This window comes from Haliotis rubra, unplaced genomic scaffold (genome assembly GCF_003918875.1).
Source record: "Haliotis rubra isolate DU_JTF1 unplaced genomic scaffold, ASM391887v1 Scf229, whole genome shotgun sequence".
In the NCBI taxonomy this organism is placed as follows: Eukaryota; Metazoa; Mollusca; class Gastropoda; order Lepetellida; family Haliotidae; genus Haliotis; species Haliotis rubra.
This window is the reverse complement of record NW_025766325.1, coordinates 218,522-722,272: the sequence shown is the minus strand read 5'-3', so window position 1 is coordinate 722,272 and position 503,751 is coordinate 218,522. Positions and strand designations below refer to the sequence as shown.

At 41.7% G+C, this 503,751-nt stretch overlaps 6 protein-coding genes and 1 long non-coding RNA gene across 9 annotated transcripts; all 7 read right to left on the bottom strand.

The window, feature by feature from the left end:
* Positions 1–15,472: 15,472 nt before the first annotated feature.
* On the bottom strand, positions 15,473–49,299 carry LOC124277868 (cAMP-dependent protein kinase type II regulatory subunit-like). 2 transcript variants are annotated; one of them, XM_046713583.1, is made up of 14 exons: positions 48,486–49,299; positions 45,540–45,578; positions 43,483–43,535; positions 38,706–38,789; positions 29,605–29,646; positions 28,784–28,848; positions 26,586–26,739; positions 25,885–25,986; positions 23,919–23,993; positions 21,155–21,220; positions 18,990–19,022; positions 17,655–17,715; positions 16,433–16,501; positions 15,473–15,894 (listed from the first exon to the last, which is right to left on the bottom strand). In XM_046713583.1, the coding sequence occupies exons 1-14, from the start codon at positions 48,736–48,738 to the stop codon at positions 15,764–15,766; spliced, it is 1,227 nt and encodes a 408-aa protein (XP_046569539.1). In that variant the 5' UTR covers positions 48,739–49,299; the 3' UTR covers positions 15,473–15,763. The 2 variants fall into 2 exon arrangements, with proteins under 2 accessions (XP_046569539.1, XP_046569541.1); XM_046713585.1 differs by lacking the exon at positions 18,990–19,022 and having other exon boundaries at positions 48,486–49,296.
* Positions 49,300–151,766: 102,467 nt separating this feature from the next.
* Positions 151,767–172,326, bottom strand: LOC124277867 (perlucin-like protein). Its single transcript, XM_046713582.1, has 5 exons — positions 172,171–172,326; positions 170,720–170,808; positions 165,184–165,274; positions 158,509–158,722; positions 151,767–151,826 (listed from the first exon to the last, which is right to left on the bottom strand). Exons 1-5 carry the CDS (start codon positions 172,223–172,225, stop codon positions 151,808–151,810), a joined length of 468 nt encoding a protein of 155 aa, XP_046569538.1. The 5' UTR covers positions 172,226–172,326; the 3' UTR covers positions 151,767–151,807.
* A 7,289-nt stretch (positions 172,327–179,615) lies between these two features.
* Positions 179,616–182,768, bottom strand: LOC124277857 (C-type lectin mannose-binding isoform-like). The gene is made up of 5 exons (XM_046713572.1): positions 182,648–182,768; positions 181,688–181,779; positions 180,615–180,711; positions 180,214–180,433; positions 179,616–179,762 (listed from the first exon to the last, which is right to left on the bottom strand). The coding sequence occupies exons 1-5, from the start codon at positions 182,721–182,723 to the stop codon at positions 179,732–179,734; spliced, it is 516 nt and encodes a 171-aa protein (XP_046569528.1). The 5' UTR covers positions 182,724–182,768; the 3' UTR covers positions 179,616–179,731.
* Positions 182,769–231,513: 48,745 nt separating this feature from the next.
* LOC124277860 lies at positions 231,514–418,001 on the bottom strand. Its single transcript, XM_046713574.1, has 27 exons — positions 417,916–418,001; positions 412,943–413,330; positions 412,747–412,837; positions 410,429–410,480; positions 409,629–409,765; positions 406,940–407,042; positions 404,111–404,126; positions 398,240–398,268; positions 392,610–392,734; positions 389,038–389,164; positions 387,722–387,740; positions 387,027–387,064; positions 385,285–385,400; positions 384,655–384,778; positions 383,833–383,851; positions 381,806–381,834; positions 380,821–380,942; positions 373,406–373,523; positions 371,356–371,374; positions 369,358–369,608; positions 365,162–365,304; positions 364,422–364,542; positions 363,348–363,475; positions 362,794–362,914; positions 352,017–355,224; positions 351,007–351,404; positions 231,514–232,380 (listed from the first exon to the last, which is right to left on the bottom strand). The coding sequence occupies exons 2-27, from the start codon at positions 413,298–413,300 to the stop codon at positions 232,333–232,335; spliced, it is 6,060 nt and encodes a 2,019-aa protein (XP_046569530.1). The 5' UTR covers positions 413,301–413,330; positions 417,916–418,001; the 3' UTR covers positions 231,514–232,332.
* LOC124277862 (polyadenylate-binding protein, cytoplasmic and nuclear-like) lies at positions 236,484–304,133 on the bottom strand. Of its 2 annotated transcripts, none has more exons than XM_046713577.1 (24): positions 304,071–304,133; positions 299,400–299,640; positions 299,176–299,227; positions 298,564–298,700; positions 296,581–296,683; positions 292,783–292,798; positions 289,302–289,330; positions 283,905–284,029; positions 281,543–281,669; positions 279,783–279,801; positions 275,073–275,110; positions 273,572–273,687; positions 266,581–266,704; positions 264,931–264,949; positions 261,334–261,362; positions 258,619–258,740; positions 256,172–256,289; positions 254,937–254,955; positions 250,006–250,307; positions 248,343–248,361; positions 244,661–244,893; positions 244,068–244,210; positions 242,329–242,450; positions 236,484–236,584 (listed from the first exon to the last, which is right to left on the bottom strand). In XM_046713577.1, exons 2-23 carry the CDS (start codon positions 299,564–299,566, stop codon positions 242,408–242,410), a joined length of 2,100 nt encoding a protein of 699 aa, XP_046569533.1. In that variant the 5' UTR covers positions 299,567–299,640; positions 304,071–304,133; the 3' UTR covers positions 236,484–236,584; positions 242,329–242,407. The 2 variants fall into 2 exon arrangements, with proteins under 2 accessions (XP_046569533.1, XP_046569534.1); XM_046713578.1 differs by having other exon boundaries at positions 304,054–304,112.
* Positions 255,510–255,844, bottom strand: LOC124277866. Its single transcript, XR_006898933.1, has 2 exons — positions 255,809–255,844; positions 255,510–255,636 (listed from the first exon to the last, which is right to left on the bottom strand). It is a non-coding gene; the product is annotated as an uncharacterized LOC124277866 (long non-coding RNA).
* Positions 418,002–429,246: 11,245 nt separating the features above from the next.
* LOC124277864 (polyadenylate-binding protein 8-like) lies at positions 429,247–502,830 on the bottom strand. The gene is made up of 19 exons (XM_046713580.1): positions 502,711–502,830; positions 497,737–497,788; positions 497,145–497,282; positions 493,354–493,456; positions 488,886–488,901; positions 484,790–484,818; positions 483,838–483,962; positions 477,994–478,111; positions 475,785–475,809; positions 467,458–467,495; positions 458,644–458,759; positions 453,650–453,773; positions 452,730–452,748; positions 450,444–450,472; positions 445,445–445,566; positions 443,353–443,476; positions 439,474–439,492; positions 431,806–432,038; positions 429,247–431,118 (listed from the first exon to the last, which is right to left on the bottom strand). The coding sequence occupies exons 3-19, from the start codon at positions 497,225–497,227 to the stop codon at positions 431,062–431,064; spliced, it is 1,380 nt and encodes a 459-aa protein (XP_046569536.1). The 5' UTR covers positions 497,228–497,282; positions 497,737–497,788; positions 502,711–502,830; the 3' UTR covers positions 429,247–431,061.
* Between the last annotated feature and the right edge of the window lie 921 nt (positions 502,831–503,751).

The window sequence follows — 503,751 nt, the reverse complement described above, 5'->3', positions numbered from 1 at the left end:
TTAGTTTTACGCCGTTTTATTCCAGCAATATCACGACGGGGGATACCAGAAATGGACTTCACACATTGTACCCATGTAAGGAATCGAACCCAAGCCTTCGGAGTGACGAGCGAATGCTTTAACCACTAGGTTATCCCACCACCCCTTACATTTTGGAATAGATCAGACCTGTCAGTTTTAATCTGAGACACATTTACGGAAGTTGGCCCCGGAGACCAAAGGCAACGGGTTAGGATTTGTTTTCACTGTAAGTCAGGACAAAGCCATAAATTAGGAGCGATCCTTAACACATAACATTTTCGAAACCTTAACTTGCTAACATTGCATTTTGTTATTTTGTGTTACTTTTTATACCTGTATTAGAATTTCATTCACATCAGTTGAATCTAGTAGGTCGCCATCGGACCACTCCACACACCTCGAAGTTGAAAATCGCCGATATCCGATTCTAACGGTCTGTGTAATTTGCGGTCCCTTGACTTAGGTTCAGAATCAGAATCGAGTATACCACAAAGTCTGGCAAGAATTGAAAACAGCATTCTTTAAACGCCATGCAAACAGTGAGTGAGTGAGTATGTTTTTACGCTGCTTTCAGCAATTTTCAACAATATCACGACGGGGGACACCCATTAACTGGCTTCACACATTGTACTCATGTGGGGAATCGAACCCGGGTCTTTGGCCTGACGAGCGAACGTGTAGAGTTAATTAATAAGTAAAGCTTTATTTGACAAATGGCAACACATGTATATACTAACTTTAAAGGTCACATACAACCAAAAAATCAAACATAATTAAAACACAATTATCACTTATTCATGACATATAATATACATTGCTGGTTATGAAAAACCATATAAACAAAATTATAAGCGTACAATCGCAAATCAAAAGTGCAATATTGTGTACTTGGGTTTACTTCCCAAGAAACGAAGCAGCCGGGATACCGAACCCAGTCAGAGCGGGTGGGTGTGCACTCAAGTGTAACGGCTGGTTCATTTGCAGATTCCCTCACGGCTCGTGTGTGTATATATAGAGATGTTGGGTTTTGTAAATACATGCTCATTTTTTGTGTATAACATTTTGCAATCAACAGACATCATAACATGTCATGTGTTCAAGTATCACACCTGCCTGTCTGTGTAATTACATAATGTGACAGAGGCCGAACTCGGGCCATAAATCAATGCGTTTTGTTTATGGTGTATAGCCTGATTGGTGTTAAGTTCAAATTGCATGTGGTCAGTGATCGCAGTTGTGTATTGAATGTTGTCATTTGCAGAGAGGCAGGCAGACACACAGGTGTCAATAAAACAAGACATTGAGTTTTGTCTGTGACAACGACATGTGACTGTGACATCTATATCACAGTTAGAAATTCTGTCAACGCTAAATAATGACCTTGCTTTTAAGTATCGAACTGAGAAAGTGACTCGGTAAGAAGAACGTGTGGTGAAATAGACAAATAAAATTATATAAACAGTTTATTTACTGTCATAACATATAAAAAGCTCGCGCCTGTGAGATATCAACAAAACATTAGGAAAATAGCTCACACCAAAGCCTTCACCGAGTATTCACCAGACAGCCCGCTTCCAAGTTGCGCAAACCTATTTCACTGCGCACGTGCTATGAGCGCAGCCCAGCTGTTGAAAGCAGTTTTCCCCCGAAAAGTCGGGGAAAAATTAGTGAATCGTTTGAACTCCGATTTCGCGCGGTTTTTTTTATCGCGTTATTTTTCAACTTTATAAGTTGAATTTGCATTTATGATGATTTGTTTCGGTAAGTCCATACCGAAAGGTATCAGAATCTGCAAAGTGGTGTTTTACGTTGCATGTGACCTTTAAGTAATATATAAAAGAAAGGACACAAGAATGTGGTATAGAGGTTATAATTTATTTGTTAAGGTCGAAAGGATGAACTGAGAATAAGCACAACGCCAAAATCGTTTCGATGTGACTACAGAATGTATCAATAGAAGGCGTAAACAAAGTGTCAAGTCACAAGAAAGTAAATCTGATGTTTCAAACGTTCATTTGTGTGTATGGTCACCCCGTGCGTTCACAACTGCAAAGCAACGTCTCCTCGTGGACTGTCTGATCCGTGCATGTGAACACATTATTGGGGAGTCGGCGCTTTTGTTCCTGCAAAGGAGCACTAAGATCAAATTCTGGGGTTGGTTCCCGTGAGTGCGCAGACGTCAACCAAGGGCATCCCAGATGTCCTCGATTGGATTGCGAGATCAGGTGACCTTGACGGCCAGTCAAGAACGTTGTTTCCTGCGTTCTGCAGGTAATTCCTGGTCGAGATGGCAGTATGGGGTCTGACATTGTCATGCTGAAAGTGCAGGCCTGGACCATGAGCTGCCATGAATGGAATAAGTTCGGGGGCTTGCACCTGGTCGCATTAAGGTTCCCACGGATAACCAGAAGTCTGGAACGAGCAATCCCACAGAAATCACCCCAAACCATGACACTTCCGCCCCCAAATCTGTCAACTACCAGCACACAACACTGAGCACGACGCTTACGGCGTCCGCTCCACACTCTCATCCTACCATCAGTATAGTGAATCCGAGGGTAAATCTTGATTCATCACTGAAGACAACTCGATTCCAGTCTCTGAGTCCATCGGAGGTGTCGTCGGGGACACAGCAAATGCTGACGTCGGCGTCAAAATGGTTCCGCGATATGGTGAGCAGCTCGCAGCCGATTTCGGATAGCCTGTCGCGACAATCGACCCGTAAAGAGCTCATTTCATGTTCCTGTAGTCGTCAATATAAACGGTTACGGAGGTGACGTAACACAATTTGAGGGTGTGCCTGGGACGTCACACGTGGTCGACCTGGCCAAGGGCGATATGCAGTGGTGCCAGTATTTTGCAGTCGAGTCTGTAAATCATAAACAGTCCGACGGCTGCACCCCATTGTCCTTGCAACGTAACTTACTGACGTTCCCGCTTCCAGCATGCCAACGGCACGTTCACGCTGCACATTTGAGAGGCGCGGCATAAGAATTGACTGTTCTGAATAGTGCTGTAAAGTGATTTTTTCACTATGTACAGTTGATGGGAACATGTGCGATCGAATGAACATATACAATGATAAAAAAGACGTTTCAGCACTATTTTGGGGTTCACGATATTTGGATCACTGGATTGTCTGGTCCAGACTCTATATTTACAGACCGCCGCCATATGGCTAGAATATTCCTGAGTGCGGCGTAAAACTAAACTAAACTCACTCACTGATGATGTTTGGATTGACTTCAATGTGCTGTGGTGAGTTTTCTTCTTGAGTCGATACCTGGGGACTAATATTATGAGCCCCGAAAACTGTATACGATAACAGTTCATATTTTTATTCACAAATATGAATTGTGAAGTTTATATTTTGCCTCAGTAGATGTAAGTATGTATGTTTGTATTATATTTTTTGTTAACGCCGCATTCAGCAATATTCCAGCTATATGGCGGCTGTCTAAATTATCCAGTGATCAACAGCATGAGCATCGATCTACGCAATTGGGATACAGTGACATGTTAGACACTCGATCCCACTTGTCGCCTCTTACGAAAAGCATGGGTTGTTGAAGACCAATTTTAACCCGGATCTTTACGGGTCGGACCTCCGTAAAGGATGAAGGATAGGGTAATTGAACGCATCTCCGGGATCGTTACGGGCAGTTAATGAGCTGTATGGATGAATCCTTGTTGTATTGTTGTCATACAGGAAAGAAAGACATTTGTGCATGTGAGACATTAGCTTCATCTAATCCTTGCAAACACGTCGAGCAGCGTGCTCTGTCGTAAAGCGTGCTCTGACAAACGGAAATCGTGGAAATCTCAAAACGAGGCTCGGTCGCTAGAAAGGTTTGACGGTCTGGTACGGACTTGATATTATATCAATTACATCGTACATTACAAAAATACACTTAATAAGCGCAAAGAACACAAAACAGAGGTAACCAGTGAGTCAGATGAATTGTGAATCATTGTAAGACCTCTTCAAACAGGGGCAGTCTGTGAAGTCTTAGTTAACCACATGCTGCCTAAACATGACCATAAAATATAAAAATACGATTGTTTAAAACTTTAAAATTAAAATCAGTTTGTAAATACCATTTCTTATGAAACAATGAAGAAGAATACAGTGTTACCATAGTTGTTTGTAGTGTCTGTTTTCACTTTCACACGAGAAAATTCGGATCGGCTGAAAAGTAGGTCATTGTCTGAACATCGATGAGACTCATGTTTCGGTACATCGCAACACTGAGTGAGTTGTGAGTGAGTTTATTTTTAAGCCGCTTTTAGCAATATTCCAGCAATATCGCGGCGGGGGACACAAAAAATGGGCTTCACACATTGTACCCATGTGGGGAATCGAACCCGGGACTTCGGCGTGATGAGCGAACGCTTTAACCACTAGGTTACCCCACCGCCCCGGTAGGTGGAACCGGTGCTATGCCTCTATTGACGACCAAGAAACCCCCACATTTATCTGGAAAGATAACAGCGGATAATGTATAGAATTACTTAGACTGTGTTGCCTGTTCTCTCGTCACGCCGTTGACCCGGGTTCGATTCCCCACATGGGTACAATGTTTAAAGCCCATTTCTGGTGTCCCCCGCTGTGATATTGCTGGAATATTGCTAAAACTAAAACTGACAGACTCACTTTCTTAGCAGCGCGGGACGGTGGGGTAGCCTAATGGTTAAAGCGTTGGCTCGTCACGCCGAAGATCCGGGTTCGAATCCCCACATGGGCACAATGTGTGAAGCCCATTTCTGGTGTCCCCCGCCGTGATGTTGCTGGAATATTGCTGAAAGCGGCGTAAAACCAAACTCAGTCAGTCAGTCAGTCAGTCGTAGCAGCGCTGACTATTTTATAAGTGTGCAACGAACATATAACGTATAATTTTTATGAATTATACGGTATCGATATTTTCACAAACATGACAACATAAACGTTTGGTCTTAATCCGATCTGATTAGCGACTTGAGACTTCAGAGGCTAATCAACATTCCTACAACCTACACCAATGTTCGATCTGTCACGCGCAATGATTTACGTGGCTGTGCAGACCAGCAAGTGACCTTTTACTAGCGGCGTGCTGATTCACCAATCATTCACCGTGACAGGTGAAATATACACTACTGATATTGACAACCCAATCAGCCGCCTGTCATACATTACATGTGTCACTCAGTTCATCCGTTCGTCTTAACAAAGAACGCTTGCAAACACCAAGAGACGCAAACGACCGTCACGGACACACGCACACACGCACGCACACTCAATACGTGATTATGCCTTGGATTATGGATCCGCCCACCTAAGAAATAAAACTAAATAACTAAATCCACAAAGACAAAATATATAAATAACAATGGGAAAGATACACAAATAAGATAAATAAGGCATCTAACTATGATGTGGGGTTCGAACCCGGTGTCATTCACATTGTACATGCTTCTCCTAAAAAATCATCATCACGCCCCCCTAGCCATAAATTATGAACGGTCCGTTACGACATAACATATTTTGAAAACTGGTGAGTGAGTGAGTGAGTTAAGATTCCTAGTCACATCGGCAGTATTTCAACCATATAGTGACTGACACAAGTTATACAATTGGGGTATGTGGTGTAATAAACAAACACAAATAACATCACTTTGACATATAAACCGACCAATGACAAATTGTTTTTGTAATTGTGTATCAACCAAGTCAGCGAGCCTGACCACTAACTCACTCACTCACTAAGAGCTGCATTAAAACCCAGCTCACTTATTCCATAACTTATTTATCTTGTCATGTGCAGTAACTGGCATGCATCATTTGAAACGCATAGAATGTCGTACGAAATATGAAACTATGAGTTCACAAAAGACTCAAATAATTTGAGCGACACAAATTAGAAAAAAAATACCAGGTAGGGGATTACATGCGAGATTATCTCACCGTCCTATAAAATCCTTTAATTTCATTGGTCAATGACGCTTTAACAATACAAGTTGTATATAACAATATCAGCCGGCTCGGGTGACACTGCTGCAAAGAGGGGTACGCCAGACTGTATTACCCTCGAGAGAAGCATACAACTTAGGAGAAACGTTCAACAAATTTGACTACATGTACTTCTCTGGAACTCCCATTCTCCGCTGATTCTCCTCATAAGTTCGTTCCTACCTTCCTTCTATTGAGTATCATACATAGATTTTTTACACATTCTCTGAGAGATGTGTTTGTCACGAGACTAACGAGATCGGGTGGTCAGGCTCGCTGACTTGTTTGAATGTATGTCGTATCCCAACTGCGGTGATGGTTGCTCAGGACGTCAATCACTGGATTATCTGGTCCAGACCCGCTTATTTACAAACCGCCGTAATAGAATAGAATAGAATAGAATAATACTTTAATGCCTTTTCAGGAATTTGTGTTACATCAGCAGAGCTACTGGCACATTAGAGAGATACCAAACATATTTACATAAATTCTTTGATTTAGGCATCTTCACATTTGTTTAAGAGAGATATGGTACTTGGAATAAAGGATGTACGGGCTCTCTTAGTTTTCACAATTGGAACTTTGTATCGGCGGCCTGAAGGGAGAAGGTTGTATTCCCGAATTTAAGTAGTGAGTACGGTCAGATATGATTTTGACAACTTGATTCACGATTTGCCGCTTATATATTGATGATAAACATTCAAATCTGACTCCAGCGATTTTACTTGCAGTGTTGACAATTTTGTCTATTTTAGATTTGAGATGAACTGAGAGAGACCCGTACCAACAATGGAAGGAAAGTGTTAAAATACTCTGAATAAATGCTTCATAGGTGATGTATATGCTGAGTGTAGGATGTAACGACAATCAACAAATGCTAGTCAACAATGATATCACTGGTTGTCAGGTGTATCACAACTCTAATCCAGTATGATATACAGCATGGCTGTAAGGAGATACAGGCGGAATATGATGATTGTTCGTGGGAATAATATCTCAAACGTCATATGATGCGGTCACGTGACAGCCTGGGCCCGCTTCCTGGTTCGTGCTTCCGTGATCAGCAAAGTCAGTAATCTTTATCTTAGGTATTTATATATCCGCTTATATCAATAGTTAGGAAGTATTGTACGACCGCTTCAAACACCCCGTGAACATTAATAGTTTTATTACAACCACTAAGAAACGCATTATTTGGTTAGGTTGTTGCACTCAGCAATGTTCCAGTAATATGGCGGCGGTCTGTAAATAATCGAGACTGACCAGACAATCCAGTGATCAACAGCATGAGCATCGATCTACGCAATTGGGATACGATGACGTGTCAACCAAGTCAGCGAGCCTGACCGCCTGATCCCGTTAGTCGCCTCTAACGACATGGGTCGCTGCTGAATGGGCAAAATCATAAACAAGACTTCTTCCTCCCGTGAGGATCCGCGTTTATTGGTCTCCAGCATTCCACGCTTGTCTAGGAGGCGACTAACGGGATCGACTGACTTTGACTTTATTGCATGTCATCGTATCTCAGTTTATTAGATCGATGCTCCAACCACGTAGACTCGATTATAAGAGCCACTGTCATTTAGGTCAACACTGCGACAAACAACACACTAAACCGCGTGTATATTCGGGCTTCACTGAATGAACCAAGCAAGAATTGGGAAGAAAGTATTAACCTATGAAATACACTTTTTTAGGTCTTGAATATTTCGTTTCCAGGAAGTTTATTTTATTATATTTAAACTAAAATAGAATACACATAACTTTGAGTGAGCATTCACGCGTGGTGTTTAACGCTTCCGTTATGTGTTTATCAGCTGTCATTGCTGTTGTCAAAGTGTACATGGTGAGTTGTTCTTTTGAAATATACAAACGTTTTATATATAGGTTCAGCTGTGCCTCCAATTTATACATTTGTACTGTAATCGGAGTTAAATATTGCGCCAGAGCAGACATGCAATGGAAGATATGGGGAAAATTAAAACTGTTTTTGATCCTAAAATAATACATGGGTGTATAGGAATATTGCGTATATTACTTTCAGCACAAAGTACAAAAATGCATGGATGGTCGTAAGTGTTACATCCTAGGCGGATCCAGAGGGGGGTGCAGGGGTGCGCACCCCCCCTTTTGTGGTGAAAGTTTGTTAAATGACCATTGAAACTCGGGCGAAAAAGAAGTGTGCACCCCTCCTTTTCTCAATAGTGTGCAAACCCCCCCACCCCCACCCCCTTTTCTCAAAAGGCTGTATCCGCCCCTGTATATGCTATCATATCTCACATTGCCGACCGCGATTGCAACTCTTCAGTCAGAAGAGGATTGTCCAGTTAAGTTGCGAATATTATAATATTTAGGGACCGTTCATAATTTTGGGGGAGAGGAGGAGGAGAAGAGATTGGGGTTGGTGATGATGATGATTTTAAGGGGACTTCACCCATTTTGTTCTGGGGAGGTAGGGAGGTGTCATTCACATTGTACATGCTTCTCCTAAAAAATCATCATCACGCCCCCTAGCCATAAATTATGAACGGTCCGTTACGACATAAGATATTTTGAAAACTGGTGAGTGAGTGAGTGAGTTAAGATTCCTAGTCACATCGGCAGTATTTCAACCATATAGTGACTGACACAAGTTATACAATTGGAGTATGTGGTGTAATAAACAAACACAAAAACCATCACTTTGACATATACACCAATCAATGACAAATTGATTTTGTTATTGTGTGAATGTAATTTGAACGACCGATCACATTTAGTTTCTGAGCCCGCCATGGAGCGACATGGTGAAGGTCATGTGACCTCACAGGTAAATAACGATATCTGTGAATTTTTTAACTCATCTATGTTGTAGATGCATCTAACTGTACATTATTTATTTTGAAATGTAAACATAGCAAGTTCAAGATGAATACTACAATTTTTTACTGCTTCGGGAATACATTTGGCATGTTTATGATTGAATCGCCAGACATCGTCTCCTTCGTTTTTTAGCCCCTTCCAGCTGATGTTTGCGAACAAGTCACTTCCCTTTTGTCAACATATGTTGCATGTACACAGGCTAAACTCGGGGACAGAGCTTATGACATAAGCGTCGCCAGATATGACGTCATGCCTTGGAGACGCCCAGCATGGCTGCAACTCTTCTGCAGTGAGATTCATCTTAGAGAAAAGGAAAAGGTTGGGCGACGAGCTTATTTCCCATTTGATAAAATTTAATGCATGAAAATACAAGTACGAATGTACACACAGGGTGTGCCTATAAAGTGACCTATCACCTCGATTAAGTTTTGTGACAGTCGGCGATCGGTGTGATCGGTCGAGTTGCAACTCAGTCTGGATTAGTAGGAACTACTAAAACTTTGCAATCATTGATGCAACCGAATGGGGAGTCTGTTATGATCAATGAGACCGAATTGAGAGAAGATTGAGACCTGTGCGATCTCATTGCGACCGCACTAAGACCCTCTTGCGACTAATATCGGTCGCACAACGTTTGCGAGTGCAAAACACTCCCATGATGATCCGTGTAACCACGCATCAGCAACCCATGCTTGTCGTAAGAGGCGACTAACGGGATTGGCCGATTTCGTCGTTGCATGTCACTTTTCCGAGTTGATTAGTTCGATGCTCCAATCACTGTTGAGTCTGGTCCAGACTCGATCATATAAGTCCCACTGTCATTTGGGTGAACACTTGACAAACGACTAACTAAACCAGGTGTATATTCGGGCTTCACAGAATGAACTAAGCGAGGATTGGGAAGAAAATATTAACCTATGAAATACACTGCTTTACTCTTGAATATTTCGCTTCCATGAAGTATATTTTATTATATTTTAACTAAAATAGAACACACCTAAATTCAAGAGCATACGCGCGTCGTGTTTAGCGCTGCCATTACGTGTTTATCAGCTGTCATTGCTGATGTCAAAGTTATAGTGAGTTGTTCTATTTAGTAGAAAAATACGTTTGCTTACAGCTATATATAAATTCATCTGCGCCTCTAGTTGATACGTTTGTGCTGTAATCGGAGTTATTTTTTGCGCCAGAGCAGCCAGGCAACGGAAGATTTGGGGGAAAGTTTAAAACCGTTTTTGATCCTACTATAATACATGTGTGTATACATTCATGTGCCAAAATTGTTTCAATTTTTACCGATCACTTCCCCATTCGTCCCCACTCGCCCCTTTCCGTAACCTCCTAGAAGGTATTCGGCTTGTCCCGGAATAACACGAGTGGGTCACGAATGATCACTTCCCGTCATCCACTTTAGTGTACGCAATTCCGGAAGTTGATTTGTCGTCTGCTTCGCTGTGAGGCATAAACAACCATGTCCGGACACGGAAGAGATATAGGAATACTGCGTATAGTATATTACTTTCAGCACAAAGTACTAACATGCATGGATGGTCGTAAGTGATATCATATCTCACATACCGCAATTGCAACTCTTCTGTCAGAAGTGGATTGTCTGGTAAAGTTGCCAATATTATACTATTTACGATAGAAGTTTTATATTTTGAAAACTGGTGAGTGAGTGAGTGAGTTAAGATACTTAGTCACGTCGGCAATATTTTAACCATATAGTGACTGACACAAGTTTTACAATTGGAGTATGTGGTGTAATAAACAAACACAAAACCATCAATTTGACATATTAACAGACCAATGACAAATTGTTTTTATAATTGTGTGAATGTAATTTTGAACGACCGATCAACATTGAATTGCTGAGCCCCCATGGAGCTACATGGCGAAGGTTATCTGACCTCATAGGTGATAATAATATCTGTGAGTGAGTGAGTTTAGTTTTACACCGCACTCAGCAATATTCCAGCTATATGGTGGCGGTCTGTAAATTATCGATTCTGAACCAGACAATCCAGTGATCAACAGCATGAGCATCGATCTGTGCAATTGGGAACCGATGACATGTATCAACCAAGTCAGCGAGCCTGACCACCCGATCCCGTTAATCGCCTCTTTCGACAAGCATGGGTTACTGAAGATCAGTTCTGACCCGGATCTTAACGGGAATAATATCTGTGAAATGTTTGCGAACAAGTCACTTCCCTTTTGTCAACATGTTGCATGTACACAGGCTAAACTCGGGGACACAGCTCGAGCTTATGACGTCACGCCCTGAAGACAACCGGCCAGTCTGCACATCTTCTGCAGTGCATCAGATTTAATCTTGGAGAAAAGGGAGAGGTTGTCCGTTGAGCTTATTTCCCATTTTATGAAATTTAATGCCTGAAAATACGAATGTACACACAGGTTGTGCCTATAAAGTGACCTATCACCTCGATTAAGTTTTTCTGTGATTTTATATTTGTGTAGGCTATTCTGCATTTTTGTTTCAACCTGAGTGAGTGAGTTTAGTTTTACGCCGCTTTTAGCAATATTCCAGCAACATCACAGCGGAACACCAGAAATGGGCTTCACACATTGTGCCCATGTGGGGAATCGAAACCTGAGTCTTCGGCGTGACGAGCGAACGCCTTAATCACTAGGCTACCTCACCGCCCTTTCAACCTGAGGAAAAAAAGTACAAGTATAGATTTTGCCGTGCGGTTCCACTGAAACATGTATCCTGAGATTGGGGTAAAGTTTCAAATCAGAGCAGCCAACCATAGGAATCTTTAATTAGGCGAAAATGGAAATAATTGTTTTAAAAGCTTTCGCACACAAGTGACGAATTATTGAATTTTTATGTGCAATCAACCGATCCATTTGGTTGACCCTCACGAACAGAATATGTTGTTGGGAACTAGGGTACGATTACACCGAACCGTGACCCCGTTACTTTCGTGTTACGACCATCGCGATCGCGAACTGGCAGAGGGTCGCGGGGAGCCTTTCCCTTGATCGCTATTTACGGTTACGCCAAAAATCATTTGCAACTGAGAACAGAAACTTCCCAGTTTTATTGATTACGACCGCTCTCATAGATCTTAATCGGGTATCAACAGAGTCGCTTCTAGTTTACGAGTCTATTTGCGTGTTTATTAGCGAGTGTGCTACGACCCAGTTGCGACCCCCTTGCAACCACTTGTGATTGACTTCCTACCGCATTGAGAGTGCTGTTCGAGCCCTGTGGCGATCGTTGCGACAGTCGGCGATCGGTGTGAGCGTATGCGATCGAGTTGCAACTCAATCAGGATTAGTAGGAACTCCTAAAACTTTTGCGATCATTGATGCAACCGAATGGGGAGTCTGTTACGATCAATGAGACCGAATTCATAGAGTATGAGACATGTACCATCTCATTGCGACTGTTTTGACAGCAAAAACACTCACAAACCCCTTTGCGACTGATCGAGGTCAACTGCGATCAAAGAGACCATATTTGAGACCATGGAGACCGCGTTGAGACTAATTTGCGATAGTATTGCGAGTCTTGAGGAATGATTGCAAGCAGAGGCCAATTTTCGGTGGTAACTGGGTCTCAAGCCCGGTGTAACTACCGGGTGTAACAGAGAATCCCAATAGGGGAAGATAAACCTGGAAGCTATTAGCATGCGAGTTTAATTTTGTGTTTACAATAATTGCTCTCACTCGACATCTGATGGGATTTGTAATGGATTCAGCAATCCACAATCGTTAGTATCCATTTACATACATCCCAACAGTAGAGGGAAATACTCCTTGTATCCATAGTAACTCCTTGAACCACCTTCAAGGTGACCTAAGACAAGGTCTGCTGTGATGATGGATGTGTCATAAAAGACAAACCTTGATTAAACTGGGAAGTCTTTATTTCTCAAATATAATGATGATATTCCTGATCTACCACTCTCCAGCATACATGAAGCTCTCCACTGAAAGCCAATCGGGACTAGGATTCCAGGGTTACAACAGATCAACGAACAATCTTCATGGCAGCTGCCACAATAGATGACACTTGGGATGGAGAGGAGCAGCTCGAACCAGTGCTTCAATAGCTTCATGTAAACCCACCACACAAAATACCTAGCATAGCATTTATCCTCAAGATAAGTCTCTAGAAGCATCTCATACCACTGAATGAATTTTGTCAGGTAAGAAAGAACAGGCAGAATGTTCTTCTTAGGCATTCATGTCCAATGTGTAATCTGTTAGGTTGGAAATTAACATTCACCCAGATTTTAAAACTTGATGTTACAGGTATCAAACAGGCCTGTTCATATCATCTGATAGGTATTTGTGAAAGTTTATCAGTGACTCCAAATCTGAGGATATGAGCTTCCTTCCCAAGTGGCAGCTAGGTGCTGCTGTGAACGTGCTGGGATGTGGTGGAGAGACAGCAGTGAGGCAGGTCATCTCAAGCTGCTGACCAACACCCTGCTACACCGCATGTCAACATCTATAAACTTAACACAATGTTAATGAGAAACCTTAATGATTACAATAAGAACAAGGGAATAATTGCAACATTTCTGTAGTTTTAGTTTGGTTTCAACACGGAATGCCACACATCATCAGTAGAGAACAGCATAGCATTTCTTAGGTTTCAAAATAAACAACCTGAGTGGTTAAAGTGGTTAGAATGGTTTTTCGGTCAGTTGGTAAGGTTTTGACATTCTATATTAACAAAGCAGATTCTGGTGTATCAACAGTTAAATAGACTAGACATATATACATGCTCATCTATGACAGTCAAAACAAAATCTGGATAAAATGTCATCCCCGCAGATATGAACAGATCATCAGGGCTGTTTTCTACTGCTGGCAAATAACAGAGCAGTAGTTAAGTCATTTCAATAAAACATTGAAGCATTATGTACAAACTTTTCCTAATACAATCCTACCCTTGTTTTAAACCAAGGGTAATATTTCCTGGACGAGTCTGACAAAATTTGGAATGCCCTTCAGCATAAACAGCCCTGGATGAGAGATTCAGTTGGCAAGCTCTTTGTGCTCAACACGATTAATGTCTTAGTTGTACAATATCACCAACAAAAGGGGGATAACAAGTTCCTTGAGCAAATAAATGTTCCTGATATCGTCAATTCTGTATGCAATCACACTACTGGTATTCAGGAAATAAAGAGCCTGTGATGGACAGATTTCTCTACATGTAAAACAAACTGTAACATATATGACATAACTTTAATATCCCCACAGACATGGGGTAAAGCTTTGGTACAATACGTAAAGCATCTTATTTGGCAGAAAACTGAATTGGAATAAACATAGCAACTGCTTATTTTAAATCAACAAATGTGTAATGACTGGGACCAAATGTCCGGGACAATAAAACGTGATGGTATCATATGTACAGAAACATTTGAATGTTTCAAGAATATACATTTGATCTGAAGTCCTTTCACCAGCCTTTTCCACATTATTTCTTATCTCACATGACTTGAGACTTTGCTGCTTCAATAATTACTATTACTTCATTTAATATTCCTACATCTCAGGACATGCTTATTGTGATGAATCCTTCATAGTTATCTGTCATAATATGGTGAACAGAATTCCCTAATTGTTCTGACTAACATTTCTAAAGTGAACTGTACCAACAGGTCTGTGACTGCTAGTGATATGTAATATAGATGTGTTCTACAAATCAAACTTTCTCACAAAAACTGCAGGTTTACATCAACAAAAAATCCTCAGTTCATACAAAGAAAAACAGCTATAAAGCTGATAAAATATTACAAAGCACATAAGTTAAAAGTTAGCAATCTCATCATTACAATACTAACTCAACAAGTGTTATGCTTCAAACTGACAAATACACTGAAACTTAAAGTTCCATACTTAACATCAATGTTAAAATACAAACTTGTGGTAAGGTCAGTTTCTTCAGGAGTAGATAGATATCACAAAGAGGTCTAGCTAGTTACAACTGGTGAATTTGGATGTAATGATACAAAATCGTTAAACCATGAAGGGTCTGCACGTTTGTTCTATGTACAATGAACTTGTGCAAACTTGACACTTGGGTAGCCAAAGGCAGGGAAACCAATGAAACAAACAATTATCTGATCAACACCAATTCCAAGGAATCATCAAGAGGACACTGTTTCACGCCGGCCAACGATGGTCGCAAGCACAGACCACAGACCAAGAACACATTTACACTAGAATGGGGCCAAACAGGTAGTACAAATATGAGGAAATATGTAACTGCTAAACGGTCAGTGTACAGAACATGTCACTCTTCCAAACATCAGCTGCTTCGTATGGTCAGATCTAGATTTAATGCCCAATGTTTAAAAACATACTGGGCCCCGTTCCTCAAAGCGATCGTAGCGCTAAGATGATTGTAACTCCCATACTTTAACATAGGCTTACGACTGTCGTAGCGCTACGATCGCTTTGAGGAACGGGGCCCTGGACTGCAAATAAAGCAACAGAATCTTATCAGGATAAATTTGATAAACCTATGCTATATCTCCTTTTGAAAGTTCAGCAGAAGTTGTCATGTTGCACATTGTCAACAGAAGTAAAGGTTGAGGCAAACAGTTTTTGACTCCAGTAAGAGAATCATTGCTTACTTGTGCAAAATTATATTTCCGTTATGGTATTGCAATAGATTTAACAAAAAATTGACTATCCGAACATCTATAAAACATGGAATACTCTAATAAAACAGTTAGAAATATAAAAATAAGAGTATACACAACAGTGTCATAAACACTTTTCTTAAAATTTGGAACAACTCAAATCACTGAACATTACAGTCAACGCATAGAGCGAAGTCCATCAAGCTGACATCATGGTTCTCAGCACATGGCGGCTATAGCGAGAGAAGCAGACACATCAACGTAGATCCGAGATGTTTGTCTTTGAGCCAAACACGGACACCAGCTGTTCTTCGTAGTTGTCAATGTTGCGTTTCATCACATCCATACATGGACCCAACAGACGCTCAAAGGCTCCAACATCAAGCACTGAAATAAATGAAGTTTTTATCAACCACATTGATCAGTAAGTAGCCATCATCCATTGGCCAAGCACATCATTGACAGAAACACTGCATTTGACAATCCTACTTACAATATAAAAACTCTTAAACATGTTCAACAAATATAGCTGTCCTGAAAACCACAAAGTAAAGTGTTCCATAAAATTAAATCATTCTATTGAATATTTGCAATGGTACATTCCAGGTAAATTCTTGTCAACATAAGAAAAGGCATAAGATCAAGTAAAACAACTGACTTCATTGTACTAAGTTTCTGTAAACTGGATGCAAATTCTTTCATACTTTATGTAATGTGACACAAGATACTGCAAACTGAGTTACCTCCCTTTAACTACAATTCTTCGAACTATCAATGCATTCTCACAAACATGACAGGTTACCAGTAATATTTGCACCACACCACAAAAAATGTTCATCCCGCAGTGCCAGGAATACAATTTACTGATCACAATTCAATTTTAGCTAATCTACTCTACATGAGGACAAATGTATGAACCACTGACCTGCACACTTGGTTTTACCCATAGAATACGCTGAAGCCGCTCGTGGCTTGTGTGTGACCAGGGCGAGCTCTGAAACAGGCGGTGTTTGGATAAAGGATGCATTTACAAAACATTGTACACAATCATTTTAAAGATCCAAAACAATTATGGAACATCATGTATAGATCCGTCTGTTATCCTGTTTACAAAACCTAATAAATAATATCATTAACATAAGGAATACGGAATACATTCATTACAATTCCATTCACTTCCACAGTTTCACACAATTTTCAATCCTAACAAGTGTCTATAATAAAAAGGGTGATCTGGGGTCCTTGAGATCATCCATGTCATTTGAATATTAGAGTAGTTAAATCCTTTTTGACATTAAGTTGGCTTGACCTCGTAACATGACAAATGCTTATTTAGAACACTGTAAACAGTCATTCAAACACACTGTGTCCACTTTTTTAATCAAACATAATCAGGTCTCATACTTTCAAACAAAAAAAATCATTAGACAATCTGAAGCACTAAGTCCAAACTAAAATAAGACGTATCTACTCAACAGTAGGAAATTTCAAAACACAGTATGTTTATTTCCTAATGCAACTCCTTTGCACTGCAAGTGTTAATACATTTGTGACAAAACATTATATACAGCCAAAGTGCTGCGTACATACTGTGATGATTGCCATGTGTAAGCATGGACACAGTAACATACACAGCATTAATACATAAACACTGGGGCTGGGTTCAGAACACGTAAAAACAGAACCACATGCCTCTTAACTCACCTGACTTAGGAAGAAATAATATTCTGATACTTGACAAAACGATGACACAATTTCACAATAAAAACTGTAGAAATGACATTTTCAATGAGGCCACTATGGCCACAAAGTTTAAAATTATTTTCAAATTTTAGTGAGATCTTCTTTTGACACCACAGCCTGGACCATTTATATAAGTTTCAGTCTGGCAAGCCTTATAGTGAGCAAGTTTGTTTTTACGCCACTTTTAGCAATATTCCAGCAATATCATGGCAGAGGACACAAGAAATGGGCTTCACACACTGTACACATGTGGAGAATCGAACCCGGGTTTTCGGCGTGACGAGTGATCGCTTTAAACACTAGGTTACCCCAACGACCTGGCAAGCTTTATAATGAAGATGGCAAAAATGCAAAAGATAAAGATGAACAGCTGGACAAAGAGTAATAACTGCTTTAGTAATCACCTCCAAAGTAGTCTCCTTTTCGGCATCGGGTCAGCTCAATTTCCTTTCCGTTCTCGTCACTCTATAAACAGACACTTACGACATGATGGCATGACAAAGAACCTTCTTGCTGAAAGCATCATACCTTTGAACACATAACACTAATCATGTCATTTAAACATAAGATATTAAACAATATTTCCATATTTAAAATTAGTCATTCACTAAACATATTTTCAATTTTTTTTTAAAAAGAGTAAATTTTATCATTACAGCCAAATCAAAGGTAATCTTATGAAGTTTGTAAACCAAGAAAATAGGGCTGGCTATAAAGACCGATAATCTGAAATCTGTTGACGGGAAGAATTATAAATGATTATCGATATGAAAATTGTGTTAATGATAATATCATGCTTAAACTATAGTGATGAAATTGCATTTAAATTTACTCAGACAAGACAATGTTTACTTGTAATAATGCAAGTCTAAATATCAAGTCTAAATATGTCACCACTCACCAGTGGTGTGACATATGTTGATTTCTTTCTGATTTTTGAGGCATTTTTGCTGAAAATACTTCTAAAATATAATTATTGATAATCAACTGATATTCATTTAGTGATTATCAATCTCTATGATCTTTATCAATAGCCATCCCTACCAGAACATATCTATCTTAATGGTACTGTGAAGGCAGAAGCCAACCACTGCAAATGGCACTACAAATTAGGGGTGCAAGTCATCAATAACTACATAGAAGCATAATATGTACAGAGAATGAAATTATTGTGGAAAACAGCATACAAATATGTGCATAAAGCAAAACTTAGTTAGAAAGACATAAATCACAAAAGTCAGGTGCATTCTCCACCACACTAACACTTTTTTCATTCCAAAGCTAATAACAGAAACATAAATGTAATGGAAATAGTGGTTGTGACATGTGTGAAGGAAATGAAAATATTTCAACTACAGAAACATGCTTACAGCATGGAAAGACAGGCACATCCTAGTCAGAGTAATCTTACATACAAGGATTATTGAGTCTGAAGTAATTATACATCTAACTAATTCATAGAAAAGAGATCAGGGCTCCGATCCACAAAGCGTTTTAACGTTACGACCTATCGTAACTGTATACTTTATCATAGGCTTATGAATGGTATAGTGCTACGGACGTTTTGTGGATAGGGTCCCAGTGTTTTCCTGATCTGAACTATGTTGAGGTATTAAAGAAGATTTGGGTTTAATGTTAAGATGCTATAAGACACAGCTGAAGAGCACAGCAATGGTGGTAAGGTTCAAACAGGGTTTAATAACAACACAGAGACCGACTAATGTTAATGTGGATTGTACCTCAAGGGGTGTGTCGCTCTCAATGCTATCATCCTACATGAACAAAATGAGTTTAGTTTTTTAGTCAACATGTTAAACAAGGTAAGTCAACATTCAAGATGCATGTGTGTTATGTAACTGTTGAGAAAGAACTTTACTTGGTATAGAACATCAGTTAAGATGGTCTGCATGTTGTTTCAGCATTACAGAAAAATCTTTTGAGTCCACAAGACTGGATATGTCTCAACTCAAATAAGCATAATTTTTAATGTAGTTTGTCATATTATGAATTTGTAACAATTTACAATTTAGACCACAGCAGATCTAATTACGATTCCTGTCACTGGATCAGTGAGCACTTGATTTCGTGCTGAACTCCCAGGGGAGTATACAAGCAAAGTATGGGACAGGGTCAAAGACCTAGAAACTCTCAGGAGTCAAACACAGCTTTCTGTCACCAGGGGTCACCATATGTATGACTTGGGTTTAATAGACCAAACAGAATTTTACTACACTCAGACTTTAGACTGGTTTCATTGAAAATAACAGATATAACAATCAAAATAATCTTACAGCACTACAATCTAACATTTTCTACAAAAATAGGTAAACATGATTAGCTGGGAGAGGTACCGGTATGCATCATCTTTAAACACATTAATCGAGATAATCAGTACACCACTGGTACCATTACACATACATGATCATCAGCTTGTGTATTTTCTTAGTAAGATGTGAAATACAAGTAATATTATCTAAATAGAAATAGAAAACTGTTACATGTTATACATTCATCTCACCTGGCTCATAGATCTACTCATACTTTACTTGCTACTCTAATACTTTGGTGCTTTAATACTTTGATGCTTTAATACTTTGATCCAATCAAAGTCTGAAATTGCAGCCATTTGAAATTCTGATGATTAACTAACAGTTGGTTTAACCACATAAGTACAAATATTCATATCTAACTTGGAATAGGAAACAATGAGCCACTTACAAATTATACTAACTGTAGTTGTCTTCCCATTCAAAGAAACTACTCAGATTAAACATAACTAAACTTATTATTCATGTCTCTCCTACCCTCATTAGTTAGGTGGCTAATAGAATAATGAAAGACTACAACTGAGAAAGCACAGTGACACTGGCATCCTTTGTATAAAAATCACTGAGTTTTCAAAAGATACTGTTGTGTGTTTTGCATTTAAGATTGGACAGCTGATCAAATCTTATCAAGCCATGTTATTCAAATGGAGGTTAAGTCTCATTATTGGGAAGATGGACCTAGTTTTGATTTCCCAAATTACAAATTATCACTGAACTACATTTGTTCATCTTCGAATCAACAGCGTTGATTGAGAAGTTCAATATTTTGTTCTTTTCATTAGTACAGTGAAATAATCAAAGATGGCCTCCTGGCAACCATTTTGAATTTACATTAATGTGTTGAACAATAAGAAATCTGGAATATGCAACAGTTACAGTTCAAACACAGCATGTTTTTTGGTCAGGTGAGCTGGGAAGCTATTTCAAAACATTTTCTACATTTTAACATGTTTTCAATGATCATGGGCACATATTATCTATGAAGTTTGTCAATGTTTTATAGTGAGTCAGTGAGCATCAGTAAGTGGCCATGCAACTAATCATCAGTAGCACACACACAAGATGCAAATCTTCTGAAATCCCTGTCATTTTAAACTATCATCATAATTGCTATGTGAGAAAACAATATCTTTCTGAACATTGCCGGTTAATGAAATTTTGTAAATCTCTACCCAAAGACCCAGATATCCTAGTTTCATTGTCTAGCTACATCTTGTCTAGAGGAGCAATGGAAGGTACTACCTAATCTAGTTGGTACAATGTAAACATGATGTACTGGTTGGAAAAGTGGTGGTCAAATAATACAAAGAAAAATCACAGGGTTAGTGAGCTTTTCCAACATCACTAAAAAAAACACAATAAGAACTACAAATTTCTTTAAATATCAGAATAAAAAACAACAACCAAAATGAATTAGGTGCAAATGCGCAGCAAAACTGAAATTTGTTTTCTAAAACATCCCATAAAATAATAAACTGAAGCTGGTATGAACTATTTTGGAGTGAAATCTGGCTACGGAATCTGGATAAGACAAAGCTAATGAAAAGAAGAGGTGATAAAATGGACTGAAAGTTCACCTTGTTCAGTGCTGCTATTCGTACTTCTCCATCCTCTATGAAGTACATGCAGTCTGCATCATCTCCCTGAAACAACAATCAGTCAGGTTAGATAGGTCCAGACAGGTCAAGTTGGGGTCCTTGGTATACCCTACAGCTAAACATTCTTGATTCAGAAGATCAACAGACTAAAGGGCAGTGGACAATCATATCTACTCAGGATCCCACTGGAAAAGATGTTGTTAGGATGAGTGAGTGAGTGAGTGAGTTTACTTTTAAGCAGCATTTAGCAATATTACAGTAATATCTTGACAGGGGACTTATTTTACTCAGATCATGTGTTCCTTTTGGCTTCTAAAACCAGTGTGTAGTTGCACTGATCATTCATGACATTCGATGAAAGGCATGACAACAAGTCCAATCCTATTTGGCCAAATGAAGTCATTGGTGTGGTGTTTGACCATTATCTGCCTGGTTCACTATCAAATGTCTGGATGTTCACATACAATCTTTGTTAAAAGTATTTTACTATACCAGTACAAGGCTAGTTGTACCCACATGTATTTGACAAAAATTAGTCTTTTTCTCATATTGACCAATTATTTTAGTTTATATTTTATGATGCTCAAAATAATGGAACAGATATATCAAGAAAACAGGTGCAATATTGACAGTAAAGGTTTGAGCTCAACATTTCCATTTCCACATGAAGGATAAGTACCATTTTTATACTGAATATGAGAAAATGATCTGCACATCTAACACCAGTACCAGTGAACTAATACTGGCACTATCTGACACAGATGTATTGTCATAATTTGATTGCATGAATAAATCACTATAGACTTCTTTTTATTGAATACTAAATCATTCACTTTAAATATGAGAAAGCATTTTTTATCCAAACAAATGGAAAATAATTTCATTCCTGTCCAATAGATCAACCAACAAATTATCTCCTGAATGCCATATCAGCCAAACTGAATATTTAGAAGCCAGAGATCTGTCAACACTAAAAAAAACCAACTCAATATCATACAAATTCATAAGTAATATTAACACCCTATCAGCAAACAAAGTCACAGAGCACACAGATCCCTGCTAATGTCTTCACTATTCACACCACCAAAATGTCACGTTATAACAGCTTTGATCAATAAATCTGCAATCGAATAACAGCACAGCCTCATAAGAAGTGGCAAGTATTTGAAAGCAGGGTTTAGACAGCAGAGACACTGCCTCAAATCCAATGGCTGCATGTGACATGACGCAGGTTGGGAAATCAATCTGTATGTTCTTACTGGCCCCCTACTCTCTAATCAAGAATAAAGAGCCCACACAACACATTGTGTTGTCACCCTGATCAATATGCAATGTAATCCTGTGGAATGCAACATATTCACAAATACTCTGGCATTGACAGAATAGGGGCATTTTTAGATATTCAAATTATATCTTTTTCTTATTCACTGTGAATATAAATTAACTCAGGACAACTGGAAGAAAACACATTACTGTGCAAGTTACAATTTAGAACATTCAGTGTCGTTTGAAGATAATTACTTCGATATTTATGGCAGTAACTATTGAAAGGATCATGAGAATTATTGAAATAGAAATGAACATTTACACATATGAGTAATGATCTTAATGTCAATCTATGCATAGATATACGGGGGCAGTGGGATAATCTAATGCCCAGTAATGGTTAAATTGTCCCCTCATCGAGCTGAAAACCTGGGTTCAATTCCCCACATGGGTACAATGTGTGAAGCCTATTTCTGGTGTCTCCAACTGTGATATTGCTAGAATATTGCCAAACTCACTCACTCACTCATAGATATACATGTACCATGATAAAAACCTAAACGTCACACGTCAATGCATTGCTGGGGAATGTGTAAATGTCCACATTCATTCCAAAATCAGTTGTCAGGTCATATGTAAGTAACCATAGGAACTCCAGTATAAAGGGAGGATTAATTCTTGAATGATTAATGGTCAGTCTGTTCAAGTACCACTAATTCTCTGTTCTATGCTGCCACAAGGGACATTCAATGCATTCAGCATTCAATGGATAAGTCAGGTAGTCTGTAATTACAAATTAATCTGGTATCCTTGACTACCAGATGTCTGGAACTCCTCTGTAGACTTCTCAAAGAACACTACTGCAGCTGTCCTGTAGATGTATTGCAGAACCTGACCCTCACCAAGTTAACTTTAAGGAGTGAACGAGTTGGGTTTTACGCCGCTTTTAGCAATATTCCAGCAATATCACGGCGAGGGACACCATAAATGGGCTTCACACATTGTGCCCATGTGGGGACTCGAACCCGGGTCATCAGGGTGATGAGTCAACGCTTTAACCATTAGGCTACCCCACCTCCCCAAGTTAACTTTACAATATGATGAAATGTTAAACCACCACATAACAATGTGTAACAGCATCAAATGACTGACAACTGGAACACATGTTTTTTTAAGTACTCTGTGGAAAGTGAGTGAGCGAGTTCAGTTTTATGTCCCTTTTAGCAATATCACAGCAAGGGACACTAGAAATGGGCTTCACACACTGTACCCATCTACTGAATCGAACCCAGGTCTTCATCCTGATGGGCGAATGTTTTAACCACTAGACTATGCCACAGCCCCACTCCGTGGAAAGACATTTATATCTCGATGTAAATAATGATATTTTAAAGCATGTTTCCAGAATACTAATACATCACCAGGTTGTACCCAACTATCCGTCACACTGTCAAAGCTCAATGAATTCAACACCTACCTGTTTGATGATTAGGCTTCCGTCTTGGAAGGTCTTGGAATGAAGAGCATCAGCAACATTCATCCTCTCATAGGACTGCAATTGAAATGCATTTTCTGACTAACTCATTAACAACTATCCCTGTTACAGATACAATGAAAGAAAATAGTTCAGTAAAATGAGCACTATACAGTGTATGACACTACCACTGTTCCACTAACACCAGATGTAGAACAATTTCTTAGGGACCAGTGGAATTATTGATGGCCTACGGTGTATTGCTATTTCGGGGCACTGTTGATGATTGCTCTAAATGGAATAGGAAACCAAGTGGAAACTGACAATCAGCTTCCTGGACATCTCTGGTACTTAATTTTCTTTCCGTAATAATCATCGCTGTAGTCTACTGATCGTAACCACAGAATGTTAATATCATTTACATTTACTGGTTAAGACTCAGATACTTCTATTTGCTGTTTGTCAGTGTCAAACACTGCATTTCCTAGCCTAGATACAGAACAAGTGTAATGAAACACAACTGAATTTGCAGACAGGTTAATATTCTTCTGTGACCTGTCATATGATTCCCTTTCATTTACAGCTTTAGTGCACTGATACATCTGCTGGCTGATATGATCTTAATATGAGAATATAGATGAAATAAAGACTGCTGTAAATGACATTAAGAAATAATTTGTCTTCAACAAAATGTCATACAACAAACTGCGCTTTAATAATGTGACAACTGTCTATGTCAAACTAAAATAGCACATTAACTTGCAGGGGTCGATTTCGCTATTTCCAGGCTGCACCAGTAAAAGTAAAATATTGCTCATGCTGGGAACTTATATTGTCAGGTTGCACCCTGTGCAAGTACTATTTTCCATCACAAGTGCATGGCAGCAGTTTTCTTGGTATAAATTGCCTGTATTAAATAAGTCTTCTATCGTGTGTAACAGGTGAATTAATTACTGGCAGTGAAAAACACAAATCTTCTTTCATGCTCACAAATAGGTTAAACAGATCACAGACTGTGTACACAATCTTGTGACATTCTATGGAAGGTCAAAGTCACTGTGTAATACATCACTTGAATTGCAAAACAAGTTGACTTGTTCAAGTGGGAAAGAAATTAAATCTATGAATAAAAATGTCAGAAACAAACATATAGTTATGTGAGCAATTCTGGGGATAGTGAAGCTGGCCATATCCCTCACCGTCTACTGAGAAGGAATCATCTAATGTCACTGACAGTGATGGAATTGTTTAAACATGGTGCAACCAATTTTTTGATGTTGCTACATGATTAAGTCACTTTCTTGCACCTGGCGCAGGTATTGAAATACATAAAGAAATCGTACACTGACTAGTCAAGACATGTTTATCTCAGTGGCTCAATACTACATATAACAGTCTCCCCGATGAAACATTCAACATGACAACAACACACGCTTAGAATGGACAAAGTGGAACTAGGGCACAGGCAAAAGGGACTTCAATCAAATGACTTTTCCAGTTGAAGTAATTGTTTCTGGAATCAATGTCAGTTCATAAGGCATATACACCTCCGTGAACAGACACTGTCTTAAAGGGTTTTTATGTAAGCGTTTGCAAAACATGTAGGAGCAACAACAGATCAACATATGCATCAACTCCAAAATACAACAAGGTGGGCAACACCAGTGGGTAAGTGAACTGGACGTAATGCTATTTTGAAGTGAATTCATATCATGGTTACCCACAGTTATTGTGCCAACAAATAAATTTTTGATTCATTACCAATTTTGGATTCAAAGAAATCATTTATGTCATAACTACTGGAAACAAACTGACAATACGCTCCACTTTCTGCCCTGTTAAAACACTGACTTTGTGTTGTGCAGTTTTATGATTCTTTGTGGCTCACAAGCCTTAAATTTCTATGAATCCCAAAAATTGCATTTGGATTCCCTCTGTACTAGTGACAAGTACAAAAGCCCCCACCTACCTCTAGTGATTTGAGCAGTGGTACAGTCTCTAAAAGAGACTCATACATTTTCCTCTTGTTGTATGCATTTTTCAACACTATCCTTCGGAACGTTACCCGATCCTGTAAAAAAAACCATTGGTGTATACATCATAATCAAATTGCTTCCTTGATACTTGTAACATAATACATGCATAAGCAAATATCACATAACTATACTGTAATTTGGGTAAATAATCAGAGCACTAACAACATACAAGACTTAACCTGAACGTACGCCTACTTTTATCATGTTCATACATAAAATATATACACATTATATCAAAGAGATATTGTATGCCCTTTCCTATATAAGGCACTCAAATAATGAATAGTATACTGATGACAATTAATGAAAACACATTCTTACTACAGAATCTTTTATTATATATATGTATCTTAAAATAAAATATTTATATATTATTATTTAAGAGATATTGTATGCCCTTTCCTATATAAGGCACTCAAATAATGAATAGTATACTGAGGACAATTAATGAAAACACATTCTTACTACAGAATCTTTTGTTATATAGATCTTAAAATAAAATATTTATATATTATTATTTCAGAGATATTGTATGCCTGTTCTTATCTCACGCAAAGAAATGATAAAAAGTTTATGAATGACATTTAATGGAAAAACATTCTTGCTACAAATGTTTATATGATATATATCTTACCATCGCCCACAGTGTTCCTTGTGTTGTGGCAATGATTGTGGCTGCCCGCGGCATGTTGTACATGAGTGCAAGCTCTCCAAAGCTTCCCTGATTATCGTAAGCGCCTACTTTTTTTGGTTTACCATCTATTTCTACATAAATATCATACAATCCACTGCAACAAAGAAAAAATAGATAATTAGTTCATTATTGCACAGCATATTAGGAATGTAATCATGGTTTGATGTAACAGTCCATGGTATCAGAATTACTGCCAGCCCAATGGCAATATATTGATATAATACAGGGACATATCTGGAATCTTTTATTTTGTGAAGAAATTGGGACTTTTGTAAGGTTTGGCATACATGTTACTTTTAAAGGCATCCAATGGAGAAATGTCTAAATAATTCACATATGCAAAGTATAAAACATTAAGTTATCATTAATGATAGATTGAACAGGGATATTTCTTGTGGAAGTCTTTACCAAAATTTGGTGCAGACATGAGGCTGAATAGCAGAAGAGACATGTACTGGCAAACAAGGATAAGTTGGACCGGCGCAGAGAACGCGTTTACGAGAAGTAGGCGGTCCACGGCAATGACCAAACCCATTTGGTTTGTGAAAGGTAGAGCAGATGTAGGCTAGTACACATGCACTGCATTGCATGACGATGAAATTGATTCCGCCCCTAGCTGCACCGCCCTGCGCCTGCTTCACCCATCGCACTACACTTGATCGCAGACAACCTGGGGCCCCTTCGGTAACAATGGCAAGAGCCACTGGGCGGCACTCATACATGCTAATACGGGTCAATTGTCAGGTCCGTGCTCAACTTATCCTTGTTTGCCAGTAAGCATCCATTCAGAATATGGCTATAGCATCATCAGAAGTGAGGCCCTACTAACATCTGAGGACATGCAGGCACCTGATGACTTGTGACCATACTAAAAATACATAAGGGAAAGCTAAAGACACAGGGTTTCACATTTTTCAAGACACTGACTGGTTTTGCATGACATCAACCAAATTGTTCCTTAAGATATTGTATTGAAATATTATCAGTAACAGAAGAATGTTGCATCAAAAGTGGATAAGATCACCAAAAGGTAGTCTTCATACTATTGAATTACTATTGAAATAGTATAGTTTGCATCTGAGCATGAAATGCCTCTCACAATAAAGTACTCAAAAGGCAAAGACCACTATGGTAGAGGGACTTAACAAGCATACTTGTTGCGGTCAGTTTAACAACTACCATTTTATAGAATAGTGTGGCAAAGTACATAATCACAGTGTTCACGAATGGTGTTTCAAAGTAACAGGACATTGGGTCCTGTAAGTTTCAGATGTCTGTCTGACCCATTGAAAATTCACAGGATCCACAGAATAAAATTAAACGCACATTTCAGATTTAACATTTCTTATAATTGGCATTGAAATTATCAACAAACATAAGATTTGTAAACAGCAAACAAGTGTGACATGTCACATATAATAACTTCAGTCAAAGTCATTGTGAAATATAGTCGGACACTGGGGCCGGCAGGTTGTAGACTTCTATCGGACCGTTGGCGAATCTGCCGGATTTGTCAGAGGGTCAGACGCTATTCGTGAACACTGCAATCATTATCATGATTATAAAAAGTTGATTATGTGTATTCCAATACAACCCTCCATTTGTTAGTAAGGAAGACAACATGGTGTCAGCCACTGCAGGAATCTGTACAACGCCATTCATTCCTTTTACACAGGCTCCATTTCCCAGCTTCAGAGCATATTTTGTTACAAAAACAGTTTGCCTAGTGTGCAGACTTCAATTATTTACAGAGGTAATAACCATGATAGCTTGCCACAATAAAACTAATGAATTGGCTTTATCAGATGTTTGCCTACAATTACATCATGCTATGACTCACACAGAAATTATCTGCCATTAAAAATCACTGATAACATGAGCCTCCAGTTGGTGAGTTAATTGTCTGCTGAATAACAGATTGCAATACAATGAATGTTCCAAAGGCCCAAAATCATGCTTGGCTGACTCCACTGGTGTGGAGTATATACACAGACAGAAGTACACTTAATATCTATACTGTTCATCTGGACAGTCTCAACTTTGACATATTGATAATGAGACACAGTGTCACAGCGCCCTACGGAATGAGTTTTACTGCTCAATGTCAATACAACTGCCATCCACACTGTTGGTATTACCTGTCTATTACATAAAAATTGTCACCATCATCATGCTGATCTATTACATGTTCTTCCGGTTCCACCTGCAACAACAAACGAAAACAGTGTCTGACAAAATCAACAGGGACAGCTCACGGCACTATCTCAAGTCTATCTAATGTTTAAGATCACCTGAGAGCTAGTACAATATCAAGCTTTTAGCAGTGATGAAGGGGTTTCCGTTGATGCCCTTAATATGTCACTACTTGGGAGAGCAGACAGCTCAGGTTTATGTCTACTAATGCTATAAACATGATACAGGTATGATGATAAGGTTATTCTATTTCTGCCACCATTATGATGATCATAAGACACTTCAAATCAAATCATGACAAAGTAATGCTATTGTTTTGTCTTGCAGTATATCCTTGTAATACCAAGCTGATCCTATTTCCTACACGAAGCATAAATCTAGCATTGCTTCTCAGAAGAGTCATTTTGATAAAGAAAACAAAGTGTGGTACTTTAACTTGTTCAATGTAGACATCACATAATGTAATTATAATAAAACATGTTATGTTTACTAAGCCACGGTTCTGTCATTTTCTAAGCTATATTAGGACAGTGCAGCCAGCAAATTGTAGGCTAGAGTAAAGCTGCATGAAATCTTTGTTCGATTTTGCATTGGGGGACTTGCTATCGTGGGGATTCAAAGCAGGTTAAAATCCCAGCCCTGGATGTTCATCAAATTAAAGACCATTATCTCGGAAAACCTGTCTGTCACTTCCTCAGCAGATAACGCTAGCAATCAAATCAATGTTCACCTCTGTCACAGTGGGAAGCAGACTCGACTTGCTCACCTTTTTTTCGAACATGGCATCTAATACTTCTTGCATTTGCTCCTGAAAAAAGAACAATAGATGTTAAAGTTATTGCTGAGATCAGTGAACGATTAGAGAAATAAAAAACACAGACATGAGAAGATTAGAATCAAACAATTTGCACAGTATTTTGTGTAAAATATAATCCAGATAAAAGGTAGAGATTTGTGAAACCATGCTAAAAATTGGATCAACATGGCATTTAGAATCACCTTCACCTGAATAACAATGTCAATCACAATGAATGGCCCATGATGCAGTGCAGTTACATATGTTCAAGTCTTGACTAGCATACAATGGGTCCTAGCTGGTATTAGTTTAAGCTTATACTAGCTTCAATCATGTCAATCCTCTTCACGTTTGTTCACAATGGTTAGGAAGATTTAAGACTGAAATTTGTGATATCTGAAAGGTGGTTTTAAGACTCATAAAGCACATTATAGTATTGTATTTCTGTATCCAAATACAGCCATAGTGAGAAGAAATAACATATACGTCTCCTCAACTTCTACAATGCCTATCAAATAAAACACATACACAGATCTACTAGTCACTTCCTCATACCCTATTGTATGGAATGGAGAACAATTACATCACCATATTCATATCAGACCTAGACGTCATCCTGGTCCACCATCCAAACACCAAAACACATTCACTGGAGCATACACAGACACACACGTTGATGTGGCTACATATCACAGACACAATTATTCCACATGTTCAACAATTTTCCAGTCATTAAACCACATAGATACAACATCACCTTGTAAAACATTCAAGCTTGATGAAACAGGGACAACATCTAGCTGTACTGTATGTACTGTTGAAACCAATTGCATGTACTGAAAGTTGTGACATTCAAACATCAACAGCACTTGACATGTTAAAGAGGAATTTCAGTAATCCAAGAACTCGTGGAGTAGATCTCAGTCAATGGTGTGGATCAACAGCTGTACTGGACATGATGGTAGCTTCTCTACATCTTAGTCTTCAAAACACCCACTATTCCAAACGCCCTGTACATTTTGTATGAGAAGTACCTGTGTGTTTGTTTAAGTTAGCTGTCACAGGCAAAGCGAGATGCTTGCTGCATATTATGTGCTTGTGTATCTCATTTTGAATTTTGAAAAACTGAACTCTTTGTACAGGCAGTATTAACTGTGTCTATTCAGAAGTCTCAAAAAAACACAGTTAAGCCATAAAGGGTTTAAAACTTCAAGTTACCTTGGTTACTAGTATTCACCAGTGTTGGATATTAAGAAGCATCCTGTCATACTGGAAATTTGCTCCCATAGATTTAAAATGGAAATTGATAACATGGATACAGACACACCAATATATTGAATTACAATATGTATCCAAAAATGTTACTCTGAATATATTGTTGCATCTTCCAAAAAGGTGCATACACTGAGAAGTAATACATCTAGGAAGTCACAGCCTCCACATAACACAGCCCTTGCTGCTGGTACCTGATGGTTTAACACTAGTTTAGTAACATCCTGTATGGTGTGACCATTGTTATGATATCTAGCAACTTAACATGCTAAAGGAGTTCATTAATACAGCTGCTGGCTTAGTCAGTATGCATACATTGATCTGTTTGTGTGTGTCTTAGCACTTGGTAACTAGATCTTGAGAAACTAGGCAGCACTTTGCCTGCAGCAATCTAACAAATGTTACACATATCCTTAAGGTGGGCATATACTTCTTAATTTGCCTGAATATTTTGATTATTATGTGTTATTTTTATTATATATTGTCCTGCTGATTGACTTCATGTCCATGATGTGTTAGCATGTTCCCAACAACAGTGAATCAGAAAAGTTGTAGTTTGAACTATACACCCTGGACACCTTCTTTGTAACCAGGTATTCAGAGACTTCCGTAGAAGAAATTTCTCTTCAGTGACCACAGCTCTGCAATGGTGCAGGCTTACAACACCTGCACATGGTAACACAGTGACCTAGCTGTGGTACAGATAAGCAAGTCCACCACACTGTGCATTCCATCCACATTAAACTGACCAACAATCAGTTGATTTAGAGTATCAAGAACGTGCAGTAGAAGAGAATGATGATAGAGAGAGTAGAATCACAAACGGTGCACACTGCACGCTGACAGTTTTCCAGTGTACAACCATCATATTACAAGTGTGAACTCTGTCCAACACATCACATGATATACAGATTATACATCTATTCACCTCTCGCCTTGGCTGATCCAAGAATGGGCATATAAAGAATTAAGAATATCAATTTGTGCATAGAAAAACATATAACAAAGCTTTGATTTTTATGTCAAATACATTGGCTGCTCCAAGAATGGGCATATAGAATTAAAAATATCAGTTTGTGTAAAGAAAAAACATATAACGAATCTGTGATTCTCATGTCAAATACATTATCAAAAAAAACATGTAATCATGGTAATCAGTTCAGTATAACACAACCTCTAATAATCCCTGGGTCATATACAAGTTGGTTCTGAAACTTAAAATTAAGCTAAATTGATATAAAATCATTGATAATACAAGGACAGCATTTATGATTATCATTAGATTTTTAACCAATTTGTTTTTAAAAACAAAACACAAAACTTCTTAAAACCTGAAAGATATATTGATTAAGGCTGTAACGATTCACTCGCATATTCGGTGAATCGAACCGTAACCCTTCATGAATTCAATTCATTATTCGTGGTCACCAGAACCGAATATTAACAAATATTTACGATTGTTTTAAGATAGCAAGTTTTACTTGAACCCTTATGTCCTTTTCCAAAGTGAGATATGCAAGAATGGAACATGTACTAGCATTGCAGTAGTGCAAGTCATGTTAGTTTGCCAAGACTGCACATGGTACTGTCATCTATAACTATTACATACCAAATTTGAGGGTCATGAGATCACTGGTTATTGCTGTGACAAATTAACACTGTCAACATGGCGTTCCATATTGTACATCAATCATTTAACTACAATGTTGTATTTTTGAATAATTATTCGTATTCGTTACCCAATATTCATGATACGTATCATATTCGCCACATAGTGTATTTGTTGCAGCCCTAATATTGATCATGATAATTTATACTAAAACTTTCAAATAATCCAAAAAGACGTGTGGGCTAGTAGTAGATGTGAAAAGATATTCAACAATATTGACAAAGCTGGTCCACTCCATTGAGACCAATGTAGGTTCTTGATAGCTTTATGGAACCAGCTGTTGAGATGTTCTGAAGCTGTTGTTATTAAACAAAACAATATTTAAAATAAAACAGTATGGACAGCTGAGAACCTGAATCTATTGTTGAATCAATACTGGCTAATACCTTCAGTTTAGCAATATCAGCAAGAAACTCATTCCTTCTACTCACTGGTCAAACACGTCGATACTATACAGCCATCTGAATATCAGATTCATAAAACCACATCATATCTATGTAGTCAGTGCTGTTCCAGGATTTGATTAACAAAGGCCTTACTGGCCCTGTATACTTGTTTTACTGAATAAATTACCTGCTTACCTATGATCTAACAATATAAGTTATCACATCGTGTCTCGGGAAATACAGGGTTTTATCAGTCCCGAATAAGGTAGTATTCCCCGAGCCGGAGAATACAACCTTACTCGGGACTGATAAAACCCCGTATTTCCCAAGACACGATGTGATAACGCATTTATCTAGCCGAGTGTTTTTACTAAATCAAAAGAAAACAATACGCATCGAATCGACTTGTTTTTATTTATGTGAGATGCCATGTTGACAACAGCTGATCGATTGACCTCAATGCAGCGCACGTTACTAAAGACTTGGCGATGCACGCTTTTCTCACTTCGCTTGGTCACCGAGGCGTGGCGGGATAATATGACTTTTGTACTCCCTGCTCGCGGATCATGACGGGTGTACATGGTATTTTATCAGAGTCACGTGAACCAATCAAAACTCAACATTCTTACATGAGGCTAGATAATCTGATGTAACAGTCTGTGCAGATTTTAAATTGTTTCCTTCACATATTATTCACAACGTCTTGATTGTGAAAACCATAAATTGCGTCTGTAACACTGCCCCACAATATTTCTGTTTTGGATCATCGGACAGAATATTATTGAAGTTCTCTTTGGTTTGACAGTTTGTATTTTCTTCCCCCAACCCCATATTGTGCCGAGAGCAAGTGAAAATGTTTTATCCATTCAACCGTAATGTACCAAACAACCAATACATACCAATTAACCATCATAACCAACAAACTTTCTTTCAAATTAACGTAGAGAACTGTAAGGCGACTCCATACAGCAATGAACTTGCCACACGAGTCTTTCTATAAAAAAACAAGGAAATACACTTGCACATACTCTGCAGTAATTAAAATAATTAGGGCTCTTTGTCATAAGCCATATGTTAAGGTTAGTTTCAATTACCATCGAAACGATCAAGAGCACCCTCTTTCAAACACTTCTGTGATAGAAGGAAGCATTTTAATGAGAATAGTATATTATCTAAAAACAACATTTATCTTTTTTCTAGCCTGTTTCATAAGAAACAAATCAAAACAACAGGAAATCCTTTGATTCAGTATAAATGAATGTTTAAATGTTATTAGATTGGACAATACAACCATCTTATTCAATTTTATTGAAGAAGTGAAACATAAACAGTAGACTTCAAAATTTTGAAATCATGCATATCTTCTAAATACAGTGACCGAATGCTGCAAGAGTGTCTGTAGCTAGCATACAGTGAACCGAGGATAATTGCTTCTCATCCCAGTGAAGGAAATCATATTTCATACCACGCTCACGCATAATATGAATTGTGCTGAAGGACTATCGGTAAAGGTGTGATGACAATTTCCTGTCTTGCTCTCGATTTTTCAATTATCTGATAATAGCAGCGTGGGAATGAGACACTGTCTCTGTGTAATTTCTATAATCATTCATTGGTAAACAAATATATATCTTTAATGCTAAACTTATTTAACATGCACACAATGTGGAAATGAGATACTGGTCATTTGCCTGGTCTAATCGCTTTGTAACTAAAGGTATGTAAATTATAACTGACTGACTGAGTTTGGTTTTACGCAGCTTTTAGCAATATTCCAGCAATATCACGGCGGGGGACACCAGAAATGGGCTTCACTCATTGTACCCATGTAGGGATTCGAACCCGGGTCTTCGGCGTGAAGAGCCAACACTTTAACCACTAGGCTACCCCACCGCCCTGTAAATTATAAACACTGGATGCTAGAAGTGTTTCAGGAAGAGGTTTGCAGGTAACCTCCACTTTGAAATCCACAATAGATTTTAGCATGGATAGTAAGACTAAGAAGTCATGCAATTTTGTGGTTCTGAATTAGGATTCTCATCATAACAGCTTTTTAGTGTTTAAACTTACAGGGTAGAAGGAGCATTTGATGATTTATCATTTTTATTAAGAATCGATCATGAATGAAATGTTTGTAGCAAAATAATTAATCACTAATTCAAGAGTCCTGCCTTGGTTAGAAACTGAAATCAAACTAACTGGATCGACTCTTCCCTTATACATGTCACACTTTTCTGAAAAATCTAGGAAAAGATATTTTGGTAACTTCAGTGAACTTAGCTTAACAAATACATACAATATCAGGCCATTTGTCCCAAATCTATTAAAAGTCAATCAAAAACCAAAATGTGCCTCCAATTTGAATCTGAATTAAAAGTGTTTTGCAAAGGTTACTATTATCAGGAACATGGTTAAAATAAGGTTTATCGCATTGGACAAATTGTACTTGTCTCAGCATCTCTCAAACATTCTGATGCTCCATATGGTATGGGAAGTGATTCTCCAGAGATGCCCTACATCCAGCTGGTAATTCAATTTGTGCCTATATGTGGTTATGACAGATCCATCTGAAAAGCTCTGGCAACTGATTACCCAAGAGGTCTATGTGCATTCATGAACTCAAGCCACACTTTAGTCTAACCTCACACCACTTTCCATCTCACTGAAAAGACCAAGTTTCATTGTCAAATAAACTCAAACTGCGCTCAATATCATATGGTGGCTATCTGATACTCCACCAAATGTCGCAATATTGACAGAGCAGATTTGTGCACGTACAACAGTATTACAGCCTACAGTCTGGTAATGATTTTCTCACCAATGGCTTTTTTAATACCTTCCAAAGCTCTTGATAATGAATGTGAAAGTGCAATACGCCACATTACCAAGACGGAGTGTTTTTTCAGATAGATGTGAAATTGCTTGGATGCAAAAAAATGAGGCATTTCTGCTGCTTGACAGAATTTGAATTCAGATGTCATGATAAAACAACCGCAGTCAGCTTGCAGACTACTCAGGACAATGTTTTGATGAACGGAAACACGAACAATCAGTTTGAATATCAGTCACAAAGATGAAGCTGAACAAACCTTTTCTTGCCATAACTGAAACAACTGTTCTAATCGACAAGACAAGGAAATACAAAACACAAATAACAAATGTTGCATTATACATACATACAACATTCATAATTGTGTTTTCTTATTTCCATGTTTTTCATATTTTTCTAATTATTTTCTCATCACACTGTCATGAAGGCAAAGGAAAAAAATGTACCAGTAAAATGTTTCTCACCTTTGGTTTAACCTCAAATAATACAATATCACTTTTCTCTATTTTGCTTCTTTCTTTTAAACGGAACAATTTGCATGACATACTGTCAATATTCATATTCTGGATAAAAATGATTTTTTTTTCCCCCCCCAGTATTACAATGCCCTTTCTCAGTGATTGATAAAGGTCCAGTAGTGATGTCTCAAATGCACTCAAAAAGCACAAAAGGCCTTATATCCTCTCAACACAACCTGTATAGACAATCGAGATCATGCATCATATGCAGTTTATATGCTGTTTGAAAGTTTTAGGAAAAACTTGTTACAGTTACCTGCTCCGGCAAAACTCATAAACTTATTATGAGTCCCTTTGCATGATGTGAGGTTGCAGAAGGGGAGGATGAAAGAGAGAGGCAATGAGAATTAAAGGTCACATGCAACCAAAAAATCAAACATAATTAAAACACAATTATCACTTCTTCATGACATATAATATGCATTGCTGATTATGAAAAAACAAATAAACAAAATTATAAGCGTATAATCGCAAATCAAAAGTGCAATATTTTGTACTTGGGTTTACCTCCCTCGAAACGAAGCAGCCGGGATACCGAACCCAGTCAGAGCGGGTGGGTGTGCAGTCAAGTGTAACGGCTGGTTCATTAGCAGATGCAGCCTTCACGGCTCATTGTGTGTGTGTATATATAGAGATGTTGGGTTTTGTAAATACATGGTCATTTTTTGTGTATAACATTTTGCAATCAACAGACATCATAACATGTCATGTGTTCAAGTATCACACCTGCCTGTCTGTGTAATTACATAATGTGACAGAGACCGAACTCGGGCCATAAATCAATGCATTTTGTTTATGGTGTATAGCCTGATTGGTGTTAAGTTCAAATTGCATGTGGTCAGTGATCGCAGTTGTGTATTGAATATTGTCATTAGCAGACAGGCAGGCAGACACACAGGTGTCAATAAAACAAGACATTGAGTTTTGTCTGTGACAGCGACTTATCTATATCACAGTTAGAAATTGTGTCAACGCTAAATAATGACATTGCTTTTAAGTATCGAACTGAGAAAGTGACTCGGTAAGAAGAACGTGTGGTGAAATAGACAAATGAAATTATATAAACAGTTTTTTTTTACTGTCATAACATATAAAAAGCTCGCGCCTGTGAGATATCAACAAAACATTAGGAAAATAGCTCACACCAAAGCCTTCACCGAGTAATTCACCAGACAGCCCGCTTCCAAGTTGCGCGAACCTATTTCACTGCGCATGTGCTATGAGCGCAGCCCAGCTGTCGAAACCTGTATTCCCCAGAAAAGTCTGGGGAAAATTAGTGAAAGGTTTGAACTCCGATTTCGCGCGTTTTTTTTCATCGCGTTATTTTTCAACTTTATAAGTTGAATTTGCATTTTTGACGCTTTGTTTCGGTAAGTCCATACCGAAAAGGTATCAGAATCTGCAAAGTTGTGTTTTACGTTGCATGTGACCTTTAAGCAATTTTGGGCCCCTTCATAAAGAACAATCTCTGCTCACTCAGATTATTACTAAAAGCTGTTATAGTAAATGGAAATCTGTTCATTGTGAATGATTGCTGAGTTTTGCCACATCAGCAAAGTTTGCTGCTATTGTTGGTGAGATTCCTGGTAAAACAGCCTCTCAATACCAGTCTGTACCTCCAATCCCACCAGGCCCCAGCTGGCTAAAAGCTCACATGTAAATGGGAAACATGTGTTTAAAATAGTGAGATTGGAGAACATCACAGGAAGTAAGGTGCCAAAATGTAGGAACACCACAAAGGAAGTTTAGTATAGGGTTAATCTATCAATACGTCAATAATTTACTAGCTGAGATAATAAAGAAAGGTACAGTGCCCAAAGTGAGATTACAGCACCTGAGACATGAATGTAATAAAACGTATTAACCAGAAATACTTCAGGCTCCATGACGCCTAGTTGATTAAGCAACCAAATGATCAATACTATAAGTCAACAAAAACTAGGTTCTCAAGACTCTGCCATTTACACTAGCTATTTATATCTGTATACTTTTGTAAGAGTGAGATCATCTCAGTTTTAAAATAGCAAAAATAAAAATGTCAAAGATTTGTGTTCTACCATGGTGTAGGCAAACGGTATGTCACCTTGAATTATCAGATTTGATAAGAATATTTTTCAAACATACATGAAAAGAGGTGTCTTTTGAATCATGCTAATGGGATCATGGCCTAACAATCCAAACCTGCTATTGCCAAGGACATGATCATACATGTCGAAGGCAAAACCAGAAACAACTTCTGACACAACATGACATGAAAAGTATAGCAGTAATATAAAAAACACTATACCTCTAACATAGAGAATGTGCTAGCTGTTAAAACGGTATTCAATAATATCTTAACACACACACCTCAGACTTCATAAGTTAAATAAATAATATTCCTTGGTTTTACTTACTTGTTCTAATGATCTGAATAAAAGTATATGCTCTACTGCCTTGCTCAACCTCTGTCTCTGTTCATCTGATTTAGGATAAACAATCTGAAATAAGAAAGGAAAAGATGGTCAATGAAGAATAGTCATATTTTGATTTGTTTACCCCTATTCAGATGTCCATGAAGAAAAGGTCTGGTCAACTTGAATTCAGTCAAAGTCAGTAATGAACATGATGAATAAATATCAGTGTTTGAAATTAAACATGCAAGTCAACATGGTCAATGGGTCAACTTCTCTCATAATTAAGTTCAAGATTTTAGGCTAACCCAAGATGTGGGCCCCTGAATTTCTAACACGGGACATGTTCATGACAAGAAAAAGCATCAAAGTACTCGATGATTGTTTGCTAAATCTGTTATTCATTCTTGTTTCACTTGTTTGCTAAATCTGTTATTGTTTTAATTGTTTCCTAAATCTGTTATTGTTTTAATTGTTTCCTAAATCTGTTATTGTTTTAATTGTTTCCTAAATCTGTTATTGTTTTAATTGTTTCCTAAATCTGTTATTGTTTTAATTGTTTCCTAAATCTGTTATTGTTTTAATTGTTTGCTAAATCTGTTATTGTTTCACTTGTTTACTAAATCCAGAGCTACAGATAACGTTTTGGGTCATTGAGTTATGTACTCGCTTGTGGTCATGTCAATTGGGTATCCTAATTTTCCTTTGAATAACCAAATAAATTGTACCAACCTCACTCAAACTCAATTGGGTATTTTGTCATTTTCCATTAATTGTTAAAATATAATAAAGTTTAAATGTTAGTGTTTGTTATATATATTTGATCTGTAATATGAGAAACGATAAGAGAGACTGCAAGTTGCCAAGTTCATGTCCTGAAATAGAACCTCTCAATACCTCAGTTATTGTATCTATCCACCGGTACGCAAGCTAAGATTTGACACTTTTGTGTGTACGCATGTAACATCACATCTATTGAGTATTTACAAAATTTCAAGCGTACTTGTACGCAATAGACTTAATAGGAATTGAGTTTTCGCATAAATATTTGCGTAATTTACACAGATACGCAGCTTATCTGTACCTCTGTAAATCTGTTATTCTTTTAATTGTTTACTAAATCCGTTATTGTTTTAATAAACAGGGATAAAATGCAATAGCTTCAGCGAGCGTCTATCATTTCCTCTAGGTCAGTGTCCAGATCTAGTATTGATGCTGAATCAAATATTTGTCTATACATTTCTCTGAGGTCCCATTCTACAAATGATTATAGCACTACCACCATGATCACAGTCGTGATGTATGTTAAAGTATGGAAATTACAATTCACCTAAGCGTGTGGAACGGACCCTTGGTGGGGAATTAGTCAGTCATGAAATCACCAGTACTGAAGCTAATTTGTGAAGTTTGTCAAGGAGACAAAGCCTCATTACATAGATTATGAGTATTAGCAGGTTTCACCTACTCTTTTCAAATTTGTGACCATGTTTTATATGTAATATAGAATTAAGTGTAATAATTTTGTAAGGATTTTCTATATGATTATGTTAATCTATATCCATAATCATCATATTCTAATCCTATACAAAACATGTCATGTCATGATGTGTACTTCTGGCTAGGAGCATGTTATGGCAGCAATAATTCATGGACACAGTCGGCAAATTATGCACTCTGTATACAACAGCGTTCACTCATGGCTATCAAGTAAATGGAGTCTTTTGATATTCTACTTTACTTCAGGAAGCACAACAGTTCAAGTTGTGGAGCTTCCAGTGGGACGTCATTCGTTACCACAATAAACAGAAATCTATATTGAACAAACAGGTTGATTGATAGACAGCTTGGTTAATCGTTGTAACCCTAGTTTGGTCACATTCACGGCAGATAGGACTTTCTGCAAGCAATGACTATCTACCTGACCTCTGCGTGACACAATTAAAGTGGTCACTAGGCACCTGTCAATACACACTCTCTTATCAGTCTTTGCAGTAATAAGCACTTCAGAACTAGTAGCAATAAGCCTCTGGATGGTAGAGGATATTGATGGAAATATGTCATTTGTCATTTGGTGATCAGTACAGCTTTGTCTGATACACATTTGCAATGACCCAAATTTAGGGTACTTTAGGGCCTAGACATTTTCTACTCCACTTATAATCTGGCTACAACCTAAATATTTTATTTCAACACATTAAGATTATGAGAAGGATATCTTTACATACATGCCAAATTCTGGATCACTATAATCTGCTAATGTTACTGACTTAACTTATGCTACCATTACTACAATATAGTACTATAAGTATCCAGCCCTATGAGATCATAATTGCTATTTTTAGTAGGAGAATTCACATAATTCACTCAACATTTATTTGATAGAAATAGGAAACAAATTAATATTTATACAATGTAATATTGATTACAAGTTCCCAAGAACCTTTCTCCAAACAGGATGCCATCTGAATATACAGGCAAATTACACAAAATGCAATGAGTGAGCTATTAAAAGGTGATCTCTTTTTGAAAACATTTGTACTTCATGTTTCAACTTTATAATATAATTATATTATTTCCTGAAATATTTTACTTTAAAGATAACAGCATATTTTTAAAATATATTTGTAATAATATTGATTAAATTTAAGGCTTTTACAATTCACTTGTGTATTTGGTGAATCAAACCATATCCCTTCGTGAATTCAATTCGTTATTCGCGATCACAACATTTTGTACATGAAGGAGTATTTTTAGGTAAATTTGAATGTTAATCACCAAAACAAGATAAGCCAAATGGAATGTATCCACGCCAGACCGGATGTCAACATTGTATTTTATTTGACAGTAATGTGGTCAGTGGTTATTGTCATGATAAATTAATGCTGTTAGCACGGTGAAAACAAGCAAAAAAATATAATCTGTTATTGTTTCACTGAATATAGAGAATAACACATCAAATGCGGACTTGTAATTGTATACGTTAGCCAATATTTGTCTTCGTTACTCTCTATTCGTTATACGTATCATTTTCGCATCATAGTGGACCCCTAGTAAAATGTAATGTTAGCCTCCTCTGTCAATGTAACAGCTGGAGACATCAAAACCCAATGATTAAGCATGATAAAAGTACTGGAAATTAGCAGCACCCACAAGTCCTGGAGTCAGCTTCTGCTAAACCAGAACGTGAAATAAGTCAGACCAGGAACACTTGCTTTTCATTTCACTAATATCTTTTTGAGAAAAATGCACTGGTTTGTTTACCTAAGTGAAAGCTACAAACACTGTAACTTTACTAACAACATATATGGGCACCAAATGGGCCAAGATGATCAAAGACGACGAGGTAATTTTATCAATTAATAGTGGTGGCAATGGCCTGAATATTCATATCGATAACTAGAGCTCTCAAATTACTAATCGATCAAGGTGCTTTCCTCATATACATATCTATCGCATAATTCATCTGAAGTGACAAATGAGGTGGACAACAGGCACCTGCATGAGCCTGGAGTAAACAAATGGTAAGAGATGGAATCCAAGACCACACTCACCACTTCATGAACATTTAACATTTAATAAAACATTCACTATTTTTAATGTGAATTATTTGAACAAAATATAGTAACAGTTATTGATTGTTGACATTGATTGTCATCCAAAATATCTTTTGGATATTTATTTAATTCGGTACAGATATAGAAAAATATCAAATAAATATTTGACAAAATACCACGTATTATTTTGGGTATTTGAACCACCTAAACCATACCAGCTGATTAAAATTCTCCTAAGCAATACTAGCTAATCATAAGTCACTAGTCTGAGGCTCTGAGCCCTGTTGCCTAAAGCTTTTATACCATCAAGGTGATCATGACACTCATACTTTAACATGAGCTTACAGCAATCATAAAGCTAATCTGAAGCTGGAGACTTCTGAGCGTGGAACGTGTTAAGCTTATGAAATTGGACAACAGATATGTAGTGAATGTATGAACAAGGATGTTGAATGATAAGTTGAGGCAAATAGAGTAAACAATGTTTGGTACAGAGTTAGTGTGAAAAAAACAATGTTTACAAGAGAAATACTTTATGTATTAATTCATAGGAAGTTGTACATCATACAACAAACCACTCAAATTTCTATACATGTTGACAATATATATTGCCTTTCACATAACTTGTGAATGTTTCTGGTCAAATACATAATGTACATGGTAAAGGGAAAGACTGACAACCAATAGTTCATTTACTATTTCAGACTGTTTGACATCCAAATTTCTGTCAAACCCTGAATGTGAGGATTTCTGTTCAAAATATCACTGATGTCTTGATTCTCTTGAATAGCATTCCATCCAACGTCTCCTGTCTGTGTAATTTCTCTGATACTGACTACTGGAAATCTCAGCCCTTAATTATATTATCATATTTCACTTAAAGCAATCAATATTGAAGCTGTCGACTTTAGAAATAATTATCTATCTCGTCAACATTTATTATTATGCCATTTTATGGATTTCCCTCAAATTTGTACATCAGGAATTTGCACCAACTGTCTGGTCCTGAATGACAGGACATGTTGAAATTGATGACTGTAGTCCTGACAGAAGGATGAATATTTCCTGATTACAGCAACTGGGGAGAAAGTATTCGAGCAAGGATCGTGCTGACGAGGATGGAGCTGCTATTCCTAGGATCAATAATCAAAGTGGTAGGTAGTGGTAGAGTCTGGCTGAGACAGACCTATTTTCAGCTGGACTATCAACTTCTCATCAAATCTTACTTTTTCTTCTGAGTTGTCGTCATCTGCTTCTGGATCATAACCTTCTGCTGACACTGCAAAAAGAAAAGAATTCAAATCAAAAACTATGATCATCATAACTCAGTGTAGCCCTTATGAGTGATTAAGTGAGTTTGGCTTCACATTGCTTTAAACAGAACTTGAGTTCGGGAATACACATGGCCTGCTGCCACTCTTCTGTTAGATCAACCTTCAGAGAGACCAGATGTTTTCTTTCAAAATCTAGTGATTTAACATTGCCACTAGTTCAGAATAAGCTCTTGATTAGTTCATTTTGACCAGTGGTGTCCAAGCCTGTAGTTATATAATTAGTCTTATCACTTAATCAAAAGTAACTCAAGTCTTTAATAATTTTCCTTTTAGTAAAATATACAGACAAGGGTTTGAGGACTATATATCATGATCATAAGAGCAAATCAGTGATTTTTTATACCCAAGATCAGCTTATTCTACCACATCTCTGAATAGAAATCTGAGCTATGAATGATAGACCACTCGCCAAAGCATGCACCAATGAACACCAATGATTGTGAATAGAGTGAGAGACACTGCAAAATGTCACTGACATTTAGATCCAGATAGTGACTGCTCAAATACTTTGTTTTAATGTAATGGCCATATTTGATTACTTATTGATGATTTCATAATGGCTTTTATGCAGATTTTATCATCAGTTCGTCAAAGTTCCATTCCCATCACTTTCCAGTACTAATGGAACTAAAAGGGCAGATTATGCGCGGATATGCAGACTCAAATGCCACCTGTTATATGAGATGGTCAGACTAGAAAAACCAGATTCAGCTGCTCAGGGACAACCTTGAAATTCAGAAGTCCCAATATATTTTAATACATTACTCATAACTGAAAGTACTGAATGTAGTTTTTGAAAAGTGTAGACTTTGAATTTGGCAGCAGTGCATTACTGTCTTGTTTCACTATGTTTTGGAGTGACCGATGAGAGTACCATGCTGCTAATGGTGCACATTACCATGATTACTGTAACCAGTCAACTCCGGTCACACTTGCTGATTGAAAAGTCACGGAGGTATAAGAACTGATTCATTATGTCCAAACAAAACTTGACATGGGTAAAATTACAGTTAATTAATTTTTTGATAAAAATATCAACTGGATCAATAATCAGGACAAGCAGTTTTGTCTCAGATGGGAGAAGTTTACTGTTAAACTGCCTGGATAAATTCACAACTCTGATATTTCCACACTCTTTTCATGATGCCAAAGTCAACCTTGCTTCCTAAGCCAGAGTTAGTCACACGTGTGCAACATGTGTTTGTTTGGCCTCTCTCATGTGTAACCCACTCATTGCCCACTATGGTAACAGAATAGAAAAGCTAAAGGGTCTAGCTTCTTTCTTCCTAGTCTAGTTATTTGAGAGAAAAAACAAAGTCGAAGAATGGAGATGAGTGGTGGGTAGATATGTAACCTAAGGTGTCTACCAATGTAATAAAGAAAGAATCTATTAGCATCTTTACAAAACTTAATATACATTAGTAGGAGGATCAACCAAATAAATTGCTATAATTAATGTCACCATATGCTATATGTTGGCCCACCCAAATCATTTTCATTGATTGGAGAAGAACAAAGTACTGAAACTGGACTCCATATAACATCTTTCTCATCAAATGCAATCATCACTTACATAAACTCTACATCAATGAACTAAACTAAACTAAACATGATTAGATGCAAATAAAAAAACACCCAAAACAGTATTCACCTTAAGCAGAATGTATTTGATAACATAAATAGAATTGATCCATGGTTTATCTTGTTTATACTAGTAGGTATACTATACAAAAAAAAGAAAGAAAAAGGTTTTGAGAAAGATTTTAATACTACCTTGTGAATAGATGTCAATTACTGAATAAATGCTAAATAATTAATTGGAGCACTGGTTTTGGGATCCAAAAACTGTCTAATAGAGTCTATGTAAAAACAGCCAAACTTTCTGGGTGAACCCTTAGTGCAGCGCTGGTTACTGAGGTCACGTAGTGTGCCTCTCTGAAACTACTAACCTGATTTCCTCCTCTGGAACCGGGACATGGGAGGCGGTTCTGAAAAAACGATTAAGACATTGTTACAAGGATCAAGCACAGATACAGTTACCATCAGAAGAACATATCTAATCACACTCCCTACTCCCTATGGTCATGACTGTGTGTTCAGTTCAGTGTGTGAACCAAATGTAGAATTCTGATTGTTCACTATTATTTTCAACACATTTTAAGGTTGTGACTCTATAATTTGCAGCATTCTTTCCATGTTCAAGCCTAATTTTCAACTATTTTAATGTTTATGGACTGACAGTTTAAGCAGACACAGATACCAGACAAGTAGAGATTGTAGCTTGGTTATTATTCAGAATGTAAAAATCTATTCAGATTGATGCCAACGCCATGAACACTGATGGGTTATGAGTTGTACTTCACATGGAACTAATGGATCAGACATCTGAAATATTGGGACATGGTCCTATCAGGTACTGAATATTGTAATGAACATGAACGTGATGGAATGGAAGGTTAAATATACTTGGCAGGTGCAACTCAAAATATTTACTAGTGGTCCAGTAGGAAACAGAACAACAACATGTCACCTCACCTCAGATTTTTTGCTTTTATACATGACTCGGAGGTTAAAAATCAACACACTGTATTCACCATAATAAATGCCTTGAGTGCTTATAAATGGACAAATTAGAGGTGCATATTAATCAGGCATGGCAACTCTGAAGCATATTATTACAGATTATTACGTCCTGATTAATATGCACCTCTAACATGTCTAATTTGTGACCAAAGTCAAGGAGCCCTTGTCATGACTAATGAATTATGGCGTCCATAGATTATTGTATAGTCAAAAATATATATCTATATTATACAGTGAATGAATGTAGTGTAACAGCTCCAGATATGCAAAATAAGCACCATAAAATGCATATTGAGCTGTTTGCAAGCAAACATGCATGATAAAACAGAAACAACAGTATGACGACAGTATCTACGACAGCCCTTAGTTTCAGCTTAGGTGTATGTCATTTCAGATCTGTATGTACTGATTGAAAACAGGCATCACACACATTTAATCTCTACAGTTATGAATACTGCAACAAATCGCTGTATCTTGCTTAGTGCAACTTAGACAAGTATTCTTGTCGGGAACATGTGCAACGTGTGACACCATGGAGTAGCGTGTGAACAGATGCACATTAGAATTAGGAGCAGTGTTCAAAGCAGAAAAACATGTATGATTTAACTTTATCCTAAAAGACTGGACCAAGGGGAGTTAAATTTGGGATACTGCTTACACCCCAGAATATAGCCATGACATAAGTAAATGACAGCAAATGAGGAGGTACTCTGTGAATTATGAACTGCAACAAATGGTAGACACGGAAGCATGATTCTGGTGTTAAGATTTCATGTTAATAACTGTTATGTGCATATAAATATATCCATCAAAATAAGCATGAAAGTCAAGTGGTCTTAGCCATAGTCCTACTGCTGAAAGTTGCAGATCGATTGTCCCTTATGTTCAACTACTACAGAAGCAGATCTCATGGGCCTAAGTACCCTGCTTTAATTTAAAAACCTGACATAACGAAAGTAAATTATTTATTTCCTCCTAATGGCAGTGGCATACTTTTGAAAATTATAATCAATATCAGTTTATTATAACCATTATCTAAAAAAATTATTATATATAAAAAAAATGTTTAATGAGAAGCCAACTGCATAATTTGGCACAACCATATTCATAATCTGATGTTTCAACACATGAACGTGATACTACAATCACATGTAAAGAAAAGGTCTACCATTAAGAATACAATATTATATATTTAAACAGTATTTATACAATGGAAGTGTAGACTGACTGACTGACTGACTGAGTTTGGTTTTACGCCGCTTTTAGCAATATGCCAGCAACATCACGGCGGGGGACACCAGAAATGGGCTTCCCACATTGTACCCATGTAGGGATTCGAACCCGGGTCTTCGGCGTGACGAGCCAACGCTTTAACCACTAGGCTACCCCACCGCCGTGTAGAATTTCAAATGTGTTTGATTTCTGCCTACATTAACAAAATGGGGATATTGAACACTAAGTTTATTGATGATGATGACACAGTAGTAGTAATGGTCACAGAATTTTGATATTCATTGCAATAAATTCAGAATACATTTGATCAAACCAACGGATCAGTTTGGCCACAGTAGCTTCATTTACTACAATGCAAGCATATCACTAATCAATACCCAATAATATGCAGACCCTCATTTTTATGGAGAAGCATGTTCAATGTGAATGACCCCCCTAAAGTTTATGTACAAAATAAGTGTCCCTCCTGCATGTCATGTACAAAATCAATGACCCCCCCTCCCTTCCCATAATTTCTAAGCATACCGTAATTTTAAACTATTTTTATGTACAAAATTGCTGATCCCCTAGTACATGTGTACAAAATTGCTGAGCCCCCCCCACCCACCCCGCCAAAATTATGAACGGTCCCTTTCTTATTAAACTTTTGATTTCCAGCTATCAATATGAAAGTACACTTTGCATGAATAAAGAACCTTGGATTATAGATCTCAATAATGCAATTGAAAAATTACAAGTTACATCATGAACTATTATCCAGACTAGCTTGAAATGAATTTTACTTGAAAAAGGTTTTACCAAGGAATTAAACACAGAGGCAAAACCAGTAAATTGACAAATCAACATATCTTCTAGCCCATACAGGGCCCCTTCAGTTCGTAAACATGGTACTGAACACGAACTGTCACTGCGCATACGATCACATGGAAACGACAAGGGCTCAGCGCTATTTTTATTCACTGGGCTACAAAAATGCATAACATGCGATGTAGTTTGTCCTAATAACTTAAAATAAAATATGAACATCGACTCCATGTCTTAATCAACCTTAAAAGAGCCCCATGTGTAAAATGACCTACCCATGGGTTCATCGTCTTCGTCCTCTTCATCGGTTTGCATGTGCTCATCAGACTGGTTTGGCACTGGTGACTGAACAAACCGAACTCCCCGCTTCTCATTTATTTTGTCTACATTTTTGCAGTCATTCAATTTATTGAAGTAATCTGCGGCAAACTGCACAAGGTCTGCGGGGGATGGCTTTTCTCGCAGAACGGCCACAGTAAATTCCTGCAGTAAGTCTGTCAATCCAACGGGAATTTCGAAATTCATCATGAAGTCAGCACAATATATTCCAGCAGTATATAATCCGGAAAGAATGAAAAATCACAATATTCACCTATTCCACATTATCGGGACAGATGTTAGATGATAACAGTAATTTCCATGCCATACTCTAAGCATAATCACACCAAGGTTACGCTAACTTTTTGACGTCAATAAACCACAACATATTCCTACGCCGTTAAGGTGGTTGCATATGGACTTTTCGCACCTTCAGTAATAAATAAGCATAACGTGCATCCGCCCAAAGACGTTCGTTGATCTAGAAAACACTTTCCATCCAAGCAATATCACAGCACAGCAATTTTCACCATGGTGTTATTTCTTTTCGCGGAGGCCACATTTGGTAGTGTGCGCAAACAGGAAGTCATCCATACCACAAAGCAAGTCGAAATGTATTAGGCGCAGTAGCGCTTTGCATCACTGGTGCGAATGGTCTTTTCTGTATATTTCCATGTAAATCGCGGATTCTAGATGTGAACTGAGTTATTCCGTATATATTAGGCGTAGGAGATATTCCAATCTTACGGAAGCGGGCCCGACCGGGAGCCTATTGCCTGCCGACAGCGATGTGTCGTCTGCTCGAGTTGTTGCGAGGCGACTGCTTAAGGAGGGCAAACACCCCTTGTGGAGAGAAGTTAGCGCGGAGGATATTAACTTAGGCAATCGGCTAAAGGCTTTGGATTAATATTCGTTGGATTTTTTGGATATGATGTAATTGTGTGTAATGCTATGTATAGGTTACCTGTTAATAAGGGGAGATCCATAAACCTGCTACAATAGAAGTCAATGGAAGGCGTTTAGATATTGCTTGGAGGATGGTGCATTTATGACTTATTCATGGATAGCAACTTCTTTTTCTAGCGACAATTCAGAGCTACTTCTAGCCCTTTATATTTCACCTGATGAAAGGAAATGTTGAAGTTCAGAAACGTTGTTAGAAAGGATAAAAGAAAATGTTATCCATAAAAGTGTCATGTATATATCCTGTTACAGGAGGTCCACAAATTTCAAGAAAACATCGCCATGGGCAAAAGCGGACTGACGATAATAAGACCAAATCTATTTGTGGGAAAAACTTGATCTTTTCACTTCAGAGTGTTGATAAGTGATGTAATAAAACAAATTTCGGTCCCAAATTTCTGTAAATTATAACATTTCATCTGGCAGATCCATTTGATTGAACACTTTGGAGTTCGGGTTTAATGCTCGGCAGCCGGCAGCCTATGTTCATTGTAACAAGCGACCAAATGGATGGGGTGGCCTGGCATCGTGGATCGTTGCACTGGATTGTTTAGGGTGTTTGTTTTTTTTTGTAATGTTTTTGTGTGTTGTTGTTAAACGCTGCACTCAGCGATATTCCACCTATATGGCGGGACACTGGATTGTCTGGTCCAGACTTAACTATTTTCAAGTTGCTGTGATATACAGCTGGACTATTGCAGAGTGCGGCTTAAACAACAAACGATAAACCAATTTATGTTTATTTATTTTTTCTTCTTCTTTCATATTCGTAGAAAAGAGAGTGCATGCTTGCGATATGGTCCAACATATGGGTACATTTAGTTATTCAGGTCAATGCTGAAATGAACATATTTTACACACACAAAAAAAAAAATGACGAAAATAGTTCTAAAACAATGAAATATAATAAAAGAACAGAGGCTTTCTGAATTTTTAGAAACTGAAACACCAGTGACCTCGATCGCCAAATACAGTCTTGCTTGGAGCCTTTCAAATGTGATTGTTTCAGTGTCTCTTTGGCAGACCAGCCAAACATGACCTTGCTGATATGGTTTCGTTGGAATTGCGGATTGGAACTGATCCCCATGCAGCAACCAATGGTGATTGTAAGACTGACTGACTGACTGAGTTTAGTTTTACGCCGCTTTTAGCAATATTCCAGCAATATCACGGCGGGGGACACCAGAAATGGGCTTCACACATTGTGCCCTGTGATTGTAAGACGTGACCAGGATGGTGACATGGTTTGTGGAGTATAACTGTGTACTCTTTTGCAGAGAAGTATCCTCGTATCCAAACGACATGTGCCGAGTGCTGGGTAATCTGGCCCAAACGCGAGTATGTACAGACCGCCGTCTTTCAGCTGGAATATTGCTGAGTGCCGCGTTAAATAACAAACAAAAATTATTTAAAGTGTCCCCGTAACAAATTCTATTTGGCTTGTACTTTCGTTTGCCCTACAGTTTACGAACAGCGTTGGTCAAATTGTCAGCTCCAAAAGAGCTCCATATATACACATTTGATTTTATCATGGCTTTCAATCTAGTGAGAGAGAAAAGCAGACAAAGAGGTGGATCATGTCAGTCACTGGACTGTCTTGTCAAGCCTCCACAGTTTACAGGTCGCCGTTTATTTGGAATGTTGTTGAGTATTGGCGTTAAACAATTATTAAGAAATAAAAAAAAGATTGTTTGAACATATTTTATTCCGTATTGAAAGGGATTGGGCACAAGTTATTCAACTTATTAAAGCCCTTTCCCGACAATTACATGGAAAAAAATACTTGAACAATACATGGACAACGGACACAGGCAAGACATATTACACATTAATTGAACTGCACGTGCATTGACCTTTATGACCCAACACTGCCGCTGTTACAGGTCATTGGCTCCCTCCCTCTGCAAGCATTCTGCGTTCTGCTGTTTATTTAGTTGACAGTTACATAGACAGATTCTTTAATACAAATGCATAAAATCGGTGATTTACAATGTGATTAGGTTGTCTGACAAAACATCCACTTGCACAGTTTGAGATCGATTGGGTCATTGGATGAAGAGATATTTACAAAAAACGGGTCCACATGCATTTCATGCCAAACTATAAGTACAATGAATGTATGGACTAACTTTTAGGATTTCAAAGCCTTGTATCAAATCAAATCAAACCGGCAGCGGACATACTTTGGACATTTTAATAAGAAATGATTGGCATCTTCCACCAGAGCACCACAAAGGCAAGAAACAATAACAAGAAACAATACATCCATTTTGTAAATGTCATTTTGCTACTCAATTTTTAATAGGCATAATAGGCTATGTCACATATTAAGTAAACTACGGCTGTAACGAATTCAAAGCGACCACTAACGTTAGTTCATTATAACTGCAGTTGCATGCATTTCGACTAAAATGTATTGCTAGCGTGAAATAAACAATGCCATTTTAGAAAGTGGTCAAATGTAACATATGTTATATTTAGGATTACACTTTCTCAGTAAAGTATAGATTCTAGTACTTTTGGGGGTTGAGTCCAATCTTGTATTGCAAGCGGTCGGGACGAAACAGTTCGTTATATCTGCCAGTTCGACGTAACCGACAAAAGTTGTGCTGATGGATGCACATCAAAACTAGAGTTTCAATACATTGAACAATGAACATGCAACAACAGATATAGATGGATGGATGGGTGTGTGGATGGATGGATGGATGGATGGACGGACGGGCAGGTGGACAGGCAGACAGATGTTCATACAAAGGTAGGGTAGTGTACGTGTAGGTAACAGACTTGGTGATGATTGCATGTGGTCGTATCCCCAACTACGTGTTACTGTTCCCATATAGAACGACAATCACTGCCTCGTCCGCATAGTCCACAGGGGCGTGTCACGCTTAGAAACAGCGTTAGAAAGACATATAGGTATATAGACCCTACCCTAGTACTATATAAAAGGAAAATAGTACTAGGGTAGGGTCTATATACCTATATGTCTTTCTAACGCTGTTTCTAAGCGTGACACCCCCTGTGGCATAGTCCACATTCGATTATTTCAAGACCGCGGTAATAGACCGGTAAACTGTTGTGTGGGGTAAAGAGAAAACTACCCAAAAGAGAGCGAAAAAGACTTCCGATCTGTACTCATTTGAGCGATATCCCCGTTAGAGTATGCATAGAATCCAATCTTAGCATTACCGCCATATCGCCATTACATGGAATTGTAACTGCCCATGCAATAACACGTACAATGTATATACACTTTGACTGTTGAACACCGCATGGGTTAGAGACGGTACATGTATACAATGTATATACACTTTGACTGTTGAACACCTCATGGGTTAGAGACGGTACATGTATACAATGTATATACACTTTGACTGTTGAACACCGCATGGGTTAGAGGTGGTACATGTATACAATGTATATACACTTTGACTGTTGAACACCGCATGGGTTAGAGGTGGTACATGTATACAATGTATATACACTTTGACTGTTGAACACCGCATGGGTTAGAGGTGGTACATGTATACAATGTATATACACTTTGACTGTTGAACACCGCATGGGTTAGAGGTGGTACATGTATACAATGTATGGAGAGTATCACTCTCATGTCTTTTCATAGGAAACACACTGCAATAAACGTTTTAACTCGGAGTTTGTCGACTCGTGTTGATATGGATAATGTTTATGTACCACTGATAAACTTAATGGTAAACAATTCAACACATTGCATGACAGTTGCACGCAAAGGAAACGACTCAGAGATAACCAAAGCGACGCTATTGTTAAAGTAATATTATGAATGTCAGTCGGTCAATTTTTTTAATTTGTAAAATTTAGTTGGAATATTATTATCCTTGTGAAACGACATGATTGTCTTTAGTTCTTCTTGATGTATCAAAGCTACACTTATATTCTCAATACAATGTGCTTACAATAGTTTTACTACAACCCTCAATATATAAATGTCTAAACTGTGTACATCTTACACAACCTGGGTATAAATGTCACATTGCTACATGTAAGATAATACATCCTTAAATGTAGATATATAGAGAATCTCACCCGAGTGTCTTTTGATATCAAATATATCACCACGAGTTGATAAAGTAACAAATATCCGAGGCTTGCCGAGGATATTTTTACTTGTATCAACGAGTGTTGATATATTTGATATCAGAAGACACAAGGGTGAGATTCTATTTATCATCAAAAATCACTCTTCATTAGTTTTCAATGAAAAATGTACATCTCTGAACACAGAACTGCCATTAGATTTGCAGTGCAGCGATGTCATAGCATTGTGACGTCATCAAATTCATGACGTCATAGCATTGTCAGGGCATTGTGCAAAATCTACTGTGAAAACGATATCTCCTAGGAGATATCGTCTGATCTCACACAAGCGATATCTCCTGTGGAACACAGTTTTGGATGATAAACTGATATACCAAGGATCTACGGATTTGGCACGTGGCCAAGTTATAATCATATCAACAAAGCACTGTTAGTAACAAAACCGTAGACCTACAGCCGAATGTTTTGTTTTCGTGCGTCAGTATAGTCAAAAGAGCCTATGCGTAATTGTATTTCAGATCATCGACCAGATTACAATTCTTACACATTTACAAAGGCCGATAAAAAACTGAACGTCACTGTTACCGATCCGTATTCAGAAAACGCTGCCATTCTGCAATTTTGGAGATTGGAATCGGATGTAGAACGGTGGCGGGCAGTCAACTATACTACCAATTGAATTCGATTGGCCTTGCAGTATGTGCAGAGTGCTGGCGTATTCTTCTCAAGGTTATCGGTAAATCTTTACCTAACAACACCCTCTACATGGCTGTAGTTGATTAGCTCTGCCTGGATTGACGTCAACCGCCTCCTGTGATCGACCAGCCACTGTAAAGTTGACTACCCACCGTGACGAATATCCAACGGGCCGTACAGTATTTAAAAGGGGAACCTAATCGAGCGCATTAACACTCATATTTGATTATCTTTGTTTGTGTGTTTTAAAGCCAGACACTTCTGAATTCTATCTATGACGGCGTCGTGTTATAGAACGTGTGTGGACCAGACGAACCAGTGATTGATGCTGTGTGCAACTTCCACACCGGCAGGATACGGTGACACGTTACCACGTCATCAGTTGTGACACGAATAACAATGGGGGATTTCGTATTCAGCGTTAGTTTTGACAGTATATTTGACAGACTGTCAGTCAAGATTGCAGGCCTGAACACTTCGTCAGACACTGTCGTTACATGGATCCATCCCTTTCGTTTCTTCGTACGTCAAGACCCGTGAAGAGCCGGGTTAGAATTGATCTTCAGTAACTCATGCTTGTCGTAAGAGGCGACTAACGGGATCGGGTGGTCAGACTCGCTGACTTGGTTGACACATGTGATCGGTTCCCAATTGCGCAGATCGATACTCATGCCGTTGATCACTGGCTTGTCTGGTCCAGACTCGATTATTTACAGACCGCCGCCTTATAGCTGGAACTCACTCACTCACTCACTCACTCACTCACTCACTGCATCCTGAAAAAAGAACGAAAATGGTTGGACAAGGGTTGTGTATTTGTATAATGGAATGTAACACCCTGGGTTATCACGGTAGATCCACGTTTGCTACCAAGTGTCCGCTCGTCACGCCGAAGACCCGCGTTTGATTCCCCACATGGGTACAATGTGAAGTCTTTTATCAAATATAATCAGTTTTTCTCACCCCTAAAAAGTTATAATGCTGACTGTGTGAAACCCATTTTTGGTGTCCTCGCTGCGATATTGCTGGAATATTGCTAAAAGCCGCATAAAACAATACTCACTCATCCAAAAATCTAATAAAAAGTCCAAAGACTTTCTTTCATTTTGAGCCTGAAACTATGATACTCTAAACTTGACACATATTCTAGGCTTGAATGGGCTGTATTGCTTAAATATTTTTTTCAGGGTCTGTACGACAGGTCTAACTAAGGGTCTGAGTTGCCCTTATATAGGATATGGGACTTAAAGGGAGTCTCCGCGCAAATGGAAAACACTATAGCAAATTGGTATTAGGTCCTTCAAAGAATGCTAGTCATCTGATGCTCCGCATAAACGATTGTCCTAATTTCATAGAGGTGACCTATTTACTCTGGTCTAGATCTATACGTCATTGGGCACTAGACTATGAAATCTCGTTTCCCCAATAATAGGAAGGCAGCCTTCAATTCGATCGAACACAAGGGCTGTAATCACTATGTCTGAATAACCCAGATTGGAGGTGGTCATCAGATTATTGAACCGTGTGACGTACTTCTTTTGTATATAAGTTATATTATTATGTTATTGATTAATGGGACTTGTTCAGGGATTTTAGTCTCATTACCTTTACAGAAAAGTCCCGGCATTTATTTGAATCGTGTGTTTGTAAGTATGAAAGTGAATGCGTGAGTTTAGTTTTACCAGACAGTCCAGTGATCAACAGCATGAGCATCGATCTAAGCAACTGGGATACGATGTCATGTGTCAGCCAAGTCAGCGAGCCTGACCACCTGATCCCGTTAGTCGCCTATTACGATCGACAAGCATGGGTTACTGAAGACCAATTCTAACCCGGATCAAGTTCACGGGTACGGCCTTCATGGATTAGTCTAAGATGGCCAATGAGGACACCCCACCGCACCTCACATATGAGTAAGTGAGTGAGTGGGTGTGTGAGTGAGAGAGAGGGTGGGTGAGTGAGTTGTGTGTTAGCGATAACAGGGCGAGGGAAAATGACTTCATAACATACTCGACGTTGAGTGTTCGGCATGACGAGCGAACGCTGTAACCACCAGACCAAACAACCACGCCTGTATACATCTGAAGCATGTTCATTTTTCACAGGGTTTTACCGTATGCATTAAACTGTCACCTTGACGGGCCATGAAGGCAGAATTCAAGGATATACAGCCCTACACGGTTGAATAGCCACACCTTAAACGCCTTTCACAACACCTTCTTTTCTTCTTTTCAGCACAAACTTAGTCCGACTTTCACGGTATAGTTTACCCTTTCACAGTGAATACCGCCTGTTCTTGTGGACATAATACATATATGTATAGGGGTATATGGCCACGAGTACAGTGCGAATTCCCTGTTATAGCACTAAATCACGCTATAACAGGGGGCATGTGAAATTTGTCCACAGTTAATGACTGTATGGGTGGTGGGATAGCCTAATGGTTAAAGCGTTCGCTCGTCAGCCTAAGACCCGGGTTCGATTCCCCACATGGGTACAATATGGGAAGCCCATTTCTGGTGCTCCCCGTCGAGATATTCTGGAATACTGCTAAAAGCGGCGTAATAAACTCACTTGCTATAACACTATCTATCTATCTATCTATCTATCTATCTATCTATCTATTGTTTCAGTTTCATGTTGGCTGTTGTTTAACGCCACACTCAGCAGTATTCACGCTACATGACAGCGATTTGCACATAATCGAATCGGGACCAGACAATTTTGACAACCAGTGATTGATAAAATGCCAATCGATCTACTGTATCATATGGAATCATGGAAGGGACATTGTCGCGCTGTCGCCCTCTCAAATACAAGCAAAATGAGGCAAAATAAACCAAAACGCGACAATGCGACAAATGGGCGAAATGTCGCGTTGTCGCGTGTCGCGTTTTGGTTTATTTTTCCTCATTTTACTTGTTTTTGAGAGGGCGACAATGCGACAACGCGACAATGTCCCTTCTCGGATTCCATAGTATCCTAATTGAAACTCGATGACAATCGTCAGTCAAGTCAGGGAGTCTTACAAAAAGCTCGGGTTGTTGAAAAACAATTTTAGTTCAAAGTTCTGAGAGGCGTGCATATTCCAGTTTCTTTCAACACCAGGCCAAGAGTTTTGATAAAGCCGACATTTAAAAAATCTTCTAAAGGGAGTTTTTAATCATACTCCTCCCAATGACACCTGTCTGTGATATTTACTTGTCTTTCAAACACTCAATGACTCAATCCTAGAAGAGTGGGCGGACTACTCGAAGTGTCTCCCTGTGAAGTCTGTATGGAACATTGCACCTATTGTCCGGTAAAGGTGTACCACTTACAGTTACCCTGAATGTTGAGATTTTGACGTGGACAATTTATGGATAAACCCTGGAGAGACCTATAATTATTTACATGCATAGATATGTTTATCACTCTGGGGGACAGTTATATAGTGCCATTCAGCCTAGTGAACAAGGCCGCGTAACAGTGTACAGCGAATCCCAGACCAGCTGCGACATGTTGCAGTCTTGCAGGGAAGATGTCAACACAGAGGGGGACGTTAAGCTTCGAATAGCCTCTCTCACAGTCCCTGAACCACATTATTTTCCCTTCCACCCAGACCACAGTGCAATGCAGTCCAGATTTCCCCAGGTTCAGCCTGAATCTCCCAACTCACCGGGCTCCTTTTCAGTTTAAATGGGTTCATTTGTTGCTATCAATATTATATGTATTCAGGAACTAAGCGTTAGTCTAAGCTTCGATATGTTCCGTTCTTTACGACCGCTGGCAAGGTGGCGAGGGTGCCTTAAACCCATATACTTGTATAAAAGAGAGGGTATACAATGATGATATATGCCTGAAGCACCACACCAGAAATGGGCTTGACACTTTGTACCCATGTGGGGAATCGAACCCGGTATTTCAAACATTGACCCCATGTTGGGAATCGAACCCGGGTATCCGGCTGACGAGCAATCGTTTTATCCACTAGGCTACCCCATCACTCCTTCAGTTAAATGAAGTGGGTTTATTGTTGAAGTAAAGTCCGATGACTCACCAAGGGTCATAATCGGTACGTACCCGTGAAGATCCGGGTTAGAATTGATCTTTAGCATCCCATGCTTGCGACTAACGGGATCGGGTGGTCAGGCTCGCTGACTTTGTTGACACGTTTCATCGGTTCCCAATTGCGCAGATCGAACTCATGCTGTTGATCACTGCATTGTCGGGTCCAGACTCGATTATTTACAGACCGCCGCCATATAAATGGAACATTGCTGGGTGTGGCGTTAAACTAAACTCACTCACTCATAATCGTAACCAATTGAATTCTGTGGATTAAACATATGTAGTTATCTACTTCATAGCTTGAGAGACATTTGGGTATGTGAGCAGGGTACAATACACGCAACAAAGGACCTCCTTTATAGTGTACGAGGTATTGAATGTAGGCAGTATGTGGAGCTTTATGATAACAGGGTAGGTGAATGTGGGGCAGCGCTCGCCAAGCGTGTCCTCTGACTAATATTCCTGTCCTACATTGAAACACACACAGTCTGTACAAATGTTGTGGTGTCCCTCTATAAGAAGACTGACTGAGTTTGGTTTTACGCAGCTTTTAGCAATATTCCAGCAACATCACGGCGGGGGACACCAGAAATGGGCTTCACACATTGTACCCATGTGGGATTCGAACCCGGGTCTTCGGCGTGACGAGCCAACGCTTTAACCACTAGGCTACCCCACCGCCCTCTATAAGAAGAAGATTTGAATGAGTTGTGACACTCTCAAACCCAAACCCTCTACCCTAAATTGAACAGACGCCTCACCCCCAAACCAAACCCCCGTACCCTCACAAATCGTGGAACATGGTAGCCATTAGCCAGTGCCACCAAAGCAAACAGTAACCATGTCAACGGGTTTCATCCTCAGTCCACTCCTCAAAGGACTCATAACAGACCCCCATTTTCAAATTGGCATGAACGCAGCAAAGATGCCTATTCTTTCCGCCTGTTTGATGAATTGACATTCAAACTCGGAGGCGAAGGTACAAAGACACATGCCCAGCGCTATTACATGCGGACAAATGCCAATTTTCACGCATGAAATAGGAGGTATTGAAGCTTATTATACGACGGGATATTAGCGTCATATTTTACGACATGCCGTAACGAAACCGTTCAAGTTGGTTCCCAGTGTCGTTATTACCAAATCTGGTTATTGTGCACGGTTTATGGAAGGCAGTCGGCGACTGGGCATTGGCGTAATCGCCGTATAAAACCAGTTCTACGGTTTCAATACCAGGGGGTTATTCGACTGGCAACAACGGTTGCATGTAGCACAGTTAAAGGCGTTTCATTATCCTAGAGTTATATATCAATGGCACATTGTCATGATTGTAAAGTTTGTACATTGTATGAGTCTTGCGTTAACGAGGTGTTGACATATTTCGAGGGAAAGAATTATCCTTGCAAAGCGTACCCTCGAGGGAATTAAACATGGGTCTTCTGTGTCCAGCAAACGCTTTAACCTAGGGGCTACCCAACGCTCTTTACAGTGCGCCTTCTGCACACCTTTCAAGAAAGCATGTTATAAATCATATATATGCGAGTGAATGTGTGACAGAACGTACTTTAAAACGGTGTCTATCAATATTCTAGCTCTGTCAAAGCTGGATAGTCGAGAAACCTAATTATATTCAGAGAGAAAGAGAGAGAGGAGAGGGAGAGAAACCTAACTGTCTTCAAAGAGAGAGAGAGAGGGGGGGGGCAGGGGTGAGAAACCTTTCTATATTCAGAGAGAGAGAGTAGGGAGAACACCTATCTTTATTCAGAGAGAGAGAGAGAGAGAGAGTCGGGAGAGACACCTATCTATATTCACAGAGAGAGAGAGAGAGTCGGGAGAGACACCTATCTATATTCAGAGAGAGAGAGAGAGAGTCGGGAGAGACACCTATCTATATTCACAGAGAGAGAGAGAGTCGGGAGAGACACCTATCTATATTCACAGAGAGAGAGAGAGAGAGTCGGGAGAGACACCTATCTATATTCACAGAGAGAGAGAGAGAGGGAGAGACACCTATCTATATTCAGAGAGAGAGAGAGTCGGGAGAGACACCTATCTATATTCAGAGAGAGAGAGAGAGTCGGGAGAGACACCTATCTATATTCACAGAGAGAGAGAGAGAGTCGGGAGAGACACCTATCTATATTCACAGAGAGAGAGAGAGAGAGAGTCGGGAGAGACACCTATCTATATTCAGAGAGAGAGAGAGTAGGGAGAACACCCATCTATATTCAGAGAGAGAGAGAGAGACAGACAGAGACAGAGAGGTGGGCAAGAGAGGGCGGGGGTATGCATTTTTTACCGGTAACGTTGGCAACGGTGCTTGCGAAAGTCTAAAAGTCTGCATCTGGCACTTAAGACCAGTTTTACCTTGTTCTTCATTTTCAGGAACATTGATTATGCACACCTCATATCCCAGGTAGACGTTAACAGCAGAAGGGCTGGCAGCGTTCAGTAGAGCGCGTGTCTGTGAACACACACCTATTTTGGTTTCAGTGTTTTGTCATTGACCGAGTTTTGGGGCTGCGAGGTATCTGTTTTCTTCCCTACCAGACATACAGTTTTCCCCAAGGGGTGTTTTGTTTTCCTTTCAACCTTAAACCATGTTCATCTTTATTGATGATCAGCTCCTTTATTGTGCAATAACGACGTTTCGGTACAGATACATATACCGTTTTCAAGCATGAGGTGGTGAATGTATACACCAGTATATACATAGGGTACATGAGGGCTAACAAAGACAACGGATGATAAACATCGTATCTTTCACACGGTCGAGAAATGGAGATACCACATTGTTAATCGATTAGAGGTGTGTAACGGTTTATCGATTTTGAAGAATTGATGTTTCGCAGTAGTCGACTGACTGACTGACTGAGTTAAGTTTTACGCCGCTTTTAGCAATATTCCAGCAATATCACGGCGGGGGACACCAGAAATGGGCTTAACACATTGTGCCCATGTGGGGAATCGAACCCGGGCCTTCGGCGTGACGAGCCAACGCTTTAACCACTAGGCTACCCCACCGCCCCTCGCAGTAGTCGATGCCTGATAACATTACATGCAGGTGATACCTGGAAACATCACCACTTAACATCGCAATACCCAAAGGAATATTTATAACAATTTTAGAACCTTTTTGTGATGATTATTGTATTCATGTATCACGGCAATAGTGTACTCATTCAGAATATGTCCGTACATTAATTTCATATAATATTCATACGAATTCCTCTTTCCGTGTAAGCCTTTGTCATAATGTTTGTTTGTTAATATTCTAGCGACGTGACGACGGCTTGTATATATTCGAGTCTGGACCAGACAATCTAGTGATTGACATCAAGAGCACCCATCGACGAAATTCGACAGTGCTGACCACCCAATCCCGTTACTGTCTAATTACCTAACGGAAACCTACACTGCATGTTGTATTATGCCCCACTCGCCAATAGACCCGAGAAGGAGCCAGGTTTGAATTGATCTTCAGTAACCCATGCTTGTCGCAATCACTGGATTGTCTTGTCCGGACACGATTATTTACAGACCGCCGCCATATAGCTGGAATATTGCTGAGAACGGCGTTAAACAACACACCAACAACCACTCGCCAATATGCCAGCTGCATGACGCCGACATATACAAATACTATATCGTTCAACAGCGAACAGACATAACAAGACACGTTATCTACTTAAGAACATTCACCGCAACCAATCTGAAATTGAACCATATATAATATTCCATATATCAGTCATTTTTTCGGATCTTTTTAAAGTAAACTGGAAATTCGACCTGACCTTTCCGCAACAGCAAGGATGATTCTCGCACCCTATCGATTTTCAGTTGTAAACTCGTACCAGACCGGAACAATGAGAATGTACACTGGGGAATGATCCGAGCAGTGCCGAATGCAAAAGTAAGCCAGTAACACGACTAACATGCCACATTATATACAAAGTCCTTGGGGCAATGACGTCAAAAACGATCACTTCCTCTTCCACATAATAGACGTCTGGTGCGGGCAATGGGTGCATGGAACATGTTCCTGGTTCTGTTTTGGTCAGGTTTCGAATGTAGGTATTCCCTGATTTACGTATGTGATGTCGTGATGGGGAGACAAACAGCCCTGTTAATGCGTGGGGATCAGTTTAAGAGTTTGGTTCCAGAGGTGACATGGCTGAATGCTTAAACTGTACAAAGCAGACGACACATTGTCGTAAAACAAACACAATAAATTTAACTGGGTATTGATTGAAACAACATATTCTAGCCGTCTGCTTGTAGTCGATATTTCTATACTTCGAGAGATATATTTGGAAAGGTAAAAACATTTTTCACATTGTCGTTAATTATTAATCCATAGGTTTGAAAACGATGAGTATATATCAGCACTATGTACATTTTGGAGTCAGGAATAATTTCAAGTATGGTATAATTGTATCCATTTCGCGTGCCTATTACATGAATAAAATACGTAGAAAAACGGGAAAATGTAACATAATTGAAGAATTGCCCGATCGGGTTTCCAGTAGAGTTGCTCCGATTAAAGAAAATAATTGAACATTGGTCGCAGTCACGAAACGACTAAGCTATCAATCACATTTTCCCATAATCGAACACATCGATTTTGGAACACTTTTTTGCATTAAAACATTTTCACAAGGTTGTGTTGTCTGTGTTGTTAAATGTACATTCAGAATAACTGAAAGCTCGTTCCAAGTCATTGAATCTATCTTGAAGAGTCCAGGAAGTTCAAGTTGTAACCATGTAGGTCATAAGTTGCAATTTGCATCATTTTAAGTTGGATGTGAAATGTACAAAACCATTGTCTTCATCTGTAAATACAAAGAAAGAAGTACATACTTTTTACTTGTCTTTATCTGTATTAACAACTTTAACAAGAAAACTTTACAAATGACGATGGCCATTTTTCGATGATTGAATGGTTGTAATATTTGTTGTTTCCAGTCATCAATCATGACATTTCAACTCATTCCCAACACTAATTTCCAGGTTTGTAAGCCCCACACCCTTCCCTCTTTTCACCAAACTGGTATAACGTCTAAGACCTGGCAGTACCTTTCTTCCCTGCATGCGCGCCATGATATAACTGAATTAGCGTCCAAAGTCGTGTTAAACCCACACTCCCACTCTCTAATTACCCAATAATGGTGTTGGTATATACATGTATGTGTGTTAAAGGGTCGGATAGGAAATCTTCCACTAGTCCGCTTAGTCGCAAGTAGTTTGTTAAAATCTTGAGGAGCAGGTATGTTTGGCAAATTGCCATTCCCAGGCGCCTCTTTCAAACCCCGTTCTCTTTTGTCAACTCAGCTTTTTGTGCATATTAATCTAACAGTAAGTGGCTATTCAAATACACAGTGTGCGGTAGTCAAATGGTTAAAGCGACCGCTCGAAGACCCGGGTTCGACTCCCCAGATGGGTACAATGTTTGAAGCCCACTTCTGGTGTTCCCCGCCGTGACACTGCTGGAATATTGCTAAAAGCCATATTCACTCACTCACTCACTCACAGTGAGTTGTAGTAAAGCGAGTTGTAGGTCAGTAGGTAGCCTTGCTCCAATGCTGTACTGAAGGCTAAGTCCATGGATGTATATTAATTCTATCCTTTAAAGAGGCAAGTCTAGACTGACTGACTGACTGACTGAGTTTGGTTTTACGCCGCTTTTAGCAATATTCCAGCAACATCACGGCGGGGGACACCAGAAATGGGCTTCACACACTGTGCCCATGTGGGGATTCGAACCCGGGTCTTCGGCGTGACGAGCAAACGCTTTAACCATTAGGCTACCCCACCGCCCCTGGCAAGTCTAGATCTAAGGTCTATTTATATTTTTTAGAAATTATCATTTAAGCTATTACTTATTACGTCAGAGACTAGTCAGGGGCAATGGTCTTGATGGTTTGACCTAGCGTGAGTAAGTGTCCAGTCACGGCGCTTGTACATACGTTATATCACGGCATGTCAGGTTGAGGAGGGAGGAAACCACTAGGTTTGAATCCAACATATGCCCCAATCTTTTGTCATCACTATACCTGTTTTCGTGGGTTCCACCAACGTTAGTTAACATATAGCGCCACAGTATGTCATAGTATCTCAACCCACGCTGTGAAATAACTGAAACAAACCTTAAACCGGCGTTAAAATCACTCACTCACTCCATCATATTGGAAAAAATAACGTGTATATAGTTGTACGCCGTCTTTAGCAATATTCCAGCAATATCACGACGGGGGACACCAGAAATGGACTTCACACATTGTACCCATGTGGGGAATCGAACCTAGGTCTTCGGCGTGACGAACGAACGCTTTATCCCCCTGCCTACCCAGCCGTCCGGGACTGTATGGACTATTGAAGATATAGTCACATATAGTCCTCTACATACCACGGTACAGGAGTTTACTTCACAGTGTTGGTTTGGTTCTCACCTGACTGAGCATTGTGTATGTAATAGACAAACTGTGCCGTACACAGAGAGGGCGTTATTCTGCTGACTTGATCTATTCGTTATTTATTTGTGAATTCATCACTTTCGAGTTATACGTGTCATATGATGTTCACGTGTTCATATGTTGATCACTCGAAAACCCATTGACGTATTCTTGTACACGAGGATACATCATAAACACTGACGTACAAAAGAAAGTATACACCTGCTTCTTTGGGAATATTTTCCAAGCCAAAACAACGTAAATATTTTAAAAAATGATTTTGAGTTAAAAAATCACAAACACTGTGTGCGTGTTGCCAACATCCAGGGTGTACTTTCTTTTGTACATCAGTTTACATTCAATTAGATGACATGACATGAAATTATGTTTCCATGGTAACATGATTTAACAGTATACAGTACATTGATACAGTACAGTACATGACATATTTAAATTGTTTTTATTTTGTTTTATATGTTTCATAATTAATTATGATTTCACAGATTACTTTGAAATTGCACATAGTCCCCTAGACTAACGCTTAGTCCCAGAACATATATAATACTGAAAGTAACAAATAAACTCATTTCAATTGGAAAAAGGAGCCCCAGTGAGATGGGAGATTCTGGGGAAATCTAGCTTTCCTTCATTTAGGGCTTTAGCATTGCAGGGAGGGCTTGGCTGTTGGGAAAATTGTGTGGTCCAGAGACTGTGAGACAGACTAATAATCTCCTGATACAGTTTTGAGTGAGAAAGAATAGTTTTCAAAAGATCAAGTTTTCAACCCTCTGTACTTTGAAGACTTTGAACATAACAGAGCTATATACACGGGATATCATCAGTTCAGTAGGTCCAGAATAGTGAAGTCCACTGGGGTTCATCTGCTATAGAGGGTCCATTAAGAGTTACTGTAAACGGTATGAAGTGCTTGTTAATTTGGGAATTGCATTATTTGTGCAATTCTATACATAAACATGAGTTATAAATAGGGATGGGTATTGCAGAGAATTTTCATATTGCGATATATTGCGATGCGAAAGCATGTATTGCGATATGTATTGCAATATATTGCATGAAGTATTTTTAAACAAAAAACTACTTATAATCGAGTTACTTCTTGATTTATAGAGCAAAAATAAACAAAATCACTAGGCTTGATTAAGCTTTAATAACAACTTGTAATCATGATAAAATAAAAATGTGAATAATATTTGGCACAAATGAAACAAGGACATATCCGAACATTTCCGAGTGTTACGAAGTTTTCCGAATGCAAGTCAAAATACCGGTTTTCGATCAGTGTATCGCAATACGTATCGTTTTCATGTCTGAACCGGTAAATACCGGTAAACAGGTTATATTGCGCAGCCCTAGTTATAACTACGTGGTTATCCACTTTATACACAGTAGTACTTTTCAAAATCCACAATAGACCATCATAATTTGGTGTTGAGCAACGAGAAAGTTCAGAAATTTGTAGCATCAGCTTTAGATAAGGTTCAATATTTTCAAATTTGCGAACCAAAAGCTAGTTTGTATTCTCACCATACATTGTTCGTGTAAATATGAGTTGTATAGATAACGACTGGAGGAGTCCTATTATGTAGGAAGACCCAGCGCCCCCTCTTTTTGTAGTCATAATGGGAATGGTAGTCAACCGTTGGGGTATGCGCCTTCAACAAATGGCTGTAACAAATCAACTGGATTCTCGCTCCTGACCCGTGACGATCTGGGTTAGAACTGGTCTTCAGAAACCCACGCTTTCGTAAGAGGCGACTAACATGATCGGGTCCTCAGCCTCGTTCACTTGGTTGACACATTTGCGTAGATTGGTACTCATGATATTGATCCAGATGACTTCATATTACATTCTACCCATGTGGGGAATCGAACCCGCGCCTTTGGCGTAACGAGCAAACGCATTATCCACAAGGCTACCCCACTGCCCCATCAGTGGTCAGTGGGAGTTCATATCCTCCACGGAACTGGTCAAGAATTTCAAGGTTGCATTCAGTATTTTATTTGACGATAAATAACCAGGTTGTTTCTGTTTAATATTAAATAATTTGGACAAGTGGGGAATTGTTATGCCATGTGAGACGGCAGATACTCTCATACATTCTAGCCTACCGTTTCCACTGATAGGAACTGATACACTGAATACCGTCTTGAATAAAGTGTGTAGGAAACGGACAGAATGGTAGGAAACGAACAGAGTGTGTAGGAAACGGACAGAGTGTGTAGGAAACGAACAGAGTGTGTAGGAAACGAACAGAGTGTGTAGGAAACGGACAGAGTGTGTAGGAAACGAACAGAGTGTGTAGGAAACGGACAGAGAGTGTAGGAAACGGACAGAGTGTGTAGGAAACGAACAGAGTGTGTAGGAAACGGACAGAGTGTGTAGGAAACGGACAGAGCGTGGGGAACAAACAGAAACAAAAAGCAACAGCAAACAAAATGATTCTGCCAACTTCTAACAAGGCCTTGTAGGGGGCCGACATTTTTCACCAGTAACGTTGGCAACGGTGTTGCTGCACCTGGCTCTGAAGACCAGATTTACCTGGTAATTCGTTTTCAAGGACAATTACTGCACAACCTCAAACCAAGGTGAACAGCCATGGTTTGGCAGCATACCGCAGATGTGTGGCAGGAACGGTGTTTGAAGATCTCTTGTCATTGACCAAGTGAAAGTCGAACGTTGAAAGAGGGTTCAGAAAAAGCATCCTATATTATTTCCATCAAGAAGCATGTTACTTTCTATCAAGAAGCATGTTACTTTCTTTCAAGAAGCATGTTACTTTCTATAACCGAACAAAACATAAAACTGAAACCAACTGCTGGACTTCTTCAACAGCACACACTTCAACGAAAAACAAATCTGGAAAAATATATTTGGTCCTAATGAGAATATCTAACAGGCTAACTGAGCGTAGAAGGAAATCGATACTTATAACAGTCTGATTGTGGAGCCTGTATGCTAATTCGCCTGGAATCACTGGAATTGGAAGTGCTGATGTAATAATGATGGTGTATGTGTTGTTACTGGACAGTGAGTAACCACCTCCAGCAAAACGCGTCAGACATGAGGCCTGACCTTCCCATGTTGTTGATCACTGGATTATCTGGTCCAGACCTATTTACAGACCTCCGCCATATAGCTGGGATGTTGCTGAGTGCGGCGTTAAACAACGAACAAACAAACAAACAAACAAACTTGACCTTCCCCCTTCGAGCACCTCTGTGGTATGAGATGGGACGCGAAATTCAAGGGTGTATTTGTATACTAGGACTGACTGACTGACTGAGTTCCAGCAACATCACGGCGGGGGACACCAGAAATGGGCTTCACACATTGTACCCATGTGGGGATTCGAACTCGGGTCTTCGGCGTGACGAGTGAATGCTTTAACCACTAGGCTACCCCACCGCCCCTGTATACTAGGATGTTTTAAGCATGAAGAAAATAAAAGTAGAACTCGTTGTGTCTTCAGATGACCATAGGACTAAATTCCGATTGTCGAAGCACATTCCGCTGTTAGTTGAGCAATACAGACCATGTATATATATCCTCGTGCCGTGAAAAAATCGTATAAAGCCCTACAGAGCCAAACCTTAATCTCCAGCTTATCGCGCATGGCCGCATACAACCTGACCTTAATCACGTAGGTATTAGTCGTTGTTGCTCTACTATTAGAAGGATACACTCACTGTAATTGTGACACATGTAACCCAGCCCTTCTGCTGTTAACGTCTACCTGGGATATGAGGTGTGCACAATCAATGTTCCTGAAAATGAAGAACAAGGTAAAACTGGTCTTAAGTGCCAGAAGAAGAGTTTTAGACTTTCGCCAGCACCGTTGCCAACGTTACCGGTAAAAAATGCAACACCTCTCTCCCCCCTCTCCAACCCTCTTCAGTGACCCACTTGGTTGACACATGTCATCGGTTCCCAGATCGATGGTCATACTGTTGATCACTGCATTGTCTGGTCCCAGACTCGATTATTTACAGACCGCTGCCATATACTAGTAGCTGGAATATTGCTTAGTGCGGCGTAAAACTAAACCCACTCACTCATTCTCTCTCCCGTCTCTGACTCCCTCTCTCTCCCCCCTTTCTCTCACTCCCCTCTCTCTACCCTCACTCTCTCTCCCTCCCTCTCTCATATTCCACCTCACGGAAATATCCCGTTTCTCCCCTTCGGATCATTATTTCCTCTTGTTCGCCCGAAAATATATCAATCGAATTAATAGTCTGATTTCATATTTTACTAGTCTGTCGTACAGACCCTGAAGTAAATATATCCAAGAAAGCCCACGCAAGTCTAGAAAATGTGGCAAGTCTAGATTTCCTCAGCTTCAGGAAAATGACTTCAGAAAATGAAGAAAGTCTCAGGGCTCCTTTTCATTATATACATATTTTTTTTCTATGAACTTTTTTTTTCAGTAAAATATGTTCAATTCAGAGACTAGTTGTTAGTCTAATATTTTACTAACCAGTCCCGTACCACAAGTTCACCTCTCGTCCTCGTGGGTTTGTCGCGGTGCCACATCAAGACCCACAGTATCTAGTAGACGCACATTGACAGAAAGCTGTATAGAAGTAATGGGTATTGCAGCAGCAGGAACGTGCGTCACAACTATTCACACAACGCCTCCCTTGTCGCGCATACCTCACCCCATGCACGTCAATATACACGTGGGTCAGGAATGTCGCATTGTGATGCACGTGGTCACCGAGTGCAGCTGAGTAACGACACAGCGAGTTGCCATGTCTATACTTCGTCTCTTCCTGACTTTATAGTCCGTTGAGAAACGGTCATGGTTTTAATAATATTGCATATGCTGGTTTATTTTAGTGATATAGCCTCTTGTTTTCATTGCAAAGTCGATTGTTCTTTTTTCTAATTGGACACACAATTGTGTTTTATATTGTGCTCTCTCTTTGATTATTTTTTTAGTGGATTGAGTGCATGGGTGAGTGAGTGAGTGATGGGTGTATGTGTGGGCGGTATGGGTGATGCCACGTTGAGATATATTCCTGTTATGTAACGACTGACTGACTGACTGAGTTTAGTTTTACGCCGCTTTTAGCAATGTTCCAGCAACATCACGGCGGGGCACACCAGATATGGGCTTCACACATTGTAGCCATGTGGGGATTCGAACCCGGGTCTTCGGCGTGACGAGCCAACGCTTTAACCATTAGGCTACCCCACCGCCCCTTATATAACGACGAGATTTCACATTCTGTATGTTGTTATTTTTTTGCCACAGTCATTAATATTATTTATTTATAGTTCAATTTAAAATGTAAGACAACGAAGCGGCTTGTAAATAAACCAGACAAACCAGTCATTGATATTATGAGCACCTAATGACTCCACTGGGTCATAATGACACAGAGCTTGACCTGACTAAACCGACACTTAAAACCAGCAACGGTAACGTTGCTTTCGGCTAATGCTTGCGAGAAATCCCAACGCGACCAGAGTACTGCCAACAGTTAAGCCTACAAACGATAAGCTGTACCAGGCCGTTGTTTAAATAACTTGCGGGGCGGTGGGGTAGCCTAGTGGTGGTTAAAGCGTCTGCTCGTCACGCTGAAGACCCGGGTTCGATTCCCTACATGGGTACCGTGTGAAGCCCATTTCTGGTATCCCCGCCATGATGTTGCTGGAATGTTGCTAAAAGCAGCGTAAAGCCATACTCATTTTAATAATTTGGTGTAGGGATCTATTGATCTAACAAACCATTATGGTGATTGTGGAAAGTCCATTTTCGATCAGTTGTACTTTCAGTAATGAGTAAAAATCTTCACTTTAAGTGAAGTTATTCAACAAAGTAAAGCAGTTTCTATTTTATTTTCAATGATCAATGAATATAACTAACATAACTAACATAAGAGTATGTCCAGTTGAAAAAATGCTTTAGAAACAAATTCCTGTCCACAGTATGAGCGTCTTTTATGTGTTATTGTGTTTGTCAGTCGTCCATCTGTGATTATCCACTCAAAAAATATCAATTCCTTACACGTGCTTTTAATAATCTGAATTAATGATCAACTCGTGACGTCAATAATTAACCCGGTAACAAATATGATATAGGTGACCCCGATAATAATTAGTGAGTGACTTGGAGTTGTGGCAGCTTTTTACCAATGTTACCGCACACTAGCGAGGGGCATTAGAAATGGGTGTCACATTGTATACACATGGTGGGAATCGAACCCGGACCGAACGATTTAATCCACGCCGCTCCATGTGTGCAAACTCAGGGACAGAAACCTTTAAAAATTTCCCACTAGACCACAGGACCAATGAGTGGACAATAATTAGTGGTCCTGTCTGTACTTCACTGGTCCAAAATAACATTCGTAGATTTACTTGACTATCAATACAAAATTCACTGGCCACCAGGACCACTGCAAACTGATCCTTAAGAATTGTTACTAGCCAGGGACCACAGGACCAGCGTAATTTCGCACACTGTTCCTGTTCACGCCTTCGTCAGGGGACCGCCGCCATATTGCTGGAATAGTGCTGAGTGCTGCGTAAAACTAAACTCACTCACTCACCCTCGTGGGGAACCATGTCAGTGTCAAATGTCGTTTAATGCAATGACATAATCTCACGTGTACATTCATCGTGTCAAGAACACATTAAGCACACCTTGAACACCCCCTCACTATCGGAGTTATACTATTTCCCTAAAAAAGAGTTTTTATTAATAACGATATGTCTTGATATTTTTGCCTAATTAGATAGAAGTTTTCCAAAGATATTACCGCCTACATTCCCTTTTTTCATTTTCCAAATATTAGAAACAGACATTGAAGTCAAATTGAATTAACTGAAAATACCATGACCATATATGAGTGGGGCGTTTATATAGGCTGATGCTGGGGCGGATGGTTGTTGGGTACTGGTTGGGTGTGTAGGGAGGTTAGGGTAGGGGTGGAGGGAGGTTAGGGTGGGGTGGAGGGAGGTTAGGGTAGGGGTGGAGGTGGGTGAGTTGACAGAGGGTAGGTGTGATTGTATGGCACAGGAGGTTACAGTAGTACTGGCGGCGATGAAGGTGATGGAGCTGTAAATACTGAGAGAGCTTAAGTGGTGTTGTGTGGTGTTGTATTGTGTGGTGTTGTGTTGTGTTGTGTGGTGTTGTGTGGTGTGGTGTGGTGTGGTTTTGTGTGGTGTGGTGTGGTGAGGTGAGGTGCGGTGCGGTGCGGTGCGGTGTGGTGTGGTGTGGTGTGGTGTAGTGCGGTGCGGTGGGTGTTGTGTGGTGTGGTGTGGTGTGGTGTGGTGTGGTGCGGTGTTGTGTTGTTTGGTGCGGTGAGGTGCGGTGGTGTGTGGTGTGGTGCGTGCGGTGTGGTGCGGGGCGGTGTGGTGCGATGCGGTGTGGTGTGATGTGGTGTGGTGCGGTGCGGTGCAGTGCGGTGGTGGTGCGGTGCGGTGCGGTGTTGTGTGGTGCGGTGCGGTGCGGTGAGGTGCGGTGCGGTGCGGTGCGGTGTGGTGTGGTGCGGTGCGGTGCGGTGCGGTGCGGTGCGGTGCGGTGCGGTGCGGTGCGGTGTGCGGTGTGTGGTGTGGTGTGGTGCGGTGTGGTGCGGTGTGGTACGGTGCGGTGCGGTGCGGTGCGGTGCGGTGCGGTGTGGTGCGGTGCGGTGTGGTGTACAATGCACTCTGTTATTACGGACATCTACGCTAAAACAAAAGGGGCACAACGACAGGCTCTTGTATTTAAACGACACCGTACATTTAGCCTAGTGATCCGGACTTATTAACACTTATACACCCTTACTAAAACCCCTCCCTCCCTTAGGACTTTAAACAATTTTACTCTCACAAATACGCTTATTCCTCATGCCTTTTTCACAATGGGACACTTCCGCCCGTTAAGTTGAAGCATTCTGAAATATTTGTCTCCAATATCCATTGGAATACCATCTAAAGTCCACAAAAATTAGGCAAATTTTGATTGGATCAGCTCAGGAATAAACAGTTTTTCTGAGTTCCTTTTGGAAGTTATTCTGTTCTTTTTAGCAAATATATACTTTCAGAAAAGAATAATTTCTTTCTGGGTCTAAATGTCAGCCATATGTATCACCCGTAGTGCCCTTAGTTAAACCAAAAACGTTACAACGTACTTCACGCCAGAAATACTTGACAAATCTTTTCCCGCTATTCCAGAAGCATAAGAAATTCTTTATTACGAACAGCTATACATCAATATCTTGTCAACAGTCGCCTCACACTTATTTAGTGTGGCAGTTCTCAATTGGCTGCGTGACGTCATTGTCAAAAGAAAAGTCCCCAGAACGTCATATGGTCTTTGATGTGTCATGGCGGAAACAAGACGAACGACGCTTTCCTTGACAATTAGTTACAGTCGGATGTTTCTGGCGTGATGGATGTTCTCAGGAATCATACAGTGTGCATCACGCAGCGAAATTCCCGGCCTCAAATACCCTTTGTCTGGGCAATAACGCTGTGTAGTAACTGACAATGGGATGTGATATTGTTGCGGAATTATCTCACCTTGGAATGCGGCCAGAATGTATGTGTCGGAAACAACGCGACGTAATGTTATTTAGCTAGACTTGAACACTTGAGAAAGTGTACACATTAGTGGGTACTCTATTTACTTGCAGTCGGGGGCGGTTGGGTAGCCTGATGATCCGGGTTCGATTCCCCACAATGTGTGACGCCCATTTCTGGTGTCCCCCCGCCGTGATATTGCTGGAACATTGTTAAAGGCGGCGTAAAACTAAATTCAGTCACTCACTCACTCGAAGTCGGACTGAGTAAGTGTTGTTTAGCGCCGCACCCAGCAATATTCGGGTGTACCGCGCAGCCTGTAAATAATGACGTCGTGGTCAGACCTGTGAACGTGCCATCAGGGTACGATGACAAACGATTAGCCAAATGAGAAATCCTGACCGCTCGATCATCGACATCTATACGATGCACAGTGGGCTTACATTTTGTCAAATTGACAAGATAAAGATATGATAAGATGACGGAATATCTCCCGTTGTAAAGAAGCGATCCACATTTGAGTCCGAGCTAACAACAGAAATAAATCGTGCAAAATAACTTCCTATTTCAATGTATACATATACAACATATCCTATATATAGAAAGAACAGGAGAAAGCGACAAAGAGATGGAGAGACAGTACGTGTGAGAATAAGTGTGTGTGAGAAAAAATGGAGAGAGGCAGAGAAAGGGATAGAAAGAGTAAGGGAGAGAAAAGGGAGTGAGAGAAGGAGAGATGGGGGAGAAGGAGGGGTGCAGAGGGGGAGGGGGAGATAACAATAGCATGATATACAATTTCACGGTATTGTAGGTGTAACAATCACAACACTGACAGCTATATATATCCTGCCATTGTAAGCTACCAGGCCAAACTGGAGTCGGTGATAACATCAGATGCATTATGGGTACAGGAACTTGAGAGCAGGCTGGGCAACAAGTCAACAAGATCAACCTTTGTGATCGTTTCATACTTTTGAAACTGTGGATCGATCACCCTTAAGTTAGATTTTCATTACTTCATGAAATCAAATCCATATCGATATATCTCGTCAACAGTTGCTATACATAAATCATTTTAGGGAACTGATCTATAGATGAATTACTCGGGTAACTGTAACTTCCCCTGATCGAAGTAAGATTTGTCATTGATGTAGATTCTGTGATTGACACGAGGGATCTGATTGTACAGCTACAACGGCTAATACCTACGTGATTAATGTCGGGTTGTATGCGGCCATGCACGATAAGCTGGTGATTAAGTTCTGGCTCTGTAGGGCTTTATGCGATTTCTTCACGCCAAGGGATATACCTGTTCAGGTTTCGTCAACTAACAGCGAAATGAGCTTTGACAGTTGGTCGGTAGACCGTTGTAAGTGCAGGTGGCAGGGACAGATACAGCTTTTTGAGAAAAGGGGTGGGGTGGGGGTTGGTTTGCACACTATTGAGAGGGGGGGGAGTGCACACTTCATTTTCACGAGCGTTTCAATGGTCATTTAATAACATTTCAGGACAAAAGGGGGTGCGCCCCCCCTCCAGCAAACATATCTCCTGATATTCGAAAATACCAGATGATTACAGAGATACAAAGATGCATCAAGCGATGGAATGGATGGAGAAGAAAAAATGACTTGCTCTTACATGGAAATAAATGGAATTTGATTTGTTTGTTGTTGAATTATATATTGTTCAATTTCAGATTGGTTGCGGTGAATGTTCTTAAGCAGTTAGCTTGTCTTGTTATGTCTGTTCGCTGTTGAACGATATAGTATTTGTATATGTCGGCGTCATGCAGCTGGAATATTGGCGAATGGTTGGTTGGTGTGTTGTTTTACGCCGCACTCAGCAATATTCAAGCTCCATGGCGACGGTCTGTAAATAATCGAGCCTGGACCAGACAATCATGTGATCAGCAGCATGATCATCGATCTACGGAATTGAGATACGATGACATGTCCAGCCTGACCACCCGATCCCGTAAGTCGCCTCTTGCGACAAGCATGGGTTACTGAAGACCAATTGTAACCCGGATGTTCACGGGTATCCGGAACATGAAGATGCCGAGGGGACTCCAGGGGGTGTGTAGTGAAAAAACCCATTTGACCTGACTGCATCAAAGGCCTAGTGGTTAAGGCGTTCGCTCGTCACGCCGAAGACCCGGGTTCGATTCCTCACATGGGTATAATGTGTGAAGCTCTTTTCTGGTGTCCCCTGCCGTGATATTGCTGAAATATTGCTAAAGGCGACGTAAAACTAAACTCACTCACTCACTTATCAACCTACAGTCTGGATTAACGAAGTTTGACTGTATACCTATCCATAACCCATCACGTTTTTTCACTAGTCATGCTTCATAAAAGAAAATTCAACATCATGTTTAAAGACTGTATAAGGCTTATATACTACAACGATCTACCTTAATATGCATAAACCTTTCACATGCACGTCTTCTCGAATATGGGTGTCTTATAACGCCCGGGACGAATTACCTCCCTTCCGTATTGATTGTTCAGGGATCACATGACCTTTGCATAAAATGCCACTTAGTCTAACATGTCATGCAGTTGAATAATAATCGAAAACAGGAGCTTAGCTCTCTCTGACACGTAATACCGACAAAAGCCCGTGTGTCGGCATTGACAGGCTAGAAACATTGAAGGATATTGAGTAACACCGAAATATCATTAGAGAGATATAGATCGTCAACTTGTCAGTACAAATGGTTTAAGCAATCGATATTTCGTGGAAGAATCTAAGTTGATAATTACATATTGGCGTGACTGTGACTGAAATACCGAGTAACGCCAGGCCGGAGTGGTCCTAAGGGTCGCTTGTAATGATTTTGGCTGTCAGTTGCAATATGCTTGTAGACAGTTCAGTTTTGGATAGGATGTATTGGATAATGAACTTTTTTAAACAGAAGCGATGTATTAAACAAATAGTTTTTGTTCATGTTTGGTCGTAGCCCAAGCTGATACGAGGACTTCACTTATGTATGTACTTGTCCTTTGGTGTTGATGAATCCTATGGAATCCTGGAAGGGACATTGTCGCGTTGTCGCATTGTTGCTCTTTGGTAGAAAGATAAAAAAACATATTTAAAGCGCGACAACGCAACATAGCGACAATGCAAAACGAATGGCCGTTGTCGCATTGTTGCTCTTTGGTAGAAAGATAAAAAAAAACATATTTAAAGCGCGACAACGCAACATAGCGACAATGCAACGAATGGCCGTTGTCTCATCGTCGCATTGTTGCATTGTCATACTTTGGTTTGTTTTTGTCACTTGTTGCTTGTTTTTGTAAGGGCGACAACGCGACAATGCCCCTTCTAAGATTCAATAGAATCCTGCCTCCGCGGTGCAGTGGTTAGTGTCTATTCGAAAGAGAGGAAGATCAGGGGTTCGATCCCTGGGCATGTCATACCAAAAGACGTTAAAAGACGACGCTTGTCGTTACCCTGCCTTGGGTCGGCAATGATGAGGTCGCTCTCGGTCAATGTGTCTGAGGGGGTATTCAAGTAACACTATGGCTTGGTATCTTAGCGTTCTCCTGGCAGTTTTCTCCACAGAATAGCGCCTTGTTAGGTTTCTCAGGCTATATATAGGTCCCTGGAATCTCAAAGATGTCCAGCACTAGGCGATTGTGTGGCCAGGCGCCTTGACTGGGTGGCTTGATATCAGTCCAAGGATTTGTAATCGTCGCTCATGTTTTCAGGCACGGATGTGACTGGTCCTGCCGTAATTATTTAAAGACTACTTGAGACCAGAGAAGATCTGGGTTAGAAGTTGTCTTCATCTGTCCATAGAGAGTTGTCCATGTGAGAATTCTGAATGTTCGGATGCTCCAAAATGACATAGTAAAACGAAAACATACAGTTGTCCCTCACTATCGATTGAATATTTTCACCAAACAACACTTACTGTTCGTCTTGTTCTCGTGAAGGTAACAGTCTCGTGTCAAACGCTGCTTCAGTGCTTAATCAACATGGAGCGCGATACTATATAGCGAACAAACGCGAATAGTGGCCGGGGAACGCGAAAGTTATTGCGAGGGAAAGCCATTGAAGAATTTCTCTGTTTGTTTGTTTCTTGTTTAATGCCGCACCTCGGCAATATTCTAGCCATATGGTCTGTAAATAATGGAGTCTGGACCAGAGAATCCAGTGATCAACAGCATGAACCTCGATCTAGGCAAGTGGGATACGATGACGTGTCAACCAAGAAAGCGGGCCTTCCAGAGCACAGAGTAAGACAAGATACAGCATATAGCAGGGGAACGCCGTAAAACGGCAAACGAAGGCTATATTTTTTCAATGCCAACTGGAAGCTTCCGTGTGAAATATATAGTTAACATGTTCGTTTATATGAATCCTAAACTAAAATAGTTTCATATTTCATAACGTGCACAAATTGACGCTAACAACTACAAGAGTGATAAGCTGCTTTGTACAGCCGGGATTAAACGTTGCATGGAAACAAGAAAACGACTTTCAATAAATATCACAAGCTTAACATCAGGAGCACGTTACATTCAACATTTGTCGTGGGCGGCAATAAGCGTTATTGTATCTGTTGGAAATGTGGAAGGAATATCTAAATTTGGTGCGCATGCTTTATGCAACATAATCAACAAAGCCCCGTAACCACGAAAGCTCGTTAACCTAACCACGTGGGCTCACCTCGCCCGTGTGTGCACACACACGTTTCACCCTTGTTAACTTTCTCACAAGAGGCAGAATCAACAAGGCGGGCTGTATTTGTTTTATTGACAACAAGTCGGAACGAAAGTGTCCTTGGGAAGAGTCACGCAGTATTTACAGGCTTAGTTTTGATTGGAGTGAAATCGAGGATGTATCAATGAACTGTCAATTGATTTGATTGAAGGGGAAGAGAAGAACATGTAGATGAAGAGGAGGAAGAAATAACGATGGGTGTAAAAGTAGGCACGATGGCGAGGCAAATACCGATTAGCGGGACGACGTTGATATTTCCAATATTTAAAAAGCCAACTTGTGATGAATTCTGTTATCATTTTCACATTACTGTCGGGGAATACAATAAAACTTTTAAAGAAATAAATGCTTCAAAATTTAACACCAGAAACTTGTCGAGATTTTACATATATGTCGTGCGTAGCAATACTTGTTTTCCATTGCCCCGTGAATCAAAAACTTTAACTCCTCTTGGGGATATTCATTCGCTGAGAAAAACAGTTCCTCTGATGATTATCAGAAATTCTTGAAAAAGATATTACAGAATAATTCTCTGTAATTTGGATATATCTATGGTATATTTTTGCTGATATTTAGCTTTCACGAAACAACGTCTACTTCCGGTTATCTAATCTGCATACTAAAAGCACTGTACTGGGCATGTATTTATGTCATTAGCTTAAGTCATGAGATATATGCTTCAGATTAATGATTAAAAATGATATATCTAGATAGCTGACGTCTGATAATCAATGGATATATCTACAACTGACTTTTATTGATTTATGACATCTCGAGGTATCTGTTAAAACTGATATCTTAAAACATCTATCATAAGATAATGCTATCAACAACGGATATCTCGATGTCTAATTTGAGTCACCATTGTCTCGTGATAACGAGATTTCACTGCACTACTTATATGAAGCAGTATCTTTAGAAAGATAGGATGCTCCGAAAATATCTTTATAACAAACTTGTATTCTAACTGATTTACCTGCGCATTGTCGTAAATATGTTTTCGCCAAGCCTCGCGAAACAAAGGCTTTATGTCTCGCGAAACAAAGGATTATTAACACCTTCATCACCCCAAATTAACCAAATTAATAACATCGACGATAACTCATGTCGACCGAACCTCTCGTTAACATCAATCCACTTTCAATTCATGATTAGCTCAATAGGGCGACACCCGCAGCATGACACACACATTGGTAACGCCGGAATAACGCCATGTATGTTCGTATTATATAATTACATGTATATATGATTATCAATAAAACGTGATCTAAGGCTGATTATCGACAAAACGTTATCTGAGGCTGATTATCGACAAATGTGATATCTGTTATGTCAAACTGACAACGCGAGAATGAAGGTTGACACCTTCGTGGTAGAGTCTGCCGGCAGTTTGCGAACCCGGGAGGCAGTGGGAACGAACTTGAAAACTCCTCTTCCCCTGTAGGTTGTCTAATACCTTTAAGGTTTGAGCTTACCTGGCGTGTTATTCCAAGGATGAAAGGATTATTTGTTTCGCCGTTCAAACCCCCGTGAGATGAAGGGCTGATGTTTGAAAGTCGGACGGAATCCGTTGACTTTTTTTGTCTACAAAAACATTATTTTTTTAAACTGAATGACGTTAGCAGAGACACAAAACACGACTGCGGTAGTATTGTAAATAGATGAGTGTCCCAATGTAAAGTATTAAAGTGTAGACTTTATCGAAGACTGCTTGATCAACAAACATGTTATACCCACACTTTGTAAACGTTAAATTGCCACATTTTGTCTTGTTTAATTTATACATCGAAATTATATTATTTGTTAAAAAAACTTGAGTTCTTGTCCAATGTTTTTTATTGTATTTTTGTTTAAGCGTGCTGCTGCATTTTGATTTCGCGCGTATTTCGATGCAAATGTCACAATTTAAACATAAAAATGTATACTCTTCAAAAACAGAAACGCATAGGCGTTTTCAGCAGTTCTTTTGGAACATTTTTTGTACAAACAACTCAACCCCAATCTATTGTAATAACAACTCATGGATATATTCTCTCTATTTCTTTCTCATGTATCACTTGCTTGACAACGACATTAGAATCTATGTCGAAACGTCGCCTTTCACAGAATAAAAGAAGTTGTATATGCATAAAAATTGTCATCATTCTTTAAGGATTAGGTCCGTTTTAACGAGGTTTTACCTAAAGGGTAAGTTGCAAAGGGGCACTTGTTGAGTTCCGTTGTAACAAGGTTAAGATGAATGATTGCCGCATTAAAGACGTTAAAACAAATGCGATCAATTGTAGCGAGCTTAAGACGAATGGCGTCCGTTACACTGAGGTTAAAATGAATGAGGTTCGTTGTAGCGAGGTTAAGATAAATTACGCATCTTGTAACGAGATGAAGACGAACGTAGTGCGTTGTAACGAGGTTAAGATGGATGAAATACTTATAATGAGGTTAAGATGGATGAAATACTTATAATGAGGTTAAGACGGATCATGCATTTGAAACAAATTTAAAATTGTCAGGGGTCCTTTATAACAAGGTTAAAACACATTAATCCCTTTGTCATTCATGCCATCTGCCTTTAAACAATCGATCGGTACGACCAACGGTTCCCACACCTTCAACCAAATCACCGTGCCTGACCCTTTGACCAATGTAGACGCCTCGTGCTACACGCATAGGTTGCTGGGGACCTAACCCCGCTAGAGTCAATATACACAAAGAACTTAATTAAGCACCCCATGTATTTTTGCAATGATAGGTTTTCAACACGTACGTAAAACTTCTCGTGGTGATCACGATGAAAACGTGAGTTTTTCTGACCCGTATGACCCGACAAACTGATTGGAAACCATGTTGATTTTATGATGATAATTGCTCATTTAAGAAACCCCACTGATTTTCATACAAAACCATGTCTGTACACGTATGGCCCTGGAATGTTGAACGTTGAATTTATTGGTGAATGTGAACATTCAAAATGTCATTTTGCGATTCAAGGTCTATACCGACTGTAACCTCCATGTGACTGTATGGCAGCCAGCGCTCTCCTCCTCATACCCCCTGTCACCCTCCTGATCCTCTGAAGGGACAGTCGACTCCCATTTCTCGTGTAAAGCAGCTTCCAACTGGGCCAGGTTCTGTACAGGAGGATCCCTTTGTTACACACGACGATCATTCAAGACCCAGATATGCTCCAAAGGGTTAAGATCGGGGCCTCATTCAATCGTGAGATATGTCAGGGGGGTGATTAACTACGTTCATTGTGTATATCTACAACCCACTTCTTTCTAGGCTTTATAAGCTGACACACCGAATGTAACGGAAATACTGTTTAAAACAGGCTGAAATCTAACTCACGCACGCACGTGTCTTTCGCTCTCTCCATCGGGACGGTGGGGTAGCGTAGTGGGTAAAGTGTTCGCTCGTCACGCCGAAGACCCAGGTTCAATTCCCCACATGGGTACAATGTGTGAAGCCCATTTCTGGTGTCCCCCGCCGTGATATTGCTGTTATATTGCTAAACGCGGCGTAAAACTAAACTGAATCACTCACTCTTTCCATGCCTATTTCCAGCACTGGAGCGTTTAAACTGGTATTGACAAGCCTATTCCGTCATACTTACAACTAACTCTAAAAGTCTCCAATGACGTCAAACTTAATACGATTTAAAAAATCAAATTCGGCTCGGGACTGCATGCACGGCTAGCCGCGTTGTACACAAGTATTGAATTAATTCCTGATTGTATAGAAGTATTTGAATAGGTTTATGTCTATATCCGCTGTCTTTGTCTCTATCGCTGCCATGCACTCGACCGTCTCCACAACGTCAATAGACTAAAATGATAGTTTACTGAAGGCTCAATAGCCTACTATGGCTGGTATTAATGTCACGCACATACTCCTTTGTCGAGTTCGTTACACCAACAAAAAACAGTTTGATTATCATTGATTTATATAATAGTTTTACGATGCTACATTTAACTTTGATTTCCGGACATTATCCGTAGGCAGTCACTAGAAACTCGTGTTATCCTCAAAGTCTATTATCCAGATTTACAATGACGTACTCAGCTGTCTTCCTGCTCTTCTTTCAGTGAAGAGACTGTCTGAAATACGTATACAGCTCAATATAATATAATGTCAGGGATCGGTATTTTATCTCCTACCGTATTTTAACAAGCCGTTGTCACCCGTGAAGGTCCGTGTTGGAACTGGTCTTCAGCTACCCATGTTTGTCGTAAAGAGGCGACTAACGGGATCGGGTTGTCAGACTCGCTGACCTGCTTGACACATGTCACTGTATCCCACTTGCGTAGATCGATGATCATGCTGTTGATCACTGGATTGTCTGGTCCAGCCTCGATTATTTACAGACCGCCGCCATATAGCTGGAATAAAGCCGAGTGCAACCACCACATACGCGTAACCTTATACGGCAGCGTATTTTTAGTATGTATTACTGGGATCTTGTATTGTTTCAAAGCGTATCCTGCATCTCTGTTTAAGCTCAGAAAATATACACGACCCTTAGAGCTGAACGTTTAGATTTTGGTATAAGCATGTCCACTGATGCATTTTCCCAACTGCGTAAATCGATGCTCGTACGATGAGAATTCGATCGAAGGCAGTGTTTCCCTTAACCCTGATTAGCTGCAGGCCCTAAGGACCCAGAACCATAAAAAGTTGTGGGTCCTGATCAGAATGTGTGTAAACCCTTTGTTTTAGCTACAATATAATTCCCAACAATTAAGGTCATTAGGACCTGCAGAAAACAAAAGCTGTGGGTCCGAGGAGTTTTCATTCGGCTTCTGGCCTAAGGACCGACGTTAATTTCGAACGCTGATCGAAGGTCGGATCACGATGACAGTCTGGAAGAATCATAAGCCTTTCCGAAATAGCTGGAACATCGCTAAGTGCGGCGTCAAATATCATTCATTTATTCACCCTGTCTACTCTTTAACGGAGCGGTGGGGTAGCCTAGTGGTTAAAGCGTTGGCTCGTCACGCCGAAGACCCGGGTTCGAATCCCCACATGGGTACAATGCGTGAAGCCCATTTCTGGTGTCCCCCGCCGTGATGTTGCTGGAATATTGCTAAAAGCGGCGTAAAACCAAACTCAATCAGTCAGTCAGTCTACTCTTTAACCCTCCTGCTACAGGTGATGCTGAGATTTAATCGACTCCACCATTCTGTGAGTAGACTGTACTCGCGGATCAGGATGTGTGGTTTGTTTGTTTGTTTGTTTGTTTGTTTGTTTGTTGCCTCTGCACTCAGCAATCCCCAGGAGGTACGAACTCGCCTGTTTAAAACATACTTAACATTTAAAGATTCTGTAATATTAAAGGTTATCAGGTATATCAAAACTACACTATCACTTACTTATTTGGCGATATATTCTCAACACTTATAAATAGTTACAAATGCCAATTTCTATGTCAAAAAGTGTACCCTTCGTGTTTAAATGAGTCCGCCCTCTGTCCGGAGGTTGCCTTGAGAGCAGGTCTGACGTCATTTGTTTGCGTGACACGCCCGAGATGCACCACTTCATTGTGCACGGCACATCGCGACCGTCAGTTTCTCCCGGATTTCACTTACAAATGCTCTACCAATTACCTATAACATTCTTGGGGCACTTTGGTCTACTAACACAGATATAGGGCCAATATCCCCAGCCTGTGGTACTGCAATAACCGGCAGAATATTATATCTTGTTATCGGACCTGGCCACTGGGTCGTTCCCGGTGCCGCCGTCATTTTGTCCTAATAGCTTCCTAACTCGCATCATGACTAGGCCACTGACATATCGACCTAGGTCTACTTCGTAGCTTAAACTAGGGTCGCAATGAACATGACTGGCTCTTTGGTCACTTTTCATTACGAACACCTTACTTATACTGAATTAGACATAACCTCTGAAAATGATTCACGACAAGCTCCTTCCTAATATAGTGATCAAGAATATTCGTACTTTCAAAATTTATAAATTTCTTATCTATGATATTTCATCAGTTTTGATTTAAAAAATATCCGTTTTTGAAATAGTTAATGCTGTCATTTTAACAAACATTCCGATCCCCACTTTGAGAAAAAGCCATCTTTCTCAGCACGTTTATTGAAGGAGCGTTGGGGTAGCCCAATGGTTAAAGCGTCTCCTCGTCACGCTGAAGACACCGGTTCGATTCCCCACATGGGTACAATGTGTTAAACCCATGTCTGGTGCCCCCGCCGTGATATTGCTGGAATACTGCTAACATCCATATTCACTCACTGACACACAAATTTGTAGGTTATGGGGAAGCCTTGCTCCAAGACGGTACAGAAGGTTGTACAGAAGGCTGTACAGATGGCTGTACAGAAGGTTGTACAGAAGGTTGTACAGATGGCTGTACAGAAGGCTGTACAGAAGGCTGTACAGAAGGTTGTACAGATGGCTGTACAGAAGGCTGTACAGAAGGTTTACAGAAGGCTGTACAGAAGGCTGTACAGAAGGCTGTACAGAAGGTTGTACAGAAGGCTGTACAGAAGGCTGTACAGAAGGCTGTACAGAAGGCTGTACAGAAGGTTGTACAGAAGGTTGTACAGAAGGTTGTACAGAAGGTTGTACAGAAGGCTGTACAGAAGGCTGTACAGAAGGCTGTACAGAAGGCTGTACAGAAGGCTGTACAGAAGGCTGTACAGAAGGTTGTACAGAAGGCTGTACAGAAGGTTGTACAGAAGGCTGTACAGAAGGCTGTACAGAAGGCTGTACAGAAGGCTGTACAGAAGGCTGTACAGAAGGCTGTACAGAAGGCTGTACAGAAGGTTGTACAGAAGGTTGTACAGAAGGTTGTACAGAAGGCTGTACAGAAGGCTGTACAGAAGGCTGTACAGAAGGCTGTACAGAAGGCTGTACAGAAGGTTGTACAGAAGGTTGTACAGAAGGCTGTACAGAAGGTTGTACAGAAAGGCTGTACAGAAGGTTGTACAGAAGGCTGTACAGAACAGAAGGTTGTACAGAAGGCTGTACAGAAGGTTGTACAGAAGGTTGTACAGAAGGTTGTACAGAAGGTTGTACAGAAGGCTGTACAGAAGGTTGTACAGAAGGTTGTACAGAAGGTTGTACAGAAGGCTGTACAGAAGGCTGTACAGAAGGCTGTACAGAAGGCTGTACAGAAGGTTGTACAGAAGGCTGTACAGAAGGTTGTACAGAAGGTTGTACAGAAGGTTGGCACAGAAGGTTGTACAGAAGGCTGTACAGAAGGTTGTACAGAAGGCTGTACAGAAGGCTGTACAGAAGGTTGTACAGAAGGCTGTACAGAAGGTTGTACAGAAGGCTGTACAGAACAGAAGGTTGTACAGAAGGTTGTACAGAAGGCTGTACAGAAGGTTGTACAGAAGGCTGTACAGAAGGTTGTACAGAAGGTTGTACAGAAGGTTGTACAGATACAGAAGAAGGTTGTACAGAAGGCTGTACAGAAGGTTACAGAAGGTTGTACAGAAGGTGGCTGTACAGAAGTACAGAAGGTTGTACAGAAGGCTGTACAGAAGGTTGTACAGAGAAGAAGCTGTACAGAAGGCTGTACAGAAGGTTGTACAGAAGGTTGTACAGAAGGTTGTACAGAAAGGTTGTACAGAAGGGTACAGAAGGTTACAGAAGGTTGTACAGAAAGGTTGTACAGAAGGTTGTACAGAGAGGCTGTACAGAAGGTTGTACAGAAAGGTTACAGAAGGTTGTACAGAAGGCTGTACACAGAAGGCTGTACAGAAGGTTGTACAGAAAGGTTGTACAGAAGGCTGTAGGCCACAGAAGGTTGTACAGAAGGCTGGCCACAGAAGGTTATACACAGAAGGCTGTACAGAAGGCTGTACTGTACAGAAGGTTAACCAGAAGGCTGTACAGAAGGTTGTACAGAAGGCTGTACAGAAGGTTGTACAGAAGGCTGTACAGAAGGTTGTACAGAAGGCTGTACAGAAGGCTACTGTACAGAAGGCTGTACAGAGAAGGTTGTACAGAGAAGGTTGTACAGAAGGTTGTACAGAAGAAGGTTGTACAGAAGGTTGCCACAGAAGGCTGTACAGAAGGTTGTACAGAAGGTTGTACAGAAGGTTGTACAGAAGGTTGTACAGAAGGCTGTACAGAAGGCTGTACAGAAGGCTACAGATGGCTGTACAGAAGGTTGTACAGAAGGCTACAGAAGGCTGTACAGAAGGTTGTACAGAAGGCTGTACAGAAGGCTGTACAGAAGGTTGTACAGAAGGCTGTACAGAAGGTTGTACAGAAAGGTTGTACAGAAGGCTGTACAGAAGGTTGTACAGAAGGTTGAAGGAAGGTTGTACAGAAGGTTGTACAGAAGGTTAGCCACAGAAGGTTGTACAAGAAGGCTGTACAGAAGGTTGTACAGAAGGCTGTACACAGAAGGTTGTACAGAAGGTTGTACAGAAGGTTGTACAGAAGGCTGTACAGAAGGTTTGTACAGAAAGGTTGTACAGAAGGTTGTAGGAAGGTACAGAAGGCTGTACAGAAGGTTGTACAGAAGGTTGTACAGAAGGTTGTACAGAAGGTTGTACAGAAGGCTGTGTACAGAAAGGTTGTACAGAAGGTTGTACAGAAGGTTGTACAGAAGGCTGTACAGAAGGTTGTACAGAAGGCAATACAGAAGAAGGCTGTACAGAAGGCTGTACAGAAGGAGAAAGGCTACACAGAAGGCTGTACAGAAGGCTGGCCACAGAAGGTTGTACAGAAGGTGTACAGAAGGTTGTACAGAAGGTTGTACAGAAGGCTGTGCAGAAGGCTGTACAGAAGGTTACAGGCTACAGAAGGCTGTACAGAAGGCTGTACAGAAGAAGGCTACAGATGGCTGTACAGAAGGTTGTACAGAAGGTTGTACAGATGGCTGTACAGATGGCTGTACAGAAGGCTACAGAAGGCTGTACAGAAGGTTGTACAGAAAGGTTGTACAGAAGAAGGCTATACTGTACAGAAGGTTACAACACAGAAGGCTGTACATAAGGCTGTACAGAAGGCTGTACAGAAGGCTGTACAGAAAGGTTGTACAGAAGGTTGTACAGAAGGTACAGAAGGCTACACAGAAGGCTGTACATAAGGCAGAAGGCTGTACAGAAGGCTGTACAGAAGGCTGTACAGAAGGCTGTACAGAAGGCTACAGAAGGTTGTACAGAAGGCTGTACAGAAGGTTGTACAGAAGGTTGTACAGAAGGTTTACAGAAGGCTGTACAGAAGGTTGTACAGAAGGTTGCAGACAGTTGTACAGAAGGCTGTACAGCCAAAGGCTGTACAGAAGGTTGTACAGAAGGCTGTACAGAAGGTTACAGAAGGTTATACAGAAGGTTGTACAGAAGGCTGTACAGAAGGCTGTACAGAAGGTTGTACAGAAGGTTGTACAGAAGGTTGTACAGAAGGTTGTACAGAAGGTTGTACAGAAGGTTGTACAGAAGGCTGTACAGAAGGTTGTACAGAAGGTTGTACAGAAGGTTGTACAGAAGGCTGTACAGAAGGCTGTACAGAAGGCTGTACAGAAGGTTGTACAGAAGGTTGTACAGAAGGTTGTACAGAAGGTTGTACAGAAGGCTACAGAAGGTTGTACAGAAGGTTGTACAGAAGGTTGTACAGAAGGTTGTACAGAAGGTTGTACAGAAGGCTGTACAGAAGGCTGTACAGAAGGTTGTACAGAAGGTTGTACAGAAGGCTGTACAGAAGGCTGTACAGAAGGCTGTACAGAAGGTTGTACAGAAGGCTGTACAGAAGGCTGTACAGAAGGCTGTACAGAAGGCTGTACAGAAGAAGGCTGTACAGAAGGTTGTACAGAAGGTTGTACAGAAGGTTGTACAGAAGGTTGTACAGAAGGTTGTACAGAAGGTTACAGAAGGTACAGAAGAAGGTTGTACAGAAGGTTGTACAGAAGGTTGTACAGAAGGTTGTACAGAAGGTTGTACAGAAGGTTGTACAGAAGGCTGTACAGAAGGTTGTACAGAAGGTTGTACAGAAGGCTGTACAGAAGGTTGTACAGAAGGTTGTACAGAAGGTTGTACAGAAGGCTGTACAGAAGGCTGTACAGAAGGCTGTACAGAAGGCTGTACAGAAGGCTGTACAGAAGGCTACAGATGGCTGTACAAGCTGTACAGAAGGCTGTACAGAAGGCTGTACAGAAGGCTGTACAGATGGCTGGTACAGAAGGTTGTACAGAAGGTTGTACAGAAGGTTGTACAGAAGGTTGTACATAAGGCTGTACAGAAGGTTGTACAGAAGGCTACAGAAGGCTACAGAAGGCTGTACATAAGGCTGTACAGATGGCTGTACAGAAGGTTGTACAGAAGGTTGTACAGATGGCTGTACAGAAGGTTGTACAGAAGGCTGTACAGAAGGTTGTACAGATGGCTGTACAGAAGGTTGTACAGAAGGCTGTACAGAAGGCTGTGCAGAAGGTTGTACAGAAGGCTGTAGAGAAGGCTAAACCTTTAAAGAGGCAAGTCTAAATCTATTACTAAAAGCGGCGTAAAACCATACTCACTCCCTTACGTTTATTGAAACAGATATTTGTCGAAGTGGGGTTAAACCCCAAATAAGACGCCCGTCTTGAGGTCCAGTCATAACGGTCAGTTGAGGAAAACCATGACCACCTGGCCGGAAAGATGCCATCTCTTCGTTGAACGGGTCATGGGATTACAATATGAAACAGCTCAGTAGAGCTGTCGTGTAGTGTCAAGGGAACACACATATGATAGCTTGAGCTCATAAACATTATTGACAAGCTTCATATCGTCGACCTCCAAACTTTGCACGCAACGTCTACTTGTTCTACTTGTGTATAATCCGCATAGATCGGCTCAATCCGGGTCACTGTCCCTGGAGCACTTGTTGTTCATCGGGGGGATCTCGCGACAGGAAATCCTACAGAGACTATGATGTGTTGTTATTTAGTTGTTACTTGGGAAGGCCCCATATATTCTTATCAAGAATGAAATCAATAGATGTTCCAATTCATCGAGCTGTAACAACAATTTACATAAACTTGATATTTGATTAAATGCGGGTGCACGAATTGCACGTGGTGCTCCACTTAGCACGTGTATGTATAATATCAATTTGTGGTGCGCTCGAAGGGTATACATAATCAAACAAACAAGCATAATTATAATATAAATATACATGGGAAAGACCGTGTGTGTGTGTGTGTGTGTGTGTGTGTGTGTGTGTGTGTGTGCGTGTGTGTGTGCGTGTGTGTGACCATTGGGCGTAAAGGATCCGGGGTAGTATAGGTGTTCAGCAACCCATGCTTGCCACAAAAGGCGATTGTGCTTGTCGTAAGGGGCGACTAACGGGATCGGGTGGTCAGACTCGCTGACTTGGTTGACAGATGTCATCGGTTCCCAATTGCGCAGATCGATGCTCATGCTGTTTATAACTGGATTGTCTGGTCCAGACTCGATTGTTTACAGACCGCAGCCATATAGCTGGAATATTGCTGAGTGCGGCGTAAAACTACACTCACTCACTCATTGGGCGTAAAATCTAAAATAGCGTCATAAAGTATGAATTGATAACTGAAAAACCTTACTGACAAGTATATTAACAATTTCACCGCAGAGATGAGCGTGCGAGCATTTGGGATTCGAACCCATGACCCGTGCATCTTGGCGCACCAAAAGGCTGTGATACTGTCCAGGGACTTGCACTGCACCTCTACAGGGCTATCAGTCTCCCCTGGTATGTACATAATCGCTAAGATTACAAGAAAGGAGCGATCACATATTGAGTGATGAATTCTCACAAGCCCGAGTTTACGCTAGCTTCAGAGAAAACGCTGTATTCCGTAACCTAATTAAACGTCCGGCCGTCTGGATTTATGACGTTTGAAGAATATCTCGCATTTCCAGACGAATTCCTATTCTGCACCACCGTTTGAACTATCTAAATGAACGCACGTGACAACCACGCGTTGTTACTAATGTATTCTTTGATGTTACAGCCCTTGAGTCGTAACAACATCTCTCAGTCGTTCAGGACGCTGCTGCTGAGGATGACCAGTAGTGTATTTACACCACTAATAAAAGCCGAGGAGCTGTAGAGTGACCGTGTCTATTACGCTCAAGGTCCACGTGCTTGATGTTCAAAGCCGCACTCGGAGCGGTTGGGTAGCCTAGTGGTTAAAGCGTTCGCTCGTCACGCCGAAGACCCGGGTTCGATTCCCACATGGGTACAATGTGGGAAGGCCCTTTGTGGTGTCCTCCGAGGTGGCTCAGCAATATTCCAGCTATGTAAAGGCGATATGTTACTCTTATGGGTCAGGACCAGACAACCCAGTGATGGGCATCGTAAGAATCGATCTACGTTATTGGAAAACAGTGACATGCAATCGACCACGAACCTGACCACCCGATCCCCCCAGACACCTCTTAACAACAAGCATCTGTGGCTGTAGACCAATTCCAACGCGGATCTTCAAGGGCAAAAGGTCTTTTAAACGTTGTCCATCTTATCCTAATAACCATCATGAATCTCTTGAAGAACGTGTGTTAGAGATATGTCTGGAATGTTAGCTTGCACCGAGGTAATAAGACCAGATAAGTTCTACCTCGTTGGCATCCTTGATGAAGGTCGAACTGCTACATTGTGTAACCGCGCCAGTACGGAAAGGTTGATAAATCATAGATCATGCCGACTGGTATATTCACGGATCTGTTTGCGCTGTTCTGTTCACAGATATATTCTGCTTTTGGTCTGTCAATTTATCTGGTAAATATGTTGTTTTCAAGGAACTCTTCATTTCTGCTCTGCCCAGAGGTCTATTGGTACATATGTTTATTTGAAAGATCAGTTCATTTCTATTCTGTTTATAGATCCGCTACCTATGTTCTGCTCGAAAACTGTTCCATGCACTCTGTTATGTCCCAATAACTGTTAAATACTTGTATGGTCTGTTGAAGGACCCGTTCATTTGTTTTCTGCTCTGGGTGGTGTCCAGGGTATGTACATCTGATAACAGTTCTGACTACACAGTATAGGCGAAACAGAGTGAGTGAGTGAGTGAGTGAGTGAGTTTAGTTTTACGCCGCTTTCACACATGTGGGGAATCGAACCCGGGACTTCGGCGTCACGATCGAACGCTTTAACCACTGGGCTACCCCACCGCCACGTTTGTTTCTCGAGAACAGTGCAGAAAAATATTATAGTGAGTAAGAGAGAGAGTGAGTGAGTTTAGGTTTACTCCGCTTTTAGCAAATGTGCTAATATTAAAGTAATCGAAAACGAATATAAAACGCCTGAGAATAACCACACTCGATTATCCGCCCACACAGAAGCTAGTGAACGTAAAAGTCAAAATAACAGACAACAGGTGTTCGCAAAAAAAGAGTTCTATGCTCTTAAAACAGTATCACCGCCACTCTCATAATTGTCATGAAAATGTAACTGTTTGTTCCCTGACAGATGATGGTATATTAAGATTTCAAAGCATTTATGGTAAACAACAAGCATTGTTCAACAAATCCCGTCGGCCTCAAGACCGACGCCAGTGCTATTCCAGGACACACTATAATCTCCCGCCATGTTTCTAACGGTCGCTTGAGTACATTCAGGAAAGAGGTCCATCGACAATCAGCAAATCAGGCCTCAACATCGGGGTAATATCTTTTATTGCCCCCGATCTCCTTACTTACTGGGTAATCGTGCAGTATATCCACTGAAATGGCAGTTAAATCTATTTGGTCCGTGTGTCAGGATATATGGACCTCGATTGTCCTTGACACGGAGAAATTACCCCTGGTGGAGTGACTCCTATCTCCTCCACCTCCTCTTCCCCCACTCCCCCTCCCTCCTTTCCTCTCTTCCGACGTAAAGATTTCAAAGCAGAAAAAGATAACAGAGCGTCCATATTCCCATATTCCACTAAACTAATTGACAACGGTTTCCCAATAAGGAAAATGACCGTGATGGCGTTCCTTTGATGTTGCTAAGCAACGTCAGAAATGTCCAATGCGGTTAATGTTCTGAGAGCTGAGACGTGTGGTTGTCATACTGAAGACAGTATATTTTATTAAATCTATTCTGTGAGTGGCATTTTAGGAGTTGGGAAGTACAATACTGACAAATTTATGGTTATCAACTTCTTTTATTTTGTGAGTGCGACGTTTCGGTACAGATTCTTGTACCGTTGTCTAGCAGAAATTTCAGTTTTATTTAATCTCGATATTTCTGAAGATAAACCTTGGGTGACGACTGTTGGAGGACCGGATGTGGCATACAATAGGTCGTCAAGAAAATATCATCATGTTTTGATAAAATAAAGAGGTACTTCAAAATAGAACCTATGTCTTTTTTCTTTTTTGTTTAGTTTAGTTTTAACATAATACATACAATACGCTGTCGTGTCTCTTGTCTGTTTGCCAATCACAGGATTGTTTGGTTGATCACTGAATTGTCTGGCCAACCAGTGAATTGTCTGGTCTATCACTGGATTGTCTGGTCAAGACTCTGGTTTGGTCATACAGCTGGAGTACGGCGTTAAAAACAAACAAACAAACAAACTTTGTCATAATGGAGCTGTTGTTTAACCCAGCGGTTGAAGTATATCAAAGGACAAGGTCCGACATATCACAACCATTAGCATTGACATCATTCAGCATAAAAAACATGTCCTTTCTATAAATATCTTACAATCATGAATTATTTCTAACCACTCGTGGAATTTTATCATATATGATAACAAATCCTGTCGAGTAAGATACTGGATTCATAAACGTAAAGAATCCATATAGACAGTCTGTCAGGATAGACATACCACCAAAATAAGGATTTCTCCACGACTAACAATAACTCCGAAAACAGTCAACCAAGGGCTAATCAGATTCTGTCGGAGAATGTGTCAGACAAGCGGAGTTAACCAGACAAAGAGTTCAAAACTTTGTAGGATTAAACTGTTTGAGAGGAATTCAACAAGTTGTGAGCAATAGTAATGACAAGTTTTTCCTTTTGAAAGATTAGCCTGATATTTCAACCCTTTACATATTTTTTCAAATATCGATAGATGTGGCGAATTCGTTAAGACGGAAAGTTACTCTACACTTAATATACAACAACCAAATATGTGAGTTGCTGTTACGGTATTTCCTCATTAATAACATCTTTGTCAACAATATGGATAGACTATTTCCAAGTTGAAGATCATTGTTCATGTTGTGGTCTCTTCTAGGAGTTTTCACGCCATACTTTGCTGCTTATACAGCAGGACATGACTGGTGTTCGCTAACACCTGGTGTCACCACTTGTTTTCAATGATCATCATTATGATCATTGCTACTGGCGATGCATCGAGTCTACCCATGTCATCTGCGGTGTTTGAAACCCATGGGTGGAGACATCTTCAGCTGGTAAAATGCTCTCAACTTACTGTAGATTCTCCCACTTCCTAACCTGTCTCTACAATATGTGAGGAAATTGCAAATTCCAGTATTCAGTCTTCTCGTTGTTTTACATTGTGGTGGAGTTTAAAACACAAGCTGATCTCCATGTCCCCTCATGAACTATGAACGAATCATTCAGACACGAACACTGTAGAATAGAGTGCAGATACAGGGTCAAGGTCAATGTCATTGTTCTCTCTACAACGAAGATGACTGACCTTCTGCCATAAGGATGTTTAACTCGTAACTTACCGTCACGTGTGGAGTGCAGATACAGGGTCAAGGTCCTTGTGAACGCGAGAACGTATACGTCTTGGAGTACCCTTAGAATTCAGCATAAATTATGTTTGAAAACGTTATACAAAATGCATTTAATATGAAAGTGATTTCATAAACTGGCGTTTTCAATAAAATGTGGCGTTGAACTAGAAACGAGACAGAAATGTGACAATATTAAAATAACGACAGCCGTGACCTGGCTTCCTTTGTGTTGAGGTAGGCGTGTATCTATGCCAACGGAATCGACCCATGGTTTACCTTCTCCTTACTGACAATAACCAGTCGCAATTTGATCTCACAGACGAACTGTCCAAGAGGTCAAGCATGCACTTTAAGTCTGACCAGTGTTAACAGCTGTCCCTAAAGCCATACAGAAGAACATTAGCTTCGTTTCAGCCAGTTAGGGATATATATAAACAAACACTGAAAGTGAGTGTTCTGCTAAAATATCACTTCCCGAACGCAGTTCCCTGATGGTTCTGACGCGACAGGCTGATTACTTAATGGCCGTCAATGAATTCATGGACGTTTCAGCCCATATTGAGATTATTTTAGTAAAACGTGATATTACTCAAATGGATTCGTTCCATGTTGGGATTAACCAGCTAAAATATGATACTCTTCTTTCAAAACAGCTCATCCGACGTTTCGACCCCACAGGAATAGCTATTACCACATTTCTGAGGGCTTGAGTATCACGCACATGGTTTTGCCAGACTTCTCAGTCTGTTGAAAGGTTGTGTGAGTTCTATACATCATACACTTCAAAGACTCGTGGCTTTAGCTTGAAATAATGCAGTCTGTGGCAACCTCAGCTCAAATCGTGACGGTGTTTTTCCAACGCTGTGAATATAGTCTGCCACTAAGGAATTGATACAACTCAAAGTTTGCTAAGGATCAGGGGCTTCTTTCACGAAGCAACCTTTACTGAGGTTAACCTTAACTCCCATTCTTTAACACTGCACTAGGGTTACCTTAGAGACTTACTATCACCTTAGTGCTTTGTGAAAGGAGGTCAGGTCTAAATAATATAATATCCTGCACAAAGTGCACATGCTGAAACGAGACTAAAAGACATGTAGACATGATCTGATGAATGAAGCGACTTCAATCCGTTTAAGGAATTAACGAAACAAAACTCACGATGAAAACGACCCAATGTCCATGTGTTGATGTGAAACATGTGGCAATCGTGACGATAATGCAACATCTGTATTGAGTTTTCCAACTGGAAACCAATGTGAATAACGCGTGCAGTCTCGTGTTTCAAAGAAGGGTCTAGATTGCGCTACGAGGAAGATGGCTCCACCAAGGCAATGACAAGGTCAAAGAGACATGGGCAACCGGTCATCAAGATTTGACCCTCCGACCATGAAACAAACCCAAGCATGTTGTATGAATCGGGACAGGGGATCGAGCTGACCACCCAATGCGAAATATAGTCTCCTTGAAGTATTCCACTACCATTCAGGGCGTTGGGTGGTCATTTTGATTTCATGAGCACGTCGATTCCTGACATGGTTACAGGGTGTAAAACCCGCTTAGATACTGCTGTACTATTGCAAACGGCGACATAAGACCATACTCACCCTCTAACTCGTTGGACCCGTGAAGATCTGGGGTAGAATATGTCTTCAGCAACCCATGCTTGCCACAAAAGGCGACTAACGGGATCGGGTGGTCAGGCTCGCTGACTTGGTTGACACATGTCATCGGTTCCCAATTGCGCAGATCGATGCTCATGTTGTTGATCACTGGATTGTCTGGTCCAGACTCGATTATTTACAGACCGCCGCCACATAGCTGGAATATTGCTGATTGAGGTGTAAAACTACACTCACTCACTCACTCTTACTCGTTGAACTGCCGTCATATAGCAGGAATATTGCTGAGGGCGGTGTAAAACTAAACTCACTCACTCACTCACTCTTACTTGTTCTACTGCCGCCATGTAGCTGTGCGGCGATAAACAACACACACTCGTTGAAAGCGTACGCATCAATGAGAATGCCGTCCAGATCCAAGAAAAGCTAACCGTCCGCTCAACACTCAGGGGAAAATAACAAAAAGTACACATGTACAGATGTACAGATAGGCGGGTGTCACGCGTGTCGTTAGTTTACTGTGAAATACACAATGCCATTTTAGAAATCGGTCAAATGTAACATATGTTATATTTGGGATGACACTTTCTCTGTAAAGTACAGATTTTAGTACTTTGCCGCGGTGGCTGAGCGGTCTAGGCGTCTGACTTTGTGTGCTGGCGATTAGGTGCCTGACTCTGAGGGTGTGGGTTCGAATCCCGGATGGGACTCAACCCAAAAAAGTACTAGAATCTGTACTTTACTGAGAAAGTGTAATCCCAAATATAACATACGTTACGTTCGTTTACTGAGTTTGGCTTTGTCCATAGACATCGGTGCTGGTGACCTAGGGGTACCAAGATATATACCTACGCACATATACTGAAATGTCTTCTATAAAGAGACATTGCTTCCTGCTTGTTATGCACTGTACCTCCATGCTGTCATAGACTGGAGGTTCAGTAAGTTTCTACATGTTGGAATCGTGTTGAATGAGGCACTGTACACAGACGCATTAATGAGCCGATAATTGGCCATGACACCCCGGTGCTGTGAGAGACTGTAAACAGGCTGTATACAGATGAACTTTACTGTATAAACGGTGACCTGATACTATGAAAGCCTGTAAACAGCTACTAACCCTTTCGCTGTATACAGTTACCTCATGCTGTGATAGACTATACACAATGGTACGTCAATTACCTTACCTACAAACTACAAGCCCATGCTTTGGTAGGTTGCATACAGAAGAGCACATCAATTACCTCTCGCTGTAAACGGTAACGCCAAGCTCTGACACGCTGTATACAGGATTGTATTTCAAATACCGTACGCTACAAAGAGTAACCCGCTGCTCTGCTAGACTGTATACAGATACAAGCAATTACCTTACGCTATAAACGATGACCCGACTCAACAATTTTCCCCTCCGTCAGGAACTATAGTCTTCAGCAGCGTTAACGTTCAACGTCTTACTTCGACGTTCTCCACCGCTACGGATGTAACCATCTGGCGTTGCTAGGGGCGGGGATTAAAACGGTATTTATACCTGGAGCTTTTACAACTTTCCTGTTTGACTTTTAGTGCAGTTTGATGGCCGTGCTGATTTCAAACACTAGGTGAAGTTCACCAGCTGCGACGACCCGGTGCATCATATCTGCAGCAGCGTAATCGTCGGTAACTGTTGCACCCTCATCATGCAGATTGGAGTAGCACCAGTTTCTACCCATGCAGGTGATGGGAGAATGGCACTTTGTAACTGACATGTTTATGCGCAGTCAGGTCTTGTTAGTCCGAAAATTATCAAATTTATCTGATGATCTTACTTAAAGCACACGAGTACAATCAATTTTCGTTACTCCACTTTCTCACGTGAAAACGTGATATTCTCTATGTACAAACATTCACAGATTTCGTCATTGTCACGTTGTGGCATTCTCATATCCCGACATTCTCAAATTGTGACATTCTCACATCCCGACACTGTCACATTGTGGCATTCTCACATACCGACACTGTCACATTGTGACATCCTACATCCCGACACTGTCACATTGTGACATTCTCACATCCCGACACTGTCACATTGTGGCATTCTCACATACCGACACTGTCACATTGTGACATTCTACATCCCGACGCTGTCACATTGTGACATTCTCATATACCGATACTGTCACATTGTGGCATTCTCACATCCCGACAATGTCACATTGTGGCATTCTCACATACCGACACTGTCACATTGTGACATTCTCACATCCCGACACTGTCACATTGTGGCATTCTCACATACCGACACTGTCACATTGTGACATTCTCACATCCCGACACTGTCACATTGTGGCATTCTCATATACCGACACTGTCACATTGTGACATTCTCACATCCCGACACTGTCACATTGTGGCATTCTCACATACCGACACTGTCACATTGTGACATTCTACATCCCGACACTGTCACATTGTGACATTCTCATATACCGATACTGTCACATTGTGGCATTCTCATATACCGATACTGTCACATTGTGGCATTCTCATATACCGATACTGTCACATTGTGGCATTCTCATATACCGACACTGTCACATTGTGGCACTCTCATATCCCGACATTCTCACACAGTGATCGTGTCCGAAATACTTTTTCCCCACATCCAAGTAGTTTCCCCGCTTCTTCTCTTGAAATCTAAACCATCATCATCCTTAATATCTTCCCTTAGCCCGGTAGGTGATCAAACTTTTCTTGCTATCATATTTCGCCCAATCAACCAGTTCTAACATTCAGAGCCAAGAGACCTTTTCCATAGAAGGTAGACACTCTACTCCGACAGGAAATATTAGTAATTATACGGCAGTTGACAATGAAATGTGAATCAGTTACCAATAACTTTGTGATAGCATACATAATTTAAGATAATGATAATTATAATATATTTTGCTCCCCGTCTTTCCGACACTTTCTTTCTCATGTCGACGTCTAAGTTGGCACAATCATAAACCATAAATCTGCACGTTAAAGAGTTAGGTGTGAATATAAATTTCTCTAAAGTATTTGCAATGACACTACACAACAGAGTGGAAGTGCAAAATTCATTGGCAGTACAAAATAACACAGCATCGTCAATAATATTCACCTTACAGCAAAAGTGGTCAAGTTTCCCAAAATGCATGGCCGGATATCCATAGTGACCATCAGGATCTTCCCAGACTGTTGGTCATGGTGTAAAGAAATCGGATATGACAGAGGCCATGTTCTAATTCAAATATAGTGACGCCAGGTTAGAATTGGTCTTCAGTAACCCATGCTTGTCGTAAGAGGCGACTAACAGGATCGGGTGGTCAGGCTCGCTGACATGATTGACACATGCCATCGTATCCCAACTGCGTAGATCAATGCTCGTGATGTTGATCACTTGATTGTCTGGTCCAGATTCAATTATTTACAGACCGCCGCCATGTAGCTGGAATATAGCTGAGTGCGGCTTTAAGCAACACACAAAAAACCTTGTAGGGTTGGAATATCAAAACCATACTCTAACGAGCGTATTTATACAAGCTCGTGACTTATTCCCATTACTGTGAAATTATGTTGAACATAATAATGCCTTTTAAGAAAACGTAAGACGATTTTTTCATTTGAGGCAACGGAACCCCATCATCCGGAATCCTAGCTGACCCATTCCGGTACCAGGATTAGTTTGTCTGCTCTGTATATAACCGTTAATGTCTCACGAAAAAATGGAAAACAAATGTCATAAGGTGTAAACATGCCTTCAGCTTCAACAGCGGGATATTGTGCGCAGTGTTGAAACAAACGGATTATAGTGTTGCATCCGATCCGCTTCCTTCGTTCAATAAACGGTGACCCAGTTGTAGCATTTGGGTTTGGTGTTGCACATTAGGCAAAATACTTGTATGGTTATTGTACATTGTTCACTACAGGAAGCCTTTTACTTCGCGGAAAGTGCATTATTTTTGTTTTTAATGATGGAACCACATCGGAAAGCGACATCTCTAATTGGAATAACGTATTCAGTCATCCCTGGCATTCGAACAGGCACTATGAACAGAGAGTCATACATTCCTCTAAATGCCAGACAAACCGACCGAAAGTAGTGCATATAGTTGGGCGTCTCTGATCTACTTACAAACTGTATGATGTAAACAGAAGTATTCGCTGCTGGTTTTCAGACTTAAATGATCACGACAAGTCTACTCCTGGTTAGTCCTACCACTAGACGCATATATTGATAACATCGCGTTTGCAGTATAATATACTTCCCATCAAAAGTTTAGACTCACTTAAAGCACTCACTATATGTTATGTATATATATATGGTTACATCGAAGATGAATTTCTCCACTAACTTGGGGGAACCAACTGCAAACCTTATGCAGATGAATTGCACGAGGATCATGCATCAAATTGCCGAAAGGTATGTGCAAAATGTACGTTTCGGTGTAAAGTTTTGTTAAGAATTCGCCAATTTTCATAGAGTTTCATCATTTATTGAACTCATGACAATAATCCTTTCAACGTTACGAATTTGTTTTACAATACATCAGTTCATCTGTAAGCAGTACCCATAAACTGTACAGAATATTTTGCAAAATCTAGTTTAGAACAGTTGACTGAAGTAAGTGGCTAAACTGTCATAATTTATTTGTGGGTTTTCCAAGTTTGTTACAAGGGCGCAGTGGCAACTAAAGGAACAGCGCGAAAAGCGAGATGCAGGTGCGTTAACGGGTTCTCAATAAATTTTTGAGCTGGCGAGATGACACGTACCCCAGCTGCACAGGCAATGCGCTGTATGTACTGAGGAAGTGCATACTTGGGTCACCCCTGTCATTTTCATCCTTGAAGAAATCATAGACTTTGTAAATATAGACTTTCATTTTCTCTCACTTTGTCAATCAGCAGTATTCACACGTCTCTGACGTCACTAATGCACGTTCATCTCGCTTTTCGCGCTGTTCCTTTAGTTGCCACTGCGCCCTTGTAACAAACTCAAAAAACGCACAAATAAATGATGACAGTTTCTTAAACAACTTTTTTATTTTTGTGACACAAATTATGCAATTCTTAGTCGCCTCTTACGACAAGCATGGGTTGCTGAAGGCCAATATTCTAACCCGGACTGATCAATGAACATTTGGACCACCAATTTGGGATCTAGGAGGAAGGTCAGGCCAATGCTACTCAGGGTGAGTGAGTTAATACTTTAACGTCACATCAGTAATGTTTCAGCCATACTCAGAGGATGGAGTGAGTTATGCTTGTGAAATTACACCGTTAACCGCGCCTGTAAGAACTGTATTAATTACGGGTCGTCGTTTGCTTGCTGAAACGAGCGGCATTCAACAACACTCAACAACACAACAATGTCACTGTTGTTGTTTTACAACACATTCCGGAACAACAGATTTCGATTGTGCTGCAACATGCTCTTTTCTTATTGAAATAAGACATGTTGAATCAACACCAGAAGAAACACGATACTTCAGCCGGCGGTATGTCTAACATGGCAGATTAATACGACCTAGAAAACCGTCTTTGCAGGGAAGACATATTTTCAAGGTCAGCGGATATTTACAATGTCGACGCCCAGCGAACAGTTGGTAAATTCAATAATATCATTGTGTTAGGGAGGTCAGCAGTTGACGTGCGCTCAGACACAATCGTCTATCTAATTACTGCGACTTAGATCTTGTGTCAGTGCTTAGCGAGGCTACAGAAGATGCCGTAGCATATGTCCAAGCAGACGACATGAGCAGACGACCTGAGCAGACGACAAAAGCGATGATGTCCTTATCAGCCGGGGCTAAGTGGGCCATCCTGTCAGTCACGCCGCCGCATCGTGTCAGTGGGCAATTAAGAAAGTTACGACTTCAGAACGTGTGAATAATGCATTCCGAAGCGATACATGTCTGGAATGTTTATTCTGAATTGACTTTTCTTGCAATTGTTTGCCCGCTTTATTTCTTTACAGTCAACTAGCATTTTCTGTTTTGATTTACAAACTGTGTCGCAGTTGGCAGTTTTATTTACGTGTTGTATTTGATGAACGCGGATGCTCTCTTCAGCATTATGCACTGCAACATTCTGGTACAATAATCTATTTTTATTTATTCTTGTTGTTATTTATTTATTTATTTATTTATTTATTTATTTATTTATTTATTTATTTATTTATTTATTTATTTATTTATTTATTATTTATTTATTTATTTATTTATTTATTTATTTATTTTATTTATTTATTTAACTTTATTTATTTATTTATTTATTTATTTATTTATTTTTTTGGTATTTTTTTTATTTTATATAGTTTTATTTTTTTTAAATTTTATTTATTTAGGTAGGTAGGTAGGTGGTCTGGTATCAAGTTATTGTTCAGGGCATATATGTACATTGTCGACAAATACCATTCACAAGAACAATAAATGCTTGGAATCATTACGTTTGATAAAATTATTTATGTATTTGTTCATAATGAAAAAACCCAAACGAACACACAGCGTCATCCCCTTCTGTAATTATACCTTGGCACAACGAAATGATTGGAGTGAGAGTCTGGACTTCAGACTGGAGAGGGAAAACTCTGATTATTAACATACAGTGACCTAACCTACGGATGCATGTATCAAAACTCCATACCAAGATGGACAGTGTTTTGTGACTCTAAGACTGCTTTGTTCGAGGCTGGTAATTAGTTGTAACTTGTGGTGTTGAGGAGCTTAGTGTGGCTTGTTGCCCTCGGTAATGGCAGTCTGATCGATACCACAGCGATGACGTAAGAATCCAACTACCATCCCAGTCGGCCATGGCTTAGGACGTCGTCAAAGACGATGCACGTCAACAAACGGAACAGCTGAATAACCATTAGTGGTCTAAAACAAGCGTAAATCGTCTCGTCCTCAATGCCTGGTAAAACAGAAGCGGGAATGACACAACAAAGCACAGTACTTCCAAAGGCTGTGTTGGTTTGTTTGTAGTTGGTTTACAATGCATTTAGGCTAGTTGTGCATGTCAACTAACAACGCCGATGTTTAAGTGGTTATAAAACTTGTATAACTCGAAGCAAAGAAATAATTAATTTCGTCGACCATTATAGGTTACGGACAACGCAAAGAGACAAACAAAGCTACTTTTGTGTTGCTAGGTTAGAGTGGTATGCATTTCAAACGGAGAGAGTGGTTTGATTTAATTGCAATCAGTATAAAATTAATAATTAACAGTTGTTTGGAGAATGTGAAGTCTTCCCAGTGTTTCCAGGAGCTAGGCAAGTTTTCTTGGTTTCACAGCTTTCCCTTCATTCTCTGTCTTTCTAACAATATAAGTCCAGTTTCCGCCCTTGCCGAACATGAATGAAAATTCGGAGTTATGTTTGCTGGGTCACGAGTCAATGCAAAGTAACGTCAAAATCGCGTAACCTGTACTGTGGTACCCGGAGCCTGATTTGCTCACAAGAGGGACAAAGAAGGGACATAAGTCGAAATAGCTAAGATCAAGCCACCAGATTTCAGCCTTGTTAGGCAAGGGTGGAAACTGGCTTGGATGTAAAGTATTAATGGAGGTGTTCACTAGTGGGATCATGTTTCATATTATCATCAGATAGTGCTAGATGTCACAACGATGATACTACACTGACCGTGGCCACTGCAGACATACGACGCAGTGTTTGACCCCTCAGCGATGATAAGCCAGTGCTTGACGTCATGGCGATGATAAGCCAGTGCTTGACGCTTCAGCGATGACAATACAGTGCTTGAGACCACGGCGATGACAATACAGTGCTTGAGATCACGGTTATGACAAGTCAGTGCTTGACGCCTCAGCGATGACAAAACTGTGCTTGAGTCCACGGCGATGACAATACAGTGCTTGAGATCACGGTTATGACAAGTCAGTGCTTGACGCCACGGCGATGACAATACAGTGCTTGAGATCACGGTTATGACAAGTCAGTGCTTGACGCCTCAGCGATGACAAAACCGTGCTTGAGTCCACGGAGATGACAATACAGTGCTTGAGATCACAGCGATGACAATACAGTGCTTGAGATCACGGTTATGACAAGCCAGTGCTTGAGATCACGGTTATGACAATACAGTGCTTGAGATCACTGTTATGACAAGCCAGTGCTTGGCGCCACGGTTATGACAAGTCATTGCTTGGCGCCACGGAGATGACAATACAGTGCTTGAGATCACGGCGATGACAATACAGTGCTTGAGATCACGGTTATGACAAGCCAGTGCTTGAGATCACGGCGATGACAATACAGTGCTTGAGATCATTGTTATGACAAGTCAGTGCTTGACGCCACGGCGATGACAATACAGTGCTTGAGATCACGGTTATGACAAGCCAGTGCTTGAGATCACGGTTATGACAAGCCAGTGCTTGGCGCCACGGAGATGATAAGGCAATGCTTGACGTCATGCTGATGTCAATGCAAGATTGTGGTTGGTGCGATAGCGAGGATAAAGCAGATTTTGATTGCACTGATAAGTCGGTGCCTGATGCTGCAATGAAATTATAATACAGCGCTTGACGCCACAGCGATGATAAGACAGTGAACGACGCCACAGCTCTGAGGAAACAGTGTTTGACGACGCCACATTATTGATCATACTGTGCTTGATGCTGCAGTGCTTGATGCTGCAGTGCTTGATGCTTCAGTGCTTGATGATGTAGTGATTATAAGCAGCGATGATGTAACTGCTGACGTTGACAGGATGTCACGGTGAGCATCAATTGTCCCGGACACATAATCCCCAAAGCTTGGTTTCGACCAAGAACTGTGGCAGCGGAGTAGCCTAGTGGGTAAAGCCTTCGTTCGTCACGCAGTAGGCCCGGGTTCGCTTCCCAATATGATTATAACCCATTTCTGGTGCCCCCGCCCTGACATTGACGGAATATTGCGGTGTAAAACTAGACTCATTCACTCACTCCCTCGAACAAGAATATCAAAGGGCAAGAGTCGATATCGATAACTACTGTGTATATAATTATTGTAAAACAGGACACAATGTCGTGAGGTTTACCTTCAATGTACTCAGTTTGCAACACAGACCTTCTTTCATGATTAAATCTTCTATAACTACACAGACGCTTTTGTAACAGCTCTCTGCCACAACGTAAGCCCATACGGTATAAAAATCGCTTTATATCTGAGGCCTCCTCGTGAAAAAATTACTTCGTCGACAGTTTTGGTGAAGTGGTTTTCTCTCCGACGTCGGCCATAAACAACTTCGCTCGCCATGGAATGGAGGTTTTCGCTGAAGATCAATCGAGCATCTCAGACAATCCATAAATAAATCATTGTCGATCACTCAGTACCGTGGAGCTCTTTTTGTACCTTATCAGAAAAAATGCTTCAGAGTCGAAATACAAGGCGAAAACATTTGGGGATGAGTGCCTATACTGATATATATCCGAATTAATAAATAAATACAAGGCAGAAAAAAGATTACAGTCTTTTTGATGTTGGATAAAAAATTAAGCCAACGCGGAATCACAACCCGTGAAGGTCCTGGTTAGAATGAACCTTCAGTAACCCATGCTTGTCGTAAGAGGCGACTAATGGGATCGGGTGGTCAGGCTCGCTGGCTCGGTTGACACATGCCACCGGTTCCCAATTGCGCAGGACAATGCTTGATCACTGGATTGTCTGGTCCAGACTCGATTATTTACAGACCGCCGCCATATAGCTGGAATATTGCTGAGTGCGGCGTTAAACTAAGCTCACTCACTCACTCACTCACTGTTTTCAACCTATTAACGTTTTTTGATAATGTTTCGATTTGTTATCAAATCCAGATTCAAAGTGTTCACCTTTTTGCTCAGCATTTTATAAAGTGCAAATATATATGAGATATCTGAGTGGCACTTAACCCTTAAAGGTTTTGTTTGTTTGATGATGTTTGAACTGTTAGATTGTTCAGAAGATGGATGGGGACGTGCAAGTATTTGCACGCATGTCAAGCAGGAGATACGTGTAGTGTGGTTTCAGTGTGGAGCTATGTTACGTGTACACTGAACTGCAAAACTGAAATTGGCACCATGCGCACATCCGGTGATACCTTCGTGAAATCGGAGGTGATTGTTGTTATTTGAAAACTTAAGACACAAGCACGCAAGCACGCAAGCACGCACGCACGCACGCACATACACACGCATGCACGAACACAGCATGGACTACTATGCCAACATGGGTACGTATGGCCATATGGGAACATGTCCACACACACACACACACACACACACACACACACGCACACACGCACGCACGTGCAATATTTAATGGTAAATTACCACAGCTGTGCTGCCAGATTGTCACCGTAATTAGCCAAACTAGTTGAATGAAGAAACCGCTGCTAGCAGCAGCATATTTTATGAATTATCACTGTACATTGCTGTTGTAAGAAGTGAAATTGCTACCAACGTTTTGCCAAAATATTACGATTGCTGGTCAGAAAAGCTTTTCCACCATCAATGTATAACTTCACGTTGGCAGGCATCGAACTTCTACATAAACTAGCTTGTGATTCTGAGATATTGGCAGAAATAATTGACAAAATCTCATGTACACCTATCCTATCGAACGTACACACGCCCGCATACTAAGCAGCAAAAGAAACGTCAGTTTGGAGTTTTCCTTCGCAGAAACGGATAACTGTAAATTCATTTAATGTTTTGATTGTATATTTTTGACAACATCTCCAACTTTACCTGAGCAAAGACATTCCTTCCCAAACTCAGAATATACCCCAGGAAATGGTCTAAAAAAACGCAACTTGAGCTCGGAGATGGTACGGCGTTCTCCATGTTTTTCATGCAACTCATGCTGCACGTGCTGTTCACAAGGACCAGCCCTATAAAGTGCACCACTAAATCTGGTTGAAACATTCACAATTCAACGTCAGCAGGATGCCGCGACTCACGACAGCTCATGGGAACCAGGCGCTAGGAAGACTTGAAGCTGGCCACACTGCACAAGCCGTTGCCAATCACTTCCAGGTCAACGTTCGGACCATCTACAGGCTGCAGCAACGTTTCCGGGTCACCAACACCACAAATGATCGCCCCCGTACTGGCAGACCAAGGGTGACCTAAAGATGACAAGACCGCCATGTGAGGCGACAGCATGTACAGAATCCCTTCATGCAGGCATCCGAAACAGCACACCAGACAGTGGGAACACACGGAAGACCAATCAGTACTGATACAGTACGCCGACGTCTTAACAGCGGGAACTTCCATTGCCGTAGACCTCACCGTGGACCTATCCTCGTCATCGGCGTGAACGTCTATAGTTTGCCCTAAAACAACAAAACTGGCGATACAGGCAATGGAGAACTGTTCTTTTCACAGATGAGAGTCGGCACTGCGTATCAACCGCAGATGGCAGAACAAGAATATACCAGAGAGTGGGTCCTGTGGTGTTCCAGAACCTTGGTCCAGGGAGAGGTGGCGGCATCACAGCGGTGTGCTACATCGACCAAGCTCTCAGACCCGCCGTCATACCCCATTTCTCACGTCAGGAACAACATTTTCCAGCATGTGATAACGCCTGGGCCCATACTGCCAGAGCTACACGGGACTTCCTACAGCAGAACGGTGTCAACATTATGCAGTGGCCATCCCTTAGTCCTGATTTAAACCCAAATGAACATCTTTGGGATGGAATTCAGAGGAGACTGAATAATGTCATACCAAGGCCGAACACAGCCGTTTTATTGCGCCAGGCCTTTCTCAGAGTGTGGTTCCAGGTGCCAACGGCCTTCATCAATCGATTGGTGCACTCCATGCATAGACGCTGTGCTGCAGTTATTGCCGCTCATGGTGGTCACACTAGATACTGAAGTCAAGAGTCTGAATGGACTGCAAACGTTCACGTAATGTCTTGAAATTGTCTTGAGTTATTCATTGATGTGTCAAGATATTGTACACAAAAAAATGTTTTTGATCCGCTTATTATGTCTAATTCTGTAATGATTTGATTACAGTGCCTATCTAATTTTGAATTCGTACTGACGTTTTTTTTTTGCTGCTGAGTATATAATACTGTTACCAGAAAGTATCCACTGGTAAATGATCAACATGGTGGCGGGGGTAGCCAAGTGGTTAAAGCGGTTAATGGTAACGTTGCTTTCGGCCAATGCTTACGAGAAATCCCAACGAGACCTACCAATAGTTGGACTGACTGACTGACTGAGTTTAGTTTTACGCCGCTTTTAGCAATATTCCAGCAACATCACGGCGGGGGACACCAGAAATGGGCTTCACACAATGTACCCATGTGGGGATTCGAACCCGGGTCTTCGGCGTGACGAGCCAACGTTTTAACCGCTAGGCTACCCCACCGCCCCACCAATAGTTGGAAGTTTAACCTATAAAAGATACAAGGTATATCAGGCAGTTGTTTAAATAACTTCGGGGGCGGTGGAGTAGCCTAATGGTTAAAGCGTCTACTCGTCACGCTGAAGACACGGGTTCGATTCCCCACATGGGTACAATGTGCGAAGCCCATTTCTGGTGTTCCCGCCGTGATTTTGTTGGAATATTGCTAAAAGCGGCGTAAAACCAAACTCACTCACTAAATGATCAACAACCAAAATGTATTTGTTTAAGGTGAAAACAGACTACGAACTATTAACTGCTAGTTTGACAATGCCCAGAACACGTGGGATTATTTACACTAAACTACAGTCTTAAATAGCAAACGTTTACAGTGTTCAGACGTCTGTGGAAATATTCGAAGTAACGAAGCCACACCACTACCTTTGTCCACTGGAGCAAATAAATGAATAATTAACTCGTTTTCATGAATAAAATGGAAAGAGTTTGTCACAGCTGTAGGTGAAGTACCGTTTGCGTGTAACCGACCCCAGTCGGCGTTGTAGCTCAAGTTGACAATTCATTAATATATATGGAATCTGGCTGTTATGTGTCATGGCTGGTAATTCGATGCCAGGGCCACACCTATACCGCTCAAAAACGTTGAAGAACATACAGTTGTTTCATTTAACTAAAGCTAGCCTGCCATGTCATGAAATATACTGCTCAAATGACGCTGAAGAATACCCAATTTTATAGTTAATCTGTCATATAATGAGCGAGTGAGTGAGTATGGTTTTACGCCGCTCCTAGTAATATTCCAGCATATGGGGACGCCAGAAATGGGCTTCAGATATTGTACCCATGTAGGGATTCGAGCCCTGGAGTCTTCAGCGTCACGATCGGGAGCTTAACCATTAGTGGCTACCCAACCGCCCGTCATGAAATGTCTTATCATGAAATAGAGTTATAATCAAATGAAACAAACTGTGTCCTTGTGTAAACGAGGTCTGTAATGCAAAACCAGTTATAACATGCATACATCTGTCAGTAATGATTTAACGGTTCTTCACATGTGTAGGTTTGTAACTGACATCAATGTATTGCTTTTCCTCATCACAATGTAGCCCTTTTGCTAACATCTTCCTCGAATGTCGGTTTGCCTCGTCCAGATTCGATCCTTTACAGCCTCACGTGTAGCCCAGTTCTCGTAGGAATCTTTTTTTTGCCTCAACCTCTTCTGGTGGATTGCTTTGGAAGCTCACCGAATAACGAACGTTTGTTTCAGGGCAATTTTCTAATGAATTTTCCTCGCTGTAAATCCCAGGACCCAAAGTGGAGGGAATTCTATCCTTCCAAGAATAGAAAACGTGTTTAGCCGTTGATATGAATAGGCAGTGATATTTAGCTGTCAGAAAGCACCCCCTCCCAAACCGCCCCCCATCCCCCACCCCCAGCTGTCTGCTTCCTGACTATATTATAAACGTATCCAGATGCATACCATTCCACACAGCAGCGGCAACAGCACGGCAACGTGGTGGGTACACACAACATCTGTACCATCGTGAAGACGGGATGGAGTTTGCAAGATCTCATACCATTGCTACCCCACACGATCAAACATAGTTTTTCATATGTTAAACGTGTAAATGATTTGTCAATACCGATAACGATACCACGATGCCGTTTTCATTATTTGATGTCTTACATATAACTGGTTGGTTACCCGTGAAAATCCAGGATAGAATTGATCTTCAGCAACCCATGCTTGTTGTAAGCTTAGATGCGATCGGGTGATCAGTAGTGGTGGTCCGATTAATTGAAATAATCGAAGATTGGTCGCAGTGACTAAACGACCATTGTTTTTTCTTTTTCGTTTTGCGAAAACAAAAATAACCAGGAAAATTTCATAATGACGCGAACCAATTATTTTCGATGATTGATCGGTTGTAATGAGCCAATCATCAATTATGGGATTTTAACCAATTCCCAACACTAGTGGTCACGCTCGCTGACTTGGTTGACACATGACCTCGGATCCCAATTGCGTAAATGGCTGCTCATGCTGTTGATCACTAGAATATTACCGAGTGCGGCGTTAAACACCAAACAAATAAACGCTAGAAATATATAGTCAGAATGTCGATCGCTGTAGAAGGCCGTCAGTCTACCTCTTGTCAGGGGCGGTGGGGTAGCCTAGTGGTTAAAGCGTTCGCTTGTCACGGCGAAAAGCCCGGGTTCGATTGCTAAAAGCGGCTTAAAACCAAACTCACTCAATCACTTGTCACCATTGTCCTGCAGATCGACTGGGAAACAAATACTACAGAGAGCAGTTATGCAACTGTATGTCGATTGTTCTACGTCAGACATACGTCTTCACTGCGTCCTCATTACAACACCTGCTTGCGAAAACGTAATTACGACTAAGGTTATGCCAAACGCGATATGCGGTTGGCATAACGTAATTAAGTATAACGATTGATTTGACGCAATTATTGGTCAGCTATTCTGAATCACAATAAAATGATAATGTTCCGAATAATAGAAGTCTGCAGATCCATATATGGCCAACCTACCCATAGTTCCTTGCGGTTATTCTAGTTTCTCTGACACTGGTTCCACATAAGTGAAGAACTGTCATTGCCTGAGCATCTAGTTTACTGTCTGTTAAAAAAAGAACAATCTTTGAAAAATTTATCGAGTTATTACATAGACTGTATCTTTGCTGATTTTAAAGCAATTTCTTGGTGAATTGACCAGCCCGCACCTACTACTTTGAAACACTTTTCATTCAATGTCTAGATTTAAAGAAAGACATTATATTAAATAATAAATTCAGTGCATGCGTGTGTGTTTACAAACCAGACCAATGTCTTTTCACGTAATATGAACGAGAAAGCATTGGTGTATGACAGATTATTCTTAACATTCAGTTAATGATCCGATCAGCTATGTGTGCAAACGATGAGTGAATACTGTTTTACGCCGCAGCGAGCCGTAGGACGCTATCGAGGACGAAACAGAGGTCACCTCTAACGACAATCAATATACCCAATCTAATCATGAGTCACGACCCGTCTCAACACCCATCCAATCAATGAGTGTCCTTAGCAACCACCCATAGGCCTTTTCTGATCATGAATCACGACCCATGCCATCACTCAATCAGACCAACGACCAGCAATAGACCAATTGGCATTGGGATGGTTTTCATCATATCTGACAGGACGCACTCAAAGAGTCTTGATAAAGCAGTCTTCATCCACAACAGCAGATCTCACATGTGGAGTTCCGCAGGGATCTGTTCTGGGGCCCATCCTCTTCCTCCTTTACATGACATCCTTGACCGACATTTCCGACAAGTATGACACTCCTCATCATTCGTTTGCTGACGATACTCAGCTGGTAGACTCTTTTGCTCTGGATCAGATTCAACATTCCCTAGAGAAGACAGCTATCTGCACGAAGTCCATCAAATCTTGGATGTCATCTATGATGCTCAAAATGAACGATGATAAGACAGAAGCTATGCTTGTCGGCAATAAACATCGTCTGAACAAAATCACGACTGAGAAAATCACAATAGCTGATGCAGAAATTACTCTAGCTTCATCCGTGAAAGATCTTGGAGTGTTCATAGACCAGGACCTATCACTTGATGCTCAGATCAACCATCTTTCAAGAATCTGCTTCTTCCACCTGAGAGCTATCAGTAACATTCGTCATAATTTAACAACAGATGCAGCCCATACTCTCGTCAGGTCCCTCGTTCTATCTAGACTAGACTATTCAAACAGCATTCTGTTTGGACTCAGCTCTGCACACTTGACAAAACTCCAGAAAGTCCAAAACGTTGCAGCCCGCATTGTATCCCTAACATCTAAAAGATCTCACATAACCCCTGTCCTAAAGTCTCTTCACTGGTTGCCCATCCAAGCCAGAATCGAATTCAAGATCTTGACCATTGTGTTCCAATGTCTACATGACCTAGCGCCTCAGTACCTCTCTGAACTCATCTCAGTGTACACACCGCCGCGACAGCTGAGATCACACCAACAGTTCCTCCTAACAACACCCCCTGTCAATCTCAAGAACTGTGGTCACAGATCATTCAGCTATGCTGCTCCTTCACTGTGGAACAGTCTTCCCATAACCATCAAAACAGCAAAATCTCTTGACTTATTCAAATCTTCATTGAAGACCCATCTTTTCAGGAAATATTACGAATGACTTGCACAATTCCTGCAGTTGTATTTTAGCTGTACACACGGGGCGCCTTGAGCATACACTAGTGTGTGGAAACGGCGCCATACAAATGGACATTATTATTATTATTATTAATTCTGATCATGAACGACGATACATGCCGAAAACCGATTCAGTCAGTTAGTCAACCTTAAATAACTGCTAAAGACCCTTTCTAATCATGAGCCACGATCCATCTCAACATCCATCCAATCAACAAGTCTCTTCTAGCGACCTGCAACAGACCCTTTCTAATCATGAGCCACGACCCATCTCAACATCCATCCAATTAACAAGTCTCTTCTAGCGACCTGCAACAGACCCTTTCTAATCATGAGCCACGACCCATCTCAACATCCATCCAATCAATGCCTCTCCTCTAGCGACCTGCAAAGCACACTTTCTAATCATGAGCCACGACACATTCCAACACCCATCCAATCAATGTGTCTCTTCCAGCGACCTGTATTAAATAGATCCTTTCTAATCATGAGCCATTGTGGCAGGACAACGTGCAATCAGTCAAACCACAGAACATGACCTCTTCATCCTCTCAAGACAACTCTATCGACAAGCATGTGGTATACGTCGGCTCTCTTCTTGCCCTGAATCCCAGGGGATAACTGCTGAGAAGTCTTTCTGAAGAAATACGTTTCAACAAACCAAATCCTTTCTTGAGTTATTTTTGTAATGTCTAACATCTTAAATAAGTTATGTCTCACAGGATCTAAAAAGTGTTGTCTTTGTGTTTTTTGAAAACCTTTGCAGATTTGAATGTTGCTGAAGTTTGATATGTATGTGCGCGCGCATTATCATACAGTAGGTAGCGCTACCTATACTTGTCTGTGACTACACTGGAAACCGTTACTGTTAAAATAAACCAGCACAGTTCCTGTAAGAGTCTTCCTTGTTCCTTCACAAATCTAAGCCAGCATGTATTTGCCATTAGGCCATCACGCATAAAACATCATGGCGTTCCAAGTGCTTGATGTCCTACCAATATATTAAGAACGTAACCCAATACATTGTTTAAAGAGCGTTTCCATCGAGTGAGTCAAGGTTGTTTAGCCCTTATTATCTACCGACCAGCAAAAAATAACAGAACATGTCTGTTTCCGGAATCTTCTTTCAACACATTTTTTTCAACGTAAGAGATGCTGCAAGTGAAGAGGCACCAGCTGAAACACATTGTCGTCGTGTAATTCTGGAAGGTGAAGAACCTTGTACACCAGAAAGTAGTCCGTGAAGGTGAGCGAGTAATCACGGAATATATTCGGTTATTAAATGAATATTATTAATATTATACATAACGTAACTTTTCTGTTTCTATGTATTAACATGTGTTGCAGCATAAGGCTCAGTTTAACATTTGCTGATACAGCTGTTTTGTCAAAATAATGGATTGTGTTGTCAATGCGATCAATCATCCTTTAAACTTGGTAACCGTATCCGATAAATATGCAAATGATGTCACATCCTGGAACTCCTTTTAATGCGATCCATAATTGTAAACAATACACTTATGCTAAGGTTACCAGCAGGTTTTGCGAGTGAACAAGCACATTTTACGCTGAGGACATGAGGCGGCTCATCGTAGTGAAATGGGAAAAAACTTTCTTTATCCTAGCACTGTATTCATACGCGATTCTAAGACATTACATGACAAGAAGATTAATTGAAAATAATTGAGATTAATTACGTATGCGTTTAAGTATCTTTAAGTATAATTCATGTGAAAATATTATAGGCATACTATGTTTATCAAAGCGTTTTTATTCCTATGGCATATCTGCCATATGTATAGTGAAACACTCACTAGTTTTATTTGTATAAATTTTGCGCATTTGATCTAGTTAGTATTTTCTTAAATTTGTTAAAATTGGATCCATAGTGATATGAGGTTGTGTTACATAGCTATAGGATTCCGTGTGATTAGGTTACCATGATTCACCAACATTACGAAGGGCCTGATATTTATTGAGTGGGTTGGTTTGAGGTTTGAGGTTTAAGGTTTAAGGTTAAGGTTTACTTTTTAAGGTTAAGGTTTAAGGTTTAAGTTGTCATCAAACAACCCATGCTTGTCGAAAGAGGCGACTAACGGGATCGGGTGGTTAGACTCGCTGAATTGGTTGACTCATTGCATCCCATTTGTGTATATCGATGCTCATGCTGTTGATCACTGGATTTTCTGGTCCCGACTCGATTATTTACAGACCGCCGCCATATACCTAAAATATTGCTGAGTGCAACAACCAAACCACCTGACCAATCTAATGAGGCAATAAACAGCTGTTTTATGTCAATGACTACGTTGTTCAATGCTTTGGAGCACAGATGATGTTAGTAGCGTCTTAAACCTACAGCATGATGCCCATATCGACCGTGGTAGATTGTTCCAAAGATTAGGGCTGCAACCGATAAGCCGCCATCACCAATTTCTGTCTTGTTGTTTGCTGGTGTCAGCAGGATTTGGACACTTCCGCCATGTCTTTAAGTCTGTAGAAACGTATCGCCGTCCGCCATTGCTGGTTTCGTTTTTTCAATCTACAAAAAGTCTGGTTGTCATGACATCAATCATGGTATTTTTTGTCTGTTATGTTTCGTGACTGCATTCCTGCTTGTTTTGTACCGCACGTTGAATTATCGGCTTATCTGTTTTACTAATTGGTACAATTGTTGGACCAGCGGAACCGAAGCCTCCAGTAGCGTTGGTGATACTAGGAAGCATGGCAGTGGTTCTTATGTACACACTCTCCGGTAACCCTGGTGATACATACTATTCCGGTAGGATGGCGCCATGATGTGGTTGTGTTCAGAATACTAATGACTTATGACACAGATTGGTATCTATTACAGACATACACACAGACAAACAGATATACAGGCATGCAGATATATAGATATACATATGTACAGGCATACATATATACTGATTGGACAAAGTACTGTGACTATGTGTCCCAGTCCACTCAGCTGTGAATGGGTACCTCGTTAGGATGAGAAAACCACCTCGCCTAGTGGCTGCAAGAGTTGTATACTCCCCAGGGAGTTGAGATTGATAATACGATGTGACGTTGAGATTGACATCCAATGATCGAGGGAAAAAAATACCAGCGCCTTGAGCAAGCAATGGTTGGATGGATATGTGCGCTATATAAATATCCTGTAATAATATAGACATACATATATACATGTACATATATACAGGTATGCATATATATAGATATACATATATACAGGCATACAGATATAGACATACAGATATACATATATACAGACATGCAGATATATAGATATACATATATACAGGCATACAGATATATAGATATACATATATACAGCATACAGATATACAATATAGACATACAGATATACATATATACAGGCATGCAGATATATAGATATACATATATACAGGCATACAGATATAGACATACAGATATACATATATACAGACATGCAGATAGATAGATATACATATATACAGGCATACATATATACAGCTATAGACATACCGATATACATATATACAGGCATACAGATATAGACATACAGATATACATGTACATATATACAGATATAGACATACAGATATACATATATACAGGCATACAGATATAGACATACAGATATACATATATACAGGCATGCAGATATATAGATATACATATATACAGGCATACAGATATACAGATATAGACATACAGATATACATATATACAGGCATGCAGATATACAGATATAGACATACAGATATACATATATACAGGCATACAGATATACAGATATAGACATACAGATATACATATATACAGGCATGCAGATATATAGATATACATATATACAGGTATAGACATACATATATACAGATATAGACATACAGATATAGACATACATATATACAGATATAGACATACAGATATACATATATACAGGCATACAGATATAGACATACAGATATACATATATACAGGCATACAGATATACAGATATAGACATTCAGATATACATATATACAGACATGCAGATATATAGATATACATATATACATGCATACAGATATACAGATATAGACAAACAGATATACATATATACAGACATGCAGATATATACATATATACATGCATGCAGATATATAGATATAGACATACAGATATACATATATACAGACATGCAGATATATAGATATACATATATACATGCATACAGATATATAGATATAGACATACAGATATACATATATACAGACATGCAGATATATAGATATACATATATACATGCATACAGATATACAGATATAGACATACAGATATACATATATACAGGCATGCAGATATATAGATATAAATATATACATGCATACAGATATAGACATACAGATATACATATATTCAAGCATGCACATATATAGATATACATATATACATGCATACAGATATATAGATATGAGTCCATTAGACTCATAATGTTACCACACTGATGCATTAGGCACTGGAGACTCCCCCAGACTGCTGCTATTCATAGATTGTTGTGTGGACGAGAACCAGGAAGTCATCGGAGAGTATTTTTGCAGATATATCATTATAACCGTCTCGATTCTAAAACTTCCCGATGTAGTCGCCATGTCACCAGGAAGGCCAATGTTTCGCTTTCAAACACATAAAAAACATCGGCCTTCAATTGTTGACTTTCAAGAACAAACCATTTTAGATGTGATTATTTTCGTCAATGTTTGCCACCTTCCTTAATATGCACGCACCTGTTCTAAATACTGGTGTAATTTGTTTCGAGGAGGACGTAAACGTAACAGAACTTAAAGCCCTTCTTTGGGTCGTTAGCATAGCCCTGTCCGCGAAGTAGCTGCTTCCGCGAAGCATCTGGGCTGCTATTGGTAACATGGTAACCTGGTTTTGCCTCTTCAGCTTTTTTCTCATGAGGTTCTCTTGTATGCTCTTTTGACTGAGGGACAGCGTCATCTTACTCCCAGCAATAATTAAAATATTCCTTTAAGGTACACACTAAACAGGTTTAGAGAACAATAATGTCAGTAGTTAGGACAAGGCAACACCTCTCATAAGGGACAAAACGTTTTTGCTTTTTTTTCTTGAAAAAAATCAATGAATACAATGAAATCCTAGAAGGGACATTGTCGCGTTGTCGCCCTCACAAAAACAAGCAAAAGAGGAAACATTAACCAAAGTACGACACTGCGACAACGCGACATTTGGGCCATTCGAATTTTGTCGCATTGTCGCGCTTTGAATGGTATCTTTGGATTCATCTAAAGGGCGACCATGCGACATAGTGACAATTGTCAAGGTCAAAATATGACTGGTTGTTGCATTGTCGTCCCATCTAAGATATGTAAACAAAAATCCTTACAAAACGCGACAACGCAACAATGTCCCTTCTAGGATTCCACAGAATACACCAGTTTGATTAGTCTGTAGAACGTGGCGTTAGGGCAGCAGAGTCCAAGTAAAGTGCCTCGCGAAGTCGAAGACCGGGTTCGATTCCCTACTTGGTGTCCCCCAGCGTGATGTTGCTAGAATATTGTTCAAGGCAGCGTAAACCATTCATTCTCTCAATTTTGGCTATTGTAAACAGTCTTTATGCCCCATCATATCAGTTCCCAGTCAAAACAGTTCCCAGAAATATCTCGGGGAGAAATTAAACAAAAAACATTTTGCAACAACAGGTCACCTCTCCCGGAGGAACTTGAGTTAAGCTACAACAAATAGCTCATTGGTTACAGTGCTGCGTATTCTCGATTAGGGCAAGGTTTCACTGCAAACCAGCCCCACTCGAGGATTGGTTCTGTCATGCAACGGTACTACATCCGCCATCACTGCCGCCTGTCTACCTTCACAAACGTAATGCATCTGTGATGTTTCCAATCGATTCCAAGATGGACGTAAACCCAATTCCAGTCACCTCAATGCTTCACATGTACATACGTTTTCGGGTTGCTGAAACACAGTTGTAAAAGTGTTCAGAGATCCATTTGCTGACGGTGAAACGATGCTCTCCATCTACAGAGATAATTATGATCCGAGGAAATGTGTCTGTACAACAGAAATAAAGTAAAGGGAAGTGGCTTCATATTTTGAAGAACAGACTCAGAAAATGCTGTTTTTAGTCTATGAAGGTAACTCGCAAAGTAATTTTTTCAGAATACTCAGAAATTGACCATGGGACTATAAATATTTGTGTATAAAATAATTTTACCCTAATCTTGGGGTTATTATGATTTTATATTACATTTAAATCACCCAAACAAATTCTTCAGTATGTGGAAACACAGAGAGCTCTACACACATTTGATTTTGATGTATTAAATTTACATTTTCGTTGTATTCATTTTATTTTGATCTTGTTCTGGTTGTAGTGATTGGACAGGGCTTGAAACGCTTTTGGCGAGCGCATTTCGTTTTGCGATATTTAATTTAATTTGTAGCTTAAGACAGTGTGAACGCATCACACCAAACCTACCCCTCCACCAGAGGTGAAATGCGTTAAAGGTCGTGGGTTCCCGGTGATACTAACTCCGCGACAATTTGAGTGAGTGAGTGATTGAGTGACGTTTCTATTCGGGACTGCGCTACCAGACAAGGGACACCCATTGCCATTTAGTAAACTTTTAGTAGAATGAGTACACCCTAAGGTTCTTCGTCAAACACCTGCCATCAAATCCCTTTGCCGTCAAACACCTCCCATCAAACAGTATCCCTTTGCCGTCAAACATCTGCCATCAGACAGAATCCCTTTGCCGTCAAACACCTTCCATCAAACAGTATCCCTTTGCCGTCAAACACCTGCCATCACACAGAATCCCTTGGCCGTCAAACACCTGCCATCACACAGAATCCCTTTGCCGTCAAACATCTGCCATCAGACAGAATCCCTTTGCTGTCAAACACCTACCATTAAACAGAATCCCTTTGCCGTCAAACACCTACCATCAGAGAGAATCCCTTTGCCGTCAAATACCTGCCATCAGACAGACTCTCTTTGCCGTCAAACACCTGGAATCAGTCATAATCCCTTTGCCGTCAAACACCTGCCATCACACAGAATCCCTTTGCCGTCAAACGCCTGCCATGACACAGAATCCCTTGGCCGTCAAACACCTGTCATCAGACAGAATCCCTTTGCCGTCAAACACCTGGAATCAGTCATAATCCCTTTTCCGTCAAACACCTGCCATCAAACAGAATCCCTTTGGACGCAAACACCTGCCATCACACAGAATCCCTTTGCCGTCAAACATCTGCCATCACACTGAATCCCTTGCCATCAAACACCTGCCATCAAACAGAGTCCCTTTTCCGTCAAACACCTGGAATTAGTCATAATCCCTTTTCCGTCAAACACCTTGAATCAGTCATAATCCCTTAGCCGCCAAATACCTCCCATCAGTCATAATCCCTTTGCCGTCAAACACCTCCCATCAGTCATAATCCCTTAGCCGCCAAATACCTCCCATCAGTCATAATCCCTTTGCCGTCAAACACCTGCCATCAGTCATAATCCCTTTGCCGTCAAACACCTGCCATCAGACAGAATCCCTTTGCCGTCAAACACCTGCCATCAGACAGAGTCTCTTTGCCGTCAAACACCAGTCATGAGATAGAGTCTCTTTGCCGTCAAACACCTTACAGGTTACAGATGTGAGTGTCAGGTTACAGGAATGAGTTACAGGTGTGAAGGTTGCAGTGTTGTAACATTTTAGACAGAACATTTCGTCGGTATGGATTCAGCACTGTTTGCTAAAAGCTAAATAGGCTAAACACACCCAAAACATACAAAGACCTTTTTGTCGTGGTTCTGCAAAAACACCCAAAAAACAACCAAAACAGTGAAATGCGATGACCATGAAGAGACAGTCCCTAGTAATACTAGCTAATTTACGACTGGTTCCAGAGCTGGTAAGCGCAATAAGATGAAGATGGATCAGTTGTCATTTACCAGTCGTCCTCACAAAGAGAATATAGCATGTTTGGACAACTTTCGTGGCTGCTCTTCTCTTACAGACAGCATCTAGTATTAGTAGTACCAATAACGTCCGCATTTATCTTCCGACGACAGCAGTGATCAAGTTTCTCCACCGCTGCAATACATCCTGGTGACAGATCTAGAATGACAAACTGCCCGCCTAAAAAATATACGCTTGAAGATTGGATTGACAAAAAGGTTACAAATCGTTATGGAAACGTAACTGGGCTGAAAACAGACGCCGAAACAATGCAGGCTTAAGCTAGAAAACACGTTAATATTCGCATCAAATGCATTTCCATTCAATACCCATAACTTGAGTATTTTGCGTCTTTTATTTTCATTTTTAGCAACTGAAAAACATTTGTATATGCCCGCTTCCTCCCTATTATTGTTGTCATTCCAGTGTTGTAGTTTATTGCAGTTACTTGTTATATGCCTATGTTCATCCAGCAGTGAATGGGTGCCCGGTAGGATAAGATAGTTATGTGACTAAGCGAAATCTGGTGAAACAGAAGTGGAGTTATCCCATCCTACCGGGTATCCATACACTGCGGGGTGAATGGAATCTGTTGAATTTTATATGGACTTATTATCACTATCATATACTACCGGGTACCCATACACTGCTGGGTGAATGGAATTTGGTGAATTATATATGGGCTTATTATCATTATCCAATCCTGATAATACCCATACACTGCTTAGTTAATTAAATCTGGTCAATTGTATATTGGCTTATGATTATCCCGGAATCCAGCAGATTTCAATTTGTTGGGTTGTTAACGTATTTGTTTATAACGTCCGGTATACGAACGTCACGGGAATCTGTTGTTGAGTAAAACGTGGTTTCTGGCCATAATCGGATTCTGTTATACAGTTAGAATTGATATTCACAGCATTATCTGTTGAATTGTAACCAGACCGACTTCCATTGTAGTCTCTGGAATAGTTTCACATTTTTGTGCAGGCATCCCTCTGTTTGTTTGTTGTTTAACGCCGCCCTCAGCAATATTCCAGCTCTAAGGCGGAGGTCTGGAAATAATCGAATCTGCACCAGACAATCAAGTGACCAACATTATGAGCATCGAATTATGCAATGGGGATACGATGACATGTGTTAACGAATTCCTGACCACCCGATCCCATTAGTCGCCTCTTACGACAAGCATAGGTTGCTGAAGATCAATTCTAACCAGGATCTTCACGCGTATCAATCGACTCCTTGGGATTCCTTGATGGAACTGCTGACCCGTGAAGATCCGGGGTAGAATAGGTCTTCAGCAACCCATGTGCTTGCCATAAAAAATGCGACTATCTTGTCGTAAGAGGCGACTAACGGGATCGGGTTGTCAGTTTCGCTGACTTGGTTGACACATGTCATCGGTTCCCAATTGCGCAGATCGATGCTCATGCTGTTCATCACTGGATTGTCTGGTCCAGACTCGATTATTTACAGACCGCCGCCATATAGCTGGAATATTGCTGAGTGCGGCGTAAAACTAAACTCACTCACTCACTCACTCACTTGATGGAACTCCTACCCGGTACTAGGCTAAGGCTTAGTCTCTGAATATATATAATTTTGATAGTAACAAACAAGCCCATTAAATTGAAAAGGAGCCCTAGGGAGACCAGAGATTTAGAACCTGAACCCGAGAAAATCTAGACTTGCTTTATTTAGGGCTTTAGCACTGCAGAGAGGGCTTGGCAGTAGGGAAAATAATGTGGTTCAGGGACTGTGAGACAGTCGTATCAGGGAACCAAATGGATCGGGGGAAGAGCCTCGGTCACGTGGTTGATGACCTGTCATCGTAACCTACGAATCTTTGTTTACTTTACCAATCACGGGATCGTCTGGTCAAGACGCCGATATTTACAGACCGCCGTCACACAGCTGTTTTTTTGCTGTGCCGCATTAAGCAAGAATCAAACAAAACACGAGCGGATATTTACCTGAAAGAAGCGATGGGAGGCTTATTTATTTCGGATACTTGGCGTTTATTCGAGGATTTACGATACGTCGCACGGCAAACAGTATCTGTACCGTCATGTGAAGTTATGTGTTCATCGCTGTGTGTCCTACTCTGCGGTCAAGGTCACGAGACGTCGGCATGGCCTTTCACGACATGTAATGAAAAAGATGCCGACCATTACACACAGAGCAACGGCCTTACGATTAAAGAACCCTTGGGCCCAAGTGTCTACAAATGTAGCCAGGGACTCCGTGTCGTTTACCCTGGAACTGATACAGCTTGTATGCGCTCATTTCTTAGGCTGATGTCCCGAGACTAAGATGCAATGCAATCCCTCTAAATCCGAATCCCGCCAAGGAAATTAGTTCCCTTTATAAGTGAGTTTTGATTCTCGGACACTGAAAAGATCAATACCAGTTCGTCGGCATTCCGACCACAACTCTTCAACCGCAGTTATCGCCCTTTACATCACAAACGGTCACTCGAAGCGATCCGTGTATTATTCCGCTTGCGATAAGGCAGTCTCATGGGTATTTGCACTTCCCATCATGATTACACATCCGCACCTTCTGACATGTAGTACCCAGTCGACTGGTCGGGTCTGTGATTAGAATTAGGGTTTGTTTGAAGTGCTGACTTAGACAAGGCGATTCAAACAGAATGTGACGGATTCTTGTCTGAATGAACAAGTGGAATTAATATCTTCATCTTGCGCTGGAAGACGCCGGAGAAGATGCTGTTTGGGTTACGATGTTTGCTTTCGGTCTTGTAATGTCAAGATGGCGTGAAGACGGTGTTATAATCTAGCCAAGGATTACCAGGATTTGCTGCATGCGACCTTCGGTCACAAGATCACAATAAGACCTGATAAATCATTAAAATGTCAGCGCGATATTTATAAAACTGATACTGTTTCGTAAATATCGATTTTGGATCACGTTTGTCACCTAAACGTAAAAATAACAAGATTTTGTCGTCAACAACACGATATGACCTTTATACAGCGTGGTCCAAATCCTGACATACCCTCCTCAATGTGTCTAAATATTTAGGATGGAGACCATGAGGTAACCTTGGTGGACACGCACATGTCTCATGGGGCATAGCATTTGCGGGGGGATTTTGAGGGATAAAAGACAAGTCGACTCAGAACTACCCATCAAAAGTTTAAACTCACTTAAAGCACTCACTGTATGTTATGTATATATATATGGTTACATCGAAGATGAATTTCTCCACTAACTTTTGGGAACCAACTGCAAACTTTGTGCAGCTGAATTGCACGTGGATCATGCATTAAACTGCTAAAAAGCATGTGCAAATATCGTGCATGTGAACAGCTGTGTTGCGGTGTAAACAGTACCTTTGAACAGTATGGAAAATTTTGCAAAATCTAGTTCAGAAGAGTTACCTGAAGTAAGTGGCTACATTTACACTAGTGAGTCTAAACTTTTGATGGGGAGTATATATGGGTTTATTTGTTACTATCAAAATAATATATATTCAGGGACTAAGCTTTAGTATAGGGTTCGGAGCTGACTGAGATTTTCCCGCACAATTATGGCTATTGCTTTAAGCACCTTTTCTTGTAATTAGAGAAAACGGTCAATATATTTTTTCTAAACACATTTTTCAGGCCCTCCTGCATGTCAATCAAGCATACACGTTATTGCTGTGGGGAGAAATACGGAAACTACACATTTCATCTATTTTTCTGAATTTTTTTTTTTTTAAACAAAAACACACAACCCAACAACATGCAACACTCCAGGTAGGTTCCCCACAAGGACATCAAATAATCAGTATATATACTCATCTGTGGAATTGGCACAAGAGAAAAGCGTCGCAATGCTGTTATTTTATCAAGGATTCACCATGTTAAAGCGACATGTACGTGTTCGCGGATCAATACCGGGCTGACCACTGAGGTCATCGTGTCACTGAACGCTGAAGTATATGTCCCAGCAAAGATACTGGTCAGACAATACATGTCATGTCTGTGACGGGTGATGTCGGTGTCGGTGATGTCGACCTGTGCGGTATGTATGAATCTGACCCACATGAGTTGAAAAGGTTAATCAAATAGCTACTCCATGTTCATAGCCAACTGACGGATCAACCACGAGAATCAATAACACGTGCATGGGTTATCAGAGTTTTGGGATATTTTACGCCATCCTTCAAGTATTGTGGTTCTTTTTAATTTTAAGGGTCATATAGATGTATTACACTCAGGGGGCGGTTGGGTAGCCCAGTGGTTTAAGCGTTCGCTCGCCACGCCGAAGGCCCGGGTTCGACTCCCCACATGGGTACAGTGTGTGAAGCCCATTTCTGGTGTCCCCCGCCGTGATGTTGCTTGAATATTGCTGTAAGCAGCGAAAACATAACTCACTCACTCATTCACTCACCGCTACACACAAACTATTACATTGACCAAGCACTTTGTACGTAGTACTACTAATTAATACAATGGCGTAAGCAAACCAAAATCGCAGAATCGACCAAGTTCCCGCTGCACTAAGCGGCTCTCATGGGCATTACCGCTATCCTAGTTGATAGTGGACAAAAGGACATCAGTGAGAAAGTCTATAACCTCCATTCTACCTCCAGAGGTTTCAAATATCGATAACACTTGATTAAAACAGCTGATCTGACGACTGTGTATCACCGTAAAAGCAGTTATAAAGACAAAGGTATTGTTTTGTCGTAAAATGTCGGTGGGTACTTTGAAACAATGATTTTAACAATTATTGATCACTAAATTGAGAGACACCACAATTACTGTGACTATTATGCTATAAAATTCAGAGCTGGTGTAACATAATATCGTTCAGGACTTTAACCAGGTGGTGTTATTCGGTTGAAATAATCAACTAATGTTTTCTGACTTGTAAGCCCACTGCACACCGGCAGAAGCAAGGCATCCCAGCGTTATGAATAGCCCATAACTCTCCCAACACTGACAATCAAATTATAGATTTGATACCCTTGTTTCAATTACGCTTGTGCGACTGTTGGTAACTCTTTTATCTGCTATGATAGGTTAGGTTTGTGAGATTCTGTTGGAACTGTGTGACAGTGTCATTCATCTTGTGTGGACGCTGACTGGTGTGACAGTGACAGCCTTCAATGTACGTCACCGTCGTTTCTCGCAACGTCTGTATCCGTTGGCGGTATTGACGTGTTCAACGGACAGAATTGCACTAGGGCCTGGCGTGTCTGGTGGTGTGTGCTGGCACCGGCTTAATAGTTGGTGTTAATAATTAACTCGTTATTGTATTTCAATTAAAGAACAGGGGAGAGGCCTTAGGATCTGGATATGTGCGTTCGTTTAATGAAGAAGGGAAACGCGCCACAGCCTGGGTAGTAATTTGAATGTGGTTGTGATGGTCTTCGTGGTTGTAGTGGTGGTCCTGGTAGTTCGGATAGAAGCAGTATCGTACGGGTTGTAATGTTGTGGTATGGGCGTTAGTAATGGTCTGGGTGGACGTATTGGTGGTCTGAGTGGTACACGTAATGGTCTTGGTGGTAGAAGTGGTGGTGTGGGTTGTGGTCTTAGTGGAAGTGGAAGTGGTCTGGCTAGCGATGGTAGTTGTAGTCTTGGTGGTAGAAGTGGTGGTGTGGGTTGTGGTCTGGGTGGTAGAAGTGCTGGTGTGGGTTGTGGTTTTGGTGGTAGTGGAAGTGGTCTGGCTAGTGATGGTAGTTGTGGTCTTGGTGGTAGAAGTGCTGGTGTGGGTTGTGGTCTTGGTGGTAGTGGAAGTGGTCTGGCTAGTGATGGTAGTTGTGGTGTTGGTGGTAGAAGTGGTGGTGTGGGTTGTGGTTTTGGTGGAAGTGGTCTGGCTAGTGATGGTAGTTGTGGTCTTGGTGGTAGAAGTGGTGGTGTGGGCTGTGGTCTTGGTGGTAGTGGAAGTGGTCTGGCTAGTGATGGTAGTTGTGGTGTTGGTGGTAGAAGTGGTGGTGTGGGTTGTGGTTTGGTGGTGGAAGTGGTCTGGCTAGTGATGGTAGTTGTGGTCTTGGTGGTAGAAGTGGTGGTCTGGGCTGTGGTCTTGGTGGTAGCTGTGGTGGCGTGGGTTGTGGTCTTGGTGGTAGTGGAAGTGGTCTAGCTAGTGATGGTAGTTGTGGTCTTGGTGGTAGAAGTGGTGGTGTGGGTTGTGGTCTTGGTGGTAGTGGAAGTGGTCTGGCTAGTGATGGTAGTTGTGGTCTTGGTGGTAGAAGTGGTGGTGTGGGTTGTGGTCTTGGTGGAAGTGGAAGTGGTCTTGCTAGTGATGGTAGTTTTGGTCTTGGTGGTAGAAGTGGTGGTGTGGGCTGTGGTCTTGGTGGTAGTGGAAGTGGTCTGGCTAGTGATGGTAGTTGTGGTCTTGGTGGTAGAAGTGCTGGTGTGGGTTGTGGTCTTGGTGGTAGTGGTAGTGGAAGTGGTTCTGGCTAGTGATGGTAGTTGTGGTCTTGGTGGTAGAAGTGGTGGTGTGGGTTGTGGTCTTGGTGGAAGTGGAAGTGGTCTGGCTAGTGATGGTAGTTGTGGTGTTGGTGGTAGAAGTGGTGGTGTGGGTTGTGGTCTTGGTGGTAGTGGAAGTGGTCTGGCTAGTGATGGTAGTTGTGGTGTTGGTGGTAGAAGTGCTGGTGTGGGCTGTGGTCTTGGTGGTAGTGGAAGTGGTCTAGCTAGTGATGGTAGTTTTGGTCTTGGTGGTAGAAGTGGTGGTGTGGGTTGTGGTCTTGGTGGTAGTGGAAGTGGTCTAGCTAGTGATGGTAGTTGTGGTCTTGGTGGTAGAAGTGGTGGTGTGGGCTGTGGTCTTGGTGGTAGTGGAAGTGGTCTGGCTAGTGATGGTAGTTTTGGTCTTGGTGGTAGAAGTGCTGGTGTGGGTTGTGGTCTTCGTGGTAGTGGAAGTGGTCTGGCTAGTGATGGTAGTTGTGGTCTTGGTGGTAGAAGTGGTGGTCTGGGCTGTGGTCTTGGTGGTAGCTGTGGTGGCGTGGGTTGTGGTCTTGGTGGTAGTGGAAGTGGTCTAGCTAGTGATGGTAGTTGTGGTCTTGGTGGTAGAAGTGGTGGTGTGGGTTGTGGTCTTGGTGGTAGTGGAAGTGGTCTGGCTAGTGATGGTAGTTGTGGTCTTGGTGGTAGAAGTGGTGATGTGGGCTGTGGTCTTGGTGGAAGTGGAAGTGGTCTGGCTAGTGATGGTAGTTTTGGTCTTGGTGGTAGAAGTGGTGGTGTGGGCTGTGGTCTTGGTGGTAGTGGAAGTGGTCTGGCTAGTGATGGTAGTTGTGGTCTTGGTGGTAGAAGTGGTGGTGTGGGCTGTGGTCTTGGTGGTAGAAGTGGTGGTGTGGGTTGTGGTCTTGGTGGTAGTGGAAGTGGTCTAGCTAGTGATGGTAGTTGTGGTCTTGGTGGTAGAAGTGCTGGTGTGGCTTGTGGTCTTGGTGGTAGTGGAAGTGGTCTTGCTAGTGATGGTAGTTGTGGTCTTGGTGGTAGAAGTGGTGGTGTGGGTTGTGGTCTTGGTGGAAGTGGAAGTGGTCTTGCTAGTGATGGTAGTTTTGGTCTTGGTGGTAGAAGTGGTGGTGTGGGCTGTGGTCTTGGTGGTAGAAGTGGTGGTGTAGGTTGTGGTTTTGGTGGTAGTGGAAGTGGTCTTGCTAGTGATGGTAGTTGTGGTGTTGTTGGTGGTGGAAGTGGTGGTGTGGGTTTGGTCTTGGTGGGAAGTAGGAAGTGGTCTAGCTAGTGATAGGTAGTTGTGGTCTTGGTGGTAGAAGTGGTGGTGTGGGTTGTGGTCTTGGTGGGAAGTGGAAGTGGTCAGCTAGTGATGGTAGTTGTGGTGTTGGTGGTAGAAGTGGTGGTGTGGGTTGTGGTCTTGGTGGTAGTGGAAGTGGTCTGGCTAGTGATGGTAGTTGTGGTCTTGGAGGTAGAAGTGGTGGTGTGGGTTGTGGTCTTGGTGGAAGTGGAAGTGGTCTAGCTGTAGCTAGTGATGGTAGTTGTGGTCTTGGTGGTAGAAAGTGGTGGTGTGGGTTGTAGTCTTGGTGGTAGTGGAAGTGGTCTGGCTAGTGATGGTAGGTGTGGTCTTGGTGGTAGAAGTGCTGGTGTGGGCTGTGGTCTTGGTGGTAGAAGTGCTGGTGTGGGTTGTGGTCTTGGTAAGTAGTGGAAGTGGTCTAGCTAGTGATGGTAGTTGTGGTCTTGGTGGTAGAAGTGAGGTGGTCTGGGCTGTAGTCTTAGTGGTAGAAGTGGTGGCGTGGGTTGTGGTCTTGGTGGTAGTGGTAAGTGGTCTAGCTAGTGATAGTAGTTGTGGTCTTAGTGGTAGAAGTGCTGGTGTGGGTTGTGGTCTTGGTGGTAGTAGTGGGAAGTGGTCACAGCTAGTGATGGTAGTTGTGGTCTTGGTAGTAGAAGTGGTGGTGTGGGAGTTTGTGGTCTTGGTGGAAGTGGAAGTAGGTCTTACTAGTGATGGTAGATTTTGGTCTTGGTGGTAGAAGTAGGTGGTGTGGACTGTGGTCTTGGTGGTAGTGGAAGTGGTCTGGCTAGTGATGGTAGTTGTGGTCTTGGTGGTAGAAGTGCTGGTGTGGGTTGTGGTCTTGGTGGTAGTGGTAGTGGAAGTGGTTCTGGCTAGTGATGGTAGTTGTGGTCTTGGTGGTAGAAGTGGTGGTCTGGGCTGTGGTCTTGGTGGTACCTGTGGTGGCGTGGGTTGTGGTCTTGGTGGTAGTGGGAAGTGGGTCACAGCTAGTGATGGTAGTTGTGGTCTTGAGTGAGTAGAAAGTGGTGGTCTGGGCTGTGGTCTTAGTGGGCCCCTGTGGTGGCATTGGGTTGTGGTCTTGGTGGTAGTGGGAAGTGGTCTAGCTAGTGATGGTAGTTGTGGTCTTGGTGGTAGAAGTGGTGGTGTGGGTTGTGGTCTTGGTGGTAGTGGAAGTGGTCCTGGCTAGTGATGGTAGTTGTGGTCTCTTGGTGGTAGAAGTGGTGTGGTGTGGGCTGTGGTCTTGGTGGTGAGTGGAAGTGGTCTGGCTAGTGATAGTAGTTGTGGTCTTGGTGGTAGAAAGTGGTGGTCTGGGCTGTGGTCTTGGTGGTAGAAGTGGTGGGTGTGGGTTGTGGTCTTAGTGTGGTAGTGGGAAGTGGTCTAGCTAGTGATAGTAGTTTGTGGTCTTGGTGGTAGAAGTGCTGGTGTGGCTTGTGGTCTTGGTGGTAGTGGAAGTGGTCACAGCTAGTGATGGTAGTTGTGGTCTTGGTGGTAGAAAGTGGTGGTGTGGGTTGTAGTCTTGGTGGAAGTTGAAGTGGTCTTGCTAGTGATGGTAGTTTTGGTCTTGGTGGTAGAAGTGGTGGTGTGGGCTGTGGTCTTGGTGGTAGAAGTGGTGGTGTAGGTTGTGGTTTTGGTGGTAGTGGAAGTGGTCTGGCTAGTGATGGTAGTTGTGGTCTTGGTGGTAGAAGTGGTGGTGTGGGTTTTGGTCTTGGTGGAAGTGGAAGTGGTCTGGCTAGTGATGGTAGTTGTGGTCTTGGTGGTAGAAGTGGTGGTGTGGGTTGTGGTCTTGGTGGAAGTGGAAGTGGTCTGGCTAGTGATGGTAGTTGTAGTGTTAGTGGTAGAAAGTGGTGGTGTGGGTTGTGAGTCTTGGTAGTAGTGGAAGTGGTCTGGCTAGTGATGGTAGTTGTGGTCTTGGAGAAGTAGAAGTGGTGGTGTGGGTTGTGGTCTTGGTGGGAAATTGGGAAGTGGTCTAGCTAGTGATGGTAGTTGTAGTCTTGGTGGTAGAAGTGGTTGTCTAGGGAGAGGTGGTAGGTGGAGGTGGTAGAAGTGGGAGTGGCAGTATGTGGTAGTCCTGGGGAGGTAGTAGTTGGAAGTGGTAGAGTGGGAGGTGGTAGCTTGAAGTAGGTCTAGGGGAGGTGGGAGTGTGGTAGGTGGAGGTGGAAGCTGTGGTGGTCTGGGGAGGTGGTAGGTGGAGGTGGTAGCTGTTGTGGTCTGGGGAGGTGGTAGAGTGGAGGTGGTAGCTGTGGTGGTCTGGGGAGGTGGTGGAGTGGAGGTGTAGTAGCTGTGGTGGTCTGGGGAGGTGGTAGCTTAAAGTGGAGGTGGTAGGTGGAGGTGGTAGCTGTTGTGGTCTGGGGAGGTGGTAGGTGGAGGTGGTAGCTGTGGTGGTCTGGGTGGTAGCTGTGGTGGTCTTGGGAGGTGGTAGGTGGAGGTGGTAGCTGTGGTGGTCTGGGTGGTAGCTGTGGTGGTCTGGGGAGGTGGTAGGTGGAGGTGGTGGTTGTCTTAGGCGTGGTAGTAGTTGTCTGGGTTGTTGTAGTTTTGGTCTCCGTTTAGGTAGTTCCTAAAGTGTGGTAGGTGAGTATAGGCCTATTCGTAAACTTTGGTAGCAGTGTTTTTGTGTTTGTTGTTTAATCCACCTGCATGACGCCATTCTGAGTCTGGTCCAGACAATCGTGTGTTTTAAACAATCACAATCGTGGATCTACGCAAATGGGATACAACTACATGAATCACCTAAGTCCCGTTAGTCAAACATGGGTTGCAGTAGACTCATAACACTTTATTCCTATAGAAACAAAACACAATTTGATTGAGAAAAGAGCCGAAATGAGATGGGAGATTCAGAACCTGGGGAAAATCTCGACTTGCTTCATTTGGGGCTTCTGCATTACAGAAATTGCTGTGTGGTAGGGGAAATAATATGGTTCAGGGACCGTGAGACGGACTAGGGTTGCTGAAGACCCATTCTAATCCGGAGTGGAAGTTGTGTTCCAAGTGATAGTATACAAATAGTCGTAGTAGTAGTCGTAGTATTAGTAGTAGTAGTAGTAGTAGTAGTAGTAGTAGTCGTCGTCGTCGTCGTAGTAGTAGTAGTAGTAGTAGTAGTAGTAGTAGTAGTAGTAGTCGTCGTCGTCGTCGTCGTCGTAGTAGTAGTAGTAGTAATAGTAGTAGTAGTAGTAGTAGTAGTAGTCGTCGTCGTAGTAGTAGTAGTAGTCGTCGTCGTAGTAGTAGTAGTAGTAGTAGTAGTAGTAGTAGTAGTAGTCGTCGTAGTAGTAGTAGTAGTAGTAGTGCCAACGCCAACAGTGAAGCGGCAGGGTCCGTTCGTAGACTAACGCTTAGTCTCTGAATATATAATTTTAATAGAAACAAATAAGTCCATTTAATTAAAAAGGAGCCCCAGTGACAAGGGAAATCTAGACTTGCTTCATTTAGGGCTTTAGCGTTGCAGAAAGGGCTGCACGGAAGGGAAAATAATGGGGTTCAGGGACTGTGAGACAGGCTAGGTCCGTCGTTGCAGCTGAATTCGGAGCAGCCGTTCGCTCCGCTTGATGTCCGGAGGCTGGTGCCTCTGGACCAGCTCATTAGATGGACAGATCGCCATCACACACTACCACACTACCAGATGGGACAAGTCAGGAAACGATGACGTGTTCAAGCAGTTGTGATGTTGCTGTGTAGTCCCCCTAGAAGGCTTAATGTTGGACAAGTCTATCCCAAACGCTGCCTGGTAACTGCGGCTGATCACCCCCAAGTTCTAATCAAAGTCATATATTATTTTTCGATGGTCTCGTGTTCCCTGTATGCGCAGATTAATGGCACGCCATCGATATCAAGTAATTGGCCTACAAGTCAGATGTGAAGCTGTATCTCAGCTGGTTTGGAGACGGCTACTAAACATAGAACAGTGGTTACATGGCCATTTGTAAGCCTGTATTGATCACCGTATCGGGAAAAAGATCCGATCAGTTGTCTCGATTGCAGTTTGTGTCGAGTTGGGCGTCATGCCACGCCAACAGGGCCTTGACGGCTGTGAACAAAGGCTACACAAACCACCACTCCGCGGGAGGCTTACCAACACGCAGGACCACGCTGCGGCGGTGTCGGGAATGCATATTTGACAGAGGCTTGTGCTTGTTTTCATATGTACATATGTAGGATTCTCCTTGACCCCACTACACACACACCTTCTCTCTCTGTCTGTCTGTCTCCCCCTTTACCCTGGAAATATTCAACATAGAAAATATAATTTTTCACAACCGACAACATATATGAACGTGAATATTTTAATGTGGTATGCAGAATATCATTCCTTATGTGAATAATACATATAGATATATTTACCCACACTCTTCTTCGAAAATAATGTATTATTCTATCACTCTACTCAGAATCAGAAAAACGTCACTCGACGTATATTTAACCTGACCATAAGGTGAGAATTACCAGCAATGCCGGGCTTCGCATTGATGATATTATCAGGAAATATGATGAGTTGTCACCCTTGATGGAACCGCACTTATTTCCTCCGATAAAGGAGATCAACATCCGGGCAACTACGGCGCCAGCTGGGTATTAGCATATCATGACATCACAGCCGGCAAGGAATAATTCACGGCCTAAGATTAGCGGTCGTTCTTTAAGGCGAACTGTTTTCATATTTTCCTAAGTTTCTTTTAAACTTCCGCCCCATCACCGTAATCATCGTTTTCATTTGCACATCTACCCGTCATTAAATAGTTCCCTGTTGTAGTAGTATTTGTAGTAGTAGCATAGGCGGATCATTAAACGCTAGTACAAAGATACCGTGTTCATTTCCTGGGCGAAGCTAAATTGGGCTTGGGCATAATCACAATCATTTCCATTAATCAGAGTGAGTGAGTGAGTTTAGTTTTACGCCGCACTCAGCAATATTCCAGCTATATGGCGGCGGTCTGTAAATAATCGAGTCTGGACCAGACAATCCAGTGATGAACAGCATGAGCATCGATCTGCGCAATTGGGAACCGATGACATGTGTCGACCAAGTCATCGAGCCTGACCACCCGATCCCGTTAGTCGCCTCTTACGACAAGATAGTCGCCTTTTTATGGCAAGCACATGGGTTGCTGAAGACCTATTCTATCCCGGATCTTCACGGGTCCCATTAATCAGAGACTCCTGTAAGTTTATTAAAAGACCATTGAAACTCTCGTGAAAACGGGCGAAAAGGAACTTACTCCTCTTTATCAAAAAAGCTCTAGTAGTAGTGAGTAGTAGTGAGTGAGTGTAGTTTTACGCCGCTTTTAGCTATATTCCAGTAATATCTGCAGCCCACCCCACCACCCCAGTAGAGGCAGCATTTTGAGTAGCCTCCTTCAAGAACTCGTCAACCGTCATGTTGCGGTATGATACTGTACCGGAAGTGACAAACTAACAATCATAACGTTGAGGTAATTGAACATATACTCAACACTATAAATATTAGTCATTGAAGTATTATTATATTCCGTGTAAAACCTATGCCCACACTATCGGTCACCGGTTAATCTATGTTCTCTATGTGTATATTATTATTCCTTTCGAAGGAACGATGAGATCGGGAGATGAGGACGAATAAATAAATTATTATTACCGAAGGAAAAGAACACGATTATTAAAGATGAAACAGGGTTTAAACGTCAACAAGGGACATGTAAATACTGAGTTATACGATTTCACTTAAAACGGAGATCCTGTAACGGAACACAAATGATTAAAAGACAATCAGCCCTTAGAACAGGAAAGTTATTATGCATCGTAAGCACTTTTTCCACCAGTATGTCAGAAACAGGATCATTGTGTCGTATGGTCAAGACGGGTGTATATTACACAAGCAGGTATTCACGAACGCCAACAACAAACCACTTATCTATGTGCCAAGGTCAAGGCGAAATTCGAACTGAAAGATACCTTGATCTTGCCCAACCTTTCCCTGACAGACTAACACAGACTTGTCCTTAGAAAGATATTCATTCCCAGAAAATTATCTTAGTTTAAAAAAGCATTTATCTACAAAATATAGTAGTTACATGTCTAAAGACTTAAAGGAGCCAGGAAAATTCATAATACCTAGAGATTAGACATTCTATTCTTGAGCTGGATTCGTTTTTGTAAAAAGTATTTTCTATGGTCTGAGAGTTCATAACCCCAGGACGTGTCCTGTCTACATAACATGGGGTCACTGAAGGTGAATATACAGCTTGACCTTCAAGATAAAGACTTGTCCTACTTACTCTTCGTGACCGGAAGTGGACAAGAAGCTTGACCAGGGGTTGGTTTTACTGACTTCCGGGTTGCTCTGTGGTGTAAACATTTATTACCGAGTCTCTGATTAATGGAAATGATTGTGATTATGTCCAAGCCCAAGTTAGCTTCGCCCAGGAAATGAACACGGTATCTTTATACTAGCGTTTAATGATTCTTACAAATAAGCGTATTACTTTTCGTGATGCAGATTTTATTAAGCCAGATGGTATCCCTCTATTGAGCGGGGTTAACAATGACAGTGTGCAAAATAGTTTCCAAAGTTTGCTAGCCAGTCGGACTAGCTCTGCCTGAAAGTTACTAGCCTGTAATTGGAATGTAGACACGGATTTCATCACTAAGCTGCTGATGAGATGAACATTTTCATCAGGTCATAATCTTGCATGATTTAAAAGTGTGTAACTTAACAAGTCGGAATTTACAAAATGACCCCAAATTCACTAGCCAGTCCGGTCAGTGACTGTAAAGATTTACTGGCCCAACTGGATCTTTACCAGCCACAGGCTAGCGGGCTAGTGGCTATTTCGCACACTGAAACTATCAGTCATAACAATAGTTTTATATATAAACTCTGTCAAAAAAGAAACGCAACCCCTGTCCTCAGATATGAAAAATTCGTTTGAATGAAGTTATTGCTTCCAAACTAAATTTTATTTGAATGTATTGAAATGATACACGTAATTAATGAAGATTACCATCCAAACAACTGCATTTGTACGCATAAGTGTATTTTATTGCTTATTCCGTCACAACGCATGAAATGACCCTCATGGTGACTTCGCACAAAAAAAACACATGCAAATCATGAAAATGGCAGTTAATGTAGGGGTGTATAAAAGCCCATGTGCTTCCGTATTATATTCATTCATTTGTCGCCGAAAAGCTGTGTTAAAAATGCCACGATTGAGTGCTGCCGACCGAAATATCGCCATTGGTCGTTTTCAAGCCGGAGAAAGTTTTGGAACTGTTGCACGGCACCTAAATGTTCACAAAACAACGATATCCCGACTTTGGAGCCGCTACAACAACTTCAATTTGACCAACGATCGCCCGAGAAGTGGAAGGCCAAGAATCACGACCCCCCTTCAAGATCGGTACATCCGGGTCCATCACCTGCGTAATCGGCATGCCCTACCAACCGTGAGTGCCACACAAATACCAGGTTTGAGGAGAGTGTCAGCTCAAACGATTAGGAACCGTCTGAAAGAAGCGGGTTTACGTGCCTGTAGACTAGTGGTTGGACCTGTACTACGCCCCCTACATCGACGCCGACGACTCAGGTGGTGCAACAACGTAAGGATACGGACTTTACAAAACTGGAGGCGAATCTGGTTTTCTGATGAATCACGTTTTCTTTTGCAACGTCACGACGGAAGACAGCGTCTGTATAGGGAGACGTCATAAACGTTTTGCGCCCATCTGCGTCCGACAGGTGGACAGATTTGGCGGAGAAAGCGTCATGGTTTGGGGAACCATCTCATACAACCAGAAATCAGACTTGGTGATCGTTCCAGGGAACCTGACAGCCCAACGTTACATCAACCACGTGTTAGAGCTTCACCTTCTCCCGATTATTGACCAACAGACACAGATTTTTCAACGGGACAACGCCCGGACCTCATACTGCACGTGCAACAATGAACTTTCTGCAGAATTCCAACGTCAATGTCTTGCCATGACCCTCTAAATCACCAGACCTCAACCCTATTGAACACCTGTGGGATACTCTGGATCGACGCGTACGTCAACGTCAGCCGCCGCCACAGACGCTGCAACAGCTCGCCGTTGCACTGCAGGAGGAGTGGAGAGCCATTCCCCAGGAAAGAATCCGGCGTCTTATCCGTTCTTGTCCAAGGAGATGCCGTGCAGTGATTGCAGCGCGTGGTGCTCATACGAGATACTGAGAAAGACGCCCCCCTGGTGACAAACTGGTGTCTGTGAGATGACTTTTGAAATGACAATTTTAAACATGCCCATCTGGGTTATTATTCTGCCAAATTTCAGACTTCTGTCTTAAATAATAAAAATGCCGTGTCGTCCTAAAACTTCAGATCAAAATCTCTAAAATACAGGGGTTGCGTTTCTTTTTTGACAGAGTTTATGTTTGTAAATATTCACCACTGATCACAATAAACACATATAAGCCTCAACGTACAGAATCGTGTGTACATGTATGCAACCCAAATAAAACGGAAATTGCCACCAAGCTGTTATCTGCCTCCAACACATTTTCCGGGTTCGTGACAACTTCAAACAAAATAGGAAATTATGAAGCTTGTGTCAATAAGGAATTATTCATATTATAATCATAAATCAGTTACAAATTCATAATAGAAATGGTATCAGAAATTATAATAGTACGTAGTTAAATTCGCTTGTATTCATTACGAAACCGGATTTAAGCCCTGGATTTCCTATGTACTGTTGAGGGAATGTTAGCCAGGCATGTTTAAGCTGGTCACGATTCATAGCTGTATATTTCCCAAGGACGTCGTCACCATGCCGCCGTTTGCCCCAGTTATGAAGCTTTACCCCCCGTAAATAATACAATTTAAAACGGTGAAAGGCTTTGTACGTATAACCCAACAACTGTGCACGTCACTTTACACATCAATTGACTATTGTGGTAACTGTATGCTAGTTTCGCGTGACCAACCACTTCTCATGCTGCGTGCCGGGACTACTTTCAAAATGACCTTTGACCTCAGTGGAGCGCCACGGTGTGGACGGGAGAGAGTGTAACCGTTGGTATATATAGGGTCACAATGCAGGGACAAACTATTGAAACATGTCACGTAGCTGTATGGAGATACCAAGTTGTATTTATGCTGAATATTTATAATCGTTTAGCCGTTTTGTCCGCAACCTTTCAATGTGAACGAATACACCCTCTTGTTGAACTGGAATGTTTTAACTATTTCTAATGGTAGATGGGCACAATGTGTGAAGCCCATTTCTGGTGTCCCCCGCCGTGATATTGCTGGAATATAGCTAAAAGCGGCGTAAAACCATACTCACTCACTCTAATGGCAGAATGTGAATACGGATCTAAATAAGATAGTTGGATTGATTATATGATTTATTTTACATTTCATCGTGAAAGACACTATATAAGAAGTATTTATAATAAACTGAATTATGGTTGAATGAATATCTTCACAGCGAATGTGCCTAAAATGTAATAGAAATAGCAGTTTGTTAAAAAATGAAAACGCTTAAAGCCATCAAAGACTAAACACTATACTTTAAATATAGACCATAGATAATTTTGACGAAGTGTTCGTTCTAGGTTAATATTAGACATTGCTTTTGCCTATAGATGTAAACATGTCCTAATAGCATATTGGAAATGTCGGAGAGTCTAAATCGAAATCAGTTCTTTAGTTCCCAAAGCTCGGTGTGTTATTTCTGTCTGGGTGGTTGTATATTTCACCGAGAGACTTCACTCGGTGGCTGACCTCAGTAAATTGGTCAGTGGTCGTCTTACTGCGTGCTGGCTGCGATTTCAGGCTCGTTATGTGTGCATTAACTCGTCTTGCACGAACCTTGAAATGGTTGATCTTTGATTTGCACGACACGAGCCTTTGTATCGTGAAATTGGGGAAATCTTGCGTGATAATAGTCCGATCTTGTTTCGATTTCGGCTTAAACTGTCACTTACATAGCTTGTATCTATAGGGAACTATTCACATAGTCCTACGTGGCTTCGACTGTGTTGACACTATTGATACATGTAGATTGTGTTCACACTATTGATCGATACATGTGCATTGTGTTCACACTATTGATACATGTAGATTGTGTTCACACTATTGATACATGTAGATTGTGTTCACACTATTGATACATGTACATTGTGTTGACACTATTGATACATGTACATTGTGTTGACACTATTGATTCATGTGGATTGTGTTCAGACTATTGATACATGTACATTGTGTTGACACTATTGATACATGTACATTGTATTGACACTATTGATACATGTAGGTTGTGTTCACACTATTGATACGTGTAGATTGTGTTCACACTATTGATACAAGTGGATTGCGTTCACACTATTGATACATGTACATTGTATTGACACTATTGATTCATGTGGATTGTGTTCACACTATTGATACATGTACATTGTGTTGACACTATTGATACATGTACATTGTATTGACACTATTGATTCATGTGGATTGTGTTCACACTATTGATACATGTACATTGTGTTGACACTATTGATACATGTACATTGTATTGACACTATTGATACATGTAGGTTGTGTTCACACTATTGATACGTGTAGATTGTGTTCACACTATTGATACAAGTGGATTGCGTTCACACTATTGATACATGTACATTGTATTGACACTATTGATTCATGTGGATTGTGTTCACACTATTGATACATGTACATTGTGTTGACACTATTGATACATGTACATTGTATTGACACTATTGATACATGTAGGTTGTGTTCACACTATTGATACGTGTAGATTGTGTTCACACTATTGATACAAGTGGATTGTGTTCACACTATTGATACATGTAGACTGTGTTCACACTATTGATACATGTACATTGTGTTGACACTATTGATTCATGTGGATTGTGTTCACACTAATGATACATGTACATTGTGTTCACACTATTGATACATGTAGATTGTGTTCACACTATTGATACATGTGGATTGTGTTCACGCTATTGATACATGGACATTGTATTGACACTATTGATACATGTAGATTGTGTTCACACTATTGATACATGTGGGTTGTGTTCACGCTAGCTAATACATGGACATTGTGATCACACTATTGATACATGTAGATTGTGTTCAAATATTGATACATGGACATTGTGTTCACACTATTGATACATGTAGATTGTGTTCACGCTATTGATATATGTGTCTTTGGTTTCACAATATTGATACATGTAGATTGTGTTCACACTTTTGATATATGTGGCTTTGGTTTCACAATATTGATACATGTAGATTGTGTTCACACTATTGATACATGTAGATTGTGTTCACACTATTGATATATGTATCTTTGGTTTCACAATATTGATACATGTAGATTGTGTTCACACTGTTGATATATGTGTCGTTGGTTTCACAATATTGATACATGTAGATTGTGTTCACACTTTTGATATATGTGTCTTTGGTTTCACAATATTGATACATGTAGATTGTGTTCACACTGTTGATATATGTGGCTTTGGTTTCACAATATTGATACATGTAGATTGTGTTCACACTGTTTATATATGTGTCTTTGGTTTCACAATATTGATACATGTAGATTGTGTTCACACTGTTTATATATGTGGCTTTGGTTTCACAATATTGATACATGTAGATTGTGTTCACACTATTGATACATGTAGATTGTGTTCACACTGTTTATATATGTGGCTTTGGTTTCACAATATTGATACATGAATTCGTTGTGATAACGCTAATCATCTACAGTGTGAATCAGTGCTTACACAGGTGTTAATTTGTACTCTCACTACCCGTTACAGGTGTGGACGTGAGCTCACTCTATCACTTTATCAGAGTGGAGCTATCTTATCAGGGTTTCTCACCTATGTAGCTGTGTGCTCACGTTCTCGCTTAGTGTGGATCCACTTGCAGGGACACATTATAAACCTACTTCAGACTGATAGGGTCTCAACAGAAACACTACTTGCAATTAAGTATCAAGTTATACCATACATATAATGCCAAACCGGCTGACAGATACTCCCTTGCAGCTTCAAACGCTGATGAATCAGTGAGACAGCGAGTAGCACATTGCAACATCTTCTCGTGAGCACAGTCTCTTACAATCTTATGTCGGCACCACTGCAGCAACATTACAGTCCGATGTCGGCACAATTACAGCCATTTCTCCTGTTCAGTTGTCAATAGCTTGATTTCAAGCGACCTACTTCGTTCGGCAGAGTTGAACCCTTCAGTTCTGGGTTCGAATCCCATCTGTATGACATGGATCAATTCAGATACTCATAGGGAGACGCTTAGAAAGTCTTTGCAGTGAGATAGCCAGTGTTGAAAAAAAACAGCCGAAAACCTGGGATCGAGTCTCGTAATAGATAAAACGTGAGTGAGTGAGTGAGTGAAACACAACTCACTCACTCACTCAGTCAACACCCACTCTCCTAATCACCCTCTTACCAAGCTTCAGGCGTGTAATCACTCGGCCACCGTGCACTAATCCATCCTTTGAGCAACTGCTATTTATCCATTGATCTTTCAACACAGCCCGACCGTTCAGTACGTTACAATCGCCGATACAATTACTTTATAATCAAGCATGTTTCAAATTAGATTCGAGTGGGTTCATAAGATGCAACGACGATCGAAACTCAATAAGCACCTCCGATGATCAGGTCTGCCAAACCCGAGACGTGCTTACCAAATTCCAAACCCCCGAATACGAGGGGTGTTAGACGTTGTCCGCCACTTGCAGACTTATCTGAAGACAAGCACTGTAAGTAGCTACAACATGACATACCGACACGGGAACCAGTCAAGAGAGATTTGATGGAGGTCTGATTACTGCAATATCAATATTTCGCAATTTCTTGTTAAGCCGTCAACTGTAGGTAAAGGTCAGATGTTAACGGGCGGGTCAAGTCGCCTTCAGCTATAAACTGACAGCTTTATCACTAGCTTTATTACCAGAGATCGGTGAGGAACAGCTAGTCCGGGTGGGGAATTAATTTGTAATGCAGCATTGTATTTTAAGCTGGAATTCGATGAATACGTGTTGCTAGCTATATTCCGGCAGGTGGTGTTTTGCCACATACTGGTGGTACATCCCTCACCCCCTTGTCTGTCTCAGTCCTTCAACCGCAGTATTTTCCCTTCTGCAAAACTCTTTTTGCAATGCCAAAGCTCTTAATAAGCAAATCTAATAGTTGGTCTTTTATGACCAGCTAAGGTTGCTACAGACCAGTTTCAACTCTGAAACCCCGTAGCAAGTCAAAACATTGATTACACAACAGTCTCGTTTCCTGCTGACTGAGTTTCGTCCTATTGCGCAACATAGTACAATAACCAGTCCAGAATTTTGAGATCAATTCATTCAACTGGATACATAAATATTAATCAGTGTTATTTGATACATCTAAGCACTTGTATATTGCAACACTACGCTCCTTATAATCCTTACAAACACGTGCAGCGAGCGCTGTCGTACAAAACGAGGCTCTGCCGCTAGAACAGTTTGGCGGTCTGGTACGGACTTGATATTATACAAACCCACTCTGAATAAGCGCAAAGAACACATAACAGGTGTAACCAGTGAGCCAGATGAATTGTGAATCATTTTACGACCCCATTAAACAGGGGCAGTCTGTGACGTCTAAGTTAAGGTCATGCCGCCTACACTTCGCCATAAAATATAGAAATACGATGTTATTAAAGTTTCAAATTAAACTTAACTTGTAAATATCATTTTCTTATGAAACAAGGAATTGGAATTCAGTGTAACCATAGTTGTTTGTGGTATCTCTTTTCACTTTCACACGAGAAAATACGGATCGGCTGAAAAGTAGGTCATTGTCTGAATAGGTTAATGAGACTCATGTTTCGGTTTGTTACACACTTGTTGGAGCCGCACATGATGCGTGGCTTTCTGTGAGGGCGATAGTCTATCTCAGTCACTGTACCGAACTGTTTCCCCGTCTGCTAAACCCTTTCTGCAATGCCAAAGCTCTTAATAAAGCAAGTCTAGATTTCCTCTGGTTCTGAATCCCCCCATCGCATTGGGCTCCTTTTCAATTATAAAGAACTTGTTCGTTTCTAACAAAATTATATGCAGAGACTTGTTATATGATTATATGTTAGCGCCCTCTCCCAACCATCGACGCAGATCACATAATATGATCCCCAATCATTCTCTGTGGTTGTATCCGGGTTAGAATTGATCTTCAGTAACCCATGCTTGTCGCAAGAGACGACTAACGGGATCAGGTGGTCAGACTCGCTGACAAGGTAGACACATGTCATCGTATCCCAATTACGTATGTCGATGCTCATGATGTTGATCAACAAACAAACAAACAACAACAACTAAACATTTATTGGCATGGACGTGGGCCTTTAAGAATGCCTTCGACTGACGAGGACACCGGTCCTTTTATATCCCCATTCCCCACACACATTACCATCTCCAGAATATCCGTGAAGGCACCCAGGTTCATCGCCTCAGTCAACCCGGCCAAATGAATATTCCGAACCAATCTATCGGCATCCAAATTTCATCGACAAGCGTTTCTCGAGATAAGGACCATTTATTGCCTAATTTTAGCATAGATAACGTAGGCATTTAAAGACATTATCCAGTAAATATTCGTTGTCTATCACCATTACCACGGCCGTTTGAACAAGAAATGTTGAGCCATGTGATTGGCGAAATGTTAACGATCTGTCTCTCGGAGATGCGATTTATAAGCGAAGAAGAATATACGTCTTACATACACTTAGCTTGTCGGGAAGTCGGGTATCGTTAACGTATATGTTAACGATCTGTCTCTCGAAGATGCACTTTACAAACGATAAAGAATATACGTCTAGAACATACACTTAGATTGTCGAGGAGTCAGGTATCGCTGACTTTATCAGAACAACGAAGACGTCACAGGTCGCGGGCGAATGCACTCGCCCACCGCAGTAACTGAGATGGATCTTAACTGGAACGGGTTTGGAGCTAGTTTATCGGGTTTAACGACGCTTTGTACAATGTTTCAGTTTTATCGTGGCGTGCAAGTCGTACGTGGCATTGGTGGAGCGAGGGCATGACGCAGATGAACCAAGGACGATAACCAGCGGATCTGACACGGCTAATGGTCGCAGCATGGAGAACCGCCGCTTTTGCTTCCATAGAAACAAATACATGTATTACTAACTTTTAGTCCCAGACATAAAGTCTCATTTGGAAATATACTTCAAAAATAAAAACAGAAAATTAAAATGGAACCGTGAATGATGCACACTTTCAGCGCTATCTTGACTTGCAAATCATGCTAGACTTGGATTCCTATTTTTTATTCAGTAAACTATGTTTTACAGTAAACAATGGTTGTGACGAACTCAAAGGGACAACTAATTTAGTCCGTTATAACCGTAGTTCTTTATAGCCATTTCGACTAAAATACACAGCGAGTGGACGGGACCAAAACATTTCGTTATATCCGTCAGTTCGTTAAAAACAGTTCGTTATAGTCGACAGTTCGTTATATCCGTCAGTTCGTTATATCCGTCAGTTCGTTATAAACACGTTCGTTATATCCGTCAGTTGGTTATAAACATGTTCGTTATATCCGTCAGTTGGTTATTAACATGTTCGTTATATCCGTCAGTTGGTTATCAACATGTTCGTTATATCCGTCAGTTCGTTGAAAACATGTTCGTTATATCCGTCAGTTCGTTATATCCGTCAGTTCGTTATAAACAGTTCGTTATATCCGTCAGTTCGTTATAAACAGTTCGTTATATTCGTCAGTTCGTTATATCCGTCAGTTCGTTATAAACATGTTCGCTATATCCGTCAGATCGTTATATCCGTCAGTTCATTATAAACAGTTCGTTATATCCGTCAGTTCGGTATAAACAGTTCGTTATATCCGTCAGTTCATTATAAACAGTTCGTTATATCCGCCAGTTCTTTATATCCGTCAGTTCGTTATAAACAGTTCGTTATATCCGTCAGTTCGTTATAAAAAGTTCGTTAGATCCGTCAGTTCGTTATATCCGTCAGTTCGTTATAAACAGTTCGTTAGATCCGTCAGTTCGTTATAAACAGTTCGTTATATTCGTCAGTTCGTTATATCCGTCAGTTCGTTATAAACATGTTCGTTATATCCGTCAGTTCGTTATAAACAGTTCGTTATATCCGTCAGTTCGTTATATCCGTCAGTTCGTTATAAACAGTTCGTTATATCCGTCAGTTCGTTATGAACATTTCGATATATCCGTCAGTTCGTTATAAACATGTTCATTATATCCGTCAGTTCGTTATAAACATTTCGTTATATCCGTCAGTTCTTTATAAACATTTCGTTATATTCGTCAGTTCGTTATAAACATGTTCGTTATATCCGTCAGTTCGTTATAAACAGTTCGTTATATCCGTCAGTTCGTTATAAACAGTTCGTTTTATCCGTCAGTTCGTTATAACATTTCGCTATATCCGTCAGTTCGTTATAATCATTTCGTTATATGCATCATTTCGTTAAAAACAGTTCGTTAGATCCGTCATTTCGTTATAAACATTTCGTTATATCCGTCATTTCGTTATAAACAGTTCGTTATAAACATTTCGTTATATTCGTCAGTTCGTTATAAACATGTTCGTTATATCCGCCAGTTCGTTATAAAAAGTTCGTTATAACCGTCGGTTCGTTATAAACAGTTCGTTTTATCCGTCAGTTCGTTATAACATTAGCTATATCCGTCAGTTCGTTATAATCATTTCGTTATATGCCTCATTTCGTTATAAACAGTTCGTTAGATCCGTCAGTTCGTTATAAACAGTTCGTTATATCCGTCATTTCGTTATAAACAGTTCGTTATAAACATTTCGTTATATCCGCCAGTTCGTTATAAACAGTTCGTTAGATCCGTCAGTTCGTTATAAACAGTTCGTTATATCCGTCAGTTCGTTATAAACAGTTCGTTATAAACATTTCGTTATATCCGTCAGTTCGTTTTAAACATTTCGTTATATCCGTCAGTTCGTTATAAACAGCTCGTTATATCCGTCAGTTCGTTATAAGAGTGTTTGTCATAACCGTTGTTTACAGTATATTGTCAAGTGCCAAGACACAGACTGCTTCAGGCGTTTAACTGGCTAAAGATACTACGTCTTCGCCGTGTTCACTGACGGCTGGTACAGTCACCATCACAATAAGTCTTAGTCGGTCTCGTAGTACTCACATCAATTTCTTCCCTACTGCCTAGCCATCCCTGCAATGCTAAGCCCTGGATGAAGCAAGTCCAGATTTCCTCAGGTTCAGGGCCTAGATTTTCAAAGCTCTCTTAGCACTAAAAAGCCGTAAGTTAATGTTAATGTTATTGTATGGAACTTACGACAATCTTAGCGCTAAGAGAGCTTCGAAAATCTAGGCCCTGGATCTCCCAACTCACTGGGGCTCCTTTTCAGTTTGAATGGGTATATTTGTTACTATCAATATTATATGTATGCAGGGATTAAGTGTAAGTCTTGTCGGTCTGTGGTTGACCCCAGTATTGACCCCAGTATTCCGGCACGACGGGGTGATATTATCACATTAACAGCTGTCTCACCTGCTGATCTCATCATCCACCTGGAGGGCCAGTCGACATCCAAACAGTCAATACGTGACCTTGTCGAAACTGTGGCCGCAATTGCCCTGATATGAAACCGCTGTTGACCGTACGTCACAGCGCTGACGCCTGAAACTGCAGTTCCAACTCATCTTGGTTCAAGGGTTTTAAGTGAGTAAGATTTTACGCCACTTTTAGCAACATTCCAGCATCATCGCGGCGGGGGGACTCCAGAAATGGGCTTCACACATTATACCATCTGAGGAATCGAACCCGGGTCTTCGACGTGACGAACGAACGCGTTAACCACTAGGCTAGGCTACCCCACCTCCCTTAAGGGGTTTAAGTGGGCCACAGTTGGCCAATCGTCTAAGGCGTCGGCAGAATTAATTCGGAAACTTTCAAGGAAGCTATGGTCGTGGTTCGAATCCCCATTCGTGCTGAGTATGTGTCTTGGTGTATCAACACCGTACCTATATATTTCCGGGTTCGATTTCAGTTTAATTGTTATTGACCTTAAGCTCTTCAATAAGTAGTCTTGTCAACACAACACATTACATGTTTAATCGGGTGATACAAGTACCCTTGTTGAGTTCACACGAAAATAATTCATTAGTTGTTAACTGACATGCTCTTTGAAGGCATCTGCTTTACATTGGTGATAATGAATAACTGCCCAAGCTTACATACAGTGAATGAGTTTACTTTTACGCTTTCACTAATATTCCAGCAGTATCACGGCAGGTGATGCGAGAAATGAGCTTCACACATTGTACCCATGTGGGGAATCGAACCCGGGTCATCGGAGTGACACTACCGCTTTAACCACTAGGTGACCCCTTCGCCCCCTTTAATACAGAGTATCTCTTCCGATGGAATAGCTTCATGTACAATTTCATTAGATTATCAAACTATGGATATGCTGGGATAAAACGGAATTCATCCAAATTGAAATGGCTTAAATATTGTTGTAAGCCACGTTTACCCAACTCACTCATGAATGTCCGATTTACCACTGATAACTAACGACAAAAGGATCACTGCATGCTCCTTCTCGTGCTCCTTCACATCACGTGACACACAAATGTGACGTAAGCAGTTGAAAAGGGAGTGAGGTGAGCTGTGTTTAACGTCGTGCTTGAGAATATTTCTCTCATATGACGACGTACATGCCTGTGTATGTGTATGTGCGGCTGCGTGTACTAGCCCAGACGTAAGCTGCAGGGTTTTATAGTGCTAGCCCACTGAGATACCATGCCGCAGTGAAGCATGAATACCCCACTCAGACACATTATACTGACTCCGAGCCGACCAGTCCTTGATGTACCCATTAATGCCGAGCGCCAGGCAGGGACCAACAAGTACCATATTTTAACGTCTTTTGGTATGACGCGGTCGGGGATCGAACCCGCGACCTTCCGCTCTCCGGGCGGACGCTCTAACCACTACACCACGGAGGCGGTCGGTTAAAAAGGAAGTAAACAAATGCTGATATTGTACAGTTACTGAATATGACATGAAATAATCTTTTTCTATTTCAATATGAAATGTGACTTTGTGAAATAAATACAGTGTTTTTATATGGAAATAACACTAAAGACAAGTTTTAAAATGTCTATTTCAAATGGAAAAAGAAATTGAGCAGTGCTAACCTATTCCAAGTGCATACATGTTTTAACCGAACTTAATGACATTGGATTCAAATCCGTTGATCGCATACGGAAACTGCCAGTTTCAAATCAAACAGAGTACACAATGAGTACGGAAATGACGGCTAACGAATCTTAATTGGGCGACGATTCTACCTCAGCTGACTGGACGAACCTGAGGTCTGGTGAGTTCACTTGGAGTTTTTATTCATTAGGAAATCAAAACGTTTATCGGCAAGGTAGCATTAGCTTTATAAACATTCTTGCAGACGACACTAAGTAGCAAGCAGACGACAGCTATCTCAATTAGTGCGCTCCGTGCTTTTGCAAAGATGCAGACGACAGCAGAATAATAAGTAGCGGTGTGTGTGGGTGTTAGGGGAGAATTTAGAGGAGAAATGAGAGGTAGGGGGTCTCAAACAGAATTGTTCACCGCGTGGCGATGTGTACGGGATTCAAGGACATCAATTATCCGTGCTTAGGCTTGCAGAGGACTCAGCAGGTACTTTGAAGATGACTTACAACATCCTGACTCTTTACAATAGGATGTTTCCAGTGTAAACATAGCGGCAGTACTGAGTGTGGTGGTGGGATAGCCTAGTGGTTAAAGCGTTCACCCATCATGCCGAAGACCCAGGTTCGATTCCCCACATGAGTACAATATGTGAAGCCCATTTCTGGTGTCCCCCGCCGTGATATTGCTGGACTATGTCTAAATTCGGCGTCGTAAAATCTCAATCATCCCCTCACTCACTCACTCATTCAAACGAAGGCCACAAGAATACTGACGAACAACAGAGTTCACATCTCCGATGCTTTATCCAGCTTGTTTTACAATAAAGTAAAACGCGTACGTTTTCAGGATTGTCTGTATATATGTGCATAGATTTGATTTGGTTTTAACTTGGTCATGTGGTCAGTGAGCACCTGTCGATGGATGCTAGGCGCTTAAGAAATCAATTATTATTATTATCATTAGTAGTAGTGGTAATTTTTAAAGTTTTACCATCGCAAGAAGCATATCGATCTTATCGATGGAGATCACATAATATAATCCCCAGTCATTCTCTGTGGTTGTATCCGGGTTAGACTTGATCTTCAGTATTCCATGCTTGTCGTAATACGCGACTAACGGGATCGGGTGGTCAGGCTCGCTGACTTGGTTGACACATCTCATCGTATCCTGATTGCGTAGATCGATGTTCATGTTGTTGATCACTGGATTTTTTGGTCCAGACTCGATTATTTACAGACCGCCGCCATACAGCTGGAATATTGCTGAGTGCGGCGTAAAACTAAACTCACTCACCCACTCTGTGGTTGTGTTATTTCCACGAAATACCCTGTGAATGAGCGAATATGGTTTAACGATGCTTTACCAAGGGTCCGGCCATATGATAACAGAGGGCGTGACGCACGGGCAATACTGTCAGTACATCCACCCGGGGAATTGAACCAGGGTATTCAGCGGTGCGAGTCAACGTTTTTACATCTGGCTTATCCCACAGGTTGAACTACTGACCTGTGACCTGTTGACCTGTCTTGGTGTCTGGACACAGGTGTGGCTATATTCAATTTGTTCATTCACAGACAAACAGATAACGGAGGTTTGAATTGTCTGCGCGGTTTTCGGCGTGACGAGCCAACGCTTTAACCACTAGGCTACCCCACAGCCCATAGGGCCTATGGTCCAAAAGAAGCACGTATGGGTTTTCCAGATGTTATGAATCTCATTGGGGTTCCTTTTCAATTTAAATGGAGTTTGTTTCTATCAAACTTATATATTTTCAGAATCTTTGCGGGACGGTGGGGTAGCCTAGGGGTTAAAACGTTCGTTCGTCATGCCGAAGACCCGGGTTCGATTCCCAACATGGGTAAAATGTATGAAACCCATATCTGGTGTCCCCGCCGTGATATTGCTGGAATATTGCTAAAAGCGAGTAGAGATTTGTGTCGTCACGGCAAGGTGTCAAATATCTACAGGTGTCAGACATATCTGTGTTTCTCATCAAGGTGTGCTAAATGTATGACACACAGGTGTTAATGTTTTCTCATCAAAGTAATTAATGTGTGGACAGGTCAATATGTCACCGACATTATGTGTCATCGTCTGTGGTATTAGTTTTGTATAACATTCAACCAAAACAAATGTATAATTCCGAGTACACGATGCCATTTAGGAAGTGGTTAAATATAACCGATGTTATATTTGGTATTACACTTTCTCAGTTATGTAGATTCCAGACCGCTGGCTGAGTGGGTTAGATAGCTGAGTGTTGGTTCAAATCCCGGGTAGGACTCAACCTCAAAAGTGAATGAATTTTCAGGATTTTTTTTTCTCTCACAACGTTTCACCTGATGAAGTTCACCTGATGAAGGGACCTGGAATGGTCTCGAAACGTTGTGAGAGAAATTAAAAAGGAAGTTTAATCCATAAAAATATCTTGGACATCAATGTACAACTTCTAAATGCCACTGAAAGACATGAATGAGTTTTGTTTTACGTCGCTTTTAGCAATATTCCAGCATTATCACGGCGGGGGACACCAGAAAGGGGCTTCACACATTGTACCCATGTGGGGAATCGAACCCGCGTTTTCGGCGAACGCTTTAACCACTAGGTTACCCCACCACCCTGCTTCAAAAGTACTGTACTTTAACGAGAAAGTTTAATCCCAAGTATAACATGTGTTATATAATTTTGAGGTATAAAATCAAAGATAACACCCTTTCACATTACATATATATCCCTCTGAATATGTTTATGATATGATGCTGACAATATCCTACATCCCCGTCCCAAACTAATGACCCAGGGTAGGCTACCGGAATGAAACCTCCCAAACCACGTCATGTCAGTGTCTAGTCACGTGATATCATATAGCCAATCATGTCAGCGTCGCTTCGGATAGCTAGTGACGTCACATGACAGCAGAAATTCAACAGGTGTTCGCCCGCATTGAAAAACCCAGAAACCAAACTCGTTCGGCTCACGAAAACTTACAGTTGCTGATTGCAGTCATGACTGCTTGATTGACAGCTCGTGAATCACGCGGAGTGCATGACTGTCAAGTGTCACGTGCAGTCCGTGGACATCCAATTTGGACCTTTGACAAGATCGTGCAAGTGAGAAGGTGTTTCAACACGAAAGAAGATATTGTCAACGTTCTATATCGAGCCTGTTTTTTTTTTGTCAATTTAATAGTAGATCGACTTTAGCGAAACAAAGGTAGTATGGTTTTGGCTTAGTCAGGGAAACTATGTTTCATCGGGCGCCAAAGGGGACAGCAGTCATTTCGATAATTTAATCTGATCCAGAAAATGCTGAAAAAATATGTCCTTGGGTTTTACAAATACGAGTTTGGCTTCTTCTTTATGAGCAAATAATTGAAACGCTGTCTGCCTGAAGAAAATTTAGTCTGTCTTAACGCAAAAAACACCACAACCGCCCCCACAATCCCATTTATTTTGTTTGTTTCAGAAACCTGAAGCTCAGCAAGTCGATATGCAGAGTTGTGTCCCGTTGGTACCTTTGACGGGACAAAACTACGACCACGGGTTTATGGGTTCGAATCCCAGTTCGCCCCGATTATGAGGTCAGGTCTGTGTCTGTGAGCACCATGCTCGTGGGTTGCCCCAAAATTGTGACATCACTTCCGGCTTTTCTCCCACACCGAGGTAGCACGCCGTGATCTGACTGAATTCCGTTCACTGCGGCTTAAGACTAATTCACTCTCCTATATATTATCAAATAATATGGCACAATAGGCAACACACGATGCCTAGACATGCCATTTTTTCTGAACAGTATCAACAACTGCTCAAACAACATTTGTAAACAGCCAATGAAAATACGTATGTTGTCATAGGAGCAGTGGGGTAACCACGTTCATCATGCCGTATGCCCGGGTTCGATTCCTCACTTGGGTACTGTTTGTGAAGCCCATTTCTAGTGTCACCCGCCATGACATTGCTGGAATATTGCTAAAAGCTGCGTAAAACCTTACAAACTCACTGTCATATGTAAAACGGTCTGCAGATTTCAATTACAGGTCATGCCACGTAGTTCAGGACTGACGGTGGCTTCATAACGTGGAGGACCGCCTCCGTGGTGTAGTGGTTAGAACGTCCGCCCGGAGAGCGGAAGGTCGCGGGTTCGATCCCCGACCGCGTCATACCAAAAGACGTTAAAATATGGTACTCGTTGGTCCCTGTCTGGCGCTCGGCATTAATGGGTACAACAAGGACTGGTCGGCTCCGGAGTCAGTATAATGTGTCTGAGTGGGATATTCATGCTTCACTGCGGCATGGTATCTCACCCTCTCACAGATATGGTATATCAATAAGAGGACAAAATGATGATGAAAACGACTAAGAGCCGCATCACTTCCCGCCTTCCATATCATCCTTACTGGTGGACATATAACTGATATACCGTTGAAAGCAGCCTCAAAGAATATCCTATTATTAATGGATATAATAGAGGTATATATTGTGGGATCCCAGAAGCCCAGAGCGTGAAGGCTTTTATTCCACTTTCACTAGCTTTAATACCACAGAACATTTTAATATAAATGTTTAACGTCGTACTCAGTGTGTGAGTGAGTGAGTGAGTTCAGCAATATTCCAGCAAGATGACGTCAGGGGACACCGGTAATGAACGTTGAACTCAGCAAGTTTCAAGCTATATGACGGCGAATCTGTGAAGGGCATTTAGAAGTGTAATGCATAAGAAAAGTAAGATTTATGTATGTCAACTTTGTAAATGATTAGATCTGGACTAGACAATCTAGCGATTGGCATGATAAAGTCAACAAGCCTGGCCACCCGATCCCCTTAAAGTGGCCTCTTTATATGACAAACACGGGCTGATGAAAACCGGATCTTTTCGGGTTAAATACATCGTAATAAACTGGCAGTGAACTCGTTCTCGCCTTCAACGACACAGAATCACCAAGTCAATGTGCACCCAATTTATTCTGTTTCTTGGAAGTGGTTTTTAAACGGAACTGGTCGACCTGCAAAAGATAACAAAAAACAATCTCATTGTGAAATTCAGATTAAACGAATGAATTATGTATAAACAAAGTTCAAATCACTTATGAACGTCACTTAACCGAACGATTATTAATTGGAAAGAAATGTTCGTAATAGCAGTACTTAACGTATTCTGGGGTACAGTCTTTTATATATGTCTGAACAAATACGTGGTGATATACTTGTCACATCAGTAATGCAACACAGTGGAATCGTCATGCCGCATTGTCAGACACTCATAGATTTGCATACACTACTGTACTCCACAAACCCGTGAAGATCTGCGTTAGAACTGGTCTTCAGCAATCCATGCTTGTCGTAAGAGGCGACTAACGGGATCGGGTGGTCGGGCTTGCTGACTTGGTTGACACATGTCATGGTATCCAAGTAGCGTAGGTCGATGTTCATGATGTTGATCACTGGATTGTCTGGTCCAGACTCGATTATGTACAGACTGTCGCCATATAGCTGGAATATTGTTGCGTTAAACAATAAACAAACAAACAAAACAATATTCCATAACTGTGCATACCAACTGATTCTGTGGGGGTACTAGTGACGCATGCCTGTGTTTAGTCAGGTAATTTCGTTGAAGTTTTCGATGATATTAAATGAGTTCTCATCTGCTAATGAATGTTTTTAGAACCCTATCGTTGCTTAATGCTGAAGCCGTACTGAGATTTGAGTCTGTAAGGCTTTGGGGTACAAGGAACATTGCCAAAGTACTGAGCGCTCAGTCTCTCTCTGCAACCCATCATGGCTCCCTTCGGTGGTTTAAGCGCACTTGTAAGTACGAGCGTGTTCCCTGGTGAAGGAGGAATATCTGCAAACCCGTATCAAAAGGTTGTGTCCTCACTTAGAAAAACCGTTAGATCCTAACTGTTCACACGTTAGTTTGTAATAAGATCTCCCTTGTATCCTATACACTTGCCTCGTGATGCTCCAGTTGAGTTACCCCTTGCCATATAGACGTCTTCATCTTGGTCCCCTAAAGGGACGAAGTGGCGGTTATCACCTCGTCTTTACTGGAGAAACCTCGACACAGGTGTTATTTGAGGCAAGATGGGACAAACGTATGGAATACGGGGAAGTAATTGAAAGCTTCGTTCTGCAGTTGCAGCAGAGCCAGGAGCACACGTGCCTTCTATGGCAGTTCATACAGCTGACAAAGCGCTCTTCATAATCTTATGAAGTATAAAATTACAATGGGTAGCAACGCTTCTATGGATTATGAGTGAGTGAGTTTGGTTTTACGCCGCTTTTAGCAATATTCCAGCAATATCACGGCGGGGGACACCAGAAATGAGCTTCACCAAATGTACCCATGTGGGGATTCGAACCCGGGTCTTCGGCGTGACGAGCGAACGCTTTAACCACTAGGCTACCCCATCGCCCTCTATGGATTATGGATCGAGATCCTGATTCGTCAAGATTATCCCTTTTCTGTCCTCGAAAGCCGAAGCAGTGATTTGCCAATTGATCCCAACGGCTTGTACTTCTTTGATGGAATGAGATTAAATGTTTCAACTGATTGTAATTATGTTTTGACTTGATAGAAGTGAGGCCTGAATTATCAGGATTCAGGTTCCTTACAGGGGCTGATCTGCAGTCAATGTTCGGGAAACCCATCTTGGAGAGAGCTGTATCATGTCAGCTAACATACTGTATATACTGAGCCAAAACTGTCTCCAATACGTACGTCGGCCAGACACAGTATCGGTGACTCGCTCAATGTATATAATCGCATCTAAATTAGGTAGATCGATGTTCATGATGTCAATCACCGACCTCTCCGGTCCAGACTCGATTATTTAAAGACCGCCGTCATATATCTGCTCGATTGCGGCGTTCAACAGCAAATAAACAAACAAATCTGACAACACCTAGGATCCGTTTCGATGTTCGACTTCTGCCATTCCCTTTATGCTTTTTGCAGGTACTTAACCACTGCTCACCACGTATTTTTTTTAAATTGTGCAGTTTCTGTCACCAATTTTCACTTCTCGAAAACTGGTGCAGTTAATACTCTCTTTCTCCACGTGTATTATGTATTTCAGTTTGTGCACTTATATTAATGCGTTTACATATATATATATATATTCACTACATAAACCTGCTAAGTACGACGTTGAACATTTTCTTTATATTGAAATGTTCTGAATGAGTGGTATCAAAGCTAGTCGGGGCAGTATTTCATTTATATCACGGCATGTCATCTTAATGAGGTATAAACACAGTGTCGAATATGACAGCGGTGACAAAAACATGAAAGACGTGGGGTTTTTCCGAAGATATCAGGCACATGGGATTACATAATGGGACTCAGCATATCAGTTAAATTTTCCCATTTCACTTTGAAGCGATGAATTGTATTGCTGCTTCTGGTAATACATTTTCTTGTATGATTAATATCCTTTATACCCTACTAAATTGGAGAAGCATGTCTTTGATCCTTATATACTAACAATATATCTGGGGATTTTGCCTGTTATTAACATGCGATTGAGGAAGTTGTCATTTAGTCCTCCAGGGAATTTCTTTGTTAGTAATTTGAGCTATATGTCAATGCATCGTTTGATACGTGTTTCACAATAAATGCTTTCAAGGTGTTAACAATTATGCATTAGAGACATAAACATTTAGAAGGATGTCTTTGATCTTTATATACTAAACATATAGCTGTCATCTGTTATTATAATGCGATTCAGAAAGTTGTCATTTAGTCCTCCCAAGAATTTTTGTAATTTGAAATATATGTCAATGTATCGTTTGATACGTGTTCCAAATGTTTATTAATAATAATGGATTCGAGATATAAACATGGACAAGCATGTCTTTGATCCTTTATACTTTAATGTTGTATGAGTGGTTCTATGTAAAAATCTAAAAAGAAATTTAACAATATTGTGTCCTACGTATGTATTCCGAGAAACTACTGCCTCCAGTCTATGGTCTAGCTCAGTTTTCGGTTTTGCACACACTGCTGACTGAAGTGAAATAATTATCATACAACAATTTAGAACCATTACCCGATATGCGAAGTCACAGTTTGGTTTGCTTATATTTGTGATAAAATATTAGCACACATATTTCAATATATGTACTGGACAAATTAAGTTAGGGATATTGGTATTTTTATGATTGATATTTTATCAGAGTGTCAATGATTAAACAGATCATTATTCATAATTTCAAAATTTACATATATCCCTAACTATTTTTGTCCAGTATATTTTACATGATATAAATATATTTAGAATCAATCTGTTTGAAAGATCTATTAAATTAGGAGATTAAGTTTAATGATGAATACTTTCACTTTACTATGCCTGTCAAATTTAAGTCTTATTTGAGATTTCTTTGACTTTCTTGATCCTTCCATACTGCCCTACCTTTATCGATATTAAGTTTCAAGCCACACATTTCGCAAAAATTGTGTTAACGTTTTGGCGACGCCTGCATCCCCCAGGTGGACAGATTCGTCGGGGGATGGGGGTGGAGTGATGATGTGGGGAACCATAACCTACACTAAAAGAAGTGAGTTGGTGTTGATCCAAGGCAACCTGACAGCACAGCGCTTCTGTGATCAAAACCTTCGTCCACACCTACTTCCTATTCTAAACCGTCAGAGGGAGCTGTACCAGCAGGTAAACGCCAGACCACGTACAGTACGTGTCACGAGAGAGTTCCTCCAGAATCAGAACATCAATGTAGGCCTACTGTCTTGGCCTTCCAGATCACCAGACTTAAACCCTATCGAACTTCTTTGGGATGCCCTGGACAGGCGGGTGCAACAGCGTAACCCACATCCCCAGACACTTCAGCAACTCGCACATGCACTACAGGCAGAGTGGGCTACGATGCAACAACATCAGATCCAGAGACTTATTCGTTCCATGCCGAGACGTCGGAGACGATGTATAGATACGAGTATCGCTATGTTTTGATCATCTATTGTGTTACTGTATTCGACGACACATTTCGGATCCCGATATTCTATGGTTTCGTCTGATGCGTCTGTTGTTAACTTATTACGCATGGTTGTGTAATAACGATGTCTTACATTTCCAATATCCACTCACTTGCTCCTTGTTGAGAGCATTCCAAAATGATTACGTTATGGCCGAACGATCTGATTTGTATTGTTACGAGATGTCTTTTGAAACTTGGAAACAATGTAATATTGTGTGGGGTTCTTAAAACTTCTCGCCAAATATCATCAAGATAAAAAAGGTTTCTAAATTATTTAATTCTGCCTTACAAGCTCAAATGTCATTTCTATGTCTGAAGGTTTCTATGTGCACATCAGGATTTAGTATAAAATGGCAGTCGCCACATATTTCCTGCGATTCATTACCAATATCACGGATATAGTCAATGGACGCCTCTCCAAATTAGGTTCATCTCATCATCGTCATCTCATCTACCAGAAGTATTAATGACTGTCAGTCGTATCCTCTCAACTGATAAAATGTCCATCTTACCCTTTGTGGGCTCTATGTATTCTATGTTATACATTATCATTAAACAGAATAACTACGCCACTAGAATTAGATTTGTTAGGAGCCGTAATTCTTTCTAAACCTCATTCTTCTCTCATTATGTTTTCATCGTCCTTAGAAACAGGAATATCTTGTAAATGTTGTATGTCGGAGAACAAGTCTTCCAAGAGAGACTGTGTGTGCTTGTGTTCGTGTGTGTGTCTCTCTCTCTCTCTCTGTGTGTGTGTGTGTGTGTGTGTGTGTGTGTGTGTGTGTGTGTGTGTGTGTGTGTGTGTGTGTGTGTGTGTGTGTGTGGTTGTTGTTGGCACTATGCCAGCTATGTAGCGACTACCTGTAAATAATCGAGTCTTCAGATGGAACAAACAATAGAGTGACTGATAATAACAACAACGCCGTCGAGGAAGGATGTCTCGCTATCAACCGATTCACCGAGCCTGACCTCCCGATCCATGAGGCCGTCGAGGTAGGATGTCTCGCTATCAACCAATTCACCGAGCCTGACCTCCCGATCCATGAAGTCGTCGAGGTAGGATGTCTCGCTATCAACCAATTCACCGAGCCAGACCTCCCGATCCATGAGGTCGTCGAGGAAGGTCTCGCTATCAACCAATTCACCGAGCCTGACCTCCCGATCCATGAAGTCGTCGAGGTAGGATGTCTCGCTATCAACCAATTCACCGAGCCAGACCTCCCGATCCATGAAGTCGTCGAGGAAGGTCTCGCTATCAACCAATTCACCGAGCCAGACCTCCCGATCCATGAAGTCGTCGAGGAAGGTCTCGCTATCAACCAATTCACCGAGCCAGACCTCCCGATCCATGAGGTCGTCGAGGAAGGTCTCGCTATCAACCAATTCACCGAGCCTGACCTCCCGATCCATGAAGTCGTCGAGGTAGGATGTCTCGCTATCAACCAATTCACCGAGCCTGACCTCCCGATCCATGAAGTCGTCGAGGTAGGATGTCTCGCTATCAACCAATTCACCGAGCCTGACCTCCCGATCCATGAAGTCGTCGAGGTAGGATGTCTCGCTATCAACCAATTCACCGAGCCAGACCTCCCGATCCATGAAGTCGCCTTTTATGACCAGCAAGGGTTGAGGCAGACCAGTTCTAACCCGGAAACCCCGTAGGTTACACACTTGTTGGAGCCCCACATGATACAAGGCCAACTAGTATATTTTACAGTCCCTGAACAGCTTTATTTTCTCTTCCGCCCAACCCTTTCTGAAATGCTGAAGCCCTTAATGATGCAAGTCTAGATTTCCCCAGGTTCTGTATCTCCCATCTCACTCGGACTCCTTTTTCAATTTAAAGGGAATTATTTGTTTCTATCAAAATTATAATATTGAGGGACTAAGCGTTAGTCTATGACTCCAAGACCTGTTTGATTTATCCCCATACTGACCATGGTCAAACAAAAAGAACGGGTTTGCGGTTGTATTCAGTAGATCTATGATTGGAAATATGGCGCGTCAGTGATAAAATTGCTGCAATTCCCCATTTGGACTTGCATCATATGTACCTGTGCATTTCTTTCATTCTCATTAAAACCAAATCATAGTTATCATATCGCCTAAATTCCCCAGGACATCCAATCACGTGCTCACGTCAGAATGACCTGTCATCTAATCAATCAGAGCGTGACTTACAGTCGGACTGTGTTTTATCAACTTTCAACATCCAACAGGTTAATTCGGGGTATTATGAACGATAGTTCCGGGCTGAACGAGTGATTACGAGAAGCTACTTTCCGATTGGGTTATATTGTCTTCCATGCTAGCCATTTCATTGGTCGATCAAAGTTCACGAAAGGTCGCACTGAGGTGACCTGTAATTGGATGCCCCCAGATCTCTGTTTAGCGGTAGCGAGGACTAAGATCTGAGTTTAATTAGTAATTCGTTGATAGGTCTTTTTTCCTGTTGAATAACTGACTTGGCTATGCATGTGTTTGTGATGAGTGCCACGGTGGGGCAGGACATACTCACCTGCTGGCATCTGGTATCCTCTCTTTTCACAGTGATCCATAACACAGATTCTACTCGGAGATTTCTTAAATTTGTGGAAATGTTTTGGGGCCTTTTATGTAACGAATGTTTGACCACATGTTTCAGTATGTTGGCCATGAAGCTAAACCATAGTTTCTTCAGATCACACTCACCTTCTCTCGCAGATGTAGTCGTATTTGCCAGTACATGTAGCGTCGTGCCATTTGAAGCTACTTGGTTGAAACAACAGGAGACAGTTTTCGGAAGTCGTTGAGTCTGGTTGCCCTGAGGCCCAGTCGGTGTTTGTGAAGCTGCCCTGGTCGATGTCCCAGACCCACAAGCCCTCTGACCTCAGGTCAGTCCCACCAACCCAGGCACTGGCTTTATCTGCAAGTATTAATGAGTGACTATGTCAGTTATACCACGTCGTGTCTGTTTGATGTGGGAGGAAAGCCCGGAGTGATGCCAGTCTTAGACGTTTACCATTCTGCTGGAATTAAAAAGCATGGATATGATGTTGATAAAACACGAAGCACAATGGAGGCAAACAAGGATTCGAAACCACGACCATAGGTGTGCGGCATGCCAGTTGGACCAACTTGTAACAGCGAGTCTAACTCAAAGCTGATCATGGAACGAGGCTGGAGATTTTAACCCAAAGTTGATGCTGATGTTGTGATATTTGTTAAGTAAATAGTACATCCCCAAAAATGATGACGTAGGCAAGTGACGTCATCAAGGCGTGTGATGATGTAATGAGATCATGGCGGATTAAAAACGTATGGTGGACTTATTGTTGTCTGTTGGAATCCAGGACCATCCACCCCCAACATCGGAAATACATGACAAATTGGCAACGAGGATGGGATCCAAAACCGTGAGAATGTTGTGGGGTAGTTTTGAACATTCAGCGTAATAAGAGATATTAACTATCACATCAGTCACAAGGGGGCTCAGCGTCTATAAGGATAGATTGCCATGTGATACGTTATTGGAAATAAGGCACTACAAACGTGTGTATAGTTGAAGAGTAACGTGGAAGTGAACTTTAAAGTGATTTCAAACCTGAAGAAGGAAATTGTCAATTTTGTTAGTGAACAAATTGTACGAAACGAACATTGAAACTCCGATTGGTGAATCAGAGTCACGTGACCAAACAAAGATGGCCGCGCCCATGATCGGAACGATTAGCGAGTATTCATCAGATAAGGAAGACTGGGGAAGCTATAAGAAATGTCTAGAAATTGGGATGAAGGCAAACAAGTAAAGAAAGAGGACAGGGCTACTGTTTTTCTTGCTACAGTGGGGCCAACAGCATCTGGACTGTTGTTATCGTTGCTAGCACCAGAGGATATTAGTGATGTGACATACGATCGGTTGACAGAGGAACTTTCTAGCTATTACAAGCCAGTAAGAAACGTGATTTGGGAACGGCAAGCATTTTCAGAGCGCAAACAAAATGCTGGAGAGTCTGTTCTTGATTACATTGTGAAACTCAAACGTCTTAGTAAATACTGTGAGTTCGGGACGACATTACAAGAACGGTTACGGGGCACCTGAGTCGGTGGTATTAGAGGAGTGGCCGTGCAAAGGAAGTTATTGTCAGAGAAAGACTTAACATTTCAGAAAGCATGTGAGATAGCACTTGCAATGGAAGTGGCAGAGAAAGATATGTTAGCTTTCAAGACAGATTCAAATGACCTTTCTGGTAAAGTAAATCAAGTTAGAAGACAGGACAGACATCAGATTTATAAACCTTGTTTTAGATGCGCCAAAACTAACCATCTCTCTGACGACTGCTACTTCAGGAAGAAAACTTACCTCAAGTGCGGGAAATTAGGTCACATAGCGAAAGTTTGTCAAGACAAACAGAGTAGACGGACACAGAACAAGAAACAAACTTACAGGAAAGCAGGCAGTAGTAATACTAGAGGAAGAGCCCATCTGTTAACTGAAGAAGATGAGGAGGAGGATGAAGTAGAAGATGAGGAGAAGGGTAGACTGTTTGCTGTTTACTCCACACAGGGTGGAAAGGAAGATTGGTTCAGAGTTCCATTAGAGATAGAGGGAAAGAGTTTCCAATTCTGTTTGGATACAGCTGCCAGTCATTCAGTGATAGGACAGGAAATGTTTAGAAAACATCTAAACACAGTGAAGCTAGGACCAACTAAGGTTTCCTTGCTGGACTATTCAGACAATGCTATTCCTTTATTGGGTGAAGTTATTGTCAATGTCAAATTAGAGGATAGAGAGTACAGACTTCCTCTAGTGGTGGCAAAAGGAAGGAGAGTGCCATTGTTCGGGAGAAACTGGATTACAAAAGTACAGATGAACTGGGGTAAATTACGCGCCATATCAGAGAAGCCACTTAGTGGTAAAATGAAGGAAGCATATCCGTCAGTGTTTAATGGAAAGGTGTCATAAAGACATTCAAAGCTGATGTCAAGGTGCAACCCAATGTCAACCCAAGATTCTGCAGGGCACGTCCTTACCATATGCATTGAGGGAAGCTGTTGAAAAAGAGCTTGATCGATTGGAGAAGGAAGGAATAATACGGAAGGTGGACAAATCTGACTGGGCAACACCTATTGTTGTGGTACCCAAGGCCAATAAAGTGACTGTTAATCCTGTCCTGGAAGACAACATTTACCCATTACCTACAGCTGAAGATCTGTTTGCAAAGATGGGAGGAGCAACATTGTTCTCCAAATTTTGGATTTGTCAAGCGCATGTCTCCAACTGGAACTAACAGAGAAGTCACGGCCTCTGCTGGTAATCAACACTCACAAGGGACTGTATGAATTCCAGAGGCTATGTTTCGGTATATCCACAGCACCATCCATTTTTTCAGTCAGTCATGGACCAAGTTCTCCAAGGGATTCCTCATGTAGAATGTCTACTCGATGACATACTCATAGGTACATTGACAGAGAAGCAGCATGACGTGATCCTCCATCAAGTACTCAAGCGACTAAACACTTACGGAATCAAGGTAAACTTGGACAAGTGCAAGTTTAAGGTTCGCAGTGTCCACTATCTTGGACACCATATTGATGGAAACGGCCTTCACCCAATGAAGGAGAAGATACAAGCTATCTAATCACTGACGCACCACGTCCAAAGAATATCACAGAGTTAAGAGCATGTTTGGGAATGCTCAACTACTACATCCGGTTCTTAGGGAATATGTCTACCCTGCTGTCCCCACTGTATCATCTGCTTAAAGCAGACACGGCTTGGAAGTGGACGACCAAGCAAGAGTCTGTGTTTCAGAAGTGCAAGACAATCTTGTCAAGTGAGAGTGTGTTGGTTCATTATGACACGAACAAACCTCTAACGCTGGCATGTGATGCATCCGCATACGGTGTAGGATGTGTCCTATCCCATCTGATGGATGATGGATCGGAGCGACCGATAGTCTATGCCTCCAGAACGTTGTCTTCCAGCGAACTACGCTCAGCTTGAAAAGGAAGCTCTAGCTATCATATACGGGATCAAGAAATTTCACAAGTACATCTATGGACGAAATTTCACCTTGATCACAGATCACAAGCCGTTGACAGCCAAAGACAGGCATACCCACACTAGCTGCAGCTCGTCTACAAGGATGGGCGTTGATACTAATGGCTCACAACTACGAGATCCGGTATAGAAGATCGGAGGACCATGCTAACGCCGATGGACTGTCTAGACTACCTGGGAACGATGACCCAATCGAAGGACAGATCAACTATTTCACCAATGTGAATAACCTACCTGTTACAGCAAGTGAAGTCTCAAAGGCAACAAGGAACGACTCGATTCTATCAAGAGTCCTGGATCATGCATTACGAGGGTGGCCAAACTATGTAACAGATGAAGGAATGAAACCATACTTTCAAAGAAGACATGAAATCTCTGTTGATCAAGACTGTATATTGTGGGGAATGAGAGTGGTGATCCCTCCTACACTGCAAGATCAAGTACTCCAAGTACCTATGGTTCCCTGGGCTGGATCACGATATTTAAATGACAGTGAAGAGTTGCACAGTTTGTGAAACCACACAGAGAGATCCACACACAGCTCCATTGCATCCATGGAGTTATCCACAGAGAGTTTGGCAGAGAATACATGTGGACTTCGCAGAATTTCGGGGACAAAACTACCTGGTACTGATCGACAGCCGGTCAAAATGGATTGAAGTCACCCAAATGAAGGCTACAACAAGCAGAAAAGACTGTAGACACTCTGAGAACAATAGTTTCAAGCTACGGCTTAGCAGAAGAATTAGTGTCGGATAGTGGGCCACAATTTACAGCAGAAGTGTTCGAGACATTCTTGGCCCAGAATGGAGTCAAGCACTCACTCACACCACCACACCATCCATCATCGAATAGTGCAGCAGAACGTTCTGTTCAGATAATCAAAGCAGCACTGAAGAAACACTTCATATCTCAGAAGATAGGGGACAACGAAGAAACACTTGTCAAACTTTCTTTTGACATATAGGTCAACACTACATTCTGCGACAGGGCGCACACCTGCAGAGTTATTTCTTGGACGGCAAGTACGCACATGACTGTCTCTACTTAAATCTGATCTCAGCAAGAAGGTTGAAACTGCTCAACAGAAACAGAAGGACTTCCATGATAATCAGAATCCTCTGAGAGAATTCCAGACCGATGAACCCTGTCGAGTTCGTAACATAGAGATGGAACGACCGAATGGTGGATACCGGGAAGAGTCATCCGCAGAATTGGACCTCAACGGTACCTGGTTCAGATAGGCGCACGCACCAGGTACACCCATGTAAATCAGATGATACATTCTCTAGGCCATGCAGAGGATGTGTCACCACAAGACGAGCAGTTCACTAAGTTGCCAGTGACTACTGAATGCTGCCCACCTGCCGAGACAACTCCACAGCAGTCGCTGCCGACATCATTAATGTCGGGGGAGGAGACACCACCGCTGTGATGTGCAGATACTTCAGCCAAACCAAGTGTAGCAAGGGAGATAAGCCAGGCTGAACCACCAAGGCGCTACCCGGAGAGGACCAGATAACCAATTCAAAGACTGGACCTTTAATATTTAATATTTCTCGAACGGCCTTGCTAAACACTGTCTGTCCACAAGTGTAATGCCTGTATATGTGTTAGCCGTTATGGCAGAATGAATTTATTATTCTAGTTCAGCTATTGAAAGACTTTTAAGGTTTCAAGTTCTAATCGTTTAAATGAAAAAAAATGAATTCTTTCAATGCCATATAATGGTTGCATCTGATAGGGAGGAGGAGAGTGATATTTGTTAAGTAAATAGTACATCCCAAAACTGATGACGTAGGCAAGTGACGTCATCAAGGTGTGTGATGATGTAATAATATCATGGCGGATTAAAAATGTATGGCGGACTTATTGTTGTCTGTTGGAATCCAGGACCATCCACCCCCAACATCGGAAATACATGACAGATGCGAGACAAGCATTCTAACCCAAAGTTGATGCTGATACGAGACAAGCATTCTAACCCAAAGTTGATGCTGATACGAGACAAGGATTCTAACCCAAAGTTGATGCTGATACGAGACAAGGATTCTATCCCAAAGTTAATGCTGATACGAGACAAGGATTCTAACCCCAAGTTGATGCTGATACGAGACAAGCATTCTAACCCAAAGTTGATGCTGATACGAGACAAGGATTCTATCCCAAAGTTAATGCTGATACGAGACAAGGATTCTAACCCAAAGTTGATGCTGATACGAGACAAGGATTCTAACCCAAAGTTGATGCTGATACGAGACAAGCATTCTAACCCAAAGTTGATGCTGATACGAGACAAGGATTCTAACCCAAAGTTGATGCTGATACGAGACAAGCATTCGAACCCAAAGTCGATGCTGATACGAGACAAGCATTCTAACCCAAAGTTGATGCTGATACGAGACAAGGATTCTAACCCAAAGTTGATGCTGATACGAGACAAGCATTCTAACCCAAAGTTGATGCTGATACGAGACAAGGATTCTATCCTAACGTTGATGCTGATACGAGACAAGGATTCTAACCCAAAGTTAATGCTGATACGAGACAAGCATTCTAACCCGAAGTTGATGCTGTACGAGACAAGGATTCTATCCCAAAGTTGATGCTGATACGAGACAAGCATTCTAACCCAAAGTTGATGCTGATACGAGACAAGGATTCTATCCCAAAGTTGATGCTGTACGAGACAAGGATTCTATCCTAAAGTTGATGCTGATACGAGACAAGGATTCTAACCCAAAGTTGATGCTGATATTAGAGAAGGATTCTATCCCAAAGTTGATGCTGATACGAGACAAGGATTCTAATCCAAAGTTGATGCTGATATGAGACAAGGATTCTAACCCAAAGTTGATACTGATACGAGAAAAGGATTCTAACCCAAGGCTGATGCTCGTTGATCATGGAACGAGGCTGGAATTCGAACCCATAGCTGATCATGGAACGAGGTTGGGATTTGAACCCACAGCTGATCATGGAATGGGGCTGGGATTCGAACCCACAGCTGATCATGGAACGAGGTTGGGATTCGAACACACAGCTGATCATGGAACGAGGCTGGAATTCGAACCCACAGCTGATCATGGAACGAGGCTGGGATTCGAACCCACAACTGATCATGGAACGAGGATGGAATTCAAACTCACAGCTGATCATGGAACGAAATGGGTTTTTTCCGTCCCGGCCACTCTGCTGCATATATTAGTAGAAATTCGTTTAACGAAGTTCGGTGATAGCGAACTAAATATTATGGCCCCGTTGTGTTCGTTACAACCTCGGTTTATTGTATTGCCAAATACCAATTTAATTAGTTAGATACTCACGATTTACATAATTCAGGAAGGCTTTGACATTCTTCACTTTGTCCGTTGTGTTCAACGTTGCAAGGTTGCCCCCGAATTCACGGCAATAGGACTGAAGCGTTAAAAATATCTATACACATAAATTCAGAAAATAACAAACGAACGCCAAGTAAGCTGTGAGGCTAGAAATCCTATTTTGTTTATGGTGTATGGAATGTATTGGAATATCACAGCCAGACTGTAACTGGTGTACAGTTGTAAGTGCATTGTCAGAACTGAAACTTCTTCACTGTGACTTAACTACGTGTATACAGGATAACGATCAAGTCTAAAAAAGGGGAACACTTTTTCATGGATAGACAGCTTCTATTATTCGGTGTTAGGATCTACACGAAACGTCGCACCTGTTGCAATAAAGAAGTTGTCTATCCATAAAAAGTGTTCCTCTTCACCATACCAGCTTCTAAATACCACTTAAAGAAGGAAAAGTCTTAAAAGAATTACGACTGACTGACTGAGTTTGGTTTTATGCCACTTTTAGCAATATTCCAGCAACATCACGGCGGGGGACACCAGAAATGGGCTTCACACATTGTACCCATGTGGGGATTCGTACCCGGGTCTTCAGCGTGATGGGCCAACGCTTTAGCCACTAGGCTACCCCACCGCCCCTAAAAGAATTACGAACTATGAACCCTCACAGAAATATATAAAATTTAGAATCATTTACTGTACCAGTAATATTTTTTAAGATGAATAGTGTTACTGCTACCATTTGCTATATTCATTAAAATGAACCAGAATCTAAGATACATTTTTGATACATTTGTATGTGCAATGCCACTATGTAAATCATTTTGAACACAACTAGAGAACTATCTTAATAATATTTTACCTTTTGATATTAAATTTGATAAAAACAAACAAACAAACACAAGTGGCCAGGAAAGATATTATATTAAAAGTTATGAATTGATTACTCATATTTCAAGTAAAAGATGTATCCATGTTTCTATGGCTGAAAGAAACCAAAACAACGCTTATCTCTTTCATCCAAATGTTGAAAAACCTTTTTATCTGAAATATTTTTGGTACAAACATAGAACTTGATAAAGTCAATCCTCAATAAATTGTTTGATCCCTGTGACCTGTTAAGCTAAAACGCAATTGGTTTCAGTATGTATCTTAGAGACACATTATAACTGTTCAGGGACATGATATATGTCCGTGTGGTGTAAGGTCATACCCCTGCGTCAATCCACTCAGTCTTGTATCATTAATACGTGTAGTGTAAAGTCATACCCCTGCGTCAATCCACTCGGTCTTGTATCATTAATACGTGTGGTGTAAGGTCATACCCCTGCGTCTATCCACTCGGTCTTGTATCATTAATACGTGTGGTGTAAAGTCATACCCCTGCGTCAATCCACTCGGTCTTGTATCATTAATACGTGTGGTGTAAAGTCATACCCCTGCGTCTATCCACTCGGTCTTGTTTCATTAATACGTGTGGTGTAAAGTCATACCCCTACGTCAATCCACTCGGTCTTGTATCATTAATACGTGTGGTGTAAGGTCATACCCCTGCGTCAATCCACTCAGTCTTGTATCATTAATACGTGTGGTGTAAAGTCATACCCCTGCGTCAATCCACTCGGTCTTGTTTCATTAATACGTGTGGTGTAAGGTCATACCCCTACGTCAATCCACTCAGTCTTGTTTCATTAATACGTGTGGTGTAAAGTCACGCCCCTACGTCAATCCACTCAGTCTTGTTTCATTAATACGTGTGGTGTAAAGTCATACCCCTGCGTCAATCCACTCAGTCTTGTTTCATTAATACGTGTGGTGTAAGGTCATACCCCTACGTCAATCCACTCAGTCTTGTATCATTAATACGTGTAGTGTAAAGTCATACCCATTTGTCAATCCACTCGGTCTTGTTTCATTAATACGTGTGGTGTAAAGTCATACCCCTACGTCAATCCACTCAGTCTTGTTTCATTAATACGTGTGGTGTAAGGTCATACCCCTACGTCAATCCACTCAGTCTTGTATCATTAATACGTGTAGTGTAAAGTCATACCCATTTGTCAATCCACTCGGTCTTGTTTCATTAATACGTGTGGTGTAAAGTCATACCCCTACGTCAATCCACTCGGTCTTGTTTCATTAATACGTGTGGTGTAAGGTCATACTCCTACGTCAATCCACTCAGTCTTGTATCATTAATACGTGTAGTGTAAAGTCATACCCCTGCGTCAATCCACTCAGTCTCGTTTCATTAATACGTGTGGTGTAAGGTCATGCCCCTACGTCAATCCACTCAGTCTTGTATCATTAATACGTGTGGTGTAAAGTCACGCCCCTGCGTCAATCCACTCAGTCTTGTATCATTAATACGTGTAGTGTAAAGTCATACCCCTGCGTCAATCCACTCAGTCTTGTATCATTAATACGTGTGGTGTAAAGTCATACTCCTGCGTCAATCCACTCAGTCTTGTATCATTAATACGTGTGGTGTAAGGTCATACTCCTGCGTCAATCCACTCGGTCTTGTATCATTAATACGTGTGGTGTAAAGTCACGCCCCTGCGTCAATCCACTCAGTCTTGTATCATTAATACGTGTGGTGTAAAGTCATACCCCTGCGTCAATCCACTCGGTCTTGTATCATTAATACGTGTGGTGTAAGGTCATACTCCTGCGTCAATCCACTCAGTCTTGTATCATTAATACGTGTGGTGTAAGGTCATACCCCTGCGTCAATCCACTCGGTCTTGTATCATTAATACGTGTGGTGTAAAGTCATACTCCTGCGTCAATCCACTCAGTCTTGTATCATTAATACGTGTGGTGTAAAGTCATACTCCTGCGTCAATCCACTCAGTCTTGTTTCATTAATACGTGTGGTGTAAAGTCATACTCCTGCGTCAATCCACTCAGTCTTGTATCATTAATACGTGTGGTGTAAGGTCATGCCCCTACGTCAATCCACTCAGTCTTGTATCATTAATACGTGTGGTGTAAAGTCACGCCCCTGCGTCAATCCACTCAGTCTTGTATCATTAATACGTGTAGTGTAAAGTCATACCCCTGCGTCAATCCACTCAGTCTTGTATCATTAATACGTGTGGTGTAAAGTCATACTCCTGCGTCAATCCACTCAGTCTTGTATCATTAATACGTGTGGTGTAAGGTCATGCCCCTACGTCAATCCACTCAGTCTTGTATCATTAATACGTGTGGTGTAAAGTCACGCCCCTGCGTCAATCCACTCAGTCTTGTATCATTAATACGTGTAGTGTAAAGTCACGCCCCTGCGTCAATCCACTCAGTCTTGTATCATTAATACGTGTAGTGTAAAGTCATACCCCTGCGTCAATCCACTCGGTCTTGTATCATTAATACGTGTGGTGTAAAGTCACGCCCCTGCGTCAATCCACTCAGTCTTGTATCATTAATACGTGTGGTGTAAGGTCATACTCCTGCGTCAATCCACTCGGTCTTGTATCATTAATACGTGTGGTGTAAGGTCATGCCCCTACGTCAATCCACTCAGTCTTGTATCATTAATACGTGTAGTGTAAAGTCATACCCCTGCGTCAATCCACTCGGTCTTGTATCATTAATACGTGTAGTGTAAAGTCATACCCCTGCGTCAATCCACTCGGTCTTGTATCATTAATACGTGTGGTGTAAGGTCATACCCCTGCGTCAATCCACTCAGTCTTGTATCATTAATACGTGTGGTGTAAGGTCATGCCCCTACGTCAATCCACTCAGTCTTGTATCATTAATACGTGTGGTGTAAAGTCACGCCCCTGCGTCAATCCACTCAGTCTTGTATCATTAATACGTGTGGTGTAAAGTCACGCCCCTGCGTCAATCCACTCAGTCTTGTATCATTAATACGTGTAGTGTAAAGTCATACCCCTGCGTCAATCCACTCAGTCTTGTATCATTAATACGTGTGGTGTAAGGTCATACTCCTACGTCAATCCACTCAGTCTTGTATCATTAATACGTGTAGTGTAAAGTCATACCCCTGCGTCAATCCACTCAGTCTCGTTTCATTAATACGTGTGGTGTAAGGTCATGCCCCTACGTCAATCCACTCAGTCTTGTATCATTAATACGTGTGGTGTAAAGTCACGCCCCTGCGTCAATCCACTCAGTCTTGTATCATTAATACGTGTAGTGTAAAGTCATACCCCTGCGTCAATCCACTCAGTCTTGTATCATTAATACGTGTGGTGTAAAGTCATACTCCTGCGTCAATCCACTCAGTCTTGTATCATTAATACGTGTGGTGTAAGGTCATACTCCTGCGTCAATCCACTCAGTCTTGTATCATTAATACGTGTGGTGTAAAGTCATACCCTGCGTCAATCCACTCAGTCTTGTATCATTAATACGTGTGGTGTAAAGTCATACTCCTGCGTCAATCCACTCAGTCTTGTATCATTAATACGTGTGGTGTAAGGTCATACTCCTGCGTCAATCCACTCAGTCTTGTATCATTAATACGTGTGGTGTAAGGTCATACTCCTGCGTCAATCCACTCAGTCTTGTATCATTAATACGTGTGGTGTAAAGTCATACTCCTGCGTCAATCCACTCAGTCTTGTATCATTAATACGTGTGGTGTAAAGTCATACTCCTGCGTCAATCCACTCAGTCTTGTATCATTAATACGTGTGGTGTAAAGTCATACTCCTGCGTCAATCCACTCAGTCTTGTATCATTAATACGGGTGGTGTAAGGTCAAACCCCTACGTCAATCCACTCAGTCTTGTATCATTAATACGTGTGGTGTAAGGTCATACTCATTTGTCAATCCACTCGGTCTTGTATCATTAATACGTGTGGTGTAAAGTCATACCCCTGCGTCAATCCACTCGGTCTTGTATCATTAATACGTGTGGCGTAAGGTCATACCCAAGCGTCAATCCACTCAGTCTTGTATCATTAATACGTGTGGTGTAAGGTCATACTCCTGCGTCAATCCACTCAGTCTTGTATCATTAATACGTGTGGTGTAAAGTCATACCCCTGCGTCAATCCACTCAGTCTTGTATCATTAATACGTGTGGTGTAAGGTCATACTCCTGCGTCAATCCACTCAGTCTTGTATCATTAATACGTGTAGTGTAAAGTCATACCCCTACGTCAATCCACTCAGTCTTGTATCATTAATACGTGTGGTGTAAAGTCATACCCCTGCGTCAATCCACTCAGTCTTGTATCATTAATACGTGTGGTGTAAGGTCATACCCATTTGTCAATCCACTCGGTCTTGTATCATTAATACGTGTGGTGTAAAGTCATACCCCTACGTCAATCCACTCAGTCTTGTATCATTAATACGTGTGGTGTAAAGTCATACCCCTGCGTCAATCCACTCAGTCTCGTTTCATTAATACGTGTGGTGTAAGGTCATACCCCTGCGTCAATCCACTCAGTCTTGTATCATTAATACGTGTGGTGTAAAGTCATACCCCTGCGTCAATCCACTCAGTCTTGTATCATTAATACGTGTGGTGTAAGGTCATACCCCCGCGTCAATCCACTCAGTCTTGCCTTGGTACAGAGCGTAGCACGATGAGTCGTACTTGGTCCATCCGTCCGGACATTCGGCGACCGCTGCAAGAAAGACAGAACATTGAATTTTTGTCCTTAATCAGTCTATCGTTGATATTTAAATAAATGGTGGCTACATATGCCTCGTAACATGATATTGCGTTATGCTCCTTTAGCGACTTCTGAATGACAAGTCACTGGAAACCATCAATGTCTATGGTTTTTAGCAGCTTTGAACAAATATGAGAAGTTAATCTTGAACTGACCTCATTTACTGACCAGTGTCCCCCCTCCCCTTAGGGATCTCAGTACTACGACAAACGTAAGGTATGGAGTTACAACAGTAGAGATCACTTAGGAACGAGACACGGATGAGTATTTGAGGATATTTCCAAGCTATAATTTAAGTCTGTCGTGCATCGGCAAATGGATTTACAGAGTTGGCTGGTTGTTGTTTAACGCCGTACTTATCAATATTCCAACTGTATGGCGGCGGTCTATAAATAATCAAGTTTGGACCAGACAATCCAGTGGTCAACATCATGAGCATCGACATGTTTGTCAACCAAGTCAGCGAGTCTGACCACCGAATCTCGTTAGTTGCCCCTTACGACAAGCATGGGTTACTGAAGACTAATTCTAACACGGGGAGATTTACAGTGTTGATACTGAGGCTATTCCTAAAAGACAGACAGCTTTATAGTTGGTTTGACACAAGAAATCGTGTCCTTCTTGACATACTGTCTGTTTAATGGTTACGATTTATTAGGGGCAGTTGCGGGGGTTCGATGTCTTGGTAATTTTGAAATAGCTGCATTTGGTTGATAATTTTTAGAATATTACAGGGGTTTCGCTGAAAGATAAATACAAAATATTTGGAATAAATTGTATTGTGTTTATTACCAATAACGATTTATGAAATATTGTTCTAGTATAACATATGTTATATTTGGGATTACACATTCTCTAGTTATTTCATGGGTTGAGTCCTAAGGTACGCAAAGTAGACAACCAAGTACTTAACTTTTCTGTGTTGGCTGAGCGGTTAAGCTTGCTGCTATGTGTGCTGACGACAAGGTGGCTGACACTGAGACAAGTGGTTCGAATCCCGGGTGGGACTCAACCAAGAGGTGTATTAGAATCTATACTTTACTGAACAAGTGCAATCCCAAATGCAACATATGTTACATTTGATCACTTTCTTAAAGATATTGTATATGAATACACAGGTATAGGCGACGGAATGTTTCAGAAACATTGTGTGATGAAATATACACTATTGTTATAGGTATATGACACACTTTGTGCTCAAAACCGTCAGCTAGTACGAGTAGGTTATCAAACAGCTGTTGAATATATTTACGACATTGTAAGATTATAGTCACTGGAAAAGGGATTGGCACATTATGTCACAAAATACCCTACCTGTGTGGGCCAAGCAAAGCAGCGAGATTGCAGAAAAAATAATATAAAACATCATATAAGAAAACAGAGAGAACCGGGTGAGACGTAATGGAATTATACGCCAGTAACGTTGAACAGTGTTATCTCTGTAAGATAAGGCATCGGTGTCCTTACATTCAGGTCACGGGGTCGAGTCGTGTTATCTCGGAACGAAAGGGCCTAGATAACACGTGTTCCTGAAAGTGTTCAAATATTGTACTGAATGGCAGTCGGATTTATATCATGGCTTTAATATATATATATATATACTCAGCAGCAATAAAAACGTCAGTACGAATTCAAAATTAGATAGGAACTGTAATCAAATCATTACAGAAATGGACATAATAAGCGGATCAAAACCTTCTTTTTTGTGTGTACAATATTCTGACACATCAATGAATAACTCAGCACAATTTCAAGACATTACGTGAACGTTTCCAGTCCATTGACTTCAGTATCTAATGTGACCACCACGAGCGGCAATAACTGCAGCACAGCGTCTATGCATGGAGTGCACCAATCGATTGATCAAGGCCATTGGCACCTGGAACCACACTCTGAGAAAGGCCTGGCGCAATAAATTGGCTGTGTTCGGCCTTGGTATGACATTATTCAGTCTCCTCTGAATTCCATCCCAAAGGTGTTCATTTGGGTTTAAATCAGGACTAAGTGCTGGCCACTGCATAATGTTGACACCGTTCTGTTGTAGGAAGTCCCGTGTAGCTCTGGCAGTATGGGCCCGGGCGTTATCATGCTGGAAAATGTTCCGGTGACTGGCGAAATGTGGTATGACGTGGGGTCTGAGAGCTTGGTCGATGTAGCACACCGCTGTGATGCCGCCACCTCTCCCTGGACCAAGGGTCTGGAACACCACAGGACCCACTTTCTGGTTCAGGCCTATTCCACCCCATACCATGATGCTTGCACCTCCCCATTAGTCTCTTTCCATAAGACATTGGTCTGGCCACGTCGTCGCCATATTCTTGTTCTGCCATCTGCAGTTGATACGCAGTACCGACTCTCAGCTGTGAACAGAACAGTTCCCCATTGCCTGTATCGCCAGTTTTTGTGTTGTAGGGCAAACTGTAGACGTTCACGCCGATGACGAGGGGTGAGGATAAGTCCATGGTAAGGTCTACGGCAATGGAGGTTTCCGCTGTTAAGACGTCGGCGTACTGTATCAGTACTGATTGGTCTTCCGTGTGTTCCTACTGTCTGGCGTGCTGTTTCGGATGCCTGCATGAAGGGATTCTGTACATGCTGTCGCACAAGATGGCTGTCTTGTCGTCTTGTGGTCACCCTTGGTCTGCCAGTACGGGGGCGATCATTTGTGGTGTTGGTGGCCTGCAGCCTGTAGATGGTCCGAACGTTGACCTGGAAGTGATTGGCAACGGCCAGTGTGGCCAGCTTCAAGTCTGCCTAGCGCCTGGTTCCTCTCAGCTGTCGTGAGTCGTGGCATCCTGCTGACGTTGTTATGTGAATGTTTCCACCAGGTTTGGGGGGTGCATTTTATAGGGCTGGTCCTTGTGAACAGCACGTGCAGCATGAGTTGCATGGAGAACACTGTATCATATCCGAGATCAAGTTGCGTTTTTGAGACTGGGTTCCATTCTGAGTTTGGGAAGGAATGCCTTTGCTCAGGTAAAGTTGGGGATGTTGTCAAAAATATACTATCAAAACATTAAATGAGTCCTTTCTTAGTTTTTCAACAAATGTAACAAGCATCTTCAACAGAAGAATAGCATTAACAGGCTGTCTTTCTGATATATGTCGATTGTATTCGTGGGCGTTGGAGTCGCAGCAGCCTAGCCTCAGGCGACAGTGCTCAATCTGACGGAACACAGACTGGGAGTTTAATGCCAGATATTTATTTGTAGAGACGTGGCATTGATTAAAGCGTTATATGGAGAATACTCAATTCTTCCCCAGCGTATGCCTTGTTACCGAGCAAGATCATTTTTCACTTTTAACACAAAAAGCTGGAATTAACATTTCAAACAAATACATGTTTTTACCAGAGCCAACAAATTATCCATTTGGGGGATATAAACTATCCATTTTAATAAAGCCTCCGGAGATATACATTACGCGAAGAGTTTTTCTTGAGAATCGATATTTTACATTCGTTCAGTATTGCTTTATGAAACTAATTATTCTGACAATATCGTAACATTCATAATACCGGGTGAATGTTATTCGATTCATAGAGTTATGAAATTCGTACAAACACGCCAATTTCGTGCAAACACACCAATTTCGCGCAAGAGTTATTCACAATGTGCACCTCGGTGTAAATTTGGAAATTTACTGTGGAACGTGTCAATGTGTTGCTGTACATTTCAGTGACAAAAACCAGACTGAAAGTTGTGATATAGTTTTAAATCCAATTAAATGATTGTTTTTGTTTTTGTTATTGTCACATGCGGCATCTGTCACGTCCTAAACGCCTATGCGCAGATGGGATGTTGGAAGTTGGAAGTAGAAAGGGCATTGTAGCGCGAGATCTTGACGTATCACACTCAATAAGAGGGATACTACAGTCACGATATCTACAGGTATATAACGTTGATGACAAACGTCAAACTGGTAGACCAAGGGCGACAACTGGCGCACAAGATCGTTTCTTCGGAACGACGGTGTCATGAAACCGTGGTCATAGTGTCTCTCAGATTGGAGTTGAGCTTCACAGAGCTTCAGGTGTAGGTTAGAGTGAGCGGACAGACCACAAACGTTACGTCTTCGGATGAATCAAAGTTTGAGCCACCCTGACAGGACGACATAATGTGGCGTAGACGGAATAAGCGTTTTCATGACGTTGACGTTAGCCAGAACGATCGTTTTGGGGTGGCTCAGTAATAGTATGGGGTGGGATCACTGTGATCTGAAGGACATCTTTACATGTTCCTCACGGACGTATCACTGGGTGTTACTGCATCGACAATATCCTGGGGGCACACGTGGTGCCATCTGCGCGCCGACATGGACGTCTTTTTGTTTCTGGATTGTTTCGTATTGTTCTTGAGCACCTCAAGCAGATCATAACCACCTAACCATGGCCGACACTCAGTCCAGGCTCATCACCCACTAAACCTGTCTGGGATATCCTTGGAAGGCGCGTACGTCACCGTCCACAACCATCGACCACTCTCAGGAAGAATGAATCAAGGTGACGCAATATTTATCAAGTTGACATTTCATGGTAAATGACGTGATGAACAGTTGGACGCTCTGGCCAATCATCCAACAAAATCTATGGTGATCTGACGGTCATGAAGTCTCAGTCAGATGTCCCTGTTAAACTGTTAAAGCATTTATCTCATTAGATATATATAATATCAATAGTTATGAGACCTTTTTATTGAATACCCCGTAATTTTGTAATAGTATTTGTTTATGAGATAGGCATTCTTTCAGTACAATCCATACATGTATCTTAACCATAGGCATGCACAGTTAACTACGGATATACCTAACTCAAACTGACCACTAAATTGAGTTTTTAAATACGAATTTCGAGTAAAATATGCAGTTAGTGGCTGGGACCTAATTCGTTTTATTACCTACGAGGGCGAAAATATCGGGGTTCATACTTTTTATACGATGCCCTAAGGCAAAATATCACTTTGTCATGGTGACGTGACGTCATGAGCAATGCTATGACGTCACATTTCTTCTATAACGTTGCGTTCCACATGCGGGTGTCCAGCCTATGTTTAAAAGTAGATTTGGGTTAATTTTCCTCAATTTGATGACTTCGGTAATAAACAGAATATTATATTCGTGCCCATATCATACTATATTTACTACACTCGTGCCTAAATATCGGTATATCCCTCGCTCCTATGACATGGGCACTCATATAATATCCTCTATATATCCGTCAGTACATTATACGCCTGTGTGTGATAACCGTAGTTTACTGTGTTTTACCAGAGTGTCACTACACAATCATATTTCCTCCATTGATTGATTGAATAGTTTTACGAGCAGCTAGGCCATTGATGGACGATACCTATTTCTGTTGCCACTTTCTCTAAGCATGGATATTACTGGTGGGGCCTCATTGTGCAGGAGAAGATGATACATATATTGTGGCATCTCTTTTCCTGGCTCACTAAAGTCTAATGCCGCTTTTGCCAATTTATCGTCTTTCTCGTTTCCATGCTTTGTAATTGCAAGTCGATGATAAAATTTCTGAGTGGACAATGCTGCTACATGTTTGTGGAAGAGGCTTCAAGGTATTAAGGTATTATGTACGCTATATAACATAGAAAGGGAAACTTTAGTCCAGATGTGCTGTTTGTTCGTTTGCTTGTTGTTTTACGCCGCACTCAGAAATATTCCAGCTAAATGGCGGCGGTCTATAATAAATAATCGAGTTTAGACCAGACAATCCAGTGACCAGCAGCATGAACATCGATCTAGGCTGTTTCAGGGGGAGACATATCATACAAAACATATTAACAATCAGCTACAAAGTTTATTTATATTTTTTCAAAAAACGCTCAAAGTTCTAACCTCCGATACTTATCTGCTAGACTAAAAACTAGTCTCTGAAATGAACATATTTCACAGAAAACAAATCAGTTCATAGTAAAAACTGTAGACTAATGCTTAGTCTCTGAATATATATAATTTTAATAGTAACAAACAAACCCATTTAAACTGAAGAGGAGCCCTAGGGAGACCAGAGATCCTGAACCTGAGGAAATCTAGACTTGCTTTATTTAGGGCTTTAGCACTGCAGAGACGGCTTGGCAGTAGGGAAAATAATATGGTTCAGGGACTGTGAGACAGACTATAAAAACTATAAATAACCCAGTCTGGACCAGACAATCCAGTGATCAATCCGATGACATGTGTCAACCAAGTCAGCGAGCCTGACCATTCGATCCCGTTAGTCGCCTCTTACGACAAGCACGTGTTACTGAAGATCAATTCTAACCCGGATCTTCACGGGTTCCAGATGTCATCAGCATATCCACACTCGTCTGTTGTACAGAGCGGTAAAGATCTGAGGCCTGCATCACTCCAGGCTATCCTGCTGAGGAAACTGGACAGGAGAAATCGTGTAATACCTGTAAAGTTACACCCTTAGAAGATTAACATCCCTTGGTACTTATTTGTAACGGGGGCGGTTGGGTAGCCTAGTGGTTCAAGCGTTGGCTCGTCACACCGTAGACCCGGGTTCGAATCCCCACATGGGTACAATGTGTGAAGCCCATTTCTGGTGTCCCCCGCCGTGATATTGCTGGAATATTGCGAAAAGCGTTGAAAAATCATACTCACTCACTCTAAATTAAATTACCCCACACACATAAAGCTATATAACTGAAATACAAAGCGACGTTAAACTAAACTCACTCACTCACTGACAGCAGGTAGTATACAACCATTGTGATGCAGTGTAAGCCATATACAAGGTCATCACGACCCTTCCCAACTTCCCGGCGTACAACTCACTTAAAACGGTACAGGCTTGTTCATGCAATTTTCATCAAACCTAATCTTGTTTACATAAAAGCGTGTATTTTCAACAGATGAATAGGTTCCTCACCACATTAGTCTGATTCATGTTTTCTGTGCTCTGGGAAACTGAACGACCGAATTAAAAAGTCTACATTCCCTCCCGACGTGTGTACTGTCTCCCAGGCGGTACTGAACAAATTATTTGCTTAGTTGACATTTATGGCTGCAAGAGTTTTACTGCCGTTATACAGCACCTTGGTAGTGAGAGTCTCGCGAGGTAATTATATAAACCAGGTCGGTTGATTAGAAATACTCAGTAAAAGTGGCAGCGATTCAGGCGACCTTGCATAAATATTTTGTGAATAACACTGAATATCGTTCGTCCATGCCAGTAAATTAGTTTAGTTTTAAGCCACTTTCAGTAAAAACGGGAAACCAATATTTTTCAAATTTGACGGATCAGTGACCAGAATGATGTCCTATGCAGTTCCCTGTTTCTTCCCGTATTTTTTCTCTCGAACAGTTGACGTGGCTTTGCATGTGTCTGTGACGAGTATCATGTATGGGGCGGATACGTTCACATTTTCTCGTAAACATGATATCAGTGTTGGATCCTGGTATCAGAGTTTTGGATCCTGGTATCAGAGTGTTGGATCCTGGTTCATGAACACGTGCTAGCATGCAAGTCGAAACATTGATTACACAACAGTCTCGTTTCCTGCTGACTGGGTTCCGTGCTATTGCGCACCTTAGTACAATAACCAGTCCAGATTTTGAGACCAATTCATTCAACTGGATACATAAATATTCATCAGTATTATTTGATACATCTAAGCACTTGTATATTGCAACACTACGCTCCTAATCCTTGCAAACACAGCGTGCTCTGTAGTACAGCGTGCTCTGACAAACGGAAATCTGGAAATCGTGGAAATCTCAAAACGAGGCTCTGCCGCTAGAAAAGTTTGGCGGTCTGGTACGGACTTGATATTATATCAGTCATATTGTGCGTTACAGAACTACACTGAATGAGTGCAAAGAACACATAACAGATGTAACCAGTGAGCCAGATGAATTGTGAATCATTTTACGACGTCATCAAACAAGGGCAGTCTGTGACGTCTTAGTTAAGGTCATGCTGCCTACACCTCGCCATAAAATATAGAAATACGATGTTATTAAAGTATAAAATTAAAATACCATTTTCTTATGAAACAAGGAATTGGAATTCAGTGTAACCATAGTTGTTTGTGGTTTCTCTTTTCGCTTTCACACGAGAAAATACGGATCGGCTGAAAAGTAGGTCATTGTCTGAATAGGTTAATGAGACTCATGTTTCGGTTTGGTATGATATGAACGGAATTATAGAGTAGATTATGGTCAGGTACGGTTGGTAATTATTCAAGCGCACATAGAAGAATATGAGCAGTGATTATATTCAACGTTATAAATATCTTTCCAAGTAGCCTGTAGCCAACCAATACAAACGTTGACCAGACAGCCAACCCGCCAACCAACCAACCAACCAGCCAGCCAACCAACCAGCCAACCAGCCAACCAACCAGCCAGCCAGCCAGAAAGCCAGCCAACCAACCAGCCAACCAACCAACCAGCCAGCCAACCAACCAGCCAACCCGCCAGCCAGCCAGCCAACCCGCCAACCATCTAGCCAACCAGCCAGCCAACCAACCAGCCAACCAACCAACCAGCCAGCCAACCAACCAGCCAACCCGCCATCCAGCCAACCAACCCGCCAACCCGCCAGCCAGCCATCTAGCCAACCAGCCAGCCAGCCAACCGACCAAACTACCAACCAGCCAGTTAGCCAGCCAGCCAGCCAACCCGCCAACAAGCCAACCAATCAACCAACCAACAAACCAGCCAGCCAGCCAGCCAAACAAGCAAACAAACCACAAGCGAACAAACGACGGAACGACCAAACAAACAAACTAGTGTTAGGTACCTGCATGGTGTATTTATAAGTGTTTTACAATACGATTGTTACAAGCAGACGTTATATATTCGCTGAACATTGACAGGTATAATACACGTGTGCTCTCCTTGATCCCACTCAGCCCACAAGGGCCGGGGCTGTATTAACCCTGAAAGACAAAGAATCAGGGTCACTTTACAATGCACTTGGTAACATCTGGTACTCGTTTCGTTTCTCCGTACAAGTACAGATTAACAGCATGGAAAGTGTGCGGTTTCTGACTGACTGGCTGAACATAGTATGTCTATTGCATCGTGGTAAAGTAAAGGTCGAGTTTGCACCAGACAACGCCGTGCAACAGTCGCGACAAGATGATACACACGTGTAACACAGCTACACAAAACGATCTTAGCGCCAAGGCTGTCGTAACTAAATATTTTAACACAGATCGTACTGATTCGACTATGAATACGCAAGATAAGGCCACATAGTATAACATAGACCTACGACAGTCGCAGCGCTACGATATCTTTGCGGACCGGGTCCATGACGTCTGCCGTTCTAAATGGTACTACGACACTTAATAAGTTTAGGTTTTGAACCATTAGCGTGATACATACGGACTTTCACATATATATTCGTATTTATATTCGCATCGATCGTCCGCCCACTGGAGGTGCTGCTTGCCGTACAGAATGACGCAGTCCTGTTGAACAGTATCTTTTTGGTTGGGTTCAGACGGTGCCCAGTCGAAGAAAGTGGCGTTTTGTCTAGTGGACTCCCAAACCCAGACGCCCTCCTCTCGAACATCGCTCAGTCCGATCCATACCTTGTCAAGATCTGTAACAAGAAAAGACAATTTTATCTCCGAGTTGAAATTTCTTTTAAAATTCTTGTACAATGTGTGAAGACCATTTCTGGAGTCCTCCCCCGTGATATTGTGGAATATTGCAAAAAGCGGCGTAAAACTAAACTCACTCACCAACTCACAATGTCTGTGCAAGTCAAACTTCAAACTTACCCCCCAGATTCAACTCCTCGACCAGTGCATGCATGTCCACACTCTCCTGTTGGGTTTCTATGGACACCAGGTAGGCCCCGTGCTTCTCACACTCAAACTACGGACATAGATGACAGGTGGATCAATGGACAGTAAGACATTGTAATTAAAACCTCGCCAATCCAGAAACCCGGAACGTCCTGGAACTGCCACGTCTACGACGTGAACATACTACAACGCAGGCTTCATGACCCCACACACTCCCCTGTCCAGATGATGTCTTGTAGAATGTTACATTGATGACAATACTTCACTGCTCCGGACTAATCTACGGTCGTAAGAGCGGTGCCCTAGTCCATCTTCATACACCATAATCATTTGTGATGTCTCAAACATTCTGACTGGAATTCTGAATCTCAAACGTCCAGCATTATTGCAATAAACAATTTTCGTGGATATGTAATATTTTACAATCCGTTTGATTTCATTTGAGACCGATGAATTGCTCACTAACACAAAATCTAAGTGTTGGTTGGTAAGACATCTTTATTCATTCTGAGAATTCTCAGTCTTTACATGGACACATGGATATATCATGAAAATTTGATAAGTTTTACAGTCTTTCAGTGGTTTTACAGTCTTTCAGTGGGTTTACAGTCTTATACTGGTTTCACAATTACACACAACTGACAATAACTTAGCGAACTTGATGAGATGTCCAACAGCAGCAAGTTACTGAAGGGGCGTTTTTCTGCCGCTCTGGTGGTGCTCCTTCAGTCTCAGAAGTAGCCGGTAGAGGGAGGATTTTACACTCGAGAACGATCGTACAGACGCTGGGTTAAAGCGAATAGTGACACAAAATAATGATCGTTTGTTAAACAACTTTTTTTATTCGAGTGTCCAAAATGATAACACAAATCCTCAGGGTTGGTCTGTGGATTTCATACGACTGCAAAATTTCGTTTTGTTCAATTATTAGATTTTTTGTTACTTGGCAATTCATCGGTCTCAAATAAAATCAAAAGGTCTGTACACAATGTAATCAATATTAAGTATAATATCTTGTGATTGTCATCCCAAAAGTACACACATACCCCTGCTTCCGGCCACGTATTCTTGTCATTTCGGAACAATCTGTAGCAGGAGCTGGCGTACTGAGTCCAGCCATTCAGACAGTCCGCCGTCACTGTCGTAGTTAGGAAAAGGACGCCATTACGAGAAAACAGAATACATATTTCAAACACATTCACACATTTTAAAAATTTGGTTGGTTGTTTACGCCGCACTCAGCAATATTCCAGCTATATAACGACGGCCTGTAAATAATCGAGTCTGGACCAGACAATCCAGATATTCACATCGATCTACGTAATTGGGATACAATGACATGTTAACCAAGTCAGCGAGCCTGACCACCCGATCCCGTTAGTCGCCTGTTACGACAAGCATGGGTTGCTGAAGATCAATTCTAGCCCGTATCTTCACGTGTGACATTGTTAAAGGGGCGGTTCACAACGTGGGTGGAGGGGGTGGAGGGGTAGCCTAGTGGTTAAAGCCTTCCCTCGCCATGCGACCGCCTCCGTGGTGTAGTGGTTAGAGCGGAAGGTCGCGGGTTCAATCCCCGACCGCGTCATACCAAAAGACGTTAAAATATGGTACTTGTTGGTCCCTGCCTGGCGCTCGGCATTAATGGGTACAACAAGGACTGGTCGGCTCGGAGTCAGTATAATGTGTCTGAGTGGGGTATTCATGCTTCACTGCGGCATGGTATCTCAGTGGGCTGGCACTATAAAACCAGCTTCAGTCTGGGCTAGTACAAGCAGCCGCACATACACATACACACGGATGCACGTCGTCATATGAGCAAAAAATTCTCAAGCACGACGTTAAACCCAATTTCACCTCACCTTCTACTCGCCATGCTGATTTCCCACATGGGTACACTATGTGAAACCCATTTCTAGTGTCTCTTTTCTGAAATATTGCTAAAAGCGGCGTAAACTAAACTCACTCACTCCAAACGCACTGCATTTCGTAGTCTGTATCCCACTTACCGGACGCTATAACGATGGAAGCGTAGAGAAATCCCAAGGTCATGGACGCCATGTTCGTCCAATGTAATCCAAACATGTCTGAAAGTCACTGTGTGAAGGAAAACAGATGTTCAGGGTTTTTTCTAAAATCTGGTCCTGATAATTCCATGTCGTCATTGAGGTAATGTTGAGGTATGTCGCCTACGAAACTGTGGTTGTAGAAGGCGTGGTAATTGCATGGTAATACGCATTGTAACGGAATTCTATCTTCACGGAGTCAGTATGAAAATTAAACAGCAGCAACGTGCTTGACAAACTTTGACGGTGTCCCAGAGAAGGTGTAACGAAATGAGTGAATAGAGCGTTATCTTATGGTGAGTGCCAAGGTGTAACGAAATGAATGAATGAAGGGTTATCATTGAGTGGGTTAGTGAGTGAGTGAGTGAGCGCATTGGGTTTTACGCCACTTTTAGCAATATTCCAGGAACACCACGACGGTGAACACCAGAAGTGGGCTTCACACATTGTACCCATGACAAGAATTAAACCCGGGCTTTTGGCGTGACGCGCGAACGCTTTCACCACTAGGCTACACCGCCGCCACCTTCTACTGCGAAGTCGTATCAGTGTGTTACGTCCCTTTCACAATCGATATCAACTGGTTGTTGACATGTATCTATATATCAAACACATTTTGCTTGTTTTTTGTAATGTTAATTTTTAGGGGTGGGTTGTTTAAAATTTGAATCAAATGATTTCTATTTTCATCGACAATCATCCACACATCACAAAAAACTTCCTTTGTTTTTAAATATTTTACATTGTTGAAATTTAATGTTTTACAAAAAAGAAGAATGTGACAGTCATGTTCTTTGTTTTTTCCTTCTTATATAACTATTCTTGGGTTAACCTTTAGGATTCAGCTTTAAAATTTGCTCCTAATTCAATACACAGTGGGTGAATTATCTCCTTGCACCATCAGCCGACAGACATGGCAGTTTAAGTTATCTTACATAACACCTGATTTGACTCTCCATCACCTCCCCCAGCATCCACAGCACAGCTAATTTGATAGTGTCGTTTATAACAAACAGTTTATAAGCATCAGCAAGCTCGAACTAGAGAAAAATAACAGATTACATGCAACACACGATTCTTTGAGTTCTTTTTGAGGCATTTAAATTTGACTAGTTTGAACATTGTTTTAAAATTACGTGACCGGAAAGATTTTTCGTAAATTTAGTTTCTTTAGTTAGAACAGAGCCATATCAAATACTGAATATTAGTTATTGAAATATAAGGAGAGGCGTAGAAGCATTCGTTTTACGGAGTTGTGTCCCTTAGTGGCAAGAGAGAATGCGTTTAGATTTACGCCGCTTTCAGCAATATTCCAGCAACATCACAGCGGGGACCACCGGAAATGGGTTTCACACATTGTAGCCATGTAGGGAATCGAACTCGGGTTTTCGGTGTGACTAGCGAACGTTTTAACCACTTGGCTACCCCGCCGCCCCCATTAGTAGCAATAATCTGCTGGTAGGGTTTCGACTTACAAAGTGAACATCTTAAACTTAATTATTAATAATATAGGTGAAGATCCGGGTTAGAATTGATCTTCAGTAACTCATTCTTATCATAAGAGGGACTTATGGGATCGGGTGGTCAGGCTTGGTTGACACATCTATATCGTATCCCAATTGCGTATATCTATGCTCATGTTGTCGATCACTGGATTGTCTGGTCCAGGCTCGATTATAAACAAACCGCCGCCATATAGCTGGAATATTGCTGAGTGCGGCGTAAAACTAAACTCACACACTCATAAATAGTGCTTCTCCTAGCCTCATTTTACCTACCGACATTAACTCCCCACCGGGAACTTGGTATTGTACGCGTGGGTGCATAGGCGGATCCAGAGTGGGGTGGGGGTGGGGGAATGCAGGGGTACGCACCCCTCCCCCCCTCCTTTTGTTGTTGTTGTTGTTGTCCTGAACGTTTATTATATGACCATCCGATAGATTTGTGCAGCAGACATTCAATAATAATTCGAATACCCTTGTAACATACCTAGATGTGGCCAATAAGTGACTGTTTGGTGAGGACTGGCGGTCAATTAAAATACCTGGATACAGCAATATGGAGTCACAGAAATAGGGCCCACATTCACTGACATCGTCTATCAATAACAACAGTAGACGGAGAGAGTCCAAAACTAATGCTTAGTCTCTGAATTCATAATTTTTTTATTATGACAAATAATCCTATTTAAATTGAAAAGGAGCCCCAGTGAGATGAACCCGAGGAAATCTAGACTTGCTTCATTTAGGGCTTTAGACATGCAGGGAGGGCTAGGCAGTAGGGGAAATGGTGTGGTTCAGGTACGAGGAGAGTCCCACAAAGCAGAGTGCATACCGACCTTGATGAACAGTTTCTATGGCGTGATGACGGGGAAACTCCTACATGATGTCAATAAATCGACAATTGGGTTCCATCGGGATATCATATATGTCTTCGCTTTGGACAGACAGTTTCAAAGGTCTGAAGGGTCATCGATTGCTACCTATTAATGAACTATTGTTGCTATTGGTGAAACATTGCTCCTATTAATAAACTACTGTTGCTATTGGTGAAACATTGCTCCTATTAATGAACTATTATTGTTATTAGTGAAACATTGCCCCTATTAATGATCTATTGTTGCTATTGGTGAAACATTGCTCCTATTAATGAACTATTGCTGCTACCGGTGAAACATTGTTCCTATTAATGAACTATTGTTGCTATTGGTGAAACACTGCTACTATTCATGAACAATTGTTGCTACCGGTGAAACATTGTTCCTATTAATGAACTATTGCTGCTCCCGATGAAACATTGTTCCTATTAATGAACTATTGTTGCTATTGGTGAAACATTTCTACTTTTCATGAACTATTGTTGCTATTGGTGAAACACTGCTACTATTCATGAACAATTGTTGCTACCGATGAAACATTGTTCCTATTAATGAACTATTGTTGCTATTAAAGAAACATTGCTACTATTGATGAACTATTATTGCTATTGGTGAAACAGTGCTCCTAATAATGAACTATTATTGCTATTGGTGAAACATTGCTACTATTCATGAACAATTGTTGCTACCGACGAAAGATTGTTCCTATTAATGATCTATTGTTGCTACCGGTGAAACATTGTTCCTATTAATGAACTATTGCTGCTCCCGATGAAACATTGTTCCTATTAATGAACTATTGTTGCTATTGGTGAAACACTGCTACTATTCATGAACAATTGTTGCTACCGACGAAAGATTGCTCCTATTAATGAATATTTGTTGGTATTGGTGAAACACTGCTACTATTCATGAACAATTGTTGCTACCGATGAAACATTGTTCCTATTAATGATCTATTGTTGCTACCGGTGAAACATTGTTCCTATTAATGAACTATTGCTGCTCCCGATGAAACATTGTTCCTATTAATGAACTATTGTTGCTATTGGTGAAACACTGCTACTATTCATGAACAATTGTTGCTACCGACGAAAGATTGTTCCTATTAATGATCTATTGTTGCTACCGGTGAAACATTGTTCCTATTAATGAACTATTGCTGCTACCGATGAAACATTGTTCCTATTAATGAACTATTGTTGCTATTGGTGAAACACTGCTACTATTCATGAACAATTGTTGCTACCGATGAAACATTGTTCCTATTAATGATCTATTGTTGCTACCGGTGAAACATTGTTCCTATTAATGAACTATTGCTGCTCCCGATGAAACATTGTTCCTATTAATGAACTATTGTTGCTATTGGTGAAACATTGTTCCTATTAATGAACTATTGTTGCTATTGGTGAAACACTGCTACTATTCATGAACAATTGTTGCTACCGATGAAACATTGTTCCTATTAATGATCTATTGTTGCTACCGGTGAAACATTGCTCCTATTGATGAACTATTGTTGCTATTGGTGAAACATTGCTCCTTATAACGAACTATTGTTCCTATTGGTGAAACATTGCTCCTATTAATGAACTATTATTGCTATTAGTGAAACTTTGCCCCTATTAATGATCTATTGTTGCTATTGGTGAAACACTGCTACTATTCATGAACAATTGGTGCTACCGATGAAAGATTGCTCCTATTAATGAACTATTATTGCTATTAAAGAAACATTGCTACTATTGATGAACTATTATTGCTATTGGTGAAACAGTGCTCCTAATAATGAACTATTATTGCTATTGGTGAACCATTGCTACTATTGATGAACTATTGTTGCTATTGGTGAAACATTGCTCCTATTAATGAACTATTATTGCTATTGGTGAACCATTGCTACTATTGATGAACTATTATTGCTATTGGTGAAACATTGCTACTATTAATGATCTACTGTTGCTATTAGTGAAACTTTGCCCCTATTAATGATCTATTGTTGCTATTGGTGAAACACTGCTACTATTCATGAACAATTGTTGCTATTGGTGAAACATTGCTCCTATTAATGAACTATTATTACTATTAGTGAAACTTTGCCCCTATTAATGAACTATTGTTGCTATTGGTGAAACATTGCTACTATTGATGAACAATTATTGCTATTGGTGAAACATTGCTACTATTAATGAACTATTATTGCTATTGGTGAAACTTTGCCCCTATTAATGAACTATTATTGCTATTGGTGAACCATTGCTACTATTGATGAACTATTATTGCTATTGGTGAAACATTGCTACTATTAATGAACTATTATTACTATTAGTGAAACTTTGCCCCTATTAATGAACTATTATTGCTATTGGTGAACCATTGCTACTATTGATGAACTATTATTGCTATTGGTGAAACATTGCTACTATTAATGAACTATTATTGCTATTGGTGAACCATTGCTACTATTGATGAACTACTGTTGCTATTGGTGAAACATTGCTCCTATTAATGAACTATTATTGCTATTGGTGAACCATTGCTACTATTGGTGAAACATTGCTTCTATTAATGAACTATTATTGCTATTGGTGAAACAGTGCTCCTAATAATGAACTATTATTGCTATTGGTGAACCATTGCTACTATTGATGAACTATTGTTGCTATTGGTGAAACATTGCTCCTATTAATGAATTATTATTGCTATTGGTGAACCATTGCTACTATTGATGAACTATTGTTGCTATTGGTGAACCATTGCTACTATTGATGAACTATTGTTGCTATTGGTGAAACATTGCTACTTTTCATGAACTATTATTGCTATTGGTGAAACATTTCTACTTTTCATGAACTATTGTTGCTATTGGTGAAACATTGCTACTTTTCATGAACTATTGTTGCTATTGGTGAAACATTGCTCTTATTGATGATCTATTGCTGCTTCCAGTGAAACATTGTTCCTATTAATGAACTATTGGTCGGTGACAGCTTTTTGGCTTTATGACGTGTTTCTTGCCTGCATCAACTTAGAACTCACCTTCGGGGTTGACCTCCCTGCATATGGTCGGCTGTATTCGTGCTGTATCTCACGCATCGAGAAGCCAACGCCTTTTAACACACGGTGATCAGGTTTAAACATATCATGATTAATGATTACTATATATGTTGTACCACGAGTCAGATTCGGAATTATTTGAACAACGTCAATTTCTTATATGAGCCATGGGGCATGGGATGAAGTCTTCCCGATCGATTCATAGCCAATGATCCGATGGCATTCAGTGATGGCAACGAACATATCAATAGTTAACATCGCTACTGCGTTACACTGTCGATAGTATCGGCAGATATGATGATGTGAAGATAACATTTCCTAAATAGTTTCCCCTAAAGTATAACGTGCTTGAACAAAAGACTACATATTCCGACAACGCTCATAATTTTATATCAGTGAATATAAGTGGAATCTCACTCATACTGATTCCTAATGCATAGCATGGTTGGATTCGGTTGTCTGTTGAACAATACAATCGTAAAACAGTGCAATCGAAGAACGATGCAGTCGTAAAACAGTGCAATCGAAGAACAATGCAGTCGTAAAACAGTGCAATCGAAGAACAATGCAGTCGTAAAACAGTGCAATCGAAGAACAATGCAGTCGTAAAACAGTGCAATCGAAGAACAATGCAGTCGTAAAACAGTGCAATCGAAGAACAATGCAGTCGTAAAACAGTGCAATCGAAGAACAATGCAGTCGTAAAACAGTGCAATCGAAGAACAATGCAGTCGTAAAACAGTGCAATCGAAGAACAATGCAGTCGTAAAACAGTGCAATCGAAGAACAATGCAGTCGTAAAACAGTGCAATCGAAGAACAATGCAGTCGTAAAACAGTGCAATCGAAGAACAATGCAGTCGTAAAACAGTGCAATCGAAGAACAATGCAGTCGTAAAACAGTGCAATCGAAGAACAATGCAGTCGTAAAACAGTGCAATCGAAGAACAATGCAGTCGTAAAACAGTGCAATCGAAGAACAATGCAGTCGTAAAACAGTGCAATCGAAGAACAATGCAGTCGTAAAACAGTGCAATCGAAGAACAATGCAGTCGTAAAACAGTGCAATCGAAGAACAATGCAGTCGTAAAACAGTGCAATCGAAGAACAATGCAGTCGTAAAACAGTGCAATCGAAGAACAATGCAGTCGTAAAACAGTGCAATCGAAGAACAATGCAGTCGTAAAACAGTGCAATCGAAGAACAATGCAGTCGTAAAACAGTGCAATCGAAGAACAATGCAGTCGTAAAACAGTGCAATCGAAGAACAATGCAGTCGTAAAACAGTGCAATCGAAGAACAATGCAGTCGTAAAACAGTGCAATCGAAGAACAATGCAGTCGTAAAAAACAGTGCAATCGAAGAACAATGCAGTCGTAAAACAGTGCAATCGAAGAACAATGCAGTCGTAAAACAGTGCAATCGAAGAACAATGCAGTCGTAAAACAGTGCAATCGAAGAACAATGCAGTCGTAAAACAGTGCAATCGAAGAACAATGCAGTCGTAAAACAGTGCAATCGAAGAACAATGCAGTCGTAAAACAGTGCAATCGAAGAACAATGCAGTCGTAAAACAGTGCAATCGAAGAACAATGCAGTCGTAAAACAGTGCAATCGAAGAACAATGCAGTCGTAAAACAGTGCAATCGAAGAACAATGCAGTCGTAAAACAGTGCAATCGAAGAACAATGCAGTCGTAAAACAGTGCAATCGAAGAACAATGCAGTCGTAAAACAGTGCAATCGAAGAACAATGCAGTCGTAAAACAGTGCAATCGAAGAACAATGCAGTCGTAAAACAGTGCAATCGAAGAACAATGCAGTCGTAGAATAATGGAATGATAGAATAATACAAAAGCAGAATAATACAATCGTAGAACAATGGAATGGCAGTATAATGGAATCATTGAATAATACAATCGTTGAATGATGCAGTAGTTGAATGATGCAATCGTACAATAATGGAATGGCAGAATAATGAAATCGCAAAATGACACAACAGTTGAATGATGAAATCGTAGAATAATGCGATTATAGATTATGCAAGGAAATCAACATTGTCAGATGGAACCGCAACTGTACAATATGTCCCAACATTATTCAGCTGTTGCAATGATGTGGCCTAAGTAACAGTTCTTTCGAGAGTCTATCGGTGGTGGGGTAGCCTAGTGGTTAAAGCGTTGGCTCGTCACGCCGAAGACCCGGGTTCGAGTCCCCACATGGGCACAGTGTGTGAAGCCCATTTCTGGTGTCTCCCGCCGTGATATTGCTGGAATATTGCTAAAAGCGGCGTAAAACCAAACTCAGACGACATGATGCCTACTTCATCACAGGTGTTCCTGTTACACAGAGCCCCTTTCCATCAACCGAGCTTATAATGTGATCGTTACTGACATACTTTAACACACTAGGCTTGTGACTATTGTTTTACACCGCTTTTAGCAATATTATAATTCCAACAACATCACAGCGGGGACACCAGAAATGGTCTTCACACATTGTACCCATGTGGGGAATCGAACCCGGATCTTCAGCGTGACTGTGAACACTTTAACCATAAGACTACCCCACCGGCCCAAATACCAAGCTAACCATAATGTCAGCACGAAGACCTCATTGTGGAATGGAGTCCAGGAAATACTTAATTCCCCTTTATAATTATTTTTCGTTCTGGAATAAAATGGATATTTAAATGTCCCTGGTATCTACGAAAGAAAATATGAATAACGCGTTTTTATGCAACGGTAGACAACTCTGTTTGAAGTAACGGTAGGTAATCAATCTTGTTCACCGTCTTTACCTTCCGACGTTCTGGTTTCTTTTCTTTTTTTCACCCCATTTCAAAGTCATTGCACTTTCTTTCTAACCATCCCCAAATGTTGCTGCAAATCCCGCGCACATAAACAATGATGATAAACACGAGATGTGCGATCTCTGAACCGACACATCATATTTCTACGTAATCCTATTAAAGCCGCCGCCAATCAAAAGCGAAGAGCGCTATAAGATGTTGCCTGGCTGTAGAATCTATTACGACTGGTGTTTAATTTACTTGTTGGAACAGGACATAACAACGTTACCGGGTTGGAAATAGCTGGGAGAATCCCTTCAAGTGTGGAGAATTGGAGGACAGACAGGTTGCGTTTGTGTGAAGTGTTCCGGCAAGTTTTTTTCACATATATGTACATATTTTTTTAGAACATAAAAGGTGTTTTCAATCACATCCATACACATAGTTTATCTCCCCTACAGTTCTCGTAATGAAGGTCTTGAGTCAAAACTGTCTACCCGCCGTCAGGTCTCTTGAACATTGCCTCTAGGCGAAACTGTAGTTCTCACCAACTGAAACTTGAGATGGATAGATATTCAAATGTCCCAAGAAAAGAAAGCTTTTGTTATGTTTGTAAAATGAACTATGTCCAAGATGAGTTCCACTTCTAGCTTGTTTGCAAGGCGTATGTCGATTTAGGTGAACATTTATTCCAAGGAAATACTATCATTTGTTTCCAACATTAGCTGAATTTAATCTTCTAATATCAAGTGATAACAGTGATCTTATAAGAAAGTTGGCTATGTATGTTTAGAAGTCTATTCAATTGAGGACAAATCTTTCAATATAGTCAATAAGTATTATGGCTGCTGTACAACTGCTGTGCCATCTTGTTGACTAAACCAAGTGATATAAACTGCCTACCCAACGCTCTGTTCTCTCAAACACTGCCTCTGTCTACCCAACGCTCTGTTCTCTCAAACATTGCCTCAGTCTACCCAACGCTCTGTTCTCTCAAACATTGCCTCTGTCTACCCAACGCTCTGTTCTCTCAAACATTGCCTCTGTCTACCCAACGCTCTGTTCTCTCAAACATTGCCTCTGTCTACCCAACGCTCTGTTCTCTCAAACATTGCCTCAGTCTACCCAACGCTCTGTTCTCTCAAACATTGCCTCTGTCTACCAAACGCTCTGTTCTCTCAAACATTGCCTCTGTCTACCCAACGCTCTGTTCTCTCAAACATTGCCTCAGTCTACCCAACGCTCTGTTCTCTCAAACATTGCCTCAGTCTACCCAACGCTCTGTTCTCTCAAACATTGCCTCAGTCTAGCCAACGCTCTTTACTCGTGAACATTGTCTTTGGACCAAACCATCTATCCACCGCTCTGTTCTCTTAAACCAAGTCTCCGATATTCAGTCAGAGCTCTTTGATCCAAACTGTCTACCCAACGTCCTTTCATCTTGAACATTGTCTTTGGACCAAACTGTCCACCCACCGCTCTCAAACATTGCCTTTTGTTGTTGGTCCAGCTTTCTTTCCTTCTCTTTTCTTATCTGACTCTCAGTGGGAGTTCTTTGATCCAAACTTTCTAGCCAGAGCTGAATTCCCCTAAACATTTGATCCAAATGATCTACCCACCGCTCAGTTCTCACAAACAAACTTCACTCACTACCCCACAGCTCATCGACTAGATCCCACAGCAACATTCCGGCCTCAGTGCCCGAATATTGTAAATGTCCTGGGGCGCTGGGGTAGCCCAGTGGTTAAAGCATTCGCTCGTCACGCCGAGCACCCGGGTTCGATTCCCTACATGGGTACAAGGTGTGAAGTCTATATCTGGGGTCCCTACTGTGATATTGCTGGAATATTGGTAAAAGTGGCGTAAAACATAACTCACTCACTAGTTAATGGCCTAGGTTACTGTATAATAAGATCATGTACATGTATCCATCGAGTACAGGTATAGTGTGTGAAGTCATTCATGGTTCCCCAATCCCTATGGTGTTAGGGGTACGCGATGTTTAGATGAGCCCTGTGATCCTAATCTTGCCCTCCTTCGAGGCGTTAACATTACACCCAATAATAACCAAGATCGCTTCATTTCAGATGCTTCAGCGTGAACGAGAACGTCACCTCACGGTTTGTTTTCTGATGACGCCCCGCTGAGCGTGTCACCCAAACGCAACATCTGCAATAGGTCGGTGCAAGGCGAGAGAGTCGGACCGCGTGAAGCGTTTCATTAGACGCAACTGTTACCAAGGAAACCATATGAATTTTCTAAACCACGTCGCTAAATCTTGTTACCGAGTTTTAAAATATTGACATTATATTGTAGTGAGTGGAGACTGTAGTTGCAGCCTCATCAACAGCAGCTGTCACGTCACGGTTGCGGAATTGTACTGCGTCCAACAATACCTCCCAGTAACACGACACAGTGCGGAATGGTTAAATCATGGGTGTGAATAATTAACCGGCACTCTGGCACTTTGCTGCTGTGATCTCCGAATTGTGTTGGGTAACCATCTGTCTGGCACTTTGTTGCTGTGATCTCCGAATTGTGTTGGGTAACCATCTGTCTGGCACTTTGTTGCTGTGATCTCCGAATTGTGTTGGGTAACCATCTGTCTGGCACTTTGTTGCTGTGATCTCCGAATTGTGTTGGGAATTGTGTTGGGTAACCATCTGTCTGGCACTTTGTTGCTGTGATCTCCGAATTGTGTTGGGTAACCATCTGTCTGGCACTTTGTTGCTGTGCGAATTGTGTTGGGTAACCATCTGTCTGGCACTTTGTTGCGAATTGTGTTGGGTAACCATCTGTCTGGCACTTTGTTGCTGTGATCTCCGAATTGTGTTGGGTAAACCATCTGCCTGGCACTTTGTTTTGTTGCTGTAACCATCTGTCTGGATCTCCGAATTGTGTTGGGTAACCATCTGCCTGGCACTTTGTTGCTGTGATCTCCGAATTGTGTTGGGTAACCATCTGTCTGGCACTTTGTTGCTGTGATCTCCGAATTGTGTTGGGTAACCATCTGTCTGGCACTTTGTTGCTGTGATCTCCGAATTGTGTTGGGTAACCATCTGTCTGGCACTTTGTTGCTGTGATCTCCGAATTGTGTTGGGTAACCATCTGTCTGGTTGGGTAACCATCTCTCTGGCACTTTGTTGCTGTGATCTCCGAATTGTGTTGGGTAAACCATCTCTGGCACTTTGTTGCTATGCTCTCCGAATTGTGTTGGGTAACCATCTGCCTGGCACTTTGTTGCTGTGATCTCCGAATTGTGTTGGGTAACCATCCGTCTGGCACTTTGTTGCTGTGATCTCCGAATTGTATCAGGTAACCATCTGTCTGGCACTTTGTTGCTGTGATCTCCGAATTGTGTTGGGTAACCATCTCTCTGGCACTTTGTTGCTGTGCTCTCCGAATTGTGTTGGGTAACCATCTGCCTGGCACTTTGCTGCTGTGATCTCCGAATTGTGTCAGGTAAACATCTGTCTGGCACTTTGTTGCCGTGATCTCCGAATTGTGTTGGGTAACCATCTGTCTGGCACTTTGTTGCTGTGATCTCTGGATTGAGTTGGGACTGTACAGATGTATGGTTGCGCATGACGAAGGAGTTAACGGCAGGAACGAGACATCTCTCTCCGGAGCTTTTGGTACACTCTCTCGTCATCACACAGTGATGTCACTAACGTTGGACTAATGAAGATCCGGTTAGAACTGGTCTTCACCAACCCATGCTTGTCGTAAGAGGCGACTAACCGGATGGTCAGGCTCGCTGACCTGGTTGACACATGTCATCGGTTCCCAATTGCGTAGATTGATGCTGAAGATGTGGATCACTGGATTGTCTGGTCCAGGCTTGATTATTAACAGACCACCGCCATATTGCTGGACTATTGCTCAGTGGGGCGTAAAACAACAAACGAACAAACATTATTTGTGGCGCCGAACAAGCAATATTTAAAATCAGTTTTTGATACTCATTGCAAATCAAGTTGTCAAACATAAGAAAAACGAAACTGTTTTCACACAAACTACTCATTATAGTTTAAAATCAAAGCACCACTATTGTTATACGATACTTTAGCTTTTATTCCATGAACATTATGCGATGTATAGCACTACAAAATTCAACCGAATGACGAAAGGTCAGTTTACAAAGTCACAGAGTCAATTACAGATCAGTAGTGCGTGTGTCCACCTCTGTTTCTGACACACTCCGCACATCCAGCCCTCATCGACCTCACTAATGTCCTCAGTGATGGCTGTGGTATCGTTTGCCACTCCTGGGCCAGAAATCTGAACAGTTGGTCAGCGTTCACTGGCGGAGGATGATTCTGACGGATACGTCTACCAAGGCTGACCCAGACATGCTCTATGGGAACAAGGTCTGGAGTATATGCTGGCCACTGCATCCTCACCACACCGCTTTAATTGAAGAAGTTTGCAACCACACGTGCCCGATGTGGCCTGGCGTTGGTGCTTGCGGTCCAATGACGCTAAGTGACGGAATGACAAGTGGACCAACAATCTCATCTCTGTACCGTAAACCAGTTTGGTTGCCACCAATACGGTACAGAGGAGTCCTGTGATGAAGACTGAAGTCACCCCACACCATGACGGATCCTCCACCAAACCCGATGGCCCGTTCATATCGTGATAGCGTTCTCCTCGCCTTCTAAACACCCGTGCACGACCATCATGAAACTGCAAATTGTGTCAGTACTCAGTGGAAAACAACACCCTTGATCACTGTTGATGAATCCATCGCAAATGAGCCCGACACCATGCTTTCCGTGCTGTTCTGTGACGAGGACGTAGCTGGACGTCTGTTATGGATGCCAGCGGCACGTAAACGGTTACGAATCGTCTGAGCACTGACGTTGACCTTCGTTGCATTCCTCAACTGCAGGCGAAGAGCACTTGATGTGACGAAGCTCCGCCGCAGAGCTGACGTAATGACATAACGGTCATCAGCATGTGCCGTTGAATCCAGCCTCCCTGAACGAGGCCGGTCCTGCACCCTCCCTGTTGTCTGAAACCTTTCAAAAGGTCGATGAATCACAGAGGGGTATTTCTGAAGACGTTGAGCAACCTCGAAACGCTATCCTGAAGCCACCCACTCGCCCTTGCTTGATTAAATTCAACGGTTGTCGCATTGTGCACTGACAAAATCATCAATGACACTGATGCAAAGTGCCCAACTTCTTATACACATCAACACAAATGCTTCATTGTGATCATGTGATGCACGTGCATGGTTGCATTTGTGTTCTCTGTTCCCGCCCAGGCTAAGGATTATGATCTCAACAATAAGAATTTTGAGCAAATTTTGGGTCCTTTGTTATGCTGCAAAACATAACCAATTTGGCTGTCATCAGCCGTTAAACTGCATTCGTGAATGCTTCCGACGTACTACCTGATAATGTTCAGGAGAACAGCTATAGTGTAATATTTGGACGCTACGATTCACTACTTCGTTGAGACACTATCAAAATAGCAGGTTGTCCCAAATTTCTTTGCATGTATAAATTTCATTTTCTGAAAGTATCCATAATAAACGCATAATTAACTCCCTTCATGTGTAATAATATATAAATTAGTTTTAACAGAAGTATGCATGCACATGGAACTTAATTAAACACTCATTGATATATTTTATCATAGTGGTAAAGCTATCGATGATTATTATTAAGTGAATGGAGCACAATTCAGGCAATGAAAACCAAGGTTTCAGTTTGAAGGGGTGAGTGGGTTTAGTTTTAGGCCGTTTTAGCAATATTCCAGCAATATCTCGGGAGGAGGTCGGCACCAGAAATGGGCTTCACACATTGTTTAAGGGGAATCGAACCCGGGTCTTCGGCGTGGCGAGCGAACTCTTTAGCCCCACGGCCCCTTTTCATTTTAAAAGGGTTCAGCGAATCGCAGCCCACATACATGTAAAACATGCTACCAACATGCGCTGTTAAGTATTGACCACGGCCAGCGCAACCCAGTAAGACCACTCCTGCGGAAGAGCGCAATCTGGCCTGTTTCGTGAGACGGGAACCCTTCGCCATGAGCACTCGTTTGAAACAACTGTGGGTGCCCTACAAAGGTTTTTCAACCAAGACCGTGCGTAACCGCTGCAAGGCTCTTGGTTTGAGGTCAGGATGGGTCATCGAGTGTCCAACTCTGCCCCCTTAACATCAATTGCAACGTCTCCAGTTGTGTTTTGCTGGAATCTTCGGACCTGGAGACGAATCCATTGGTCAAACAAATCAGGTTTCTGCTTCATGTTACGGATGGTCGCCTAAGAGTTTGGAAGCTCATTAAAACTGCTTAGGTGCCGAGGAACATTCATCCTAGCGTTCCCGATGCTGGAGGCTTAGTTATGGTGTGGGGATGTGTCTCCGGTAACTGTATATTGACATTGGTGACTGTACAGGGAAATCTTCGTGGGCATTCTTATTCAACTATTTGTGCCTCATTTTGATAACCAGCCATTGGCTACCCGCCCCATAGTCATTGACAACAACGCTAGGCCACATCGTTCCCATGTTGTGAGAGAGTTCCTGTGGAATAATTCTATCATGACTCTCCCTCAGCCTACAAAGAGCCCTGATCCGATCCCCATCGAGCACATCTGGGACAATCTTGGTCGTCGTTTGCAGGCAAGGGTCCCTCCGGTGCAAAATGTGGGTGAATTAGAGGCAACATTGCATAAGGAGTGGCGGCAACTGTCTCGGAAACATATCTTCATGCCACCGGTGATGGAGACTGTCATCCAGGCCGTGGTGGATACACAATATACCTATGTCGAACTTCAGTAGATTTCAAGGGGCCTATACAGACAGCAAGATCATGTGTGTCGTGCCAGGACAATAGTCAATGAGCTGCTTTGCCATGCATGTTGGCATTTCTCACGTACAGACTGACTGACTGAGTTTGGTTTTACGCCGCTTTTAGCAATATTCCAGCAACATCACGGCGGGGGACACCAGAAATGGGCTTCACACAATGTACCCATGTGGGGATTCGAACCTCACGTACAGAACAAATTAGAAATTAGAAACTTACATATTACCTACATTTCATTGTTTTCCTGTAGTCAATTATTCAATCTTCTATCAGATAATCAGGCATTGCTGCCCTTCTCACACCTTAAATAATCGAGTATGAACCAGACAATCCTGTGATCAACAGCATGAGCATCGATCTACGCAACTGGGATACAATGACATGTGTCATCCAAGTCAGTGAGTCTGACCACCCGACCCTGTTAGTCGCCTCTTACGATAAGCATGGGTTACTGAAGACCAATTCACGGGTTATAGAGGAAGAAAGCATTTATCGCGAGTGCATTTTCTTTTATAAAGGGGGATATGAAACGAGTCCTGATGTTCATCCGTATTTGTTGATTTGCCTATTCAATACAATTTAGATTATCAGTCATCGAAGACAGCTATATGTCCTGATACTTACATGAAAACAAATCCTGGTGGGGATGAGGAAGATTACTTGCAGTGATGACGGAAATGTAAATTGCTTTACAAAAAATCGATAGCATTAAAAATAAAAATAATCCGTGAACGTGATCCGCTTTGCCAATTGTGAATAGAAGAACAATCTGTAACACTTTGAACAGCGATATCGCACATCAGTCGGACAAATTCAATCTTGTAATGAAATCCTATAGCAGCATACGGACACCGTTTTTGCAATAAAGGTGATTGCCTAATCGTTCTTGAAATTGAGTTACCGTATACCTTCTATAATAATAATAATGATGATGATGATGTGGTTTTGTATCCCGCTAGATTCCATACACTCGTGTATGCTCAAAGTGGCACATAGTTCAAAGGTCTTAGTGGTCACGGAATAGGAAGGTCTGTAGTCGGGATCTGAAAGAGTCAAATGAAGGAAAGTTTCCAAGCTTGTGAAGTTGTATTGAGGAATTGACTGAAGTTGTAGGCTATCCGAGTGCAGTGAACGTTGGGACTGGTTGTGATTGAGTAGACAGGATAGGTATGCTGGAGCCAATCCATGTTAACACTTATACGCCAGGCACTGAACTTTGAAATTCAGTCTGGCTTCTACAGGAAGCCAGTGTAATGATTGTAGAACTGGTATTTGGACACTCTTGACACCATCAGTGCTGCAGTGTTCTCTACTTGCTGGAGCCTTCGTAGTAATGTTTTCTTTATTCCAAAGAGGGGGCTATTGGCATAGTCTAGCCGTGAAAGGACAAGGGATTGGATCAAGGTTTTTGTGGTTTCAGTGGTTAGAAGATGCCGGATCTGGCCGATGCATCTCAAGTGAAAGTAGCATGTCCTGCAGAGACTATCTACCTGCTTGTCCATGGTGAGCTCTTAACTTCGCCCGAGAAATGGATTTTAGCTTCTCCAATATTAACAGAAGCCTCATCCACTGACTGAAGTTGACGCTTAGACCCTATCAGTATAGCCTCGGTCTTGACGTCATTAAGTTTGAGTTTCCTACCAGTCATCCAAGCCTTAATATCTGATGTACATGCTGTTGTGCGATCCAAAGTTTGACTTACGTTGCTTGGGTGAAAACTATCAATGAGCTGGGCATCAGCAGCAAAAGACTGGTGCTTCATCCCATATGAGCAAGGTGGTTTGTGTAGATGACAAACAGCACAGGGCCGATGACAGAGCCTTGTGGAACACCAGAGGTTAGTCCGACAGAATCTGATTGCTCTCCCTCGATTTTGACGACCTGTTGCCTTCCCTTGAGCAGAGACCATATAATAGAGCTCTATTATATGGTCTCTGCCTTGAGGTACGACTGAAAGAACTGAAGCGCAGTCCCTTCCATCTTCATATCAACCGTATGGGTGTTGATGAGCTGAATTGTGATTAACAGTATCGAAAGCCGCGGACAGGTCAAGAAGAATCAAAGATGACATGTATCCTCAGTCTACCTGCGACCGCATCTCATTCACGACTCGCAGCAGAGCTGTCTCCGTGCTATGATGTGCTCGGTACGCTGACTGAAAGTCACCCAGTAAACTATTGTTACAGAGGTGTGGTTTCAGTCTTATGTTAGCAGCTTTTTCAACAATCTTGGAAAGGAAGGAAAGGTTTGAAACTAGCCGGTAGTTTTTCTGATTATCCGGATCTAGGGTAGTTTTCTTTGGGAGTGGTCGGATGACAGCCTTTTTCAAGACATCAGGAAAGGTGCCTCGCTGTAGACATACGTTCACAATCATTGATATGACTGGTAACAAAATGTAAAAGTATTCAAACAAAAGAGTGAACGGAACTGGATCTTCAAAGCATGTAGTTCTCTTGGATGATTTTATAACGTTTTCAATTTCACTGTCACTGAGAGGTTCCAAAATGTCCCAAGTAAAGTTAATGGATCACAGTCCGGGGGCGAGTGACAATGGACCGGAGTCATATTAACCGTAGTTTCGGACTCGGCCCACATTGGACGTACGTTCTTATTACAGGTGCTTGTTCTTAACGAGAGACCGTCTCCGTGGTGTAGTGGTTAGAGCGTCCTCCCGGAGAGCGGAAGGTCGTGTGGGTTCAATCCCCGACCGCGTCATACCAAAAGACGTTAAAATATGGTACTTGTTGGTCCCTGCCTGGCGCTCGGCATTAATGGGTACAACAAGGACTGGTCGGCTCGGAGTCAGTATAATGTGTCTGAGTGGGGTATTCATGCTTCACTGCGGCATGGTATCTCAATGGGCTAGCACTATAAAACCAGTCTGGGCTAGTACAAGCAGCCGCACATACACATACACACGCATGTACGTCGTCATATGAGCGAAATATTCTCAAGTACGACGTAAAACCCAGTTTCACCTCACCTCACCCTTTAACGAGAAGGTTGTGGTTTAGTAAACTCTATGCTATTCAATTGTACAGACGAGATCAGTTGATGAAAATTACATGTCCTTTTTTTACATGTGTGAGACCCATGAAGATCCGGGTTAGAATTGGTCTTCACCAACCCATGCTTATCGTAAAAGGCATGGGTGGTACGGCTCGCTGACTTGGTTGACACGTGTTATCGGTTCCCTATTGCTTACATCGATGCTCATGCTGTTGATCACTGGAATGTCTGGTCCAGATTCGACTATTTACAGCCATACAGCTGAAATATTGCTGATCGCAAACCCAAACACAAATACAGGCGTGGGACTGACTACCTCCCTGACCATTATATGTCTATGTTAAAGTAGACCCGTGAAGGTCCGGGTTAGAATATTGATCTTCAGTAACCCATGATCTTCAGTAACCCATGCTTGTCAGGCTCGCTGACTTGGTTGACACGTGTCATCGTATCCCAATTGCGTAGAACGATGCTCATGCTGTTGATCACTAGATTGTCTGGTCCAGACTCGATTATTTACAGACCGCCGCCATATAGCTGGGAATATTGCTGAGTGCGGCGTAAAACTAAACTCACTCACTCACTCACTATGTTAAAGTATACGCCAATCACATCTTTGTAATGCAATAACTTTGGCCCTCACTTCCAAACATAACTCCCAGACACAAACCGTACACGAAATCTTGTTTGTTTATTAACGTCGCGATCACCAGCACTGTTCCAGCTACACGACGGCGGGCTGTAAATAAACACATATGAACCAGACAACCTCGTGACTGTCATGTGATTGGTATGCAATATTTACAGATCACGTCAGCGCGCCTGACCGCTGGATCCATTTAGTAGCCTCTGACGACAAACATATGTTGCTGGAGGCCTGTATTTATACCTAGAATGTTCTTAAAGGAGGTCGATACCGGGGCAAACCCGCAGTGCCAGCCATGAGAACCAAGTCATTTAAAGATTGTCAGCACTGGGACTACTTTCAACACGGCTGTCGATGTAACACCGTAATGGTATACATATGTACATTGTATTTATAAATATTTCCTGTATATTATATATATTTTGCAGATGCTGTTTAAAACACTTCATACAGAAGTTCACATATAGTAAACCTGAGCACATTTAACTGTATCTTGGGTATATGTTTAGATACAAGGCGTATGTAGAATCAAAACGCTTTCCCCAAGGATTCTTTGATCCGAGTACTTGAAGGCTTTCCTTTTAGTTTGTTGTATTTGCACATTATTTTCATCGATGGGAGGTCACCGAAAGGAACGACCACAAATTAGTACACATTAAATCTATATCTATATATGACAGACCGGTGTTCATTAGTCTTCAGCTACTTGTCCCCCTCGTGAAGATACGGGTTAGAATTGATCTTCAGTAACCCATGCTTGTCGTAAGAGGCGACTAACGGGATCGGGTGGTCAGGCTCGCTGACTTGGTTGACACATGTCATCGTATCCCATTTGCGCAGATCGATGCTCATGATGTTGATCGTTGTATTGTCTGTTCCAGACTCGATTATTTACCGATCTTTCCATAAAGCTTGAATATTGCTGAATGCGGCGTTAAAAAACAAACAAACAGTGACGGAATTACAGCATACCTAATGGTATTTTCCAGCGGCCATACCTAGAGATGTGGCCTTTTGTATTAATGAGCATCAATGCAGCTCACGATACACAGTCACAAAGCGCCAGTTCGAAAGGCATACTCGTCAGATTAAATGTTAAAGCATGGCCCTACGGTTCTCGGAGGCGATCAATTATTCACGAAACATTCCAAGCTGCCAGAGAACTGGTGCCATTGTAACAAGCCATGACCATGCCTCGAAGACTCACTGTCGCCTAATTACACAGGAGCTGGGATGTCAGCTCGTTACGGTGAAGATATGATCCAATATATCATATCTGGGAGGCCACATCACGTGACAAGGCAATTATGTCGCGATGATGATGGCAACCGTACATGTGTCATAATTCCTTCTTGAAATATGGCTAGAATATTAGCAATGATATGTACGATGCTGATTCAGACATCGAAGCAGTTCTACCAGGAAATAGACCTCCTACCACACACGTACACGCACGCACACGCACGAACACGCACGCACACACATACTCCAGGTAGTTGTATGGTTACATCTACTACAACTACTACGCCTACCACTAGTTTACTGGCACTGTATTGCTACCACTACTGCGGGGCGGTGAGGTAGCCTAGTGGTTAAAGCTTTCGTTCGTCACGCCGAGGGCCCGGGTTCGATTCCCCACATGGGTACAATGTGTGAAGTCCATTTCTGGTGTCCCCCGCCGTGATATTGATGGAATATTGCTAAAAGCGGCGTAAAATCAAATCCACTCTCTCACTCACTACCACTACTGCAGTCTCTATGACAGCTTCCATTGTATTACCTCAACGGCAGTATTTTCAGCGGCCACAGTCGACGGGTCACAACACCGATGTACTTCAGGCACCTTTTAATAATACATTTGAAAAACAAATAAAGCCAATCCTATTTATGGAAGGTTCGAACCAATGAAACAAATTTCACAGGTGGATCCGTCACCACTCACTCACTCTATAAATACTGAAGACAACCCCAGCGTGTTCACAGATTCCTAGCATGGAATAAACCCTTTAACCACGGGAAGGCCAATGATATTAGAAAACATGAGGTACTAACACAAACCACGTATCTTTAATACTTTGGTTGTGAGAATAATGTTTTGAGTAAAAAATCTTTTAAATATGTTCGCGTTCTTGTCTGACAGAAAAAAACAATGTCCGCAGAAGAATGGTCCGTCAGGAAACTGGACATTCAATGCTCATAGCCCTGTGATTGTGACAGACTGGTTAAAGTATGGCATTCCGGGGATTGTTCTTTAACCATGATTTTGATTGAGTTAGAATTGAGTGAGTGAGTTATGTTTTACGCCGCTTTTAGTGATGTTGCATCAATATCACTTCGGGGGACACCAGAAATGGGCATCACACTGCACCCATGTGGGGAATCGAACCCGGGCCTTCGCCGTACGAGCAAACGGGCTACACCTCCATCCTCAACAAACAACAACCAATTTGAAGTTGAAGCTAGAAAACGGGTGTGCTCGGATTGGAAAGAAAATGATGTTCGGAGACTCGAACATCGACGTGTCTATGACATGAACCACTACACTACCCTTCCAAGAGTAAGTATAATTCTACGTCGCATTTAGCAATATTCCAGTAATATCACAGCGGGGGACACCGAAAATGGGCTTCACACACTGTACCTATGTGGGGAATCGAACCCGGGTCGTTGGTGTGACGAGCGAACGCCTTACCCACTAGGCTACCCCACCGCCTCACTTTCCAAGTTATCTGAAATGCACGGTTATCGAGGGCAGTCGATATTGGGTGTCTGGGACGGTAACGTCCTCACGCTTCAGAGCCTAAGCAATCAAGAAGGTCGACTTCAATCTTAAGGACGGTTTCATCGAGCTGGGAAGATTATGGCAGAATAATAAGACCTTCAAACGACATATGTGAGAATTACTCACTGTGATTGCAGAACACTTAGCCCCCACGGTGCGTGTAGACAATTTTCCATCCAGAGATTATATTTCGAATCCGTGAGAAGAGATTTATTGACGATTTCCGACCACGCTTGACATTTAACTAATGGAGCCTTTTTTGTATAAACATGACAGTGTCGTGGTGCAGCTTCATCACCGACAACGACATCAGTTGATGTTGTTCATCAAATACGGGTATAAAAAGACCCTGTAGCTTGGTATGAAAGAAGTATTGATGTATGATTATAATGCGACGTCATGAAAGAAACACGTAAAGTAGGACAGGACAGAATGATGCCTTCGGAAACCCATCAGGAACGCTGATAAAAATACCCGTGAAGATCCGGGTTAGCATTAATCTTCAGTAACCCATGCTGGTCGTAAGAGGCGACTAACGGGATCGGGTGGTCAGGCTCGCTGACTTGGTTGACACGTGTCATCGTATCCCAATTGCGTAGAACGATGCTCATGCTGTTGATCACTGGGCTGTTTAGTCCAGAGTCCATTTTTTACAGACCGCCGCAATATAGCTTGAATATTGCTGAGTGCGGCGTAAAACACAATCACTCACTCATTCACTGATAGAAATACACTGACGTGCAAAAACAATACACACTATGCCTTGAAATTATTATTTCAGCATCGTAAAGATTGTGTGCATGTTACCAGGTGTGTAGTTTCTTTTGTACGTCAGTTTAGTTTCAATGATTGCGCAGATTTACATTCCCCTTGAACAAAAGTAAAAAATAACACCAAGCCATTATTGCACGGCCGTAAAATCACTGTGCGATAATGTGGAATCACTAACCATCCAAAAAAGAGTGAGATGTATTCTACCCCGTTTTAGCAATATCACAGCCCTCTGAGAACCTGAAATGGCTTCACATATTGCGTTTGGGGGAATCAAACCCGAACCTTCAATGTGACAAGCTGACATTTTAACCCAATCATCAATTTGCTAATAATGAAAGTATTGAAAGGTTTGCTTGTAATGTGTCCATAGTCTTGTAGGGTCTTATTGAATTGCGAGAAGAGAGTGCAATAGGGCCTGTAAGTCTCGCGAGGCGTTACTTCCGGTACTAAGCTGGTTCCAGGCTCCCTTTGCGTGCGCCAACTTGCGATATGCGAGACGGAGACCAGCTTACTTCCGGGGATCAGATTTCTGGTGACAATCGTATATTCAAGAACCAGTTCTGGTTTCAAATTGTGCGACCGCCAAATATGACTTCACTAGACCGGACCAAGTGTACGTATACGTTGTTTGTCACCGGTCTAGGTGCCGTGACCTACTAACGGGCCCTGTAGTGTTAAGATGCTATACCTCTCGTAGGCACACCAGAAACCTATGACTGGGGGTTTGAATCCCGGTTAGTCCCGAGGATGGTGCCTGGTTTGTCAGCACAAGACCCGTGCTCGAAGGTCTCGCCACAGTGATATACGTCTGAGACGTGCCTCACCTCCGTTAAGCTGACACCGGTGTAACTGAAAAAACTGTTCAAAGCGGCATTAAACTCTATAACTCACTCTGTTGATGACCCACGGAGATCCGGGTTAGAATTGGTTCATAGCAACTCATGCTTGTCATGAAAGCGATTAACGGTGGTCAGATGCATGTCGACCGCCTCCGTGGTGTAGTGGTTAGAGCGTCCGCCCGGAGTGCGGAAGGTCGCGGGTTCGATCCCCGACCGCGTCATACCAAAAGACGTTAAAATATGGTACTTGTTGGTCCCTGCCTGGCGCTCGGCATTATTGGGTACAACAAGGACTGGTCGGCTTGGAGTTAGTATAATGTGTCTGAGTGGAGTATTCATGCTTCACTGCGGCATGGTATCTCAGTGAGCTAGCACTATAAAACCAGCTTAAGTCTGGGCTAGTACAAGCAGCCGCACATACACATACACACGCATGCACGTCGTCATATGAGCGAAATATTCTCAAGCACGACGTTAAAACCCTATTTCACCTCACCTTAGATGCATGTCATCGCAACCAAATTCAGTAGATGCTCATGATGTCAATCACTGCTTAGTGGATCAAGACTTGATTGTTACTGACCGCTGTCATGTTGGGTTTTATACCAAATTGGCCTCATCCATACATTATTTTCCTTGTGCATTAATCCTAGCTAATGGGCTTCGTATTATGTTGTTATCTTTATACATTACACCCCCCAACCCCCGGAGTGACTCTTTGCTTTGTCATTACAATATGTTTGTACACTAATCCTATCTCATTGGCTTCGTGATTATATTGTTGAGTTGAGTTGAGTTGGGCTTTACGTCACATCGGCATTATTCCAGCCATATAGTGACGAGAACAAGTCTGCATTAATAAGCATTGTAAGTACAGAGTCAAAATGAGTTTGATTTCAAAAACATAATCATTACATTGTCATTTAAAAACAGAAAAAGTAATAGCACTAAATTTAAAGGCAGGCAATTTGTTAGTCACATTACACAGTTACAATTTATGATACAGATTAACTTCCCTCAGGTAGTTCACTATCAGATGAGCGCTCACGCGGGAGAACAGATCTTTCAGATTTGTTGCATCATAATGTGAGTCCCTTGCAGACGATAAGTCCACACAGTCAAGCAGAATATGCTTGATGGTGAAAACCTCATCGCAAGAGACACACATGGGGGGTCCATCCCAATCCGTTTTCAGCAGATAGTCATGAGTAAACCGACTGTGGCCAATACGACATCGTCGTAAAATTACCTCATCACGTCTTGACTGGCAACCCAAGTAGGTATAACCAATTGTTGGCTTCAATTCATACAATTTATTTCTTCCTACTTGAGTGTCCCACCTTTTTTGTATGAGGTCCCGAGTATAGCTTTTGATAGTGGGTTTGAAATCACTGTACGGGATCAGCAGTGGAGATAAGGGCTTGTCAAGAGCTGCTTTTGCTGCAGCATCGGTTTTTGTGTTACCTGCTATGCCGACGTGACCCGGCAACCAGCAGAAGACGATGTCACATTGGCCAGTAGAAAGGTCGTTGTAAAGTTCTAAAATGTCCAGAATGATTGGGTGACTTGAAGTAACATTTTGAAGTGCTTGAAGGCAAGATAATGAATCTGTGAAAACGATGAAGTTTTTGGAATGATTCTGCTGTTTAATATAGGTCAAAGCTGAAAAGATAGCTTTGGCCTCGGCAGTGAAAATGGATCTGTTGCCGGGAATCCTAGAGGAGACAGTCTTGGATCCAATGACTGTAGCACTGGCAACTTGGCCCTCATCCTTGGATCCGTCTGTGCAAATGGATCTATGGGTGTCATACTTGGAACGTAACTGGTTGTATTCCTGCTGGAACACCAAAGGATTTGTTTCGGACTTTTTGAGTTTAGTGAGGGTAAGATCGACCTGTGGTTTCACCATCTGCCAGGGTGGTGAAGACAGGAGTCGGTAAGGTGCTATGATATTAAGATCAATTTTAGCTGCAGATATGTGTGGTTGAATTCTGATTCCAAGTGGTGGAACCAGGCTTGGCAGTTTGGGAAACAGGTTATCATAGAGAGGGTTGAAAACACAATTGTATGCTGGATTGGACTGATTTGAACGTAATTTAGTGATATATTGCAGTGAATGTTTAATGCGGCGTTGTTCAAGAGAAGGTTCACTAGCCTCTGCATATAGACTGTCTACCGGAGAGGTCCTAAAAGCTCCCAGGCAGAGCCTCAGGCCTTGATGGTGGATAGAATCTAATTTTTCTAAATTGCTTTTGCAGGCTCCACCGTAAACAATGGAGCCGTAGTCTTGTTTAGAGCGAACCAAAGATCTGTACAAGTGAAGGAGGGTAGTCTGAACCAATCCCCACTCTGTATTTGAAAGTCCAGAGGCTTCAAGCACTTGGTTTTCAAATATTTTATGTGTGTTAAGAATGTCAGGTGACGGTCGAATATGAGTTCCAGGAATTTGGCCTCTTCTACTACCTTGATGGGAGTACCATCTAAAGATAGGTCTGGATCCTTGTGTGGTTTGTATTTACAACAAAAGTGAATACAATTTGTTTTGGATTTTGAAAACTTATAGCCATTTTCATTGGCCCATTTTTAGATTTTGTTAAGACAGAGTTGTAGCTGCCTTTCTATTGCGTGCATGTTCTTACCACGTGAAATATTGAAATCGTCCATGAAAAGGGACCCATCAACACAACTGTTCAAGACGTTAGTGAGGCTGTTAATTTTGATGCTAAAAAGGGTAACAGACAGGATGCTGCCTTGAGGGACGCCCTGATCTTGGTGGAAATAATCAGACAATGTGGAACCTACCCGTACTTGAAATTGTCTGTATTCTGCCCCTCAGTCCAAATTCATGTAAATCTTTTAAGATACCATGTTTCCATGTTGTATCGTATGCTTTTTCTAAATCGAAAAAGATAGATACAGTATGTTGTTTGTTGACAATGGAATTTTTGATAAAAGATTCCAGACGCACCATCTTTGAGATGGCGAACACCACATTTGGATCCTTTGCCCTTAATCTTTTGAATCATGTTCCACACCTTGGACATGGGTGTGCGGGAGTTGATTTTGGACACTTATTTCCTCCAAGACCGGCCTTTAGTTTGTTTAAATATACGTCTTGCCCTGGCATTTGTCATTTTAACGGCATTCAGGTTATGCACAGTAGGATGTTGTCGGAAGTATTTTTCCGCCTTCTTCCTATTAATCCTAACTTGTTTGCAGTTTGTATCAAACTATGGTTTGCGTATGTGCGGGTTTGCAGAGGACTTAGGAATGGTTTCATTTCCAATAGTATTTAAGATATCAGAAAATAGTTCCATGGGATCAGGAACATTCCTGAAGTTGTCCGGTATAAGTCTTTCAGAGGAGAGAGTTTGGAATAATGGCCAATTGGACTTAGTAAAATTCCATCTTGTTGAAGGTGGTTGATCCGCGTGAGTGATAGGAGTAAGAATAGTTGGGAAGCGGTCACTTCCACAAAGGTCATCGTGGACCGACCATTCAAACTCGTTTAAGAGATTAGAATCCGTAAGTGATAGATCGAGTGCAGAGTATGTTCAAGTGGCAGGATGGAGATAAGTGTTTGATCCATCGTTGAAGATGCATAGATCATTATTGGAGAGAAAATCTTCAAGGACCTTTCCCTTACTATTTGTATCAGTACTCCCCCATAGGGGGTTATGGCCGTTCAGGTCGCCCATGATTATGCAGGGCTTTGGGAGTTGATCATACAAGTTCTGGAGATCTGATAGGTGGACAGTTTAGGAGGGCGGAAGACAGAGTGAACATAGTGTAAACCCTATGTTCAGAGTCATGCGGACAGCAACAGTTTGTAGGTTGGTGTTAAGTGGAACAGGGCTATGGAGGATGCCCTGCCTCACCAGGATAGAAGTGCCTCCTGTAGCTTTTACACCGGGAGGAGAAAAGGAGTGGTAGGAGTTGTACCGACGAATGTCAAATTTATCAGTCTTTTTTAGGTAGGTTTCTTGGAGACAAAACGCGGATGGTTTGAAGTCTTGAATCAATAACTGTAATTCGTTAATAATTATTCTTAAGTCCTCTGCAATTCCATTGAATCATGTTTTGTGGATTCATGGTGCTTCCACTGGTGACATGTCACGTGAACGTGAGAAAGCGTTGATGAACTCCTATTGGTGTCAGGTGGAGATGGAGTGACCTCCATATCCAGAGGGCCAAAGGAGTTATGGACCTCGACGGGGACCTCTGAAGGAGAGGTGGCCTTTGGTTTTGTGTTTGGCAGTTGCTCAAGCTGCTCTAGTCTCTCTAGCCTCTTTTTCCCCCTTTTTTTGCGCGCAGTTTCTGTTTCTGGTTTTGGCATTTGTTCTGGTGTTTGTGATTTAGAAGTTTTTACTTTTGGCTTTGGAGATGGAGTGGCTGAGACGGGCTGAGTTGTGTTGAGTTGAGTTGGCTGAGAAGACATGACCCATGTCAGGTCGGTCTGACATGAGATAGTTGCAGTAGTGATAGAAGGACGGGAGACAGCAGAGGAGTAGGTGATGGTTGAAGGGGCTGCAGTTAAACTTGCAACCCTCTTCTTTGCTTCATGAAAGGAGACATTTTCTTTGTGCTTGATCTTTAGGATCTCGGATTCGCGTTGCCACACTGGACAAAACTTGGAAGAGGCCATATGGTTACCACCGCAGTTTGTGCACTTCACTTCCTTAGTACAGTCAGTGCCCTCATGCTTGTCACCGCAGCGGTAACAAACGGCAGAGGAACGACGGGACTTGGATCCATGTCCAACCTTTTGGCAGTTGTAGCACTGGAGTGGATTGGGGGCATACACCTCCACACCAATGCTACAATAACCAGCTCTAATCGAGTCGGGAATCTTTGCTCGCGCGAACGTAAAGAGATAGGTGTTTGTTGGTTGAACAACACCGTCCTTTTTGAAAGTGAATCGTTTTACGGCTGTGACGGACTGCTGGGAGAGCTCCTCGACAATTTGTTCTTCAGTCATGTCAGACAGGCATCGAGCTCTGTCCCGAACAATGCCTCTACACGAGTTAAGTGTTTTGTGCGCTGAGACAGCGACCTTGATGTTGACAAATTCTTGTATTTTGAGGAGATTCAAGGATTGTTGTCTCCGAGTAAATTCTATCAGGAGAGAACAAGATCGGAGCTTTGTAACATTGGCAACCTCTCCGCAGATACCAGCGATACCTTTGGAGATTGCAAATGGATTCAGTTGCAAAGGCTGCTTGTCACAAGCTTCAATGATCAGGAAGCGTGGCCAGTAGTCAGGTCGGAAGGGCGTACTCTCGTCAGACGAGGAGTTGTCGGAATCCATGTGTCTTCGTTCTGAACCCGGGGTATTGGGAAGCCATGTCGTAAGGAATGTGGTTCGGCATCCCCTCTCCCCACCCACCATGGAGTGTCAACAGGGACGATCTTATATTGCAGCGGATCTCCAAGCTGCAAAGACCGGGGATAAGTGGGTGTTATACTCCAGCGAATTTGACATGAAATGCTGTAGCTGTCTACCAGATTAAAGGTCAGGATGGTTCGGTCCATGACAATCAATTGGAGACGTACAGAAATTGGAGGTCAGCATCACCAGATTGGCCCATGAGCCACCGCCTTCTGTGCTTGGGTCTGCAAGGCTAATTTGTTTTGGTGGAATATCAGTTAACATTTTGAACATGGTCAAAAGTGTTATGTAATACCAAATTTTGTATAAACATTCCATGCACAGGGCAAGGCGTGACCAACCGATTGGTAGAATCGGGCCTATTCTACCACCCGTCTAGGCAAAGTTAGGGTTGAAGTGGTGTGTTGGATTATTGAACACTATTGCCGGTTCCGTCATCCTCAACCACCAGACTCCCTTCCTCTGCCGACACAGGGACGCAACCCACGGCAAACGGGTTGCCCAATTTGGTCGCCTCTTACAAACAGCAATGGGGTGCTGTGGACCTATTCGGCCCCGGGTCCACACGGGGGCGAAGAGCCATTGGCGTTACCCAGCACCCACAAGGAGGGGGTTGCTCTTCAAGGGTGCCGATTATATTGTTATCTGTGTACATTCTCGCACCCCCATACAGCTGGGATATTGCTGAGTGCGGGGTTAAACAACAAACAAACAAAACATATGTATGCTCCCCAGGGAGTTGAGATTGACAATGCGATGTGCCGTTGGGATTGACATCCAGTGAACGAGGGAAAACAAAGCGCCTTTGAGCAGCTGAGCTGGATATCGGCGCTATACAAATGTTAGTATGTATGTAGTATGTATGTATGTATGTTCCCACCTTGCGTTGTGTAAACAGGTTTTATCTCTATATATTCACTCTGTGCACTGACTCAGCATTCACCTGATGAAGGAGCAAGTATTAGCACTGAAACGTCGTATAAAGAATAAAAAATAAGTTTTACCCATAAAACATGTCACGTATTCACGCCGTGGAATATTGCTGAGTATGGCTTTAAGGAACAAACCAAACGTTGTACGTTATGTGCAAGATTCGGTTTCCCCGACCTTGTGTCATTTATATTGTTTCTGTTTCTGTTCATGACACCTAAAAAATTCAATGTAATGCCATAAGCTAGCCCTGCCATGCTGCAAGACATCATCCACGATGGCAGCGTGATCCTTTCAGCCGCTTGGGGGAGGCGGGGGCAGGTTCACGGCCATACTGACGTCGGATATCGGAAACAAATCAATACTGTGGCAGCAACAACCATTCTTGTTGTTTTACGCCGTACTCAGCAATATCCCAGCTAAATGACGACTGTCTGTAAATAATCGAGTCTGGAACAGAGAATCCAGTGATCAACATCGTGAGTATCGTCCTACGCAATTGGAATACGATGACGTGTGTCAGCCAAGTCAGCGAGCCTGACCACCCGATCCCGTTAGTCGCCTCTTACGACCAGCATGGGTTACTGAAGATCAATTCTAACCCGGATCTTCACGGGTCGCCTAGCCGAGCATAACAACCAGATGTATTTTGTCTCCTTTTAGCATAGACTGTTGGGAAGCAATTCTTGTCCGACATTCCTACTGGGCTCAGCAGCGATACAGTCTGTAATGGAGACAGTGTCCGATGTTCATGCTATCAATCACTGGTATCTGGCTCATACTCGATTATCTTCATGTTTCTATAATACAGCTTAAATTATCATTCATTCACTCTCACATCATTATCGTCGGCACCAGATTTACGCAACCAACAGCCGATCCATCTCAGTCAAACTGACAGAATTTCCGAAACAGGATATCGATGGGTATTTAAGGACACAGTATGACGTTACTGGCAGTGCAGATAATTGCATCTGAAATCAAAAGATTATAGCGTAAGCAAACTGCGCATGTCTGACAAAAGCCAGACCGTGCCAGGTGTCGAGGTGGTATCGGCAGCAATGGCGGCTCGGATGCACCTAACGTTGGATTCAGAAGCAGGTATCAGTAACGCCATACAACAGGCGCTAGCGACAGACAGTCTGGCTTCATCAACGGGCGGATGATCATTAGCATTGGGCAGTGGCCGTGGCTCATAAATCATCACGGATGTTTCAGAGGAACAGGTCACAAGCTGATTTTCATCCTGAGAGCTCCCAGATCTTCCATCTGTATGGTCCTTGTCCAGGCATGCGCAGTAGAAAGGCTCGGCACCAATCATTAATTTCGACTGGACCGTTTCACGTGTACTTTCTGTATCCATGATTCTCATTTTCATTTAGAAATTAATTTTATTTTTTTTTTTCAAATGGACAAGGGCCATGTTTCACATTTATCGTCGCTAGTGGTGCTTATTGAAGGTGAGGTGAAATGGGGGTTTAACGTCGTACTTGAGATATTTCACTCGTATGACGACGTGCATGCGTATGTGTGGCTGCTTGTACTAGCCCAGACTGAAGCTGGTTTTATATAGTGCTAGCTGACTGAGATACCATGCCGCAGTTAAGCATGAATACCCTACTCAGACACATACTGACTCCGAGCTGACCAGTCCTTGTTGTACCCATTAATGCCGAGCGCCAGGCAGGGACCAACAAGTACCATATTTTAACGTCTTCCAGCTATACACTCAGGGGCAAAGGAAACGGTACCATATTATAGAGGCTAATTAATAAAATGAAATACACAATGCCATTTTAGAAAGTGGTCAAATGTAACGTATGTTATATTTGGGATTACACTTTCTTAGTGGCTGAGCGGTCTAGGCGTCTGACTTTGTGTGCTGGCGATTAGGTGCCTGATTCTGAGGGTGTGGGTTCGAATCCCGGATGGGACTCAACCCCAAAAAGTACTAGAATCTGAACTTTACTAAGAAAGTGTAATCCCAAATATAACATACGTTACGTTATAATTAATAAAAGATGACAAAAGATAAACAGAAAATCAAAGCGGTAAAGTGATGACAAATAGGTGAGGAGCAAGGAAAATCAAATTCATTAATCGAGACCAATAATTGTTTGAGATAATTGAAAAAAAAACCCCACATAATATGCATGTGTCCTGTATTCGATCTCTCCAGTACGATGAGATAGGCCGATGTCAGTGACACAGAGACACACCTGTCAGTCAATATCGAGTGTGGTCATCACCGGCATCGATACAGGCTCTAACACGACGTCGATCTGAGGAGGTCAGACGTGAGGTCACGTCTGATCACGTGAGGAGGTATCCTGTTCCACTCCTCCCCCAAAGTTTGGATGAGGGTTTGTCTGTTCACTGGGGCGGCCTGTCTGGCACGAATCTGTCTCCCAAGATGGTCCCACAAATGCTCAATGGGTGAAAGATCCGGAGAGAGTGATGGTCATGGCAGGACAACAACGTTGTTGGCGTTAAAAAAAGCCTTGAACACGTTGAGCTGTGTGACATGGGGCGTTGTCCTGTTGCAATACGGTTCTTGGATTCTGTTGTAGGAAGGGTAGAACAACAACAGCCGAAGGAGTTGGTGGATATAACGCTGCCCATTCAAATTCCCATCGACAACAAGCAGATCTGTCTTTCTGTCACACACACACACACACACACACACACGCACGCACGCACGCACGCGCGCGCGCAACACATACACCACACACACACACACACACACACACACTAACGACACACACACACACACACTAACGACACACACCATAACGCCACCACCACCAGACGACTCAACCCCCTGCACTCAGCAACGTGCCGTCAGCTCTTCTCTTCGTCGATGCACTCGTCTCGTGTCCTGCCGTCAGGTCTGTTAAGAGAGGTATCTGCTCTCATCAGTAAATAAGACTTTGTCCCATTGTCTGCACTGACCAACCTGGAACGATACATGCCCACCTCACACGTCGACGTCGATGTAGGTTGACTCAGTGCTACACCACAGTAGGGTCTGAAGGCTCGGATACCATGCTGACAAAGTACCTTGGACGCCGTCCTTCTGCTGATACGATGACCCAACGCAGAGGATGCTGATGATGTCACAGTGAGGAATCGGTTGCGCAAATGCAGGGTACGCAAGTACCGGTCTTTAGCTGGTGTCTTGTCTGTAACGGGTCATGAGCCTGGTTATTGTAAGTCGGCTACAACCGAAGATCCTGGCGACGTGATTGTTAGTAGCGTCAAGCTGGATCATGCCAGTTGCCCTTTCTCTCTCTTCTTTCGATAATCTCGGCATGGTCGCAAATGTAATCGTAAAATGTAGATGTCCATAAACATTTTCATGTGTTTTTATACCGAATATTTGTCACGTGTGTCATGTGTGCACGTGCACGAAATTATCGTGACTAAGTTCACTTTTCTGGTTTCTTGCTTTGCACGTGCATCGTTGTTTCATTGAGTCAGCTTTGTTGCATTCGGCTGAATGTTTCTGGCCATAAATACTCAAAATATCGAAGTCCAAACACAAATTATAAGTTTTAAAAGTTTGGCATCGTTTCTTTTGCCCCTGTGTGTATGGCGGCGGACTGTAAATAATCGAGTTTGGACCAGACAATCCAGTGATCAACAGCATGAGCATCGTTCTCCGCAATTGGGAACCGATGACATGTGTCAACCAAATCAGCCAGACTGACCACCCGATCCCGTTAGTCGCCTCGTACGACAAGCATGGGTTACTGAACATCAATATTCTAACCCTGACCTTCACGGATTCATTTAAACGGTCATATACAGCAATAAAACCCTACATTAACGTTGGAACATCTACACGGTGCTATACAGCAATATAACCCTACATTAACGTTGGAACATTTACACGGTGGTATACAGCAATATAACCCTACATTACCGTTGGAACATTTACACGGTGGTATACAGCAATATAACACTACGTTAACGTTGGAACATTTACACAGTGGTATACAGCAATATAACACTACGTTAACGTTGGAACATCTACACGGTGCTATACAGCAATATAACCCTACATTAACGTTGGAACATTTACACGGTGGTATACAGCAATATAACACTACGTTAACGTTGGAACATTTACACAGTGGTATACAGCAATATAACCCTACATTACCTTTGGAACATTTACACGGTGGTATACAGCAATATAACCCTACGTTAACGTTGGAACATTTACACGGTGGTATACAGCAATATAACCCTACATTACCTTTGGAACATTTACACAGTGGTATACAGCAATATAACCCTACGTTAACGTTGGAACATTTACACGGTGGTATACAGCAATATAACACTACGTTAACGGTGGAACATTTACACAGTGGTATACAGCAATATAACACTACGTTAACGGTGGAACATTTACACGGTGGTATACAGCAATATAATACTACATTAACGTTGGAACATTTACACAGTGGTATACAGCAATATAACCCTACATTAACGTTGGAACATTTACACAGTGGTATACAGCAATATAACCCTACGTTAACGTTGGAACATTTACACGGTGGTATACAGCAATATAACCCTACATTACCTTTGGAACATTTACACGGTGGTATACAGCAATATAACCCTACATTACCTTTGAAACATTGACACGGTGGTATACGGCAATATAATGCTACACATCAACATTGGAACGTGCACACGGTCATATACGGCAATATAACCCTACATTAACGTTGGAACGTGTACACGGTAGTATACGGTACAATAAGTCCACCCATCGGCTTGCTGAAGGAAGGAAGATCCTTCGAGCCGTGCTCCCTCATCCTGACCACCATCTGAAAATAGGCTTAAAAAACACGGCTTCTTGCAGGGAAATGCTGTTCCAGCGACAACGTTAAATCGATATGCCATTGTGCCATTTCCAGACAAGAAAACAGATTAGGTTTTCCCCGGCAGAAGAACGTCATCGCCGCAGTAGAAATACCTTTAAATGGTTTTTACAGACTACTTTAGTCAGAGCTTTTCTCTCGTGCAGAAAAGGGGTAATTTGCTGCAAATCAGATTTAATCGAATTTGCGAAATAACATAATGTACCTTGAAAGGTGTTTCAGTATTGGCGTCTCTGTGAAAAAACCCTGCCTGTTGAGTTGGAGAGATCTTTGTGTACAGTATACATGAAAAGTGTGGCACTGTGTACTATCGCATGAACAGTGTTACCTCAGTGTAGACAACATGCATGTACAGTGCAACAGCTCTGTGCAATAACATGGGAGTACGTTGTAATACAGTATGTCAGCTCTACGTGTACAGGATGCATGTACAGTATCACCAGCTCTATGTGTATAGCATGCATATACAGTATGACCAGCTCTATGTGCACAGCATGCATGTACAGTATGACAGCTCTATGTGTATAGCATGCATGTACAGTATGACCAGCTCTATGTGTATAGCATGCATGTACAGTATGTCAGCTCTATGTGTATAGCATGCATGTACAGTATGTCAGCTCATGCATGTACAGCATGTACAGCTCTATGTGTACAGCATGCATGTACAGTATCACCAGCTCTATGTGTATGTACAGTATGACCAGCTCTATGTACAGCATGCATGTACAGTATGACATGCTCAGCTCTATGTATCAGCAGTGCATGTACAGTATGAAAGCTCTATGTGTATGGCTAGTATGCATGTGTACATGCATGTACAGTATGACCAGCTCTATATGTGTACATGCATGTACAGTACAGTATGACCAGCTCTATAGGATGCATGTACAGTATGACCAGCTCTATGTGTATAGCATGCATGTACAGTATGACCAGCTCTATGTGTACAGGAAGTATGTACAGTATGACCAGCATCTATGTGTGATGTACCAGCTCTATGTGTACAGGCATGTATGGCACAGTATGACAGCTCTATGTGTATGCAGCATGCATGTACAGTATGACCAGCTCTATGTGTATAGCATGCATGTACATGTGTACAGGAAGTAGCTCTATGCATGCATGTACAGTATGACCAGCTCTATGTGTACAGTATGACCAGCTCTATGTACAGTATGTACAGTATGACCAGCTCTATGTGTACATGCACAGCATGACAGCTCTATGTGTATGTACATGACCAGCTATGACCAGCTCTATGTGTACAGGAAGTATGTGTATGACCAGCATGTATAGGATGCACTGCATGTACAGTATGACAGCTCTATGTGTATAGGATCCATGTACTGTATGACAGCTCTATGTGTATAGCATGCATGTACAGTATGACCAGCTCTATGTGTACAGGAAGTATGTACAGTATGACCAGCTCTATGTGTATAGCATGCATGTACAATATGACAGCTCTATGTGTATAGCATGCATGTACAGTATGACCAGCTCTATGTGTACAGGATGCATGTACAGTATGACAGCTCTATGTGTATAGCATGCATGTACAGTGTGACCAGCTCTATGTGTATAGCATGCATGTACAGTATGACATCTCTATGTATGTATAGCATGCATGTACAGTGTATGACCAGCTCTATGTGTACAGCATGCATGTACAGTATGAAAGCTCTATGTGTATAGCATGCATGTACAGTGTGACCAGCTCTATGTGTATAGGATGCATGTACAGTATGACAGCTCTATGTGTATAGCATGCATGTACAGTGTGACAAGCTCTATGTGTATAGCATGCATGTACAGTATGACCAGCTCTATGTGTATAGCATGCATGTACAGTATGACAGCTCTATGTTTACAGCATGCATGTACAGTATGACCAGCTCTATGTGTACAGCATGCATGTACAGTATGACAGCTCTATGTGTATAGCATGCATGTACAGTATGACAGCTCTATGTGTACAGCATGCATGTACAGTATGACCAGCTCTATGTGTACAGCATGCATGTACAGTATGACAGCTCTATGTGTATAGCATGCATGTAGAGTGTGACCAGCTCTATGTGTATAGCATGCATGTACAGTATGACATCTCTATGTGTATAGCATGCATGTACAGTATGACCAGCTCTATGTGTACAGCATGCATGTACAGTATGACATCTCTATGTGTATAGCATGCATGTACAGTATGACCAGCTCTATGTGTATAGCATGCATGTACAGTATGACCAGCTCTATGTGTATAGCATGCATGTACAGTATGACCAGCTCTATGTGTACAGCATGCATGTACAGTATGACAGCTCTATGTGTACAGCATGCATGTACAGTATCACCAGCTCTATGTGTACAGCATGCATGTACAGTGTGACCAGCTCTATGTGTACAGCATGCATGTACAGTATGACAGCTCTATGTGTATAGCATGCATGTACGGTATGACCAGCCCTATGTGTACAGGAAGTATGTACAGTATGTCAGCTCTATGTGTATAGCATGCATGTACAGTATGACCAGCTCTATGTGTATAGCATGCATGTACAGTATGACCAGCTCTATGTGTACAGGAAGTATGTACAGTATGACAGCTCTATGTGTACAGCATGCATGTACAGTATGACCAGCTCTATGTGTATAGCATGCATGTACAGTATGACCAGCTCTATGTGTACAGGAAGTATGTACAGTATGACAGCTCTATGTGTATAGCATGCATGTACAGTATGACTCAGCTCTATGTGTACAGGAAGTATGTACAGTATGACCAGCTCTATGTGTACAGGAAGTATGTACAGTATGACCAGCTCTATGTGTATAGGATGCATGTACAGTATGACAGCTCTATGTGTATAGCATGCATGTAGAGTATCACCAGTTCTATGTGTATAGCATGCATGTACAGTATGACAGCTCTATGTGTATAGCATGCATGTACAGTGTGACCAGCTCTATGTGAATACCTGGCGAATACATGACAACGGTTGTTTTGCTGTTATTACATTGATAAGCCGACGTCTATGCTGGAACTTAGATAACTTTTTGTGTAAGATAGTAACAGGGCCTTGTGATCTCTAATGAAGGTAACATTAAACGAGTTTTAAGATGCTACAAATATTGACCAATATAATAATGTGTTTGATGTTATCCTAAAGTTAACCCGGAATGAATAATAAAATAAACCGACACAGCACTATCAAGGGGCTAAATTCATTTTTATGCAAAAGGCAGAAGTTCTGACACAATTTGTTCGCTGTTCCACTTCTAACGGCCATTACCATTTTTGAAAATTGCCCGCGGAAGCCAGTCAGTAACTGATCATTGTTTTACGCCGCAGTCAATGCTATATGGATTTGCTATGGCTCATATACATAACGAAGCCTGAACGGAACATGGACCGTGGACTACATATGACCTTGTCCCGCTCGAAGTCCGTGCAGGGTGTCAAGCATGGAGTATATATGACCTTGTCCCGCTCGAAGTCAGTACAGGGTGTCAAGCATGGAGTATATATGACCTTGTCCCGCCCGCTCGAAGTCAGTACAGGGTGTCAAGCATGGAGTATATATGACCTTGTCCAGCTCGAAGTCCGTACAGGGTGTCAAGCATGGAGTATATATGACCTTGTCCCGCTCGAAGTACAGTACAGTTTTGAGGAATCGCGAGGAGGGACATTATCTACAAGGCCGTTTTACTTTTAGACGTTCATTTTTTAACTCAATGAAAGAATATCATTATGCCGCGATTCACTGCTGTAAATCCATTATCCTCGCACCACCCAACTATATCCTCGCACCACCCAGCTATATCCTCGCATAACGCAGCTATATCCTATCAACACACAGCTATATCCTCGCACCACCCAGTTATATCCTCGCACCATCCAGCTATATCCTCGCACCACATAGCTATATCCTCGCGCCAACTAGCTATATCCTCGCGAACCACCCAGTTATATCCTCTCACACCTAGCTATATCCTCGCACCACATAGCTATATCCTCACACCACCCAGTTATATCCTCGCGAACCACCCAGTTATATCCTCGCACCACCCAGTTGTATCCTCGCACCACCCAGTTATATCCTCGCACCACCCAGTTATATCTTCGCGCACCACCCAGTTATATCCTCGCACCACCCAGCTATATCCTATCACCACACAGCTATATCCTCGCACCACCCAGCTATATCCTCGCACCACCCAGCTATATCCTCGCACCACCCAGTTATATCCTCGCACCACCTAGCTATATCCTCGCACCACCCAGTTATATCCTCGCACCACCCAGCTATATCCTCGCACCACCCAGCTATATCCTCGCACCACCCAGCTATATCCTCGCACCACAAAGATCCATGCTCCATGCATATACGGCATGTCAGACGCTTTCCAAAATTAGCCTGGGCAGTACACGAGAAAATGACCAGCCTCATATTAGAGAACAATTCCAGGCCCTGTCCTAGCGTGTGCCCTCAAGGCTCTATCCCTCGTGCAATGTTCTAATTTCGTTCTTCCATTTCCTGCAAATTACAGTGTCCGTCGAGTTGAGGCTGTCACAGCACCAGACAACTGGTATCTCCAGGCACAAACTGCAGCCTTCCATCTTCCCTTCAGAGATGTAATCGTGTCTGTGTCTTACTGGTAAACCTCACAATTACCACCCAACAAATGTATTTGTGACGCAATTGCAAATCTTTTATTGGGATAACAGCCCCGGCGTGGTCACGGTGGTGCCGGGGGTCGTTCATCACGCCATTGCTAACCCGGCCGTTCACAGCTTGGGTCGCAATGCTGGAAATCGAGGTCAAAGGGGAAGACTGATTGGAATGCTGGGCTTTGTTTCTTGTATGCTATTCTCATTACGAGGTGTAGAAGTACGTCTGTAAGAGGCATCATCCCATGGCATTCAGTGAATAGATAGGTTATATAGTTCACCTTCAACGAAAGGGTAAAACGTGGTATTACTTCTTGGCTGGCATCCGTATCTTCACCAAATCTCCCTACTGTAACAACGGAATACACGCGGTCTTCAATAGGAAAACGGTACAACGTGGTGTACAGAACAGAAACAGGCCCTTTAGCTCAAATACTAATTAGCAAAGGGTACATGTGTGAATTGGAATTTTCCTTCTAAGTTTGGTCTTTACAGTTGCTTATCTTACTCTGCCAGCATATGCAGATCTTAGGTCTCGAATCCCATATTTTTTTCTGATTATGATCTTGTACCATAGCTTGTAACATAGGTGCATTGTAAATATCTATGATGAGCGTCTGTCACTTCACAACGTCATCACTGAAATAGTATTTACGTCGATGTCTCCAGTAGCTCATGCAGGTTATACGAGGTGTCTCTTTAATGGTTGGTCATAGGTGTTTGTTTGCATGTAATCAGGGGGCGTAGCTACCATTATAAAAAAGACGCCCGGGCTTACACATGATTTTTGCTTAGAAGGTTGGGTAATTAAGCTCTGAGTCCTCTCTAAATATAAAGCTTTGCAACCTATCGGGCTTACACAAACAAAAATGGCTTGCGACGCGCCTGGTAATTATATTATTTGTGGAATCCTTGCTCACCATGTAATTAAAACAATATCATTTGGTGATTCAAGTCTACACTTAATGTATCAATATTTGGTGTAAGTGCGCCATCTGTTTTACAAAATGATGTGTCTCCGCTCGCCAAAAGCATCAGTCGTGGATCCGGGGAAACAACAAACAAATACGACAACAACAACGCAGCACTTCTGGGGAGTGAGGTAAATTGGGGGTAAAATTAATTGCTGTGATTCTTTCTTCAGTTCCAGTGTTTATCCAATTTTCATCTTCATGATTTAAATACAGTCGAGTCACACGTCACGTGTGATCACCCGTGCACTGTCAACATGACGTCACTCTCTATTGACAATAAGATCCTTCTGTGTGGTGCCCGTCGTTAGGATGACTTGACCCTTTTAAACGTAAACCCATTGACAGTCCCAGTAAACATCATTTCGATTAATAAAAACCCGCTTAGGTTATCAGCAACCCCATCCAATGTGATAAGTACCATTCTAGCCATCGTGAAGATCCCAGGCTTGGCGACAAACAGGATCGGGTGGTCTGGTTGGTTGACTTGGACACATGTCACCTTACCGGGGTGGTTAAAGCGTTGGTTGATCGAATCCCCACATGTCACAATGTGTGAAGCCCATTTCTGGTGTCCCCGCCGTGATGTTGCTGGAATATTGCTAAAAAGGGGCGCAAATCAGTCGTGATGTTAATGCTCATGATGTTAATCCGTGGATTGTCTGGCCCAGACTCGATTTCATTGCATCGCTGAACTCGACCATACGTATTGAATACATTAGTACTGTGAAGCGCTAAATGAACCGCTTTAAAATTGTTACGATTGCCAACGAGGTTCACAAACCTTGACAAATCTTAACATTACGACTGTCCAACTAAGATTCACTGACCTTGAATTCAACCTCAAAATAGCTGGCTGTCCGTTATTCCATATTGCACTGAATAGTTAGGATGGACCAGACATAGCTGGTGTATCATATCCCCCTCACACTATGAACAGTCTTATGTGTACAAACCCCGTGGGTTAATACAAGTCTCCAATGTACAGTGAGTGAGTGAGTTTAGTTTTACGCCGCAATCAGCAATATTCCAGCTATATGGCGGCGGTCTGTAAATAATCATGTCTGGACCAGACAATCCAGTGATCAACATCATGAGCATCGATCTGCGAAATTGGGAACCGATGACATGTTTCAACGAAGTCAGCGAGCCTGATCACCCGATCCCGTTAGTCCCAGTGTACAGTCGCTGATTGTATCTGGTGCCCTGGAGATCGGGGTTAGAAATGATCTTCAGCCATTTCATGCATGTGGTAAGAGGGGGTTGGTGGACCCGGGGGGTCAAGGTCGCAGTCTTGGTTCATGAATATTATCGACGCTCATGATTTCAATCACTAATGTGTCTGTTCCAGACCCTGGGACATGTCGCTGAAACATTCCGTTTAACAAAAAACAAAACTGCTGACGTTATTACATACCCCATTGACCATACGACAGCTATACAACCGAGCAATACTGCAAACTTTATTCAAATTCCGTATTGTACGGCTGTCGGGTCTACTTTTTCCCCCATCTCTAAAGAGTGTTCCAAATGAAATATTTGAAAGATTTTAGCTATAAAATGAAAGTTGATTTGTGTCAAATATTAATCTGTTTTGTTTTTTTCGTCAGCAGAACCTGGCACTTGAGGAATGCGATCTCACTAAACATGTGTGATACGTCTCTTGCGCGGACGTTTCAGTTATGAAGTAAGTGATTGCGGTTTAAACAGTCTCTGTCATGAAAATGGTATGTAGTAATTACAGAACGACAGACTAGCGTATTTGGATCTTGTGTATTGAAAGAGAAACAACTGCGTCGTCAAACCCGTTTCCCTTCAACCATTTTTCGAATTACGCACAGCATGGCAGCTGGGTCTACTTTTTCCAATCTGTAAAGAAAGTTCCAAACGAAATCTTTGCAAGAATAACGCTATGAAATGGAAGTAGTTTGTGTCAAATATTATTCTATTGGGTTTCTTTCGTGATCAGAAATTGGCACTTGAGGAATGCGATCTCGCGTATCCATGGGTGATACGTATCTTGCGCGGAGTGATACTCGATGACGGTGACCTGATTGCAGAAGTTTCAATAGTGGCGTTTAGAGTGAGGTTTAAACAGCCTCTGTCATGAAAATAGAATGTAGTAAATACAGAACGACAGACTAGCGTACTTGGATGTGTATTGAAAGAGAAACAACCGCTTCGTCAACCGCGTTTCTCTCCTACCACGATATCTTTTCGTGCATGAGGTCCGAATGAACACGTGTGACGTTCTATATATATTCTTAAAAACGTAGGGGACTATCAACCTTAAGTTTGGATAGGAATTTCGAAGTTTAAGCATTAACAAACATTTCAAAGACACATTATGAACATATTATGAACGCACCACCATTTCTCTTTATCGCAGGGAATGGTGTAGGAAACGTAGTCACTGGAGGAATCGTCGTAGGTCACGTGTCTTGTTTTCGGATGAGTCTAGATTCACCTTGAACTTCCTTGACAGGAGTGGTCGGGTCTGGCGACGAAGAAATTAACGTCACGCCAACATCAACGTGAGAACACGATGGATTTGGAGGTGGTATCACTTATGGTATGGGGTGGTATCACTATGACTGACCCAACCCCTCTTCATGTTGAGCAAGGAAGGGTCACATGACAGTACTAACGGGACAACATATTGACACCCTTTGTTGTCCCATATGCTAGGCATTTCAGTCGTCATTTCGTCTTTCAGGATGACAACGCCCGTGCTCACCGTGCACGTATCGTCAATAATCACCTCCAGCCACACAACATCTATCGTTTGCTATGGCCAGCAATTAGCCCTGATCTTTTTCCCATCGAACACGTCTGGGACATGATAGGAAGATGTGTATGTCAACGCCAAAGGCCGCCGAATACGCTGGATGAACTTGGCCGTGCGTTTCAGGAAGAATGGAACAGACTCCCCCAATTGGTCATTGGGAGACTCATCCGCAGTCTGAATGAATGTGTGACCCTTCGTGGTGGAATCACACACAACTGAATGAAATTCGTACACGTGCAAATTTCACGTCATACACCGATCATCTTTCAAGAGCGATTACTGTACAAACAGCTTTTATCATTAGAAAGTGCAAGTGGTGATAAACTCTCAAAAAAACATTCATTATTATCATATCAACATTGACTAACTCCGGTATATCTCCCAATTGTTTTCAATCGGAAATAAAAATAAAGTTCCCCTACTTTCTTGTAAGAGTCTACTTATCTTTTCCCGTTGTCGTGGGTCGGTGCTCACATTTTCACCACTGGTTTGCAGGGTCCCAGATATATCTGTATACAGCGTATGTGTCTGCAGCACACGACTGACTGCTGCCAATGTATGTTTGTCGCACATGTAGCCATATATATTTGTGAAGCAACTGTACGTATAAAGAAAGTCCCAAATGAAATCTTTGAAAGATTATGGCTATTAAATGGAAGTTTGTTCATGTCAAATATTATTCTGTTTCGTTTCTTTCGTCATCGGAACCTGGCACTTGAATGCTGACGTCAAGATGCGGAATGCGATCTCACGTACACGTATGTGACACGTCCTTTGCGCGGAGTGATACACGGGTCACTGTAACCGCAATGCAGAGGTTTGAACAGAGATGTTTACAGTTAGATATATAGAACCTCCTACCAGTATACTTGGACCTTGGTGGTGCAATTGGGTTTAACGTCGTGCTTGAGAATATTTCGCTCATATGACGACGTGCATGCGTGTGTGTGTGTATGTGCGGCTGCTTGTACTAGCCCAGACTGAAGTTGGCTTTATAGTGCTAGCCCACTGAGATACCATGCCGCAGTGAAGCATGAATACCCCACTCAGACACATTATACTGACTCCCAGCCGATCAGTCCTTGTTGTACCCATTAATGCCGAGTGCCAGGCAGGGACCAACAAGTACCATATTTTAACGTCTTTTGGTATGACGCGGTCGGGGATCGAACCCGCGACCTTCCGCACTCCGGGCGGACGCTCTAACCACTACACCACGGTGGCTGTCATTGCAGCACATGTATCTGTTTACTGTTAAGCATGAATAGCCCACTCAGACACATTATACTGATGTATACCCATTAACACCGAACGCCTGACAGGGACCAACAAGTACCATATTTTAACGTCTTTTCGTATGCCGTGGCCGGGGATCGAATCCACGAACTTCCGCTCTCTGGGTGGACGCTCTAACCACTACACCACGGTGGCGGTCATTGCAGCACATGTATCTGTTTTCTGTGCTTGTATGTTTGCATCACTTGCGCGTGTGTTTGCAGCACTAATAGCTTTACAGTGCAGGGGCGGATAACCTTTTTGAGAAAGGGTGGGGTGTGCGGAAGGGTGGGGTGTCACTCTCTTGAGAAAAGGGGGATGCACACTTCATTTTCACGAGTTTCAAAGTTCATTTAATAAACTTTTCACGTCAAAAGTGTGGGGGGGTGCGTACTCCTGCATCCATCCCCCCTCTGGATCCGCCTATGCAGTGCCTGTATGTTTACATCATGTCTATTTATAGTGCATGCATTTATGACACACATGCACCTGCATGTTTAGAACACATGTATCTGTTTACAGTACATGATCCATGATTCAAAACACCAAGATGACCATAGAATGTGATGGCCATTCCAACTCTAGTACTGCAACTTTATTCATACCACAGGGTATAGAAACAACTGTGGACTGTGTAGAGCTGAGTCCCGGAATCCAAGGAACATAAGTTTGAATCCCAAATGTGGACTATTCTATAGTTTAATAGCTCACTACACATGGGTTTTACCCCAGTTAAAAATAGTTTCCCAGTTGCCTCAGTTTGGGATTTCCGAATTCTCAATCTTTATACAACTGAAACTATGAATCTTCAAATATGGCAATCCGGCCCTCAAAGATCTGCCTGGTTTGCCATTAGCGAATATGTTGGCTGTGACATTAAAATACCTCCCAGGCAGAATTGAGGTAAATTCACTTGAATTTTTATCTCTATGCATAATCAACTCAAGGATAAAAGAAAAATATTTATCAACATTTGTTAGATGTTTCACAGATGAAAATGACAACAATTTTAATACTTTGCATTTCCAAACATTTTATTTGGGTGCAGAAGAATACATCTCATTGATCAAGAATCTGTTCCTGATTTTGACAATTGCCTGATTTTGACAATTAAGTCATGGAATTCATGCATAAAAGACTCTTTTATGGTAACTTTTATGTAAAAATGTCAACATAAAATGGAAGAATGAACACATCATCATTTTTTATAGTCTTCCACCAAAAAATATACACAGAGTTCTCATCTCATTCAGTGCACCAGGTATCCAGGAAATTAGAGGACATAACCGAGATAGAAACACTAAATACATATAGCAAATCCCTCACACTTACTCCTTCCCAGGTTGTTGCATATCCATATGAATAACTAACGATGTAAGAAATTTATCAGTTCAGTTTTAAAAGAAACTAAAACTGCTCTCCAGACAGAAGCCTCATGAACTAGATCACAGACGTCATCACAATGCACAAAGAAGGACTTAAGCGGTTTCATTTTTCTTTAACGAAACAAAATCCTCAAAAGTAATTGAGTGATCAGGCTTTAACATTTCTCCAGCATAACCACAAACACTAGTTTGTAAAGTCTTGAAACTCGACAGAGAAAGACTTTCTGTATGAGTGAGTGAGTGAGTTTAGTTTTACGCTGCAATCAGCAATATTCCAGCTATATGACGGTGGTCTGTAAATAATAGTCTGGACCAGACAATCCAGTGATCAACAGCATGAGCATCTATCTGTGCAAATGGGAACCGATGACAACTTTCTGTATGATATTCATATGCTAGACACAGGTTTCAATTGCCCCGATTCTCAAAAGGCATTATTTTGGAAATGTAGAATTAGCAAAGTGAAAGAAGAATGAATAGATGATGGTGGTGATAATGATGATTCTTTAAACTGGTTGTGTCTTAATAGTATGATGCAAATAGTTGAGTCAATGCCATAGTGATATTTATATATATATATTGTTATAGTAATACTGTACATCCTGATGGGTGAAACAGAAGACATGAACGGGTACAAGTTTCCATTTTCAGCTCTCAAAAAAGCAGATTCAATAATAAAAAACCTAGAAGGCAGCATTTAAAACAACAAAACATTTCAACGTATGAATAGACTCATAGAATGTTTACAGTCTGAAAGGAAACACATGACAACACAAAAATGATGAATCATTCCTTTAATGTGTTGAAAGCAGCATGTACAAGAAAACGAATGGTCGAATAATGTAACAACTGTTTTCCAGCATTTGGAAATATGAATTTCGGACCTGTTCTAAGGGAGATAAATTCACAATTAATGAGGCAGTCACAGTTGTCTACCTTTGAATACACCCACTTGTGTTAGCAACCAGAATCGTGACTAAAAGACCAAATTAAAATCGAAGGAAGAGGGTGCACTGGAGTTTTACGGTATTTCAGATATACCATATCATATCAGATTCCAGCAGATATGGCGTTGGTAAATCAAGGATATATCGCTAATAATTAAGGAGATGCAGAGACTTGAAACAAAGACACAGCAGATGTAGCTGTGCAGTGCTTCAGATCACTGGGTAGAGTGATGAGCGTATACAGAAAGGTATGATCCACTTGGAGGATAACATCATGATTATCATAATTTGAAATTACAAAATTATCTTACAAATGTATGTACAAATATCCAGTCTGGCAGAAGAACAGAGGCATGAATAAACAGATCATACATATCTTCCTACAGTTATGTGCCTCATCAGTCTTGCATTACATTAGTTATTGTTTCAGCAAACATTTGCAAATCCCAAATTCCGCAAACCCAATCAGAACCTCACATTTCCCTGAGACGTGTGCATGCGTAGAGAGGTCAGTTTGTGTTGTGCTTAAAAGAATGGTCAACAACTAATTAATGAAGTGAGATAAAGTGGAAGCCTTGACAACCTGAAGAAACTTCTCGATATCGCCATTTGAAGTGGTTGAGAAAATGTCAAATAAATCGACAGATCCAGCAGGAGATCAAATCTTTGACCATCGAGTTCAAGACCAAAACTTCACAAGTGGGTCAGGTGAACAAAGCCCAATTCCATCTTGGTTGGTCAGCAAGAGTCATTGTTCAGTGCCTTTAGTCACGCTCGAGGCTATGATGCTAGCAATGATAAACTCAACGATTCTGAGGAAACATTGCCTGATGTTAGGAGCGAGCTTGCTTCAACTGTGAGTGAGGGTGTCAGAAACAATGTCAACATTAAAAAACTCAAAGCCATTATGGATAAGTACAAGCAGCGAAGTATATGTGAAGCACTTATCATGATTGCTGTCAATGAAGAGGTATGGGACAAAGCTAAGACATACACTCGATCCAACGACTTGAAACACCAACATACACAAGCCCTCATTATGAAATCTCTAATCCCAGTTGTTCAGACCACAGACAGCTTGATGTCAACGGCCATGGGAAATAGTAGTGTCTCATTAGTCTTAGCTTACCTTAGAGACCTAAGCGAGTCTACTTTAGAAGATCTTTTCTGTTAGAGTAAGAAATGGTGTGGCCTCTTTGCCTTGTCAAAGCTGTCCTTAGATGCAAAGCTATGTAGTATTCAAGTACATTCCATGAAATATCACAAAACTGACTCACCGGTTCAGGCTGATATTAAGTGATAGTATAAAGAAGTATGTTGTGAAGACTCACAGCAAAAAGTATGGATGCAGAGAGTCTACAAAACATACATTTTGAAATATATTTCTCATTTTGAAATCCAGATTTGAATTTCCCACTGTGTCAGTCAGGTGGCCAGAGGAGGTGTGTTTCCATAGAAACAAGCCTTGGAGTGGGGAAATGTTTCATTCAGGGTTTCATATTTCAGGCAGGCTGGGGAAATGCCCCCCTCCCCCACTCCCCTGACACCATGCAGTGCACGGCACAGCTTGTCCACTTATCTGATGCCGACATCTCTTTGCTGAAGATTTTATATTCAGAATATAAGTAAAAATAGATGTTTCATATATGCTAATCAAAAAAATCTCTTTAGTCATCAAAATATGAAGTGAAAGTGTTGTTGGACATTTACTATAAGGCACATGTTTATTCTAGTAGTAAATTCCACGGTTAACCTTTGACATCGCTAGGCTCTTGCCAGGCACCAATAGCTCTTACAGCCTTGTCACTGACAGACTGATAACATCTTTCCTGCTGAGCGGTAGCAAATGGGAGACGTGTGCGTGTGCGTGTGTCTGTGTGTGTGTCGCTCATCACACGAAGACACAGGTTCGATTCCCCACATGGGTACAATGTGTGAAGCCCATTTTTCTGGTGGCCCCTGCCGTGGTATTGCTGGAATATTGCTAAAAGCAGCATAAAACCATAAAACCATACTCACTCACTCACTCACTCACTTAACATCTCACGGAATTCTGAGGTTCTGACTGTAATTCCACCAACCTAAGAATAACTGAGGGATCATGTGTCCACCCATCATGATGATTCCCACCCATTTGGTGGTTTTAAAGGTATAAATTTATTGAAAAAAGTCTGACCTCTCTACACTTCTCACGTAATCCCTGAGTTCTTTTTAGGCTGGTGGAATTATAGTCAATCATCACCTTACAGGTAAGTCTCACTTAACTGTAAATAAATAAAGAATCGAGTATGGACTTTTCCCTACACCTCACACAGGGGTTAACTTTAACACTAACCAGAAGAAAGTTTGGCTCTGAAGAGGCGGCAGTTGAAAATCTGGAAGATCTGATAATATGATGACAGGCAAAAATTGAAATTTAGGGCAATGATTTAGGATTTTCCAAAGAATTATTTGTTTTCAACATGACAAAGATTTACTCAGCATCCCAAAGGTGAGAAAAGAAAAGGTGAAAAATACACAGATGAAATGCATGGACTGCACCAAAAAAATCGTCCTTTATCCACCAGTTCCTGGTTCTCTCCTGGAGAGTGGGTTTGGTGTAACGCTGCTTATAGCAAATATCAGCAAAATTACTGTCATCACAAATTTTACACATCGAACCTGATGAGTGGACACTTTACTCAGCTATCCAACAGCTACAAGAAAAGGTTCCAGTTCTTTAATATGCCCCACTTGCAAAACAGTTTCATATCACACTGATATAGAAGAACAGAATGTCTCAGTGTTATGGAGACTTGTACTATGGCTCCGTACTGCCTATAGTATAAATACACCCATAACCAGTTACATATTCACCTACACTATACCCCTTGAAGGACCTTCAACAGCTTGTTCTGCAGAGTAATAGCATGCTTCTTCATTATGATTATCAATAAAGTTCCAGTTTACACTGCATCCATGACATGAAAGTCACCAATATAAAACTCACCAATCCCAACCGTCATTCTTGCTGCTATTAGTCTGTTTCTGCTGGGTAATGTCGAAAGGCATTACTTCTGATAAAAGTAGGTTTCTTCATAATGATTATCAACAATGTTTCCAATCCACACAGCATTAATGACACCAAATACACCATGTCAAACTCACAGAGGCTACCATCTCCACAGAGATCTCCCTTGCTGATATTGGCCCTGCTTGGCAATGGCTAAAGACATCTTCTTCGTGTGAAAACATGTAACTTCATAATTATGATCAGCAAACCTTTAAATTCACACTTCATCCATGACAACAAAGTCTCCCATGTCAACGTCATCCATGTCAAACTCACAGAGGCTACCATCTCCACTGAGAACTCCCTCACTGATGTCATCCTGTTCCCATTCAAACATATTCCCCTCATTTCCTTCAGTCTTATCACCACCTTTCCTTTCATTCTTGTTACCACTGCTCAACTGGTCCTTAGTCTTTGTGTCGACAAATTCTTTCTTCAAGTAATGACTCTTTGTCTTGGACCTGCTAGCCTTGTCTCCCTCTGATCGATTTCTCAAATTTCTGTGGTAATCTCTGTCGTCAATCTGTTTGCTACGCATCTTTTGAGATTTTGTGGTACTAAGATCAACAAAGTCCTTTCGATCATCTCTTTTCAATGAATCATCTTTACTGAATTGCTCAGCGTATTCTGGTATCTCTCGACCTCTGTTTCTTTCTTTACCACTACGTCTCACTGATTTATCTGCACTGGAACTTTTACTATGTGCTCTGGATCCTCGTCCCTGATTACCTCTTGTCACTGATTTGTCTGTCTTGAAGCTGTCACGTTGATTTGAGAATCCTCTATCTCTGTCTAATCTTCTACTCTCTCTGCCCAAGCTACTCCCTTGACCTGGCAACATCCTGCCATCCTGTTGAGCACTTTCAGACCAAGCTATGTTAAAAGCTCCTTCACGCTCATCATCACAGTCTTTATCATCCATATTCCTGTGGCTACTTCTTGTTCCTCCTCCATTGCCTCTCTTATCATAACTTTTCCTCCTTAAACATTGGTCCATTCCATGATACATGTCATCAGTTTCTTCATCCATTCTCTGTTCCCTTTCAGCACGACCTCCTTCACCCATCACAAAACCATCATCCATCACATGAACCCCATCTTCATCCACATAGGCCAGCGCATACTCTTCACCTTCATTCACATATTCATCCATGTACACCTCCACATGTTCCTCTTTTTCCACATTCCAGTCTTGCTTGTTAGGAAATTCTTCTCTTGACCGTCCACGGTTATCTGTCCAGCGCGCTGAAGGTCTTCACTTGACTGACCATGGCTCTCTGTCCTGTGCTGATATTTATCTCTTGATCGTTCACGGTTATCTGTTCTGTTCTGACGTTCCTGCCTTGACCTATGACCATTATCTTTCCTTTGCTGAAGGTCTTCACTTGCCCAGCCACGATCCTCTGTCCTCTGCTGACGTTCCTTCCTTGATCGATCACTGTTATCTCTCCTCCCCTTCTTTGACTGTTCACCTTTATCTGTCCTTTGCTGAGAGGACCGACTACGGTCATCTGATTTTGCTGAAAAGCTTGCCTTTTCACTTTCTTCATCAGTTTCACACTTCATCATCGTATTTTGTTCAAGCATTCTTCTAATGTCTTGTTTGACCCATGAAATTCCCTGACGGACTAAGTCAGCATCCACATTGGCTCTCTTAGACTCATATTTTATCATGCCAGCGGACTTGTGAAACAACTGACCTAAAACCTTTTTGTCAGGCAGCCTTTGTTTACCCACTCCTTTTCCAGACTGTCCTTTATTTGATGCAACTTTTGTATATTTGTTCGTACTTCTATAGTCTGCAACCACTTTCTCAGCAACAGTTTGTGCCCTTGCTTTCATATCCTCATCTGCTTGACTCAATGTTCCTTTAACTGCAGTACTTTTTCCACCACCTGTTTCTTCATCAGAAGATATATCCAACATTTCCTCAGGGTCTTCATCATCATCACCTTCTGCTACATCACCTTCTCCTTCATCTGCTCTAAGTCTCCTTCTTACTTTGATATCAGCGTCCTCTAATCTTTCCATCATTATGTGACTCCAAAGTAGGAATTTTCGGATTGAGTCTGGAAGTGTTCTATCATATTTTGGAATACATTTCACTTTGGTTGTAAAGCTACTTTTTTTCTCAGAAGTGTTTTTGTCAAGAGATGACTTTTTGGGGTGAGCAACTTTCAATGTCTTTGTCCATTCTGGTCTCAGAGCAAGAACTGACCCAGCCTGGATTGATCTTTTCAATTCGGCATTTGTTTTATTTTCAATTACCATCTCTGGTTCACTTTGGGATTCAGGAACCTTTTCCTGTATGTTTTCCTTTTCCTGAGTTTTTATATTGCTCATGTCAGAATCAATTAAATTCTGAGCATCAAGTTCAGGGATGCTACTAGGATCTTCACTTGGCATTACTACAGACTGAGAAGCAACAGGTGGTTGTTCCATTACAAACTCTGGTGGCTGAGCACTTGCAGACTGTTGTAATGGAGCACCTGCTTGATGAGAAGTTGGTGGAACTACTGAAGGAGCAATTGAAGCAACAACTTGGTTGTGTGGGGAAGCCACTACAGAAGCTTGCTGTGATTGTGCACTTACTTGGGGCTGAAAAGGCACTTGAGAATAGCTTACAGGAGGAACTATGTATGACTGAGTACTCACTGCAGGCCTTGAAGCCACCACTACTGGTTGCCGAGTTGATGTACTTAAAATCCCAGGGACAGGTAGCTGTGGATATGCTGGTGGATATGACTGACTTCCTACAGCAGGCTGAGAAGCAGTCGAAGGCACAGGCTGAGGGGCAGCCGGAGGACAGGCGAAAGGAGAGGTTTGGGAACAGATGCTGTGGAGGGGTAGAAGGGTGTAACTTGCCCATGAAAAGGCACTGCTTGTCGTGTGGGCACCTGGGATGCTGGAAGTGGTGGATCAGACCTTACAGTAGGCTCCTGTGATGGCAATATTGGCAACTGAGGCCTCTGCACATTCTGACCAGACTGCAATGGTGCACTCAATGAAGATGTAGGCATTGTCTGCATAGATCTGTTTCCATCACTTCTCGAACCAATATCTGAAATTGTTGGTATGTGTGTCTCGGATCTTGGTAAAACTTGTCTTTGAAATTCATGATAAGCCCTTTCAAGCAAACTACTTCCAAAATTTATGTTTTGAGACCCTACAGAGTTATCCTCAACGTCTTCTGGTTCTTCTTCAGTCCTCATTTCAGTGTTTTGATGTTGATTCTTGATGTGAAGAAGAAGAAAGTCTTTCTTCATGAATGTTTTGGGGCATTTGGGGCATCTCAGGAAATTAAGTACTGATAAATGATTTTTGTCCCAGTGATCAAGGAACTCATCAACAGTGCCAGTAAATGTGCATTCTGTGCAGCTGTGGACATTTTCAGCATCTTTCTTTTGTGGAGGCTTGGTCACTTTCATGCAGGTTTCCCTGGTCACACTGCCAGGCATGACAAAGTGAATGTTGTCTCTCTCCTCTTGTCTAGCACCAAGCAGAAATGTTGACATTTCACTTCTGTCTTCAATCCCATGAAAAAAATCCAGGTGTTCACGAAGTTCATCTGCATCCACACATCCCATGGTACAGAATGAACAGATCAGATAAAGAACCTTTGCTTCATGAATCTTTGTCCAGTGACCTTTAAACTGCCCTGATTCACCTTTAAACGAACATCCAGAAACATTGCACTCATATTCAGCTACTAATGGCATGTCTGGAATGCTGTCTACTTGTGTCAAACCTGGTATCAAAGGATCTTGAGTGGACTGCCTTCTTCGCTGATACACTTCAGGTAACCTTCGTGGTTGTGCATCATCAGGCAACCTTTGTGGCTGTGCATCTTCAAGCAGCCTTCGTGGCTGAGCATCTTCAAGCAACCTTCGTGGTTGTGCATCTTCACGCAACCTTCGTGGTTCTGCATCTTCAAGCAACCTTCGTGGTTGTGCATCTTCATGCAACCTTCGTGGTTGTGCATCTTCATGCAACCTTCGTGGTTGTGCCTCATCAAGCAACCTTCGTGGCTGTGCTTCTTTAAGCAACCTTCGTGGTTGTGCATCTTCACGCAACCTTCGTGGTTGTGCATCTTCAAGCAACCTTCGTGGTTGTGCATCTTCACGCAACCTTCGTGGTTGTGCATCTTCACGCAACCTTCGTGGTTGTGCATCTTCAAGCAACCTTCGTGGTTGTGCATCTTCACGCAACCTTCGTGGTTGTGCATCTTCAAGCAACCTTCGTGGTTGTGCATCTTCAAGCAACCTTCGTGGTTGTGCATCTTCAAGCAACCTTCGTGGTTGTGCATCTTCAAGCAACCTTCGTGGTTGTGCATCTTCAAGCAACCTTCTTGGCTCTGTAGCTTCTGGTGGATCATTACCTTGATTTAGTGATTCAGGCCATTTTTGTTGTTGGACAGTTTCATGGGGTCTTTGTTCCCTCCAAGATGGAAAGATTTCAGATGGCAGGTTCTGAAGGAACAAAATTGAAGTGAATAAAGCTGCAGTTTGCTCATGGAAAGTTCTGTTTTTAATCAAAATTGGCCACACTAATGTAGATGCATTTTAAAAGCCCACAAAAATCTATAAAATATGAGCAAAAGCATTTATGGACTGACTTATGTATATTTATCGAGACAAAGCCGTATGAATTGAAAATCTGATGACAAACAGACAACAAACTGTATGAAACTGTAAGGCAGATGCTTAAAAACATCTGCGCATCAGGTTTTGATTCATACTTTATGAACCGAAAAGAAATACACTATCAATCCCAAAAAGTAAATTTGACAACAAGTACATATGGTATTTAAGATTGTTTAATCAAAAACTGTTTTAATCAAAGCAGACAAAAATTATCAGGTGATATACATTCCAGAAGGAAGAATACATACTATCGTGCAGGGATGACAACAGGAAAATCTATTTTCAGTGGAAAACGTAATATTTTGTCATGGAAATAAATCTGCGGAAAATTGCCACCACTGTATTGTTTGATGTGAATCATGCGATTGTCCAATTTTTTGTTTAGTTTATGCTCAGAACTTATGCCCAAAAGGTCTGCAGGCAATCAACAGAGAGTAGAATCAAAACAAAAAAGACACCATTGTAATATAATGCTATTTAGAAATGAAACCTGAAGAAATGTAATTTGTGTTACCCAGGCAAGGGAATAAAAAGTGAGCAAACCTACAGTCTCTGCACACATATCGGTTCCCTACTTCTTGGATATAACATAAAAATGTCTGTGGATGATATGGAAAAGCAGAAAGGCATTACCTGGTATGTGAGTGTGACATCTCTACAACTTATTGCCCTTCTCATCTCTCACAACACAACAGTGTTATTTCTTTCCAAGATGAAGCCTTTCTCTCTTCTCTTACATTTCCAATATGATATCTCTCTGAGATGCAACCTCCTTGATTCTCTCACAACACAACCGTGTGATGTCTCTCTAAGATGCTACCACCCTCTTCTCTAACAACACAGCAGCGTAATGTCTCTCTGAGATGCTGCCTCCTTCTTCTCTAACAACACAGCAGCGTAATGTCTCTCTGAGATGCTGCCTCCTTCTCTCACAACACAGCAGTGTAATGTCTCTCTGAGATGCTGCCTCCTTCTTCTCTAACAACACAGCAGCGTAATGTCTCTCTGAGATGCTGCCTCCTTCTTCTCTCACAACACAGCAGCGTAATGTCTCTCTGAGATGCTGCCTCCTTCTTCTCTCACAACACAACAGTGTGATGTCTCTCTGAGATGCTGCCTCCTTCTTCTCTCACAACACAACAGTGTGATGTTTCTCTGAGATGCTACCTCCCTCTTCTCTCACAACACAGCAGCGTGATGTCTCTCTGAGATGCTGCCTCCTTCTCTCACAACACAGCAGCGTGATGTCTCTCTGAGATGCTGCCTCCTTCTTCTCTCACAACACAGCAGTGTGATGTCTCTCTGAGATGCTGCCTCCCTCTTCTCTCACAACACAGCAGCGTGATGTCTCTCTGAGATGCTGCCTCCATCTTGTCTCACAACACAGCAGCATGATGTCTCTCTGAGATGCTGCCTCCTTGATTCTCTCACAACACAGCAGTGTGATGTCTCTCTGAGATGCTACCTCTTTCTTCTCTAACAACACAACAGTGTGATGTCTCTCTAAGATGCTACCTCATTCTTCTCTCACAACACAACAGTGTGATGTCTCTCCAAGATATTGCCTCCTTCTCTCCCAAGGCCAGTGTGATGTCTCTCTGAGATACTGCCTCCTTCCTCTCTCACAACACAAGTCTGGCGTCTCTGAAATGCTGCCTCTTTCTTCTCTCACAACACAACAGTGTGATGTCTCTCTAAGATGCTACCTCATTCTTCTCTCACAACACTGCAGTGTGATGTCTCTCTAAGTCGCTACCACCTTCTTCTCTCACAACACAACAGTGTAATGTCTCTCTAAGTCGCTACCACCTTCTTCTCTCACAAGGCAAGTGTGATGTCTCTCAGAGATGCTAGCTCCTTCTTCTCTCAAAACAACAGTGTCATGTCTCTCCAACATGCTGCCTCCCTCTTCTCTCACAAAACAACAGTGTAATGTCTTTTTAAGACGCTACCTCCTTCTCTCACAACACAACAGTGTAATGTCTCTCTAAGTCGCTACCACCTTCTTCTCTCACAACACAACAGTGTAATGTCTCTCTAAGTCGCTACCACCTTCTTCTCTCACAAGGCAAGTGTGATGTCTCTCAGAGATGCTAGCTCCTTCTTCTCTCAAAACAACAGTGTCATGTCTCTCCAACATGCTGCCTCCCTCTTCTCTCACAACATAACAGTGTAATGTCTCTCTAAGACGCTACCTCCTTCTCCTCTCACAACACAACAGTGTAATGCCTCTCTAAGTTGCTACCACCTTCTTCTCTCACAAGGCAAGTGTGATGTCTCTCAGAGATGCTAGCTCCTTCTTCTCTCAAAACAACAGTGTCATGTCTCTCCAACATGCTGCCTCCCTCTTCTCTCACAAAACAACAGTGTAATGTCTTTTTAAGACGCTACCTCCTTCTCTCACAACACAACAGTGTAATGTCTCTCTAAGTCGCTACCACCTTCTTCTCTCACAAGGCCAGTGTGATGTCTCTCCTAGATGCAAGCTCTTTCGTCTCTCACAACACAAGAATGTGATGTCATTCTGAAATGCTACCTCGCTCTTCTCTCACAACACTACATCTCTCTGAGATGCTGATTGTCTCTTCTCTCACAACACAACAGTGTTATGTCTTTCCAAGATGCTGCCTTTCTCTCTTCTCTTACATTTCCAATATGATGTCTCTCTGAGATGCTGCCTCCGTCTTCTCTCACAACACAACAGTATGATGTCACCCTGAGATTCTGCGTCCCTCTTCTCTCACAACACTACATCTCTCCGAGATGCTGATTGTCTCTACTCTCACAAGGCCAGTGTGATGTCTCTTCATAATGCTGAATCTCTCTTCCCATGAGGACAAGTGTGATGTCTTCCCAAGATGCTACCTCTTTTTACAAAAGAAAGGCACCAGTGTGAAGTCTCAACAGAATACTGCCTCTCTTTTATCTATTGAGGCCCAAGTGTGATGATATCTCATATCTCAAGGAGGCTTGGTGTAGAGGACTGTGGTCCCTGCATCACATATCCTGACAGGAGGCTTGGTGTAGAGGACTGTGGTCCCTGCATCACATATCCTGACAGGAGGCTTGGTGTAGAGGACTGTGGTACCTGCATCACATATCCTGACAGGAGGCTTGGTGTAGAGGACTGTGGTCCCTGCATCACATATCCTGACAGGAGGCTTGTGGTACCTGCATCACATATCCTGACAGGAGGCTTGGTGTAAAAGGACTGTGGTCCCTGCATCACATATCCTGACAGGAGGCTTGGTGTAGAGGACTGTGGTCCCTGCATCACATATCCTGACAGGAGGCTTGGTGTAGGGGACTGTGGTACCTGCATCACATATCCTTACAGGAGGCTTGGTGAAAAGGACTGTGGTCCCTGAACCACATATCCTGACAGGAGGCTTGGTGTAGAGGACTGTGGTCCCTGAATCACATATCCTGACAGGAGGCTTGGTGTAGAGGACTGTGGTACCTGCATCACATACAGGAGGCCTGACAGGAGTCCCTGCATCACATATCCTGACAGGAGGCTTGGTGTAGAGGACTGTGGTCCCTGCATCACATATCCTGACAGGAGGCTTGGTGTAGAGGACTGTGGTACCTGCATCACATATCCTGACAGGAGGCTTGGTGTAGAGGACTGTGGTACCTGCATCACATATCCTGACAGGAGGCTTGGTGTAGAGGACTGTGGTCCCTGATCCTGACAGGAGGTGTAAGAAAGGACTGTGGTACCTGCATCACATATCCTGACAGGAGGCTTGGTGATCCTGAAGAGGACTGTGGTCCCTGAACATCACATATCCTGACAGGAGGCTTGGTGTAGAGGACTGTGGTCCCTGAATCACATATCCTGACAGGAGGCTTGGTGTAGAGGACTGTGGAGGACCTGCATCACATATCCTGACAGGAGGCTTGGTGTAGAGGACTGTGGTCCCTGCATCACATATCCTGACAGGAGGCTTGGTGTAGAGGACTGTGGTCCCTGCATCACATATCCTGACAGGAGGCTTGGTGTAGAGGACTGTGGTACCTGCATCACATATCCTGACAGGAGGCTTGGTGTAGAGGACTGTGGTCCCTGCATCACATATCCTGACAGGAGGCTTGGTGTAGAGGACTGTGGTACCTGCATCACATATCCTGACAGGAGGCTTGGTGTAGAGGACTGTGGTCCCCTGCATCACATATCCTGACAAGAGGCTTGGTGTAGAGGACTGTGGTCCCTGCATCACATATCCTGACAGGAGGCTTGGTGTAGAGGACTGTGGTACCTGCATCACATATCCTGACAGGAGGCTTGGTGTAGAGGACTGTGGTACCTGCATCACATATCCTGACAGGAGGCTTGGTGTAGAGGACTGTGGTACCTGCATCACATATCCTGACAGGAGGCTTGGTGTAGAGGACTGTGGTACCTGCATCACATATCCTGACAGGAGGCTTGGGTGTAGAGGACTGTGGTACCTGCATCACATATCCTGACAGGAGGCTTGGTGTAGAGGACTGTGGTACCTGCATCACATATCCTGACAGGAGGCTTGGTGTAGAGGACTGTGGTACCTGCATCACATATCCTGACAGGAGGCTTGGTGTAGAGGACTGTGGTCCCTGCATCACATATCCTGACAGGAGGCTTGGTGTAGAGGACTGTGGTCCCTGCATCACATATCCTGACAGGAGGCTTGGTGTAGAGGACTGTGGTACCTGCATCACATATCCTGACAGGAGGCTTGGTGTAGAGGACTGTGGTCCCTGAATCACATATCCTGACAGGAGGCTTGGTGTAGAGGACTGTGGTCCCTGCATCACATATCCTGACAGGAGGCTTGGTGTAGAGGACTGTGGTACCTGCATCACATATCCTGACAGGAGGCTTGGTGTATCCCTGACAGGAGGACTGTGGTCCCTGCATCACATATCCTGACAGGAGGCTTGGAGTAGAGGACTGTGGTCCCTGAATCACATATCCTGACAGGAGGATTGGTGTAGAGGACTGGTCCCTGTATCACATATCCTTACAGGAGGCTTGGTGTAGAGGACAGTGGTCCCTGCATCACATATCCTGACAGGAGGCTTGGTGTAGAGGACTGTGGTCCCTGCATCACATATCCTGACAGGAGGCTTGGTGTAGAGGACTGTGGTACCTGCATCACATATCCTGACAGGAGGCTTGGTGTAGAGGACTGGTCCCTGCATCACATATCCTGACAGGAGGCTTGGTGTAGAGGACTGTGGTACCTGCATCACATATCCTGACAGGAGGCTTGGTGTAGAGGACTGTGGTAGCTGCATCACACATCCTGACAGGAGGCTTCGTGTAGGGGACTGTTGTCCCTGAATTACATATCCTGACAGGAGGCCTTGGCAACCATGTTCACCATATCACATACTCTCATTGGAGGCTTGGTGTAGGATATATTGTTCACCAAAGTACACATCCGGATATGTTCCCTTCACTGAAGAGGCTTGGCATTTGGGACAACATTTACCAGATCACATAGCTCCATATGTGCCTTACCTTAAGAGGCTTGGTGTAGGGACAATATTCACAAGATCACATACCCCTATACATTCCTTACCTCATGATGCTTGGCGTAGGTTACTTCGACCTCCTTATCATCAATAACATGTGGCTTGTCTAATACTGCTTTCTCTGCATCACCAAGTTTTTTCAAATATCACAAATGCACAGCCAGTTGGTCTGAAAAAAGAGAGTGAGAGCATAAATGTTTGAAGCTTTTGGACCAGTTTAGAGATTATTATTATGAACAATGATCATCACTTTTGCCTACGATCATCCAGAGCCCTACCATCAGATTCATTTGGCCATGTTCAGATCAGGTTGCAAGGAATCAATTCTAACTTGAAATATTATTGCCACACTCAGCAATATTTCAGCTATATAAGGTCTGGCTTTTGTTCCCCAATTTACTCGGGTGTTAAACCATTTATGTCAAGTGATTTCAATATGGTTAATTCAGTGGGTTGGCATTTCGGTACAAAGCAGACTCTTACATGTCCGGAAGTAATTCAGACAGCGACAATCTTTCCATTCAATCTTCAATGAAGAAACAATCGCTTCCGTGGAAGAAATCGTTATGTTGCAAGTTGTGTCATGCAAAATCATTTTGGACTGACTGACTGACTGACTGACTGACTGAGTTTAGTTTTACGCCGCTTTTAGCAATATTCCAGCAATATCACGGCGGGGGACACCAGAAATGGGCTTAACACATTGTGCCCATGTGGGGAAATCATTTTGGACATGATTCAAATACATATTTAACTACGAGTAGAAAGTAGTTTGATTTTCTGACTTGATGAATACAAACCACAATGTCATTTATTCTCAAACTGTCTTTACCATGTGAGGTAAGATTTTTCAAAAATGGCGGCGCCCTGTCGCGAACATCCGACAGTCTGAGAATAAATGCTATTTAGGTTTGTTTTCACCAAGTTAGAAAATCAAAACTACTTTGTACTGGCAGTAAAATATGTATTTGATTGATGGCCAATAGGATTTTGTATTACATAGCTTATAACATAACAATTGCTCTCTGGGAAACGAGGTGGGTGTCAATATAATACTACTTACAATATTATTGTCACTTCGACAACAACCTCACTTCCTTGGAAGAATTCATTATATTACAAGTTGTGTCATGCAAAATCCATTTGGTCATCAATCATATACATATTTTACTACAACTGGTAAGTAGTTTTTGATTTTTTTTACTTGATGAAAACGTTGAGAAATCAGCAAAATGACGAGCTTATAACACACCTCATATACAACTGACTGAAAATCCTTCCTCACATTACGTCACTTCTGGTTCGCTGCAGTGCTCTGACGACAGAGTTATGTAACCTGTCTGTGGTTTCGTTGGTGGTCGAGAGTGAAGCAGACAGCTTTTTGGCAACTTTTAATCGCTCGGTGTTAATTAACCACAAGTTTATTAAGAAAGAATTTGGTGTTCCGCTTAAGATTAACCGCAAGTGCTTCATATGTAAAGGTTAAAACTGTACAAAAAAACAAAGTTCATTCGTTTTTTAACTGCGGTATGGTATCTCAGTGATCTACCACTATAAAACCAGTTTAAGTCTGGGCTAGTACAAGCAGCCAGACATACACACGCATGCACATGGTCATATGAGCAAAATAATCTTACATGCGACGTTAAACCCCATTTCACCTCACCTCACCTTTAGAGATTAAACCATCGACTATGGGAAACTGATGACAGATCAAAGATCACAATCAATACAATCTGGGATTTAAACCCAGCATATACTGGCAGGAGTAAGGGACACAACTAACCTTAATCTCACATCCTTCACCACCTCAAAGTCCTCAACTCTTCCCCATCTGGAGAAGTAGCACATCAGCTTGTAACCAGGGGTGTGCACTGCCAGCCCCAATATTTTCAGCGTCCGATTGGGAAGCTGAGCATTTTGGTGAACCTAGATGTCAAAAAGTGAATTGATGGATATAATTACATTACATTTTGTATATTCACGTGTGTCAAATCGAGGTCATGTGAATATGTTTACCACTTTACCAGATCTTAAAAACATGTGAGCACATATACAATGTCTCAAGAATCATCACAAGGAAAAGTCTGGGATAAGACAAGAATCACGCTGTGGTATCAAGGACAGAAGTGAGTATGGTTTAACGCCACTTTTTCCAGCAATATCATCTCTGAGGACACCAGAATTGGGCTTCACACATAGTATGCATGTGGAGAATCGAACCCAGGTCATTAGCTAGCCACCACCCCCTATTGAAATATGAACTTTCCCTGTCTGTTGGAAATAATGTTACTGAATATACTTCCTTTTGTCTACTGTTGACAATAAGTATTGAATATACAAGAAAGGAAATATGAAAGGAAAGTCTAAGTGACTCACAGGAAAGGCAGGTCTGACAGGAACGGCAGGTCTGACAGGAAAGGCAGATCTGACAGGAACGGCAGGTCTGACAGGAAAGGCAGATCTGACAGGAACGGCAGATCTGACAGGTCTGACAGGAACGGCAGGTCTGACGGGAACGGCAGGTCTGACAAGAATGGCGGCTCTTGGAATAAAAGGTGTTGGATATCCTGCAGGTTGAGTAGGAGCAACAGAGTTTGGTGATTCGTAGGCTGTACATAAAACAAGAAGCATGAATGTATCTGTGTATATTCGTTAATATTGTAATATGACAATGATTTGTTAAACAGCAACCATACAGCAACATCACTTCTATATGACAGCAACATTACACCAATATCACCGTTGTATAACTGCCACATTACAACAATGTCACAGCTATTTAACTGCCATATTACAGTAATATATTACATCAATGCCACAGTTGTATAACTGCCACATTACAGTAATGTCACAGCTGCACAAAAAGCAGGAATGTTACAGCTGTACAACTGCCACATTACAGTAATATCACAGCTGCATAACTGCCATATAACAACAATATTACAGCTGTATAACTGCAACTTTACAGTAGTATCGCAGCTATATAACTGCCACATTACAACAATGTCACAGCTGTACAACTGCCACATTACAGCAATGTCAGTTGTATAACTGCCACAATACAGTAATATATTACAGCAATGTCACAGTTGTATAACTGCCACATTACAGTAATATACAGTCAGGCCGCGGTAATCCGGTCCTCGTTAATCCAAATCCACCGACTTCCGAACACTACTCACTGGGCACCAAATCATCTCCCTATATATTGTATATAATTGACACCTCGTTAGTCCGATGATTCAGTTTCCGCCTCCGAATGCTGGTCAGTCGGAACGGATTGGACTAATTAAGTTGTAAACAGCTGCGTTAATCCGAACGATTGAAGTTGACCACGCCGCTGACTGGTCCACCCAAAGTGACACATTGTTCGTTTAGCGACTTAGCGACTCATCCCTTTGATCCCTTTATCATAAGTGATAGGGAAATTTCAACGACCATGCTGTTTTGGGAAAGACTTCAATCCAGAAATCTATGCTAGGTACCGTTTTAACACGAAGGCGTGGATGACCTCTGACATGTTCTGTGATTGGCTGAGAGCTTTTGATAGACAGTGTAGGTCACGTGGCCGTTGCGTCACTTGATGCTGGTATTATTCAGACATTCAAAGCTTATTACAATAGATAATTAGTGAGACATTTCATCGCATGTGCTGAGTGAGTGAGTGAGTTGAGTTTTACGCCGCACTCAGCAATATTCCAGCTATATGGCGGCGGTCTGTAAATAATCGAGTCTGGACCAGACAATCCAGTGATCAACAGCATGAGCATCGATATGCGCAATGGGGAACCGATGACATGTGTCAACCAAGTCAGCGAGCCTGACCACCCGATCCCGTTAGTCGCCTTTTACGACAAGCATAGTCGCCTTTTATAGCAAGCATGGGTTGCTGAAGGGCTATTCTAATAGACCCGGACCTTCACGGGTCCGCATGTGCTGAAGACGACAAACCCCAGTGTATAAACTTAAGAGGAACCTTGCGATTTATGAAATCTGCATGGGCAGATGTTTCCTGTCAGACGATCAAGAACTGTTTCAAGCTTGTGGAAAGTCTGCCAAGTCAAGAATCCCAGATTGGTGAAAAAACAACCTTTTCAGCAGCCCACCATTAAAGACTACTTTTGTAAGTAAAATGTGTGAGTGAAACAATGTGTAATAAATCAGTGATTGTCTTTGATGTTTTGTTTTGATTTCTTCACATATCGATAGTAGGGAAAGATATCAAGGGGAAGTAACTCGGTGCATATACTGTGGTTTCAGTAGTACGAACGTTTCACTATCCCAATGGGTTTTTTTAAAAAACCAAAGTGTTCGTATTAACGAGGTCTGACTGTATTACAGCAATGTCACAATTGTATAACTGCCACATTACAGCAATGTCACAGCTGTATAACTGCCACATTACAGTAATATATTACAGCAATGTCACAGCTGTATAACTGCCACATTACAGTAATATATTACAGCAATGTCACAGCTGTATAACTGCCACATTACAGTAATATATTACAGCAATGTCACAGCTGTATAACTGCCACATTACAGTAATATATTACAGCAATGTCACAGCTGTATAACTGCCACATTACAGTAATATATTACAGCAATGTCACAGCTGTATAACTGCCACATTACAGCAATGTCACAGCTGTATAACTGCCACATTACAGTAATATATTACAGCAATGTCACAGTTGTATAACTGCCACATTACAGTAATATATTACAGCAATGTCACAGCTGTAAAACTGCCACATTACAGCAATGTCACAGTTGTATAACTGCCACATTACAGCAATGTCACAGTTGTATAACTGCCACATTACAGTAATATATTACAGCAATTTCACAGTTGTATAACTGCCACATTACAGCAATATATTACAGTAATGTCACAGCTGCACACAAAGCAGTAATGTCACAGCTGTACAACTGCCACATTACAGTAATGTCACAGTTGCATAACTGCCACATTACAACAATATCACAGTTGCATAACTGCCATGCTACGGTAATATCACAGCAGCATAACTGCCACATTGCAGCAATGTCAGAGCTGTGTTACAGCCACAGTACAGCAATATATTACAACAAAATTGCAATTTCACTGCAATATATCAGCAATTACAGCAATATCATCTAAACATCCCAGCAAAACTTCAACAATATTTCACAGCAATATTCCGAGATATATAACATCAATAGCACTGCAGCATCACAGTCTACACAATGCCTTTCAGAAAGTGATCAAATGCAACATACAGTGTATTTGGGATTACACTTTCCCAGTAAAGTACAGATTCTTGTACGGTTTGAGGTTGAGCCCCAACTGGGATTCAAACCTGCACTGTCAGAGTCAGGCACCTGATCACCAGCATACAAGTCAGTGATCTACCCCATTCAGCATCTTGTGTTTGGTTCACAGTGAAAAAGACTTCTGCTGAAAAGTCTGAAGATAATTTTTGCGTGATTGCAGCCAAAATAAGAAAAATAAATTTCTGGCAATAACGCAAGAGATGGAGAGAATTTGTACGGGTTATGGGTTTCTGGAGTGCCCAAGGGAGGCTCAGAGAACAGCACTGCTTTAGATGACTAAGGCAACAGTTATTGATAACACCAGCAATGATCCACAGTCAGTTGACCCAATCCAGGGTCAGTAGGGGACCAAATACCAGTCTTCACAACTTTAGACATTTTAAGTCACAATTTAACAAAAATCAGATGTTACTTCTCATTATCACTACAAAAAGTATTTGAGGAATGTCACGTTACACAACATTCCAAATGACAGAGGGATAAGCATCTAAAACGGCAGACTTTCCATAGCCCATGGGAATTACATGTACTGTCCTACAATATCCAGAAAGCCGCTTTCTGATTGTCTAAAATCAATTTCCTCTGGGTCATTTCATTGATCAGACAAAGTTTATGACAGGTTGTGCTGAAATGAGATGTTATTGAAGCTGTAGTGATCAACAACATATGAGTTTAATTAGATTTTTGTCTGTCCCCAAATACTCAGTGATATCTATGAAAAACACAAACTCTATTCTCTTACCTTTCATTAGTTCCATCCCCTGCAATAAATTAGAAACATCATGATCATTAACCAAATTTATATGAATTATTGAACAGAACACTATTAGGAGAATTAAAGTAATCATGTTTACATAAACTGCTGAATTCACATTTTTTTACGCTACATTAAATTGCTGTATCGGTGCGACATATATCAATGTTATTTGCTACTGGAATATAAACTTTCTTTTGTTTACTTTAACATTGAATACTGAACATACAAGAAAGAAAAGGGGAAAGAAAAGATTAAGAGACTGACAGGATAGGCAGGTCCTGCAATTCCTGCAGGTGTGGTAAGTACAATGAAACCAATAAAGTTAGTTGACAATCAGATCCTGGTTGTCAGGGGACATAACTCTACACAACTGACTTGACAATCAGATCCTGGTAGTCAAGGAACACAACTCTACACAACTGACTTGACAATCAGATCCTGGTAGTCAGGGGACAGAACTCTACACAACTGACTTGACAATCAGATCCTGGTAGTCAGGGGACATAACTCTACACAACTGACTTGACAATCAGATCCTGGTAGTCAGGGGACATAACGCTACACAACTGACTTGACAATCAGATCCTGGTAGACAGGGGACATACTGTCTGTTTGGGTTCAAATGAGAACGATGAATGATTAATTAACTCGAAATATGGATAAAAGCACAAACCATAAATAAGACACATGGTCCTGAAACCTCTGTACCCAACAGGACTGACTGACTGACTGAGTTTGGTTTTACGCCGCTTTTAGCAATATTCCAGCAATATCACGGCGGGGAACACCAGAAATGGGCTTAACACATTGTGCCCATGTGGGGAATCGAATAAATAAGACGACAATGCTTTAACCACTAGGCTACCCCACCGCCCCGTACCCAACAGGAGCTGAAATCTGACGTTTTATGATCGATCACAGAAAAAGTTGTTTAAGAAACTATCATGTAATATTGTTCTATTTTCAAGCTTCACACCAAGGGGTGACAAATGGCTGGTGAAACAGCGCTGACACACAGTTCAGGTGCAACTCAGCACAGCCAGGTTTGACTGCCAACATGCGATACTCAGCCAATGTTAAACAGTTTTATTGTGAAAGTGTATGATTATTCATCGCTCTAATTTGAACCCAAAAGGACTGTAACTATCCAGTACCAACTACACACAGTTGACATTCTGGTCCTGGTAGAAAGGGGACATAACTCTACACAACAGAGTTGACAATCTCGTCCTGGTAGTAAGGGGACATAACTCTACACAACTGAGTTGAGAATCTGATCCTGGTAGTCAAGGGATATAACTCTGTACAAGATGCTGAACCCTCATGAATATGTTAAATTTAACTTGAACCACACAAATAGAATTATCTGATCAATCAAATCCTGTTCACTTTCATGAATTTGTCACAAGAAAATGTCCCGTAGCATACATTCCTACACGCAAGTGTGTTAATGTAGGGAACTGAACCCAGGTCATTGGTGTCATGAGCAAACGCTTGAACCACTAGGCTACCCAACCATCCAATAACAAATATCAACTTTTGATTGTCAGATGGTTATAATGGTGACCTTCCTTTCGTCTACTGCTATGACAACTTTGAATGGAATCACAAACCTAGAATTGGTGACAAAAAAGACCAAGTGACTTACAGGATAGGCAGGTCTGGCGAGACCAACATCTCTGGCGGGACCAGCGTGTCTGGGAGGACTGGGGGGTCTGTTGTGTCTGGGAGGACTGGGGGGTCTGGCAGGTCTGTGAGGACCGGCAGGTTTTGCGAGACCGACATCTCTGGCAGGTCCAGCGTGTCTGGGAGGACTGGCACGTCTGTCCTGTCTGGGAGGACTGGCAGGTCTGGCAGGTCTGGGAGGACTGGCATGTCCATGAGGATCGGCAGGTCTGGCTGGACTGGCTGATTTTGTGGCCTGAGCATCAGATGTTTGCAAATCGGAACCTGTTCACACAACAAGAAGCATGAACATATCTGTGAGGAAAATTTGTTAACATCATGTTATCACAGATATATCCCTGCCACAATATACTTTCTCACAGCAACATCAGACCAACAGTAAAGCAATGATGCAGCAGTATAGCTGTAAAACAGCAACATTAAAGCATCGTCAAAGCTGTGTAACAGCCACAATATATACTGAACATCATTGAAAACGCACCACCAGTAAATTTTGAACTATGGTAATACGATTGTTTTGCGAGTGAAAATGAATGTTGGAAATGTTGTTAATAACACAAAAGACAATAAATAATGCTGTACAGTAAAGAACGGGTTGCCCGAACACATCATGGAACACATCACATAACAACAACAAACTTCATGCACAACACACACGAAAAGCACAAATTGCATGCTTAAAACATGCTGATTAGGTGTATAAATGACTGTCTGCAAAGAAACGTTATCATTTCAGCTGTACCTCCGCAAGTAAAGTTTATTTTGCAATGCCAAGATTGTCACTAGAGGAACGAGAACGGGCGTTGGGCATGTTGCAGGTTGGCACATCAAGCAGGATTATTGCTAGACCATTTGGTTGCCATCATTCCACCATCATAAGACTTGCCAACAGGTACCAACGTACAGGAACCACCAGGGACCGCCAACGTCCTGGCCAGGCACGTGTTACCACCACTCGTCAAGATCAAGATTTTGTTCGGCACCATATTCGGGATCATACGTTGCCGACTGCCAGAACCTGCTGTCCAAGGCCAACGTGGTTTGATCAGTGTTTCCACCATCCGACGCCGTCTCTGTGTGGCAGGATTACGGTGTCGACGCCCTTATGTTGGACCCATCCTGACTGATAGACATCGCCGTGAATGCCGACAATGGGCTGAACAGCATCGTTTGTGGTTGTTACGATGTTGGCATGGTGATGTGTTCTCCGACGAGTCACGTTTTCCCTTGCGAAATGCTGACGGGGCGTCTACGGGTATGGAGTCGACGGGGAGAACGTTACCATCAGGACTGTGTTGTGCAAACAGATCGGTGGGGTGGAGCATTATGGTGTGGGGAGGGATCAGTTATCATCACAAAACCGCTCTGGTAGTTTGTCATGGCAGAGTGAATGCCCTTTACTACCGTGACATCATTCTTCAGAAAAACGTTGTTCCCTTCTTTAAAGGGCCACTGATCCAGAGCCATTTCCGTAGACTGGTTGTTGCTTTTGTTATTGTTTTTCTCCAGTGAGTACCCGGATGATATCCCAGAATTCATAACTGGTTCGTTACCTCTGCAGCGCCACCCTCATCCGCAATTGATAGTATAAGTATAGACTGATCAACAAAGATGAAATCTTTTTACTCGATAATCTTATGTTGATTTTGTTGTAAAATTATGTAGACTTTGATGAATAAATATTCACTTTGATGAAAATGCTGATTTTGATGTAACATTTTGATTTCATAGTAATGTTGACTTTATAAAAATGTCAACGTAAATGGATGTAGAATTTGATTTAAGAAATAGTTTGACCTTGAATTTGGTGAGAAGCCTGATATAATAGCATTGTTTTGAAAGTAAGGATAACTAAGTACATGGGAAGTCTTGGGGAGAGTAGTGAGCTTATGTTCAATACTAGTCAATCTGAATGTTGTATTAAATGGCATTATTTTTATAACAAATGAAAACATTTTAAGCGAGTGAGTTTAGTTTTACGCCGCTTTTAGCAATATTCCAGCCATATAACGGCAGGGGACACCAGAAATGGGCTTCACATATTGTACCCATGTGGGGAAACATTTTAAGTTTAACCATCTGCCAGTGGTAAAAAAATGTTAGGACTGAAATAACGAAGTCAATGTACGTCTTTATATTTTGTCTTATAATCCTAATTAGTTCACTATCATATTTGTATGCATTTTGAAACTTATAGAATGCTTATACTTAGTGAATTTATAATATGATTGTAACATTTAAACATTTTATAGATTGCCAACGTGTATCATATTTCACACACATGCCCTGAGTGCGACCTTGTGTATGTTGTCTGTCTCGTTACACTTCAGGGCCCCCTCAAATATTAAAATTAAAACAGACTAAAGTTATACCAACAATATCAGGCTATTACCTTGGGGTAGCCGAGTGGTTAAAGCGTTGGCTCGTCACGCCGAAGACCCTGGTTCGAATCCCTACATGGGTACAATGTGTGAAGCCCATTTCCCAGCCGTGATGTTGCTGGAATATTGCTAAAAGCGGCGTAAAACCAAACTCAGTCAGTCAGTCAGTATTACCTTGTTCGGGGAGTGTCCATCAATATCCACATAAAGGAATGAGATGCCATTCATCTGCAGCTGACAAAGTATCCTGTTCCATGCCCTGTCTTTTAACATTCTAATATGCGAAAAAGTGATCTATCGTTTCAGTTTTTTTTTCACATTGGTGTATAGTCCCATTGGTCACCCAAGATAGCACACCTGGCAACTAATTGCATGATGTCCGTCATTCTTTAAAAAAGTAATTTAGTTAGCCAATAATGAGCAATTAATCAAAGTATTGGCGGTTAATCCTTCGAAGGAAGGACGTTGTTTTTACACAGGCACTTTACAACATGTAAAGGGTCCGACACTGTTTTGAGGATACGAACGGAACTTCATTGTTACATAAGAGATATATACAGTATAAGCATTTGCTGTGTACTTAGTTAAAAACTGTATGTAAAATTTCAGATTTATTTTGCATGGTCGAGGGAGCAGGGGCTGACCAGTTTGCAGCTAGGTTTCATAATTAGACTGTTGGCGAGAAACATTAATTGCTCTGGATCAGTGGCCCTTTAACCAACATCAAGATCTGCACACATTCCAGCAGGACAATGCTTGAGCGCACACTGCACATGTTGCAACACAGTTTCTGGCAAACAACAACATTCCTCTACTGCCATGGGCTGCATTGTCACCCGATTTGTCTCCCATTCAACACTTGTTGGATTACATCAGCCAACGCCTCTCACGTCGCCCACAGATCAACAACCTTGGGGAACTTGAGAATGCCTTGTAACAAGAGTGGAATGCATTGCTTCAAGACATTATTCACAGACATATCAGCTCAATGAGGAGACGTTGCACAGCTTGTGTTGCTGCTAACGCTGGTCATACACGGTTACTGACTCCATCTTTCTTTCATGTTCAGCTGAATTAAAATTTCACTGTTTTGCAGGATCGGTTCCTGTTTCTTTTCTTTACCAATCATTGGACTACAAAAGTATGTAAAATTTACACCGATTGCTCATTTATGCTCTTGGAAATCCAAACTAATACAGGTGGTGCGTTTTCAATGATGTTCAGTATATCACAATATATTACAGTAAGATCGCAGCTGTATAACTGCCACATTACAGCAAGGTCACAGCTGTATAAATGCCACATTACAGCAAGGTCACAGCTGTACAACTGCCACATTACAGTAATGTCAGCTGTATAACTGCCACATTACAGTAATGTCACAGCTGTATAACTGCCACATTACAGCAAGGTCACAGCTGTACAACTGCCACATTACAGTAATGTCAGCTGTATAACTGCCACATTACAGTAATGTCACAGCTGTATAACTGCCACATTACAGCAAGGTCACAGCTGTACAACTGCCACATTACAGTAATGTCACAGCTGTATAACTGCCACATTACAGTAACGTCACAGCTGTGTAACTGCCACATTACAGCAAGGTCACAGCTGTATAAATGCCACATTACAGCAAAGGTCACAGCTGTATAAATGCCACATTTCAGCAAGGTCACAGCAATATTGCAACATAAGTGCAATGTTACATCAAAGTATTAGCAATTACACTGCAACAAATTGAACAATATTTCACAGCGGTATTTCTAAAACATATCACATCAGAAGCACTAGTGGTATGTAGATGACAGTGTCTGCTGAAAATCCTGAAGATTAGTTTTGTGTGAGTAGAGCCAAAAGGGAGAAAATATTTATGTCAATAATGCAAGAGCTGGAGTGAACTTGTACAAGTTATACGTTTCTGGCATGCCCAAGGGAGAAAACTCTGCCAAGAAAATAGCAGTGCTTAAGATGACAAGTATTATTTGTTCAATATAGGAGTACTGGAAAACCTTAAGAGTACATTTAGAGTACTGAATGGAAATTAATGGAGCATCAGTAAACTTGTGTTTCGATTCATATATGCACCACAACATTGCTAATCTTGTGTACACAGCTCAATGAACAATAAAAAAATACTTTTTCAGATATATACATCGGTAAATGATTCTAAAACTGTACACCATTGCTGTGGTGCGTATCTGCTACGTTTTCTAAATTATTTCCTACCGTATCGTGCATATTTATTTATCTGTACATACGCCGATACGGCCTTATCTAGAGCCCTGCCATAGCCCATAGCAATTACATGTACTGTCCTACAATGTTCAGAAAGCTGCTTTCTGATTGGCTAATATCAACTTCCTGTTGATCAATAAACAGACAAAGTACATGACAGGTCGGCCTGAAATTGGATGTTGCCGCAGCTATAGTGAGCAATAACATATTTTTGTCTGGCCCCAAATACTCAGAGATATCAAAATGAAAATAACCCAAAATATAATTCTCTTACCTTTTGTATCTTCTCCACCCTGAAATAAAGAGTCATAAAACATAAAAATGGATTCAAATTATGTCCTTTATCTTTCAAGCTGTCATTTTGTAATACCTATTTTAAATTATATCATATTATGCTCACAAAGGAATAAAGATTACCATATATTAACATAGATAAGCCGATGACATAAACGAAGTTGTGGTCTTAACTTGACCCTTAAAATCAGTATCAAAATGGTTTGTTCTGCAGGTAAGCCAACCCATCAACTTTTGCTCATCTTCTTGTCGTGATCAGTTATCGGAAATAAAGTGTCAACAAATCCATATTGAATTACGCATGTTAATCCTCTTGTTACACTATAATAAAAAAAAAAATGTTCTTTGCATATCTGGACTTATGTTTGCCATTTAGTTTAATAATTTTACTCAAAATGTCAAAAAAGAATGTGTACATTAACTGCAGTCAAAACGTGTCTCTGATATTTATAACTTCGGTCCGCATCATTTGTAACAATTACATCACCTCGAAATGATGTGTGATTGACAGAAAATGGATACGAATACATATTTTGTTTTGCTAAAGGTTATAAAATTCTGCTCCAGAAACAACCACTACCACCAAATTCAATCTATGTCAAACTTGATGCCATGGAAATGTAAAACATATTTTATTCAGAAATTCAAAACTACCAAAAGGCACCGGTCCATCACCAGATCTATCTCTGCGAGAAGTCTGGTAAAGAAATATAGAACGGTTTTAAAGTTCTGCTCCGGAAAAAGAGTACCAACACCAATTTCAGTCAAAGTCAAACTTGTTGCCATGGAAACGCAAAAAATATTATAATCAGAAATCCAAAACTACCAAAGGGCAACAGTTCACCACCAGACCTATCTATGCGTAAATTTTGGTGAAGAAATATTAAACTCTTTTAAAGTTTTGCTCCAGAAAAGACAAATTTGCACAGGCGGACGCAAATTGTAGGGGATAATCACTCTACACAACTGCATTAACGACCAGATCCTGGCAGTTAGGAGGCATAACTCTAGACAACTGAGATGACAATCGGTATTAAGGGGACATAACTCTACACAACTGAGACGACAATCAGTAGTAAGGGGACATAACTCTACACAACTGAGATGACAATTGGTAGTAAGGGGACATAACTCTACACAACTGAGATGGCAATCGGTAGTAAGGGGACATAACTCTACACAACTTCATCATTAAGTTTGGTTACATTTACTTACCCATTTAGTGAAGTAAGACCTACGCACATTCAATTTCATATTATTCAGAAAATGAACGTCATTATAGCAGCGTCCAGCATCATTTTCGTTCACAAAGGCGACAAAGCCAGTCCGACAACTGAAAGGTAAGATAAGTGAATGTAGCAAAACAGAGAATACAGGCTTCCTCAGGGTTCCGTGTTAAGGGCACAGGAAACCTAATCTCATTTCAATTTTTGGTTAGTTGTTCAAGGCCACACTCTGCAATATTCCGGCTATATGGCAGCAGTTTGTAGATATGGAATCAGCACCAGACATTGCAGTGACAATGTCAGCCAAGTCGTCCACTCATATTAGTTGCCTCTTACAACGAGCATGGGTCGTTAAAAAACAGTCTTAACCAGATCCACATGCAGCACAATCTATACAAGTGATGAGGCTCAATGGTTATCCACGCTTAGACATTTGTGCTTGGAAATTGAACATCACAGATTAATGGAATCTTCTGCACCTTCAATTTTCTGTTGGTGCATTAAAGGAAAAATATTGAAGAAAAACTCTTTAAAATGTTAAACAGTCACACATTCAGAACACATCTACATGTCCAAAAATTTATCTAATATTATTGTTATCTAAAAATCAACCACCAACTACGCTGATCTCACTAAGTAGTACAGACAATGGGGGAATGGCAGCAACTATGGTGCTAAGCAAATTGAACACTTACCTAAGTAATTTAAACAATGTGGTTGGAAATACTTAACTAAGTAATTTAAACAATGTGGTTGGAAATACTTAACTAAGTAATTTAAACAACAATGTGGTTGGAAATACTTAACTAAGTAACTTAAACAATGTGGTTGGAAATACTTAACTAAGTAATTTAAACAATGTGGTTGGAAATACTTAACTAAGTAACTTAAACAATGTGGTTGGAAATACTTAACTAAGTAACTTAAACAATGTGGTTGGAAATACTTAACTAAGTAACTTAAACAATGTGGTTGTAAATACTTAACTAAGTAACTTAAACAATGTGGTTGTAAATACTTAACTAAGTAATTTAAACAATGTGGTTGGAAATACTTAACTAAGTAACTTAAACAATGTGGTTGTAAATACTTAACTAAGTAATTTAAACAATGTGGTTGGAAAAACTTAACTAAGTAATTTAAACAATGTGGTTGGAAATACTTAACTAAGTAATTTAAACAATGTGGTTGGAAATACTTAACTAAGTAACTTAAACAATGTGGTTGGAAATACTTAACTAAGTAACTTAAACAATGTGGTTGGAAATACTTAACTAAGTAATTTGAACAATGTGTTTGTAAATACTTAACTAAGTAATTTAAACAATGTGGTTGGAAATACTTAACTAAGTAACTTAAACAATGTGGTTGGAAATACTTAACTAAGTAACTTAAACAATGTGGTTGGAAATACTTAACTAAGTAATTTAAACAATGTGGTTGGAAATACTTAACTAAGTAATTTAAACAATGTGGTTGGAAATACTTAACTAAGTAATTTAAACAATGTGGTTGGAAATACTTAACTAAGTAATTTAAACAATGTGGTTGGAAATACTAACTAAGTAACTTAAACAATGTGGTTGGAAATACTTAACTAAGTAACTTAAACAATGTGGTTGGAAATACTTAACTAAGTAACTTAAACAATGTGGTTGGAAATACTTAACTAAGTAACTTAAACAATGTGGTTGGAAATACTTAACTAAGTAATTTAAACAATGTGGTTGGAAATACTTAACTAAGTAACTTTAAACAATGTGGTTGGAAATACTTAACTAAGTAATTTAAACAATGTGGTTGGAAATACTTAACTAAGTAATTTAAACAATGTGGTTGGAAATACTTAACTAAGTAATTTAAACAATGTGGTTGGAAATACTTAACTAAGTAATTTAAACAATGTGGTTGGAAATACTTAACTAAGTAATTTAAACAATGTGGTTGGAAATACTTAACTAAGTAATTTAAACAATGTGGTTGGAAATACTTAACTAAGTAATTTAAACAATGTGGTTGGAAATACTTAACTAAGTAACTTAAACAATGAGGTTGGAAATGCTTAACTAAGTAACTTAAACAATGTGGTTGGAAATACTTAACTAAGTAATTTAAACAATGTGGTTGGAAATACTTAACTAAGTAACTTAAACAATGAGGTTGGAAATGCTTAACTAAGTAACTTAAACAATGAGGTTGGAAATGCTTAACTAAGTAACTTAAACAATGTGGTTGGAAATACTAACTAAGTAATTTGAACAATGTGGTTGGAAATACTTAACTAAGTAACTTAAACAATGAGGTTGGAAATGCTTAACTAAGTAACTTAAACAATGAGGTTGGAAATGCTTAACTAAGTAACTTAAACAATGTGGTTGGAAATACTAACTAAGTAATTTAAACAATGTGGTTGGAAAAGTCAACAAGTGCACTTACGAAGCAGTCGGTATGATCATACAGCTAGCCACGCCTCCATAAGGCTTGAAGTGCTCGTACAGCAGCTCCCTGGTGATCAGTGGATTCAAAGTGGGCATAAAAAGATAACAATTCTTGACTTTCTGCAACAACAAAAGTCATGTACACAAATTGTAATTCTATTGCCTGATGTCACAGGTTAATTTGTCCATTTTCACATAACTTACCTCCCTTTAACACTTTTGTTAAAATGTTGAAATGATCAAAGATAATTTTAGAAAGTAAAACTGCAACTACCTAAAATTGTTTTAACTTTTGAATTCACCACAACACCCTTCACAAACACACCACAAGGAACTCTTTCTGCAAAACACACTGGGGAAACAATGCCTTGTGATGTCAGCCAGTTCCTGGGTTCATTGAGTGACCTCCTCTCTACATGCATTGTCACTGAATAAACCCAGCAATGTGGAAATTGTTCAATATTTGTTACCTGATTACAGCAACAGAAGCATTTTAAAGAAAACACTTGTTTATGACTGATAGGTTTTTGGAGTGAGTGAGTGAGTTTAGTTTTACACCGCACTCAGAACTCTCCAGTCATATGGCGGCGGTTGGTAAATGGTCGAATTTGCACCAGACAATCCAGTGATCAACAGCATGAGCATCGATCTGCGAAATTGGGAACCGATGACATGTGTCAACCAAGTCAGCGGATAAGTTTCTGGATGTCCATCTTTCTTTCATTGTAATGCTAGGATTGCACTATGTTCCCGGCGACTGAGGCAGCCCCATTTCGCTGAAAGGTAGTGAAACGAGGACAAAATGGGATAGACGTGAGACAACGTGGGGGACTAAGTGAGTAAACGTGACACTCCATGATTGCCGTGGATGACAGATTTATAAACTGTTCAAAAATCTGTCACAGCCGTAGTGACAGCCCATAATAGGCCATAACAGAACTTGTAGTTGGTCTGTAGTGTGTCCGTAGTGGGACAGGAGGCATGTGTTTTCCCCAGCATCTCATGGTCCTTTCACGTTTTGTCACATTCGGCCATGTTTGATTGGCGTTTTATCATGGTTGTTTTGCTGCCCGTTCTGTCACAGTATTCACAGCAAGCTTGGGGGTTTGGTAGCTGATTTGTCCCATTCTATCACAACGCGTCCAGGCGTGCGAAGGTTTACAGGGCCAGCTAGATACGGCACATTGCGCTCTACTACAGTCTGATTCAGTGCACGTGGTCTGCGAGAGAGTATGACGCAAGGACTCAATGTATGCCCCCAGCAATCATGCAAACACAAAATCTTCTTCATCTTTGGGGTTCATGCTGCTTTTGTCTCTCAGGATACAATGGCTATCCGTAGTGGACTGCAGGCCGAACGTTAGTGCGCCTTTGAGCTTCCGGGACTCAGCAGCCCATTTTCTCAACAGCCCATCATCCGTGATAGATCGTGAGAAAACTTAGCAGGACCTAACAAAACTTAACTTTGTAGGAAAAAAATGGCCAAAATCCCACGGTGCACTATGTTTCGGGGAACCGCTGCTGCCATGGCCGCCGGGAACATAGTGTAACCCTAGCATTAGGCATAGACATGCAATTTATTACCTACATATATAATACATTGAACCAGCACACATCCAAACATCACTTATGCCTTCCTGGTTCCTTACTATCATCCACATTTCTATGTGATATTGATAGAAATATTACTAAAAGCAGAACAAAACTTCAATCGTTTAGTCATTCATATTGTTGTACAACATTCACTCCCAGAATATTGATTTGTAACCTTTCTATTTGAAAAAACAAAACCGTGTCATGTTTTCCTTGTAGTATAAGTGCCAAGATATGCACCTAGGATGTACTGAGTATTAATCATGCAACAACAGCCTTCATCAACATCTACTATATTCATCCTTGTTTCCCAACATCTGACCCCAAAGCTGCATAGCAAGCATAAGTATCTTAAAACACTTGGCCTAGTGACCTTGACTATGGTGACCTGATATCTCAGTCAGTAAGTTTCCAATAAAAGTGGCAAAAAGAACTAGCAATAAGTGGTTTTACAAACACAAAGGTACTTTCTGGACATTCTTCAAAGTGAGAAAGACCATAAAGGTGAGGTGAGGTGAAATTGGGTTTAACATCATGCTTGAGAATATTTCACTCATATGACGACATGCATGCTTGTGTGTGTGGATGCGCGGCTGCTTGTACTAGCCCAGACTGAAGCTGGTTTTATAGTGCTAGCCTCAGTGAAGCATGAATACCCTACTCAGACACATTATACTGACTCCGAGCCGACCAGTCCTTGTTGTACCCAATAATGCTGAGTGCCAGGCAGGGACCAACAAGTACCACATTTTAACGTCTTTTGGTATGACGCGGCCGGGGATCGAACCCGCGACCTTCCGCAATCTGGGCGGAAGCTCTAACCACTACACCACAGAGGCGGTCAGACAGGAAAGGAAGACATGTGTTGTATTATAGAGAATTTTAATAGAAATTTCATGTTTTTCAATAAGGTCTTTCATAACCTTCACTGAAGATGAAAACTCATGAACAATTCCAAATTGACATCAATATAGAGCCAATGCAACCTCAAGTGACTTTGATGTTATATGAAAGTCACCAAAAAGTTGTGCTGCTGGGCCCCACCCTAGAGATCATATATGCAGTGGAAGAACAGATGTGTATTTGGCTTGAACATGGAAAGAAAACATTGAGAACATACCTCTTCAACAGCTGCCATTATCTTTGGATCTGTAAAGAGAAATTTCACATCTGAAACACATCTCATCACATATTTGACACGTTATGAAATCATATGACTCATCCCTGTACTACCATGGCCTGCAAGACAGGAGCTCTCTGAATTACCATGTCCTGAAGCTAGAACCACAGGAGCTCTCTGTATCACCATGGCCTGCAAGACAGGAGCTCTCTGAATTACCATGTCCTGAAGCTAGAACCACAGGAGCTCTCTATCACCATGGCCTGCAAGACAGGAGCTCTCTGAATTACCATGTCCTGAAGCTAGAACCACAGGAGCTCTCTGTATCACCATGGCCTGCAAGACAGGAGCTCTCTGAATTACCATGTCCTGAAGCTAGAACCACAGGAGCTCTCTGTATCACCTTGGCCTGCAAGACAGGAGCTCTCTGAATTACCATGTCCTGAAGCTAGAACCACAGGAGCTCTCTGTATCACCATGGCCTGCAAGACAGGAGCTCTCTGAATTACCATGTCCTGAAGCTAGAACCACAGGAGCTCTCTGTATCACCATGGCCTGCAAGACAGGAGCTCTCTGAATTACCATGTCCTGAAGCTAGAACCACAGGAGCTCTCTGTATCACCATGGCCTGCAAGACAGGAGCTCTCTGAATTACCATGTCCTGAAGCTAGAACCACAGGAGCTCTCTGTATCACCATGGCCTGCAAGACAGGAGCTCTCTGAATTACCATGTCCTGAAGCTAGAACCACAGGAGCTCTCTGTATCACCTTGGCCTGCAAGACAGGAGCTCTCTGAATTACCATGTCCTGAAGCTAGAACCACAGGAGCTCTCTGTATCACCATGGCCTGCAAGACAGGAGCTCTCTGAATTACCATGTCCTGAAGCTAGAACCACAGGAGCTCTCTGTATCACCTTGGCCTGCAAGACAGGAGCTCTCTGAATTACCATGTCCTGAAGCTAGAACCACAGGAGCTCTCTGTATCACCATGGCCTGCAAGACAGGAGCTCTCTGAATTACCATGTCCTGAAGCTAGAACCACAGGAGCTCTCTGTATCACCATGGCCTGCAAGACAGGAGCTCTCTGAATTACCATGTCCTGAAGCTAGAACCACAGGAGCTCTCTGTATCACCATGGCCTGCAAGACAGGAGCTCTCTGAATTACCATGTCCTGAAGCTAGAACCACAGGAGCTCTCTGTATCACCATGGCCTGCAAGACAGGAGCTCTCTGAATTACCATGTCCTGAAGCTAGAACCACAGGAGCTCTCTGTATCACCTTGGCCTGCAAGACAGGAGCTCTCTGAATTACCATGTCCTGAAGCTAGAACCACAGGAGCTCTCTGTATCACCATGGCCTGCAAGACAGGAGCTCTCTGAATTACCATGTCCTGAAGCTAGAACCACAGGAGCTCTCTGTATCACCTTGGCCTGCAAGACAGGAGCTCTCTGAATTACCATGTCCTGAAGCTAGAACCACAGGAGCTCTCTGTATCACCATGGCCTGCAAGACAGGAGCTCTCTGAATTACCATGTCCTGAAGCTAGAACCACAGGAGCTCTCTGTATCACCATGGCCTGCAAGACAGGAGCTCTCTGAATTACCATGTCCTGAAGCTAGAACCACAGGAACTCTCTGTATCACCATGGCCTGCAAGACAGGAGCTCTCTGAATTACCATGTCCTGCAAGCCAGAACCACAGGAGCTCTCTGAATTACCATGTCCTGCAAGCCAGAACCACAGGAGCTCTCTGTATCACTATGACCTGCAAGCCAGAACCACAGGAGCTCTCTGTATCACCATGGCCTACAAGCCAAACACACAGGAGATATCTGTGTCCTCATGGCCTGTAAGCCAGACACACAGGAGCTCTCTGTATTACCATGGCCTACAAGCCAAACACAGGAGCTCTCTGTATCACCATGGCCTGCAAGCCAGAACCACAGGAGCTCTCTGTATCACCATGTCCTGCAAGCCAGAACCACAGGAGCTCTCTGTATCACTATGACCTGCAAGCCAGAACCACAGGAGCTCTCTATATGACCATGACCTGCAAGCCAGAACCACAGGAGATCTCTGAATTACCATGTCCTGCAAGCCAGAACCACAGGAGCTCTCTGAATTACCATGTCCTGCAAGCCAGAACCACAGGAGCTCTCTGTATCACCATGTCCTGCAAGCCAGAACCACAGGAGCTCTCTGTATTACCATGACCTGCAAGACAGGACCACAGGAGCTCTCTATATGACCATGACCTACAAGCCAAACACACAAGAGCTCTCTGTATTACCATGACCTACAAGCCAAACACAGGAGCTCTCTGTATTACCATGGCCTACATGCCAAACACACAGGAGCTCTCTGTATCACTATGACCTGCAAGCCAGAACCACAGGAGCTCTCTGTATTACCATGGCCTACAAGCCAAACACAGGAGATCTCTGTATCACCATGGCCTACAAGCCAAACACACAGGAGATATCTGTGTCCTCATGGCCTGTAAGCCAGACACACAGGAGCTCTCTGTATTACCATGGCCTACATGCCAAACACAGGAGCTCTCTGTATTACCATGGCCTACATGCCAAACACACAGGAGCTCTCTGTATTACCATGGCCTACAATCCAAACACAGGAGATCTCTGTATCACCATGGCCTACAAGCCAAACACACAGGAGATATCTGTGTCCCCATGGCCTGTAAGCCAGACATACAGGAGATCTATTACCATGGCCTACAAGCCAAACACAGGAGATCTCTGTATCACCATGGCCTACATGCCAAACACACAGGAGATATCTGTGTCCCCATGGCCTGTAAGCCAGACATACAGGAGATCTATTACCATGGCCTACAAGCCAAACACAGGAGCTCTCTGTATTACCATGGCCTACATGCCAAACACACAGGAGCTCTCTGTATTACCATGGCCTACAAGCCAAACACTGGAGATCTCTGTATCACCATGGCCTACAAGCCAAACACACAGGAGATATCTGTGTCCCCATGGCCTGTAAGCCAGACATACAGGAGATCTATTACCATGGCCTACAAGCCAAACACAGGAGATCTCTGTATCACCATGGCCTACAAGCCAAACACACAGGAGATATCTGTGTCCCCATGGCCTGTAAGCCAGCCATACAGGAGATCTATTACCATGGCCTGTAAGGTAGCAAACAGGAGCATGTTTAAAACCTAACACCCAACATGATCACCCTATCCCTTTTCTCCAAACACCATAACCAGAATCCCATTAATGTTTATAGCCAGTATTGAGCGAGTGAGTGAGTTTAATTTTACGCCACTTTTAGCAATATTCCAGCACTATCATGGCGGGGGACACCAGAAATGGGCTTCACACATTGTAACATGTGGGGAAACGAACCCGGGGCTTCAGCTTGACAAGCAAACGCTTGAACCACTAGGCTATCCCACCGCCAGTAGTGTGAAAACCAAGTAACATATGTTAGTACTTTACAAACTATATTAAGAGCAACTAATGTATTCAATGTCATGTAAATGGTTTAGAGACTTGCCAATCCAAATATTATCAACAAGGAGACAACGAAATAAGTGTTTTAATGATATCTTACCTTTAGCAGCTTCCAACAACTGAAAAACAAGAAATAAGTGAGTGAGTGAGTTTAGTTTCATGCTCCTTTTAGCAATATTTCAACAATATCAAGGCAGGGGACACCAGAAATGGGCTTCACACATTGTGCCCATGAAGAAACAGATGATGTGTCATTACATGATACATATAAAAGGTAGAACAAGAAGACAAAGTCATCAATATCCCCTGCAATGGTAAAATACTATTCATGAATATGTCAACTAATTTTGACTTTGTCAAATGCTGCATTGTTCTTCCCACTGATCTAATAAAAACATACATATGTAAACTATTCATATACTAGCATGCTTGTATCAACAACAGACTGCCTGAATGCTTCCACGGTTTGATGTGCCTCAGTAATGTTGAATGCTGGAAATAGAGTGGTACTGATGAATGCCCACAAAGTGGAAGGAGAGCATTGAAAGACAGGGTTCGAAATACCCCATATATTAGTGTGCCATGGCACGGTAATTATTGAAATGGCACAGCTAAAAAATGTTCTCGGTGCCCTTTTGACACGCCTGATTTTTCAGAGACATAACTCACATTTAGTCATTTAATCCCCAAAACAATTATTTTTTCCAAATTAAATAATACCATACATGTTTGAATGATCATAAACCCATTTCGTTATTTAACAATAAATTTCAAATGATCATCATCATTGTCATTTATTCTAAAAACATGTGGGCATACTCAATTTCTGAAAGGCACACCTAAAATATTTGTCTGGTGCCCTAAGGCACACTTAGAAAAAATAGTATTTCTATCCCTGAAAGATTTTTAAGTTCTGCTCCGTAAAGCAGCACTACGACCAATTTCAATCAAAGCACAACTTGATGCCATGGAAATGCAACAATTATTTTATTCAGAAGAAATGTTTAACAGTTTTCATGTTCTGCTCCAGAAAAGATGAATTTGCACGAACGGACGAACACATGGAAGGACGGATGCATGGATGGAATCTAATATAACAAAAAAATACTAAACCCACTACCATAATAACTTTCAAAGGGCACATCAGTTGTGAGTGAATGGTACAAGGTTCATACAGATAAGGACCTTTATCATACAGGGCCTTTCCATGCTTTCAGCTGTAATTTTAGTTACCTTTGAGGTGCAAGTGTCAAGCATGCATCAATGCTCATGGTGGATGTACGTGTTATTGACTGTGTAAATTTCATTTTGACCGTTCTCTCACTGTCACCTAATTAGCATGTGTCCGCCAGGAAAGTTCAAAATGTGCGATTTGTAATTCTATTGTGGAATGATTTTCTTGCAATATTTGAAAAAGTCTCATCATAAAAAGATCAGTTGTTAATTCGCATATCTAACTTCAAGTAAATCACAATAACTTTTGCCTTTGATTATATTAGAGACCCGTGAAGATTGAGGATAGAATTGGTCTTCAGCAACCCATGCTGGTCATAAGAGAGGATAAAAGGATCAGGTGGTCAGGCTTGCTGACTTGGTTAACACAAGTGATTGTATCCCAATTCCGTAGATAGATACTCGTGACGATCACTGGATTGTTTGGTCCAGACCTGATTATTAACAGGCTGCTGCCATACAGCTGTAATATTGCTGAGTACCTCTTAAACAACTATAAGAAACTGTATATACTCACAGATCCACACGTCTTTTCTGCCACACGTACAAAAACCCTCTGGTTTCTTATTGTGTGGGGCATTATCAATGCTGTCAGAGCATCTTCTTGTTCTTGGAAGGAAACGAAGCCGAAGTTATTGCCCCTGAAACAAAATAGACACTGCTTTGAACAGAGTGACTCAGACATTTACAACTAGTGAAGGCAACAAGGTCAGTTAGGGTGCCGACTAATCAAGGACGAATATAAGGCCAGACCAATTTTATTTCTTGTTTTACAGATCCACGGGTCGTATTTTTTCAAAAATAAGAAAAAAAACATAAATTATTTTTCCCCACTCAAAAAATAAAATCCTCATGTTTCTATTGGGCAAAAATGTAAACTTACAAAAAAACTTTTTTTTTATTGTTGTTTGCGGCATATACACTTCATAAATTGCCAAAATGTAATTTTCTGAATAAAATTGATATTTTATGCTTATCCTGACTCAAGTATTTTTGCTTGTCTCCCTCTTCCCGCGAACGTTAGTGGAACACTTGAATCTCCTTTTTGAAGCTCCCTTCAACAAAGCAGACGTAAAATCACTACTCACCAAGAGTTATCTCCCTCGCAGTTTTGGACGGAAAACGGCGCCACACGTCTTCCCACTCTTCACTCTCTCCGAATTTCAAGCCCGACACTTAGATTGGCTGGGAAATCCAAAGTGCCTTGAGGGGAGGTTGGGAGGGCTTACCTCATGAGTCAGGATAAGTATAAAATATCAATTTTATTCAGAAAATTACATATTTTTCCTTATCCTGACTCAAGTATTTTTGCTTGTAGAATCCTATGGATTTGGTGGTTGGTCAAGCCAATTCTGGATTCCAATTTGGTGATTTACGTCCTGCATACCCCCCTATGGGAACTTCATGATAGCACTTTTCATTACTGCTAGGCTCTGCTGCTGTACCCTTGCTTCCAGCTTTCTCTGATGGGGGGACCACAATTTGTTAACTTTTGATCCTTACTTCTGTTAACATTATCTGTGGATTTGAGCAACTCCATCTCTTGATGCATGCATCAAGTGGAGAAGCGACCCTTCTTATGTACGAGTACATCCTTACAAGTACTAGGTCTATCACTCATGCTAGTCTATCTTAGACGTGCACATGGATTCTAAAGCTCTAACTCCCCAGAGTGTTGGCTTTTGCAAGTCACGTGATAAAAGGGCGAGACTCTGTCTCAGCTCCTTTGTGGAACTGTCAGTTGTTGTGCTACAACAAGAGGGCCGAAATGGTGAGTGCCAGAGACGTCCTCGGTGGCGATGTCTCTCAGGTAATGGTTGGCAAACACAATGTCCGATTTCCAGAAGCAGCCCTCCATTATCGTAGTGATGGAGCAGTTTCCATGTAGAGCGAGTGTTGACATCAGAGCTCTAATTTCATGTGGATTGGAGGCTCGTGGAGGATCAAGTCCAGCTGCTTTGTAGGCCCTTAGAATGACAGTTCTCATCCATATTGATATCGTAGTGCGAGAGATCTCTGTCTGTGTCTCTGCCTATATAGGGATGAAAAGACGCTTGAATTTTCGTCTCCTGGTCCTAGACCTTTGTAGGTAGACTTTAAATGCTCTTATAGGTTCTGTGTATCCTGAGGCCCAAGGACTGATGATAATGCTGGGATGTGGAATTGTCTATCAGGTTGACCTGGTAGTTGATTCTTTGCTATAAAATCCCATCTTAGACCCATACGTACGATGTTTCGATGCTCATCAAATCGTGTCCTTTCAAAGTCCAGAGCATGTATTTCCGACATCCTTGCTGCTGTTGCTAAGGCAATCAGAAATAGAGTTTTCTGTATCAAGAACTCATAAGATGTCCTATCTAATGGTTCATGAGCATCACTGGTGAGATGCTGTAGAACTATATTGAGGTCCCAAGCCAAAGCTTTAAATCTCTGTTGTTGGTCCTTCAACTTGAAGGATCATAGTAAGGTCAGTCTCTCTGGTACCTTAGTCAGTTTTACACTCGTCCTCATGGTGATAACTGAGCTCAAAGCCGCTAGGTATGTTGAGAGTGTTGAACCTTTTAACCGCTTTGCTTGTCTTAGATGACAAAGATAGTCCGCCACTTGAGGTTGTGTTGCTTTCATGGCTGTGAAGCCCTTTTTGAAAGCATAGGTCTCAAAGCTTTGCCACTTGTCGTCCTTTTGAGGGTTGATTTGCGTAAACCTAGCGTGACCGCTTTCGCTACCCTGGCGGGGTATCTTCGCTTATTCAAGCAAGCCTTGATACGGTCCATGCGTGTAGGCGGAACACTGTGAGGTTCCCGTGTGCTTGCTTGGTGTGCAGATGTACTAGCCAGTTCGTCCACTCTGGTAGTTGCAGTTGAGGAGGTCCTAGTTCTTGCATGAGAATGGGAAACCACATTCTCGCTGGCCAATAAGGTGCAAGCAAAATCAATTGCAGGTTCCTTGTCTGCTTGATTTTCTGCAACACTTGCTGTATTAGAGCTGGAGGCGGGAATGCGTAAGCGTTTAGTCCTTCCCAATAGACGCTTAGAGCATCTGTTGCCCATACTCATGGATCTGGTATTGGAGAGACGAATGTTGCTAGTTGATTGTTGAATCTTGTGGTGAACAAGTCTATGAGCAGAGCTTCTATCGATTGTATGGTTTGTTTGAAAATCTCTGGTTGTAGCATCCATTCTGTTGGGGATGGTCGTGTTGGACGAGATAGGGCGTCTGCTATCACATTCTTTGCTCCTGGAATGTGGCATGCTTTTGTCTAGATGTTCAGATTGTCCAATATGCTGAACAGATGAAAGCAGGGGTCCAGAAGGTTCGCCAACCTTGTTGATCCTTGTCCGTATGGATGATCAGATAAGCATTTCTTAGGATGCTGGTCCAGTGAAGTATGGCGTTTATTACTGCTTTCATCTCTAACATGTTGATATGCAGATTTTCTTCCTGTAATGTCCATTTCCCAGCTGACACTTCGTTGTCGAGGTGCGCTCTCCATCCCTGAAGGGATGCATCTACGTAGAGATGAGTATTGCACTCCAGCTCTACTAAGTAGGTCTCTCCACAAACATTCGATCTCAAAGTCCACCATAGTAGATATGGTTTTAGTCCGTCCGGAAGTCCGAAGGGTCCGGATCGTCCCGAGGGCCATTCACGAAGATTTGGAGTGGCATAGATATAGTCTCCCTCTGCAAGTCATGTGCTGACGTGAGAGGACTGAGTAGGCTCTGCCATCTTTCGTAGTAATAACGGAGAGAGTAGTGCTTGAGATACAATGGCTTGTATCTAGATCCTTGGCATGTCCGTAAGGGAAACGAAGCAATGTCCGAATCTGTGACTGCCATCATTGTGAAGTCTATATAAAGTAGACTGCCGTAACCAAAAGTCTGTCCAACGTATGTTGCTGCAATTCGCCTGATGAACAGTCTTCAATGCTGACAGGGAAGGTCTCTAACCCAGTGAAGACAGTCGAATCACGTAGTTCCCGTCTAACTGGACTGTAATTGAGGCCTTCCTCCCACGTTGAAAGGTTGTTGTCACTTGTAAACAATTTCCTGACATGTGAACTACGTCCGACTTCTGCGCAGGGCGTTGTCTCTCATGGACCAATCAAAATGAAGCATTTTGATTCCTTTAGCTTCCCGCGATGTGACGTCACCGGTGAAGCAGTAAAAAGGTCCTTGTAGAATCTTGTACAGTCGTTGATATCTTATCAACACTCGGTCTTGGTTGTTAGCACCAAGGAGTGCAGTTAGTCCCGTTATTATCTTCTGATGTAGATATATCTATCTAAAAATTCTCAACGATGTGAGACTGCAGAGCATGACTGTCAAGTGCGTGATCCTTCACACATTTCTTCATGCCGGTTACCTCCCGCAGCTTCGTCCTTCAGGCTTGGGCGAACCGTCCTTTAGGTCCATCATTTGCTGCATAAAAAAACCCGTGTTGAAGGTCTGCGACGACTGCAGATGTAGTGACACATGGAGATGAGTACGTAGAACTATGTGTAGTTCTAAGAGGAGATCTGTATGGCGACCTGCGTGGAGGTGAGCGTCTACGTGTCCGGGGTTGCCTTCACGAAGGCAATATATTCCTATGTGGTGAATCCCCAGACGACATGCGTGGTGATGGTGACATTCTTGATGATCTATCTGACGACCTTCACGCAGGTGAGAGATTTTGTTGAGGGTCTGAGTCCTGAGACGTCTCTCTGTATCTTCTTGGAGGTGTAAGTTTCTTCCTCTGTGATGTAGGTAGCCTGTGCAAAGGCTCTTCATTAGCTTCATCATCAGATGACGATCTATTCCGGTCGGAAGAATGTCCCTTCCTTCGCGCAGGTTAGTTGACGTGGTGCAGGGTAGGTCTGCTCTTAGTCCTAGAGCTAGAACCTCTTGTAGACATCTCAGATGCACCATCGGGTGTGGGGTCTTTCGTGCAGCACTGGTCCCTCTAGTAGGTTGATGACTTGAGCATGAGAGCCGGCTGGCTGTCCATCATGCAAGGTCCTTTCCTACGCGAAGTGCTTCTCCATCAGGTCCATCATCTGTTGGGAGAATTGCTGCATGAAGGTGCCGGGGTTGAATGTCTGCGACGACTGTAGAGATGATGCATCTGGGAGGGTAGCGATATAGTCCAGGGATCGCTGTACCTCATGGGTCCCTGCTGCCAGTGTAGAAGGTAACTCAGACTGCATCGATAAGGTTGCTGACGTTACCGTTGCTGAGGCCTGTGTCTTCTTCTTATGCAGTATCTCTGGAATGAGGATAGGCAGCTCTTCATATAAACCTATTTCTTCCATCAGGATGATCTCAGCAGAAAAGGTCCTCGGGGTCTGTGATGAGCCCCCAGTAGATCTCGTTGAAGCCTTACGTGTATAAAGCTTCTTCTGCGATGAAGATGACCTCTTCTTCCTTGTATGGGTTGAAGAGTTGTCCGACGTAGAAGATCTTTTCTTCGACGTAATGGCAGACTTCATCCCACGCCCATCTTCTGAAGACGCCTCTGGCAGATCACTGGATGGTAGTATGTCGTCTGATAACGACAAACAGCTCTTAAGGGACACAGCCAGTTTAGCCATGACTTGCAACAGCCATCTGGATTTATCCTTAGCACGTCTAAGTACAGAAAGATAATAATTATTAAATTCCAATTTTGTTAAATGCTGACACAATTTACAGCGAGAGCTGGAAGTACATGTTGCTGTGTAACTAGGGCACAACAAATGCAGGTCTGCAGCAGAGAACCTAAACCTGCAACGAAAACAGGTTTTCATGAAATGTAAACAAACTGAACAATCAGGTGAAAACGCGAATAAACAGTCAAATTTGCTAATAAATTTCAAACCATATTGTAGAAGGATACTCCCTGAAACCTTATAAAGGTAACTTATAGGGTAATAACTAAGTTAGAAAAGGATATAGTGCCGTGTTGGAGACCCAGGTGCTCTCCCAACCGTCCACTAGGGCGAAGAAGGAGAGAGTGAAGAGTGGGAAGACGGGTGGCGCCGTTTTCCTGCCAAAACTGCGAGGGAGATAACTCTTGGTGAGTGATGATTTTATGTCTGCTTTTCTGAAGGGAGCTTCAAAAAGGACATTCAAGTGTTCCACTAACGTTCGCGGGAAGAGGGAGACAAGCAAAAATACATGAGTCAGGATAAGGAAAAATAATAGAACACTTTTAGTATTTAAAAGGAATATTACTTTGACTGGTGATTTGTATTTTTTTAGTTTTTTTCCCTGCTGCCTTTAGGCTTTCGGAGGACAAAAATCCGTAAAACAAGAAATACAAATGGTCTGTCCAAAGATGAGGTGAGGTGAAATTGGGTTTTACGTCGTGCTTGAGAATATTTCGCTCATATGACGACGTGCATGCGTGTGTATGTGTATGTGCGGCTGCTTGTACTAGCCCAGACTTAAGCTGGTTTTATAGTGCTAGCCCACTGAGATACCATGCCGCAGTGAAGCACGAATACCCTCCTCAGACACATTATACTGACTCCGAGCCGACCAGTCCTTGTTGTACCCATTAATGCCGAGCGCAGGGACCAACAAGTACCATATTTTAACGTCTTTTGGTATGACGCGGTCGGGGATCGAACCCGCGACCTTCCGCTCTCCTCTGTCCAAAGAGTGAATATGTGGTTTGAATAACACGTTAGCAGATCCAGGCACAGCTGACAATTATAAGGGAAGTAACTTCGTAAACACAAAGAAAACAAGTTTTTGCCACTGATATGGCAATGTACCCAGCCGATAAAGAATGGAATATCTATATTTACTAATTTTTTATTTTTGGGTCACATACAAGATGCCTGAAATGACTGGTATCTGCATAATCACCAAATGTAGGCTGTCAACATACTTGGGTGCACTGTTTTATGAGATATCGTGGTAAAATAAGTTTGAAAAGTGGTCAAAGTGTTGTGGTGACCTTGAAGATAAGGTCAATGTGCGTAATCCCCAATGTAGGCTGTCACCAAATTTGAAGACACTGGGTACAACAGTCCATGAGATATCGCATTCACAAGAGTTTGAAAAGTGTGCAAAGTGTCGAGGTGACCTTGAACATAAGGTCAAGGTCACCCAAATCGACTGATATCTGCATAATCCCCCAATGTAAGCTGTCACCAAATTTGACGACATTGGGTACAACAGTTCATGAGATATCGCGTTAACAAGATTTAGAAAACTGGTCAAAATGTGTTGACCTTCAAGATATTGACCAAGACTAACCTTACTGGAGGCTGCATAATTATTTGATTTTATTCAACTGAGGTTTTTTTTTAATGAACAGTAAGAAAAAATATACTTTGTATCTGAATTTCTAAATAACCTACTGTCGTCCCTTATGTTCCAGTAGGGGTCACTTGAACTTTTGTTTAGACTTGAAAATTGAAGAATTTTGAAAATTATACAATTAAGCAACCCATGCTTGTCATAAGAAGCAACCCATGGGAACGGGTAACCCTCTATCAAGCAGACTACAGAGATTGGGGAATTGGTGCACCAGCTTACTCTTTAACGCTTCCAGGGATTTTGCTCAAGATGAGTTTCCCCCACATGGAGAAGTGTTCTATGAGATCTTCAGGAGTGACTCCATCAGGTATGTTGGTCAGAAACAACATGTTCGTCTACAACAGAGAAAATAAAGCATAACAATTCACTGTAACTAACACAAATATACATTTCCTTAAGTGGCATTTAGAAGCTGGTATGATGAAGTGGAGCACTTTTATCGATAGACAACTTCTTTGTTGCAGTAGTAGTTGCAACGATCCTAACACCGTTATCAAGCAAATGATACACAGCATTTGCCTACTGGCTTCAATCATTTCTTATCACAACAAGTCTCAAGTCAACACACTGTACATCAACCTCTTCTATTGTATAAACCCAATACCCCGCCTTGTATATATTTCTCCTTGTGCAAATGTTGTGTATCATTTGCTTGATAACGGTGTGAGGATCTACACCGAAACATCGCAACTACTACTGCAACAAAGTAGTTGTCTATGTATAAAAGTTCTCCACTTCACAAATATACATAATTAATATTCCATCTGTACAAAACTAAATATTTACAATGTATGACTGTGGATAATCCAAATTTGGAGAGGCAGAAAAAGCATTCTGTAAGAAAGAGTTAGCTACCCATGAAGATCTGGGTTAGAATTGGTCTTCATCAACCCATAGGGTGGTAGGACTCACTGACTTGGTCGACACATGACATCATATAACAACTGCATAGATCGCAGCTTATGATGTCGATCACAGGCTTGTTCGGACTGGGTTATTTATAGACTGACACTATTTAGCTGAGATACAGCAGACTGTGACATCAAAAAACAAATATGACAATGCTCAAATATATATTGTTTTTTCTTCCAATCTCTCAGTGATACATTATTGTGGTAAGCAAAACACAGAAATTCAAATATTTAGTGGTTGAACTTAATATTCATATTAAAGTGAGTGAGTGAGTTTAGTTTTATGCCGAACTCAGCCATATTCCAGCTTTATGATGGCGGTCTGTAAATAATCGAGTCTGGACCAGACAATCCAGTGATCAACAGCATGAGCATCGATCTGCGCAATTGGGAACCTATGTCGTGTCAACCAAGTCAGCGAGCCTGACCACCCAATCCCATATTTAGAGGGATTGAGAGAGAATTTCTTTTCTGTAAACATTCACTTTGGCTTTCACACAGCAGTGAAGTCACCAGTGTCAATCAGAGGACGTTCACTGCTGCTATTAGTCTTAAACCTTTTCTTGAGAACCTGAGAAAAATAGAATGTGTTTTTGATGCCATATTCAGCAAAGTGAGAAAGATACCATTCATAAATGTAAAAACACTCTACAAACACCCTGACTGTCTTTTTTCATCAGCATTTCCACATTTCAGTGGGATGATGTGTATCAAACCAAAGTGATGTGTGTATTGAGCAGGTGCCCCACTAGACAGATACTCAGACAGATTTTTGATCATGTTGAAGAGAGAATTGAGAACAAACAAACCTGTTCAAATTTCTCACCATCTGCATTATTCTTTAAGCCTGGAAGAATGAAACAAGTAGCATTAATAACAGATGGGGGGAGAGGGGGGGGTTGTGGTTTACACATTAACATTTCTTGAACTCTGAAGTGTGAATAACCAAAAGAATCCAGGTATTGTTTCACAAAGTAATCATAGCAGGATGACTGTCGTAAATCTGTGTAACAGAAAAGAAATAACAAACATTAGTCGAAATGCCATGTTAGCTTTGTGAAACAGGATCCAGATTGTCTACAGTGGGAATAGGATTTGCTAAGGCCCAGTCATAGCCCCCTCTTACAGACAGAGAGCCAGGCACCTCATCTCCTCATGTCTAGTACAAGCTGTTCAAGAGTTAAGGCTCAACCATAGCACCCTCTTAGAGACAGAGAGCCAGGCACCTCATCTCCTCATGTCTAGTACAAGCTGTTCAAGAGTTAAGGCTCAACCATAGCACCCTCTTAGAGACAGAGAGCCAGGCACCTCATCTCCTCATGTCTAGTACAAGCTGTTCAAGAGTTAAGGCTCAACAATAGCTCCTTCTTACAGAGAGGGTGCTTGGCACCTAATACAAGCTGTAAAGAGTTAAGGACCAACCTCCTCTAATCTTCTCATGTCTAGTACAAGTTATACAAGTATTAAGGCCCAACCATAGTCCCCTCTTACAGACAGGGTGCTCGGCACCTAATCTCTGTCTAGTACAAGCTGTACAAGCTATATATGCCTTAAGGCCCAACTATAGTCCAGTCTTACAGAGAGGGTGCCTGGCACCTAATCTCCTCATGTCTAGTACCAGCTATACAAGCGTTAACCCCCTGGGTGCCAAAGGGACATATATGTCCTTCCCCCTCAACTCTCATTTTCAAGTCCAATTAAAATCAAAATATCCCCCGCACACAAATAAACATCACAGTTTCCAAGTCAGCGGGAAATTTCCTGTTTCTTGATACCATCCACTATTATTTTAGACAAAGCTCAAGTGCTGAAAATGACCTTTCAAAATAGGCTTCATAATAGGCTTCATCGAAAATGTCGCCATTTTTGACACAGTACGAAATCGCGATTTGCTGTATGTTTTGAAATGTGAAAATCGGATAAATACTGGGAGTATTGAATTTCAAAAATAACATATTTATGATTACTGATATCAGTTTTATATGAAATCGCTAATGATAATTCTGAAACGTTGCATCTAGAATCGGTTGGGATGTTTTCGAAAATACACCCACACGAACGCCGTAGAGTGCTTTCCGCCATATTGGATAGTGTTTACAAAGTCATGTTTCGCGAAAAGGCCGGTATTGAGATGCCTATTACATCATGTATATTTCATATTCAGCTTCGAAAAATGCATCACTGAATCCCCCCACATTTTACATTCAAATTACAAATGGTCTTTGTCACCAATACAAAGTGTCTCGATAAAATGAGACGAAACATAATGGGTGTGAAAACGAATGCTGAGCTCGAAAAACTGCTCATTTGTAATGTAAACAAAGACAAAGTCTGATTTTACACTGCGTAGCATTTTCTGACAGTTTCCAACATTCATCCGTCTATTCATTGCTTGCAATGGCTCAATACCTTTGGAATATGCATGGAAAGAGTATCGTAGCCAAAAATAGGAAATTATCAATAGATACAATGCAATGATTACATAATTCATAAGAAATTGTCAAAGTTTCCATGTAGCGTGACGCCATGACTGACACAAAAATCATGAAGACCGACAACGGTTATTATCTGCATTTCTGGCTTCTTCTCTTTCTGATAATGAAATCGATAAAAACATACAACAATACACAGATAGTCAGAATCATTCTGATTACTTAATCTGATATTTATGTACAAACGATCCCTGAATCAATGGAAGGGTTCTCGCAAAATCCTGTGTACCCTTGTCAGTAAAGCCACCATTTTTTAAGAAATCGGTCAACGGTAGTGAAGTCATACGTCAACATTGTTGTACACATTAGGCAATTTCTTTGAGATGAAGGTTGGTTGAACAAGAGTAAACACAATCACCCAATCCTTCCGATTACACTGTCAGTATTATGATGTATATTTTGCGTGTAGTTCAGATATTACTTCATGAAACTGACTTCAGTATCTACATTTAGCCTTGTTCATTATCATATCATACATGTATATAGGATTTACTGTGTTTTATTCTTTGAAAGTTTTTGATTGTTTGAATAATATTTACATAAGAAGTTGACACATTCAGCGCAGTAGTTGCCATATTCTATAACCTTTACACAATTGTTAGAAGATCAAACGTGTAGCCATTCAGCACATTAGTTCCTATGATGTACCATAATGCATTTGGACTAATACAGTTTCACATACAAGGTTTGAACGGCAATTTAGAATAAGTAAAACGATAATATTAATGAAAGCCATAATGTTATGAAAACTACATTTATTGTCTTGTTCCTATTTTGATGTAGACAAATATTCAATGCATTTGGACTAATATGGCAGTTTCACATAAACAGGTTAATGAACGGCAATTTAATTCAACCTTATAAGTAAAACTGATAATATTAATGAAAACGATTTATATATGTTATGAAATATATATGCACACATATTTAAAGGAATTGTCTTGTTCATTTCATATTTTCGTGTCGTTTTATAGACAAAACAATGATGTATATTAATTGGCTAGGTGCGCATTTGTCGAAAACGTTTTATGATTCACTATCATTGTTTTCGATAACATAATCAATTCATGAACAACAAGGAGAGTTCTATGGATATACAACTTCTTTAATATGATAACATCATTTACTAACACGGTGTTAGCAAAATAGCTACAACTTCAAACGCTGATTCGTAGCTCATATCATATTAAAAAGTTGTATATCCATAGAACTCTCCTTGTTGTTCAGCACACCAACTTCTAAATGCCACTTAAACAAGTTATAATCAATTCACCTTCAGTTAAAAAATATTGTGATGACAGGATATCAAACTCGAACTATATTTATACAAAAATTGTTTAAAAATATACAAACCATGTCTTGTCTTAATTTGGACAAATCTTAAATCCATATTCTAATATATAATTCTATATATAAAGGCTATCTTTTTGCATCTTTCATTGCATACTTATGAAGAAAAAAATAACTACATAATCATAAACAAAGAAAATTCTTATCCTAAACAAAATTTTCGAGTGTTGTGAAATATTATTTTTCATTTACGTTAAATTGATGCCAAACAGGTGCATGTGTTGCTCAAAATAAGATACGCTGTCAAACCGTCTAATTGTTGATATATTCATGACACTATTTAAATGGAAAAATCAGTTATTTTATATTTTGTCTAAAGAGTGTGAAATTCTGACATAGAAGCCAAGACCTTTTATACAATTAATGGAAATTAAGTGAGATATATACTAATCAGCATACCAATGTCGTCTTTTTCCGACGTCGCAAAATGCATAAAACAAGCAATGACGTCAACTTAAATGTTGCATTATTTTCAGCAATTTCATTACATTTGACGATATGGCTATTCCTCTGGTAATAACGATGCAAAATTAGTCAAAATACATCTAGACAAACAGGAGAATATGTTGAATCTAAGAACTAAGTTATATATCTGACAGGGCCATCCAAATTGCTATTACATGATTTCACTTGTGGTATGTTGTCATTTTTTCTTATAAATTGTGAAACTACCAAAGCGTATCCGCTCACATTGGGGAACTTTGAATTGGAATAGTTTGGTTCACCGTGAACAAAAAATACCGAAAATATAGCGTCCGTACCCACAACAAATTCTCTCCACGTGATCTGAGTTACATTGACGTAGTGTTAAGCATAACGGAGTTATGCCCCCTTATCATTATACGTGTATGACCTCTCTGTCGTCGTTTGACGTCATAGAAGAAAATCCATTTTTGACATTTATTGCGAGTCATTTTTTAATGTTGAGTGTATAACGTTATGCATAAGCACATGAACCCAATTCATATGCACCTATCTTGTTCAGATATGAGGCTGTATTTTCTTCGCTCACACTTTCCGTAAAGATGCCAAATTAAAAAAATTGCAGCACAGTGCTTTTTTTAATGCAAAACAAAAAATTGGCCAACATACAGCATGGTCTATTTCTCAAACCGCCGAGGTAGTTGCACTTATATTTATACCAACGGATAGGAAATTTAATATTCTACATCTCTATGTAATTTTATAGCCGTATGCAGATCCAGGACCACGCGAGCGGAATTCTCGCATAAGGCTCACTTTTCAAACCTTAAGAAGATGTGCGCCTGAAAAAAAACTCGGCATCCAGGGGGTTAAGGCCCAACTATATTCCAGTCTTACAGAGAGGGTGCCCGGCACCTAATCTCCTCATGTCTAGCACAAGCTATACGAGAGTTAAGGCCCCACCATAGTCCCCTTTTACAGAGAGAGGGTGCTTGGAAACTAATTTCCTCATATCTAACTCATGGGGTTCATGATTCACAGAATTCATCACCTTGAAATAAAATTGGCGGAAGTACACAGATCAGAAAATTGTCATCCTTGCATTACACTCATGGGTGCAGAAAATCTCCAGACATGACCTACTCACACCATACATGTGATAAGGCTGTATATAAGTCACAATAAGTGTCCTCTTAAAAACACAAGAGCTTCCCTCAAACATGTCTAACAAATCAATGTTGGATGAAATCCTACCTTTTTCAGGCTTCATAAGCTGAAATCAAGAAAATATGGAGTAAGTATTTGAACAAGCATTTAACATCAAACATGAACAATTATGCAAACTAATCCCTTGAGTTCACAGATATTTTGGCTACTCTTGCTGGCATTGAGAAGAAACACTGTCTCACAAAAGACCATGAAGGCACATGAATGGCTGTTTGGCTTATCCCAGAATAATAATAAGTGCTCCCTATTACTGTATTCAACATATTTAGCACCCCCTCCAATAATAAGTGCTCCCTATTACTGTATTCAACATATTTAGCACCCCCTCCAATAATAAGTGCACCTATTACTGTATTCCACATATTTAGCACCCCTCCAATAATAAGTGCTCCCTTTTACTGTATTCAACATATTTAGCACCCTCTCCAATAATAAGTGCTCCCTATTACTGTATTCAACATATTTAGCACCCCCTCCAATAATAAGTGCTCCCTATTACTGTATTCAACATATTTAGCAACCCCTCCCTAATAAGTGCTCCCTATTACTGTATTCCACATATTAAGCACCCCCTCCAATAATAAGTGCTACCTATTACTGTATTCCACATATTTAGCACCCCCTCCAATAATAAGTGCTCCATATTACTGTATTCAACATATTTAGCATATTTAGCCCCCCTCAAATAATAAGTGCTCCCTATTACTGTATTCAACATATTTAGCACCCCCTCCAATAATAAGTGCTACCTATTACTGTATTCAACATATTTAGCACCCCTCCAATAATAAGTGCTACCTATTACTGTATTCAACATATTTAGCACCCTCTCCCTAATAAGTGCTCCCTATTACTGTATTCCACATATTTAGCAACCCCTCCCTAATAAGTGCTCCCTATTACTGTATTCCACATATTTAGCACCCCCTTCCTAATAAGTGCTCCCTATTACTGTATTCAACATATTTAGCACCCCTTATCTAATAGTGAGTGAGTGAGTGAGTTTAGTTTTTACGCCGCACTCAGCAATATTCCAGCTATATGGCGGCGGTCTGTAAATAATCAAGTCTGGACCAGACAATCCAGTGATCAACAGCATGGGCATCGATCTGCGCTATTGGGAACCGATGACATGTGTCAACCATGTCAGTGAAACTGACCACCCGATCCCGTTAGTCGCCTCTTACGACAAGATAGTCGCTTCATATGGCAAGCACATGGGTTGCTGAAGACCTATTCTGCCCCGGATCTTCACGGGTCCCTTCTCTAATAAGTGCTGCCTATTACTGTATTCAACATATTTAGCACCCCATCCATAATACGTGCTCCCTATTACTGTATTCCACATATTTAGCACCCCTCCAATAATAAGTGCTCCCAATTACTGTATTCAACATAATTAGCACCCCCCTCTCTAATAAATGCTCCCTATTACTGCACTCAATAAGCCCTCCCTCCCAATAAGCCCTCCCTATTACAAATATGTAGCATGCTAAGTGCGCCTCCCCCAATTCATTAACATGTTGCTCAATTTAGTCATCATTTACGACAAGCAGTGGGGTACTAAGGATACATTGTACCATGGAACAGGGATGTTAGTCAATGTTTGAGCCACATAGCAATACCTGTTGATTGACTGTTCTGCGTGATTTTTAACCACTTCCGAATTAGTGACGCTACCTTCCTGGAGTATCCTAATACCTGGCCCTTTTAGATCTAAATAAGCTAAGAGCTTAATGTGCTTTACAGTAATTTCAATTACAGTAATATCAAACAAAGGAACTCACAGCCTTCCATTTCGCTGATAAATGTACATGCATCACGGTTTGTCCATAATTGTGGGTCGCGTTCAGACATTTCACGGCATCTTCATAATTGACGAAGGAAACAAAGCCAAACTTTGTGTTTCTGGTCCTGAAAGATATCAGAATGTGAAAATGGGTTTACATTCAAGATAACTGCACTCATATAGTGATATTTATGAACATGTGTTTAAGGCTGCGAATACAAGTAAGACTAACACTGGTTTAACAGTGCTAGCCCTCTGAGGAATCTGCAGTTCAACATGGATACTCCACTCAGACACAGAATACTTGAGCTGTCCTTGTTGCTTAATGCTGGGTATCAACAGGTACCAGACAGGGTATCAACAAGTACCAGTCAGGGTATCATTATCAACAAGTACCAGTCAGGGTAACAACAAGTACCAGACAGGGTATAAACAGGTACCAGACAGGGTATCAACAAGTACCAGTCAGGGTATCAACAAGTACCAGTCAGGGTAACAACAAGGACCAGACAGGGTATCAACAAGTACCAGACAGGGTAACAACAAGGACCAGACAGGGTAACAACAAGGACCAGACAGGGTAACAACAAGTACCAGACAGGGTATCAACAAGTACCAGGCTGGGTATCAACAAGTGTAACAACAAGGACCAGACAGGGTAACAACAAGGACCAGTCAGGGTAACAACAAGTACCAGACAGGGTATCAACAAGTACCAGGCTGGGTATCAACAAGTACCAGTCAGGGTAACAACAAGTACCAGGCAGGGTAACAACAAGAACCAGACAGGGTATCAACAAGTACCAGGCTGGGTATCAACAAGTACCAGGCAGAGTATCAACAAGTACCAGTCAGGGTAACAACAAATACCAGGCAGGGTATCAACAAGTACCAGACAGGGTATCAACAAGTACCAGAGAGGGGGTATCAACAAGTACCAGACAGGGTAACAACAAGTACCAGGCAGGGTATCAACAAGTACCAGGCAGGGTATCAACAAGTACCATCTAATACATAGAGAATACTACACAAGGTCTCATAACATATGAATTATACAAAACGAGTGTTCTTTCTATGGTATCTGACCAAGCGAAAGCGAGGTCAGGAACCATAGGAAGGTCACGAGATTCATATAACTCGTATGTTATGAGACCAAGTGTGGTATTTTATTTATTACCCACGTCTTACATTCATTAAATTGACAAAATAGTGTATTTTTGTTATTTTTATGGTTTCAAATCAAAACTGGTTTCATAAAGAGGTTGCGGAAGAATGTTGTTCTGTAGTACACTTTTTATTACACTGTAATACACAATGCATTTAAATTGTAGAATGAATGAATTCACGTGTTTGTTATGAATGAAAAAGTCGTTACGTCACAATGTGACCTAATTGTGAGGTCATCGATTATCCAATCAAATCGTTAGAATCTAAGGTCAAGTCGTTACGACACAGGGTAACGCCATACGACACTTGTGTGAGGTAAAAGATTAGTATGCAACTACCCATACGCTGACCACGTAGGTGATAAACAGGACTACTGATCTTGCACAGTCCTTTTTCAAAAAATGCATTGTGTAATTCTAGCTTTTAACTTGGCAAGCTGTGCCAATTTACACTAATTTTGTATGTGGGGTACTCAAAGTCCCTGACTTAGACAACAAGTTGACAGAGCACAAGCTGATAGACTTCCATATTTGCGGCAGCTGCAGGCGCCGAGTGGGTTAGCTCACTGACAACAGCTGCATGGCAGAAATTCAATGTGGTGATTTGAGTTACTTAGAAATATCAGTGTATAAGCAACTCATTGCCAGCAGAATGATTTAAACTGTCAGTGCAATATCAAATTGCTTTCAATACTATATCCATGGAAATAATTTTTTAAAAAGCCTAAAGATGTAACTTGAGGCAACTAGTATAATTTTGAAATAATATAAAATACTCAAAGAGTAATCAATCTGCCAAAATCTAATAGTTGGCCTTCATGCAACCGAGTCAGCAAGTCTTTTACAAGAAACATGAGTTCTTGTAGATCCTTTTTTAATGACCTGTGAAGATCCGGGTTAGAATTGATCTTCAGTAACCCATGCTTGTCGTAAGAGGCAGCTAATGGGATCGGGTGGTCAGGCTTGCTGACTTGGTTGACACATGTCATTGTATTCTAATTGCGTAGATCCATGCTCATGCTGTTGATCACTGGATTGTCTGGTCCAGACTTGATTATTTACAGACCGCCGCCACCATATAGCTGGTATATTGTGGAGTGCTGCGTTAAACTAAAACTCACTCCCTCACTCACTCCTTTTTTAATACAGCTCTCAGTGTGTATGAAAATAACCAAGTATGATGAGCCATCTTACCTCTTAGCCTTTTCTGCTACATCACAGATGGAAATGTTTCCCCACTGTGTGAAGTACACGGACAGGTCCTCTTCAGAGACATAGAGAGGTATGTCAGTCACATACAACGTGTGCTCTTCTAAGGACTACAACAGAGAAATATGGAGCTTAAAATTTTAGAATGCAGTCAGAGATTTAATACTTATCATCACATCCACATTGCCTCATCCATATAGTGACGAACAGATTTTGCTACTTTTTCAGATTAAAACTATCAGGACTTGTTCACTCACTGTTCAATGCCACACTCAGCAGTATTCCAGCTACACAAAAGCAGTTCTTAAATTAGTGAGTCTGGACCAAACAATCTAGTGACTGATATCATGAACACTGACCTCAACAATTAGGAAACAATGACATGCTTGTCACATATTCTGACCATCCATTCAAGTTGTCACCTCTTATTTCAACACACTGTTAACTTTTTCTAGGTTGCATAATACATTCCAACTTTCACTTCCCCTAAGATCTTTGTTTTGTGCTACAGATAGAATCAGGTTTTAATGAGACTGGACAGTGTTTCAGCCATAACATAGCATCAAAACTTGACACTGGTGGAAAGCTGAAGCTGTCAGTGAAATATGTAACATTTATGATAAGATTGATATTTTATACTTATCCTGGCTCATGCTTATTGTATTTATATCACTTCTCCTTTCGACAGTTAAGTGGAAACTTGAATCCTATTCAATTCCCTGAAGCAATCATACAATCACTCACCCAGAGTTGCCTCCCTTATTCCCGCCAAAATGGTTCCACGTGACCTGAGCCTAGCTCTCATCATTCTCTCCAAAATTTAAGCCCGCATTGGCATTGTGACTTACAGGGAAACCATTAATGCTGAGAGGAGACGGACGGGAGGGCTTATCAAATGAGTCAGGATAAGTATAAAATATCAATTTTATCATAATTATTACACATTTTTCCTTATCCTGACTCATGCTTATTGCTTATCGAATCCGACGGAATAAGTGGTGGGCCAGCCACCTACGGGATTCACTGTGGCTGTCTATATACAGTCTGATCGTATACCCAATAGGAACTCTTGTTGCGGCCTTCAAGTTGTCTCAATGTCATATTTGGGGGACCACCTTCTCTTTACTCATTAAGAGAATTATATCTTAGAGATTTTGTGGATTTAGATAATCTAGTAATGTTCAGCGACTAGATATTTTAGAACCACCCATATATTAAGGTAAGGACTATTACCGAAACAGGAATCGCAACCTATAAGTTAAGTAAGCGCTATTACTTAACAGAGTTTATATCACTCAAGCTCTGACTTTTCAAGTAAGACAGGTGGACATGGACTCTCTGCTGGTGTCAATGGGCCAGTTGCCCAGCATCAACGGTCAGCATGATCAGGGTAGGTTTCTCAATGTCTGGCTGGAATCGTGAGTTGTTGAGCCTCTACAAGTGGATCGCACTGGTGAATGCCTGATACATCCTTTGAAGCAATATCTCATAGATAGTGATTAGCAAACACTGTGTCGGATTTCTAAAAGCAGCCTTCCATGATGGATGATAATGAGCAATTCCCATGTAGTGCGCGAGTCGATGCTAATGCTCTAACTTTGTCTGGGTTAGATATTCTAGGGGGATCTAGTCCCGCTGCTTTGTAGGCTCGTAATATGACTGCTCTGATCCAGAATGAGATTGTGGTTCGAGAGACCTCAATATTCGTTGCGGGTGATAATGGAATGAAGAAATGTTTGAACTTTCTCCTTCTTGTAGCAGTCCATTGTAAGTAGGTTTTTAGAGCTCTGACTGAGCACAGGGACAAGTCTCCTGTGTCTCGATGTCCGAAGACTGATGACCATGTTGGCACATGAAATTGACCATCTGGTTGACCAGGTAGTTGAGTCCCATCTTAGACCCAGGTGGACTGCAGCATGTTCTCTTGTGTCGAATCTTGTTCGTCCAAAGTTGAAAGCATGTATTTCTGACATCTTTGCTGCTATAGCTAAGGCAAGGAGAAATATTGTTTTCTGAGTTAACAACTAAAAGGTTTGTAGTCGTTGCTGGTGGGATGTTGCAGCACTATATTGTGATCCCCAACTTAGGCTCTAAATCACTGCTGTTGATCATCTAGTTAAAATTATCTCAGTGGTGCAACAAGTTTAGGTACTTTGGTGAGTTTAACTCCCATGTACATCGTGATAACTGAGCTGAACACCGCCAAATATGTCTCTAACTGTTGAACGGCGTGAGCAGCTGTGCAAATGTAAAAGCAGCTTACTGGTGAGGCGAACTTTGCAATTTGATGATTGAAGCGTGTCGCATATAGATCTATGAGCCTGACATCGATGCATGTTCTATTTATAGCAGGACTGGTTCCCTGTAGCATAGAAGTGACAAATTCTTGTCAAGGCTAGATACTGGAACAGAGTTGTATACTGTTTCTCAGGCTGTAGATGAAGTATTCCCACGTAGAACAGGTTTATTTACAAACCAGTGGGCTTGCTGACACGTCATCTGCGAGTCCTGGGCCAATAAGCTTCCAAGCATGTGATGTCACTGGTGTTCTAACAATCAGTCGGTCTATATCTTTATCTACTATCCAGTAGGTGTCCTGTTAAGAGTTGGTGAAACTATCGGTAAACCATTCAGTATCCAAGATAAGACTTCAGAATCTGTGAGATAGTTGAATCCTCCCATTCATGGACACTAGTATCTGAGGCCGGTGCTTCCTCATGGAAGGAGTCGTTGATAGATTCCGTAGGAATAGAATGGTTTATCGGCTGTTGTATCCCCGTTGAACGCTGTCGTAGCACATCTAAAACTACTTGTTGTGTGACCTTCGCATCAAAGTCCTGGTCCAACAGCAGGTTAGTATCACCCTGAGGGTTCACACAAGCGTGTAATGTAGCCATGATACTTCGCTGATGACGTTGATTAATAATAGTAGTTGTTGCGTACAAGAGTTCATGAATGCTATATCTCAGTACCGGTAGAGTCAAAGTAGTGTGCCTGCTGTCTGACTGGTTCAAGTATCCCTTTTTTATTTTATGACTGAGGGGTTTCTCAAACGCTGACGGTGTATACAAACGTCTGCGTTGAGATGAGTGTTTCCTACTCACCGTTGAAACCGTTGATGATTGTTTCTGTGAACTACGGATCGTGAACCCTGTAGAGATAATAGTAGTCGTCTTCTACGAAATACTCCCCATGATGATTTGTAGTTTGAGAGACGAAGTAGAGTGACTGCTAACTGACTGGTTCGCAGACCCTTTCACGAACTGTGTAGATATAATAGTGGAGCACGTAGACTGCGGGGACGCTGGCTGATTATCAATAGAGGGGTTTGTGAACCCTGACGTCGTAGATGAAGATCTGCGATGAGAAGAGGGTTTTCTTCTCGATAACGACGCCGTAGAAGATTGTTTCTCCAAACCCTGTAGAGGTAGTAGTAGTCGTCTTTTGTGAAGTAGTCAAAATGATTTGTGGTTTGAGACCCGGTGGCATTGCATCAACTTCATCCCTCACCGTTAAGGCATTCGCTATTGAAATAGGTACATTCATGGACTTCGTATATCTCTTTGTTGATGACTTCTTAGATGACACAGAATACCCCTTCTTCTTCGCCAGGCGTTGTAGTTCAGTCTCCTCACAACTAGGAGGCTTCATCTTAGAGATAGATTGCCCAGTTGTCTTTGTAAGAGCAAACTGGGCAGACACAATAGTGGTGAAGTACTGCTGCTATGCTGAGTGCACTGATGTAGAGTGACTGGTCAACTGTGTAGCTGCCGCATGATGACTCTACGTAGAGGGGTTCGCGAACCTGTTCACAAAAGTTGAGTGACGAGAGTAGAATGCGTAGAAGCTGGCTACCTGCTAGTGTAGAGGTTTGGGAACCCTTATGGAATAGTGTGAGGCACTGTCTAATCTACGTAGAGGGGTTCACAAAACCTTCAATGAACTGTCTAGAAACATGGGTATCATCAGTAGACTGAGATGAAGCTGGTTGATTATTTACCAATGGGTTCGCGAACCCTTTCGTGAACCATGTAGAGACGTGTAAAGCACTCGACAGAGGCGACTGGTTGATTGTTGACTGACAGGTTCAGGAACCCTTCCACAAATCATGTAGAACTGATCGATGGGTTCGGGAACAGTTGATGGTTGCATTAGCGAACCAAGGTTCGCAAACCCCCGAGGCATTAAATGTTGTCGTCTGCTGTGAAGTTATCACAGTTACCTGCGGTTCGAGAACCGCTGGTGATATCTCTATATCATCTAATGCTGTCAAGGTATTCTCCAATGATGTAGTCTCACTGAGAGACTTTGTTGGTCTAGTAGATCTAGATGAATGAGATGATGATGTTGTCTTTGACGTAGTAGATTTCTTAGATCACGCAGATGATCTCTTTTTCTTAACCAGCCTCTGTAGTTCAGTCTCCTCCTTAAGAGGGGAATCTGTAAGAGAGACCCCAGAGGGAATCTCCAAACACATTTCCAAACAACTCACACTCAGATCGTGTAGCTGTCTCTGTAAGAGCGACAGAGACAGGAGAGACCCTGGTGAGAAACTCCAAAATGTTTCAAGCAGCTCATACTCACAACCAGATATCTGAGACTAGTGAGAGCCACCCTTATCCGCAGCTACCCTTCTGTCACGCCTGTTTTCATGACCTTATATTATATTTATAAAATTGCAATTGTGATAAGAGTGCACAATATTTATAACATGAGACAAAGGAGCCCGAATTGTTGACACAGGAAAGACACTCAGGTTGTGGATCAGCCGCTGATATACGTAGCCTGCATTGTTTACATACTACCATGTGTAGACAGTCATCTAAAATAAAGTGTGAAAAATACAAAAATTAGTGAATATTAAGAAGTAAATTAATACATCGTAATGATTATAGATAGTATCTAAATACAGTTCATGGCCTTAATTTGAATAACTATGCCGAAATAGGAAGGACATTAGCCACAAAAAGGACCCATAATGACCGCCCAACTGTATGCTTGGGCGATGAAGGAGAGAGTGATGAGAGCTAGGCTCAAGTCATGTGGACCACTTTGGATGGAATTAGGGAGGCAAATCTGGGTGAATGATTGTACAAACGCTTCAGGGAATTGAATAGGATTCAAGTTTCCAATTAACCGTCGAAAGGAGAAGTGAGATGAGCAATAAGCATGAGTCAGAATAAGCAAAAATTACAACCTTGCAGAAACATGATCATGGCTGTGGTACTGACAAAGCAAACCTGACACTAATCAGATATTCCAAACACCCGACCCGCAGGCCCTTTCACTGTTTAGGAGGTAAATCTCAATGTTGAGGATAGTAGTTAGTCTTCCATGTACAAGAACGAATAAATACCATGTTTGTTTCATAGAAATACATACCCTTTTAACATGTTCATTCGTTTTTGGATCTGAAAAAACAGAAAGTCAGTTGATTCATTTATTCAGCAGTTCATGGTATACATTATTTGAACCCGCAACAAGGACTGCATATTTCAAAGAATCCACACCCCCATATTACTTCGCCCATGAAATCATTTTCAATCACATTTACTTCAACTAGATTGCAAAACTGAGTGATTTCCCTTTACCAGATGCCCTTCAAAGAGTGTTGTCTCAAGAGGATCTATCTGAAGATGTTCCACTTTAACACACCGTAGGAAAGTGTACACATGGACATCATTACCAGGGAAAAACATTATTAGACATTTGAGATATTATATTTTGGATACATTCAAAACATATATTTTCTTTGAAAATGTACATTTGTTCTTACTGGTGTTTGGTTTTATAATAATTGTATATAATTTTGTTTAACATTTTGCTATTTTTTTAGAGGGGATGTTGTCTAAAAGTCGCCCATATATTCCTCATAGATCATATCAAGAGCTATAAATATACACTTGATATCTTCAGTGTCTACATTTTTACAGCCTGAAATATAATATCTCAAATATCTATAATAATGTGTTTAACACAAAATGCTACACTGAATGCATGAAACAAACTGACCGTTAGCAGAGCAACTCTGGAATGGTGTGTTCAAAGATCACATATACTCTAAGGTGGTACAAATACATAAATCATTAATTGGCATCGTTACAAATGATACCCCCGTCGTTAGAACTACTCAGTTAGATTTTTAACAAACTTAAATCAACCTTTTTGACAACAGTGCACAATTCTCATCTGCGAACGAAATTTCAACCAATCAAAGGGGCGCGTCTCCATGATGTAATGTGAGGAATAGATATGAGGGCCGATGTAGAATTCATGTGCATTTCAGGGGGTAAATTATCTTCTTTACAGGTTTGTATAAACCTGAAATCCTGACAATTGTTGTGAAAAATGAAAGCTATATGTTCTCACAATCTACTGTCATTTAATTTGCCTAGCTTCCGAGTTACAACTTGTTTTCACAGACGATTCTGTCAAAATTGCTTGGTGTCATTAGGCCTTATTTGTGCGAGCCAGACACTAGTGATAGTGAAAACGATGATCAGCCTTGCTCATCACGGTTACGGTTAATTTCTTCAACCTAAACAGTGCAACATTAGGAAGGGTGGATGCCCATCAGATGCAGTTATTTGAAAATATCCCTGGTAGTTCTTGTCTGATTGTAATACATTATCAAAGCAGTGTGGGCTTTTTCAGGTTTTCTAATGCCTGGATGGTATAATGATGGATCCAAATTGATCCCATTTATGTGCATTTTTTACCTCGATATTTAATCATGTCATGTAAAAATATGACATCTATTACGTATGATATTAAAAATTGACATTTGATTTATTTAAATCTGTAAACTAAACAAGAAGACAAAGTCATCAATATCCCCGCAATGGCAACATACTCTTCATGAATATGTCTACGAGTTATGATTATGTCAAATGTTTTGGCATGTACATAGCTAAGTGTAAGGTGAGTACTGAAAGGTTTCAAAGTTCTGCTCCAGAAAGGAGCACTATCACCAAATTCAGCTGAAGCCAAAATTGTTGCTATGGAAACACAAAAAAAACATTTTATTCAGAAATCCAAAACTAGCAAAAGGCACCAGTTCACCACTAGACCTACCTATGCATGAAATTTCGTGATGGAACAGTGAACAGTTTTAAGTTCTGCTGCGGAAAAGAGCACTACCACCAATTTCAGTTAAAGTGAAAATTGTTGCCATGGAAACACCAAAAATATTTTATTCAGAAATCTAAAACTACCAAAAGGCACCAGTAGACCACCTGATCTATCTATGTGCACGCACAGACAGTCCATTTTAATACCCCCCACAAAATGCAAACAGCAGATCACAGACGGCTTGCAGAGGGAGGGAGTCAATGACCTGTAACAGCGGCAGTGTTAAGTCATAAAGGTAAATGCACGTGCAGTTCATGATAGTTACCTGTGCACAGTGTTAGATCGTTTGGATCATTCACATTGACTACTTCTAGCTGTCATCATGAAAGCTTATTCAGATGATGCTAAACGTTTAATTAGAAATGTGTTGAATTGTTTTTTAAAAGAGAGCAAACGTAGCAAGCCAATTTATAAGGTGTCGGACTACATGAAACGTACAATTTTTGCTCTTGGCATGAAAAAGAACATCATGCTAAAAATTGTGAAAAGTAAACCAACAACCAATAAACAAAACCTTGTACAAAAAGGTAGGCACCCAAAGTTAGATTCTTGTGACATCAGGGTCATCAGCATAGCTGACCTACATTGACGAACGTTGACCTTTATGACCCAACACTGCCGCTGTTACAGGTCATCGGCTCCCTCCCTCTGCAAGCCTTCTGCGTTCTGCTGTTTATTTTGTTGACAGTTACATAGACAGATTCTTTAATACAAATGCATAAAATCGGTGATTTACAATGTGATTAGGTTGTCTGACAAAACATCCACTTGCACAGTTTGAGATTGATTGGGTCATTGGATGAAGAGATATTTACCAAAAAACAGGTCCACATGCATTTCATGCCAAACTAAAGGGCATGTGTGCGAATTATGATTCCCATTGGCAATCTATAAACTGTCTAGATATTACAGTCCTGTTATAAATTCACTATGAGTATCAGCAGATCGCCTGCTTTTTATTAAGTTTCAAAATGCATACAAGTATGATAATAAACTAGTTAGGATTATAAGATCAAATATAAAGACGTACATTGACTAGTATCTACATACTGGTGAGTGGACGCTAACCACGTGAATGTAGCCAGACATTTATCGCACAGTATTGTCACCCTTGTACATTGACTAGTATCTACATACTGGTGAGTGGACATTAACCACGTGAATGTAGCAAGAAATTTATCGCGCAATATTGTCACTTCGATCCCCCACCTCCCTTCCGTGGAAGAAATCGTTTTGTTACAGGTTGTTCCATGCAAAATCCATTTGGTCATGATTCAAATACATATTTAACAACGAGTAGAAAGTAGTTTTGATTTTCTAACTTGATGAAAACAAACCATAATCTCCAGACTTTAGCCCGTGACGTCACGATTTTTAAAAATGGCGGCGCCCTGTCACAAACATCTGCCAGTCTGAGAATAAATGCTATTTAGGTTTGTTTTAAAAGAGTTACAAAATCAAAACTACTTTCTACTGGTAGTAAAATATGTATTTGATTGATGGCCAATAGAATTTCGTATGACATAGTTTATAACATAACAATTATGTGGGTGGGTGGGTGTCAATGTAACACTACTTACAATATTATTGTCACTTTGACCACAACCTCGCTTCCAAGGAAGAAATCGTTATGTTACAAGTTGTGTCATGGAAAATCTTTTGGGTCATCAATAATATACATATTTTACTACAACTAGTAAGTAGTTTCTCTACGTGTTTCTGGATAACTTACCATTTTGTCGATCACGCTGGAATAAGAAACAAAGTTGTAATCAGAATTTTCAGTTTTGACAAAAGGAAAACCAGTAATCCCTTCATAATACATGTTGTCTAATGTCACTGTCACATTTGGCAGCCTGTCGTGGAAGTAACTGACTCTGTACCAGACTGACATCCTGGGGAACAAGCCATGTCTTTTAAATCAACTAACACCCTGAGTCTGACCACGTGATGTAAATCACCTCTTACAACAAGCAAAGGTTATAAGCAACCTACTTCATCCCAAAATCTCAAGCAAATAGTTGTCACAAACCAAAATTGTGCTTAATAATTCCACGAATAGTAAGTCCATACCAGGAAAATGGTTCCCCTCTAGGATGTGATGCAAGAATAGGATTCAAAAGTTCAAACTATAGGAAGGGACAACAAGCATTCAGTGCTGGCAACCCATTCTACAGAACCCTCAGGGAGACATGGGGACCTGTTGTACACGACAACCCACAGGGAGACAAGCATGGAGGACTGGGGACCTGTTGTACACCACAACCCACAGGGAGACAAGCATTGAGGACTGGGGACCTGTTGTACACCACAACCCACAGGGAGACAAGCATGGAGGACTGGGGACCTGTTGTACACCACAACCCACAGGGAGACAAGCATGGAGGACTGGGGACCTGTTGTACACCACAACCCACAGGGAGACAAGCATTGAGGACTGGGGACCTGTTGTACACCACAACCCACAGGGAGACAAGCATTGAGGACTGGGGACCTGTTGTACCACCACCAACACAGGGAGACAAGCATGGAGGACTGGGGACCTGTTGTACACCACAACCCACAGGGAGACAAGCATTGAGGACTGGGGACCTGTTGAACACCACAACCAACAAGGAGACAAGCAAGGAGGACTGGGGACCTGTTGTACACCACAACCCACAGGGAGACAAGCATGGAGGACTGGGGACCTGTTGTACACCACAACCAACAGGGAGACAAGCAAGGAGGACTGGGGACCTGTTGTACACCACAACCCACAGGGAGACAAGCATGGAGGACTGGGGACCTGTTGTACACCACAACCCACAGGGAGACAAGCATGGAGGACTGGGGACCTGTTGTACACCACAACCCACAGGGAGACAAGCATGGAGGACTGGGGACCTGTTGTACACCACAACCAACAGGGAGACAAGCATGGAGGACTGGGGACCTGTTGTACACCACAACCCACAGGGAGACAAGCATTGAGGACTGGGGACCTGTTGTACACCACAACCAACAGGGAGACAAGCAAGGAGGACTGGGGACCTGTTGTACACCACAACCCACTGGGAGACAAGCATGGAGGACTGGGGACCTGTTGTACACCACAACCAACAGGGAGACAAGCAAGGAGGACTGGGGACCTGTTGTACACCACAACCCACAGGGAGACATGGAGTGGAGGGACCTGTTGGACACCACACCACAACCCACAGGGAGACAAGCAAGGAGGACTGGGGACCAGTTGTACACCACAACCCACAGGGAGACAAGCATGGAGGACTGGGGACCTGTTGTACACCACAACCAACAGGGAGACAAGCAAGGAGGACTGGGGACCTGTTGTACACCACAACCCACAGGGGACAACATGGAGTGCTAGGGACCTGTTGTACACCACAACCCACAGGGAGACAAGCAAGGAGGACTGGGGACCTGTTGTACACCACAACCCACAGGGAGACAAGCATGGAGGACTGGGGACCTGTTGTACACCACAACCCACAGGGAGACAAGCATGGAGGACTGGGGACCTGTTGTACACCACAACCCACAGGGAGACAAGCATGGAGGACTGGGGACCTGTTGTACACCACAACCAACAGGGAGACAAGCAAGGAGGACTGGGGACCTGTTGTACACCACAACCCACAGGGAGACAAGCATGGAGGACTGAGGACCTGTTGTACACCACAACCCACAGGGAGACAAGCATGGAGGAGTGGGGACCTGTTGTACACCACAACCCACAGGGAGACAAGCATTGAGGACTGGGGACCTGTTGTACACCACAACCAACAGGGAGACAAGCATGGAGGACTGGGGACCTGTTGTAGACCACAACCCACAGGGAGACAAGCATTGAGGACTGGGGACCTGTTGTACACCACAACCAACAGGGAGACAAGCAAGGAGGACTGGGGACCTGTTGTACACCACAACCCACTGGGAGACAAGCATGGAGGACTGGGGACCTGTTGTACACCACAACCAACAGGGAGACAAGCAAGGAGGACTGGGGACCTGTTGTACACCACAACCCACAGGGAGACATGGAGTGCTAGGGACCTGTTGTACACCACAACCCACAGGGAGACAAGCAAGGAGGACTGGGGACCAGTTGTACACCACAACCCACAGGGAGACAAGCATGGAGGACTGGGGACCTGTTGTACACCACAACCAACAGGGAGACAAGCAAGGAGGACTGGGGACCTGTTGTACACCACAACCCACAGGGAGACATGGAGTGCTAGGGACCTGTTGTACACCACAACCCACAGGGAGACAAGCAAGGAGGACTGGGGACCTGTTGTACACCACAACCCACAGGGAGACAAGCATGGAGGACTGGGGACCTGTTGTACAACACAACCTACAGGGAGACAAGCATGGAGGACTAGGGACCTGTTCTACACCACAACCCACAGGGAGACAAGCAAGGAGGACTGGGGACCTGTTGTACACCACAACCACCAGGGAGACGAACAAGGAGGACTGGGGACCTGTTGTACACCACAACCCACAGGGGTACAAGCATGGAGGACTGGGGACCTGTTGTACACCACAACCACCAGGGAGACGAACAAGGAGGACTGGGGACCTGTTGTACACCGCAACCTACAGGGAGACAAGCATGAAGGACTGGGGACCTGTTGTACACCACAACCCACTGGGAGACAAGCATGGAGGACTGGGGACCTGTTGTACACCACAACCTACAGGGAGATATGCATGAAGGACTGGGGACCTGTTGTACACCACAACCCACTGGGAGACAAGCATGGAGGACTGGGGACTTGTTGTACACCACAACCCACAGGGAGACATGGAGTGAATTGGACCAGTTGTACACCACAACCTACAGGGAGACAAGCATGGAGGACTAGGGACCTGTTGTACACCACAACTCACTGGGAGACAAGCATGGAGGACTGGGGACCTGTTGTACACCACAACCTACAGGGAGACAAGCATGAAAGACTGGAGACCTGTTGTACACCACAACCCACTGGGAGACAAGCATGGAGGACTGGGGACCTGTTGTACACCACAACCCACAGGGAGACATGGAGTGAATTGGACCAGTTGTACACCACAACCTACAGGGAGACAAGCATTGAGGACTAGGGACCTGTTGTACACCACAACCCACTGGGAGACAAGCATGAAGGACTGAGGACCTGCTGTACACTACAAGCCACAGGAAGACAAGCATGGAGGACTGGGGACCTGTTGTACACCACAACACACAGGGAGACAAGCAAGGAGGACTGGGGACCTGCTCTACACCACAACCCACAGGGGTACAAGCATGGAGGACTGGGGACCTGTTGTACACCACAACTCGTTGGGAGACAAGCATGGAGGACTAGGGACCTGTTGTACACAACCCACAGGGAGACAACGAAGGTGTACAGGGTACCTGAGCTGCATATCCCCCAGGTTAGCAAGCTAGAAGTACAGGGACCTAATCTAAGAGAGACAAATCATGACATCTACTTGATAGTATATACACATATACAAGTATGTTTGAGCTCACCGTCACAATGACCTGCTTCTTGTGGATGAAGTGTGGTCGAGCAGCAAAAGCAGCCTCAGCAGCCTCTTCGTTGACAAACTGCACCATGCCTGATCCTGAAGGCCTGAATTACAATGGTAGGTGTAAGTTTCTTACATCTATTACCAATCTGCAGGCTGCTAAATTATCAAATCTGCCCACATGAAAAATCCTGCTGTTTCAGACAGTGTTGACTTCGGTCCCATTTTAACCTAAAGCAGATATTTTTCCTGCCTCATGCCACAAATATGTCAAATGAAAACACAAAATTGGAAACTGTATTACTTTAATATCTTTCTGATCTTACACGCACGCACGCACACACTAATTAATTAATTACTCATGAGTCTAATTCTATATTCATATTAAGCAAAGTTTTAATGTAATGTAACATTTCAAACAAACAAACCAAAAAGGAATATTTATTTCACAAAGTAAATGTTTTGGAAAGCATCCTGACCCTAATATGAAGGGTGTAAGAGGGTGAAATACTTCATAAACATGGTAAACAGGATAAATAGAGTCAAGTTGACCACCATTCAAATTTAGTTTACAGTGAGTTTAGTTTTACACCCCTTTTAGCAATATTCCAGCAAACATCATTGTGCTGGACATTAGAAATGGGTTTCACACATTGTACCCATGTGGGGAATCAAACCATTTTTTCTACATAACAAGTGAATGGTTTAACCACTGGGCTACCCTACCATCCCAGCCTAGTATACTGGACAAAAAACAAAACAAAAACATTAACTCCAAGGTTATCCTCATTAACATCAGCACATCAAGGGGTGAGTGAGTGAGTGAGTATGGTTTTCTGGCACTTTTAGCAATATTCCAGCAATATATATTCCTGCGTCCTATACGCATTAAACTTGACAACAGACACAATGAAATTGATTTTGATCAAGCAACAATAAGTAATCACTGAGACTGCTACAAGCCGGTTTATGGTATCATTTGCAATGTAATTTCTGTAATGACGTGATGATTATGATACAAAATACAATAACAGTAACTGAATTAGAAGAACATTACAACATAGTATTAATATTAATATTTTAGTGTCTGGGACCCCCATTTTGTTGTCCACAATCCCTGAAAATTAAGAGTATGAGTCCCGGAGACCCTCAAGTACAAGACTCAAGGTAAATCCCTGAAATAACATGGGGACTGAACGTTGTCTACAGCATGTTGAGCTAATGCTTTAACCACTAGGCTAACACATGCAAAGAAAGTCTTGTCATTTCATATAAACGTAGACAGTGTGCGCAATAGCTTCCTGTCCACATGCCAATGCCAAGCAAATTTTCTATCAGGATAACATAAGCAACTGCTTTTGATGGATCACAGTTACACCTGTTTATATTATCTAGGACCTGATTTGCAGTTTGAGTTGTCTTTATTGTAACATATGCAGAATCAGATTCCTGGCAAAGTATATTGTCATATATAAGACCCGTAAGCAGCTCACGGCACTTCGCAAGACCTTAGTACTGACAAATGTTTCATTATTTTCAAATGGTTTCATGGTTGTCAGTTGACAGTAAGGAACCGATAATCCTTGCAGGAAAAACAAATTTCCGATCTAACAAACCCCAAATTAGCCAACTATGACGACTGTCAACAGCATGGTTGTACACTTGGTCCGGTCTAGGAAGTGGCATTTGTGGCAATCTGTAACCAGAACTGGTTGATGAATCTTCGCTTGTCACTGGAAATCTGGTATCAGAAGTAAGCTCAATCCTGTCTCATATATTGAAAGTTGGCACACGCAAAGGGAACTGGGAACCTACCTAGTACCAGAAGTAGCCACTCTTGAGACTTACAGGCCCTAATTCAGCTAGTGAAATTTGAAAATAGCCAGTAAATTTACAGGCAAGGATGTTATCTATTACTATTTCACTCATTTTAATGCAGATTCTGAGTGACTTTTCATGCAGTCTGTTCCTAAGTTGTACTCACTTTCCTACAGCGTTAGTCAACACATGAAACTTCATCAGGTCCCCAAACTTGACGAAGTACTTGAACAGGTCAGATGTTGTCGTCTTCAGCATCAGGTTGAAGACAAAAAATGTCCTTGACTTATCAGCCGCATCAGTCTACAGCAAATGAAAGGATAGAAAGTTGTATGAATAGATGAATGGGCGGAAGGATTGTATGTTTGTGTGTTGTTTAACGCCACACTCAGCAATATTCCAGCAGGCAATAAATAATCATGTCTTGAACAGACAATTCAGTCATCAACATGATGGCCATCTATCAAAGCAACTGGGGTACAGTGATCATGATATGTGTCAACTAAGACAATAATGAATACACAACAAGGAACAAGACAAAAAGCGTGACCACCCTAACCTCGCCTCCTACGCCAAGCATGGGTTGCTAATGACCAATTCTACCCTGGATCTTCACGGGTTTATACTGGTATGTGGACAAGTGTGGTATGTAATGTAGAACAACAACTGATGTCGAAATAGTTGGAATCCCAAGAGTAACAGTATGGAAATGCTTAGTGTTAATCATGAAACGGCAGGTTCAACCGCTCTGAAAGAACTACCATCCCTCTAAACTCACCATTCCACACCTCCCGTCTGCATGCTGACCTTGACCCTTGACAGGAAAACCTCTGCAACAAACATCAAGATTGAAGATGACATTGCCTTGACAGCAATGTTACAAGTTACATATTTTGTAGTGGCTTGATATAACAGCAATATATATCACATCTATCAATCCTACAGTTTCTAAGATAAACAGTATCTCCCACAAGGAAAAAAACACTGACAGATAACACCTACCCTGTTCTAAAACATGACCTTTTGACATCAGGACCTCCAGTAAAATCTTCCCCTGAGTACTGTGCCGGCCGTTTAAAAGTCTGACCACCACCTGGCATGACTCGGGACATTGGCGGACGTTGGCGCCGATACATTGGCGGACGTTGGCGCCGATTCATGTTCATCATTAGAGGATCTATCTCAATCTCGCTGTACCGTTCATCAGGGGGGTTTCCACGTGCCTACAGTTGGGGATCGACCGCTGAAACCATAATCGATTTTTGAAGTCATCACTTGCTCGTAGAACAGCCAAGTGTGCGAGTTGCTTGTGTTAAATTGAAATTTCACTACACATACTTGTTGATTACCTGGCTGTTCAACCAGCAAGTGGTCCCCCTTGTAAAAAATAGCAAAAAGTGACAATAAAAATAATGATCATTTGTTAAACAACTTTATTATTCAGGTGAGCAATTCATCAGTCTCAAATGAAATCAAATTGACAGTAGTTGCAGTGTTCATTCCAAACCCTGGAGCATCATTCGCTCACTAAAGGTTAATATGGTGTGTTCTAAAAGTACTAACGGGGTGTGTTGGTGCACACAGAATTAAACATAAATCTGAATGCATTACAAACTTGTTTTCACAAATCAACTCAAGCAAAACTCCAAACATTAATTGTAAAATAACTCACTAGCTTCCCTCACTGAAATGAGCTGTTAATGTTTTGACTACCCAGAACTCAGAAAAACACTTTTAAGCTGTTTCAAACTGCAGTGCAAAGCTTACAAATCAGTGTTAGGAGAAAATCTTATGCGTTTAGTTGGTTTCTTTGAGTGATCCAATCACGTTGCTTGTAGCAGTTTCATACTTCTGTTGCTATGGGAACACACTGGCTGCCAAATGCCAATGTCAATCGAAAATTCTTTCTTTTTGACAATGAAGCAAACCATTTCTTGTCATGCTGAAGATACAGAGATCACAACCTACAACCATGACAACAATAACCATAAAGAGGATGGGCCCCAGGAGAAATACCAGGACCATGGATCACGTCCACGTGTTTTTCAAATATGATGTTGCAGCTTTACCCTTGGCTTATGTTAACCATCATTACCATGATTTTAAGTACAGTGAAACCTGCCAGCACCGGCACCTGTCTAATCCGGCACACTCTCGAAACCAGCATAAAATTTTGGTGTTGCCATTTTACAACAATATTATGATCATTAAAACATTGTCTAATCCGGGCACCTGTCTATTCCGTACTCCAGCACGGTCCCAACAAGCAATTTTAACTGTGATTAATACTGTCTAAACCGGCATGGGTATGAGAGGACCCTAAATTCCAATACACTAATTAATCCTCTTGGCACACTAGATAATCCAGAAGTAGTGATTTTGCGGTGAATCAAATGCTCTAAGCCAGCATGGACATGAGCAGTCCAATCAAGGTCCCTTAATCCAATACACTATAGAGATTGACGATTGTAAATGGCAGCCAGGATGGAAAATGATCATCACTGTCCAATCCGGCACTTTGTCCAAAGCAGCATTTTATCTCGGTCCCGTGGTGTGCCGGTTTCACTGTATAATGACTGTCACTGTTGTTAAAGTATCGAGTTGTGATCTTTAAATACTATTGAGAATACCTTATTTCAGTGTTCAAGTGTTCATTTCAGTTGGGGGGGTTTTCAAATTCATCTTGAATTAATAAATGTGTTGAAAAATCTTGGTTAGGTTTCTCTTATTCAAATTGTTGACCTTACCTGTATTTGAAGTCAAACATAGTAAGTGAACTCAGATTAGTAACTACTAAGTAATGTATGGCTAACAAGTCACACCAATTTGATATGATCCACACTATTTTACTGCTGGCCCACATAACTGAGGGCTAGAATGAACACTGTAATTGTACTCAATTTGTAGAAAATGTTGTACAGTAAAATTATTTACAAAATGATAATATAGAAGTGCTGAAACAGCAGGGATTGGGATAGAGAACTTAGACAATGGGCCATTTTCAGGATTACTAGCCATTTTCTTAATTTAGAATGGGCCACTGCCCTTGTATCAATAGTAAACTATTTTAATGGGCCATTTTTTATTCTAACGTGCCAAATGGCCCATGGCCCATGCCTTTCCCAATCCCTGAACAGAAACAAAGACAGGAAACAACTTAAAAGCTGCATGTCTCCATGTAAAAGTGGCAATCAGAGGCTTAAAATTACTTATGGTAAACTTATCTATGTTGCTCCTATTAAACAATTATTAAATGTTTTGGTAATATGCAAATTCAAGAAAATGATCACAAACATATCTAGTAATAGTAGTATGTAGCAGATGACAACACAATGACCATGTGTTCATGAGATCAGTCTAACTCTATCATGTAACTATGCCACCTGACTCATAATCTGAGAGAAATGGCAGATATACCAGACCATACACTCATTGTCTAACATCACCCAGTGTCAACTGCAGTGTTTTTAACATGTTGCCATATTATTTCTAAAACCCCATAATGGTCTGTAGGTTTCGACACCTTATCCGGATTTGTATCCAACAGAAAAAGTATAACTTGGACTGAGTAGTAGAAGTGAGGTCTAAATTGAAATGGTCCAATATTCGAGTTGTATAACACTAACAGCACATCAGCTTAATAGATGCTTATCATGGCGGCCAAACCGCTGAAGTGGCCTGAAGGCATTTTCCATTTTAGTTAAACCCACAAACACTACTACGGTGCTGACAAACTTACAGACATCATCAAGGCTAAATTAGGATGAAAAAAATGGGCTAATGATTATTTCTTTCTGGAGTGCTAAAGTGACACAACTTGGCACAGTGAACCGTTGGGTTTGGGCAACCTGTACCCAAACTGGCATTTGGGATTAAACAGTTGCATAGGGGCAGAAACTAAGTATCTACTTCTGATCATGCTGATTTCAACTATGACTAAGGTGTTTGTTGAGAAAGTGTTGAACAGTCAGATTCAATAGATGAACAGGGCTGTATCATGGGGTGAATATTTAGTGTGCTGCATCAAACAGATATTATTATCATGGGACCCTCTATTATCATGGTAGTTAATATAGTCGCCATCGGGATTATGAATGGCTACTGACATTTAGCATTTATATATATTTTCAGATGACAGATGTTTAATCTTCTTTTCTGTCTCAAATAATATGACACATAGTTGCAACTCGTTTAATACCATTGCGGCAATTCGGATTGTCTCGTTGAACCCGGAAATTGAAGCAACGCTCTATTATCGCGGTATTGCTATTTTCTTACTATGGCATGGGTACAAGCAGATGACACTGTGAAACGTTTACTAAGACAACTAACGAATCTAAATAGTTTGATCATTAAAAAATATTTAGGAATTTCATTCAAATTAGTAATAGCATCATGTTTTTAACCTAAACATCTGAAACTTCTATTCATTTGGATACAAGATAACAAAAAACGTTAGAAAATATTGTTTTTCCGCCTTAAAATGTAGGAAGGCGTTTCCTATTCTTGTGGTACTTACGGATATCGGCTGAAAAAAACATAAACCATTCTTATCGTATTCATGCTTGTTGTTTTTAAATGAAGGGCCTTCTTCTCCAACATCTACATCTATCAGCTGTCAGATCCATCAGGTGAAGTACCACTCGTGAGCCCGGTAATAAACAATGCCATCCGCCATTGACGAAACGAGGCTTCTCCCATTCTCGAGGTATTACCAGGAATTAACTGTATTGAGTGTACGCAAGAGGAATCCTACGGGAAAGGGCGGGGAAAAGTAATGATATGTCCAAGTTGGTATAAACCCCCCAATATTCGTGACACTGCAAGATTTTGATCACTCACAGACTTGGGCCACTCCCTAGTTACCAGTTGGTGATGTATCAAGCGCTAAGTGTCGCGCATGGGCGATTTCGGCAGAAAACTTTTTACCGCGAGAATAGGAGAATCTGGTACCATACAAGTTGCTGGCGTGTGTAGAGTTAAGTTGCATAATTTTCACTTCCTGTTATATTTTTAGCACGGAAAATATGCAAATGACCTTATAGTTGTCGCAGGATTATTCTTGACGAAGTAAGTTTTGATTCATACTAGATGTAATGGCAGTAGGGGTCATACTAGTTTCAAAATGTTCCAGAACTTACTGAAAAGATGAATGCTTTACTATATTTCTACGATTAGACATGACATCCCAAAGAAATAAATGACGTTGAATATATGTTACGTAATTTGCATATGTAAACAGCCGATGCGGGGCGTGGTGTTTACTGCTTTCCCGATGTTTTCGCGTGCCGCGACAACAGAGAGCCCGCTATAATAGAGAATCCATAATAGAGAGTCCCAGTATACTGTGGTTCACAGGCGCGTGTAACGCCAAGAATCTAGCATCAAAGTATATATTTTCACTGCCGGGGTGTTCATTTTACATAGGATCCCTGCAGTGAGAAATATACCTTGATGCTAGTCCGGTCTTTTTCCGTTACAACCCCCTGCACTGTGGATAAACAAACATGCTTTCTATATTCATAATTTCGGCCCTCTATCAAAATCGGCGCAAAAAACGACGAGTTTGTCAAAAACATGACATTGTTTGTGAATATAAAACAAGACATGAACAGTATGATATCTACACGAAACTGTCAACATCTATTTGGCTCACCAAACATGATCAAATACCTCTTTGAAATCTTTGGTTTATACACTCAGCGTTCGTATTGCAGACCGGAAGTACCATGTGTGCACACGGCACAGATTCAAAGCTCCTGACACGGAAATGTGACTATGTTGTGGAGGAGTTTCTGGTTCTCTTTTTGAAGGTGAACACAAAACTGAAAAGGGAATCAATTTTGTAGCATTTATTGTTGTTGTTTTCAGTTAATTCAATTGAGAAAATCAGTTTTATTTATTAATGATAGAATACTTGATGCAATATGACATTTTAATTGCAACAAAACCATAACTTGAGGTTGTTGCCGGTAAAGGATTGAAAACATACCCGCGTTGAAAAGGTACCCGGCGGGTACTTTTTCATATTGAATTATTGCCATGACTCACCTTTCAACGCCAGGGGTCTTTTTTTACATTGAAAAAATCACCCAGCTGCTACTGAAAAATAATCCGGGTCACGTATTGAAAAGATACCCTCGTTGAATAATGACCCTCGCTATAAAAAAATAGCTGTTTCTATAAAAAAAAATAGCTGTTTCTAACATACTTTTAATAATTATTGAAAGGTCAAGTAAATATATACGTGTATGCAACGTACTGGGCATCTATGGTTGGATGGTGAACATGGACACATTTTAGCTCACCTGAATAAAATCCTCATGAGCTTATGTCGTGAGCTGCATGTTCATCTTCGTGCGACGTGGGTCGTGCAACACCGTAAACATCATTTCCGAAACTACTTAGCCGATGAAGCTGAAACTTGACATACATGTTCCAAACCAAGAAGACACCAAGGCATCCCTATCCAAATTCAGATATGGCGCCTACAGCGGCCATATTGAAAACGTCATTTTCGCCCCCAATGTCTGCAGTGAATCAACTTAAAGGCGTTATGTCTGTGCCAGATAGCAAACTCAACACATGCATTACGGGTTTTGCTTTACCTCACCATTTCTGTTTTCAAGCAAAGATTGTTTGATAATCTTTCACAAGATTGGTACTCATAATACAACCAAGTGTTCTAATTATACGCTTTTCAAGTCCCTCCTGAATGTTGAAACTTATCTCAGTTTAGGTATTGCCCCATGTTTAACAAAATTTAGTTGTGGTAAATTTAAACTTAGTTCTGAGACAGGTAGATACAACAATGTCCCTTATTATATGATTCAAGATTCTGTCCTTTCTGCCACAAAATTAATATTTATTTAATTGAAGATGAAATACATGTTTTACTTTATTGTAAAGCCTACCTAGATATAAGGAATAAGCTTTTAAACATCCTATTTCACAACACAATTTTATAAACATAATAACTTCAACAAACATAAATGTTATAAATAATTTATGCCTATATTTATATAATGTTGGGAAAATAAGAGATTCTGATGTTTTTATGTAAAACGCATGTTACTTCTTATCATATCTATGAATGTATTTTGGGCCAGTGGCCTATAACTGAATAAAATATCAGTCTGTCTGTAATTCGGAACGGCCTTTATTTTCAGTTATGTCTTTAAACAAATGTTCTATGAAAGTATTATCTACTTGACTGGTGAAGCTGAACATTTTCCAATATCCTCCTCAACCTTGGGAGACTAAAGAATGTTCGGAGTATTCAGATTCGATTTCAAATATGCCCGCCATCTATAGCCGCTATGGCGGCCATATTGAACATGCCATTTTGACTGACTTGTGACTCATTTCTGCAGCAATTCAGCTGAAATTTACTATGTAGGTGCTGAATAGTAAGACTCAACATATATAGTACGGGTTCTGTTGTTCATCGCATTTTATCTTCATTATAAAATTGCCATCTTGTCTCATTAGTGGCTTATTTTCACAGCGATTCAGCTGGAATTTGTTCAGTAGCAATACGTAGCTCATGAATATCATGTTACGGGTTTGGTGGTGTTTTTTGTTTTAAACTCTCTCATGCACGTTTCCGTGAATGTTCAAGTGAACTACCGTGCCATGGCGCCATTGTTTCTGATGTAGGTCTCTTATCGTAGGTCTATATGTCTCTTTGATTAATGGCGAGAGTACTTTTGTGAGGTGAGGTGAGGTGAAATTGGGTTTAACGTCGTGCTTGAGAATATTTCGCCCATATGACGACGTGCATGCGTGTGTATGTGTGTGTGCGGCTGCTTGTACTAGCCCAGACTTAAGCTGGCTTTATAGTGCTAGCCGAGATACCATGCCGCAGTGAAGCATGAATACCCAACTCAGACACATTATACTGACTCCGAGCCGACCAGTCCTTGTTGTACCCATTAATGCCGAGCGCCAGGCAGGGACCAACAAGTATCATATTTTAACGTCTTTTGGTATGACGCGGTCGGGGATCGAACCCGCGACCTTCCGCTTTCCGGGCGGACGCTCTAACCACTACACCACGGAGGCGGTCCCGAGAGTACTTTTGTACTGTTGAACATGGACCAGTAGTATGTTGGTAACTTTGTCAGCGATCCTTGAATGTTATATACGCTGCATGTCAAATCCCGCAGAGAGTGGAATTATCACGTGTATCACAAAAGCATGTTGGTCAATATAATCCGTTTCTTTTGAATGAGTACAGCGTATGTTTTTTTTAATTTTTGGAAGTTTCATGAGTAAGTATTAAGATAATGTAGTAGTATTAGTACCACTAAGTTGCTGACTGATGGAATCGGTCAAATGTACACAAGTAGATACTCATACATATCAACATTGAAATATAATTGCAAGCAACGATGTGGGCTCCTTGGCTTTAGTTCTGTCTATTGCATCTGAGGGCTAGAAATCATCGTCCAAAACAGAGCCAGAACACATTTTTGACAGGCGAGCGGATCTTCCAAATACAGGGGTCGCAGGGGGTGGGGTGGGGTGGGGTGTCATGTACCTTTTAAGAAGTTCCAGCGAAGAAATAGTTCCTTCTTTAAAAGGCTGTATCTCAGTTGTTCTTGGGTCTACGGTCAAAACAATCAGTGTTCTGGAATCACCAAGCCTTCATCTACCATACTGGCACTTTTTGTGCAGAATTTGCTCATTTTGGGAGCAAACTACTCAGAAAACTGCTGAAAAACATGGCCAAAAACTGAAAACAAAAATAACTACCAAACGGTACGTTTTAGCGACTTGACCCGTCCAGGCCAAATTGTTGGGAATTCAATTGTGCATCTGTACAAGAGGTTTGGAAGTGTTGGAACAATTAGTTCTTGAGATATTTGCTGTCAAACGTTGAAATTTTGGAATTAATTTTGAATTATCTCCTCTTTGTTATTGGGCCTAGAGCTTAGAGATTTTTAAGGGGAATATCTACACCTCGTTGCGCATCTGTGTGATTTTATTCAAACGATTCGGGCATTGGTTTAGGAGTTATGTTTGGTACAAAAATCGGCGGAATAATAAATAATAATAATCCGAACGATTACAATAGGTCTCCACATATACGCACGCACTCACATGGACGCACGCAGTCTGGAAATCTATCCAAAAATGATCTCATTTGATGATTATTGTAGTCACACCGACAATCCTTCTGATAGACACAGTTAGCTTAGGATCTGGACAAACGTTCAATCCAACGTTTGCTCAGAAACATAGTCAATGTTCCTTTTCGGGATGTAGTTTCTAGCTCCAAAAATATTCGTGTGAAGCATCGTGTAGTTATTGACTGGTCTTGATTGTGTGTCACGTAATTCAAGATTTAGTCTCGTACAATTCCATGATAGGTCTGAACACCAAATACTACATAGCTTAGGGCTCGAAAGAGACAATTACCATCACCTCGCACTGGCACGGTTTTAATGGGTTCACAGAAATGTCAACTTCTTTTTAGCTCTCACTGTCAACTGTCATGGGATTTTTCACACAAATTCCGAAGTATGAAGATTTCTCTTGCTGCCACAGTTTGTCTACTGGATGGAAGACACGGTAGCCGTTCTCTGCTCAGTGCGGGTGTACAGCACATCCTCTGAATTAACCACATTCCTCTTTTTCAAAGGCAGGTGTTCATCCTCAGATTGAAATGAAGCCTTATCTGAAAACCTATCCCTCTCCAAGTCATCTACATCTTCTGATTCAGGAGGTAACTTCATAGGTCTACCCTCGGCATCACTTCTAGAAGCTGACACTGAGGGGCCTTTAACAGAGGTTTCTGTAGCATGTGTAGAACAACCTGCGTTAATGGAATCATCAGAAACATCCCCCGTAGTAGGTTTTGGGTGGACAGATTCGTTAGTTTCGGGAACAGATCTAGATTTCCTTGTTCTGTAAGAAGATGCATATGTACCTCTTGTCTTAAAGATAATGTGTACATGTGTATTCCTCTGATTATGGAGCTGCAGTGGACATACCCATTTTGTATCTCTCTTAGTCTGCTTGGGTGAATCAGAAGGTGTGAAATCTTATGATGACCCTTGCTTGGATGACGAAGTGTCCATGGGTGGTGATGGTACTGACGAATTTCGATAAAGTTTAAGCCTATTTCCTTTGACAGATGATGCTAGACCTTCAGGTTTGTAATTGCCATTCTTCATCACAGAATTAATATTGTATGGACCAGTTTATATTTACTGAAGTTTCCCCCTTTTCTCAAGAGTCTTCTTGTGTTATGTAACATCACCAAATCCCCTGGTTGGTAGATGTCCTTGTCAATTTTGTTGTCATGATAGCGTTTCTGTTTCCTGTGAGGCTTTCCGTGAAGTTTTCAAACGGACAAATGCATCTGTCCATTGTTTCAAAGCTTTATTTTCACCAGTATCGGCACTAAAAGTTGGGATCATCAATTCGACTGGAAGCTTGGCCTTTCTACCATATCAGATTTTTGGGTCAGATTTTGTTGACTTCTGTTCTGCTGTCCGGTATGCCAATAGTTGTTACCAACATTGTGCAAAGAGTTCTATTAAATCTTTCCGTTAGACCTCCAGTCTGCGGATGATAGGGAGATTCCATGTCTACAGAAATCAGTCATGGACTTGATCTGCAGACTTGTTTGGCAGAGGATCCACTTCGCACCAATTAGTTAGGTGTGATCAGTGAAGACCAAGAGAAACCGATTCCCCGAAAAGAATAACATCTAGTATGAAAACAAGCAGTTAGCCTAGCATACTCATAAAGCCTAATCTTCTATTATCTGATGAAAAGCAAATGGATTGCAGTAGGACATGTAACAGTTGCCTCACGACAGTCAGTTTGAGGGATAGTGGCTTAGGTCCGATTTTGAAGCCGGACTATTTTCCGAAATATCCAAGATGGCGTCCAAGATGGCCGCCAAAAATAAAAGATTTCCAATTCTAACACGATATGACTTTCCCCGCTGGACTATAGCCTACATCAATGATGTTATTAAGTGATATAGTGAAACCTCCGATCAACGGCTAGCTGCTACTGGCGAAGCAAAGATGATATTACCGACTTTTGCAAGTGAAACTGCGACCTACTCTGTGGTGTAGATGAATATTAAGTGTCCTCTATAACAGAAAATAAACGGTGCCCCTGCCCGATTCGAACCCACAAACTACGGTCTGTAGGCAGACTCTGTTATCACTGAGCGCCCCGGCCCTGTATGTGTGAGCATGCCGTCTGTCTGTATGTGAGCATATCTCTCTCTGTATGTGGGTATGTCTAGCTGTATATCTGTATGTGTGTATGCATGCATGCATGCATGAAACTATGGTGAAAGACGCATGCATAAGAATACATAAGAAGATGTCATATCAACAGTAGGAAGTGTAAGAAATTCAAGTTTTGTTACATATACAGTCAAATAACAGTTGTAAAACAATCACGTCAAATTCCGGAAGTTGCACTACAGTAAAAGATAAAGCAGAGCATTTACCCGCCTTAGTTTGTTCCAGTGGCCCAATAATATCCATTCCAATTTGACTAAAAGCGTTCTCTGGAACCTGAATCGGTCGTAATGGTTTCTTTGCCTTTTTCAGAACTCCTTTTCGTTGACATTGGGCACATTTTCCGATCACATCTCGAACCTCACGAAAGGACCCTCACCAATAGTATCGCTCTCGGACTTTTTCCTTATGGAACATAATAAACTGTGTGCATTAGAAACAAGCCAAAAAGATTAACGCCGCATTACGCTCTATACTGCGGAGAAATTTCTGTGACACAACAGTATTTGAAATCCGGACATGTAGATGTTGTCCCCTGTATATACAAACATTGACTGCAGTGCCTTCAGTTGAGTGGCGGGGCGGTGGGGTAGCCTAGTGGCTAAAGCGTTGGCTCGTCACGCCGAAGACCCGGGTTCGAATCCCCACATGGGTACAATGTGTGAAGCCCATTTCTGGTGTCCCCCCGCCGTGATGTTGCTGGAATATTGCTAAAAGCAGCGTAAAACCAAACTCAGTCAGTCAGTCAGTTGAGTGGCGTTTCCCACTGACCTTCAAGTCAACTTCAGCGACCATGCTCCGATTGATGTGAGAGTACCTACTACATTTTCTGAGAATCATATTACAGTAGTTAAAGTTCGTGTAATTGGGTAAATACGGTAAATACTTACATGAAATGTTTATTTTCAGACTGTCTGGTGTTCAACATATACCTAAAATGAAATGATAGTTGGAAATCCTTCGGTAACGGACACATATTCTTATTACTTCCATGTCAATGCCATTGCTGACTTTTAGTCTGTTCCTGTGCTCAGTCACAACTAGCTTCACTTGGGAGAACCCCCTCTCCACCTCAGATGTTGACAAGATGCCTAAACATGCACAATACGCGAAATAAATTCAATTGATTATGTTGTAAAGACGTCGAAAGTGGTCGATTTCTCGGCTATTCCGATTCGCGCCGAAAGGTGTGTCAAGAAATGCTTCAAATGTAAACAAAATATGTGTCATGACCAAATGATATTGGTTCTATAATCAATGACCTTTCAGTTTATAAGAAAAGTAGATTTCATAAACAGTTACTACTTGGAAATATCAAAATCATACGAAGTTTGGGACTCAATCTCTACCGGGATCGACTGTCTACCGAGGAAATGGTAGTTGATGACAACCAACTTCCGGTTGAGCATGGACAAGGCTTACCCCCTGTGATATAATTCAGTCGTCTACACGATGAAACTGATGCAATTGCCTGGCCCAGACACGATTATTTATAGATTTCCGCAATATAGTTGGAATATTGCTGAGTGCAAACAAACAAATAAAACAAACAAAAAATAATGAACTATATCGGAATATCTTTCAACACGTTCGACAAAACGATTTCTTAGATTAATTAATAAAAGTGGCGACATGACACCGATCATGTCACACATGGTCGACCACTCCTAGTTTTCCTACCCGTGAAGATCCGGGTTAGAATACTGATCTTCAGTAACCCATGCTTGTCGTAAGAGGCGACTAACGGGGTCGGGTGGTCAGGCTCGCTGACTTGGTTGACTTGTGGTTGACACAAGTCATCGGTTCCCAATTGCCCAAATCGACGCTCATGCTGTTGATCACTGGATTGTCTGGTCCAGACTCGATTATTTACAGACCGCTGCCATATAGCTGGAATATTGCGGAGTGCAGCGTAAAACTAAATTCACTCACTCACCTAGTTTGTCTGATTCGTTGCATCTGTCTTTTGACATTTGCTCGGGTGCAGCCGAAGGTTCTGGCAATGAAGATGTGCTTAGCTTCTAGTCGGGCCATTCCGACAGCTCCCTCTCTCTCTTTCGATTTGCCTCAAATGTGGCATGTTTTTGTGTTCTTTTTACTATACTGTGTTGATGTGTCACGCTGGATGCCACATACCGTCAGTATCAATGCACGTGCATTTCGTGTCACATCAATAAAAGCCGTTTTGGATGTTTTGCGACGTTTAGGCGATTCTTGAACTTGTTACGCCGTTTGTTCCTGGAAAGGATATGTCTGCACGTGTGTGAAATAGCTCAATATGCTTTTATCACTTCATTTTTATGTTTGTGAATTGTTATGTAATATTTTGAACTCTAGTTTATATGACAAATCCATAGCAGAACATTTTTTGTGTGTGAGGCAGATTAGGTAAAAGAATAATTGATGTGATATTTCTTCAAGTTTGTGTGTTTATCCAATTTCCATCTTCCTGGTCAAAATACACACAGTCGAGTTTCACGTCTCAAGTACTGTCAACATGGTGTCCTTTCCAATGGGCAATAAGATCCTTCTACGTGGTGCCCGTTGTCGGCATGGGTTAGCCGTTGAAGTCGTCTACGACCCATTAACAGCCCGAGTGAACATCATTTAGTGTATCAAAAACCCACTTAGTTTGTCAGCAACTCCAGCTTATATATAAAAACCATTCGATCTTCAGCAACCCATGCTTGCCGTGACAGGGTTGTCAGACTCACTGACGTGGGTAATGCATGTCATCGTACCCCAATTGTGTAGAACAACGCTCGATTACTAACTGGACACCTCGTAGAGTTAGACAAATTCTTTGTACGACCGGAATCAATAACCAAACAAACAAAACTTTACTATTTACTAACGCAATGTAAAAAAAACCACGAAATCGTAGGTCAAGCGATTCACCCCAGCTGGGGGAAAAAGTGGTTTCAACAGCTGTGCTGCACTGCGCTCATGGCGCATGCGCAGTGAATGGGTTCGCGCAGCTTGAAGCGGGGATTCCCGGATTATAAGGTCGTCAGCAGGAGTAGTATAATCTTGGTTGTGTACACAAGCAACAATTAATAGTAAATATTCTACTCGTTACATAAAAGAACCTTGTTAAGGATCTAGATCTACTCAGCTATGTGTCAACCAGTGAAGCGTTTGTTATTTAAAGACGGAAACCCTAGCTGGCGGGGAGTACTCGGAGTAGGCTTTGATGTGAGCTATTTTTCTAATGTTTTGACTTTTGCTAATATTTCACAGGCGCGAGCTTTTTATATGTTATGACAGTAGGTTACCGATTTAACTGTTTATATAATGTCATTGGACTATTTCACCACACGTTCTTCTTACGGAGTCACTTCCTCAGTTCGATACTTAAAAGCAACGTCATTATATAACATTGTCAGAATTTCTAACTGTGATATAGATATGCCTCGGTCACAGACAAAACTCAATGTCTGTTTCATTGACACCTATGTGTCTTCCTGTCTGCTAATGACAATATGCAATACACAACTTCGATGGGTTAGAAATAACGTTCAGTCATTCCATGCATGTGGTAAGATGTGATTGGCGGAATCGGGTGGTCAAGGTCGCTGCCTTGGTTCACGAATATCATCGATGGTCATGATCTCAATCGCCAAAGTGTCCAGTTGGAATAGTGCATCTTACAAAAAACAAAACCACTGGTCAAGTAAACTGGTTCGGGTGGTAATGATCGATGAAATGTCCGATTGGGTTTTACAACACACCAATTTCTCGAATCCAGTATAGCAATGGCTGCCGAGTCTACTTTTTCCAATCTCTGAAGAATGTCCCAAACGAAATCTTTGAAAGATTTTAGTTATTAGGTTGAAGTACATATAGCTGGCATATTGCTAAGTGCGGCGTAAAACTAAACTCACTCACTCTGTTTACAGTGCCTGTATGCTTACAGCACGTTTGTTTGTGGTGCCTTCGTTTATGACACACGTGTTTACGGCGCCTGCATGTTTAGAACACACCACAGGAAAAAAGTCCTGGAAAGATGAGGTTTCCAAGACCTTTCCAATTTTGGAAATATGAGATTTCCAAATATTTACAATTTTGGAAATGTCCACAAGGGGAGATAACTGGTGGGTGATGGTAAATGATTGTTCTTTGTACACCACAAAACCTAATCCCTTGTTAATTGAACAGTGAGTCAAGTAAAGCCTCTGGAAGAAAAACCAAGTTACAAGTTTCTATGCCTCTCAAAGAAGCCTCTGGAACTAACTTAAATCTTTGATGGGCATTTAGAAGTGGAATGCATAAGAAAAGCAAGATTAATGGATGTCAACTTTATTGTGACCTGATTTTCACCTGATGAGGACAAGCCTACCCTCTGCAACATCGTGTTATTTACAATAAAGAAGTTGACATCCATAAATCTTGCTTTTCTTATGGAAGCAAGTTATTTAAATCTGAGTTGTAGGTGAGTGAGTGAGTTTAGTTTACGTCGCACTCAGCAATATTCCAGCTATATGGCGGTGGTCTGTTAATAAAAGAGTCTGGACCAGACAATCCAGTGATCAACATCTTCAGCATTGATCTGCGCATTTGGGAACCGATGACATGTGTCAACCAAGTCAGCGAGCTTGACCCACCGATCCAGTTAGTCGCCTCTTACTACAAGCATGGGTTACTGAAGATCAATATTCTAACCTGGACCTTCGCGGGTCGAGTTGTAGGTTTGTTCGACAAGTCGCGATGTGATTATCGCTCTAATACACCTGAGACATTTGTCTCTCAGTCCCGCGTGGCATGCACAGGCGGTGAAAGATATAATGTATTGAATTGGGTTGATTGTATATTGTTTTGTGTTGAGCTGTCAGAACTTAACATTATTTGGTCAATATGTATGTGTGAGTATGAGGTTTGTTTCATATTTTTATAATCCCTTCTTTTATGCAGATGAAATTATTAAAAAACGAACGAATAATGCCGTGCTTCTCTCAACAGTGAGGGAAGATAATTTGTATATTGTTTCTTATCAAATTAAGGACGTCGACCTTTGGTCCAAACCTAACGAGAAAACGAGCCAAATATATGTATAAAGACATAATGGTGCATGATGGGAGATGCGACAAGACATGGTTTCACTGAGCTCCCACATTGATGTCCTAAATCAATGAAAATACTGTGAGGATTATTGAAATACATGGGGATTTGTTATAGAAACATTATAACTACCCTTGTGTGTGTAATCTACCAACGGATGGCAAAAATATTGTGCTAACTGAAATGGATTGTGTGGACACCATGGTTTTCATATCGGAGACATATTGGATGACATGCTATTGAGTGAGTAAACATATCACTTCCAAGTGACTTTCAACTCTTATAAGCAACCAAACGGTCCAATGGCAGACTCTGATAAACATTAATGTTGTCGCTTTTGACAATAAATCAGTTTAGGCTCCACATTACAAAGTTGGACAAACCGCAGCACTAAAGTTTCATGTCATTCTTCCCTTTAACCTCAAAACGGCGTCGCAGCTCACCGGACTCACAAATACTGGGCGTTACAGACACACTTGGCAAAAGAACTAGATCGTTTTCTGATAGCTCGGTGTTCTTACATTGTGACAGTGAAACCGAAGAGACAAACATGGCAACCGTACCTACTCAACAGCTTATAGAGACTCTAAACTCACCATCTGTATTGGAATCACTGAGTAAAACTCTTGCCACAGCTCTTATGCCTCAAATTAGTGCCACTCTGGATCTGAAATTAGCCCCCCTAGTGGAAACTCTTCAACAAAACTCTACTAAAATCAAAGTTTTAGAAGGGAAGATTGAGGGCATGAACGAGAGGCTTGCATCTAAGGATTCTCAAATTGATGAGCTTTACCAGTATGGTAGAAGGAACAACATCAGGGTATACGGTCTACCTGAGAGTAAAAACGAAAATACCGACAAACTAATCTTAGAGCTGGCGACGGGCAATAATGGGCAATAAGATCCTTCTACGTGGTGCCCGTTGTCGGCATGGGTTGGCCGTTGAAGTCGTCTACGACCCATTAACAGCCCGAGTGAACATCATTTAGTGTATCAAAAACCCACTTAGTTTGTCAGCAACTCCAGCTTATATATAAAAAACATTCGATCTTCAGCAACCCATGCTTGCCGTGACAGGGTGGTCAGACTCACTGACGTTGGTAATGCATGTCATCGTACCCCAATTGTGTAGAACAACGCTCGATTACTAACTGGACACCTCGTAGAGTTAGACAAATTCTTTGTACGACCGGAATCAATAACCAAACAAACAAAACTTCACTATTTACTAACGCGATGTAAAAAAACACACGAAATCGTAGGTCAAGCGATTCACCCCAGCTGGGGGGGAAAGTGGTTTCAACAGCTGTGCTGCACTGCGCTCATGGCGCATGCGCAGTGAATAGGTTCGCGCAGCTTGAAGCGGGGATTCCCGGATTATAAGGTCGTCAGCAGGAGTAGTCTAATCTTGGTTGTGTACACAAGCAACAATTAATAGTAAATAATCTACTCGGTACATAAAAGAACCTTGTTAAGGATCTAGATCTACTCAGCTATATGTCAACCAGTGAAGCGTTCGATATTTAAAGACGGAAACCCTAGCTGGCGGGGAGTACTCGGAGTAGGCTTTGATGTGAGCTATTTTTCTAATGTTTTGACTGTTGTTGATATTTCACAGGCGCGAGCTTTTTATATGTTATGACAGTAGGTTACCGATTTACCGATTTACCTTCTTACTGAGTCACTTTCTCAGTTCGATACTTAAATGCAACGTCATTATATAACATTGTCAGAATTTCTAACTGTGATATAGATATGCCTTTGTCACAGACAAAACTCAGTGACACCTATGTGTCTTCCTGCCTGTCTGCTAATGACAATATGCAATACACAACTTGGATGGGTTAGAAATAACGTTCAGTCATTCCATGCATGTGGTAAGATGTGACTGGAATCGGGTGGTCAAGGTCGCTGCCTTGGTTCACGAATATCATCGATGGTCATGATCTCAATCGCCAAAGTGTCCAGTTGGAATAGTGCATCTTACAAAAATGAAAACTACTGGTCAAGTAAACTGGTTCGGGTGGTAATGATCGATGAAATGTCCGATTGGGTTTTACAACACACCAATTTCTCGAATCCAGTATAGCAAAGGCTGCCGAGTCTACTTTTTTCCAATCTCTGAAGAATGTCCCAAATGAAATCTTTGAAAGATTTTAGTTATTAGGTTGAAGTACATATAGATGGCATATTGCTAAGTGCGGCGTAAAACTAAACTCATTCACTCTGTTTACAGTGCCTGTATGTTTACAGCACGTTTGTTTATGGTGCCTTCGTTTATGACACACGTGTTTACGGCGCCTGCATGTTTGGAACGCACCACAGGAAATAAGTCCTGGAAAGATGAGGTTTCCAAGACCTTTCCAATTTTGGAAATATGAGATTTCCAAATATTTACAATTTTGGAAATGTCCACAAGGGAGATAACTGGTGGGTGATGGTAAAGGATTGTTCTTTGTACACCCCAAGACCTAAGCCCTTGGTAATTGATGAGTGAGTCAAGTAAAGCCTCTGGAAGAAAAACCAAGTTACAACTTTCTATGCCTCTCAAAGAAGCCTCTGGAACTAACTTAAATCTTTGATGGGCATTTAGAAGTGGAATGCATAAAAGCAAGATTAATGGATGTCAACTTCTTTATTGTGACCCGATTTTCACCTGATGAGGAGCAAGCCTACCCTCTGCAACATCCTGTTATTTACAATAAAGAAGTTGACATCCATAAATCTTGCTTTTCTTATGGAAGCAAGTTATTTAAATCTGAGTTGTAGGTGAGTGAGTTTAGTTTTACGCCCCACTCAGCAATATTCCAGCTATATGGTGGCGGTCTGTAAGTAAAAGAGTCTGGACCAGACAATCCAGTGATCAACATCATGAGCATTGATCTGCACATTTGGGAACCGATGACATGTGTCAACCAAGTCAGCGAGCTTGACCACCGATCCAGTTAGTCGCCTCTTACTACAAGCATGGGTTACTGAAGATCAATATTCTAACCTGGACCTTCGCGGGTCGAGTTGTAGGTTTGTGCGACAAGTCGCGTTGTGATTATCGCTCTAATACACCTGAGACATTCGTCTCTCAGTCTCGCGTGGCATGCACAGGCGGTGAAAGATATAATGTATTGAATTGGGTTGATTGTATATTGTTTTGTGTTGAGCTGTCAGTTTGTATGTATGTGTGAATGAGGTTTGTTTCATATTTTTTATAATCCCTTCTTTTATGCAGATGAAATTATTAAAAAACGAACGAATAATGCCGTGCTTCTCTCAACAGTGAGGGAAGATAATTTGTATATTGTTTCTTATCAAATTAAGGACGTCGACCTTTGGTCCAAACCTAACGAGAAAACGAGCCAAATATATGTATAAAGACATAATGGTGCATGATGGGAGATGCGACAAGACATGGTTTCACTGAGCTCCCACATTGATGTCCTAAATCAATGAAAATACTGTGAGGATTATTGAAATACATGGGGGGATTTGTTATAGAAACATTATAACTACCCTTGTATGTGTAATCTACCAACGGATGGCAAAAATATTGTGCTAACTGAAATGGATTGTGTGGACACCATGGTTTTTCATATCGGAGACATATTGGATGACATGCTATTGAGTGAGTAAACATATCACTTCCAAGTGACTTTCAACTCTTATAAGCAACCAAACGGTCCAATGGCAGACTCTGATAAACATTAATGTTGTCGTTTTGACAATAAATCAGTTTAGGCTCCACATTACAAAGTTGGACAAACCGCACTAAAGTTTCATGTCATTCTTCCCTTTAACCTCAAAACGACGTCGCAGCTCACCGGACTCACAAATACTGGGCGTTACAGACACACTTGGCAAAAGAACTAGATCGTTTTCTGATAGCTCGGTGTTCTTACATTGTGACAGTGAAACCGAAGAGACAAACATGGCAACCGTACCTACTCAACAGCTTATAGAGACTCTAAACTCACCATCTGTATTGGAATCACTGAGTAAAACTCTTGCCACAGCTCTTATGCCTCAAATTAGTGCCACTCTGGATCTGAAATTAGCCCCCCTAGTGGAAACTCTTCAACAAAACTCTACTAAAATCAAAGTTTTAGAAGGGAAGATTGAGGGCATGAACGAGAGGCTTGCATCTAAGGATTCTCAAATTGATGAGCTTTACCAGTATGGTAGAAGGAACAACATCAGGGTATACGGTCTACCTGAGAGTAAAAACGAAAATACCGACAAACTAATCTTAGAGCTGGCGACGGGCAATAATGGGCAATAAGATCCTTCTACGTGGTGCCCGTTGTCGGCATGGGTTGGCCGTTGAAGTCGTCTACGACCCATTAACAGCCCGAGTGAACATCATTTAGTGTATCAAAAACCCACTTAGTTTGTCAGCAACTCCAGCTTATATATAAAAAACATTCGATCTTCAGCAACCCATGCTTGCCGTGACAGGGTGGTCAGACTCACTGACGTTGGTAATGCATGTCATCGTACCCCAATTGTGTAGAACAACGCTCGATTACTAACTGGACACCTCGTAGAGTTAGACAAATTCTTTGTACGACCGGAATCAATAACCAAACAAACAAAACTTCACTATTTACTAACGCGATGTAAAAAAACACACGAAATCGTAGGTCAAGCGATTCACCCCAGCTGGGGAAAGTGGTTTCAACACAGCTGTGCTGCACTGCGCTCATGGCGCATGCGCAGTGAATAGGTTCGCGCAGCTTGAAGCGGGGATTCCCGGATTATAAGGTCGTCAGCAGGAGTAGTCTAATCTTGGTTGTGTACACAAGCAACAATTAATAGTAAATAATCTACTCGGTACATAAAAGAACCTTGTTAAGGATCTAGATCTACTCAGCTATATGTCAACCAGTGAAGCGTTCGATATTTAAAGACGGAAACCCTAGCTGGCGGGGAGTACTCGGAGTAGGCTTTGATGTGAGCTATTTTCTAATGTTTTGACTGTTGTTGATATTTCACAGGCGCGAGCTTTTTATATGTTATGACAGTAGGTTACCGATTTACCGATTTACCTTCTTACTGAGTCACTTTCTCAGTTCGATACTTAAATGCAACGTCATTATATAACATTGTCAGAATTTCTAACTGTGATATAGATATGCCTTTGTCACAGACAAAACTCAGTGACACCTATGTGTCTTCCTGCCTGTCTGCTAATGACAATATGCAATACACAACTTGGATGGGTTAGAAATAACGTTCAGTCATTCCATGCATGTGGTAAGATGTGACTGGAATCGGGTGGTCAAGGTCGCTGCCTTGGTTCACGAATATCATCGATGGTCATGATCTCAATCGCCAAAGTGTCCAGTTGGAATAGTGCATCTTACAAAAATGAAAACTACTGGTCAAGTAAACTGGTTCGGGTGGTAATGATCGATGAAATGTCCGATTGGGTTTTACAACACACCAATTTCTCGAATCCAGTATAGCAATGGCTGCCGAGTCTACTTTTTCCAATCTCTGAAGAATGTCCCAAATGAAATCTTTGAAAGATTTTAGTTATTAGGTTGAAGTACATATAGATGGCATATTGCTAAGTGCGGCGTAAAACTAAACTCATTCACTCTGTTTACAGTGCCTGTATGTTTACAGCACGTTTGTTTATGGTGCCTTCGTTTATGACACACGTGTTTACGGCGCCTGCATGTTTGGAACGCACCACAGGAAATAAGTCCTGGAAAGATGAGGTTTCCAAGACCTTTCCAATTTTGGAAATATGAGATTTCCAAATATTTACAATTTTGGAAATGTCCACAAGGGGAGATAACTGGTGGGTGATGGTAAAGGATTGTTCTTTGTACACCCCAAGACCTAAGCCCTTGGTAATTGATGAGTGAGTCAAGTAAAGCCTCTGGAAGAAAAACCAAGTTACAACTTTCTATGCCTCTCAAAGAAGCCTCTGGAACTAACTTAAATCTTTGATGGGCATTTAGAAGTGGAATGCATAAAAGCAAGATTAATGGATGTCAACTTCTTTATTGTGACCCGATTTTCACCTGATGAGGAGCAAGCCTACCCTCTGCAACATCCTGTTATTTACAATAAAGAAGTTGACATCCATAAATCTTGCTTTTCTTATGGAAGCAAGTTATTTAAATCTGAGTTGTAGGTGAGTGAGTTTAGTTTTACGCCCCACTCAGCAATATTCCAGCTATATGGTGGCGGTCTGTAAGTAAAAGAGTCTGGACCAGACAATCCAGTGATCAACATCATGAGCATTGATCTGCACATTTGGGAACCGATGACATGTGTCAACCAAGTCAGCGAGCTTGACCACCCGATCCAGTTAGTTGCCTCTTACTACAAGCATGGGTTACTGAAGATCAATATTCTAACCTGGACCTTCGCGGGTCGAGTTGTAGGTTTGTGCGACAAGTCGCGTTGTGATTATCGCTCTAATACACCTGAGACATTCGTCTCTCAGTCTCGCGTGGCATGCACAGGCGGTGAAAGATATAATGTATTGAATTGGGTTGATTGTATATTGTTTTGTGTTGAGCTGTCAGTTTGTATGTATGTGTGAATGAGGTTTGTTTCATATTTTTTATAATCCCTTCTTTTATGCAGATGAAATTATTAAAAAACGAACGAATAATGCCGTGCTTCTCTCAACAGTGAGGGAAGATAATTTGTATATTGTTTCTTATCAAATTAAGGACGTCGACCTTTGGTCCAAACCTAACGAGAAAACGAGCCAAATATATGTATAAAGACATAATGGTGCATGATGGGAGATGCGACAAGACATGGTTTCACTGAGCTCCCACATTGATGTCCTAAATCAATGAAAATACTGTGAGGATTATTGAAATACATGGGGGATTTGTTATAGAAACATTATAACTACCCTTGTATGTGTAATCTACCAACGGATGGCAAAAATATTGTGCTAACTGAAATGGATTGTGTGGACACCATGGTTTTTCATATCGGAGACATATTGGATGACATGCTATTGAGTGAGTAAACATATCACTTCCAAGTGACTTTCAACTCTTATAAGCAACCAAACGGTCCAATGGCAGACTCTGATAAACATTAATGTTGTCGTTTTGACAATAAATCAGTTTAGGCTCCACATTACAAAGTTGGACAAACCGCACTAAAGTTTCATGTCATTCTTCCCTTTAACCTCAAAACGACGTCGCAGCTCACCGGACTCACAAATACTGGGCGTTACAGACACACTTGGCAAAAGAACTAGATCGTTTTCTGATAGCTCGGTGTTCTTACATTGTGACAGTGAAACCGAAGAGACAAACATGGCAACCGTACCTACTCAACAGCTTATAGAGACTCTAAACTCACCATCTGTATTGGAATCACTGAGTAAAACTCTTGCCACAGCTCTTATGCCTCAAATTAGTGCCACTCTGGATCTGAAATTAGCCCCCCTAGTGGAAACTCTTCAACAAAACTCTACTAAAATCAAAGTTTTAGAAGGGAAGATTGAGGGCATGAACGAGAGGCTTGCATCTAAGGATTCTCAAATTGATGAGCTTTACCAGTATGGTAGAAGGAACAACATCAGGGTATACGGTCTACCTGAGAGTAAAAACGAAAATACCGACAAACTAATCTTAGAGCTGGCGACGGAGTTGGGTCTCAAGCTCAAAGTGGAGGACATCGACAGATCTCACAGAACAGGAGATCCAGCGAAGTACAGCCAGTCGAGGCCTAGACCAATTCTTGTCAAATGCATGTCCTATAGAGTCAAACGCCAGTTGATGAGCAACCTAGCCAAGCTGAAGAATCGAACCCCGAAGGTGTTTGTGAACGACGATCTGACGAAGGAGAGGGCCCGCCTTGCCACTGAAGCCCGCCAACTAGTCGCCCACAACAGACTAGCAGGAACTTGGGCTCGAGATGGAGTGATCTACGCTAAGAAACTAGATGGTTCTCTGGCCCTGATCACCAAGAGATCCCAATTCACTAGGCTCACCGAGTCATTGAGGCTTAAGGTTCGTATCCAACTCACCCAGGGTCCAAGGGATACCTTGGAGTATACTGACGCAGATGACAGTGATAATGACTAGATATGCATCTCAACTTTCAACAATCGTTTTCTCGTAAACACACTGAGAGATAAATTCTTGAGTGTTGTTTTTATTTTTGTTTACTTTAAACTGAAACATGCAATGTTGAGCCGGACTGCTAATATATCACTAATAAATGACAAGTGCTCCATCAAAGAATTCACACAAACATTATGAGCATTGGAAAGACATTCCATCTTGTAATCGAACTTTCGGACTCCGTTTATGATATTTGCACATTTGTATTCCTATTGGACAGATCAATATTGTTTCATGGAGCAGCTGTGTTTTACGTTCATGTTTCATTGATGGACACATAAACATGGTAAGTCAACCATCAGCATACGTGTTATAACTGTAACAAAAGGAAACGATTGTGCATATGATTGAGATTACTTATCTTTGATGCAACATATAATCCCTGCTCAAGACATATCCAGTGGGAATTCTGACGACTCTTGCCGATACATGTGTATAAAACTATGATCCGTCAAGGTATCTTTTCGTTCGGGCATCACGCGCTTCATGCAAATTTAGCAAGATATCATCATGCATTACCAAAGTAGTAATGCTTTAAAACATGTAATGTAGCGCCGGACTGACAATATATCGTCAATGAAGATACATGTACGTGTTCATAAGTGGATCGCATGTCCTTTAGATGTAGAAATTACTGTTTATAATATCGTTATTTCTATAACGGAGGAAAGTTTTCAATAGTTCCCCTTCAGAGAACTTACACAGACACTTTGAGCATTGGAAAGGCATCCCACCTTGTAATCGAACCTGTCAGATTCCGATTGTGATAGTTGTGTATTTTGTATTCTTGATTGGATTGGCCTGTATTATCTCATGGAGCAGTTGTGCTAACAATCATGTGTTCATTGTCATTCGTTAACGCCTGCTCTAGACAATTCCAGTGGGAATTCTTACGACTCTTACCGTTACATGTTTATAACACTATGGTCCGTCATGGTTATTTTTAGCACGGGAAGTCCGTGCATCTCGTGCTTCATGTAAAGCGAGCATATCTCTGTGTATTAGCAACGTTACGATACTTTAAAACATGTAGCGTTGAGCCGGTTTGACAATATATTTTTAATGAACATACATGTATGTGTTCATATGTGGATATATGTGGATCGCATGTCCCTTAGATGTATAAATTACTGTGTATAATAATGTTATTTCTATAACAGAGGTCACTTTTCAATAGTGCCCCATCAGAGAATATATACAGACACTTCGAGCCTTGGAAAGGCATTCCATCCTGTAATCGGTTTCCGTTTGTGATATCTGTAGCACGATATTTCTGCGTATTAGCAACGTTACGATGCTTTAAAACATGTAGCGTTGAGCCAGACTGACAATATATTTTCAGTGAACACACATTTATGTGTCCTTATGTGGATCGCATGTCCTTTAGATGTAGAAATCACTGTGTACACTAATGTTATTTCTATACGGAGGACAGTTTTTGCTGCTTATTTGTTTGTTTTTTCAATAGTGCTCCACCAGAGGATTTACACAGACACTCTGTGCATTGGGGGGGGGGGTCCGTTTGTGATATTTGTATATTCTGTACTCGTGATTGGACTGACCAGTATTGTTTCATGGAGTAGCCGTGTTTACGGTCAACGTTTTCACTGATAGACACATATAAAAATAGTAAGGCAACTACCAACATGTCCCGTTATAAAATGATTTGTAATTAATGAATTAACTTACCATTCATGTAATATATTATCCGAAAAATCCCTGCTCCTGTCGTTACATGTTCACAAAACTGACCCGTCTGGGATTTTGTTAGCACTGAAAGTCCGCTTATCTCGTGCTTTCTGTTATACGAGCCAGGCATCATTACGTAATGGCAACAGTTATGATGCTTTCCTATTTTTGCTCGTACAAGCCTTGAGAATTTAAGTTTGCAATCTTGACTTAAAAGCTAAACCAGCTCAGACTGGTTTTATTACTTGTCAGTTTACTGCATCAGCCTTACTAGTATATATTTCCCTATTTACTGCATATTACTTCTCTTCCCTCCTTTCTTTTCTTATACACTGTATGACAATTCTCTATTTCAACCCCCAGTATTTCAAGCCCCTTAATATTTTCCATTATGACTTATGGAAAAGTATCTTATGTTGAATTTGCGTTGTATATTTGTTTCTTGTGTTTTGAATATACTAGTACACACTTTGAGCTTGTAAAGGTGAAACTTGTTATCTTGATGAAATGGAAGCAGCAACCTGAGCGTATTTCACATTGATTGACAAATAACCCCGTCTGTCCTCAAACTGATCTGTTTATACACATATTTGACGATGCCGGTTGATATCTCGACATACCAACAGACAATAGGTTTTTTTTAAATGACTTCACAGTTAAATTCCTATGCAAAATTTAAAAAAACTTCATATGCCATAATGACGTTATGTTTATACAATCCGCAAGTGCAGCTGATTATGTTACTAATTCTTCTATGCTGTGGTGATGTGCACCCAAATCCAGGCCCGCTTGCTTATCCTGACTTAAAAATAGTTCATCTGAATGTGCGTAGCTTAAGAGAGAAAGTTGATTTAATCCAGGCAGAATTGAGTGACTATCATGTTATATGTTTAACAGAAACATGGTTGAATGTCACAATAGATAACAATAATATTCTTATCCCCGGTTACCACGCCCCTTTTAGGAAGGATAGACCATCAAAAGGTGGAGGTGTTGCTACCTATGTGAGAGAGAACCTGCATGTTACACATGCTGATGAGTTGTCTCCCTTAGGTTTAGAAGCGATCTGGGTTAAAGTTATGTGTAAAAACAAGAGCTACTTGATTGGAAATTTTTACAGAGCAGATAAAAGTGATCTTTATTGGGAACTAGTCCTCCAATCAATTGGTAATGGCATTGACATGGGCATAGATACTATTATTGCTGGTGACTTTAACATCAATATACATAATCAGACTAATAACATGATTGACAATCTTCTTGATACATATGACTTACAGCAACTTATCACAGAACCAACAAGGATCACCCAAACGACTAGTACGTTAATTGATTTAATCTTTGTTTCAAACCCTAATTGTATTCGCACTTCGGGTGTGCTTGATCCTTTTTGCAGTGATCATTGTCCAGTTTATGTATCTGTTGGGGACTCTGATTCAACGCCTTTAAAATTTAAAAGGAAAGTGTTTTATTATGATTTAACTAATACTGAGGGAATGAACCGAGGCCTTACTGGGATTCCATCTTTAGATGTAATGATATTGATATACTAACACATGAATTTGTTGATGTTTTGAGAAATATATGTGATATTTATGTCCCAAACAATGTGGTAACAATAAGACCTCGGGACAATCCATGGATGAATAGTGCTATAAGAATACTTATCAGGAAAAGAAATAGACAGCATAAGAAAGCAAAGACTCGAAATTACGACTGGCAAAAATTTAGGCTTTCACGGAACAAAGTAACAGCAGCCGTGAGAGCAGCCAAATTGAAATATACTTCTGATTTAGATGATAAGATCAATCAGGGGAGTAATTCTAAATTTTGGTGGCCTTTAGTGAATAAGTATAGAAAATCCAAAAATGGAGATTATAAGAAATTTCCTTCGATTATTCATAACGATAATCTGATCAATGATAGTAAAGATAAAGCAAATATATTTAATGAATATTTTGCTAACCATGCACAAGTTGACTATCATGATAAGGAGACTCCTACACTTGAATGTAAAGTAAAGACTCCACTTGCATCTATTGTATTGACTACACAAGAAGTAAGAGACATCCTATATCAGTTGATATTTCCAAAGCCAGTGGACCAGACAAAATAGGTAACAGATTTATCAAAATGATCGTGCCATCCCTTTGTACTCCTCTTACTAATTTATTCAATTTATCCCTAGAATATTGTAAATTCCCAACAAGATTGTCACTCCTATTCATAAAAAAGGTAGTTTTAATTAATGTAAAAACTATAGACCAGTTGCTCTTACCAGCTGTTTATCAAAGGTATTTGAGAAATGCGTTTTTAAACATGTGTTTAACTTTTTTTTAAATAATAACGTATTAACGAATTTGCAGTCAGGATTCATGCCTGGGGATGGCACTGTATACCAACTGACATACTTGTATGATTTTATTCTACATGCATTAGACAATGGCAAAGAAGTCAGGGCAGTTTTCGGTGACATAAGCAAGGCTTTTGACAAGGTTTGGCATAAGGGAATCATAGCGAAATTAGAAGCTTATGGTATTAAAGGTAAGTTACTTGATTGGTTTTCCAGTTATCTTGACAATAGATTACAGAGAGTAGCTATAGACAATTACAATTCAGATCTAAAGAAAGTCACTGCTGGGGTGCCACAAGGATCTGTCCTTGGGCCATTACTGTTTTTAGTTTACATAAATGATATCATCGTTGTTACTGCCGCTTCCTTAAATAATGACCTAAACAGGATCTCTCACTGGGCTGAAATATGGTTTAAACATATTTATTTCCAAAAGAGGAACCGGATTGGTAAACAAGCAGTATGGTGCTTATATGAATACCGCTCCGGAATACAGATATATTATAGATATAATAATCGTACGGAGAAAAACATGATATTAACAAACGATAAACAATAGCTTTCTGGAAATGTAACAATCATAAACTGTAACATGCCACTTTTAACGTTAGAACCATTAGTGTCGGAAAATATTTAACAGTAAGTGCAATTTCGTTTATATATTACAACTCAAATCTGCCTGATAGTACAATGAAAGAATGGATAGATTCTAATAATTCAAGATTACCTTTAGTAGATCCATGAGAGTGGCCGTATAGTATTGATTTGATGTCATATCCTTTAGTATAGAAGTGCATTTTATGTCTTATGTCAGTGTAATTAACGCACGAAAAGAAATAGTGAATTGGATCTTCATAACAGTAGCCACAAGAACAAGAGGGATTTGAAGATATAAATCGTTGATATTTATGTGCGTTTAAATCGCTGCAACCGAGCCTGAGGCGTGAATGGATAATCTGACAGAATCTTGTTCCAAAGCTTAAATTGAAGTAATTTTGACTATTATTATTATTTGACCCATTAATCTGTTTCTTAAAACTACCCAAAGTAGCCGTTTCTCTATAATCGGTAGACAAACAATTCCACAATCTTACTGTATCTGGGAGAAATGACTTAGCATAACTTGCACTTTTACTATCGATAGTTTGGAGCTTCAAGCGGTCTCGGAAAATGTAGTTTGTTGTGTTAGATACCTTAGGAGGGACGAGATCACTCAGATATTTTGGAGTAAAATTATTAACCATCTTATAGAAAAACGTTAGTTTTTGGATGTATCTTCGAGTACATAGTGGTTGGAAGTTTGTCTCATCCTAAATTTTGTTGTGACTCGTGCCGCGAACAGCACCGCAAATAGTTCTAAGTGCATCAAGATTAAGTTTTTCCAGTGTTAGTGCTTGCTGTTTGGTACAATTGTCCCAGATGTGACAACAATAGTCGAAAATAGGTAAGATATATTGTTTGTACATTGTTTGTAAAGTTCTACGTGAGAGACGATATTTAAAACCTCTAAGACAGTTTACCATGGGTGCAACCTTTTTAGCGATACAGAACATGATCAGTCCAGGAACAATCGTGCTGTAAAGTAAGTCCCAAATGTCATTAATATTACCATCCTTCATTGTTAAGTTTCGTTTTGGGCTGGGCTGAACTTTACGAGAGAATTGTATAGAATCTGTTTTATTTAACTTGCCATTTGTCAGCCCAATCAGACATTTTACGTAGATCATTATTAAGAGACAGAGCAGTTTCATCAGGATCATTTATTATAGCATAAAGTGATGCGTCATCTGCGAAGAGACGGATATTGCTGTTTATTCCTTCAACGATGTCGTTGATACAAACTATAAACAATAATGGTCCTAAGACAGAGCCTTGGGGAACCCCGGCTAGGATTGATCTTTGATCAGACGCGTAACCATTAATAACAACTCTCTGAACTCTCAAACCATTTCAACAAGTTACCCCCGATACCATAACGTCTTAGCTTATGTATAATACCTTTATGCCAGACCTTGTCAAAAGCCTTACTTACGTCACAAAATACAGCCCTAATTTCCTTACCGCTATCTAATGCACCCGCTATAAAGTCATACAGGTACGTTAGTTGATTAACCGTTGAATCGCCTGGCATGAAACCGGATTGTAAGTTTGTAAGCATTTCATTATCCCTAAAATAATTAAATACATGTTTAAAAATGCATTTTTCGAAATTCTTTGCTACACAACTTGTTAGTGCGACAGGTCGATAGTTAGAGCATTCATTTGTACTGCCTTTTTTGTGTATAGGAACAACTGATGCCTCCTTCCAGATATCAGGAAACACTGTATTCTTTAATGATAGATTAAAACTTCAGATAAGGGAACTGCTAATTGTCTAGCATTCATTTTCAGAAATTTATTGCCTATACCATCTGGGCCTGTTGCTTTAATGATATCAACAGAGGAGAGAATATCATGGATTTCTTGCGGACTGAGTGTTAAGTCACATAATGGGTTATCTACCTCTAAACGAATTTCAGGAATATCCCTATTAGGAGCAGCTACTCTTGCCTGATCTGCAAAGAAATCATTCATAATGTTTGCTATATCAGCACTATCATCATATAGTTTATCGTTTTGGATTATCGAAGGAAAAGTATTAATATTAGTGGTGTGTTTACTTTTTATATAATTCTTAACTAAACGCCACCATGTTTTTGTACCATGTTCATTATTTATTTGTTCATCAATTTTATTCATGTCCATCTTCTTTGCATTTCTTACCGCGGATATAACTTTATTTCTACTCAATCTAAAAAGTGCCCAGTCAGATGATGAGTTACGCCTTTTTGCGATTTTATGATGGCGATTGCGTTTACGAATCAATTTACGTACCTCACTGTTCATCCAGGGGGCGTCCCGGGGCCTTATCGTAACGACCTTATTTGGAATATAACTATCGCATAATTTAAGAATTGCACCAGTCAAATCGCTTGCGATTCGGTTAATATTTTCAGAGGCAAAGATAGCATGCCAATCAAGAGTATATAAGGCATTTTTAATACCGTCAAAATCAGCTAGAGTATAATTATATATTTTTCTCTTGTAATTAATCGATTTTGCAATCGACTCATTAATGGTGACATATACAGGGCAATGATCGCTACATACAGGATCTAAAACACCCGATTTTAGTACAGTGCTAACACTTGAAACAAAAATGAGATCAATTAATGTACTAGAACTGGGTGTAATCCTTGTAGGTTCAGTTATAAGTTGTGTTAGTCCAAATAGCAGTTGTAATTGATTAATTTTATAACTTGTGTCTGCAAGTAAATTAATATTAAAGTCACCAACTACAATTGTGTCCATATTAAGAACAACAGCGTTATTGATAGAATCTTCGATTAAATCCCAGTAAGCTTCTGTTTTGTCTGCCCGATAGAACGTTCTTATTCGTTGGTTTCACATTAATTTTAGACTCGCTGTGCGCATGCGCAGAGCGTGTAAAAATATCCTCAGGCCATATCCGGTTTGGTCGTAAGCTTTACCGATAGTGTAAACGCACTCCAAAGGAAGCAAAAATCAAAACAAATACATGGTTTTATGTCGAATTTAACTAATCTCAATTCATTTATGAATGGAAGGGACCGGAATCAGTTAAATAAATAGCTTCACGTTTGTTAACAAGCTCTTGTATAAACACATCTCACCACCACCCGTCCACCGTTCTTCCTGCACATTCCCTTCTCTAGCCGAGAGCCGCCGGCTACCCCTTCTCACAAGTAAAAAAACACATCTCTGATGCAATGCCACCAAAATAGGATATCAAATATTGAAAAGCATAGGCAAATTGATGTATGTACTCAACTATGAACAGTTGTCACGCGTAAATAATTTTTATACAGCATTTATTTAGAGCGTGTTTACATTATCGCTAATACGACCAAACCGGATATGGCCGGAGGATATTTTTACACGCTCTACGCATGCGCACAGCGAGTCGAAAATTAATGTGAAACCAACGAATTAAGTAATTCCGTTTTTTACATCTTACTTTTATCCACATCGCCTCAAGCCCGGCTAAAGTTAAATTCTCCATGTATTCAAAACTCATTTTACTTTTAACGTACACTGCGACACCCCCGCCCCTGCTCTGTCTATCATTTCTGAGAGGTGAATGGAAACCCGGAATTAAAATATCATTACTACTTATACCATCATGTAACCATGTCTCAGTAAGACATATGACGTCGTAGGATCCGAACTCTGCCTCAAGTATGTCAATTTTATCTTTAAGGCTGAAATATGGCAGGTTAGGTTTAATCCTGGTAAGACTGAAGCTGTTTTATTCACTCGCAGAAATACCGATAATCAATTTTTAATTCCTAAGCTTAAAATGCATGGAGTAGACATTACTGAAGTCGGCTACCATAAACACCTAGGAGTAACCTTGCAATCAGACTGTAAATGGAACTCCCACATTGGTGAATTAGTTAAAAAGGTTCGTCCATTGGTAAATTGTCTACGTAGTTTTAAATATAGATTATCTAGAATATCATTAGAGCAAATGTACAAGTCATATATATTACCAACGTTCGATTACTGCTCGCACCTTTGGGATAACTGCACTAAAGGACAAGAAAAACTTGTCGAAAGTCTACATTTAGACGCACTGCGGACGATTTGCGGGGCAGTTAGAGGAACAAGTCATGATTTAATATATAAGGAAACTAACTCTATGCCCCTAGTTGACCGTAGACAAATGAGCAAGTTATCATTATTTTACAAAATGGTTCATCATATGACACCAGTTTATTTAACTGATCTACTGCCCGGAAAAGTATCACAGTTAAGTGACCATAGATTAAGAAACAGTAATAACATCCAAACTGTAAGATGTCGTAGTGATTTGTATAGGAACTCGTTTTTACCTGACACAATACGACAATGGAATGATTTGCCTGAGAATATGTACGATATTGAAACCATAGGCCAATTCAAAAATGCATTCCAATCATCAAAACCACCTAATCTTAATATATTCGATAAAAACTTTGGTACACGTTTCTGCCAAATTATCCACTCACGCCTCAGACTTGGGTGCAGTAACTTGAAAGCACACATGTTTGAACGGCACATTTCAGTTGATCCATTCTGTTCCTGTGGTCACCCCTATGAGGATACTTTACATTACTTCTTTACTTGTCCTAATTATTCTAACACCAGACATCGCATGTATTTTTACGAACATGGATATAATTTAAATTCTGCCCTAAATGGTAATCCAAACAAGAATGTACTTGTAAACTCTTTCATACTACAATCTGTCCATACTTTTATAATAAAATCGCATAGGTTTGATAAATGATTAATAATGTTTAATACGCAGGTTGCTTGCTTTCCTATCATGCTGCATATTATTTAATATTTGTTTTTATTCATGTATCAATGAAATGGAGAGGTATTCAAATAAGCCATTGCGGCTTGTTTACCAATCCTAGTTCAATTTATTTTGAATAAAATATGTTTACACTATGTATAAAGACGTGTTTTGAGTCTCAGTTCACTTAGTATATATACGTTAAACTATAAAACACATAAAATATAGAAGGCGTAAGCCACAAGTGGTAAGGGGAGACTATATAGACAGATTTGTTTAACCATATTACAAAATGCTACATTTTACAGGTTTAGAAAGTTATTTTACATAATATTACGAAATGTTACCAAATTTTACATACATATTTTGTACAAGTACATTATAAAGATATAAAAGACTGACTGACTCAGTTAGGTTTTACGCCGCTTTTAGCAATATTCCAGCAACATCACGGCGGGGGACACCAGAAATGGGCTTCACACATTGTGCCCATGTGGGGATTCGAACCCGGGTCTTCGGCGTGAAAGATATAAAAGAAGAGACACTGAATCAGCAAACTGTCTAACAGTTAACATTCCATTTTGAAACTGGTGTCTGAGTTCTTGAAGAGGACGTTCCAGGTACCGGTGTCTCTTCTTCTTCGTGGGCTGTCTTTGGCCTCGGGCATATTGCACCAATAAAATGTAGGAATTAACTTCTGTTCAAGCTGAGCATTAGCCATTTCGAAATTGAATGTACACTTTCATGCTTCTTATCATGATATATTCCCATGTAGTTAAATGTGTTAATTATGATTGTTTTGATCATGTTTTGACACGGTGTGGGACGTGTTCACTTGTAATAACTGCCTTGTAATAACATGTCACATGAGATTAGCCATGTGCTAAAATAACACCCAAACTTCAAGGCGTACCGCTTGTCAACGTCCTGAGCCTTATAAAAATCGAAAGGTCGGCTTCCTGAGCTGACACCTTCTCAAACTATTGTCATTTAAGTAGTAATAATTCCTGAACAGTAGAGATCAGATTGGCTTGCTTATTTTGGAACTTAATACCTTTCATAAGCTAGAATCTCAAACTATTTGTCTCTGGAATCATCTGTGACGTGAACTTGGGAACTAATTTCTCTAGAAATTATTTAACGTAATCTAAAATGTATAATGTATTAAACATTAAGTCACCTTTTATTGTAAATGACCAAATGAATTAGTTACACTATGATTTATTTAAGAAGGAATTCATTTGGGTTGTTTTTGCCTCCATCCGCCCGTGTGTGGACAACATAACCTATTATCTATTGACAAGTTCATGATGTTTCGTGAATACACCAATTGAATAACGCTGTCCCTGAGCACAAACCCAAACGGCCGGCCTCCTGTGGCAGGTGTTAATTATAGGGTACCAATCAGAGAATGTATTCTACTACAAATAAGCCTATTATTCCCTGGCAAGGGTTTACTTTTATGACATGTAATAAACCCTGTAGGTCTATTTAATTTGTGTTTATACAAACAGTGACAGGGGGAAAAAATATTTGCGCTTCTGTGGATAACAAGTAAAACATACACTTAAAACGGTATTTTGGAAAGCCATACTGGGGGCAAATATAACTGTCAAAATTCAAACATGATCCCAAAAATGTATTTCTTCACGCGTCAGATGCAGTTGCATTAATACAAACCACAAATGAATAATATAAAAAAACGGCTTATTCCTGCAGTTCTCCTGAATATATATGTGGTTTAAACATATTTTTATTTCGTCAATGCAGAAATCTGGATAGGCGAACAAGCCTAGTGGCTTATATAAACGCCGCTCCAGTACACGGTTCCAATATAGCTGGATGCATATTTGAAATAGACGGACAAATATTTGATAATGGTGTTGGTTGTGCCTAGCAACGAAAAGAGCTGCCGCAGAAAATCAAGTTATATAAATCTTGTCTTGCATTGAATATACATGTATATGTAGAGATGATAATCACTGGAAGCGCTTACTTTTAGAAATGAACTGGTGTAATGAGTTGAGAATGTCACAATTTGTTGAGTTATTCAATGCGTCGTTACCGTATAAGGTAGTTTTCACATCGTATCCTTGAATATAAAAATACACCGTTGTTCTTAAATTTTGATAGTTCCGACATGTAAAAAGGTAGTGAATGACGTCTTCGTTATAATGACCACATGAACACTTGGCTGTTTCTGATATATGTCGATTATATCTGTCTGCGTTCAGATCACTACAGCCGAGCTTGAGGCGACAATGGATGATTTGACAAAATCTAGTCCCAAAATTTAAATCAAAGTAGTTGTCAGTTTCTGTTGGATTTATCATGGTTTTAAACTGCCTCACGGAAATAGCGTTAACAGCTCCATCGGGCAATGAATTCCACGACATAATCGCGCTCGGTAAGAATGATTGTGAATATCTTTGTGTTCTACAGTTAATAGCAAGATGTATTATGTATATAAACAATAAGAATTCTAACAGAACAAAAGATGCTTGAAATAGTTAAGTCTATACACTCATGGGGATCCTTGGGTAAAGGAGAAATTGAAAGAAGTAGTAGTAAAATCCTTCCTAAATTTCCAAAAAATTCCAAGCCTTGTAAATATCATCTTTACAATTTTGGGAATTTTTTAAAATATATTTCCAAATTGGAAATATTTGGAAATCACCATATTTTCTTGTGCATGTATCTGTTTACAGTGCTTGTATGTTTACACTGCCCTTGTTTATGACACATTATCTGCTTACAATTCCTGCACGTTTACAGTACATGGTCCATGATTCATAACACTAAGATGAAGATTGAATACTACGGCCATTCAAAATCTAGCATTGCTACTCTATTCACACCGCAGGGAACAGAAACAACTGCGGACTACGTAGAGCTGAGTCCCTTATTCTGTGCCAATCCGAAGAAACTCGAGTTTGAATCCCAAACAGGGACTATTCTATTAAATAGTTTAATAGAAGAAAACACATGGATTTTACCCTAGGTAAAAATACTTTCCCAGTTGCCCCACTTTGGGATTTCCAGATTCATAATCTGTATGTAACAGAACGAAACTATGAACGTTCAAATATGGCATGGATATCCACCAATTCCGGTCCTCAAAGATCTGCCTGGTTTGCCACTATTGAACATATTGCTGACTGTGACATTAAAGTACCTCCCAGGCAGAACCGAGGTAAATTCACTTGAACTTTTATCTCGAAGCATAATCAACTCAAGGATAAAAGAAAAATATTTATCAACATTCGTTAGATGTTTCACAAATGAAAATGAACACAATTTTAATAGTTTGAATTCAAAATATTTTATTTGGGTGCAGAAGAATACATCATATTGATCAAGAATCTATCCCTCATTTTGACAATAATTAATAAGTCATGGAATTCATGCAAAAATGACTCTTTTATGTTAACTTATATGTAAAAAGGTCAACATAAAAAGAAGGAATGAACATATCATCATTTTTGATAGTTTTCACACTAAAAAATATACATCATGAGTTCTGATCTCATTCAGTATACCAGGTATCCAGGAAATTAGGGGAGATTACTGAGAAAGAATCACAAAATATACATAGAACAAATCCGTCGCCCTTAAAATACTTAGAACAAATACCTAACACATACTCCTTTTGCAGGTTGTTGCAGATCCATATGAACAACTAACTAACAGTAAGAACTTTATCAGTTCAGTTTTAAAAGAAACTAAAGCTGCTCTCCAGACAGAAGCCTTACAAACTAGATCACGGAGGTCAAAACAATGCATAAAGAAGGACTTAAGCTGTTTCATTTTTCTTTAAAGAAACAAAAACCTAAAAAATAACTGAGTGATCACGCTTTAACATTTCTCCAGCAGAACCACAAACACTAGTTTGTAAAGTGTTGATTATCAACAAAGAGAAAGACTTTCTGTAAAGTATTCACAAGCTAAACCCTAGTTTAATTGGCCTGATTATCAAAAGGCATAGTTTGGAAATGTAGAATTAGCAAAGTGAAAGAAGAATGAATAGATGATGATGATGATGATGATGATGATGATGATGATGATGATGATGATGATTTGTTAAACATTTGTGTTTGCTGTAAATAGTTTAGTCAAGACCATGTCCAAGACATGAACGGGTACTTCCGTTTTCAGCTTTCAACAAAACGGATTCAATTATAACAACCAAGAAAGCAGCAATCATTTGAAACAACAACACATGACAACACAAAAATGAGGAATCATTCCTTTAATGTGTTGAAAGCAGCATGTACAAGAAAAAGAATGGTCACAATCACTCAAAATACTTACAATGTAAAAACTCCTTTCCAGCCATTGGACATACAAATTTGGGGATTGTTCAAAGAGAGATAAATTCACATTTAGCGAGACAGCTGCAGTTGGCCTTCTTTGAGTACACCCAATTCTTTTAGCAACCAGAATCTTCACTAAAAGATCAAATTAAAAAAGAAGAGGGTGCACTGGAGTTTGTAAAGTATTTCAAACATACCATATCAGATTCCAGCAGACATGGTGTTGGTAAATCAAGGATCATAATTAAGGAGATCCACAGAGTAAAACAAAGATACAGCAGATACAGCTGTGCAGTGCTTCATATTACTCAGTAGAGTGATGAGCGTATACAGAAATGCATGATCTGCTTGGACCATAACACCATGATTATCATAATTTGAAATAACATATTTATGTTACAAATTTATATGTACAAATATCCAGTCTGGCAGAAGAACAGAGGCATGAATAAAGAGATCATACATATCTTCCTACAGTTATTTGCCTCATTAGTCTCACATTACATAAATTATTCCACTTCCCTATTCAGTAATTTCAGAATTCTGTGAGATGTGAGCAGGCGCTGTGTCAACAGCAAGCTTGAGTTGTTAATCCATCTAATTATGTTTTCATTTGCTCATTTAATTTGCATTCTTACGGCAAGTTATCTGAGTATTTTTGAGAAACCGAGGTTGGCAAGTCTTGGTATTGGAGTGACTTTCGACATTGGTGACGTTGATACCTGGATTCTAAGGCGACTGAGCTTGTTATCCCAGTTTTTTTTTTGACCGAGTGCCAAAGGTCGTGGTCAGCCAAAATGACGCTGTCACCGAGTGTGACCAAAGAACAGGTCACACTCGGTGACAAGCTAAACCCTAGTTTAATTGGCCTGATTCTCAAAAGGCATTAGTTTGGAAATGTAGAATGATATAGGTTCTATAATCAATGACCTTTCAGTTTATAAGAAAAGTAGATTTCATAAACAGTTACTACTTGGAAATATCAAAATCATACGAAGTTTGGGACTCAATCTCTACCGGGATCGACTGTCTACCGAGGAAATGGTAGTTGATGACAACCAACTTCCGGTTGAGCATGGACAAGGCTTACCCCCCTGTGATATAATTCAGTCGCCTACACGATGAAACTGATGCAATAGCCTGGCCCAGACACGATTATTTATAGATTTCCGCAATATAGTTGGAATATTGCTGAGTGCAAACAAACAAATAAAACAAACAAAAAATAATGAACTATATCGGAATATCTTTCAACACGTTCGACAAAACGATTTCTTAGATTAATTAATAAAAGTGGCGACATGACACCGATCATGTCACACATGGTCGACCACTCCTAGTTTTCCTACCCGTGAAGATCCGGGTTAGAATACTGATCTTCAGTAACCCATGCTTGTCGTAAGAGGCGACTAACGGGGTCGGGGTGGTCAGGCTCGCTGACTTGGTTGACACAAGTCATCGATTCCCAATTGCCCAAATCGACGCTCATGCTGTTGATCACTGGATTGTCTGGTCCAGACTCGATTATTTACAGACAACTGCCATGTAGCTGGAATATTGCTGAGTGCAGCGTAAAACTAAATTCACTCACTCACCTAGTTTGTCTGATTCGTTGCATCTGTCTTATGACATTTGCTCGGGTGCAGCCGAAGGTTCTGGCAATGAAGATGTGCTCAGCTTCTAGTCGGGCCATTCCGACAGCTCCCTCTCTCTCACTTTCGATTTGCCTCAAATGTGGCATGTTTTTGTGTTCTTTTTACTATACTGTGTTGATGTGTCACGCTGGATGCCACATACCGTCAGTATCAATGCACGTGCATTTCGTGTCACATCAATAAAAGCCGTTTTGGATGTTTTGCGACGTTTAGGCGATTCTTGAACTTGTTACGCCGTTTGTTCCAGGAAAGGATATTTCTGCACGTGTGTGAAATAGCTCAATATGCTTTTATCACTTCATTTTTATGTTTGTGAATTGTTATGTAATATTTTGAACTCTAGTTTATATGACAAATCCATAGCAGAACATTTTTTGTGTGTGAGACAGATTAGGTAAAAGAATAATTGATGTGATATTTCTTCAATTTTGTGTGTTTATCCAATTTCCATCTTCCTGGTCAAAATACACACAGTCGAGTTTCACGTCTCAAGTACTGTCAACATGGTGTCCTTTCCAATGAGCAATAAGATCCTTCTACGTGGTGCCCGTTGTCGGCATGGGTTAGCCGTTGAAGTCGTCTACGACCCATTAACAGCCCGAGTGAACATCTTTTAGTGTATCAAAAACCAACTTAGTTTGTCAGCAACTCCAGCTTATATATAAAAACCATTCGATCTTCAGCAACCCATGCTTGCCGTGACAGGGTGGTCAGACTCACTGACGTGGGTAATGCATGTCATCGTACCCCAATTGTGTAGAACAACGCTCGATTACTAACTGGACACCTCGTAGAGTTAGACAAATTCTTTGTACGACCGGAATCAATAACCAAACAAACAAAACTTCACTATTTACTAACGCAATGTAAAAAAAAACACACGAAATCGTAGGTCAAGCGATTCACCCCAGCTGGGGGGGGGGAAAGTGGTTTCAACAGCTGTGCTGCACTGCGCTCATGGCGCATGCGCAGTGAATAGGTTCGCGCAGCTTGAAGCGGGGATTCCCGGATTATAAGGTCGTCAGCAGGAGTAGTCTAATCTTGGTTGTGTACACAAGCAACAATTAATAACTTGTTTGAGTGGCATTTTAGAAGTTGAGACGTACAATATATAACAAGTTTTATGGATAACAACTTCTTTATTTTGGTGAGTGCGACGTTTCGATACAGATTCTTGTACCGTTGTCAAGCAAGAGTGATACATGAAGTGTAGGAGCTGCATATATATACTGTATATAACAATGAAACAACATAATAGACAAAGGAAACAACGTAATTGCCATGATTGGCTAAGCAGTAAGCTGATGAAGCCAGTAAGTACATAAAGGATAGTGAATGGAAGCAAGAGATGTAGTTACAATGAGCTGTTTATACAATGGATGCGAACAAACCTACAGGAAGAAATTGAACACCTGAGGAAAGTCTTTGTGGAACGCAACCACTACCCACCTGAAATAGTCAACAGAACCATCGAAGCATCGCTTTCACCTCCTGCCAAAAGATCTAAACCAGAATCAGCCCCCATCAAGATATCCATTCCCTACATTGGTAAACCATCACACCAAATCTAACATTGTCAGAATTTCTAACTGTGATATAGATATGCCTCGGTCACAGACAAAACTCAATGTCTGTTTCATTGACACCTATGTGTCTTCCTGTCTGCTAATGACAATATGCAATACACAACTTCGATGGGTTAGAAATAACGTTCAGTCATTCCATGCATGTGGTAAGATGTGATTGGTGGAATCGGGTGGTAAAGGTCGCTGCTTTGGTTCACGAATATCATCGATGGTCATGATCTCAATCACCAAAGTGTCCAGTTGGAATAGTGCATCTAACAAGAATCAAAACCACTGGTCAAGTAAACTGGTTCGGGTGGTAATGATCGATGAAATGTCCGATTGGGTTTTACAACACACCAATTTCTCGAATCCAGTATAGCAATGGCTGCCGAGTCTACTTTTTCCAATCTCTGAAGAATGTCCCAAACGAAATCTTTGAAAGATTTTAGTTATTAGGTTGAAGTACATATAGCTGGCATATTGCTAAGTGCGGCGTAAAACTAAACTCACTCACTCTGTTTACAGTGCCTGTATGCTTACAGCACGTTTGTTTGTGGTGCCTTCGTTTATGACACACGTGTTTACGGCGCCTGCATGTTTAGAACACACCACAGGAAAAAAGTCCTGGAAAGATGAGGTTTCCAAGACCTTTCCAATTTTGGAAATATGAGATTTCCAAATATTTACAATTTTGGAAATGTCCACAAGGGGAGATAACTGGTGGGTGATGGTAAATGATTGTTCTTTGTACACCACAAAACCTAATCCCTTGTTAATTGAACAGTGAGTCAAGTAAAGCCTCTAGAATGAAACCAATTTCCAAGTTTCTATGCCTCTCAAAGAAGCCTCTGGAACTAACTTAAATCTTTGATGGGCATTTAGAAGTGGAATGCATAAGAAAAGCAAGATTAATGGATGTCAACTTTATTGTGACCTGATTTTCACCTGATGAAGGACAAGCCAACGCTCTGCAAGCATCGTGTTATTTACAAGAAAGAAGTTAATATCCATAAATCTTGCTTTTCTTATGGAAGCAAGTTATTTAAATCTGAGTTGTAGGTGAGTGAGTTTAGTTTTACGCCGCACTCAGCAATATTCCAGCTATATGGCGGTGGTCTGTTAATAATCAAGCCTGGGCCAGACAATCCAGTGATCAACATCTTCAGCATCAATCTACGCAATTGGGAACCGATGACATGTGTCAACCAAGTCAGCGAGCCTGACCACCCGATCCAGTTGGTCGCCTCTTACGACAAGCATGGGTTACTGAAGGTCAATATTCTAACCCGGACCTTCGCGGGTCGAGTTGTAGGTTTGTTCGACAAGTCGCGATGTGATTATCGCTCAAATACACCCGAGAGATTTGTCTCTCAGTCCCCCGTGGTATGCACAGGCGGTGAAAGATATGATGTATTGAATTTCGTTGATTGTATATTGTTTTGTGTTGAGCTGTCAGTTTGTATGTATGTGTGAATGAGGAACCTCGCATATTATGACATTGAAATCAGACTGAACTTAACATTATTCCATGGTCAATATAACAATGTCGGTGAAATGGTAGTATACGGAGGTTTGTTTCATATTTTTTATAATCCCTTCTTTTATGCAGATAAAATTATTAAAAAACGAACGAATAATGCCATGCTTCTTTCAAGAGTGAGGGAAGATAATTTGTATAGTGTTTCTTATCAAATTAGATATTTGTTTTTTCGTCAGAACCGAATTCACAAATTACGTATGTTTTTGTGGGTGTGTGCATACACTCATATATATAACATTTAACCTAATAGGTATTAAAAATCAGGCAGTTTGTAACCATAATAACTACATAATCACTGTTAGTTAACTCATGACCAGAAACGTCAAACTGGTACGGATAGACTTTTAATCCAATATGTAAAAAATCAGTATTTCTTAGTACCTGACAGGATTACACGAATTCGGAATGAGATGTTTTAATCTGAGATCAATTTGTTAGGTAGCAGTTTACTGAAGTAGAACTTAAATCAACTTCAAAACAACTCCCTGTTCATTGCACAGAGCGGCATTTCGATGTACATCGTTCAGGATAAACTAGCTTATTGGATGTTGATTGATTCCATCACTTGGACAATGGAATGGATTTCGACTTTGTCATACTGAAGTTGATTTACAGATAGAATCTGTCAATTAGCTGTTCAATTAGCATCCAATCAGCCTGTTTACACTTAAGGAAGAAATGTTTACAATTTGTTGATCTTACTCTCCTGCTGATCGAACGATGTGATACTTACTAAATTATCTGTTGTTGTTAATTTGCTGCTTGTCACTATGCATATATACTTCTATTCACCTGGTTGTAGTAACTTTTATCTTGATAACAGTGTGAGAATAAACATTGAAACTCCCCTCTATACATCAACAAGAAATCGGCATCTGTAAAGTCGTACTTCAAACAAGCATTGGATTACGATTGGCAGGTTAACATTTTCTAAACAAATAAAATCTCCTTCGTCGCAGGCGTCACTACAGAGACATATTTTTATATCAATACATCAAAAGATGACTGACTGACTGAGTTTGGTTTTACGCCGCTTTTAGCAATATTCCAGCAACATCACGGCGGGGGACACCAGAAATGGGCTCCACACATTGTGCCCACGTGGGGATTCGAACCCGGGTCTTCGGTGTGACGAGTCAACGCTTTTAACCATTAGGCTACCCCACCGCCCATCAAAAGATGAACACGCAGATGTGGCTTCAAGCCTTTCGAGAAACGCATTAAACAGGTGACTGCAAATTTGAACACTCTTCTCTAAATGTTAGTGCTCAGGACGTCGACCTTTGGTCCAAACCTAACGAGAAAACGAGCCAAATATATGTATAAAGACATGTGTTTTATTGAGTCTCAGTTCACTGAGTGTAGATACGTTAAACTATAAAACACATAAAATACATAGAAGGCGTAAGCCACAAGTGGTAAGGGGAGACTATATAGACAGATTTGTTTAACCATCTTACAAAATGCTACATTTTACAGGTTTAGAAAGTTATATTACATAATGTTACGAAATGTTACCAAATATACACATTTTGTACAAGTACATTATAAAGATATAAAAGAAGAGACACTGAATCAGCAAACTGTCTAACAGTTAACATTCCATTTTGAAACTGGTGTCTCAGTTCTTGAAGAGGACGTTCCAGGTACCGGTGTCTCTTCTTCTTCGTGGGTTGTCTTTGGCCTCGGGCATATGTAGGAAATGTAGGAATTAACTTCTGTTCAAGCTGAGCATTAGCCATTTCGAAATTGAATGTACACTTTCATGCTTCTCCCCATGTAGTTAAATGTGTTAATTATGATTGTTTTGATCATGTTTTGACACGGTGTGCGAAGTGTTCACTTCCATCAACCACCTGCCTTGTAATAACATGTCACATGAGATAAGCCATGTGCTAAAATAACACCCAAACTTCAAGGCGTACCGCTTGTCAACGTCCTGAGCCTTATAAAAATCGAAAGGTCGGCTTCCTGAGCTGACACCTTCTCAAACTATTTTAATTTAAGTGGTAATAATTCCTGAGCATTAGAGATCAGATTGGCTTGCTTATTTTGGAATTTAATACCTTTCATAAACTAGAATCTCATAAACTATTTGTCTCTGGAATCATCTGTGACGTGAACTGATTTCTCTAGAAATTATTTAACGTAATCTAAAATGGATAATGTATAAAACATTAAGTCACCTTTTATTGTAAATGACCAAATTAATTAGTTACACTATGATTTATTTAAGAAGGAATTCATTTGGGTTGTTTTTGCCTCCGTCCGCCCGTGTGTGGACAACATAACCTATTATCTATTGACAAGTTCATGATATTTCGTGAATACACCAATTGAATAACTGTCCGTGAGCACAAACCCAAACGGTATTCTACTACAATAAGCCTATTATTCCCTGGCAAGGGTTTACTTTTATGGCATGTAATAAACCCTGTAGGTCTATTTAATTTGTGTTTATACAAACAGTGACAGAGGAAAAAATATTTGCGCTTCTGTGGATAACAAGTAAAACATACACTTAAAACGGTATTTTGGAAAGCCATACTGGGGGCAAATATAACAGTCAATGTCAAACATGATCCCAACTTTCAAAAATGTATTTCTTCAGGCGTCAGATGCAGTTACATTAACACAAAGCACAAATGGATAATATGAAAATACGGCTTATTCCTGCAGTTCTCCTGAATGTATATGTCACATGCAAGATGCATTATGTATATCAACAAGAACTCTAACAGAACAAAAGATGCTTGAAATAGTTAAGTCTATACACTCATGGGGATACTTGGGTTGAGGAGAAATTGAAAGAAGTAGTAGTAAAATCCTTCCTAATTTTCCAAGCCTTATAAATATCATCTTTACAATTTTGGGAATTTTTTTAAATATATTTCCAAATTGGAAATTTTTGGAAATCACCATTTTTTTTTCTTGTGCATGTATCTTTTTACAGTGCTTGTATGTTTACACTGCCCTTGTTTATGACATGTACCTGTTTACAATTCCTGCACGTTTACAGTACATGGTCCATGATTCATAACACTAAGATGAAGATTGAATACTACGGCCATTCAAAATCTAGCATTGCTACTCTATTCACACCGCAGGGAACAGAAACAACTGCGGATTATGTGTAGCTGAGTCCCTTATTCTTGTGCCAATCTGAAGAAACTCGAGTTCGAATCCCAAACATGGACTATTCTATTTAATAGTTTAACAGAAGAAAACACATGGATTTGACCCCAGTTAAAAATTCTTTCCCAGTTGCCCCACTTTGGGATTTCCAGATTCATAATCTGTATATAACAGAACGAAACTATGAACGTTCAAATATGGCATGGATTTCCACCAAATCCGGTCCACAAAGATCTGCCTGATTTGCCACTATTGAACATATTGCTGACTGTGACATTAAAATACCTCCCAGACAGAACTGAGGTAAATTCACTTGAACTTTTATCTCGAAGCATAATCAACTCAAGGACAAAAGAAAAATATACTAGGCACATAAAGAAACTGTGCATACAAAATCTTAAAATCTAAATTTATCAAACCTGTGTAGACACATAAGGATTTAAACTCAGTGGGTTCGTCCTTGAGACGTGCAATACGTTGTTGCACGTGCATTCCTGGAAAGAGAAACAGAGCAAATGAATGCCACACAATACTGTCACTTTGGAAAGCTCAACCCCTGCCCTTGCGATCGTTCGGCTATTGAAACGCATAGCATGCCAAGGCTCACGTCTGCACAACGTCATGAGGCCATTGGGATGGTCCGTGGGGGAATGTCTCAACGACAAGTGGCTGCACATTTCCACTGCCACCGGAACACCATTTCTGCACTGGTGAGACGCTACCAGAACACAAACGACGTCAGCGATCGGCCACGTTCTGGACGTCCACGTGTAACAACGCCAAGACAGGACAGATGGATAAGGGTGACCCATTTTCGCCACAGGTTTCAGACTGCACTGATGACTGCCCGAACCATCCCAGGACTTCGCCGTATCCACCCCAACACAGTTGGACAACGTTTACGTCACCACGGAATCAGTATACGACGTCCCGCCATACGGCCTATCCTGACACAACGTCACCGACAAGCTCGCCGAATGTGGTGCCGAAATCATGTCCGCAGACCCTTGTTTTGGTGGAGAAATGTTGTTTTACAGATGAGTCCAGGTTTAACATTTCCCATAGTGATGGACGTCAACGTGCCTATAGACGCCTGGGAGAACGTTATGCACAGGCCTGTGTCTTGGAGAGGAATCGCTTTGGTGGTGGTTCCGTGATAATTTGGGGTGGAATAACAGCACGCCAAAGAACTCCTTTGGTGATTGTTCAGGGCAACTTAACTGGTGTGGGCTACAGGGATCAGATTCTTCGACCTGTGGCAATTCCTTTTCTGCAACGTCATGGCCCTGGGTTAACATTCCAACAGGACAATGCCCGCCCTCATACGGCAAGGGTTACTATGGATTTCTTGCAACACCACAACGTTGACTTACTGCCTTGGCCTGCAAATTCACCGGATCTCTCCCTGATAGAGCATGTTTGGGACGAGATGGATCGACGTCTACGCCGTCTTCCTCATCCGCCAGATAACGTCCTTGACCTTGCAACAGAACTTGAGAGAATCTGGCGTGACATCCCACAAGCCTTCCTTGCACGTTTGATAGGCTCTATGCGTCGTCGATGCACTGATGCAATGCCGATGGTGGACATACCCGTTATTGAGCTTGTGACATGGTCGTTTGACCCCTGTCCCGCTTGTGGACTCGTGACGTCATTGTGATTGACTTTTCAATTGAAATTCTCCCGACTTGTTATGGTCTCATGATCCCTCCATTAAAGTTTATATGTACCTTTGACATTGTTATCGTACTTATCAACTGGGATAATATTTTGACAATGCACAGTTTCTTTATGTGGCTAGTATATTTATCAACATTCGTTAGATGTTTCACAAATGAAAATGAACACAATTTTAATAGTTTGAATTTCAAAATATTTTATTTGGGTGCAGAAGAATACATCATATTGATCAAGAATCTATCCCTCATTTTGACAATAATTATTATGGCATGGAATTCATGCAAAAAATACTCTTTTATGTTAACTTATATGTAAAAAGGTCAACATAAAAAGGAAGAATGAACACATCATCATTTTTGATAGTCTTCACACTAAAAAATATACATCATGAGTTCTTATCTCATTCAGTATACCTGGTATCCAGGAAATTAGTGGAGATTACTGAGAATCACAAAATATACATAGAACAAATCCGTCTCCCTTAAAATATTTAGAACAAATACCTAACCCGTACTCCTTTGCAGGTTGTTGCAGATCCATATGAACAACTAACAGTAAGAAATTTATCAGTTCAGTTTTAAAAGAAACTAAAACTGCTCTCCAGACAGAAGCCTTATGAACTAGATCACGGAGGTCAAAACAATTCATAAAGAACTTAAGCTGTTTCAGTTTTCTCTAAAGAAACAATTCCTCAAAAGTAATTGAGTGATCACGCTTTAACATTTCTCCAGCATGACCACAAACCCTGGTTTGTAAAGTGTTGAATATCAACAAAGAGAAAGACTCTGTAAAGTATTCGCAAGGTAAACCCTAGTTTAATTGGCCTGATTCTCAAAAGGCATTAGTTTGGAAATGTAGAATTAGCAAAGTGAAAGAAGAATGAATAGATGATGATGATGATGATGATGATGATTTGTTAAACATTTGTCTTTGCTGTAAATAGTTTAGTCAAGACCATGTCCAAGACATGAACGGGTATTTCCGTTTTCAGCTTTCAACAAAACAGATTCAATAATAACAACCAAGAAGGCAGCAATCATTTAAAACAACAAAACATTTCAACATACGACGAGGTTCATAGCATGTTTACAGTCTGTAAGGAAACACATGACAACACAAAAATGATGAATCATTCCTTTAATGTGTTGAAAGCAGCATGTACAACAAAAAGAATGGTCACAATCACTCAAAATACTTACAATGTAAAAACTCCTTTCCAGCCATTGGACATACAAATTTTGGGATTGTTCAAAGAGAGATAAATTCACATTTAGCGAGACAGCTGCAGTTGTCCTCCTTTGAGTACACCCACTTGTTTTAGCAACCAGAATCTTCACTAAAAGACCAAAGTAAAAAAGAAGAGGGTGCACTGGAGTTTGTAAAGTATTTCAGACATACCATATCAGATTCCAGCAGACATGGTGTTGGTAAATCAAGGATCATAATTAAGGAGATCCACAGAGTAAAACAAAGATACAGCAGATGCACCTGTGCAGTGCTTTATATCACTCAGTACAGTGATGAGCGTATACAGAAATGCATGATCTGCTTGGACCATAACACCATGATTATCATAATTTGAAATAACATATTTATGTTACAAATTTATATGTACAAATATCCAGTCTGGCAGAAGAACAGAGGCATGAATAAAGAGATCATACATATCTTCCTACAGTTATTTGCCTCATTAGTCTCACATTACATAAATTATTCCACTTCCCTATTCAGTAATTTCAGAATTCTGTGAGATGTGAGCAGGCGTTGTGTCAACAGCAAGCTTGAGTTGTTAATCCATCTAATTATGTTTTCATTTGCTCATTTAATTTGCATTCTTACGGCAAGTTATCTGAGTATTTTTGAGAAACCGAGGTTGGCAAGTCTTGGTATTGGAGTGACTTTCGACATTGGTGACGTTGATACCTGGATTCTGAGGCGACTGAGCTTGTTATCCCAGTTTTTGTTTTGACCGAGTGCCAAAGGTCGTGGTCAGCCAAAATGACGCTGTCATCGAGTGTGACCAAAGAACAGGTCAATGGTCAAACTGCCATTCTCCTTTTGGAGATTATGAACACTTTGATAAATGTAGTTATGTCAAAACAAGGTGTTGATCCAAAAGAATTTTTGGCCAAAAGTAAAGATTCCCTTTGCTTGCTTATGGGAGTTCACACAGATATGAATGTGAAACAGAGTGAAAACTTCAAACCAGATTTACAAGGCCCATACAAGAGGTTGCGTGCCAGTAAAATAGTTACCACAACAAAGAACCTCTCAAAGAACATTAAAACATTAGTGAAACAGAATTCAGCAGGAAGTTACATGGTGACAAAGCAGCACACAAAGGAGGGTTTCAACTGCTCTGAGGAGGGGTTTTTGGCAACAGACAGTGAGGCTACACAGTGAAAGGAAGAGGTTTCCATCATGGGACCTCCAAACGGGGGAAGATCAACCCCTATGCGGGGTCCTTATAGACTGTGTTTTCTTAGGCAAAGCAGGAATCAGGCACAAGGCCCGACTTACGGAAAGAATAACTTCCTCAAGTGAATATGAACAGGTAAGCCACATTGTTCACAAAGTACTGCACAACCCTTGTTCAGCAATGCACTGCAATTACTGACCGACTGCCCACGGATACTACCAAGATCAACACACCTCCTTACCTCGAGCAACCATCCAACAGCAAGACATCCTCTATACAAAAAGCTGAGACAAGCAGTTGTCAAGTTATCAGGGAAGCAGTACTAAGTGAAGGAATTCATAACAGGCTACAGACATCATTCTGCAGTCATGGAGAGAATCCACACACAAACAGTATGGGGGCTACCTCTAAAGATGGATGCTGTTTTGCACTCAAATCCCAAATCAAATGCTGATCCCTTTTCACCTCCAATAGGATAGGGTTCGACTTATTGGTTGAACAATATAAGAGTTTTCAGCTCTGTCTAGTGTGCTAGTGTTACAAAATAGTGTAGTGTTTGGACAGCATGCAAAAGTTGAGGTTAATGAAAGGTATTTTTAATCTTTGCCACATCACAATGTTACATGGGACAGTTGTGAATTATATTAAAAGTTTGGATGTCAGTGAATCGTTGAAATTTAGTGACTTCACTGGGTTTTTTCAGGGCAGAGAATACAATCCCTTCATCTTATTGATTGTAGGAACGTGAATGTGTCAGACATTGATGTGAAAATTAGATTTGGGTATCACTAAGTTGAGCTCACCCTTAATAGCTACCCAGACCAAGAACCGTGCAGTGTGAACACTATGAATCAGTGTTTGAGAAGGACAAAGGAACTTTGTGGCGCACAGACAGCTTTGTTCATTACAACGACCAAGTCACACAGGAGAGCATCAAAAGACACTATAGCCCAATAGGTGAGGACTATCATGAGAACTGCTGGCATTGATATGATTGTGTTTGCACCACATCAGCTTCAATAAGCAGTTCATGTAGACATAGTGTGCCTCTTAAGACATTTCTGCAAACTGCAGGCTGGAAAAGTAATTGTGTGTTTGCTACATAAACTCAGTTTGGTTTGACATGTACACTAGTACTAATATGTTCTGGTAGTTGAGGTAAAAGCCATGCAAGAGTCATGTTTGACTAATACTTGAGTTGACTTTGCTATGTAACTGTACACTGGAATTGATCAGTTGTGTTTCTGCAATACACATTTAGTGTATGAATAAACATATTTTGTGAGATTACAACTTTTCTTTTGAGAGGATAATATGATTCCTTATCTACATATCTCACAGAATTACTGAATAGGGAAGTGGAACTTAAAAATTAAACAAAACTTACCTGTAAGGTGGAGTTTGATATAAATTCCACAGACCTATAGAGTACTGAGGAATCAAGCGCCCAGGAATCACATAACTGCTTTAAAGACTGATGACACAGCTGTATGCGTACATCTCACTTAATCCCCAAGTACTCCATAGGTCAGTGGAATTTATATCAAATTTCACTTTATGGGTAAGTCTGATTTAATACTTAAATTCTTTTAGCAAAAACGTACAAATATCGGACCAATCCCAAATGAATAGAGAATCAAGTATGGATTAACCTCAACACTAACCAGAAGAAATTTTCACTCAGCACCCCACAGGTGAGTTGACAAGAGGCAAAAAATAACAATACTTATCCACCAGTTCCTGATGTCCTCTTCGAGAGTGAGTTCGGTGTTAAGTTGCTTTCAGCAAAATTACTGTCATCAGAAACTTTCCACATTGTACCCATGTGGAGAATCAAACCTGTTAAGTGGACACTTTACTCAGCTATCCAACAGCTACAAGAAAATATTCCATCTCTTTAATATCCCTCACTCCCAATGCAGCTTCATATCACACTGACATGGAACAGAATGTCCCAGTGTTATGGAGACTTGTACTATGGCTCCGTACTGCCTATAGTATAAATACACCCATAACCAGTTACATATTCACCTACACTATACCCCTTGAAGGACCTTCAACAGCTTGAACTGCAGAGTAATAGCATGCTTCTTCATTATGATTATCAATAAAGTTCCAATTTACACTGCATCCATGACATGAAAGTCACCAATATAAAACTCACCAATCCCAACCGTCATTCTTGCTGCTATTAGTCTGTTTCTGCTGGGTAATGTTGAAAGGCATTTCTTCTGATACAAGCAGGTTTCTTCATAATGATTATCAACAATGTTTCCAATCCACACAGCATCAATGACACCAATGACACCATGTCAAACTCAAAGAGGCTACCATCTCCACAGAGATCTCCCTTGCTGATATTGGCCCTGCTGGGCAATGGCCAAAGACATCTGCTTCATGTGAAAACATATAACTTTGTAATGATGATCAGCAAACCTTCAAAGTCACACTTCATCCATGACAACAAAGTCACCCATATCAATGTCATCCATGACAACAAAGTCATCCACGTCAACATCATCCACATCAACATCATCCATGTCAAACTCACAGAGGCTACCATCTCCACTGAGAACTCCCTCACTGATGTCATCCTGTTCCCATTCAAACATATTCCCCTCATTTCCCTCGGACTTATCACCACCTTTCCTTTCATTCTTGTTACCACTGCTCATCTGGTCCTTAGTCTTTGTGTCGACAAATTCTTTCTTCAAGTAATGACTCTTTGTCTTGGAGCTGCTAGCCTTGTCTCCCTCTGATCGATTTCTCAAATTTCTGTGGTAATCTCTGTCGTCAATCTGTTTGCTACGCATATTTTGAGATTTTGTGGTACCTCCATCAGCAAAGTCCTTTCGAACTCTTTTCATTGAATCATCTTTTCTGAAATGCTCAGTGTGTTCTGGAATCTCCCGACCTCTGTTTCTTTCTTTACCACTCTGTCTCACAGATTCATCTGCACTGGAACTTTTATTATGTGCTCTGGATCCTTGTCTCTGACTTCCTCTTGTCACTGAGTTGTCTGTCTTAAAGCGGTCACGTTGATTTGAAAATCCTCTATTGCTGTCTAATCTTCTACTCTCTCTGCCCAAGCTTTGAGACCTTCCATCCTCATCCCTCCTTATGCTAACATTGCTGTTCCCGGAACTACTAACACTTGTTCTGTCATCATCTCTATACTCCAAATACTCCTCCTCAGTTTCTTCATCAATTCTCTCTTCCATTTCAACATGACCTCCTCCACCCATCACAAAACCATCATCCATCACATGATCCCCATCTTCATCCACATAGGACAGATCATACTCTTCACCTTTGTTCACATATTCATCCATGCACACTTCCACATGTTCTTCGTTTTCCACATTCCAGTCTCTGGTGTCAGGAAATTCTTCTCTTGTCCGACCACAGTTCTCTGTCCTGTGCTGATGTTTATCTCTTGATAGTCCACAGTTATCTGTTCCCTGCTGACGCTCCTTCCTTGACCGATCACCATTACCTGTCCTTAGTTGAAGGTCTTCACTTGCCCAGTCACGGTTCTCTGTCCTCTGCTGACGTTCCTTCCTTGATCGATCACTGTTATCTCTCCTCCCCTTCTTTGACTGCTCACCTTTATCTGTCCTTTGCTGAAAGGACCGACTACGGTCATCTGATTTTGCTGAAAAGCTTGCCTTTTTACTTTCTTCATCAGTTTCAGATTTCATCATCTTAACTTGTTCAAGCATTCTTTTAATGTCCTGTTTGACCCATGAAATACCCTGGCGGACTAAGTCAGCATTAACATTGGCTCTCTTAGACTCATATTTTATCATGCCAGTGGACTTGTGAAACAACTGACTTAAAACCTTTCTGTCAAGCATCCATTGTTTACCCACTCCTTTTCTTTTATTTGATGCAACTTTTGTATTTCTTTTTGTACTTCCATAGTCTGCAATCACTTTCTCAGCAACAGCTTTTGCCCTTGCTTTCATATCCTCATGTGCTTGACTCAATGTTCCTTTAACTGCAGTACTTTTTCCACCAGCTGTTTCTTCATCTGAAGATAAATCCAACATTTCCTCAGGGTCTTCATCATCACCTTCTGCTACATCACCTTCTCCTTCATCTGCTTTAAGTCTCCTTCTTACTTTGTTATTAGCATCCTCTAATCTTTCCATCATTATGTGACTCCAAAGTAGGAATTTTTGGATACTTTCAGGATGTGTACTATCAAATTTTGGAATAAATTTCTCTTCGGTTGTGAAACTACTTTTTTTCTCAGAAGTGTTTTTGTCAAGAGATGACTTTTTGCGGAGTGCACTTTTCAATGTCTTTGTCCATTCCGGTCTCAGAGCAAGAATTGACCCAGGCTGGACTGATCTCTTCAGTTCATCATTTGGTTTCTTTTTAGTTTCAATCTCCGGTTCACTTCGGGACTTTTCCTTTTCCTTCGTTTTCATATTGCCAATGTCAAAATCATGTAAATCCTGAGCATCACGTTCAGGGATGCTACTAGGATCTTTACTTGACATTACTACTGACTGAGAAGCAACAGGTGGTTGTTCCATTACAAACTCTGGTGGCTGAGCAGTTGCAGACTGTGCATTCACTTGTCCAGTCAGTGGGAGTTGTAATGGGGCACCTGCTTCAGGAGAAGTTGGTGGAACTACTGAAGGAGCAACTGAAGCAACAGGTGGTTGTTCCATTACAGGCTCTGGTGGCTTAGCAGTTGCAGACTGTGCGATCACTTGTCCAGTCAGTGGGAGTTGTAATGGGGCACCTGCTTCAGGAGAAGTTGGTGGAACTACTGAAGGAGCAACTGAAGCAACAGGTGGTTGTTCCATTACAGGCTCTGGTGGCTTAGCAGTTGCAGACTGTGCATTCACTTGTCCAGTCAGTGGGAGTTGTAATGGGGCACCTGCTTCAGGAGAAGTTGAAGGAGCACCTGAAACAACAGGTGGTTGTTCCATTACAAACACAGGTGGCTTAGCATTTGCAGACTGAGTGATCACTTGCCCAGTCAGTGAGAGTTGTAATGGGGCACCTGGTTGAGGTGGTGGAACTACTGAAGGAGTAACTGATGCAACAACTTGGGTGTGTGGGGAAGCCACTACACATGCTTGCTGTGATTGTGCACTTACTTGGGGCTGAAAAGGCACTTGAGAATAGCTTACAGGAGGAACTATGAATGACGGAGTACTCACTGCAGGCCTTGAAGCCACCACTACTGGTTGCCGAGTTGATGTACTTAAAATCCCAGGAACAGGTAGCTGTGGATATGACTGACTTCCTACAGCCGCCTGAGGGGCAGGCCTGAGCACAGGTGGAGGGAGAGGTGGAGGTGTAAGATGAGGTGGCACAGGTTTGGGAACATATGCTGTGGAGGGGTAGAAGGGTGTTACTTGCCCATGTAAATTCACAGCTTGTTGTGTGGGCACCTGGGATGCTAGAGGTGGCGGAACAGGCTGAGTAGGCTGCTGATACGGTAATATTGGCAACTGAGGCCTCGGCAAACTCTGGTCAGACTGCAATGGTGCACTCAATGAAGCTCCAGCTATTGTCTGCATAGACCTGTTTCCAGCACTTCTTGAACCACTATCTGAAATGCTTCCAAGACTAAACTTTTGAGACTCTTTAAATTTATAATCAACATTATCTGGTTCTTCTTCAGTCCTCATCTCTGTGTTTTGATGCTGAGTCTTGATATGAAACAGAAGAAAGCCTTTCTTCTTGAACGTTTTGGGGCATTTGGGGCATCTCAGGAAATTAAGTACTGATAAATGATTTTTGTCCCAGTGGTCAATTAACCCATCAACAGTGCCAGAAAATGTGCATTCTGTGCAGCTGTGGACATCTTCAGCATCTTTCTTTTGTGGAGGCTTGGTCACTTTCATGCAGGTTTCCCTGGTCACACTGCCAGGCATGACAAAGTGAATGTTGTCTCTCTCCTGTTGTCTAGCACCAAGTAGAAATCTTGACAATTCAGTCCTGTCCTCGACACCATGAAAAAAGTCCAAATGTTCACGAAGATCATCTGCATCCACACATCCCATGGTACAGAATGAACAGATGAGATAAAGAACCTTTGCTTCATGAATCTTTGTCCAGTGACGGTCAAACTGCCCTGATTCGCCTTTAAATGAACATCCAGAAACATTGCACTCGTATTCAGTTACTAATGGCACGTCTGGAACACTTTTTACTTGTGTCAAACGTGACATCAAAGGATCTGGGGTAGACTGCCTTCCTAGCTGGTTAACTTTAGGTAACCTTTGTGGCTGTGCTTCTTTAAGCAACCTTTGTGGCTGTGCATCTTCAAGCAACCTTCGTGGTTGTGCATCTTTAAGTAACCTTCGCGGTTGTGCATCTTCATGCAACCTTCGTGGTTGTGCCTCATCAAGCAACCTTCGTGGTTGTGCATCTTCACGCAACCTTCGTGGTTTTGCACCTTCACGCAACCCTCTCGGTTGTGCATCTTCATGCAACCTTCGTGGTTGTGCATCTTCATGCAACCTTCGTGGTTGTGCATCTTCACACAACCTTCGTGGTTGTGCATCTTCAAGCAACCTTCGTGGCTCTCTAGCTTCTGGTAGATTATAACCTTGATCCAGTGATTTGATACATTCAGGCAATCTTTGTTGTTGGACTGTTTCAGAGGATCTTTGCTCCCTCCATGATGGAAAGGTTTCAGATGGCAGGTTCTGAAGGAACAAATTGAAGTGTAGAAAGCTACAGTTTGCTTATAGAAAATTCTGTTTTTAGAAAGTTAGTGGATCCTATCAGCATAAACAGTGACCACACTAATGTAGAAACATTTCAAAGAGGTGAATAAAATCTTTAAAATGTGAAGAAAAGCATTTAAGGACAGACTATGTATATTTTTTGGGACAATGCCGTATGAATTGAAAAACTGATGAAAAAGTATGAAACTGTGAAGCAGACGCTTAAAAACATCTGCGCATCACGTTTTGATTCATACTTTATGAACCCAAAAGAAATACACTGTCAATCGAAGTAAGTAAATTTCACAACAAGTACATATGGTATTTATGATTGTTAATCAAAAACTATTTTAATCAAAGAAGATAAAACAATGAGATAATATACATTCAAAGCCAAGAAATACATACTATGGGGTGATATGAATCAGGTGATTGTTCAATTTTTTGTTTAATTTATGCACAGAACTTGAGATGCCCATAAGGTCGTCAGCCAATCAACAGAGAGTAGCATCAAAACAAAGTTCATAGGACCAGTCAAAGTGCAACAAATGAAACAAATAGGTCATGGAGAAGATGACTGTTTAAAATGGCATGGTCAATAACCACCAGATTCAAATATTGGTTTCCTTGAGAACGAGAAGACACAAATGTAATTTTGATATTTTATACTTATCCTGACTCATACTTATTGCTTATCTCCCTTTCCCTCCAAAGGTTGAGTGGAAATCTCAGTCCTAATGTTCCCAAGAACAGTAAAACCTTTACTCACCCCTATAGGGCCCATAGCCACATTGTCACTCTCTCCGAATTAAGCCCCACTATAGCTTACACAGAAGCCAGATATTGATGAGAGGGGGGCGGTTGGGAGGACCCTCAGCGTATGAGTCAAGAGAAGTTTAAAATATCAATTTTATCATAAAAATTACACAATTTTCCTTATCCTGACTCATACTTATTGCTTGAATCCGACAAACAGGTGGTGGGTCAGCAACCTTTTGGATTCCCTGTGACTCTTCTTGTCTGATCATATACCCCCTGGAACTCTTCTATGTACTCTCCATGTAGAGCTAAAGCGATGCTAGTACTCTAACTTCATGACGGTTGGTAACTCTAAGTGGATCTAATCCTGCTGCTTTATATGCTAGCAAGATGACTGCTCTTATCCAAAAGGAGATTGTAGTTCTGGAGACTTCTATTGATGTAGCAGTCGACAACGGGATGAAGAGATGTTTAAAAAGCCAATGCAGCTGCATTAATAGTTGTATGGTGAAGTTCAACTGAAGTTTGAGTTGATCTGCTTGTTGATGAGCCTGTATTCCATTGTCTAGATAAAAGGCACTGCATATTCCCTGGCGATGTAGTTAAGCCACTATGGGCTTGGTTACATGAGTAAATAGCCACAGGGGTGAAAAAAATTCCAAAGGGGAGGACCTTCTATTCATAGTGTCTCCCTTGAAATAGGAATCTGAGATATTTCCTTGAGGTCAGGTGTATAGGAATGTGCAGATCGATACTGGCCAGAAAGTCGTTTGGCTTTATGAGATGCTTGAGTTCTAATAGATGTACCATCTTTGAACTTGTCTGGCTTCAGTAGATAATAGAGGTTGAACTTCCTCGTATAGTAGATTAATTGAAATTTCTCCTTCGGTTTTTCTTGGGTTTGAGAAAAATGGGGGAATCATATCCTGGACTTGACGTGTCCTCATTCAATATTTCTACTGCGTCCTTTACGAGGAGCATGTTAATTGCTTCCAGCAATGTTGATTGCTGATATTCCAGGTAATGAAATACCGATGGAACCCTGGTCAAAGGGGTTGTGGCTTTCAGTTGAATGTGGTAGCCGTAGTGAAGTACTTGAGTTACGTTAGTCATCCTTTAATATTTCTCAATTTTTCCAGTAATGTCTGAGACGTCCACCCATAGTTGAAGGTTCTATGGGAACGACTGGGGATGGAAGCGAACCATTCCTTCAACGTCGAGAGTAGTGTTAGGAATTCGTTAAAATCTCATAATTGATGACTGGTTCATTACAACCGATCAATCATCGAAAATAATTGGTAAGTGTCATTTATCAAAATATCCTGTTATGGTTCTTAATGTATAAAAGTGTTTTGGATTATTTAGCATATTGCATTTGCAAATTTCCTGGAGTCTTTAAGATAAATTCAATCATGACTTGAACTTGTAGTGCTTATGACATACAAATTTAATGACACAGACAAAACCAACATTGTGAAAAATATTGTCCATGCAAACAAGTGTTCCAAAATTGTTTGTGTTCGATTGTGAGAAAACAGGATCAATTGCTTGGTCATTTAGTCACTGCGACCAATCATAAATTATTTCAATTAATCGGACCACCACTAGTCGAGAGTGAGAACTGCCAGAGAAACGGCCTCTGGCAGAACGGCCTCTATTGTTGTTGTTTGAGCAACGATGGTTTAGTAGTCTGAGAATTCGTGAATTTCCTGTGACTTCCCTAGAAACTTCCCAAATAGCTCCATCAAAGATGGCGGGAATAGCCCATGACTTGAAAAGAAGGGGCATCGTATATATATCTGACCATTGACAAGAAGCAAGAAAACCTTGACGATATAACAAAGTGAGTCCAGCGGATGTAGAAGCCAAATGGTCAGAGATAATTTCCTGATCTCTCTTCTGAGCCGCTATAGCTGCTAAGAACATACGTTCTCTATCCGTCTGTGGGTTTTGTAAGGCGTGGAGCATCTCTTCGTTTGCAGCTCAAGATGGCACTAATTCAAAGAAAACTTGATGAGTTGTCTTATCTAAATGAGCCAATTTCTTGTCCATGACTTTGTAGAAGCAAGACTTTGAGTCACTCATTAAAGAGTAGTCTTCATCAAGTTCAGGTGCTCTGGCATCCATGTTGTAAAGAGGGAACTTTCAAGGATTAAAAGGCAGTGTATATTGACCCTGCAATTTTGTTGCCTTTGCGAATGCAGCGTTGAGCATATCTGCTACCTGTGAAACAGGTTTGATTGGTGGAATTGTAAGAGTATCCTCCCACTGGATAAAATATGTGTCTGCTGGCGATAAGTTTCGCACAGGAGACGTGATAGGTAAGCCATCCACAATCCAGGCTAATAATTCAGAGTCTTTACATATAGATGAATTAGGATCATCCTGCGTACTATCCTCCGATATTTGAGGTTCCTCCCTGACAGTATCATCAGTACTAGATGGAATCGGTGCAGATTGATGAATAGGTCAACCCAAATCTGGTGTAGAATGTTGCTGTTGCCAACATAACCTGTTGAGTGACCTTTGCGACAAAGTCCAGTTGAGCCACAGCGAAAGGCTGTTGATTTATCCCAGAAACGGATATGCGAACTGGTTCGCAAAGCCTGGTAGAGGCGAATCCACGAAGGCAGTAAACGATGGATGTAGGATGCAGGTGAGTTCACGAAGGTAGGAGGATTCTCGAAGGTAGGACGATATCCGCGTATGTTCGGGAATGATATAACTATATTTGTAGCTGAATTCACCGAAGTGTGAGCACCTGGAAACATCCTAGTAGAGGAGGAGCATTCACGAATGCTGAGTGATATAGCGCCGGTGAGTTTGGGAACCCTGACGTCTGCAAAGGTCCTGTGTAGGTGGAAGGTAGGGAACCTGGGTTCCTGAATGTGGATATTGTAGTTTGCAGTTGTTGTTCCGTTCCTGACCCAGGTGCTTTCTCGAAAGTAGATGTCCGCGACGTCGATCTCACAGTGACCACTGGTTCGAGAACTGGAGGGTGTGAGAAGAATAGGCCATCAACTTCGTCAGCAGGCATCGAGACCTTCGTGAAGGTCTGAGTATCATCAACAGAAGTTGTAGATTTTGACGTTGATTTTGATGACTTCGAGGACGATTTCTTATGTGACGTCTTCATCAATTTTGGCAGCCTCTGCAAATCAGACCCCGTCTCAGGAGTTTTCCTCTTAAGACGGGACTGCGATACTACCTCCTTGTGAGAGGCAGAAACTGATAAAATCCACTGTGAGGAAATCCAGTGGTGAAACTCAGGTTCTGCAGGCTGTGTCTGACCCTTGTCACACTTTGTCTTGTCCATCGTCTTATGAAAACAAGACAAAAGATATTTATTGGAAAAATAATCTGACAATTGTGCCAAAGGATACAAACATAATCTGACAAAGGGTGCCTATAAGGATAGTAAAACTGTTCTTGGGAATATTAGGACAGGGGTTTCCACTTAAAACTCGGAGGGAAAGGGAGATAAGCAATAAGTTTGAGTCAGGATAAGGAAAATATGCTATTTAGAAATGAAACTTGAAGAAATGTAATTTGTGTTACCCAGGCAAGGGAAAAAAGTGAGCAAACCTACAGGCTCTGCACACATATCGGTTCCCTACTTCTTGGCTTCCGGCCGAGAAGGGTGGTATGGACAATCTTGAATGCGAATGAATACCGTATAAAAATTCCTGAGGATGATATTGGAAAGCAGAAAGGAATTCCCAGGAGTGTTAATGGGATTCCCCTTCATTAACTAATGATAAAGTAGTCTGCTTTGGTGGGCATGGCTTAATTTTTCACATTCATTGGGCGGAAAAAATTTCAAAAACATGATTAGTTCAGCTAATCACAATCTGTCAAGTAGTGCACAGATGACACAAGGTCAGTGTGACATCTCTCTAAGATGTTGCCTCTCTCATCTTCACAAAACAACAGTGTTAGGTCTTTCCAAGATTCTGCCTCTCTCTTCTCTCACACTTCCAACATGATATTTCTCGGAGATGCTACCTCTTTCTTTTCTCACAAAACAACAGTGTGATGTCTCTCCAAGATTCTGCCTCTCTCTCTTCTCTCACACTTCCAATATGATATTTCTCGGAGATGCTACCTCTTTCTTTTCTCACAAAACAACAGTGTGATGTCTCTCCAAGATGCTGCCTCTCTCTTCTCTCACACTTCCAATATGATATTTCTCGGAGATGCTACCTCTTTCTTTTCTCACAAAACAACAGTGTGATGTCTCTCCAAGATGCTGCCTCTCTCTCTTCTCTCACACTTCCAATATGATATTTCTCGGAGATGCTACCTCTTTCTTTTCTCACAAAACAACAGTGTGATGTCTCTCCAAGATGCTGCCTCTCTCTTCTCTCACATTTACAATATGACATTTCTCAGAAAACAACAGTGTGATGTCTCTCCAAGATGCTGCCTCTCTCTTCTCTCACACTTCCAATATGATATTTCTTAGAGATGCTACCTCTTTCTTCTCTCACAAAACAACAGTGATGTCTCTCCAAGATGCTGCCTCTCTCTCTTTCTCTCTTGACTCTCACACCTCTTTCTTCTTTCACAACATGACAGTGTGATTCTCAGAGATGCTCTCTCTCTTCTCTCACATTTCAATATGACATTTCTCTCACAACACAACAGTGTGATGTCTCTCCAAGATGCTGCCTCTCTCTTCTCTCACATTTACAATATGACATTTCTCAGAACACAACAGTGTGATGTCTCTTCAAGATGCTGCCTCTCTCTCTTCTCTCACATTTTCAATATGACATTTCTCAGAGATGCTACCTCTTTCTTCTCTCACAACACAACAGCGTGATGTCTCTCTGAGATGCTGCCTCCCTTTTCTCTCACAACACAACAGTCTGATGTCTCTCTGAGATGCTACCGCCCTCTTCTCTCAAAACAAAACAGTGTGATGTCTCTCTAAGATGCTACCTTCATTTTGTCTGACAACATGATTGTCTCTCCTCTCACATGGCCAGAGTGATATGAAAGCAGAATTTCTTTCTGTCTCTGGACAAATGTGATGTCTTCCAAAGATGCTACCTCTACCTTTTAAAACAAAAAGGCACCAGTGTGATGTTTCAACAGAATACTACCTCTCTCTTCTCTCTTGAGGCCCAAGTGTGATGGTATCTCATTTTCTCTTACAAGAGAACTGTCATGCCGGCATCATATACTTTGACAAGAGGCTTGGTGTAGAGGACTGTGGTCCCTGCATCACATATCCTGACAGGAGGCTTGGTGTAGAGGACTGTGGTACCTGCATCACATATCCTGACAGGAGGCTTGGTGTAGAGGACTGTGGTGACTGCCTGCATCACATATCCTGACAGGAGAAGGACTTGCATCACATATCCTGACAGGAGGCTTGGTGTAGAGGACTGTGGTACCTGCATCACATATCCTGACAGGAGGCTTGGTGTAGAGGACTGTGGTACCTGCATCACATATCCTGACAGGAGGCTTGGTGTAGAGGACTGTGGTGCCTGCATCACATATCCTGACAGGACTTGGTGTAGAGGAGGCTTGCATCACATATCCTGACAGGAGGACTAGAGGACTGTGGTACCTGCATCACATATCCTGACAGGAGGCTGGTGGTGTAGAGGACTGTGGTGGTCCCTGCATCACATGACCATATCCTGCATAGAGGACTGTGGTACCTGCATCACATATCCTGACAGGAGGCTTGGTGTAGAGGACTGTGGTACCTGCATCACATATCCTGACAGGAGGCTTGGTGTAGAGGGACTGTGGTACCTGCATCACATATCCTGACAGGAGGCTTGGTGTAGAGGACTGTGGTGCATCCTGCATCACATCACATCCTGACAGGAGGCTTGGTGTAGAGGACTGTGGTACCTGCATCACATATCCTGACAGGAGGCTTGGTGTAGAGGACTGTGGTAGGCTGCATCACATATCCTGACAGGAGGCTTGGTGAAGAGGACTGTGGTCCCTGCATCACATATCCTGACAGGAGGCTTGAGGACTGTGGTGCATCACATATCCTGACATATCCTGACACAGGAGGCTTGGTAGAGGACTGTGGTACCTGCATCACATATCCTGACAGGAGGCTTGGTGTAGGACTGTGGTGGTATCTGCTGCATCCTGACACATATCCTGACAGGAGGCTGTGGGACCTGCATCACACATATCCTGACAGAAGGCTTGGTGTAGAGGACTGTGGTCCCTGCATCACATATCCTGACAGGAGGCTTGGTGTAGATCCTGACAGGAGGGACTGTGACAGGAGGCTTGGTGTAGACCTGCATCACATATCCTGACAGGAGGCTTGGTGTAGAGGACTGTGTGAGGACCCTGCATCACATATCCTGACAGGAGGCTTGGTGTAGAGGACTGTGGTCCCTGCATCACATCCTGACATATCCTGCATCACATATCCTGACAGGAGGCTTGGTATAGAGAGGACATAGTGGTACCCTGCATCACACTGTATCCTGACAGATATCCTGACAGGAGGCTTGGTGTAGAGGACTGTGGTCCCTGCAACCATATCCTGACAGGAGGCTTGGTGTAGACCATTCAGATATCCTGACAGGACATACCCTGACAGGAGGCTTCCTGAAGAGGAGGCTTGGTGTAGGATCTATTGTTCAACAGATCACTCTTCCCCATACGTTCCCTTAACTCAAGAGGCTTAGCATTGGGGACAACATTCACCTGATCACATAGCTCCATATGTTCCTTACCTTAAGAAGCTTGGTGTATGGGACAACCTTAACCATATCACATACACCATATGTTCCTTACCTTTAGAGACTTGGCGAAGGTGACTTCTACCTCCTCACCATCAATAACATGTTGCTTGGCTGATACTGCTTTCTCTGCATCACCTTGTTTTTCAAATATTACATATGCACAACCAGTTGGTCTGAAAAGAGGGTGAGTGCATTAAGCTTTTGGACCAGACTAGTGATTAATATTATGAACAAAGATCATCACTTTTGCCTACGATCAACCAGAATCCTACCATCGGATTCATTAGGCCATGTGCAACAAGATCAGGTTGCAAGGAATCAATTCTAACATGGAATATTATTGCCACACTCAGCAATATTCCAGCTATATGACAGCAGTTAGTAAATAACAATGATGGGATTCGACAATCCTTGCACCATCAGCATCAACCTACACAGATGAGGTTTAAGTTGGCATGCATCAACACATTAAGTGAGCATGACCATGTGATTCGCCTCTTCACAAATTAAACCATCGACTATGGGAAGCTGATGACAAGATCACAATTAATACAATCTGGGATTTAAATCCAGCAGATGCTGGCAGGAGTAAGGGGCACAACTAACCTCAATTTCACATCCCTCGCCAGCTCAATGTCCTCGACTTCTCCCCATTTGGAGAAGTACCACAACAGCTTGTAATCGTGGGTGTGCACTGCCAACCCTGATACACTCAACTTCCTATTGGGAGGAACCTAGATGTGAATTGATAGAAATAATCACCATCATACATTGATACATAGTTGAAAGCATCAATGATAACTTTGTCTTTATACTCACTCTGTGGTCGGAGTAAGTTTTGCCTAGTTTTAGTGTGTAGAATGGAAATTTCTCGAGCTACATTCCCGAGACCATGCGGTTTTCTAAATGATATATGCATCTCATGAGTAGGAGAGTTCCCAACGATAACACTGAAGAATTGAATGATACGTAAAATCGCAATCTGAGAAAATTAAATAAAATGTTGCTATGTGTAACAAAACAGTGGTCCCTGTATCACATATCCTGACTGGAGATTTGGTGTAGTGGACTGTGGACAGAACGCTTGGTGAAGAAGACTGTTGTACATAGGCAAATCCAGGAATTTTCAGGATGGGCATGTGTGTGTTTGTACCATGGTGTTCGAAACCCCACCCCTCACCCCCAATGCAAAAAACAATAACTTCAATGCAGTCTTTAGTCATGTCCAGGGTGTGTGTGTGTTTTGTTGAATCCCTTGAACCCCCCTTGTATCCACCAATGCTTGGTGTAGAGGACTGTGGAAACAAGGATTCGTGTAGAAGACTGTGGTACCTGCATCACATATCCTGACAGGGTTCATGGCATAGAGGACTTTGGTCCTTCAATTACATATCCTGACAGGAGGCCTACCATGTTCACTATATCACAAACCCTCATTGGGAGGCTTGGTGTGGGATATATTGTTCACCATATCTCATGTTCCTTTAACTGAAGAGGCTTGGCATTGGGGACAACATTCACCAGGTCACATACCCTCAATTAGCAAAAGAGGCTAATCTCAAGAGGCTTGGTGTAAGGGACAACCTTCACCAGATCACATAGCTCCATATGTGCCTTACCTTAAGAGGCTTGGTGTAGGGACAATATTCACAAGATCACATACCCCTATACATTCCTTACCTCATGATGCTTGGCGTAGGTGACTTCGACCTCCTTATCATCAATAACATGTGGCTTGTCTGATACTGCTTTCTCTGCATCACCAAGTTTTTCAAATATCACAAATGCACAGCCAGTTGGTCTGAAAAGAGAGAGAGAGCATTCAGCTTTTGGACCAGTCTAGAGATTCATGTTATGAAGAATGATCATCACTTTTGCTTACGATCATCCAGAACCCTACCATCGGATTCATTTGGCCATGTGCAACAAGATCAGGTTGCAAGGAATTAATTCTAACTTGGAATATTATTTCCACACTCAGCAATATTCCAGCTCTATGACAGCAGTTAGTAAATAACCAAGATGGGATTCGACAATCCTTGCACCATCAGCATCAACCTACACAGATGAGGTTTAAGCTAGCACGCATCATCCAAGTAAGTGAGCATGACCATGTGAGTCGCCTCTTTAGCGATTTACCACATTGCAGTCGTCCCATCGACCATCGGAAGGTCATAGGCGGATCCAGGAATTTTCATGTGTGTGCGTGCATGCATGCATGCATGTGTGTGTGTATTTAGAACCTCCTCAACCCCCCTGTGGCTCTGCCAATACAAATCATTAACTTCAATAAGGTTTATAGTTATTTTCAAAGGGGGGGATCCTTCGATCCGCCAGTGAGGCTGATAACAAGGTCACAATTAATACAATCTGGGATCTAAACCCAGCAGATACTGGCAGGACAATGGGACAAAACTAACCTCAATCTCACATCCTTCAAGACCTCAAAATCCTCCACTTTTCCCCATCTGGAGAAGTAGCCCTTTAGCTTGTAACCCCGGGTTTGAGCTGCCAACCCTGATATACTCAGCTTCCTATTGGAAGGATCAGCACTTTGGGGAACCTAGATGTGAAAGAGTGAATTGATTGAAATGATTACAGTATATCTTTAATATCCATGTGAGTCAAATCGAAGTCATCCTGGTAGCCATTGGACATAAGTGAGTATGGCTTTACGCTGCTTTTAGCAACAAAAAGCGGGAATATAATCCCAGACTCCAGAAATTTATTCATGTCTGGAATCGAACCCAGGCCATTAGCGTGATGAGTGAACACTTTAACCACAAAGCCAGCCACCTTCCCTGAACTTCACTTGTCTGACGGAAATAATGCTACTGAATAACATTACAACATTTAATACTGTTATGGAGACATTTACAGCTGATGCTTTCTTTTGAGAAGCCACTGCTGGAAACAATAGTATTAAAAAACATTATATCAAATATAAAAAGAATATGCAGATTTACAAGCGTTGACCAATCGGAGGGATTGCTTTGACCACACCCCTGTTTTGTGAGGACCTATCATCATCCATTTGTGACCAGTTAAGGGTGAAAATATCCTTCCAATCGATTTGCAGATATAACAATAAAGAATTGCAAGGTGTTATGAGTGGTGATTGGTAAACATATGTTCCATGATTATGTTTACAGTAAGTTTTAATCGATTGCATGAGATGGCAGCATAGAGATTGTCTAAGTAGGCAGGTGGGTTACATCAAGTGTCCGTCCTTGTCATGATTTATTGTACTGTGAAGGATTTCCAGAATCATCTCAATTACCTATTTTTCAATCTTAAATCCTCGCAAAGACACGAGGGCCTGTGAGTCAGGCAATAAAATCTACACAACTGAGTTGATAATCAGATCCAGATAATCAGAGGACATAACTCTACACAACTGAGTTGACAATCAGATCCTGGTACTCAGGGGACATAACTCTACACAACTGAGTTGACAATCAGATCCTGGTACTCAGGGGATATAACTCTACACAACTGACTTGACAATCAGATCCAGGTACTCAGGGGATATAACTCTACACAACTGAGCTGACAATCAGATCCTGGTACTCAGGGGACATAACTCTACACAACTGAGTTGATAATCAGATCCTGGTAGATACGGGACATAACTACACACAACTGGGTTGACAATCAGATCCTGGTACTCAGGGGACATAACTCTACACAACTGAGTTGACAATCAGATCCAGGTACTCAGGGGACATAACTCTACACAACTGAGTTGACAATCAGATCCAGGTACTCAGGGGACATAACTCTTCACATCTGCATTGACAATCAGATCCAGGTACTCAGGGGACATAACTCTACACAACTGAGTTGACAATCAGATCCTGGTACTCAGGGGACAGAACTCTTCACATCTGCATTGACAATCAGATCCAGGTACTCAGGGGACATAACTCTACACAACTGAGTTGACAATCAGATCCAGGTACTCAGGGGACATAACTCTACACAACTGAGTTGACAATCAGATCCTGTACTCAGGGGACATAACTCTACACAACTGAGTTGACAATCAGATCCTGGTACTCAGGGGACATAACTCTACACAACTGAGTTGACAATCAGATCCAGGGACATCTACACAAGAGGACAATCAGATCCAGGGACTCAGGGGACATAACTCTACACAACTGAGTTGACAATCAGATCCTGGTAGACAGGGGACATAACTCTACACAAATGACTTGACAATCAGATCCTGGTAGAAAGGGGAAATAACTCTACACAACACTTGACAACTGACTTGACAATGACTTGACAACCCTCATACCCTGGTAGAAAGGGGACATAAGTCTACATAACTGACTTGACAATCAGATCCTGGTAGAAAGGGGAAATAACTCTACACAACTGACTTGACAATCATACCCTGGTAGAAAGGGGACATAAGTCTACATAACTGACTTGACAATCATATCCTGGTAGACAGGGGACATAACTCTACACAACTGAGTTGATAATCAGATCCTGGTAGTCAAGGGATATAACTCTGTACAAGATGCTGAACCACCATGATTATGTTGAATTTAACTTGAACCACACAAATAGAATTATCTGATCACTTACAATGAAATCCTGTTTAGTTTCATGATTTTGTCAAAAGAAAATGTCCAGTGGCATACAATCCTGCACACAAGTGTGTCAGTGTAGGGAATTGAACCCAGGTAATTGGTGTCATGAGCAAACACTTGAACCACTAGGTTACCCAACCACCCAATAACGAATATCATCTTTCTCTAGTCAGTTGGTTATAATATGTTTATATTAACTCAAATACGATGTGTTAAGTATTGGATTAAGTTGTTGCAAAGGAATGTAAATCGTTATCCATATCAATGTTATGCACTACTTAAATATTTAGATGAAAGTGGACAATGTACCTGGATGCCCAACATTAGAACTATCTTGTTTAGAACAGGATTCTCATTTGTGTGGATATCACAAAATGTTGGTGATGCAGATGTGTTTATACTAAGTTTAAGGAAAGATTAATTGACATGTACAAACAAACTTGGCATGATTATATTTGTAACACACTACTGTAAGCTGAAAGCAGTTTTGTTATATTTAACAACTGAATGATAAGTCTCTTCTAAGAGCAGTTTGTAAATTTAGAATATCCCTACATAATTTTAGAATTGTTACTTACAGGAGAAACAAGTGTAGAAGTAAGCACAGCTCACATACGGGACATGGAAATGACTGATATTGATTTTTATAATGTGACAAGGATCAGCAGCTCACAAGACTTTCTCCTTGACTCTACTAAACTTTATATACATGTTAGATAATAGTTTTGCCATGTACTGATTACAGTAATAATGTATGGAAACATTTTTTATTTTTTTTCGTGGAAACCTGACATACAATTGAACTTGACTGTCTCATGTTGCACACAATGAAGTGGACGTAGATGAAGATTGTTCTTTTTTAGCACATGGCATATCTGTGGGTCATGATTAACTTGTGTATTAAGTTTGGTGAACCTAGAATGTATAGTTTCGATGATATGCTGTGGCCAGGTAACCATCAAACACATTTTGGAAGTCATGTTTCCATGTAAACAACAACAAAACAAATTCTGAAAATAATTTAAAGTAGCAAAAGGCACATCAATGGGTTATGACTAACATGTGTGTGAAGTTTGGTGAACCTAGCATGTAAACTTTAAGAGATATGCTCCAGACAAAACCATCAAACACATTTGGCATGAAGTCGTATTTCCATGGAAACTGCAAAAAAACAACATTCTGAAAAAAATTATAATAGCAAAAGGCATATCCATGGGTTATGATTAACATGTGTGTGAAGTTTGGTGAACCTAGCATGTAAACTTTAAGAGATATGCTCCAGACAAAACCATCAAACACATCTGGCACGAAGTCGTATTTCCATGGAAACAGCAAAAAAACTAAATTCTGAAAAAAAATTATAATAGAAAAAGCACATCAATGGGTTATGATTAACATGTGTGTGAAGTTTGGTGAACCTAGCATGTAAACTTTAGGAGATATGCTACGGACAAAGTTTCGGGATGGAAGGACGGACAGACAGAAAGAATGAACACTATATACCCCCGTTACTTCGTAGCGGGGGTATAATAAAGACAATGGTGTAACTAGCTGTATCTGTATAAATTGTAATTTTGGAGCGATTGAAGAGAAATACCATGTTTTTATGCAATGTACAAAATATAATGAAATTCTTGAAAGTACTTGCCACAGATGAATGCCATGCCTCAATGTGAACAAAGCATGATAAAAGTATTACACTCTAAAGATTCTAATGTTATTAAATCAGTTGCTCTGTTTATGAAACATGTTTAAACATTATATTCGAAATTATCACATGGCATTGTAAAATATTGTATCTTTCAATTGTATTATAGGTCGTTCGGCCCACATTACTGAATAAATATGTCTGTCTGTCTGTCTGTCTGTCTGTCTGTCTGAATATTATTGAATGTGACCTTCGTTTTCTGTACTGTTTACAATGAATATTGAATATACAAGAAATATAGAATGACAACTTTGAACGGAATCGCAAACCTAGAATTGGTGACAAAAAAGACCAAGTGACTTACAGGATAGGCAGGTCTGGCGAGACCGACATCTCTGGCGGGACCAGCAGGTCTGGCGAGACCAACATCTCTGGCGGGACCGGCAGGTCTGGGAGGACCGGCGGGTCTGGGAGGGCCGGCGGGTCTGGGAGGGCCGGCGGGTCTGGGAGGACCGGCAGGTCTGGCGAGACCAACATCTCTGGTGGGACCAGCAGGTCTGGGAGGACTGGCTGGTCTGGCAGCTTCTGCGGCCAGAGCTTCAGATCTTTCCATAGCTGTTCACAAATCAAGAAGCATGAATGTATCTGTGTGTATTCATTGATATTGTAACATCACAGCTGTACCCATGCCACAATATACTTGTCTCACAGACAACAATACAGCAACAGTACAGCTGTAAAACAGCAACATTAAAGCATCGTCAAAGTTGTGTAACAGCAACAATATATCACAATATATTACGGTATCACAGCTGTATAACTGCCACATTACAGCAATATATTACAGCAATATCACAGCTGTATAACTGCCACATTACAGCAATATATTACAGCAATATCACAGCTGTATAACTGCCACATTACAGCAATATAGCAGTGTATGAAATAAGCCAATCAGTCCAGCCAGACATCAGGGCCGGTAACTTAAAAATGTTACCAGCCCTAAATGGATTTAACCAGACCAAATATAGTGAATTTACTCAGATGTATTGAACATCTAAAGATTTTACCGGACCATCGGACTGGCTAGCTGTAAATTTAGACCGTCCGTCAGAAATATAGACCGTCTCGGGCGGGCGGACAGGCATACACTGAATATAGTTTGGTACTACCACAGCTGGATAACTGCCACATTACTGCAATGTTACAACTGGATAACTGCCACATTACTGCAATGTTTCAACTGGATAACTGCCACATTACAGTAATGTCACAGCTGGATAACTGCCACATTACTGCAATGTTTCAAGCTGGATGCCACATTACTGGATAACTGCCACATACAGCTGGATAACTGCCACATTACTGCAATGTTTCAACTGGATAACTGCCACATTACTGCAATGTTTCAACTGGATAACTGCCACATTACTGCAATGTTTCAACTGGATAACTGCCACATTACTGCAATGTTTCAACTGGATAACTGCCACATTACAGTAATGTCACAGCTGGACAAATGAGAGTGCATAGAGATTATTAACCGAGTGTGTTTCCGTATCATTAATATCATATATTAGGAATAAAAACTGTATTATGCAAGCCTTTGGGAGTGTTTCTATTTTAATTGCGGGCAATCACTTCATCAATATCAGTTTCTGATACCGGAAGGAATCGATTCGTCGTCTGTATTGTGATCGATAGATCGAAATCCTTGTACCTTTCTTAGATGAAAACCTTTCACTCCTGACTCATAATATGTACCTTCAATTTAAACAAAGTACTCCGTTTCATGTTTTCCCAAGTCATTTACAGCAGTAACGACTCCAGAAGCTCTGTCATCAATTCTTACAGAATCACCAGTTTTGAGAATGGGGCAGCCATGTTTGTTCACAAGCTCGTCCATGCAATGTAAACTCTCGACGACATCATCAATGAAATGTTAACGTTTTCAGATTTGCATGACTTGTATGGTGTTTTGAGAAAGTAGTTCATGGATTGACGTAATTTTCATAGTTATCAGATTTGGACACCAAGTTTATCAGATTGCCTTATTGCACCGATAACACCCTCCATTTGATGATGAAGTAATTGTGTCAACAGCATGTTCTCAGTACATGTCACATCTAAATGGCCTTTCATATGACTAATCAAAACACAGCATTCCAATACAATGTTCAGAAAGCTGCTTTCTGATTGGCTAATATAAACTTCCTGTTGATCATTAAACAGACAAAGTACATGACAGGTTGGCCTGAAATTGGATATTACCGCAGCTATAGTGAGCAATAACATATTTTTGTCTAGCCCCAAATACTCAGAGATATCAACATTAAAAGAACCCCAAATATTATTCTCTTACCTTTTGTACCTTTAATACACTGAAATAAAGAGACGTAAAACGTCAAAATGGATTCAAATTTTGTCCTTTATCTTTCAAGCTGTTATTTTGTAATACGCATTTTCAATTACATCATATTTTGCTCTCAAAGAAATAAAGATTACGTTTGTTTTGCCTCTTCAAAAAGAGTCAAGAAATATTGTGATTATTGTGATTATTAATTAATGAAGACAGTGATCTGTGTGGTAATGTCAATGGAGTGAAAACCAACACAGTTAGTAAACAGTAAGGCATACACAACTGACTTGATGATCAGATCCTGGTAGACAGGGGACATAACTCTACACAACTGATTTGATGATGACTTGAAAACCAACACAATGAATAAACAATGAGGCAACTCTACACAAATGACTGAATAATAAAATGTATGTACAAAATTATCCTGACCTCCCTAAACCGAGTTGACCATCTGGTAGTCAGGTAGTCACAACTCTACACAAATGACTTGGTGATCAGATCCTGGTAGTCAGGGGACATAACTCTACACAAATGACTTGACAATCAGATCCTGGTAGTCAGGGGACATAACTCTACACAAATGACTTGACAATCAGATCCTGGTAGACAGGGGACATAACTCTACACAACTGACTTGACAATCAGATCCTGGTAGACATGGGACATAACTCTACACAACTGACTTGACAATCAGATCCTGGTAGTCAGGGGACATAACTCTAAACAACTGAGTTGACAATCAGATCCAGGTACTCAGGGTACATAACTCTACACAACTGACTTGACAATCAGATCCTTGTAGACAGGGGACATAACTCTACACAACTGACTTGATGACTTGAAAACCAACACAATGAATAAACAAGGAGGCACAATTTTGTATGTACAAAATTATTCTGACCTCCCTAAACTGAGTTGACAATCAGGTAGTCAGGTGACATAACTCTACACAAATGACTTGGTGATCAGATCCTGGTAGTCAGGGGACATAACTCTACACAAATGACTTGGTGATTAGATCCTGGTAAACAAGGCATATGGCTCTACACAACTGACTTGACAATCAGATCCTGGAAGTCAAGGGACATACCTCTACACAGCTGAGTTGACAATCAGATCCTGGTACTCAGGGGACATAACTCTACATAACTGACTTGATGACTTGAAAACCAACACAATGAATAAACCACGAGGCACAATTTTGTATGTACAAAATTATTCTGACCTCCCTAAACTGAGTTGACAATCAGGTAGTCAGGTGACATAACTCTACACAAATGACTTGGTGATCAGATCCTGGTAGACAGGGGACATAACTCTACACAAATGACTTGGTGATTAGATCCTGGTAAACAAGGCATATGGCTCTACACAACTGACTTGACAATCAGATCCTGGAAGTCAAGGGACATACCTCTACACAGCTGAGTTGACAATCAGATCCTGGTACTCAGGGGACATAACTCTACACAAATGACTTGACAATCAGATCCTGGTAGACAGGGGACATAACTCTACACAACTGACTTGACAATCAGATTCTGGTAGTCCAGGGACATAACTCTACACAACTGACTTGACAATCAGATCCTGGTAGAAAGGGGACATAACTCTACACAACTGAGTTGACAATCAGATTCTGGTAGTCAGGGGACATAACTCTACACAACTGACTTGACAATCAGATCCTGGTAGAAAGGGGACATAACTCTACACAAATGACTTGACAATCAGATCCTGGTAGTCAAGGGATATAACTCTGTACAACTTACTTGACAATCAGATCCTGGTAGAAAGGGGACATAACTCTACACAAATGACTTGACAATCAGATCCTGGTAGTCAGGGGACATAACTCTAAACAACTGACTTGACAATCAGATCCTGGTAGACAGGGGACATAACTCTACACAACTGACTTGACAATCAGATCCTGGTAGTCAGGGGACATAACTCTAAACAACTGACTTGACAATCAGATCCTGGTAGTCAGGGGACATAACTCTACACAACTGCAACTCATCATTAAGCTTTGATCACATTTACTTACCCATTTAGACAAGTCAGACCAACAAACATTCAATTTCATATTATTCAGAAAATGAACGTCATGATAGCAACGTGCAGCATCATCTTTCCTCACAAAGGCTACAAAAGCAAACAGCCGACTGAAAAGGAAGATAAGTGAATGTAAGAAAACAGAGAATACAGGCTTCCTTAGTGTACCCTGTTATAGACACAGGGAACCTAATCTCCTCATGTCCCTTTTTTGGTTAGTTGTTCAAGGCCACACTCTGCAACATTCATACTATATATGGAATCTGCACAACGATCATAAGCATTGATCTACGCATTAGACTGATCCAGTCCTAGCTGATAAGCCCCACCCACTAGCTCTCGTCTTCATTTTTTAGGTTACGGTGAACAGCCACTGACTAATCGCAATGGAGTCACCGCTGGCGAAATGTTGATGAATTCTGCTTGTGGTACTTTGGTATCTTTAGTTTGTGAATGATATTTATAGAGGAAAGTTCCATGTATTTTATTTTGAATATATTTTAGTTGTCAGATTGTATATGGTGAGTGAAAATGAAATACATGCTTGATGAAAAATCATATCCCCAGCCAGCTGCTAAGAAGGGGAAGTGTTTTTTCTTTCTCACCAATCTATCAGGCAATTCACATCCTCCTCCATCAAAGATGTCAGGAGGGTAAGGGTAAATGAATTTTGTTTTGTTTTTGTTTTTCAAACAATCCTATCGCAATTTCATAAAAACAACCACAAGTGCAAGTTGTAGATCATTTTGGTATCTATAAATAGATTGTCAACACTACCATTACTTATTTATCCATTGTTCAAATTTAGTTAAACCAATAATCTGAAAACATGGGTTTCTATCTTTTAATGAATTAAAAGAATGGTAAATATAAAGAAAACAGAAAAACATATTTCCCTTGTCTACTGCTTCGGTATATATATTAATGTAAACAAATGAACCACAACATAACTTATTTGATCTTATTTAGTAATCTGAAAATGGTGAAGGTGAAGGTGTATGTGGGCCTGCCCAGAGGCTAATATTCAGCTTCAAATCTGCAGCAATTCTCAGTAAGTTCCCCTTCTAAAGTTTTAACATCTCTACACCATCCTAAAATAATACAGATTATAAGGAAATCCCATGTTTTAAAAAATAAAATCATCCATTCCGATATATTTTTCCATGGATACTTTGTCTCGAAAGCCTAATTTAGATACATATCAGTGATCTTCAAAACTTAAAACTGGTTTGTTTTATTTTAAGCTATAATTTAATATGCACACACAGAGCTTGGACTCTCCTAGTGGAATCATCTGGTTACAACATGACAGAACTAGTCTTCAGACAAGTCATCAACATCTCCATCAAGATCTGAAAAGTCAGAGTCATAGTTGGAATCTGCATCCTTGCCAGTTGCACATTAAACATTGACTAAAATCAGAGTAAATTTGCTCAGTCATAGCAGCAGACTGACCGATGAGGGTCACGCCATTTTGGTTTGAAATTGGGGGAAACAAGAAACACGTTTTCCTATTCGTTGATTCTGTGACAACCGACCAATCACGCACTTCCTTACCAAACTCGTTTCAAGAAGCTAAGGGAGAGAACTCTGTTCTTATAGCAAACATATCTCATAGATTTCGTTTGCGATAATTTTATCTGTTTTATTATTCTAGTATACTTTGGCAGTAAATATTCAAAAAGGTTATAATATAATAATGATTATGTCATTGGTTTGCTAAAACTGACCCGACAAGAGGACGGACCAGATTTTTTTTTAACCCGTCCTCCACAAAATTCACCCGTCTCGGTCACTGGGACGGGCTATCTTTCCTACACTGAATATACAAGGGTCTTACAGTCCCGTTCACTCTTTCAAAACAGTGTGCCTATTTATTACCCTAAGGGTATTTTTATTTAGCTTATCTTTAAACAACATTCAATCATTGGCAGAATGAGAAGCAAAATGTTTCGCCATAATTTTTCCTGAACGGTCATAAAGGGAGATAACTCAGGATGGCTTAGTTTATGATAAAAATGATAGAATTTGAAGTTTTGTTAAACGAGGGTAATAAATTATTGTACGACAAACAGGTTTTAGGTTAGAGAAATTGGAAATTGCATGAAATTGGAAATTTTAACTATAAATTGTATATATATATACTTATATCTCACGTCTTGTACTCACTCTCTGCAATTCGACCTGCTGAGTTGAAAGGAACTGCAAATATAATTCCTTGGCCTCACTAAGGGTCAAAAGTGTGTTGCAATCGGCTTGCAGAAATAACAATAAAGAATTGGTAGGTGCCATGAGAGGTGATTGATAGGCCAATCATTCATGATTATGTTTACATTAAGTTTTAATTGATTGTATGTGATGGTAGCGTAGCGATCGGCAAAGCAGGCAGGTAAGGTACATCAAAGTGTCCGGCCTTGTCATAATACATGGTACTGTGAAGCATTTCGAGTCTGGGGTCATCTCAAATTTTTAATAGTTTTCTTAACATCTTTAATCCTCGCAAAGACACGAGGGCCTGTGGCCCGCCCGGGACGAGTTATTTTCAACACGGACTGCCAGATCCTCAAATTCACCTGCCTTATGGTCGGGTTAAAATTTAGACGTGTGTGAAGATATTTTGTAGACAGGTAAGTTTTGGTCAGGGCTGGCAAGTTTCATACCCTGGTAAGGCATGACCAAAACCAGAGATATCTACCTGGTGGTCGACAGTTTCTGGATAACTCTGGGTAGAAGGGCGCTGAGGCCTTTCTACAAGTTTGCCAGTACGTCTAAGTCCCATGCCATGTCGTCCGGGATGGAGGACACAAACCTCGGAAGTTGATGAATGAATCTAGTCGTGAACAGATTTATCTGTGGTCTGGAGATCGGGTAAACAATCGACCGGAATATCTCGGGAAGCAGCTTCCACTCCGTCGGAGATGGCCGGTCAGATCAGGACAGGGCGTTGGTGATGATGACGTTCTTGACTCCGGGAATCAATCTGGATACAATGCAACTGACGCAGGGATCTCCAATTTGTTGATACGACCACATACGACCATCAATTGAATGACGCGTCTACATAGAGATGAAGAGTGGGTTTGAACAGCGTCACACAAACGCCCCCGAAGAGGTTCCATTCGATGAGCCATCAACGAAGGAAGGATGTAGTGACGGCGGTAGTTGGACCAGCGCTTTTTGATCGTTGACCCTGAGGAACGGCCGCAAAAATCTCTAAAAGAGCTGACGTTGTAGCTGACATCTAAAAAGTGATGGCTTGAGCTGAGGTGAGGAGACCTAGCAACTAATGCCACTGATGCAGGCATCTCTCCTGAGATAGGAACGTTCAATTCATCAAACTACCATGATAACGTAGAAATCAGACGCAGTCGTGGTGACCTCTGATCTGAGGTCAAGGGCTGATGTAAAAATACGAGAAACCTTAACCATCATCGAAACATTCCATGACATTTCCATCTGACACCCTTGGTAAGTTGTCTCTCTCGGCTGCCTGACGAGTCCCAACACAGTCTTACCAGCAATGAGAACAATCATCGTCACTGCCAAATAAAGGATGGGATTGTTATCTGCACCAAGAAAATCTGTCAGGGCATTTTATAGTCACTCAGATCATCAAATTCCCAGGTAAACAAATAGTAGTCCGCAGGCTATTACCCACGATGCAACAGTGACAAAAAAATCTGCACAACACAGTCCTCAGTTAACCAGGCGAGTCACATCACATTAAAATCCAGGTGAGGGATGCTAATTTCTGGATGCTGGTTCCACACGTTGCATCTTGAACTTTATAACCCACGTGGTCAACGTATGGGTAGTTGCATACTAATCTCGTACGTCACACGAGTGTCGTATCGCGTTGACCTGTGTCGTAACGACTTGACCTGAGATTCTAATGATTTGATTGGATAACCGATGACCTCTCAATTAGGTCACATTCTGACGTAACTATTTTTTCATTCATAACAAACACCTGAATTCATTCATTCTACAACTTAAATGCATTGTGGGAATGTAAACATCGCGAACGTTGCCGTGTCGCTGTTTAATTGTGAGTCGAACTGAGGCATTATATCCGTCGAAAAACGTAAACGCAATGTTTCCACCCGTGATGTTAGCCGAATGTAGCAACTGCAAACCAAGAAACGGGGTGCTACGGAGTAGTTTACTGTAGGAGGCTGTACGAGGCGATGACAACTGACATGAATCGTGACGTCGGTTACCAAGGCAGTGACGTCATTACAGTGTGACGTCATGCAAATATTGTACTACAGTACAAAACTCTTCCGCAACCTCTTTATGAAACCGGTTTCGGTTTGAAACCAAAATATTAACAAAAATACACTATTTTGTCAATTTAATGTATGTAAGACGTGGGTAATAAATAAAATACCACACTCGGTCTCATTACATATGAAGTATACGAAACGAGTGACCTTCCTTTCGCGAGGTCAGATAACATAGGAAGGTCACGAGTTTCGTATAATTCGTATGTAATGAGACCTCGTGTAGTATTCTCTATATATGTCCAGGAGCTTGGCGATGATGGTTTTAGTTACAGGACTCAATGAAGCATTCATAAAATATTACTGGATTACCAGGGTATCTACTAAAGCATAAAGGTGGTTGTAGAGCTGATATCCGCGGCTAAGGGTATGTTCGTTGAACCGACTTGTTCATCAAAGGTGAGGATCGGATGGTTGTTTAGATCTGGAACGAGACAAGTCCTGACCACGAGTGAGTCTCGAAGATCCGGAATCGCCGGGACATCTTGTGTGGAGCGTAACCTTAAATGCTTAACATGGCTACGTTCACCCACCAAAAAGGGGGTACCTGGTCTTGTGACTAGTAATCTTCTAGCGCCTCACAGGTAGCTAGGGTTATCTGGAGTAAAATAATTAGCTTGTAGTGCTTGAGCATGCCACTCCTAGATGTGCAATTCAGCACATTACAAATGTCCTTAGTATATGAACATCATGTAGATAGCTGGTAAGGTTCGTCAAAAGGCCGAATCTAAATGCAAGTTCACGATCAAACCTAGATGAAGAATGGAGTGTTGTTCCTATCGGGCAGAGTGCAGTTATGTCATCATCCATGGTGGACAGATTGCCAAGATCAAATCCATAATTGTGTGCAATAGTGATGATAAACTTCGTTGAAGAGATGCCGTCTCACACTCTCTTAAGATGGTGGGAGAGCTGGCTAAGGCGCCAGGTTAGTTATCCAGCGAGCATGAGGTGCCGGGATCGAGCCAACCTGTGACCAGGTGTAAAAACCTTGGAGTCCACTTTGTGTGCAGACTCTTTCAGTGTTGTCACAACCCCTGTTTAGTACACAACCCTGTGCACTTAAAAGAACCCATGAATCCGTTGGTATATGACCAGATGGTGGCCACATGGTTCAGCAACGTGCAGTAAACTTGGACAAAGTGCTCTGACTCTGTGTCCCAGTCCACGCAGCTGTGAATGGGTACCTCGTACGGATGGGAAAGCCACAAAAATTTGGTGTGCCTAGTGGCTGCAAGAGTTGTATGCTCCCCAGGGAGTTAAGATTGACAATAACATGTGCCGTTGAGATTGACATCCAGTGATCTAGGGAAAAACTACCAGCGCCTTGAGCATGCACTAGTGCGTGGATATGTGAGCTATATAAACATCCAATAATATAACAATAAATAAATATAATAAAATTTATCTAAGTAACCCGCCAATTGGGTAAAACAGAGACGAGGAGGTAACATCAGCATCAACAAGTCCTGATCCTTCATGTAGAACGTAGTAAGTAGATCATCCAGTGTCTAGCTCTTAGATAGCTGCAGGTATGGCGAACCAAGTGAACATGTGTTGAATCTGCCATTGCCCCGAACCATAAGATCGAAGTCAAGGTGGGTTGAGAGTCTAGGGAGGCATCCCATTCACAAGCAAGGTAGGCTCTGACGAACCAATAGGCCAGGTAGCAAACTGCTGTAAGAACATCCGCATAGGTGCAGTATTGTTCGATGAACCGATCAGATTCGCCAAACCAGAGGATGATGAGGAGTAGCAACAAACGGCCTAAAATCTGTAGAAGTCGAAAGAAGGCAAGAAGTTTCACAGTTAACCGAAAAATGGGAATGATTCGCCAAATGTGAACTGTTCGGCGAATGGGATCGGTTCGCCGAATAGGAGTGATTCACAGAATGGGAATGGTTCGCCAAATGGGCGTGATTCGACGAATGGGATTGGCTTGCTGAATGGGATCTTTTTCGACGAACAGACACAGTCTGGGGAGAGTGAACGATAGGACGAATTCCTATGGCCTGACGAATAGGAGTGATCCCAAGAAAACTGATGATTCAGCACACCAGAGGTGATACGAGACAACAACAGTTGATTCGGCAAACCAGGCTGATTTGACGAATCACTCTGGTCTCCTGACAGCACGAGGTGAAATTCTGGCGAATGAGGTGGTTGCAAACCGCTGATTCGGTGAAAGTCCAGAATAAGAGGGTTCCGTGAATGGAAATGTCCAGCAACTGGGGACCCGAATCAAAGGGGGAATTCGCCGAACTGGATAACACCATAGTGGTTCAAAGGTCCTGTTCGTCGGGTGACTTCTCCCAGGCCGAAGGCTGGTCTAGCACAACCACATGGGACTTAATGGTGCGGTCCGGGGACGGGCTCCATTCAGCCCCACGTGTCGAGACAGGGTCGCAGAAAGATTGGATTCAGAGGCAACTTCTCTCTGGCATGGGAGTGAGGGAACGTTGAGCTGTCTTAGTTGGACGGGCTTTCTTGGCCTTTTGGGGGGAAGAAAGGCCATGATCATCAACATGTTACCTGGAATCCCTGTTCGCAAAGCGATGGGACCCTACCTGCACTGATCGCAGCACTGATCACAGGTGCAGAAACCAATACAATCCACACACAAAGTGTGGAGATCCGCTGCAGAAAACATAGTCTTACACTGGGCATTGAACTTTCTCTTCCTAGATGGGTTGTCAGTTTTGCCCATGAAGCAGAAGAAGAATAACGTAGAAAAACTTCTGAGATTGCAGTATATGTCCACACCAGTGTGCGACATGAAAGAGAAAAATTAAGCAGAGATGGTCACCTGAGCAGGTAGTGGTACGTGCTGCATGCTTCCCAGGAGGTTCCCCAGGCGTCCTTATAAGGGGGCAGCATGGAGTGCATGGGTGTATGGGCTAGTGAGGCCAAGGATTTATACTTGCAGTTCATTTCCACTCAGCAGGTCGAATTGAAGAAAGGGAGAGTACAAGATGTGAGATAGGATAAATTTAATAATTTACAGCTTCCACTATGATGTCAGGCCACATGATGAGAGCTATGCTTTCACCTCTCAGTGGTTTCCAGAATCTGAATTTTAAACTCATTCACACACTCCTTCAACAAAGTTGACAACTGCACTTACTTGCCACTTAGTTTAACCAAACAGCCTGACAGGTCTCCATACTTCTTGAAGTGCTCGTACAGCTCATCTTTGGTGGTCATTGCACTTAAGTTACGCACATAAACAAAACAATTCTGGACTTTCTGCAACAAGAAAAGTCATGTATACAAAACATAATGGCACATTCTAGAGCCTGATGTCAGCTTAAAAAAAAGGTTAATTTGTCCATTTTCACATAACTTATCACCCTGTAAAACCTTTGTCAAAATGTTGAAATGATCAAAGATAATTTCAGAAAGTAAAACTGAAACTACCCAAAACGGTTTTAACCTTTGAATTCAGCACAACCTTCACAAAAACATCACTAGGAACTTTTTCTGCAAAACACACTGGCTAAACAATGGCCTTGTGATGTCAGCCAGTTGCTGGGTTCATTGAGTGACGTCCTCTCTACATGCATTGTCACTGAATAAACCCAGCAATGTGGAAATTGTTCAATATTTGTTTACTGATTACAGCAGCAGAAGCACTTTAAAGAAAACACTTGTTTATGGAAGAATGTTTATTTTGAAACATTTTACTGTTTCAGTTTCAACATAATTCATGAGGCTAAAATTAAATGCAAACTAACATATACAATCTGATCTGATATTTCAGTCAAGAGGTATCCCGAAATAGTGGCAAAAGGAATTGGCATAAGTGGTGCTACAGATGCAAAGTAATGTGCCTTGAATACAGTCTGAGAGATACAGTTTGCAAATCCTTCAAAGTTAGAAATACAGTAACATAAGACATGACTTATACTGCCTAACAGAAAACTCGAGAACTAATCCAAAATGACATCAAATTTCAGCCATGTTTCTTAGTGTGACCTCACATGACTTTGACCTCATATGAAAGTCACCAAAAGGTTGTGCTGCCCGGCCCCACCCTACAGATCATATATACAGTTGAAGAACAGATGTGTATTTGACTTGAATGTGTGAAGAGACCATTGAGAACATACCTGTTCAATTGCTGACATTATGTTTGGATCTGGAAAGAAAAAGGTCACCATCTCAAACGTCTCATATTATATTTGACTCATTATAAAATACATAACGCCAGCCGCCAGGTGTATGTATCCAGGCCAGAAACACAGGAGCACCCTGTATTACCAAGGCCTGCAAGCCAGACACACAGAAGCTAGCTGTATTACAGTGCCTACAAGCCAGACACACAGGAGCTCTCTGTATCACCAAGGCCTACAAGCCAGAGAGACAGGGGTTCTCTGTAATACTATGAGCCTGCTGTATCACAGGAGCTCTCTGCATCACCATGGCCTGCAAGCCAGGAACAGGGGTTCTCTGTAATACCATGGTCTGCAAGCCAGACACAGGAGCTCTCTGTATCACCAAGATCTGCAAGCCAGGAACACAGGAGCTCTCTGTATCACCAAGCTCTGCAAGCCAGGAACACAGGAGCTCTCTGTATTACCAAGGTCTGCAAGCCAGGAACATAGGAGCTCTCTGTATCACCATGGCCTGCAAGCCAGACACACAGGAGCTCTCTGTATTACCAAGGTCTGCAAGCCAGGAACATAGGAGCTCTCTGTATCACCAAGGTCTGCAAGCTAGGAACAAAGGAGCTCTCTGTAGTGCCACATCCTGCAAGCCAGACACACAGGAGCCCTCTGTATTACCATGGTCTGCAAGCCAGGAACACAGGAGCTCTCTGTATCACCAAGGTCTGCAAGCTAGGAACACAGGAGCTCTCTGTATTGCCACATCCTGCAAGCCAGACACACAGGAGCTCTCTGTCACCATGGCCTGCAAGCCAGGAACACAGGAGCTCTCTGTATCACCAAGGTCTGCAAGGCAGACACACAGGAGCTCTCTGTATCACCAAGGTCTGCAAGCCAGGAACACAGGAGCTCTCTGTATTGCCACATCCTGCAAGCCAGACACACAGGAGCTCTCTGTCACCATGGCCTGCAAGCCAGGAACACAGGAGCTCTCTGTATCACCAAGGTCTGCAAGGCAGACACACAGGAGCTCTCTGTATCACCAAGGTCTGCAAGCCAGGAACACTGTAGCTCTCTGTATCACCAAGGTCTGCAAGCCAGGAACACAGGAGCTCTCTGTATCACCAAGGGCTGCAAGCTAGGAACACAGGAGCTCTCTGTATTGCCACATCCTGCAAGCCAGACACACAGGAGCTCTCTGTATTACCAAGGTCTGCAAGCCAGGAACACAGGAGCTCTCTGTATTACCACATCCTGCAAGCCAGACACACAGGAGCTCTCTGTATTACCAAGGTCTGCAAGCCAGGAACGTAGGAGCTCTCTGTATTGCCACATCCAGCAAGCCAGACACACAGGAGCCCTCTGTATTACCATGGTCTGAAAGCCAGGAACACAGGAGCTCTCTGTATCACCAAGGTCTGCAAGCTAGGAACACAGGAGCTCTCTGTATTGCCACATCCTGCAAGCCAGACACACAGGAGCTATCTGTATCACCATGGCCTGCAAGCCAGGAACACAGGAGCTCTCTGTATTGCCACATCCTGCAAGCCAGACACACAGGAGCTCTCTGTATCACCAAAGTCTGCAAGCCAGGAACACAGGAGCTCTCTGTATCACCAAGGTCTGCAAGCCAGGAACACAGGAGTTCTCTGTATTTATATGGCCTGCAAGCCAGGAACACAGGAGCTCTCATGTATCACCATGGCCTGCAAGCCAGGAACACAGGAGCTCTCTGTATTACCATGGCCTGCAAGCCAGACACACAGAAGCTCTCTGTATCACCAAGGTCTGCAAGCCAGGAACACAGGAGCTCTCTGTATTACCAAGGTCTGCAAGCCAGACACACAGAAGCTCTCTGTATTACCAAGGTCTGCAAGCCAGGATCACAGAAGCTCTCTGTATCACCAAGGTCTGCAAGCCAGGAACACAGGAGCTCTCTGTATCACCATGACCCGCAAGCTAGTGTTAGTGTTTAAACACTAACCCCCAATGGGACCACAAACAAAATAAGCATTATAATGATATCCTACCTTTAGAAGCTTCCAGCAACTGCAAACAAAAACAGATGATGTGTCATTACATAATACTTACAAATTTGAACCAAAAAAACCAACCTAGCTAAACACCCTACCATAATAACTTGCAAAAGGCACATCACTTGTGAGTGAATGCTACAAGGTTCGTACAGAAAAGGACCTCTCCCATTCAGGGTCTTTCCAGGCATACAGTTGTCATTTTCATGGCCTTTCGGGAGGGTGATTCTCAAGGCTTTTCACATTTGACTCTAAAAATGAAGGCTTTTCGAGAGGAACCATAAAATTAAGTCATCTTCAAATATGAATAAGCTTTTTGTAGTCTATTACATGTAATAAAAACATGTATAAAACTCCTTGTAGTCTGTTAGATGTAAGAATGAAAGCCATGTAATATGCTAAAACCTGAAAAATATCATTGCTCTTTTCATCCTCCCACCCAAATAGCTGGAATATTACAGAGTGCCTCTTAAACAACAAAGAAACACAACTATAAGAAAGCTGTATATACTCAGGGTGGCGTGGAAGCCTAATGGTTAAAGCATGCACTCGTCACGGCCAAGACCTGGGTTCAATTCCCCACACAGGTAAATGTGTGAAGCACATTTCTGCTGTCCCTTGCCGTGATATTGCTGGAACATTGTAAAATGTGGCGTAAAACCTTACTCACTCAATGTATATACTCATGTATCCTAACTGCGTAGATCGATGCTCATGCTATTGATCACTGGAGACTTGATTATTTACAGACTGCCGCCATACAGCTGGAATATTGCTGGGTGCAGCGTAAAACTAAACTCACTCACTCGATATACTCACAGGTCCGCCCTTCTTGTCTGCCACACATATAAACATTCTCTGGTTTCTCAGTGTGTGGGGCATTATCAATGCTGTCAGAGCATCTTCTTGTTCTTGGTAGCTAACAAAACCGTAGTTGTTGTTCCTAGAACAAAAGTTTGAACAGAGTTTCTGAACGACACCTTAACAGGGTTGAAGTGACTCAGACATTTACAACTAGTGAAAGCAACAAGATAAGTTACGATGTTGATTAATCCAGGATGAATATAAAAGTGAATATGTGGTGTGAATAACACGTGAGCAGATCCAGGCATAGCTGACAATATAAGGGAAGTAACTTTGTAAACACAAAGAAGAAGATCATATTGACCAAGACCAATTTTAACGGGGGATGCTCAATTATTTGATTTTATTTGTGTTTATTTTAAATGAATAGAAAGAAATAAATGTATACTTTGTATCTGAATTTCTAAATAACCCACTGTCACCCCCTGATGTTGCAGTTGGGGTCAGCAGAACTTTTATTAAGACTTGAAAATTTAAAGAATTTTGAAAATTATACAATTAAGCAATCCATGTTTGTCATAAGAAGCAACCCATCGGATCGGGTGACCCTGACTACAGAGATAGGGGAGTGGTGCACCAGCTTACTGTGCCACTTTGCCGATGGTTTTGCAAAAGTAGAGTTTCCCCCACATGGAGAAGTGTTGTGTAAGTTCATCGATAGTGACTTCACCAGGTATATTGCTCACAAACAACTTGTTTATCTGCAACAGAGAAAATTATGCATCAAAATTCACTGATAGCTGAAAAAATACACATAATCACAATTCCATGAATACAAAACTAAATATAAACAATGTAAGGCTGTGGATAATTCAAACTTTGAGAGAGAAGCATTCTGTAAGAAGAATCAACTTATGATTGTTGTAAGAGATGACTTCCGCCCGGAACATCAGCAAGACTACTCAACGTTCCCATATAACACTGGTGTTGAAAGAATTGCATTGGCTACCAGTTAGGGCCAGAATTGAATTTAAGATCCTCTGTCTGACATACAAGTGCCTCTGAACTCCTACATCTGTATGTCCCCGCACGCAACTTGAGCTCAAACACACAAAATCGACTGGTCATTCCATCCTACAAACTGAAATCCTTTGGACACTGATCATTCTCTTACTCTGCACCTGTGCTTTGGAACTCTCCCCCATGTGCCATTAAAAGCTCTGACACAACTGACATTTTTAAATCCAGGCTTAAAACCCACCTTTTCTCAATATATTATGAATAATTTTATCTGTTAATACTCCAGTGTAAATAATATGTAGCGCTTTCAGCATGCCTTAGGGTGTGGAAAGGTCAGATTATAAATATGCATTTATTAATATTATTATTATGACTAACAGAATCGGGTGGACAGACATGTTGACTTGGTTGATATGCGTTATCATATCTCAAGTGTGTTTTGAGCAGGTGCCCCACTAGACAAATGCCTCTATCAAACCAAAGTGGTGTGTGTATTGAGGAGGTGCCCCAAAGTGATGTTTGGATTGAGCAGGTGCCCCACTAGACAAATGCCTCTATCAAACCAAAGTGGTGTGTGTATTGAGGAGGTGCCCTAGTAGACAGATACCAGCATCAAACCAAAGTGATGTGTGTATTGAGCTGGTGCCCCACTAGACAGACACCACTATAAAACCAAAATGAGGCATGTATTGAGCAGGTGCCCCAATAGAGAGACCAGTATCAAACCAAAGTCTTGTGTGTATTGAGCAGGTGCCCCACTAGACAGATACCTGTATCTAACCAAAGAGTTGTGTGTATTGAGCAGGTGCCCCACTAGACAGATACCTGTATCTAACCAAAGCGTTGTGTGTATTAAGCAGGTGCCGCGCTACACAGATACCTGTATCTAACAAAAGAGTTGTGTGTATTGAGCAGTGGCCCCACTACACAGATACCACTATAAAACCAAAGTGATGTGTGTATTGAGCAGGTGTCCAACTAGACAGATACCAATATCAAACCAAAGAGTTGTGTGTATTGAGCAGGTGCCGCGCTACACAGATACCTGTATCAAACCAAACTGATGTGTGTATCGAGCAGGTGCCCTAGTAGACAGATACCAGCATCAAACCATGGAGTTGTGTGTATTGAGCAGGTGCCTCACTAGACAGATACCTGTATCTAACCAAAGAGTTGTGTGTATTGAGCAGGTGCCCCAGTAGACAGATACCAGTATCTAACCAAAGAGTTGTGTGTATTGAGCAGGTGCCCCAGTAGACAGATACCAGTATCTAACCAAAGAGTTGTGTGTATTGAGCAGGTGCTTATCTAAGCAGATACCTGTGCCGCACTACACAGATACTTGACAGAAAAGAGAAAATACAAACCTCTTGAAGTCCATCATTATCTCCATTATTTCTTACTTCTGGAACAAAGAAACAAGTAGCATTTACAACAATGTAGTAGGGTTTTTTGAGTTTTTTTACACATTCATAATTACTTAACTCAAAAGTGATTAAAGTACAATCACTGTATACATCTATGCTACAGAACAGAAACATTAATACTCGAAATGTAAGCTTTGTGAAACAGGTCCCAGATTGCCTACAGAGGGCTTAACAAGTGATAAGGCCCAGTCATAAAGCTCCCTCTTACAGACAGGGTGCCAGGCGCCTCATCTCCTGATGTCTAGTACAAGCTATACCAGAGTTCAGGTGCGCCTAGTGGCTGTAAGAGTTGTATGCTCCACAGGGAGTTGAGATTGACAATACAATGTGCCGTTGAGATTGACATCCAGTGAACGGGAGAAAAACAAAGCGCCTTTGAGCAGATGAGCTGAGCTGGATATCGGCGCTATACAAATGTTAGCGTGCGTGCGTATGTATGTATGTCTCTTACAGACAGGGTGCTGGGAACCCAATCTCCTCATGTCTAATACAAGATCAAAGTTACCCATCACACTCATGGGGTGCAGGGAATCTCCTGTCATGGCCTACTCACACTATATATATGATGAGACACAAAAACCACTAGAGCTTCCCTAAAACATGTCTAACAGATCAATGTCTTCATGAAATCTTACCTTTTACAACATCCTTCAGCTGAAATCAAGAAAAAGAATCATGTTTTTTAAACAAGCATTTAACATCAAACATGAACAATTTTGCAAAATAGTCCCATGAGTTAACAATTATTTTGGCTATCCTCGTCGGCACTCACAAGAAACCCTGTCTCACAAATGGCCATAAGAAATGTATAATAATCACTGTATTCATCTTTTCCTACTAATGAGTGAGTTCAAATTTAAAGTCACATTGGCAGTATTTCAGCCATATCATGACTTCCTACTAAGGAAATTTCATCTGTTAAATGAAATAATAATGCAATCAGCAATATTCCAGCTGTATGGCATTGCTGTGTATATAGTCGAATCTGGACTAGACAATCCAGTGATTGATACTGTGAGCAACAGTTGGGGTACCAGAACACGCTGTCAAGCAAGTCACTGAGTTTGACCACTGATTTCATTTGGTGACCACCGATTTCATTTGGTGACCAACATTCCATTTGTCTCTTCTTAACACCCGCATCCAATTTGTTGTCTTTTAAGGCCTGCATCCCATTAGTCACCTCTTAAGGCCTGCATCCCATTAGTCACCTCTTAAGGCCTGCATCCCATTAGTCACCTCTTAAGGCCTGCATCCCATTAGTCACCTCTTAAGGCCTGCATCCCATTAGTCACTTTTTAAGATCAACATCAATTATTTGCCTCTTGAGGCCTGCATCCCATTTCTGACCACCTTCCTATTAGCCATCTCTTAGAATGCTTGAGACCAGTTCTAACCCAGCATCCGTAAGACATCCCAGATATAACGCTTCAAAATGTCATGTCTGATGTTAACCAATGTTTCAGGTTCTGCTGCAACACCCCACTTTGAGACGAATATGATAGATATGATGGATACTGGGTAACAAATACGAATGTTGAGTAACAATTACAATCAGCAGCTGAAGTATTATTCAGTATATTCAGTGAAACAATAACCATATGGTAACATAATAAATTATTTGACATTTTTGACGATGTTGATGATCCCCATTCCCTAATAAACCCTCCCTATTACAAATATCTACTATGGTAAGTGACCCTCCCCCAATTCTAAACAGGCTGCCCAATTTAGATGCATTTTACGATAAGCAATGGGATGCTGGAGACACATTCTACCACAGAACAGGGAAGTAAGTCGGTGTTTTAGCTGCATTGCAATACCTGTAGATTGACTGTTTTGTGTGATTTTAAACCACTTCCTAATAACAGCCCCAACTTTGCTGGGGTATCCTTAAGAACCTGGGGTACTAAACATGTCCAACAATGAAATATCAAACAAAGGAACTCACAGCCCTGCAATTCGCTGCCACATGTACATTTATCACGGTTTCTCCGCAACTGTGGGTCGTGTTCAGACATTTCACGGCATCTTCAAAATTGGCGTAGGAAACAAAGACAAACCTGGCGTTTTTGGTCCTGAAAGATATCAGAATGTGAAAATGGGTTGACATTCAAGATAACTGCACTCATATAGTGATATTTATGAACATGTGTTTAAAGCTGCCAATACAAGTAAGAAACACTGGTTTTACAGTGCTAGCCCTCTGAGGAATCTGCAGTTCAACATGGATACTCCACTCAGACACAGCATACTCACTCTGAGCTGTCCTCAGTTTATCCTCTCAATGCTGTGGATCAACAAGTACCAGGCAGGGTATCAACAAGTACCAGGCAGGATATCAACAAGTACCAGGCAGGATATCAACAAGTACCAGGCAGGATATCAACAAGCACCAGGCAGGGTATCAACAAGTACCAGGAAGGGTAACAACAAGCACCAGGCAGGATATCAACAAGTACCAGGCAGCGTATCAACAAGTACCAGACAGGGTACCAACAAGTACCAGGCTGGGTAACAACAAGTACCAGGCAGGGTAACAACAAGCACCAGGCAGGATATCAATCTATTGGAATAGATTCCGAAGTCTGCACCTGCCCTTCTGAGTATATCTCAAGTTGAGTCGACCAGCAACTCATTAAGGACTTGAGTAAATCTAGCAGTTGCTGAAGTCGTCAAGAGACTTCAGAATCCATTCATGAGGGACAGAGTCATATGCTTTTTTGTAGTCAATCCATCACATGGAGAGGTTACGGTGATATGTTTTAGCATCTTCCAAAATCGTTTTCTGTACAAGAAGTTGGTCCTCCAACATCCCTTCCTTGCTCACTTCTGCTCTCTATAAATTATGTCATTAGAAGAACAGTAAGAGGACACAAGGTTTGTCGAACACCCTGGGAAGACTTTTATATTGAGTACTCAAGCATGTGATAGGGCGGAAGTTTTGGGCATCAGTCAAGTCTCCTTTATTGGGAAGAAGTATTGTGCGACCTTTGCTGAACCACGGAGGAACATCACCTGTGTCCACAAGAGAATTGAAACAGTAAAGTAATGGTGTTTGGACACAGGGGAACAGTTTCCAGTACCGGTTTTGAATGCGAGGGCCTGGAGCAGATTTGGACTTTTTTATGACACTTTTCAGGCAATCTGGTGAGATGTAACAGAAAGATGACCCAGTTATTTTCTCATGAATTTTGTGAACGTAATCACGAATCCAGTAGTATTCTTTCTATACGCCTTCTGTATTATAACATTTCCCCTGAACTGTCAATATATCTCCGTCTCTGTTTCTAATAATTGCTTGTGATGTAATTAGTTATTGTAAATATCTTTGGAAAGGGGTTTCATAAGTTGTAAGAATTTGTCCCCGATCCTTTTCACATTGTGAATAAAATATGTTTAAACTAAACTAACCCATGGTGCCTCAAGGATACAGTCGCCGGGTACAGACTACAACTGTTTCCTTAACCCTTCATTGGCATCCATGATAAGGCCACTTATCATGTTTACCATCACCCTTTGTTTTGAGTTGCCCGTAAAAGTGCTTTTCATTATTTTTAAAAAGTTTATTTTGCTTTATAAATTCGTTCTTTTCCCATTTTTTCTTCTCTAGTTTCCTTTAAAGGTCACATGCAACCAAAAAATCAAACATAATTAAAACACAATTATCACTTCTTCATGACATATAATATGCATTGCTGATTATGAAAAAACAAATAAACAAAATTATAAGCGTATAATCGCCAAATCAAAAGTGCAATATTTTGTACTTGGGTTTACCTCCCTCGAAGCGAAGCAGCGGGATACGAACCCAGTCAGGCGGGTGGGTGTGCACTCAAGTGTAACGGCTGGTTCATTAGCAGATGCCGCCTTCATGGCTCATTGTGTGTGTGTATATATATAGAGATGTTGGGTTTTGTAAATACATGCTCATTTTTTGTGTATAACATTTTGCAATCAACAGACATCATAACATGTCATGTGTTCAAGTATCACACCTGCCTGTCTGTGTAATTACATAATGTGACAGAGACCGAACTTCGGGCCATAAATCAATGCGTTTTGTTTATGGTGTATAGCCTGATTGGTGTTAAGTTCAAATTGCATGTGGTCAGCGATCGCAGGTGTGTATTGAATATTGTCATTAGCAGACAGGCAGGCAGACACACAGGTGTCAATAAAACAAGACATTGAGTTTTGTCTGTGACAGCGACATATCTATATCACAGTTAGAAATTGTGTCAGCTAAATAATGACATTGCTTTTAAGTATCGAACTGAGAAAGTGACTCGGTAAGAAGAGCGTGTGGTGAAATAGACAAATGAAATTATATAAACAGTTTATTTACTGTCATAACATATAAAAGCTTCAGCCTGTGAGATATCAACAAAACATTAGGAAAATAGCTCACACCAAAGCCTTCACCCGGTATTCACCAGACAGCCAGCTTCCAAGTTGCGCGAACCTATTTCACTGCGCACGTGCTATGGAGCGCAGCCAGCTGTTGAAACCCGTATTCCCCAGAAAAGTCTGGGGAAAATTAGTGAAACGTTTGAACTCTCGATTTTCGCGCGGGTTTTTTTCATCGCGTTATTTTTCAACTTTATAAGTTGAATTTGCATTTTTTACGCTTTGTTTCGGTAAGTCCATACCGAAAGGTATCAGAATCTGCAAAGTTGTGTTTTACGTTGCATGTGACCTTTAAGTTTTACCAGAAAACGTTTTTTCTGTGGTGTTTTGTTATTCTCATTGGATGTTTTTTCTTTGAAAACTGTGAAATTCCTCCAAAGTTCGAGCAGCAACATAGACACGGCAATTAACTTCATGTAATTAACAGTCGGCTGAAAGTTTTAGAGAAATAGCTATATTACGTAAAAATAATCTTTATGAATAGACTTGAACAAAATGTAAACAGGATTTTCAGAAAGATTTGCAACTGAGGAAGAAGAAGAGTGAGAGTCAGAAATTTCGGGACCATTGGCTCGATCCCGGAAGAGTTTACATCAGGAAGATGAAAGAGGACAGGGATAAACCCGGACATCCTTTAGAAGTTTGTGAGTCACTGCCACTTGAGTATTCTGATCATGCAAAGGTTCCTGATGGGCACCAGTTGCGGGTTCAACTAGCTGACGGCGCATGTGAGTTTAAGGTGCTGGAGTTGGTCATGGAGATTTTGCTTCGTCAGGTAAGGCTGCATTGGCATGGCATTTTCCCAATGCCGCTTAAGCGACTTGGCATTGATGCCATACCAAATTGCTTTCAATATTTCATGCATGGAAATAATTTGTGAAGAAGGCCAAAAAATTTAATTTTGGGAAACTAGCACAATTTTGAAATAATACAGGAGTAATTATTCGGCCAAAATCTAAGTTGGTCTCCATGTAACCAAGTCAGCAAGCTTAATCTCCGGAACGTGTAAGTGGACTTTTACAAGAAATATGGGTTCTCGAGATATTGTTCTTTTTTTTTTCTCTCCAGCTCTCAGTATGTATGAAAATAACCTGGCATGAAGCGCAAACTTACCTCTTAGCCTTTTTTGCTACATCACAGAAGGATATGTTTCCCCACTGGGAGAAGTAGTCGCACAGGTCCTCCTCAGACACATCAAGAGGTATGTTAGACACATACAACTTGTGCTTCTCTAAGGACTACAACAGAGAAAAATGTAGCTGAACCTGTAGAGGTGTCCAATTCTTTGAAGAGAATCGTCCTTGGGGTACATATATGCACTTTCTGCGGCTGAAAATGTCATTTGACAGTGGTATCATTGGATTAATAAAAATATTGTACAATAAATAATTATTTTTTTTTTTATTATACGGCCTCCCCCACGTGGAGTTACCCCCCTTCTACGCATGCGCAGCCAACCAGGTAAGCACCTAGGCCCATATTATCATTCCTTCTGCTGAACAAATCAGTGAACAGAATTGCGGTGAGGTGGGTGGCCCTACCTCAAAGACAATTCGCTTCAAAGAATTGGAAACCTCTACAGGTTTAGCTAATTCTCTTTCATAGAGATCATCCTTGGGGTACATATATGCATTAACTCTGACTCCCAAAGACCGGAGGCTAGGGAGGAGGGAATTCTGTCAAAGTACACAAAAATAGCGATCGTTAAGAAGAAAGTAACTGACGCCACAACACTCACCTGTCACATGTCCCAAAGCTTCTGCGAGAGGCATGATGGGAGGGTAACCGACAGGGGGGAACGTACTGAGACCCGACCTCACAAGTTAAGCAAAACAGTTCGCACACTGTGCGAAAGTAAAAAACCCTCCCACATCGTGAAATCTATAAAAGAGCACCGTAAGGGGAAAACCAACTAACAACCCGACTATTATCTCACAAGACTGACTGACTGAGTTTAGTTTTACGCCGCTTTTAGCAATTTTCCAGCAATATCATGGCGGGGGACACCAGAAATGGGCTTAGCACATTGTGCCCATGTGGGGAATCGAACCCGGGCCTTCGGCGTGACGAGCCAATGCTTTAACCACTAGGCTACCCCACCGCCCCTATCTCACAAGAGAAATTGAAAGTAGTTTGATATGACAACAGCGAATATATCAATTATACACAATTGAAAACAGCATCATCTGTCCAGATGACCAAGACTCACTCGGTCAGGGTGGCAGGACACTGTCCACTGGAGTGAACAGAACGGCCAAATCTCGCTCGATCACGTGAATATGTATTGAGCTGATAGTGCCTTATGAAAGAGCTAGGCCTGCTCCAAAAGCGGCAGAGCATATCTCTTCAATGGGCATTGCCGATGCAAAAGCCTTTGAAGTGGCCACTGCCCTGACTGAGTGAGCCTCTAGCCCCTCAGGGGGAGGCTTGCCTTTAGCCTGATAAGCACTACAAATGACCGATAAAAGCCAGCGTGATAGGGTCTGTTTGCTAGCCTGCATCCCAGCCTTCCCGCCACCATAACAGCAGAACAGATGGATACTTGAACGGATCTCTTGTGTTCGTTTGATATAGACCTTGAGGGTCTTACGGACATCCAACAGGTGAGTGCTCATTGCAGAGGTCCCCGATGTTGAAGGCTTGGTAAGTAGTAGGAAGTAGGAAGTTCAATAGGAGCTGTCACACGGAAAGTGTGATCGATCTTCGGATGGTAAGTATCCAGGAGGCGACCCTTCGCCCAGATGTTACCGCCACCAGAAATGCGGCCTTCCATGTTGACAGCTGAATCGAAATAGCCGATAGACGTGAGAAAGTAGGTCCGGACAGCCAATCTAGCACGATTGACAAATCCCAAGGTGAGATGGTACGCCTGAGAGCAGGTGGAACCTGATCCACGCCAGCTAAGAAGCGCTGCAAAAGAGGGTGCTGCCCCAGCAGAGCACCATCGACAGGGGTGTGGAAAGTGGAAATAGCAGTGGAGTAGCCACGAATGGTCGAAGCCTCCAAGCCTTCTTCCAATGAGCTTGCAGAAAATCCAATATTCAGACTAAATCCGCAGAAAAGGGATCTGCAGTCCCCCTACCTGAACACCAGCGCGCATAGCGGGACCACCTATCCCCATATTGAACGTTTGTCGAAGCCAGAAATGTGTCTGCAACTGCTGCAGGAATTCCGCGTGCCTCGAGGCTAGACCGGACAGAGGCCAAGCCACCCTCTGAATCCTTGGATTGGGGTGTGGCCTGCCGTTCTAAGTGAGAATGTCCGGTCGAAAGGTAATAGAACACGAGGCTGAGGCTGAGCCAGAAACCTGAAAATTACCGGAAACCAGCTCTGTGACAGCCATAGCAGTGCCAGTAGCACAAGTAGCCGAGCTGGCTGGATGGACAGCTGGGAGCAGACCCGGGGAATGAGTGGTAGAGGCAGAAACGCCCACAGCACCTTTCCCGTCCAATCCAGCAGGAAGGCATCGGAAGCCAACGCCCTCTATTCGAGAGCAAAACACAGGTATCTGATTTGTCTCGCCGGACGCAAACAGATCCCCCTGGAACGATCCGTACAACTGGGAGATAACTCCGAATATCTGCCGGTTGAGCATCCACTTGTGCGGGGGTAGGATTCGTCGAGAGAGAGCCGCACGTTCCCCAGCCCCAGGAGATACACAGGAATCACCTGACAGTCGCACTGGTCGCACCAGAGGAGAAACTCCCACGTCTCACGAAGGACTGCCCAGAACACCCCCCCAGCCTGTGAGGGACTCATCGGTTTGAACTGTAAGAGATGGCATCGGGATTTCCAAAGGGGACCCCCTTGGAGAGGGGTCCACCACTGAAGGTGAGGAGACAACCACCCGGGAACTGTGAGACACTTCTCCAGATCCTCCTTGAGCCCACAGACTCGCCAAAGCTTGCTGTATAGTGCTCATCCTCAACCGTGCCCGCCACACGACAGAGACAGTTGCCGCCATATGACCCAGTAGAGGGAGTGAAGTCCGCGCTGGTGCCTGGGTCTGGAAGATGAATGAAGACACCATCTCCCGAACCTTGGTGACCCGGTCGAGCGACAAAGAGACAAGACCCTGTTGAAAAACCAAGTCCTGGGTAGGTACCAGGTCGGATTTCTTGAGGTTGATGATCCACCCCATTCGAACTAGAATGTCTATCACTGTGTGGGTAGAATCTAGGCTTGCTGGCTGAGTTAGAGCGCTAATACAGCAGTCGTCAAGGTAAGGGTAACAACGCCTTCATTGTGACCTTGCGAGGGTAGCTGGCACTAACATGAGCTTGGTGAACACCCTTGGGGGCAGTGGATATGCCGAAGGGGAGCACCATGAATTGGTAACACATTCCGTCGTAAGAGAACCAGGGGTACTGCTTGAGCGAGGAATGAATAGGCACATGTAGATATGCATCCTTCAAGTCGATCGACGTAAGCCAATCGCCAGAGATGAACAGAGATCGCAGAGCGAAGTGTCTCCATCTTGAAAGATGAAACCTCTGACATGTGATTCAACCCCTTGAGGTTGAGAATGGGACGGAACCTGCCATACTTCTTCGGAATGAGGAAGTACGTGGAATAAAACCCCGCCTGTTCCTCGCCCGGTGGTATGCGCTCCATCGCGGACTTGTCCAGCAAAGCCTGAACTTCGTCGTGCAGTATACCCACCTTGACTGGATATGACAGCACCAGAGTGCACCTTATGCCGGTGAACTCTGGCGGGCCTCGCTTCCACAGTGGTAGATGGCCGAAACTGACGGTGGATAGCACCCAAGTATTGCTTGTAGCCTTCTCCCACTTAGAGAGAGGCGGCCTCCCACTGGGACGTGTGGTAGGAGTGCATGAGTAGTCCCCTGCAGATGAACTGGCTGGGACAGAACCACGGCGACAGCCTGCAGGTTTAACAGGAGGTCAGGGCAGACCCCCGGCCCGCCTGCATCAGACTATAAAGAGTCTCATGTCAGGTGGGCCTGAACTTCGGATAGTTGGCAGAGAAGAACAACATTCGGGGAAACATCACCAGTGCTCCCCTCCGCCTCCAGAGCCGACCTTTGTATCGAGGAAAGGTACGCCTCATGGACCACCACCTGCACCTGCTGCATGGCATTCTGGTTGACTTCCTCGAAGTCAGGTATGCCTGCCGTAGGGGGCGCCTGACTGGGCAAACGGTGGTACTAATCGCCCTTGCTTGACAGCCGGGGCTGCACCTGAGGAAGCCGAGCCTCCCCCGAGTGCGACCGAAGTGAATACAAATTCATCCACCACTGACACAAAGAACAGAGAATCATCACCCAGCTGACAACTCTTAACACGTTGGGGAGATCGAACCTGAGGCGAGAACCAACAGGAGAGGAACCATCACGTCCTGCACCAGGGAGGGCAAGATGCGGAGCTGTGTCTGACAGGGCTGCCGAGGAGCAAAAGCCTCACCCGGCAGTCAGAAATCAGTCGAGTCCGAGCTACATGTTGGCACCGCGGCATGGGGAATATACTGGGCAATACGTTACCTAACCTCCCGGAGAGCCGACGAAAAATAGAAAGTACCCTCAGAATCCTCGACCTCCCCAACCTTCACAGACTCGGCACCCGGGCCCGAGTCAGAATTCGGATCTCCACGTGAAGAGGAGCCGAACCCCTACCCGGTGGGAGGCCGAGCCACAGACGGAAAGGGAAGAGCCGAAGGAACTCTCAGTTGCGGTAACCCACACTACACTCTAACCCCGGTCCCGAGACACGGGAGTAAGCCCAAACAGAACCGGCTCCTCAGCTCTCATGGGGCGGGGTGGCGCAGGGACCGGAATCCCAGGAATCCTGCTAACACCGAGAGAGGGACTGGGAGCGAACCCTCCTCCTCTGGGGTAGCCGAGGCCAAAGGCAAAGGATCCCACCCCCGGACTCTCAGCCCCCCCGATCAGACTGGGCAAGGAACAAAGTCACATGAATGAGAAATAACTGACTGCAAAGTCAATAAAATGTGTCTCAAGAACGAATAAAGACCATACATACAGTAGTTGAAGTCTCAGACATTCTTCCGATAAGAAGTAAATCAGCTTGTAACTCTCAGGAAACACGTGTGAACGCTAGAGTGACGGCAGAAGGAATGATGATACAGGCCTAGGTGCTTACCTGGTAAGCTGCGCATGCATAGCAGGGGGGTAACTCCACATGGTGGGGGCCGTATAATAAATGAAAAAGATTTTTATTTATTGTACAATATTTTTATTAAAACATTGATACAACTGTCAAATGACATTTTCAGCCGCAGAAAATGCATATGTGTACCCCAAGGACGATTTCTATGAAAAAGAATGTCCATGAATGGTTTACAAATGCTGTCAGAGAGTTAATATTTATTATCACATCTGTATTGTCTCAGCCGTATAGTGACGAAATGATTTTGTTATTTTTTCAGATTAAAACTATCAGGACTTGTTCACTCACTGTTCAATGCCACACTCAGCAGTATTCCAGCTACAAAAAAGCAGTTCGTAAATAAGTGAGACTGGACCAAACAATCGAGTGACTGATATCATGAACACTGACCTAAACAATTAGGAAACAATGACATGCTAGTCACAGATGCTGACCATCCATTCAAGTTGTCACCTGACACCAATCAGATATTCCAAACACCCGACCCGTAGGCCACTTTCATTGTTTAAGAAGGTAACTCTCAATGTTGCGGATAGTAGTTAGTCTTCAATGTCCAAGTAAAAACATTACCATCTTTGTTTCATAGAAATACATACCTTTTTGATATTCAAATTTCTTTTTGGATCTGAAACACAGAAAGTTATTGTCAAGCAATTCTAGAAGTTGTAATCAATAGTCATTCCTAATTCAACTGTTTGTATACAGTATTTGAACCCATAACTAGGACTGCACATTTCTAAGAAACCATGCCCCCCCATATTATTTTACTTATGAAATGGTTTTCAATTGCATTTGCTGCAACTAAATTACATTGGCTTCAACTAAATTGCAAAATTGAGTGATTTCCATTTAACCAGATGCCCTTCAACATGTGATGTATCAAGAGGATCTATCTGCCAATGTTGAAGCTTAAGTGCTGTTATGTTTTTCATATGTTCCATGTTTACTTGACACATTGAACAACTCGAAGTTTTGTCTGTTTTGCTTGTTGTTTGCCACTCTCTGCCACGCACTGCCACACTCTACATTATGGTGGTCTGTAAACACTTGGGTCTGGATCAGACAGTCTAGAGATTGACATCATGAGCATCGATCCACCCAGTTGGGAATATGACTGCATGCATAAACCACGTCAGCAAGCCTGACCACCTGATCCCGTAATTTTTTAAATTCCAAAAATCACCAAAAGGCACCAGTTTACCACTGGAATGATCCGTAGTTTCAGGAAGAAATATTCAACAGTTTATTAGTTCTGCTATGGAAACAGAAAAACGATGGAGTGAGTGAGTGAGTTAGTATTTAACGTCACATCGGCAATATTTCAGCCATATCGTGACGAGAACATTGGACATTGTAATAGACATATTGTGACGAGAACATTTGACATTAAGAAATAGAATATATATATATAGAAACTATAAACACCTGCCGACGAAGGACAGTAAAAATACTAGACAATCACAGATATGAATATAAAACTAGCATACAAAGCTAAAATACTCCAATGAAAGAAGACAATACAATGTAAAAAAAGGGCTATAGATCGCCAACAACTGAAGGTAGATCACCATACTAGGAACCATGGGGACTTACATTACTTTTGCTACCTGCATGGACCCTAGTTGGATTTACACCATCCCTTCAGCCATTGGCGACAGAAGAGAAATCTAGCCATAAATTAAAAGCACACATATTCTACGATTAAAAACCTGGTACACTTAAATTGACTTTGAAAGTTTTGGGACTTACATACCCTCTCAGGAGGACAATAATTTTACGCTACGTCAACCCCCTTTGAGGGTACAGCCACTAACAATCTAAGTTACCAATATAAACTACCAACAATAAAATATTTAACTATTTACAAATCAGTCAACAAATCTAATTTTTTTAAAAATGCAATAATTAAGTGAGAACTAACATTATTAAAAAGATCCTTCAGAGTTTTGGATTTGAAATAGATATCCCTTGTGATGGAATATTCAATGCAGTCAAGCAAGACATGCTTGACTGTGATCCTTTCATCACAAGGGATACAAAACGGAGGATCTTCGCCTTTCAATAAATATTCATGAGTATATCTGGTATGGCCAATGCGACATTGTCGCATAATGACCTCCTCAAATCTGGACTGACAACCCAAGTAGGTGTAACCAATATAAGGTTTTCTTGCATGTAGTTTATTAATACCTACTTGGTTGTCCCACTTCTTCTGCATCAGACCACGGATGTAAGTTCTAATGCCAGCTTTGTAATCAGAGTATGGGATCAGAAGTAGGGTCACAGATTTGTTGAGTGCTGCCTTAGCAGCAATATCAGCCATTGTGTTCCCAGAAATGCCAACGTGGCTGGGTAACCAACAAAAGACGATGTCGCATTGGCCAGTAGCAAGTTCATTGTACAATTCAATAATTTCTAATAAAAGTGGATGTTTGCAAGAAAGATTTTTAATAGCCTGAAGACACGAAAGAGAATCTGAAAAGATGATATATTGTTTATATTTACGGTGTTTATTAATATATTTAAGAGCTGTTAAGATGGCGTTTGCTTCTGCTGTAAATATAGAGCTGTTATCCGGTATTCTAGAAGATATTGTTCGGGATCCAATGACAGTGGCACAAGCTACAGCGCCACCATCCTTGGACCCATCTGTAAATAAGGATTTGTATGTAGTATATTTATTTCTTAATTGACTAAATTCTTGTTTATACTGTAATTCATTTGTTTCTGATTTTTTAAATGTAGTTAATGTTAGGTCAACTTGTGGCCTAACCAATTGCCAAGGCGGAGAAGACAGAAAACGGGAAGGAGCTATATGTTCTAGCTCAATGCCAGCAGCAGAAAGAAAAGGTTTCACTCTTATACCAAGAGGCGGAACAAGAGAAGGCTTCTTGTTGTACAGATCTTCATATAGTGGATTAAAGACACAGGTATATGCAGGGTGAAAAACGATGGAAGGAAGGTATGGAAGTATGTAGGTAGGTGTATAGAAATCAGCATCCATCTGTCCATGCATTCATACCTATGTTCCTTTTTCAACAAAGAGATAAAAATATTTTCTTATGTTAAACTCTTGCTCTTTTATTCCATATATGCGAGTAATAAGTATTGTTTCAATAAACCGCACCAACCTGTAGAGGTTGATGATACTTTGAAGAGAGTGCTCCTTGGGATACTTATTAGCATAAGACAGACTCCCATACATAGTTAGGAGTGGCATTCTGTCTAGCAAAACGCCAATTCATGTGGAACTTCTCAATCATTCCCCATCCCCCTACTCCTCCTTTTTTTGGAAGAGGAATTAGCAAAGGCCTCGACAAAACCCTGAGAAATTACTAGTCCAGTTAGTTAATCTTTCTGAGGAAGTTGAACAAGTGCAAGCGTACACATTATGAGGGATAAAGTACCACCACTAAACTACCTCATTCCAGGGTAAATAGAGGATACTAAACGACCTTCCGTGTAATACCATTTCTATTAAACGAGTGAATGATTTGGTATCAAACGAGAGAAAGCGAGTTTGATGCTAAATCTTTCATGAGTTTAATAGAAATTGTATTTCACGGAAGCATGTTTAGTATTCTGTTTATTACTCTCCAACATAAACTGATAGAAAGTGCCTCTGAAGTGTGATGACTCTCAGCTTTCTACGAGTCAAGCAAAGTCTAATACCATTGTGACAGAAGTATTAGCATTGTGATGTCATAACTGTAACCATTATGACGTCATAACGTCTAGCGGTCTTACACTAGTGTAATACATGTACAGCCGTAAAATATTACACAGCAGTATCTTCCACGGGCGAGTAGTAAAGAATACATACCCATCACCCAGTGCAGAAACAGTCTAATTTCGAAAGCTCAATCGACTAGAGAGCTACGACCCAGTGCAGAGAACTGACTGACCAAACCGAGCATGCTCGCTAGAGTGCTTGTGAGTTGGTAATGTTTGATGAACGTGCTCGGTCGGCTACATATGGCCACTGAGCAGGTCTTTTCAATGGGCAGAGCCACAGCATACGCTTTAGAGGTCGCTATTGCCCTAAACGAACGAACTTTCAAACCCTCCTGGGGGAGAACTACCCTTGGGAATATAGCCCATGCAGATGGCAGATACAAGCCACCAAGATGGTCTGCTTGCCTGCCAGCCTTCCCACTGCCATAACAGTAGAAAACTTGATTATCCTTACAGAATCTTTTGTTCACACGATATAGGCCCTGCAGAGATCCAAAACGAGGAAGGCTGAGAGACTGCAGTGAGCTTAATAGGAGCCATCATCTTAGGATGGTGAGAGTCTGGCAGTCTAATACTGACTCTGTCCTTGTGAAAGACCATCAGCTCAGGATTGACAGACATTGCGTGAATGGCCACATGTTACAGCCACAAGAAATGATGCCTTCCAACTCAACAGCTGGAGTGAAAGAGACAACAGATTGTGAAAAAGAGGACCGCACAACCAATCAAGAATGATTGACAAATGCCAAGTAGGGCTGATCCACCTGATATTTGGTCAGATCCTGTCCATGCCTGCTAGAAAACCTGTATGAGAGGGTGCTGCCCTAAAAGAGCACTGTCGACCACTTGACCCAAAACCTGTTCCACAAAGCATTCGAACACCAACCAGACTGCTCGCAATTCCAGTACATTGTTGTGCTGACTTCATTCTCCGACCAAAGTCCTTAAACGTGTACGCCACACTACGTCCTACGTCTCCACCATATCTCCAAGCAACTGGAGCCATATAAATGCTCAAACTCTGGGAGACTCAAAGAACTGTAGTCCTCTGGACTTTATCCTCTAAACTGTTGGGCTAGGCCCCCGAGGACTGACCTGAGCTGAAATTGGTGAACATAGATGGCATTGTAGAGATGCTGAAGGGGAAATTGGTAGTACTTCCCGTTGAAGGAGAACCGAAGGTACCTCTTGAAATTGGGGTGCATTGGAACATCGAGGTATGGCGTCTTTGAGGCCGATTGACGTCAGCCAATCCCCTGCCTAAACAAATGAGATCACTGAATGCATGTCTTCATATTGAAGGACAGTATATCTATTAACTTGTTCAGCCCTTAGAGATTGCGAAAGGGTCAGAACTCACCGTCCTTTTTGGTAATGAGGACATAAATGGAGAAGAAACCCACATTTTCCTGACCTTTTGGAACAATCTCAATGGCTGCCTTGTCCAGCAGGGACGGGACCTCAGCACGGAGTACTTCGGCCTGCTTCTGGGAGTCTGGCACTGGTGTGTGCCGCACTCTGGAATATGATGGTGGATCTCACTCCTACTGTGGCAAGTGGCCATCCCTGATCGAGGACAGGACCAATGTATTCAATGTGGCATTCCAAGAAAGGAAGAGGGAGAGACGACCACTGACAGGGATTTGTGGCAGTGGGTAGTGAAGCCCTGCAGCCGGCAATGTGTCGTTTGCTAGTGCCAGGGGCACTGAGGGCACCAAAGGGATTAACAGGAAGCCTGGTCCAACTTCCCTTTCCCCCGAAAAGGCTGCCGGAAGCAAAGTGCCTTGTCCCTGCCTTTGCCCTTCTTAGTCTGCAGTGGAGCATTCTCCCTCCTCGTTGCGGAAGGATGTGAAACGGCAAGAACTGAGGGCCGTGAGCAAGAAGTGGAGGGATGCTCCAGCAAAGGTTTGGAATCCTTGAAGGTGCTAACAGCCTCCGCGGCCTCTCAGACCACTCTCAGAACCCCAGGAAAGAGGGTAGAACCTATCATGTAGGGAAACAAAAGTAGTGCCTGTTGTATGGATGCTGAATACCTTGATACTGACAGCCAACCACACTCATCATCTGGCTGGCACAGCCACGAATGCTGTCCCTAGCCAAATCTGAGTGGACATCCGTCAGCTGCCTTGCTCTTTCCCAAGTCCACCAGCTCCCACTGTAGAGCAGGGAGATATGCTGTGTGGACCACAACTTACTGCTGTTGTGGAAACTGTGGAGTGGAGAGGTGACAGAAAAGTTACAAAATTTTCTAAATGTGTCCAATATCTCGCCCATTCTATTAAAAAGGGACCACACATACACTATTCGTTTCTTTCTTTTGAAGGAATTCAACTTGAAAAGTTTTAGTGAACAGCACACGTATTTACTTGGTTAACAAAAGCATGGAAATTGATAAGTTAAAGTTACCTACTGTAGACCAGGTGAGGCTCAGCAGGGATCGTTGAACAAGGCAAAAACAATTTGTTTTGTTTTGTAAATATTTTATTCAAAATATTGTTACAACTGTCGTAGGAATTTTTCATGGACATATTCATAATTTGTATCACATTTTAGTCCATTGTTCAATTTTATGCCCTGGGCTTAATTTAGGATATAATGTCACCCAATTTAAATATGAAAAACCCATAATTAAAAGAAAGAAGAAATTAGAAGAAAGCAATAATACATTAGACAAGCTTGATAAGTTCTCACATACTCTATTTGGTTTCTGTACATTTTTTTGGATAACTTACCAAGTCGTTCATCATGCTGGAATAAGAAACAAAGTTGTAATCAGAATTTTCAGTTTTGACAAAAAGAAAACCAGTAATCCCTTCATAATACATGTTGTCTAATGTCACTGTCACATTTTGGCAACCTGTCCTGGAAGTAACTGACTCCGTACCAGACTGACATCCTGAGGAACAAGCCATGTTGTACAAATCCACTAACACCCTGAGTCTGACCATGTGATGTAACTCACCTCTTACAACCAGCATAGGTTGCAAGGGACCTACTTAATCCCAAAATCCCAAGCAAATAGTTGTCACAAACAAAATTGTCCTTAATAATTCAACGAATACTAACTCCATACCAGGAGAAAGGTTCCCCTCTAGGATGTGAAGCAATTCTACTGATGCAAGAATAGGATTCAAAAGATTAGGTGTAAACTATACAATGGGTGTTTCCACAACTACAATGTAAAACAAGAATGGTGTACTGGTGTAATCCCCACAACTATAGGAAGGGACAACAAGCATTCAGTGCTGGTAACCCATTCTACAGAACCCTCAGGGAGACATGGGGACCTGTTGTACACGACAACCCACAGGGAGACAAGCATGGAGGACTGGGGACCTGTTGTACACGACAACCCACAGGGAGACAAGCATGGAGGACTGGGGACCTGTTGTACACCACAACCCACAGGGAGACAAGCATGGAGGACTGGGGACCTGTTGTACACCACAACCCACAGGGAGACAAGCATGGAGGACTGGGGACCTGTTTATACAGGGAGGGACCACAACCCACAGGGAGACAAGCATGGAGGACTGGGGACCTGTTGTACACCACAACCCACAGGGGAGACAACAAGGAGGACTGGGGAGCTACCACAACCCACAGAAGGGGAGACAAGCATGGAAGGGAGGACTGTTGTACACCACAACCCACAGGGAGACAAGCAAGGAGGACTGGGGACCTGTTGTACACCACAACCCACAGGGAGACAAGCATGGAGGACTGGGGACCTGTTGTACACCACAACCCACAGGGGAGACAAGCATGGAGGACTGGGGAGGGGACTGAGGGACTGGGGACCTGTTGTACACCACAACCCACAGGGGAGACAAGAGGACAAGTACACCACAACCCACAGGGAGGAGGACTGGGGACCTGTTGTACACCACAACCCACAGGGAGACAAGCATGGAGGACTGGGGACCTGTTGTACACCACAACCCACAGGGAGACAAGCATGGAGGACTGGGGACCTGTTGTACACCACAACCCACAGGGAGACAAGAAGGAGGACTGAGGGACCTGTTGTACACCACAACCCACAGGGAGACAAGCATGGAGGACTGGGGACCTGTTGTACACCACAACCCACAGGGAGACAAGCATGGAGGACTGGGGACCCTGTACACCACAACCACAGGGAGACAACCCACACAGGGGAGACAAGCATGGAGGACTGGGGACCTGTTGTACACCACAACCCACAGGGAGACAAGCATGGAGGACTGGGGACCTGCTTGCTACACCACAACCCACAAGGGAGACAAGATGGGACTGGGGACCTGTTATACACCACAACCCACAGGGAGACAAGCATGGAGGACTGGGGACCTGTTGTACACCACAACCCACAGGGAGGACTGGGGAGTACACCACAACCACACATGGAGGAGGACTGGGGACCTGTTGTACACCACAACCCACAGGGAGACAAGCATGGAGGACTGGGGACCTGTTGTACACCACAACCCACAGGGAGACAAGACATGGAGGACTGGGGACCTGTTGTACACCACAACCCACAGGGAGACAAGCATGGAGGACTGGGGACCTGTTGACTACCTGTTGTACACCACAACAACCCACAGGGAGACAAGCATGGAGGACTGGGGACCTACACCACACAGGGAGACAAGCATGGAGGACTGGGGACCTGTTGTACACCACAACCCACAGGGAGACAAGCATGGAGGACTGAGGACTGGGGAACTGGGAGAGACAAGCAAGGAGGACTGGGGACCTGTTGTACACCACAACCCACAGGGAGACAAGCAAGGAGGACTGGGGACCTGTTGTACACCACAACCCACAGGGAGACAAGCATGGAGGACTGGGGACCTGTTGTACACCACAACCCACAGGGAGACAAGCATGGAGGACTGGGGACCTGTTGTACACCACAACCCACAGGGAGACAAGCATGGAGGACTGGGGACCTGTTGTACACCACAACCCACAGGGAGACAAGACAAGCATGGAGGACTGGGGACCTGTTGTACACCACAACCCACAGGGAGACAAGCATGGAGGACTGGGGACCTGTTGTACACCACAACCCACAGGGAGACAAGCATGGAGGACTGGGGACCTGTTGTACACCACAACCCACAGGGAGACAAGCATGGAGGACTGGGGACCTGTTGTACACCACAACCCACAGGGAGACAAGCATGGAGTACTGGGGACCTGTTGTACACCATAACCCACAGGGAGACAAGCATGGAGGACTGGGGACCTGTTGTACACCACAAGCCCACAGGGAGACAAGCATGGAGGACTGGGGACCTGTTGTACACCACAACCCACAGGGAGACAAGCATGGAGGACTGGAGACCTGTTGTACACCACAACCCACAGGAAGACCTACCAAGGGAGACAAGCATGGAGGACTGGAGACCTGATGTACACCACAACCCACAGGAAGACTACCAAGGTGTACAGGGTACATGAGCTACACATCCCCCAGGTAGCCAAGCTAGAAGTACAGGTATTTAATCTAAGGGAGACAAACCATGGCATCTACTTGATGGCATATACACATAAAGTATGTTTGAGCTCACCGAGATAATAACCCGCTTCTTATTGATGAACTGTGGTCGAACAGCGAAAGCAGCCATAGCAGCCTCTTCGTTGACAAACTGCACGATGCCTGATCCTGTGCACCTGAATTACAATTGCAGGTGTAAGTTTCTCACGACTTAAGTTACCAGTGTGCAGGCCGCTAAAATCTCGAATCTGAACAAACACAAAAACCCTGATGCTACAGACAGTGTTGATTTTGGTCCCATTTTAAGTCAAAAGCAGATATATTTTTCTGCCACATGCCACAAATGTGCCAAAGGAAAATACAGAATCAGAAACTGTATCTTCCTGACCTTACACCTTTTTAAAAATAAATATATATTACTCATGAGTATAATTCCACTTTCATATTAACCACCAACTAAAGTTTCGAAAATGACAAACTGACAAAAAATGAAAGTATTTTACAGCGTAAATGTTTTGGAAAGCATCCTGACTCTATTATGGAGGGAGTAAGAGGGTGAAATATCAAATAAACATGATAAACAGGATAAATAGAGTAATGCAGACCAAGATTCCAATTTAGTTTACAATGAGTTCAGTTTTACACCGCTGTTAGCAATATTCCGGCAATATCACGTAGCCAGACATTAGCAATGTGTGTTGAAGGTGGCTGACAGAATCACTTATAAAGTGCTCCTGTTAACCTTCAAAGCAAGGACAGGCCTAGCCCCTGTGTATCTCCGGGAACTCCTCCAGGAGTACAAGCCTGCGAGGTCTCTTAGATCCATGGGACAAGGCATGCTGTGTGTTCCACACGCGAGGACCACCACCTATGGAGTTTGATCCTTTACCAAAGCAGCCCCACGACTCTAGAATGATCTGCCATTACAACTGAGACTTGTCAATAACTTGGCCACTTTCAAAACCAATCTGTAAACCCACCTTTTCTGAAAGTCATACACCTAGACCAAGTGGACATTGTTGATACATGTGACATGCATCCCTTCAAAGCGCTTTAGAGTAGTTATACTGACTGGATTCTTGCGCTATATAAGTTCTTAGTTGATGATGATGTTTAATACAGTGAAATACTCTGCAGAAGAACTATCCTCAAATTCTTATAACTGACTGAGCTTAGTTTTACGCCACTTTTAGCAATATTCCAGCAATATCACGGCTGGGGACACCAGAAATGGGCTTCACACATTGTGCCCATGTGGGGAATCGAAACCGGGTCTTCGGCATGACGAACCAACGCTTTAACCACCAGGCTACCCAACTGGCCCTCAAATTCTTATAAATTGGGGCTGAATTTTTACAAATCCTGACCTACATGTATTCAAGAGACTGACTCTTTCACCATCAGGAACCACTACATCTGCTCCGTGCTGGCTTCTCGGATTATGGTTCCAAGAAAACAGGGCCTCACTATCAATATATCCTCAATTGGAAGACTGTCGCACCTCTTCAATGTGCCATAATGTATTGGCAAAGAAGCTGTGAGTCCAAAGGAAGCATGTGTGTCATGTTTGTGTCACTGTCGGCAGTGTCCACATCAGCTAGAAGTTTAAAAGTTTTAAAAATGGGATTCACACATTGTACATTCATGGGGAATCCACAATCTAATCCAATGCTTTAACCAGCCTAGCAAACTAGACATAATACAAAAAAAGCATCATTAACTCCAAAGTCTTTCTGATTAACATCACCAGAAGCTAGGGGTGAGTGAATATGATTTCATGGCACTTGGCAATATTCCAGCAATATCATGGTTGGGAACACAAGAAATGGCCCTCAAACCCAGGTCTTCGGCTAACGCTTTAACCACTAGTCTACCCCATGGCCCCAACACAAGCAAAGTAAAGTGTTGTCATTCAATTCATGAGATAACATGCACAACAGCATTCTGCTCGCATGCCAATGATTAGCAAAATTTCCATCAGGATCTACATAACCAACTGATTTTGCAAGACTGACTGACTGACTGAGTTTAGTTTTACGCCGCTTTTAGCAATATTCCAGCAACATCACGGCGGGGGACACTTGAAATAGGCTTCACACAATGTACCCATGTGGGGATTCGAACCCGATTTTGCCAGATCACAGTTACACCTCTTTATAATATCTTGGTCTTGATTTGTAGTTTGAGTTGTCTTTCTTGATACATATACAGAATCAGATTCCTGGCAAAATATACTGTCATATATTTCAGTCAGTGAAAGGACAAGGTATGATAAAGGCCCTTTTTGGCCCACAAAATTTCATGATATTCAAAGTTCTACAACATGATAATTTTAGCATAAAAAATGCTAAATAAATTGTTGAAATTACCTCCATATGTTTTTTTTTATATGTTTTAGTGCTGTTTTTTTCTTCTTTGAAGACCTCAAAGTTACCTATTTTACAATATCTTCGAAAAACCTGCATTTTCATATTTTCAGAGTGATAAAAAAGTGTGAGCAAAAGCTTGACCCATTCCAATTTTTTCACCACACATGAAGAGAGTAAATTAGAATGCACTCCTAAAATATTGTGGTGGGTCACGCTTTTGCTCATATCAAAATGTTTAAAAAAGTACATTTTTTCTGTTGTATGAAATTGCCCCATACAACATCAATGGCCAGTAAGTTTAAAGCAAGGAAGTTAACTATTACTATTTCACCCATGTTAATGCAGATTTCAGAGTGATGCTTCATGAGCGGTCTGTTCCTAAGTTGTACTCACTTTCCTTCCTTGTTATTGAATACATCAAACTTTGTCATGTCCCCAAACTTGACGAAGTACTGGAACAGGTCAGATGCTGTCGTATTCGGCATCAGGTTGAAGAGAAACAATGTCCTTGACCTATCAGCAGCATCAATCTACAGCAAATAAATGGATAGAAGTTGGATGAATACATGAATGGGTGGAAGGATTGTATGTTTGTTTGTTGTTTAACGCCGCACTCAGCAATATTCCAGCAATATGGCGGCAGTTTGTAAATAAATCAAGTCTGGACCAGACAATTCAGTGATCAACACAATGAGTATTGACACAACTGGGATTCGATAATATGTGTCAACCAAGTCAGCGAGCCTGACCACCCGATCCTGTTAGTCGCCTCTTACGACAAGTATGGGTTGCTAAAGACCAATTCTAACCTGGATCTTCATGGGTTATACTGGCAAGTGGACAAGTGTGGTATGTAACATATAAGAGAGTGAGTTCAGTTTTACGCTGCTTTTAACAATATTCCACTATATCATGGCGGGGGACACCAGAAATGGGCTTCACACATTATACCCATGTGGGGAATCGAACCCGGGTCTTCGGCGTGACGAGCGAACACTTTAACCACTAGGCTACCCCACCGCCCGTAACGCATAAGGAAACAAATGATATGGAAATAGTTGGAATCCAAATAGTATGAAAATGCTTAGTCACAGCGTGCTTCCTTTCTGGTCACTTTTAGCAATAATCATTTAATACATCGGCAGGTTCAACCACTCAGAAACAACCCCATCCCACTAAACATGAGAACTCACCATGCCACACCTCCAGTCAGCTTCCTGACCTTGACCCCTGACAGGTAAACCTCTGCAACAAACATCAAGATTAGGTGTTGCGGCGGTTCTGTCATTGTGTATACTACTACTACTAGATGACATTGCCTTAACAACAGGGGTGACTATTGAGGGGGAAACAACTATAGCAATCAGGGTTTTTCCCTTGAATTGTCTCATTTGTAGTCATTTCCCAAATGAATGTATACTTTATAAAAACACAAGTTTAATAACTGACAAGAAACTTGAAATAAAGATCAAGTAAACAATTAAAACTTATTGTTATTCGCAATTTCAAACTCTGAGTCACATACCATGTTTGTCGCTATGTTTGTTTAACAGGGTAACAGGGGCGGATAACTCTAAATCAAAGTGAACAAATTTGGTACTTCCTCAGTTCCTGTATTTTGTGCTGCACAAGTCGTTTCTACCATTGATTAATTGCTATCAGAAACTCAACAATTGCAATCCATTGATAGTTTGATGCATCGTTACAGCACTACTTAACAACGTTACATGTTTTGTAGTGGCTTGACATAACAGTAATATATATCACATACATGTATATCAATATTACAGTTTCTAAATACAACAGTAACTCCCACAATAAACAAATGTTTAATGTCCCCCACCGCTAAAGAAGAATGAAACATAACATATTTACTAGTTTTTATCTTTTGGTCACATAGAAATGTGCGATGTTTTTATTCCTGGTCACTTTTCAGAATCTTCTCCTAACTCTGAAGATATTTCAGGAATATAGTGGATTTGAATGTATAAATGTAGATACACGTATCCCCTGTCAGTATCAGTGAATGAGTGAGTGAGTGAGTTTAGTTTTACGCCGCACTCAGCAATATTACAGCTATATGGTGGACGTCTGTAAATAATCAAGCCTGGACCAGACAATCAACAGCATGAGCATCGATTTACACAATTGGGAACCGATGACATGTATCAACCAAGTCAGCGAGCCTGACCACCCGATCCCATTAGTCACCTTTTACGACAAGCATGGGTTACTGAAAATCAATTCTAACCTGCATCTTCACGGGTCAGAGTGTATTGGGACTGGGACAGGTCCAAATTTTCTCCCCGGGTACCCAAACCACTATTTACCCCACCCTACACTCATACTAATAATGTTGATTCCTGTCATCAAATTTATAAGAAATCCAAATACATTCTTCAGCTTAGAGGCTATAATTTTGAGTTTTTCAATATTTAACCACGTATTATATTCAAAACAGGTGACAGTAAATTATGTTTAAATCTTCAAAGACAATACAACCCTTTAATCATGAAAGAATAACATATTACAATGTTTAATCTATTAGTCACATGATCATAACGGGTTTGGGTATTGAGACGGGCACCCGGTTATAACCTCCAGTGATGTCACTCTATTGTCTCTCGAGTTTCTCCTTTTACTGAGTAAACCTCTGCAGGCAGTTTCACGGGCATTCTCAAGGAAATCCTGAAGATTTTCTACAAAATGCCCGGAGATCAGGTATTTTCTACAGAATGCCCGGGGATCTTCTGAAGAATAGCCATTGACTTTGAATTATTTTACCTGTACAAGCTTTGAAGACGTAACTTTGTCTCCCTATTACTGAATACGATCGTAAAATATCACATGATTGAAAACTTCCAATATATTGTACCAATGCCTAGTTTTGAAACTGCAACCCTTCGCTTACTAGCTTGGCGGTTTTATCCACTTGGCTACGTAGGATCACTGTTCTAATCACTGTTAGTGTCACTATTCACATGCACAATTGTTCCACTATGACTATTAGTGTGCATAAGTTTGAAAAGTGGTCAAAGGGTCCTGGTGACCTAGACGATATTGTCATGGTCACCAGAATTGACAGGTGTCTAAATAATCCACCAATGTAGGCTGTCACCAAATTTGAAGACACTAAGTAAAACAGTGCATGAGATATCGCATTAACCTTGAAAATAAGGTCAAGGTCACCTGAACTGACTGGTGTCTAAACAATCCACCAATGTAGGCTGTCACCAAACTTGAAGATATTGGGTAGAACAGTGCATGAGATATCGTGTTAACAAGAGTTTGAAAAGTGGTCAAAGTGTCATGGTGACCTTGAAAATAAGGTCAAGATCACGCAAATCGACTGGTGTCTGCATTATGTAGGCTGTCACCAAATTTGAAGACATACTTCAACAGTTCATGAGATATCGCGTTAACAAGAATCGGGATGTTCAGACACTGCTGAATTATAGTCCCCTGTTCTGCATTGCGGCGGGGGACAAAAGCACTGACAGACAACACCTACCCTGTTTCAGAACGTGACCACTTGGCATCGGGAACTCCAGTAAAATCTTCCCCTGAGTACTGTGCCGGCCGTTTATAAGTTTCACCACCACCTGGCATAACTCGGGACATTGGCACTGAGTCTGCCATGCTCATCTCGCTGTACCGTCCATCAGGTGGGTTTCCAGGTGCCCGTGCCCTTCTTTCATCACCACCACCTGGCATAACTCGGGACATTGGCGCTGAGTCTGCCATGCTCATCTCGCTGTACCGTCCATCAGGTGGGTTTCCAGGTGCCCGTGCCCTTCTTTCATCATAACCACCTGGCATGACTCGGGACATTGGCGCTGAGTCTGCCATGCTCATCTCGCTGTACCACCCATCAGGTGGGTTGCCAGGTGCCCGTGCCCTTCTTTCATTATAACCACCTGGCATGACTTGGGACATTGGTGCTGTAACGAAGGGACCGGTCTCACTCTGGCTATACTGAACATCAGTGTTTCCAGGTGCCCATGCCCTTCTTTCATCATAACCTCCTGGCCCCTGACCTTGGGGATAGCCATGATAGCCTGACATGACAGTGAACTGTCATATATCCTTGGGAGTCTGAAAAAGTCAGATGATTCAATACTTACGTCTTTTATACAAGGATTGTTGAGAGTGTATCAAGTATACCTAGTTGTAGGAAACGTTGTTACATTAAAGTTATTAACACAATTGATAACAAAACAGCTGAAACAGAAACAAAGACAGGAAACAACTTCAAAAATATATGTCTCCATGTAAAAGTGGCAATTGAAGGCTTAAACTTATGTTGCCAATGTTATCTTATCTATGCAGCTCCCAATAAACAATTCTTAAATGTTTTGGTAATATGAAAATTCAAGAATATGATCACAAACATATCTAGTATGTAGCAGATGACAACACAATGACCATGTGTTCATGAGATCAGTTACTTTAACAATCTGAGAAGAATGGCAGTTATACCAGGCCAGCCTCCAAACCCAACTGTATCTATTGTCAGAGATCCACAAATTCATTGGGTAACATGTTTAATATCAGGTGTAGTGTTTTCGAGATGGTGCCATAATAATTCTGAAACCCCATAATGGTCTGTCGGTTGAAAATTGAAATGGTCAGCTTTATGGTATGTAGCCCCCAGTTGTTGCTTTTATTGAGCTGAGTTAATTCTGCTTTAGTTTTCCAGTATTCCAGTTATATAACTGCACATTAGCTTATCATGGCGGCCGAACTGCTGAAGTGACCTGAAGGCGTTTTCCACTTTGGTTCAACCAACCAACATGACTACGGTGCTGACAAACTTACAGACATCATCAAGGCTAATTAGGACCAAATAAATGGACTAATGATTATTTCTTTCGGGACTGCTCAAGTGATGTAACTTGGCAAAGTGAACCGTGGTATTTGGGCTACCTCATATAGTACCTGTGCCCATAGTGGCATATGGAAACAGTTTAATAAAAGAAATATATTGGGCCAGAAACATAGTGGTATCCACATCTACCTCTGAATCATGCTGATTTCAACTATGACTGAGGTGTTTGTTGAGGAAGTATTGAACAGTTAGATTTAATAGATGAATAGAGCTGTATCATAGGGTAAATATTTTTGCTGACACCTAGCTATAACATGGAGTGTCAGAGCGCCAGATAAGATTTAGCTCATGTGGGTACTGTACCCACTGTATTTTTTTGGAGTGGGTATTATGAATGTTGAGTGGGTATTTCATTTTCCGTTACCCACTGCTTTCAAACATGCGTATTTCAGTCATTTTACTCACCTAAGTATTATGTGACTGAGTAAGTTTACTAAGCAGGTATGTTCTCCCTTATGTCATACCTAATCAAAACCAACTTAAATATAATGGAAATGAGTCCATAAAAAATCACTCATCCTAAATGGACAGTACAGCACTTGTCCTATACTAACAGTACAACTTGATAGCAATCGATGTCTTTTTCATTACGCAAGCGATTTTTATAAATATATTCCGGTCGCATTTGTTTTAAACTTTTTGCGTATCTAACATTTTAAATGAGTAATTGGTACGCAACAATTATTTTTCAATGCGTAATTGGAAATTATATATGCGTATTTTACCCGGATACGCCGCTTATCTGGGCCTCTGGTGTGTTACATTAAACAGACATTTTTAATGCTAAGATAATGACTTGTTTATAGATTAAGTTGTCTTTCATTAGTCAGGGGCATGTTTTATATTTCTTTATGTGATTAGAGAGAAAACAAGGGATGTGATTCAGCATCTGAAATCCAATAATACCAGGATACAGTATAGGCCATTCCACTGCTTACAATATTAAAAGGCTATTTATCAGGCTCAAAGAACTGTTTTGAGTTGGATCTTGCATGCAATCTAGTCAGTCTTTAATCACAATAATGATCAAAAGCTGGTTCCATCTTGGCTAGTGACAATGTATGAGGGGCGTTCAAAAAAGTAGACAGCCTCACCTAGAAAATTATACAAATGCAGCTGTTTTTATGTTTTATTTTTCTATATCAAACTCAAGCAAATTGGTTTTGCTATGTTCCAGCCTCACGATCCCCATTATGTTTGACTTTTTATCTTGGTACCATCAAAAAACGCAAAATCTGCAATAAATGAATCACAAATTTCAGGAAACAATATATGCAAGGACTGACTGACTGAGTTTGGTTTTACACCGCTTTCAGCAATATTCCAGCAACATCACGGCGGGGGACACCAGAAATGGGCTTCACACATTGTACCCATGTGGGGATTCGAACCCGGGTCTTCGGCGTGACGATATATGCAAGGAACATTTTGTGTGTTTGAGATAGGCAGAAGTCTGTTAAAATCAAACTTAGATATTAAAATGCATAAAAAAGCAATTTGAAACTACAATCACTTGTTAAAGTGACTCCCCCTTGGAGACACTACCAACTAGTGTTGGGAATTGGTTGAAATCTCACAATTCATGATTAGTTCATTACCAAGGAGCAGTCATCGAAAAAAATATGTTACTGTTAGCATCATTTTCTGATTTTCCTGTTCAGATTGTTATTGCAGATAAGTATAAAGAAACAGCACTTGTGGTTCTCTGTTGTTGTTGTTTTGTTTTATTTAGAAACGATGCAACTTGCTACGTTAAAGTGATGACTAATACATCACGAACATAAAATTCCCAGTCTTCAAGTAATATTCAGTCATGACTTTTCAGTAAGTGAAGTGAGTATTCTATGAATATAACACGTTTTCAGGCCCTGACGACTTCTAAGACATTGTTCCATTGTCAAGTGTTTCAAACACAAAAACAGTAGTTACAAAATCGTTTGTGTTCGATTATGAGAAAATGTGATCAATTGCTTGGTCCGTTTCCTCACTGTGACAAATCCTCAATTACTTCAATTAATTGGAACATCACTACTACCCACCCCCCTTTCGGATGACGTAATCATAAGGACATAACTTATTCTAATGTTTTCACTTATTCATGCATATTACATGATGCCAAGAGTTCAGACTAAATACTGAGGTGAGGTGAAATTGGGTTTAACGTCGTGCTTGAGAATATTTCGCTCATATGACGACGACTAAATACTGAACGGTCACACAAGTGTCAGCTCTCTATACCGCGCCATACCATGTTTTCGGGGTACGTCTTTTTCCCATAATTTCTCTCGCGTACAGAGAGATGACAGCGCCACCTGTAAACACTGTCTCCAGTGCAGAAGCTTCCGTAGCAACCGGGACACAAAATGTTTGAAATATCCAGCTTTCACGGAAGTTGTGACCTAAATGTCTGTCAAGTACTAAAATTCTACCCTAGAACGTAATGCACTTTCAGAACCTTCATAAATGTGATAACTTTTGAAGTAAAGCTTGTAACTTGTCAAGCGGACCATCGTCTGCTAGAGTGAAAAGTCAAGCATAAACATTACGTGACTCTAAGAGAATTTTGCGGACGTAATAAAAAAACTATGGAAGACTGAATTGGTCATCTCTTACATATTTTTTTTTCCGTGGTGCAGAATTCGTCTCGGCTTGTGACCACTGGGTTCATTTAAAATACTGCTGCGTTGTCACTGTACTGCGCAGACAAGACGTGTTTTATCATGTTTATTGTCCCTGCCATGGCGTGCCAAGAAGAAAGAATGTGCACATGATTGAATAACTTACCTGTAAATATGTTTATTTTTAACAATTTTCACAAAAAAACACTCAAATAATCAAGAAAAAATGACCAGTTTGCTTGACTTTTCATTAAAATGCCACGTTGTATTTGTTGACTTTTTGGGAGAAGGATGCATCACCTTGGCTTCCATACAAGATCATGACCCCACGCTATAACGAGTAACCGAAAAACAAGGTACGTCACTTCTGGCGCTTGCGCTGGCGGACAGACACAAAATGTTCACTGCATTGGAAACCAGCGGACAACAGAACATTCTGACAATAAATTTATGAAAGGTGAGATGATATTTAATTACGGAATTACAGTTTTGATAATCTACTGATACGCAATAATTTACATGATCATCTTTTGCGTTACTACCCCGAAAACATGTTACACCATGGTATATTGTATTTGTAAACAGTGTCAGCTTGTCCGTCTAAATATAAATCAAGCAATCCAAATCTTTGAATGTTGACTATGATGGGTAGTACTATACTGATATGTTATCTGAGGGCATACCAAGAGGTACCAAATGACTGATCGTTTTTCATTTTCTGCAATTTTTTATTTTAAGAAATATACCCCAATGTGTTGTGATGACTAATATCTGGTTTACCACATCACCACATATGTGGAAATTTTGATATGGCTATGCTAATGATTCCTTTTTTAACACCCCTCGTACTGCTGCCAGAGAGGGCGTTTAACGCCAAGAAACCAGCATCAAGAAATATTCATTTTCACTACCGGGGTGTTGATTTTACATAGGATCCCTGGGGGGGGAATTAATACCTTGATGCTAGTTCGTTCACTGTTCTGAGTGTTTCATTACAAGCCCCTGTGCTGTGGTTAAACAACTTTAACAAGCACGATAGAAATTGGTGATTTGCCCCTCTTTTAAAACAAAAGCAAGAAACACTGATTTTCGAAACATGAAACTGCTTGTGTTGCAAAGACAAAATATCATATGAACAGTGTGTCACAAAACTGTCAACATCAATTTGGCTTACCAAATCATAAACAAATCTCTATGAAATCCTTGGGTTTAAGAGCTACGTATCGACTTAGCAGCGCTCGTACCGAGGTGGTTGCAGACCGGAAGTACTATGTGCACGGCAAACACATTCGTCACCACTCGCCTCTTTCCGTAACCTCCACACGAGTTGGTCACGAATGTTTCTGGCCTGTGGCATAAGCTGGGCCCCGTCTCGCATATCGCTTTGTCGAAAGTTAGCGCGCGCAAAGGGAGCCGGGAACCAGCTTAGCTTACGGTTGTCTCGTTCATACATCAGAGATGATTATATTCGCTCACAGTTTTCTTACAAGCTTATAATAAAAATCTTTGTCGCATAGGGAATTAGTGTGTGAGTCCACTTTTAGATCATAGGGGTGCCACTAGTTCACCATTGTGTAATCAACAGTCAACAGACCATGACATGTTGTTTTAAGACTGTAGGCGAAATGAGAACATACCCCACTGGATACTACGGGGGCGGGGACATTTTATACGTCAGGTAAATATTTTTCACTACCGATGATCTGAACCAGGGAATAGAAGACGCTGTAGATTATCTCTGCCTGAACAAATATTTGGCCTCCAACAACTCATGCTTGTCGTAAGGGTTCGATCAGGTTCGCTTACTTGATTGACACGTCATGCGTAGATCACAATCACGCTGTCATGCTGCTTACAGTGGTACTATTGCTTTGTTGCGATATCGCCTAGATTTTTCAGGGCGATAAAGCAAGAGCCACCATTCATTCTAATGTATATTTTGCGCACAGTTTTTTTATTTTCACGAAACTAATTTCATTATCTACATTTTGCGTTTAATATTATATCATACGTGGATATACGTTATACATGGTTATCCTTCGAAAGATTTTGTATGTTTGAACAATATTCACATAAGAAATTGATATATTTAGCGTAGATGACCATATATTTAACCTAAATTACACAGGTGGTAGAAGATGAAATGTAGGCTTACCTGCAACATGTACTTTAGCTCCTATGAAGAGCAATATTCAATGTTGCAATTTCATATACTAGGCGTCATTAATAAAGGGTCAAATGATATATAGCACATGTACAGAAAAGTTTCTCAGAAATAATAGAACTAAGAGTGTCAGCTTAATGTTTAATGTGTTGACAAACGTGACGTCGACACGTGACATACAGACAAAAAGATCCAATAGCACTAGCAAACATCAGTTGTATAGATCAACCCCCCAAATTGAAAATGACAAACTTGTAGCACTCGGTCATTCAATATCTTGTGTACCTTGTTCTCATGCTCCTTATCAAGTTCATAAATAAACCTTGCGGAATTGCATTCCATTCCACTACTAGAGCTCTGCGGAGTCCTGGGAGATCCATCGGTGTTGGGTGACGTGTGTACACACGTCGACCGAGTTCATCCCATGCAGGGGCGGATACAGGATTTTCTTTTTTTCTTCTTTTGTGTGTGTCGGTGTGTGTGTGTGCGTGCGTGCGTGCACCCCAATCAGGGCATATATGTTATAGACTATACCTATTCAATTACACATGATCGGAGGCAGCGGTAAAATATATAGAATACCCTCGGTTCTGAGAATGGTGCACTTAACTTAAAGGTCACATGCAACCAAAAAATCAAACATAATTAAAACACAATTATCACTTATTCATGACATATAATATACATTGCTGGTTATGAAAAAACATATAAACAAAATTATAAGCGTACAATCGCAAATCAAAAGTGCAATATTGTGTACTTGGGTTTACTTCCCAAGAAACGAAGCAGCCGGGATACCGAACCCAGTCAGAGCGGGTGGGTGTGCACTCAAGTGTAACGGCTGGTTCATTTGCAGATGCCCTCACGGCTCATTGTGTGTGTATATATAGAGATGTTGGGTTTTGTAAATACATGCTCATTTTGTGTATAACATTTTACAATCAACAGACATCATAACATGTCATGTGTTCAAGTATCACACCTGCCTGTCTGTGTAATTACATAATGTGACAGAGACCGAACTCGGGCCATAAATCAATGCATTTTGTTTATGGTGTATAGCCTGATTGGTGTTAAGTTCAAATTGCATATGGTCAGTGATAGCAGCTGTGTATTGAATATTGCCATTAGCAGACAGGCAGGCAGACACACAGGTGTCAATAAAACAAGACATTGAGTTTTGTCTGTGACAACGACATACCTATATCACAGTTAGAAATTCTGTCAACGCTAAATAATGACATTGCTTTCAGGTATCGAACTGAGAAAGTGACTCGGTAAGAAGAACGTGTGGTAAATTAGACAAATGAAATTATATAAACAGTTACTTTACTGTCATAACATATAAAAAGCTCGCGCCTGTGAGATATCAACAAAACATAAGAAAAATAGCTCACACCAAAGCCTTCACCGAGTATTCACCGGACAACCCGCTTCCAAGCTGCGCGAACCTATTTCACTGCGCACGTGCTATGAGCGCAGCCCAGCTGTTGAAACCAGTTTTTCCCCGAAAAGTCGGGGGAAGATTAGTGAAACGTTTGAACTCCGATTTCGCGCGGTTTTTTTCATCGCGTTATTTTTCAACTTTATAAGTTGAATTTGCATTTTTGACGATTTGTTTCGGTAAGTCCATACCGAAAGGTATCAGAATCTGCAAAGTTGTGTTTTACGTTGCATGTGACCTTTAAGTGTCTTACATCTCGTTTAATGGTCACTTTGGACTGAGGAATGTTTGTACAGAAGCGTTCAAGCTGTCAGCGGGTACCATGTGGACCATGCGTGATATTGTTACATATGTCTACTCAGAAAGGAAGTGATTAATCTTAAATACTTCAGTTTGATTTTCAAAGTTGCAGTATACAAAACACGTTTGGTTATAACTGGATTTAAAGTTAGAAATGACCTTAGATTATGTGTTCAAATCTAAACGTTAAGGTTACTTGTTGAGCTTAGGCCATATATGATCCTAGGGTTTTCAACTAAAGCATGAATGAACCGTATTCAGTGAATGTGACTTGTCTACATAACCCACGGACAATCTTTGAATCTACTGATATAGGATGCACCCCTGTTGTCATTAGGCCCTGGGTTATCATTAGAGCGTCATTAAACTTCCTGGAAAAGTGAACATTGCGCCAGAATTTCGTTTGCGCCGCACTGGATCTACCTACAGCTATAAAATTACACAGAAATATAGAGTATTAAATGTCCTATCTCATGGTATAAACTCAGTTTGAAAAGTAGACACTGCTGAATGTTACTCCTAAGTTTGTTATGCGTTAAAAACAGTAAATCTATCTGCTTTTTATCGTGCACTGATAATAGTACTGTGCTACTATATTTTCAATTTGGCATCTTTACGGAAAGTGTGAGCGATCAAAATTCTGCCTGATACCTGAATGACATAGGTATGTATACACTCAATCTTAAAAGTGACTCGCAATATGTGTTGAAAATGGATTTTCCCCTATGACGTCAAATGGCTACATAAAGGTCACACGCTTATAAAGATAAGGGGGCCTCACTCCGGTATGCTTCATACTAAGTCATTGTAACTCAGATCACTTGGCGAGAATTTGCTGTGAATAAGGACACAATATTTTCGTGATGTTTTGTTCACGGAACTATCGAAAACAATGATACTCAAAACATTTTTGACAAACGCGCACCTGGTCAATGATTATACGCCATTGTTTTGTCTATAACACAACATAAACAAATTCAATGAACAAGACATATCCTTTAAAAACGTGTGCATATATACATTTCATGAAATAAATAAATCATTTTTATTTATTATGTCAGTTTTACTTAGGTTTAAAATATACTAAATGTTGATAATGAAATTAGTTTCATGAAACCATATGTGAACGATACGCAAAGTATACATTAATAATACATGTGTAATCCGCAGGACAGTGTGATTGTGTTTACTCTTATTCAACCGACCTTCACCTCAAAGAAATTGCCACATACATGTTAAAGTTCACAAAAGGTCCGCCATGTAAATTTCGCTAACTGTGATGAGATGAAAATATTGTTTGATTTCAAAATAATGCCTGAGGCCACTTACCTGATATTTTCAGTATTTAGTAATACAGCCATTTACTGCAAGTACAGCCCTCATTCGCTTAGGTAGAGTAGAATACATTGATTTTATGTACTCTGGAGTAAGCAATGTCCAGATACCTTGAACGTGATCTATCAGATCCTGTTTGGGTTTTATTTCATGTAACTGTCTTTGTAGCCTGATTTTCAGAGCTCTCCATACATTTTCAATGATGTTACAGTCTGGGGACTGAGAAAGCCAATTCATTGTCTGAATGTCATTGTCACGTTTCCACTGAATTGTCTGTCTAGAAACAATGACAGGACAATTGCCCTCTTGAAATATATAGCCCCGACATATGCTGGAACTTTGGCTATTACTGGCCAAAGGTTGCTGTCCAGTATATCTATATACTTTGTAGAGTTGATATGACCATCTACATCGACAAGGGTTCCAACACCTTCAAAACAAATACACCCCCAGAACATCACACTGAAACGTGGGGCATTTTTATCCATATACACACCAAGGCACCGGGGTTTCCACTTTTCTTCATTAGTCCTCCAAACATAAACTTTCTGATCTTTTCCTACAACAACTTGAGTTTCATCTGAAAATATTAGACCTAGACCAATCTCTATTTAAATTCCGTCTCAAATGTGTTCTGGCAAAGGCTCTTCTCTTCAACCCCTTTGACTCATTTGAGAGGATATGGTGGTTTTCTTCTTCACAACTCTTTTATGAAAACCATTTTCATGAAGACGCCTTTGTATTGTCCTCCTGGATAGTCTTACTTGAGATGTCTGGTTCCAAAGTGAAGATATATCCTGAAGAGACTTCCTCCTATTACACTTAACAATCTTCAATAAAGCCCTAGTATCTCTGTCAGTTTATTTTCTTCTCCTGCCACTTATCTGATAATTTTCTGTATTTCCTCCTTGAGAACACCTTTTCAGAAATTTCCAGACAGTAAACCTATTAATTCCAGTTATTTTACCTATTTCACTTCCACCCTTGCCTTCTGAATTCAAACTTTATATGAGCTTTTTCTGATAGGCAGTAAGATCTTTCCCTCTAGGTGCCATGACACTTTGAGCAGACGTCATACTAAGCACTTGAGAGTTATTCCCCTTTTGTTTACAAAATGTAACAGGTGTTGAGTCAAATTTGTACCCCCTAAAATTTCATACCCTATAACTATTGCTAAGATGAAATAAACTTTCATTTAAAAGAACCAGCTACTGCTGGCAAGAATCACTGCGGCCATTTTGTGAACTTTTATGGCACATGAGTGTATGTCCAACAATGTTGATGTATGACATCACTACCGATGACCGATTTCTCATGAAATGGCGGCTTCGTGGATATGGGTGCCCACGATTTTGCGAGGGAACCTTTGTCCATAAATGTATGATGTAAGTAATCGGAAACATTCTGACTAGCTGCGTATGGTTGTTTGTTTTTATTGTTTTCATGGAAAAAGTCAGAAATGCCGATGATATTGCCTATGTCGTTCGCCATGATTTTGCGTCTCGCATGGCGTCACGCTGCACAGAACTTTCGTATGAATATATCAAATTTCAGTATTGTATCTGTTTTAAGTTTTCTAGTTCTTGATACGATACTCTTTCCGTGCATATTCAAAAAAATATTGAGCTCATGCATGCTACGAATAGACGAACTGATGTCTAAAAAATTGAGAAATGCTGCACAGTATAAAATCTGATTTTTGCTGTTTATATTTCTGGCAAGCGCTGTGTAATGAGCACAACGTCCCGTTTTCACACCCAATATGTTTCGTCTTTTCTTAGACACTTGGTTTTAGTGACAAAGACCATTTAGAATTTGAATATGAAATATACATGATGTAATATAGGCGTCCTATGACTGGCCTTAGCGAAACTTGATTTTGTAAACACTATCCAATATGGTGGAAAGCTCACTTCGGCGTTTGTGTTCGTGTATTTTCCAAAACATTCTAGCCGATTCTAGGTTTATCGGAATTGTATCAGAATTATTTAGATGTGTTTCTTCACAGCAGTCGAAATGTTTGTTTTTGTTCCGAGGTTTAGCCCTAAAGATGCCATTTTGACAGACAACCGAGAGTAACACTTACATGTTTACAGCGCGGAATTGTGGGAACACATTAGGGGAATCCCCGGTTTTAATGAAAATATTTACATTAGGACGTCATTAGATAATGATACGCTAATAAGTGTTTGATACAACCGTTTTTAATGATGCCATTAACTAATGATGCATTAAGGATTTAATGTATCATTAGGGTTTAATGTTGACATTAGTTAATGAAGCAATGATACAACCGGATCCAGGACACTCCATGTGGAGAATACAACCGGTCGCCTGTCAGGCGCTCAAGGTTCAAATTCAGACTACCATCGTATCATACCAGGTACCCAGTTTTACTGCTGGGTGGACAGAGGCAATTTTGAACAAACTCACTTGCCTAAGGTGAGGTGTATCACATGTGCTTCGTTGTGGGGCAGGACTGAAGTCCTAGAAACTGTCAGGAATGAAGCTGCCAATCACGTCACCCATCCAAGACCTCTCCGCGCCCATCGTTGTCTAAATTCAACTGATTGTGACTTGAGCTCTACGCACAGGACCACACACCACCACGATGTACGACTTAATCATTTCTTATATACTCATGCCAATAATGGTTGTCACCCCCTTCAATTTTTTTTTTTAATTGGAGAGGTGTGTGGTGTGGGTGTGGGGGTTGGGGTGGGGAGGAGGGTGACAACCATTATTGGCATGAGTATAATTTGTGATACTAACAAAACGTATCCAGTTCCAGCGTGGAGCTTTGTATTGGAATAGTTGGGATAATCGTGGAAAACCTTGTGTAAATATAGAGTGCTTATCGACAGTAAATTCTCTAGGACAGACCCGAGTTACAATGACCCCTGTATCTTTTATTTATGCGTGTGTGACAGAAAGAAAAATGATGATTTAAGGGGGTCACCCATTTTGTTCTGGGGAGCTGGGGGTCAGCAATTTTGTACACACGTACTAGGGGGTCAGCAATTTTGTACATAAACACATGTTTAAACTTATGCTTACAAATTATGGGGGCATTGATTTTGTACATGACATGCATGGGGGGGACTTATTTTGTACATAATTTTTTTTGGGGGGGGTCATTCACATTGTACATGCTTCTCCATAAATATCATCATCACCCCCCCTAGTCATAAATTATGAACGGTCCCTAAAGATGTCAAATATAACATCGTCGCTCAGTGCTTTTTGGGTGTACGATAAAAAGCGGAGAAAATGACATTTAACAGCGTCAGCATTTCAAACCATTGCCTAAGCAGTTTCACATGAATTAACCCCATCGGATAGGAAATTTAATAGTCCACATGTCTGTAGATCCAGTGCCGCGCGAACGAAATTCCCGCGTAACGTTCACTTGTAAAAAAAACCTCTCTGCATCCACGGGATTAACATATTTAGACATGGACAGCTGTTAATATTAACATTAGAATATGTTTTCATCAAATAATCATACTGCAGTAACCATTTTTATTTTTTCTAAACAGCTCAAAATCAATTTAGAGTTCTTCAGAATCAGTAATGTTAAATACTGTTGGAATTGGACAAAAAGGCGTTATATCGATCTTGTTTGAAGTAGTTCTGATGTTCAAATGCCAATATGAATGCATTCCAGGACACGAGTCGGTATTCAAAGCGTTGAGAATTTTTTGAATGATATTCATATTACGAGGTGTAGAAGTACACCTGTAAAAGGCATCATCCCATGACATTCAGTAAATAGATAGGTTCTGTAGTTCACCTTGACTGACTGACTGTGTTTGGTTTTACGCCGCTTTTAGCAATATTCCAGCAACATCACGGCGGGGGACACCAGAAATGGGCTTCACACATTGTACCCATGTGGGGATTCGAACCCGGGTCTTCGGCGTGACGAGCCAACGCTTTAACCACTAGGCTACCCCACCGCCCCAGTTCACCTTGAACGAAAAGGTAAAACGTGGTGTTATTATCCCTTGCCTGCAATTCGTATCTTTACCGAAGCTCCTTACTCTAACCATGGAATACATGCTGTACAACGGTACAACGTGGTGTCCTGAACAGAAATAGTCTCTGTAGCTCACCTTCATACAAAGGGTACTTGAGTGAAAATAAACAGGTGGTGTTTCTTGATTTCCCTTCTAAGTTTGTTATACGTACAGATTCAGTTGCGTTTCTTACTCTGCCAGCATATGCTGATTTGGGGTTCGAATCCCATAATACCCTGAGTATGATCTTGTGCCATAGCTTGTACGATAGGTGACTTGTAAATATCTATGATGATCATCTGTTTTAGCGTCTTTCGCTTCACAACGTCATCACTGAAACAGTATTCAAGTCGATTTCTCCACTAGCCTTTGCATATTAAAATAGGCTGTATTTCCAGAATACTTACAGTAGGTATATTCTGTAGTTGTTACAGTTATACGACCAACGGCTGGTCATAGGTGGTTGTTTGCATGTTATTATGGCTGTAGGTGAATTCGTAGACCAGACTAGTTCGTAGACGTGGAAATCCGGTGGATTCGTAGGCGGATTGAACGGTGGATTCGTAGACGTTAGTAAAATGGGAAAAGTTCAACCTCGATGATGAAAATCGATATTATGACTTTAATGTAACCGAAAAGTGTTTGCATTTTGTGAAATAAATAAAATATATCAGGTAAGTATGATCGGCGTCTGGCTTGATGGCTGAGGAAATCTACAAAGCAGAGAGTCAACCCAGCTGCCCATGCCCCTCCCTGCCACCTCTGAGCCAAGCAGCCCGGAAAATTAATTATCATCGCCAGGGTGATCGTCCAAGCGAACCAAAGACTTGGATTTTGAGGTATGTATGGTGTTCGCTTTCTGTATTCAGTATATTTTAAATTATGTTAAATAAATTTAACATTTTCACAAATGTTTTTCTTCTTTAGATTTGCTCCCGCTTCCTACCAAGTGACTGTGTGGGCGCGGTGGGCGAGCTGGCTAAGGCGCCAGGCTAGTGATCCAGCGAGGTTGAGGTGTCGGGATCGAACCCACCTGTGACCGGGTGTAAAAACCTTGGAGTCAACTTTGTGTGCAGACTCTTTCAGTGTTGTCACAACCCCTAGTGTACAGTACACAACCCTGTGCACTTAAAAGAACCCACGAATCCGTTGGTATATGACCAGATGGTGGCCACATGAATACGTGCAAACACCTAGTTGCGGGTACAGCAGCGTGCAGTAAACATGGACAAAGTACTGTGACTATGTGTCCCAGTCCACCCAGCTGTGAATGGGTACCTCGTTAGGATGAGAAAGCCACAATAACTCGGTGCGCCTAGTGGCTGCAAGAGTTGTATACCCCCCAGGGAGTTGAGATTGATAATACGATGTGCCGTTGAAATTGACATCCAGTGATCGAGGGGTAAAAAATACCAGCGCCTTGAGTAAGCACCAGTTGCCTGGATATGTGCGCTATATAAATATCCTATAATAAAAATATCCTATAAATATATCCCGTATATGTGAAATCACCTTGCTCATCGTGTAATTAAATCAATATCATTTGGTGATTAAACAAAGTCTACAATTAATTAATCGATATTTGGTGTAAGGGCACCACCTGTTTTACAAAATTATGTTTGTCCGTTTGCCAAGAATATCAAAATATCGCGGATCCGGGAAAACGTAAAACAACAAATAAGACATCAGCAACACAGAATATTTTGGGGAGTGAGGTTAAATGGGGTAAAATTAATTGCTTTGATTCTTTCTTCAATTTCAGTATTCATCCAATTTTCTTTTTCAAGCTTTAAATACAGTTGAGTCACACGTCACGTGTGATCATCCGTGTACTGTCAACGTGACGTCTCTCTCTATGGACAATAAAATCCTTCTGCGTGGTGCCCCTCGTCAGGATGCGTGCGTTTATGACACCTGGGATACTCTACCTTATATAGTCTCCCTGAAGACACTTATGTTTACAGCACCTGCATGTTTAAAACACATGAATCTGTTTACAGTCCTTGCATATTTTCAGTGAATGTGTGTTTGCAGCACACATCTGGTTTCAGTGTCCAGTGTGCGAAAGTTACCAAATTATGTTAACCAGTCGGGCTAGATATGCCTGAAAGTTACTGGCCCACAAAATAATTCACAAGCCCGAAATTGGAATGTAGAAACTAAGCAAAAGATAACAAAAATATAAGATAATAAGATATTGTGGGCATGACACCGATTTCATCATCAAGTTACTAATATGATGAACATTTTTATCAGGCCATAATGTTGCATGATTTAAAAGTGTATTATAAATTAAGAAGTCGGAGAGAGTGATATATTTACAAAATGACCCCCCTGAAAAGTCAGTCGGGACAGTAAGTGTGGAAATTTACTGGCCCCACTGGAGTTTTACTACATATGGGCAAGCGGGCCAGTTGCTATCTCGCACACTGACAGTGCTTGTATGTTTACAGTACCTGTGTGTTTGCAGCACGTCTGTTTACATCGCCTGCATGTTTACAGCACGTCTGTTTAAAGCCTGTGCGTTTTTGACACATCTGTTTACAGCGCCTGCATGTTTAGAACACATGTATCTGTTTACAGTGCCTGTGTGTTTGCAGCACACATCTGTTTACATCGCCTGCATGTTTAGAACAAATGTATCAGTTTACAGTGCTTGCATGTTTACAGTGCCTGTGTTTATGAAATATGTATCTGTTTACAATGCCTGCACCTTTACAGTACATAATCCATGATCCATAACACCAAGATGACCATACAATGTGATGGCCATTCCAACTCTAGTACTGCAACTTTATTCATACCACAGGGTATAGAAAAAAACGTAGACTGTGTAGAGTCCCTTATCCTTGTCCGAATCCACGGAACATAAGTTTGAATCCCAAATGTGGGCTATTCTATTTAATAGTTTTAATAGCTCACTACACATGGGTTTTACTCCAGTTAAAAAAGGTTTCCAGTTGCCTCACTTTGGGATTTCCAGATTCTTAATAAGTATATAACTGAATCTATGAATGTTTAATTGTAGCATCAATTTCCAACAAGTATGTTAATGAAAGATCTGCCTGCTTTGTCACTATTGAACATATTGTTGAGTGTGACATTAAAATACCTCCCAGGCAGAACTGAGGTAAATTCACTTGAACTTTCATATCTATGCATAATCAACTCAAAGATAAAAGAAAAATATTTATCAACATTTGTTAGATGTTTCACAGATGAAAATGACAACAATTTTAATGCTTTGAATTTCCAAACATTTTATTTGGGTGCAGAAGAATACATCTTATTGATCCATGTAAACAAATGTTGACATAAAAAAGAAGAATGAACACATCATCCTTTTTATAGTCTTCCCACTAAATATATATATGCAGAATTCTCATCTCATTCAGTATATCGGACATCCAGAACAGAGATCTCCAGGGGAGATTACAGAATACACTTAACACACAGAACAAACCCCCCACGCTTACTCCTTCCCAGGTTGTTGCATATCAATATGAATAAATAACAGTGTAAGAAATTTGTCTGTTCAGTTTTAAAAGAAACTAAAACTGCTCTCCAGACAGAAGCCTCATTAACTAGATCATGGAAGCCAAAACAATGCACAAAACGTAAGCTGTTTTAGTTTTCTTTCAATAAACAAAATCCTCAAAAGAAACTGAGTATTTATGCTTTCACATTTCTCCAGAATGTCCACAGACCTAGTTGTTAAAATCTTGAAAATCAACAAAGAGAAAGGTTTCCAGCTTTCAAAAAACCCCACCAGATTCAATAATAACAACCAAGAAGGCAGCAATCATTTAAAACAACAAAACATTTCAACATACGACGAGGTTCATAGCATGTTTACAGTCTGTAAGGAAACACATGACAACACAAAAATGCAGTACTATTCCTTTGTGTGTTGAAAGCAGCATGTAAAAGAAAAAGAATGGTCACAATCACTCAAAACACTTGCAATACAGCAACTCCTTTCCAGCCTTTGGACATACAATTTTGGGGACTGTCCTAAGGGAGATAAATTCCCATTTAATGAGACAATCAGAGTTGTCTACCTTTAGTACACCCACTTGTGTTAGCAACCATAATCTTGACTGAAAGACGGAAGAGTGTGCACTGAAGTAATACTCTACATCCTGAGAGGTGGAAAAGGAGACATGAATGGGTACTTCCTTTTTTCAGCTCTCAAAAATGCAGATTCAATTTTAGCAGCCATGAAGGCAGCAATCATTTAATACAACAAAACATTTCAACATATGACGAGGCTCATAGAATTATTACAGTCTAAAAGGAAACACATGACAACACAAACATGCAAAACTATTTCTTCGTGTGTTGAAAGCAGCATGTAAAAAAAAAGAATGGTCGAATACTTGCAATGTAACAACTGTTTTCCAGCCTTTGGAAATATGATTTTCGGACTGTCCTAAGGGAGATAACTTCACATTTAATGAGGCAGTCAGAGTTGTCTACCTTTGAGTACACCCACTTGTGTTAGCAACCAGAATCTTCACTAAAAGACTAGATTAAAAAAAGAAGAAAGAAGGTGCACTGGAGTTTGAAAAGTATTTCAATCACACCATAACAGATCAGATTCCAGTGGATATGGCATTTGTAAATCAAGGATCAAAATTAAAGAGGTCCATGACTTGAAACAAAGTCTCAACCATAGTCTCATTTGGGGCACATGAGCGTTTGCCAGACTGAGTTCAAACTCACTAATTTCGAGGCACCAATTTGTTTTGAGTGAACTTGATTTTTAATAACTAATAACTAATTTGAGTGAACTCAAATTATATTAGTTGAATTCAGTAAAACTTATTCAAACAATTATTTCTATCACTGTGCCTATATATAAAGAATGTAGACATGGTTCCCTCATTGCAAAATGGCAAACGTACAGGTTAACATCCAGTTCATTCCAAATTCAATGGGGGATAGACACTTAATCCATCTAGGTCACAAGTTTAGGGTTAAGAGCACAAAAAAGGGACAGAGTTCACTTGAAATGTTGTAAGCCAGGTTGTTCTGCAACCACCGTCAGTGATGTTCTCAGCAGTTCCAGGAAGATACACAACCATCATCAAATTCAAATTCAGCTTCACATTGCTGAAATAAAAAAATCAAAATGAGGTTATTGGTGTTTAGTGTATGGGTGTGACATATATCAGCGTTATTTGTTATTGAGTATGAACTTTCTTTTGTCTACTGTTAACACTGAATACTGAATATACAAGAAAGAAAAGGGGAGTGAACAATGTGACAACAGAGTTGACACTCTGGTCCTGGTAGTCAACGGAAATAAATCTGTACAAGTTCCTGAACCACCATGATTTGATTGAAATAAACCACACAAATTGAATCATTTGATCATTTACAATCAAATCCTGTTGACTTTCATGATTCTGTCAAAAGAAAATTTCCTGGGTGCCGTTGTACAAAACAACCTTAGTGCTAAGGCTATATTAAGTCGATGTAAAGGAATGGAAGTTATGATAACCTTTGTGCTAAGATCGCTTTGTACAACGACACCCTGTACCATACAATCCTGCACACAAGTGTGTCAATGTAGGGAATTTAACCCTGTCATGAGCGAATGCTTGAACCACAAGGCTAGCCAACCACCCAATAACAAATGTAAACTTTCACTTGTCAGTCGGTTATAATATTATGGAATGTGACCTTCCTTCTGTCTACTGTTCACAATGAATATTGAATATACAAGACATGTAGAATGACAACTTTAAATGTCAACACAAACCTAGAATCGGTGAGAGAAAAGACCAAGTGACTCACAGGATAGTCGAGACCATCATCTCTGTCGGGACCAGTGTGTCTGGGAGGATTGCCACGTCTGTCAAACCTGGGATGATTACCACGTCTCTTGTGTCTGGAACGACCGGCACGTCTGCTGTGTTTGGGATGACCGGCACGTCTGCTGTGTTTGGGAGGACCGGCACGTCTGCTGTGTTTGGGAGGACCAGCATGGCTGTCCTGTCTGGGAGGACTGGCTGCTCTGGCAGGTAAACCTGTAAAACAGCAATATTAAAGCATGGTCAAAGCTGTGCAACAGCCACATTGCCACAATATATCACAGTAATATCACATCTGTATAACTGTCACTTTACAGTGAGTGAATGAGTTAGTATTTAACGTCACATCATCACTTTACAGCAATATCACATTCTTTTTCACAGAGATCGTCCTTGGGGTACATATTATGCATTTTCCGGCTGAAAAATGTCCTGTGACAGTTGTATCAATGTTTTTTGAATAAAAAGATTGTACAATAAATAAACTCTTTTATTTATTATACGGACCCTACCTCACGGAGTTACCTCCCTTAGCGCATGCGCACCAACTGGGTAGGCTCCTAGACCCGTATCATCATTCCTTCTGCTGTCACGGCCGTGAACAGACGTGTTACCTTTGAAACGAGTTAACCCATTCATGAGCCGTACGGCGCTGTTAAAGAATATGTCTGAGACACCACCTGTATGTTTGGTCTTTATTTGTCTAAAACAAGAACAGTAAAGCTTTACAGTTGGTTGTTTCATAATTGTGACTTTGTATTAATTCTAATACGCGAACTTTCCCGTGGTTTACGCAAGTATTGCGCTGCCATGGCGGGAAGTTTAGCGTGCCGCGTGGTCGTAATATTGCGTTTTAAAACCAACTATTACTTTCCGTGGTAACCTTCACGTAGTTTTTCAATGTTTTCTACGTGTTTATATGCTGCTGGCTGCCGTTACCTAACATGTTTGCGTGTTTGTTTCAGGCTTTTTCATGCTGCTCGGTCTGTGGGGGGAGTATCCCCCGGGCCGACAGTCATTCCAGTTGCGTGGCCTGTCTAGAGAAGACAGGCCATGAAGCAGACTCCTGTGCTATTTGTCTGGCCTTTTCCCCCCGGGCCCAGAAGAGGCGGGCTGCCGACACATTGTTCTACCGCGAAATGCGTGAGGCGGGAAGGGACCTGATGCAGGTTCCCCCGTCAAAGTCCAAACGTGTATCAAAAAAGGGAAAAATCCGTGGCCCTTCCCCTCTCCTGCCACTTCGAAAGTGGTTTTGACATGTCACTGATGGAGTCTATGTTTCAGCAGCAGATGGACTCGATGAGAGTCCTTCGTTCGTGAGTCGGTTGGAGGTCTCCGGCAGGAGTTCCTCACCCACTCGGACGGGGGAGAGTCCGGGGTGGGATCGCCGGGCTCGGCTCGATCCCCTCAGCCTTGAGGCGTCTGTCGCATCCGCTGCCTCTGGCCCGGATCCGGACGCCCTCGGGCTGCTCGGAGAGGAGAGGTGCTCCCAGTCCCCCTCTCGGAGCTCAAGGCGCGAGGCCCGTTGAGTATTCCTGGTATTCCGGTCCTTGCGCACACCCGGCCCCATGAGAGCGGAGGCACCAGTTCTGCCTGGCCTGCCTCCAGCGTCACTGGGACCGGGTCCACGCACGCCGGCTGGCGCTGGCGTGGAGCAGTCGGTCTGTTCCTCCCTTCCTGTGGTTCCCAGCTAGGCAGTCCACCGGGTCGGGGTTAGGGTCCTCTTACGGAGGAGACCCAGCCTCTGACTTCGGCTCGGACGCCGAGGCAATGGAGCTCGGGGAGGTCGAGGAGCATGACGGCGGCTTCCGCTTTGCTTCGCCTTTGCGGGAGGTCGGCAGAGAATTGCCGAGGGCCTACCCAGGCAGCGGTGCCTGCTGGTTGCGTGGACTCGACTGAGTTCCGCTTGCCTGGTGAGGCGTTTGCCCCTAGGCAACCCTCACAGACGCAGCTCCTCGCATTCTGCCATCGTTGGTCTCGGACGTGGTCGATCCCTCTTGTCTGGTGCCCGAGTCAGGTTTGACTTACCTGAACTTCGTCGCGCTACCAGCTTGGGGAGGATTCCCTGTTCGTAGTACCCGATCGTTTGACGAATGTGTTTTCACTTCCGTCGCCCTGGGAGGCTCGGCTTCCTCGGAGCAGCTCCGGCTGCTCGGCAAGGGCGCCCTAACTCCACCTTTGCCCCGCTGGCATCCCCTGCGACGCGCGTACCGGACCCACGAGGAGGTTCACCGAACGCAGCGATGCAGCAGGTGCGGTGGTGGTCCATGAGGCCTACCTCTCTCCTTGATACAGAGGTCGGCCCTGGAGGCGGAGGGGCATGCTGGCGCGATGTCGCGCGCATGTCGTGCTACTCCGTCAGCTTTCGGAAGTTCAGGCTCACCTCGCGACTCTTTGCGGTCTGCTGCGTCGGCGGTGATGTGCGCAGTCATGGGGATGCGCCGGCTGTGGCTGTCGGCGTCTAGGTACTCGGCAGCAACACAGCAGACCTTGCTGGCTCTCCCTTTCCGTCTGGGAGCGACCCTCTTTCCCGGAGCCCAGCAGGTCATACGGGGAGGCTGCCGCTGCAGCTACCTCCTTCAAGGATTCTAAGGCCTTGTTGGAGCACCGCGGGTGTCTCGCCCCAGCGCCCCGCCACCTTCCTCCGCCCGGGGTGCAGCCTACACCCGAGTCTGCCGGCTGGCTTCGCCGCTTGGTAGGTAGGGCGGAGGCATAGGTCCGCCAAGGGTAGGGCAAGGAGCAGTCCTCGACTAGCTCCCAGCCGCGCGCGCGCTGGGGAGGTCTGCCCGACCTCCGTTAACCCATCAGGCTGCCGCTCAAGCCGTGTGTCACGCCCAGTCAGCTCGCTACTCGGGTCCACGACGCCGCTCCTACCCCATATCCCAGTGGGAGGCAGCCTCTCTCTATTCCTGCCGGAATGGGAGAAGGCTACCAACAACGCAGGTGCTGGCCACGGTCAGCATAGGCCATCTCCCACTGTGGAAGGCGAGGTCCGCCCGACTTCACGGCATACGTCGCACTCCGGTGCCGTCATGTCAAGCCAGGGCGGACATATTATGCGACGAAGTTCAGGCTCTGCTGGACAAGTCCGCAATCGAGCTTTTATTCCACCGGAGAGGAACAGGCGGGATTTTATTCCACGTACTTCCTCGTCCGAAGAAAGACGGCGGGTTCGTCCGATTCTCAACCTCAAGGGGTTGAATCGCGATGCTCGAAGTACCATCCTTCAAGATGGAGACACTGCGCTTTCGGTGATCTCATCTGTTCAGCCCGGCGATTGGCTCACGTCAATCGACCTAAAGGATGCGATATCTGCATGTACCCATACATCCCTCGTTCAAGCAGTACCTTCCGGTTCTCTTACGGCGGGATGTATTACCAATTCAGGGTGCTCCCCCGCATATCGACTGCCCCAAGGGTGTTCACCAAGCTCATGTTAGTCCCAGCTACCCTAGCTCGCCAAGCAAGGAAGGCGTTGTTACCCTTACCTAGGCGACTGGTTGCTCGGAGCACTAACACAGCCAGCGAAGTCAAGATGCTACTCACACAGTGATAGACATTCTAACTTCGACTGGGGTGGATCATCAACCTCAAGAAATCCGACCTGGTACCCACCCAGGACTTGGTTTTTCTTGGGCGCGATTCCAAACAAACAAGGATCTCGTTTCCTTGTCGCCCGACCGGGTCACCAGAGTTCGGAGATGGTATCTTCATTCCTCTCCCAGCCCCAGGCACCAGGCGGACTTGGCTCCGTCTACTGGGCCATATGGCGGCGATCTCTGTAGTGTGGCGGGCGCTGTTGGTTGAGATCGCCCCATACAGCAAGCTTTGGCTCGGCTGTGGACTCACACGGAGGATCTGGGGCGCAGTCTCACAGTCCCCGAAAGTGGTTGACACCTCACCTTCAGTGGTGGACAAATGTCGGGGAATCTCACCAGGGGTTCCCCTTGGAAATCCGACGCCAGCTCTCACAGTTCAAACAGATCGTCCCCTCACGGGCTGGGGGCGTTCTGGGCAGTCTGTCGGCTTCCGGACTCTGGTCGAAGCGAAGCTCACCTTCACATCAACGTGTTGGAGCTGAGAGCTGTGCGGTTGGTATTCGAGCGCTTCAGAGAGCATGTCCGTGGCCAGGTAGTCCGTCTTCAGTTAGACAACCAGGCGGCCATGTCGTACATCCTGAAGCAGGGAGGCACGGTGTCCCCAGCGCTCCTCCGGGGAAGCGTGGGACTTTCTCCTCTGGAGCGACCAGTACGATTGTCAGGTACTCCCTGTTTATCTCCGGGGCTGGAGAAGCGTCGCGAGCAGATGCGCGCGCTCGCGCGGATCCTGGCCCCGCGACGAAGTGGATGCTCGACAGGCAGATATTCACAGTAATCTCCCAGTTGTGCGGTCGTTCGAGGTGGATCTGTTTGCGTCGGCGGACGCATCAGACACCCGTGTTCTGCTCGGATACCGGACCCAGGGGCGTTGGCTGCCGGCGCCTTCCTGCTGGATGGGACGGGCAAAGTGCTCTGGGGCGTTCCGCCGTTACCACTCATTCCCGTGTCCTTTCACAGCTGTCCACCCAGCCAGCTCGGCTACTTGTGCTACTGGCACCGCTTTGGCGTCACAGAGCTGGTTTCCGGTAATTCTCAGGTTTCTGGCTCAGCCTCCTGTTCTATTACCTTTGCGTAATCGGACATTCTCACTCAGAGCGGAGCTTCCCACCCAAATCCACGGATTCAGTGGGTGGCTTGGCCTCTGTCAGGTCTAACCTCGAGGCACGCTGAATTCCTGCAGCAGTTGCAGACACAATTCTGGCTTCGGTGGGATTCGACAAGCGTTCAGTACGAGGATAGGTGGTCCCGCTATCGGCGCTGGTGTTCAGATAAGGGATTGCAGATCCCTTTTCTCGCGGATTTAGTCCCAGTATTGGAGTTTTGCAAGCTCGTTTGGAAGAAGGCCTGGCGGCCGACCATTCGCGGCTACTCCACCGCTATTTCCACTTTTCACACCCCTGTCGATGGTGCTCTTCTGGGGCAGCACCCTCTCGTGGCAGCTTTCTAGCTGGCGCTGGGCGGATTCGACCTGCTCTCAGGCGAACCAGTCCACCTTGGGATTTGTCGATCGCGTGCTTTCGATTGGCTGTCGGTCCCACTTTCTCACACCTATCGGCTATTTCCATTCAGTTGTTGACCTGGAAAGCTGTTTTCTGGTGGCGGTAACATCTGGTCGAAGAGTGGCGATTTACATGCTATGTCGTCCGACCGGCGCTGACTGTGTTTCACACGGATCGTGTCAGTATTAAGCCTCCCAGATACTTACCGACCGAAGGTCGATCATTTCCATGTGACAGCTCCTATCGAACTTCCTACTCTTACCCAGCCTTCCACGGGGACCACTCCTACGAGCACTCACCCGTTGGATGTCCGTGAAGGCGCTCAAAGTCTATATCAAGCTAACGCAGGGGATCCGTGACGGGTACCCAGCTGTTCTGTTATTACGGTGGTGGGAAGGCTGGTCTGCCAAGCCGCAGCAAGCAGACTTTGTCTCGCTGGCTAGTATCGTCTATATTTGTGCCGCTTATCAGGCTAAGGGCAAGCCTCCCCTGAGGGGTTGAAGGCTCACTTTCGGTCAGGGCAGTAGCCGCATCAAAAGCTTTTGCATCGGCACTCCCCATTGAAGAGATCTGCTCTGCGCTATTTGGAGCCCGCCAAGCGCGTTTATCGCCATTATCAGCTCGATCGCATTCCGTGTCGTGCAAACTTTGGCCGTACTGTTCTCTCCAGTGGACAGTGTCCTGCCACCCTGACCGAGTGAGTCTTGGTTTATTGGTTTGTTTTGACGCTACTGTACAATAAGATTCCATTATTGACATGTCTGCTAATATGAGCACTCAGAGAACCTGTACCCCCTTTCGATTCTCTACGGAGTTACTGTATCGTTAGTGAGTGGTATTTTTGTTTTCCCCCTACGGTGCTCTCATGAAAGAAGCCACTTAGTGGGTCGGATTTCGTTGATATTAAGCACTCGTGCAATGTCTCATTATGCTAGAGGTCGTCTTTGAGCACAAATCCTCCCTGTCAGTTCCCCTCCCATAATGCCTCGTGAGGAAGCCGAAACTGGGTCAGTGACAGGTGAGTGTTATGGCCTGTTCAATTTTTTTTTTTTTCCATGATCTGATCGCTATATTTTGAGTGTGCTTGGACAGAATTCCCTCCTCCCTGGCCTCCGGTCTTTGGGAGTCTGTGATTATGCATAATATGTACCCCAAGGACGATCTCTCTGAAAAAGAATTAACCAAACCTGCAGAGGTTTTCAATTCTTTGAAGAGAGTCGTCCTTGGGGTAGGGCCTTCCCACCTCCCCGCAATTCTGTTCACTGATAAGAATTCAGCAGAAGGAATGATGATACGGGTCGAGGAGCCTACCCAGTTGGTGCGCATGCGCTAAGGGAGGTAACTCCGTGAGGTAGGGTCCGTATAATAAATAAAAGAGTTTATTTATTGTACAATCTTTTTATTCAAAAAACATTGATACAACTGTCACAGGACATTTTTCAGCCGGAAAATGCATAATATGTACCCCAAGGACGACTCTCTTCAAAGAATTGAAAACCTCTGCAGGTTTGGTTAAGTTGTATAACTGTCCCTTTACAACAATATCACGGCTGTTTAACTGCCACATCACAGTAATGTCACAGTTGCATAACTGCCCCACCACAGCAATGCCACAGTTGTATAACTGCCACATCACAGTAATGTCACAGTTGCATAACTGCCACATCACAGTTGCATAACTGCCACATCACAGTAATGTCACAGTTGTATAACTGTCACATTACACCAATATCACAGCAAATGTTACATCCAAATTTTGGACTGCAACATCACTGAAAAACAACATTACACTATTTCTAAAATATATTACATTAATAGCCCTAGTGTGAACTTGACAGTGGAATGTTTTTGTCTCAAAATTTTGACGATTAGTTTTGTGTGATCAGAGCCAAAATGGAGAAAATATTTATGACAATATTATGCAACAGATGGAGGAGGAAACTCTGCCAAAAGAATAACTTTGCTTAAAATGACATGTATTGAATTATGCCTCAGCTAACCATTGATCCATGGTGGGAAGACTGAATCTACGGTCAGAGGCAGTGACTTAAACCAAGCGAACTAAGAGCCTTAACGGTCAACATATTTTGAACGCTGTAGTGACAGTGGAAAAACTGTTGGTGTAAAAACTGAAGATACATACTCTTGCAATATAATTTTGTTTTGATAGTAACACCTTTTGAGTATGAACAGACAAGTCGCAATGGCTGCTGGAAAAATATATAAGTATAATAATTCAGTAAAGATAGTATGTGACATCTAAATGGCCAATCAGAACATTGAAAGCTGCATTCCAAATGACAGAGGGATACGCATCTACAACTGCAGACATCCCATAGCCCATGGGAAGTACATGTACTTTCCTACAACAGTAAGCCGCTTTCTGATTGGCTAATATCAACTTCCTGTTGGTCATTAAACAGAGAAAGTACATGACAGGTCGGCCTGAAATTGGATGTTGCCGCAGCTATAGTGAGCAATAACATATTTTCGTCTGGCCCCAAATACTCAGAGATATCAACATGAAAATAACCCAAAATATAATTCTCTTACCTCTTCTATCTTCTCCACCCTGAAATATGGAGACATAAGACATAAAAATGGATTCAAATTTTGTCTTTTATCTTGCAAGCTGTCATTTTGTAATACCTATTTTTATATTACATCATATTTTGCTCAGGCCAGACCTATTGTATTTCTTGTTTTATGGACCTGTCGGTCCTATTTCTTCAAGAATAGGGGCGGTGGGGTAGCCTAATGGTTAAAGTGTTGGCTCGTCATGCCGAAGACCAGGGTTCGAATCCCCACATGTTTGAAGGCCATTTCTGGTGTCCCCCGCTGTGATGTTGATGGAATATTGCAGTCAGTCAGTCTTCAAGAACAAGGAAGACGAAAAAAAATTCCTCGCTTACTTTGACTGATCATTTATATCTTATTTTGCCCCCCTCCTGCCTGTAGATTTTCTGAGGACAAACATCCGTAAAACAAGAAATAGATTTGGTCTGGCCTGACAAAGTAACAAAGACGACATTCATCTTGCCTCTTGAAAAGGAGTCAAGAAATATTGTGATTATTAATCAATGACGACAGTGATCTGTATGGTAATGCGAATGAAGTGAAAACAAACACAGTAAGTAAACAGCAAGGCATACATGAATGACTGGACAATCAGATCCTGGCAGTCTTGGGACATAACTCTACACAACTGAATTGACAATCAGATCCTGGAAGTCTTGGGACATAACTCTACACAACTGACTTGACAATCAGATCCTGGCAGTCTTGGGACATAACTCTACACAACTGACTTGACAATCAGATCCTGGAAGTCTTGGGACATAACTCTACAAAACTGACTGGACAATCAGACCCTGGTAGTCAGGGGACATAACTCTACACAACTGACTTGACAATCAGATCCTGGGAGTCAGGGGACATAACTCTACACAACTGCCTTGACAATCAGATCCTGGCAGTCTTGGGACATAACTCTACACAACTGCCTTGACAATCAGATCCTGGGAGTCATGGGACATAACTCTACACAACTGACTTGACAATCAGATCCTGGTAGTCAGGGGACATAACTCTACACAACTGACTTGACAATCAGATCCTTGTAGTCATGGGACATAACTCTACACAACTGACTTGACAATCAGATCCTCATAGTCAGGGGACATAACTCTACACAACTGACTTGACGATCAGATCCTCGTAGTCAGGGGACAGAACTCTACACAACTGACTTGACAAGCAGATCCTGGGAGTCATGGGACATAACTCTACACAACTGACTTGACGATCAGATCCTGGTAGTCAGGGGACATAACTCTACACAACTGACTTGACAATCAGATCCTCGTAGTCAGGGGACATAACTCTACACAACTGACTTGACGATCAGATCCTGGGAGTCAGGGGACATAACTCTACACAACTGACTTGACAATCAGATCCTGGCAGTCTTGGGACATAACTCTACACAACTGCCTTGACAATTAGATCCTGGGAGTCTGGGGACATAACTCTACACAACTGCCTTGACAATCAGATCCTGGGAGTCAGGGGACATAACTCTACACAACTGCCTTGACGATCAGATCCTGGGAGTCATGGGACATAACTCTATACAACTGACTTGACGATCAGATCCTGGTAGTCAGGGGACATAACTCTACACAACTGACTTGGCAATCAGATCCTGGGAGTCAGGGGACATAACTCTACACAACTGACTTGACAATCAGATCCCTCCTCAAAGCGAGTCAGGCAAAGGACATAACTCTACACAACTGACTTAACAATCAGATCCTGGTAATCAGGAGACATAACTCTACACAACTGACTCTGACAATCAGATCCTGGTAGTCAGGGGACATAACTCTACACAACTGGATTCACAATTAGATCCTGGTAGTTAGGGGACATAACTCTACACAACTGCATTCACAATTAGATCCTGGTAGTTAGGGGACATTGGTTCAAATCTCATAATTGATGATTGGTTCATTACAACTGATCAATCATTGAAAATACATTGTTAGCATCATTTCCTGGTTATGTTTGTTAATGCACAAAAAAATAAAGAAAAAACATATAGTTCCTTCAAGTTTTTTTCCAACTGCACAAAATGCATTTGCATCTCTAACGGATGACTAGTATGTTAGGGAAAAAAATTTCATCGAGTCCTTAAGAAAAACTCAATCATGACTTGGACCGAGCTGGCAGTGCTTATGAAATGTAGCACTTACTAATAGGGCTTCAACGAGTCCATTTTTTTGGACTCGAGTACTCGAGGGGTGAGACTCGACTCGGACCCGAGTACTCGAAATTCATACCTTTCAAGCAAACGATAGCGTAACCGGCATGACATGTGTTCCGATCACACAAGTGAACACTTACTTCTTTCCGACTGCATATCGTCGTGTGACTAACATTTCCTACTGGTCAGAATCAGTATTTGGATGTTTACTTGACAAACATTTTTTTTCTTCGTACTTCTTGTACTGCCTGCAAAACGCAGTGAGATACCGCACAGGCGGCATTTGGTTATTTTGCTCTTTTCACTATCCAGATCAAGATCATATATTTGATTTTTTTATCTTTCTCCATGTCTATCAATTGTCTATCAAGATAGTTACCTAATCATTTTAAAAAGTGAAAACTCAAACCATGTATAATATTTACTCTCATCTGCAGACTTGTAGCAACTAATACCATACAGCCACACCGAGTGAGGAGTAAACTATTTAATCTAGGTGTTAATAAAAACATCATCAGATGGGTTAAAGAATTCAGGGTACATAGAACTCAGTATGTCAGTGTCAATGGCTATCAATTTTCTTTTCTCTCAACCTCTACTGGAGCTCCACATGGCTGTGTTCCTTCATCCGTACTCTTCGTTTTGTATACCTGATAATTTCTGATTCTGAACATTATTATCGTCAAGGCATTGACTAAACCGTAATGACAGTTTTTTATCAAACCTTTATTCAAAGTGTGTTGGCCTACAATTTTCTATGTTGGTATGGGGATCTGTCTCATCGCAACAGAAACAAATTTTTCAATTTTGTTAATACTGCTTGCAAAATTTCTGGAGTGTCTTTTGGAGTGTACTCCCTTTATCTATGAGCGCCATATTGTCAAAAAGGGAGCTAAAATTAGATTTGATAGTTGATATACTTGATCTCAACATTTTGAACTACTTCCTTCTGGACGCTGCTGACGATTACCTTCCCTCAAAACAAACAGAGCTGGACAGTCTTTCATACCATCAAGTATTCGTGAATGCAACAAATATTTTGAATCACCATCATGTGATTAGAACTAGAATTATTCAGCCTCTTTACCTATGTGGTTAATTGAATTATATCATGTCAGTTTTATTTATAAATAGCATTCGTTTTGAGCATGTAATTATTGTGTATATTTTTGTGAACTGTGTATATATTCATTTTGAGACAGTTTGGATGTATAAGAATTTCCTCCGGGATAATAAAGTTATATCTTATCTTAATATTAGACGTTAATGGCCGCTCATGATAAGCAAATGGCAGACAGTCTGTCAACGTCAAATAATCCGAGTTATCTTCCCTTTTTCGAGTCCTCGAGGCCTTGAAAATGGACTCGAGTCCAGCTAGACCCGACTCGTCCTCGAGTACTCGAGTACCCGTGGAAGCCCTACTTACTAACAGACAAAACCAACCTTGTGAAAACTATTGTTAAAGCAAACGAGTATTCCAAAATTGTTTGTGTTCGATAATGAGAAAACATGATCGATTGCTTGGTCGTTTATTCATTGCGACCAATCTTCGATTATTTCAATTAATCAGACCACTAAACTGCACTGATCATCAGATCCTGGTAGTCTGGGTAGTCAGACATAACTCTACACAACTTCATCATTAAGCTTTAATCACATTTACTTACCCATTTAGTCCAGTCAGACCAAAGAACAGTCAATTTCTCATTATTCACAAAGTGATTATCGTCATGAAAGCAACGTGCAGCATCAGCTTCGTTCGCATAGGCTAAATGGGCAGAATGCGGATGTCTGAAAAGTAGGAATGTAATGAACAATGAAAGTAACAAAACAAAGGATACAGGCTTCCTGAGGGGTCACATGTTCCCGCTACAGACAAGGAATACAGGGAACCTAATCTCCTCATATCTATTTTTTTTGGCTGGTTGTTCAAGTCCACACTCTGCAATATTCCAGCAATAAAACGGCAGTCATGCCAGATGCATGAATGGGATGTTGAGTTGCAGGTGTACTAATTCATTACATGAAAGCACCAAGTGTCTTTAATTTAGATTTCAAAGTGCAAAGACCGATTAAGCAAGGAGGAACGTTTGGATACAACGATGTCAGTATCGAGAGAAATGAAAACCACAGTTTTCTGTCTGATCACATGAAGAACTGTGAAACATGTCACTAACTAACTTTATCTTAAAAACAAGTCATGATGTGAGTGTTCACAATAACTTGTTTTAGCTTTATTACTGCTGTTCGAAAACAGACGTCCAAAGTGAGTCAGTGACTGAGTGAGTGAGTGAGTTTAGTGTTTCGCCACATTCAACAATATTCCAGTTATATGGCGCCAGTCTGTAAATCAATAGTCTGGACCAGACAATCCAGTGATCAACAGCATGAGCATTGATCTGCGTAAGTGGCAACCGATGACATATGTCAACCAAGTCAGCGAGTCTGACCACCTGATCCCATTAGTCGTCTCTTACCCAAAAACTGTGATGCATTAGCCTTGGTTGTGAATTTTCCAATAAATAAAAATTTTTTTGGTGTAACAGCGTTTAGATATTATTCTACATTCATTATCGATTATTCACGAGTTAGATTCCCTTTTCTTATTTTCCCACAAACTGTTTTTATCCTCAGTGGCGAAGGGATATATTCTACTGGTTGGGGATTTCACAGGATGGGGTTATTTAAGAGTCCTGCCTCTGGATCCACTAGGATACATTATTGTATGACAAACAGGTTTTAGGTTAGAGAAGAGTGAATATGGTATACACCTTCAGAGACATTAGAACAAGTTCCGCATATTTAGTGCAATCAATGACATTCATATTCATTGTTTGTGTCTTTCAGTACATCAGGGACAACGACATTAGATAGTTTAACAGACTGATGGAGTGCATGTTGTAAGTTAATTGACAATAATGCGGACACTGAAGTGTATCTTATTACAACTATTTCGACAGCAGTATTAACTTAACCATCACCAGGCAATACAATCATACAACATTCATTTCTTCAGCAATCAAATTTAGCTTTCGCTCCACGCTAATCGTTTTCTATATAGACAATGCAATGATCAATGTTGAGACAGTTATAAGCATCAATTACACCAGGCTCATATTACACAAGAATAACTGTTTCACATTTTTTATTTAGAAATAGCGTTGAATACCAGACTGTGTTCTTAAATCTATCCCTGGTGACATCAGATTGACAGCTGATTTTTCTATCAATCAATATACTTTAAATTTCCTTGCTATCATGACTGTTTTGACTGATATTGTTCAGGACATATACCCATATGTCTAAGGTCTTTGAGCTAAAATTTAATGTTTTTTCCATGTTTGCATTACCTGTTGCTACAAACACAACACAGAAAGCGTCAGCATGAAATTACAGTTTCCACTATGATGTCAGGCCATGTGACGAGAACTATGCTTTCACGTCGCAGTGGTTTCTTTTGTTACAAACATTGCCTTTGGGATTTTTTTGTTTGGATACTTGTTTTAACATGCTATATAAAAAAATCCATATACTTACTTTTTACTGTATATCTCATTAACAAAGGGGAGGCAGGGTAGCCTAGTGGTCAAAGCATTTGCTTGTTAATTCGAGGACTCGGGTTTGATTCCCCACAAAGGTTCAATGTGTGAAGTCTATTTCTGGTGTCCTCGGCTATGATATTGCTGGAATATTTCCAAAAGTGGCATAAAACTAAACTCACTCACTCACTACCTTAACAAAGCTGACAAATGCACTTACGCGGCATTCGATATGATCATACAGCTAGCCAGGCCTCCATACGTCTTGAAGTGCTCGTACAGCTGATCTTCGGTGGTCGATGCATTCATATCGGGCACATAAAGATAACAGCTCTGGGCTTTCTGCAACAATAAAAGTCATGTATACAAAACATACTGGCACTTTCTATGGCCCGATGTCAGCTTAAACAAGAGTCATCAGGAGCTGACATATCCCCCCGGCCCCCACATATTTGAAAGAACAAATCATCTGACAGTCCAAATCATTTCCATGGAAATCTTGAGAAATATAGATGCCAAAAATCTGAAAATAGCAAAAGGCACCATTTCAAAATTTGCCTAATATATCTGCCAAGTTCTGTTGAAGGATACTGAACGCTTTTCGAGTTGTGCACCAGAAATGAAACCCACCCCTTCCCTTTTGGGACTAAGTCCGAATCGTTTCCATGGAAACCGGGAAAAATAAGTATGCCCAAATTATGACAAATAGCAAAAGGCACCACTTTGGCATCTGTCACACATATCTGCCAAGTTTTGCTGAGAGATATTAAGAAGTTTTCGAGGTGTGCTCTTGAAACGAAACCCACCCCTCCCTTTTGAGACTAAGTCCGAATTGTTTCCATGGAAACCAGGAAAAATAAAAATGCCAAAAATCTGCAAATAGCAAAAGGCACCACTTAAGGTTCTGTATGATATATCTACCAAGTTTTGCTGAAAAATATTGAACGGTTCTTAAGTTATGCTCTGGAAACGAAGCCCACCCCTCCCTTTTGGGACTAAGACCGAATCATTTCCATGAAAACCGGGAAAAATAAATATGCCATTACATGTCGGGGGGATAAAAAGGTTCATTTGCCCATTTTTCATTTATCACCCTGTAAAACTTTTGTGAAAATGTTCACATGCTCAGAGATAATTTCAGAAAGTAAAACTGCAACTACCTAAAATTGTTTTAACTTTTGAATTCAGCACAACAATCTTCACAAACATATCACTAGGAACTCTTTCTGCAAAGCACACTGGCCTTGAGATGTCAGCCAGTTGCTGGGTTCATTGAGTGACCTCCTCTCTACATGCATTGTCACTGAATAAACCCAGTAAGTGAATAAACCCCAAATTTATCCATATTTGTGAACTGATAACAGCAACAGAAGCATTTTTAAGAAAACACTTGTTTATGGCGTTTGTTTTGACACATTTTACTGTTTCAGTTTCAACTTAATTCGTAGGGATAAAATTAATAAAATTGAAAATTTTAACTATAAATTGTATATTTATAATAATTATCCTATATCATGGAGTGTTGAGTGAAAACAAACTGTAAACAAAGTTTCTGGCCTCTGTGGAACCCTTCACCTGAACACTCCCCATTGCTCATGGAGAAGGACAGCCTGGCAGACTCCTGGGAAGCATGCAGCCAGCTCTCCGGTTGGTCATGTAACTCCCCTTTTAAGTCCACTTTTGTACAAGACAAAAGGACGGAACTCGGCAAGTAGACCCCGCCTGGGCAGCTCACAGTTTTAACATTGAGTTCCTCATTGATGTGTTTTGACCGGGAGCGAAATGCATTGAAATCCACCAAAGTGCAGTTTTCACACTTCACTGACGTGATTGCTCGTAAGAGTAGAGGTAAGTTAGCATGCGTGCTGATTGCGTCAGAGTACACAAGTGGCCTAGATAGAACAAGTATATATGGATGACAACTTCTTTAATTCTAGAGCATGACGTTTCGATACAGGTTTTTGTATCATTTTCAAGAATGAATGATACAGGGAGATAACAGGTGATATATACAACAGAAGACTAATTAACAAGGTTGAGGCAAAATTAACAATGTGATGATAACGATTAAAGGGATAAAAATGTCTTTATTCAGTATTTACAAGGTAAACGATCTCCGCAGAGGATGGCCCTCTATCTACATTGTTGATCCGATGACAGTTGCTGCGCCATTACCAAAGGACCAAACTGATAGAGTACCTGATAGGTCGCATAGGTAGTGGGAAGTGTAGGTCGTCTCTGATTTCCAGAAACATCCCTCTGTGATGGCAGTCAGCGAATAGTTGCTATGAAGCGCCATTAGGGTTCGAAGCAGCTGGAGAAGAAAGACCGGTGAACGTGTAGGCTTTAAGATTGTAGATCACATTCAGAATGCAAGTGTTATACGGGAGACTCCACCAATGTAGCTGTTGAGGGCAGGATGAACAGGCACTAACACAATCTATGACGCAGCCACATAGATTTGTCAGTGCTCTGATTGGACAGAGGGTGAGGTCTTCGATGTCATCAGGTCCGAAGATAGTGGACAATGGGGGTAGAATAGACAATCTAAACGGTTGTCCTGGCAGTTGGTTCTTCGCAATGGTCCCATCTAAGGCCCTGAAAAACTCTGCCGTGCCTCCTCCTTTCAAACCACACTCTGTTGACATCCAGAGCGTGGAGTTCCGAAATATGAGCAGCAGTAGCTAAAGCTACCAGGAAGAAGGTCTTGAAGGTGATGCAGTCAAAACTCTTCTCATCTCGAAGTTCCTAGTCGTCGGAGATGAGATGTTTAAGTATGATGGAGAGGCCCCAAGCTGGAGGCAGAAACTTGGTCAGCCAACTTGGTCAGCAAACTTGTTAGAATACAACAAGAACTGGAGTTCTGGCACAGTGAAAATCTTATTGTCCATAGCTGTGGCTATCACCGTGTTGATGGCTGCTAGATAAGTGGAAAGTTTAGACCCCTCCAATCTCTTAGACATACGCAGATGTTGTAGGTAGTCAGAAACAACATGGGCAGAAGCTGTGGTAGGCTATAGTATGCCCTTCAATCTCCAATAGTCTTGTAACTTCTTCCACTTGTCATCATGTAAGGTCCGTGTAAAAGTTCAATGAGCTGGAGTTATTAGCAGCCACCACTCTTCTAGAGTATCCCTTGGCAATCAAAGATCTCTGGAGATAAAGATGAGGCTGTGTATGGCAAGTGTGGTCTGAAGAGACCGGTAGAATTGGCTGAGGCTGCATAGTACGGATCACAGATTGCTCCACATGAGAATGGATCACTGATCCAGAAGAAATCTCCGAATTGGTTAGGACATCATCAACTATGCCCTCAGGTTCGGCGATCCCTGCCAATTCGGAGATTTCTTCTGGCTCGACGAACCTGAAGGCATAGTTGATGATGTCCTAACCGCAGGGATCACCAACTTAAGACATAACTTTCTACGACAGAGGAGTGGCGATCAAGGGGTTCGCTAATATAGAGAGGACTGCAGAACAACTGTAGATCCAGGTAGATTGCTGATCCAGTGAAAGTCACCGCTGATGAGAAGATCGCCAATCCCGGAAGATTTGCCGATTGTTGATCGCGATCGCCGCTGAAGAGAAGATCACCTATCCTGATTGCAGAGGTAGAAATCGCTGATCTCCAGTAAACCTAGAATCCTGTGAAGTAGGTGAAGATCGGGGAAGCACAGATCCTAGCTGGTCTGGTGATCCATTAACTACCACCACTCTACATGAAACTGAAGGTCTGGGGGTCAGCTAAAACTTCTTGTTGAATCATGCATGGAAAAAGCATCTGATATTCTTGCTGAGGTAGGAGTCCGATCGGGTGGCCTATAGGCCTTCTTGGTAGGAAGTCCTTGATTTCTCGGGTGCAGAAGGGCCCAATTCGTCTAATTTCTTTCCATCCCTGGATAGCCACCTGGATCTGAACTTGTGATAGGCCGCAAAGTCGTCATCTTATAACTTTTCACAAAATATGCATCTTGCAATCCAGGCTCACAGCCTATGCAGTCAATTCATGATGGATGGGGGTCTGAAGAAGAGAAATTCTTCTTACACTTGTCACAGACCTTTTTTTTTCCTTGAGTACTTGTGTTCTTTACCCATGACTGCATAGGCTCTCAGCAGACAGAAACAGCACATCAGCACTCAAGTGCGACAAGAAAGAGAAATGGCAAGACAGGGGAATCACATGACCAACCGGAGAGCATGCTACATGCTCCTCAGGAGGCTGCCAGTTTGTCCAGGAATGGGAGCAATGGGGAATGCTCGGACGAAGGGTTCAAGAGGGGCCAAAAACCTGTTTACAGTTTGTTTCCACTCAACAGTCAAATACAAGACAGAGAGTACACTCCATGAGATAGGATAAGTATTATAGATATACAGTTTAAAAATATGCAAACTAACATATATACATAAGTTTTTAGACTGTGTTTCTTTCATCGCTAGGCAGTTTATTAAGCACATAGGAAAAGCACACATCCAAACTTTACTTATGAGTTCCTGGTTCCTTACTATGATCCTCATTTCTCCTTTCTTGTGTCCTTAGCTGTGATATTGATGGATATATTGCTAAAAGCACTGTTAAACCTATATCGGTGACTTTTTCACTCCCTGAATGTTATATGAAAAACTTTGCTTTTTGTGAAAACAGAATCATGTCATGTTTTCCTTGTATTGTAGATCCCCTGAAATAAGCCCAGGATGTATAGAGTATGCATACCCACCTAGAGTTGAATACATTATGCACCAACAACCTTCATCAACATCTGTCATATTCACCTTTGTTCCATAATATCTGATCCCTAAGCTGCAAAGCAAAGTCCTATGCCTTTAGTGCCTTAAAACTTCCTTGGCCTAATGACCTTGACTATGGCTGCCTGATACTTCAGTCACGAGGTATCCCTAAATAGTGGCAAAAGGAATTGTCATAAGTCTTGTTACAGATGTGCCTTGAATACAGGCTGAGAGGTACAGTTTGCAAATCCTTCAAAGTTAAATAGACAGTAACATAAGACAAAACTCATGTTGCCTAACAGAAAAACTCGAGAACTAATCCAAAATGACATCAAATTTCAGCCATGTTTCTTAGTGTGACCTCCATGACTTTGACCTCATGTGAAAGTCACCAAAAGGTTGTGCTGCCCGGCCCCACCCTACAGATCATATATACAGTTGAAGAACAGATGTGTATTTGGCTTGAACATGTCAAGAGAGCATTGAGAACATACCTCTTTAATAGCTGACATTATGTCTGGATCTGGAAAGAAAAAGGTCACCATCTCAAACATCTCATATTATATTTCACCCATCGTAAAATATAATCAGCAGCAAAAAAAAAGTCAGTACGAATTCAAAATTAGATAGGCTCTGTAATCGTACCATTACAGAAATGGACATAATAAGCTGATCAAACACATTTGTTTTTGTACAATATCCTGACACATCTCAATGAATAACTCAGCACAATTCCAAGACATTACGTGAACGTTTCCAGTCCATTCAGACTCTTGACTTCAGTATCTAGTGTGACCACCACGAGTGGCAATAACTGCAGCACAGTGTCTATGCATGGAGTGCACCAATCGATTGATGAAGGCCACTGGCACCTGGAACCATACTCTGAGAAAGGCCTGGTGCAATAAATCGGCTGGTCGGCCTTGGTATGACATTATTCAGTCTCCTCTGAATTTCATCCCAAAGATGTTCAATTGGGTTTAAATCAGGACTAAGGGCTGACCACTGCATAATGTTTTGTTTGTTTTTGTTTTATTGTTTTTAACACCATTCAGCTGTAGGAAGTCCCGTGTAGCTCTGGCTCTGGCCTGGGCATTATCATGCTGGAAAATGTTGTTCCGGTGATGTGCGAAATGTGGTATGGCGTGGGTTCTGAGAGCTTGGTCAGTGTAGCCGCCTCCTCTCCCATGACCAACATTCTGGAAGTTGGAACACCACAGAACCCACTCTCTGGTTCAGGTCTATTCCACCCCATACCATGACGCTTGCACCTCTCCATCCAAAACACATTGGTCTGGCCACGTCATCGCCATATTCTTGTTCTGCCATCTGCAGTTGATACGAAGTACCGACTCTCAGGTGTGAACAGAACAGTTCTCCATTGCCTGTATCGCCAATTTACGTGTTGTAGGGCAAACTGTAGACGTTCATGCTGATGACTAGGGTGAGGATAGGTCCACGGTAAGGTCTACAGCAATAGAATTTCCCGCTGTTAAGACGTCGGTGTACTGTATCAGTACTGATTGGTCTTACTTGTGTTCCCACTGTCTGGCATGCTGTTTAAGATGCCTGCATGAAGGGATTCTGTACATGCTGTCGCACAACATGGCGGTCTTGTCGTTTTGTGGTCACTCTTGGTCTTCCAGTATTGGGGCAATCATTTGTGGTGTTAGTGGCCTGGAAACGTTGCTGCAGCCTGTAGATGGTCCGAACGTTGACCTGGAAGTGGTTGGCAACTGCTTGTGCAGTGTGGCCAGCTTCAAGTCTTCCTAGCGCCTAGTTCCTCTGAGCTGTCATGAGTCGCGGCATCCTGCTGACGTTGTAATGTAGATGTTTCAGACAGGTTTGGGGGTGCATCTTTTAGCGGGCTGGTCCTTGCAGCTTCAGTTGCATGAAAAACATCTCAGAAATCAGGTTGCGTTTTTGAGACCATTTCCTGGGTTCCATTCTGAGTTTGGGAAGGAATGTCTTTGCTCAGGTAAAGTGTTGGAGATGTTCTCAAAAATATACAATCAAAACAATAAATGAGTTTACATTTATCCATTTCGGTGAAGGAAAATTCCAAACTGACATTTCTTTTGCTGCTTAGTATACATAATACCACCCACCATGTCTTTGTATCCAGGCCAGAAACACAGAATCTCTCTGTATTACCATGACCTGCAAGCCAGACACATGAGCCCTCTGTATCACCATGGCCTGCAAGCCAGGAACACAGGAGCTCTCTGTATTACCAAGACCTGCAAGCCAGACACAGGAGCTCTCATTATCACCATGGCCTGCAAACCAGGAACACACGAGCTCTCTGTATCAACATGACCTGCAAGCCAGACACAGGAGCTCTCTGTATTACCATGGCCTGCAAGCCAGACACAGGAGCTCTCTGTATTACCATGGCCTGCAAACCAAACATACAGGAGCTCTCTGTATTACCATGGCCTGCAAGCCAGGAACACAGGAGCTCTCTGTATCAACATGACCTGCAAGCCAGACACAGGAGCTCTCTGTATTACCATGGCCTGCAAGACAGGAACACATGATCTCTCTGTATTACCATGACCTGCAAGCCAGACACAGGATCTCTCTGTATTACCATGACCTGCAAGCCAGGAACACGGGATCTCTCTGTATTACCATGACCTGCAAACCAGACACACAGGAGCTCTCTGTACTAAAAGTAAGAAAAACAAGAAACATGTGTTGGTACTTTACAAACTATTCATTGGTTTAGAGACTTGCCAATCTAACTATTCTAAATAAGTGTTACAATGATATCTTACCTTTAGAAGCTTTCAGCAACTGCAAACAAAAACAGATGGTGTGCCATTACATGTGCCATAACCCCAGCTAAACACCCTACTATAGTAACTTGCAAAAGGCACATCACTTGTGAGTGAATGTTACAAGGTTCATACAGATAAGGACCTCTACCATTCAGGGCCTTTCCAGGCATACAGCTGTCATTTTCATGGCCTTTCAGGAGGGTGATTCTCAAGGCCATTCACATTTGACTCTAAACAGAAAGGTTTTTCTAGGGGGACAAGAAAATTAAGGCATCTGCAAACATTTATAAAACTCCTTATTCTACCTCATGTAAGAATGTCCATCTCTGATTGGTTCCATGCGGGGTATACATCTTTACGAGAGAGAATAATTCATTTGGACCCCGCCCCAAGGAAAAAGCATGCATCCACAGCGGTCAATGAACTGTTAACCAGTGGTTCATAGTCAGTACCATGTTAGTAAAATATATGATTGAATTTTAGTTTGTTTTAATGTTATATCTACATAATGAGAGAATTAAACATTCGGTAAGGTAAATTGCTTGTAGCATTATGATTCGGAGTACAGAGGGTTTTATGCGTCCCGTGTTAGGTCTTAAAACTTAACACGGGACACATAAACCCCCTGTATACCCCTCATCACAATGCTACAACTTATATTGTGGTCTGTTACATGTAAGAAAAACATGCAGAGTGCCTCTTAAACGAAAAACAAACACAACTATAAGGCTGTATATACTCAGGGTGGTGGGGAAGCATAATGGTTGAGACATCCACTTGTCACGCTGAAGACCTTGGTTCGATTCCCCACATGGGTAAATGTGTGAAGCCAATTTCTAATGTCCCTTGCCATGATATTGCTGGACTATTGCTAAAGGCGGCTTAAATATCCATACTCACTCACTCTATATACTCACATAGCTGCTCTTCCTCTCTGACACATGTACAAAAATCCTCTGGTTTTTCAGTGTGTGGGGCATTATCACAGCTTTCAGAGCATCATCTCGTTCTTTGAAGCGAACGAAGCCAAAGTTATTGTTCCTAGAACAAAAGTTAGCTGGGTTTTACACTGCTTTGAACAGAGTTTCTGAATGACACCTTAACAGGGTTGAAGTGACTCAGACATTTACAACTAGTGAAGGCAACAAGATAAGTTACGATGTTGATTAATCAAGGACAAATATAAAAGTGAATATGTGGTGTGAATAACACGTCAGCAGATCCAGGCATGGCTGACAATATAAGGGAAGTAACTTTGTTAACACAAAGAAGAAGATCATATTGACCAAGACCTTACCTTTATTTAACTGTGGTTTTTTAAACGAAATAGTAAGAACAATTTAACATTTTAATTATAAACTGCATATTTATAATACTTATCCTATCTCACGGTATGCACTAGGATAAAGTAGAACAAGACGAAGAGATAACATCGATATCTATTATTGAACTGCAAGGTAGCATGACCATCGCAAGGAAGGCTTCTCCTTCATCTGCGTTGATGATCGACGAAACTTTCTGCGCTAGCACCAACGGGCCAAACTGGTGTAAGCCCTCAAAATAAGTGACGGATAGATCTCGGAGATAGTGTGAGGCCAGAACACAAGGGTTGTATGTGAGACTTCTGCTGCCGAAGCTGTAGACAAGGGGATGAATAGTCTCTTGCATAGCCTACGTTGGTCTTCAGATGCAGCCAGTCACATCTGTAATGCTCTAACCGACAAAGCGAAATATCTTCAGTGTTGTCGGGGGCCATGAATTGTGGACACTGGTGGAATGATGAAAAGTCTCTCTGGCTCTCCGGGTACCTGGTTCTTGGCAATGAAGTCCCATCTTAGGCTAAAAAAGACTTTGTCATGCCCCTTCCATTCAAAACACACTCGTTTGACATCCAAGGCGAGGTGACTGAGGACAACCAACAGGTCCCCGGGCTGGTGGCCAGAACTTCTTTGACTTTATACAAGTGTAGTAAGGATTGGAGACTTTAACAACCGAGGCTGTGGCTATTACAGTATTGATGAGCTGCAAGATACGGAGCCAGTGTAGGAACCCTTTCCTGGAAGTGGAAATGGTGCCCTTCATCTTGCAGTAAGCCTAACCGTCAGCAATCAAGGAATTATGCATATGCACTATATGTGTAGATGGAGCATCTGTGGAGACCAAAGGAGCTGATCAGAGTGTGGTGGATCAGGACGTCGTCTCGGTCTGGAAGTGGTACTGTTTTTGGATCGGTGAGTTCGTGTAGGTTCACAAACCAACTTCTGGCTGGCCAATAATGTGTGACCAAAAGCAGTGTGATCTCCTGAGTCAATCGTAGCTTCAGTTGAACTTGAGGAAGTAAAGCCAGTGGTGGAAACATATACGCATTGAGGCCCTGACAGAGTATTGCCAGCACCAAAGTATCTGCATTTTATCTGCAATCCAAGTAAGCAAATGAGTTGTCTCTACAACGTTGATGCGTTCCAGTGAAGAAACGTCCTCCAAAGAGAAGATGCCGCAGCCTCATCCAGACAAGGACAAACTGGAACCCCGCAGAGACAGTCTGAGGTGGGTCCCAACCAAGAGCAGAGGCCACTGCTCACAATACAGCATCAAAGTCAAATGCCTGAGGACCATGGGTATGACGCGTTTGATACCAGGACTCGGGGATAATATGTTGTGAAGGTATAGAGGTAATGTCCAAAGTAGTCTGAGATGGGGCTGCTGAAACCACGTGTGAAGGGATCACTGATGTGGACTACTGTGTAAAAGTAGACAAAGTCTGATGATACAATGCTGAGGCAGCCTGATGGGGGATGGTGGAAGATGATTCACATCGATAAATGGGATTGCCGATCCAGGAGGGGGATCAACAAACTGGTTGGGATTGCCGAACTAGGAGGGAAAGCCATACTGGTGGGGATAGCCAAACTTATAGGGCTCTCCGTATTGTTAGTGATAGCAAAAGTGGTAGGGATTGCCAAGATTGTTGAACTGAATGGAAGTGCTGAATTGAACGGCACTCATGACAATTGCTTATCTCCCTTCTTTTTGTCGATTTTAGATAATCTAGCACTCTACAATGTCTAGTTATATTATCTAGCACTCTACAATGTCTAGTTATCTTAGAAAGATCCATATGTTAAGTAAGGACTGTTACTCAACTGGGTTTATATCACACATGTGCTGACTTATCAAGTAAGACGGGAACATGGACTCTCTGCTGGTGGCAATGGGCCAGTTGCCTATCATTGACGAGTCAGCATCATCAGGGTGAGCTTCTCAATATCTGGCTGGAATCGTGAGTAGTTGTGCCACTACAAGTGGTGAATGCCTGAAACGTCCTCTGTAGCAATGTCTCGATGATAGTGGTTAGCAAACACCGATTTCCAAAACCAGCCTTCCATGATGGATAATAATGAGCAATTCCCATGTAGTGCAAGTATCAATGCTAATGCTCTAACTTCATGTGGGTTAGATGCTCTAGGTGGAGCCAGTCCTGCTGCCTTGTAAGCTCGTAGAATGACAGCTCTGATCCAGAATGAGATTGTGGTTCAAGAGACTTCAATAGTCGTGGTGGGTGATAGTGGAATGAGGAGATGCTTAAATTTGATCCTTCTTATAGCAGTCAATTCTAAGTAGATTTTTAAAGCTCTGACTGGGGCAAATCCTCTGTGTCTCGATGTCTGAGGACTGATGACAATGCTGGTACGTGAAATTGACAATCTGGTTGACCAGGAAGTTGATTCTTAGCTTTGAAGTCCCATCTTAGTCCCAGGTGGACAAATGTTGCAATTTGATGGTGGAAGTGTTTTGCAAAAAATCTATGACAGGACGACCTTGATCTCTTGTTATCAGTTGGAATGGTTCCGGTTCTAACATCCATTCCGTAGGAGATGGTCAGACTGGTCTGGATAAGGCATCGTCTAAGACGTTTTTCACTCCTGGAAAGTTGCAAGCTCTTATCCATAAGATGAGATTGTCCATTAGGTTGAATAGTAGAAACATCAGTTGCAGTAGAAGCGCTGATCTTGTTGAGACTTGTAGGTTATGGAATACGCTACTGTTGAGTTGTCTGTGTTGATCATGAGAACTTGATTTCTCAGTACATGTGCCTAATGTTGAATTGTCTCGATAACTGCCTTGAATTCTAGTTGATTTATGTGCAGACTTCTTTCGTTTGGTGACCAAACTCCTGATGCAACCTTCTAGTTGAAGTATGCTCCCCATCCTTGCAGGGATGCATTGATGAAGAGATGTATACTGAACGCCGGCTCTTATAAATATGTCCCGTCGAAGACGTTCAGTTTGTTTGTCCACCAGAGTAGATATTCTTTAAGATGCTGAGGAATGGGTATCGCCTGCCAGCTGTCTAGATGAGGTGTTAGGAAGCATTGAATCGGACGTAACTGTTGCCTTCCCCTGCATGTTAGGGACTGTGCTGATGTGAGGAGACCCAACAGTTCTGCCAATCTTGTAGAGGTTCATTAAGGCGGTGTGAAGACTAGTCTGTATATTCGCTCACCCTACCTCTGGAACCATAACGTGTTTCTTTGAGGTGAGAAACTTGATTTCAAGGAATTGCAGTACCTGTGATGGTTGTAGTTCCGTTTTCATCCGCTTGGCTAACCATCCCAGTTGTGTTAGTAATTGGATCGTAAATCTAGCTGATGTCTTAGTTGCTCTGCTAGTTGATGTGCCTGCATGGCGGTGTCTAGGTAGAAGGCGCTGCGAAATCATCTCTGATGTGATAACGCCACTATGGGTTTTGTCACATGTGTAAATACCCACAGGGTCGAAGAAATTCCAAAGGGGAGGACCCTCCACTAGTAATGTTTTCCTTAGTATAGGAATAGCAGATACTTCCTCAAGTCTGGATATATAGGGATGTGCAAATAGGTGTCTTGAAGATCTATGCTGGCGTGAACATCGTTGGGTCTGATTAGGTGTCGCAACTGTGGTAGATGGAGCATCCTGAATTTGTGTGGTTTTATTAGTCTAGGTTGAAGCACTTCATGTTGTAAATGAGGCAGAATTTTCCTTTGAGTTTTTTTTTGGTACTAAGAAAATTGGAGAGTAGAGTCCTGGTGTGAGACTGTGTTGATCTAGAATCTCTACAAGTAGTGATTCGAAGGCTTCCATTAGTTTGATGTATTAAAGCACTGGGTAAGGATGCACCAGTGGTGTGACAGTGAGAGGTTGTGTCGCCTTGAATCTTGAAGCCTTCGCGTAACACCTGTAGAACATAGTCGTCTTGTAGGATTCTTCAATTTTCCCAGTAGTAGATCTCCTTTCTTTTGTGTGATGAGTGCTGACAATAACATCCCCGTCTCTGTTTTCGGGTTCTGGAAGTGGTTGTTAAAACTTTGTTGATAGCTCGAGATCTAGCTTGTCCGAAGAACGTACATTTAATAGTAGTGTCTAGGTTAGCCAACTTCCTGTCCTCCACCTTGTAGCTATGAGACTTGGAGTGGCTGATAATATGAAAATCGTTGTCAATCTCATATACGTCCACACTCGTGTGCGACAAGAAAGATAATGACAAGAGAGGGGTGTCATGTGACTGGCCTGATCACCCTGCATGCTTCCCAGGGACTACTGAGGTGTCTGAGAATGGGAGCGGTGGGGGCTGATCTGGTGAGAAAGGCCAGATTTGTTCAACTCTGATTACAGCACGTTTCCACTCCATGGTTGAAGTAAGAGAGAGAAGTGCATACTGTGAGATAGGATAAGTTTTAAATATAAATTCTTTGTATATGAATTTCTAAATAACCCACTGTTACCCCATGATATCAGTTGGGATAGTTGAACTTTTTGTTTTGACTTGAAAATTTCAAGAGTTTTGAAAATGATACAATTAAGCAACCCATGGGAACAGGTAACCCTCTATAAAGCAGGCTACAGAGATGGGGGAATTGGTGCACCAGCTTACTGTCTAAGTTTGCCACCGAGTTTGCACGAGACGATTTCCCCCAACATGGAGAAGTGCTCTGTAAGTTCTTCGGGAATAACATCATCGGGTATATTGCTCACGAACAGGCTGTTCTTCTGCAGAGAAAATTATGCATAAAAATTCACTGATAACTAAAAACAATATACATAATCACCATTCCACCTATACCAAACTAAATACAAACAATCTATGACAATGGATAAACCAAATTCGAGAGAGAAAAAGCATTCTGTAAGAAAGAGTGAGCTACCCGTTAAGATCAGGGTTAGAACCCTGGGTTAGGTCTTCATCGACCCATGCTTGTTGTAAGGGTGTATTCCTATACTGCCTACAGTTCCAAACTGCCTACAATTTAAAAGAACATGATAGGGTCCAGTGATCAGGAGGTGAAGTTAATGGTAATAGACTGATCTGACCTGTTCCACCCCTGCTAAAATGAACTTGACCAGTTAGTTGGTTAATGAACTGACCTGTTCTACCCCTGCTAAAATGAACTTGACCAGTTAGTTGGTTAATGAACTGACCTGTTCTACCCCTGCTAAAATGAACTTGACCAGTTAGTTGGTTAATGAACTGACCTGTTCTACCCCTGCTAAAATGAACGGTTCACTTCCAAAACACAGACCTCCCATAAGACAGACTCAATGAGTACACTTATTAGCTGAGCCATGCTGTAATTAATGAGCACACCCAGAGTCACTAACAACACATTCCTATCTCTCCTGGTTTACAAGTGAATACATTGTGAATTTTATAGTATTTAATACCACAAACTAAAGCTATTATTACCATTTATCTTTTCATAACACATATCATAGCAAAGACTCTGTGAAAAATCACAAAGACTCTGTCACAAATCATAAAGTTTCTGTCGGTAAAATCACAAAGACTCCACTCTCACTGTAACCAAGTTCCCTAGCAGTGCCACTGACAAACGTGTGATGTAAAATAATATGGTGCCTGGTCTCATATGCTTCACAGGTACATGTATATAAATTATTGTTTTTGATAATATTTATAAGTACATGTGAAAATATATGTTGATGTACATATATATGTTGATGCAATATGTCTTAATTTAAAAATCATAATTCATTACATGAATTGATAAAACTATAGTTAAAACCTAATGTTGTCTTTGTTATCCTGGCACATGTATACCATTATTATCAAGGGCACAGCTTAATTAAGCCTTATGCAACCAACCATAACATGTGTTGTTTTAAGGGGTCTGTCTTTTGGGAGGTCTGTCTTATGGGAAGATACCAAATACACTTGGCCAGTTAGTTGGTTAATGAACTGACTTGTTCTATGGTGTCTTCTCACTCTGCTTACAGAAGTTTTAAAAAAACGACAAGTGTTGGTTGGTAAGACATCTTATTCATTCTGAGAATTCTCAGTCTTTACATGGACACATGGATATATCATGAAAATTGTTTACTGGTTTTACAGTCTTTTACTGGTTTCACAATTACACACAACTGGCAAGGATGTCCATTTTGTTGCCATGGACTCTGATATTCTTTTTGTTGTAGAGTAATTTTTGAGAGCCTGTATGGAGCTTAATGAATCCGTAAAAATGCAGATGGTAGTGTTTGTTTGGTCAGATGCTGTCTGCAAATCCTGAACTATGGCTGCGAGTTCTGCTGTAAAGATACTGGAGTTTGCCAGGAGATTATAGGATTGTTTAAGGATTTTTTGGGGTATGTAGATACCAAAACCAGTAGTACTCTTCTGATTTCCAGCACATTCTAACAGATCCCAAATCAATACCACTCACTAAATATCTCATTCATACAAAATTATACCAAACAATCTAGCAACAAAAACAATAATATCACTTTTTACAATTTTAATTCTTTTTTATAAATATGTATATATGTTCTTTTAACTTTATAACCATTTACTACACCCCATCTATATTAAATTCAAAATCTTTAATACTCTTTACCTATTTCATTTTTTTTTTTTACCTTTTTAATTTGGCATCCCATTCAAATTTCCCTTAATACTCAGTTGTTGGGTTGTTGTTTTTTGTAGTAACACCACTTTACTACAAGAAAAAACAAGTCATGGTGAACATCAAAAATAAAGGCTATGACTTTTCATAGCCGACTTGCATCCAGCTACCCATCATCCAGACAGACTTTCCAGCTATCCCTCCATTTACGGGCATAGACATGGCCACTCTCATCTCACAAATCGCTCGAGAGGAAAAACAAAACCCTCTGGCTATTAACCTCTTAGGACACGAAGGAAACACAACTATTGTGCACAGGATAAGCCCTGTCCTAGATAAGACTGTGCAAAGGATCAATTTATTTCTGGTCGAAAAAAAGGACAAGTATCACTCACGCGAGGATAAAAAGTCTCAGCAAACTGCTGTACGATCAATCGAAGTACGCCGTGAAAAAACACTTTTGTGTACGGTGCCTCCACGGCTTCACGCGAGCTGACCTGCTGAAATCACACCGGGAGGATTGCCGAGGCCGTCCAAATTGACATGCCCGACTAAAACGACGTCTTGAAATTCGTCAACCACAAGCATCAAATGTCTGTGCCTTACGTCATCTACGCCAACTTCGAAGCCCTCATCAAAAACATTGACACCGTCGCTCCATCCCCGGACAAAAGTTTCACACACAAAACGCAAGAGCACAAAAGCCTCCGGGTTCAGTTACGTGGTCGTTCGGTGCGACGGACAAAACGAACGCTCCCGTGCTCTACCGAGGTCCTGATGCGGCCTAACGATTTCTCACATGTTTGAAACACGAAGAGAAAACCATCAGGAAAAAGCTGTACACCGTCGTCCCGATGCGCATGACGAAGGACGACTGGCGAACTCACAAGAAGGCTAAGAATTGCCACGTGTGCGACCAACCCCTGTGCGGGGATTCCGTGAGAGATCACTGCCACGTAACCGGCAAGTACAGAGGCGCCGGTCACGTGTGCAACCTGAAGCTTAAAATCGATCCCAACACCATCAAAATCCCCATCGTGTTTCACAACCTTCACGGGTATGATTCCCACTTGATCATGCAGGCCATGGCAAAGTAACGTGCATCCCCAACAACATGGAAAAATACATCTCCTTCTCCTTGGACGGTCTGAAATTCATAGACAACATTCAGTTCCTGACGTCATCTCTAGACAGTCTTGTCAACGTCAAAGACTCGGACGACTTCAACATCACCAGTCGATAAACCGACGCCGAGACTCAACCTCTGCTGCTGAGGAAGGGCGTCTACCCCTACGAATACATGGACGGCTGGCCCAGGTTCGACGAGACGTGATTGCCTCCCATCGATGGCTTTTGCAACAACTTGACCGACTTGTCCATCACCCCGGATGATTACTTGCGAGAAATTAGCGTGTGGGACAAAGTGGGCTGCAAGACGCTGGGATTACGACGACCTGTACTTTAAAACGGACGTGCTCCTGTTGGCCGACGTGTTCGAGATATTCATAAAAACGTGTGACACCGCGTGGTATTTCTCATTCCCCGGTCTCTCATGGGACGCCTTGTTGAAAAAGACCAGCGTGGTGCTGAAACTGCTGATGGATTACAACATGCACCTGTTCGTGGAGAAAGGTCTGTGGAATTTCTATGGCCTCCAAAGGATACGCCAAAGCCAACAACAAGTACGTGGAAGGTTACGAACCCAGCAAACCCACCAAACACATCCTCTATCTCGACGCCAACAACATGTACAGCTGGGCCTTGAGTCAGTATCTCCCCACTGAGGAATACGAATGGGTCTCCTCACCCGAGATGATTGATGTGAATAGCATCGCACAGGATTGGAACAAAGGCTACATGCTCAAAGTGGATTTAGAGTACCCCCGAGAATTACATGATTAACAACGGTGCTGGGAAACAATAAGCTGACGGTCAACGTCGAAAAATTCATGCCGAACTTGATGAACAAAATGAAATACATCGTTCACTATCGCAACCTGCAGTTGTACACTTCGCTGGGAATGAAACTCACGAAAATGAACAGGGCGCTTGAGTTTGATCAAAGTCCTTGGATGGAGCCTTACATCCGAATGAGCACAGACTTGCGAAAGATGGCCACCAGCGATTTAAAAAAAAACAAAAAAACTTGGTGTTCGGCAAGACAATGGAGAATTTGAGAAAACGTGTTAACGTGAAGCTGGTCAGATCCAGCGAGGAAGAAAAACTCAGGAAACTCATAGCCAGCCCTGGGTACAATGTGTTAAGCCCATTTCTGGTGTCCCCCGCCGTGATATTGCTGGAATATTGCTAAAAGCGGCGTAAAACTAAACTCAGTCAGTCAGTCATAGCCAGCCCAGCGTACAACCGGAGCAAAATATTCGACAACAACTTGGCAGCACTGCACATGAACAGAAGCCACATAAAATTCAACTGGGCCGTTTACGTTGGGATGAGCTTCCTCGACTTATCCAAACACTTGATGCACGATTTCCACTACAACGAGATGAAGAAACAGTATTGCGACAGGTACGAAGTGCTGTACACTGACACGGATTCCCTTCTCATGGAAATTCACACCGAGAACATCTATGAGGACATTAAGAAACACATGCACCTGTACGACACCAGCGACTACCCCAAAGACCACCCTATGCACAGCCAAGTCAACAAAAAAGTGCTCGACAAGATGAAGGACTAATGCACGGGCACCCTGATCGCTGAGTACGTCGGTTTGAAACCCAATGTATTCCATCAAGAAAGCCGCCGCTGACAAAATCAGGTAGGCGAAAAGCGTGATAAACCATGTGGTGAAAAAGCACACGCCAGATTCAAGGAAGCCCTGTTCAAGAATAAAACGTGCAAACACCAGAGGAACATGCTGAGAAGCGACGGACACAGGATATACAGACTGAGAATCAACAAGACCTTGCTGTCTCCCATGGACACGAAACGATGGATCGCCATCGACAGAGTCACCACTTACGTGTACGGGCACAAACGCGTATCGAATTATTGAACACTCACGCACACATGCGTACATACATCATGGAGAAGTTTTATTACAGCCCGCATGGGTACTGGAAAGGCATGGATGCCATCCCGAAACTGGCCAAAGCAGCTCGAGTCTCGGAAGAGAAAGCCAAAGCCTGGCTAAAAAAACAAGCCATCTGGCAAGTCTACCTGCCGGTGCGTATTCAATACATCCCGAGTAGAAAATTCGACATTTCAACACCGAATCGCGTTCATCAAGCCGAATTCCTGTTTCTCCCTCACAACAGGGTGAGGCGCAAAACCTACAAGTACGCCCTGACTGTCGTCGACGTCGCCAGTCGGTACAAGGAAGCCGAACCGTTGACGACCAAAGATTCTAATGAATTCGCCAAAGCCTTAGAACGCATATACAAACGCAGTCGCTTGACCTGGCCTGGATGTCATCAACAACAAAGTCACCAGACTCCTGGGCAAAAGACCCATCGAAGACATCAAAATGAAATCCGTCGAATCATCATTGGGACATCGTGATAAAACAGAGAAAACATTACCGGACTATGTCAGCATTAGGTACTTATACCAGATGGTCGAATACGAGGGAGACAGCAGAAAACGCACCACCGATCCGATATGGACCATGAAAACGTACAACATCGACCTGGTTGACATCAAAGACGGCGAATCGAACTTGTACTGCTTGAAAGATGGGCCGCCGAGAGCATTCGTCAGAGAGGAGTTGATGATCGTACCTCGCAACACAATCCCTTACACATCACCCAGCGTGTGATGATAGTTTCTCGTCATGATTTTTATCAGTCTTGCATGCCTATTTTCTGCTTAATGTAGCCAGCCAGCCACCCGTACACCGAGTCGAGAGAGTCACACACACACGCACAGCGACTCCTCCACCCACAGCGCTCGGAGGAGGAACCACCCCCGAGGCGACCCAAGCCTTTTCCCCCGACAGACCCCATGCTCACTTAAAAGTCAATATTTCAGAAACTATCGACCGATTTTCATCAAATTTTTCTTGCACCTCAGTAGTAGTATTCACAATGGTGGTACGGGATTAGGGGCTTATCCAAGGCTTAATTTGAAAAATTAAACCTTAGATAAGGACCTGGTCCTGTTCCATCATTGTGTATACTACTGTGGATCATGCTGACAGTGTTATTTGATCAAGACAATAGCCAATGACAACCTTACTGTCAAATTCACTATATAACGGTGTTGGCTTTTATCCCATCTGGCTTGGCTACATTCCAATTTCATATCTTGTATTGATAAATAACATCCAAATTCAACAAATTGTACTTTAAAAAACATTCATAAATAATTGATTTTACTAAACACAAATAATAAATTGAATTCATGATGGGACATGGTTCTTTTCACTAAATATGTGAGTGAACTGAAACCGCCATAGCTACACACATTGAGACGGTGCCCCACTAGACAGATACCAGTATCAAACCAAAGTGATGTGTGTATTGAGAAGGTGCCCAACTAGACAGATACCAGTATCAAAACAAAGTGATGTGTGTATTGAGCATGTGCCCCACTACACAGATACCTGTATCAAACCAAACTGATGTGTGTATTGAGCAGGTGACTCACTAGACAGATACCAGCATCAAACCAAAGTGATGTGTGTATTTAGCAGGTGCCTTACTACACAGATACCAGTATCAAACCAAAGTGATGTGTGTATTGAGCAGGTGCCCCCACTAGACAGATACCAGTATCAAACAAAAGTGATGTGTGTATTTAGCAGGTGCCCCACTACACAGATACCAGTATCAAACCAAAGTGATGTGTGTATTTAGCAGGTGCCCCACTAGACAGATACCAGTATCAAACAAAAGTGATGTGTGTATTTAGCAGGTGCCTTACTACACAGATACCAGTATCAAACCAAAGTGATGTGTGTATTGAGCAGGTGCCCCCACTAGACAGATACCAGTATATAACCATAGTGATGTGTGTATAGAGCCAGTGCCCCACTACACAGATGCCAGTATCAAACCAAAGTGATGTGTGTATTGAGCAGGTGCCCCAATACACAGATACCAGTATCAAACCAAAGTGATGTGTGTATTGAGCAGGTGCCCCACTAGACAGATACCTATATCAAACCAAAGTGATGTGTGCATTGAGAAGGTGCCCCACTAGACAGATGCCAGTATCAAACCAAAGTGATGTGTGTATTGAGCAGGTGCCCCAATACACAGATACCTGTATCAAACCAAAGTGATGTGTGTATTGAGCATTGCCCCACTAGACAGATGCCAGTATCAAACCAAAGTGATGGTTGTATTGAGCAGGTGCCCCACTAGACAGATACCAGTATCAAACCAAAGTGATGTGTGTATTGAGAAGGTGCCCCACTAGACAGATACTAGTATCAAACCAACGTGATGTGTATATTGAGCAGGTGCCCCACTAGACAGATACTAGTATCAAACCAACGTGATGTGTGTATTGAGCAGGTGCCCCACTAGACAGATACCAGTATCAAACCAAAGTGATGTGTGTATTGAGAAGGTGCCCCACTAGACAGATACTAGTATCAAACCAAAGTGGTGTGTATATTGAGCATTGCCTCACTAGACAGATACCACTATCAAATCAAAGTGATGGTTGTATTGAGCAGGTGCCCCACTAGACAGATACTAGTATCAAACCAAAGTGATGTGTGTATTGAGCAGGTGCCCCACTACACAGATACCGGTATCAAACCAAAGTGATGTTTGTATTGAGCAGGTACCTCACTAGACAGATACCAGTATCAAAACAAAGTGATGTGTGTATTGAGCAGGTGCCCCACTAGACAGATACCTGTATCAAACCAAAGTGATGTGTATATTGAGCATTGCCCCACTAGACAGATACCACTATCAAACCAAAGGGATGGTTGTATTGAGTAGGTGCCCCACTAGACAGATACCAGTATCAAATCAAAGTGGTGTGTGTATTGAGCAGGTGCCCTACTAGACAGATACTAGTATCAAACCAAAGTGATGTGTATATTAAGCATTGCCCCACTAGACAGATACCACTATCAAACCAAAGTGATGTGTGTATTGAGCAGGTACCCCACTAGACAGATACTAGTATCAAACCAACGTGATGTGTATATTGAGTAGGTGCCCCACTAGACAGATACCAGTATCAAACCAAAGTGATGTGTGTATTGAGCAGGTGCCCCACTAGACAGATACCAGTATCAAACCAAAGTGGTGTGTGTATTGAGCAGGTGCCCCACTAGACAGATACTAGTATCAAACCAAAGTGATGTGTATATTGAGCATTGCCCCACTAGACAGATACCACTATCAAACCAAAGTGATGTGTGTATTGAGCAGGTACCCCACTAGACAGATACCAGTATCAAACCAAAGTGATGTGTGTATTGAGCAAGTGCCCCACTACACAGATACCACTATCAAACCAAAGTGATGGTTGTATTGAGCAGGTGCCGCGCAAGACAGATACCTGTATCAAACCAAAGTGATGTGTGTATTGAGCAGGTGCCCCCACTAGACAGATACCAGTATCAAACCAAAGTGATGTGTGTATTGAGCAGGTGCCCCCACTAGACAGATACCAGTATATAACCATAGTGATGTGTGTATAGAGCCAGTGCCCCACTACACAGATACCAGTATCAAACCAAACTGATGTGTGTATTGAGCAGGTGCCCCACTACACAGATACCTGTATCAAACCAAAGTTATGCATGTATTGAGCAGGTGCCCCACTAAAGTGATGTATGTGCCCCACTACACAGATACATGAAAGACGTTTGAGCATGTTGAAGAGAGATTTGAGAAAATACAAACCCGCTTCAGTATCGCATATTCTCCAGCTTTATTTCCTCCTGGAACAAAGAACAAGTAACATTAAAAAAACATGTAGTGTTTTTTAACACATTCATATTGATTGAACTCTGACATGTAAATAAACTTAAGAATCAGGATACTGTTTTAAAAAGTAATCACAGCAGGAAGACTGTCAAAAATCTATGTTACAGAAATGTAATTTTTAAAGTAAAATTGATATTTTTATACTTATTCTGACTCATGATCTTTTGCTTATCTCCCTTTCCCTAACGAATGGTAGTGGAACACTTGAATCCCTTGAAGTTCCCGAAGCGGACGTAAAAATACAGTCACCCACGAGTTGCTTCCCTATTGCCCTGTCCGCGCGCAAACAGTCAGGTGACCAGCCTTACTTGTCACCCACTCCTGAATTTCTGCCCATGCACTTGGATCTGCTGTGAAATCCCATGTGTCTTCAACGGGGAGGTTGGGAGGGCTTCTCGTCATGAGTCAGGATAAGTATAAAAATATCAATTTTACTTAAAAAATTACATATTTTAACTTATCCTGACTCATGATCTTTTGCTTATAGAATCCGACAGATTGGTGGTGGGTCAAGCCACTTCATTCATCAGCTGTCCTTAGATACGTCCTGTATCCCCCCCCCCCTCCCCATGGGAACTGCGAAACGGCATTTCCATGATCCTATTCTTCCAACTTCCGTTATAACTATGGGGACCACTTTCTTGTCTTACTTCAGTCTCAGACAAGTTAATTCATGTGGCTACAGATAAACTAGTGTCTTCATATTACTAGATATCTCATAACAACCCATAAATTATGATAAGGTCTTTATCATAAATGAGTTGCGACCCCTTCACGTACGGGTAAGGTCTTTACCCGTACAGGATCTTTAATCACTCATGCTAGCCTGTGCTAGACTGTGCGCATGGACTTTCAAACTAGTACTTTTCTTTCAGTAAAAGTTATCAACAAGTCAATGTGATAAAGGGTGAGATTTTCCAACTCAGTGCCTTTAAGGAACCGTTAGTTGCTGTGCTACAACGAGAGGCCCAAATTGGTGAATGCCTGAGACGTCTTCAGTGGCTATGTCTCGGAGGTAGTGGTTGGCAAACACTGTGTCCGACTTCCAAAAGCAGCCCTCCATAATTGTTGGTATAGAGCAATTTCCATGCAGAGCCAATGTTGACGCAAGTGCTCTGACTTCGTGTGGGCTGAAAGCTCTAGGAGGTTCTAGACCTTCTGCTTTATATGCTCTCAATATGATGGCTCTCATTCTGAACGATATGGTCGTTCTTGAGACTTCTGCTGATGTCTCTGTTGATAATGGGATGAACAGGCGCTTGAATTTTTGTCTCCTTGTCTCAGTCTTTTGATGGTATATCTTAGGGATCTGACTGGACACAAGGATAAGTCCTCTATATCCTGTGGGCCGAGGATTGTAGAAAGCGCTGGTACATGGAACAGTCTATCTGGCTGACCAAGTAGTTGGTTCTTGGCAATGTAAGTCCCATCTTAGTCCTAGATGAACTGCAGCATGTTGCCCCCTGTCGAATCTGGTTTGACCAAAGTCCAGCGCATGTACCTCCGATATTCGAGCTGCTGTGGCTAGCGCAAGCAGGAACAGAGTCTTCTGTGTCAGCAGCTTGAGAGTAGTCTGGTCTAGTGGTTCATAGACATCACTCGTAAGATGACGTAGAAATACATTCAGATCCCAGGCTGGAGCTCTGAATTTCTTCTGCTGGTCCTCCAGCTTAAAAGATCTCAACAGAGCAAGTAATTCTGGTACTTTCGTCGACTTGATGCCTGTTTTCATGGCAATCACTGTAATGATGGCGGCGAGGTATGTAGAAAATGTCGAACCTTTCAGATGTCTGGTCTGTCTAAGATGACACAGATATTCCGCCACTTGAGGATGAGTAGCTATCATCGCAGTGAAGCCTTTCCGCCTTGCATAAGTCTCAAACTTCAGCCATTTGTCATCATAAAGGTTACGAGTCAATCTGCGTAACCCTAGCGTTACTGTCTTGGCTGCCCTGGCGGAGTATCCTCTATTCTTCAAACATGTTTTGATTCGGTCCACACGTGTAGCTGGAACAGTGTTGGGTTCCTGTGGACTTGTGTTGGTGTGCAGATATATGAGTAGGTTCGGCCAATCTGGTAACTTGATTGTTGGACTTCCAAGATCTTCTATTAGGTCTAGGAACCATACTCTCGCTGGCCAGTATGGCGCGATCAAGGTCAGTTGTAGCGCCTGTGTCTATTTTCGGTAGTTATACCAGTGGTGGAACCGCATAAGCGTTTAGTCCTTCCCATGATATGCTCAGTGCATCTGTTGCCCAGGCTTGAGGATCTGGAACTGGTGAGACAAATGTCTGTAGTTAATTGTTGAACCTCGTGGCAAACAGGTCTAAGCATGGGGATCCTATTTCCCTTATGATGAGCCAAAATGCTTCTGGATGGAGTATCCATTCTGTAGGTGACGGGTGCAGTGGTTGGGAGAGAGCATCTGCAAGCACGTTCTTGGCTCCAGGTATGTGACACGCCTTTATCCAGATGTTTCCATGATGTCAAACAACTGGAATGTGAGCTGTTGTAGGCTTGGTGATCTTGTAAATCCTTGTTGATTTATGGAGAATGCCACTGTCCGTGTGGACCATCCGCATTCTGTTGATCAGTGAGCTCGACCATAGTTGTAAGGCGCTGATCACAGCTTTCATTTCCAGCAGATTGATGTCCTAATGCTGCTCTGTTTGGACCACTTCCTTGATGCAACTTGATTGTTGAGATGTGGATCCAAATCTTGTATCGATGCGTCTACATAGAGAAGTGTGTTGAAGGCTGGCTCTTGTAAATAGGTCCCTCCGAAGACGTTGCACCTGAGGGTCCACCAAAGTAGGTACCTCTTAAGATTGTCTGGCAGCAAGATAGGGTCGATGCTGTCCAGATGTTTTTGTCAGGAACCGTTGCAGCAGCCTTAGTTGTACTCTTCCTGTGCGAGTTAAGTCCTGCGCCGAGGTTAGTAGACCGAGTTGACACTGCCATGTTTGTAGTGTTAACGGAGAGATGACTGCTTGTGGATCATGGCTTGTATCTTGACCCCATGATCTTCTGGGACCACAATTCGATTCTGTGTTGTGATAATGCTTATTCCCAGCAATTGAAGATCTTGTTTGATTCTAACTCCAACTTCATCAGGTTCACTAGCCAACCTCGTTGCGTGAGCAATGTAATTGTGAAGTTCAGCTGCTGTCCGAGTTGATTGGCACTTTGAAGAACCTGTATGCCGTCGTCCAGATAACATGCTCTGCGTAGACCTCGATTCTGCAGATAAGTGCTGATAGGCTTGGTTATTCGTATGAATAATCATAGAGCCGACGATATTCCAAACGGTAGGATGTTCCATTGGAAGTGGACTGCCTCCGGGGTGTGGTGGTTAGAGCGTCCGCCCGGAGAGCGGAAGGTCGCGGGTTCGATCCCCGACCGCATCATACCAAAAGATGTTAAAATATGGTACTTGTTGGTCCCTGCCAGGCGCTCTGCATTACTGGGTACAACAAGGACTGGTCGGCTCAGAGTCAGTATACTGTGTCTGAGTGGGGTATTCATGCTTCACTGCGGCATGGTATCTCAGTGGGCTAGCACTATAAAACCAGCTTAAGTCTGGGATAGTACAAGCAGCCGCACGTACACATACACACGCATGCATGTCGTCATATGAGGGAAATATTCTCAAGCACGACGTTAAACCCAATTTCACCTCACCTCACCTCCATTGGAAGTGCTAACGTCGGATTGCAGTGATGATACATCATTCTTCCCCTTATATACGCAGGCGATCTGTGTTGACATCGAAGCGTTGTCTATTTATAGCAAGGCTGGCTCCAAGGTAGCATCGCAGGGGACAGGTACTCATACGAACTTTTATCAACGACAACTTCCAAACTAAACTTCGTTTATCCTGCTGTCAAGGCTAGACATCTATTAGATTCCCATGATGATAACAGGCCGTAGTTGTATACTGTTTCCAAGGCAGCCGATGAAGTATTCCCCCCGTACCACGGGTTTCTTTACAAATCAGAAAACATGCTGTGGCCTGCTCTGTCAGTGGGAGGCGTTGTCTGACGTGGACCAATCAGCTTCAAACATGACATCACCGCTGTTGTAGCAAGTTGGCCTTCATAACATCTGATGCAATTAGTTGGTTGAGTAACAGCGTGCGTAATTCTACGTCTCTCATATGAATCTCTTGACTAAGGGTTGCTCCAAGTGTAAATTCTTGTTCAGTGATATAAATCACGTATTCACATTGTGGATATAAGCCCACATGACGAAAGAGGCTGTCGATTCGTATGTCTGTATGGATCTTGAAGAAATACCGAAGTTGAATCTAGTTGATAGGATATAAAATCCTAATCCCCACGCTGAGTGACGAGTGTTAATAATATCATGTGTACGTCCGTTCAAGGATACTTGAGGTGTTGTTAACCTTGAACCCTTTACAAAGGTCGCCTTGAGGTTCTCCAGTACTTGAGATATCGGTTTCATAGGTGATATCATATTGGAGTCAACGTCATCAGCGTATATGCAGTACGTCTCTGTTTGGTTGGAGTGCATGAGTGAACGACAATGTCCGCAGGCCATCTGCTACCCGGTATAAGACCTCAGCATCCGTATAGATGAAGTGATTCCTTTCATCATGTAGGTTGTTGTCCCGAAACTGAACCTATACAGTATAAGGTTTGTGCAGGTTGTAGAGTTATGCAAGCTGTAAACTGTAGAGATCGCATATGATATAGATCTTTTTGTTGAGTTTTAAACTCTGACAAAACCATCCATTTTCATCATTGTTTCGTTTTTTTCAGCCGTATGGTAATAGAGTCAACATCCTGCCTGCTGTTGAAAGGGTTTGTTAACCCTAGGGTTCGCGAACCCTGTAGATGTCTGCGTTGCTGTTATCTGCCTGTAGATCTGAGAGTTCTCAAATATCTGTAGCTTTCTCAAAGCTGTGCGTAGGTTAGAAGGTAGCTTGGATATAGGTTCAATCGGAGGAACAGTCAACGAGTCAAAGTCGTCATTACGCATCTTATAAGTGTACACTTCATCTATATCCTTATAAGGAGACTCCAAGTTCAAACTATTGGCTATCCAAGCTGTAACCTTTGAGTCCGGGAAGACGAAGTCTGGTTATTCATCAGTTATCTCCTGATCGGTAGAGCTATGCCTCCGCGAATCATCCTTCTGCAAACCCGTATCCCTTCTCGAACCTCCATCATCCTTTCGCGAACTGAAGAATTCTCCCTTCGTGAACATCTGTCTTGAGAGTCCTCTCTTCACGAACCTCTATCTGTAGATTCATCTCTTCGCGAACCTCTGTGATGTGAGCTTTCTCTTCGCGAACGTCTGTCGCTAGATGTATCCCTTCGCGAATGTCTGTGATGTGAGCCTTCTCTTCACGAACCTCTGTCTCGTGATGAGTGACTTTCGCGAATGTCTGTAATAGATATGAGATCTTGATCTAGAACTGCTATGTGTAGGAGATGAATCATTCGATGTTCCCGAACGCTGAGGGTTCGCAGATGTAGAACGGTGAGTAGGCGTCTCATGTCTTCTATCCTCCAAAATGACAGAGTCGTCCGACTGTGGAGACCTTCGCAAAGGTGTTGTACGTTCGCCAACGTAGTCTTAGACGTAGTTCTATGAGGAGTAGGTTCGCGCAGGCCCGTAGGTTTGCACAGGTCCGTAGGTTTGCACACGGTATCGGTAGATGAGAGGCTTTTCCTAGCCATCGCTTCTTCTACTGGAACATACGTTCCATCATGGCCATCATCTGGTCGGTGAATTGTATCATAAATTCGCCCAGGTCAAAGTCTGCATAGGTTGAAGCTGCTATGGTAGACGAAGCGTTCGCGAACGCTGATGAGTTCTGTGCTTCAACTTCACTCCGTTGAGAAGTAGGTGGTAGTTCGTCAACAGCTGTCCTGCTGTGACCGTTGTAGGGGACGATCTAGTAGTTGTAGAGGTCGACTGAGTCGCTGATCTCATAGATACTTCGGGTAGAAGTAATGGGGGGTCATCAAAGATGTCTTTTTCGTGTGGAGGTAATATCTCTTCGTTGAAGGATTTCTGTTGCATTGATGTACTAGATGCTTTCTTCTGCATTGTAGAAGAAGATGACGTCCTTTTCTTAGCCTGAGACGGAGTCAACTGCGTTGTAGATGATCTCTTCTTGGCCCCCTTACCAGCAGACTACCTCTGTAACGCACTAAACATAGCACCAGTATTATGAATTTCAGCAGTAGCAAGCAACATACGGTTTGCAGGCTGATCTCCAGTTTTATCAACCGTGACTTGAGATGACTTTCTCACCGATCCATGGCACATCTATAGATATAAGACAAATATTGATTAATTGAAGATTTGATAAATCAACACAATAAGTACAGCACAAGCTGGAAGAACATGGTTTTATGCACGAAGGGCACTGGGGCTGAGGATCAGCCATGGATAACCTGTGCCTGCAAACACTGCAAGATTTCATGAAATGTAAACAAGGTTACATGACGATGAAAACACAACTCAAATGTAAATAATTTCTACAATTTTTTTTACAAATACTACTTAGTAGTTATAGCCAAATTCATATACAGCATAAATTTTAAGAATAGGACCTAAATAAAAAGGATATAATGCCATATACGGGACTCCAGTGCTCGCCCAAGCGGATGGTTGGGCGAAGGGAGAGAGTGACAAGTAAGGCAGGTCACCTGACTGTTTATGCGGGGGAAAGGGCAAAAGGGAGGCAACTCCTGGGTGAGTGTATTTTTACATCCGCTTCAGGAACTTCAAGGGATTCAAGTGTTCCACTACCATTCGCAAGGGAAAGGGAGATAAGCAAAAGATCATGAGTCAGGATAAGTAAAAATTAGAAATATCAATAGTCGAAAAATTATGTAAGCTTTGTGCAACAGGACCCAGATTGTCTTCAATGGGATTAACAAGTGATAAGGCCCAGTTATAGTCCCCTGTTACAGACAGAGGCAGCGAACCTAATCACCTCATATCTAGTACAAGCTATACAAATGTTGAGGTCCTACCATAGTCCCCTCTTACAGGAACCTAATCTCCTCATGTCTAGTACAAGATATCAAAGAGTTAAGACACAACCACAGCCCCCCTCTTACAGACAGGGTGCCAGGCACCTAATCTCATGTCTAGTATAAGCTATACCGACAGGGTGCCCAGAACCCTAATCTCCTCATGTCCAGTACAAGCTATACAAGAGTTAAGACACAACCACAGCCCCTCTTACCCGACAGGGTGCCCGGAACCTAATCTCCTCATGTCCAGTACAAGCTATACAAGAGTTAAGGACACAACCACAGCCCCCCTCTTACCGACAGGGTGCCCAGAACCTAATCTCCTCATGTCCAGTACAAGCTGTACTAGAGTTAAGACACAACCACAGCCCCCCCTCTTACCCGACAGGGTGCCGGAACCTAATCTCCTCATGTCCAGTACAAGCTATACTAGAGTTAAGACACAGCCCCCTCTTACCGACAGGGTGCCCAGAACCTAATCTCCTCATGTCCAGTACAAGCTATACAAGAGTTAAGACACAACCACAGCCCCCTCTTACCGACAGGGTGCCCAGAACCTAATCTCCTCATGTCCAGTACAAGCTATACTAGAGTTAAGACAACCACAGCCCCCTCTTACCGACAGGGTGCCCAGAACCTCATCTCCTCATGTCCAGTACAAGCTATACAAGAGTTAAGACACAACCACAGCCCCCTCTTATAGACAGGGTGCCCAGAACCTAATCTCCTCATGTCCAGTACAAGCTGTACTAGAGTTAAGACACAACCACAGCCCTCCCCCCTCTTACAGACAGGGTGCCGGAACCTAATCTCCTCATGTCCAGTACAAACTATACTAGAGTTAAGACATTAGCCACAGCCCCCTCTTACAGACAGGGTGCCCAGAACCTAATCTCCTCATGTCCAGTACAAGCTATACTAGAGTTAAGACACAGCCCCCTCTTACCGACAGGGTGCCCAGAACCCTAATCTCCTCATGTCCAGTACAAGCTATACTAGAGTTAAGACCCAACCACAGCCCCCTCTTATAGTCAGGGTGCCCGGAACCTAATCTCCTCATGTGCAGTACAAGCTCTATTATCATGATTATACCCATGGGGTGCAGGGCATCTCCTGACATGGCCTACTCACACTACATACGAGATGAGGTCGTATACAATTGTCCTCTTAAAAGCTAGAGCTTCCCTCAAACATGTCTAACAAATCAATGTCTTCATGAAATCCTACCTCTTTTATGATCATGATCCCTTAGCTGAAATCAAGAAAAATAAGAAATATGTATTTGAAGAAGCATTTAACATCAAACATAAACAATTTTGCAAAATAGCCCCACAAGTTTACTATTATTTTGGCAACCCTTGTTGGCACTCGCAAGAAACCTTGTCTCATAAATGGCCTATAGAAAACATTCAATATTCAATATACCAGTTCATCTCTTCCTACTAATGAAACTTCATGTGATAAATGAAAGATGGATGTCAAGTGATCACCACCTCCACCTCCACTGAAAGCTGAAATTCACTTTTGAATCTCCCTAATTTCAAGGTTAGTTTGCTTGTCTATTTCTTGTTTAACCAGTACTCAGCAATATTACAGCTGTATGGCATTTCGTGTATTCAGTCAAATCTGGACTAGACAATCCAGTGATTGATACTGTGAGCAACAGTTGGGGTACCAGAACACACTGTCAAGTAAGTCACTGAGTTTGACCACCAAATTCATTTGGTGACCAACATTCCATTTGTCTCTTCTTAACACCTGCATCCAATTTCTCGCCTCTTAAGATCAGCATCCCATTAGTCACCTCTTAAGGCCTGCATCCCATAAGTCACCTCTTAAGGCCTGCATCCCATTAGTCACCTCTCAAGGCCTGCATCCCATTAGTCACTTTTTAAGATCAGCATCAATTACTTGCCTCTTGAGGCCTGCATCCCATTTCTCACCTCTTAAGACCACCATCCTATTAGCCATCTCTTAGAATGCTTGAGACCAGTTCTAACCCAGCAGCATCCGTAAGACATCCCAGATATAACGCTTCAAAATGTCATGTCTGATGTTAACCAATGTTTCCGGTTCTGCTGCAACACCCCACTTTGAGACGTATATGACAGATATGATGGATACTGGGTAACAAATACGAATGTCGGGTAACAATTACAACCAGCAGCTGAAGTACTATTCAGTATATTCAGTGAAACAATAACCATATAGTAACATAATAAAATATTTGACATTTGTGGATCAACCTCCTCTGCTGTAATCACTTATCAAACATCCAATGTACATCAACCTTGTTAATTGTATATACTCACTATGCAGCTATGTATATATTCTCCTTGCTTTAAATTGTTGTATCACTTGCTTGATAACGGTGTTAGTACCTACACCGAAACGTCGCACTCATTGCAATAAAGAAGTTGACTATCCATAGAAATCAGTTTTCCTTCATCTTTACAACTTCTAAAATGCCTCTCAAAGAAACAACTCTACTTACTTCCTAGTGAACTGTTCCATTATGCCCGTAGGTGTTACCCTAATTAACCTTCTAGTACAGTGTCTGTCAATCGACTGTCTGTCAAATGGGTGTCTGTCAATTGGGAGATAACCTAATGACAACATTACTGTCAATTTAAATATGTAAGTGTTGGCTTTTATCCTATCTGGCTTGGATATACTTCATTTTGCATATCTTGTTTTGATAAATAACATCCATATTCAACAAATGACAATACTTTAAAAAAAATGAATGAATATTTGATTTTACTAAACACAAATAATAAATTGAGTTCATGGTGGGACATGGTTCATAGTTCGAGCTGAATACATGAATGAAGTGTAACAACCCTAGTAACAGACACTGTACACAGACAATAATGAGATCCCCCTCCCTAAAAGGCCCTCCCTATTACAAATATGCAGCATGCTAAGTGCCCCTCCCCCAATTCTAAACAGGTTGCCCAATTTAGTCGCATTTTACGACAAGCAATGGGGTGCTGGGGACACATTCTATCAAGGAACAGGGAAGTCAGTCGTGTTTGAGCTGCATGGATATACCTGGTAACTTCTTTGATTGGCATTTTAGAAGCTGGAAAGTACAAAACAGACAAGCTTCATGGATAATAACTTGTTTATTACGGACATCCCTAGTACAGACTAACACTGGTTTATATTCTTCTGAGGAATCTGCATTTTAACATGGATGCTCCACTCAGACACAACATACTCACTCTGATAAATAAAGAAATTGCTGTCCATAAAGCTTGTCAATTTTGCAATACCCGTTGATTGACCGTCTTGTGTGATTTAAAACCTCTTCCTATTAAGTGCCCAAACTGTGCTGGGGTATCCTAATACTCGCCCCTTTTGGATTTTATTTAGCTAAGAGCCTGGGGTGCTAAACACATCCAACAAGAAAATATCAAACAAAGGAACTCACAGCCTTGCAGTGAGTTGCCACAGATACGTTAATCACACTTTGTCCGTAATTGTGGGGCGTCTTCAGACATTTTATGGCATCTGCATAATTGGTGTAGGAAACTAAGACGTGTCTGGTCCTGAAAGAGAACAGAATGTGAGAAGGGGTTTACATTGAAGATAACTGCAGTCATATTGTGATATTAATGTCAATACAAGTAAGAAACACTGGTTTTACAGTGCTAGCTCTCTGAGGAATCTGCAGTTCAACATGGATACTCCACTCAGACACACAATACTCACTCTGTCCTTGGTGCTTAATGCTGGGGATCAATAAGTACCATTGGGGGTATCAACAAGTACCCAGCAGGGTATCAACAAGTACCATTCAGGGTATCAACAAGTACCAGTCAGGGTATCAACAAGTACCAGACAGGGTATCAACAAGTACCAGTCAGGGTATCAACAAGTACCAGTCAGGGTATCAACAAGTACCAGTCAGGGTATCAACAAGTACCAGTCAGGGTATCAACAAGTACCAGGCAGGGTATCAACAAGTACCAGACAGGGTAACAACAAGTACCAGTCAGGGTATCAACAAGTACCAGTCATGGTATCAACAAGTACCAGTCAGGGTATCAACAAGTACCAGACAGGGTATCAACAAGTACCAGTCAGGGTATCAACAATTACCATGCAGGGTAACAACAAGTATCAAACAATTACCAGACAGGGTATCAACAAGTACCAGACAGGGTATCAACAAGGTGCCAGACAGGGTAACAACAAGGTACCAGACAGGGTAACAACAAGGTACCAGAAATGATAACAAGTACCAGTCAGGGTATCAACAAGTACCAGGCAGGGTATCAACAAGTACCAGACAGGGTAACAACAAGTACCAGTCAGGGTATCAACAAGTACCATGCAGGGTAACAACAAGTACCATGCAGGGTATCAACAAGTACCAGGCAGGGTATCAACAAGTACCAGGCAGGGTATCAACAAGTACCAGACAGGATATCAACAAGTACCAGTCAGGGTAACAACAAGTACCAGTCAGGGTAACAACAAGTACCAGACAGGGTAACAACAAGTACCAGACAGGGTATCAACAAGTACCAGGCAGGGAAACAACAAGTACCAGTCAGGGTATTAACAAGTAACAGGCTGGGTATCAACAAGTACCCAACAGGGTAACAACAAGTACCATTCAGGGTATCAACAAGTACCAGACAGGGTATCAACAAGTACCAGACAGGGGTATCAACAAGTACCAGTCAGGGTAACAACAAGTACCAGTCAGGGTAACAACAAGTACCAGTCAGGGTATCAACAAGTACCAGGCTGGGTATCAACAAATTACCAGACAGGGTATCAACAAGTACCAGACAGGGTAACAACAAGGTGCCAGACAGGGTAACAACAAGGTACCAGACAGGGTAACAACAAGGTACCAGACAGGGTAACAACAAGGTACCAGAAATGATAACAAGTACCAGTCAGGGGTATCAACAAGTACCAGACAGGGTATCAACAAGTACCAGTCAGGGTACCAACAAGTACCAGACAGGGGGTATCAACAAGTACCAGACAGGATATCAACAAGTACCAGTCAGGGTAACAACAAGTACCAGTCAGGGGTACAACAACAAGTACCAGACAGGTATCAACAAGTACCAGGCAGGGAAACAACAAGTACCAGTCAGGGTATTAACAAGTACCAGGCTGGGTATCAACAAGTACCATGCAGGGGTAACAACAAGTACCAGTCAGGGTATCAACAAGTACCAATCATGGTAACAACAAGTACCAGTCAGGGTATCAACAAGTACCAGACAGGGTAACAACAAGTACCAGGCAGGGTATCAACAAGTACCAGACAGGGTATCAACAAGTACCAGTCAGGGTATCAACAAGTACCAGACAGGGTATCAACAAGTACCAGACAGGATATCAACAAGTACCAGTCAGGGTAACAACAAGTACCAGTCAGGGTAACAACAAGTACCAGACAGAGTATCAACAAGTACCAAGAAGGGTATCAACAAGTACCAGACAGGGTATCAACAAGTACCAGTCAGGGTATCAACAAGTACCAGGCAGGGTATCAACAAGTACCAGTCAGGGTATCAACAAGTACCAGTCAGGGTAACAACAAGTACCAGTCAGGGTATCAACAAGTACCAGACAGGGTAACAACAAGTACCAGTCAGGGTATCAACAAGTACCAGGCTGGGTATCAACAAGTACCAGACAGGGTATCAACAAGTACCAGACAGGGTAACAACAAGGTGCCAGACAGGGTAACAACAAGGTACCAGACAGGGTAACAACAAGGTACCAGAAATGATAACAAGTACCAGTCAGGGTATCAACAAGTACCAGGCAGGGTATCAACAAGTACCAGTCAGGGTATCAACAAGTACCAGGCAGGGTATCAACCATTACCAGACAGGGTATCAACAAGTACCAGACAGGGTATCAACAAGGTGCCAGACAGGGTAACAACAAGGTACCAGACAGGGTAACAACAAGGTACCAGAAATGATAACAAGTACCAGTCAGGGTATCAACAAGTACCAGGCAGGGTATCAACAAGTACCAGTCAGGGTATCAACAAGTACCAGACAGGGTATCAACAAGTACCAGACAGGGTAACAACAAGTACCAGTCAGGGTAACAACAAGTACCAGACAGGGTATCAACAAGTACCAGGCAGGGAAACAACAAGTACCAGTCATGGTATTAACAAGTACCAGGCTGGGTATCAACAAGTACCAGACAGGATATCAACAAGTACCAGTCAGGGGTAAGCAAGTACCAGTCAGGGTAACAACAAGTACCAGACAGGGTAACAACAATCTGCGAGGCAGGGTAACAACAAGTACCAGGCAGGGAAACAACAAGTACCAGACAGGGTATCAACAAGTACCAGGCAGGGAAACAACAAGTACCAGTCATGGTATTAACAAGTACCAGGCTGGGTATCAACAAGTACCAGACAGGATATCAACAAGTACCAGTCAGGGTAACAACACGTACCAGTCAGGGTAACAACAAGTACCAGACAGGGTATCAACAAGTACCAGACAGGGTAACCACAAGTACCAGGCAGGGTATCAACAAGTACCATCTTTTAACATAGGACTAATGACCTTACACGATAAAAAAACCTCATTGTGTACTTGCCGGGCTTTCAACCATGAGGGCCATGCAATTTTTCATTAATTTAGTCAGAAGGGTGCTCAAAGTACCTGATTTAGACTACCAGTTGACAAACTACAAGCTGATAGACTTTCATATTTGTGGCAGCTCCAGTGGCTGAGTGGGTTAGATCACTGACTATAACTGTAAGGCAGTAATTCAACATGGTTACTAAGAAACATCGCTACAAGCAACAGGTTCCCAGCAGAATGATTAACACTGCTCTGAGCATACATGTGTGTGGAATTTAAAGCTACATAAGTAACCTTATTATTATGTTTTACAGATTAAAAATAGTATGCAGCAAAGAGGGTTAGGATGATCCTGGCACAGTCAGACTGGTAAGGCTCATCATCAGCTCAGGGCCCTTGCCCCAGGAAGCGCGCTGCCTGGTACAACCCACCAAGAACTTTTCAGAGAATATGAAGGGTCCCCAACACTGCAGCCTTCTGCATTACCCAGAGTGTCATAAAGGCTGTACTCCTGGTGGAGAACCGGGCAATCTCCTGATCTGCACCTAGAGATCAGGAGGTACCAAACCAAAGGCACCAAGAACAATGGGGAGCCTCACGGCAATGTACTTGGAATGCAAGCGAGACATATTTAGCATGCTTTTCCCAAATCTTGCCAATCACGTTGCTGTCAAAAGGGACAGAAAATTCAATGATATAAATAAATTCATTGGCTTTATCAAAAGGACAAGATCAGGTTTGTTAGCTGGAATTCTCCTGAGGCTGTGTAAGGGCCTATTCCAAAGAAGTTTAAAGTTGGACAGGTTCGAGTCGGTCATGGACCTCGGATTCAAAGCCATAGACATGGTGAAGGCGGTAGTAAAAGCAACGAGCCATGCCATCATGTCGATATGCTGTTTTGCCAAGGAAGGGCATCCACTGACGAGGTGTTGGGCATCCACTGACGAGGTGTTGGACAGTCTCTGTAAATTCATTACACATTTGTCATTTCATTTTAACATTTAGGCAATTGCGAGTGAGAAGTGACTGGTCCTGGGCAGCAAAAGAAAGCCCTGTGTTTCACTTTTAAGACCATCTGACTTCATCCAGGCGAAGGAGTTGGTTGGATTACTATTCTGTACACTGCGATGCAATGTCTTCTCAGAAAGCTTCTCCAGAAATGACTGACTCTGGGCAGACTTGGTGAATGACTTCACCTGGTTTACTACCATTGCTGTACCATCCAGCAGTACATCACCATCAACAAAATCAACCTCAAATTTCAGATTCTGTCCAACAACCTTGGCATGCTTAAAATAGCCGTGGAATTCCTTGTTTTCATCATGAGTCTTGACATGCATCACCAGCGGATCATCGAGAAGTAATCATATGCAAAAAGTGCTCAATACCAATTCTATCATGAAGAGCCTCCACATTAATCAAATCCGACCTCCAGAATTGATTGGCATATATGAATGACTGAGAGAGTAAGGAGGTGGTGAGCTCTGTTATTGGGCATGATCCTTCTGGTCAGAAAGTCAAAACTCTTGGATATCGTTTATGTCCAATCAACTATTTTAAAGGAATAGGAAAGGACTTTAACAGCAAAAGTATTGGTGGCTTTGACCCGTGTTTCCAGCATTTAGCTCTGAGCTCCAGATTTTCTTTAAAGTTGTCTCGGCACAAAGTTGTCTTGAATCTGGACATTCTGGAGCTTGTCTTGAACTTGCATTCCAAGATAGGTGTAGGCCTGATCTTCCACAAGATGCTCATTAAATCTTCCCCTATTGTTATTATTATTATTATCATCATTCTCATCATCATACTGTCAGTGCAATACCAAATTGCTTACAATATTTTATGCATGGAAATAATTTGTGAACAAGAAGACAAAGTCATCAATATTCCCCCTTAATGACAAAATACTCTTCATGAATATGTCTACGAGTTATGATTATGTCAAACATTTTGGTGTGTATATAGAAAAGTGGAAGGAGAGTATTGAAAGGTTTTAAAAGTATGTGCCAAGTTTGGTGAAGAAATAGTGAACGGTTTTAGAGTTCTGCTACTTAAAAGGGCACAACCAATAATTTCAGTCTAAGTCAAACATGTTGCCATGGAAACGCCAAAAATATTTCATTCAGAATTCCAAAACTACCAAAAGGCACCAGTACACCACCAGATCTATCTATGTGCCAAGTCTGGTGAAGAAACATTGAACGGTTTTAGAGTTCTGCTCGGAAAAGGGCACTACCACCAATTTCAGTCTAACTCAGATTTGTTGCCATGGAAACTCCAAAATATTTAATTCAGAACACCAAAACTACCAAAAGGCACCAGTACACCACCAGATGTATGTATGTGCCAAGTTTGGTGAAGAAATATTGAACAGTTTTAAAGTTCTGCCCTGGAAAAGACAAATGTGCGGAGGCACGCACGCATGCACGGATGGAGTCCAAAATATGCGTTAGCGGGGGTAAATAGGCCAAAAATGGGAGAAACTAGAGTAAGTTGAAATAAATACAAAACTACTCAAGGAGTAATTTTTCGGTCAAAACCTAGGAGTTGGCCTCCATGCAACAAAGTCAGCAAGTCTGATCTCTGGAACCTGTAAGTGTCCTTTTACAAGAAAGATGGGTTCCTTGATATCTTTTCTTATCTTGCTCTCAGTGTGTATGAAAATAACCAAGTATGATGAGCCATCTTACCACTTAGCTTTTCCTGTTACATCACAGAAGGAAATGTTTCCCCACTGGGAGAAGTACTCGCACAGGTCCTCCTCAGACACATCAAGAGGTATGTCAGTCACAAACAACTTGTGCGTCTCTAAGGACTACAACAGAGAAAAATTGTCCATTGATGGTTTACAATTGCTGTCAGTGAGTTAAAATGTATTATCACATCTGTATTGCCTCAGCCGTATAGTGACGAACAGATTTTGTTATTTTTTCAGATTAAAACTATCAGGGCTTGTTCACTCACTGTTCAATGCCACACTCAGCAGTATTCCAGCTACACAAAAGCAGTTTGTAAATTAGTGAGTCTGGACCAAACAATCTAGTGACTGATATCATGAACACTGACCTCAACAATTAGGAAACAATGACATGCTAGTCACATATTCTGACCATCCATTCAAGTTGTCACCTCTTATTACAACACACTGTGTTAACTTTTTCTAGGTTGTATAATACATTCCAACTTTCACTTCCCCTAAGATCTTTGTTTTGTGCTACAGACAGATCAGGTTTTAATGAGACTGGACAGTGTTTCAGTCATAACATAGCATCTAAGCTAGACACTGGCAGAAAGCTGAAGTTGTCAGTGAAATGACCACTTTGCTGAAACATGATCATGGCTGTGGTACTGACAAAGCAAACCTGACACCAATCAGATATTCCAAACACCTGACCCGCAGGCCCTTTCACTGTTTAGGAGGTAAATCTTAATGTTGAGGATAGTATTAGTCTTCCATGTACAAGAACGAATAAATACAATCTTTGTTTCAGAAAAAAATAGACTGACTGACTGACTGAGTTAGGTTTTACGCCGCTTTTAGCAATATTCCAGCAACATCACGACGGGGGACACCTGAAATGGGCTTCACATATTGTACCCATGTGGGGATTAGAAAAAAAAAGAAAAAAAAGAAATACATACCTTTTTAACATCTACATTTGTTTTTGGATCTGAAACACAGAAATTTATTGTCAAGTAGTATTTGAACACACAAGGACTGCACATTTCAAAGAAACCATGCCCCCCATATTATTTCGCTCATGAAATCGTTTTCAATTACATTTCCTGAAACTAAATTACATTTGCTTCAATTAAATTGCAAAACTGAGTGAACTGAGAAATATGCAACCGTTTATTAGTTCCGCTCTTGAAACAGAAAATGGATGGGGTTGAGTTGAGGTGAAATTGGGTTTAACGTCATGCTTGAGAATATTTCGCTCATATGACGACGTGGATGTGTGTGGATGTGTGGCTGTTTGTACTAGCCCAGACTGGTTTTATAGTGCTAGCCCACTGAGATACCATGCCGCAGTGAAGCATGAATATCCCACTCAGACACATTATACTGACTCCGAGCCGACCAGTCCTTGTTGTACCCATTAATGCCGAGCGCCAGGCAGGGACCAACAAGTACCATATTTTAACGTCTTTTGGCATGATGCGGCCGGGGATCGAATCCGCGACCTTCCGCTCTCTGTGCGGACGCTCTAACCACTACACCACGGAGAAAGGTATGGTAGTATATAGTGAGGTGTATGGAAATAAGCATCCATCTGTCCATGCATCCATTCCTTTTTGAACAAAGAAGATAAAAATAGTTTCTTTTGTTAAAGCATTGCTCTTTCATTCCATATATGTGAGTAATAAGTATTGTTTCAATAAACTCACACCAACCTGTAGAGGTTGATGATTCTTTGAAGAGAGTCCTCCTTGGGGTACATATCAGCATTTTTATATCCATTAATTCCTATGACTGTTGATAATTTGAATAAAATATTTACAAAACAAAAAGACTTGTTTATTACCTTGTTCGACCAACCCTGCAGAGCCTCACCTGGTTTACGGCTACTAATCACTTTCTATGCTGATCATGAGGTGGGTGGCCCTAACCCAGGAACAACTTTCTTCAAAGATTCAACAACCTCTACAGGTTGATGTGATTCTTTCTCAGCCCTTCTTAGTCTGCAGTGGAGCCAGACTCCCTCCCCGGCATGGAAGGATGCAAAACGGCAAGAACCGAGGGATGTGAGCAAGAAGTGGATGGTTGTTCCAGCAAGGGTTTGGAATCCTTGAAGGTGCAAACAACCTCTGCGGCCTCTTGGGCCACTCTCAGGACTCCAGGAAAGAGGGTAGAACCCATAATGTAGGGCAACAAAAGTAGTGCCTGTTGTGTGACTACTGAGTACCAAGATACTGACAACCAAAGACGACTTGGCCCATAACCACACTCATCATCTGGCTGGCTATCCCCAGCCAAATGAGAGTGGACAGCCATCAGCTGCCGCACCAGAGTCGGTGACATCCGTGTGTGGGATGCCTTGCTGGGAGCAAAAGCTTGCCTCGGCAGGCGGAACACCTCATGAACAGTAACCTCAAGCAAAACGACAGCGTTCCTATCGTGCACTTGCCTCAGAGATAAACTGAATGACAATGCCCCAATCATTGGATTCCTCCTCCTCACCGGCCTCATTAACCGAGCTCTCTTTGTGAAAAGTGGTCTCCCCCAGTCCGCTATGGAGGAGTTCACTGAAAGGTTCAAAGGGTTGAGAAAAGACCAAGACACTTGGATCGATATCTCCACGGTTCAAGCTTGAACCCTGGTCCCGAGACATATGGGCAATAGCCTGATAAATCAGGATTCCCCTGGCACTCGGGTAGACCTTGGAGCATCGTTTAGCCCCAGCTCACTCAACGGCTCCATGTGAATCTTGTGGGGGTAGGTTGGTCTGGCAAGTGGTGCAGTGTTAATAAGACTGCAAAAAGTCAACGAAACCTGGTATTTTGTGCATACTTGTATGTAATGCATGTATGTATAACATAACACAAACATAACGTAAATCAGAATAAATCATATAATTGTAATGCGAAGCAAAACATAAAAGCAACCACAGCAACATGACTGAACATGTAAACATGTAGAAGAATGTAGTGTGCCGCTCGCAGCATCAGCCATCTTGACAAACATATAGTTTGAAGTGGAGAATTTGGCAAAGAGAATATAAAACGCAATGCAACAAAAAAATAGTGGAAACGATTGAGTGAAACAAGCCCCAAACCCAAAAAAATTACCAGCCCAGAATGAATTTAACCAGACCAGACACCAAGGTATGGTGAATTTACTACTCAGCTGTATGAAACATCTACAATTTTTACCAGACAATCGGTCTGGCTAGCTGTAAATTTAGACCTTCCATCAGAAACCTAGCCCGTCTCGGATGGTCGGATGGGCCTTATTTCATACACTGGTGATATTCAACTGGCTGTATATCACTAGGCGAACGTAGAGAAGAAAATCACATGTCACGTGACATTGTAAATATGAAAAAAAGCACAAGCTAGAAGCCATGACGTGTCACAAATAATATGCAACAAGAAGACATGGTCATCAATATTTCCTGCCACAGTATTCGGTTCCTATTTGGTTCCTGTTTCTTAACTTCACCACAACATTCATGTCCTGAAAACCACCTCATTTGGTTTCACTATCTAAAACGGTTTCTGAGAAAATCTGTCCCCGTTTGGGGTACCATGCACTAGGTCAAGAAATGCATGACAAGGGCCATAACTCTGTAAAACAAATTGTAACATGGTTTTCATTTTCAAATTCCAACAAGGCATTTATGTCCTGAAAATACATATCAAATTTGGTTTCCCTATCTATAACGGTTTCTAAGAAAATCTGTCCCCATTGCTGATTTCATGCACTATGGGAGGAAACGCATGACAAGGGCCATAACTCTGTAAAACAAATTGTAACATGGTTTTCATTTTCAAATTCCAACAAGGCATTTATGTCCTGAAAATACATATCAAATTTGGTTTCCCTATCTATAACGGTTTCTAAGAAAATCTGTCCCCATTGATGATTTCATGCACTATGGGCGGAAACGCATGACAAGGGCCATAACTCTGTAAAACAAATTGTAACATGGTTTTCATTTTCAAATTCCAGCAAGGCATTTATGTCCTGAAAATACATATCAAATTTGGTTTCCCTATCTATAATGGATTCTGAGAAAATCTGTCCCCATTGGATATATCGGCACAAATTCAAAACACACATGATGATGGCCATAACTCTGTAACAAATTGCAACGAGTTTTGTAAATTGTAACAGGTTTTTCTGTTTTGAAACTCTGTCAAGGCATTCATGTCCTGAAAACACATACCAAATTTGGTTTCCCTACCTATAATGGTTTTTGAGGAAAAAAATCATCTCAGTCAGACAGATGGAGTGACGTAGCTCAAACCAATATTCCCCTCCCACTTCCTGGTGGGGATAATAAATGTAATGCGAATAAAAATATAAAAATAATACACACGACTACAATCCCAAATCGAAAGCAACCTTTCAATCTACAAAACATTGCAATAGAAGAATAGGGAATGTTGGCCCGCCATCTTAGAAACACGTGGTTTGGAGTGGACAGGGGACACAAAAGTTACAACATTAATGAATGGAATGTTTTCGAAATGCATTCAATATATCACCCATGAGATTAAAAACCTTACATTCAGTATTTGTTCTTTCTCACTCATCCTGATACGAATTCACTTTAAAAGTTACAAGGAACAGCACACACATCTTCACTTGGTGAATGACAGCATGGAAGGTAATTAGTGAGGTTAAAGTGACCTTCTCTTGGCTATAGATCAAGTGAGGCTCTGTAGGGGAGGTTGAACAAGGCAAAAACAAGTTTTTGGCTTTGTAAATAATTTAATCAAAATATTGTTACGACTGTCGTAGGAATTTTTAATGGACATAAAGATGATAATAAGTACCCAAAGGAGGACCTCTTCTGAAAAAGAATTGAAATATTCACATTCATTCCATTTTTAGTTTTACGCCCTGGGCTTAATTTGGGATATAATGTCACTCAATTCAAAAATGAAAAACACATAATTAATAGAAAGCAGGAATATGAAGACCACAACCCACAGGCAATAATACACCAGGCAAGCTAGATAAGGTCTCATGTACTCCATATTTCTTCCATAGACTTTTTAGACAACTTACCATCTTCCCGGTCACGCTGGAATAAGAAACAAAGTTGGAATCAGAATTTTCAGCTTTGACAAAAAGAAAACCAGTAATGCCTTCGTAATACATGTTGTCTAATGTCACTGCCACATTTTGGCAGCCTGTCCTGGAAGTAACTGACTCTGTACCAGACTCACATCCTGGGGAACAAGCCATGTTGTACAAATCAACCAACACCCTGAGTCTGACCATGTGATGTAAATCACCTCTTACAAGCATAGGTTACAAGGTACCTACTTTATAACAGAACAGTTGTCATAAAGAAAATTGTGCTTAATATTCCCAAGAATACTAAATCTAATTTTCAAGTCCACACCAGGAAAATGGTTGAAATAATCCACCCTAGAGTGTAAAACCAATTCTCCTCATGAAGAAAAGGATTGAGAAGATTTGCTGTCAATTATAGAGGGCTATTTCGACAACTGCATTCAGCACTGGGGCCCTATTCTACACAACCCACAGGAAGACAAGCATGGAGGACTGGGGACCTGCTGTGCACCACAACCTACAGGGAGACAAGCATGGAGGACTGGGGACCTGTTGTACACCAAAACCCACGGGGAGACAAGCATGGAGGACTGAGGACCTGTTGTACACCACAACCCACAGGGAAACAAGCAAGGAGGCCTGGGGACTGATGTACACCACAAGCTACAGGGAGACTAAGGATTGGGGACCTGTTGTACAGCACAACCCACAGGGAGACAAGCATGGAGGACTGGGGACCTGCTGTACACCACAACCCACAGGGAGACTAAGGACTGGGGACCTGTTGTACACCACAACCCACAGGGAGACAAGCATGGAGGACTGGGGACCTGTTGTACACCACAACCCACAGGGAGACAAGCATGGAGGACTGGGGACCTGTTGTACACCACAACCTACAGGGAGACAAGCATGGAGGACTGGGGACCTGTTATACACCACACCCTACAGGGACACAAGCATGGAGGACTGGGGACATGTTGTACACCACAACCACCAGGGAGACAAGCAAGGAGGACTGGGGACCTGTTATACACCACAACCCACAGGGAGATAAGCATGGAGGACTGGGGACCTGTTCTACACCACACCCCACAGGGAGATAAGCATGGAGGACTGGAGACCTGCTGTACACCACAACCCACAGGGAGACAAGCATGGAGGACCGGGGACCTGTTGTACACCACAACCCACAGGGAGACTGAGGACTGGGGACCTGTTGTACACCACAACCTACAGGGAGACAAGCATGGAGGACTGGGGACCTGTTATACACCACAACCCACAGGGAGATAAGCATGGAGGACTGGAGACCTGCTGTACACCACAACCCACAGGGAGACAAGCATGGAGGACTGGGGACCTGTTGTACACCACAACACACAGGGAGATAAGCAAGGAGGACTGGGGACCTGCTGTACACCACAACCCACAGGGAGACAAGCATGGAGGACTGGGGACCTGTTGTACACCACAACCCACAGGGAGACAAGCATGGAGGACGGGGACCTGTTGTACACCACAACCCACAGGGAGACTGAGGACTTGGGACCTGTTGTACACCACAACCTACAGGGAGACAAGCATGGAGGACTGGGGACCTGTTATACACCACAACCCACAGGGAGATAAGCATGGAGGACTGGGGACCTGTTATACACCACAACCCACAGGGAGATAAGCATGGAGGACTGGGGACCTGTTGTACACCACAACACACAGGGAGATAAGCATGGAGGACTGGAGACCTGTTGTACACCACAAGCTTCAGGGAGACAAGCATGGAGGACTGGGGACCTGGTGTACACAACAACCTACAGGGAGACAAGCATGGAGGACTGGGGACCTGTTGTACACCACAACACACAGGGAGATAAGCATGGAGGACTGGAGACCTGTTGTACACCACAAGCTTCAGGGAGACAAGCATGGAGGACTGGGGACCTGTTGTACACCACAACCCACAGGGAAACAAGCATGGAGGACAGGGGACCTGTTGTACACCACAACCTACTGGGACACAAGCATGGAGGACTGGGGATCTGTTGTACACCACAACCCACAGGGAGACAAGCATGGAGGACTGGGGACCTGTTGTACACCACAACCTACAGGGAGACAAGCATGGAGGACTGGGGACCTGTTGTACACCACAACCTACAGGGAGACAAGCATGGAGGACTGGGGACCTGTTCTACACCACACCCTACAGGGACACAAGCATGGAGGACTGGGGACATGTTGTACACCACAACCACCAGGGAGACAAGCAAGGAGGACTGGGGACCAATTATACACCACAACCCACAGGGAGATAAGCATGGAGGACTGGGGACCTGTTGTACACCACACCCCACAGGGAGATAAGCATGGAGGACTGGAGACCTGCTGTACACCACAACCCACAGGGAGACAAGCATGGAGGACGGGGACCTGTTGTACACCACAACCCACAGGGAGACTGAGGACTTGGGACCTGTTGTACACCACAACCTACAGGGAGACAAGCATGGAGGACTGGGGACCTGTTATACACCACAACCCACAGGGAGATAAGCATGGAGGACTGGGGACCTGTTATACACCACAACCCACAGGGAGATAAGCATGGAGGACTGGGGACCTGTTGTACACCACAACACACAGGGAGATAAGCATGGAGGACTGGAGACCTGTTGTACACCACAAGCTTCAGGGAGACAAGCATGGAGGACTGGGGACCTGGTGTACACAACAACCTACAGGGAGACAAGCATGGAGGACTGGGGACCTGTTGTACACCACAACACACAGGGAGATAAGCATGGAGGACTGGAGACCTGTTGTACACCACAAGCTTCAGGGAGACAAGCATGGAGGACTGGGGACCTGTTGTACACCACAACCCACAGGGAAACAAGCATGGAGGACAGGGGACCTGTTGTACACCACAACCTACTGGGACACAAGCATGGAGGACTGGGGACCTGTTGTACACCACAACCCACAGGGAGACTGAGGACTGGGGATCTGTTGTACACCACAACCCACAGGGAGACAAGCATGGAGGACTGGGGACCTGTTGTACACCTCAACCCACAGGGAGACTGAGGACTGGGGATCTGTTGTACACCACAACACACAGGGAGATAAGCATGGAGGACTGGAGACCTGTTGTACACCACAAGCTTCAGGGAGACAAGCATGGAGGACTGGGGACCTGTTGTACACCACAACCCACAGGGAAACAAGCATGGAGGACAGGGGACCTGTTGTACACCACAACCTACTGGGACACAAGCATGGAGGACTGGGGACCTGTTGTACACCACAACCTACAGGGAGACTGAGGACTGGGGACCTGTTGTACACCAAAACCCACAGGGAGACAAGCATGGAGGACTGAGGACCTGTTGTACACCACAACCCACAGGGAAACAAGCAAGGAGGACTGGGGACTGATGTACACCACAAGCTACAGGGAGACTAAGGATTGGGGACCTGTTGTACAGCACAACCCACAGGGAGACAAGCATGGAGGACTGGGGACCTGCTGTACACCACAACCCACAGGGAGACTAAGGACTGGGGACCTGTTGTACACCACAACCCACAGGGAGACAAGCATGGAGGACTGGGGACCTGTTGTACACCACAACCCACAGGGAGACAAGCATGGAGGACTGGGGACCTGTTGTACACAACAACCTACAGGGAGACAAGCATGGAGGACTGGGGACCTGTTATACACCACACCCTACAGGGACACAAGCACGGAGGACTGGGGACATGTTGTACACCACAACCCACAAGGGAGACAAGCAAGGAGGACTGGGGACCAATTATACACCACAACCCACAGGGACACAAGCATGGAGGACTGGGGACCTGTTGTACACAACAACCCACAGGGAGACAAGCATGGAGGACTGGGGACCTGTTGTACACCACAACCCACAGGGACACAAGCATGGAGGACTGGGGACCTGTTGTACACCTCAACCCACAGGGAGACTGAGGACTGGGGATCTGTTGTACACCACAACCCACAGGGAGACAAGCATGGAGGACTGGGGACCTGTTGTACACCTCAACCCACAGGGAGACTGAGGACTGGGGATCTGTTGTACACCACAACCCACAGGGAAACAAGCATGGAGGACAGGGGACCTGTTGTACACCACAACACACAGGGAGATAAGCATGGAGGACTGGGGACCTGTTGTACACCACAACCTACAGGGAGACTAAGGACTTGGGACCTGTTGTACACCACAACCCACAGGCAGACTGAGGACTGGGGACCTGTTGTACACCACAACCCACAGGAAGACATCGGAGGTGTACAGGGTACCTGAGCTGCATATCCCCCAGGTAAGCAAGCTAGAAGTACCTAATCTTGGACCTAATCTAAGGGAGACAAATCATGACATCTACTTGATAGCATATACACATAAACAAGTATGTTTGAACTCACCGAGATAATAATCTGCTTCTTATGGATGAAGTGTGGTTGAGCAGCGAGAGCAGCCACAGCATCCTCTTCGTTGACAAACTGCACAATGCCTGTTCCTGTACACCTGAATTACAATGGTAGGTGTAGGTTTATCACAACTTCTGTTAGCAGTCTGGAGGCCGCTAAAATCTCGAATCTGCACACACAGAGAAAACCCTGATGCTACAGACAGTGTTGACTTTGGTCCCATTTTAACTCAAAAGCAGATATGTTTTTCTGCCACATGCCATCAAATACGCCCAAATACAGAATTGGAAACTGTATCATTTTAATATCTTCCTAAATTCTAGAATTTTGTTATATCTGTATACTCATCCTGCATTACTCTTTAATGCATTTACTGCTTTCCTTTGACAAGATGAACCTATGAGAAACGCTGAAGAGATGTTGTTCCAGCTGCCATTGCCATTGCGCTGCGCCCATGTGACCCGGAAAGTGCTGACGTCATGTATCTTCACATTACTGCTTCATCGTAACATGTGAAGAAACATCGTGGGGAGGTGTTACTTCAATGGGCGGGTGATTTTAAGACTGGATAATGCAAGATAAGTACACAAATATAAAAAAAATCTAGATTTTACTAGATTTTTTTTACCTTATCCTGCATTACTATTAATGCATTTGTATCCGATGGTTTCTAGGAGTGCATACATTCAGATGTGATACTCTTGAAAAGAAACCTTGTTCACTGCCGTAGGCATTCTGTCAGCTGCCCTGGTCGATGATCGGAATTCCTTAGGCCATTCCTGACAGGATAAACAAGAGTTTGAGGGATGTAGGGCATCCAGGCAGTATGGCAGCAATAGAGAAAGCATATGCTAAAATCTTGAACTGTCCTACCGAGCGAATGCTAACAGCATGTAACCTGCTCGTCTGGGGTGACATACACCAAAAGAGTTGCAAGGCTCGCTCTGGACTAGTGGCGCTTAGGATTGGTGACCTGTTGTGCGACCACCAGAGGACCAAAACTTCGTGTGCCCTCGACATCTAGCATCATGTCTCTGAGGTAGTGACTGGCAAAGACTATATCTGACTTCCAAAAGCATCCTTCCGTGATCTGATGAAGCAACTACTGTTGAGGACCATCCTGGGGGCTACCGCTCTGATCTCATGAGGGTTGTTTGCCCTAGGAGGGTCCCAGCTGGAGGATTTTTATGCTTGTAATATGGTGGCTCATAACCATAACGCCAAGGTGTTGCAGCTAACTTCTGTCTGGGATATCATGGAGACTGGAGTGAAGAGCTGTTTCCTTGAACAACAATGAGCCCTTGACCGGCGGATGAAGCACCGAAGCGTGCAGACCGGGTGTAAATGGAGTTCTGCCTTGTCTTCAGATCCCATAATCAAACAGAGGGGTGGAACAGTGAAAGACCTGTCAGGCTGTCTTGAGAGTTGATTCTTTGCTATGAAGTCCCAGCACTTTCCCAGGTGGATGGCTCCATGTGGGGTATGTTAAGGATAAGACCCTCACCCTCGGGTGTTCTAGTAAAGAGAGGCCTTTGCCCGAGGGAAAACCTAACACACGAGGGTCTTCCTGTAGGCAAAGGCCTCTCTTTACTAGAACACCCGAGGGTGAGGGTCTTATCCATTTTATATACTGAAACCAATCACTGATGATGCCTTCGGTGAGGTTTTTGTTTCAAAATTGTCTGTCACCCGACCCTGTTCAAACCTGTCTGAAATCTATACCCCTCCTTTGAAATGAACATGACAGGATGCATGGGCATGTGTGGTCCGTGCATGAATGATGCATCCATGCATATTTAGGATAATAGGGTAAACGAGTTGTTCAAATTCTTCAGTCCCAGTAGCAAAGAGGTACAGTGTAGGATTTACGATTAGAATACAGGTATTTTGTGGTTCGATCCCAGCATTTGATACAAAAACTTTTCAGTTAAGAATTAAATTCTACAGACATTTTTCAGTGGGGCTTCTAAACTTACAACTGTAGAAAGTATCGAGTTAGTGGAAAAGTTAACTAAACAGCTGAAATGAGGCAGGGCCTTGCAACAACCAGATAACACCCCAGTAGGAGGGTATTAAAAAGTCTGTAAGCCCCTCCTGGGGGGGGTGTTATCTAGGCATATAAGGCCCTGCAATCTCTTGCCAGGATGTTCCTTCAGGAAATGCTGGACGATGAATTTGATCAACTAGATGAAAAAAACTGAATGTCTGTCACAGAAGGGAGTGAGTGTGAGTCGTTTCCTGGTTGCGCAGACACCAGACCACCATGGTGTTGTCTGTCAATACCATGAGTGCAGCATGCTGAAGGTGTGACCGCCAGTGAGATACGGCCAAAATAACTGAGTGAGTGAGTGAGTTTAGTTTTACGCCACACTCAGCAATATTCTAGCTATATGACGGTGGTCTGTAAATAATCAAGTCTGGACCAGACAATCCAGTGATCAACAGCATGAGCACTGTTCTACACAATTGGGATGCACTGACATGTCTACCATGTCATCAAGCCAGACCACGGGATCCTGTTAGTTGATAGCTCGATCAAGGAGACGCCTTCTAAAACATTCAACTCTATCGTCCACAATCGAAAGTACATCTTGAGGTGAGACGGTAGAGTGATGGATACCCACTGATCCTGCGGCTTGATGACTAGGGCTAGGAATAGTTGGATTGGGCGCAGTTGGAGATGACCTCTGGTTGTCAGATCCTGCGCTGATATGAGTAGGCCAAGAAGTAATTGCCACTGGGGAAAAGTACAGGGTTGGTGGAGCATGCTGCAGGATCTTGAGCCATCTGTCTCTCGGGACGGATAAGAGGTCGAGGTGTGTCTGAAATAATCCTCCTGGAGCATGCAGGAGGGAGTGAGCTCTGACTTCTGGTCGTTGACAATCCATCCCAGCTGATGTAGCGGGCATCTGACGAAATCCCTGTGTACGACAAGGGTTGATGGATCCTCTTTTTGCATTTTGTCTACTATTCTAGGCTGGGATGGCAGTGGGATGATGGATGGCAGATGGACTATCCTCTGTGGCTCCCTCCCCAGGTCCAGGGATCGACAAGAGGGGACACTGTTTGGTCAAACCCCCTGGATCCCATGATCAAGAACTTAATCATGGCGTTTGAGGAGGTTTTGCTAGGCTATCCCTAACTCCCGTCAATTAAGGTGCAACGTTTTAGGAAGATTTTCCTATCCCTGCTCTTGAGACATCACCAAACACACTTGATGAGGATTTACACCGTATGTCAGATAGGTGTCAACTACTCAACACATATTCTGTTTCTTTAAAGAACATTTGATAGGCCGACACCATCCAACAGGAGTGGATAGGTTTCATCACACTTATCCGAAGATCAACATTTTGGGTGATGTCAACAATTTGATAGGGGCATTCCAATTAATATAATCCCTTTCTGGCCTGTGCAGCGTGTGTTGATTTTAGGAAAACATCACTGACTGTATACACACGGAAGTACTCTACTGAGCTCTGCTCAAGATTTGCGGCAACCTTAAATATGTGATTGGATTTACATTAGTCAGAACTTTCAGTTGCAGTCTATATTTGAGATTTAGGCAAATTGCAAAACTATCATGACGCAAAAACGTCTGTTGGTTGGTACTCGCAAAAATACTGTGACACAAAAATTTCGTGATTTACAGTATTTCAGCTAGTGAAATTGGAAAATGGCCAGTAACTTTAAAGGCAAGGAAGTTATCTATTACTATTTCACTCATTTTAATGCAGATTTCAGAGTGATGTTTTATGCACGGTCTGTTCCTAAGTTGTACTCACTTTCCTTCATCGTTATTGAACACATCAAACTTCATCAAGTCCCCAAACTTGACGAAGTACTGGAACAGGTCAGATGCTGTCATATTCGGGCATCAGGTTGAAGACAAACAATGTCCTTGGCCTATCAGCAGCATCAATCTACAGCAAATATATGGATATAAGATGGATGAATAGATGAATGGGTGGAAGGATTGTAAGTTTGTTTGTTGTTTAACGCCACATTCAGCAATATTCCAGCAGTCTAAAAATACGGAAGTCTGAACCAGACAATCCAGTGATTAACACAATGAGCATCGGCGCAATTGGGATACAATGACACCTTACTACCCAATCCTGTTAGTTGCCTCTTTAGCATGGGTTGCTAAAGTCCAATTCTAACTTGGATCTTCATGGGTTTATACTGGTATGTGGGCAAATGAGGTATGTAACACATATGAAACAATTGTTGAGGAAATAGTTGGAATCCAAATAGTATGAAAATGCTTATTCACAGCGTGCTTCCTTTCTGGTCACTTTTAGCAATAATCATTTAATACATCGGCAGGTTCAACCACTCAGAAACAACCCCATCCCAATAAACATGAGAACTCACCATGCCATACCTCCAGTCTGCAGCCTGACCTTGACCCCTGACAGGTGCACCTCTGCAACACACATCAAGATTGAAGACGACATTGCGCGTTAAAATAGGGGTGACTATTGAGGGGGAAACAACGATTAAAAATAGTATTGAGATCAACTATTGCAATATTTTTTTCCCCCTTGAATCGTCTCATATGTAGCATGAATGTACAGTTTATATGAAATAAAAACAAGTTGAAGTTGTTTCAGTCTCTTAATAACTGACAAGAAACTTGAAACCCAGATCAAGTAAACAGTTATAACATAATGATATTCACAAAATTAAACACTGAGTTGCATGCCGTGTTTGCCGCTATGTTTGTTTAACTCTAAATCAAAGTGAACGAATTGGTACTTTCTGTATTTTGCGCTGCACATTTATCAATGGAAGTAAACTATTAAACTATCGATAGTTACACATACTATAGATGCATCGATAGTTTTTCGTTTCGACCATCGATTAATTGCTATCGGGGACTCAACAATTGCAATCCGTCGATAGTTCAATGCATCGTTACAGCACTACGTAACAACAATGTTACATGTTATAGTGGCTTGACATAACAGTAATATCTATCACATATATCCATATTACAGTGTAAATACAACAATAACTCCCACAAGAAACAAGTGTTTGCCACTAACATGGCAATGCCCCCCCATCGCTAAATAAGGATGAAACATAACACATTTACTAGGTTTTATCTTTTGGTCACATAGAAGTGTAGTGATATAGTTTTTAGTCATGGTCACTTCCCAGAATCTTCTATTTAACAGATTCTAGTACTTTATTTGTGTAATCAAAACTTCCGGCCTGATTTCAAACCAGCAACCGTTCACTTACAAACTAGGTGGTTTTATCCACAAGGCAGCAAAGGATCTCCATGAAGTATGTGATTGCTCCTCACAAGACGGGTTGTGTCTGCAGTGCACATGCAGGACCAGAATTATGTGTGCAAGGCAAGACATCGGCAGCCTGTAGCATCCCAGTTAATTTCAACAGTAAACACCAAATATGGTAAATTTACTAAATATTAGAATTATATCTAAAGTATATCTTCGGTCAGTTCATAAGTAGGATCACGTTCAACTCATTACCTTCCTGTCCCGGGTATCCAGGTTAGTCGTCCCAGCCCTAGTGTGTATGATGAACAAGATATGCTATGAACAAGATGAATATATACAGTCAGCACCTGTCCTCCATTGTCACACAAGTAAGAGATTATGATTACTGATGGTATTTTAATCACTGCTTGTGTCACTATTCTCATGCACAATCGTTCCGCTATGACTATCAGTGTGCAAAAGTTTGAAAAGTGGTCAAAGTGTCATGGTGACCCTGCAGATCAAGGTCAAGGTTGAAGACTTTGGGTACAACAAATCGTTAACTGGAGACCTGGAAGATAAACCGATGTCACCAAAATCAACTGGTGTCTGTGCAACCCACCAATGTAGGCTGTCACCAAATTTGAAGACTTTGGGTACAACAGTGCATAAGATATCACGTTAGGCCAGACCAATTTTATTTCTTGTTTTACGGATTTTGGTCTTTAGAAAACCTAAAGGCAGGAGGAAAAAAAAAAAAAATACAATCACCAGTCAAAGTTATATTCCTTTTAAATACTCAAAGTATTTTACTTTTGGCAATTTATGAAGTGTATATGGGGCAAAAACAATCTAAAATATATTTTCTTGTAAGTTTACATTCACTCACCCTCAATTACCTCCCTTGGTTTCCCTTAAAACCGCCGCATTGACCTCGCCATGTTTTGGTCCTCACTCTCTCCGATATATGCCCCACACAGGTCTACAGGGAAACCCGTGTGGTGAGAAAGGACGGTTGGGAGGGCTTCATCTCATGAGTCAGGATAAGTATAAAATATTAATTTTATCATAAAAATTACATATTTTTCCTTATCCTGACTCATGATATTTACTTACTGAATCCGACGGAAGGTGGTGGGTCAGCCACCCACGGGATTCCCTGCATGATTGTATTCACGTCAGCGTTAAGCTTGATTTACCCCTGGGAATTTTCTTCTTCTGCGGTTAACTTCAATATCTTCTTGATGCTAATTGGGGACCACCTTGTTATACATACATTATTAGAAGTAAACCTAGGTTTTGTGGATTTTCAGGTTGTTGTCTGCTACCTGGGCAATGGGCTTCATCGGTTGGGATAGTAATCGATTTGTAGTCATCATCATCTGCCAGGCCGTGATGTGAGATGTCTACATTGACTGCTGACGATGTAGTAAAAGACCGGGTCTGCACTGTTTGCCGTCATCTTGCCTACTGCAATGCTGCTCTCAATAGCTGTCTGCTTCTTCTCCCGGTCTAATCTCATCTCCATCGCCTGGATCACCCTATGGGTGATGGTATCAACAAAGTCTTCAGCATTGAGGACTTCTGCGTTGGTAATCAGATGCTGCTCTGGGACTACTGCAACTGGCTTCGTCTGTCCCGCCGTTAAGCGGGTGGTAAGCGTTTGCAAGCGCTAGCGGGTTCCCGCCTGACTTCTGCTGTTTCTGGCTCTGCAACGCCTCTTCGGTAGACTGCTTACTGGAAGGTGTACCACCTTTGATGATCTCACAGCATCACTGCCACGGGTAGACTGTGGCGATGACATCGGCGATGTCATACTTCTGATCTCGCGCTGACAGTATCTCAGTACTGGAAGCTCTCTGCGACGCTGCAAGGAAGACCTCAGGCTGCAACACTGGAGGACCTAAAGGGCTGGAACCATCTGCTTCAGCACCAGGCACACCAACATCTGTTGACTTAACGCTGCATGGGAGTATGTAGCGACGACCTCGAAGATCTACCAGAATGGGGACGATCTAGATGAATGCCTGGATGATGAGGTCTGCTTCCTGAAGAGGCGCCCTGTGTTTCTTATGTTGTGATGCCGTCTCTGCTGGAGGGGACTTCCTTTACTTACAGTGTGTGGAGATACCTTCTCCCGTACAGGTAACGTCGCAGACTTCGACTGGGATGACATCATATATCAGCACAGCTCAAACGTAGTCACAGCAACTCACAACCCTCACGACTGCATCACCTTCACGCAGGCTGGTTGACTCTGCCAACAGGTTGTGCAATTATAGATTCAAATTTCCCAATCACATGTGAAAAATTTTACAAGTCAAAATTTCACAATTCAAATAATATCTGAAGTCATAAATTCAATATATATACATATAATTATACACAATAATCAACATCAAGACATATTCAAACCATAAACCAGCCAAGAAGAACACCCAGGGTGTAATTCAAGCGTTGAGACGTGATGGATCACTTTTTAAACATACATTTGTAAACAGACAGTCATCTGAAAACAGAGTAAAATGTGAATTAATTTGACATGAATTGTACAAATTTTGTTAATAATATGATAAATAACATATTAATAACCACATTCAAGTCAGAATTTGTGCTATATATACAAAATATTTGAAATTAAAAGCCGCCGAAAAGGACCCTGAAGTGACTGCCCAACCGTCCCCACGGTGATAGAGGAGAGAGTGAGGACCAAAGCATAGCTAGGTCACATGCCGGTTTTGGCGGGAAACCAAGGGAGGTAATTGAGGGTGAGTGATTGTAACGTTCGCTTCAAGGGAATTGAAAGGATTCAAGTTTCCACTTGACCGTTCGGAAGAGAGGATGAGAAAGCAAATAATGATGAGTCAGGATAAGGAAAAATAATAACAATAATAATAATAGTCCATTTGTAAAGCGCATTTCTCCACACATAATGCATGCTCGAAGCGCCCAATGTTCAAAGTACACAGCACAGAATTGAAATAAGTTCATTTCATACACTTCACCATGTAAGGTAGGCTTTTTGAAACAGATTTGATCTGAATGCTGAGTATGATGGTGCAGTTCTAAGAGTGTGGGGAAGGCTATTCCATTCCGTGGCTGCATAGAACACAAAGGATCTTTGGCCAAACCTGATGGTTCTGACTCTAGGTACACACAAGACGTTCTGTGAAGCAGATCTGAGAGATCTCGCTGGTGTGTACAGCTGGAGTAGTTCTGTGAAGCAGATCTGAGAGATCTTGCTGGTGTGTACAGCTGGAGTAGTTCTGTGAAGCAGATCTGAGAGGTCTTGCTGGTGTGTACAGCTGGTGTAGTTCTGTGAAGCAGATCTGAGAGATCTTGCTGGTGTGTACAGCTGGAGTAGTTCTGTGAAGCAGATCTGAGAGATCTTGCTGGTGTGTACAGCTGGAGTAGTTCTGTGAAGCTGACTGAGAGGTCTTGCTGGTGTGTACAGCTGGTGTAGTTCACAGATAATCAGGAGCAGCACCAGTTACACACTTATAGGTGATGCATAGAACTTTAAAAGCAATTCTCTGGCCGGACAGGTAGCCAGTGCAAGTTCTGAAGCACAGGTGTGATATGGCTGGACTTTGGACATAGAGTAACTACTCTTGCACAATTATTCTGGATCCATTGAAGTTTTTGAAACTAGCACTTGCGGAGCCCGGCAAGTAAACTGTTACAATAGTCTAATCTAGACATTACAAGAGACAAAAACAAGGATAAAGCGTTGATTCAATGGTCAGATAATTTCTTATTGCTCCTATATTTCTCAGTTGAAGGGAACAGACTCACCACGAGATGATTGACTTGTTCCTCAAGATCCAGCTCGGGGAAGCGACAGCGGATCAAGTAAAACAAGAAATAAAATTGGTCTGGCCTTAACTAGAGTTTGAAAAGTGGTCAGTGTCATGGTGACTTTGAAAATAAAATCAAAGTCACCTAAATCGACAGGTATCTGCATAACCCCAAATTTAAGACATTGGGTACAAGACTACAACATTTCATGAGATATCATGCACCTATGAATCGGCACCTATGTATGGACGCACGCTGCTGAATACATAGTCCCCCATTCTGTGTTGTCACAGGGACAAAAGCACTGACAGACAACACCTACCTTGTTTCAAAACGTGACCTCTTGGCATTGGGATCTCCAGTTATATCTTCCCATGAATATGGTGCTGGTCGTTTATAAGTCTCACGACCACCTGGCATAACTCGGGACATTGGCGCTGAGTCTGCCATGCTCATCTCGTTGTACCATCCATCAGGTGGGTTTTCAGGCGCCCGTGCCCTTCTTTCATCATAACCACCTGGCATGACTTGGGACATTGGCATAATGCATTGAAGAGGGACCGGTCTCACTCTGGCCATACTGTTCATCAGTGTTTCCAGGTGCCCATGCCCGTGCCCTTCCTTCATCATAACCTCCTGGCCACTGACCTTGGGGATAGCCTTGATAGCCTGACATGACAGTGCACTGTCATATATCCTTGGGTGTCTGAAAAGGTCAGATGATTCAACATTTACATTAGATTGTTGTGAGAGTATCAGTATACCTAGTTGTAGGAAACGTTGCTTTACATAAAGTTATTAACACAATTGATAACAAAACAGCTGACACATAAACTTAAAAAATATACGTCTCCATGTAAAATGGGCAATCAAAGGCTTGACATTACGTTGGCAATGGTGATCTTATCAATGATGCTCCCATTAAAAACAAATTTTAGATGTTTTGGTATAATATTCATTCATTCATTCATTCTGAAATCCAATAATACCAGGATACAGTAAAGGCCATCTCAGTGCTAACAATGTTAAAAGGCTATTTATCAGCCTCAAAGAACTGTTTCGAGTTTGATCTTGCATGCAATCAATTCAGTCTTCAATGACAACAAACAAGACCATATAGGAAGGCGTTTCCTATTCTCGCGGTACTTACGGATGCTCGGCTGAAATAATAACATAAACAATTTTATCATACGAATGCTTGTTGTTATTAAATGAAGGGCCTTCTCCTCTAACATCTACATCTATCAGCTGCTAGATCTATCAGGTGAATTACCACTCGTGGAGCCGGTGATAAAACAATGCCATCCGCCACTGACGAAAAATGGGAGGCTTCTCCTATTCTCGCGGTATTACCAGGAATTAA

What these genes read in the sequence shown, in the direction of transcription:
- LOC124277868 (XM_046713583.1), bottom strand. Translation starts at nt 48,738, where the DNA reads ATGATGAATTTCGAAATTCCCGTTGGATTGACAGACTTACTGCAGGAA. An exon ending in ACGACAACTCAGAAGAAAAA is followed by an intron (nt 38,790 to 43,482) that starts GTAAGATTTGAT and finishes TTCTTATTTCAG; the next exon opens with ATTGTTTATCCTAAATCAGA. An exon ending in GAATAGCAGCACTGAACAAG is followed by an intron (nt 19,023 to 21,154) that starts GTGAACTTTCAG and finishes TTGTTCATGTAG; the next exon opens with GATGATAGCATTGAGAGCGA.
- LOC124277867 (XM_046713582.1), bottom strand. Translation starts at nt 172,225, where the DNA reads ATGATGTTTTATATTATTTTTTCTGCAATCTCGCTGCTTTGCTTGGCC. An exon ending in GCTTTGCTTGGCCCACACAG is followed by an intron (nt 170,809 to 172,170) that starts GTAGGGTATTTT and finishes TCTTTCTTGCAG; the next exon opens with CGGTCGCCGAATGTCCGGAC. An exon ending in CTTCCTGAATTATGTAAATC is followed by an intron (nt 158,723 to 165,183) that starts GTGAGTATCTAA and finishes TAATACTTGCAG; the next exon opens with ATAAAGCCAGTGCCTGGGTT.
- LOC124277857 (XM_046713572.1), bottom strand. Translation starts at nt 182,723, where the DNA reads ATGTTTGGATTACATTGGACGAACATGGCGTCCATGACCTTGGGATTT. An exon ending in TTCCATCGTTATAGCGTCCG is followed by an intron (nt 181,780 to 182,647) that starts GTAAGTGGGATA and finishes TAACTACGACAG; the next exon opens with TGACGGCGGACTGTCTGAAT. An exon ending in GAATATATATGTGAAAGTCC is followed by an intron (nt 179,763 to 180,213) that starts GTATGTATCACG and finishes TTTGTCTTTCAG; the next exon opens with GGTTAATACAGCCCCGGCCC.
- LOC124277862 (XM_046713577.1), bottom strand. Translation starts at nt 299,566, where the DNA reads ATGATGAACATGAATCGGCGCCAACGTCCGCCAATGTATCGGCGCCAA. An exon ending in CTGTCAGACCTGCCTTTCCT is followed by an intron (nt 244,211 to 244,660) that starts GTGAGTCACTTA and finishes TTTGACATCTAG; the next exon opens with GTTCACCAAAATGCTCAGCT. An exon ending in GTGAAGGATGTGAGATTAAG is followed by an intron (nt 242,451 to 244,067) that starts GTTAGTTGTGTC and finishes CTCTTTTTTCAG; the next exon opens with ACCAACTGGCTGTGCATTTG.
- LOC124277860 (XM_046713574.1), bottom strand. Translation starts at nt 413,300, where the DNA reads ATGTCAGGCTATCATGGCTATCCCCAAGGTCAGGGGCCAGGAGGTTAT. An exon ending in TCGCCAGACCTGCCTATCCT is followed by an intron (nt 365,305 to 369,357) that starts GTAAGTCACTTG and finishes TTTCACATCTAG; the next exon opens with GTTCCCCAAAGTGCTGATCC. An exon ending in CCTACGCCAAGCATCATGAG is followed by an intron (nt 363,476 to 364,421) that starts GTAAGGAATGTA and finishes ATTCACATCTAG; the next exon opens with GTTCCTCCCAATAGGAAGTT.
- LOC124277864 (XM_046713580.1), bottom strand. Translation starts at nt 497,227, where the DNA reads ATGACAGCATCTGACCTGTTCCAGTACTTCGTCAAGTTTGGGGACTTG. An exon ending in AATATGCGATACTGAAGCGG is followed by an intron (nt 458,760 to 467,457) that starts GTTTGTATTTTC and finishes TTTTCTCTGCAG; the next exon opens with AAGAACAGCCTGTTCGTGAG. An exon ending in ATGATGGTCTCGACTATCCT is followed by an intron (nt 431,119 to 431,805) that starts GTGAGTCACTTG and finishes TTTTTATTTCAG; the next exon opens with CAATGTGAAGCTGAATTTGA.